Source organism: Ochlerotatus camptorhynchus, unplaced genomic scaffold (assembly GCF_037179485.1).
Source record: "Ochlerotatus camptorhynchus isolate MF236.1 unplaced genomic scaffold, CSIRO-AGI_Acam_v1.1 ptg000493l, whole genome shotgun sequence".
Lineage (NCBI taxonomy): Eukaryota > Metazoa > Arthropoda > Insecta > Diptera > Culicidae > Ochlerotatus > Ochlerotatus camptorhynchus.
The window spans coordinates 543,834-1,120,549 of record NW_027040978.1 but is presented as its reverse complement, the minus strand read 5'-3'; the positions used below and the strand labels follow the sequence as shown (position 1 = coordinate 1,120,549).

Here is a 576,716-nt window from a genome sequence, read left to right as displayed (position 1 = left end):
TTTCCAAAAGGGTTTGGAACTCGGGTCTAATTTAGAAATATTATTTTCAAAAGTTTTGTTCCTCAGGGCAGAGAATCGATTTTTAATTTGTTTTTGCAAATCCCGCCAGATAACCTTCATGGCAGGATCGCGTGTTCTTTGAAATTGTCTCCTACGGACATTTTTAAGACGGATCAAGAGCTGAAGATCATCGTCTATTATAATTGAATCGAATTTAACCTCGCATTTTGGTACTGAGGCAGCTCTTGCTTCAACTATAGAAGTAGTCAGAGATTCAAGAGCATAATTAATTTCATCTTTGGTTTGCAAAGGAATGTTTGGATCGAAGTTATATTCCATAAATGTTCGATATTGCTCCCAATCAGCCCTATGGTAATTGAAAGTAGAGCTGTTGGGATTAGAAATTATTTCTTGGGATATTTCAAAAGTTACTGGAAGGTGATCAGAACCGAAGTTAGCATGGGTAACCAATTGACATGAATCAGTTAAGACCAAATCAATAGTTGAGGGATTTCTTGCAGAAGAAAAGCATGTTGGACTGTTTGGATATTGAATAGTGTAATAACCTGCAGAACAATCATCAAACAGAATATTACCATTGGAATTGCTTTGAGCATTATTCCATGAGCGGTGTTTTGCATTAAAATCACCAATAATGAAGAATTTAGACCTATGACGGGTAAGTTTCTGGAGGTCACCCTTGAGAAAATTCTTTTTCTGGCCTACGCATTGGAATGGCAAATAGGCAGCTATAAACGTAAGTTGTCCAAATTTTGTTTCAACAGAAACTCCCAAAGTTTCAAAAACTTTGGTTTCAAATGAAGAAAGTATTTTGTGTTTGATTCGTCTATGAATAATGATGGCAACGCCACCACAGGGTCCATCAAGACGATCATTTCTATAAATCAAGTAATTTGCGTCCTTCTTAACCTTATGGTCAGGTTTAAGGAACGTTTCAGTTATAACGGCAAAATTAAATAGCTCGTCTTCATTATCTTTAAGAGATCGAGCATTCCAATTTAAAATGTTTAATGCTTTAAAATCCATTACTGAATTTTAAAGTCATGACAATATTATTTGCAAATTTTACTCCAGTTTGAATAGCATCAAACATGGAGTTAGATTTAAGCATATCAGAAATCATGTCAATTAATGAATTCTGTAAAAATTCCATTTTAGGGGCAGTAATGCTTCCTAAGTCAAAATTGTCAAAATTTCCGTTAAAACGTTGGTTAGTATTTTGATTTCTACCCGCTGCAATAGCAGCATAGGTAGCTCCATTAACTCGCTGAACATTGTTAGCAGCGAGGGGAGTAGGTACAGATGAAACATTTGAAGCAGGGGTGATATTTGTACCTACGGGTACGAATGTAGAATTTGTTCCTCGCTGACCGTTGTTAACAGCAGAGGAATTTGTACCTGGTCGGAAACGTGGAGCGTTTCCTACCTGTCGGTTAGAACGAGATTGTAGGATCGCTTTGCGAGTCTTACATTCCCAAAAATTGGATTTGTGGTTTTCACCACAATTTGAACATTTAAATTTCTTAGGATCTTCCTTCACAGGACAGTCGTCCTTTGCGTGAGAGGAATCACCACAATTCATGCATTTAGCTGGCATGTAGCAATTTTTAGTTCCGTGACCCCATCCCTGGCACTTACGGCACTGAGTGAGGTTTTGGAAATTTCCTCCAGTCTTCCTGAAGTGTTCCCACTTCACTCGGACATGGAGCATAAGGCTAGCTTTTTCTAAGGCCTTAAGGTTGTTTAGTTCACTAGACTTGAAGTGAACTAAATAAAAATCATTAGAAATCCCGTTGCGCGAATCGCCAGGACGGGATTTCATTTTCATTTTGACTACTTGGAGTGGCACAACTCCAAGTAATTTTGCCAGTTCATCTTTGATCTGATCCAGGGATTCACCACTGGGCAGTCCTTTCATGACAACCTTGAACACACGTTCAGTTTTGGTGTCGTAAGTAAAAAATTTGTGCTTCTTCTCAGTAAGATACTTGAGAAGACATTTAAATCCGTCCAAGGTTTCAGCCAATACACGGCATTCACCCCGACGTCCAATTTGTAGTGAAAACTTAACTTTCACGAAATTCAAAAGTTCCATGCGAAGAGCATGGAAATCGGTAGTTGTTATCACAATAGGGGGAATCTTTTCCTTCTTGGCATTAAGCCGGGAAAGTTTACTAGAATTTTTCTTGGATGATGGATCATTCTCATCATCCGTGAGCAAATCAAATTGATTACTCAAATTAATTTCTTCAGAAGGGGGTCAAGAGTTTGCCCCTTTCTTTTGCGTTTAGGCGCCATGGCGGCAGTAATTTTTTTATCCAAATCGACTTCCAAGCAGATTACTATAAGAATCTGAAGGATCGAAGAGGAATTTTCCAAATCGATATCCAAGAAGGATTACCTCGGGTAGGGTTCAAACAAGGATCGAAGAGGAATAAGAGGAGTTGAACAAGGTAGAAAATTTTTTTCAGGTTGAGCACTGAAAAGTGCTGTTTAAATTTGTTGTAGCTTTAGGTAGTAGTAACACTTCCTTAAGCAAAAAGCAAATAGATCCGCACGGCAAGAGAGCACGATGCGGACTGATTTGTCGATCTTGTGTTGACTATTGCCTATTGTCTTCCTATGACATTTTTATATTGTTTAGCGAGAGTAGCGATCACATGAACACCCTTTTTACTATTCGACTATTTGGGTTATCGTTGGTTTATGGTATTTTTTTTTACTAGGGATGTTATAACACTTAAGGACATTAAAAATTTCATCAAGATACAGTAAAATATATTTGTAATATCGCTTCGAAATATATTTACTTCACCCATGTATAAAAATTCGTGATGATTCGAAAATCTTGATTCATTACTTGAGCGTTGATGTCTGTGCTAGGGAAGTTTGTATTCACGACCAACATACCCCCTTTTAAATCCAAAGTAACACGCTTGTAACCGTCAATTTAGGTACTTGAAATAAGCGGCTGTGATAGGGAAACTGGTATTCTATACTAATACAATTTGGATAGTCGTGGTGATTTTTTTTTGTTTAAAATCGTACTGCCGATAATCGCAAATCGGTCCCATTTGCATTTTTGTTATAACTGAGTTTTTTTAGCGCAAATGGTAACTAATCACCCACTTTGCACGCAAGGATATCCGAAAGCACACCTGGAGACACCCTAATGGCGAAACTTGCTCCCAGATCGACCACGTGTTGGTGGATGGTCGGCATTTCTCGGATGTCGTAGATGTCAGGACCTTCAGGGGTCCTAATATCGACTCGGATCACTACCTCGTTGTCGCGAAAATTCGAGCGCGTCTATCGACCGTTACGAGTTCGAGAAACCGGAGATCGATGCGTTTCAACATCTAGCGTTTGACAGTAGATGGTATTGCTGCAGAGTACCACCAGAAGCTGAATGAGCGGATAGCGGAAATCAACGTGAACGAGAATCTCAACAATCTGTGGGAAGCTGTCCACGGAGCGGTGAGCACAACAGCACGAGAGGTACAACTCAGAGGCGCCTCCGGAACGGGTGGTATGACGAGGAGTGCCAGCGAGTGACAGAGGAGAAGAACGTCGCCAGAAGCCGGATGTTGGTGTCTACTACCCGTCAGAACAGAGAGCGGTACAGGGTAGCAAGGTCAGCCGAGAAACGACCCATCGCAGGAAAAAAGGCAGTACGGTATTGCTGAGGCGCAAGACAGTATGGAGCAGAATAATATGCGAAGGTTTTACGCAACTGTCAATGGCGTGAGGAGTAAGACAGCGCCGTCTCCCGCCATGTGCTATGACCGTGAAGGTAATCTACTGACAGATAAAACGATGGTGGCTGCCAGGTGGAAGGAGTACTTCGAGACGTTGCTGAACGGAGAGAACGAGAGAGCATCTACAAACAGAACACACACAGAACACACATCGACGACGATGGTCAAGCTGTGGAATCACCAACGTTAGAAGAGGTGAAAAGGCGATACGAGAGCTGACAAACAGTAAGGCTGCGGGGAAGGACGAGCTTCTCAAACACGGAAGTGAGCAGCTGCACCAGGTGATCCACCGTATACTGCTCAAGATATGGGAGGAGGAAGAATTGCCCGCTAGTTGGTTGGATGGTCTCGTTTGTCCCCTCTACAAAAAGGGACACAGACTGGAGTGCGCCAATTACAGAGGAATCACGCTTCTGAATTCGGCGTACAAAATATTATCACGTGATCTGTTCAACAGATTGAGACCGCTTGAGGAATCCTTCGTCGACGAATACCAGGCTGGTTTTCATGAGGGTCGATCAACGACGGATCAAATGTTTACCCTACGTCAAACCCTTGAGAAGTTCCGGGAATACAACTTGCAGACTCATCATCTGTTCATAGATTTCAAGGCATAGCATACGATTCAGTAAAAAGAAACGAGCTATGGCAGATAATGCAAGAAGACGGTTTTCCGACGAATCTAATTAGGCTGATTCGTGCAACGCTGGATGGTTCGAAAACATGTGTACGGGTTGCAGACGAGATTTCGGCCTCGTTCGTGACCTTAGATGGGTTGAAGCAGGGAGATGCTCTTTCAAACTTGCTATTCAACATCGCCCTCGAAGGAGCGATTAGGAGAGCTGGCGGGCAGAGGAACGGTACCATCATCACAAAGTCGCACATGCTCCTTGGTTTTGCGGTCGACATCGACATCATCGGAATCGACCGTAGAGCAGTGGAAGAGGCGTTCGCGCCTTTTAAGAGGGAGACAGCGAGGATTGGTTTCACGATAAATTCTACCAAAACGAAGTACATGGTCGCCGGTAGAAAGTATGGGAGCAATAGTGGTGTTGGTAGTGAAGTGGTGCTAGATGGCGAAAAATTTTAAGTTGTGGACGAATTTGTTTATCTTGGTACTTTAACTTTAGTGACGTGCGATAATGATATTACTCGCGAGGTGAAAAGGCGTATTGCAGCCGCGAACAGGGCTTTCTACGGGTTGCGTAGCCAGCTGAAGTCCCGCAGCTTGCGTACGAAAACGAAATTCGGGCTGTACAAGACGCTGATTCTGCCGGTAGCCCTTTATTGCCACGAATCGTGGGCATTGAAAGAGGCCGATCGGAGAGCTTTCGGTGTCTTCGAGCGTAAAGTGCTGCGAACAATACTCGGCGGTAAACTGGAAAATGGCATCAGGCGGCGTCGCATGAATCACGAGTTGTACCAAGCATATCACGGCATGGATATTGTGAAGCTTATAAAACACGGCAGGCTACAGTGGGCTGGGCATGTGGCACGAATGCCGGAAGAGCGTCAAGCGAAGTCAATATTCAGCAGGGAACCCGGAAGAGGACGTCGGCTTCGGTGTAGCCACGCACGCGTTGGCTTTGTGCAGTTGAGGAGGACATTAGGTCCTTGAACGTCCAAGGCGACTGGAAGCGATTGGCTCAGGACCGAGACCAATGGAGACGGTTACTTCGTTCGGCGCAGATTTGAATTCAACGAGTCGTCGCCCATCAGGTACTCAGGTAGGTAACTAATCACATATATTTTCATAACTCTGGATGAACACAACAACTATGTTCCGAGAATGTTATGAAAAACAGCCAAACTGGTTGTTCCATCACATAAGCAGCAAAGGTACAAATCAAACTTAAAACGCGTTTTCTCGGCTTGCTGATTTGTGCTATGAGACAAACATGTCCTGAGCGGCAGCGTAGCAAACATACTTTTTATGTAACTTGATGCTCCTGTGTTAGGATTTTCTCTTAAAAAAATTAAGTCCACAAATTTATTCTTCGTTAGTTATACTTGAACACTTAAACTACTAGCCACTTGCACTTGTCTCAGTGTGCCGCAGCTGTGCCGAGTAGTCATTGAACTGACTTTAGTATGCTTGTGAATTTTGCCTTATTTGGCAACCCGGTATTTTAATAGCTCTTGTTTTTGTTTTGTTTTTCGAAACCTGAGATGACCCGGGAGTAGGAACAACATTTCCGTTCCGAGATACGGACATTGCGGGTGGTTTTTTTCCATGACGGTCTTGCAGCATTCTATTCATTTGAGCACTATTTTGTACCATATTTGCAACTGCTCGACTATTCTGGATCAACAATAAGCGAACCCCACACGGTAAGAAATATTGTCAATACTTACAAGTATTGATAGTAATATTGATGATGTGAATACAGAAATATTGTCAATACCGATGTATTGACGTCAATACATAATGTATTGACAATACAAAGCAGCATTTGTAAACAAACCGTTCTAAAGCCCTTTCCTCACAAAGCGAAAGCCGCCCACGAAAACCAACATCATCATGGTGTAGAGGAAAATTTTCACTATCCGATGAGGGTATTGGTTTGCGTGGGTGACCTTCATTTTATGAGGAAATTCCAGTTGATCCAGTATTATGATTTATTTCTGAGTGGGGTTGGTACTCTGTTTCAAATTTCTATGGATGTATTTGTGGAGCATCTAATCTGACAGATGGCAGATGGCCAGGGGAGAACGAGGTGGTGAAACGAAATATCATGCTGTTATTGTTTGGAGTCGGCAAATTAATCGAGCAAACAAGTTTGCTTTATATCACTGACATCTCTCAGGAAACCAGATGACTCCTAATTTTTCCAAAGATCTTCAGGTGATCAGAGATCTCTAAAAACTCTGGATATTTTTAAAATATCTTCTAGAGATCTTCTGCTGTCCAATAATTCAAATCACGTCTCTTATATATTCTCTTATGATACCAGGTTGCTCAGAAATTATTCCAAAGACCATTAGGTGATCAGAGATCTTCATTAAATTCTCAGGATAGTTTTTCAGGCCTTCAGGTTAAATATGTACTATTCTGAAGGTGTGTGTGTGTGTGTGTGTGTGTACAATCTAACCCCCACTGTCCGGCAGTGTTATTATGGAAGAAAACTGCTTTTTATTACCCTTAAATTAAAGCAGGTTTAGTCCGGGAGTTAGAAGGTGTTAGCTCTATTGCAGCTCCAGTGACCCATTTCAGAATGCCTGGTAATTCACGACCACTCCGAGGTCACTTTTACTTACAATAAGCCCCGCATGTTCACTCTACCTTTATCAAATGGATAATGGTATCATAAACACACTTCCAGATTCAAAAACTATTATTTCCAAATCTGGCACGTATATAGTTTTGAAATTTGTTCATCTGTATTAAATCGATTTGAATGGACATTTCTTATCAATTTTGTTTCGAATACCTCTTGATTCATCTGCTGGCAGCACTTACTGGCCCTTACCGGCGACCAACTCATCTGCCCGCAAATGCAACAACGCCTAAATCTCAAAGCTCTCCGAACGTCCCCTCGAAAATGCAATCGAGATATGTATAAGAACAATCTTCAACTGGAACGTACTCACCAAATCAATACATCCGGGAGCAAATTCCCGATGCTTATTTTTCTCTCGCATACCCGTCGTCGTCAAACGGCAAAAAAGGAAACTCGGTGAGCAATTTTGTGACACGGAATTTTCACTGAACATAAACCGCGAATTCACGAATTTCACCACACCCAACTGCGAAACACGTTTAGAAGCACTTTTGGTACAATTTCGATCAATTTCTTTCGAAAACACAACAAAAAAAGTTATAAGCGAGCCAACATCAACACTGATTGTGCCGAGCTCTTTCACGCACCTTGCAGCGCGTAAATAATCTGAAATTAAAAATTATCACTCGCGATGCCACTAATTTCTGGTCCGGGAGAAAATCAAACAACGTAGATCACGACATCTTTTCTGATGCTTGCAAACATGTTGAATCACGTTTTCTTTCTCTATTCTAAAACTTCCCGGAAAGCGAGAAAACTACCAATCACACACGTATAAACGTCCGGGAGGCAGAGCGCCAGCGATAATCCGGCAATTGCAGCCGAAAACTATGAGAGCGAACGCACGCACAAAACAGAGAACAAACTTAAAACACAACCGTATCCAAAGGCGTTCGAAACTGCACCCGCACTTTAGGTGAATCATCCTGTCGCAAAAAAGCCATGCAGGAGACGGATTCTTCATCGTCTTTAACTGGTTTAGCGCATTGGTCACAGGCGGAAGTCATGCTGACTCAGTTTCCAAAAGTGATTTAGAAACAGTGGTGGAGATGCTCTAATACGCAAAGAGGAATTGGATTCTCAAGAGCGCCCAATGCTAGACAGTATACACTACAATATGTCTGATTGGATAACTTTTTCACTGTTTTCACAACACAAAATATGCTCTAATTAGACGATTATCGCAACGAACTGCACTTTCCACTAGCAACCAGTACAATATTACAGGTATACCGAACGGAAAAAACGAATAACGATAGCCCGTGTGATAAAAAATCGACAAATTTAGCAGCGCACTATCACGACGATGTGAATAACAACAACTCAGGCAGGCAAATATGTACTATTCTGAAGGTATTCAATAATTCAAATTGCGTCTCTCAGTCACCACCTGACTCAGAAAAAACGATCAGTGTGTGACTAAACTTTGTTATATTATCACTGAGCCTACTTTGATTCAGTCTTTGACAAATGCGCGCTGTCACTGAGCTGCGGAACGACCTTTTTGAAATGCAAAATAATCAACGAGGATACCAAAAGAGACAAATGTTTCAATGGAATTTGAGGTCACTTTTGAACAAGCTTTCTTCCTATTCAAGACTCACCTGCCGGATTTTGCCGGATTTTTGTCGGTGAGGGCACAAAATATGTCAATTCTTTTACTAAATTTGTCAAAAACTCAGCCTGTGTAATCGATACCATTTTGGACGTCTGGAACTAAGTGGGGTATTTTGATATTATACAAATGTTTGTAAAACATTTTAGTCTTCTAAAACCTATAGTTTTTTTTAAATATGTGATAAAAATAAAAACTGAGAAAACTTTGTGGAGCAGTCTATAAAGCGCTACGTTTCTAAAAAAAACAAAGACATATAGAGGATTGGTGTGCTCAGCAAAGATTTTTGTATTAAAGTTATCCACAACTTTGCTCAATACACCTATCTTTTAAATGTAAAAGTTAGATTTTGCAGCGCTGCCTACGGTAGAGTTCCGGACTAAAACTTATCACTAGTCTTTGCACCTTATTTTATACAAAAACTCTTCTGAAGACACCATGGGGGAATAATCGAAATTGAAAGCACAAATAAAAAAATAGTTCGTAATATTGAGCATTCAAACCACTGTGCGTTGTTGTAACACCAAACACGTTTACAAACTGTGCGTTGCGCTGATCGTGTTGCAGTTTCATTTTAGACAGTTTAACATTTTAGAACTGTCGAGTAGTTTGAAACTATTTTGAAACTTAGCATTGCGAAAGGCCTTAGGGTGTTCGTATTTTTTTCTTTGATACCATCTTTCTTGTTTCACATGTTTTAAAAATTAAGTTTTAGTAAGACTTTTAGAGCAAATAAGACCTTACAATTTTTCTAACGACAATATGTTCGAATCTATGACAAAATGTCAAAAGACAAAAGGTCGAAGGATAATAAGTCGAAGGACAAAAGATTGAAATGGACAAATGGTCGTAATGGATAAACTCGAGATCGTCAAGTCGACGATGACAGGAGCACATACAGTGGTAGAGGTAACAATAGCTGCAATTTCCAAACCTACGACTGGATGCCTTCCTTCAGATAAAAACTTTAGTGCGGTAAAATCGATAGAACTGTTTCAAACACATCGTCGTTACATGAGCGAGTCGGCAATCATCTCTTTTTGCCAGTGGTGGAGGGGGGAATACCCCTCACCATCCATCTTCAACGGGGGAGTTTGGTAAAGAGAGATGATCAAATCGATTTGTAAAAAAGTTGTCATTGCTCACTTTCTACTCGCAAGTTTCACACTGCCGTACTCTAACGGAACTTTCAACTCTATACTTTCATCTCCTCATCTATCGTATAAAAAATACCACTTTAGTCGGTTATTTGAAATTAGCATTTTCAACTATATAAATTATTGACTTCACGCAGAAGTAATACAAAATATATAGTTGAAGTGGAAAAACTGATCAAATTGTTGGGGATAAAATGGGTGGCTAGCTCTCAAATATTTTCCCATCTTTAAATCATGAGCAGTTTTTCGGAACATTTAGATTACAAGTAGTTACTGTGCTAGTCACTGCAATTAAAGACTCCAACCTTTCTCTAGAATATACTCCTTCTTTAAATCATGAGCAGTTCTTTGGGAGTCCATTCGACCTTTTGTCTCTCTAAGTTCAGTTCAACGTTTTGATTTTTTTGGGGTGATGCACATATTATGTAACGCTCTAAGGGAGAGGGAGGTTATGATTTTGTGACAAGAAATGCATTAGGGGCTATTCATAAACTACGTAGACCGATTTTTAGAGGTTTTAGACCCCCCCTACCCCGCGTAGACAATCGTTCATACATTTTTTTTTGAAAATTTGTATGGACCTTAGACATGTGTCAAACCCCCCCCCCCAACCCTTAAATAGTCTACGTAGTTTATGAACATCCCCTTACGTACACTGAGGCAAATAAACTTAAGAATTTCATAAGGCTCGACTTATGAACGACACATATGATTTTCATAAGCGTGACTTATGAATGATTTTCGTCTGACAAGCGGTTTTCATAATGAAAAATAGTGAAACTCATACTGATTTCTTGTGACTAAAATTCATAAGTGGATCTTATGGAATTTTTACGTCCATTTGCCTCAGTGTATAAGAAAAACGTCATGAAAGGGGGAGGGAGGGAGGTTAATTTTTCCTCAATTTAGCGTGAAGTAATAAATGGATCGCCTCCTTTGACCTTTTGTCACTTCTACCTTTTGTCCTCTCAACCGTTCGACCTTTTGTCCTTGGACCTTATGTTCTTATGTTTTGGTTTTCATGAGTTACCTGTAGTGCTGTAGTTAGCTTCCAAATATCAGTTTTTGAAAATTTTTGTTCTCCCGATTTTAACCCCAATCGTTGCTTGTTGTGTGAACTTTCAGATGAGCAGTTTCACACCAAATGCCATTGAAAAATGAGGCGTCTGGATGCTTTGTGCACAAAATTGGTTCTGTTACTCTAAAAACTCGTCCTATTTCAGTTACTCTTCAGTGCCCCCCTTAAGTCTGTCGCATGTTTTCTCCGTGAAAATGGAAGGTAGTAAAGGGTACAGGTACGAGATTTTGCATTTCTCTGTCCGATTTAAAAGTCAAATTGCAATTAGTTATCTCCCAGCAGGTTCTTACGGAAAGTCATCGCACTTGCACCACGGCCATAAAGGCAGCCAAAACTGAGGAACAAAAGGATTAACCCCTTTCCCTCCAGCTTATTGGTTTCTTTTTCAATAGGCAAGGGTTAACGCTTCGGCCGAACGGTTCGATCCGATGATGGTCAAATGGGGGAGGATTACCAGAGTTTGATCTGTTTATTGCCCCGCTCCGGGTAGAGTGTGACAACAAAGGTAGCCTGGCTGTTCGGTGTAGGAAACAGTTCTCTAGGTGAGAATGGCCAGTTTGTAAATATTGGACGGTGCTATTTGTTGTTTTAACCCTTGCGTTCCAAGCTGGACACCCCGGAGTAATCTTGTTAGCACGAACAATGGCCGAAAGTTTGGGCTGTGTATCGAATCGGCAGATATGGAGAATTTGTTTTGCCAGAATCTGTCAAGTCAGGCACACCATTTCCCTCCAAACAGTTCCTGAGAAATTACACCGAATAAATTTATGCCAAATTTGTTCATTAATTACGCTTATCTCGTTCTCGTTCCCTTTTCCGCTTTGCCCGATCGCAGCCTTTCTCGTTCCCAGCGACTGGGCTAATTTATTAAATTTACTTTCATGGCATTTTGTTCTGTTTTCGTACCATATTTAATAATTTTATTACCGCTTGGGAATGGTTTCGACCATTATATCAACTATTTTTATTTGCCTGTCCCCGGCACGGCTCTTAATTCCGCACGAGGTTTTCGACCGATTCGAAATGAAAAATCACAGCTCGCCATGGCCCCGAACCAAACGGGCAACCAACGTGCGAGCCAGCAGTATAATGGCCATAATTGCCGGTGTTTTGTAATTATTTATACAGCCCATACACAACAACAACACTGTATGGCCGGGCTGAAGAAGTGGCCATTTTATTCGAAATCGTTCTCCTTTCTTTGCCGAGTGGATAAAGTAAGCCCGGCCGCGGCCAGCCAAGAGAGGCTCATTATTACCGCCCCGCGCGCGCGATGGCTAGTGTGGATAATAAGCGTTAAGGGCAAATTAAATTTATATACGATTTTGATGGGTTTTGCGCTGCTCTTTTTTTCTCGAGTCCACTCACACAAACGCACCTTTGACCATGTGGAAGGCCATTTACGTATTCGATTCGGTTGTACCCATCAAAACACAATTAAAACCATATTAATGACGGTGATTGCAGTTGCGTTCTGTCTCTAGGTCCAAACCGACCGCTGACGGTGTGTTGTGTGTGAAAATTAGGTTTTCAGTAATCGAAAATTAGCTTCTCCTCACAATCAAAGTGGGCTGTGTTTTGCAGCTGCGCAGTGCCTGCCTAGCTGCATCCATCATCACGTCAGCGCTGAAGTCGCAGACTCTGACCGGCCGCCAGTCATCATCTATGATTGAACGAGAACACACCAATGCGAAGTAAGTAACCTTAGTCCACAAGGTAGCCAACCAATCAGGTTAGACGGTCGGGTGTTTCACCTTAAAGGGTAATGAAAGGAGCGTACTTTTACATAAAAGACTAATGATGTCTCGATGTTTGATTGATTGCGTCGATTTGAGTGGATTGAGCATTATTAATTGCTATGCAGAGAAAAGCGTTTCTTTCTCTTCGCTGCTGCTCAAGGGCAGTTACGGATGGAGTCTTACAATTATGTCTACATAGTATGATATATGTAGTATAAGTTTGTGAGTGAGTTGAATAATTATGCATACAAGCTTCCACCTCAAATGAATGCACTTGTAGAGGGAGCCATTTTACACATGTATTTTTTCTAAACTTCTCATTTTCACGACTAATTAGCAACTTTGCCAGACGCCTTTGAGTTCTGTGCAAATGAACTTGAAAATTTTGATTTAATTCAATTAAAACATTGTTTTTTATTTTAATATTACTCTGGTGCAGCGGCTCTCAAGGTTTTGTTGATCGCGACCCACAAGCACGTGACTCATTAATTTTGAAGACAAATATTTCCAACATGACCTTAAAATACACTACACTGTCGGGCAGTGGCACAATGGATAAAATCTCCCAGTAGTAATGTCCTTGAATCCGGAAGTTAGAAGGTGACAGCTCTACCGTGAATCCAATAGCCCATTTCAAGAACGCAAGCATTCCGAAGCCCCACCACAATGTATTATCGATGCTGTGAATCATGTGCACAGACTCATAGGAACAAAAGTCAGGTCACTCAAAATAGGGTGCTGATTCTTGATCCTCCATTCGACACTAGAATCTCAAACCTCCATCTAGACGTAAACATTCCGAAAATAGACTTTAAAATTGCCCACCCAAGTAGTTTTTGGCCTCCGGACAATGCGCGATTTTCCCAGGAGTAACCCAAGGATTATTCTAAAACTATTTATTGGAAAATAAGATGTTAAGGATATTCCTAGGGGCACCTCACTCTAAGCTTTGTATTTACTGCGTTAAGGCCCAAACGCAATGTGGGCGGAAGCGGAACGGAAACGGAAAGTTTGACAGTTGTCACTAATAACATCAAGATGCCTAACCGAAGTCGATTTGGATCTAACTAGTTTTCAATCAGACAAGTAGGCTTACTCAGATCGGGCTTTTCCGCTGCCGTTGCCGTTCCGCTTCCGCCGTCATTGCGCTTGGGCCTTTATACTCAAAACACCAAACTGATATCAAGGATACCTAGAAGTTCTTAAAAATAGTTAAGAAATACTTAGCGTTAGTTCGTTACCATCGTTGCTAGGCAAATTTATTTATTTACCCGATGTTGTCTGGGATTTTGTGTGAATATTTTGAATCTGCCCTTTTCCTGAAATATTTTACAATTCGTTCGTTCGGGAATTCTTCGTCAATTTTGGCTACGATTTTCGAAACGAATTGAGTGATTTGATGATTTTTTTTGTCTTGCTTGCACTTTCGAACATTTCACTAACCGTGATCCGATTGCCATGTTACTGGAAGAAGTCACGGGATCATTACACCTATTGCTTTTTGGTAATTTGAATTCGATTGTTGTCGTTTTCTCAGTCAGATATTGGCCGTGCGTCGATAGCTAAAATTATTTATGCTTATCGAAGGATTTTCGCGCAATCTGCATTTAGACACCATTTCGTAGTGTCATAGCTTCAAGTCGAACGTGCTCTACGTGTTCTACGATTGAATTTGGTGCTTTTAAGTGTTTCCGTATGACGGATTTTACGCCAACTCATCCAGTGGTTGGCAGCACCCTCTCAGAACCTTATGGAACTTTGTGGGTGTGGAGACTTAGCAATTTTAAGCAACTTTGCGTACTTATTTTTTTTCAAAATTTATCTCGCCTAACATTTGATAAGGGTCAAAGTTTTTTGTCGATTTTTTTTTCAAATCGATATAGCTTAAAAATGACAAGCCCTACAAAAAAGTGATGTATGGCGAACTTTTAGCAAATAATCTGAAATTTTATAAAAAAATTTAAATAAAATAAAAAATCGGTTTCTACACTCTAAAAAAATATATTTAAAAATTAAAAGTCATTTTCCCAAAAATGGTACCCCTCAGATTTGCTTGATATTTTTCTCATGAAAGGCAATATAATTACCTAACTTTTCTTCATACATCGCAAAGTGGGCGCTTTTAAGGAAAAAAAGTTGTTCGAACAACAACTTTTTCATGTTAATTTTTTTTTAGCGTGTTTCACTCAAAGTCGAATAGTAATACGCGCACAACCTTATTAAAATTCGATTAAACTTTATGGGTATACTTTTCGATAATCTGGGCGAAATCTAGCCTAACATTTGAAAAGGGTACAGAGAAGTTACCTGCAAATCGTCCAATAAGAGTTCAGAACAAAACGTTCTAATGAGGAACAGCCATCTCAGCATGGTTTGCACTTTCCTGTGATGGATTGTATTATAATATATGCATACACTCTATCCAACTTCTATAAAACCACCCTCAAATTGTTCCAAATCAACAGGTAAACTAAGTAAAAATCACTTAGTATGTTTTATTCATGAAAAGATTTCAATTCATGTATTTGTGATTAATTTAATTAGAAAAATAATCATTCATTTATTTTTATGTATTAGGTGTGTCCATTAGTAAGCAATATGCATATATGTTTATACCTCATCTCTCAAGTGAATACATATAATAGCGCAGGTAACTTAACGATTATTTAAGGCATGCCTAAAATAATCGTTAAGTTACCTGCTATATAGCAGTTATATAACAACGCAGGTAGTCACATGAGAGATATAAGGTATAAACTTAAAGCACCGCAGTCTGTTTCTACCGACATAATCTAATATTTAAGTTTGGTGATATCACAACAATGCTCATAGTTGCTGTAGTGCATAGTTGTTGAAAGTGTAGTGCTGCATAGTTGTTGAAACGAAAAAGTGTTTATATATACAACAATGGAAAAATCTGCTGAATTGATTATTAAAAGGGTGCAATGTAGTGCCAACATAAACAATCCCAATTGCAGCCGCAATAATTTACGTAATTTATCATCAAGTCTCATAGAGAAAATACATTCATGGGGCTTTGATCATCAATTGGATGTAACAATGCGTATTTGTGAATCGTGTCGTGGAATTTTAGTGCACAATAGGACACCTCTCCCGAAAAAAGAGGCGATCGGATGGAAAAGAATCAAGCCATGCTCGGAAGTTTGAAGAGCCGCAACCATCAACAAGTCATCAGCAATCAGAACATCAGGAATTTGATGATACACTAGGTAAATAATAATAACTTTAACTGTTTCAACTGTGTGGTTTAAGGATTGTACATCGAAGATACAACTTCATTTTCAACATTTTTTTAGAGCACGAGCTGGATGAACCGCTTATCGTACAAATTTGATCGATTGGTAGGCCAACCTCGGTGAACAATCTATCAAATTTTCACGACTGTACGATATGCGGTTTATGCAGCTCGTGCTCCACAAACATGGGGAAAATTCAGATGCGGCTTCGATGTACCGTAAACGGGGATGTCTTTGATAATGGAGGTAACTTTGATAATGCAGCTAATCCAAAAAGTTATGACTTAATGCTCTTCGTATTCATTATTTTGGAAGGGAACATCGGTTTCCTATCCAAAATATTGCGTACGATGTGCCTTAAGTCATAAATTTTTGGCTTAGCTGCATTACCAAAGTTACCCCTATTATCAAAATCACCCCCGTTCATGGTACTATCACCTTAACAGCGTTATATATTAATGTGTGGTAATATTTTTTTTTCTTTTCTTTAATTTTACAGATACAGATCCATCGCTAGAATCAATCCCATCAGCGGATCAGATCCAAGGTCCATATAATGTGGAACAATTCAATTGTATAGCTTCAACCTTACAGTTATCACCAATTTCATCGAGAAGTATGAGAAGTATGAATTATCGTGTTCAAAAATCTGCAGAGATCACAAAGGCAGTGCGTAAAAATATATTTGGGATGGATTCAGACGATGTCAACAAATCAAATGATTTTGACGAAATGATCATGCAGTTAAAGGAGAAATTTAATTTGCCTTCTACGAGTACAAATGACAAATTAAAAGTGTTATCAGTGCTCCCTAAATCATGGTCAGTGAATCAAATAGTTAATGAGTTTAATGCACCCCATCATACAGTGAAACAGATGAAAAGGCTAGTCAGAGAACAAGGTATTCTTTGTAGTAAGAAAGCAAGAAGTGGTCATGGATTTAATGATACTGAAAAACAAATTGTTTTAAATTTCTTTGACAGTGATGATATTAGTAGGCCTATGCCAGGAAGTAATGATTATGTTTCTGAATATCGAAATGGATATAAAGAGCATGTTCAGAAACGTTTATTGATGATGTCTCTTAAAGAGGCTTTTATGATTTTTGAAGAGAAATACAAAAGTGTTAAAATCGGATTTACTTCGTTCACTCAGCTCCGACCAAAGCATTACATACTGTTGGATAGTACAGGTACACATAATGTATGTGTCTGTACTATACATGAAAATGTTAAATTGATTATTAATAGTGTAAAATTTGATTCATATAAAGAAATTGCAGACAAAATACTTTGCAGTAGTCCTATTAGAACCATAGATTGTTTTTATCGTACATGTGAAGAATGCATTTCCACAGATAGTATCGTGAGGGAACTTACATCAGTATTAGAAGAAGATGATATGGAAGAAGTTTTATTTCAACAGTGGATGACTACCGACCGTTGTAATTTGGAAACTATTATTAAACCTGCAGATGAGTTTGTTCAATATTTGACGGAAAAAGTTGAAAAGCTCATAACCCATGATTTTATTCATAAAGAGCAATCATATTACCTAAGTAATAAAAAAAATTCTCTTCAAAACGGTGAAATTTTAGTGATTTGCGACTTTTCTGAAAATTATTCATTTATTATTCAAAACTCAGCACAGGGGTATCATTGGAACAATAATCAAGCTACGATACATCCTTTCGAAATTTACTACATAAAAGAAAACAAGTTGGAAAATTTAAGCTTTATTATTATTTCAGAAGTATTGACCCATGATACAATAGCAGTTCAATTATTTATATCAAAATTGTTAGATTTCATTAAAAAATCTATTAGTTTCACAAAAATTACTTTCATGTCAGATGGAGCAGCGGCTCATTACAAAAATAAAAAGAATTTTGCCAGTTTGTGCAACTTCAAGTCCAAGTATGGATTGGAAGCAGAATGGCACTTCTTCGCAACGTCTCATGGGAAAGGCCCATGTGACGCAATTGGAGGAACTCTCAAACGAATGGCAAAGAGAGCAAGTCTTGCTCGAGATTATGGAAACACAATCACAACTCCACAAGAACTGTATGACTGGGCAGTTAAACAAACAGATACAAGCATAACAAAATTGAACTTCTGCTTCATATCAAATGATCAATACACAAAGATGTCCGATGAACTCAAGGAGCTGTTCAGTCATGTAAAAACTATACCTGGTACACAAAAATTTCATTGTTTTGTACCTATTTCTCAAAACATAATTTCTACTAAGCGACTTTCACATTCAAAGGAAACTCCGAAAAATTTCACTCTGTTTCCGATAGACTAATAATCAATGAAAAACTCAAATTATGTACGGAGAATTATAGGAAAATAAATTATGCACTAAACAAAAACACTAGAGTTTTCATTTATTAAAACACCATTCGAAATGCAGGAAAATCCTCTGTATTAGGCCCTTTCAAATGTTAGGCTAGATTTTTGTTTTAAGCACGCCCAGATTATCAAAAGGTCAAAATCTTTATGCTCATTAAGTTTCAACGGATTTTAATAAGGTTGTGCGCGTATTACTATTCGACTTTGAGTGAAACACGCTAAAAAAAATTAACATGAAAAAGTTGTTGTTCGAACAACTTTTTTTCCTTAAAAGCGCCCACTTTGCGATGTATGAAGAAAAGTTAGGTAATTATATTGCCTTTCATGAGAAAAAATATCAAGCAAATCTGAGGGGTACCATTTTTGGGAAAATGACTTTTAATTTTTAAATATATTTTTTTAGAGTGTAGAAACCAATTTTTTAATTTATTTAAATTTTTTCAGATTATTTGCTAAAAGTTCGCCATACATCACTTTTTTGTAGGGCTTGTCATTTTTAAGCTATATCGATTTGAAAAAAAAAATCGACAAAAAACTTTGACCCTTATCAAATGTTAGGCGAGATAAATTTTGAAAAAAATAAGTACTCAAAGTTGCTTAAAATTGCTAAGTCTCCACACCCACAAAGTTTCATAAGGTTCTGAGAGGGTGCTGCCAACTCCGAAGACGAGTTGGCGTGAAATCCGTCGTATATATCTCTTGGATAGAGCCCAAAAAGCTTCGATTGACCGGGCCTCTGGTCCATCACGTAGACGGACCATGGGCCTCAGTCACCGATTTAAACACTCCCGAACGTAAATTTCAGTTTTCATCGTCTCCTTCGCAACGGCGCCGGTGGTGTAGTGGTAAGCGTGATTACCTCTCACCCCAGCAGGCCTGGGTTCAATACCAGTCGGCGCCGCCGGGATGTTCTGAGGCATAACATTTCTGATCACGCCTTCCTTCGGATGGGAAGTAAAGCCGTTGGTCCCCGGTTCATGAGTTTGATGGGTCGATAGGTAGGGTCCAGGTGTTGGAGCTGCCTTCCTGGCACGTCGGTAGCATTGGTGCTCAGCACGGAAAACAAGATCGACGGAAAAAACAAACCAAAGGAAAAAAAAAAAAAAAAATCGTCTCCTTCGTCACAAATGGCTTTGACAACTTGCCACACTCACGTATCGCTTGCCGAACCAAGGCCTTCTTACCGAATTTTTCTGTACAAAATGAATTTCGGCATCGTCAACCTTCTGAACATCACGACCTGTGTAGTATTGGTCACCCGGAAGCGTCCTGTCAAGATTTTGGAGGTTAGATCAAGGGGCAAGTCAGCTCTACTAGCGTTAGCGTTGTTATATACTTCGTAGATTGGATACTAACGACACTCACGTCTCTTCAGAAATTCTCAGTTAGACGACTTTCAGGAATAATGCTGGGGGGTAAGCATTGGTTCCAATCTAAACAAGAGTAACAGAAGCATGACTGTCGCTATTGCCTGGCCACGCCCATCTTTACCATAACTAGGGATAGTGAAGGAAATGTTGATGTAGTACTTACTTAACGAGAGGCCACCGACCGACTTAGCGACACCGTCATAAGTGCTATGGAGTTGGAGGGTTGGGTAGGGTTCGGTTAGGATTCACCTCAAGTTGGCGATTCAACCAAAATTATGTATTGTTTATTTGTTGTTTATTTAATCTCTCGATAGCCGGCTATCGAAAGAACATATTCATTTTGTTTAGTGATCATGAATTTTAAGTGTCATGATGGAGAGCTTGGGATTAAACCCATGATTTTCTGCTCAGTAAGCAGAAACGATCCCTCCAGTGTCATCGAGCATCTTAGAACCATAACGATTCGCGACAATACAACGTTTTCGCTTGATATGCAAATAGTTTCTGAGGTTAATGTTCAATATCAAATATACAAATGATGGTGGCGATTTATTGTGCTGCGGAGGAGCTTGGGGTTAAATCCATGATTTTCCGCTCAGTAAGCAAAATCGATCCCTCCAGGGTCATTGAGCATCTCATAATCCACAGCGCTTCGCGTCAAAGTATTAATATATGGATGAACGATCTACTATTGAATAACTATTATTTACGATGATTACATGAAAGAAATAAAATATAAACTACAAACAAACAACGGCGCTGGTGGTATAGTGGTAAGCGTGATTACCTCTCACCCCAGTAGGCCTGGGTTCAATCCCAGTCGGCGCCGCCGGGATGTTCTGAGGCATAACATCTCTGATCACGCCTTCCTTCGGATGGGAAGTAAAGTCGTTGGTCCCCGGTTCATGAGTTTGATGGGTCGATAGGTAGGGTCCAGGTGTGGGAGCTGCCTTCCTGGCACGTCGGTAGCATTGGTGCTCCAGCACGGAAAACAAGATCGACGGAAAAAGCAAACCAAAGGAAAAAAAAAAAAAAAAACTACAAACAAAACGTGACTACTAAAAAAAAGCTGTCAAAGGTAATTACAAGTAAAATAAATATTAATTATTTTACGCAAAAACGAGCAAGTAATATTAAATCTCTTGTATCGTATGCTAATGCTAATTGACTGTAACAAAAATAACATGCTTAAATAAAATAAAATATTAATAAAATTATATGCAAACTTTACTAGAAGATCTTTACTATATTGGTGAGAAGTTTCTAATAAGCCCTCCCAGTTCTTCTGTATACAGAACAAATCTGATACTACAATCAGAATTGATCAGTCTGCATGAAGCAGCCGATTTCATCAAGGAAGTTCTATTAACAACCAAGAATTAATCGTTTAAGGCACGTCATCTAACTACCCGAGATTTTATTTATTTGTTCCTTTTTTTTTGAATTTAGTAACCGATGAAATTGTATGAGATCACGTGCAGAACGGCTCATATCTGATAACAGATTGATCGGTTCTATGTGACATCAATCCGCATTAGTCGTCAAGATATCGTAAACAGGGATTTGATTCTTATGAAAACACAGGATTTATCATAGCTAAAGCATTTTTTCTAGGCGATGACGGAGTAATCTACCCTCAACTCGTGAACCTCAGCTGGTGTATTTGTTTCTGTCTGGATGCACAGCCAGAGCGTATAAACCATACGAAATCTACTGAAATCTTATATCAAAGCGCTGGTTACCACCATTGATACGACAGGAAGACGTATGCGGCGAGAAAGTTCCTTATATCTAGAAAGTAATAAGTGAGAAGGCATGTTATTTGATCGTAAAAATAATCAGTGGCGTTCCAAACGCCATCAAGAATGGGTTGGCGAGAAGTCGTCGAAAGGAGATTGGAAGGAAGTGTAATCTTGTGCTAGAAGTGGTAGAATACCTACGATATTTAAACCAGAACGGGTTTGTGGCAGGACCAAGGGGTAATTCACTCAGCACATTGTGCCGAAATTAGATTCGGCACAGCTTGGGCACATCCATCGGCACACCTTCGGCAAAATCTCGTAGGCATTGGATTGTTGTAAATAAAATGGGCGCACTGCTGGACAACTATCATTGAAGTTGTTCACAACATTACGTCTTATTGGACAGTATATTCAGGAACATCCTCTAATTGAATATACCAGAGGAACTCAGACCAGCGGTTTACTTATAGATCTAAATACGAAATAAAGGTTCTAAAGTGGACTCAAGAGAAAGAGGCAGTTAATCAGACCCCATTAGTACCGTTAATTCAAATAATGCTGCAACTCATACAAAACAAACTACAGAAGTATATTCATCATCTTCTACAGTCGGTCTCCAACAATGTTCCCCACCGGTTCCAACTCTATCCGGCCGCTGATAGACCGTTGCTTTCATATCACGAAAGGCTAGGTTTCTAGTCTGCCTTTGAGGGCATTATAAAACCCCAAACACACAGGACTTTTATTATCCTATGAACACAAAACACCAAAATTTCGCACACCCGCCACTTCCCGCGTCATCCTCAATCCGATCCTTGCGATTTCAAACCAAAACATGCAAGGTGTCAGTAATACCGGGTTGCCGGGATGGTTATTTTACAAACAATCGTAGCTTGCTCTATGACTGGCACACCAATATACCAGCTAGCTGCTGCGTAGCATAAATTAGTACATAAATGCTTGCTTTTTGACCCTTTGATCGATCATAGTATTACAAAGGCACACACTATTTAATATCATGCTAATTTGGCCCATTGTAAGAATGGAGAATGGCAGCGATTTCACTACGTTGATTACACAAACCGTAAGGCTTCTTTTCATCAGCATTAAAGCAACAGAAATTTGGCCGGTAGTGTACGGTTTAATCAAAGTCACTGAACTGTTGACACAATGTTAAATAGTACGATACAGTAATGTAGCTATTTTTAAAGACATCAAGAGATGTTAACAATAAGTATTTTTTACGTTGCAGATGAGTGGATATTACAACTAATGATTCTTATTAAACTGCAACAACACCACAACGATTTATCAACATATCTCCACCATTACGTATTATCCATGGTATCTATGTTCCAATTATGTTGAAAACAAGTAGCAAACACATAGTCTGAACAATGATAGAATAAGTTGAGTATGTGCGTGCTTTAAACGTCACTTGTCAGTAGTAATGCGGCATCGAGTGGTAGCGACATAGGCGCAGCTCCTCCGTAAGCAGCCATAAGGTTTCGGAATTATGAGCCACTAGTTCTGGAAATCCGCCCGCTATTAGGTGCCGTTCTCAGTTCATCAGCAGTTCTGGCAAATACGCATACCGGTCGGCCACATCCCCGTTCGGCGTTATCAGCTCGGCATTAAAAACGGACATCATATTAGGTGCCCCAGCTCTAGCAACAATGGATCCAACGTCACCTCCAGCTTCTCACCGTTTTCTTCGGAACGTCCGCTCAACTGACTACGGCCACGCCAACCGCTGTTGGCATCGTCGTTAGTCACCATTGTCCTCCGCCGTGGCATATCCTATCGTTCTCATCGTGTTGTTCCTCACCACCGATTTCTCCGCAACATCACAGTGACATGACATATTTGAGCCACGGTAGTTACTAGATGGTTGCAACAAACCTTTACAGTAACAAATTAATCCAGTTGGATGCAAAACGATGTTTGAAAACTTATAGATGCATAACGCTTAGGTGATACAAACCAGAAACCCGGATATTGATGCCACTTTGCATTTTCCAGGGAATCATTAACTGCTACCGGAAAACTGTTATGAAGTTCCACGAAGTGGTTCGAGCAATCAGTCAATACGTCGAACAAGATTCGGGTGCGGGGTGTAAAATATCTTTATTAACTCCCTCCATGACAATTAGGGGCGATCCATTTATTATGTCACACTAAATTGAGGAAAAATTAACCCTCCTCCCCCCTTTCGTAACGTTTTTCCTATACCTAATGCATTGATTGTCACAAAATTATAAACCCCCCCCCCCCTCCCTCTTAGAGCGTGACAAAATATGTGCATCACCCCTTAGGAGAATCCCCAGTAACTCGCTTGTTGTAAACCTGGTGTATAATCATCGTCACGACTAATTTCAGTCATCAACAAGTTGCTGCAACTGTTTTTGAGGGAAGTGAGTTACTCAGGATCATGCATGCGTAATGATAAGCAAATCAAATGGAATTAAATGTAAATTACTAATCCATCGCTCTTTCTTTATAAAGGTATTCCAATAAGACGCCCGCATTCATTAGGATTCCGTAGCATTTTACATCAATTCTAGAATCTTCAGGACTCTTCAGGGAAACTGAGATTTTGCGCACATTGAAGATTCATGCGAACTTCTTGTAGTTCCTTAGGTTGCCATATTTTCTATGAGTGACTAAGAGTAAGTCAGGTAACTTTCAACGAGTGAAATACCGTTCATAAATTCACTTGGAAATAACATTCGTTCGGCCAGAAAAATCTGTACTCTAGAACTTTTCTTCAAAAATGTTATCCAGCGACAAAGTTGGAAAATCGCCTTCAGATAAAACTAGGAAAACAGCAAAAAAAAAATTGATGGGCAATTTGACAGCTGACAGTATATAGCTGTATATACGTCTGTTTATAAGCAGCGAAAACTTCGATCTCTTCATTGAGACTGTAGTACTTAGAGACAGAAACATTTTCAATTAATTATTACGACTAACCTAAGCTGATCTAGTAATAGCGAAGTTGCATCCTCGGGCGATTTAAATTTACTTCTATCGAATTTTCTAGAGTCAAATTAAATAATGGTGTGTCAAAGAAGTCCGATCAAGAAAATAATACTGTAATAATGACACTCAAATAACTGACATTTTCTGCGTTACATTTTCCCACCAACCTCAAACCAGTCAATTTTAGAATTCCCCCCTTCCTGAACTCAATGCATACTCTGTAAAACCATACTACAACTGTTTCATTTTCAATTGAACCCCTACCGGAAGTAACCGAGCCGAAAGTTTGGGAGTGCCCCATGGGAGTGAACGTCCCGGAACAATAACAAAAAAAAAAACTACGGGCCGGAGGGCGAACCAACCGGCCGACCTCTACTGACTGCACTGGTGGCACTGCTGGCTGCTCTACGAAACCAGTGAAGCGCCGCCGTCACCAACCACAGCCAGCGGGTGATGATCAAATTCGTCCTTGTCCCCATCGGGGTGCCGCCCCGGCGCCCGCCGCTACCAGTCAAGAGAGTGACAATTTCCTTTTTGAGTGGTTCCAGAACCAGCTCCCAATTTGTGGTGGGAAATTCAATTCGCTCAAGGGATTTACATTAGATTATTCCCACCATCATCAGCAGCATCATCATCGCCATCGGAGGTGTTTCTTGACGGTAGGTACGCAAGGGAGTCGTTATCTATCATTTAGCAACAACCCATGGGATTCAGGAGCTGCAGGCAATTTCTTATAGGGGGAGAGGGTGAGGAAGTGCGCTCGTGTGCGGTTAGAATTTAAATTAATTGTGACTCTAGAGAGGTGCTCATTTTGTTTCGGGCGTCGGCCCCCTTTTTCCAACGACCACGACGACGACTGAAAGCCCGAGCGAGGTCATGCTGTTTCTTTATGCGAGTTTGTTGTTTTGTTGTTCGGGAAATAAATAATGTTATCTCTGTGGCGTTTACAACAGTATCTACGTGGGAGAAAGCCACCGCCACCGCCGTCGTCGACCGGCGTCGTTATCATTGTTTTTGTTGCTGTATCAATTAGCATTTGGATGGGCGGCATACTAATTGATTCCAATGGGCCGACGCTGGATGCCTCGAAAAGTAGCCCATGATTGATGTGGCACAGGGTTTTGCCTATTTGCAACCACATTCTTCGTAGCATGGCAATGTTGCACACTAGATCAACTTGATTTGTGGTAGGTTTGATGACCTGGGTGAGCTATTATGACATGTAGGTGCTTTTGGGAATGGGAACTAGTTGATCTTTATCGTTTGAAAAGGTAACTTCCTTAACCCATTCGATCCCGATTTTTGTTTTGCATAGTTTGAAGGAGATTACATCACGAAACTCTAATGATGGCTTTGACGAATTTCTCATAAAGAAAAGTAGATTTAACGGTATGAATTTCAATTTTATTCAACTGACGCACAATAGCATTCAATATCAGTATTGAAAGAAACGGTCATAGGGCTTCAATGATTTTTGTCATTTGGTTGAAAGTGTTTTTTTTTTCATTAAACTAAGTCTCAATGAATCTGAATTATTTGATAGATTTCGGTAAAATGTTTTCAATATTGAGAAATCAATGGTTTTCATCTAGGCGTAACCATGCATTTAAGAAATTTCTGCTGAAAATACACTTCGTACAAAGATTTCAGCATCTGATTCGGATTCATCGACCTCCAATGTTACAGTTACTAGAAATTTACTCGTATGTCATTTAAGGGATTGATCAATTTCACCCCATATCGGTATTTTCAAATTTGAGAATATAAATATGTCCTATAAATAAACGAAACACTATCAGTCACGTGTGATTTTAAACCAAGAAAGCCTGAAAGGGCTAATCTTTGCGAATAAATGTTACATGGTTCTTGGCACTGCTTGTATGAAAAAGTCGTTTAAATCGCCTTGGTCAAATTTGTGAGTTGCATCAATCGAAATTTTACATCAAACATTAGTGTTTTCTACGATGTTGATTTTCTGGATTCTCTTAATATGAACCTGCAGATCACAATAATTAATACACAACTAATTAAATATGGTAAATTGGCCTACTATAGACCACTTAGTAGAGCAGTCTAAGGGTTTTTCATAAATCACACTTCCAATCATTCACCCAATAACAACAATGAATAATGAAATTTGTGTATGCCTAAATTACCTTGATAATCCCCTGCCCCCGGGGGGACTCTGTGTTATTCGAGCATCGCTATCAACGTAAGTCAATCCTCACTATCTAATGAATATGGATCCATCTGGGCCACTTTCTCGGATCCAGACTTTGCCTAAGCCAGTTCCGTTCCTCCTCCAATGGAATGTGTACGGCTTTTTCAACAATCTCGGTGACCTGGAAATGCTTACCCATGCTCCTCCATGGATTATTGCTCTCCAGGCAATCAAAAGGGTAACCACTGAACAAATGGATCGAACCCTCCGGGGTAAATACCAGTGGACCATTAAACGGGCCAATAACATTCGGCAATCTACCGCTATCGGCGTTCTAAGAAGCATCCCTTCCCGCTTCATCGACCTGGATACCGACCTACCCGTAGTAGGGGTACAACTGGAAGGAGACTGTAGGATCACGGTAGTTTCGGCATATCTACCGTGCGGCAGAATCGCAAACATCAATGGACAAATCTCGGAAATATGATGTAGCCTACCTGAACCTAGACTCTTAGTAGAGGACCTTAACGCCCACCACCCCAGCTGGGGCGATACACGCACCGATCCAAGAGGCACAGCGCTGGCAGACACCTTTGACCAAAAGGACATGGTCGTTCTTAACGACCGGTAGGCAGTCCTCGGCCATTGACGTGGCTGCTATCAGCCGCTACCTTGCAAACAAGGCTACCTGGACCGTAATCCCGGACCTTCACGGCCGTGACCACCATCCAATACTCATCCAGCTCTGCGCGGGGTCGACACCTGTAACGACGCGGCGTCCAAGATGGCGATACGACCAGGCAGACTGGGTGGCCTATGAGATTTATGTCAATACTCTATTAGAGCAAAAGAATCCTACCGATTTTCCAGAATTCACGAGCATAATCCTAGATGCAGCACGACTAGCCATTCCCCGGACTTGTCCAACTCCCGGGCGAAAAGCTCCTCGCTGGTGGTCTGAAGAGATAAAAGCGGCAGTAAAAGCTAGACGAAAGGCACTTCGGTGTGTCAAGCGCCTCCCAGCCAACCACCCGCAAAAGGAATTATCCCTACAAACATATAAAGAACGGCACAACCAATGCAGGCAGACCATCCGGGATGCCAAACGAAATAGTTGGACCGACTTCCTGGAGAGCATCGACTTCATCCACGGACCTGTGGACCTACTGCCAGCATCAACTCTCCAATTAACCAAGACTTTTCCTTCGAGGAGCTGCAGTTTGCATTGCGATACAGCACCGGCAACTCGGCCGGCCCAGACGAAATAGGTTATTCCCTTTTAAAAAATCTTCCTTTCGTCGGAAAGGACAAATTATTGGACATTTACAACGAGGTGTGGCGTGACTTTCCGGTCGCTTGACGAGAAAGTTTGGTGATCCCGATCCCAAAGGCCAACGCCACCACACGAGGTACCGATAACTTCCGTCCGATCGCGTTAACCAGCTGCGCAAGCAAGGTGCTGGAACGCATGGTCAATCGTCAACTTCGCGCTGCATTGGAGGAAAATGGATACCTTGACCACCGGCAGCACGCCTTCCGGGCTGGAAAGGGAACCGCTGGGAGAACTGCTAAAGGACACGCAGGAAAAGGGCCACCACGTGGAGATCGTCTCCTTGGATATCTCCAAGGCCTTCAACAGAACATGGACGCTGTTAGTACTTCAAGAGCTCATCACCTTGGGATCGTTTAAAGTCGCCGTGGGGAACACCAAGTATTCTTCTTTCCCGGAGGAAACAGGGGTGCCGCATGGCTCGGTTATCGCGGTGACGATTTTCCTAATAGCGATGAACCGGATCTTTACTCGTTTGCCACTCAACATCCACATTCTGGTCTACGCGGATAATGTGCTAATTGTGGCCACCGCCCGCACCATTGGAAGGACCCGCATCCAAGCACAAGCAACTATATCGGCAGTTGCCAAATGGGCGGCCTCAGCCGGGTTCCAACTCTGCGCAGCAAAGAGTATCCGCTGTCATGACTGCGTTTCCGGTAACCGAGTCGGCGGCACTTCTATTAAGATCGGGGATGAATCGATTCCCCTGAAAAAAATAATCTACAAGTGACAGCCCTAAGGGGTTATACGCAATGGTGACGTAGGACTACGTGGTCTTATATAATAAATTTTATTTGTTAACTGCCGCAGGAGCTTGTGTTTTGTGTAGGAATAGGAATTTGAGCGGGGTTCTCTCTGTTTACACTCTTTAGTATGACGCACTTGACATAGATGGCCCACAGCGACTCACGAAGCGCTACTGATTCCGATCAATTACTGTGCGGCTTCTTCCTCCTTCTATGGATGGTCATGTAGGCTGTAGCTCGCAGCTTGCAGGTAGCCTTTCGTTGTGTACTTGTGAACACCACCACTCACCACGCGGTGATTGAATAAACACCGTTTGGTCAGACCAAATGGAATTAAACTTTGAAATCTTTGTTAGGGAAATCGCTTTTCGCAGGCAATCCGTGATAATTTTAATTATCAAAGCAACAGTTGCACAAAAAGATTAAGTCTTAAATTCAACAGATGTGTAGAAATATATCTGATCGATTAGTGATAAAAATTATTTAAATTAGTCCAGGGGCAGCTGAGCTATTATCCTTCAAAATCTTTCATTTTCGTTACATGTTCCATTTTCGGTTTTCACAAAGTGTACCTCCATGTAAAAATCATAGACGTAGTCCTACGTCAAAACGATACGCATCTTGAGCGTTTTAGTTGATCGTTGGCATCACTGGCAACTCCGATGCTGACAAACTGGCCGGGGCGGGACCATGTGGCAAGAAGAATGGTTGGCAAACCAAGGACTGCTTCTAAGGAAAACCAAGGAGAGCACGCGTCCATGGAAGGACCTCGGGAACCTGAAGGAGCAACGATTCATCTCCAGGCTTCGCACAGGTTACACCCGGCTCTCACACGATTTCGGCGAAGGAGCTTTTCGCAAGGCGTGCGTCGTCTGTAATATTCCAGCCACCGTCGAGCACATCCATGCATGCGTCGGGATGAATAAGAACGATCTTCCAAAGATCGATCCAAGATCGCCCAATCCTAACTCAAACTCACCACAGTTTGGTGAGAATCGTAGCTGGTGAGTTTTGTTAGCACCGATATCACAGCTTGTAATATCATTCACAGTTGGTTGCTTGTTGATTTTCGTCTACGTCATTGGTGAGATTTGATTTTTGATATTTTTCCAACACTGGGTAACGTTGTCAGAAAGCGGTATGGAAAGTAGCTGCCACACATCTGAGTAGATGAGTAGAAATTCAATGAACTTCTTTTAAGTTCCCCGGATTTTTTTCGTTAGCAATTTGGAGCTCTTTGGAATTCCTTTGAGACAACCTCAGAATCCCTTTGGAATTTTCCTTAGTATTCCCTTCGATTCATATATGTCTTCATACTCCGATTATCTCTCGTAGGAAGTTTGAGATCTCCTCAGAATTTCTTCAAAATTATCCACAGCATTCTCACTGATTTCTATTTCAAATTCCCTTGGCATGCTTATTTTAAATGGTTTCAGAGAAAATCCCAAAAATGATCATCAGAATTCACATGGAATTCAACTTTGAATTCGATTCCCTTTGAATCATTCTCGGTATCCCCTTGGAACTATCATCACACCCAACCGGTGGATGTAAGATTCGCTTACAATTATGTGGGATTCATCATCAGAGGATGTAAGTGGAGACCGCATGAACCGAGGATGCGATATACCTAGCTGCGGTCCAATGCAAGAAAATTGGAGACCGAAAAATGTAGAGGGTATTAGTGAGGTAAATTAATTATGTCGAAAAAAAAATAGGAAAAACGTTGTCGACTGGACTCGAACAACGAACGTTGCGATTAACAGACCTGCGCTCTCCACTGATCTCTCCATGCTTCTGAATAAGGATAGCCTAAAAGCAATCAAGAAGCGCTCATTTCCTCTCACACTCGACTTCGTATGCTTTTTCTGTTGGAGAGATTCGAGGCAAGTGTGTGCGTCGTTCTACCACGTTATACATAAAAATCAAGGCAAATGCTTGCTTGTGTATGTGAAAGCACAGACAGAACACGAAATAAAAAAAAGGCAAAAAACCATTACATCGCCTGCAAGGTCAACTTCTAACATTCGCTGCGATGTTCATGAACAGAGGATGATAGGAAATGGAACTAACATTCATTGTAATAGATTTTTGGTTTGCGTGCAGAATTTATTTACAATGCTTCTTGAAACTCTTTCAAATTTGCCTCAAAATCCCAATGGGATATTACCCATTTCTGGGAATCTTGGAATCTTAATTCGAGTTCACAATTTATGTTCCATGCATCAGGGATACATTTGGATAGTACGAATGTAAAAATCGTTTAGCTTTCAATTGTTAAAGTGCTTAACTAACATAATGTTTCATTTTTGCTTTGCACATAATAGCTTCATTTAGCATTTCATTATGCAACGTAACATGGGCTCCTTTATTCACTAGAGCAATCACTATGATAAAGTTGCAACCATTGTCATGTACAGTAATTAAAATCGACATACCTCAACATGTAACTTCACTCATGGAACATTCCTTCCAAATAGGTAAATTGTATTACATATCTGTGTACAACCATGATCCAACCACCTACGGGATTGCTCAATTAAAATGCATGTCGAAACTATGAATAGCAAATGAAACAGACTTCCAATGAATTTTAAATTGCATAGTTGCAATATGTTGTTCTGCCTACCCACTGTGGTAGAATCGCATACAAATTCCACACAGGTGTTTATAAATAGAGAAAGTGCATCACTCTCCCTGGATAATGTCTACTTTGATCATTGCCATGGCAGCAGCACCAGCGACAACCGAGAGAATCCATCCTCCGGGCAACGATGCTGACGATCGTTCAAATTTAAAAGCGCACACACTGCTTGCACTCGCGCCCTCGCGCTCGCGTCCTGCCCCCGTGGAGTTCCAAACGGTGTTGACGATGTTGACGAACAACGAGCGAAACCAGCACGCCTAGTGCTTTCCGACAAGACATCCAACTGGTTTTATTTGGCTTCTCTTGCTCTTCGGACTCTTTCACGCCCCCTTTCGGTCTCGCGCGCTGCCTATCTATCTGTCTGGTTGCACTCTCCCAACGCGCATGCTCCCGCACCGCCGCGCTCGTCAGGGCAAATTAATTCATGTTCATATTCCTGGTTCGCCGTTTCTGCTTCACACCCGCTGGAAACTGTCTCGCTCTGGCTACCTACGGATCCGAACCGGGGTCGTTTTTGGCTGGTTGACTCTGGTTGGCAGCACTGCTTATGTTGCTTTCCATGCTTCCGCCACCCACTTCGGTTGTTTGTTCGACACGATCCCATCAGAGTGCACTGACGGAAGAACACACCACATACACACACAAAAAAGAGAGAGAGAGAAACCACAAAGTAGGCAGTCAAGTGAGCACGAACGGAGTGAAAAACACAACAATCAAGTGGGCGCGGTTCTTTCTCACCCACCACCGCGCGCACAGCCGACTACGTCGAGGTTCAACGAGAACTCACGGAGTCGAAATCAGTAGTGGCGGCGACGGCGAATGAGGAACGGAGTTGTTCGTTTGGACTTGAGTTTTCCTAAGGTTTTGTGATGGATGTTAGCAAAAAAAAAAAAACTTTTAAAAACAGCCAATATTTCCTTAAATTATGGCTCTGATTGGCTCAGGTGATGAGCTACATTCATCGATTTGCATAAAAGAGTAGGTTTTCAATTCTTTCGAAGAAATAATTTGATTCTAATTTAGCTCATAGCTTACTGTGGAAAAATTATTGCAATGTAATATCATATAGGTTGGTAATATTATCGCAGTGACCAAAAAATAATAGCAAGTAGCATGCTTTAGAACAGTACTGGCAAGCTACGCCAATGAATTCACAATTTGAGGTACTAGCTTAAAGGAATACAGCGGTAGTACAACCATAGAGGTAACTCTAAGACCAGAAGATCTCGAAGAAACGTGCTCAACTTTTTGGCTCAGCTCTGGTACTCTCTTCGGTCCCAAGCTAATCGATGCACCCCTCGAAACATAGGAAAATCCGCGAACCCCTCACTTTATCTATCAAAAGTTCATAGCGAATCAAAACAAACATAGTTTAGTACTAGAATTTCGACTAGAATGGGGTACGTTAATCGTTTGCTTGGGACCAATAGGCTAGTCAAGTAGTGAGCCAATTTTAAATCGTTAGTTGCCACCGGTTGGTAGTATACTAGGGGCAGAAGAGTTGCTATCGCCGTGGTGTACGGACGTATAATAAAGTGTGTATATATACCGTGTATATAGTTGTGAGTTGTGATTATTTGAGAAAGCCATTCCCTATCTGCCCTTTGGATTTTACAGCTGCAAATCAAGGCAAAGATGCTATTCAGATTTAAAAAGTAAGTGAATTTATTAATTTTGACAAGCCTGGTAAAATTATGCACTCACACTTGTAGGATTCAAAAGATTTTTATTTAAGAACTTCTCAACGAAGAGCTTACATTACAGTCTACCTATATCTAACCTCATTATGTTATACCCCGTTCACATTACAGCCTATATCACGTAATATAGGCTGTCTTGCAATGAGCACTCATACATAGGATTTTCAGTGAAAACTAGATGTATGAGTGCTCATTGAAAGACAGCCTAAATCACGTGATATACGCTGTAATGTGAACGGGGTACAATACAAGGTCTGAATGTTCCGAGTATTCACTGAGCACACTAGATTGCAAAAACTTCTACAGAGATCGAAAGAATTTACGAAGTCATAGGGGAAGTGGCTCTTATGTTGGCCTATGGATCTAATACCCCGGACAGACTATGGCTTATATCATGTAATATAGACTGGCTTGCAATGAGCACTTATATTTACATCTAGTTTTCACTGGAAATCCTATATATTAGTACTCATTACAAGCCAGCCTATATTACATGATATAAGCCATAGTATGTCCGGGGTATGAGATTGGGCTCATCGCTAAAAATCTGCCATTTATCAATTTTATCTAGATTAACGCGTCTTTTGGACGGTAGTAATGAATATTTTTGGTCGCAATTGAAAATTTAGTCAATTGGTGAGTTTATGTATGGGCCCAAATTGGGTTGTTTAACTTCGATAAATTTACCAATTTTTATACATCATCTTATAGAGCTTTGTTTTCTGAGCACAACGATATTTTATCGATCCTGTAGACATTCATCTCGATTTTTAAATCAAGATTAAAAGTTTTGATCGTTTACACTAAATCTATTCGTTCACAGCTCGCTCCCATACAAAGTCCCACCAAGAGGCGCTAAAATGGTGATTTTTTCTAATGTAATCGTACTTATTTAAAATAGTTCCAGTGTACCAAAATTGATGAAATTTTGGATTTCGGTTCCATTTTTAATGCAGATAACGAATATGTATTTACCTCAATACCCCTAAACAACCCAATTAGGGGCATTTAGGCCGACAATACATCCATTTACCTATGTTACATTTTTTCATGATTTCTTCCAAATCCTGAATTATCCATATAATTTATTTGAAATTGTATTATTTTTCAAAATCATAAAATGTTATAAGCTTATCATTTGATGAGCAGAGTGTGTTAGTAATTGAGATGGGCCAGGTATGGCAAGACTAATTCAAGTATTCAAAGATCATGATTTATTCATGCTCTGAAGTATCCAATCTCCAGAAAATCTTATCTCTGGATTGGCAAACAATTGTGAATGCTTCCCGAAATTCCACAACATTATATTTAAAAAATGTATGATGCTCTCAAATACGCTGCTCAACCATTGATTTAGAAGCAAAAATAAAGGCAAAACCTACCTCTAAATGCCATCATCCATTTCCGAAATAACCTTCACAACTCATCGTACGCTAAATATTGGCACATGCCAAAAATGGAACTCTCATTCGACTTTACCGAATCCGGGCTTCATAACTCACCCGAACTGGCAGGCGACACCGATACGACCTGAACCAAAAATAAGAAACCGAAATTCCTTCCGCAATTCCTTCAGACATCACGATCATGATGGGGACGACGACTTGACCCATTCATAATTTAGACCCGCGTCAGGAATGCTTGAATAATTAATTGCTAATTTAGAATTATGCCAAATGATCGAATCCCTCCCTCCCAGCCCCCGTCTGTCCATCGGGAATATCTTTTAAATTACCAAAAATGGCCTCTTCTGATAGCGATCGACTCGACTCGACTCGACTGTGTGGCTGACACAGAGAACAACGAGAAACGCAGCTCGTTTCCAAATTCTGGAAACATGAATCAAAACTTGGCAAACATTTGCCAGAATTTATCGCTCTCATTATGGCTACAAATACGGCGCATCCATAAATAAATAGCAATCATATTTTTCTGACAGTTGCCGGTCGGTCGCAGTGAGCCACGACGGATGTCAGAGGGCGTACTTCAACTGTCACAACCGCTAGCAGTCAGTCAGCTTCTTTGGTTGATGATGGTGGGATGCGCTCTTCAACTGCTGCTCCGGTTGGGACCCCCTGGACCCTATAAATTCCCCCACGGACCTGGCAGGGCAACCGGTGAAAAAATCAGTAAGTGTGTTATGTTTACATAAATTAACATATAATTCAATTTACATATTTTACATTGCTTTCGTTGTTTTCTTCTCGCTGGAGATAAGGCAGCAGGAGGGGAAAGGGGGTCGAGTGAATTTGCGTTGGGTACCTACCTACCTTCGAAAACGCGGGAAGTGGGTGACCGGTAGACGCACCCGGTTGTTAATGCTGCTTGTTAGTTTCCACCCTATAACTCTCGGAGCCGCGTGTTCGAATTTTTCTTCAACCGTTTTTTTTTATCTGGCTTGTTCCTGCAGCGAGTTGGAATTATTCGCCTGCGCTGAATAAATAATTTTAATACATGTTTGCCAAGGAGCTTCTTTTTGGTTTGATTTTTGTTCTGGCTGCCTGCCTCCACGGCGACGACGGCGAGTACGGAAGAATTATTACTCATGTTTATGAAAAAATACTTTTTTCTCCTTTATTTTTTTGGAGCCAGAAAAATCTTCGAAGCCCAGTGCGTCGTAATTATTTTGCCATTTTGGGTTGTTCTTGGGTTTATTGGTTTATTTTCGCTGGAGTGCGCATCCGAAATGTAGCCAATAAAGAGTTTTGAAGCATTGAAACAATTTCCCAAGTGCTTGACTGTTGATTAAAAAGATCAAATTGGGTACATTAATCGTGGAAGATTTGTTTATATGATTTTATTTTCGGGAAAAATGTGTCCTAGCGGGAGGTTGAACCAAGGATTTGAAACAGAAGCTCAAGGATGATTATGGCGCAGCAAGATTGTTGTTTGAAAGTGCATAAAATGGGATGCTTCTGAGTGCTTGCTCTGACTAACAGAATTATACAGCCATTCCATAGCAAAACGATATAGTGGTTCTGAGAATTTCGTAAAAAATGTAGTTTTGTCCCTTATTGCAAAATATTAGATCCAAGGAGAATCTACTCTACTATGACACACTGTTGGCACGTTAAGCACACGCTGATGCGTATGACATGAAAAATATTATATAAAACGGCAACACTGTTGAGCGCTGTAGATTTTCTAATCGATTTACCCGTTGCTAAGGTTTGTTTACTCCAAATGAAAATTTGCGTCAATATTGCTAGACCTGTTTGTAGCAACAGCTTGAACGATGACAGGTATTCTTAACAATTGAATAACGGTAAGCACTTAATATTTGTTCCACAATATTAGGTGTCCGTCAGGAAAGTATTCTGGACAGCATGAGCCATAGTACATACCAAAAGAGATGAAGAAACAGCTGAGTACGCCGAGGACATATTTGACAGTTCTCTTTTCAAGTGACGAACCAGCCACTGTCTGATAGTCACTCTAATAAAGGAAAAAAATTGACAGAGCCGGGGGAGAAATAATTCTACGGGAATGTGGATATGTATGTGGCAACCACGTATTCAACATCGTGGGTGTCAATGGAAGGATCATAAAAATCAGGAAATCACTATGCTCTGGGTACTTTCTTCTGGCCGATTCAAAAGATCGAATGATTGTTTACTTCGCTTTCATCAGATACGAACGACGAAGATTTATTTTTGTCAAGCAACACCATAGTCTACTTGCAAACATTATTCACAGCGTATAATGTAATCACAAATATATTTCAATAGCAATAACATCATCATCATCAATGCTATCAACATGATCGATAATAGCAGAACCATCTTTTGAAATCAGGGAGCAAAATAAGGAAAAAATAACCACTGTCCTCCGCCCGTTGTAACGTTTTACAATATTTTATTCATTGTATGCCATAGAATCTAACACCCCCTTCTCGTCACTTATTATGTAAGATAAAAAAATGTATCACCCCACAGCGAAATAAAATAAGGCTCGTGTTGATTTTTATCTATACTATTTAACACATGAATCTTGTTATATTTTTAACATGTACATTTTTTACCATATTAATAGTAAAATGGGTGTCCTCCATGCCTTGATCACTTGTCTTCCATATCTTGGTTTGGGTTTTCCTTGGCTAGCCTAGTCATAACTGCAGGGATGCCAAACTCATGGTATACTGAGACTGACGAATTGATTGCGGTATTTCGGCACAACACTTGGCACAGCTTGTGGCACATATAAAGTACTCGGCACTGATTGAAACGTGCAGAGTTGAGTACCCCTTGATTAGACCCGTATTTTTTTTTTGTCATAAGGGTGACCATTTCCATTTAAGGGTGGTCCCAAAAATTGATTTTTTTTTAAAATGACATTACACAAAAATTTATAACTTTATGGGCCGATTTCAAAGATCAAAATTTCCAATGATAGGTAATTATAAATACTTCTTAGAAAAAATATAATAATATTAAAAAATTGGGTTTTTGTATTTAAAAAACATTGCTTGTATTTATTTTTTATGGTTTACATGGTATGTAGACAGAGAGCGTAATATGTTTTTATATTTTTCCTTGAAAATTTAGGCTTTAATATAAAAAAAAAATCAGCAATGTTTTTTTTTTCGTTTTTGAGTTACATTTTTTGGAAGTTATCAAGTTTTGGGTTTCAAATAGGTATAGATGTGAGTATGTTAGCTATGTATCAATCGAGACACATAGTAGTCTAGTGCATATAGTGGCGCCAGTCGTGTAATGGTAAGCGTGATTACCTCTCACCCCAGCAATCCTGGGTTTAATCCCAGTCGGCGCCGCCAGGATGTTCTGAGGCATAACATCTCTGATCACGCCTTCTTTCGGAAGGGAAGTAAAGCCATTGGTCCCAGGTTCATGAGTTGATGGGTCGATAGGTAGGGTCCAGGTGTGGGAACTGCCTCCCTGGCGTCGGTAACATTGGTGCTCAGCACGGAAAACAAGATCGACTTAAAACAAATCAAGGAAAAAAATAGACTAGTCGCATAGGAGTATTGAGCGAAAACCCAAAGCTTGTAACTCAAAAACGAAAAAAAACATTCCTGATTTTTTTTTATATAAAAGCCTCTATCTGCAAACAGAGAAAACCATAAATTGTGCCAACAGTATTTTCAGTGATCAGTGAATGTTTTGCTATGTTTGACAACCCGGTATTTTTATATCTCGAATGTTTGGCAAGTGGACGGTGAAACGGATTCGCAGCAGCAGGAGACTGGAATTGATACGAAAATGTTCTTCAACTGCCACTGCTTGCTAGTGTAACTGTTAAGGTGCAGCAGCCGCAGGGGAGGACAATAGTAGGACGAAGAATAACAACGTAAAAAAAAAAACTCGGCAAGGTCTCCCTGCCAGGCTGCCAGGGAACTGAGGAAAGTATGTCACGACTCACGAGATCGTGCAATCATTGGGCACTACGGCAATATTGCATCAGTTGGAGGTAATGCGTAGAGAAAGGTCTCAATCATAAATTCTGTTTTTGATAAAAGCAATAGGTGCCCCCGGGAAAAGTAATCGATTGATCGGATTTTAGCCCACCAAATCAAATGAAACGTTTTCTGCGGAGGTATCTTTGCGAAACACTCTGCTTCAGCATTGTATTCTACGATCATTAACGTGACTATCTCTGTCTCGACAATCATATAAAGCGCTCACCAACACCATTCATACAACCAGAGTAATCACTTTTTATCCTGAACATTATGCTTCACGACTCAGGTTTGGCTAATCCCTCCAATTACCTCCTTCCCCAACCCGACTCGGTTTTTGTTTTCTAATTATAATTTTTTATTTATGGCCTTGATCTTAGCTTTAATGTGAAAATGTTTCTTGAATGAATCTAATTCGGTTGTTTGAAATCGTAAAATTTGGTAAGGTAAGATGGTCACTCTAAGTTTAAAGCACAATTTATCAAAATGTACCCAAAATTGCAGCAATATTTTTTTGAATATTGTTTTTAAATTATTTTCCATAATAACATTGATGTTTAGAAAATTTACTTTTCATTTGGTGATGTTTTAGCTACGATAAACTCATGCGGGGTAAGAATGGTTAATTAATCAACATGTTGGCTTGTTTTGTACTGCGATTTCGAGCGCGATTAGTTCGCACATAATTGATAGGTAAATTATTTGCGATAGAATATAGTAATTTTAAGTTCTGTTCTTACGATATTCGAAATCACTTAACTATGCACGGAAATAGCCTCACGCCTTCCACGCACTATCTACCACGCATTCCATTCCGCTTTGTTCTGCCCTATCTGAGTTTCCAACGCAAGATCTGACGTTCACCCGTCATCACTGTTTAAAGTTAATCCTGCAAAGTTGGTACTACGCTAAGAGGAAGAGGTGACAACTGGCTTCTTCCTCTTTTATTTCTATCTCTATCTCTATCTTTATCTATCTCTATCTATATCTTACGCACATGAAATCGGCCAATCAGGAGCTGGTTCACGTTTGACAGAAAAGTGGTTCATTTTCGCCCCGGTATTGTCACCTCTTCTCTTAGGTACTACGCTGCTAACGATCGTTGCCAGACTGTACAGCAATAATTTTCATGGATCTTTGGATCTTGGACAATATTTGCTATTTCTTAGAAGTTAATAGAATTTATCTGAGCTTTGTGATATTCCCAGATGTTTCTCGGAACTTTTCTATAGTCCTTGAGATTCTGTTGAAGGTTTTGGAACTGTACTTCCTAGGAGTTCTTTGAACTTCTGTTAAATTCCTAAAATATTTCTAAAGTTGCCTAAACTTTACTGCAGCTATGTGGATTTCCGGAAAATCTGGGAGCATCGCAATATTGCTTTCCATTTTCAATTAATTGAACTGCGATTAGCGCATTATTAGCTTTACTAGTTCCTTATTTTGCCGCACAGATTGAGCTGAGGTAGTTACATCCACTAGCAGGGGGCTCACTTGAACTCTTTGGTTTGGGGAATAGCAACGGGTTCTAAAAAAAAACTATCTCACCGAGGTTTTCCTATGGACGATATCGCACGCAGATCTGGTCGTCCAAACAAAGGAATCGCGTCAGTTTAGTTGATTGAGGAGGCCTGTGCAGGGGGTCATCTGCCGACAGCAGTTAGACCCAGAAAACTTTTTTCTTACCGTGTAGGAATTAACCGAAAAGCAGCAACAAGCGGAATGAATAAAGACGAGTCCATCATCACATCTTAACCGCTGGGATTTCCGATTTCACCGTTCACTGTGTACATTTTGATAGGTGCTGCAAGCACACTTCTTGCATAGTACCACCTAACTTTGTCCCATATTCATCCTACCGCTATCCGTTACAATTTTTCCAGTTGATAATGTGTTGTGATTTCAATGAAAAAGAAAACATGCATGCCTACGTTTTTTTTTATATCTTTATTAAGGAGACTTTCAGCCCTAGGCTGGTTCGTCCCGGCGTCTCTCCGGATGCCTACGTTGATTAGATCTGATTTTTCCCTACTTTTACCCACTGCGCATCATCATCCAGTCGCTACTATAGCAAAACCATCGTAACCAAATTTACACATGCCAAGTGCTGTAATACCCCGTTCACATTATAGCCTATATCACGAAATATAGGCTGTCTTGCAATGAGCACTCATACATAGGATTTCCAGTAAAAACTAGATGTATGAGTGCTCATTGAAAGACAGCCTAAATCACGTGATATACGCTGTAATGTGAACGCGGTACAATACAAGGTCTGAATGTTCCGAGTATTCACTAAGCACACTAGATTGCATTGGGTGTGCTTAGTGGGCTACAAAATGGTGAGTTGACAACCTGGAAGGAGCGGAATACCTAGCCCTGGTCCTCACAAGTTCCTACTTCACGCCTCCTCGAGTCATATGATAACAAAAGACTACCAGCTGAAACATGGACACAGCTGGTTGGCGTAGCCTGGGCAATGTTGCCAGTCCGGCAATAGCAAAGTGAAGAGGTGCGACGCGAACACTGGCGCGGTAACCATAGTACGGTGATAGAGGAAATGCTTCACCAAACCTGAGCGTCTGCTCACCATGGAGGTGCGGCTCAAAACGGCGTCTGTTCTCCATGTTAGGAGCGGCTGATCACCGTCCTAGTGCCAGCGTGGGACTCTAAACAGAGCTGTGCACGATGGTCCCCCGGCGAGACAGGGGGTTGGGGCAGGCCCAACAAGCCGCCCTGGAAAAAAACAAAGTTGCAAATACCGAAGAAAGAAATACGGATCGGAACAATCGGCACAGACCTACGCGACGAAATAAGGACTACGATTGGAAACTCGGAACATGGAACTGCAAATCGCTCGGCTTCCCGGGTTGCGATAGGTTAATCTATGACGAACTTCAACCACGCAACTTCGAAGTCGTAGCACTGCAGGAACTTTGCTGGACGGGACAAAAGGTATGGAAAAGCGGGCATCGAGCGGCTACTTTCTACCAGAGCTGTGGCACCACCAACGAGCTGGGAACCGGCTTTGTAGTGCTGGGTAAGATGCGCCAACGCGTGATTGGTTGGCAGCCGATCAACGCGAGGATGTGCAAGTTGAGGATTAAGGGCCGTTTCTTCAACTACAGCATCATCAACGTGCACTGCCCACACGAAGGGAGACCCGACGACGAGAAAGAAGCGTTCTATGCGCAGCTGGAGCAGGTGTACGACGGCTGTTCGCAACGGGACGTCAAAATCGTCATCGGCGACATGAACGCTCAGGTAGGACGGGAGGCAATGTATAGACCGGCAATCGGGCCAAACAGCCTGCATGCCGTATCGAACGACAACGGCCAACGATGCGTGAACTTTGCAGCCTCCCGGGGTATGGTAGTTCGAAGTACCTTTTTCCCCCGCAAGGATATCCACAAAGCCACCTGGAGATCACCTGACCAACACACAGAAAACCAAATCGATCACGTTCTAATCGACGGGAAATTCTTCTCCGACATTATCAACGTCCGCACGTACCGCAGTGCGAACATAGATTCGGACCACTACCTAGTTGCAGTATGCATGCGCTCAAAACTCTCGACGGTGCATAACACACGTCGAAGTCGAACGCCACGACCCAACATTGAGCAACTACGGGACACCGGAGTTGCCCAGGACTACGCGCAGCAGCTGGAAGTTGCACTACCCACGGAAGAGCAGCTTGGCGCAGCTTCTCTTGAAGATGGCTGGAGGGACATCCGTTCAGCCATAGGTAGTACTGCTGTAGCGGCACTAGGTACTGCAATCCCGGACCGAAGAAATGACTGGTTTGACGGCGAATGCAAACTGTTAGTAGAGGAGAAGAATGCAGCACGGGCGAGAATGCTGCAACACCGCACGAGATTGAATGTTGAGCGATACAGACAAGCGCGGAACAGACAAAACTCGGTTTTCCGAAGGAAGAAGCGTCAGCAGGAAGATCGAGATCGCGAGGCGATGGAAAATCTGTACCGCGTAAACGACACACGGAAGTTCTACGAGAAGCTAAATAGTTCGCGCAAAGGCTACGTGCCGCAAGCCGATATGTGCAAGGACTTGGACGGTAACCTTCTCACGAACGAGTGTGAGGTGATTGAGAGGTGGAAGCAGTACTATGACGAGCACCTCAACGGTGAAGCAGCAGAAAACGAAGGTGGCACGGCAACAGACCTTGGAGCACGCGCAGAAGACGACAGGCTACCGGCCCCTGATTTTCAAGAAGTTGAGGAGGAGATCGGTCGGCTGAAGAACAACAAAGCAACTGGTGTAGATCAACTACCAAGTGAGCTATTGAAATACGGTGGTGAAGCACTGGCTAGAGCGCTGCACTGGGTAATTGCCAAGATTTGGGAGGAGGAGATATTACCGGAGGAGTGGATGGAAGGTGTCGTATGCCCAATCTACAAAAAGGGCGACAAGTTGGATTGCTGCAACTACCGCGCGATCACACTGCTGAGCGCCGCCTACAAGGTACTCTCCCAAATTCTATGCCGCCGTCTGTCACCATATGCAAGAGAGTTCGTGGGGCAATACCAGGCGGGATTCATGGGTGCCCGCGCTACCACGGACCAAATTTTCGCGATTCGGCAGGTTCTGCAGAAATGCCGCGAATACAACGTGCCCACACATCATTTGTTCATCGATTTCAAATCCGCATACGACACAATCGATCGAGATCAGCTATGGCAGATTATGCACGAGTACGGATTTCCGGATAAACTGACGCGATTGGTCAAGGCGACGATGGATCGAGTGACGTGCGTTGTTCGAGTATCGGGGACACTCTCGAGTCCCTTTGAATCTCTAAGGGGGTTACGGCAGGGTGATGGACTTTCGTGTCTGCTGTTCAACATCGCGTTAGAAGGTGTGATCAGAAGAGCTGGGATAGACACGAGTGGCACGATATTCAGGAAGTCCATCCAGCTCCTTGGTTTCGCCGATGACATTGACATTATGGCACGGAACTTTGAGATGATGGCGGAAACGTACATCAGACTGAAGGCTGAAGCTAGACGGATTGGACTTGCCATCAACGCATCAAAGACAAAATATATGAAAGCAAGAGGTTCTAGGGAAGACAATGTTAGCCTCCCACCCCGAGTTCAGATTGACGGTGACGAAATCGAGGTGGTCGATGAGTTCGTGTATTTGGGCTCACTGGTGACCGCCGAAAATGATACCAGCAGCGAAATTCAAAGACGCATTATGGCAGGGAATCGTGCCTACTTTGGACTCCGGAGGACGCTCCGGTCGAATAAAATTCGCCGCCGCACGAAGTTGACTGTCTACAAGACGCTGATTAGACCGGTGGTCCTTTACGGCCACGAGACCTGGACTATGCTCGTGGAGGACCAACGCGCCCTTGGTGTTTTCGAACGGAAGGTGTTGCGTACCATCTACGGTGGAGTGCAGATGGATGACGGAACGTGGAGGAGGCGAATGAACCACGAATTGCACCAGCTGCTGGGAGAACCATCCATCGTCCACATTGCAAAAATTGGGCGACTACGGTGGGCTGGGCACGTCGTAAGAATGCCGCACGACGACCCAGTGAAAATGGTTCTAGAAAGCGACCCAACAGGAACAAGAAGAAGAGGCGCGCAGCGGGCAAGGTGGATCGACCAAGTAGAAGGTGACCTGCGGACCCTTCGCAGACTACGAGGCTGGCGAACTGTGGCCATGGATCGAGTAGAGTGGAGACGACTTCTTCGGACAGCAGAGGACAACAAGGCCTTAGCCTGATTGGTAAGGTAAGTAACTAGATTGCAAAAACTTCTACAGAGATCGAAAGAATTTACGAAGTCATAGGGGAAGTGGCTCTTATGTTGGCCTATGGATCTAATACCCCGGACAGACTATGGCTTATATCATGTAATATAGGCTGGCTTGCAATGAGCACTTATACATCTAGTTTTTACTGGAAATCTTATATATTAGTACTCATTACAAGCCAGCCTATATTACATGATATAAGCCATAGTATGTACGGGGTATAATTTGTCCTTGGAATCTGACGATTGGAAAGCGATCGAACATTCAGTTAAAATTTTTAAAGTATTCTACGATGTAACGGTTGAAATATCCGGGGAGAAAATATCTAAAACTGCTGTGCTTTCGCGATTAATGACCCGACATGTTTGACAGTATCTGGATCGGGAAAAATAATTTCGGAGATCATTGAAAAGCTCTGTAATCAACTGACTGCGGGACTGGAGAAGCGTTTTTCCGGTCTAGGTCAAACGAGCTGGTAGCGCAATCGATACCACTAGATCCTCGCTTCTAAAAGCAGGGGTTCGGAGATGACAGCAAATACAACTATGCATACCAGTCGTTGATAGAGAAGTTAAGGATGACAGACGTAAAACCGACGTCTTTGGAACAACCAGATAAAACCAGTAGTGATGAAGCACAGCCATCTGTGTGAGAGGAGTTCGACGAGCTGGTCGGGAAACTACAAGCCGCGCATGATCCATCAGTAGCTGCAATCGTGGAGGTGCATAAGTACCTAGCCGAACCACACTTGGTGAGGATGAGCGACCCATTGTTATGGTGGGAAGAAAGAAAATCTATCTATCCTAGACTCTACCAAATGGTTTTGAAAAGGCTGTGCGTTCCAGCCACTTTGGTTCGTTATGAAAGGATTTTTTTCAAAAGCGGGACAGATCTGCAGTGATAGGCGCAGCAGACTTACATCGGGAAGCATGGAGAAAATTATGTTCATAAATCAAATCTTGCATTGAAATACTATGTAATAAACATGCATTAAAGAAATCACATCAATAAATACACATTTGTGTTATTCTTTTCCTTAAATACTGACTTAAACTTCATCTTAATTGTCTCTTCCGGATTTACCATTTATTTAAAAAGAGCCGGTGAGTCATTCAAATGAGCCGGTTCATTAAATTGAACACATGGTTCTGAGCCGCTCACTGTAATGAACCATTTGGGATACTTCGAATAAAAATCGATACTTGGGATATCTTCTATCTAAATCTTTCCGGCAGCTTTCTGTTACGAATAGGACGTTTCAACTGTTCTGATGTCTTATCTCCACCCACCGACTACTCTGCAACCTGTTCTTCAATCCTCCTTGGCTGTGATGTTTCTCCGGTAGACTTGTTTGAACCTGCCAAAGAGTCTGGAACACTGACGTTCGAAGCAGGCCATTTTTTCAAGTGGGTAATAGATCGGCGATACATAACACCATCTTCATTTCTCGATGAACATTTCAAATGGTCCTATCTGCTTTGAGCGATTCTCTTCATCGACTTTCTCTTTTGATAACCACTGCTATGCAGACAGGTATTGTGCTATTTTTACCACGTAGTTTGTTACAGGAGGTTCTTAACCAGCGTCCAAAACGTACAATACAACAGGGAAAGGTTATGCAGCTGAGTTATTAACGAAAGAGAAAGTCGACAAAGAGAATCCGGTTTTCTTTATGACGGTGAACTTCTCCAGACGAAATTTCGGCTCCAGCTTTTCAGTTTCGTAGTTTCTCAACATCACTACATCACCAATGTTAATTTCAAATGCCCTTGCATGTCTCCTATAATCTGCGTAAAGTTTTCCTTTTAACGTTTTGATTGCATCATTTTCCCGCACACTTTCTTCGCGATTCCAGTTTGCATCCGTTCTGAAACTTGGCAGTAGATCCTTTACCGGCCGTCCCATAAGTAAATCCATGGGAGCTTTATCTGTGATAGAATAAGGACTCGTGTTATACATGTGGACATAATTCTTTACCGCCCTACGCCAATCATTACACTGTGCCATAAGACTTTCTAGGACTGAGAAAATTCACATTATTTGACTTTCTCGTGGACCCCTGAGTAAAAGTCTCGAACAAACTTATACCCTAACACGTCCTAATTTTTTGATACCGCCCTCTTTATGAATTTTGGTAGGTTGTCCTGATGTCGGTTTATAGTGCCTCACTAAAGCATGTTGCGACATTGCCGTCCAAGAGGTTTTTTTTTGTAGGCAATTTTTGGGGAACCTTTAAAACCGATATCTCATTGTCTTACCCCTCGTTTGGGAGATTTTTCAAACTGAGTACCCCCCCTAAAAATCTAGAATTCATGTAAATTCACTTTAAAAAACCATATTAGGTGCTGATATGTTGAGATTTTCATAAATTAATTATTTTAACAACTTATAAGAATGAAAACACTCTACATGCGTTGATTTTAATCATACTTTATTGTTATTTTATTCAATTTAAAAATATTATTTGTCTTCCTTATTATAAGAATAACACAACTTTCTAGGACTGAGAAAATTAATCATATTTGACTTTCCTGTTGTCCCCTCAGTAAAAGTCTAGAACATACTTATATCCTAACACGTCCTAATTTTTTGGTACCGCCATCTTTATGAATTTTTGTATGTTGTCTCGATGATGGTCATATACTTCCTAACTAAAGTTGTTATGACATTGTCGTGACTACAGAAACACTTTCCTAGAACATTTGAAAACGATATCTCGTCATCTTACCCTTCGTTCGGGTGATTTTTCAAGTTCAAATTTTCAAAAATTAAGATTATTCTACCACATAGATATTTACTTGTTACTTTCTTTAAGTTAAGCTGGACTTAGTTTCGGGAACACGTCACGCAAACATAGAAACGCTGGCATTTCCTTGTCCAATGACTTAATAAAGTTTTTAACTATCCCTAGCTTGATATGAAGGGGAGTTGAGGTATTGAGTCTCTGGGAACGAGCGGTGGGTAGATTACATTAGATTTCCTTAGCTGATGTTGTCCCCGCATTTCCCAATCAGTTTTCAAGTACTGGTTCTGCTTATAGCGTGTGTCCTACAAGCACAAGTAACACATGTTTTTCGTATATCCAGTTTGCAGACCGTATAATAACGTGACAACCTAAAGGTCTGCACAAATACGCCACTGATGATCCTTGTACTTAACTGCATCTAAAATCTGTTTAAGACTATCGTAGGTTTCTTTTGTGTTTACGCAGGTTGCAATTGGCACAGGATTTTTCGAGTTATCAACGTATAGTAGAACAGCTTTAAGTGAGGTTTTACAACCATCGATAAAAAAGGCGGTATTCATTTCCCATTTCAGTCATTAATCCATTGATGTCTATACAGTAAGCGAACGTATTTTCTCTGTTGCTCGTAAAAATGGAACAAATGATTTCTGTCGATGTCGGAAGGATGTAGTAGGGTAGAGAGCTACTTCGGCCTAAGCGCCTATTTTCGGCCTATGGAATAGAAAATATCAAATATATCTATATTCACGCTTTCTTAAATCAAACTTTAGTTGCTATAATGTACTGAACTCTATTTGTCGTAGGAAAGCAATGAAAAAAAAAAATCACAAATTGTAAAACACATAGTAAACCGTTTACTTAAAATGTGCGATGCCTCATCATCTGGACTGTTTTGCCAATTCAATAGGCCCAAGTAAATGTTGTGTCGTAAATGTTGTGTCGTCGCACTAGCACCGCAGAAGATTTTTTTGTAACTTTAAATCTGTTATTAAACATGAAAATTTACTCACGTTGACTGAATTTTCCATGCATAAATGTTTTCATATTTATGATTATCAATTTTGTCACTTCACAAACATTCACAACTGTTTAAAAGCTTCAGATTTGTCACTCGAAATTATTTGCTAAAAATCAACGAACAATTCCTTTCGGCCTAATGGTTCCATGATTGTCCTTGTTGCCAAAGTTAATGTTCTTTTAACGTCATTGAAACAAAATATAGTTTAATGTCATCTTTTTATCTCATAACTATTGCGTAACTATTTTATTTGCAAAACACTAACATAATTCACCATTTTACAACCAGTTTTAGTCAATTTTAAATCGATATTTGTGTTTACCCTATCAATTCGTAATTCTTCCAAACTTTGTAATGCAAATGAAGCTGACAACACTGGTGAATGTGAACATAGAGATTGCTGACGTTTATCGTACACACGAGCGACGTTGCGTATACGTATACACACAATGTTTTCATCAGGATTCATCCCATAGCAAAATATTTTCCTGATGAAAATAAATCACAGACACAATCGCACTTGAGCAATCTCTATACTCGTCTGACTCTGTTAGCCGAGTTATCCAAAGGGCGTAACTAGTACATATTTTCTATCAAATCTTATGGAACCAGGTTTGACAAAGTGCATTTGACCTCCTCTTTTCCCATGGTGCCTTATGAAGTGAATTTGTGACGTCACATTCAATGCACAGCATTGGAAAGACTGTGGCGACAATCCACATTGCCCGACCTGTGTTTCTTTTCATAAGATAATATTAGTTGTCAAAGCATCTTCACGCTAAGAACAGATATCCCAAATGTAGGCTTACTTTACTCAAAATTAATTAAACCAAACAAGTTTAGATTATGTGTTGATTTTTAACTCAAAAACGGGTAAATTCAAGTTAAATTTGCATATAAATATCACATATATGGATTATATTTACATTTATTTGCGTTAACGAAATAACCCATATTCTGAGTTCATCCAGTTTTGGGCCAATCTGGGTAATCTTTTTGCATCATCTGGGTAAGATGATCTCTCCGTGTACGGGCTAGTAGCAGTAATCAATGGTGGAAAAAGTGCGAGGAAATATTTAATACACGCAGTCTGAATAACCTACTTGTGATTGAAGGTAAGCAATAACCATTTATAATACAGAAATGTACTTAATGTAGTTTTCCGTTTTCAGCGAATGATAACCAGTCCAATGGAGTGGGTGGAGCATTCTGGCCCGATCGATCTGTCGATCCGTCACACACGTAAGTTCACTGGATTTATATACCGGCATTCTGTATCATGTAATACCGCTAAAATCACAGTTCAGACCAAGCCTTCCCTAATAAAAATATCCATAAAAGGGAGCTTAACGACGTGTTCAGGGTATCATCCAAACCATTTGTTGGATAGTTTACCCATCCGGAATACAGTTCGTTTATGGTATTTGTTTATTAAGGTTTAGTAAGTGCCCATTGGAGAAATTCGGCTATTTTCCAGCTTCCAGTGAAGATATTGAATATTTCTGTTTTGGAACAAAACGTATCGAGCGAATATGTTTGTGTGGAAATTCATTTAATAAAACCGACGACCGCATTTTAAATATTATTTTCGTAAAAAAATACTATCATTACTAATATTATTTTATCTAATTGTGGTGCATTGTAGGAAAAGAACAACATACGGTTAGAGTGCTACAAGAAAGCCAAGCTATCTCCAGACCCAATGCAGAAATATTAGCCATTTCCGGACCTTCCACTAAGCAATGTCAGGCGATATCAGGAAACGATTCTGAGCCAGTGAGTAATCTAAAAAGGCGAAATAAGAAAACGTATACTGAGGAACATTTGAACAAAATGGTCAATCAAATCCGAGAACGGAAACTCACTCTTTATGCTGCTTCGAAGCTGTCTGGAATTCTTCGTACAACGATTCAATTTCGGCTGAGTGATAAATTTAAACAGAAAGGCTCAAGAGGTCCATACGTTTTTTCACTACAAGAAGAGAAAGCGATGGTTTCGTGGCTGAAGGATATGGAACGTAAAGGGTTTCTCATAACCCAAGACAGCTTGAAATACAAAATATCAAAATTCTTAAAGGCAAATCCTAGACCAACTCCATTCACGAACGGCACACCTGGTGAGTTATTATTTTAGCAGTTTAATAAAAAAAATACCAAAACAAGTTTGTTTTCCCGCATTTTCAGGTAAATCATGGTTCAAATTATTCCTGGCACGTCACTCCGAAATCACTATCAGGACTCCTGAAGCCGTAACTAGTGCGAGCTCTAAAGTGTCTCCAAAGGACATAAGAAACTGGTTCCAGACTGTCTACAGCTATTTAGAGGAAAACCACCTTCTGGATGTACTGAATGATCCATCGCGTATTCTGAACGGCGATGAATCTGGATTCTGTTTGAATCCCATCCCCAAGAAAGTTTTCACCGGAAAAGGAAAGAAGGATGTTTCATTTGTTGAAACTACAAGCAGCAAACAAAATGTTACTGTAATGTTTTCATTTGCGGCAAATGGCAGAATAATCCCGCCTGACATTATTCTGGCACGTAAAAGATTAGACCTTGAAACCTTGCGATGCTTTCCCAGTGACTGGGGACTGGGGAAATCGGAGAATGGATGGATGGATACGCATAACTTCGTGCTCTACATCAAAAAAGTAAGAGGTTGTATCCAAGACTCGACCGTAGATTTGACGTAGGATTACGTGCTCGGTATCAATATTTGGCGACTATGTTAGGGAAACCACTTTTTGCAGGCAATCGGTGATAATTTTGATAACCATTTCCACAGTTGGACATTTGTGTAATTTTGGTTGATTTTGGTTTTTTTGAAATTGCACCCCCAATATGTTGCCGAAAGACGTAATCCTACGTCAAAAACGAATCGTGCAAAGCGGAATGAAAGCTGAGGGAAAAACGGATTAATCATTTTGTCAAGCTTCTGATTTCATGTTCCATCAGATGTCACTGCTGTTGTTGGCGGTGGCATCGATCGGAAACTACACATAATTTGTTTTCCAATAACTGTTCACAGAGGACAGTGCAGTGCAAAACATGTCTGGTACCTCTATATATGCATTTAGATTAACAACTGAAGTCCCTCCTTCTTTACACATTCTGCACTCAAAATAACTCACCCCTCTCAGGATTTCCTTCCGAATTGTATGAATGGGGCGGGGCAGAAAGTAGCGTTTGAGCAGAATATGTAAAAAAGGAGGGACTTAGAATGTTAATCTAAATGTGGTACCAGACATGTTTTGTACTGTCATATAGGGTTCACTACCTTATTTCCGGCTTATTAAGCACAACCCGCACTTAGTCTTTCTTAATCTAGCGCAGTTTAGCACCAAACGGAATTTTATTATTACTGATGGCTTCCAAATTTATTTACGTTTATGTAGGAACCGTAAAATTTGATATAGAGAAACAAATTGTTTAGATATTGTTATAAGTCTAACACTGCTTATTGACGCCAAACTCGGCCTACGGATTCTAAACTCGGCCTTACGCATTGAAACGCCAATGAATTCACTTCGGCCTATCTGATAAAGAAAAAAAAATTGATTCGGTCGGAGAACTTCTTTTGTTTGTGGGAATTATGGGTGCAAACCTTCATATCACGCGTTTGCATTGACTTTATTCGGTAGCTTATTAACTAAATTATCGTACAAAACGCCTAATTGACTTGTTAACTCTGAAATCATGGATTTATTTGAAGTTTTCTGCTCGATAGGCCCAAAATCGGCTATTAGACCGAAGTAGTTCTCTACCCTACTCTATTTTGTAATCTATGAAAGGAAATCACAAATTGGGTTTCATAAAAATATGGCAATTGAGAGATTGAGCTCGTGAGAGCTAATTTACTCACAAATTTGATTATTTTTTGGCTTTCTGAGGATTGGTAGTAAAGCAGGTAAAACTGTATGAAGAAAAATCATTTATATTAAACAGTATTTTCCGGGAAAACAAATGATTGTCCCTGACTAATAAATTTAACTTGTCGTTCACTTTTTACCTGAATATGCACCTAAAGCGAATTATTTCCACTTCTTTCAAATTCTATATGTGGATTTTTATAACTTCCTACCAGCGGAACAGCTCCGTCTCTGGAAAATGGCCGGACGATATGATTAATCTCACCAATACAATCAGGCTTACAATTCCACACCTTATATAGACAGGTTGAGCCTTGAAAGCTAGCTGGTTGCGGGAACTGATGACCTCGACAAATGTCCAAATAGTACTCTTTAACAATTTTGTGCTGGTCCTGAAAAGGACCGTTTAGTCGTGATGGTTGAGTAATGCTGAGCTATTAAGGTGTTCAACACGGATGAGGCTGGCGATCTGTTAATTGTTTGGAGCAAGGTTGACGGCGCTAGGCATTGATGACCCACAGCTTCTCACGAGGAAACTGATTTCGATCGCGATGCGGCTTCGTCTTCCTTCTATGGATGCTCGCTGCTTTCAGGATGCCTTTCGTGGTGTACAGGATAACGATGTTCAACGCCACACGCCGAAAGCACTGCTGCTACTGATGGTGCTGCTGCGGACACCGTCGACCGGACACCACCACACACGGTGATTAAATGAGCACCGTTGAGTAATGCTGATCTATTAGGGTGTTCAACACGGATAAGGCTGGCGAACTGTATGTTATATGGAACTCACAAACAGGCTGCTTTTTCATGGTATACACAGTGTGATATTCAATAATCAATTAATTATCTCAACATTTAGTGGCAGACCATTCAAAAATTTTGGTAACATACACAAATTCTATAATTCATATTAATTTCCTATGCCGATCGAAACAAACATTATGACGCCACTACAAGGGTGACTGAGTAAACGAATCGTGCGAATCGAAATGAAAACCTAGTGAAAAACGAATTGCACCAATACATTCAGCCCTACAATTCCACACCTTCTATAGACCAGATTGAGTTTTGATAGTTAGCTGCTTGCGGGAACTGACATCCGATTGATAACCTTTACAATATCCAAAACATACTCTTTAACAAATTTGTGGTGGTCCTGAAAAGGACCGTTTAGTCGTGATGGTTGAGTAATGCTGAGCTATTGGGGTGTGGTTGGCGAGCTGTTAATTGTTTGGAGCAAGGTTGACACGCTTGGCATAAATGACCCACAGCTACTCACGAGGAAACTGATTTCGATCCAGCGGCTTCTTCCTCCTTCTATGGGTGCTCATGTGGGCTCTGCAGCTCACAGCTTGCAGGCTGCCTTTCGTGGGGTACGCCACACGCTAATCACTGCTGCTGCTGCTGACGTTGACGACCGGACACCACCACACACGGTCATTGAATGAGCACCGTTCAGTGAGACAGGATCGAATTCGATTTTTAAATCTGTGTTAGGGAATGCGCTGTTTGCAGGTAATCGGTTATAATTTTGATCACCATTGGAACAGTTGGACATTTGTGTATTTTTCAATAGTGACCTATTGAAAATTAATAAAGTGTTCAATTTAGCAGATTGGTAGATAAATTCCCAATTCTTTGGCTTGTTTAGAATTAAAATTCATCTGCTATTGACAGTGGTATATGTGGTCAAAACCTGACCTATTTTCGTCCCGCGGTTGATTTTGGTTTTTTTTTTAAATTGCACCCCCAATATGTTGCCGAAAGACGTAATCCTACGTCAAAAATATTGCATTCAGCTCTCGTCAAGAGTAATACTACATTTCCCATAATATACTTTGTAGATGGTCATAGTTCCCATGTCGCGTTGGAGGCCGCAGATATGTGCCAGCAATTGGGGATAGTGTTGATCGCCTTATACCCCAATGCGACACGCATTTTACAACCTGCTGATGTGGCTATCTTTGGTCCATTGAAAAGCAGCTGGGGAAAAGTAGTGGATCTATGGCGATCAAACCATCCAACCGAACGGATGTCGCTAGCTACATTTGGACAATTGCTCCAAGAAGCAATGAATAAAGCATTGAAACAATCGACCATCATGAATGGATTTTCGGCGTGTGGATTATATCCCTTTAATCCAGATGCCATTAACTATTCTAAATGCATCGGAAAAAGTTCGGATGCTAATCCATATGATCTTGAAATCACCAACGGAATGGTAGAAAGCGATCAGGTAACAGTTTTTGAGAGCCCGATAAATGTTGCATTTGATGACCCTGTCGACTGTACTGTAGATGAAGACAACGTGGCCGAGAAACACTTACTAGTGCCAGAAAACGTGATGAAAACTGCTATCCGAATGTTAGGACCCTCGAGACTCATTCGCTATCAATCAGGACAAGGAGATCTTTCGGAAGAAGATAGAATATTGTCATATGTCTATAACAACATACTGATCATAAGCGAATATCCTACTGATATTACGTATCCAGAAGGTGACATAAACTACGGTTCTCAGAGTCTGGTTGAAACGGCCTACGATGTGTTGGACATTCAACAAACATTTGCTCAAATGGAGGAAGAGACGGTCGAAGGTATGCTTGATGCACAAAGTAATCAAGTTGATTGCAACATGAGCTACATTGATGAAGCTGGAGAAACAAATTCACATGAAATGGAGTATACTACATGTGCTGAAGATGGAATCCCCCAAGATGGAGGAAGTGGTAACGATAGTAAAGGTATTGATTGATGTAATGTTGTCCTTATACAAATTTATCGGTTCCTTCGCTCAATTTCTATAACAAACATTTTTTCTTATCTTATCTAGATGTTATACCCAAAATTGTGGATGTCACGAATACAAGAAGCCAACAGGATATCAGAGACTTTTTTACAACACCACCCACTCCAAAACGCAACCCGAAACATCGCAACTTTAAAAACCGCACTGATTCGATTCTGACTGCAGCCGAACGCATACAAGCACTGCGTTTGGCTGAGATCAGCAAGGAAGAAGCATTGGCGTTGAGAGTTAAAAAATCTGAACTGAGAGAAGCTCGGAAGAAGGAGAAAGATAAAAAAGCTGAGGAAATTAAATTAAGAAAAATTAATCGAGAGAAAGCGAAAGAAGAGAAGGATAAACAGAAACAAGAAAATGCGGAAAAAAGAAAGATAGGATCAGAAAAGAAAAAAAGCAATAAAATTCCACGATTGATTTGATAAAATGACTCAACTATAGAGGAAAATTTGTACTCCTTGATTTTTTTTATATTTAAAAATAACTGATCTTCAGAAGTGTATTCAACTATCGGAAAATAAATGATAATAACAACAAACCCTATTCGATCCATTGAATTTTATTCGACAAAAAGCTGTGTGTGTGCGTGTGTGAGAGAGTGTGTGATTGCGGGTGTGGGTGTGTATGTGTATTTATGTGTGTCTGCTAGCTTCAACTGGCAACATATGGTGAAAATCAGCGAAAAAATTGATTTTTTTACAGCAACTGCTATAGACAATCTTTATTCATCTAGATGAATAAAATCCATATTTTTCATATCACCTTGAAGACGTTTTGAAATAATGCATGCAGAATCAAAAAAAAATGGGCGTTATAGGGTAAAGAATGGAAAGGACAATGTGGTTATCAACAACCAAGAAATTATTAATGACCTCCTCACCCTCCCGGGCCACACCGGATTTTTTTTGCATAAACTGATTAGCCCATTGTCTGTGTCTCAACAATTAAGCAAAGCTGCTACAGAACTGCTTTTTCGGGTAATCTAGACTAACGGATTTATTATTTATTAATTTTCTCAACCGCCTTTTCAATTATTATTACATCCTTTTTTAGCCGATGGGCCCTTTGTGTTTATCGATATTCCGTTTATTGTTGTCTTCAGATTTGACATTTCTACATCATATGTTTCACACAGCAAGTGAAGTTTTATTGTAAACATTGAACGATTTTTTTGTGTAAGCCGAAGACAATCTAGATAGGCCGAGTTTACAACTCATAGGCCGAATTTAGGCGCTGGAGAGTTATTACGTTTTTCGATTTTTTAAGGTAAGAAAGATTAATTCAAACTGATAGTTACCTATAAAGCAACAGGTTTATCAATTTAGAATAATCCTGTGTATAGATATGTGTGATTTGGTAAATACTAAGCTATCAGATACCGTCATGAAATTTGCTTATGCTTAATAGGCCCAAAATGGGATACTTAACCCTATTAACACCGGTAGCCAGGATATTAACTAATTTCAAATGACCTGCCAATAATTCCACTTTGCGCTGCGACAGATTCAGTCGGGGTGACGTGGAGGGATCGAAAACACATGTCTGACGCCATTTTTAATAACATGTGGCGGCTTCCGGTTGGAGAAAAACTTGAAAATTCCGTCAAATACCCCTCAATATGGGTATTTTTGGAATTGACGTGTAAGGTCCGGAAATAGATATCTGACGCCATTTTAAATTCTTAAAGGCGGCTTCCGGTGGGAGAAAAACTGGGAATGACTGCCAAATTACCCACAATATGAGTATTTTTGGAATCTTGGTCTTTCATTACTCGTATTTATTTGCATCGCGCATCATCTTTTTGCAAGAAATCTTCAGAATCGTTATCAATCTTTTTTCTATCTACTCAGGGTGCGAGCAGCTAACCACAGCAAAATACAATTTTTCCTACATCGTAGATAGATCGCATATTGTGGAGTATTTGACAGAATGTTCAAGTTTTTCTCCAACCGGAAGCCATCATCTTGAATTTCAAAATTGCCGCAGACATCGATTTTCGGCCCTTACACGTCACCCCGACTCCAAAAATACTAATATTGTGCGATATTTGACAAAATTTCCAAGTTTTTCTCCAACCGGAAGCCGCCATATTGAATTTAAAAAAGGATTCAGACATCGATTTCCGGTCCCTACACGTCATCAATACTCCAAAAATACTCATATTGAGAGGTATTTCACAGAATTTCCAAGTTTTCTCGCACCGGAAGCTGCCATATTGAATTTAAAAATGGCCTTAGACATCGATTTAGAGTCCTTAAACTGCACTCCGCCTCCAAAAATACCAATATGGTGAGGTATTTGTCAGAATTTCCAAGTTTTTCTCTAACCGGAAGCCACCATCTTGAATTTCAAAAAGGTGTTAGACATGGTTTTCCGGTCCCTACACGACACCAAGATTCCAAAAATACCCAATTTGGCCGTATTTCCAAGTTTTTCTCTAACCGGAAGCCACCATCTTAAATTTCTAAACGGCCTCAGACATCGATGTCCGGTCCCTCCAAAAATACCAATATTGTGGGGTGTTTGACAGAATTTCCAAGTTTTTTTTTCCCAACCAGAAGCCGCCATCTTGAATGTCAAAATGCCGTCAGACATCGATATCCTGTACAACACGTCACCAAGATTCCAAAAATAACAAAATTGTGGGTAATTTGGCAGTATTTCCCAGTTTTTCACTAACCGGAAGCCGCCATTTTGAGTTTCAGAAAGACGTCAGACATGGTTTTCCAGTCCCTACACGTCACCCGGATTCCAAAAATACCCATATTGCGGGGTACTTGACCGAATTTCCAAGTTTTTCTTTAACCGGAAGCTGCCATCTTGAATTTCAAAAAGGCGTCAGATATGGATTTCCGATCCCTACACGTCACCAAGATTCCAAAAATACCCATGTTGTTGGTAATTTGGCAGTACTTCCCAGCTTTTCTCTAACCGGAAGCCGCCACATTGAAATAAAAATAGCGTCAGGAATTGATTTCCGGTCGCTGCACGTCACCCAGATACCAAAAAATACCCATATTGTGGGGTATTCGACAAAATTTTCAAAAAACTTTTTACAACAACAGCACAATTATAATCTCAACATCCCATCGCATCCCAAAGTAGTTTACTGTAAATTTCGACGGGTTTTAAATTTTTACCCAATTAAAAAAAACGAGGGGTAAGACAACGAGATATCGTTTTCAATTGTTGTAAAAAAATGTTTCTCAAGTCATTTTCTACAAAAAAACTCTTGGGCGGCAATGTCGTAACATGCTTTAGTTAGGCACTATACAACCGACATCGGGACAACATACCAAAATTCATAAAGAGGGCGGTATCAAAAAATTAGGACGTGTTAGGGTATAGGTATGTTCAGGACTTTTACTCAGGGGTCCACGAGAAAGTCAAATAATGTGAATTTTCTCAGTCCTAGAAAAAAAAGTTCAGATTTGTTGCACAGTGTTATTAGTCGCCTTCGCAATCCGTAGAGCTCTGAGAACCCCCTGATTCTGGCTTTCTACTAACCCATTCATCTGAGGCCAATATGGGATTTTACGGACCAATCTGATGTTTTTATTTCGGCAGTACTCTGCAAAATTCCTCACCTAAAAACGATGGTCCGTTGTCGCTTCGGATAGTTTCAGGATACGATTGTTCATTGAAGATTGTTTCAAGAGCATCAATAGTTTTCCTGGCGTTGGTACCCTTCATTTCTACAACTTTAAGATATCTGCTGAAATAATCCACGAGAACAAGACACGTTGTGCAATCCTTGACGGAAAAAAAATCAATGGCAACCTCTTGCCAAGCACGATCTGGCATCTCTTTCCGCAGCATCGGTTCTGGTCGATGTTGTCTACTTACGGCTGCACATCCGACACACTCTTGAATCATAGTGCCGACATCTTTGCATGGCCACCATATTCTCTCTCGTAAGATTCTACGCATTGAAACTACTCCTGGATGACCCCTATGAGCGATTTATAATGCTCTTTTCCTCAACATGGATGGAAGCACTATTCTGTCGTCCCGAACAACAATACCATCTTTCTCACCAAGCTCTTTACCAAAGGCCTGATAACGAAAAGCGCTTTCCCTAACACAGATTTCAAAATAAAAATTCCATCCAGTCTCACACATCATCATCATCAGCAGCAGCAGAAGCAGTGCTTTCGGCGCGTGTCGTTGAACATTGTTCTCCAGTACAAAACGAAAGGCTGCCCGCAAGCAGCGAGTTGCAGCCCACATGAGCGTCCATTCACCGAAGAAGGAGGAAGAAGCCGCACCGCTACTGATCGGATTCAGTAGCTCGTCGTGAGCCGCTGTGGGCCATCTATGCCAAGCACGTCACCCTCGTTCCGAACAACATACAGCTCGCCAGGGACGTTGACATCCGATATCTCAGAAACTACAACTGCTAGAGGCTTGAAGTTTTGAGGTTCTCGTAGTTAAAGTGTTTACTATTGACCACCTGATATCTTAAAGTGTAATAAACATTAAAATGGCGTATTCGAAATTTTTCACCAAATCATAACTCGAAAAGTTGCTTCCACGAGAAATGACGTCTGATACAAATTTGTAGGAAAAAATGATTCATATTCCGGAAAAAAAATATACACGGTAAACATTTCTAGTAATAATGGGTGAAAAATTCCAAAATGTTTTAAAAATTTGATTAACATAAAATGACTCTACGACCCTAATATTTTTAGATTACAAGCTTATGAAAAATGCAATCTTCTGTGGAAATTTCATGTTGAACACTTAAAAAGTATGGACAATGTTTGAAAAATAAAAATAAATTGATAAAATATTAAAGAGGGTTATTTTTAGTAATTTTAGTATTAAACACTTTTTTCGATTCATGAAATCTGATTCTCGAAAAATTTGCGTTTAAAGCTATTGTTTACGTTTAGTTGTTCCGCATATTTCAAATGTTGATATAAAATGAAACATTAAACTACTTAGTAAACGTTTTACACCACTTACTCAACACTCACACATGCTTTGATTGCCCATGCAATGGTTACCAGAATATGGAATACAGTTATTTGATATTACACGAGAAAGGCACTTGACACCGGTTGGCTATTTTTTGCTCAGTTGCTGAGCAGTCGAAGTCAATCGAGTGGAATCTTTCGACGATATGCATATGTATTAAACCGTTGAAACCGTTGTGGCTGTCTAGCCGTCTATAGTTTTAGAAAATACTCAAGAGTACTTATGAAAGATGTTAATTCCATTTTAGTATCAACATTACCTCCAATACCAACACCGGTCAATAATTACGAACGATAACTGTCCCGCTTTCACGCTGGTTTTATAATGCTAATTAGTCCCTATTTACCGGCTCCCATGGTAGTTACGGTTGAACCTAGGACCGACCACCGACACCGACGACAACAGCACAGCTTCCTGCTCTCACCAAAAACGAACCGATCACGACCTGGCCGGGTACGCACCAATTCCATACGTGGACCAACCTCTAATTACCCCTCCGAGAGATGGCAATCTCCGCAAATGGCACACTCGCCGTGAGATTTCTTGCTGAAAACGATCCTAATTAAAACTGTAACATGATCACACCTTTTCCCCATATGCTCACCTGCTGCTGCTGCTGCTGCGCATGTTGACAAACCAAGCAAGCGTGGTGGACACTCGATCGAGGGCGACGCCATTTTTCTTCTCCGCGGTCCTTCTCTGCTTCGCGGGTACAAGCGACTAGATCAACGCACACTGACTGCGCTTCCCCACCGATGTTGTTGTTGTTGTTTTGGGTGTCCCAAAACCTTTCAACGGTCCCCGGAGGGATGTTACCACTCAATTATCAAATTTACGCGAACAAAGGAGGAAAAATGACACCGAACAGGCCGGAATGATCACCAAGCCAGCAGGCAGAAAGCGCGTGGCGGCGCTCAGCAAGCAGATCAGATCGAGCGAGTTGACCGCCGCGCCGCATCACGATGACAACAACGACAACGACACCCATACGACGCGAGTGAGTGAAACGGAAAAGAACGAATCGCGAAGAGGACGACAAAGAATCGAATCCCCGGCTGTGAATATTTGACTAAGGTTGACAAATTTGACAAATATTTTAACAATAACAATTTTTGGTTAAATTAATAACGTTAAATGTTTGCAAGCCACGGCGGGGTGAAAGAGTGAAAGGAACGGGGAGAAAGTTTCCGAAAGCTGTAACGGGAGTGGGGCGAAAGAGATGGTCTCGAATGCGGCTTTGTCAATGGAGTACGAATACGGGGAAGAGTGAAAGGGAAAGAGCAATCGGCTACTTTGTTTCAGTTGGATGTTTGATTTGGAAGGAGTTGAAGTAAGAGAGGAAATGGTTTTGATTCTGGCTGCTGGAGAGAGAATGGCAGAATGAAAGGGACTCGGAGTGAGCAGTGCGAGCGAGACGAGCATATTTACGGTTTTGCAGTTTACGTTGCGATATCCAATCATGCAAGTAAACTGGCAAGGCGGGGCGTGGCCTACCTTTCCATCCATCGGTTTGGCTTGCTGCGATGATGATGTGAGCGCTCGCTCTCCTGCTCTGCCGTACCGTCCAGTCAGTACGCTACCAACGTTCGTTCGCTCAATAGGATACGGGGATTCCTGTAGTGAGGTCAAATCTTGATAGAATTTTAGAGTTTAGTCCCGCTGCGTGTGTCGTATTGTAAACACCATACTGCTGTGGCTCCACACAGCGCACTCCGGAGTGAGTTGTTTCAAGAGTTTTCACGGAAGACTACCGTCGCTACGAGGCCGTGTAGATGTCCTGCAGGATTCTGCAGGAAGCGCGTTAGTGGCGATCACAGCGTGAAGGAGGAGATTTATCGGATTCCGTTTCGTGCAGAATTAGTGTCGCGTGCGGTCGCGCGCCCGGTCGTGATAATGAGATTTGGGTTTTCAAGGTGAAATGTAACAGTGACAGCGTCTCAAGTGATAGAAGAAGACATAAGGGGGTTTTATATGTTAATGAAGAGTATAGTACTTACCAAGTGACGACAAGTGAAAAGATTACGTTGACGTACAACAGTGAAGCAGGATTGACAAGCTAGTGAAGCAGTGTGAAGAAGAAGTGTTTCATTTCCCGGCTACCGAGATGATGATGAATGCATTTATGGACTCCAGTTCGACGGCTCATCACTCTCATTTGGCAACGTTCGGGATTAAAATGTCTCCAGATCATCTGGAGCAGAGTGACGTCGAATCCACCAGCACCGGTAGTATGTTGCCACCTTCCACGGGCAGTTCCAATGCGCAAAGCGACATGTTGTCATCGCAGTCCTTCTATCAATCATCGGCCAACGCCAGCAGTGCGTACAACTCGCATCATTTATCACCGCCTTCGCATATGAGCCACATGGCTCCTTATCACTCGAGGGATTTCCTCGCGTTGAAGCGTGATAATGATTATTTTAGTTCCTCGGCCAGTGCCTCTGGCGATCCGACCTCGTTGTTCCATCATCCTGCCGTTCATGACAACTTGAATCACCATTCGGCCACATCGTTGAGCAATCATCACTTTCATCAGCACCCAATGCGAATGGGCCTGTCGGCGGATTACGCTCATCCGTACCACCAGAGTAACTACCCTTCGGTCCATCATCAGCACTTGGCTAATCTTCCGGTTAATCCGGGAACTTCGGGAGCATTCTTCCGGTACATGCGACATCCGCCTTCGATCAAACAGGAGATGCAATGCCTCTGGGTCGAACCGGAACTTCCTCCCCATCATCTAGGATTAGGCCTGACCGCTCTCAGTGCGGCGGCCGTAGTGGCTGCGTCCGACGGCAGTCGTAAAACGTGCAACAAGGTGTTCCATTCGATGCAGGAGATCGTTACGCATCTGACGGTGGATCACGTTGGTGGACCGGAGTGCACGACCCATGCCTGCTTCTGGCTTGGATGCACCCGCAATGGACGTCCCTTTAAGGCCAAATACAAACTGGTCAATCACATCCGGGTACACACCGGAGAGAAGCCGTTTCCCTGCCCATTTCCTGCCTGCGGCAAAGTATTTGCCCGATCGGAGAATCTCAAGATCCACAAGCGTACTCACACCGGTAAGTGCATCTTTTCTTTCTATTTTTTTTTTCTTTCAATTACCTACTTTCGTCAAGAGCAATGTGCTGCCATAAAGTGCAAAACACTCCTTTATGACACCGAACGACAGAACAATGACTGCCAGGAGGAATCCTTCTGAGAAGGCAGGCAGCAGGCCTTGAACGAACACAATGAGCGACCTTCCCGACGGCAGCAGGCTATGACTTTTCGACGCAGCAACGCCCCGCGAAGTTGTTTTGCCTCTGCATGTTTGCTTGGATTCTTCACAATCACACCACACCTTTCAAGAGGTGCGTGGTAATTATTAAATTATTCATGCCTTGTTGCTATAATTACCCTGCTTGCTCTGCGCTGCCGAGGGCCAATTTCGTGGTGAACGAGAACGAAATTTAATTAACGTGTAAGCATCAATTTTCCTCCAAGCTCGGTTTTCGGTTATCGATCCCCGCCGGAGTGCTGGCGTGGAGATTGATCTTAATTAATTTCTGATTGCCTGGCTCGTTTTTCAAAGGTGATTCTCGCGTCGAAGATTGATTGATAAACAAACCTGGAAAGGTGAACGAAGGGAGAAATCCCGGATTCCGTGAGTCGTTTCGATGCGGATTAATCCGTAGTTGCGTTGGCAGGTCTCGCTTCTGCTCCGCAGAGCGCCAGAAATGAAATGTTTGTTGGACTAATGCACTGTGGAAAAAGTGATTATTCGGTTAATTGAAAACTAGAATGAGGCGTAAAGCACGGCTATGACCTACCGGTGGCGTGTTGAGTAAATATTTACGTTCAGTTTAACCTCACTTGCTCTTGCTCGCTGGTGTTTCCGTGCGATGGTGGCGGAGCAATAACAAAGCACTCACCATTAATCAAAGCAGGCTGCGTATTAAAGCTCAGCGACAGGTTGCTGCGAGCAGTCAGTGAAGAGTTTAAAGCCACAAAGCAGGCATTGTTTTCTGGTAACAACCGGGTAGTATCGATTTTTCCGTTTACGACCCCCTCTTTTCGGACACACGGGACAAAAGGGCCAGGCCGCTCCGGGAGGACACATAAACCAGCCACAATACAACACAAACCTCAATAAAGCAATTGCAACTCCTCCCACAGTTGTATGGCTGTGTGTTTATCCACAGCCAGTAGCAACCCCACGTTTTGTGTCCTCTGTCAATGACACACGCTATCCCTAGACATTACGTACGGTCGGTGGCTGCATAAATACAGGGAACAGATACAGAGCAACTCGACCAAACAATTAAATTGAAATCATATAACACAGTTATTTCACTGCTCTTGGTTTTGCTGGTGTGTCTCTATAGTTCGTTCGTTGAATCCTAACCTGTCGTTCGTTTTGCGAGACTTTGGGTTGAAATTAAAACGTCAGATGTCTGTTAGCAGACCCACATTCCAACCTCGATTGCGCATAGCAACCGTGCGGGGGGTAGTGAGTGGAACGAAACGTCAACCGTCAGTACGCAGCCAGTTGCAGCGGTGAAAGCGGAAAGTAAATCAACGTCGTCCAGATAAACTATGAAACTGCAATAATCTCTCACAAAAAAAAGACTTCAACATGCTTCGCAGACGACGACAACGAGACCAAGCGTTCAAACAAGCGGAACATTTAATGGAAACTTAGCCCCACCGCACTTACAAAAAAAAAAACAAAAATTCAAGCACTCATAGTTTTTCCACTCTCGTCTCGTACCATGGTTGCCCATGTTGTCATCAGCGGTGTAGCCAAGTGTAAACAATGCACTGCAAGAGGGCAAACCAAACGAACGTGCAGCCCTTTTTGTGGTTTCCCGCACCCCAACTACATACATACGGTGCTTTCGAGTTTATGGAAAAATGGGCGAAAACTTTTTCGTACGCCATCAAGGGATCCCAGAGAACAACCTCCACAATGTGGAGTTCGGGGGTTAACACTTTTTATCGAATTAGTTTCAGACGCCGACGACGGGGGGTATCACCTTGCAAAATTGTGACGTTCGATGACAAAGTTGTCAAAAATTTTCCCACGTTCATCAAGAAGCATCAGCAAGCTGCGCGCGAAAAGCACGGGGAGGGCAGTGGATCAAATATCGCCACTTTAAAATGTCTTAATTTAGCCCTCTGCGGATGCTTCGGGGGTTCGACCGAGCTCTCCTCGCCGGAGTAATCTAATTTAGTTGCTAACGTATAATTTGAGAAGTTATTTTCACACAGCAAGATCCGCAACGCGGCCGAACGGACGAGCGACGTTTCGCAACAACTCTTTGCTCTTCTCCTTTGTTTCAACTCGCATGTTTCTTGGGTTGAAAAACTCCCATGCCCTAGGGCTGTTTGCACAGAGCTCCATCGAGCAGTGGCAGCAGCAGCAGCGGCGGTCAGTTTCTTGGACCCCGAACGAGTTTTCTCGCAGAGTAACCTGGGCGAGTTGCTATAACTACATAATAATAACCAACTCTTATGTATAATTTAACCGCCTACTTACCACGCCCCCTTTCGAAATTGATTCCCGGCCCGCGCTGATCGTGTTTAGTGTGAAACATCTTTTGAGGCTCCCCATATTTTGTTGTTGTTTCCAGGCGCATAAACGCGTTCGCATGTGAGTGCTTATGACATACAGGCGGAAAACGAGATTTATCGATCCACCTGTGCAGCAGCAGCAGTCTCGTGAAATCGGGGAAAATTATTCTGCGATAATGTGTGTATTTGACAAGATATTAATTCGCTTTTGACGGGACAGCCGTCGGTTGGTTGGGGTTCGGTTTCGATTTGCCGCCAGGGACGAATTGTTGGCCCAGTTCTGTGGTTTGATGCGTTTTTAACTCTTGGCGAAATGGACCAAGGATGGATCTAATAGTACCAACAATCAATACGAAACTAACGATTTTAAATTGGCTCACTACTTGACTAGCCTATTGGTCCCAAGCAAACGATTAACGTACCCTATTCTAGTTGAAATTCTATTACTACACTATGTTTGTTTTGATTCGCTATGAAAGTTTGACAGATAACATCAGGGGTGTGTGGATTCATGCAGAACATGCAGGGGTGAGTGAAATAGCTTGGGACTGCTTGGGACCGTTGTTCTGGTACTGAGTGAGCCAAAAATAATAATGATTTTCTTCGGGACCCAGTGGTCTTAGAGTTACCTCTATGATAGTACGTTAAGACTATTGCTGATATCACGTGATATAGGCTGTCTTGAAATGAGCAGTTGTACGTCAATTTTTCACCGGAAATCATATCAAGATAGCCTATTGGCAAATCAAATAGGAGTGAGTGGAGAATAGAAGAACTATGAAAGTGATGATGATTTCAAAATTTTCCACGGATTGGCGAATAAATTATTTAATAAAATCTGGTTGCTCGCTGCAATGGACATATTATATTTAAAAACATATATTTTTTTTCAGACTTTTAGTTAGATTACAGCTTTTCTATCAACTTGGCAGCAACCAAATGTAAATAAATGCTTCTTTTCAAAATAACAGCATTTTAAGATTGCACTAATATACAATCATCGTAGTTATGAGTCACCCACAATTATGGATCACTTCAATTTGATTAACACGCAGAATTGACTGACCCATAATAGTGACTAGTAGGCCCATAATACTGGGGTACTTTCATAGCTCTTCTATTCTCCATGGGAGACAGCTTTGATTAATATTATTTGAATCACCCCTCTCTGACATTTGACGGTTACAATTATGGCAAAACCGACGTTGGCCATGGTTGAAAACAATTTTTTGCACTTTGACAGCTCAAGCAAAACAGATCTGATTTCCATTTTGGTTGAGTCGAATTCGCGCATAATTTAATTTTAATTGTTATTCAGAAGTGTTTTAATTTCTCAGCTACAGAAAAAATCCTGTAAAGTGTTGCCCAGCAAAACATGATCATCAAAAAGTGAGCTCTCATCATTTTCCCTGAAGTTCGAACGGCACGTGATAATATTCGAAGGGGACTGTGGATTGAAGCTGTACACACTAATCAAGGTCTCGTACGGTAAATTTTGAACTACAAAGCCGTGGTAAAATTTTAAAAAGCAGTGAAATATCCAATAATTAATCAATTCAATCCGAACTTGTACAAACTTTGTTCAGTTTACTTCATTTATTTATAAAAAAACACAGTGGTGACGCAGGACTACGTGGTCTTATATAATAAATGTTATTTGTTAACTGCAGCAGTAGCTTGATGGCTCACAGCTACTCACGAAGAGCTACTGATTCCGATCAATAGCGGTGCGGCTTCTTCCTCCTTCTATGGATGCTCATGTGGGCTGCAGCTCGCTGCTTGCAGGCAGCCTTTCGGTGTGTACTAGAGAACAATGTTCAACGCCACGCGCGCCGAAAGCACTGCTGCTGCTAATGCCGACGACTGGACACACGGTGATTGGAACTGAATTCGATCAGCGGTTCAGGGCAGCCTTGCTGGCGAACACCACCACTCACCATACGGTGATTGAATAAACACCGATTTGTGGGACCGGATGGAATTCAACTTTGAAATCTGTTTTAGGGAAATCGCTTTTCGCAGACATTCGGGGATAATTTTAATTATCATAGCAACAGTTGCACATTCGTGCAATTTTCAATGGTGACATTTTGAAAAATTATAAATTCTTTAATTTAACAGATGCGTAGAAGTATTTTTGATCGATCGGTGATAAAGTTATTGAAATTGGTCCAGGGGCAGCTGAGTTATTAACGTCCAAAATCTTTCATAATTTTGTTACATGTTCCATTTTCAGTTTTTACAAAGTGTACCCCCATATAGAAATCACAGACGTAGTCTTACGTCAAAAAAATTGCCAATTTTATTGATTTCTCACGTAATTTCAAAATTTTACCGGCGTTCTGCTGTCCAAAACTCTGTTAAATTCTACCAACTTCGGTGATGTGAATTAAGTGTGAAAGCAAGAGACATTTCCAATAGTGTAATATGGACTGGTTGTTCAGAATTGAATCCGCACGGGAATTCACACAGTCTATAATCGAACGGATCTCGGTAACCGTTAGAACCGGCACGTTCTGATTTCGCAGCAACGCATCAACTCCGTGACGCTAAATGATGCTTCCGGAAGCGATCTGGGGTGCTGTGGTGTAACGTGCGGTGGTGGTGCACCTCCTCCACCCTGAACCGAGAGCAGTCCGAGTGTTCGCTTCTGGCGGTCAATCACCTCGACCAGCTTCGTGCTGAGCGTCCGCAGCTGACCATGAATCGCCAGTAGTGCTTCCCAAATCTGTAATTTTCGAATCATTTCTTCAAATCGTCCTTCTGCAACGCGGGATTTTCCTGTTGGTGTTCTTCGTTTTGCAGTTTGAGCTTCTTATGGCAGTTCTGATCCTGATCCTGTTGGACTTCCTCCTCGGTCTGTTCGGGGGCGTGCAGCGACGTGGTAGGAATGTTGATTTTTCACCTGGCACTTTGTCAATACAATTCTCGATGAACATTTCAAATGGTCCTATCTGCTTTGATCGATTCGCTTCATCAACTTTCTCTTATGATAATAACTGCTATGCAAACAGATTTCGCGCTAACTTTACCACATAGTTTGATGAAGGAGGTTCTAATCTAGCGTCCAAAACGTAATCCAAATACAGGGAAAGATTTTGAAACTGAGTGATTAATGAGAGAGAAAGTCATGGCGTTCTACACTCAAATAATTTATCACATATCTAATGGATGAAAACCATGTGAATTTCACATAGCTTTCATGTGATCACATAGCTTTCATGTGATCACATAGCTAAAAATCCCACATGAGGCCGATGAAATTCATATGAAAAATCATATAAAATTAACGTGATCGCATAAATGTTATGTGAAATTCAGATGAATTCCATTAATTTTGTGTGTGGATGAAAATCATTAGCGTTTCCAATGGAAGCTACATGAAAACTATTTTCGGTGTACAACTGTGTCATGAAAATGCACTCGAAAAAATCCACACGTTCCATTCATGTGTTTTCAAATATAAATTTTGCCATTTGCCAGTCACCATGATACCATGTGAATTACATTCGCATTTCATGGCATCAATGTCCAAAAATCACATGTCCTAGCTGTCGGTGAAATTAAAACAAACTACACCATAGTTTCATGTGTTTACTTATTGAAATTTATGGGACCTCTGTATATGATCTGTTCTAATGTTTTCTACGATCGTATTAAAAGTGTATGGCACATGGATCTTGGCATCGAAAGCTCTCAATTAATAACTGTAGAAGTGCATTTAGAACACTAAGTTGAGAGCACGCAAAAAGCTATTATGCACTAAGCAAGAAGCTTGAAATACGAATAAGAAGAAGAAAGAAGAAGGCACATGGATCTCATCAGTAGCAGGAAGAGTGTCAAATGAAGTATTAAACAGAGTAACAATCAATGCCAATGTATGTTGCTGCTACAGTACACTTACGAGAGATTTCAGGTACCCCACAATATTAATTTACGCTTTAATTTACTGACAATAATTACTTTTCCCAGCAGCAAGACAGTGGTAGTTGGTCAGTTCTATCTGACAGAAAAAAATATTTTAGGCTTCATTAGACATCATCTTTTAAACAGAAAACTGATTAGCAAAAACTGAGAAACTGTACATCTCCATAACTGTCTTTTACAGAATTCTAGGGTTCCTGGATCCTGGTGTAGTGACGCAATTGGAGACAGCTGCAGTGTTTTTATATCTATTGTGAATTAATAATGAAAACCATTATCATTAAATGAAATGAAATATTGCTGGGATGAGTTTTGATTCATTATCAAATGTAAGATACACGAACCAGATATGTTCGATAATATACATGTGAATGAGGGAAATTTGATGATTAAGTGTCAAACTTTCGATAACAAAATGTAAGACACATGAAATCCAACTGTATCACAATTGAACTTATAGTGTTCGAGAATAATATCTATTATATGATACATGAAATGCATGTGTTTCACAATTTGCGCAAATTGAAGTGTGGAACACATGAAAGTAACGTGTGGAATTTTTAAAGTGTGGTATGCGTCTAATCAGTGTTGCCAGTGTTTTTTTTTATATATTTTATAATCTGTATCTGGGTGACAAAAATCTGTTCAAAAATCTTTATAATTTCTACAGAGTTTAGAATATTGAACAAAGTCTAAAGATTTTAGAGATTTATATATTTACTACAAACCTGGAAAAAAATATAAGTTCCAATAGTGAGAGGCAAATATGCTTCCGGCTGAAAATGTCCTTAATAAATTTCCCTAGAATTTTGTTTTGTGTGAGGTAATGAAAATCATTATCTGGTCATTATTATTTTTCCACTCCGTAATTCTTCATAAATTTTAACATAGAGCGTTTACTACATTATTCTTTGTTTTCTAATATGAAGCTATTCAAATTTCAAAATATCTAGTGTGACTCGAAGACACAAACTGTAATCAATCAGTTTGGGAGTTTGCTTAAATAGCTTGTTTATCCATTTGAAAAAAAAATATTATCTAACCATCACGTGTCGGTCTCCATTTGACATGGTTAATTAAACAATAAGAATCGGAAGCTAATATTGCTCCCAACGAGAAATATGAACATCTGAACATGAAAAGTCCATTCAAAATAATTGAAGATCATATGTACAATAATGTTTTATTTAGTGAAAAATTCGATTTGGGTTTGATGCTCAAAAAGTGAATTCAATCTGCTCAAAAAGTAGAAATTATTATTTATCGGAATTAATTAAATAATGTAAAATATATTCTACCTATTTGAAAACTCTGAAAAATCTGCGTGTTTTTTAAAAATCTGTAATCTGTTTACACAGATATCTGTATCAAAATATTGAAATCAATCTGCATGATTACAGATAAATCTCTATATGTGGCATCACTGCGTCTAATGTCAAAGATGTGGATAGTCTGAATGTAGGGGTAAGAGGGGCATACCCGAGCAAAGCTGAAGATCAAATTGAAATCAAAATTTGCTGTTATGATGTAACTTATTTTGAATACTCCAGTTGATCTCATTTTGGTTGACTTAACGGTTAACACAGCAAAAATGAGAGCAAAATTTTACACTGTTGAAGCAAACGGAAAACTAATCCTGCTTTCAATGAAATCAATTTGATTACTGATTTTGCATTCATAATGTTTAACTGAATACGGGCCTAGAGTAAATGGTTACCATTCATGTTTCTCAAGCTGAAAGACTTAGGCTCCAATCTCACCGCGGCAAATCACGAATGACCTAAAATGTGTTAAACAAATCAGATAAACGATAATCATTAGTTCAACGACAGACGAATTTCAATTAAATTTTAAACAAGACGTAAACAGCAGAACTTCAAGTTAAGTTGCTTTCATTTAAAACGTCTTGACTGCATAATGAAAGCAGAATATGATATCAGACTTATGTCGCAACATTTGAAATCAAAATGAGTTTTCATTATGATAGGAACTGCACACTTTAATATCGATTTGCTTTCATTTTGTTAACCGACTTTGCTCGGGTAGTGAACAGGTGGGGCATATTGAGCATCCCGCAGTCCAGTCCCAAACCCAAGGGATAAGTCACTCAGCACATTGTTCCGAAATTATATTCGGCACAGCTTGGGCACGTCCATCGGCACACCTTCGGCACAATCTCGTAAAAAATAAAATAAGAACACTGCTGGACAACTGATTGAAGTTGTTCACAACATTACGTGCTGTTTGACTGCATATTCAGGAACATCCTCTCATTGAATATACCAGAGGAACTCATTTTCACTAGTTTTCAATTCTAGATGCTCAAAAAAACTCACACTAGCGAATCAATTATCAAAAAAAATCTTCTTTCATTTCTCGCATCTACTTGCATCGCACATAATCTTTTTGCAGGAAATCTTCAGAATCCTCATCAATCTTCTTTATATCTACTCAGCGTGCGTGCAGCTAGCCACAGCAAAACACAATCTTTTCTGCATCGTAGATAGAGTCGCCCCCCTCGCTCAGACCAGCAGTTCACTTATAGATCTAAATATGAAATTTAGGTTCTAGAGTGGGCAGTTAATCAGTCCTATGTAGTACCCTTAATTCAAATAATGCTGCAAATCACACAAAACAAACTAAAGAAGTCTATTCATCATTCTCTATAGTAGGTCTCCAACAATGCTCCCCACCGGTTCCAACTCTTTCCGGCCGCTGATAGACCAATGCATTTCACATCACGAAAAGCTAGGTCTGCTTAGAGGGCATTATAAAACACTAAAACACAGGACTTTTACTACCCTATGAACACAAAATACCAAAATTTCGCACATTCGCCAATACCCACGTCATCCTCAATGCGATTTATCCTTGCGATTTCAAACCAAAACATTCAAGGTGTCAGAAATACCGGGTTGCCGGGATGGGTATTTTACAAACAATCGCAGCTTGCTCTATGACCATCACAATCGGCACACCTGTGGCACACTGGCGGCACACTGACAAAAAAGATGACCCAAGATTGGTGTGCGGAGTGACCTACCCCTTGCCCAAGCCTCTAATTGTTTGAAACAAATTAATTGGCAGTAGGTTCAATATCACAATTGAAATTATTTATGACCGATTAATTGGTTTCGAACCATAAGAAATCCAAGACCAATGCACAGGAAGCAGGAAGCAGCATCAGCCCAGTGTAGATGAATTGCGTTTGTTTTCAAAATCTTCGCTATCCCGTACGAGCGAAATGAACAAATGAGTTCATTATCAACGGATACGGGCTTGATTATCGAACCCAAAATTTTCAAAATCAGAAGCGACCCTCAAAAGCAAAATCATCAAATTCATTTTGGGCAAAACGATTATTTTGAATATTGTCGACCCCAGAGCTTAAAAACTCATAATATCTAGTTCTAAATTCTGCAAGAGGCAATAATTTTCCATCGATCTGTGTATAGAAACCAATACGATTTGTGTAAAATGAAAATAATCATTTTGCATTTGATCCTCAAAATCATCCCCACCAAGATGAAGACGAATATGAATAATGACAACAGCACAGGCGAAAGTGAACATCCAGCCACGAATGAAGAAAAACAAACGTTGACTTCGATACTCAAAGGTTGCTTTGATCAAAAGAATGTTGTTATGCCAAAATTAAAATTCATGCAGAAATTGGTCTAACTGTTAAGGTTGTCTTCCTTTTCAGCTAAGTTGAGTGTAGAAGAAATGGTTTTTATCAGTTCACTATGCCCCATCTGTTCATTATGCCCCTCCTTTCCCTACTATAAACTAATTCTAGATAGAGCTGGAATTAGGGCGTAACAGCTTTTGTAAACAATGACTTCTCTCGATGATTTCTAGAAAGCCAAGGCTCGCCCACTCAAATCAACTTCACCATCGGGTAGCGGAAGACTTCCCCTTCCCGTTGGTTATGTTGGTTGGCGTGTGCGTGCCTTGAGTTTCGAGAAATCATCGAGAGAAGTCATTGTTTACAAAAGCTGTTACGCCCTAATTCCAGCTCTATCAAGAATTATTGCAAATCCTCCCATAACTTATGCATGATTTAATATCGATTAATACCCGCTTTCGCAGAGGAAAATTGCTACGATTCCATAACTGCAACCCTGACCGCACTTTTCACACCTCAACAGTATCCTTTATTTTTTTTTGTTCCTGACACTCTTCCTCCGTTAGTAAAGCGTTTAATCGCGTTTTCACGCCTATTTGCCACAGCTCAAAACCCACACGCACAGAAAGCACACGCGACTTTGTCACGAGCCTGTTTCAATAAAACACATTTAAATTTACCATCAAAATGCCGAAATGAGAGACAACCAACTTGTATCAAATTTCAACCACGGGTGACGCCACCTTCTCCCTTATCGATCCGGCTGTCATGTCCGAGTGCCACCATCTTTCTTGTTTTCCCCGAAAACCCCTTTTGTTTTATCTTAATCGGGTGTCATGTCAACCAATTAGACTTCTTGTTACCCTCAGCTCGGGTTTTTTTTTGTCGGTGTGTGTTTTTGAGTGACCGGGGCCTCCCGGCTTCCTGCGAGTGTCAAATGATTTTAAAACAACCACTTAAGATAAGGTTTTGACTTTTTCCTCCATTCTCTACACTGCCTCCTCTGTCTGTCCTTCTCCATCGCATCATCCTCTACCGGGTCCGAAGAGGTTCACTTTTTTTTTTTGGTTAGGATCACATGTCAGAGCTCACTTTGATCCGTAATCCGGGTGGAAAAATTCACTGAACTGCAAGTGACGCCTCAATGCGACGGCAAGATGCGTCTCGCCGATAACTTCCACTCGGCTGAATGGGAAAATATTTTCCGTTTTCAGATAAAAACATATAAATTATTTTCTTCATTAAAACTCTATCATCGCCATTATAGCGAGAATAATAGAGACACAAAAAAATCGTTCAACCCCGTGCCTCCCTCGGTTATTTTCCCCCTCATTTCCGTTATCGATTGCCAACGGAGTCGCACAAAGAAAAACATCGGAAAATGGCCACCACCCTTCCCATCGATCCAATCGAAAGAGAGTAAAAAAAAAAGTTTTCTTAGGGACGGAAAAACTTTCCCCGGCAAAAATTGGGGGAATGAGACCCGACAGAAACACTCCGGATTCCGGATGAAAAATGACCGACCACCCATACATACATCCACCCACAAACCGGAATCAGTTGTAGAATGTTCTGCAAACTGCCCAACTCGAAGGCGCTTTTCATTATCGTTTTTTTTTTCTTTCTCGCAAACTCGAGTAGCCATTGTCCTCAATTTGACCGCGTCCCGAATCGAACCGTACCGAACTCGAGGTGATTGCGATTACTCATCATCGTCATCATCATCATAATAGCAAAAGAATGAGGAGCGAATTGTCTTCGAGAATCGATTCAAGGCCTACTGCTGACGACTGTTGTTGCCTTTCTCCGGTGTGCGGCGGTTGCTTGGTGACCTCCTTTTTTTTCCTTTTTCACAAGCATTCTCGCATAGTAGGCTCTGAACTGGCTGACGACAACAATGGGCAGCCAGGGAAGAGAGCACCACATTGTTTGGCGAGGTGCTGCTGCTGCTGCTGCGGGCTCTTGCCTTTGAGTCCTTGTTGTTCGGTAAGGATCTAGATAGAGCAGACCCTTGGCAGACACGGGGCCACAGGATCACAGGATCGGTTTATACAATAAAGTTTTCACGGATCGATGACAGTGGGTTTTTGTGTGCAATTGTTCTCGCAGATTTTTTTTTTATTTTTTTTTTGCTGCTTGTCTCGTTTTGCTGATGATCGGGATATCTCGGTCACGTTACGGGCCTTTTGGTTACGGGGGTTTGTGAAATTTGTGCTTCGTGCAGTGAGCAGGAGACGCGAGCGCAATGGGTATTGTGTTTCGCATGGTTGGGATGAAGTGGCTGCGTGCTGATCAGGCGAGAAGTCCTCTGCGCTTCCACGGGAAATCACTGGGATGTTGGATGTGGGGCAAAGGTTTGCAGCAGGGATCGTTTTGGTGAACTAATGCTGATAATGGCGTACCTTAAACACTAATGGATATGAAGTATAAATAGATAAAGAGAAAAGATCATACCGAAGGAATCAACTGCCTCGTAGTGTTTTCATAAACTGTGCCTAGTACTGTGCCCAGTAGAGTGATGCAAATTTTGAAATTTTCGCTCCACAATACTTAAACGATTCCAAATCGGATCCTGACTAACCTCTCAAAATTTGAACCCATTTGGTGAGAAACTGAGATGGAACAAACCATTTGAAGTTTGTATGGGAATTACTATGGTAAAACCAAGATTTTTGTTCATGTCTATCTAATAATTCACCATATCGGTCAGCTTCAAAAACTTTCAACTTTACTTGTAGGAAATTTTCCCTGCTACAACTTTGCTCAAGACCACTTTTTGATTAAATGCAAGGATCGAAAGTTATTAATGGTTCAATGCACTAATGTCTTATGATCATGCTCAATCAACTGCTCAGCAGGCAACATTGGTGTTTCTGGGGCGTTGAATAGGACACAAAAATTATGGCTACTATGTCACACTGCAAAATACAGTGTTGCCTACAGAGCAGCTGCTTGATCATGTCATAAGTTTACCAATCTCTTAAATAATTAATAACTATTTCCTGTCTCGTTTTACATAGAAACGATCTTCAAAGTTGTAGCTAAGAAAATAATAAATAGGAATAGCTATCGAGCTGTTTTGCAGCTCAATATGGAAAAAGACTAGAAGGCAATGAACAAAAAGTTGAGATTTCCCATAGTAATTTACATGTAAACTTCAAATGGTTTGTGCGAAGTCTGTTTCTAACCAAATGAGTTGTAACTTTTGGAGGCTAATCACGACCCGATTTGAAACCATTTTAGCACTGTGGAGCGAAAAAGTCAAATTTTGCATCAGTCTAGTGCCCAGTGTTACACCGAACGTGCCGCATCAAGCTGTCGGTCTCAGTACCCCATGAGTTTGGCAACCCTGCAGTTATGACTTTTGAGATTGTTTGTTTACAACTTCAAGCTCTCATGGGTGGTTCATTGAAAAACGGAAACGAATGTTATTTTTCCTGAATTTGAACCCTAATTTCAAAAGATGGTTGGGTTATAATCGATCATGTTGATAATGCTGATGATGATGGTGTTGCTGTTATTGAAATATATTTCTGAACAAGAAACCATTAAATTAGAAGCTGTGTTTAAAATTTATCTTCTATAAATAATGTTTGCAAATAGACTAGGGCGTTGCTTGACAAAAGTAAATCTTTTTTCGACGACTCTATAAGCGAAGACATCAAATCAAGAAGACTGGCAACTTTGCCAGAATCCAAGCAACAGATACAGTAGCGCTTCGCTCGAGCGAAGGTCGAAGTAACGCATAGAGAAATGAGTAAACACACACACACCTTTCTTCTGAGGTTGTAATATTTGCCATCAAATTCGTTCGAAGCATTTACTTTTGCACGGTAGATGACGTGACTGTGCCGGCCTTATAGCGGTCGTATGAGAAAATGGAAGAGTTGCCAGTCTTCTTGATATGTAGTCTTCGCTATAAGTGAAATGTAAGCGCAAATGTTTGCTTGTCGATGAATATCTTTCGATAACATTAGTTCTCCAGTTGAAGCAATGGTGTAAAAGTTACCCAAAACTATGATGCCCCTAGGGTTTTTGTCTTCAGGGCATAGTAAAGGAACAGATGTGAGTGGACAAGATTTTTATCGACCTGTAGATTATAATTATTACAGTCTATGATATTAATATATCCTTTAAACTTCATTTGCAACGGGCCGGAGTTGATATCGGTCTTGCCGGAAACATCAAACCAACCAACTGCAGCTTACCGCCGCAATGTTCTGTCTTCTCTGCTGAATCAGCTGCTACAACGCCCTCGGACCGACCGATCCTGGTTCTCACAGATTCACACAGCGTCAAACAAGCCCTGGAATCCAAGGCTTTGACTCATCCCTGGGTACAGGTGACGATGAAGTCCACGTCACCAAATGCCGTATTCTGCTGGGTTCCGGGGCACTGCGGAATACCAGGCAACTCTGAAGCTGACTTTCTGGCTGGGGCAGGACCATCTATCTGCCTCTCGCTATACCAACGAAGTACCGTTACACGATGTCAAGCGCTGGATCATGAGCATAGTATGGGTAACTTGGGACGCGGAGTGGGCCCAAAACCGCTCCTTCTTCATCAGAAGATAGCGTCGCGTTTGAGGACCGGTCACAGCAAGATCTCGCACAATTTCGGTGGAACGCCGTTCCAAAGGACTTGCATCGATTGTAGAACCTCAGCCTCAATCGAGCACATTCTATGCGTATGCCGTCAGTATCAGAACCTGCGGGAACTCCACGGGCTGCCAAATAGCATACGCGACATGCTGGGTGATGATCCCTCCACACTGGCAGCAGTAATGCGCTTTTTAAAGGATGCTGCATTGTATTTTAAAGTTTGGACATCTCTGTCTGATGGGGGCCCTTCCGGTTCCCCCGGTGTAGAGCTCTGTCTTATTCAGACTTTAATGTTTGTGTTCTTAATATGCTTGATGTGGAGATTTATTTGGCCACACTCCAGCTAAAAATGTTTCCAAAAGTACACCTAAAAGTTGAGTTTGTATATTATATTTAATAGTTTTTCTTACCTCATCCTCTTCCATTTTAAGAACAACGACACCAAACTTGGTACATCTCAATTAACTTGTATAATTCAAGGATTAATCACTGTTACACCAGTATTGACGGATATTTTCATTTGAAGTCAACAAACCATAGCAACGGGTAAATCGATTAGAAAAAAAATTCAGCGATCACAGGTGTTGCCGTTTTATATAATATTGTTCGTGTCATACGTATCAGCGTGTGCCGGAGTGTCATACTGTGTTTCGGCCAAAGGGTAGCACACCAATCTTGGGTCATATTTTTTTACAGTGTCCCAGAGGAGTACCGATTGAGCTGGTCATAGAGTAAGCTACGATTGTTTGTAAAATACTCATCCCGGCAACCCGGTATTTCTGACACCTTGAATGTTTTGGTTTGAAATCGCAAGGATAAATCGGATTGAGGATGATGCGGAAAGTGGCGGGTGTGCAAAATTTTGGAGTTTTGTGTTCATAGGATGATAAAAGACCTGTGTATTAGGGTTTTATAATGCCCTCAAGGGCAGACCAGAAACCTAGCTTTTCGTGATGTGAAAAGCAACGGTCTATCAGCGGTCGGAAAGAGTTGGAACCGGTGGGGAACATTGTTGGAGACCGACTATTGAGGATAAATAGACTTCTGCAGTTGGTTTTGTGTGAGTTGCAGCATTATTTGAATTAAGGGTATTAGATCTTTAAGTGAACCGAGAAGTGAACTGCTGGTCTGAGTTCCTCTGGTATATTCAATTAGAGGATGTTCCTGATTATACAGTCAAACTGCACGCAGTGTTGTGAACAACTTCAAAGACAGTTGTCCAGCAGTGCTCCCATTTTATTTACAACAATCCAATGCTTACGAGATTGTGACGAAGGTGTGCCGAAGGTGAACCGATGGATGTGCGGAAGCTGTGCCGATTCTAATTTCGGCACAATGTGCTGAGTGACTTTCCCCTTGGTTTTGGTACCTTGTGCAGAGTTGATTCCCCCTTGACGCTTATGAAGTTTGATGAGAATTTTTAAAGATCTCATTCCAATAGAGTTCTGGGAGGAACTGTGACGTGAAATCTGCTTTTGAGTTAGTTCTGAGGAACTAAAAATTCCATGTGAGTCCTAAGGAGAATTCCAAAGGTAGGTCTGAGTAGAAATCCAGGGCAACTCTGAATAGGATTCAAATGAAATATTAATTAAGATTCTTAACAGTTTTTGAGGTTAATTCTTATGAAATTCCATAGAAAATTTGGAAGAGTAGGAGGATTCCCTAATAAAATTGTTATGGTTATTTTGCTTAACGACGTGTTCCGGGTATCATCCAAACCATTTGTGGAACAGTTCTATTATTTGGGGTATCGTTCGTTTATGGTTATTTTTTATTAGGGTTATACCATGATAATTCTGTGGAGAAATTCAAGTTGACACAAACGATAAATTTGTGGAAATTTGGAGGATAAAGGAGAAAAAGGAATCCATAATTCCACAGAATTATCATCGTGTAATCCTCTTTCTCTTACAAATTTTCTATGGAATTTCTTTGGAATTATCGGAGAATTCCTAGGGTCAATGTTAAAAAAGATTACAATTAAATCGGATAATAATTACGCAAATGAACTCGGTCAAGTATTCCAACAGAGCTCCACCAAATTGCGAGGTGAACGCTGCACGCCTATCAAAAATTTATAACAGCGAATGTTAGTTGTATTTCCTATCATCCTTCGCAGCGAATACCGATTTCTTATCTCTTTTTATTTAGTGTTCTGTCTACACTTTCGACTATACCAGCAAATATTTTATTTATAATATTGTCGACCGACGAACACAAATGCCACGATTCTTTCCAATTCCCGTTCAGCAGAGAAAGCATACGAAATCTAGTATGAGAGGAAATGAGCACTTCTCATTCACTTTTAGCCTATCCATTAGGATGGGTCATTAGACTGATGCAAAATTTGACTTTTTCGCTCCACAGTGCTTAAATAGTTTCAAATCGAGTCCTGATTAGCCTCCCAAAGTTACAACTCATTTGGTTAGAAACAAACTTCGCACAAGCCATTTGAAGTTTACATGTAAATTACTATGGGAAATCTCAACTTTTTGTTCATTGCCTTCTAATCTTTTTCCATAATGAGCTGCGAAACAGTTCGATACTCTTTCTTATAGAAAATTTTCTCAGCTACAACTTTGCTCAAGATCGTTTCTATGTAAAACGAGACAGGAAAAAGTTATTAAATATTTAAGAGATTGGTAAACTAATGACATGATCAAGCAGCTGCTATGTAGGCAACACTGTATTTTGCAGTGTGACATAGTAGCCATGATTTTTGTGTCCTATTCAACGCCCCAGAAACACCAATGTTGCCTGCTGAGCAGTTGGTTTAGCATGATCATAAAACATCAGCGCATTGAACCATTGATAACTTTCGATCCTTGCATTTAATCAAAAAGTGTAGCTGGGAAAATTTCCTACAAGTACAGTTGAAAGTTTTTGAAGCAGACCGATATGGTGAATTATTAGATAGACATGAACAAAAATCTTGGTTTTACCATAGTAATTCCCACACAAACTTCAAATGGTTTGTGCCATCTCAGTTTCTCACCAAATGGGTTCAAATTTTGAGAGTTAATCAGGATCCGATTTGGAATCGTTTAAGTATTGTGGAGCGAAAATTTCAAATTTTGCATCACTATAATGGGTCATCATGATCATTTTTTCAGAACAATGTTTTGACGTAGGATTACATCTTTCGGTAACATATTGGGGTGCAATAAAAAAACAAAAACAAAATTGACCGCGTTACGAAAAGTGGTCAGGCTTTGACGACTTATTACCTCTATGTTATAACTCTGTCAATAGCGAATGGATTTTAAATCTGAGGAATTCGATTGAAAATTTTTCTACGAATCTGCTTAAATGAACACATTATCAATTTTAAATTAAATAGGTTACTATTGAAAATTACACAAATGTCCAACTGTTGCTATGGTGGTCAAAATTATCACCGATTGCCCGCAAGAAGCGCTTTCCCTAACACAGATTTAAAAATCGAATTCCATCCTGTCTCGCCGATCGGTGCTGATTCATTGACCGCGTGTGGTGAATGATGGTGTCCGTTCATCATCAGCAGCAGCAGTGGTATCGGTGCGTGGCGTAGTACATTTTTCTCCAGTACACAACGAAAGGCTCCCCGCAAGTAGCCTTGATAGGCTGCCCTCAAGAGCGCTCGATTCACCGAAGAAGAAAGAAGAAGTCGCACCGCTACTGATCGGATTCAGTTGCTCATCAGGATCCGCTATGGGCCATCTATGCCAAGCGCGTCACCCTCGTTCCAAACAACATACAGCTCGCCAGTCTCATGCGTGTTAAAATTCCTCCATTCAATTTTTGCTTTTTTATTATCTATTGAATAAACCAATGAGTAATTTTTCCTCAGAAAACGAGGCGTTTCCGTGATGGGAAAGAGTGGTTTCCCAAACACCAACACAGCTGGGAAAACCAACTTTTTTGCATTTTCTTCTTCGCATCTCATATTGTAAAAATATAGTACAAGAAGTGCTTAACAACTTTTCCGAAAAAAGTATGGTGCTAGAATGCCTCTAAAAAAATATATAGCTGTTCAAAGATCAATGGTTCGAATTAAATACCAAAAATCACTTGTCCTGCCAACACTGCCGGTGTACCAATGAGAGTCAGATTCCATACTGAAATATTTTCGAAGTTGATTATCTTATCGGTTTGGTATTTTTTATTTATTTTTATAATTTCTTTATTTGTACAGGCTCAATCGAATAAACTTTACAGAGCCGAGTTATCATTTTCGTTATACATTATTACCATAGAGGTAACTCTAAGACCAGAAGGTCCCGAAGAAACGTGCTCAACTTTTTGGCTCAGCTCTGGTACTATCTTCGGTCCCAAGCTAATCGATGCACCCCTTGAAACATAGGAAAATCCACGAACCCCTCATTTTATCTGTCAAACTTTCATGGCAAATCAAAAAAAAGATTGTGTAGTACTAGAATTTCGACTAGAATGGGGTACGTGAATCGATTTGCTTGGGACCAATAGGCTAGTCAAGTAGTGAGCCAATTTAAAATCGATAGTTTCGTATTGATTGTTGTTATTACTGTCTTATATTGAAAGTTAAAGGAACTGGACCGAATACTCGCGGTTGTCTCGAGGTTAGTGGAGATTTACAATATCGGTTTGGTATGTTCAGATGAATTATTCAAAAATAATAGATCTATCTTATATGCGTAGTTGGACAGGGGGTGGTAGTTTACTACACCATTCCTTTCCACCTACGCCCTTCTCACTCATTTCAATAAAAGTAACGTTTCAAACTGAAATAACATCGGAGTTTCTTATCTTATCGATTTGGTATGTTGAGATGAATTATGCAAAAACAATTTATCAATCTCATAGGCATATTTAAAGAGGAGGGGGACCTTACTATAATCCCATCCCCTCCTTCATATAAATGGATGTAAAGCTTCAAACTGAAGTAACTACGGTGTTTCTGATCTTGTCAAGTTGGTATGCTCAGATGTATTCAAAAACATTTGCTCCATTTAATAAGCGTAGTTGGATATGGGGGTGGGCTTACTGCATCCCTCCCGCTCCCTCACTTATATCAATGAAAGTAAAGATAAAGATTGAACTAACTTCGGAGTTTCCCATCTCTCGAGTTGATCGGATGGGTTATTCAAAAACATTTTTGTTCAATCTCATAAGAGCAGTTTGAACGTGAGTACCCCCACCTCCTTCCCTACTCTTTTGGTGTGATATACAATGTCAGACATTTTCACACAAATTTCATTGGATTGTTATGAATATATTTCAGTTTAATATGGGTGGATTTCTTGATACAGTCGTTGACAACCATCAAGGAAGCAACTCGATGCAATCTGTATCATTACTCCACTCGTTTTCCGGTTTTCGCATGAAGTCGGTGGACATTTCGAAAAGGAATCAGCACTGTCAGAAACGACGTTTGACTTAGGAGCCGACCTAAAACGTAGCCCGCTTACAGATAGCCCAACGAGCGAAATCCGACTGTACCTGTGTCTGTGCCGATAGTTTTCACTGTGCCGAAGCGTGTCAATCAAGTATTCCATGAGTTTGGCAACGCTAAAGATTTAATTACTTTTGTGATTGTTTATTTGTGAATGAGGAAGAAAACGAAGCGTGAAATTTCACCAGAATAAGCAAATCAAATCAAATCTGTTCCAAGAAGACAGTAGCCAGTATAGCCAGTTCCATAGCTATACTTCGTCGGATGGATTCCGGAAAGCTGGATGTGGTTCGTCATCCGTGGTGTTGACTATAGAACAGTACAACTACGATAACAACTGCGAGGTGGAGATGGAACTGTTCAATCGATTGCAGGCGGTGAACGGCTACATGAAGATCAGCGTGGATTTTGAAAAAAAAAAGTTTATCGACTTCCTCGAGGTGAACAACTTCGAGCTGTCGAAGTGGTTCCTGTTGTATGCCAAGAGGTTTAGGTTGTTGAAATGTATTCAAGTATACCTTGATGTAACGTAACTGTCACTTTTGACTTCCATCACTGATTTCTAGCAAACAACCATTAAATCATGCAATGTAATAACACCATCGAAGATATGAGACAATCCACCATCTATTGTTCATTCCGATTTGAATTATTGAACTGTTATTTGTGAGATATCGGCGATGGAAGTCAAAAGTAACATTTACTTTATATTGAGGTATATCCAAGGGGTAAGTCACTCAGCACAGTGTTCAGAAAGTAGCTTGGGCACATCCCAAGATGGGATTGTTCATTCAATAAAATGGGAGCACTGTTGGACAGCTGTCATTGAAGTTGTTCACAACATTTCGTGCTGTTTGACTGTGTATTTCCGAAATGTAGGCTTCCGAAGGCTGTCGATTCCTATCGATGCCGGTCACAAGTCTTTCAGCTACTACGCAAATGGAGTGTACTACGAACCGGAATGCGAGAGCAATTTGGATGGATTGGGTCATGCAGTGATGGCGGTTGGATACGGAAAACTCAAAGGAGAAGATTACTGGCTAATCAAGAACTCCTGGTACAACTACTGGGGCAACGATGGATATGCTTTGAGGGCGATGAAGGGTGTGGCCTTGTAAGGACCCTACTTTCCAGCAGCAAATCACCAGAACTACTTTTCACGGCACAATCCCACGGAATTTTTATTGCTTCTACTCAATCTAATTAACTTACAATTTTTAAGCTGAATTTCACTTGTTGAGGTACTACGATCGAATTCTCCCGGATCTCCAACCCGATGGTAAAACCGAACGTCTTAGATTGAGATCCTTCTTCTTGGCATAAACCATTCTTGACCGGAATCATCACCTTCAACAGTTCCTCTTGCAGACGCCATTGGAGAAGTAGGACTTGTAACGCGCACCCAGAGCACAGATAGAACCAAAGTGCAGATAGTTCTTGTCGCTGAATGCACTAAGCTTCAAACTGTAATTGCCACCCGACTGGATAATCTGCGGGTAGCACATGTCCAACTAGTTGGTATCCACACGGGAGACGTACCTTTTGTCCGTCAGTGCCTGCACGACACCCTCCGACAGTTTGGCATGTTTTACTTTCATATCAGCATCCATAATGATCCTTGAGGTACGTGTTGAATACGTCTACCGTCTGATGGTGATAACCTCGGAGTCCTCCTTGGAGGACATGATGTACGTGATTGGGAAGCTGATGTCCACCGTGTCGAAGCTCTTGTCCTTGATGAAAGCTCGCTACGATTCACATAATTCACCCGGGAAGTTGTTCTTGGAGAAGACCCCCAACGTTTTGCCATCCTTGGATCCCTTAATCGCCTCCAGCAGCTTTTCAAAATTGGCCTTGTCTTTGTCGTTTTTTTCAACAGCTTCACCTACAGAATGCCCTCCTTACCGTCCTTCTCGATCTGCTTCAGGAAATCGTCACAGCACCGTAATCGTATCGATCAGCTCGTATCCCAGCAGCCAGGTCTTCTGCGAGGTAGATTTGCTGTAGATGGTTTCCTCGTCTACGCCGACCGCCATCAGAATACAATCCACCTTCTGTAGCGTATCATCATGGGAAAACTCAGGTTCCTTCCAGCTGGCGTAGAGGCGTTTTTTCATCAGTAGAAGAAATCCATATCGAACACGATATTCGACATTTTCGGGGCCGTTGCTATTGCAAAACTAAACATTCAAGCTGTCAGAAATAGTGGGTTGCCAAATATACATACTTTTAATTTTTTTTTGAAAAATCGCAGCTTGCTCTATGCCCGGCACTGCCGGCACACCAGCAGTACACTTGCGGCACACTGAGAAAAATTTTGACCCAAGATTGGTGTGCGAAATGACCTACTCCTTGGGTATACCTGTATTGTTAGGCGAATAAAACATAAAACAATGTTTATAGAAAGCCTATCTAATATGTCGAAGACTATACAATAGACTGATGCAAAATTTGAAATTTTAGCTCCACAGCGCTCAAACGGTTCCAAATTGAGTCTTACTTAGCCTCCAAAATTTGAAATACTTTAGTAAGAAACTGACTTGGCACAAACCATTCAGTCAGTTTCTAACCAAATGAGTTTAAATTTTGGGAGGCTAATAAGGACCTGATTTGAAACCGTTTGAGCACTGTGGAGCGAAAATTTCAAATTTTGCATCAGTCTACTGTACAATAGGGTATCATAAACAGGATGAGCTACCGGTGGCTACGAAGATCGCTCATCCGAGGAGGATGATTTGTATGATGCTATGTATTTGGCCACCGTGCCTGTGGAATGGACCCATGTAAACCGTGATTTCCGATATTGTAGCTACCGGAAACGACAAGGAATTGTTGCAATCACGTTGGTTGCAAAATGGGATGACCCTGAGGGTGATCTAGTTATTGCTGTTGCTGGTTATGATCTTGGCGCTGCTATTTATCACTACTTTAACAACTCTTGCAGGGAATTAGACGAAGTACTGGCTGCAGGAGAGATCCGAGCAAAGTCCTATAGGGTTGGGATTCGATCGTCTAGTCCGATGGATTTATTAAATACATCCTGAAGCGAAGATCAGCGACTGTAAACAAAGTGTGAAACCTTAGCAACTATTGAAAAATCGTCAGCAAATAACAGTGATGCCGTTTTTTAATATATTCTGTGTCATTCTTGTCATTCTTTGTGCGTGCCGAGCAGTGTGCCGTGATGTGTTTCGGTACAGTTCAAACAAAAAATTATTGAAAATAGTGTTCCAAATCAAACCTGCAGCTATAGTAGAAAGTTATTGAAAATAGTCTTTCAATAGTCTTTAACACAATTCAAACTACATGTATTAGAGCTTCAATTGAACACATTCCACATCCGGCTCTACCATCCAGAGCCTCTTAAAATCGACAATGAACTTTTCGCACCGCAAAAAAAATCTCCCGTCGGCAAATGGCAACGGCTCTTTGCTTCCCATCCAACAACCCCGATTACAAACACCTTACATAATGCCTCTATTCCGTCCGTTTTCATCCTTTCAATTCTGTCAACCGTGTATGTGTTAGGGTGTGTGTGTGTGTGTGAACTTGATCTTAATCCCGATTCCTGAAGTAGCTTAACGAAAACATGTCCCTTCGGTTCGGTCCAAACTCCAGCGAAAGTTAGCTCAAAGCAGCTCAGTTCCAGTGTAGAAAGCGATATGTTTATTTATTTTGTTTGATCCTTTTCCTCACACTTTGCTCGCTATAGCACTGCTCCGAAAAACTCTTGCCTTGCCACCGTGTTCGTCCGACAGTAGTGGGAAAGCGGGTGTTTCCTTTGTAATCGATGACGGGCGAGACGGGTGCCCGGAGAGGTGCGCTTCAACTTTTGAAGGATCTCAAAAATCTCGAGTGATTAGCTATATTAAATGGGCTTCTTCTTATCCCTTCTTATCCGGGCTTTTTTGACCGACCGGGGTCCTTGTTACAGTTTCTCGAGAGGACAGAGTGCTAATCCGACTTCTTTCGAACAAAAGCCCTGCCGTCCGAGCGACGGCTGTGTGCAGAGAGAGTGAGTAGTAGTGCGAAAAGTTGAGCCGCAAGCAGCAACCACAGCCGTAAGGGCCAGGCAGCAGATATGGAAGATTATCGATGTAATTTTCTCCTTATACCTGCCGGGACGGATTGGTGCGGGATTCGAAGCGAAGCGAGGGGAAAATTGCATGATCATCGAAAGATCTCTATCGCAGTTGGCGTGGAATATTAGAAAATTAAGATAGCATAGTTGGCTTTGCATTTGCTTATCGGCGAACCACAGTCATCAGAGGCCGGAGGCTTTAAGGAAGTTATTGGCAGAAAAGATTACAATCTGCTTTCGACAGAAGAACACACAATGGTTGTGTTTGTTTGTTTGTGTGTGTGTGTATATTCGTGGGAGTGAAACATCGGTAGACGCTTGTCATGCCGTAGTCATAAAAGGAGGTTCGAAAATTGAAATTACCTAAGAAGTCAATTTTTAGACAGTGTACTGTTTTTGATGTTGTTTGCCATGTCTTTCCACCACCCGACCCGTGAGTAGGTGAATGGAAGGCAAGTCGTGTTCTTTCTCTTACCCCTCCGGTCTTCCGGACGGAGCAGTCTGACGTCAACATCGAAGATGGTTGATTATGTTTATTTGATGTTGAGACATATTAAACATAAATGAACAAGACCAAAATAAATCGCATTTTTCTCTTCGATTCGTTTCTGTCTTCCTCGAAAAAAAAAAAAATGAAAGCAGAAAAGAAAAACCTGATGCTTATGACAGTTGGGCCTCCATCTCGCGTGATACACATCGAAAGCCCTGCTCCATTGTGTAGATCTCAAAAAGTTGTGTTTAGGTTCGAGACAGGGAGAAAGAAAACGACGACGACGACGACGACGGTGAGGGATTTAATCTGATATAAAAACTCCTTTCTAACTTTGGCCACGGTTTGTATTTTTATTTTTTTCGGGCTACACGTTCCACAACTACCACCAAGTTGTTGGCCATGTCAGAAGTCGAGTTTGAAGCTTTTCTGCTGCTCCAGCCGGCTATGTGTGCCGTGTTGTCTAATCAAACAGAAACGAACTCAGCGCTGTTGTTATTTTCAATTTTGCTCTTTTTGACACCCCATCTACACCCGGGCCGGTTCCACCTCAGGAGGCACACAACCATCCCGCACCATCACTGTGCAGAAGAGATTCCCGATAGCGATCGCGCGCCAGCGAGGGAGACGCTCCGCGCACAATACGGCCGGTCAGTCAGTCAGTCAGGCAGTCAGTCAGATAGGCGGTGGCTGGAATCGTGGGAGCAGCAAAGCAGGCCAGGCAGAAATTGAACGTCAAATTTCATATCGGTTGGGCTTAATTTTCTCGAGTCGCTAGTGACGGTAGTCGGCAGTGATTAGCGATTTGAAATTAGTTTTTATTTTTCGCTTGCATTTTGATGTGCTAACTGTAGTAGAAACGGAGCCGCAAAACGGGATTGGTTGTCTATCATAGTTCGGATTTCTGCTGAACTTGAAAGACATGCAATAGTGTTGTGTTTATAATGATTTTGAAGCTTAAAAATATGAGCGAGACTATTAAAAAACTACAAGGGACAGCCCTATGGGGTTGTTCGCAATTGTGACGTAGGACTACATGGTCTTATATAATAAATCTCATTTGTTAACGGCAGCAGCTGTTTATACTCTTTAGTATGACGCGCTTGATATAGATGGCCCACAGCGACTCACGATGAGCTACTGATTCCACGTAAGCGTGGAAACCGTAAGTTGTCTATTTCGTGGTGGAGGACGTTTCCTCTACGAACCAATAAGGAATTTTTGTATCCATGATGAATGGCTGTTCATGGCTATTCAATATGGAAATGTTAACATTCGAATTAATAATCTAATCCAAAGCATTTGCAAGTCATCCTATCCTTAAATTGTTGTCCTCTGAGCCCTGTATGTTTTACAGCCAATTTTCAAATAAATATCATCCTTTATTTGGAGGACAGTCATATGGATGCTCATCAGTTGATGACAATTTCAACCACATGGAAATCATCCGAAAATCGACAGCATATTGTTAAAGGGCTCGAGCAATACAATAATCAGTTGAAGTATTGCGGATGTTTTCGTTCAGTGTAGGTGGGTCAGGAGATTTAGAATGATTGCTTGAAACTGCCAGTTCGGATTTTTTAAATGTTTTGATTGACTCGACGGAAAAGTGACATTTGCCAAAACATAGCGTCAGGCCTAGTTGCCAGTCAGCGCTTTTCAGGATTTTATCAAGTACACAACATGATATGAGCTATATCAAGAACTATTCATGATATGGATTGACAGATCGTTTGTATGGAATATCACGTAATATAGAACATGATATAGTTGCTTTATCACGAATCACTCTATATCACTTGATATAGAGCGTAATGAGAACAGGGTATAATAAAGAAAAATTGATGTAAATTTAGGTGCTCTGAGACTGACATATACGAGCGTCAATTTTGACATAAATTTGAGTCATAATAGACGCAAAATTCAGCTCAATCAAACGCACTATCGAACTTTTCAGTCTCGGAGCACTTAATTTTACATGACATGTTTGTTTACGTCTCATCGTTCATGTCAAAGATGGATTCCGTCACGTGTAAGATTAGGTATTTCTAAGTGTGTATGTTCGTATAAGACCTTCATGAGATGATTTTCTGGTCTCAGTGCCTTTAAAAATAATCATCATATTTGGACTTTGAATCTCGAAGCTATAATCGAAACAGTATAATAAGGGCACCCGTCCAAATCAGCTCCTGGATCACCATTTTTCAATGGATATAAGGGTAGGAATTAAGTGTTTTATCACTAAATAATTAAATAGTCTTTAGTATTACCAACCGGAAACTAACGATTTTAAATTGGCTCACTACTTGACTAGCTTAATGGTCCCAAGCAAATCGATTAACGTACCCCATTCTAGTCGAATTTCTAGTACTATGTTTGTTTTGATTCGCTTTGAAAATTTGTCAGGTAAAATGAGGGGTTCGTGGATTTTCCTATGTTTCGAGGGGTGCATCGATTGGCTTGGGACCGAAGATAGTACCAGATCTGAGCCAAAAAGTTGAGCACGTTTCTTCGGGACCTTCTGGTCTTAGAGTTACCTCTATGGTACTATTGCCCTTCCATTGTCGAAATATCTACCCGGTTAAGCATTTCGAGCCAAGCGCACCGTTTAAAATTTTGTTGAAATACATAAATTTGCTTTACTTGACAATATCGGTTTCAACCACAACAATCAGGTTGCTATGTGTATTTCATGTTGAGCAACGTGAGTTACTCAGAGCTACTCAAAATTTACTCCGATTTTACTCATGATGAAAAGCTGTCTTGCACCAAAGTGGTGACGTAATTTGTGAGCAGCACCGGTCCCTTTTCAAATTGTCTCATTATTTATGATTGCACCCTTATTTGACATTGACTTAGATTGTCAAAATGGCGTTTCACATTCATCTCATGTTTACGTTTCAGACCTTTCAGAACGGTATTTTTTGAAGATCAGTTCTTGAACTCTTGGAACCTGCTTTCTCACTCCAATGGGTCTGGCTTCAATTCCAGCCGAGGTCGGTGGGATTTTTGTGAGACATAAACAACTCTGGTCACGTCTTCCTTCGGAAGGGAAGTAAATCCGTTGGTTCCGGTCCATGTGTGTTGAATGGGTGCGATATCCTACGCAGGTGTGGAAGCTGACTCCCTGCACATTCGATTGCCGTCAATGGATGGCAATCGATGTCCGTCGGTGATTGGCACTAGATTGCGGAACAGAGACCGACGTTAAATAAAGGAATGAAGAGAGAAGAACTCTTGGAATGGATACAGTGACATGGCTGCATCGTAGTTCCAGTCCAGTGGACGGGAAAGACAATCTCATGGAGCGGTGTCAGTGTTCTTTGGCGGATGAGAGTGCGTGAGAAATAATCCTCCCGCTGTCCGCTCAGGGGAAAGTGAATCATATTGCAGTGAAGTTTCGTAAGCCACCTGGTAGACTACGTTGGGTGTAGTACTGCAGCCGGCATGGGTTGGTGGCCAACACGTAGCTTCCAATCTTCGATCAGACATTCCGGAAGTGGTGTACGCCGGAGGATGTTTACTGCCATGGGATCCCCACTCGACGGTACTAACACCGGATGTCACCCAGTGCCGAAAATTGCCTCGTTCTTGACCTCGTCAAAACGTATATATAGGTTATATTGTTGTTAATCTTGGCAAACGGTCTCATGAGCACAATGGCAAGGTTTCGATATTTCTCAGGGTTAACCGTTTAACATCGTGATTGGATGAAATTTTGCCTCTCGTGGCGACAGGTTTGTGCACCAGCATCTGGCACCAGTTGTACTTCAACTTGACAGCCGGGCCTTGACAGTAGGAACTTTTCGTTCACTTTGGTGTACCGGAACCGGAGTACGTCGAAGGCATATACTGAAGATGGTGTTAATGTCATCAAAACCCAAGGGAACACAGCATGGCACACTGTTCGGCACGCTAGGGCACACGTTGACAAGTAGGACATACAAATTATAGTACAAAACGGCATCGCTGTCGAATGTTTACGTTTTGCCAACCGTTGCTAAGGCTGACTACTTTGTTTACTCTATTGGGCTTAACAATGGGTTCGAGGATCGTGCCTTGGCATTTTTCAAACAATTCCAAGGAAAAATCTGTAAATATTTTATTCACCATGATTCTTCTCAAAACCAACAAATCTAATCCTATTCTAAGCTGGTTTCGTGAAAGTACAGCTTCTATTCGGGCCTCATTGGGTCATCGGGTCAAATGACTGGAAGATGTGGTCGTCCAATACGACGGTACGTTATGGAACGCGAATGGGGAGCTGTATGGACGAAAATCCTTTGAACGACGACAAAATTGTAACGGCTGAGGATTTTCCCTGCGTTTTGCCTCAGATATTCATGGCAGTCATTTGTTTGAATTGGTTAACCTCAAATATTCCATCAAATCTGGACCTATGTACAGTTCTCTTAGCGCAATAGAATAGGGCTAATAGCAACAGATCAATGCAATTACATTCCATTACTTGAGTCCAACATCAGACACATTCCCATCATCAACGATCTGGTCATTATGCAGTTTGTCTCAAGAGGTGGCCTACCGATCAGTACTTGTAAGGTCAGTAAGGCCTTGCTCAATCTTAAAATTTGATTCGCGCCAGAAGGGGTTTAGGTGTGGTTAACGGTTTCCGCATGACGACACTAAGTAACATGCTGTTCGGCAAGAGCCCATGCCCATGCAGATGAGCAACAACAACCACAGGGTTGCAGATCCGAAGCTTATCTGGATCACAAACCAACCATTTCCGAAGTATGACTGATCTGGAGTGGAGGGATATTTGATGGTTTTCATCGGTGGTACATTGGCCATTGGTTTTCATTGGTAGTACATTGCGGAAGACAATCAGCGACACGATAGGCTTATCTTCGAGGTAGCGTATTTTTGAGTCGATCAGATTTCCTGGTTCGAGGAAGTTGTTTCTAGAGTGGGATTAAACGTTCGCCCGTTCTGGTTTTGATTTTGTCGGGGAGTATTTAACCGGCAGCTGCAAGACGGGTCGAATTTGCTGGAACACCGTATAGGTTGGATGGCATCGAGTTCCTCTTGCACTGCCCGCTTCGCTCACGTTCAAATGAGAATGCAGCTTAATGTTTGCCAGAAACTATAATTCAGTGCCAACATTTCAAAGGGGCGTAATTGCATTTGTAAACAATGGCTTTAGCCATCGATTTCTCGTGAATAAAAGCTCACTCATGAAAAATAATGACGCCAGCAGGTAGAGAAATGTTTCCTCTACCAGTTAGCATTGTCATTTTGGAGAGGTAAGATTTCATTCGCGAGAAATTGACGGCTAAAGTCATTGTTTACAAAAGCAATTACACCCCTTTGAAATGTTGGCACTGAATTTTTAACACATTCACAAAAGTCATAACTTCAGGGTTGCCAAACTCATGGGATATTGACACCTTGATTGAAACACTTCGGCCTACTTCGGCACGTTCGGTACAGCGCTTTGCACAGCTTTCGGCACAGCTAAAACTTGTACCACAGATTAGAGTGTGCAGAGTTGAATACCCCTTGTCAAAACCGGTGTTGTATGCTAGTGTTCCGCTCGGTAGCTCCAGGTTCTGGCCATGCACACGACTGGCGATGTTGTGGAGCCATCGTTTGCGGTTCTGCTGGGGCTGGGAGAGGTATTCAACCCGAACAGCTCCAAATATCGTGGCTCATTGCTTTGTGTGGATTTGATTTTGCTTTGAAAACAAAAGAAACGTGCAAACGTCAACGACTCTACCGAGGGGGCAGTATAAGCGCAAAAAGCAAATGTACAAGGGGTGGTCCGTGGACCGTGCTTATTTTTTGAAAAGGACACCAAAAAGTAAAAGGGGTTTCTTCTGACAGTTTCATCTCACTATTCTTCTTCGGTAATAGCCCCCCTACTCCATATGATTATCATTGAACTGGTTTTTGAATTCTCATGAAATTTGAGGCATTGCATTATTAATGGACCCCTTTCTTTAGTGGATCGCTTATGGATTAATGCAGTTTTATTTAAAAATTGGAGCGAAACGCCTTTCCGAACAACGAGACGAACTATCTCGCAAATAAAGCTTAAAAATTAACCTTTTCCAACTCGGCCGATGCGGATTCATGGATAATATTGGTCACATACTATTTAAGCCAAGCAGAAAATTGCACTTGCTCTCAAATAAACAAAAAGTTCAAGTTAGTGGCCCAATTTAAATGTGTCTTTTAGTGGACCATTTGTTCTAGATGACATTTAAACCAAATATGAGACATCTTTGTAAAATTTTAGTTTACATTGAAAGTAATTGTGGTCCATAAAAGGTTACTGGTGACCTCAACTTGTAATGCAGATTTTCCTGGGTAAAATAAGGCAATTTTCCAATTTTACCTGTCAGGATAATCAAGTACCTTATTGAAAATCATTGTTGAAACATTGAACATGTCTGGGAGGTCTGGGAGGGTTAGTGTGACCTTGGACTCTAAATAAGACCATTACTGGCCAAGATTTGTCAAATTATGAAGTTTGATATGTCGCACGATGGGTTTTGGTTCTTGTTGAGAATTGGCCACTTCCCCGCGGGCACCGGAACATTCCCGGGAGGGCTAGTGTGACTATGAACTCTCAATAAGGCCATTACTGGACAAGATTTGTCAAACTATGAAGTTTGATATGTCGCACGATGGGTTTTGGTTCTTGTTGAGAATTGGCCACTTCCCCGCGGGCACCGGAACATTCCCGGGAGGGCTAGTGTAACCATGGACTCTCAATAAGGCCATTACCGGCCAAGATTTGTAAAATCATGAAGTTTGATATGTTGCATGATGGGTTTTGGTTCTTGTTTTTGAATTGGCCACTTCTCCGGGGGCACCGGAACATTTTTGGGATGCCCAATGTCATCGTGGACCGTCGGTATAGCTGCCATTGGTCCAATAACATCATTTGAGAGAAAAAACATAATGTTCATCGTGTGTACTATTACAGAACAGTAAAGCCGAATGCCGACCAAAAGTGACCCCAACGGGAACCGGAATAACTCCGGAACCATGTATTGATCCAAATATTTTCAGATGAATTCAAAAACTTCAATTTATTCCCGACAAAATGTAATTTGTTGTGAAGAGAAAGATTGAGAAATCATGTTTTTAGAGCTAATTGAATTTTGAAATCTATGTAAATTTAGACGTTAGGCACGCAAAGGTTAAGCGTGATTAGCTAAAATAGCTACTAGTCCATAATAGGGGCCGATGAACCATCAACCAGAGATATCATGATGCACACGCTGGAAATTTACAACTTCTTGATTTTTTTAGGAGAGCGGCCTCCATTAGCTCAGTCGGTAAAGGCTCAGCTATAAAGCAAGACCATGCGGATGGGTTCGATTCCCGGTCTGGACTTGTTCTTAACTTCCCTGGGCACTGACTATGATTGTACTTGCCACACAATAATACTAATGCTATTAAAAGCTGTGGAAGTGCTCAAAGCACATTAAGTGGAGAGCTGGCGTAAAGTCCCAGTAGGGACGTAATAAATTCGAAAAGAAGAAGAAACTACCGGGGCACATCCTTAGAAAGGTGGTCAGTAGTCTGAACAACGATTTCATTTAATGTTTTTCAAATATCCCAAGTAACAATTTTGATTTTATGAGGGTTCTGTAGATCATGAGTTAGTCTTGTAGAATGCTATAAAACCTCGATAAAACTTGCAATGCTACTTGAGATTTCGTAAACATACATTCATGTAGAACAAAAGCATGAAAATCACAATCCGTGCTCAATTTCACTGCAAGAATAATGAGTCCGTGTGTAATTTAAAATCCAAAAAAACGATAATAGAAACCTATAGGGGAAAAGAAAACGGAACGTTAGATCAAATCAAACGAAGATTAATGTTTTCAATGTTTCTACTTGTGACATTTAAAAGTCTGCACATACCATCTCGAATCGCCTTCCTCGCTGATTCCTCGCTCGGAGGTTCCTCCGTTTTCGCCCTTCACCCCATGGTAAATTCCTTCCGCACTTCCGATGGATGATAAAATATTGAGTAATATATTAGCTATTAGTTTAGCACTTCATAAAATACAAAGGAATTGTTTACATCGGAGCCTTCTGTGACCAAAGCAGAGCGCATCCCTCTCCTATCCCATCCAAATAGGCTGTTTATTAGCCGATTCGGTACGCATACTCTGCTCTTCTTCCTCACACGGCGAGTGTGCGTCGTCACTGCGAACTAGGAGGGTCAGGCGCAAATTTCCAGGGAGGGGATTTCCCAAATACCTACTCATCTTTCTTTCTCTCACATTGGGATCGAAAAAAAAACAACATAATAAAACGTGAAAGATCATCATGATTAGGGCGCTTATGAAGCGTGAAGCACGATGACGACGACGACGGCGACGCACGATGATGAGTATCATCAACGTCGAGTGTGAGGAACGAACGGGTTTTCCACCTCTCCCAGCGCGGAGGATTTGTATATATTTTAATAACAATTTGATCATCTGTTCTCATTTTTTTATTCTTTGAATTACGTTCTTTCAAGTGGAAAGAATTAGAGTTGAAATTCAAAATGACGCGCTACTTGAACGTACGCCGCCATATTGGCTCGCATATGGACGATTGTCGCTGCAGTAAATCATGGCCTGCTTCTATACGCGATGGGGAGTGTTTTGACCTGGGGCAATGGGAGTTTGACAGTTCTAGGATATCTAAAAAAAAAACCAGTGGACTGCGGCCAAAAGCATGGAGCCCATGTTGAACAATGTGTAAAATATTTATTGCACCCATGAATGGAGGAGCAAGAGCAAGTTTAGCGACTCGGCTGTCGCTTGAATTATTGGCGACCATTTGACCATATAAATATATGCTCCCGTGTTTGTTGTTGGCTACCATGCTTCTATTGAATGATGGTGTGTAATCGGCCAGTCATTCACAACAACAACAACAACACGACGACAAAAGTTGTGGTGTGTGGCTTTCGCTCCGGACTCTCTGCCGTGCGGTCATTCTGTGTTGGCTAGTTTGCTTTGTATTCAAACTATTTCAAGAGAATCTGTCTATGAAACGCAGAGGTGCGAGTGTGCGTGTGTGTGTGTGTGTGTGTCGCTCGGGAAATGGCACTAAACGGGGTAGAGCATAAATTTCCCAATAGAAAACAAACATCTGCCAGTACGACTTCCGAGTCGAGTGTGGTTTGGCCGTGTGAATGGGTGGAGGTGTGAGAAATGGGCATAAATCAGACTATTGATTTTACTATACTTTTCACTGCTCAAGAGACTCATCCGAGTGCGAGGCTTTAATTTAATGCAGCAACACTGTTGCTTTGACGCAACAAACGGGACGATCCAAGATGGCGCGGAGAGGTTGCTTCGATCCGGACAATAAGCGCAGGGTAAATTGAAATTTAGTGGTTTCTCCTCGGAAGAATTACAAATAAATTAAACGGAATCGATTCAGCTGGTCCTAGCCCGGGCGGGTTTTTATGGGCCTGGGAAAAAAGAGCAACGGAGAGCTAGAAAATTTAATCCCAAATCGATGATTTTTGGGCGCATTTAATCGGGTTTCAGGGTCGTTAAAAAGTGCTTTGACGCGTGATTTATAGAGCCGTGAGTAGGTTTTTAGGTGGTTCTGGAATCAGTTGGAAGGAAGAGGAAAAATTGAGCGATCAGTTAGCGATCGTTAGTTCGGATAATAGGATTGGAAATTGGATGGCCGAAGAATGGAGCGGTTTTGTCACATAAATCGGGTTCCATTTGAGAGGGGGGAAATTACAGAGTCTGAAAAAATCGATGATTATTGAAGACGTTAAACGTAGAACAATCGATGCCGAATTCGAGCGCATTAAACTGCTCAATCAAAATTTTGATTCACATTTGGAAGTTTCACTTGTGAAAAAGGTACTCAATCAATTGTTTCAATGATAATACAAACCACGCTTAATAGATTAATTCCTGTCGAAAACGCCCAGTAAGTTGCTGAACCTATGTTTGAATATGAGGGTAAGAGAAAAGCGGATTCAAAACAAACTGCATTGGCAACACTGCCTATGCAATCAATAAAGGCGCTGCTCGAATTTTTTTGGCTGGTAAGTGTTCGCTTGGCTCAAAACTAGCCAGTTCTGCTCGAATATGAGTGAGTTTTACTCACTCTCTGAGCAACCGTTGTTTTAGCGAATCTGAGTGAACGGAAATCATTATATCTTATACTACTTCTCAACTCTCACTAGAAGAATCCGCAAAACTAGCTTTATCAAAATATGGTAAACCTAAGAGAAAGCTGATGAAGAGAATCGATCAACGAGGATAGGTCCTTTCAAATGTTACGCGAGTTTTCAATTGCTTTATTTGATCAGGCTCAACCGAATGAACTTATACAGAGCCGAGTTTTCTTATTCCAAACATATTACAATAAATCTTAAAACCACAGACAAACAGCCATAACACATAGGAAATTTCTCACTGTAAAACATCGTCGCTATAACATAACCGCCATCTGTTGAGTACACTGTGGTGGGTAGTACGCTGACCAGATGGCGGTGGTGTGAAAACGTCAAACGCAAGGGAATTGACTATGCGCGCCACAGGTGGCGGTACTACCAACTAAGATACTTTTAAATTGACCGATAAATGCTTGTTCGATGAACAACTTGCTAGTGTTATGTCTGTTCGTCTGTGTTAAAACTATAGTTAAGAAGTTCAACATGGAAAGCAGCTTATTCTTGCTATCCAGCAAATTACTTCTTTCCTAACTAAGAGATGGTCACTCTACACACTCATCGCGTGGCAATTTTTTTCTCAGTGTGCCTCAAGTGTGCATGCCACCAGCTGTGCCGGCAGTGGTCGACCGCTCGGTCAACAGTGCCAGTCATCGAGCTAACTTTGTTTGTTTGTGAATAATTACACGTTTGGCAACCCGGTATTTTGACAACTCGAATGTTTTATTTTGCTCACTGAAACCGAGAATAATACTGGGAGTACGCGAACCGAGACACAGACCTTAAGCAGCGGGATGAATTTTCCTAGATTTGCGAAACGTTGTTGCACCGTTGCAACTTTCTATGCTGTACGATGGAAAGACCGGTGTAGCAGCAGCAGCAACCACCATGGAGGGAAAAAATCAGGTGAAAAATAACAGCACAGAATCATGACGAACAGCTTCAGTTAGCAAATAATTCTGGCTGCTCCAGTGTTTTGGTTTGGCCATTGACCTTCCGGAAATTAGTCCACGACTTTCGGCAACATATTGAGGATGCAATTAAAAAAAAAAAATCGACCGAAAAGTGGTTAGGTTTTGACCACTTATAGCTCTGTCCATACCGGATGGATATTAATTCTAAACGAGCTAAAATGTCATATACGAATCCACTAACATGAACACTTCAGTGATCACTAGGCTGTCGACAAAAGCAGTGTACCACGCAATTGTCTGTTTTCTCGGCAGCAACCATTGTGTGGTCCTCCTCATTGTTCTTCATCAGCAGTTCTTTCGGTCGATTCGTCGGCAACTTTGGAAAGCAACCGTTTAGTGATGAGTGTGTGAGTGCTGACCACGTTTTGCGTCCATTGCTGCAATGGAAGCGCTCTGATACCCGTTGGCGATACTGCCATACAATGAAACCACTCGAAGCGGCTCCAGTTCTGATGGAGGAGGCTTTTTGGATAGCGGAAGATAAAGTGTTTATTGTGTTGTACCTTTTGACTATAGTTTTAAGATGTATTGTATAGTGACCAAGAACCCTCGGCTCTGTAAAGTTAATTCGTTTGAGCCTTATCAAATAAAATAATAAACAACAATAACATGATCACTTTATCAATTTTCAAAAAGTCACTATTGAAAATTGCACGAATGTGCAACTGTTGCTATGATAGTAAAAATTATCACCGATTTGCTGCGAAAATCGCTTTCCCTAACACAGATTTCAAAATCGAATTCACTCCGGTCTAACTGAACGGTGTTTATTCAAGCACCGCGTGTGGTGAGTGGTGGTGTCCAGGAGGTCATCATCATCAGCAGCAGCGGCATGTGGTTGTTGTAGATTGTTCTCCAGTACACGACGAAAGGCTGCCCGCAAGCGCGAGCTGTAGCCCACTAAGTGGTCCATTCGCCGAAGAAGGAGGAATAAGTTGCACCGCTACTGATCGGATTTCAGTTTCCATAAGTTCAAATCTAACATACCATGTATTTTTAAGGCAACATTGGGAGTGCAATTTCAAAAACCAAAGTCAGTCGCGGCATGAAAGTGGTCTGATTTTGATCCAGAGATGATGGGTTTTAATTCTTAATATGACAATCGATGGGAAATTTTTCTACGAATCTGATAAAATTAAGACTTTATCAATTTTCAAAAGATCACCATTGAAAATTGCACGAACTTTCTTAATAAGAGGTGCTTAAAATTTGCATTAAATCCGGTAAGCTCAGATTCTGTTATTGGTGTGCTTTCCCTATCACCGATTTAAATTCCGAATACCACTTTTGGTGTGAATTCCACAGCATTGTTGTAAGTGGATTCTTTCAACCGTTCGGTCCTGACACACTGACTGATAAAAAAGTTAACTAAAGACTTCAAGTAAGAACTTGTATCCAAGACCCATCGTCCAGGATTGGCTACATGGACACCGACAGAACACCTCAAAAACAGTACTCTCAAACTGCTTCCGAATTTCAACCTATCGAACTTTTTCACCGATAACGAGTTAAGAAATCAATTGAATATTTACTATACTTTTGCTGTGACATCAAAACTACCTTTCGTACTCCTACGTCAAATCTACGATCGTGTCTTGGATACAACCTATTACTTTTTTGTGTGTAATCATGGTTTGCTGAGAAGGTGCCATCATGTGCCATAACGGAAAGCTTCTAATGTCAAATGGTGGTGATTCAGTTTTGTTTATAGTAGTCAAGCGTAAAAAGCTGGGCTGGTTTGTAGTGGTAAAGTATATCGACAGTGAGCATGCATAAGGGCGTAAACGCAATGATCGTTTCTCTTCGTCGATTTTCTCTTTTGCTAATAACTCGCTAGAATTAACGTTTCTCAGTGCATTTGCTGTTGCTTTCGATAGCCAATACAACCTGTTACAACTCTGCAGTGAACAAATTCTTGAAAGTTGTTTCGCTTAGCTGTAGAAATGCAAAGAGAAAATCGATAAAGAGAATCGATCATCACGTATACGCCAATATACTCCGGAAATGCTAATTGAATGAGGAACATTAACACACATAACGCACACTACACAGAAGTATGAAGAAAGTAAAAAGGGGTAACAGCATAGAGGTAACTCTAAGACCAGAAGGTCCCGAAGAAACGTGCTCAACTTTTCGGCTCAGCTCTGGTACTATCTTCGGTTCCAAGCTAATCGATACACCTCTCGAAACATAGAAAAAACCATGAACCCCTCATTTTATCTGTCAAACTTTCATAGCGAATCAAAACAAACATAGTGTAGTACTGGAATTTATACTATAATGGGGTACGTTAATCGATTTGCTTGCGACCAATAGGCTAGTCAAGTAGTGTGCCAATTTAAAATCGATATTTTCGTATTGATTGTTGGTTTCACCTCTTGGTGTGGATCACACAATAGCCTTTTAATTGCCGGCAGTTCGGTCGCTTTGCCATTGTGGTTGAAAGTTTAAAAAAAGCTAAAGGTGTCCGTTGAAGTAAAGCATACGATCAAATTAAACTTCTCCAGTGGTAGCGCGAAACCCACCTTGGACAAAATTACAAATTTTGTGAAAGCAGTAAATCAGAATAATCGATGCTAAATGACTTCCATTTTACATTATGCGTATCCCAGCTAACCATTTGATGCTTAACAAGTGTTGTTCAATCGACACAGACCACCTTTGTTCAGCTTTCAAACATCTAAATCTGGTGATTTTAATCAGTCAAAAGCTTAACTGTTATATACATTATAAGCTTTTTAAGGCATTAAATAACAGTCTTTTCCAACCCTTGATCAGCCTTCTAGTTTGAAAAATTTAAGACCGCTTCATATCTTATATATTTGTATGGGACCGCAACAAGGTGCTGACTAACTAATTGGATTTACATATTTATATTGTTATTATGAGTCTAAAAATTACCCTTGAATTTCGGGATTCAAACCGGCAGTCGCTGATTCACAGACATCAATCATACCTACTGGCGACTTAAGCATATGTGTGGCAAAAGGTATGATCATTAACTTGAAACACGTCAAATTTAAGTTGAATAACAGCAACCGGAAGAGTATTATTCAGCAATGCAGAATTGTAAACAACAACTGGTGACAGTAAAACATTCCTCTCATTTTCAAGTGTAGTTAACACAATGTGGACACAAGTGCGCGATTTATTTCGATGGTCATGTGGAAGCCATAATTGAGTTGTATTTTTGGAAAGGGGTAAGTCACTCAGCACATTGTGCCTGAATTATATTCTACACAGCTTGGGAACATCCATCGGCACATTTTCGGTATACCTTGGGCACAATCTCCTAGGCATTAGATTGTTGTAAATAAAATGGGAGTACTGCTGGACAACTGTCATTGAACTTGTTAAGAACATTACGTGCTGTTTGACTGTTATGTTCAGGAACATCTTCTAATTGAATAAACCAGAGGAACTCAGACCAGCAGTTCACTTATTGATCTAATAAGAAATGTAGGTTCTAGAGTGGACTCAAGACAAACAAACTAAAGAAGTCTATTCATCACCCTCTATAGTCGATCCCTAACAATGCTCCCCACCGGTTCCAACACTTTCCGGCCGAAAGGCTAGATTTCTGGTCTGCCTTTGAGGGCATATAAAACACTAAAATACAGAACTTGTATTACCCTATGGATCACAAAACACCGAAAGTTCACTCACCCGCCACTTTCCGCGTCATCCTCAATCCGATTTATCCTTACCTTTTCAAACGAAAACATTCAAGGTGTCAGAAATACCGGGTTTCCGGGATGGGTATTTTACAAACAATCGTAGCTTGCTCTATGACCGGCACAATCGGCATACTTGCGGCACACTGACAAAAAAGATGACCCAAGATTGGTGTGCGGAGTGACCTACCCCTTGGGAATTCTGCTATTCCTAAAAAGCTCATCTACCTGCTGCTCGTCTCTAGAAAGCGTCTCTACTGCTGCCGCTGCTTGGGATTAGAAAGGTAGGCGGTGAATTTAGAAGACCTAAAATGCCGGAAATGCAACGAGTGACACTGATTACATTTAACAAATCAGGCTATCAAAATATTTGTAATGCATTGCTGATTTGTGGAGTAATGTTAAGCTAAAATAAGGCTTGTTCAATCTTTAGATCAGCAAGCTTATTGAGGTTGAATTATGGGGAAACAATTAGCTTCATGCACTACTAATCAACTATATATTCAGCCGGCAGTTAATCAGCTTTGTACACCTTAAATCAACCAATAATCAGCATCTGTTCTTACTGTTCAGCTTGAATTGTTACTTGGGATGGAATGACAGTAGACGGATGCAAGTCCCATGCGGGGAATTGTGTTTAGTATGTGCGAGTGTACGAATTACCACTGGAGGTTGCGGACCGACATTTACTGTCGGTGCTGGGAAAATTCGGTAAACTGAAGTGTGTGCTTGTCAATCGGGAGGGATTCCCTGTGGAGCTTCGCTTCGACATGTACACAGTACGATGTGAAAAAGGAAATAGATTCTGTTACGGGAATAAAAACAGATGCTTCTTATGCAAAATACAGCAAAGTATCGAAGAACAGGTCACAGTACGTATGATGGTCATCGTTGGACAACTATAACAAACTAGAGGAAGCGGCTGAGCTGGTTGTTGAAAATTTACGTAAATTAGCTATTCTCCCATGGTTTAAGAACGAAAGCAATTATGGTTCTAATACCGTTCAAAACAATCTCCAGAATCTTATCTTACAGTAATCCATATAAAAAATCAATTAAATTTGTTTAACCATATTTAACCTTCCAGCTGTCACACTGCTGCACTGAGTACACGTTAAAAAAAACTACAAGGTACAGCCCTATGGGGTTGTATGCAATGGTGACGTAGGACTACCATAGAGGTAACTCTAAGACTAGAAGGTCCCGAAATAACGTGCTCAACTTTTTGGCTCAGCTCTGATACTCTCTTCGGTCGCAAGCTAATCGATTCACCCCTCGAAACATAGGAAAAACCAATAACCCCTCATTTTATCTGTCAAACTTTCATAGCGAATCAAAACAAACATTGTTTAGTACTACAATTTCAACTATAATGGGGTACGTTAATCAGTTGCTTGGGACCAATAGGCTAGTCAAGTAGTGAGCCAATTTAAAATCGTTAGTTTCGTATTGATTGTTGGGACTACGTCGTCTTATATAATAAATCTTATTTGTTAACTACAGTAGGAGCTTGTGTTTTGTGTAGAAATAGGAATTTGAGCGGGGTTCTCTCTGTTTATACTCTTTAGTATGACGCACTTGACAAAGACGGCCCACAGCAACTCATGAAGAGCTACTGATTCCGATCAGTAGCGGTGCGGCCTCTTCCTCCTTCTGTGAATGCTCACGTGGGCTACAGCTTGCTGCTCACAGGCAGCCCTTTGTTGTGTACTGGAAAACACCACACGGTGATTGAATAAACACCGTTTGGTGAGACCGGATGGAATTCACCTTTGAAATCTGTGTTAGGGAAATTGCTTTTCGCAGGCAATGGGTGATAATTTTAATTATCATAGCAACAGTTGCACATTCGTGCAATTTTCAATAGTGACATTTTGAAAAATGGTAAAGTCTTAAATCAAACAGATGTGTAGGAATATTTCTGATCGACTGGTGATAAAATTATTGAAATTGGTCCAGGAGCAGCTGAGTTATATACGTTCAAAATCTTTCATAATTTTGTTACATTTTCTATTTTCAGTATTCACAAAGTGTACCCCCATATAGAAATCACAGACGCAGTCCTACGTCAAAACACACGCATGAAACATGATTTTTTTAAAGAACTTCCTTTGGAATTTTTAAAATGTTTACACTTCACTACAATGAAAATCCAGGTTAATTAGAGTGGAAATTCGTTTTTCTATCGGCATTAATTTTTCAGTGATTTGACGTTACTGCTCCTGGGTTAATGATTACTCAGCCACGACAAGTTTTTTGAGTATTAAAAAAAAATAATAAGTAGAAACAATGACACAATTTCAATTAATTTTTCATACCTCTAAAAATCGACTGAATTGCTAATCCCAACCGGCTTTAACCCACATCGAGAGAAAAGGGTTTAATTATCATAATTTAAGGAAACCGTCATTTGCCCAAAACACCCGAGACCTGACTTGTAAAACGAAAATCCCAGGCTCTCTTCGCAACCTCTTGGTAAAAAGCTGCCTCACGCCAAAGCCAACACCATTTTTCTTCGCAAAATGAAAGAATTATGTTTGTTTTATGTAAATATATACAGCCCGGAGGTGCTCTGTAGTTACTGGGAAAAACGGACAAGAAAATGACATTTCAATACATTTCACACGGCACCCTGTGCCTACGCTCACTGGGCTGAGTGTGTCGCCGTGGCGGCGGAGGGAAAGACAAGAAACGGAGCAGGCGCTGTGTGCGCTGGGGACGCAGCCATATTATTTAAAACGACCCAAAAGTTTTGCGCCGAAAGGTGCATGTGCCGCGATGATGATTGGGGCATAATGGAATAAGGATAGGCTTAAGAAAGAGTAATACAGAAACGACAACTCAATAAAGATGGTGAAGTGTGCAGTTGGTCCGGTCGTCGCCGGTCGTCGGTGTGACGCTTAATCACCACCCTATGGCGATTTATGCATCTTGCACCAATGTTTAATGTTTACTTTTAGTGCCATTCTTTCTGCACCATAATGCACCAAAGCACCTTCGCTTGCAAACAATAAAATTGAACCTGACCGAATGATTGCTATTTGCCAACGAGCGGGAGAACTTGTCGTCGTCGTCGATCGAACACGCGGGTTATTTATGCTGCGTACGTTTTGTATTTTCAATGATGGCTGGTTGGGCTCTTTCTTCCGATGAGTGCCGATAATAAAGTAAATGATTTACTTTTACGAGGTAATTTGATACGTGGGGACGTGACTCACACCACGGGGACGCCTCTCAGCTGTCTGCGAAATCGAATTGGTTGGGGCCAATTAAGTGCGCGATCGCTTTTATGCGATTGGTCAGTCGGCGGGCAAATGGACGCAGCCAGATGGACATTTGACACCTGGCTTGCAATTACATAACCTCGGCCATTTTTGCTTTTCAAACGAATTAATTCACTCTCTCACGAACTGATTAGCAGAGGGAGCATATATCACAATTTATGGAGCCGGGCCGAGTGATCGTGATTAATCCCCCTTGCCTCGGGTGCGTGCGTACGCGAATGACCCCGAGGCCGTGGCTGACTTTGATCGATGTCGGGCTACCAACAACTCACAAGCAGCCAGAGCGAAACTCAATTTCACTCGTTTCTAATAAAACGTCCTAAATCCGTTCCCTTTTTTTCCCTGTCAGGTCAGCGGAGTTGAGGAACAAAGGAGAGACCTGGGAGAAATCACAAGAATTTTTGACAACGCGTGTTATAACCAAACATCACGCTTGAATGATAATTTTGACAGTTTTTTGATATTCCTTAATACTCCCAGATGTGGTTCGCAGCCAGCGTCGTGGTTTTCGTGGTTCGCATACATACGGCCCTGTCTGGGACGGTGGCCAGGATTTGGTATAAACTAATTTTTACACTTTTATTTTGTTTCTACGTCTGAGGTGGCGATGGTGGTGGTTGGCAGTTTAACTTCTTCTTTTTCTGGCCGTTGCGTTCAGGAGAGTTTAAATCTATAACATTCCATCGTGGGATGGTATTCGCATTTCAAGCAATTTGCTCCACCTTGTTTCGTGCGCCCTTCTATTTTCCCACGAAAACTAAAAATAATTCATTGTATTTATCAACTACAAAGTCATATTAATTCAAATTTACTTTTGGTGCACTGTTACCTTGTCTTATTTGGTTCCGTAAAGTTTACAATCCAGATGCAATTTCGGTATCAACTTACCTAGGAAACCCAGTAGGCTGATTCTTCCTCCTCTGTGGTACGTTTTTTTTTCTTCAAATCAACACAGCAGTACGCAGCCATCGTTTTGAAACTCAAAACCATGGGAACCGCATTTCGCTGGGTAAAGTGTGCCAAAGAAATCGATTCTGACAGTCTTGAAGATTTGACAAGTTACCTCAGACAGAGACTCCGGGTTCTCTTCGTCCTTTTATTGCCTACTGCCTATATAGCCATTATTCACGATACTTAATATCTTCTGAACCTTCGCCGAGCCGAGAACAACAATCGGCTAATAACCACTATATGTTAAATACCGTCTTTTCTATTTCTGCCACCGATCCCGGTCCCCGGCGTATGACCCTTGCGTTTTGGCAGTCAGTCGTCATTGTTTGCAGCTCCGTACTCGGAAGGGAAGGATCGCACCTCGGAGGAAATGAGGGGATTATTGACAAATATAAATGTATAAAAATATGAGTCCCTATGTGTTTCTGTTTTCACTTCATTCATCATTTTCCCCTGTTTGCCGGTGCGTTGTCACCGTAGAGCAGTAACTTTGCGTGATCGCCTATTTTTTTTTCCTATTCTAGCGTCAAAACAAACAGATGGTTTCTGGGTACTTGTCATAGAGCTGCAGTTCTTATCTTTTTTATATGGCATTTTTTAATCCACTGCCGAGCGGCCATCTTGCTTCCAATTCGATCCTGATCCTTGTTATTGTTGACATAGTAATGAATAACAGAAAGGGACAGAGACACAACAAACAGATTTTTTAAAAATTATGAGGAAAAGGGGTGCAACGGGTGGTGGCGAAAAGGCGATTATAAACAGACAACTTTGTCGTGCTCTATTTTGCCATTCACTGTCACCCGAGCCTCTGACTGATGGTAGTAATAAGCACCTATGCCAGCGCGCTGTCATCGTGAAGGACTAAGCTTCGAAACAGTTTCGCACGTTCATATTAGTTAGAGTTAGCTCGGTGGCAATAAACCGCAGTTGGCTAATGGCTTAATTCCAAACGAACGAGCGATCAAGTAGGCGACGCGCAATGGTTTTTCGCCCATTCGGCGATAGCTCGTAGCCATATTTGTGTTTGTGATGGTCACTGGGCTCAATCGGTCAATCGGACGACGCACCAAAGTTGGTGCATTTTGACGCGCTTGCAGCTGCGCTCTCGAAAGGCTGCTTTTCGCACTTATGGTGATTACCTTCACACTTGACGTATGGGTTGATACGGAATATATGGAGATTGGAATTTTAGAATGGTGGAGGAAAACAAGTTCTCTACTTTAGATAATAGATTGGTTCATCTAACTGTGTAGTGAACATAGCACGAAGTGTCTTTGCAAGGCCGAGATTATCCAAAGAAATGTTTGATGAAGAGATTCAATCAATGTAATCAAATACACTGAAAAAAGTTTTCACATAGTTTCTATCAGGAACGCACATAATACTTTTTACAATAACAAATTTAGTTGTTTTTATGAGAACAACTCATAACATAATAAATTATATTTGAGTAATCATGCCTTGATTACTTATTCAAAGGGACGTATCTGCTTCTGAGTTTCGACAAATTGACGTTTAAATCTTTGTTGACAAAAACAGATGCGTCCCTTTGATAAAGTAATCGAAATATTTATTTCAATGGAAACATAAGGTTCATGGCATTTTGTGGTGCAATTTCCAATTATGAAATCACATGAAAGTTATATGAATTTCGCATGGGTATTTGTGTCATCGGCCACTCAAAGTTCAATGCTGCGAACGAATTTGATAGCAAACGATCCTCAAAAGAAAGATTTGTGCATTTACTCATTTGTCTATGCATTGCTTCCACTTTCGCTCAAGCGCAGCGCTACAGTTTCTTGGCAATGTTTTGGGCTTTGGGAAAGTTGATGGTCTTCTTGATATGATGCCTTCGGTTGAGCGTTACCAAATACAGTCGGGAATCCTTATTTCCGCTTAATAGGAACACAACTAATGGGACTTTCACTAATTGGAGCCATGGTGGATTATCTCATCTATTTCAATACATAAAGCGATACTGTTTTTGACTCACTAGTTTAGACCAACAAATCGGTGTCATTGGAATTGGGTTTACTTGATAACATCGTCGCTAGAGGCACTTTCCATTTAGATCGCTTATGACGTACGGGTTAATCGGTTCCGGTTCTTGAGCATGGTCATACAGAAAGTAGCTGTCTTCGGCAAAGTTGTCTCAGACCAAGCCCTTCCGAATAGCGGTTTGATAAGTTCCAAATTCTCTCACTACGTGGCATTAGTATGCATGTGAACTTCCTGTAAGGGAGCATCCATTTCGAACGTCACGTGAAATTCTCGAAAAATCAACCACCCCACCCCTCCCTCTTTCGTCACGTTTTTAGACCTGAAAAGGAAGAATTCCAAGTCTGAAATAAATTGGTGAATCTTCAGGTAATTCTGAGCCCGTAAGGAAGCTACGGGTAGAATTAATTGGCGATTATCAAGAGAAGCAGATATTCATCATTGGTTGTCATAGAAAGCTCTCAATAATTAACTGTTAATAAGTTAATAAATTCCAAGACAATTGTGATAAACACTCCACGGAAGCCTGTGATTAATAGAGAGTACTTATGAAATGCTGAGAAGTATATCTTGGAAGTAGTAGCAGTAGTTATCATCAGAGACTGCTGAACCTGGGATGTTCAATTTAAGCCACAAAATCATGAATTTGCATTTGGTAATTTTGCCTGAATTAGCTTTATAATTTAGTTGGATCTCTTCACATGATTCCTTTGAGAGTTTTATTTTCAAGAATTCCTTTTGAATCTTCCCTTAAATTTCTCAGAATTCCTGCCATGATTTTACAAGAATAATCTTCCCAAACTTTTAAAAGGATCCTTACTGCATGAAAATTTTCCAAATTTCTACATAATCTCTACAAAATCCTCCATCAGAAATTTCCTGAAATTCGAAGATATCCTCTGAACATCTCTAAATAGATTGAAGAAAAATATGCCATAATTGTCAGTCACTAACTTTCTTTGAAGTTCGCCAATTTTTCACAACATTTGATGAAGTTCTGCAAATTTGTCTGAACTTCGACAAAACTTGCTAAGCTCTACAAAATTATCTGAATTTTCATATTCAACAAAATTTCACTGAAGTTCTATGAAGTTTGATGATTTTCTACAAAGTTTTCTAGGCTTTTATAAACTAACCCGACGAACGCTGTTCAGTGAATGTCTACGAAGTTTTCATAAGATCTACGATGATTTTTGAAGGTCTATGAAGTCTACACACTTAGATTATTTCACCGAAATCTGTGAAATTTTACCAAAATATCAACAGCTGAACGTTCTGTAAACAGTCCGGTGATTTTTCACAGATTTCCTGTAATTTTTCACCGAATATCTGTGAAAAATTACAGGAAATCTGTGAAAAATCGCCGAACTGTTTACCGAACGTTCAGCTGTTGAGATGTCGGTAAATTTTAACAGATTTCGGTAAAATAATCTAAGTGTGTAGGAATTGGGATCCTGATTAAAATTTGGGAAACCTCGTTGTAGCTAAGGGATGTTTTCTTAATTTGCAAAACTTCATTAATTGTTCAGTTAATTATGTAGGTTAACATCAGAATACGTTAAAAGTAAAACACTCATTATTGGGTTGCTGTTTTCTCAGTTTTACTGTCCTGCCCTGGCTACTTTTGCTATACAATAGAAAACGGTTTTGCTCTTTTTCAGTTGATGCCCGCCAAAAGCTCGAGCCCACATGATTCAATCAAAGTATGTTTTACTGCAATGGAAACACTCAACTGAGCCATACAAACTATGCTTGTTTTATAACTTTCATCACTGAGTTTGTTGGTCTTTGCCTTTGAGCTTAAAATTAAGAATGTGCTATGAAAAAGAATGGATCTTTTCTATAAGATTACAATGCCAGACGATGCCAGTAACTGTACTTGTTGCTTCTGAATGTTTGGCTCCCGTTTGACAGTTCACACTGGCTGCCAAGTGACAAGCCGTGCCCGTGTTTTTTAATTAGAGGAGCGAAGCGACGGGCAAGTGCACTCTAGAAGCTGCAAAAGGAAGCTTATAAAAGAAGCATCTAAAGGAAGCTTCTAAAGTAAGGTTCTAAAGGAAGCTTCTAAAATAATCTCCTAAGATAAGGTTTTGCAGGAAGCTTCTAAAAGAAGCTTATAAAGGAAGCTTCTAAAGAAGCTTCTAAAGGAAGCTTCTGAAAGAAACTTCAAAAGGAACCTTCTAAAAGAAACTTCTAAATGAAGCTTCTAAAGGAAGCTTTTAAAGGAAGCTTCTAAAATAATCTCCTAAAACTTAAACTTCAAAAAGCCTGAAAAGAAATCTTCAAAAGGAAACTTCTAAAATAAGCTTCTAAAACTAAAACTTCTAAAGGAAGCTTCTGTAAGAAGCTTTAAAAAGAAGCTTCTAAAATAAACTTTTAAAGAAAGCTTCTAAAGGAAGTTTCTTAAATAAGCTTCTGAAGGAAGTTTCTAAATGAAGCTTTTAAAACTAAAGCTTCTTAAAAAAGCTTCTAAAGGTAACTTTTAAATGCAGCTTCTAAAGGAAGCTTCTTAATTAAGCTTCTAACGTAAGGTTCTCAAGGATACTTCTAAAGGAAGCTTCTAAAAGAATATTCTAAAGGAACCTTCTAAAACAAACTTCTAAATGAAGCTTCTAAAGGAAGCTTTAAAAGGAAGCTTCTAATATAAGCTTCTAGAACTAAAACTTCTAAAGGAATATTCTAAAGGAAACTGCTAAAGTAAGCTTCTAATCTAAATGAAGCTTGTACAATAAGCTTCTAAAATAAGCTTCTAAAAGAAGCTTCTAAAACTAAAACTTCTAAAGGAAGCTTCTAAAGGAGACTTCTAAAATAAGCTTCTAAGATAAAGTTCTGCAGGAAGCTTCTAAAATAAGCTTATTTAGGAAGCTTCTAAAAAATTCTTCTAAAGAAACCTTCTAAAAGAAACTTCTAAATGAAGCTTCTAAAGGAACCTTTTAAAGGAAGCTTCTAAAATAAGCTTCTAAAACTAAAACTTCTAAAGGCTTCTAAAGGAATCTCCTAAAGTACCCAACAAAAAATTTGAGTTGATTGACAGCTGAATAAGCTATTTTTTAGCTGAAGAAGCTTATCTTTGCCTGAATAAGCTCTTATTCAACATTCAATGTTTATTGGGTAAGCTTCTAAAGTAAAGTTCTAAAGGAACAGTCTAAAAGAGGCTTCAAAAAGAAACTTCTAAGGAAAGTTTAAAAAAGAAACTTCTAAAAGAAACTTCTAAAGGAAGTTTCTTAAATAAGCTTCTAAAGGAAATTTCTATAAGAAGCTTCTTAAACTAAAGCTTCTAAAGGAAACTTCTAAATGCAGCTTCTAAAGGACCTAAGGTTCTAAAGGAACCTTCTGAAGGAAGCTTCTAAAAGAAACTTTTAAAGGAACCTTATAAAAGAAACGTCTAAATGAAGCTTCTAAAGGAAGCTTTTAAATAAAGCTTCTAATATAAGCTTCTAAAACTAAAACTTCTTAAGGCTTTTGAAGGAATCTTCTAAATAAAACTCCTAAAATAAGCTTCTAATCTAAATGAAGCTTCTAAAAGAAACTTCTAAAAGAAGCCTTTAAAAGAAACTTCTAAAAGAAGCTTCTTAAACTAAAACTTCTAAAGGAAACTTCTAAAATAAGCTTCTACGATAAGGTTCTACAGGAAGCTTTTAAAAGAAGCTTATAAAGGAAGCTTCTAAAAGAATTTTCTAAAGGAACCTTTTAAAGAAACTTCTAAATAAAGCTTTTAAAGGAAGCTTCTAAAACTAAAACTTCTAAAGGAACCTTCTAAAGTAAACTTCCAAAAGAAGCTCCTAAAGCTAAAGCTTCTAAAGGAAGCTTCTAAAGGAAACTTCTAAATGCAGCTTCTAAAGAACGTAAGGTTCTAAAGAAACCTTCTGAAGGAAGTTTCTAATAGAAGCTTCAAAAAGAAGCTTCTAAAAGAAACTTCTTAAAGAAACTTCCAAAGAAGCTTCTTCAATAAGCTTCTAAAACTAAAACTTCTAAAGGAAACTTCTAAATTCAGCTTCTTAAGTAAGGTTCTAAAATAAGCTTCTAAAACTAAAACTTGTAAGTGTAAAATAAGCTTCTAAAGTAAGGTTCAAAAAGGAATTTTCTAAAAGATGCTTCTAAAATAAGCTCCTGAAGAAAGCTTCTAAAGGAAGTTTCTAAAAGAAAATTAGAAAAGAAGTTGCAAGAAACGCTTTCACGCATTAGCTCGACGTGCTCCCATTTGTTTTCTACCGACCGGATTTGATACAATCTGCTATTTTGTGGGCATTCTCACAACAAGTCCCACCCACTAAGCTCTTGTAGCCTTGATGACTTTCTGAATACAAAGGAATTTGAACGGAATACTGCGAGCATTCACAAGGAATTTTGAGAAGAAATTCAACGAATGTTTGAAGCATAGTTCCATGGCAATTTAAGAAGACTACTTAGGAAAAAGGAATAGTGAGAAGCAGGCCAGGTAAGTTTTAAGGAGAAGTAGTGAAGAGAATTTCCATTAACAAAAGGTTATTCGGACTGGAATTCCAAACTTATTATGGGATTTATAATTCTAAAGAAATTAAAGGAAGAACATCAGCGAAGTCTAATGTGAACTTCAAAATAGTTCTGAGTAAAATTCCAGTGCAATTCTAAGGATTATTCGATGATAGTAATTTGGAGGAGAGTCCGTGTAAGAGTTAAGAAGTAAATTTAATTGAGTATTCCTATGAATTTCCTTAAAGAATTTCAAAGCAACTCATACGCGAATTCTATGAGAATGCAGTGGAGAATTTCGCTGATAATTCTGGTGTTAATTACAAATTTGAAAAGCATTTTAGAGCTAATTTCAAAAGTTACTTATAGAGAATTCTTACAATATTGTGAATAAAATGAAGGGAATACCAGAGCGAAAGACAGTCTCCAGATAGGCTTCAGAGAGGAAATTCAAAGATGGCTGTAAGGAATTCATGAAAAAAAAATCAAAAGAAATTCTGTGAAGTGTTCCAAAGTAATCCTACTGAATCAGAATGAAACTACCCAAGTAACCATAGGCATTTTTTTTTCCTTTGGTTTGTTTTTTCCGTCGATCTTGTTTTCCGTGCTGAGCACCAATGCTACCGACGTGCCAGGAAGGCAGCACCCACACCTGGACCCTACCTATCGACCCATCAACTCATGAACCGGGGACCAACAGCTTACTTCCCATCCGAAGGAAGGCGTGATCAGAGATGTTATGCCTCAGAACATCCCGGCGGCGCCGACTGGGATTGAACCCAGGTCTGCTGGGGTGAGAGGTAATCACGCTTACCACTACACCACCGGCGTCGTTAACCATAGGCATGTTATTTCACCTTTTTGGCTATATGAGGGGCGTCATCAATTACAAACACTGGTATAGCCGTTGTTTAGCTGTATATAGCCAAAAAGGCGAAATAACGTGCATACGGTTCCTTGGGTAACTCACTAAAGGTGCTTTCTTTTAGAGCTCTTATCACACTTCGCAATTTGAAGAGCACAGATTTAATGATTTACAAGGTTTGCCCTTCCGTAGCAAACAACAAGTACAGTAACGACTCGATTTTGTAAGCCTCTCCACGCGTCAAACTTTTATCTTTCCAAAATTTCACATAACCGTAAATCCAAATCTTTTTTTCAATCATCTTCAAGATGACCGTTTAAGGTGTACTTAGGTGCAATAAGGCCTCAGAAAAAGCGCATGGATTTCGTAGAACATCAGAAGAGATTCGGGTCATTACTGTAGTAGTTTCAGTTATGTGCATTAAAAAGACCTATTTTGACTCATGATATTGCAAACAGTAATGCGATAAAGAACGCTAAAAGTAAGAACCTCCTCACACTCAATCAGATGATTGCTGAACATTTTTCCTGCAAGTACAGCTGTTAAGTTTTACCTCTAAGTCTGAGAAATGTGATGAGAGGTTACAAAGCCTAACTTCCATATAAACGTAATTTGGTTTGTGCAAACTTAGTTTTCAACCAAATGAGATCACATTCTGGAAGGATGTTAAAAACTCGATTAAGAAGCGTGTAAACACAGTAGTTTATTTCATAAGCACACAAACGGACTCATCAACTCGCTAACTACTCCGATTACCCTCCGAAACCTTTCTCCGGGGGTCACCGTTGCACTTTTTTTTCCCTGCCCATCGATGTTATCACCAACCGAAAGAACGTGACTTGCTCGCGCCGGTTCACGATCCTAGCGACATCTTTTCGGATGGGAATTCAATTACTCGTCTCCGCCGCTGCTGCTGCATCGGCCGAGCCGGATCGTCTACCTGTATACGTCAACATAATTTATATCGCATAGTGTTTAAAATGCTTATTGCTTTGTAATGGAAATAATCGTATATGCAAATGCTGCGAGAGAAGCATTCCCAACAATAAAAACAGAAATATATTGCAGATAAATAAAACAAAAAAAAAAAAATCTTGAGAAAACGAATGCATCGCGGTGCCAGGTGAGGCGAAGGGAGGGAGTTCGAGACAGGCTTCGCGCGCAATATGATAAAATGCCGGAGCAGCGCGACGAGCTGAGAAAACGAGGCGCAATGGCTTGCTGTGGTTTTCTCGCCGCTCGCTCGTTGGCTCGCTCGGCTTCTCACAGCAGCTCGGCGGCGCAGCGCAGCGCAGGAATTATGATTATCATCGCCATCATCTTCGCGTCATAGCGTGCTTTGGGTGTAGAAAAATTGCTTCACTTCTCCGTGGCATGCGAAAGGCATGCCACGATCAAGCCCGAAAAGTACGCAGCCAACAGCGACAGAGTTTGGCAAATGACACCAGAAACTGTGCAACCAGTGCAGAAGGAATGATATCAATGCACGATTTTCCAATGAATATGCACACTCTCGTTTGAATGGCTAGAGGGAGACCCCGGCTACAAGGGGGGGGGGGGGCATAAGTAAGTGAATAACCCAGAAGACAATAGATCGAGATTGTTAATTTTTTTACACACATTCATTCTCTTCGTTCGACTCGTGTGCCGTATGGAAAGTGCTGCAGCGAGTGGAAGACAAACAGGCAGAAATATGACTTTTGCGGTATTTCCCCGTTGACTTCTCCGCTGCTGGCTCGGGAAAAAAAAACAAGATATTCTTGCCCGATTTCAGAGGACAGAGGTCGTGAGTAGAGTCGTGCAATTTGATTTAAGGGAGTGTTATATATTTTTATTGATTTCAGTCGATTTCTCGGTTCAGTTTCCACGAACCGCGCAGAAATGCTCTCCGAACAAGCGGAGAGTGAGCAGCTCTCGACTCGGGACTCGTCCGCAATCGCTCTCACGTGCATATGGACATAAATTTTATCTCTTATGAAAATAAATTATTTATTTTACAATTCCATTTTTTTTCCACATGAGCCTTGGCACGCAAATTGTTCACTTCTATAAAAAGGAAGATACGAATTGACTGTCGGCCGAAGTGCAACTTTTGCAGAACAAATGTGAGTGTGTTGTGTGTGTGTGTGCACAGCATAGGCAGAGCGAGACACAAAACCACTTCCAACTATATTAAGATACATCTCGTTTAATGCAATATTCATAGCGCTGTGACTCTTGCCAACTCTGGTAACTTTCCAGATAAATGGCCATTTTATTGCACTTTTATTTCTACATTTGTTTCAATCTGTTACCGTTGGCACGTTGACGGGTTCCCGTCTGCTCCGTGCAGAGTAATTAATGGCCCCGTTGGCTGCGTACTGTCACGAGTTTTTTTTTACCGTTGCACGAATCCAGAGCAATTATGTACACGAACGCACCTACATTCAATGGAAGATTTATGTGCCTACCTCCACCACCAGCGCCGCCGGATTGGATCGATATAGCAGTACCATATATCTCGCTGATGATCGTTTACGATCTACAGACGATTATCTTGTAAAACATCCCCGGGATCTTCTCTCTAACAACAAAAGCACTAATAGCATGAAATATGATACTTTTCCTCCACTCTGCACAGACTCCCAGGCTGGTTCCATTCAACGGACCTGTCTCGGAGCGGGTGCGCATACACACGCACTATCACCGGGCCACGATCTAAATGAGCGGAGCAAAATAATTTAAATCCATTAAAAGATACGTTTCCTTGCGCGCGTATGCAACGGCTCCATCGCAGTACGTAGTAGGCCATGGCAAGACGAGAGTACGCCGGTTTTTGTTATTCGGCAGTGTCAACTGCGATGTACTCACCGCCATCTTCGCTCAATTGACAAGGTGCATACACCCGGCGAAAGGTGATCCACTCTTCTGCCTACATAGGCAGTCTGGTTCAGGTAGCGCGCTCTCGACAAGCGACTCCGTCCGAACCAGAGAACCGTCGAAATTTCGTAAAAGCATTCACGCTCCAGTAAAAACAAATAAACAACCGCTCGCCGGGCAGCGCACGTACATCAAGAAACAATTTGAGCCGAAGTGATTAATTTACACGCTATTTGTTTGTTGAAAATTGTTCCTGTGCCAGCGCCGTTCGCGTGAGGTGTGTGGTGCCTGCAGTGATGCCAAACTGCCAGTTTAAACTTGATGGGTTCCGATATTTTTGGGCGCTGAAGTTTGAAACCTTACAGTTTTTTTGAGCCCAGTTTTTTTATGATTAATAGCAAAATATTTTGAAGTATGACTTCCAGTACATAATGAATTAAGGTGCTAACATATACAGATAATTTTATATCCAAGTTAACATTATCTGATGTTGTTCAGTGTTCACTCGGCTGTCGACAAAAGCAGGCCACTCTCGATGTGTGCTACGCGATCGTCTGTTTACTCGGCAGCAACCATTGTGTGGTCCTCCTCATTGTTCTTCATCAGCAGTTCTTTCGGTCGATGCGTCGTCGACTTTGGAAAGCAACCGTTTCGTGATGAGTGTGTGAGTGCTGACCACGTTTTGCGTCCATTGCTGCAATGGACGCGCTCTGACCCTCGTTGGCGTACAACAATTTGCCATACAATGAAACGACTTGAAGCGACTCCAGTTCTGATGGAGGAGGCTTTTTGGATAGCGGAAGATAAAGTATTTATTGTGTTGTACCTTTTAACTATAGCTTTAAGATGTATTGTATAGTGACCATGAATCCTCGGCTCTGTTAAGTTAATTCGGTTGAGCCTTATCAAATAAATAAATATACAAAAAAAAAAATTATCTGATGTTGAGTACTTGTAACAACACAGTCCGTTTCAGAATAATGGAACCATCTCATATTTTGCCGTTTCTACCATTCTATGTTCTACCAATATTATTTGAAATTATGGAGACTTATTATGCCTTCGTCATCTTCTCTTGTGAATTTATTTAATGAATTTGAAGTAAGGTTTCAGTTGGTTTTATGTAAGGTGTCTACTCATTTAGCTAAATAAATTTTTCTCAGTTTTCCAGGATTTTCTAGAACTTTTACGAAAAGTTTTTGAGAAATCTCTTCTTTAATTGCGTTAGAACATATGTTATTGTTTGGTAAAAAAACAACTTTATTCCCCCAATCGATTTTAAGACATGACAATTAGTCTTAAGAAAATAGCTCAAAACCATTTCAAGCTGGTTTACGTTTACTAAGTCTTCGATGGAATAATAATATCGAGTTTCGAACCCCAAGTCCAAGATCTTGAAAGTTTTCAAAGCGCCAGAATCCCAGAATTAGTTTCAAGCCCGCAAACTTAGAGCCATTTCAGAGTTCTTCGTCTTCTTTTCTGCATTTCAAGCACTCCTACAGTTATTAATTGACAGCTTTCGATACCTGTACCATTTTTGCATTAGTACCGTAATGCACCAAAATCCAGACGGTTAGGCTAATATGGTATTAATGTCCTTCCATAAAAAATAAGGTCGTGGCTTGTCACAAGACTGGAATATTTCTGTTTCTCGTTTTCTTCTGCTACATATATTCTCATCCAAGTATTGGAGGATTTGCTGCGCTACTCGATTTGCAGTAGAATCGATTTGATCGTGTTTATTGGAAGCGTCAGTACTATTTTGCACTAAATCGAATCGGATTGTACGAAACGGTGACGTAGGACTACGTGGTCTTACATAATAAATGTTATTTGTTAACTGCAGCAGGTGCTTGTGTTTTGTAGAGGAATAGGATTTTGAGCGGGGTTCTTTCTGCTTATACTCTTTAGTATGACTATGATTGCCCTGAAAAGAACCTTTTGACATGCATTTTAGTTGGGACATGTTCAGAAATTTAACTCTTTTGTGAAATCTTGGTGGCCCTGAAAAGGGCCGATGGTAGTATAGGCTTAAAGCCTTTGGAAGATGATGATGACATGTTCGGTTCAATAATTGGGCACTCGCAAGAGTCTCGGCCCGTCTGCTGCTGGACAGGGGTTGAACTGGTGTCTGCGGCAGGCTGGAAGGCCGCAGAATATCAGTGTCCACCCAGCTAAAGCTCCTCCCCTTTTTAATTTTTCTCGTTGAACAACTTCCCTCAACAAGTTGGTAAATCTTAGCCTTTAGCAGCAAGACGCATCCTCCCTATTAGCACACGCCCGAAGATCGGAGGTGAATGCCACTTCGACTTGTATCATCTACTAACGACTCTCTGATGAGTGTTGGTGAAGCAGCATATGTATGTATGTAACGGTTGGATTTGTTAGCTATTTCGACGCATTGGGACAATGCTTTACATTTACCACTTTTTCAATAGTTTCTTGTTGAAAATCAACAGTCAAAACATTGTTATCGATGCGTGGAAATATTTCTGATCGATTGGTGATAAAATTATTGAAATTTGTCAAGGGGCAGGTGAGTTATTACGTTTAAAATCTTTCATAATTTCGTTACATGTTCCATTTTAGGCCAAACAGAAATCACAGACGTAGTCCTACGTAAAAAAAAAAGCTTCAATTATGCGAGTATACGTTGGTATTTGTTGATTATACAAACGGTTCAACGTAATTGATTTGGGTTCAAGGCTCTTTGACAAGAGAGGCGCCTGAGGCATAACATCTCTGATCACGCCTTTCTTCGATTCATGAGTTGATGGGTCGATAGGTAGGGTTCAAGTGTCTGAGCTGCCTTCTAGATCCAATGCTTTATTTTCAATCGACATGTCATGGTTGACGTTCAACCTAATTTATTCAGCGGGATCCCGAAAATCGAAAGTTGGACTTTATAGTGTGACTGTTGAAAAACCATTGAAGCCTGTTGGAGTACCATTGGTATCTGAAACTAAATTGATACTATTTTCGATCAACTTTATGGTTTACCCGAATTACCTTCATCATACTCTTCAGTGATGTTCTCACTAGTTGTTGCAATAGTATCATAAGGTATTCTGGTGGGCCTTCGACATCGTCAACGAGATTCCTCCAAATACCGAATAGAGAAGCATCTTCCACGTTGCCTGTCCAAACAAATTTGTTACGGCGGTTTCTAAATGATTCCAACTGGAATGGTTGAAGCTTGCTATTTAAAAACTGAAGGAATGTGGACTCTGTAGTAGTATTTTCATGCATTTCTTCGGATTCGACACAGTTTTCAGTTGATGCTTCTCCAAAATTAACATTCAATGGACCAGGGGCTATCGTTGGATCTGCTAGGCATTCATAATCAATCGCATTCTCATCAAATGTAACAATCCCATACTTTCGAATCCCATTTACGAGCGGTTCCTTTGTACTAGACATGCTGTCTAACGCCTTCTAAAGAAGAGGAGCAAAATCGGATTGTGATATCATCAAATGTCTACATTTTAAGATTATCCTGCCACGCGGCTTTCAGGGGAGCAAAAAATTGCCACATCCAACGGTTGCAGAAAGTGTGTTGAATTAGGATGAATCATTTTCTTCCGGCAGAAATAAACGGTGTTGAAAGAGGCATGGGACGAATGTCCATCCACGAAAAGATTGGGAACTGTAGTTTCTCAAACACTGCCCAGGTGTAAAATACGTTTACAATGAACGTAATTAAATGCAACTGAGTTCATCCATCCTGAATCCGATCGGCAAACTTCCCAACCTCTTGGGATACTCCTGACAACACTGGTTGGAATCCTTGATTTGTGCGGAAACAATTTGAGAGGAGGTATCACAGAAAATGAGCTTTCGTCCATATTGTATACCCTAGTAGGATCATCTATCCTTGAGGTACGCACCTACTGTTTGAAACCATTGACGAATGTCTACTTCACGCACGAACCGCCGCTTAGTCAAATTATTGACAACTCTCATGGACAGTTCTGGCACAAATAGTTTTCGTGTGTTGCAGAAAGAGTGGCTTTGGACTCCAAATCAAGCTAACGGAGTCTAACTTTATCGGACTCATTTTTTTATATGGAAAAACCCATTGCGCAGCTACGTAGATTGTTACAAAGTGTACGTAACTCTGCAGTCCACCACGGTTTCTTGAAAGCAGAACTCGGTGCTTATCTTTTTCGAAGTACATGGTGATTTAAAACTTCAGAAAGAGATTCGTAGAAAGCTGATAACATCTGATCTACTGAAGCATAACTTGAAAATCGTGCCCACTCAATATTCATAAAAATAGAATTCAACAAGTCAAAGTCGCATGCCAACTAGTTAAATTTGAAACACTTGTCCTGATCGTCAAGTACAAATGGTACAACACTTATATCAACACAAATATCATCAAGTAGTATGATGACTGGTGTGTGAGGGTTATCAACAAGTAACAGCGATCCAGGTGCGGCACCAGGTCAAGATATTCCAGCTCAAGGAGTCTTTCGTTCGTGTTGACAATGTTATTAATCTGCCTTAAACCATTGGCAAACATAGCTTCTGTAAAGTTTCTCTTAGTATCAGTCAAACCATTAATGTCCTCGTCATGATGCCATCGCAGATTAGGAAGATTAAAGTCACCGATCGATAGGATTATGTCAGTGTCCGATAAACGATCTGCCACTTGTTGAACGGCCCTTGCATGAGCAGTATATAACTCGGCACTCGAGTTAGATGGAAGCTAGATACCCACTACATAAAGCGAATGAGACTTTATGCAAACTGCAATTTGCTCAAAATTGTCACAGTTAACTATCGAAATTGATTCACACTCCAGGTAGTTTTTGGTCGCAATCAGTACTGCTCCGCCCTCAAATGAAGACTGATTAACTAATTGCGATCACAGCGGAAGAAAACGTAATCCGACGAAATTTCAATGCTGTCAATATCAGCACGGAGCCATGCTTCCGTAAAGACAAGTACATTATAGTCACAGCGATAGCGCCAATATCCGAGTGAACCCGTTTGAAAAGTGGTGACTAGAAGCGATGGGCATTACTGGAGAAGTAGTATTCCAAACATGTGTGTACTTGCCTGCGATGGCGGTTTTGAAGACCCCTTATCCATTCTCACCCACAGATCCGGGATGGCTGCTGAGCGCTGACGGGACGGACCTGACTGTGCTGAGAGGATTAGGGGCTTCCATGAGGCTAGCAGGCGATTGCTCCATATGGAGAGAGACGAACATGAAGTGGCAGGTCACAGTGCTGTTACAGAGAGCGTACTTGCCTGAAGTAGCCTGATTGGAAGACCCCTTCACCAGACCCAAACACAGGAGAGGCACGACTGTGATGAGGTGAGGGGACTAATACGGCGAGAACTAACGGCAATCCCGACTGAGTCTGAAAGAATATTGCTTCCAAATGTTCCAGATGAAGCGTACCGAAGTTTGATTCGGAACCAAGAAACTCATTTTCGGTAGTGTTTGAGCGAGGTGGGACCATCATTTTCATCATCATCATCATCAATTGTAGCATCCTAGAAGCCAAAGAACGATCAACCTACGAAGTGCTGTTACAAGCGAGATACTTGCCTGTGAGAGGATTTTGGATCATTGGAAATTCTCCATGTCCGCAATATTTAATTTTGAATAAAACTGTCTAAATCTTGAAGATTTTTCTAAGCCCAAAATCATACAATTTTCTTAGCAGAGCCAGGTTGCTATCTTTTTTTATTTGAAAGGTGATTTATTTTCAGGGGCCTTCCTTAGCTCAGTCGGTAAAGGCACAGCTACAAAGCAAGACCATGTCTAGGAATTTTTCGGGTTGGAAAATTTCTCGACTTCCCTGGGCATAGAAGTATGATTGGACTTGCCATACAATTATACCAATGCAAAAATGGTACAGGCATCGAAAGCTCTCAACTAATAACTGTGGAAGTGCATCTAGAACACTAAGTTGAGAGCACGCAATAAGCTAATATGCGATATACAATAAGCTTGAAATGCGAAGAAGAAGAAGAAGAAGAAGAAGAAGAAGGTGATTTTATTTGAAAAAAAAATCGGCTTTTTCAATTGTCAATATCTCTAAATGTAACAAATCGATTTTCGATCACAGCGGAAGAAACGATCTTTCAAATGGAATCACAAGTTTGATAATCAGTTTGCTTCATTTAGAGATATTGACATTAGAAAAGAGCAAGTTTTTCGAAGAAAATCTCCTTTAACTTTTTAATCCAAAAATATTGGTTGAGCAAAAATATGCGTCATCTAATGTTCAAAAAGTGTCGAGAATAACGTTTTTAAGGGAAATGAACGTATGAAAAGATATTCAAAGAAAACCGTTTTTAATAGGGGCCACCCTAACCTGCTTGATTAGAACAATCCTAACTCATGAACCATAAGAGATATAAATTTGGTGTGTTGAGCAAAGTTGCTTTGAATTGATTGTTCTACAGGTTTATAGAACATTACATCTATCTCAAAAAAAAAAAAAAAAACTTTGTATTTTAAATTCACCAATTTTATGGACCACTTTTTTTAATTTCACTAACATAAAAAGATCGGCCTAAAAAAATGCAGAAACTTTCCTCAAGACAGCATATACCTAAAAGTGATGGTTCGGTCGCAAATATATTTGTCTTCCTAAATACGGCTTTGGAACCATTGTACACTGTTGGCAACCTTGGGTGCATGCGTTGCATCCGGTTTTCCAAAATTACAGATTTACCTGCGTTTCTACAGATTTTTCAGAGCCTTTAGAACCAAGAATCTGTATTCGCAGATCACACATTTTTAGGATTTCATCAGATCAGTGTTGGCAAAATCAGAAATCAATCCGCTCTCAAGCGCTCGCAATATCACGCGTGATATTGGAACAAAATATCATGCTTCATATTGATTTTACAAGTTCCTTTGATATTGCGAGACTATTCACAACGTGCAAAAATCAAGCTGAGAGTTGGCTCGACACAAAAATGATTCCATTGCACATCGTTTTCTTAGAAAGAGAAAGCATAGTTTGCTATCTCTTTTTAATCTTCACCGATGGCAGACGAGAAGGGACTGCTGCAAGCTATTATGGAAGTTTCGGTTGCATTCGGGTGTAAAGCAAAAATCATTAAACTCAATCTCACCACAGTTTGGTGAGATTTGCAGTTGGTGAGTTTTGTTAGCTTGATAGTCCGAGCTGCGATATCACAGCTTGCAAAATCAACCGCAGTTGTTTACTTGTTGATTTTTGTCTTCGAAAATCAAGCGTGATCTTGGGTGTTGGTGAGATTTGATTTTTTGATATTTTCCCAACACTGAATCAGATTATACAGATCTTTAAATAAAAATCAAACATTCTAAAAAGAAAATTTAAGTTGTTTAAAAATGCAACTTTCATGTATAACTAGCTGAGTGTGCCTGGCCTTGCTGGGGATTCAAAATTAGCTTGAGTTTATGCGCCGATTAAAAAAACATGATATATTGTACATAGCCCCCTCCCTTTTATCTAAGGGAATACCCCCTATGACCATCTCCTTATACCTCCACAGGCCAAATTTGGTTCCATTTGCTTGATTAGTTCTCGAGTTATTCAGAAATTTCAGTTTCATTTGTATGGGAGCCCCCCCTTACAGAGGAGGGAGAGGTCTCGAACCATCATAAGAACCTTTCCCGGCCCCAAAAACCCCTGCATACTAATTTCCACGCCGATCGGTTCAGTAGTTTCCGATTCTATAATAAGCAGACCGACAGAAATTCATTTTTATATATATATAGATTCAGTGCAATTTTCTCATCGCCTACTCTATATATTTTTTGTGGAATAAGAAACTGTAATGTCCCCAACGACAAAAAAAAATCGCCTAATCACTTTGCTAAACACATTGTTAAAGGATTTAATTCATAAATTATTAACACATCATCACACCAAAAAATAGGATTCCCACGTTTTGGCAACCCTGCATTGCATACGTACCCTACACCTAACGATCCGCGTGCGAAGCGAAGAAGAGCGACTCTTGAAAAATGTAAAATTTTACGTTCGATTTGTTTCCGAGCACGGCGCTAATTGATCGCGCCCGAAGAATACACGACGCGTGTGACAAATGGTTTACATAAATCCCGCGACCGACTCCTCCACGTAAGGTGCACGCGCCCTCACTTGACTTGGGCGTATTAATTTAAGTCAATTATCCCGCACCACCAGCCACCCGCCCCCCACCCGAGCCGATTGACAGCTCCCAGTGGCTGCGTACCTGTCTTTTGTTGTTGCCTGATGGGAACGCGGGAGCAAGCGAGCGCCCGCTCGTGTGGTGACTCACTTGGAGACTTTGACGGGCTCGTGAGCCGCACCGCTGACACCTGGACAAACAGCGATTAGGGAAATGTGTTGCAGGCGTGTGAGCAAGTAAACACAAACATGTCTCAAGACCCGGGTCCGGACTAATCGATAATCGGACGGGCATGATTAATTGAGTCGAGTACGCAGCCGGACACCGACCCAAGGCCTCCCATCTCACCCTCCCTTTTTTTGCCGAGGGGGGCAATCAATTAGTGTCGCGTACGGTTTCCCGAAGGCCCGCGAACCACCAGTACGAGATGTAGATCATAAATTTAGATAATTTCTTAATTAGTTCTATACTCACTTTAAATCTTTTGGCATTGGAGGATTTGCTGTAGGTGCCTCTTGGTGACCCTGGCAATAATATTCAAATTCCCGAACCCGCAATCATAACACGCGGACAGGCGTGTAGAAATCGAAAAATCCGCCTCCACCTCGTGTGCTCCCCCATTTCCGCGCCCCGCATTTTTCGGACATGACGCTCGCGCGCGTTCAACAGAATTCCAGAGGGTTCAACACAACAAAACACCAATATCTCGTTTCAAGATACATGTGCTTCGTTTTGTTCTGTTTTTGTTTACGTTTTTTTTTTCTCTCTGCCGTAAAGTTCTTCCTTCTGTTGTTCTGGCTGTTCGTGTCTCTTTGTCCGGGCTGTGTGTGATACACGAGAGGATCTTGTTCCATCTGCCCCATTGTTTAAAGGTATTTGAAAAATCTTCATCAATACATACGTTCCCCGTAGTGGTCCCTGTTGCCCTAGCACTCCTTTCCATGCCCCTGCCCTGGCCCCTTTCTGGCCAACTTGGTGCTGGAGTTCGTTGGAATTGAGAAATCATTAATCATACACACGTATAGGTACGGCATTGCTGCGACGTGCCTTGCGAGATCCCGAAGGGGCCTGAAGCCAGAAAAATAGCTTTAATTTGGTAATTAATATTTGACCCGTGTGAGCCTCTGGCTGGCTGGCTGCCACCCACCCATCGGCATCGTTTTCCAGCGCAGTTTGACAGGCGTAAAATTCGTGGAACAAAAACCTCCTCCCGGTGGAATGAGTTGATCTAGATCAGATTGGGCTCCGGCTCCAAATGTTTCACCTATTTTGTTTCACCGAAATGTGTGGAATGTTAAGCGCGTAGGAATTGTTTTGACTGCTGGTTCGGTTGAACGTTTGGCGTGAACTTGGGACGGTTGGTAAACATATTTCTAATGCCGTTTGGTCGAATTTTTATTAGAATCGCTTTAAGCGATGGATGCAGCCTGGTGCCATTGATTAAATCCCCACTATTGGCTGTCAGGACTTTTTCGCTTTCTTCACAAGAAATCATTGCACGGTATGATTCAACGTCAATTGTCATGATGCAATCTTCAATTGAAAAAATCAATTCCCTTTATACTTAGTTAAGATGTAGTTTAAGTTTTTAGGTTTAAGATAAAAAGTGTCATACAGTAATGAAGCGATTTTGTCAGCCCTTCGCGCATCAGACTTTTATCTTTCAATAGTTTCATATAACCATAATTCTAAATCATTCTCATTCATCTTCAAGATGGATGTTAAAAGGTCTGGTTTCTGGGTCTAATATTTTTGCGAAAAGAAACAAACTTAAAAATTTTTACGAAATTCTGAGAACCACTATATCGTTTTTACTATGGAATGGCTGATAACAACTTTTGATAAATTTTTAAGTTTTCAAGATTTTAAACATTCCAAAAGTTTGCATTTTTCATAAGCTTAGGAATTGAACGTCAAGGAGCTTGGGATTCAACCCACGGTCTTTTGCTCATTAAGCAAAAACGTTTGCCACTAGGCAAATGAGCTCCGCGAAATCTGTTTGTATAACCGTGGTTTAGGATAATCGATCAAAGCAGATAGGGCAGCTTTCATGTGTAATTGTGGCAGCCAAGATATCGCAAATCTTCCTAAGTTAGCAAACTGTACAACTTTTAAAAGCATGGAATTTCGGAAAACCTAATTCGGTTTACATTCCCTTCATAGTCCAGAATGTTGAAAACATTGCATTAATACCTACCAAGCACTCATTCGCTTTAAGTGAAATTTTCCCGAAACGAAAGAAGGTGCCTAAATTGCAAATTCAGTTCGCACTGGTTTCAATTTCCCCACAGCAAGTTCAACACATTCTAATACACTCTTCCGTTCCTAAAGCATAACCATCTAAGCAACAACGCACACCTGCATACAAAGCAGTACAAACTTGGCAAAGCTCCCTCCGTGACAGCTAAATCCTCCCCGGGCCCGTTCGCGTCGACGGGGGGAGAGATTGGGAGTTTCTCTAAATGTACAATTTATATACACCAAACGTACCGTCGTCGTCGTTGTCGTCACCGTCCTCTGCTCTATGGGTTCCTTTCTCAATCTAATGGCGCCCCCATCACACAAACGACGCACACATACACGTGTACACATTTTGCGCGAATCTAAACGCACCGCTACTGACTGCAGGGCTGTGGAGTATCGCACAAGGAGCATAATCACCACACCTCGCATGTCTCTCTTTCTCCCTCATCAGAGAAGGCCGTGCGACCACGGCCAGGGGGTGAGCAGCAATAATAATAACATCATCATCATCACCATCATCACCATCATCATCGCTTGCCGGCGTGCGTATGGATGTCCTTGTGATGACGACGACAGCAACCAACGACCGACGACGAGGCGATGATGATTATGTTGTTGTGTTGTCACGAGGACTCGGTGTGGTGAAGGGCGCAAAAACCACCCCGAAAAGTGAACGTTATCTGCTGGTGACGTGCGCTCGGAACTTCCCCTTGCAACACGCACCAACTCATCATACACACTCACACTTACACAAACAAGCAGTGCTTAGACGCGAGGACTACTGCGTTTGATATAACATTATTGCCTTTTATAAATATTTTCCTCCCCTTCCTTTCCTTAATGCGAGCACCGCATCCAAGTCGGCCATGTGACTGCTGCTGCTGCTGCTGCGGTGAGCCGGAAAAGGAAAAGTTGTGGCTGCGTACTTGAACGACGGTAAATGGTTCTTGCTCTGCTTTTACGGGTCTCCCATTAAAGTTGATAGCCTAATTCATTATCAAGATCAAGTGAAATTCGGTGTCTTGAAGTTTGAAGTGAATAGAGAGCGGGACCGGCATCATAATTCATTTGCATGAAATTAATATGCTGTTTTTGAAGTCATCGTGACAAAGCGTCTATTAAAACGAATCCTCTCAGTCGGAAAGGTGGCTCACTGTCGAGGAAAGTTTTCCAACCCCCAGAACGTCGGAACGAGGTGAGTGTCAAGCTGTCTTGTGAAAAGTACCACATGGCAAACCTGTCAAAAGTGGCGCTTTTCTTCTCACGGGCGTCGGAGCTTTCCCACCACCCGCCCGTGGTTTGGAAATTGAACCCGAAACCCCGAAGCCCGGGCCTATAATGAGCCGGGTGATTTAAATCATGTTTTATGGCCCCAACCATAAGAAATCGAGCGTTCTCGGAGAACGGAATCGGTTGCACACCCGCCGCCGGGGAGATTGGTGCCTCCCGAAAAATTTATAGCACCTTTATGACTCGTGTGCGTCGTTATAATAATAACATTTTAGGAGGCTTTTGGTTGCTGCTGATTTATGGGTTTCCTCCCCCGACCCGACTCCGGATCCCACTGGTCTGCTCTCCCTTCAGCGCACCGGAACGACAGAAATTAAAAAATCTACAAGCTCGTAAATCATCTCCACCGATGTATAAACATAAACAGTGTAAGAAATCCGGAGAGTCCACGACAACAGCGGGAAGAAATTATTATCACCTCAAGATTTGCACGGAGCTTAACGACAAAAAAAAACTCGCAGTAGGCCGCGAGCTGGTCTCACCTTGTCGCCTGTCACCCTGCGCCCGGGGCCGGGTGACTAGATGCAAAACCGGACAATCGCGATCCATCGTCGACAGGAAGTGAGCATGCAGAAGAAGGTCGTTGGTTCGGATTCGGTTTGATCGTAAAAAATGTATATTTATTGACATTATGCACTAATTCAGTTAAATACATTCGGTGAATATAGGGCACATTTGGGTCCGGTTTGGTAAGATTCAAGCGTGAGGATAACAGATAACTCTCATTTGAGAACTGTGGAAACCTTCAAAGAGTACAATCAGTCGAAAGGTCCATTTTTAAGAATGAGGGTGAATTCTCGCGTCGATTTTCAATAGGGCCTTTGATCTGCTATGTTTGTCCTGTAAGGTGCTCACCGTTTGAAAAATTTATGTAAATTTCTGAGACTTATAGCGCACGCTAGATTTGGTGAAAATTTACACGATACCGTGCGGGACCGAAATCCGTACAGCACCGAAATCCGTACACCCTGTTGAATTTGTTTATTTATATGCATCATAACAATGTAAATATTATATATGAATACATATTCATGTTCATTCATGCATTAGCTTAATGTTTACGTCAACAATTAAGCAGAATGTCATGCAATTAAAATAAGAAAAATAAAAACCTTAACACGTGTCGGGCATTTCTGTCAATCGGTTGCGTTCTTAACGATTTTCTAAGAAAATCTCTCGGATTTACTTCAGTTTGTTAAGCGTATTTCAGTGATGTTTGCAAGTAGTTTCCTGAAGGTCGATCGAAAAGGTTAGTGTTTATCGTTTTATATCTCAATTCTAAGCAATGGATCGTTCATATGGTATTTATTTATCAAAATTAGTACTGTACGGATTTCGATCCATATATAACAGCTGATTCTAAATCCGTACACTTGTGCATCACTAATGACGATTCTACTTTATCCAATGTTTTTCAGCAGATCATGGAAACTAAATACACGCCGGAGGATTTGGAGAAGACTATGGCAATGATGCGTGCGGAGAAATCTTACCAAGAAGCATCCAGGGATTTTGCCGTTCAATTCACCACCATAAGAGATGCCGTATTGAATCGCTACTCTCTTATTTTATTCGTATTGTAAACGTTATATTATTAATATCTTTTAATGAAGAGCGTCAAGAACCAGCCAAAAAGTAAAACAACGCAGCTCCCCTACAGGATATCACCAACACGCATATACAAATTAGGGACCATGCATAAATGACGTAGCATTTGAGGGGGGAGGTGAGGGTTTCAGAATTTGTGACCGGCCATGTATTGGATATAGCCAAATACGCTACGAGGGGGGGGGGGAGGAGTATAAAATTGATCAAAAATATGATACGTCATTTTTGGATGCTCCATTACAGAGAGCAGACAGAAATGGGACAGAGAGCATTCCCAGCAGTAGCTACCAGCGAGGAATGACCGGAAATAAACATGAAAGTAGTGCGGGCGAAAATTGATAAAGAGAACGCAAAGAAACAAAGGTTTGAGGAACGACAAAAGAAAAACGTTGAGCGAGAGAGGAAGAGGAGGAAGAAAAGGAAGAAGAGCAAAGAAAGTTCCCTAATAAACAAATACCATGAACGAACTTTATCCCGGATGGGTAAACTTTCCCACAAATGGTTTTGATGATACCCCGAATCAGGCATGGAAAATCATTTGCATTCATTTCGTGCATTCATTTACATTCATTTGCCTCTAACTTTTGCTATCAACAGCAATCCGCAAAATGACGTATAGAGCTTTAGTAGATTTTGTTATTAGCTACAACTTTTGCCCATAACTCAAATCTGTATCTCTTATGCATCACGAATTAGAGCGAGCAGAACTTGTTACTGTTTTTCAGTGAATGTAAAATACATTCACTGAAAAACAGTAGTGGCTTCTGTTCGCTCTGGTTCGTCATACATAAGAGATACGGATTTAAGTTGTTAGAAAAAGTTGTAGCTAATAAAAAAACCTACAAAAGTTTCATGCACCATTTTGCGGAATTCTGTTTATGAAAAAAGTTAGAGGCAAATGAATGTAAATGAATGTACGAAATGAATGCAAATGATTTTCCATGCCTGCCCCGAATACGTCGTTAAGCTCTCTATTATGGTTATTTTTATTAGGGTTGGAAGCAAGAAAGCATTATAACTTGAAAAGGCAATGGTAACAATGGAGAAGAAGCAGAAGAAAGCTGTGGAAAAGAAGCAATGAAAGATCTGTATTTTTATGATTATTACTCTTTTGACGTATTAAATTAAATTAAGTTAAAGTCGTTATTTTACCAATTTTAATTTTCATGCACAAAACGAAAAACTAATCCTTGATGTCAGTTTATAGTCTTTTTTTTGTTGGTTTTTAAGATGGTTGTATTTTTCTTTTACTTATCCGCCATTATAGGGCTACCATCTTAGGAACCGGTTAATTTATCGCTTGATGCCAGTGGGTTGGTGGAGTTTCAAAGTATGGCGCATCTTGCACGTTATCACATGTAAATTTCAAAAACCTCGAAGTTGTGATCGGAGGAAAACTTAACCCAAAGCACTGGTATAGAATAAAATTTGGAAGAAATTAATCCTTAAACATGATATTAGTTAGCATAAAAATCCAGAACAGTTACCTTCCTAAATAAAAAGAATTCAGTTACCTCTCCTTTGAATCGATTGGAGCATCAATTAATCTAACGCTGATATCATTAGTTAAAAAAGTATAAGTAAAATAAATGAACTTGAACCTTTGACGAATGATTCTTATGTAAAATCGTGCACTGAATTCAACAATGTAGTCGAAAAAAATGTCAGTAGGATAGTTTTTGAGATACAGCTAAAAATGAAAATTCACTTTAAACAAGTTTGATTACTATTATACAAATATCTCCGGTTATAATGAGATGATATCAATTATTTTAACGCTAAATTAGAGGTAAGACATTTTTTCGTTCGATCAATTGAACATCAATTGTCAGTGAGATTGATGGTATTGTTGTTAGTTAATAGTTTGTTTTTTAAGTTTTCCTAAGAAAAATTTAATTTCTGCTAAGTTTTTAAGCAATTTAAATTAAAATGTTTATGGTGGTTCTACCATTACTCTCACGGAAAAATAGTGTTATAACGATCGAAATAAAATTTTATCACGTTTAATTTGGCGTTAAAATAATTAATATCACTTCATTGCAGCCAGAGATATTTGTGTTTTAGTTTTATTTAACGTGAGATTTCATTTTTTAGCTAGGGGAAGGAGGGGCATGGTGAACAGGTGGGGCATAGTGAGCATCCCGTACTTTGGCTCTGGATCTCCAACTGCATGAAACAAATCAACTGGTAGTAGGATCAATATCATTAAGATATTGATCCTACAGCCAACAAATTTGTTCTGAACGGCCGGAAGTCCAAGCTGGAGCACGCGATGCTCACTATGCCCCACCTGTTCACTATGCCTCTCTTACCCCTATATCTCCAAAACTATCCTACTGAGATTTTTTTGGACTACATTTTTGGATTCAGCGCACGATTTTACATGGGAAATGGCCATCAGCGTACAAAGTTCAAATATGCTGTAAACTAGTGTATTTAAACGAATATAGCTGTTTTGGACTCTTAGCCAAGCAACTACAAAAAATACTTTATTCAAGATAGCAACACGTTTTTTTTTTCATTGATTTGGATCGATTTACATTCATGTACGGATTTTGATTCATGACTGTACGGATTTTGATTCATCCTCAACACAGTGTACGGATTTCGATTCAAAACTGTACGGATTTTGATTCAATCGTAAAACGCTGTACGGATTTTGATTCAAGATATGTGCAATTTAAATCCTTTTTTCTAATAATTAAAGGTAATTTTAAGACCTGGTGTTTGCAAATATTGGAAAAATAAAGATAAATGTAAAGGAAAAAGATGTGATACAGAGCATAATGTGATAGCATTATTTAGTATTGACCGTTAATGATTCTCTCGTGCTTAGGTGTACGGATTTCGGTCCCGCACGGTATATCATGTAAATTTAAGCGCAATTTTGCATAAATCAGCAATCTGTTAGATAAGCTTGTAAACAATTTCGTTGTTTATGCCAAGGGGCAAGACAGCTCCTAATCATGAGCAATTTCTGACTTGCTTTTGAGGCACCTCGAGTAACTCACATTGCTCAGTGAGCTAGATCACTGTCATTTGCTTTCTCACCTTTCGCATCACAGCAACATTGCGGGGTTCATGCGAAATCGAAAAGCTACTGCCAAACAAAACAACAATAAAAGAAAACATGTCTACAGAACTCAATAACTCAGCGAAACTCGGAGACACTTAAATTGATTGATTTGATTATCCTGCATCATCTCAGCTTAATAACCTTAGTTCAACCCTTACCAACTGTGAACGTGAACGGAACCTATTGCTGTCTAGCTGCCTTACACTTACCAAGGGCGAATGCTTGTCCAGCTTGATATGGTTGGAAAACTCGATCTGCCTGACCAAATATTTACTCAAAAGCCACCAAACTACGTACCCCGCACGTCCTACAATACTCTTCAAAGCAAACCCGTTCCCATGGCATGACAAACTCTCGCTGGATGAAACTGCTAACCAAGCTCTGAATTACCACTGTGCCGTTCTACTGACGGTGGACATCCATCCCTCCTCTTTTGGTGCTTCTGCTGTGCCTTCCGGATGATCGCGGTACGGTCCCGTTTCTGCGATACACCACCGTGATTTTGCTGTGGCCGTCGACGGCAGTCTCCTTTAAAGTAGAACATCACTACATTCGTGTGTTCTTCGGTTTCTCGTTGGCGAAGTCCATAGCGGCGCAGGTGTAGAATTTGACGATATCGAGTGATTGGTAGCGATCTTGTGAACTTGATCACGTCTCATGACGATCCTGTACTTGGTCTTAACATGGCCGTGGGAATGCAAAGAGAAAGTCGACGAAGATAATCGGTTAGCTTGATTTGTGCTTCGTCTTCCTGACCGGTTTTCAGTTCGATTTCGTCCGGTTGATCGTTGATCGGTTTGAAGTCCGGACGAGGATCGCACTCACCGGAAACAATGGTAGCGGTTACTTCAACGTCCTCCTCCTCTTCGGATTCGGAAATGACGGTGGCTGCTCTGGCTGAACATTCCGCGGGGGTAATGGTTGGTAGCGTTGCCATCGGAGCTGGAATTGGGCGTTAATCGGGGAGATGTTTTCTATATCGGAAACTGTAGAGGCGGATTTTATTGGAGGGGGCACGGTTGGAATATTCCCCACCACGCTATGTTTGATGTGCTGTGTTGGAATCTTTACGCTGTAGCTAACTTGCATGGTGCTAACGGGGATCGGAGTTAGTTATTACTTCAATGGGACTGCTGTTACGACTACTGGATCAATCGATGCTGATGGGATCGCTGCACTATAGGTGAAATTCCAGATGTTTACAAGAATCGCTGTTTGGAGAGCTTGTTTGATCAGCGGTGATCCTTTTGAAGTGACAACTGGGACTGGCTGCTGAGGAGGAAGAACAACTGCTGAAAGCTGGCTGGAACTGTAAGGGCTTGCTGGTAGTAAGCAGGCACCGGTACAGGTTCTTCCTGTACCGGGTTAATGTCCCTAATGTAGGCCTAAATGTCCCTTATATTGGGCCCATACATAAATTTCTAAGTAAAGCTTTTTTTGTCAAGCAACCGAACATATCCGTTTGTATGTATCCAGCTTTTTACGCTCGCCATAATTTCAATCAATCTTCCCTTGGTTTGACATTAGACTCGTACTTGTTTTCAGAGCGGAACTCAGTAAGTGGTGAAGGATTTGCCACCAAAACATTTCTAAGGTGCGGAAAAATTGGCCCAATGCTTCTTGGACATCTACAAAATTATCTTCGAAGAAGAAGGCCCAGCAGGCCTGGCTTCAATCTTAGTCGGCGCCACCGGGATGTTCTGAGGCATAACATCTCTGAAAACGCCTTCCTTCGGAAGGAAAGTAACGCCGTTGGTCCCCGGTTCATGAGTTGAAGGGTCGATAGGTAGGGTCCAGGTATGGGAACTGCCTCCCTAGCGTCGTTAGCATTGGTGCTCAGCACGAAAAACAAGATCGACGGAAAACAAATCAAGGAAAAAAAACGAAATTTTCTGAACTTCCATGAAGTTCACTGAGCTACTACAGTTGGATGAACTTTTACAAAGTGCCTTGTACTTTTAAAAACAATCCCAGTACTTCTATGAAGTTTTTCGATATTCTCGAATTGCAATTATGAATTTATATTATGACCCCTGAACATTCATAGCCCCTAAAGTTTTAAAAAGTCTAATGAAGTTTACAAAAATCTCTGAACTTCAACGAAGTTCCTTGAATTTCTTCAAAATTCGCTAAATTTATCTTATGTTCGCAAAATTTAAACAATGCATGATGAAGTGGAACAAAGTTCTCCAAACTTCTACAAAATTTGCTAGAAATTTACAAAATTCTTGAAAGTTCAATGAAGTTCATTGTGCTTCTATAAAGTTTGCTGAGCTTTTATAAAATTAGCAGAACTTCTATAAAATTTGAACCTAGAGTGTTTCCAAAACTTCTACTCAGTTCAATAAATGTGATCGTATGTAAACGAGCGAAATGTTTCTTGACGATCTATGAAGTTCCATGAAATTTTTCAACGTCTCATTTACTTTTACGAAGTTCTCAGAGCTTGTACGATGTTCCCTGATGACCACACACTTAGGAATACCTAATTTTACGCGTGACGGAATCCATCTTTGACGTACAGGATGAGACGTAAACAAACATGTCATGTAAAATTAAGTGCTCCGAGACTGAAAAGTTCGTTACTCGACGAAAAATACGTTTGATTGAGCTGAATTTTGCGTCTATTATGACTCATGTCAATTATGTCAAAATTGACGTATATGTCTCAGAGCACCTAAATTTATATGAATTTTTCTAAGTGTGCAGTTCCCGAGGGGGGCGACACATCTAAATCTCAAGTTTAGATGCTCAACAAATCTCACACTAGCGAATCAATCTTCGAAAAATCTTCTTTCATTTGTCGCATCTACTTGCATCGCTCATCATCTTTTTGCAGGAAATCTTCAGAATCGTCATCAATCTTCTTTCTATCTACTCAGTGTGCGCGCAGCTAGCCACAGCAAAACACAATCTTTTTTGCATCGTAGATAGAGTCGTCCCCCTCGGCAGTTCCAGGCTAAATGGAATAAGAATAAAAAATTTTTGACTTGAACTTCCCCGATTTGCATGAAACTTTGCACAATTGTATGTCATGGGCAATCATTCACATTTTTGCAAAAGTTCGGTCATTTTAGATCTTGCATTTTTTTTTAAGTGACGTATTTGACATTTCAGTAAATTGTAGCACGAAAACGTAATTACTGATCTAAATGACGCCTGAGGCAAAGTTGTATAGAAAAGATAAGTCTTTTTGGGGAAAATATTCACGCTAATCAAGAGGTAGGTCACTCCGCACACCAATATTGGGTCATCTTTTTTGTCAGTGTGCCGCAAGTTTACCGCAGGTGTGCCGATTGCGTTTCGGGAAACATTGTCGATGATGATATATAGAGGATGATGAATAAACATCTGTCGTTTATTGTGTGTGAGTTGCAGCATTATTTGAATTAAGGGTACTAATGGGGTCTGATTATTTGCTTCTTCCTCTTGAGCGCACTCTAGAACCTACATTTTATATTTAGATCTTTAAGTGAACTGTGGGTCTGAGTTCCTCTGGTATATTCAATTAGAAGATGTTCCCGAATATACAGTCAAACAGCACGTAATGTTGTGAATAACTTCAATGACAGTTGTCCAGCAGTGTTGCCATTTTATTTACAACAATCCAATGCCTACGTGATTGTGCCGATGGATGTGCCCAAGCTGTTCCGAATTTAATTTCGGCACAATGTTCTGAGTAACTTACCCCTTGACGCTAATAGTTATTTGCAGTAAAAATTCCAACAAAGTGTAAGAAACTGAAATATCTCAATAAGTAGGGGAAATGGCTCTAATGTTGGCCTATGGATCTAAGATTGGGCCCATCGCTAAAAATCTGCTCTATATAAATTTTATCTAGATGAACGCGTCATTGGGACGGTACTAATGGATATTTTTGGTCGCTATTGAAAATTTAGTCGATTGAAATTGGAGGCGAACCAGCCCAAGGCTGAAAGCTTCCCTAATAAAGTTAAATAATAATAATTAGTCGATTGCTGAATTTATGTATGGACCCAAAATAGGGAATAACGATCACAAAAAAATGCATACTTTTAGAGGTTACCTTACAAAAATGCTCCATTTTCCATTTTTCATTTGACCGTTTAAAAAACCATATTGTTATTTTTGAATTCTAATGTTGGAGAAAACGGATCAGTTAGATGTATTCTCGGAGCACTTCATTTTCATATTCTAGAACACTGATAATCCAACCATTTTATATATAATTTCGTAGGCAAATTTGAAATACGTACCCCTTGCAACGAATCCAATCCAATATTTTATAAATGTTCAATCTAAAGTTTAGAGTGGGATGCCCCTAGTTGGCAAATCATTGTTTAAAAGATGAGTATGAGAACTAATAAGAAATAAGCGTTTATTTAAAAAGAAATCATTGCTTTCAGTTGTTTAGTTACTAAAAATATATTCAGCTTTTTCCTCCAAATAGCATATTTACAGTCATTCGGGATATATTTGCTAGAGTTCGTTGATGCTAGGAGTGCTGCACAGAATACATGAAAAATTAAAAGTTTAAACGATGTATTTAGTCGTAAAATAAACAATACACTTAAGGCCCAAGTGCAATTTGGGCGGAAGCGGAACGGAAACGGAAAGTTTGACAGTTGTCACAAACGACATCAAGATCCCTAACCGAAATCTATTTGGTTCTAACTCGTTTTCAATCCGACAAGTAGGCTTACTAAGATCGGGCTTTTCTGCTGCCGCTGCCGTTCCGCTTCCGCTGTCATTGCGCTTGGGCCTTTACCAATTATCTGCTGATAGTTTTCGCCACTCCATTTTTGACAGTTCTGGAGTGATTTGAGATTTGGGTGTAATTGCTTTTGTAAACAAACGTTTCAATTGGTGATTTCTCGCGAAAAGCCTAGCCTAGAAAATTAGCAACACAAACAGGTAGAATAATAATTCATCTAGCATGTGGTATAGTTTGATCCCGAAATTGAGCTTTTATTCACGAGAAATCGACGATTCACGTGTTTGTTTACAAAAGCAATTACGCCCAAATCTCGAAATTCTCCGGAGTTAATACTTTGAATCTTCACCGTTCGTCATATTGAGCTTTGGAATAATTTCCATAACAATTGTTTACTCAAGGCCCAAACGCAATGTGGACGGAAGCGGAACGGGAACGGAAAGTTTGACAGTTGTCTCGGTAGATTTTACTCATCACAACAAATATAGTTTACTTATTTTTTGACAACTCCATACTGCACACAAGAATGAGTGCGATCTATGCAGTCGCTGGGTGAACTCAGAATAGTGTGCATGGCAACATTCTCTTGATCAAGGCAACCGCTGAGTATCAAAGTCAACATTCATTTGTATTCATTATCGCATGTGTTGTTGTCAATATCAATATTCATCTTCATCTTGGTGGGGTTGATTTTGAGTATTAAATCTCGCGTAACATTTGAAAAGGGTCTATCCTCGTTGATCGATTATCTTTGGTTTACAACTGCAACATAAACGAATTTCTCGCTAAGCTCGCAGCACATTTCGACAGAAAATGATGTTAGCTTGCGCCTCAAAAAACACACTGAATAAGCAATTCATTTGCAGTCGGGTTATTCGTGAAAGAGAAAATCGATTAACAATTATAGGCCCTTCTATTGTCGTCTTGCAGTGAAACTTTTCCAAGCTTTCGCCACCTACATTTCGAAGTGAGAACTACTAGAAGGAGGATAGTTTCCAAATTTTCCAAGCAAAACAGATGCTTTTTGGGGCAAATCGGTCCATAAAGAAAAACTAATAATTTCCCGTGGAAACTTTTGCTTGAATCGTGTAAGAAAACGTGTTTGAAAACTATTTGTTATTATTTCGGTATGGATCAGAGATGTTTTCATGGCAAATTATGCATAACAAGTTTGCACCCACAGGGAGAGGTTACCTCCTGCGCAGCTGCATTTTTCAGAAAATGGTTAATATGTGCGATTTTCACTAAGATGAAAGTGGAAATTAAGTGAATTTACTTAAGAAAGGCTGTATCATGCTGGTGGTAATAGAGAATTGGTTGTATGGGACGCCAAAATTCAATAAATGCTCATTTTGGCCTTTTTTAAACAAACCTATTGATACTCACAATTTTTGACGAAAAACGCACCGGAGCTTGATTTACTGAACACGCACCATACTATAAAATGGTGCTAGATGGTCTTCAAAGTGATAACAAGATGACAAATCATCTTTATTTTGAGTAATTGAGCAATTTACTTTTGTTTACCATCATATTTACGATGCAGCATTGATGGAGCCGTGAAATGAAATGAATATATCTTATGAAAGTTCACCTGGAAAAGTCAAAGCTGCACATCAGTCTGATCGTAAAAACGTTTTCTTATTCAATTCGAATCTTATATTAGAAGGATTTCACGCAGGCTTGATGAAAATTATGATTTAATGCTAATTTTCACGAATTTTATATGCAGTCTGTCAACATTATTATCATCATGCAGTGGCGACATCTACGTCGAGCTTTTGCGGCAATCTTCCAATCGTTATCATCATTTCACACTAATAAAGCGCTATAGAACGTGTTGTGTTGTTTTTCCCACTCAGATCGAAGGAAAATTATTACTTCATGCTGAATTAATGATAATATCGAGGTTTTTGGCTTTGAGTTCAATAATATTCAAAATAGTAATTTCAACAGAAAAAAAAATGATTTTTTACTAAGGTCGGATCACTTTCGATTTTGACAATGTTGGGTTGGATACTCAAGCGTTGATCAATGTCAACAAACGTACATTTGTCGATGTATAATGAACTCATTTGTTCATTTCACTCGTACGTGTCAGCGAAGATTTTCAAAACAAACACAATTCATCTAGATTCGGTTGAAGCGCTAGTCATTGCTATTGACCAATGCACGGAATGAACTGCATGAACAAATTTGACGTTTGAGCGGTGCCGTGTTTACTAAAAATGAACACATGAATAATACTCGCGTAACATTTAAAAATGGCCTATCAACTTATGTACACAAAACTTGTTAGAAATTTTACGCGCGAACCGAAGTACGCTCATGCAAACCAACAACACTATCGGGTAGGGTGAATTCTCCCCTTTCCTAAAGTGGTTTGGTTTGCGTGGGTGTTCTTGGGCTCGTGAGAAAAGGGCAAGTTGTTTATAAAAGTTGATAGGACCTTTTCTAAAGTTACGCGAGCATTACATCATGTGTTCAATTTTAGTAAACACGGCACCGCTCAAAGGTAAAATTTTTGGTCAATAGTCGCTATATTTATATTCTGGCGGATAGAATGTCGATCTATCAAAAAGCGGAACCAATTCAATATATTGTAGACCAACAATTGAAAAGGTCTTAACTTATATAAACACAACGTTCATTATTCTTTCCTCGACAATCGAACGCAAATTACTGGCATCATAGGACAGGGGAAACTTTCCCTATCCCAAAGATAGTGTTACTTTGCGTAGGCGAGCCTTGAATCACGAGAAAACGGTTTCCGAAGTTTTGTTCGCAATAGCTGATGTGCTCTTTTCTGTTGTTGGTCATGATTTGCTCGAATGGTTCCGCTATTTGACAGCTCAATTGCTTCCCGAGGCTCTATCCGCCAGACTATGAATATAGCGGCTATAGTTATTGCTTGTGATGGTAATTCAAGCTGAATAATGCATTAGGTCGTAAGTAACATTGATCAATTCTCTTCATCGACTTACTCTTTCGTTAATAACTTGGGACCATTTCTTGTCGTTAGAAGCTGTGTGCAGAAAATAGCTGGGAATAATATCTTAACAAGGCCCTGAGGATGCAACAAGAAAGTCGCCGAAGAGAATCTGTCAATATTACTTAGGACCTAATGTACTGTTCAACTTAAATTGATGAAAACAGAAACTGATTCAAACATGCAATGTCTTATTAAATATGACGTCTACTTTCCATCCTAATAAATATGTGTGATGATTCTGAATGCTTCTGCTGATCGAGTGTCATCAATGCGCATTCCATTTGTTGAGTTGCCCCAGATAGTGCTACATATGTTGTCACGCTGTTTTGTTGCGGCTTGTTCAGCTGATTGTGGCTCCTCTTGGGCAGAACAGATAATCGCTCCAAGACTTGTGGTCGTTGGTAGCACCGGTCACAGAAGGCCTCCAAATCCAGCTCCTCGTCACTAGTTCTTCCACCAAGCTTCAGTCCAGTCAACCTCCGTGGAATAGTTAAGAATTCCAACATTAACCATAATATCTGGACGGGTTTTCGTTTCTAATTAGAGAAGCGAACTATTCAGTTTATGGTATTCACAGTGTTTCTTAAGGTTTCGGCTCTCGTTAATCAACTTATTTTTCTTTTCTTCGCATTTAAAGCTTATTGCTTATCGCAGCTCATTGCGTGCTCTCAACTTTGTATTCTAGATGCACTTCCACAGTTATTAATTGAGAGCTTTAAATGCCTGTGGAATTCGAAAAATTTTCCAACCCTCAAGATCACCGGGAATCAAACCCAGCCACCTCCAGCATGGTCTTGCTTTGTAGCTGCGCCTTTACCGACTTAGAGAGGCCCCGTTCATCAACTTAAAGTACCAGTTGGATTGTTAGAACATTTAGCACACCTTCCATTCCGAATTGTTATACCAATGTTTATATCAACATACTTTGAGTAGGATACCATCAGCATTTCGTGTGACGCGGATTACCAGAAAACAAGTAACCAGTCCAAAGGCTGAAGGCTTCTCTAATAAAGAAAACTGAAACTAACCATTACAGCTAAAAATACGACCAAAGTCCCATACTATAATTCAGCGGACGTTTTGTAGGCGTTGAATCTACGCCCTCATGAGAAAGGATTCTAATCCCGTCCTCCCTCAAGCGTAAAGGGTATAAAATATCGTAATAACAAACCAGCCGTAGGAAAAAAAAAGAAACCGTCGTTACCTTCTATTTTCAAAAAGCAATGAAACACCTTCAGTATCCATTTTTTTTTCGGAAATTGTCCCATGGGAAGGGACTTCATCCGAGGGAATAAAATTCCTTCAAGGGCTGATCGTAGCCGTAACAAAAGGCAAAATCAAAATAAAAATCAACCTTTTCTTTGGCCATGGTTTTCTTGAATTTTCTCCACACAGAAAAGCCAAAACCGACCAGGAACCGAAAAAAAAGAATAAGCATCGACCGATATAATAAATGATCAATTTAATATGTTTGCCCAATTTGGTTTTCTCCGGTTCGACTTGGCGCGGTTCGGCCGAAGATGATTTCTCCTGGGTCCACTTGCGAGCGCGACCAAGCTTTTTCCCAAAATAAATTATGCTCCGGCTCGTAAAAGTGCGATGAGGTCCTTTCGATCGAGTTCGATCGTAAATTTCTCGGTTTCTTCTTTCCGCTTCCTCCCGTCCACCACACGTATGCGCAAGGGACGACGATTAAGGTAATAAATAATTTTCAAATGACTTGACAAGTCCGTTCCGTCAAATCGTCTTCATCGTCGTGGTCGCCGTCGTGGATTTACGGTTTAATAAAAAGAAAAATCGTCTTCACATTTGATCCTTACGCACGCAATTCAATTGATCCTTTTCATTGGCCTCCCCTCTCCCCCTGGGAAGACCCAGAAGCGCGCAAGGATGGCATTATCCTCCTTTTACGTTGGACTTTCTGTTTGTGCGTCGTCGAAGGCCCCCTTCTCTGTTTACACATGCTTCTGCTTCTTCTTATATGCTAAAAGCGGATTTTACACTCAATAAACCGCTCTCAAATGATCACTTTATTTTCTTCGGGGGCCTTTCGGCGACAACGACATCGGTGGCGGTGGCGGTGGTTGTCGTCCCCTGAATTGAAATCTAAACATTATGATTATATATCATCCGCAAAACGTTTTATTAAAGCCTTCGCACACTGCCGCCGCCGCCGCCGCCGCACACCATCAGCAGAGGGGACACACAAATGCCAACGACGCGTCAACGGCAGCCCGGCAGTGTGGCAGAGTAGCTTTTCTCTTTTCTGGTGCTGGTGTCCCCCCGGTGGAAATTTGATGTTGAGGTGAATGGCAACAGTGACTCATTTGAAGCTGGGAGTCTGAGATTTTATTAAATTTTAATGCACGTCACAAGATTGAACCATGATGGTGGGTTCAAATGGTTGCTCGATTTAAGATGAGGGCTCTCTTCACAACAAAGGAAAATCAGATGTTTGCTGTTAAAATGCCATATACAGTTGCACAGTGATCATTCTCTCGTAGGGAAGTAACCAGGCCAATGAACACGTAGGTTTTTGTAGTTTGCGTAAGATTAACCTTCATGAAATCAAACCATTCCATGAAGCAACAGTGTACAAGAACGTAATTGTGCTCGAGAACGGGTGATATAATTATTATAGTTTTATGATGTAACTCCCTATGTACACTGTATTAGAGCATAAACGGCTGAAATTATCTACAAAATCCTCAGGTAAACTTGCACTAATATCAACTAGTTGGTAATGGTTTTCAGTTTGAGTCAAGGGGTAATCAACTCTGCACACTGTGCCGAAACACAGCACGGCACACTTTTCGGTACGTTAGGGCATACGTTGACAAGTAGCACACACAAAATATAATATAAAATGGCATCACTGTCAAGCGTTGACATTTTGTTCATCGCTGCTAAGAATGAATCCTTTGTTTACTCCAATGTAAAACCCAATAAGTTCGTAGAAAATCTGTGAGTATTTTCTTCATCGTGAATCCAATCAAACTAACAATACTCAGTCCATATAATTTGATTCGCAGAGAAAACCCCTACGGCTTGTGGTTTTGTCAAGACGGCCGTAACGGGTTACCTCCAACAAGGGTTGGTCAATATGCCTAGAAGATCTGGAGTTCAAAAACAAACCGTCAGTTTATTATTACCGTATCTCTGTAGGGAAGAATCTCCTCTGAACGGTGACTGAATTGTGCCGGCTAGCCGCGGCTGTAGGAGAAATGTTGAAGAAGTCTGTGTTCAACGGCAGTTAAGCAGACTTCCGGAAAGAGTGACTGTACGTAGATTCGATTCTTTCTTCCCTTGAAAGTAATGCTGTTCACTGCAGTTAATTTCTTACAACTGGAAATGTTCCTGACATAGGTGCGCAAAACGTACAACAAAGCCATAACCGAAATGGGAATGGCCGGTAAAATATCCAGCATCATGCGATGATCAAATTAACATTTATAACGAAGGATAGGGCAGGATATTCTATGAGAATTGAACTACTTTTACAAGTTTATTATGTATGCAGTACAGACGGTCAAGTTTGCTTGAACACCGTATGGGTTTGATAACTTCCGGTTTCTTTTTCACCTCCCGCTCCGAAAATGAAAAGTTCAACACAATCACAAATGTCATTATAGCTTCAGGGTTGCCATACTCGTGGGATATTAACAACTTGATTGGCAAACTTCGGCCTACTTCGGCACGTTCGGCATAGCGCATGGGACAGCTAAAACTCTCGGCACAGATTAAGGTGTGCAGAGTTGAATACCCCTTGGTTTGAGTCCAGTCTTATGCTTAACAGTTTCAAGTGGAACATATTCCGTACCAGAACTTCCGTTAAGTACGATAGGTCGAAGATTGGCAAAAGTTGAAAACCCAATTTTTGAACTAGGGACCAAATCTTCGAAGTTTGCGAACAATTAGTTTAGCGTTTCAAGAAGCAAACGTTTTTGTTTAGTTTCTCGTCACGTCTGACACCGATTTTGTCCTGAATACCGGGCACCGTTGTGCTGGAATCAAAGTAATATTCGCTTCAGCTTCCTTTTCTGATTCTAATAGCGAATTACTAGCATCGGGTAGTTTCAGAATTCCCTTGATATCACGAACCTTCATAGATTTTTCAGCGAACCGCTTACCTGCAGATTTATGTAAAGCTAGTACCGTAATAAAGACAAACAGTGACATACTTACTATATCCGGTTTCATTGATCATTTTCTGCCTGATCCAAGAGGGTGTAACCAATGTTAAAATTTGGAATTGTACCGCTTTTGGTGATGTTTTATAGTTATCAATTATATCTTTGTGAACCGGTGTCTTGAAAATACACAGGACAATCAACCTTCAACATTTGCTCAAGCGCTTCAACAGATAGCTTAAATAATCGACAGCGGGAACCATCCTGTCGAAGCTCCCTGACACCGAGGTTCTACATTCCAAGTCGCAATATAATGTCTGCCATGCTATGGTAGTCTCTATGACCAACCAAACATCGGTACCTTCCTCCACGTTAATCTCATCTTCCTCGTCTGAAACCTCCATAGGCTGACAAGGACGATTCTGCTGCAGGCGAGTCACTGCCAAACGGCAGGTTTTACATATATTGTATCTGAGATTGGGATTTCCAGATCCGACGATTCAAAATAAGCTTTTCTCCATTTTGGGTGATTAGTTTTTCCAAAATGGTTAGAACAGAAGCGGTTTTCTTCTTACTTAACTCCGAGCGTTTGATACGGTATACCCACGCATCCTTCCACCCCTGTAGGCTCACGAAATCCATCGCTGTTCAAATAGATTTATTTATCAATCATCAATGCAACGCAGTAGGCCTGGCCGTTTTAATCTTCTTCTTTTTTCCTTTATTAATGTGATTTTTAGCCGTAGGCAAGTCCATCACGTTATATAGCAGATGGTCAGGCTGGATGCTGCCTCAAAAAATAGGTTTCAATTTGACATTAACGTGACGTATAACTGGCTCTGATTACCCAACGAATGAGGCTGACAACATTTTAAAAACTTGATGTAAAGTGGGCTGTGATGAAGACTGGGTCCGCGAATAAGGTAGAGCTCCACCGTAGGAGACAGTGCCCCGTCCGGCGGAGAAACCCCGACGGCAGGAAAACACGATCAATGCAGCCACCGAACGGGTGGCTACACACTTAGAAAAATTCATGTAAATTTAGGTGCTCTGAGAGTGACATATACGAGCGTCAATTTTGACATAAATTTAAGTCATAACAGACGCGAAATTCAGCTCAATCAAACGTACTTTCCAACATTTCAGTCTCGGCGCACTTAATTTTACATGACATGTTTGTTTACGTCTCATCCTTTATGTCAAAGATGGATTCCGTCACGTGTAAAATTAAGTATTTCTAAGTGTGTAGATTTGATTATACAAGTGGGCGTCCTTTAGAAAGGCGATCAGCGCAGCCAACGTCGAGGGGTCGTAACCAAGCAGATTCCTGACGTTCTCCGGGAGTCCACCGAGACGGGGATGCTGCAAATTGAACAAACCTTGCGGAAAGGTGTCCCACCGAAATTACAGGAAATCCTCGCATGGCCGGTCCGGAGTCTTGAGATGATCCGCTGGTCCTTGTACTTTTGGCTGTCCAGCCAGCGGTGTACGGTTTCCTTGATCTTCCTCAGGAAAGTGGTACGCGACTGGAACCATTCCTGCTGCCAGGCTTCCATAATAGTATTCGCAATCCAACGCCTGACGTCTAGGAGAGGTACGTTCCTGGTGTAGCGGGGACGGGATGCACCAGATCCCGCCAGTATGTCCGCAGCCTCTTTTCCGGGAACACCGCAGTGTCCGGGAATCCACGTAAAGACGGTTGAAGGTGGGGCGTACCGTGTAATGGCTTGTTTCCAGGGGTGGCTCGGGGCACGCTGTGTGGATCAGTTAACACGAGGATCGATTGATCTGCCGTAGTGATGGCTGCGTCTACAATAGCTGCGGCTTCAGTGGCCGCGATCCGTCCGTAAAGCGATGAACGTGCCCTGGATAAACCGACCCGAGAAGCTCTGCAACAGAACGTCTCAAAGCTACACAGAGTTATCTCCGGCTTGGAATCCACTCTTAATCCGCTTATCTATTTTGACGACGTTTGATCGCCAACTCTTCTCTCCATCCAGTGGACCCTGGTCAGCGGGAGGAGGTCACGGTTGGCTGCAGTGCGGAGGGCTCTGTTCCCCTTGTTGAGGAGAAAACCTTTTCGTTCCCGGATGTCTTAGCAGCGAGGGCAGCGGCTTTCGTAGATTGATAGTGGGGTCTGCAGGCGTGCAAGGGAGAAGACCGGATACGATGCGTACGTAGGTATTGTATACCGGAGAGAGGATGTGGGATTGTGTCATATCAAAGATAGGCTGCAAACATCAATGTTGACAAAAAAAAATATTCGGTGTTATCTAACCTAATAATTTTCCAGGATGCTTTCTCGTACTGGCTGCGTTTGTATTAGATTAGATTAGATTAGATTAGGGTTAGTACAGAAGCGGTATTCAGCACGGACTGCCTTTATGGGTGCCTGAATTGCACAATATCCTTAGTGAACTGGAACACCGAACAAACTTCCGTCGAGAAACGAAATCGGTGGATGCGAATATAGTGAAAAACATGTTTTTCTGATAAAATCCAATATGGCCGCCAAAAAAATTTACATTCCGAATGAAAACCCTATCCTACCTCTTCATAAAGGGTGATACGGTCAAAATTTGGTCAAGGGAAAACGCGTGTAAATCGGTGAAATCGTTTATTTAAAAAATCAAATTAAATTTCTTTTTCAAGTTCAATTATTATAAAATTCAGGAAAAATATTCAGTTAGGCTTCCGCTTTTCCAAATCCGAATTGCCGGGCCTTACGCTTGACCCCTGCCATCAGATTTTGTACAGCCACCTTGTCCACCTTCTTCGCCGCAGAAAGCCAGTTTGCCTTGAACTGCTGCTCGCCCTTAGCAGTTTTTTTGGTCTTCTTTAGGTTCCGCTTGACAATAGCCCAGTATTTCTCAATTGGGCGGAGCTCTGACGTGTTGGGAGGGTTCTTGTCCTTGGGAACCACCTGCACGTTGTTGGCGGCGTACCACTCCATGGCCTTTTTACCGTAATGGCAAGATGCCAAATCCGGCCAAAACAGTGCGGAACAACCGCGTTTCTTCAGGAAAGGCAGCAGACGTTTATTCAAACACTCTTTCACGTAAATTTCTTGGTTGACAGTCCCGGAAGCTATGAAAATGCTGCTTTTAAAGCCACAGGTACAGATGGCTTGCCAAACCAGATATTTCTTTGCGAACTTTGACAGTTTCATGTGCTTGGAAACATCTGCTACCTTTCCCCTTCCTTTTGCCGTATAAAACTCCTGTCCCGGAAGCTGCTTGTAGTCGGCTTTGACGTAGGTTTCGTCGTCCATTACCACGCAGTCAAACTTCGTCAGCATCGTCGTGTACAGCCTCCGGGATCGCGCTTTGGCCGTCGTATTTTGTTTATCATCGCGATTTGGAGTCACTACCTTCTTGTAAGTCGATAGTCCGGCTCGTTTTTTGGCTCGATGCACGGTTGTAGACGATACACCCAGCTTATTTGCGGCATCTCGGAGAGAGAGGTTAGGGTTTCGCTTGAAACTACCGGCAACTCTCTTTATCGTCTCAGCGGCTTCCGGTTTTCGATTTCCCCCCGATCCAGACTTCCTGGCTGTCGACAAACGTTCCCCAAACACTTTAATTACATTTGTAACGGTTGATTTGGCAACTTTTAGCGATTTTGCCAACTTTGCGTGCGAGTAGCTCGGATTTTCGCGATGCGCGAGCAAAATTTTGATACGCTGCTCTTCTTGCTTGGACGGCATTTTGACAACTGAAGAGTGAATTCCAAAATCAAAATAGGAGCAACATTCTACACACACACACCTTCAAAATGAGGGGTGTTCAGGTTTTTTAAATGCAAAATTGAAAGAAATACGTCAAGTTGATATTGACCAAATTTTGACCGTATCACCCTTTATTGTTGTTTGCAGGAGGCTTCCATATGAAATTTCAAAGATTTAACATGATAAATATGGCAAGAATAGCTAGAAATTCAACTTTTTTGAAAACTGTAAGGCCCCTTGGTGAGCGAGAGGTCGATTAATTTGAACTAAGAAAAGTGGTAATCTAATTTTTTCAACAGTTTCGACCAATCAAGCGGATATATTTAAATATTTAAAGACCATGTGTCAATGGCGGCCTGGTTTCAACGAGAATAATTGAGGGTGCTTTAAAGGTGGGAGTTCTCTAATAGGATGACGTTTCAACTAAAAAGCAGTGGTCGGTCAGAAAATTATGTCAAAATAGCTTTGAAAATGAATTTTAACGGAATTCCTGAATCCCGCGAACAAAATTTTTGTTTATATATTCATGGATTGTTATCGAATCAGTTGAACTTCATTCTCACCGCTGAAATTCATCATTAGTGGGAGGTGTTGCTTGTGGCTGATGTTGACGATGACGGAGGAAATATGTTCGTCAAAATAACAATTAATTGGCCTTTAAGAAGGTTGATCGACATCCTACTTTTTGGTATTTGCTTTCAAGTCACTTAGACGTCGACTACCGTATCGAAGGCATACTGAATTCAACTTGCTTGAACGTATTGTAGTGGTATGCTTACAGACGTATTAAAATGTACTGACCAGCCCTGTATAGAGGGTTTGTATGTCCAATCGGACCAATTTAATATGATGTCAGCTGAACATTTGCAAGATCTTCTATACAGTGATGGTCAAAAAAGTTAACCCATCTTGATGTATACCACCAAAACACAAAAGTTCATGACATCATAGACTCATTAGCTGTTCGTTCAATACCAAATGTCTCTGGGAAATTTTGACAACAGTTTTAAATAACCGGGAATTTGGCTACAATTTCATAATATGTTTGTATATATTTTGATCGAATTCTGTTAACTTGTTCGCAATTTGTTCTGGCTATTTGATTAGTATAGGAATGATATTAAACCTTCTACTTAAATATGCAGGATCTAACACTTCTGCGATATAAGAAATGTAATACAGAAGGAGCATACGCTTTTTGACAAAAAATCTTTCACAATTACTTTATGATCTCAAGGGAATTCAGCTGACTTCAACTGAAAATGAACGTGTGTTCTCCCTAACGCAGCGTTTCTCAATCTGTGGATCGCGACCCACGAGTGGGTCGCAAGCTGTCTTTAGGTGGGTCGCGGAAATTCAAACAACTTGGCCAGAGGCAATTGGAATTTTCGTATATTATTTTGATTCTATTAACGGAATCCTAGTCATTTAAATATTTTGGCGTCTTAAAATCAGTCACGGATTTTTATGCCATTCAAGCGATTAATGGGTTAATTGTTTTTGGCGTTTTCAGGGCAGTTCTATCATTTAATTTAAGGACCCTTATGGTGTTTTCAGGCTAATTGGGAGATTTCGAGACCATTTTGTCATATAAAGCCAGTTTGTAAAGTTTGATTCTGATTTCATTACTGCAGCCATCGTCGATGAAAAGATGAATGTCGGCATGTTCTTCAGCTCTTTCGTGGCCTTGGCAAAAAGCAGCTCCTCCGTTTTGGCCACGACATTATTGTAACAGATCCTCCGTTTGAGGCTCGCCCAAAAATTTTCTATCGGGAGGGTTGATGGTCTTGCACGACCACGACGTCGCACTTGGCCGTAAAGATGTTTTTCACCAGCACCTTCAGCCGTTCCTTCTGGGTGATTGCCTGCTGCCCAGACACGGCCGGCCTCAACTGATGCTTCCGCATAACAATGTCCATCTTGTCCAAGTACTTCTTCACCGTTTGGCCTCGGACTTCCTCTTGGGCTTCTGCTGCACTTTACGATCGCGCAGCACCGTCGGGCGGCTGGAACCAAGTTTCAGTTCGACGCTCTTGCCTTTCTCAAGAAGGGAAAGGATGTTGTAAATTCCGGATCGACTATAACCAGCAGACACGAAGTGCCTCACGATGTCCACATTCTTCGCTCTGAGGTAGAGCTGGCAGTACGAACAAACCATCGAGCGTAGTTGCTTGACTGTTTTCGCCATGGCGGTTGAAAATCAACTAATAACGCTGTCATTTTTTTCTGTACACAACAAGGTTGCTATGATTGGCGATGTGGATTGGATTCTCCACCAAGTGACAGGATAATTGCATGAAAAATCGCTAAAATCAGTTTATTTTTTAATGCATACGTTATCTGCAACAAAACTGAACGCGCATTTCCGCCCAAAACCACAATGTTATCTGTTTTGTTGAATGATATTTCTAACGGATAAACGACGAAATGTGAACACAGAAATTTTTAAATACTATTAATTTTTTGATTTGTTAAAAAATACTTCCTTTTCCACTCTTATGTTTAAAGCTCGATTCAAAGTAAATCTGGACGCACGGTTTAATACACCACCGCGCCCCTGGTGGTTGGAACAAAACAATGTTAATTTCATCACCAAAGAGATTAGTCATCCGGATTGCCCAGTGTTCAGACCGATCGAAAAATATTGTGCAATTGTCAAGCGAAAACTTCGAGGATTCGGTAAAGAAGTATCAATTGCACAACAAATGCGTTTAAAGTGGAATAAGTTCGCCGGTACAGTGTCACCAGCGACTGTGCAGATCATGATGGCATCGATCACAAGTAAAGTGCGGCAGTTCGTTCGAAACTGTGAAATGTAATAACTTGTTATATATCGATTAAAAGCTGAATAAATACCCTTTTGTTTGACGTTTTGATCAACCGTGTATGTTGATTAATTCTTGAGTTATGATCACTTGAATGCGTCCAAATTTACTTTGAATCGGGCTTTATTTTAAGCGTTTCCATGCATTCAAGGGATCCCGGGGGTTTTCTATTTCCCGGGAAATTTAGAAAACCCTAGTTATCAACTTTTTCAAGCATCACAGATAAAAATCAGAATATTTCTATTGATTTAACCCTATCGGGACAGATGGGTCATTTATGACCATTAGAGTGGTCCAACAAATCGATCTTGCTCCATCAAGTTCAATCGAAGATTGGCAGTATCAATACATACTTTCTTCAGCAAAGTTTTTTTGTGATGTGAATTATAGACGAAAAAATGTGAAAGGACTGTTTTATAGTCCGATTTGATGGTCAAGATCCCCAAAACCTAATGAAGATTTTATGTTTGAGAATAGGGTCCCTATGTTCATTGAACCCAAATCCATAGTAAGTTTCCTTGATCACAAAATATCCTAGGTTCTCCAAATTGGCTTGGAGTTGACTTGATCACCCCTTGAATGATAGACTGGTCTATTAAAAACAATAGCTCAACAATACATGAAAACTATTTAAAAAAATGTTTAGAGCTTTGCACGAACAACCCAATTTCATTACTTCATAGAGTCAACTCTCAAATGAACAGATTGACCACTTTGTCAAGCAGTTTTGGCGTGACTTTCTACCAGCGATTTCACAAAACTGGACCAACTAATTTCTATTTATTTATGAAACGCACAAATGTTGGCTACTTTTCTCCAAGGTGGCAAAGAGTCATTTCAGCTAAAATAATGTTTTTCGAAATAATAAAACCAAAAGATGGTATGATGGCATGTTTTACTTGTAACTTACAAGAAGAGGTTACAAAGTATGCGTTGGAAACATAAAACCTGTAAATTTTGCTTTCTATGAGTCACAATCACTGATCGCTGAGTGAGTGAGTGAGTTTGTGAAAAATCGCTGATTGTGACTCTCATGAAGTGAAATAAACAGGTTTAATATGTCAAACACATTCTTTGCAACCTCTTCTTGTATACTACCAATTCAAAATTTGATCATGGCATCTAATTATTTCATAATTTAGAAAAACATTGTTTAAGCTGACATGAGTCTTTGCAACCTTGCTTTTCTCGTGGTTCTAGGAGAAAAAATCTCAAAATAATATTTTATTTCAAAGTTCGAGTGGTAGTAAACGTCATTTAAACTGCTCGAATGAAGTGGTTAATAGATTGACGGTGACACTTTAAGAGATCTTTGCCTACCCTGCTGCGTACGCTACTGGTTCGCATGCTACGTTATCCAGTATTTTACGATCGCTTATGGCCGCCACAATCTGTCTGAGTTTCTGGTAGGGAACATAAGATTTGAAGTTTGGCTTGTGTTGTTTGACGTGTATACGTTCAAATTTGAACGTTTACACGTCAAACGACACAACCCAAACATCAAATCATATGTTTCCTACCAAAAACTCAGTAAGATTGTGGCGGCCATAAGCGCTCGTAAAATGCTGGATATGAAGTGATACAACATCAAATTCACATAGGACATTTCTGTTGGCAACGCTCCTCTCCGCCCATCATCCGACCAGGCTGTGTGAAACCGTTTATTATGTATTCAAAACCAGATTTTCCTTCACCCACAAACAACAATTTATTCGAGTGAGGAGGGAAAATAAATGATCCCCACTTTTTGTAAATATTCGCCCGCTTTTTCCCATCTTCGCCCTGGTCGTCGTCGTCGTCGTCAGGATCGTTGGATGTTGTTGTTATTATTATCGTCATCCCTTCGTATCATCCTTTAGGACACATTCCTGGCAGTGCCTGGCATCGTCAGTCGGCGTGAATCACTTTTTTATGCACGCGTTCCGGAGCATATTGGAAGCGATTTTTCTTTCACCCTTGCCAACAGAAAAATTCGGGTCGTTCACGCGGGGAAATCCTTGTGACCGACGGAGGACAAAGCTGCCAGCCCGACGAAGGTCGTCCCCAGACGAGGGTTTGCGCGGTCGGAACGAAAAAAGGATTACCCGGATGACATATTGATCTTTCTTATTGAAATAAATAGCCGTCGCCGACGACGCCGGCTCCGTCAGACGTATGTACGCACCCCGACGCACCGCATAAGCACTAGCACAAGCAATGATCGATAAATTTGAATAATTTTAATTAAATCATTCCCTCTTCCAACCCGGTTCCTTGTTCCTGGAGCAAACGGCATAAAGTCAAATTATTTATGTCAATTGATTCTGGGTGGAGCGCCGGGTCAAGTTACCCTTGAGTCCCTGTTTAGGTTCGACTACTAGGATGAGACGAGTTCGTCGCTGAAAAACGATACTTCTCCTTCCTCTTCGAGCGAGCGCGTATAAAGATGAAATAATTAATCGCTTTTTCATCGTCGTCTTTTGTCTCTGTCTGATTCCGGGACCTGTGCTTCTTTGCTCATTTGAATATTAGACGCCACATCGATTGGGAACGCGGAGACGCGGGATCGTCTGCGTCTCGCTGATGTTTCTCGGTGGAATTAAACATTTTCGGAATTATTGTCTCTTAATATCGGTTGTTCGGTTTGGGCTCGAGCGCGCGCACACGTAATCTTGATCTTAATTTGATGAGATTCATCTTCTTTTAATCGGGCATTTTGTTCCCTCTCTGTGACTCGAGCTTGCGCTTCGTCGTTTCCATTTTTCGTCGTCGTCGTCGTCGTCGTGACGATGAGAAGTGTGGCGTCAACAGGCATTTTATCGCGCTTTCACTCGCGGCGACGACGACGACGTGCCATGAACCAGGGGCCAATCATTGGTAGCGAGAGAGATAGAGAGAAGATCGGGAAGAAATATGGATCCTCTTTTTCCCGGCAGTAGAGTTTAGCTAGATGGGTATCGATAGATAAGAGTCTAATTAATGAGTGTGGTTTAATTATTACAAATGACCGACGGGCTCCAGGAGTGAAACCGGATCGATGCTATCGCGGTTTTGATGGCACTCATTGGATGAATGGCTAGAAACGATGAGGAGTAGATTTCCGTCACGTGAGTCTTTGATTGAATTTTATAAAATCAATGAACGCTAACTGGAAGGGACACTCTGCACTCAGCCAGTTGATGAAAGATTCTATTACAGTTTCGCATGAAAGGTATACAGAATTTGTAATTGATCACCGCATATACATATTCGATAATATAGTCAACCGGTGGAAACTAATGATTTTAAATTGGCTCACTACTTCACAAGCCTATTGGTCCCATGCAAATTGGTTAACGTACCCCATTTTAGTCAAAATTCTAGTACTACACTATGTTTGTTTTGATTTGCTATGAAAATTTGACAGATAAAATGAGGGGTTCGTGGATTTTCCTATGTTTCGAGGGGTGCATCGATTAGCTTGGGACCGAAGAGAGTAGCAGAGCTGAGCCAAAAAGTTGAGCACTTTTCTTCGGGACCTTCTGGTCTTAGAGTTACCTCTATGATATAGTGGTCGGAAGACTTTTCAATGAATTATATAAAATAAATATCTAGGAGAAAATAGTAGGCCGCGCTGAAAAACTGACGTTTTGGTTTTGCTCCAGTTTTGCCTTTGTGATTTTAATAAATTTTTATTATTTTCTTAATTCTAAACTTTTCATTAAATCGAATTTGACAAAGGCTGACACCGTAAGATAAGAAGAAAATATAAAAGAAAGGATATCCGTGCACTGCGTTTGTCGTGAATCGGTTTTTTTTTTTCGACGAGACGATGCTGAATATTGACAAAAAGTCGTTAATTCCAAGCGCCGGGAGGAAGCCATTCGAACAAGCTCTATCACAGGCCGGACCATTTCATATTGATCACCGTCAAGCAATTGGGATCACACGTCACCATGGCTATATGGTGGTGCATTTTTGGAGCATTTGGGTTGGCACAGTGTGCCAAAAATACAGATGGACACACCTGGGCACTTTAATTGGCACCCATGGCTATAAATTTTCATGATATTTAAAGTTACTGGCAACACTGTACTATATCTGCGCTTGCTCCTATGCATGTGTCAAAAAGTGAATAATTGTTGTTTACACAATCCAATTTTTGATTTCATAACTTCAACTGTGAATTTCCGGCGGCCGGCGCCGGTGGTGTAGTGGTAAGCGTGACTGCTTTCTAACACCCCAATGGGTCTGGGTTCAATCCCAGCCGAGGTCGGTGGGATTTTTCTGAGGCATAAAAATCTCTGGTCACGTCTTCCTTCGGAAGGGAAGTAAAGCCGTTGGTCCCGGCCCATGTGTGTTTGAATGGGTGCGATATCCTACGCAGGTGTGGAAGCTGCCTTCCTGCACATTCGGTTGCCGTCAATGGATGGCAATCGATGTCCGTCGGTGATTGGCACTAGATTGCGGAACAGAGACCGACGTTAAATAAAGGAAAAAAAGAAGAAGAAGAAGAAGAATTTCCGGCGAAGTTCTGCCATGGATTCCTCACAGCGTACATATTTTCAAAACACTAGCATGAGCGAGGTCATCAAGGCGATGACCGTTTCCTAGTACATCTGTAATCTGGGGGTCATACTAGAATTCTTCCGGATGGTGCTGGAGTCGCTACCGGAATACTTCGAGATCGGAGAACCTCCACTCAAGACGATCGAACTGTTCAAGGATCTGGTTTGGTGTTTCAGAACAGTTTGATCGGGGAAGGCGGTGGCATCGTTCGGGAAGCTGATTGAAAAGATGACTATGAAGGGACTGCTACTGGTCATAATGCCGATTCGGAATGTGATTAGTGAGTTGGCTAGTGGGGGAGAGCGAGACCTTGAAGGAGGAAGTGAAGCGAACGTTGAAGACGTTGGTAGATCGATTTGGGGCGGGGAGATTCGACCGACAACCGACATTCACTTCCTTGATTCGTTTCTCATCGTAACTGACATCGATGAATTTGCCTTCGATGATCGCTCGGACCATGTTCGGAGGTAGAATCTTCACCGGTGTTTGCTTGTCTACCATCGACGAAGCGTTCGCTGGCCGGCACTGCTTTTCGTCAGAGACATCATACTTCTCTCCATTTTGCCGATCGTTGGACTATCTTACCGTGTGGACATATCAAACAACACCCAAGTCTGATTCCGGTTGAAACTCCCACTAGAACGCTGGCGACGCATCTTTGACTGAGTCGATGGCTTTCGGGAGGGACTCCTCCCGGAAGCGTTCATCAGAATCTGAAGAGCATCTGGACCAGTTTCGTCTGATGATGCACGTTCGCTTCGTCTACTTACCACCGTCACCTGTGGTTCATCAGAGTCCTCATTATACTCCAATCTAATAGAAGTTATTGTCCTGTCGGAAATTGGAAGTGCCTTCCCGAACGTTCTAGCTCGAAGCTTCGATTTGGTGGTGGAGGCCGTTGCTTATTGTAGTCCTTTTTCGATAGAATTTGGGAGCAACGAACCGAGAGTCATGAAAGTTAGGATTTGGGATAGGATTTCACTGCTTGTTGTTTTGTTTCGTCAAAACAAGGCTTGTGAACTGTCAAATTAACCGGGTTGCCAAACATACCATTATACAAAAAAATATTCATTTTGATGACACTCTCGGCACTCCCAGCACAGCTGCGGCACACGTGAGGCACACTGAGAAAAAAGTTGACGCAAAATACTCCCTTAGCTCAGTCGTTTAAGGCGAAGCTACAAAGTAATACCATAGAGGTAACTCTAAGACTAGTAGGTCCCAAAGAAACGTGCTCAACTTTTTGGCTCAGCTCTGGTACTTTCTTCGGTCCCAAGCTAATCGATGCAACCCTCGAAACATAGAAAAATCCACGAACCTCTCATTTTATCTGTCAAATTTTCAAAGCGAATCAAAACAAACATAGTGTAGTTTCGGAGACGAGCCAGCCAATGGCTGAAAGTCTCCTTAATAAAGGTATAAAAAAAAAAAAAAACATAGTGTAGTACTACACTCAAAATAATCAACACGTTGTTGTTACGTGAAAAATCACGTAGGGTATCTCTTTCCTTTGCTGTCGAATTTTATTTCATTATGTGTTTAATGCCAATGTGTTTTTTTGTATATTTATGTCTATTAAAAAATAAAGAAAACATTTTATTTAAATCGAATCGGAATTGAATAATCAATTGGATTCACCATGCATTTTATCGGAAAAATCACGTAACTTCTACGTGATAAACCAGTTACGTTGAAGCTCACTGAATTGAGTGCCTACATATGAGCACTAAGTAAGTCTTACGTGAAAAATGCGATGGAAAAAATGTATGTGTGTTTTCACGTAGCATTGATGTGAGGATTATTTTGAGTGTAGAATTATGACTAGAATGGGTTGTGCTTATATATGTATTTGGGACCAATGGGCTAGTCAAGTAGCGAGCCAATTTTAAATTAATTTTCACCGGTTGGTAATACCATGCTGGTGGTGGCTGGGTTCGATTTCCGGTCCGGTCTAGGAATTGTTCAGGTTGGAGAATTTCTCGATAACAGACTTCTTCAAAATTTCATCCGCAGCCGGCTTAATTTTAAGTTGCGTCCCGACAAGGATACGTACTGTGAACCTGAGTACTGCGAACTAACTCAAAATGCTTGTCATATGGGAGCCGAGTCAAACTGTCAAACGGGAGCCAAACATTCGAAAGAGCTCAGATGTCACATAGGTAGTTATTGTTTGAACCACATGTAAAGGTGTTGCCACCTACTGAAAACAAATTAAGAATTATAATTATGAAACTGTCGAAACATCGCGGATAATGTAAATCATCGAGCGTTATGCTCGAAAAAGTGTTTTTATTTGATATTAATAATGCCAAAACTGGGTTGCTGAAACAAGAATGTAATCAAACTTTATAAGAGTCATGTGAGCTTTGTGGGTAGGTGCACTCCCATCACCATGTATACGTTATTTCTGGAGCAGAGGAGGAGCCAAGGGTTCATTTGACAGTATGTATATACAATTTCGTGAGTTGTTTCAGCAAAACAATTTGAAACTTCGGAAGATTTTCAAGATGTTTTCTAGCTCTCCTGAAAAATAAAATCGGCTGAGTTCGCAGTACTCAGCTGTGAACGTGCGTAAACTGGCGTTCAATATCTCCAGGTTTGTTTATGACTTCCATGATCACGGGATCCAATCAGTCTGCACCATAGATAGACTCAAACATTCGCCGATCGCATTCCGAACCGTTCCGTCATATTGTACCAAATCTTCCCGGCTTTTGACCAACCGTCACTGGAAGCAATCCGTTTCATTGATGTGAAACCCGAATAGAAGCCGTTCTGTATGAAACGGATGGAAAGACGGACTGAGTTTAGCTAGATTTGAAGAGATTCACGGTTCAGAGAATCTTTGTTTTACCAGTTTTATGTGTCATTGTAACAAATTCACTCACTAGCTTCACTTTTGAGCAAGCAAAATATTCAACCGAGTAGTTAACTTTGTCAAGTAGCCAGCGATTGGAAAAAATGTCAACACTCGACAGTGATGCCGTTTTATATTATACTGTTTGTGTCCTACTTGTTAAAGTGTGCTCAATCGAGCTGATTGGGTGTACTCTACTGTATATTAATTTTGTGTGTACAATTGATGCTCCGATCAGCTCCGGATTCTTCAAAACAATCAGCTCCGAGAAAAACTACTCACCAAACTGATAACCTCCTGCCAGGACAGATGACCTTCACCTTCTCACGTGGGATGCAAAACTAAACCTCTAAAAAGCACAGAGAAAAAAGACCCAAAAAAAGAGAAACTTTACAGTTAAACCATAATTCAAATATTTGCAATTTGGAAACTTTCGAGTGCCTGGGCAAGGCCATCAGTGCTAACCCAGCACAGTAAATATCAAGCCAAAAGCAAAAAGTCAAAAAAAGGATACCTCTGCACCTCCGGAGCGACAAGGTGCCATAAATTCTAGTATACCTCCTGCCTTCGACCGTCGCTGCCGCTTCTGCTGGGCAGAGGAGAAAAGGAAGGCCGGAACGAGCCTCTTCTCCATTGCATATATCCATCCATCCGTCCATATAACATACATATTCGCCAACATTCTCCGGAAAGAATCTGAAAAATGTTGCAGGGGTTTCCTTGCCGTTGCCTTTTGCGTTGGACCTTCTCAAGAGAAATGATTTATGACGCACTTCGCAGAAAAATTTGAATGAATAACAAAACACTGCTCACTGCTCTCTGATGGTGTAGATTTTGAAACTGACCAAGACGAAGACGAACGAACGAGGGAAGGAAGAAAAGCGACGCGACGATGACGAAGGATAAACAAAAGAATTTGACAGCTGCGATTGGCTGCGTGCTTGATGAAGGCGTGCGAGTTGCATCATCATCATCATCATCATCACAGATCAAGGATGTGCAATTTCTAACTTTTTTTTTTATTCGTTTCTCTATTTTTTTGCAGGTGAAAAACCGTTCAAGTGCGAGCATGAGGGATGCGATAGACGATTTGCTAATTCATCAGATAGAAAGAAACATTCACACGTCCATACATCTGATAAGCCGTATAACTGTCGTGTTAATGGTTGTGATAAATCTTACACTCATCCATCATCGCTGAGGAAACACATGAAGGTAAGTTTTTTTTTATCATCCACGATTCGTTCTCGTCCATCCATCCGTGTAGATAAATTGTTTGTCGAGATTTTCAAGAGGCGATACGGCGCTCTCCAACACGACGACTTTATGGAAAGAGAGTTGATTTTCAACTCTTCCCCATATTGCAGCTCGAACGAGTGCTTTCGTTGAAAGTCCCATCGCTCAATAGAGAAAGAAAAAAAAAAAGCTGAAGATCGGTTGTAATCGTTATTCATCTTGTTTCGCTCTGACAGGTCCACGGAAGTTTAGGAGAGAAGTCTCCATCGCACAACTACGACAGTGAAGGTGAAGAATCGAGCTCGGATAGTGTCATAACCGGAGGAACTCAGACCCCGCCGTCGATCAGCCGGTTGCATGACAGTCACAATCCAAGCAAGCTGGGCAGTGAATCGATCAATAACAATAACAATAATAGCAACAATAACAACAACACGAAATCACCGTCGACCAATCACCTGCTGTCACCGGTCGGAGGCGCCTCGACGACGTCCTCATCGACGAACAGTGCCCTCTCACATCTAAGCCAAAACCAACACCACAACCTGCATCATCATTCGCATCACCAGCACCCTCACCACCATCACCTCCAGAACCATCCTAGTAGTCTGGGACATCCGCAGCTCCAGCTGACACCAGCGTCGTCCGTTTCTCCTCAGGCCACGGCCACTGCCTCGTCGATGCTGGTTGGACACCACAACCATCCCCTACTGTATCATCATCCGCAGCACCATCCCAACGACTGGTACTCGGCCACTCCACCCTCCGGACCCGACACGATGAACCCGTTGAACCACTTCAGCCACCATCACCACCACCTGGTGCACCACGGGCCTACTACGGCCTATTGAGAGCAACTGTTGTTCGATGAGCTCTGTTTCAACTACTGAAACAATCAGTGGCAGTGCCACTGAGCTCCACACCCCCTGCACCTCTCCCCCATTTACTTCAATCATGACATCTTTCAAACACACAAAACTCCACCCGCAGAAGCTCATCTATCGAATAAAGTAAAAATCATTAAACAAGGATACGTAACTTTAAAGCAAAACCAAAAACCAAATCTAGCCGTTAGAGAACAAACTAACTCACTACATAGAAGCCGACCGTGACACAGAGAGAAAGAGTTGTTGAAAATAGACGAAAGATCGAAATATCTACCATTTTGTGCCTGCTTTGAGCTCTCTCTCTCACACACACACACAAACAAACAAACACACTAAAATAGACAACCACAGTCGTGCGTGAAGCAGAGAATCATCCTGGACGAACACTTCTAGGCAAATGTAATTGTGTAAATAGATTCCCGGAATTATAAGAAATATTTCAAGCTAAGTGAATGATAAGAAAAAATTCTGTGTGATATGGACTTTCCAACTTCTTGGGTAAGATTTTAGCAGGTAGCAGTAACCGCCGCGTCTCTTTGTCCTCCTTTTGTAAATAGACTAGCAAAATTACAGAGTTTTTCCTTTCCAAACGAAACAAAAAATCATCGACCTACGATGTAATTTTGCCGGCACAAGTTGACAGGTTTCCTTCGGATGCGAGTTTGAAAGAGAAGAGAAGAAAAAAATGTAAACCAAGCAGCATTAATGTTTTTTTTTACAGTGTAGATAGTTGTAGAATTTCCGAGAGACGCTTGGTCGCAGAAACGCAAGAAAATCGTATATTTATTTAACTGTTTGGTTGATACTTAAAATTAGACAATGGAAGGTAATCGAAAATCGATGTAGGGCTGTAATACAAGTGACTATTAAGGCAGCTTTAGTTTTCTGCTTTGGTTTCGGTAAAAGAAGGACGGGAACAGTTCGTGGTTTGCGTGGGGGGGGGGGGGGTAAACAAAATGCGGGAGTTTTTGATGATTTGTTGAAGTTTGCAGTCGTTAGAAAATCATTTATGAATTAGGCCGGAAATATAAGGGCCGTTCTATGATACAATTTGAAAGGACCGGGGCTAATCACAAATGAAGTCTTCATGGTAACTGAAAAAAGTACGAGTGCTGACCGGTTGGTTCTTATCTACACACTACGAAAAAGTTGTGTAAATTTCGGTTCCCTGAGACCGACACATGTAAGCGGCCCTTTTGACATAAGAATCAGTTGAAATTAACGAGAAAATCAATTCAATCAAATGTTGTGTTCGTCGATTTGCTTATGTTTCGGTTTGAGAACACTTAATTTTACATTAAATTCGTCTCGTTTAAAAGTAGTCAAATACAGCAGGTAATGTTTTGCAGCTGAGTTATCAACGAAAGAGAAAGTCAATGAAGAGAATCGATCAATGTAGATAACCCCGTTTGAAATGTTTATCTAGGATTCAATTCGGCGAAATCATTGTACCTTAAGCCGGTGGTGTAGGGGTAAGCGTGACTGCTTTCTAACACCCCGATGGGTCTGGGTTCAATCCCAGCCGAGGTCGGTGGGATTTTTCTGAGGCATAAAAATCTCTGGTCACGTCTTCCTTCGGAAGGGAAGTAAAGCCGTTGGTCCCGGCCCATGTGTGTTGAATGGGTGCGATATCCTACGCAGGTGTGGAAGCTGCCTTCCTGCACATTCGATTGCCGTCACTGGATGGCAATCGATGTCCGTCGGTGATTAGCACTAGATTGCGGAACAGAGACCGACATTAAATAAAGGAAAGAAGATTGTACCTTAAGGTATTCGAGAGTACATTGTTAAATATTTTAATCGACACTATTTGGAATCAGCGATGCTTGATCAAATAAATATACTGTATCGTAATTCCGCATCAAACTGAGATCCAAGTTTCCAAATCTGAACTAAAAATGGCGGCTTTCTAACTAAATGAATGATGGATGCCAACATTGTAAAATTGGAGAGGATCTTGAAAATGTGTTGTGACCTATATTTTTCAAAACTAACGACCGCTCCTAATGCAAGGCCGTAATGTTATTTCCCATAAGGATCGAATAAACTGAAAATGGAAAGCGCGGTGTCATTTGGCTAGAGCAAAGCCCGCGTGAAATTTTAAGGAAATACCCCAACATCATAAATTATAATCTAACACCAATGTAGCATCCAAATGGCGGAAATCATTTTGAAATACAAGATGGTATTCTGAACGACGCTCTTAGTTATATGTGTCATTGCCGTATTAAAACAAATTGAATGTTCCAGACAAAACAGAAAATTTTATATAGAATTCAATTTGTTTGAAAACTGGAATAAGTGCAAATACAATACAAAAATGGCCACTCGATGACTTCTGCCTGCAATCATTTCTTATGAATGCAAGAAGCTTGAACCCAGGAGATAGAAGGTGAAAGCTCAAACGTAGTTCCAATAACCGAAGGTATTTTCACACACGATAAGCCCCACTCGATGCTCATATGGTGCATTGCTAATGTACTGAAACTTTCAATCAAGCAGTAGAGCAATACTTGATTGACGCGTATTTAGTCACTTTAAAAATCATTGTCTCAATTTTAGATGGATAAAGAGGAACGAAAAGGCAAATGAACTTAGCTGAGCGTTGCAACGACCCCAATGCAACGGAAAGGGAGGGATTTGATAATTGTCACTTGATGCACTTTTCAACACCACTCTAGGACTTTCAATTAAAGCTTTATAAATCAAAAATTGTAATTTTTCAACATCAACATCACAAGAACGAAAACAACACAGCAAAACAAAAACACTTCATTTTTACAGTGCGGCCTACTTCGATCTCAATTTTATTTTAATGCGATTAAGGCTATGTTCGCACTGAAGAGTTATTGCCAATTCATAGAAAAAATTCGCATTTGGCGTCAGATTATCACTTGGGGCAAGACAGCTTTCGATCATGAGTATAATCGGAGTTAATTTTGAGTAACTCTGAGTAACTCGCATTGCTCAACAACATTTACACATAGCAACCTGGTTGTTGTGTTGAAACCGATGCTGTCAAGCAAAGATAATTCAGTGGTAACATTTCAAAGGGGCGCAATTGCATTTGTAAATTTGTAATACGTATTTCAACATTTTAAGCGGCGCCCATTCAAACTAAAGCTTAACCTACAAGATATTTCGGCAATGGAAAGGCAATTGCACTTTCGTATAGCACATAATACGGATTCTGATGGACAATCACAAGAAGGATTCAGAACAGTCCCAGAGGGATTCTGGACAATCCCTAGAAGACTTCGAACAATCCCTCAAGGATTCCAGTCAATAGAAAAGGGGATTTCTGGCGGAGGGACTCTGAACTAGCCTAGGGGTGACTCCAGACAATTATCAGAAAAGATTTCATACACTCTCAGTACGGCTGCCGGACAATATCAGAGGGGACTTCGGGAAAACCCAACAGAGATTCTGCACAGTCAAACGAACGATTTCAGTAAAAATTGAGGGGTATTTCTGATAGTCCAGAGAGTCTTTTTCTAAGAGTATTAGGGGAAACAACGGTTTCTAGTGACAGTTGACAATTACTCTGACTTTACACCTCAATTAAAAATATTTAGTAATATTGAGTTTCCGTATGCCAGAAACTAATTCCACAGAACAAGAAACCTCTTAGATCGATTTTGAGAGGTTGAGTATTAATTTTCATGAGCTAAAATAATCTTCTCATAATATTAGGTCTTGAAATCACACCACCACATCACAAAAAACTTCGGACATCATCAATCCCTAGAAAGCAAAAGAAGCCCCTGGCCTGGGCAAAATCAATGCAACTTGGATCTTTTAATAATGAAAACTAATATTGCCGTTTCATGGACATCATGCTATATTAAAGTTGATAATCTGACGCCAAATGCTAAATTTCCTCTTAATTGAAAATATTTAAGGAAAACATTCTGTCAGACGGTGGTTGTTCCCAGAACTTCTTATGATGAAAAATACGAGACTACTTTGTTCATTTTTGAGTTAATATGAGCAACTCAAATTTACTCGCAGCAAATATATTTATTCTAAGTACAGCTGTCTTGCCCCTGGCACGGTGTACACTATAGGAGGTGAGATATTCCGGAAAATGACATTTGCGCGATGACGTCATTGCTATCCATCTCGTAAACAAGCGCGAGAGAAAGCAGTCTATGAGCGAAGTTAGTGTTTTCAATGCAATTTGCTTTATTTTATTGCTTTTATTGTGGATAATATAGTGGCTTGTGTTTTCTTCATTTAGTTAAAATACTGTACGGCTGGTGTTTATGATGCGTGATGTTAGAAATTAAAACGAGAAGCATTCTGAGCTAACGATTTTCTTTCTAGAGAGCAACACGAGGATGCCTTCTCTGGCTTTAATATTTGATTTGATCTGATGAAAGTCATTCAAATTCATTGGCCAAACCCAGACATACCCCGGATTCCACCAGGGAAGTGGCTATACCCGGAGATAATCCGAGATCCACCGGGGAAGTGCCCAGAATATGACTCGAATTAAAACCTATCATGTGACACATCATATCACATGAGAATTCAAAAACAAAGTCATTGGCAGCGTCATTTAGTTTCCAGGACCACATTGGCCACACCTGGTCATGTTTCGGGTACCTTCGGGGAAGTGGCCAGAATATGACTTGATTTAACACTCATCGTGCAACACCTCAAATCACATCAGAACTCACAGGTAAGGTCATTGGTGACCTTATTGAGTGTCCAGGACCACACCGGCCACATTCGGACACATCCCACTCGGGGGGGTGAACGTAATCTGACTTTAACTGAAACCCATCATGCGGCACATCAAATCACATCAGAATTTGAAAATAAGATCATAAGACAAGCGGATGAGTGAACGCATTAGAAATTGTCCTAAGGACAGAAATCCCGCAGTGATATAAAGTGAAATTCAATGTAAGATCACATTAAAGCTCTTTTAAAAATAAACGAATAAAGTACAAACAGAAGGTATATTTCAGAAAAAAAAACAGTGGAAAAAAGAGTAGTCTACGCAACGATCTTCTTCATTTTCCTTTTCTTTGCTTTCGAAGCGTTTGCAATGTTACGGTTTAGATATCTGATACGGTGTACAAGCGTGTTCGGAAAAACAGTCTTTTAGCATTTTCTGCTAAATCTACATCCTTAGATGTGTTCATACACGTTTCAATGGTTTTTTTCTCTTCATCAAATGTTTCGCCATGAACTCGTTTAAATACGTTATTCAATGCCATTATCTTGATAGCAAAAGCACGATCCGGTTTTGTCAAGCCACCTTCGGAAACTTGATCCACCCAAGTAAAAACGGATTCGTCCGGTGGGGAAATCTTAAGTTTAAGCTTTTTGATGATATATCCCGCAATATATTCAAGCGCGTCCTCTTCAAACTCTGAGTAGTTTAATGCATCTTCCTGTTCCAAGTCAGCATTGAGTTGGTCGTCGCAGTCCAACGATCCTTCGCCTCCAGTCTCATTTACTTCATCACGAGCAATGTTTCGCAGCATGCAACCAGTAAACTGCTGTTCATCGTACTCTTCATTAGATTCCTCTACGTTACTGCTGTTGACTTGTTGAGTCGCATCGGATCGACCTAATGAAAATTAAGATTTGTTAGATTTTTTAACAGTTAATTGTGTACACCTATCTTAACAGTCTTACTAAGGACTTACTAAGAGTGATATTTTATGTGAGATAATGTATCACTACGAAAACTATAAAGGAATTTTACCTAGAATGCTGTTTCTCAACCTGTAAGTGAATTCCAAGGCAGTTGGGTGGTCATGTAATCCTCCTTTGGAGCGTATGGTTCCAAAGAAACGCTCGAGGTCATCTTGTTGCAGTCGTCTTGTTAAGATGTACGGATTACCGTAAGTGTTTCGGAGCCATTCTGACAAACCGACCAGCGCTGCGTTATTCACGAGAATACCTTTCTGGCATGGTAGGAGAGCACGCTTATTTGGTACTCGTAGATTCGAAATCAGTTCATTGGAATCGCTTATGATTGTTTGATGAACATGGTTTGTGTGGTCGAATGCTTTAAGCCTTTCTCTCAAACCCCTCGTTGCCGATGATGCATTGAACAAATCAAACCAATCATTCATTATTTTTATGAAATCGCTGGTAATCAAAGCATCTTGAGATGTTATCATGCCTAAACTCACAGCTCTCCTGATTCCCTGTGAGACGGAGTGTGATAGTAGCTGTACCGCGTATTTTACTTTTTGACGGGCAGCATCTTTGACATCCAGATGGGTTAACGTGATTTTATGACATATCTTCAGTTCATTTGGCTGAATGTTCAACAAATCCACAACTGGCTTGGAGGTGATCCAGTGTTTCTTTTCTCCTTTGTCCAACACGTAACCAGTATCGAGAAAATGATTACGAATGAGTTTCATGAGATGTGGAGGGTCTGCAAAAGTGAAAACCTTCAGGTCGTCTACGGTAAAAAAGGGCTTGTCGCAACTGATGCCAAGCTCTCGCCAAAGACCCATGTTGGTCGGTCCCATGTCACAAACAACAGCAACAACATGAAATTTAATGTTTTTGAGCGTTTTGATTATATCCGTTATTATAGTTGCATTCATTGCAGTATCAAAATTGTAGTAGATGACTTGCTTCCAATTTTTGTACACTCCCCGGATCATTCCCACTTGGACGTACTTCGATGGCTTCAAAACTTTATCGCAACTCCGGTGGTACTCATAAACTGATTTGACTTTCATTTCGTCGAAAGACAAAACGCAAACACGTTCTTTTTCGCAATATTCGCTGTTTTCCAAAAGGTTCAGTACTGGTTTCAAAACACCTGGCGTAAGCTTTAACTTCCCTGCCCATTTCTTGAGAGTCGAAACTGCAGGTAGAGGATAACCTCGCGACAAAAGCAATCGGTATGCTTTTGCACCAGCAGCATGTAATGATATCGCACGAGAAATATCATCAGGTGTCCACTGAATTCTTCGCTGATTAGGATCCCGCAATTTTCGCAGCTGTCCCTTTGAAAATATCTTCGAAACATTGCAATTCAATGCTTTCGACTTCTGCAGCAGGGAGGCGTATGTTTTATTCTTTCGCTTCTCTCCATTGAGCTTCTTCTTCAATTCCAAATTCTCTCTGCGCAATGAACTTTCCAGTTTTTTCCTAAATGTAATGTATCATATTACATTCCCTTTTTTTTTTTTGAACTTTCGATTAACTGCTTACCCCGTTTGAACAGCCGTATTTCTGGTACAGTTAACATATTGAACGCCAACGTCATGAGAAAAAACCGGGCACGATGATTGAACACCAACATCTTTCCGAATCAACGCCGTGGTACTATGAGAAGAATACTCTCCTGCCGTACTCGTGTATTCCTCTGAAGTTTCTTGGCTCAAAGTGGATCTGCTATGAAGATATTATTGAAGTAAATATATTTTTGAAAACAGTTGAATTTAACCTTCTTCCGGAATTCTCTGGCAATGTTGAAGAAGCAACACCTTCATCCTGCGCTGGCAATTTCAGGCTAGGAACCGCTCCTGGTTTCAGCCTTCGTTTCGACCACTCCGTATTCAACAAAATATCTTTCAGCCTGTAATCTTGCTCGGAGAAATGTTCCGAGCAGATTTTCAAATGTTGTTGCGTATTTAAATTTCTACCGCAGGCTTCCAACCACAAAACTTTCAAACTTTCCTCACGCGGAAACCAAAAATACTTTAATTGTATCGAACACAGTTTATTCCCTTCGTAATTACTGCAGTTAATTACAGCACACTTCACCATTTTCAACAAATTAAACTCGCACTGCACGGCATAAAATCTATAGTGTACACCGTGTCGCACTACACAATTCGCGTTGCTACGGTTCGCGCTGTTGAAAGATAGCAATGACGTCATTTGTTTACATCCGAACCAGATGTTTACTGTCGGTAGTAGCCTGCCTTGTTATGTATGCCGTGGCCCCTGGATTATCAGCTTTAATAGCAAGCTGCGGCTGTCAGTTGCGTCGAGCTTTTTTTCCCTGAAATGGCAATATAACATGTTAGAAGGTTATCTTGTAACATGTTAAAACTCTGTAGTCTGAACAAGGCATAAATTAAATGACACTATCTTTAAACTGGTGTAACGTCACTTTACATGAAGTCTGGCAGCACTGCTTCCTATCAGAGCAGATTGTTGCTCATTTGTATATTTCAGTTGCAATATGGCATTGTGGTTAAATTGATCTAAAAATACGCAGTGTTTGAGATTATTCGTACTCAGTTTCAGTAACACAAATTTAGCCCCAGATAAAATTTTCTAGAAGAACCTTTCGATACATGAAAACGTCAATGGACAAGCCATCTGGCAGGTGAAATGGAGTTTGCATTGATTACTTCCAACGGAAAATTGATGGATCCCGTTTTATTTAATCTGTAAAGCAACATGTTTTGATTTGAGTAACTTTCAACTATTTAGATGAAATACAATTCGTGTAGTACCAGGGAGGTGCAAAAACTTTTCAAAACTTTGGTCCATGAAAACATTGCCTCTAGCTTCCCATACTTTAACCCACTTGATTTCAGTATTTGAGCCCAGGGGTGGTCACTTTACACACTCATTTTGCGCCATCTTTTTTCTCAGTGTGCCTCAATTGTGCCGGAAGCGTCGACAGTCCCAGTCATCGAGCTACCTTTTTTTGTTTGTGAATAATTACACGTTTGCAATCCGGTATTTTGACAGCTCGAATGTTTTGTTTTGCTCGCTGAAACCTAGAATAATACTAGGAGTACGCGAACCGAGACACGGACCTTAAGCAGCGGGATGAATTTTCCGAAACATTGTTGCACCATAGAGGTAACTCTAAGACCAGAAGGTCCCGGAGAAACGTGCCCAACTTTTTGGCTCAGCTCTGATACTCTCTTCGGTTCCAAGCTAATCGATGCACCCCTCGAAACATAGGAAAATCCACGAACCCCTCAATTTATCTGTCAAAGTTTCATAGCGAATCAAAACAAACATAGTTTAGTACTAGAATTTCGACTGGATTGGGGCAACAATCAATACGAAACTAACGATTTTAAATTGGCTCACCACTTTAGTAGCCTATTGGTCCCAAGCAAACGATTAACGTACCCTATTCTAGTTGAAATTCTATTACTACACTATGTTTGTTTTGATTCGCTATGACAGTTTGACAGATAACATCAGGGGTGTGTGGATTCATGCAGAACATGCAGGGGTGAGTGAAATAGCTTGGGACTGCTTGGGACCGTTGTTCTGGTACTGAGTGAGCCAAAAATAATAATGATTTTCTTCGGGACCCAGTGGTCTTAGAGTTACCTCTATGATTGGGGTACGTTAATCGTGTTTCTTGGGACCAATAGACTAGTCAAGTAGTGAGCCTATTTAAAATTGTTAGTTTCGTATTGATTGTTGATGGAATGGCCGGTGTATAAACAGCAACCAACGTGGAGGAAAGCAATCAGGCGAACAATAACAGCTCAGAATCGCGACGAGCAGCTTCAGTTGGAAGGTAATTCTGGCTACTCCAATGTTTTGGTTTGCCCATTGAACTTCCAGAAATTAGTCCACAATCCTTACCACAATCAGTTGTTCATAATGTACGGAACAGGTAGAGCTCAAATGAGGAAATGTGAGCAAGTTTGAAGCTCTGTATAACAATTTTGATTAAGGAGCTGGAGGGTATCATGCATCCGGGAGGAATAAAATATTTTCCGAAGATTAGGCCGATTAGATTTCTTAGAGGATCTTTTTTTTTTAACACAACCGGTGCTGCCTGCGGTGCTGTTTAGAATGTGGGATTGATTGAGTGGGGCGAAGAGTGGAGTGTTGTTAATATTCAGCGCAGTAGCGATTATCCTGGTTTTGGTTTGCGCGGTGAATTTCTGAACGCAGAGTCAGTGTTGGCAAAATCGTCAATCAAATGATATTTTTCCGCTCTCATACGCTCTCAATATCACGCGTGATATTGGAACAAAATATCATGCTTGATATTGATTTTACAAGCTCCTTTGATATTACGAGACTATTCACAACGTGCAAAATTCACGCTGAGAGTTTACTCGACACAAAATGATTCCGTTGCACATCGTCTTCTTAGAAAGAGAAAGCATAGTTTGCTATCTCTTTTTACTCTTCACCGATGGCAGGCACGAAGTGACTGCTGCCAGCCGTTATGGAAGTTTCGGTTGCGTCCGGGTGTAAAGCAAAAATCATAAAACTCAATCTCACCACAGTTTGTTGAGATTTGCAGCTGGTGAATTTTGATAGCTTGATATTCCGAGCTGCGATATCGCAGTTGTTTGCTTGTTGATTTTTGTCTTAGAAAATCAAGCGTGATCTTGGGCATTGTTGAGATTTGATGTTTTGATATTTTCCCAACACTGCGCAGAGTCTTGCGCGGAATGATGTACGACTTCGGAAAGGTATTAGGATGTGCGCTGACTATGTGTTTAAAGGAATCCATGGCGGGACTTGTATGGAATTCACGGTTGCGGTTTCAATAAATTGGATTGTGTCAACAACTATGATTACCAAATGTTTGACACATGCGCACTGTGCAAACGCACAGATAGTGCAGTGCTGCCAGAAACTTTAAACATCATAAAGATTTCTAACCATGGGTGCCAAACAGTGCCACTGAGTTTGCCAAGGTGTGCTCATATCCTGTTGTTGGCACACTGTGCGGAGTGACCACCCACTGGATTTGATCATATATATTTCCTTACTCCAGCGACGCCCACAATATTGCTGATATGTCAGCACCTTTTGAAGCTGCCGAAAACATCAGCTGCGCTACTGTTCCAAAGTACGTTAATGGCTGCGTTCATGTGAGCGGAAACGGTACGGAAACGGCAAGTTTGACAGTTATCTCAAATGACATCAAGATGCCCCACCAAAAGCTATTTTGGTTCTAACCAGGCTTGCTGAAACTCCTCAAACTCACTGGAGGTTTTAAAACACTCTTGTCCTGCGAGTTTAGCCAGCCCTCACCTCGAGTGAGTGGCAGGAGGAATATGGAAGAAGAAAACAAAAACTCCTCGAGAGATAGAGGGAGGGAGAGTGAACTTCAGCGAGAGGATGATTTGACGTGAGGTGCGCTTTTTGAGACTCCGGATGACTTTTTTGTTCGACGCAAGAAGCTCAGAGTTCACCCAGAGTGTGAGTAAGAGCGTGTGATAGAAAACATGAACATGAATGGCAGCAAACCTCATTTTCATTTTATCCCCCTTCGCTCACAAGCTCTGAAGCTCAGTGGAATGATTTGGCAGTAGGCAATCTACTCCTCAGAAAATGCTACGCTCGGCTCATTTAAAACTCGCGAGCGAGGCTTCATCAAGCCTGGTTCTAACAAATTTTCTATCTGACAAGCAGGGTTATTCACACCAGGATTTTCCACTGCCGCAGCCGTTCCGGTTCCGCTGTCATTGCATTCGATTTTTTAGGCTCCAACAGTGTTCCATTAAAGGGCTACCCAGTGACAGCTAAATCTATTGTCTAACTGTCAAATTTTCGTCAACGCAACGCAAACGGATCTAATGTGGGTGGCCCTTAAATACGGCAAGATGGCAACTAATTTAATGCCCTGCAAACTATTATTGTAATGGACACTAGGCGAATCCAATAGAAACTAAGCGATCGTATCAGCCTCTGACGGTGAATGGGGGAACCCTTAAAATAGTGATGAGGGCGGAAATTTTCACCGTGAAGCATAGGAAGAGGAAGCTATTTTCACATTTCCCGAATAATTTATCTACCGCAGCATATTTTTGATGAGAATAATTGAGATTTATAAAATTGTCCCAGCGGTTATGATCTTTCGGATTTTTAATGTGCTGTTATTTGAGCTGTAAATCAGTTCAGATCTGTAGATAATCGAAAAATAAGATCACTCCCGATGGAAATTTGCAAGATGTGCAATCAAATTTCAAGTTTCAAAAACGTTATTATAATGTTAACAAACGGATTGGATGACATTTTCTCTCAAAATCGCCTAGCGCACTCTTCATTGATGGTGCATCAAAGGAACCTATGAAAAAAAAAATGATTTAGTTATTTTCGAATTGACGAGCACAATTTACGTGACTCATGCTTTACTATAAACGTCATCTAGAAATCTTTCTTTAGTTAACGCAACGCGGTCCAGCATGTTTTCCGTCATCATCATGCCAGATCATGGGTTTGCGAGTAAATTTATCAGCGAAAACGAACTTTATTAAATTTATCAAAATGTTATCGAATAGAACACATTTCACAATTTCTGGATAATAAGATATCCTTTTTCATCATCAAATCAAACAGATCCCATTGCTGGTTTTATGAAGATTTTAAAGCATTCTTCTTCTACGCACATTAGCTTATTGCGTGCTCTCAACTTAGTGTTCTATCTAGATGCACTTCCACAGTTATTAATTGAGAGCTTTCGATGCCTGTACCATTTTTGCATTTGTATAATTGTGTGGCAAGTTCAATCATACTTCTATGCCCAGGAAGTTGAGAAATTTTCCAACCCGAAAAATTCCTAGACCGGACCGGGAATCGAACCCAGTCACCTCCAGCATGGTCTTGCTTTGTAGCTGCGCCTTTACCGACTGAGCTAAGGGAGGCCCCACTACAAGTCTACAAGTCTTTATAATGTTCTACAAAACCCTAATAAAACAAAAATTTATACTTGGGATGTCACCACGCCAGTTTCGGAGGTATGGATCTCCAGTTCGTCCAGTATGTTCGAAGGCGATGCTAACTACCCAATTATCGATTAATGTGTGAATAGGTGTTGCAAATCTCCTTTCGTCGAATAAAACATCGACTTCCGCTTACCTGACCTGACCATAATTGATATTGGATATCGATAAAATACCGCTATTTTCGTTTTGTTTGACGTTTCGGCTCCTTTGAAACCATCATCAGGGTCTCAATGGTTACAGTATTGACATCCTGTGTTGCTCTATAAAACGAGTAACTGTCATGAGCGCAGAGTTGCGCTATGCCAACGTAAATGGTTCAAAGTAGGTTAACCGTGCAAAACTGTTTCCAAGATTCAGTCATAAGCTATTATAGAATGCTCTGCATTGTATGCTTCAATATTGCTTTGGTCCGGATAAAGAGCGATACAAGTTATTCGATTTGTTTGACCGAGGAAGGTGAGATTTGTGATTTAAAATTCTGAAACCGACTCGTCAAATGCCATAAAATGAAACCAGAATATCCCATCGAAACAGTGCTCCCAGCAGTTCAAATTGATTGCATAGGATTTCAACCTAAATTGAGACCAAATGTGACGAATCGATATGATGCGACCTTCTTCGATTTGCATCAAACTATGCATATCTGTTTGTTATGGTCAAATATTCACATTCGAGCTTAAATTTAGCCAGTTTTAATGGCGCATTCGATATCTTTTAAGCTCAAATGTGATTGAAGAACTATAACAAACAATTATGAAAAGTTGCATGCAAATCAGAAAAGTTCGAGTCGAGGTGCAACCGTAGATTTTAACTCTAGACAATCGCGCTTATTCATAAAAAAAAAATGCAATTTGTTTCAATTAAATTTCTTTATAAGCGATCCGGATGTCAATTGTTTTCCAATTTGCTTTTATTTTATAAAGCACTCAGTGCACTGCTGGAAGTTAATGTTTGAACTTATGAACAAATAGTATAGTATGTTGGGCTGAACTGTCAAAGCTTAACATTGCTTGGGAATACACCGATTATTTATTATCATCGAAATCGTTTACCAACTATCAAAAATTTTCATTCATGTGCGCCTCGAAAAGGAATCACCACTGACAGCAATGAGGTTTGACTTCGATTTAGCACCAGCCCAACTAATCGGAGCCCCACAAAAGCGTAGCCTACTTAAAGATAGCCCAACGAGCAAAATTCGACTGAATTGACTAAAACATAAACCCTGCGCCACAGAGCTGTTCCCTCAATCGTTTACCTACCTTGAAAAACGTTTAAATTTCATAATTTTCCGTTCATCCAGGCAAAAATTTCACGTATTTTCTGTAGAGAAAAGAAAAACAATGTACACTTAAGGGTTAAAAAAAAGTTTAATATATTGCAAAGCGTTTTTAGCGAATAAACCTAGCCTAAGAAAGCAAAAACTTTCTCTATTTCTCAGAAAAAACGAAAAAAAAAAGTAAATTATATACTTAAAAATTCAAAACAAAGGTAGCTATTATATATATTTAAAAGTATATTCGATATTACTGCAAGGAAGCAAGAAAATCTAAAACCGAACATCCCCCAAACGGGTCCCCCCTACTCCTCCTCCTCCTGCTCGGTCCTACATCTGCCGAGAGTTGTTTAGAGCCTAATAAACAAGTAAAAATAAAAACTGTGTAAATGAAATTAAAAGAAAAAAAAAACTCTCCCCGTTTTTCGTTTCATTCAATAATTTGACAGATGACAAACGTCCCACCATTCCGCCGCACGTTCTCCAATTAGTGAATCATCATCTCCCGGATCGATCGCACCGATCCCGTATCCCATTTCACAGCGCAACGACTTGCGGAGCATCGTTTTCGTTTTTGATTGATCGTAAACTATCGCCGAATGGCGAAAACAGCAATAACAACTACAACAACAACAACAACAACCACAAATGATATGCCACAGATGACAGAAATTAAATCAAATCGCAAAACGAGACGACAACGATGTGCCTTCTTTTTCTCAATGAAAGCTCGTTTTCCTCGCCCCGATGATGATGGTTCGTTCGCGGTGTTTGTCGTCGTCGTCGTCGTCGTCCAAGGAATCAAACTCAGGGAAAGAGGAAAACAGAAACTGGTTATGACAAGTATAATTTTCATAAATAATATTTTACTATTCGCGTTTATGCTAATGCTGGTCGTGGAATCGCGCTCGTTTCGTTCTGGGTCAGGTTGTGCTGCCTGCAGCAACGCTGAATCCGCGAGCGTTGGATCCGAATAATGAGGAGATTGGAGTGAGAGAGGAAGTCGAGGAGACCTTCTCCCAGAGTTATGAATGATGGCAGAAATTATAGAAAATCATTTGTGGCGGACAAATTGAATGGTGATTGGAAAAGGGAGTGCGCTATATAAGGAATATGACACGACGATTGGCACTTGGATTGAGAGGTTTTAGCTCACGTTGAATGTCATACTGCGTCACTGCAAGTGGATAATCTATGGGGTTTCCTTGCTCTCAGGATTTCATCGTACCGTATGGCTTTTTCAGTGGTGATATATATTTCCAATTTGTATTTCAATCGATCAGTGATGTTTAATCTTCACAAAGAACGAAATTCATACACGCAAAAAAAAAATTAATGCATGTTTCTACACGGCTCATCCCCCTAAAATGCAACGTCATTTATGCATCGTCCGTTAGTGCTTGTACTCTGTGTACTCGGCTTGTACTCGAAAAAAATGCACCATTTATATACGTGTGTATCTTTTTTATCCGTGGGTAAAAATTGATGAAAATCTGACTATAACTAGTTTGGAGTGAATTGTTTACATGTGCAAAATTTCATAACAATCGGTTCAGTGGTTATTGAGATGTCATCGAAACAAGAAGAAATTCGCCGGAAATTTGAGCGCCTTCATGGAAAAACCGACTGTGACCATGAGATGGATCGGAAGACAACTGGGAATCACCCATACAACTGTGTCTCGGGTGGTAAAATCGTAAGGAGTCTCAGACGACCGAGCGGCGGGCTGGAAGTGGAAGAAAATCGAAGACAGCTGAACCTGTGAAGGCCCGGAAGGTGTTGGATTATTTCAAGCGTAATCCGAACCTTTCGATTCGCGACGCGGTTCTGAAGCAGCGTTGCCAGATATACCGATTTATCGGTATTTATACCGATTTTTAAACTTGATACCGATGCACAGATAAAGTTTCTCAGAATACCGATTTTTGAGTTTCAGTACCGATTTATACCGTTTTTTTTTAATATTCAAAATGATCACTGCTCGCCCACGCTGAAACTGTTATGAGAGGTTTTATCTTTTGAAACATTCAAATTTTTGAGCCAGCACTAAAAAATTTTTATTTTAAAAATGTCTTATGCTTGATACTCTTTTGACTAATGCTTACATTTCGTCGCCTTTTTTGGCTACCAACGGGTCAAGAAACAGCTGATTGCGCATCCCGGTAATTCCTGGAAATTGGGAAATACTTTTATTCACTGAATAAATAAATCAATCAAAATGTTAATTTTTCAACTTTCTGGAATTTCTCTAATCTTCCCTTCGAAGATTCTTCCAACATTCCCTAGGAAGTTTCATCCACCTTACGCTGTAAGTTATTTTACAATTACTTCCGGAAATCTATTTCGACTTCCCTTGGAAGCTTCTTCTGGCTTCCCTTGAAAGGTTCTTTCGTCTTCTCCCTTACCTTACCAATCGGGCTAAGGCCTTGTTGTCCTCTGCTGTCCGAAGAAGTCGTCTCCGCTCTACTCGACCCATAGCCACACGTCGTCAGCCTCGTAGTCTACGAAGGGTCTTCGTCTTCTCGCGTCAGTTTTTTCAACTTTCCGGAACTTCTGGAATGCGTCCAGAGATTTATTGCGGTTCCATTGGCTTCAGGAAAACTGCAGGAACTCTCCAGAAGTTCTGAAACTTCAGAATAGTTCGCACTTTGGGGTAAGTTTAAAGATATGTAAGGGTAAGTTCATGTCCGGACACTTGCAGGAACCCGATGAGCTGTTGGAATATTCTCTCGACAACGCGTTGCAAAGGCCAACTCCTTCACCTGAAGGAGTGCCTGGAATAAGCCTCGGTTGTCTCAGCAGGAACTGGTGCAGGAATTCCTCGGAAACGTAGCGTAATAAATAGCTCGACTTTGATTAACTAGATATAGCTTTGAGACTAATTTGTTTTGGCTTTGGAAAGCTCTGAGAACATCAGGACACATTAATTCATGAAAATGTCTGAACCTTTAAAGGAGCTCCGAGAAACTCGGGGAATTTCCAAAAACTTCAGCAAAGTTCCGAGCTGTTTATGAAAACTTTTTTAACTTCAAAACAGCCCCATTAACTTCAGGAAAATTGCAAAAACCAAAGAGTTCCAAGGAATTAAGGGATTCAAGAATGTTCTGAAAATTTCTGACAAATTGTGGGGTTTCAGGAATGATTTATTAATATCAGGAATATTGCTGGATCATTTGAGCATGTAAGGAACTTCGGGAATGTTGCTAACATCGCCCAGAAATCTATTTCTTCCAGATTTTCCCCCCAACATCTCCTTGAAGTATCTTGCGACTGTTCCGTAAGCACTCTGACTTCCGGCTTTTTCCAGAAGTTTCTTCTAATCTACCTTAGGAAGTTTCTCTCAACGCCTCTAAAAAGTTTCTTCCATCTTCTACAGGAAGTTCTCCCAGAAGTTTATTTCGTCCTCTGGAAGTTTCTCCAAAAGTCATTCTCCGTAGGTTTTTTCGACTTCTATTAGAAGTTTTTTCCGAGCTTCTTATGAATTGCCTTCCAATTTTCAAAACTTTTTTGGTTTCCTTTGGGTATGTTATCTGAATTTTTCCAAAATGTTCTAAAGTTTTCGCCAGAAGTTTCTCAATATTTGTCTTGAAAGATCCTCATCGGATGTTTTTCCGACGTTTTTTTAGAATGTCCTGCAAACTTCCTCAACAAGATCTTCTTTATTATTTCGCTGGAAGTTTTTTCGGTATCATTGAGAGACTAATTCAAATATTCCCGGAAATTTCTTCCGACTTTACTACTTCGTTCTTAATCCAAAAGTTTGAATTTTCGCCTACAAATAGGCAAACATATAAAATTAATTAGAATAGTGAATACCGATAAATACCGATTTTTTAATCATTTGATACCGATAAGCTTGAAAACAATCTGGCAACGCTGCTCTGAAGGCAAAGTGTTCCGCCTGGTTCGTTCAGCAAACCATGAAACGAGCTGGGCTTCGTGTATTCAAGGTCCGGAAGGCACCGAACCGGCGTGATCAACAAAACACGGCGGCCAAATCCCGCGCAAAGAAGCTGTATCGAGAGTGGTTAACGAAACCGATGTGTGTGGTTATGGATGACGAAACCTACATCAAGGCAGACGCAAAGCAGTTACCGGGGCTGGAGTTCTACGTTGCCAAATCACGGTTTGATGTTCTGGAAGACATAAGGAAGAAGAAAGTGTACAAATTCGTCAAAAAATACTTGCTCTGGCAGGTCATATGCCAATGCGGTAAACTGAGTAAACCGTACATTACAATGGGTACCATCAACAGCGAAATTTACCGTACCGAGTGCCTCCAGAAGAGTCTGTTGCCCTTCCTGCGGTCCCACGGAGGCGAGACATTATTTTGGCTGGACCTCGCATCATGCCATTACGCGCGATCGACGTTGGATTGGTACAAAGACAATAACGTTGTTTTTGTACCAAAAACCGCCAACCCCCCCAATTCACCAGAGATTCGTCCGGTGGAAAGATTTTGGGCCATAATGAAGGCCAAAGTTCGAAAATCGTCCAAGGTGTTTAAGATCGAGCTGGAGTTGAAGAAAGAATGGATGAAAGTGATCAAAAAGGTCGGCTCCACCATTGCACAAAATGTAATGAGGGCTTTCAGCGATGGAAAGGAAATTGAATAAAGTAATCATGCCGAAACATACTCCATATGTATTTGTTCATTCCCTAAAAGTTTCAAGAAAATCCGACTGGTGCATTTTTTTTTCTAGTACAGGCCTTATTAAACATAACCAAATTATCAATAAACGAACATCACAAGATGAATGTGAAACGCCATTTTGACACGCAACGTCAATTTCAAATGCAAAGGCTCTCAGTCAGTCAATTTGAAAGGGGCCAGTTCTGGTCGCAGATTACGAAACCTCGGTAACTGAAAAAATACCTGACGGGTTGTAAACAGCCCTACTTCCACGTGCCCTCGTGTCTACACATTTCGTGTTGATGATCCTTCTGCTAAAAATAGGCAATCTCCTTCGAACCAGGGTTCTGCATTTTCGAAACAAAGAAAAGAAAATGAGCTCTTCGCAAAATCGCTTCATTTCGAGCAATGTCATTTCCTTGTAAGTCATTGTGTTTCTTGTTATCGAGTCGCGATGAACATTCCTCCTGTCAAACATGATTTGAATATTGCTTGTTTCGTTGGTTAAGCTCATCAGTTCATTTCATTTAAAGCAGAGCCTTTTATCAATTGACATAATTAAAGACTCGAAAATTGCTTTCTTCGTTTTTTTCCACTTTCACTTTGACACGCGTCACGTCGTCAGGCATTAAAATTATCTCTATCCTTTATCCAATATCCGATATATCATTGGATGTTATCTCTATCCCCATCCAGACACTTTTAAATTAGATAATACCCGAGTTAGATTTACCCGGATAGAATCCGTTTTAAAATTATCCGTTAAGAAAATCAATTGGATAGAGATAGTATCCAGTATTTTTGTTTCTATCTGGACAACGCGAAGATGCTGAAATTCGATATTCAACGCCATTTTGGAATCCAAGATGGTGCCATCGGGTATCAGAAAAAGTGTCAAATACCCTACAATATGTGTATTTTCGGTACGGGGACGAATTGCAGGTGCCAAAAATCGATGTTCGATGCCATTTTGGAATCCAAGATGGCTACCTTGAGCTCATAAGAGTGTCATATATCCTAAGATAAAGATATTTTCAGAACGGGGACGGCGCGTAAATACCGAAAATCGATATTGGACACTATTTTGGAATCCAAGATGGCAGTCATCAGGTTTCTTAAAAATGTCGAACACCCTACAATATGGGTATTTTTGGAACCGGGACGATGCATAGATGCCGCAATCGATTTTTTTTTCCTTTGGTTTGTTTTTTCCGTCGATCTTGTTTTCCGTGCTGAGCACCAATGCTATCGACGTGCCAGGAAGGCAGCTCCTACACCTGGACCCTACCTATCGACCCATCAACTCATGAATCGGGGACCAACGGCTTTACTTCCCATCCGAAGGAAGGCGTGATCAGAGATGTTATGCCTCAGAACATCCCGGCGGCGCCGACTGGGATTGAAACCAGGCCTGCTGGGGTGAGAGGTAATCACGCTTACCACTACACCACCGGCGCCGTTGCCGCAATCGATATTCGAAGTCATTTTGAAATGCAAGATGGTGGCCATTATAGATAGTACAGATTTCATAGATAAGAGGACGCACTAAAAAATTTTTTGTCAACCATGAAAAATAAATGATCTTACTGGCTTCCGCGAAAATTTTCTTGCCATCAAAGAGCTCTTCGTTATGCAGTTTTGTTTTGTTTTGTTTCGTGTGCAAAAGTTCAAAATGAAGTTGCAAATCTTTGCAACAATGTATCGAAGAGTGGTTTTCGTTCTATTTCCATCTTCCTTTTTCCGCGAAATAAATAGCAATGTGGAGTGTGGAAAGCGTTTAGTGCTTTTAGTTTAGGGGAATTTACGTATTCTCGGCAACTTAAGCAGTGGCCATCTTTCTATAGCCTTTTTCTCTAAGGAACACACACATATCTAGATAGAGCTGGAATTAGGGCGTAACAGCTTTTGTAAACAATGACTTCTATCGATGATTTCTAGGTATTCAAGGCACGCCCACGCAGACCAACATAACCATCGGATAGGGAAAGTCTTTCGCTACCCGATGAGGATGTTGGTTTGCGTAGGCGAGCCTTGAATATCAAGAAATCATCAAGAGAAGTCATTGTTTACAAAAGCTGTTAGGCCCTTATTCCAGCTCTATCTAGATATGCAGTATTGGTTTGCTTACAATCTTTTGCTGCCAGCTGCTCTAACAATTTCAGTCGAAGGAATTGTCAAAAACTGTTTTAAAACGCTTTTGCAAAGCTCCAAACTTCTCTAGTGAGAGCGACTATTGTAGGCAACATCTTTTTATTCGGCAACCTCTCCATTTGAGCTGCGTGTTAAACAGCTGTGCTTTCATCGGCTGCTCGAAATCGGCAGCATTTTGTAGTGCGTGTGTTTAATTTCAAGAAAACCCTGCTACGTTGCTTTTTCTCAGTGGTAAAAGTATAATCAATTTGAAGCTGAAAGCCTAAAGAATCGTATGAATGCATTCAGCGAAGTGTTTTCATAAGAAAATCCAGTGTAATTAGCGTTTCAATTTGGGTTGCCGAAAATAGTCTGTCATGCCGAAGCCGTCATTTTCCCTACAACACTTCTCTCGCAAAAAAACATCATGATGACGTCATGCTCGTTTGGCTACACGGCGAATGAGAACGACTCAAATTTGAGTTTAGTCAACTCATAAATCACATAAAGTGCAGGAACTCAGCGATGAGTAAATTTGCCTCATGTTTGCCTTCTTTTTTTTCCAGGATTTTCCAGGGAAAAATTCCCGAATTTGAGAAAAGTAAAGATTGTATTCACTCAGTCTATACGCCTTTTTAATAGAAACTAAACGATCGATTCAACCTCTGGTGATGAAAAAGAAAACGTCCAAAAGAGTGTTGTGAGCAGAAATTTCTACCGTGAGACAGGAAACGGAACACTTTTTTACTTTTCCTGATAAATTGATTAATTAGAGATGCTCCAAAACTTGATTTACAGTTGAAAAATTTAATTCTGTAACGTTTTAGCAAAGATCCTGCTGGTGTCCAAGAATATTTTTGTTGAGAAAAATGGAAAATTAGAAAAGTGCCTTAGTGGTTATGATCTTCCGGATTTCTTGTGTGTGAATAGTTTAGGTACAAATCAGTTCAGATCTGTGAAAAATCGTACAATAAGACAATTACCGATGGAAATTGGCAACATATTGAATTAAAAATGCTTTAATTTGCGTTGTGAAAAATAGTTCTTCTGATGTAAACAAACGGTTCGAACTCGTGTGGCGCACTCTACGTTGGTGCTGCATTAAAAAGGCCTATTGATACTAAACCGAGATTGAATAAAATTTTCGTCCATTTCCTCATTTTCCGGCAGATTTTTTAGGTTTTCTACAGGAAACCATGGGACATATTTACTCATCGCTGAGTTCCGGCACTTTTGGCGATTATGAGTGAACTAAACTCAAATTTGGGTCGTTCTCATTCGCCGTGTACACTTACTAACAGTTCGTTTGGCTCTGCTTATCTATGGAATCTATAGTATCTATTGATTAATCTACGTTACGGTCGGTCAGCAGATGGAAATGATGTGAAAATGATAATGACGTTTTGCTAGCTGTCAAATCGTATGGAATATTTTTTAGTACATCATCACTTTTGTGGTTTTGGATTTCAAACCTAGGTGTCGCATGCACTGGTGCAGTTTTGCGTAGATTCATCAATAGTGGCCATCGGTTTCCGAAACGAGGATGACGTTTAGATGCTGAAAATCGAAATTCAAAGCCATTTTTGAATCCAATATGGTGGCCATCGGGTTTCAGAAAAAGTGTCAAATAAATGCCAGATTGTGGAATCCAATATGGTGACCATAAGGATGCAAAAAAGTGTCGATTACCGTAAGATCTGAGTATTTTCGGAACGGGATGACGCGTAGATGCTGAAAATCGATATTCTTCTGGCCTCGTCGGAACCAAAGTAAGGGCGATGTTCTGATTGTCGAAGCAAAGGACAAAACGACGTACGCAGCACTCCTCCGGAAGGTTCGAAAGGATTCGGAGTTGAATGAACTACACACTTAGATTTTTTTGCCGAGATGGGCACCACCGAGCAGCTCGGCATTTTATTTTACTGGATCTCAGTGAAAAACTTGCCGAGATTCAGCTAACAAACGAGAAATTTGCCGAGATCTCAGCTAACAAACATATTTTTTGCTGAATTTCCAGCAAAATAAAATGCCGAGCTGCTCGGTGGTGCCCATCTCGGCAAAAAAATCTAAGTGTGTAGGAGAGAAGGTAGTCAAAACCAGGCGCACCCAGAAAGGCGAGATGCTCTTTGAGCTGAAGAAGGATCCTTTGAACAGGAGCTCGGCCTTCAAGGAGCTCGTTGAAAAGCCTCTTGACGAAAAAGCGAGCGTAAGAGCTCTATTCCAGGAGACAGTGGTTGAGTGCAGAGCGTAAAAATATTGTCTGCTTAGGCTGAGTGTGAAAGCACTGCACTATTCAATTCATTGCTCTGTCTAGACAGCAAAAACAATCAGTAACTCACGAACAGGCGACTCGCACCACTTGCCTTCACTCACACAGCATGTAATTGAGGCATTTTTCAAAACAAGGATGGGGTACCATCACCGAAGAATAAACGTGCTGACTGAGCTACTGACTGAGTGCTCGGCTGTCAGTGACTCGTTTACCTCTCAATGATTCAGACTTTCGCGAGGCAGTGAATGATGAGGCAGATGGCAGTTCATATTCATATGAAAATGACTCATTGAATCTAACTGTTTTGCGCACTGGTTGAGTGCAAGGATCTGAACGAGATCACTACAGCAGAGTAGCTGAGAAGTGCATTGAAGGTGCACTGTTATCTGAGAGAAGTTCGGATTGACATCGGGGATGAAGAACCCAAGTAACCAAAAGTTCTGATAAAAGGCTATTTATGGCTTGAGCACCTTGGTTAAAGGTGGTATATAGAATTCTAAGCAGCCTCATTTTTAAGTCGTTATAAGAACTTGAAAGTTCCGGTGCCATAATTGAAGAACATTCTAAGCAGCCTCTGGCGGAACTTGAACGGAACTTTTAGAAAATAAATTTAAAAAGGTTTTTGTCCTCTACACCAATTCTATATTTAGTTCGCACTTTTATGAAAGTTATTTCTAAAGGCAGGTATTAATGTGTATTGATTTATCAGCATTAGTAGTAGTAATGGAGCTGTTGGAAGAATTAAACCCAGTCGTTTTGCGTGAGAGTCTCAGCACGAACCACTACGTCATCTGAAATATATTAAAGTGAGCTGTTGTCCCGCCTATTGTTGGAGTTTTCTGAGTCAGTTGACTGACTTGAATACGAAACACAACACCTTGATGAATTTAAATTGGTGTTTGCCCGCATGGTATTCCATCATACTTGTGGCGCAGTGGTTAGCAATCGTAGATCACATGCCGAGTACACGGGTTCGAATACAGGTAATTACTTTTTAATTTTTTTTTTTTTTATTTTTGAATAGAATGTTGCATAAATATAAGAATTATGTTTTATTCGGGCCACTGATTATTTCATATTTACGTACATTAAATTTTGTTACAAAACAAGATTTGTGCGGATTGCTTCATGTGGCTTGAAAGTTCTGTCGGAACTTTATTTGAACTTTATGGAACTTAAAAGTTCTGTCGGAACTTCATTTAAACTTCATGGAACTTGAAAGTTCTGTCGGAACTTTATTTGAACTTCATGGAACTTGAAAGTTCTGTCGGAACTTTATTTGAACTTTATGGAACATGAAAGTTCTGTCGGAACTTTATTTGAACTTTATGAAACTTGAAAGTTCTGTTGGTTACTTGGGAAGGTGTATGACGTCATGCAAACGACGGTGATAAGGCTACCGACAGTTGAAGCGAACAAGCTGTTGGAGACGGGCAAGGTTAAGGTTGGGTGGCCAGTGTGCTCGCTGAAAGCCACTCCTTGGGTTACCAAGCAACTGGAGCGATGCTTCAAGTGCATGGGTTTCATTGCAAGAGGCTGTACCAATAATCAATACGAAACTAACGATTTTAAATTGGTTCACTACTTGACTAGCCTATTAGTCCCAAGCAAATCGATTAACGTACCCCATTCTAGTCGAAATTCCAGTAATACACTATGTTTGTTTTGATTCGCTATGAAAGTTTTACAGATAAAATGAGGGGTTCGTGGATTTTCCTATGTTTCAAGGGGTGCATCGATTAGCTTGGGACCGAAGATAGTACCAGAGTTGAGCCAAAAAGATGAGCTCGTTTCTTCGGAACCTTCTAGTGCAACCGAGGTGCATGCCCTGCCAAAAAGAGGACGGAATCGATCATACGACGGGAAACTTCTATTACACAAAAAGGCGATGTCAGAGCGACAGTAATGGAGGTAACCCAAATAAACCTCAATCATTGCGACACTGCACAGCAACTGTTGAGTCAGTCAACAACAGAAACAATGTGCGACGTTGCAATCATTGTGGAGCCGTATCGAGTATCTCCCGATAACGGTAACCTGATAGGTGTCGGATAGACCCGGGATGGCTACAATACAAGTTATGGGCAAATACTACATTCAAGAAGTGATTGCAAGCTCATACGAAGGTTTCGTGATTGTCAAAAATAACGGAATCTTTGTATGCAGTTGCTACGCATCTCCCAGATGGACGGTGGAGCAGTTCCACGGGATACTGAATGGACCTACTGAAGAGTTAATTGGACGAAGACCGGTAGTCATCAGTGGAGAATGCAAGAAAGCACAGTCTGCTAGAAGCTCTGGAAATACTGTTATGCTGTCCAACGAAGGCACTTTCTGCAGTCCCTCACTGGTGGCAAACATGAATTAGAGAGTGTGTGAAGGATATACCCATAGCGACCATCAGGCGATCCGATATGGCATCGATCAACGGAATACTGTGTCAGTACGGAGGACGAGAACTTGCAACCGCAAGTGGAAGACGAAGGATCTTTTCGTCGAAGCACTCCTTGTGGACAGGGGCCCCGCGGATCAGAACGCGGACGAGCTGACAGAATCGTTAGTGAGAGCATGTGACACGACCATGCCGAGGAAACAGGAGCCAAATAAAATACGGTGTCCAGCTTACTGGTGGAACAAGGCACTTAGCACCCTCCCCACTAGTTGTCGCAGAGCCAGTAAAAGAGTTCAGGGAGCAAGAACAGAAGCAGACCGAAAGGAACGAAGAGGAATGTTTCGAGCAGCCAGTGCCACACTTAAACGAGAGATAAAGCAATGCAAGTCAAACTGTTTAAAGGAGCTGTTTCGAGATGCTGATGGCTTTGCATACCGAGTCGTGATGGTTAAGATCAGAGGTCCAACGATGCCTACTGAAATGTACCCAGAGAAGCTGAAAGTCATCGTGGAAGGCCTTTTCCCGAAGCATGACCCAACGACCTGGCCACCTACACCGTACGGAGAGGGAGATAACGTCACCAACGAGGAACTCGTAGCAGTGGCGGAAGGATTGAAGGAAGGAACTGTTCCTACTTCACGGTACTAACTTGCAAAGGTAGTTTCTTCCAGACAGTAATAACCAGGTGTCGGCTTAGTCGATCACAAAGTACTTCTGGTTTATTTCATTGCTTGTGTATACAATTTATACCCCACAGCATGATAGCTCAATTCTCTCAAGAGATGAATTCTCATTTTACCGAATGCAAGTAGGCAACCCTACAACTTCTTCATCCTTTTTTAAAAAAAACTTAAAACTATACATTCAATTCAAGCTTTCAAGAATATATAGAAATATAGCAAATTTAGATCTTAATAGTCTGCTTAAATTTACAATCCAAAAGTACACAAGGTAAAAACTCTTAGCAAAAGACTAATAAAACAAATAATCAACTTTTCTTCGTTTCTTCCGAATTCGTTTTGTTCGCCTGATTGGTTCTTCTGCGCATGAGGATCCATAGCGAAAGGCTTCTTCGAAAGCAGGAATCTGGTCGAAAATTTGAGAATCTGCTACGAAACCGTAAAAATCGGAGTCAGAATCCAAATCTTCGGTCTCGTCTTCTATTCGTCTTTTGCAGTAAGGTTTACCAATTCGAACATCCTCTTGTGGAACCAAATCCTCGCCAAACAGAAACGAGTCGGCTGCGTAGCCGAAATAATCAAAATCTGCTGTCTCCTCACCTTCATTCCGACAGACTGGACTGTCATGATTGCTGCTGTTGTTGTTGCTGTTGTTGGAAAACTGTGCTGAGGTACCTTGCTCGGTCTCGTGGAAAACTAAACGACTACGGGACTTCCCACGAAAAACCGGAGGGACTTTGACTTGACGCTTATGCGCCAAAAGGACTCGTCCGCCAAACGATATGCTTAATCTCCTCCACCGTTGCTTCCTCCGTCCGTTGACCCGTTGTTTGGGTTCCGGTGTACTAGAGAACATTCCTGTCCAGCCGCAATAAAAGAGATTCCATCCTCGTCGCCACTGAACTGTTCCTACTTCACGGTAAGCTCCCGGATCGTTTCCCGGAACGTGGTCGTAGGCACTACCGCCGCGCACTGGGTTTCACTTCGTCAGACATTAGCTTTCTTTCGTTTCAGGCACTTGCTCACCGTGGAATGGAATTTATCGACGAAAGGTTCTACAGCCAAATTCAGGCTTCCCCCAACGGCTTTTACCTTACGTAGGGCGCCTATGACGGGTGCTACTGAGCCGAACGGCCGATCCTCCTGGGGTTGATTTTTTTTGACGTTGGATAACGTCTTTCGGCAACATACGGGGGTACAAAATTGAAAACAGTCATTTTGGATGCGTTACGAAAAATTAAAAGATTTTGAACGATAATAACTCAACCGTCTCTCGATAGATTTACGAGATAATGGCATCAATCGATTGGAAATATTTCTAGCAATTTGCTGAATGTTTCAAAACTATTGATTTCATTCTGTAAACTATTGAAAAATGGTTAATAGTAAACCATTGTCTAAAGATGGTGAAACTCGATTGATTTTTTTATATTCTTATACTTTCTCCAACCGAGACATCAGATGGGAGTATCTGACACCTCTGATATTTTCTGTTCTACTATATAAGCGTCCAACAAGGTCGCCTGTTCCATCATTGTCTATCCGATCGTCGACCCAGCAGCAGAGCAGCAGAGCAGCAGTACCAGAGCAGCGGAAGCAGAGCAGCGGCAGCAGAGCCTGGGGGCGAAAGGGCAACTACGCCGGGTGCGTTGGTGCCAGTGCTCCGGTATACTGGGCCGCCGTCATGGAATGCCCAGCTGCTGCAGTTCTCAGTTGGTCGTATTCACCGTCTGCTCCGCAAGGGCAACTACGCCGAGCGCGTTGGAAAAATGGCCCTTTTCAGGGCCACAACATTATCAAGAAAGAGTTTAACGTACGTATGTGAGTATCTGACACCTCTGATATTTTCTGTTCTACTATATAAGCGTCCAACAAGGTCGCCCGTTCCATCCTTGTCAACAACATCAGCCCAACAAAACGGCCCTTTTCAGGGCCACCAAACTTTCGCAAAAGAGTTATTAAGGAATATTCCTAAAATATAATATACACAATTAAGTACAACACATAACAGACGTTATCCAACGCCAACCCTGCGGTCGTATCTAGTATACAACCCTTCCAACTTTTTTGTTTTTGATGTTCGAGGCCGCGGTAGGTGCTGCTGTGGCTGCTTACCGTACTGGCTGCTATTGGTTTGTTATGGCTGGTACACCACTAAGCCGCTATATTTTCACTACCGAAACTGCACGCGAAAAAGAAGTTCTCCGATCGTCACCAATTTTATGTCCGTGCTTCACCGGACGGCAATCACTGGGCTGACCGAGAGTATACCCATAGAGGTAACTCTAAGACTAGTAGGTCGTCCCGAAGAAACGTGCTCAACTTTGTGGCTCAGCTCTGGTACAATCTTCGGTCCCAAGCTAATCAATGCACCCCTCGAAACATAACTGTCAAATTTTCATAGCGAATCAAAACAAACATTGTGTAGTAGTAGAATTTTGACTAGAATGTGTAGTAGTGAGCCAATTTAAAATTGATAGTTTCGTATTGATTGTTGGTAGACCGATTTCACTGGAAGGATCGAGGACAGTTTCCACTAGGAGGACTGACTTCACTAAGCGTACTTTTACGGATGCTAACGGAGTTTAAAATAGCCTTGTTATTCGTTTAGACTTTCAGAGTCAACTGAACTGGTTCTGTATATTTCTGACATATTTATCCTGGCATCAGTGTTGCCAGATTAGCACAGGCATTTAACATCGCACCGTCATTTGACGTATCGATGAAATGCGCACGTATGCCTAATACACCACTACAGCATCAACGATAATCATTTTACTTACACAAAAAATGAGGGGAAGAATAGCAAAATAAAACGGCTAACTTCTTGAATTTGGATGAAATTGGAGATCATGCGATTAAAAATAATTCTCAATATTGAGAGTATCCTTAACGTAGTAAAAGCAGCCCTAAGGGCTCGGGGTGGCAAAGCATTCCAAAGGAAAGCCAAGTAGCTCCAGGATGAAAGTCTGTCCCTTTGGCCCTTGGCATCACTTAAGGAGCTTAGTATATTGCCAATTCAGAGAAAATTTAGCATTTCACGTCAGATTACCAGCTTTAATAGCAAGCTCCGGTTGTCATTTTTGATTTTTCCCCTAAAATGGCTATATTTAAGAACAAAGAATCTTGCTATTCTTGGAATGCTTGACAGAAATTGAAAATCTAGCTGACGAAATCAAATGTATCGTAACTTTTTGAAACATAATTCTTCCTCACCCGTTTACTTCACTAACGAGTCAAATTGACAAATCGTTACAAGTGGCCCGTTTTGCAAATGATACGCTCTCAACCTCAATTATACTGCAGCGCTCAAATTGAGGGGTTCTACCGCTCAACCTCTGCTCTATCTACTGACATTTATGTATGAATTACATACAACAGAGATTGCAAAGCCAACTCGGCAACCAAAGCACTCCGTGCTTGGGCCACATAAAGAGCGCTATAAAGAAACAGAAACCAAAACAAGACACAGTGGAACAACATGCCCAAACCGACAAGCACACGGGCAATAAAATCGTAAATGCACACTTAATTTAATCAATTATTATCATAATCGTAACATACATACATGAAACAAGGCGAACTGTTACCATACAAATTGCCGTTTGTGGTGCAATATGCGCAAATGCAGACCGGGCATATATGTTGATTGCGCTGCTATGCTGGCTGGGTGGGTGTACACAGCTCGAATGGTTCAATGCAAAAAATGCGATAAAACAATTAGCATACAAAAACAGTACAATTTGTATGAATGTAATGGGAGTTCTTCGTTCTCTTCTTTTAATCGAAGAAACGTGCCTAGAATTTGAGCAATGTTCGATAACGCAAGCAAGCGTGGGTCCGTGCCACATGGTCTACTGTGGTGGAATAAAATTAATGATTAAATAACATTTACCCGATGCTTTTTTCTTTCTTTATCAAGCAAAAGTGTAAAAAAATGGTTATCCTTGCTACGGGACAAAGGGCTGATGCAGAGGTGGACCACCAGGCGGCCACTTTTCATCTATTGTCGGTCGTCCTCCAGCGAAGAATCGGGGAATTTTTCGAGAGTTTAATCCTTATTAGTTGTGGCCATCACATCGGGACAAAGGAAGACTAATGATCTGTTTTGCGCTTCGATTTCATTTGACCATGGCGCAAAGACCAGAAGAAGAGCACAACGCTTAGGAGAGGAACTTTAGGAACCAGTCGCTATCAGCAACTGGATCACTTGGATCTACTTGGTGATGGGAAAGTAGCTCTTGCCTGGGGTTGGATACCCAATTTTGAGCCTAGTTGGCATAAGCAGTTTTGGAACAGAACTAACAAACCACCAAACAACAATCCCGAAATGACTAGCCCTCGATAATAAATACAAAGCCATTGGCTCCTTATTGTGTAAGGCAAACATTGGCACCGCACCCTATGTGGTACCAAAACGACAAACAAAACAAACACACGGAGGAAAAATGTTAAATATCAATCCATTCAACTCAAATAAAATTAATAACTCCTTCGGTCGTAAATCAATCAGCAGCGAACCGAGAGCCGTGAGTGGAAAAATCTGATCACTGATCTTTTATCAGGTTGGAAAAATCTGATTCCGAGCTATCCCACATCCCGAGGAGGAAGCGTGAGTGAGCCAGTGCGTGAGCAATCAACTAGGATCGTAAATCTTTCGTTTCGATTTCCTCGATATTACCCTAACAAATCTTTCTCACACGATCGTTGGGCATTTCTTCGTATCTTCTCTCCCGGGTCGAGCACTTTCAGAGACGCATCAACAAATCAAGGCTTCTTTGGGGGTTTCCTAGGAGATTGAAAGTCGTTTGTTTCAGTCTAATTAAGTGGTTGCTAAGATCGCTCGAAGAGTTATGGCCTACTGATGCTTGGTCGAGGAAATAGGAAGATAATTTGTAAAGTTGATTGTTTACTAGATCAATTTAGATACCGTACGGAGAGGGAATTCTGATAGGCAATGAAAGATGCATGTGCTTATTTATATCCGAACTTAGTAAGCATTCCGCAACTGCTACTTGTACGTTTGTGGCAACGTTCATACTGACTGTCCGAAAGAGCCGGAGATAATTCATCTATTTGTGTTTATTTACATCTGTTTGATACTGATGTTGCTTGACTTTTCCCTCCGCAAGAGCACTACTTGATCGGTTGGTAAAGGAGCGGACGAAAACGCAACATAAATATGCTCCGGTCCGTAGAGCATAACACCCACAGCAGATTTCGAATTTCGAGCTGGCAGACTGCATGTCTGCTTTATGTTTACAGTAAACATTGGTGCTACACACACAAAGAGTACCCCAAACAGCCGGACGAGCCTTTCCCCTATCAGCGCGGTATTGGCAGCGAGCATGAAGAGTACATGACGGTCCAAGCAATCTGTGGTTTATTTTTTAATTTTCACCTCACTCAACACTCGCCACTTCGAAGGTGGGAAAAAGGGGAGGACAGGCTCCTGCTGTTGTTGTATGGCTAACCTTCCGGTTACCATTAGCAACTCATGCCATGGGAGCATTCCACTACGGAGTGGCGCAGTGGCAGACTCAGGGGCATTTTCCTTGCCAGACTGCACGTCTTTTGCGGTTTTCTCTTCACTTCACATCTCGAGCCATGTGTTTGGATTTACGAAAATGGTAAAAAAGCGAACAGCATCCATGAAATTAATAACAGAGAGAAGCACGCAATTCGTTCTGTTCCAACGCCCACTAATGGATCAATAATTGAACAATGGGAGTGATGATGGCGGCTTCGATGCAAAGTCCATGGATAGCAGCTTGCAAAAAAATATCAATCAGTTTTGTTTTGATCTTTTGATCTGAGCTCGCCATTGGCCAATTGCCACCTGTTTTATAAATCCGTCACAATTGAGTTGAAACCTTTCAGGCAAGATACCTCTGTCCCTTCTCTGATTCCTTCATCGCTCATAAATCATTGTCAAATCCATTCGGGAGTTTATTAAATAAATTGTAAACACAAACCGCAGCTCGTATGAGAAAAAAAAAACAACGCGTAATCAATTTAATTAAAAAATTGAACCGACGCACTGACGGATGCCTGGTAGCGAGAAGAGCAATAAAAAACAATCACAAAAGCAAGCGTTGCACTGGTTGCCAAAGTTTGGCCTGCCTATTTAGGAAGAGCGCACGTGTTGCTTTGCTGCGTGGATTACTGTGCGTGTGCACCAGGACACACGTGAGAAGAGGGTGTCTGCTCCTTTGGTTCTGTCAAATGAATAGCAATAACCACTGCTGTAGCTATATGAATGGGATGAGATAGTGAGGCTAAGAGGAGCTGCGTGTGCCGCGAACATGGCTTTGTGGCTGACACTTATGCCGCGGATTTACGGAATGCGTCGTAAGCAAAGAATAGAACGGAATTATCTCAATTGAAACATTATCTAATGAGAGGCTGGCAGAAGATATTGAGTGCGATGTTATATCATAGAGGTAACTCTAAGACTAGTAGGCCCCGAAGAAACCTGCTCAAATTTTTGGCTCAGCTCTGTTACTCTCTTCGGTCCCAAGCTAAATCGATGCACCCCTCGAAACATAGGAAAATCCACGAACCCCTCATTTTATCTCTCAAACTTTCATAGAGAATCAAAACAAACATAGTGTAGTACTAGAATTTCGACTAGAATGGGGTACGTTAATCGATTTGCTTGGGACCAATAGGCTAGTCAAGTAGTCAGCCATTTTTAAATCGTTAGTTTCCACCGGTTGTATTGTTTAGAATAGAAAGTTAGTGATCCTAGGATAGCTTGTGTCTAGTCATTAGGCCGAATGGTTTCCAGCTTACCTAGACTTAAATAAAGGTTGACGAGCTTCCAGACATAGAGTTATGTTTTTTAAGATTTTCAACACTTAGGAGCATTTCCAGCTCAATACGGAAAAAAAATAATTCTACTTTTGTTCCGACTCTTTCAGATTTGAATAAAACTTTGCACATTTGCATATGTTGATGCTACCAAAGATGACATTTTCTATTAAAAAAATGTATATTTATCTGGATTAATTTTTTATAAGGGCTTATAGAAAGTGTGTTTTATTTAAAAAAATACTTGAAAACTAAAAATTTGTTCAACATGCCGTGTAAGAATACGTTGTAGGTACATTGAAGTCTTTTTTACACGGTTTCTACGCGGTTTTTAACACGGTTTTTTTACACGGTTTGTCGCGATTTACACGGTGCGTTTTTTAACGATTTCTCAACAACGATACAACCTATCGACTTGATTCCAATCACATTATCCGTTTCAAGCTATAGGTAATCGAATGGCTTATTTTGAAAAAAAATCACAATTTTTGGTGTAAATACACACATTTTTAAAATATGTCTATATGGACCATAGCATGCTATAATTACAAATGGCATTAAAATCCGATTTTTTTAAAACATTTAAGCATGTGAAAAATCAAAATCTCGGTAGGTTTTTTTACACGTTTTTTTTTTTTACAAGGTACATATCCTCCGTGTAAAAAAAGACCTGAGTGCATTAGTATATAGAGAGAAAATTCGCTGTAAAATCGTGTCTATAAAATAAACTGAAAATTTTATCAAAAGAACGTTCCCAACGATTTTTAATCTGTTTTGTGAGGAAAGCTGATGTTGTAGCATTGTCACTTTTAGGTAAAAATAATTTAAGAATGGCCAAGTATTTTTTGAATTTATAATTTGTTTTGCCATATTAATTATCATTCACGTTATTTATTTACTATTTACATTTATTCATTTTGTGGAATAATTACATGCTCACTTAAGTTAAATTGAAATCACTATTACAAATCTTCTTTTCCTTTATTTAACGTCGGTCTCTGTTCCGCAATCTAGGGCCAATCACCGACAGACATCGATTGCCATCCATTGACGGCAATCGAATGTGCAGGAAGGCAGCTTCCACACCTGCGTAGGATATTACACCCATTCATCAACATACATGTGCCGACGTTCACTGGTTTGTGAGACTCGTTTTAAAGTTCATGGTTCGAATCCGAACCAATCTCTATAGTAAAAAGAAATAGATTGAAGCGAGACAGTTTAATCAAACGGTATGAGCGATTGAAATATAGAGTTTCAATCGGCTCAAGATCGTAGTTGATGATATTTGTCGTTTGAAAAGGTCGTTAATTACTTCGGTAATTGACGTACTTCCGGCCGCAAAGACTATGATCCCGATTTGATCTGAGGATTTTTGGAACGTCCACTCGTCCATTTTGACCTGGACCGTGAAAGAGGCGAGAGTGCGTGAAATAGTTCTTGTGTCGCGATGTATTTAAATTGGTAGTTATTAAAATGTGAGAAGTCTTGTAATTGCATTTAATCAAATGTATCATATTAACAATATGATCCATTCATGCCTTTTCCAAATGTTGCAATGGCAACCCGCAAAATATTACTTCACGCACCATCTAGCGTTGAAAAAGGTCAGCAACAATCATTCAATTATAATCGAGGGGTGCGAATATAGCACTTATTACAAAAGTAAGAGTCAAATTATTTTCATTAACTACATTGTGTATATTATTTTAAAATGTGTCTGACATGTCACTGTTGTCATCAAATAAAATAAAATGCTGAAATACATTCATTTGAAATATTAAACAAATTTTCATTTGGTTTACCCCTCGTGACGATAAACAAATACATTGGTAGCCTTTTTGGCCACAGAGGTGCTTTCATCGCTAAAAATTCGGTTCGCCAGCATATTGTGTGGCTGTGGCATGACCAGACACTCCCGAGTAACTAGCTCAGTAGCATGAGACCCCTGAACTGTGTCGCAGGGCCGGCATGTTACTGGGTATTCGGAGGGGCTCCGCGGACAAAGTATGAAACACAGGAATATTCACATTTTAAAACACATTTATTTGCCCTATTCTGTGGCGTGTGGGTGTGGGTTTTCACATATATGTGGCGAGTATGCGAGAGTTTATGAACGGTACGGTACTCACTGTTGCAGCAGATTCTCCTTCGGCGTCGCGACGCTGGCGTTGGCCCACACGGCTGCTGCTGCACTACCGTGTGGCCGGAAACTTGCGGCGCGGGCTGCAGACAGTGTAGTTGCCGCTTTGGGAGAATGGCGGATCTGGTGGCGTTCATCAGCCACATATGGCTCAGCAGGCGTTGCTGGCTCGTTTGGCTGGCAGGCGTCTTCCGTCGTTGACAAAATCGGCTGACCGTGGCATGGCCACCTTGGTCGAGCCGAGACGGGACCCTCCTTGATAATAAAGGCCACCGGCCTGAGGGAATCGTCCCTGACGGACGATCGAGGATCATTTACTATTAGGCTCGGAAGCCATCTTGACTTCCGAGCCGAGCCGTGTAAGACCGTTTTATTTACGGTACGAGGTGTACAAAATGTACAAAAGCACAAGAAGTCCTGAACGGAGGTAGGCTTTCCAGTCCAAACCCCACAAGGGGGGGGGGGGGGGTCTAAAAGTCTAAAAGTCCAGCAGTTAGGTCAAAGTTGACGTGCGGTCAAATTTGTGTGTGTACGTTCGTATATATAAAAGGTAATTCGTGGATAATTGTTTTGAGTGGAGATTTTTTTTTAACGCGTTGAACAGCCGTTCAACGGCTTTTTATTTAGGATTCGCTTCTAGCGATATACGGCCGAAGCTCGGCACACCGCATCTTTATTAGTTAGACGCTACTCTCGACCCCACGCTTCTGCGTCAAGAGTCCCGGAATCCCGGAAAGCTGGAAGGGAACAAACCGTTCTGACAGAGCGGCCATTTCGCCATTCCCGCCACACGCGGTAAACACGTGTAAAACCACTGTCGTTCCCCAACGTCGCCTGCAGCGCCGATCCATTTCGACGCGGGTTCAGTACCAGTTTCGAGAACAAACCATCGACTAGAAATCTCCGCAGCATCATCGTCAATCGCCGCATTTCGGGCGATAGCCACAATACCGCCGCAAACCAGCCGGTATCTGCTTTGCCGACCAATTCATCGGGCGGTTTACGTACCGTGAGTAAGCCAAACAATTAATCAAACCATGCGCATGCGTTAACTACACCACACACACCACGAAAGAACAGCTCGATGAGCGAAAATAGTTAGCGATCACTACACACTACGAAAAAGGCATGTAAGTTTCAGTGTCCTGAGACCGACACATGCAAGCGGACTTTATATTTCAAATACACTCTCGTGTCTCGATCGGCGGGGATTTTTGGATACGTGAGTTCCTCCGGTGATGATACTGGTGAGTGGCCTTTTTTGTGAGTAGGTAGAACGACCGGTAGCATCAACCATTCTCTTGTCGCGATTGCGGCGACCTCTACTTGTGGAGAGTCTCGATCCATCATACCACTTGAGTCTTCTGTTTCGTTCTCAATTTAAATTTTTGGTTCTGATTGAAACAAATCCGCCCTGACGTCGAGTTTCTAGCCGGGCAAACAATACTCGACGGACGGTCCTCCCCGGAGGTGGCGCTTAAGCTGTCCGTTTATCGAGCCAGGGAACGTTACAGGAGACTGAATACCGTTAGGCGCATTTTGCGCGCTGCAATGTTATGCCTTCAAATCTGGTGCAGGAAGTTAGATAGTAAAATTCCTTACATTATTTTAATAATTTTTTTTTGATTTTATCAAATTTTAAAACAGTTCAAATTTCTAATTTTTAGGTTAATTTACTTAAAAAATGATTTTGCACATCGTTTCTAATGGAATAGTTCATGTAAACATTTTTCCTAAGTTCATCTGTTGTTAAGTTTTTGTGCATTTTAAAAATAGAGAATTATGTATTACCATCATTTTACATTATGGGGTTGACCTATTTTCAGGTCGATTCTAGTCTGGACACCCGTAACCATTGGGATGTGTTCCAGCCATATCTCTGGGATCAGTTAGACAGATTCCTAAAATATTCAATAGCGTTCTATGGGACCACAATACCTTTTGTTTTACGCTTGTTGCGTCTGTTTCGGTACAGTGAGTGTCGAGCAACCGATCTTAAGGACTGTTCATTAAAGAAAGTGTACACCTGTTTATCAATGGTTAAGGGTTAAAACGTAACGAAAAATTGTGAATTATCGGCCAGTGAGTAAAAACATTGTTTACTTTGGCAACACACCTGAAAAAATATAAATGAGAAATTTCAAGTGATGGGTCGGATCAGCTTATCAACTCGCAGATTAATTCTGCACAAATGGCAAAAAGCGTGAAGTGCAGTGAATCTACAGTGTTCAAGATTGTTAAGAAGTTTAGAGAAACGTGTTCTCTTGAAGATTTACCGAAATCTGGGCGCAAAAAGGGGGCATCGGACCAGAAAAAGGAGCTGGCAGCAGGACAAAAAAACATTGGACTTTAGCGTCGGAACTGTGCAGCATATCAAAAAACGTAACAATATCAGAACCTACAAGAAGCAAATAGCACCCAAATAGCAGAAAGCTTCTTCTAAAATACGGTCACGGAACTTGTATGACGTTCATCTTCAAAAGCCGAACCGGTGCATTTTGATGGACGACGAGACGTACGTCAAATTGGATACCAGTACACTTCCCGGGCCACAATTTTTCAACGCTGAGCAGAGGACAGATGTGCCTGATGATGTGCGATACATCCGAACCGAAAAATTTGGGAAAAAGGTTTTGGTGTGGCAAGCCATTTGCTCATGTGGCTTGAAGAGTTCTTCGTAATTCACAACGGACACAATCAATGGTGAAAATTACAGACGAAAATGCATCAAAAAACAGCTTCTACCCATCTACCGAAAGCATACGGATTCTCCATTGTTTTGGCCGGATCTGGCATCTGCTCACTATGCTTCTGCTACGTTGGAGATGCTCAAGAAGGAAAAAGTCGATTTTGACGAAAAATCCAAAATCCCCCAAACTGCCATGAACTGCGTCCTATCGAAAGATACTGGGCAATAATTAAACGGCATCTTAAGAAAGATGGAAGAGAAGCAAGCTCTGTTGACTGCTTCACGAAAATTTGGTCTGCAGCAAAAAGAAAAGTCAAGAAGAAAGTTGTGTAGAATCTAATGGGCGGTATCAAGATAAAAGTCCGAGCGTTCTCCAGAAATGAGAAGTAAGTAAGTATGTATGTTGATTTTCATTTATATAAAGTAAACTTATGAATTTGTTCGAAAATAAATATTTTCCTTTGAGAAACAGGTGTCTACTTTCATTGATGAACAGTCCTCATTGGAAAAAGTAAAGGGTAGTGTTCGAAGCATGACGGCATTGACGTAGAACTACAAGATTATTTTTGCTGCTCCATTCAATAATATAAATGTATTATTAATTAATAACAAAATAATTGGTTCAGAATTCAGAGGATCTAGTATGAGAGAGGAGAGAATTCAAATCAAAATATTCTGGCAACCTATGCCTGGATGATTTCTAGAAACACTGCAAATGCAATCAAGATAGGCGCTGCACGATTGGCTCTGGCTTTGACAGTTTATTTGGCTCAAAACCAGCTAGTCTGCTCCTTTCTTATACTAGACCCTCTCTAGTTAAGAAATTAAACTCCAAAATGAACAATTCATTAATATTTATTTTTTGAAACTAGGCGGTTGTTGAATAAATCCTAAATTTAAGATTCAACTTTTTAAATTGGAAAATTATTTCCTTTGTCATTCGTAGTTAGTGTTAGTCATGGCAACACAATTTTATAAATCAAAGTGCACCTGACATCACAAATCTTTATGTTGCAGAACTATGACAGACAAGTGGCGTTCAACTTAAACTTATTTGAGGTAACTTAAATCCAGTTTATCTTTACCTGTGCTCAATTGAATAATTGGAACGAAAATGTTTCATTGAAGCATATTGAGCACCCTATAGAATGGAATATACCCCATAAATACAACATAGAGTTCAAGTTCATAACTTTCATTAGTTTTCGTTCTCGCTTCGTTTCGACTTCCCCAATGAGGTCTCTGTTTTGTTTTGGCTATTAAAAACCAGTACTTATGCGATTTGATGAAACTGGTTGACAATTAAAGCTATATTTATCTACTTTCATTTATTCTTGAGTGAACCGGATTGGATCTGAGTCACCTTGAGTCAGTTCCTAACAAAGACCTGAACGTATCTCACCTATGGTGAGATCGAACCTTCCTTACACTCAATATGACCACCAATGATCTAATTGTTCATTCTCATTTGATTTGAGGTGTCACATGAGAGGTTTTAGTTCAAGTCAGATTCTGATCACTTCCCCAAGGGAAACAAGAATATGTCCGAGTGTAGCTCAAGTCAGATTCCAGCCGCTTCCACAGGGGTACCTGGAACATGTCTGGGTGGCTAGTTCATCGCCAGGAACGGGGTAGTTGGTATTCAATATGTTCACCGCAGATCTTGAATTCTGAAGGGTTTCTTAGTGAGAAGAATTTCAGTGGTGGTGGGGGGAATACCCCTCACCATCCCTCTCCAGGTTTGGTAAAGAGAGATGATCAAACCGATTTGTACCTTTATTCATAACAGTTGTTCTTGCTCGCTTTCTACTCTATATATACACTGCTAAAAAAAGTAGTGTAAATTTCCGTTACTATGATGCACATAAATGGAGCGTCATATATCATGCAAGTTTATATTATAAATCGTGTAAATTTATGAAACATGTCATGCAATATACCATATATTGTATGCAACTGTCCACCATTGTTTGCCATATTTCTTGCAAGCTGCTAGTTTACGTGAAAAGGAAGTTTACATGCATGAATGTTTGCATGCATGGATGTTTACATCACCAGTAATATTCTGATTTTTTTGCTGTGTATATATACAATTTCACACTGCCGTACTCTAACGAAACTATCAACTCTATACTTTCATCTCCACATCTATCGTATAAAAACTACCACTCTAGCCTGTTATTTGAAAAATAAGCATCTTCAACTAAGAATTTCAATGTCATTCGGAGGATAGTTCAAGTTTTATGGCATATTTCATAGAGAATACGGAGAAATACTCCAAATATATTCCGTTGATATTTTTAGGAATTCAAAGAAAAATTCAAATTCTAAAAATAATTTCTGAAAATTTATGGAATTTCTAGAGTAATTCCATGGAAACGTCGGGAGAATACAAAGTGAAAGCTGAGGAAAACTCCAAGTGAATTTTCAGGAAGAAACTCGACTATTCTGAAGCCTTCAGAACGACTTGAAAGTTCCTAATTTTTTCCTAAATTTATTTAAACTGCCTAGGAGTTCTTTTTTAGTTTGAGAAACCAGCTTGATCCTTACAATACCTCTTCATTTTTTTTTAATTTCTCTGAACATTTTTGGAATTCCCTAAAGTTTCTCAAATTTCCTAACGGTAGTGAATCTTCTCTAACTGCCGTGAGATGACAATGTGACGAAAATACATTTAGTGAATTGTTCAGACAGCAGATATTTACTTTTGTTTATCTTCGAAATGATTTCAAAAATTATCAAAATTATTACTGGACCTGTTATATGATCTGACCAAAGCTAAAATTATGAACGTTGGTGTTAACCTCACCCAGTGCCGTAAGTGCCAGGGTCATGATATAAAAAATTGCTACATGCCAGCATGAATTGTGGTGATTCCTCTCACGCAAAGGACGACTGTCCTGTGAAGGAAGATCTTAATAAATTTAAATGTTCAAATTGTGGTGAAAACCACAAACTTAATTTTTGGGAATGTAAGACTCGCAAAGCGATCCTACAATCTCGTTCTAAGCCTCAGGTACAATCTCGTTCTAAGCGTCACGTTCCCGACCAGGTACAAATTCCTCTGCGAGGAACAAATTCTACATTCGTACGCGTAGATACAAACATCACCCATGCTTCAAATTCTTCATCTATATCTACTCCCCTCGCTTCTAACAATGTTCAGCGAGTAAATGGAGCTACCTATCCTGCTATTGCAGCGTGTAGAAATCAAAATACTAGCCAACGCAATTCTAACGGAAATTTTGAAAATTTTGACTTAGGAAGCATTACTGCTCCTAAAATGGAATTTTTAAAGAAATCATTAATTGAAATGATTACTGATATGCTTAAAACTAGCTCCATGTGTGATGCGGGCTCTAGAGATAATGTCGTTGTAATGTAATCTAAAGATGAGCGGTGAGTCAACGACAACGCCCAAATCCCGTACTTGATGAACATACTCAAGAGGCTGGTCGGCGATGTTATAGTCATGTATAGCCGGCTTCAGCGTCCTGTGAAACGATATGACGTTGCTCTTATGAATGCTCAATGTAAGCATGTTTGAAATACACCAATCAGCGAAACGATCGATTAACTGTTGTAATGCGAGGCAGTCCTGCAGACCACCACCATGTAAATTTTGACATCATCAGCATAGAACAATCGACAACCTGTGGGCAGTGTCTTAGATAGTTCATTCTAGTGAATATAGTAAACAACAGAGGACCCAAGTTCCCGCCCTGAGGTACGCCTGATAAGTTGGTGAACGGCTCAGATGATTCATTTCCAATCTTCACAATTAGCTTCCGATCCGTTAGATAAGATTTGAACCAGCAGTTCAATGATGATGAAACACCGAGTCTTTTAAGACGTTCAATCAAAGGCAGATTTAATGTCGGTATACACAGCGTCAACTTGTGTGCCATTGTCCAACGAGCGCAAGCAGAAAGAAGTAAACTAAATGAGGCTAGTAGACGCAGATCTCTTGGGATAGAAACCGTGTTGATCGGAAGAAATGTAATTCTCACAGGAACCAAACAGGATATCATTGATGATGAACCCAAAAATCTTTGAGCTAGCGCACAATGATGTGATCCCACGATAATTCTCGATATTGCGTTTATCTCCTTTTTTGTTGACTGGGAAAATAACGGTATTGTTAAAGGATGAATCAGAGCGTCGCAGCATCTTTTCAAAATGCATGAAGGGATACCATCATGGTTAGGTGATGTGGAGTATGTAATCCGGAAATTTACCAGTGAGCGAACATCGCGAGGTGTGTCTCTGCATGCATTTTCGACATGAGCTGTAGACGATGTTGAACATGTAGCATTGTACAAGAAGCAATTCTATGTTTGATATGTATTACTTACTCGATTGAGTAGTTGCTTAGCCAATGGATAACGAGAACTACATATCAAGTGCTTTGAATGTCGCAGGTGTGCATTTCCCCAAGCTGGCTTAGGGCGAAGTCTACAGTATACGCAGTCAACAGCGGAATCAATATCTCCAGTGGAATCCAAGTACGACCAGTCCATGCAGTAAAGTGCTTCTAGCATTCGTTCAATATCTACAGAAGTCATAGCTAGGATCCTCTGGAAAATCGTCATAAGCTAAGCTGCTCGCGAATTGATAAAGGTTTCGCAGCCGCAAATAACGTACAGCTTTCCAGTGTCGTGTCATTCACTAGTGCTAGATCCAAAAAGCGAGAATTTGTATTAGGTTATGTAGACTGAAGCCGTCAAGTAATGTAGCACACACGAGTGACATGTGGGATTGCAAAACATCTACTGTTGGATGACCGTTTCTTGAAGCGTCCCGAACTAGGCCTGACTGGTTATAATCACCAAAATCGTGATCGTTTGCTCCACCGCACGAAAAAATAGCTTCAATCGATTCGATATGTTTTGTAATGCAGCTCAGATCAGTCTTGCGATGAAGCGGAAGGAAGATAACTCCAATGCTAATGGAACAGTTAGGTAATTTCAGCTGCACCCAAAGCGGTTCAAGCGAAGCATCAACAGGAGTAGAATCAAGGCAACATTGGCTGAAACATGAAGAAAGAGAGAATTAGTAATAGTGATTTTCAATTAAATTCACTACATTAATGGCTTATCCTTGACAGATACGCGTATATTGTCTACAATGTACATACTTCTTTAGTGTCTTCTACTAATACTCGACTGAAGAAACCATCGCAGCTTGCCGAATATATATTAACCTAGGTACTTTTTCACTTAGGAGCTAAGTAAACTTAAGTTTAATTTGAACGGGATCCAAGAGTGAAATAATGTTGAAAATTGGTCAATACCGCCGATTTATCCCAAGAATATAACTCTTTCTGTAAAAATTGGTGGTACTGTGAAGGACCGATTGTTTGATCTCATCTACGTTGCCCAATGCAAAAAATAAGCTTCGATACAACATCCTTCTTAACTTGAAGGTCATCCCAAACGTGCCCGATATCATCCGGTCGAAAATCCACCTTTAACCGCTGACTTTCCCCTGCTTGCTGCTTACTACACCATCCGAAGCGGAAAAGAGCAGAGACACGACAGCAGCGTTGTTTCATAACTTTTCAGGTTCAAGCAGAACGATGTGCAACTAAGTGGTACTGGATTATAATGACTGGGTTTGGGGAAAACGTTTATTTCATGAAAACAGTGAAAAAATTTACAAAGCTACAAGCGTTCAAAACCTAACACTATTTCGTCACACATTTTTTTTTTTTTGTATTTGCACCCCAGTATAGTTCACAAAGACAAAGTTCTAAATTTGCACAGTAGACGCATTTAATGTCTGTCTTTGATAAAGTTGTACCTTATGCTAAATTATCCTCAAATATGGACATTATAGAGCAATGTGCGAGATTTTGGCAAACCATTATTCTTTCGATTTCCAATTCAATTTCTTTACATTTTCACAATCAGCATATCGGAGGAAGAGTAGAAAACTATTGAAAATTAATCATATTATATGGATTGGGCAGCACTTCAGTTCTTCTTTCAAATGGAATAAGTTTGGTTTGCCCAAGTTTGCCCAATTTTGAAAAGTTGGTCTTAGAAAAAGTTCTTTTATTGGGTCACCTCCAAAGACAAAATGGTGTATCTTTATGATACAAAACAGTTTGTCAAATATGTAGATTTTTAGAAGAATCCATTAGAGTGTTCACTCGGCTGTCGACAGAAGCAGGCCACTCTTTATGTGTGTCACGCGTTCGCTTGTTTACTCGGCAGCATGTATTCAATTTCAACTGCTTATACTTCAACCATCTACTTAGAGAACACAAATCTTCATTCAAGTGTAAACGGATTTAGGCGATAATCTTTAGCTGCAATGAATAACACAGTATCATCTGCAAAAATATTAATGTCGCAGAATCGTAAAACACGTCGCAAGTAATTAATATACATAATAAATAAAAGGGGCCCTAATACACTTCCCTAGAGCACTCCAAGGCTAATCCCTACGGAACTGGAAACGAGATCATTAAAAAAAAGTCCGTTGAGTCCTGTCCCACAAATAGCTTTCAAACCATTTATATGCAGTACTCGTAATTCCAAAGCGCTTGATTGTACTTAACAATAAGGGCCTAAAAATTGTTTCAAAAACGCGTTTCAGATAAAAAAAAAAAAACAGCAACAGCGAAGTGACAAGGCAAATAAAATTGCGGTCATTTGTGATTATATCGAGCTTGTCCTTACGCCTATCTATAAATAAAAAAGCAAAGCATTCCAGGATTTCAAAATGTTACGATATCACATAATAAGATTTTTTTTTCGAGATACTGGAGTTGAGAAATATTGCATATACCGAGTCTCTGCGACTTGAAAATCATGGTTTATAGCGGAGTTCTTATCCTCGATAACATAGCCAGTTGTGCACCATAACGTTTTGTGTTCTCCAATTAGTGCATGCTCTTTTTTTTTATTCGGATAATGCGTAACACTAACTTTATGGTGTGTTAGATCTCAGAAAGCCTAGATTCCCAATCCAATCCAGAACTACTTTCGTGCTGGTCATTTTATCGAATTCCCTGGGCATATCATCATTGTGCTTGCTCTCTCGAGTAAGGCTGCCAAAGCCAGACAGATGAAGAGGATTAAATTTCTGAATTGATTTCTAAGTTAAATTTTTCACTTTCCCTCATTCAACTTAATGACCCATTACCCATTTAACCTAATCTATCGTCCTCCGTTCGTAAAAAGGTTTGAAAACTCTGCTCTAGGGAACTAAAATACCCTGCGCAGTGATATGATGCCAGTTCCGATTCGACTAACAAAGAGCCCATTTGAGCATGAGTAATGCACCATCCATTCTTAACTTCAATAGAAAACTGTTCGATCGATGAAAAATGAGATAAACATTACTGGCGGTTGATTAATTACTGCCCATCCGTAAACTCAAACAACAATTACCAACTACCAACCGGTGTCGATGGGTCCGAGGTGCTGGATTAATTAATTCCGGCCCTGTTCTGCCGAAGCTAGTAAATCACCACACGCTCGCTCTCCACCTTGAAGCTGTCGTCGTCGGTGGAGCATTCCGTGATCTGGTCCGGTCGGTTACTAATTACCCATACTTGCGGCAGCAAGTGAATCAAACCGCGATCAATCATCATCGACATCGATTTGTCGGTATTTCGAAACGGAAATTCTCCTTTTTCCCAAACGATTCGACACCGGTCACTCGAATTAATTTCCAGCGAGGAGAAAAAGTCGAATTATGGTCTTGTTTTATGAATATTTAATTAATTATATGTCCATATTCATAAATATTAATTTTTCCAGACCATTTTTTTTTCTGGCCCCTTGCCTCTCGCTCTGTCGCTGTTCACAATCCCAAATCCACCCTCAAATTGATGAAGAGAACCGCAGTCCCCTGAGACGGTTTGCGGTGGAGAAGGAGACGAAAAAATGATTTTATATATTTTTAAATCATAAATTAACGAAATTTTTCGAACAAGAGCACCGTTCTAAGGCTGTGAACCATTTGCCGAGTTAAATTTAACTCGTGGTTAAAAGTGACATTTCGAAAGTTATTTTCTATGTTCGAAAATCCCCGTGCTGTCGATCGGCCGGTTTTCGAGCCACGGTTGTCAAAATTTAACTTCTTGTCTGTCAGAAATAACCATGCTCGGATAGCAGGGTTAATCGATAACTTTTCATCTGTCAAATTTTAACCAAAAGTTAAAATAATCCACCAAATGGTTCACAGCCTAAATCCGTGCGATGCGACGCGTCCTCCACGTAGCCGTCGTCGCCGGTCGTCGCCGGTGATGATCGCAGATTCCGGAGAGGGATTTGGTGGAAACAAACACGACACAGATCCACAAATCCAAATGGGATACCTTCGAGAGATGTGAAATGAAGGGAGTGGTGGGGAAGACGATGAGGATGCTCGTGACGACGGCGATGGTCAGGGGGGGACTGTGTCGTCTCAAAGAAGGAGAGACAAAAAATTATATATGTGTATACTAAATCGGTAATGCCATTAAGAACAAGCAAAGTCACAAAGAGCAGCACGGATACAAAACGAATTATGACAGATAAAATATTTATAATTATGGAGTGTTCGTTTTATGATGTTTGTTTGTGATCTTAAGGAAATTTTCGCTTTCGAATGCTGTTAGTATAAAAAGCAGGATAACCATCAAACTTTGCAACGATGAAGCTCGATTGGTAATTGGTTTCCACGCTAAATGAACATACTGTATAACGTTTTAGTGATTCTAATTCCGATTATACCAATGCTGATTGAATTTGAAAAAAAAAACTAATAAAAAAATTCTTGAATAATATTAAATAGTACTGATGTTTGCTTTTTCGCTTTCGGAATAATGGATATCAGTAAAAACTCTTTATATTAAAAAAAAAATTATTAAATTAAATGGAAGATAAACCCTTTTGCTGTTTTATTTAGCATTCCGCTAACAACCCAATTTCATTACTTCATCTTTATATTAGTTACACAAAAAAAAATTCATAGCTGTTGTAAAAACTTAAATCTTCAAAAAAAAATTACCGATTTTTAGGTCTTACTAACTGAGGAAAAATGTCCAAGACTTACCCTAACAGCATATAACATATGTGGAACTTCGAACTAGATGCTTGCTAAAAAGTGAAGCCATTTTACTCTCTTTCCTCTACTATAGCTGAAATGACTGCACATTGAAATGTCAAAACAATAATAAACAACTGAACTAAAATTTTAGTCTTTAAACTGAAATTTTAATGCAGTTGTAGGAATGCACGAAAGAGAACGATTTCGAGATACTGTTAACTAGAGAGGGTCTAGTATAAGAGAGGATCAGATTCAAAACAAACTGCCTTGGCAACCTATGGCTAGGTGATTTCTAGCAACACTGCCAATGCAATCAAGATAGGCACTGCTCGATTGGCTCTGGCTTTGACAGTTCTTTTGGCTCAAAACCAGCCAGTTCACTCCTTTCTTATATTAGACCCTCTCTACTAATAACGTTAATATTGCTTTACTATAAATTGAAAACATGAATCGTCGATCATTAGTGCTAGGGAAGTAGAAATGCACCAAATCAGCTAATTATGAACACCACAATCACTCATTACCTCACTCAAAGACATGCAAGAGGTTTTGCAATATCGCTGAATTCATGTTACTGTAGCTCTTCATCTATCTCGGGCAGTACCTTCATGAATCATGAATATGTATTAAATTTTAGAGAGCTCTGCCTAAATGCAATAAAATATTCTTGTTTGCTAACAAATTATCAGTAAATTATCAAAATGGCAGAGAAAAATCATGGCATGCTGAAATCAAAATTTTATCGTAGGGGAAATGGCTCTAATGTTGGCCTATGGATCTAAGATTGGGCCCATCGTTCAAAATCTGTTATTTATCCATTTTATCTAGATGAACGCGTCTTTAAGGCGGTACTAATGGATATTTTTGGTCGCTATTGAAAATTTAGTCGATTACTGAATTTATGTATGGGCCCAAATTACGGACATTTAGGCCGACATTACATCCATTTCCAATATATAGTAAAATATAACACTTGGGCTTGATACAAGAGGTGCTGCAATAGTATAAATGAGAAAGTTTGAACATACTGAGAGGTAAGCACATATCATCGGAAAGAGACGTGTGTGTGTAAGAGAACATTTGCGAAAAAATCTAAGGGCACCGGTGGGATTTGAACCCACAATTCCCATTCAGTCGCGGGTGCATTGCCAACTATACAACGGTGAACCTATATGGTCTAGGTATATTTTATCTTGATAAAATAAACAACTTCTCTGAAGCAGTCATAACTCCACAACCTACTGTTATATATATATATGTTCGAGTTATATGCATTTAAACAATAAATAAACAATAAATAAATTAATACTAATTAATACAATTTTTTCTGTAATTCCATATAACTCGAAAACTACAGACTGTGGAGTTTTGACTTCTTTAGAGGAGTTTTATTTTATCAAGATAAACAACTTTGCTGAAAAAGTCAAGTCTTGAAATCGCCATTTCAATGCATTAAAAAAGTTAAAGAAATAATACATGCTCCACTAAAATGATGAAATCTCAAAAACACCCGAATATACCTCTCTCAAATTTTGATATTTTGTTTATCGAGTATTGCTAATTTTTTGCTGAAAATGTCAGGTTGCGATTTTTTTGCGCTTTGAGAGATATTTAAGTTCAAAAATTGTTGTTTTTTCTCGGTTTTTCAACAATATCTTTAAAATTTGAAGCTTGAACCAGTATGTTTCTTCACAAAAGTTATTTATTTAATGCATTTGATTAAGATAAAAATTCAACATTATATGGTTGTAAGCAAAAAAAAAACCGAAACAGAAAGAAAAAACCATATTTTCGACATTTTTTTATTTAACTTTATATAACTCGGAACCAGTAGGCTGTGGAAATTTTACGTCTTCAAAAGAGTATTTTGTCAAGGCAAACAACTTTGCCCAATATATCATTTCTCCAAAACGTCAGCGAAAGAAGTTAGATTGTGGCGCCATCTTTGCGGAAGAGTTTTGAACTATTTGTTTATGTCAATAGATGGTCCTTATTATGATGAGAAACTTTACCGAAGACACCAAGTCGCGGAAATGCTGCGTTTCAGAGATATTAATTTTGCTCCGCTAGATTGTATTTCTGGCCCAGTGTGCACTGATACCACTGTCCGTAGCAACCGTGCCATTCATCGCACTCATAGCCGCCCCGTCCGATTTCCCGCAGCAGAGATCTCCGTGCAGGCCGACCCTTACACATATACTAACTTAACTAGCGAAAGAGTAGGTGACCGAGTTTGAACTTGCTGATCAGTGTCCCATATTTGTCCGGAGCCGACCTTGAGAGCTCGAGCTAGTCGCCGCAAAAGAGGCTGGTGGATAGCCCACCCCGTCTGGTCCCCGTGGCTTTAGACCAGGGACCTGGGGCATTGTAGTAATAGAGTGAGAGAGAGCACTCAGAGAATAACAGATGCTTCCAGATTTTTTATTGTGGATCCACACTAGCTGCAGGAACTTTTAAGAAGTTCTGAATCTTCAGAAAAGTCCAGATTTTTGAGTAAGTTCCGATATATTAAAGATAGTTTCATTAACTTCTGTTCAAATTCCAGAACCCGAAAATTTCAGGAAAGTCCAGCAAACTCCAGTAAACTTACGGAAACTTCAGAAATATTTTAGAAACTTCACAACTTCAAAGAACTTCAGGGATATTTAATGGTTTTCAGGAAAGTTCCATTTCTTTCAGAGAATTGAGAGAACTTTAGGAAAGCTCCGTGAACATCAGGACAGATCAATTAATTTCAAGGAATTGTTGATATTTTGAAGGAGTTCCGAGAAACTCAGGCAATGTTCCACTAATTTAGGAAACGTAAGGGAAGTTATTTGAACATTAGAACATTGTGAGAACATTTGATGGGAAATACCGTGCTTTTTAATGACAGTGCCGAGAATTAAAATTTAAAAAATCGGGAAGATCAGAGATCTTCAATGCTAATGTTACAATAAATTCAAGAAAATTGTGAGAGTGCTTAAGAAATTTTGGGCCCTCCCTTAGCTCAGTCGATAAAGGCGCAGCTACAAAGCAAGACCATGCTGGAGGTGGCTGGGTTCAATTCCCGGTCCGGTCTAGGAATTTTTCGGGTTGGAAAATTTCTCGACTTCCCTGGGCATAGAAGTATGATTGGACTTGCCACACAATTATACCAATGCAAAAATGGTACAGGCATCGAAAGCTCTCAATTAATAACTGTGGAAGTGCATCTAGAACATCAAGTTGAGAGCACGCAATAAGCTAATATGCGATATGCAATAACCTTGAAATGCGAAGAAGTAGAAGAAGAAGAAGAAGAAGAAGAAGCTTAAGAAATTTCGTAATCTTCAAGAAAGTCCAGATACCTTCGAGGATGATTAGAGATATTCCGGTAGCCTCATTATAATCAGGGAAGTTCCGAGTACTTGGAGGATGATCAGAGAACTCCAAAACAGCCCCAATAACTTCAAAAAAAATTAAAAACTTCAAAACTTTTAAGGAATTCCGTGGAATTATGGAATATTCCTAAGGGACGTTTTATGAATATCAGGAAATTTTCTGGATCATTAGAACATCCCCCAGAAATCTCTTTCTTCCGGAATAATGTCCTTGTTTCTTTCGACTGTTCCGTAAGCGCTCTGGCTTCCGAATTTCTTCAGAAGTTTCTTGCCATCTACATTAGAAAGTGTCTGCCAGCGTCTCCAGGAAGTTTCTTCCGTCTTCTTCTAGAAGTGTGTCCATAAGCCATAGGTTTTCCACTTCTATTGGAAGGTTTTTTTGCTAGCTTCTTCTGGCTTCCCCTGGAAATGGCTACTTCTGAAATTAACTTCCATTTTCCGAAACTTTTCTGGCTTACTTTGGATGTAACATCCGATTTTATTGTTCTAATAGTTTCTTTGAATTTTCACCAGAAGCTTCTCAATTCTTGTCTTGGTAGTTCCCGAATGTTTCTCCGACTTTTCTTAGAACTTTCCTCTCTGGATGTTTTTTCAGCTTTCTTCAGAAGTTAATTCAAACATTCCCGGAGTATTCTTTCGAAATTTTTCGATTATAGTCCAAAAGTTAAAATTTTTGCTTTCAAAAGCGACTAAAATATAAAATAAATTAATATACAGAGTACATAGGGGAAATGGCTCTAATGCTGGCCTATGGATCTAATTCTGGGCTCATAACTAAAAATCTGATATTTATCAATTTTATCTAGATGAACCGTCCCAATGACGCGTACTTATGGATATTTTTAATCGCTATTGAAGTTTTAGTCGATTGCTGAATTTATGTATGGGCCCAAATTAGGGGCATTTAGGCCGACATTACATCCATTTCCCCTACCTATAAATACCGATTTTTTTTTTTTTAATTTTGATACCTATAAACTTTAAAACAATCTGGCCACGCTGAGGATAACATCGGTCCAGCGACAACAAAGGAGGAATGCTGGCGAGATGGACCGTGAGCAGTTTCTGCCGTACAATAGGACACAACAAAGAAACAAAAGCCGGAGAGCAACCAGAAGAGTCCTTACTTACTTACTTAAGGGTCCTGTGCACCACCAGCGGTGCAAAGGGCCAACGTGAAAGACTTCCATCCTGGGCGGCTGCTCGCTTTTGCCTTGACCTGGGCCCAGGTCAGATTTCTATCGACTTGCTTAATTTCCTTATTGAGGCTCCGCCGCCATGAGCCCCTGGGTCTGCCTCTGCTGCAATGTCCTGCCGGATTCCAATCCAGCGGTTGCTTGCAGATTTCGTTTCCGCCCCGTCGAAGTGTGTGGCCGACCCACCTCCACTTTCACTCTCGAATTTCTGTTGCTATCGGCTTCTGATGACATCGACGATGGAGCTCGGCATTCGAGATCCAGTTGTGAGGCCACCAGGCACGAATTATATACCACAGGCATCGGTTGATGAAGACCTGCAGCTTTTGAGTGTTCTCCGCTTATACACACCACGTCTCGCTAGCGTATAACATTACAGATTTCACGTTCGAGTTGAAAATTCGGATTTTGGTGCGTTGACTTATCTGGTTGGATCTCCATACGTTTCGTAAACTCGCAAAGGCAGCCCTAGCCTTCTTGATTCGTGCACCTATGTCGCTCTTGGTCCCGCCGTCCGACGCTATTTGGCTGCCAAGATATTGGAAACTTTCGACCTTCTCCACTGCTTGCCCCGCTACCGCTACCGCTGCCAAAGCAGCCCACGGTTCGGTACACGGTCAATTGCACCTACCATGATCTCGTCGATTACGATAAGAAACAGTAGCGGTGATAGTATACATCCTTGTCTCACACCAGCGACTACCCGGATAGGGTCGGACAAGACTCCGTTATGCAGAACTCTGCACGTGAAAGCCTCATACTGCGCTTCGATGAGGTTGACGATTTTATCCGGGACTCCCTTGCGTCTCAGGGCGCCCCACAGATTCTCGTGATTGAGACGGTCGAAAGCTTTTTCGTAGTCAATGAATACCAAATAAAGGGACTCTTGGAATTCATTGACCTGCTCCAGGATGATGCGGAGCGTGACAATATGGTCCACACAAGATCTTCCGGCACGGAATCCTGCCTGCTGCCGTCGGAGAGTCACGTCGATCTTCTCCTGTATCCGATTCAGGATAACTTTGCACAGAACTTTGAGAACAATACACAGTAACGTGATGCCTCGCCAATTGTCGCACACAGTCAGATCCCGCTTCTTTGGGACCTTCACTAAGATGCCCTGCATCCAGTCGGCCGGAAAAGTCGCGGTGTCCCAGATATTACAGAATAGTTGATGCAACATTTGTGCGGATAACTCAAATCTCTGCTGATATGCGATCGACCCCTGGAGCCTTGTTGGATTTCATGCTTCGGATAGCTGCTTCAATCTCCTGCAGTGATGGGGCCTCGGAATTGACGCGTGTGATGCGCCGCACCCTAGGCGGATCATGCCGAGATGTTGATGGCTGGTTGGCCGTCGAAACTTGAACAAGTTATTCGAAGTGCTCAAACCAGCGTTTCAGCTGGTCAGTGGGGTCGGTAAGCAATTGTCCAGTCGTGTCCTTCACTGGCATCCTCGGGTTCATCCTTGCTCCACTCAGGCGTCGTGAGATATCGTAGAGGAGGCGTATATCGCCAGTGTTTGCGGCTTTCTCCCCTTCGTCGGCCAGGGAGTTCACCCACGCTCGCTTGTCCCGTCTGTAAGAGCGCTTGACTTCCTTCTCTAGAGCCGAGTACCGTTGACGGGCTTCGTTCTTGGCTCCTCTGGTTCTCGCCCGCGCTATCGCGGCTTTTGCTTCTCTACGGTCCTCAATCTTCCGCCAGGTTTCATCTGTGATCCACTCTTTCCTCTGGGTGCGCAGCTCACCCAAGTTGTTCTCGCTTGTTTCTATAAAGGCATTCTTGATGGCCGTCCATTGTTCTTCTACGCTGCCACCTTCTGAAACGTCCGCAGCTCGAGTCTCAAGTTTACCGCTGGATCTTCAAGTCGGCGTGTGTTGAACCGCCGCCCGAGTCTCTCCTCCCGTCGCTGGATCCGCGCCATGCGTAGGCGGATTTCACCGATTAGAAGGTGATGGTCAGACGCGATGAAACCATCTACAGCAAATCCACCTCGCTGAAGACCTGACTGCTGGGATAAAGGGTGATACGGTCAAAATTTGGTCAATATCAACTTGACGTATTTCTTTCAATTTTGCATTTAAAAAACCTGAACACCCCTCATTTTGAAGGTGTGTGTGTGTAGAATGTTGCTCCTATTTTGATTTTAGAATTCACTCTTCAGTTGTCAAAATGCCGTCCAAGCAAGAAGAGCAGCGTATCAAAATTTTGCTCGCGCATCGTGAAAATCCGAGCTACTCGCACGCAAAGTTGGCAAAATCGCTAAAAGTTGCCAAATCAACCGTTACAAATGTAATTAAAGTGTTTGGGGAACGTTTGTCGACAGCCTGGAAGTCTGGATCGGGGGGAAATCGAAAACCGGAAGCCACTGAGACGACAAAGAGAGTTGCCGGTAGTTTCAAGCGAAACCCTAACCTCTCTCTCCGAGATGCCGCAAATAAGCTGGGTGTATCGTCTACAACCGTGCATCGAGCCAAAAAACGAGCCGGACTATCGACTTACAAGAAGGTAGTGACTCCAAATCGCGATGATAAACAAAATACGACGGCCAAAGCGCGATCTCGGAGGCTGTACACGACGATGCTGACGAAGTTTGACTGCGTGGTAATGGACGACGAAACCTACGTCAAAGCCGACTACAAGCAGCTTCCGGGACAGGAGTTTTATACGGCAAAAGGAAGGAAAAAGGTAGCAGATGTTTTCAAGCACATGAAACTGTCAAAGTTCGCAAAGAAATATCTGGTTTGGCAAGCCATCTGTACCTGTGGCTTGAAAAGCAGCATTTTCATAGCTTTCGGGACTGTCAACCAAGAAATTTACGTGAAAGAGTGTTTGAATAAACGTCTGCTGCCTTTCCTGAAGAAACACGGTTGTTCCGTACTGTTTTGGCCGGATTTGGCATCATGCCATTACGGTAAAAAGGCCATGGAGTGGTACGCCGCCAACAACGTGCAGGCGGTTCCCAAGGACAAGAACCCTCCCAACACGCCAGAGCTCCGCCCGATTGAGACATACTGGGCTATTGTCAAGCGGAACCTAAAGAAGACCAAAAAAACTGCTAAGGGCGAGCAGCAGTTCAAGGCAAACTGGCTTTCTGCGGCGAAGAAGGTGGACAAGGTGGCTGTACAAAATCTGATGGCAGGGGTCAAGCGTAAGGCCCGCCAATTCGGATTTGGAAAAGCGGACGCCTAACTGAATATTTTTCCTGAATTTTATACTAATTGAACTTGAAAAAGAAATTTAATTTGATTTTTTAAATAAACGATTTCACCGATTTACACGCGTTTTCCCTTGACCAAATTTTGACCGTATCACCCTTTACGAGCTAACCGATACGCTTAAGCTGGGTTTAGAGCAAGTCAATTGATCAAGTCAGTTGAATTCAACTGACTTGAACGTGAATTGAACGTGTAAACCATGCCATTCAACTGACTTGATCAACTCACTTGAATTGAAAAAAGTTGAACCAGGCTCAACTTTTCAAGCCAATTGAATTCAACTGATTTGATCATTTGACTTGCCTGGTCTAAGCCCAGCTTTACGGGGCTGAGCGAAAAGTCCATCTTTTTCTTGACCAGCAAGAAGAAGATCCATTTCTTGAAGTAGATCAAGAAGGACGGTGAAGAGGGCATTTTGTCGGGGAAGCTGTTGGTCCGGGATAAGAATAATAAGGCCAATTTTGAAAAGCTGCTGGAGGCGATCAAGGGATCCAAGGATGACAAAACGTTGGGCGTCCTCAAGGAAAAGAGCTTCGACACGGTGGTCATCAGCGTCCAAATCGGGTACATCATGTGCTCCAAGAGGGACTCCGAGGTTATTACCATCAAGAAGGTCTGCCTGCACCTGGTGACGGTAGATGTATTCAACAAGTACCTCAAGGATCACATCCTGGAGGTTATCGATACTGATAGGAAAGTAAAACATGCCAAACTGCAGGCTCTGGCGGACAACAGGTACGTTTCCGATGTGGATACCAACTAGTCACCCGGCGATTACCCAATCGGGCGGTAATTACAGATTGAAGTTCAGTGCATTCAGCGACAAGAACTATCTGCACTTCGGATCGATAATCTGTGCTCTGGGTGCGCGTTACAAGCCCTACTGCTCCAATGTCGTCCGAACGTTGCTGGTCAATCCTACGGAAACGATTCAGAAGCACTACACCTTTCTTCTCAATCTGCAAGAGGAACTGCTGAAGGTGATGATTCCGTGCAAGAAGCTCTCGGAGGTTTTCGACGTCGGAATGGATTATGCCAAGAAGGAGGATTCCATGCTAATACGTTCGATTTTACCATCGGGTTGGAGTTCCAGGAGAATTCGATCGTAGTACCTCAATCAGTGAATTTTGGTTTAAAATTGTAAGTTAATTAGTTAAATCAAATTTTATGTTGGACCCTTCTTTTCAGCAGCAAATCACCAGCAATCGGTCTGGTCATCTACCAAACCAAACTCACTTGAACAATACCGAACTACTAGTGGAAACTAACGATTTTAAATTGGCTCACTAATTGACAAGCCTATTGGTTCCAAGTAAATCGATTAACATACCCCATTCTAGTCAAAATTCTAGCACTACACTTATGTTATTGAGAGTACCAGAGCTGAGCCAAAAAGTTGAGCACGTTTCTCCGGGACCTTCTGGTCTTAGAGCTACCTCCCGATGTCACAAGAATATGAAGCTACAGTTCAGCAGGAGAACAGCAGTTCTCCCAGTCGGCGGCGAGAAGTACCATTGGATGGCGTTGTTGATTTCGGCGAAGGGTACTACGGATGCGAGGAAGCAGAAGCGTCAGCTGAGGAAGCGGATCAAGGCAGTTCACGTGAGCAAAGGAGTAGATAGATAGAGGTATCCTACCTCCAAGATTGGGAGATTACGTTTTGAACCTTGCGACGGTGATCGAACAGGAGCTAGTTAGCTTCGAGGAAGCCGTTCATGGACAAGAGCAAGATTTGTTGAAAGCGGCTATGAGAGAAGAATATGATTCGCTTATGGACAATAGAACCTGGAGTCTCATGTAGTTACCAAGCCCATTGGCTGTAAATGATAATATAACCGGAAGGAAGACGTTTCAGGAAATGTTTCGAAGCGCTGCTAGACGTTAAGAGTGCCTACCTGCACGGTCAACTACGAGAGGAGCTATACATGCAGCAGCCGAAGAGGTTTACAGTTCGTGGAAAGGAGCATCTCGTCTGTATGCTTCAACGTAGAAGCAGGGAGCAAAAGTATGGAACGACACTATTTGTGCAATATTCGGAGAAAAGGATTTCAAGCAAGTCAGAGCAGATGCGTGTTTGTTTTGCAAGTTGTTGGAGAATGGTGACCTGCTTTATATCTTGATCTATGTCGACGATATGATCGTCGCGAGTGTCAGTTGACAATGTTGACGAGCTGTTGAAGAACAGTATGAGCTTATCGTCTCTCGGGGAAGTTTCTCATTTCCTTGGAATTCGCGTTACGAAAGACAAAGATGGTTTCTACATTTTAGATCAGCACACTTATATTGCAAAGGTGGCAAGCCGATGCAAGCTAGATAAGGCGAAGAGATCTAAAGTGCCGTTATACGTAGGATGCTATCGAAGTCATGAAGGTCATTGCAGCGTACGTATCGATCTTAAGCAGAAAGATAAGTCAGCTAACGGAAACTGAGTCGTCCGTTACCTACTGTGGACCAGTGATTACAAGTTGAAACTTTGAGCGAATAGACAACAACGGATGGAGCTAATTGCCCTAATAAAAATAACCATAAAAGAGAGCTTAACGACGTATTCGGGGTATCATCCAAACCATTTGTGGGATAGTTTACCCATCCGGGATACAGTTCGTTTATGGTATTTGTTTATTAGGGTGGTTATAGCGACGTGGATTGGAGCGGTGATCCAACTGATCGAAAGTCAAACACCGGGTACGTATTTCAGGTGAACAGTGCAACAATCTGTTGGGCAAGTCGTAAGCAGACTGGAGTGTCCCTGCTATTATGCATGGAAGCCGAATATGTAGCCATATCCGAGGTATGTAAGGAACTTGTCTGGTTACGGAGCTTGTTGAAAGAAATGGGCATTAGACTGATGCAAAATTTGAAATTTTTGCTCCACAGTGTTCAATCGGTTTCAAATCGGGTCCTGATTAGCCTCTGTAAGTTTAAACTCATTTGATATGAAACAGACTTGGCACAAACCATTTGAAGTTAATATGGAAATTACTATGAGAAAACAAAACTTTTTGTTCATTGTCTTCTAGCCTTTTTACATATTGTACTGTTAACAAATTCTCTATTCTATTACTATTATTATGGTAATTTTTATCAGCTACAACTTTGCAGAAAACCGTTTTCCAGCCAAACGTCAAATTAAATAGTTATTAATTGTTTAAGAGATTGATAATCTTATGGCAAGATTAAGCAACTGTATTGTGGGCAACACTGTATTCTGCAGTGTGACATAGTACCCATGATTTTTGTCCTCTATTCTACGCGCCATAAATACCAATGTTGCCTGCTGAACAGTTGATTGAGCATAATCATAAGACACCAGTGACTTGAATCATAATTAATTTTTGTTCCTTACATTTGATCGAAAAGTGGTATTGAACAAAGTTGTAGCTGAGAAAATTTTCAACAAGCTCAGCTATTATTTTCTATCGTAGGGTGAACTAGTTGTATCGATATTGTTGGAGTAGTCTAGTGAGTCTAGGCGATCCAAACACATAGACACACCGATGTTCTATGCCAGGGACCTATGCGAGAAAGGTGTTGTATCGGCGCAGTATTGTTCTTCGGAGTCCATGACTAAGCCACTCCGTGCAGTGAAGCAAAGACGATTCGCGGAGATGCTGGGCTTGGTCAACAGAAGCAGATCAACATTGAAAATTTCGAGGAGGAATGTTGACTGTCATGTACCATGGCGATATTTGACCGTTGGTACCCTGCCCTCCGTAAGATATGTGATAGCGACGGTGACAAAGAGAGCAGAAAAAGAGAGGAGAAGAAATATTTTTTATTCCGCATGTAACCTTACTGAAATATAGACGCTATTAGTAAGCCGTGTTTGTTCACATTCAATCCGTACGCGTGTTCCGAAATGTTCTTAGCCGGTCGCTTATTCCCTGCATAACCTGTCCGCTCGAAACGGGTTATGTCCCACATTTGAACGCATTTGAAGAGAATTGCAGGTTGAGTTCTGAATGCTTATGAAGAGAATTTCGAAAGTGTTACGTTATGGAAAAACAACATAAGATAATTCTAAACAGATTCCCAAGATGAACTTTGAAGGAAAAATTTCAAATTTGTATGTTTTGTGGAAGCTGACATTTCTGCTTTTAAAGTTTCACACTAAGGCTTCCTTAAAGTATCACCTTAATTGACGAAAACATATCAAATAGATTTAAATTTCATGTGAATGTTTAAAGTTGGGTTATTTATTTTGTTGATATAACTCTTATAAGTGTAAAGTCATTCATTTCAATATCAGTATTAGAACCGTTTCTTATTTTTCAGCTTCAAAGTATAATTGAACAGCGTTTGCCAAACAACGGAGTCCTCTCTCAATTACCATTGCTTATCTAATATCCTATCGGAAAATGTATCGCCCATAATCGTTATTCCCTTTTAATGAAATGCTAGTTTATCAAATCACTCCAACTTCATTACAGCGTATCCTGTTTACAGCCGCCGCCGCCGCCGCCGTCAGCACCCCTGCCACAAGTTGTAACATCATCAATTTCATCACTTGTGAACCCACCCACAGCCCATTTCCTCTGGCATCCGTCCACGTCGAGGAAACTCCTATTTCCAGTCGAAAAGGGGAAACATGCCACCGTAGCAATAAAAATCACTGTTTTGACACCCGAAAAGTCTTTGCTCCGTGAAATGCGAGGGGTTGGTGTGCCTTTCAACGTCAAGCAGGGGGTGATTCAACAGATAAAATCAATGCAAAGTAGCATACGCTTTCTTGGTTTTCCGCAACAATGATTGCTTGCTTTGTTTTTCCCTTGGAACCCTCCCTCGCTTGTACTATCCTTGTGAGATTTTACAACTCATCATAGAAGGGTGAGTCTTCCCCGATCTGCTGATTGTGAGATTGCGCTTCGAAACACGATTAACAAAGTATTGTAAATAGAATTATCTACACGTAGACCGATTATTGCACAGCTGCCGGGCTGGCAGTGTACCAAATTTAACTTATTACGCTCATTAACAAAAGCAACGAACATAAATCTCTTCCGATCGATATGGTTTGACATCTGTGGGCAAGTGGACCTTTCCTCCACAGCTATATGAGTCGGCTAATTACCGACAGTCAATATCGTCATCATCGTGTGGTCTTGCTTCGCGATTGAGAACCGTGGAAAAGCGACGACATCGTCCAGATCGGTTGACATATTGATGAAGGAGAGCGAAGGCATCGTCGACGTTCGTTGAGAGCAAAAAATTAGACCAAACCTACCGCATTGATCGGAGTGGAGTAGGCCCTTTTTGTTTCGTGTGACGATCCGCTTCGCTAATGACATCCCGGCCCGGCTCTTTGTCGGAGTGCAGCTCGTGGTTCGCATCGTAAACCTGGCGGGGCGTGATGATGAGGACCAGGGAATGTGAGAAATAATTTATTGTGTAAAATAAAAATTCCATAGGTTCCGTGATTTGAAAATATGCTAGCGAAGGAGGAAGGAAAAAGTATTCAATTGATGATCTTAGGTCGACGGCTGCTGGTGGAAAACTCGACGATCTGCCGGCGATCGGACGTGTTGTTCTTGGAAGTATGGGTAAAGCAGGTGAGTACCGCAGACTGTATCACAGATAAGCAGAGGTTTCTGAAATATTCCTTTTTATTAATTTTGATTTGATTTGATTGGGATTTTGATAGTTCTGCCTAGTACCAATGTTTGAGCCCCCATACCTCTTTAACTTTCATGGAAAAGAAAGCATGATAGTAAAGGAAAAACACAGACGGGCTTAACGTGGATTAACTTTATGTAATTTCCATTGATCCGGGTCTGGTTATCTGTGGTGCTCGCTGGTTCAAAGCGTAGGGTCCCATCAATTTCGTTAGGATTTGCCACACAAGTGCACAACCTCGATAACTCATCATTGTCATCTCTCCAACCAACCACCAACCAGGCTGGCTTGCTATTCGCGATCAAGTCCAATGATCACCAGCAATAATTATTACTGCACAGATCCGTAATGAATTATTAATTCCACGTAGTGCATTTCGGACGCAGACTCTGTCCTCTTGGCAAAATCGACTCTCAGCTGTAATTAACCGAAAAACCAGTTTGGTTAGTGCACTGCTGTCACGCGGTACATTAGAACCAGTGCACTGTCGAAGGTTTGTACATTTTGACATTTCGTGTGACTGTCACGAGGTTCGCCACATTTGGTACCTCCCTCTCCATCTCTCTGTCTGAACCACAGTTGGTTGGTCGGTACCATAATAATAATTCGCACACTCCTTCAGCCATCTGTCGTTTGGTGGTCGTCACCGGAATCCATATCGATCATAGTAGCCGGCGATGGCCTTGGTCGTCGTAGAAGCAGCAGTCAGTGTGCGGCGATTGATGGTTGCTTCGATTCCCGCCGCGAAAGCGATAATTAATTATACCTCACGTTCAGCATCATCAGAGAAAGGGTGCGAGCAGCGGCAAAAAATCAACACCCCACTTCAAAGTAACATTCGTGATGACCGCTAGAGAATCCGCTAGACTCAGCGACGACGACGACGACGACGACGACGACGACGACGACGACGACGACGACGACGACGACGACGACGACGACAAGGAGGATGACGGCACAGTAGTGAGCGACAGGTGAGTCTCTTTTAGAAATGACGAAGCGTGGAGCAAGTCTCGATTCCCGGTTGGATGGATTTCCACCGTCGTGGTTCAATTCACGTGGCGAGTGAATGCTCTTTTTTCAATCACACTGGAGGATTTCAAGGTAGGAGGGTTTTTCTTCTCAATTCTGTAAGGAGTAATTAGCACCCATAAATGTCTTAATTGGATTCATATTCGAGCTCGGCGGTGGAAAATCGAGATAGCTCATCACGATGTTGCCACTGCCGGAAATGGAGACGTGATGTACACTCAAAAAGTGAATGCGAGTTGATTTTTTTTTTCAGCCATGGGTAATTTGTTGGGTTGTTTTTTTTTTTTAATCTAGTAGGCTCAATCGTCAACTGTGATCTTTAAAAGGTTAGTGTTTCTAGAAAATTGCATAAGCTCTCTATTCATAGTGTCAGCCAAGTAAACTCGGGAGAAAGCAATGTCAGTTTAATTTAATTAAAAGTCCTTCGAAACATAAAAAGCGATACTTACCGGCTGCATGACGATACTCCCGCAGAGAGGAGGGAAAATGAGTCCCGATTCTGGTGCAGTTAAAAGCCACGAGCAGTCCCGTAAAGTTGGATGGAAGGAAAAATCGATCGTTATTGATACGCGATGGAAATAATAATGAGTCCGGGAGTCTGCTGTCTCAAAATGGCGCTGCCGGACGACAGGACACGGAAGGCGGGTGCGTGCAGTCAGAAGACGAACAGCGTGGGAAATGTTTTATTCAACACGCGTATCTCTGCGTTGCCCTTTGGGATATGCGCGATCTTGACGCATTCTTGGTGGCACTTGGTTCGGTCTTGGTGGCAAACTAAAGCGAGGCGGTAGAGACGGCTGTTGGTGCAAATTTACAACTTGTTTTCCGGATGAAGCACTAATTTAATGGAAAATCTTCGCTGAATTTTTAATTACCCGCGAGCGTGCTTTTATGGAATGTGTACAAAGTAATGGCTGAACAGGAGCGGCACGTGGTTTTTAACACCATAAAGGTAATGGTCAGCAATGCTTCCGTCTTTAGTTTCTTTCGAATGGAACAATGAATTCACAAGTTAAACTTGTTTCGGTGTCTTCTTGTCGGTAGCTATTAGAGTGAATAATGCACAAAGTGATGTGATGGAGTTTGCCTCTTCAACTAAAATCATATTTTTGGAAATCTATCCTCATGCATTTTCCACTATCGTAAGAAACTGCAGTGCAATTATCCAACACACTTAGAAATAACTAATTTTACACATGACGGAATCAATCATTGACATAAAGGAATAACGGCGCCGGTGGTGTAGTGGTAAGCGTGATAACCTCTCACCCCAGCAGGCCTGGGTTCAATCCCAGTCGGCGCCGCAGGGATGTTCTGAGGCATAACATCTCTGATCACGCCTTCCTTCGGAAGGGAAGTAAAGCCGTTGGTCCCCGGTTCATGAGTTGATGGGTCGATAGGTAGGGTCCAGGTGTGTTACCGTTTGGGTAGTTTACCCTATATCACCAGCACTGAGCGATGAGAATGAGTGTAGGTATCGGCGATGAGAGTGAGTGTAGGCATCGTGAGTGTAGGTATCGATGAGAGTGAGGGCAGGTATACTATATCATCTGCGAAGCCAATAATCTCGAAGCCCTGTGCTTCTAAGTTTTAAGTTTTTGAGAAGGTCATCAACTATTAAAGACCACAGTAGAGGTGAAAGAACACTTCTTCGAGGACACCCTTTTACAGCGCTTACTGTTATGGATGAGCTTCCAAGGTTTGCTGAGATTTCTCTTTTGCTAAGCATTTCGTTAATCCAATTAAGTATGCTTTTATCAAACTCATGTTTTATCATAGCGTTTTTCATTGAGTGATAAGATGCATTATAAAATGCTCCTTCAATATCAATGAACGGTGCTAGGGAAATTTCTTTTGATTCAAAAGATTTTTCTAGTTTTGTAACCAGCGTATGAAGCGCTGTTACGGTTGATTTACCATTTTGATATGCAAACTGATATTTATTAAAAGGAATTGTAACCAAGTGAACCTCATTTATGTCCTGCCCCTTTGTGAAGAGCGGCGAGCCGAGCAGGTAGCGAAATACATCGAATTCGAGACGATGTACAACGACTTGTCGATCCGGTTGAGTATGCTGACAGAGGAGGCTACAAAGGAAGCTGACACGAAGAAAGAAATTGTGGCTATGACACCCGCTTCGATGACATTTGGATCAACTTTGCCATTCCTCTCTCCACTTCAAGCACCGTTACCGACCTTTGATGTGTCGTACGAACGATGGTTTTCGTTTAAATCCATGTTCGATACCATCATGGATCGATACACACATGAGGAACCGGCCATAAAGCTTTACCATCTCCGTAATTCACTCGTTGGTCCGGTTGCAGGAATCATAGACCAGGACATCGTTAACAATAACGACTACGATGCTACCTGGCGATTCCTCACGGAGAGATTCGAAGACAAGAGACTTCCCAACAAACATTGAATGTTGAATATGAGCTTATTCAGGCAAAAACAAGCTTCTTCAACTAAAAAAATGCTTATTCAGCTGTTGATCAACTCAAATTGTTTGTTGGGTTATCATAGACAAGCACATCGAGTGTTTGTTCAATTTTCCGAATATCGTAAAGGACAACTCGGACAACGCCACCATACGTCACTCCATACTAGTGAAGGTTCCAGCTCCAAGTCAGCAGATTCGATCGCCGCCACACAGTGCACTGCCAGCAAGGAATCCAATTCGTGTAATCTTGTTGAAGCATCTCGATCCGGCACCGCTACAACACTGTGTGCTAGTGTGGGAAGTCCTGTGAAGCAAACTTTGCTGTCTACCGGATCAAACTCCGCTGTGTATCCCTGTAGAATTCTACTAGACTCCGCTTCCCAAGTCCATTTTGTTATGGAGCGTTTTGTCAATTTGGTTGCCCCGAAGAAGGAACCTGTCGACTACACAGTCAGCGGTCTCAACGAGACTAACACCAGACTTCGTCATAGGGTGCACATAACAATCGAATCTTGTATCGGAGATTTTTCTGTTGATTTAGAATTGCTCGTCGCTCCGCGGATTACGGGTGACATCCCTCAACGGTAATTCAGTGCATCGGAGTGGTCCATCCCTACCGATATCAAATTAGCTGATCCAGAGTTTCATACTAGAGGACGCATCGATATGCTTGTTGGTGCAGAAATTTTCTGGGATGTAGTGAAGGGAGACCAGATCAAGCTAGGATCGAACCTACCAGTGCTCACTAACACGGAATTCGGTTGGGTGGCTGGATGATGTACCAGTGATCGCCAAACCTTTCTGCCAAATTTCCGACGAAGATTTGAGTGAACTTCTACGAAGCATCTATAAACTAGAAGCTTACGATGAGATCAAGTACTCGAACAGCAGCTGATGATCGCTGCTTGGAACATTTCCGTGACACCCACCAACGAGATCAGGAAGGAAGGTATTACGTACGGCACCCGTTCAACGACATGATAAACGAACTCGGTGAATCCCGAACAATGGCAACGAGAAGGTTTCTTTCTTTGGAGCGACGGCTGGACAGGGAACCAGAAATCAAGCAGCAGTATGCCTGTTTTATGCATGAGTACGAAGACCTCGGTCACATGAGAGCCATCACAGTCGACGATAGCGAAGCGTCGAATACCGTTTACTACATACCTCACCACTGTGTAGTAAAACCCACAAGTACGTCTACAAAATTGAGGGTCGTGTTTGACGGGTCTGCACCGTCATCATCAGGAGCGGCCATCAACGATGCTCTACTGACCGGGGCCAAACGTTCAAAATGATTTGTTTTGCATTCTATTGAACTATCGCAGCTACAGGTATGTGTCCACGGTAGACGCTGTCAAAATGTTTCGTCAGGTCGGAGTCCTCCCTCCGGATACAGCATACCAACGAATAGTATACCACTATGATCGGAACGAGCCACTAACGGTGTATTAGCTTTCGACAGTAACATATGGCTTGGCATCATCTCCTTTTCAAGCCACTATGGCACTTTGACAGACTTCGAAAGATCACCAGCACGAATTTCCTCAAGCATCGAAAATAATCAAGAAGAGTGCCTACATGGACGACGTGATTGCAGGTGCGCACAGTATCCAGGATGCATGCGCACTTCAGCAGGAAGTTAGCGGATTATTGGCGAAAGGTTGTTTCGAGACTCATAAGTGGTGTGCGAACCACTCGGAAATATTGCAGCATGTTGACAAGGAATCATGTGGTACGAATTTCAATGTGGGTGACATCAACTCGAACACCATAAAGACCTTAGGCGTTGTCTGGAATCCGCATGACGATTGGTTTTCGTTCTCTGTCGAACCTGGTAATCCTGAAGCTACAACGAAAAGAAAAATTCTCAGTGAAGTTGCCAAGATATATGATTTGCTTGGAATAGTTGGCCCGATTGTTACTGCAGCGAAATTGATTCTTCGGGAGGTCAGTGTACTTGCGGTGGATTGGGATGACCCTGTCCCACATAATATTGTGCTTAAGTGGCAGTATTTTCTTGACGAGTTGATTTTCCTGAACGAATTGCGTGTACCAAGGTGGATCTCAACAGCTGATGCGATGCACGGTTTCTCCGACGCCTCCGACGTGGCTTACGGGGCGTGTCTCTATTCACGAGTTATCCATCACGATGCATCTAATCTGCAGCAAATCACGAATTCTTCCAAAAAAAAAGTCTGTCAAGTGCAAGCCAATCACTACTCCTCGAGCCGAGCTGCTTGGTGCGGTGTTGCTGTCAAAATTAGTTGAAAAAGCGATTGCTGCGATTGATATTGATTTCGAGTCCGTAAATCTGTGGACCGATTCCCAGATTGTTTATTGTTGGATACGGAAACCACCGGATTTACTACAGCTGTATGTTTCGAACAGAGTGACCGAAATTCAACGAATTACAGGTGCATATAAGTGGCGATACGTTCCGAGTCAATAAAACCCAGCGGATATTATTTCACGTGGAGAATTTCCCCGTAAATTGCTAGCTAAAGGCCTGTATAGAAATCGAAGCGAAGCAAAAATCTCATACAAAATACTACATTTTTCACCTGCGTGGAAAACGCAATTGGCAAAATGTTCACTTCGCTTTGAACTGTAAACAGATATGATCCAGCGAAATCTAATTTTGTGGATCGTATCTTTTTCGCTTACGTTTTTTTTTTTCGCGCATGCAGCGCTAGCGAAAAGAGCAGCAGCTAAGCGAAAAGTTGACGTTTCAAGAAAGAGCGTATCTGTCAGATTTTCACTTCACCGGAGGTGTAAACTGATCGATTTCGTTTCACATGAACTGTAAACTGCGAAAAAAGGAAACTGGAAAATGTTTCACAAACATTTTTTCACAACCTTTTTCGCTAGCAAAATTTCATGATTTTTCGCGTGCTTCAAATTTCGTTTCGCCTCGACTAGGCTTAACACGATGTGGTGGGACGGTCCGCCCATGCTGAAGGTGACAACGATTGAAGAAGTGCACCCAGCGCCGTTGGCGGATGAAAATTTACCCGAAATGAAAGCTGGTGTCTCGTTGGCTGTTACTTCTCCTGTGAAACGATTGTTGATTTTCGACAGAGCAAATGATTATGACAGGATTCTACGAGCTATGGCCTACTTGATTCGATTCGCGAAATAATTTACCAGCAGAAAGAAGATGATCGTCAGAGGACCGCTAACCGTTCCAGAACTACAGGCTGCGCTGGCGGTAACAGTGAGGTGTGTTCAGATGGAAATGTTCCATCACGAGTTACGAGTGATTACTGAAGGAAGGCAAACTAAACACCGTCTGTGTGGCTTGAAACCGTTCATCGATTCGCAAGATGGGATTTTTATAGAATCAAAAATGCTTTCATACCATATGACAGTCGACACCAAATGTTATTACCTGCCAGACATCCGTTTTCGGTAGCAGTTGTGAAGAATTTGCACCGGTCAAACTTGCATACTGGACAAAAGGGTCTACTTGCAATGGTTCGTCAGCGATTTTGGCCACTGAGAGTCAAATCAACGATCCGGAAAATCATCGGTAGCTGCATCACTTGCTTCAGAGCGACTCCACTGAAAACGTCCCAGCTGATGGGTGATCTATCTGCCTTCATACCGAGTCCAACCAGCGCCAGCCTTTGTTTATACTGGTGTGGACTACGCTGGCCCTTTTTTGATAAAGTCGTTCACTGCTGTTCGCAGGCCGTTAGTAACCAAAGCTTATGTTTAACGATGGTGACGCGAGCAATACATGTGGAGCTTGTGTCCGACTTGACCACTGATGCATTTTTAGCTGCCTTGCGGCTATTCACTAGCCGGCGAGGGCTGCCATGTAAGATGTATTCCAACAATGCAACGAATTTTGTCGGAGCTCAAAATGAACTTGAGGAGCTAGCGCGGCTTTTTAACGATCAACAGCAGACCAAGAAGATAACGGATTATTGCACCAATCAAGGAATTGAATGGACTTTCATACCACCACGAAGCCCTCACTTCGGTGGTATCTGGGAGGCTGGAGTGAAGCAGGTGAAGCACCATCTGACGCGGATTGTCGGCGGTTGTAAGCTGTCGTACGAAGAGTTATACACCACATTGACCCAAATTGAAGCTCGCGGCCATTGGCGCCGTGTTCTGACGATCCGTGTGATCTATCTGCGATTACCCCTGCACATTTTCTAATTGGTCGAGAGATGCAGACAGTTCCTGAACCATCTTATCTGGATCTAAAACAGTCAACGCTTCACGATGGCAACTTGTCCAGACAATATTTCAACATTTCTGGAGAAGATGGACGGCTGAATATCTACCCGAGCTGCAAAACCGATCGAAGTGGACAAAGACGATCAACATTACCAAAGGATCCCTGGTGTTGGTAATCGATCAAAATGTGCCACCCTTCCAGTGGCCGCTTAGGCGAGTGAAGGAGTTACACCCTGGTAAGGATGGCGTGACCCGGGTTGTTACTGTCAAGACTTCAAAGGGAGAATATAAGCGTGCTATAGCGGAGATATGTCTACTGCCTCTAGATGGCCAAATGGATTGAAATTACCCATTTCAACGCCGGGAGGATGTTAAGAGAGAAAATCTACATTACAGAATCCTACTTTTGCTGCCAACACTGTACCGTAAAAGTTGGAACCTCACAAATTCCAATGTATCTTTTGGAGAATAAAAAATCATATCTTTTGTTGAACTCGCTAGTATCGGACGCGTTTTATTTTCGTTCTCGAGTATCCGTGAAAAATACAGTCCGCTCGGTTTATTGAAGGAACACCTTTCTTTTTGATCTTCTAATTTCCCTATTATAAGCTGTTAGGGCTTCAACGGCGCCGGAGGTGTAATGGTAAGCGTGATTACCTCTCACCCCAGTTCTGAGGCATAACATCTCTGATCACGCTTTCCTTCGGATGGGAAGTAAAGCCGTTGGTCCCCGGTTCATGAGTTGATGGGTCGATAGGTAGGGTCCAGGTGTGGGAGCTGCCTTCCTGGCACGTCGGTAGCATTGGTGCTCAGCACGGAAAACAAGATCAACGGAAAAAACAAACCAAAGGAAAAAAAAAAAAAAAAGCTGTTAGGGCTTCTCTATATTGATCCCATTGCTTTGTTATTTTTGCCCGGTTAAATAGTTTCCGGGCTTTCTTTCGAAGTTTCTGTAAGGTTTTATTCCACCACGGTACATCTCTATTGGTAGAACGTTCCTTTGCAGGACAGCTATCGTAATAAACCTGTTGTATTAAGCCAAAGAGCTGTTGAGAATTGTTCTCAAGTTCAATGTATGTTTTTGAACATCCTCTCAAGCTGTTCACTCCAACTATAAGTTTTGATTTATACTGCTCCCAGTTAGTTTTCCTGGGATCTCTTATTTTTTCAATGAGCTGTTGATTTACTTCATAATCAAATACGATTTGCTTGTGATTGGACAAAGATTCTTCGCCCGATGCATGCCAATTCTTGATTTTATCAGAAATAGAAAGGCTGCACAATGTTATGTCAAGAACTTCTTGCCTAATTGCATTTATAAAAGTTGGATCCACCCCCTTATTACATATATCTATTTCATGCTTTGAGATAAAGTATAAAAGGTACTCACCTCTGTTGTTGATGTCTGTACTGGCCCACAACGTATGGTGGGCATTCACGTCGCATCCAATTATGAATGGTTTGTTATGTTTCTTACAGTACGAAACAAGCCTTGCAACCTCTGGTGGAGGTACATCTTCCACGTCGCTAGGGAAGTACGCTGAGGCAACGTAGACTTCTGTTTTTCCGTGGGTCGTTGGAACCTCTAACATGATAGCTGCAATGTCTCTTTTGATAAATTCTGTAATCGGAAAATTTTTAGCTTTTTCGTTTACCAGAATGGCAGCTCTAGGAGATAGCTGCCCTTCATCATAAATTAACTTACATGATTTTGTAGGAATTCCTAGTATCCTACTTTTATTAACCCATGGCTCCTGGATCAGAGCTATATCCAGTATGCTTTCTGTGAATCGTTTGCAAAGTATAGCAGTTGCTCCCTTTGCGTGTTGCAGATTCACTTGGATGAATTTGATTTTTGTGTGTTTAATATTGATTTGATTTGCCGCGCTTGCTGAGTTTTGTTTTATACCCTACATCGGTTTTGCGGTTACCAGTAGATGGATGTTTATTAGCCTGGGGATTTATGTCTCTATATCCCGGAGCTGATCCTTTAGTTGTCGTTTGATCATCATTTTTTTCTTCACTAACTACATTTGTAGTATGACCAGAATTTAGTTCCTGTTCCATGTTCCCGGCACCACTTGATCCTGAGATTTGGGAATCTGAATGATCTACGATCATTCTATTATCTCCAGTTTCCGAAATTCCAATTGAATTGAATTCTGAGGATGACACAAATGGATTTTAAGGATACTTGTAACGATATTATACGATACTTTTGTAACGTATTATTCGGTAAAGCATGAACTCGTCTAATTTTTCGTTAAACAAAACGAGGTATGCATTCCATCGGATAGAATTTATATTCGTTATGAGTCTGGTAACACAGTCGGAGAGTTCTTAGATGAATTCCAAACGAATCTAATTCTAAGACTTTCAGAGCAATTCTAGATAAATCTTAGGTGAACATTTCCGTACCACTTCATTATACTAATATGACATCTGCGCTATTTAATATTAATTGTTCCATTTGCTCTGGTCTGGTGGAAGATGATTAATCTATGAACGTATCAAAACTGTACCGTGGACATTTTTTTCTTGGTTGGCAAGCATTCCATTTAACGCTCCCACCAACCCCCTTCTCACCTCACACCATCAAGAAAGGGCGATTTACTTTATCGAATATGAAAATAAAAAGCTCATCCGCGTCAAATTCTGAAAACTGAAACCGTGTTCAGCGTTTATGGAAAACTGCGTTTGATCTCAATGGATTATTTTTATAACCCCTTGATGGAACATAAAAGAAGCCGTTTGATAATCCAATTTGCTGTTTGTTGTTTTACGATTCTATTTTTTTTGTTGCTGTCATTACCGACTTGTACGTTTTATCTCTCATTTCAGTGGATCACTGCTTACAAGCTGGCATTTTTTTTTCTGAGTCCCCCCGTGTTGCTGTCATTGACTGTTTTCGTAATTAAATATTTTAAACGCATTATCAATTGATATATATTTTTTTTGTAACGTATGTTTGTCGATTTTTTCTCTTACACCCATTTCGGGCAGAATACAAAAATGTATAAATGAATGCACTGGAGTGCTGTTTTTATTGTCACTCCACGGTGATTGGTGTGACTCGTTCTTTCGATATATTTTTTTTTCGTTGTTCTGCCGTCCACCTCCAACCGACAATAGTATTTTTATCATCATTGCGCATAGCTTTACATAAATTAAATGCATGTGTGAAATTTTTCAATTAAAATGTTGTCAACGGTTTACAAGCCCGAAATGACAAAAAAGAATGCAAAACGTCAAACAGCGAAACAAAGATAAATGCATTAAACTGCTGAATTCCGATGAAATTTCATGTTTCTGATGTTTGCAATCAGTCGAGTACAAACGCAAATGGGCATTTTTATCTTCTGTTTATGCAAACGAAAAAAAAAAACATAAAAGCTGATAATTTTCTGAAAAACAAATCAAATGAACAACAGTACATTTCGTTCGCACCTCCGTGCATGCCATGTTTGGCAACAGAATAACTCCAATCGTGCCAGTAATCTAGTAAACAGTGAACCAATTTTACATCAATCAAGATGCCTGGTGGTCAGTGAAATTAGTTTCATGAAACAAATTGTGCACGCAGCTGTGAGCCAACCAATCGCAGAAAGCCATGCGCCTCCATCCAAAGTGAACATCCATAACCGTCTCTCAGCAGTGCAACAACTTCACTTCACCCAGCCAACTTGATTGATTTCGCTCCGTGTTGCGCACACTTTCAGCGTTCAGCGAGCGATAAATTAGCACGCTCGAAGCAATATATTTCCCGTGCGTCCGTTTGCCAAAAATCACGCGATTGATAGATTCGCATCAAACGGTCTAATAATGAAGGGGAGCGAGATGAGCTCCCACTTTTACGACCTTGCAAAATCGTAATAAATTTCCCTCCAAATCTCATCAACATAAATTAGTTGTTTGCTTTTTTTCCTCCCGATCTCACTGGCTCCAGCGTGCTGCAGCTGAGTGATGTTTTTTTTTAACAAATTTCAACCTGATTGGATTGGAGCCACGAACGAGCGATGGTAATCAGATGGACATCGCCTCTTGGCCTGTGCCCATCCTGGTTATGGGACATGGATCGGATTTGAGGGGGATGACACCGATCAAATTGGGAGAATTGGACGAACAAAGAGCGTGAGGAAAGAGGGAATAAAAAAACGTGCGACTATATTTTGAAGTGGCTTGGTGAAATACGACATCCGGAAATAGTTCTCGCATCTGATTGTTTCTATTATAATGCTGCTTTTTTTTTTCTTGTTTGGGATGGTGCAGAACAGTGAACCTTGTGCGAGTGAGCAGAATTGAAGCCGTATAAAATAATTTTCATATAACTAATCAAACAGTAGAAGGGTCTGTGCCTAGGGGCCCTAACGGAAGATTGACGTAGGACCGCTAGTGGATGGAACAAATGTTAAGAGCATCGAGGGGAACGACTCTATCTACGATGCAGAAAGGATTGTGTTTCGCTGTGGCTAGCTGCGCGCACGCTGAGTAGATAGAAAGAGGATTGATGACGATTCTGAAGATTTCCTGCAAAAAGATGCAAGTAGATGCGACAAATGAAAGAAGATTTTTCGAAGATTGATTCGCTAGTGTGAGATTTGTTGATCTTCTTAACTTGAGATGTAGATGTGTCGCCCCCCTCGAAGAGCATTTAGTTTTTTAATTGATCGATCAACTATTATATCCAGAACAACATGTGAAAAGGGCATACAAGCTTTTTGTAAACAAACCTTTGTAGGCCCTTTTCTCACCAACCGAGGGTCGCTCACGCAAACCAGCAATATCATCGGGAAGGGGAAAGTTTCCTCTACCCGGTGATGTTAAAGGTTTGCGTTGGTGTCATATAGGTGGCGAGAAAAGGGCATAAGAAAGTTTGTTTACAAAAAGCTTGTATGCCCTTTTCACATGTTGTTCTGGATATTAACTCTTTCCGATTTTGAATTGTAGGCGTACCAAATTTGTAGTAATTTTTTTTTTCAAAGAGAAAGTTGATGAAGAGAATCGATCAAAACTACTTGCACCCCTGCTTCCAAGTTTGGTTACAAGATTACAACTCTGGAGAGCATTTTGTGTGGTCGTTGGGGGCGTGTGGTTCTGAATATGGAACAACAGGCACAGATAAATTCTATTCCAACTCTTTACTGTAATAAGCTTGTTGGCCCTGAAAATGGCCGTTTTGTTGCCAAAGTTGGTGATGATTTTAGTGCCAACATTTCAAATGGGCGTAATTGCATTTCTAAACAATGTCTTTAGCCGTCGATTTCTCGCAAATAAAAACTCACTTATGAAACTTGTGCCATCCATGATTACACAGTACAAGAGGGAGCCGGTTTTAGTTTGGGTGATTGCCGATGCATGAACATGATTGTTTGTGTTTTGGAGGCATTGATTTTGATTTTGCACGTGGTGGCATAATCAGCAAAGGCGTTAAGGCATCGTTGGAGCTTGTTTGTTATTTCGTGAGGCATCCTACCTTTGACGGTTATTGCGGTATCATCTGCGAACAGGAAGAACAGGCAACCGTTTCCTATGGGGAGGAATGTCAGAAGTGTAGATGCTGTAAAGCAAAGGGCCCAACAGACTTCCTTGCGGAACTCCTGCTGGGATGGAGAACGTATTTGAAAGGCAGCCATTCAACGATACCCTGAACGTCCGTTGCTGAAGGTAGTTACGGGTGATCTTAACAAGATGCAAAGGAAAGTTTAAGCCCATTGTGTCAGACATTGTCAAACGCTTTCTCAACGTCTAACAGTGCCATGGCTGTGGACTTGGATACAGCCTTGTTACTTCGAATGTTATTCATCACCCGTACGAGCTGATGATTTGTAGAGTGCCCTTTCCTGAACCCGAACTGTTCCGGTAGGAGAATGTTGTGCTACTCGACAAACTTGAGCAAACGATTGAGAATAAATTTCTCGAACAATTTGCTCAGCGCTGAAAGGAGACTGATTGGTCTGTAGCTTGAAGCTAGCGTTGGGTCCTTCCGGGTTTGCGGATAGGTATGATTTTCGCTGTCTTCCAGATACTTGGAACGTAGTGCAGTTCCAAACATCTGTTGAAGACAGCAGCCAGCAGAGAGTGAACCTTCATGCTGAGACTGTTCAACACTAAGTTGAATATTCCGTCGAACCCTTCATGCACAAGGGGAGGAATCAAGGTTGAGTACGCATTGCTCAACCTGAACTTCGAGCGAACTTTGGATGTTGGAGCCAAGCAAGTGCGTTTAGGCTATATGCTCACCAATCGCATTTGCTTTCTCCTGAGGGGTGATTATGAGCCGATCGTCATAATATTCATCTTTGAGTGGTGGAATGGGTTTGAGGTGCATCTTTAGGACCTTGGCAATTTTCCAGAATGGTCTGGAGCGGTCGTCCAGATTCTGGACAAGCCACCCGAAACTTTCGTTCCGGAGTGAGACCATTCCATTTCGTCGCTAGATCTCAGGTTCTATGGATCTGACGTCTACGAACATTTCTTAGGCGAATCAAGAGTTGGGTGTGGGAATCAATGGCAATAAACTTACCCCTCACAGGAACTCGTCGGACGCACGCCTCGTCAGCCACGGTTATGGCTTGGTGGAGTCCCTCCAACGCTCGGTCGATGTCCTCCACGGTGCCAAGCGGCAGGTTGTCGATGATGTGCCTGTCTACCACACGTCCCTGTGCAGACTGTCTGTCGGAACCTTGATGAGCACCACCACAGTTGGCGCATTTTGACGCCACGGCTCCATCCGCAGGGCAGTTGGAAGTGGCATGTTCTTGAGCGCAGTTGCTACAGCGTGGTTTAATGTTGCAGTTGCGAGTGCCGTGTCCAAAGTTCAGACATCGTTGGCACTGGGTCACATCGCGATGGCCTCCACGGTATGGCTCCCATCGTACGATGATGGAGTAGATTGAGCGGATAGCCTGCAGCGCATTTAGCGTCACCGTTCCCTTCTGGAAGTGCACCAGGAAAAGACAATCCGGTTACGTCTTCACGTCTTCGTCTCTCCTCGTCATCCAAAAGATAGCGATTGGAGCCAGCTTGTACCGGTCCTTGAGCTCTTCTTAGTTGAAGGGCTTCTCACCGGGGATGTCGTGCGTGAAGTATTCCGCATTGGAATCCTTCAGGAATTTGACGGCGATTTCGTATTCCGCTTTCGTCCGGAGCATCACCTCAGTGCCGATGCTGCTGATCTTGTAGTCAGCTGCGATGCCCAGCGATGCGAAATCACCAATGAGCGTCTTGAGTGGCACTACCTTCACCACCAGTAGAGGAAGGTTGACTTTCACCGCACTCGGGCCGGCAGATTTCTCGGTTTCGCCGGCGTCGCCGGAATCACCCATGTCGCTGGCGTTCGTCGCGGTAACATCGTCGCGTCCGTTCGTACCATCGGACTGTCCTTGATTCTTCTTCCTCTTTTTCGTCCGCTTCACCAGGACTGGGTTGGTATTCCCAACATGGGTACGGGAAGAGTAGCGTACCTATTCGAGGTAGGTACCGAGCTACCCTCACCACTGTTCTTCTTCTCCGCTTGATCACGAAGTCTGCTCCGGGAGCGCTGTCTTCGCATCACGTGATGCGACCGACACTACTGACGACGCGACGTGCAGTATATCTGCGAACGTTTGTAAACAAAACTATAGGTTTATCGAACAGCTCAACAGAACGAGCCAAAACCGAACTTTACTGCTTGACGGTCAAGCAGAAAACAAAAATTTATGTAAATTTAGGTGCTCTGAAGGGCCACCCACATTAGATCCGTTTGCGTTGCGTTGATGTAAATTTGACAGTTAGACAATAGATTTAGCTGTCACTTTGCCGCAACGCGTCCGATCCGGATCTAATGTGCGTGGGCCTTGAGACTGACATATACGAGTGTCAATTTCGGCATAAAATTGAGTCGCGAAATTCAGCTCCCTGCGCTTTGGTCAGAGAGCGTATAGGGCATCGTTGTGCCAGATTGGTCGAGGCACATTTCGAGTATGAGAAGGTGGTTACAGTTTGCTCAAAAGTGCCTGAGCAAAATGCAAGTACTTTCAATGATTACCCGTAGTTGCAATACCCAAGCAGCAACTTTGACTTTGTAAGAGTTGTTTACACCAGTATTTAAACTTAAAGAAGGTTTTGAAACTTTCATAAGGTGTACAATGCTGTTTGGGTAGTGAAGGTATAATTTTGAACTAAAATAGGATACAGTCAAAACATTGAGAAACATAACGCATAATTTTTAAAAAAAAATGCCTGAATTTGCAACCGATGAACCATTCTGATGGCCTATGGGTACCCAAGTAACCATATAGTCGCAATAAAGCTTTGTATATACTCACTTTGCGATAATATGGTTAGTTGGGGAATCCGATGAAAATAATCACTTCTGGAAACTAATCCAGGTTGTATGTATTTCTTTCTTTCTTTCTTTTGCAATTTGCATATAACACCGACGGAGTGCACATTCCAAGTGCTGGGTGACCTAAAGATGACCAGTGACATGGGACGCGAATGTCCTCCCAGAAAAGCAAGGGAATACAATAAAATTTGTTTTCGTTGAAGGATGTATCACAACAAAGGTAATTTAGATGCATAAAACAAATTTACATTTATAGCACAAGAAACAAGGAAACGGGAAAGGAGACGTGAACATCAAGGTACGATGGAGACTCACTCATCACATTGGAACAACCAGATAAGTACACTTGCTTTTTATTTTATTCTACACATATATCCCAATCATTTTATAACTAAATACGTGCCAGAATAAAAAGTTTTTTTCTGGAAGTGAGAATACACTTGTGTATTTTTGCGGGGCTTATTGTATCAGAAAATGACCTCAGAATGTACGTGCAGAAACAGGCATTCTTGAAATGGGTCGTTTGATGTACGATAGAGCTGTCACCTTCCATCTCCAGGGCTAAAAATATTTGCACATTCGACATACAGAAAATGCAGATAAGTTTCTTCCATAAAAACTCTGCCGTGAGGGCGATGGATTGTACTCTCACACACACACACACACACACACAAAATTGAGTCGCGAAATTCAGCTCAATAAAACGTAATTTTCGTCGAGTAATGAACTTTTCAGTCTCGGAGCACTTAATTTAACATGACATATTTGTTTACGTTTTATCCTTTATGTCAAAGATGGTTTCCGTCACATGTAAAATCAGGTATTTCTAAGTGTGAATGTTTATGATGAGTTGAGGCTAGACAGCAGCGCTCTTTTATATCTTTTCAGGTTAAAGCAGAATGATGAGCAACCAAGTGGTACTTGATTATGACGACTGGGTTTGGGAAGAACGTTTATTTCATGACAACAGTCATAAAATTATCACTTTTTATTTGTACATTAGACAATGCTTGACATTACCACTTTTTCAATAGTTTATTGTTGAAAATCATCAGTTGTTAGCATTGTTATTGATGCGTCAAAATATTTCTGATCGATTGGTGATAAAATTATTGAAATTGGCCCAGGGGCAGCTGAGTTATTAATGTTCAAAATCTTTCATAATTTTGTTACATGTTCCATTTTCGGTTTTCATAAAGTGTACCCCATATATAAATCACAGACGTAGTCCTACGGCAAAAACATTGTGAATGTATTCCGTTATGGTGAGCTCTGACCCTTCTTAATAATTTAAATTCCAGTAAGTTTGCTAAAGTTTACGTTCAGGGAAGAGAAGTCAGATAATTTGTTTGCATGATATGTGGGTCTTTGTATTGAATAATATGCGGAAATTAAAATTAGGGGTTATGGCAAGGGGTGGTCACTCTATACATTTATTTGTGCCTTTTCTCAGTGTGCCGGCAGTGCCGAGAGTGCCAGTCATTATACTGACTTTGTTTGCTTGTGAATAATGGCATTCTCGGAAATCTGACAGTTCAAATGTTTTGTTTTTAAGGAGAAAGAGCAATACAACAGGAGGATCTTTTCTAGAAGGCGATCAATTTATTCCGACCGCTGCAGATGTTTGGCAAACATTCCGGCGAAATCAATACCGCAACGCATCTTATTGCATTTTAAACCAAAGCCGCTGGGGCAAATTGCTGCTATTGAAATCGCTGGAACTCTTCCAGGGATCGAAATTGGCTGCGGAGATCAACAATGGATACCTGGCAGCGAAGGCCAAGGTCACTTTCGAACTAGACAAGAAGAAACGGGATGAAGTGGTTAAGTTACCTACATCGGTGGATATGAAACTGGAAACACTGAATAATTCTATTCTCCAGCGCTAGCTATGTGAAAAGCTATTCCCGCTGAGAAAAGCTATTCACTTTCAACAAATTATAGAGATGGTCCAGAGTTCACTGTAACAGGCATAGAGTAGTTAAATTTCAACATTTGAATTCATCCCAATGATTTGTTTCATTGAAAGTTCGAGCAAATTTTCGCCTAAACGCAAATCTACCGTGTTTTATGAACATTAAACTTTTTTATCGGTTGCTTTAAGAATAACCATGTTTCGTCAAGTGAGTGCAAAGTTATTAACAAATTAGTAATTGTGAGAATAAATTGCGAAATTTTTCCTCCGACAAAATATCCTCTGCGGCGAAATGACTTACTTCGATTGTGTTTTTTCGTCTCTTCTGGCCACGCTATTCACCGTATCACTGTAAATCAATACTTCCCCCTTATTGGAGGAAAAAGACCTGACACATCAGATTAGCCATTATTGATAGAGGCTAAGCGCTGCGCCCGCTCTGCTGGACCCGGGGCCGGGTGGCGATGCCTGTGGAAAAATCAACAGACTTTTATGGTGGACATAATATCCGAACAAGCATAAAATCTCCAGCCCAACGAACGTACGTACGGAACGGAACCTCTTCAAAAAACGATTAGCTGAGCTGGATTTGTTATGTTATGCAGTGAAAATTTTTACACACTCATCCCGCTCTCTCTGGTCAGTGTTGCGGCGACCAATCCCAGCCAACTTGGATCTACATCGTGACGCGGGAAGAATTTACGGTCCACTTTTTATGGCGGAAAAGCCATGGAACATCACTACAACCCAATACCCCAAGTGCGATAGGATCCATCGTCGTCGTCGTCGTCGTCGTCTGAGTGTATGAGTTAAGTGTAAATGAAGATGGGCTGTACCTTCGTAGCTTCGGGGACGACGGAACGACTGTCTGAGCTGCCAAGATGACAGTAATAAGAAAGGGAGAAACAATTGACAGCAAATATGGAGACAAAGCACCCAGATCAGCACCAGCTCCAGTGTGGAAAAGAAGCATTGGGGGAAAAGCAGGACGCGAGAATGCGGCGCGAGCAGCCATCAAATAGTCGTAAATTTTTGTGTTTTATTGGTTGTTTGGTTGGGTTAACCATGGTTCTGTTTTCAACTTAACCTCGCGCAGATGTCTTGGGGGTTTGGTTTTTTTTTCTGGAGGTGGGAAATTTCTTGAAGGTGGGGAGGGGGCAGCTGTTCAACGGTTATTATGTGATCGATAATTAACTTGTAAGGATGTTGAGAACGTAGTAAAACTTTTGTTTTTATAGCGATCCAGGTGATCATCAGTCACGACTGCTGGTATGACTTGTTTGGAAATATATGGAGGATTCTGTGGTTGGAAATGTTGCAAAATTAATGGAAAAAACCCGGATTAATCCTCCTCCAGTGTCATTAAACTTTCATTAAATTTCTCCAAGTTCGTTACAAATCTGCTTTACCAATCACATCATTTACCACAGTGAATCCAGATCAAAAATAACCTGACCTACACTAACACAACTTTCCTTCCAATGTCAATGGTACACTGAGGTAAAAGAAAGTAAGAATTCCATAAAATCGGTATAAATTGCCTTATGAAAAATAATGTTGACAAAAAATAATAAAACGGAGCAGACTGGAACCGAACCATGAACGTTCAGGAAAATTAAATGGTTAAAGGCGTATAAAAGAGCTGCCTCATGTTACCCGAAAATCATTCATAAGTCACGCTTAGAAATTCATATGTGTTGTTCATAAGTAGAGCTTTATAAAATTCTTAAGTTTATTTGCCTCAGTGTAGAAACGCAGAGGTAAACACGGTCTCTGTAACAACGGTTGTCATATATTCTTCGCTGAACACAACTCATGGAATACTGAGACTGACACCTTGATTGCCACATTTCGGCAGGTTCGGCACAACGCTTGACACAGCTTTTGGCACCGATAAAGTATTTGGCACATATTGAGAAGGCAAACGTGCATAAACGGAATAAACAGACGTTCAATGTCTACCTTTTTTTTATTCCATGATCCAGCCTGTTTGTACCAAAGGCAATCTCAACTATTTCGCCGATCGCATTCCAAAACGTTTGTATTGGAAAACCAAGATATTCTAGGTATTTGACTAACCCTCGTTGACTGCCATATTAACAACTCCATCGACCATGGGGTACCCCATTGTCTACACACACAAAACAAAAATTGTATCTATAAAAATTTTAACATTTTAAATTAAAAGTATCTCGAATTTAGTAGTTTCAACTGCGAACATTTTCAAAATATTCCTTGGTTTCCTTGGTTTGAAAGTTTTTCTTTATACTTTTCATACTTTTAAAACCAAAATTGTACAAATGTCAAAATTACTTCTTGAAAAGCTCATCGCCATGGTCCAAAAATCCAATATGGCATATAGAGTAAGACACTAGAATCATACCGCAGAAAATCAATCGTGCATCGTACAGTTCCGAAATACAACGACCGGGGGAAACCAATCCCGGTAACGGAAAGGATAAAGTTTTCGCAGAAGGTAAGATTGCAACTGCTGTCTAGATATTTCAAGGATCATTTTCCAGATCGCCAGCATCTTGTGACGTTAGAGTACACAACAGAGACGTTTTCGGTGGCTATCAATAGCGATTTCAGTCCCTACAATGTATCATTGTAGTTCGATATGTTCCTATAGGTATCAGACTTGCCAACCAAGACCTCGAACACAACATCCCTGAAATTAACATCCTGATGTGAATGAAAAACAAAAATATGAATATTAACAAAATACTTAAATAAATATAAAAATGTGATGCTACCGTGTAGCAAATCCATCAGTTATGCGCTTTCGATTCAAAATAAGTTGTTTTGTCCGACGCACAGGAACAGACTTATATTTATGTCTAAGTATAAGTTTAGATTTTTAGGCTTGCACGCATACAAATGGACGAAACTACACAATTTAAAGAAATTAAAAAAAAACAAAACAAGTAGTAAGTTGTGTTTGTGCTCAGAAGACGAAATTCGCCTGGCACATAAGAAGAGGTGTATTTTCAACGTTGGAAGCACTGCAAAAATTGTTTCATCTCAGTTCCCCAGTAACATTTTCAATTTTATGAAATACTACAAAGCAACGATAAAACAACATTCATAAAACCCTGGCCAAGGCTATTTTGTCATTAATGCATCCACCAAAACCTCATTAAGACTAGAATATGTCTAGTTGGCCCACGCTGGAGAAGGTTCTGAAGGGTGTATTCTCGAAGCTCTTCAAGATTGATTTACTGCAAAAGGTTATACGACGAACGCATTGAGAACCATTTGAAAGCTACAACAAAAACTATTTAGCGACAATAAAAACCCTTTCCGAGCCATTTCCCCTAGCCGCTTGCTAAATCCACTACGAAAGCATCAATCAAGATAGAAAAGGATTGATGAATCCGATCTTATCAAAATAAATGAAATAGAAACTGATGGTATAAAAATCTTGTTGAACATCCAAATTTATTACAATAGTTCTCCTGGCTGTTAAGTGCCTTATTAAATGTTATGTGAAATTTACGTGGAAACATCGAAAAAAATAAGTCCGCCCTCGTAAAACGTCGATTTGTCTAGTTATTTCACATTGAAAAAAATTCTTTGGATCGAGCTTGGCCGAGATTTTTTTAATGATTTTCGCATTTAAAAGTTTGCTCATTGCTAAATTTACTAAAATATAGTTATATCCATGGAGCTATAGATTGAAAATAGAAGATTGTAAAAAAATAGGTAAACTAATTGTAAAATGGCGGTGGCATAAAAGTTGATTTTCATGGGTCGTTTGTGAAAAAGTTGTTTTGCTTTCAAGAAATCCTTAACAAATTCATAAGGTTTTAAAATGGCTTTTATGAAGACAACTTGTAGACTGAATCGTATTTATCTAAAGCCATTTTGCTTGATCCTAATCCGTTCATATTTATGACAGCATTAATTGAGGTAAAGTTGCCTGCAAAAAGTTAAACGTCAAAGTTTGTTTATCTTTCGATGCGCTGTGGGATCCAGGGTTCTTCAAGACGGTTTTCTCCCGATGGATTGGGAGCAGTTACTCAGATAGTTTACGATACTATTTTACAACATTTCGTATTTCGAACAGATGGAAGCGCAATTGTTCCCGAAAAAGATCCCCTTGTTCCGGATGGTTACAGAAGTGCACCACCCAACGATGCAGCGATGTACACTTGAATGAATTTTCGAAGAGTTGATTCTTTCGCCGAATAAAATCGATGCTATGGATCGGAAACCAGCTAATCTCGGCTAACTAACAGTTTCAGTGGTTTACTGTCGGTTGTTATTTCGATTGTCATCTATTCGCAAGATCTGGAGAAGGCTGGTATGTTTTTAAACTTTCGACAATGTTTTATGAATTCGATGGCCACGCTCGTTTTACTCTTCTTCGCCAGATGGTCAGTCGTTAATGGTGATCTTCTAAGGAAGTAATTTTGCTGAAATCGACTTGAATTTTTCATCCTACTTCGTGTATCCATTGAGATTTCCTTGTTAAAAATTTGGCTCTTATTAACTATGAAGAACCATCTTTTAAGCTCAATTTGTAAACAGAGTTTATGCTGCACTTTAAAAAACCTAAAAAACAACAGTAAATGCTTTTTGCTCTAACGAAAAACTTAATGGTTTTATGGTTGCTTTTATAATGATAGAGCACGTTTATAAAGTATTTTATCAAGACAATAATGAACAATAATTATTATTGCTAATGACGTTTATGCTTGAATTACATAACAGTTTTAAGGAGGGATTGAAAACTGCTTTAAATTTATTTCAAAAACAAGATAGTTTTTGACTTTCTTGCCAGACTATAAAAGGTTTTTAATACAGCAAAAAGCTGAATTACTAAGCAGGAATGTTTTACACATTGAAATGTTGTATTTAAACTAAAGGGGGAGGTAGCTCATCGATTCTTCCGGTTCGCCTCCTAGCATCGTGCTATAAGGTACCAGGCGATAACCAGGGTAGTTGATCGATAGCTCGATGACGTCATTTCGTTGGCGTCTGCAATGGAAAATTCTCATAGCAGGCGTTGACGATGAGACGTTGTCGAGTTGTTGAATAGCAACTATCGTGGTAACTCACCGATTACCTGTCGATCTGCCAAATTTGGAAAGACCTCTGCATTGAATTGTCTCATATAATAATATTCCGCCCACTATATCACAAGAAATTGCGAGTAGCTGAGTGGAATGGAGATAAGTTAAGCATTGGGTACAGGACCAAGTCTCCCCTGGGTGGTGCCAAAAGATGAGCGCAATAGAATCATCAAGTTGCCATAAGGCACGGAATGAGACTATTGCATGGCTGGGTAGTCAAAGTATTCCATTCGTTAGTTATTTCAGGTGGATTAAAACTGGTTTAGGTTTAGGGTGGGCGTTGGCCAGATTTGGATTTTTCAGATGTAATCCTGGATAGTACCCTGTCATTGAACGTCGCGTGAAAGTGGAACTTAATGAAGGCCTAAGTACTTTTTCGTAGTTTTTAGTTTTCGGATTTGAAAGATCGTCGGTTACAGTGGCCTGCTTACTGCTTAGCTTAGCTTAGCTTAGCTTAGTCTGACTGCACGTATCGATAGTTGCACTCCGTGATTGATCTGAACCAGTGAAATTGTACAAAGAATCAACTGAATGGGGCTTGAGAGTAACCTGCCATTCTCAGTGTACATGTTCCAGTGACTCCTACCTTTAAAGATCAATAACGTCACCGGCCACGTCCTTGCAATCAGGTGGGAGAGGGAAGGAATGTTAGTGTGTGACTTTTGTTGTTTTGGGACCGTGTTTACCTCTGCATCCCACAAAAGTCACAGGAAGGAGGTTTTGTTAGTGGGTTAGGTTCGTTGGATCAGGATTCACCTTGATAAGTGATGCGATCTTTTGTTTTGTGTAGTTATTTATAAGTGTTTTCGATTTATGCTCTAAACAGCCGGCTGTCTAGAGATGTAGATCATTATTAGATGTGTGTATACCGATTTAAACCAACAATAAGGATACTGTTGGGGCCACTCACAAAGTGTGATGATGGTTTATTTTATTTTATCAATGACCAAAATAATTAATTATAAGCGGTTTGAACCGATTTAAACCAACAGCAAGGATGCTGTTGGGGCCACTCACAAAGTGTGATGGTGGTTTACTTGATTGAATATAAAATAATTATTAGAACCGATTTGACCCGATTTAGACCAACAGCAAGGATACTGTTGGGGCCACTCACAAAGTGTGATGTTGGTTTATTTAGTTCGGAAGAAAATGAATATGTATACTTCTTTTTTTTTTTATATAATAGAACGAATTTGTACTGATTCAAACCAAAAGCAAGGGTTCTATTGGGGCAACTCACGAAGTGCGATGGTGGTTTATACTATAAGGGCATAAAACAAAATCAAGAGCCATTTCGGTTTCCATAGCTTCCTAGACACTCGGCCGCAAAATAATCTTATCCGACGGAAACGTCTCGATCATCGCGCGATTTACCGTATTGATTCAAATTCCGAACAGTGCGTTAAAATCATCCTTTGAAAACACCTTTTTTACCTAAAATATTGCTGATCCGCTCAGAATGTATTTAAACTCACGACTTATCGTAATATGGACATCCTAAAAGAAAAATTTTCAAAATCCGTCCCATACAAAAACACAAGTGCTCAGAATTTGAGCGTGTTCGTAATATGAATCAGAACAAGTTAAATCACGTTCCCGAAAGCAAACTGGATCAAGCGTGCGCCCTCCCTTCTAAACATTCCGACGCGTTCCGCCCAACATCTATCAATTACGATTTTCTGCAATAGTAGCCTGGGATAAATCCTAACGTCTTCCCTCCCACAAGACTCAACTATGTTCTTGCACTCGCAAAATAGATTACGCGCGATTAAGGTTATCCCGGCAGGAAACAAACGGGTTGTTTTTAACTGGAACAAGCTCACCAAATACAATCATCATGGTAGCACCAACAACTACATACTCGAGTCTTGTCACTATTAGCAAGACATTAAACATAACAAGGTCCAAAGTGTGTTCGAGCAGGGGAACACACTTTGGACCTTGTTATGTTTAATGTCTTGCTAATAGTGAAAACTCGGGGCTTATTACGGATGTCACTTCACGGTGAAAACTTGACACTGGTAGTCACGGAGAAGTGATTCCCATTTCATTCACGGCTCTTATTCTGAGTATTACTTCCTTATCACCGTGTTGTGACACCCGTAATAAGGCCCCTCCTGTTCAGGACTAGAGTTCGGTGAAAATCTTGTTCCAGTAACACAACACGAAAAGGTGATCTACCAGCGTTACTGGATTGAAAAGATAAAATGAACAAAAAGGAACGAACTCACCAAGTTTAGCCAATTGAACCTAAAGGCAGTTTGAGATGTGTTGATGGTGTTCACATTGCACACAGATACATCAACACACTATTGGCCGTGGGTAAAAGACTTCTCTTCTCCCTGCTTGATCCAGGGAGCTCCACTGCGCCGACGGGAAGCTGGAAATATCCTCGTGCTCCTCCAGCGTTAGTCCTCTGATTCCGGTTGCAGTTTTTCACCCGGTGGTGCTACTGCTGCGAGTGCTTCTTTCTTGCTGCCGGCTGACCAGCGGAACGCGTTTTGCACCCTTCGCTCGCGTTCGGCCCAAATTCGGAATTTCATTATTTCAACACTTGATAAACCGCGCATCCGACCCGCGCATCCGCCACTGCAAGTTCGTAGTTGAAAATCACTCGAGTCAAAATGTAGAATCATTTCACATTGAACAAAATTGAAAAAAATGACGGGAGGAACTCAAAAATCGCGTCCGTTCACGAGCACAGCACACTTCGATCTCCCGGTTACAGTGGCCTGCTTACTGGGCAGAAAAACGCGGTCCCAGGTCCTTACATATCAAAGAGATTTATGGTAAAATCGCTTGTGCATCGTGTATTTTGCGAAACTCGTTGTTGTCGTTGGTTCCGGGTTTGAATTGATACACAAATTTGAGCAACGGTATTATGTGATATGAGGGGCTCGGTGGCCTTAGAGCAACCGTTTTTGCTTACTGAGCAGAACATCATGAGTCTAATCTCAGGCCCATCCACATTCAAGATTCGTAAATCGTTTTATTTGTTAATATGACTACATGGTAATAACAGCAACTCGTTGATTAAAAAGGTGCTCGTCTGCCTAGTGACAAACGTTTTTGCTTACTGAGCAGAAGACCGTGGGTTTAGTCCCAAGCTCCTTCGCGTTATATGATCGTTAGGACATCAATTCAGCTTATCGTTTACCAAAACGAACTCTGCTGCAAACCCAACCCTCTTATCCAACATCCCAGTGATTCCTCGTGGAAGTGCAGAGGTGTTCTCGGCTTCCATCAAAGCGAGTGTCATGTCAACACAATCCTTCCCATTCCTTTCTTGACCTGTGTTCGGGCGCGGCCAGCGCTGGTATTGCCTAATTTAAGATCACCAGTTTTTACACATTGAGGATGATTGCTAGTCCCAAGCATCGTCTATTGGTTCTCTGTGTAATTACAGCTGATCTGGCAGTAACAGAGTAGCAACCGTGGGCGGCCAATCAAGCTCAAACTCAAGCTGAAATGTTGTATTTAAACTAAATGGATTATTCATTGCCGTCATAAAACCATCATAAATCAGAGTGGATGCCAAATGGTTACTGAATTGTTACTTGGGTTGGCTGGTAGCAAACAGATATTTATGTAAAATCGAATCGCTAGTATGTAAAATGAGTACCATCCTCCGAATAGCGCGGGTAGTGGTACCATTTTACCATCGCTATTTCTCGGTTGTCCTCTAACCAATCGAACCGATTAATTGTAGATGACTAATTTAGAGCACTATACTGCCCATAATCGCATATCAGTCCCATATGGATAGGAAATCAAGCAAAGATGTGACTGATATGCGATTAAGGATAGTATAGCACTAGTAAATAAAATAGTAAGACTTGCCAAAAGGCAGAACTATCGGTTGGTGGATAAAGATGGCTGTAAAAACATGGTACATAATGGTTGACAAACTGATTTTGAACTCTGGGTTTGCTGACGATACATGACAGTTACGTTAACAGTTAACTCATGCATTGATGTTGGTATCGAAAGCTCTCAATTAATAGCTGTGGAAGTGCATCTAGAACACTAAGTTGAGAGCACGCAATAAGCTAATATGCGATAAGCAATAAGCTTCAAATGCGTAGAAGAAGAACATGACAGTTACGTTACATGAATGGAAAGTGTGATTTCAAAAAATGAAACATAAAGGTCCAAGGATTATTTTTCTTTGTGACTAAAATATAAAAAAAGCATTCTTGCTCGTGAGATTATATCTTTTAAAAAAAATTAATTACTCAAATAAGGGTATTATTCAAGTAGCAGCTACCATCCATAACTGAAATTGTATATAGCTGCTAATCTACACACTTAGAAAAATTCATGTAAATTTAGGTGCTCTGAGAGTGTCATATACGAGCGTCAATTTTGACATAAATTTGAGTCATAACAGACGTGAAATATAGCTCAATCAAACGTACTTTTCGTCGAGCAACGAACTTTTCAGTCTCGGAGCTCTCCTTTATGTCAAAGATAGATTCCGTCACGTGCAAAATTAGTTATTTCGAAGTGTGTCTCTGATTTCTTCGTACTTCAAAAGCACAACGTTTTGGCAGTATCCCATAAGGAACTTATTTATAACTTTTAGAACCACAAATAAATTATGGACAAAAGTAAATAAATGAGCTAGTTATGATTACATATAATGAGAATCCTGCTCGGAACATGTGAAAAATAACATAACAATATTATTGTGCCATCGGCGTGAAGGAAATCAAGTGAAAATAAAAATATTAAATAACATTGATTTTTCACTAGAAAAGCTCAAAACCACCTCTCACTCATCTGGTCATATCTCAAAAACTATATGTCCAAATCAGTTACCCTTGGAAAAACATCAAGTAGAAGAGTTTTCCAAAGTGTGGTGAAAATTTGAGCCTAAAATATTAGGAATAACAAAATCCCGCCTATGTTAAAATATACCATTTTTTGACAATTTGGATACCTGCCGGTAATCAGGCCGTTTACTGTAGTTACTATTACAAAAACAAAATTTGGGTACACCTATAAGAATATACCTTTAAAAAAACCATTAAATTAACGTTCTAAGATCACGAATAGCTTATTTGGTTGTAGAGTAATCTCTTCTGAAAGTTGAAATTTTTAAACATTTCGAAAATCCAGGGTTGTAGCCCAGAAGGATCTAGGCACTTTAGAGCAAAATCAAAAAAGGCGGGTCAACCGCGATGACTGTTCGTCATGTTAATTTGAACTTCTGTGCAAATTTTCAGCAATATCGGTGATGATTTAGAGATGCTTCAAGTTAATTTTATGTTTTTTAGGTAATTTACGACTTATAATATTTGTATCTTGAGATTGAAACAACGAAAACTGCAGTAACAACTTTCATAGCGAAGCTTAATGTGCTATCTACAAACTATGGAGAAGCTGATTCATGCTCGAAGATATCTTAAAAAGTGAAGAATTTTAAAGTATTTGTTCTACGAACTTTCCACCCATATGATACACAGCAAAAAATTAATTTTAATATCACATCAAAGTGGATGCACTTCAATCGTGTCGAAAATATGGTGTAATATTACTTGCCAAAAAGGGCAAAATTATCATTAATACAGTGCATGAGCTGACATTACGCTGCTTTTACTGCATTTGTTTATTTGTGTGGCCATAAAAATTACATGAGATTTTCGACATGATTGAAGTGCATCCTCTTGGATGTAATATTAAAATTTATTTTTTGCTGTGTATAAAAATGTGTAGTCTACGGCATAATGTTCTTTATACTGTTCTAGAAATTTCGTTCAAACATTCCATAGATTGAGTGATAAAAATCAGAAAAGAGGCCGTTATAGCTAAAATTTACAAGACAACAGAGCCAATAAAAGTTTCAATTAGATTGTTTGTGTTCTACTTGTCAACGTGTGCCCTAAAGTGCCGAGAAGTGTTTCATGCTGTGTTTCGGTATAGTGTGCAGAGTTGAATACCCCTTGACGTTCACAGTACGTATCTCTGTAGGGACGGAACTCCACTGAACGGTTTTCAACGGTTGTCGAGACTTCCGGAAAGAGTGTCTATAAGTAGATTTGTCTTGCTTCCAAACAGTCCTTGAAAATAAGACTTTTCATTGCAGTGAATTTCTAACGAAATTCGATCAATAGTTGACACACATCCGAATACGGACCAGATACAGCCACTGTTCTACTTCGTGTAGTCTACTGGCTGCTCAGAAGGGAAAATGGTTTTAAGGTTATGCAGAGCACGGGTCGCTTATTTAATAGCACTGTTACGCAACTTTCAACACTGATCACTTACCTTGGTAGGAACCAATCTATTTCAATCAACAGTTACGAAGGAAAGAAGGACTACCAACCTATTCTATAAACAAGTTGAAGATGATTCTTTAAAACGGATAATCAAGAGCGAGGCCTGGGCACGAAATCCGAAATTGAAGAAAGGAAACTTTCGGGGAATGTGTCTTGAAGTAACATCAACAAAATCTTCTTACATGCTTGACAATTTATTCGGCCTAGTTGATAGCGATAGAGAGAGACTTTTTATTGGTGTACTTGCGCTTTTTCTGCTGGTGGTTGCGGTGAACGGCGGCTACGGTTGCTAGCTTTTGATGGTGGTGGTTTAACGATGGGAGGGCCCTCCGACGACGATCCTTTGAACTTTCACCGGATCTCGACCGGTCGAAGAAGGTATGCTTTGGCGGTATGGTTTGGCGGTACGGTTTGGCGGTATGGTTTGGCGGTATGCTCGACAAACGAGTGGGCAACAGTGGCACACCGGCCTCCGGTTACGACACTTTTCTTGCCAACTCCGAAGTCGGCTCATGGATCGATTGTCTGGTACAGGTGTCCTGTACTTGAAGTGGAACGTCTGCCACGGTTCCGAAGCAGCTGCTTGCCAAGTTCCCAATTGTTTGTGTCACTTTTCTGCCCTGCTCGGTACCCACCGAACGAGGTTCTGGTTCTCAAAAGGTCGAAGAAGTGCTGCTCGATACACACCGAACGAGGTTCCAAGATGGCGTAGGTGTGCTGATCGGTACACACCGACCGAGGTTCCCAAGATAGCGTAGGAGTGATATTCAATCCAGTACCCACCAACCGGGGTTTTGGGGTGACTCCGAAACACTGCAGCGTTTACCATAATCGGTCGTAGAGTTCGCTGGGGATGAAATAAAAATCCTCTGGGATTGGACCCCGAGGCCGGAAAAAGAAAAGGCCCGGGTGCGGACCTGATCCGGAATATTAGCGCACTAGTTCTCTCACTCTCTCTCTCCTTCCGGTAAATTACATAATCGTCTTTTAACACAAACGATAATTTAAATACAATAGGGTTACCTTTTCTTATTGGTTCTTTGCTATTGTTTCCTTTTTGATGTACGGCTTTTGTTCAGCGTTCTGAATAGGCTATTCAATAAACTTACAATGAGCTTTAACATCATTTCACCGTACTATATTAAACTAACCGTACAAAATTCTTCGCCTACACTAGAGATTTAGACTTTTTATTCACTCCCTATTATGTTAATTTTTAGAGAAACACTCCACAAAAATCACTTAATGCATGCACTTTTTCATGCAACTCTTTAAACTTTACTCCTACGCGCACTTCTATTCTCGTTGATGGTCACGGACAGAAAAGAATCACTTCTATATTCCAAACTCCTTTTTACAGTTGTGTGAAAACCCCAACTTTGACAGTGTCACTTCGTGACGGTTGGCAACCATTCCGCCCCAGTAACTGTTTGTAGGTTAATGAGAGACAGGTTAGTGTCTCGGCTCAAACCGCCGTCAATAAACGATCCGTGTGCGTTACTTTACCAGTGCTCTGTAAATAATTCGACCACCCTGCACATTTAAAACGACAGCTAAGGATTCAACGGCCAGTAAGGCTGTCCGGTATTTGTACATGGTTGGGAAAAGGCGTTAGGTTCTCACTGGCTGGCGGGCTAATAGACATTGGGATGTTTGTGGAGGAGCCAACAAACTACAATTCTGGGACCAACGGTTACAGTCGAACCAACCACCCACGGACAGGTAGATATGATCCTGACAAAGGTGCGTAACACGTGCAACAGAATATTCTGCATCATGCGAAGATCAAATTTACATTTGGAACGAATTACAGGGCAGGAAACTACGAGAGTTGAGCTACATTTACAAGTTTGATCTTCAGAATAACTGATAAATGTTAATCGGCCTAATCTACTTCGTCCTAGTGACTAGCACCGAATAAACAATGAAGACAAAAAGCTTATCATTCACAGTTAAAAATAATAGTGTAAATTTACATAACTATGATGTAAATATTGCATGCAAATATCCATCTTTGTAAGCAACATTTCTTGCAAGTTGCTGATTTACGTGAAAAGGAAGTTTACATCGCCAGTAAAATTCAGAATTTTGCTTGTCATTCAGGCCTATTATGCGAATGGTGTGACTCTCTGTCACTAGTGAGTTGACAATAGTCACCCCGCGCGAGGTTACTGTCCATTTCAATTGCGCGGAGAGGAGTCACGTCACACGACGTGAATTTGGTCACTTCACTAGTTCAACTTGTTCATTGCATGAGGCTCCGGTGCGATGGGTGGCCTACCGATCGGTCAACTGTAAGGCCTTGCTGAAATGTTCTTAATCCGATAAAGTATAGTTTTTTTTTAAATGGTGTATCAGATTTAATCTGGCCAACTCCAACTCCTTGTAATAAATGTTCTACCCATCATGTAATTGTAAAATCTCAATTCGTTACAACGTCCTGCCGACAAAGCGTAACATTAGAAACCAAATTTGCTACAATTCCAATAACAGCCATGTTCACCTCCCAGGCTATGTAAGGTAAGGCAGTGTCATTTTTCATGCCGCCAATTTCCGACCGTATCCAGAATAAATTAAATATTCATTCATCTTTTTCCGCAACAGGCTCCAGTCCCCTCGCAGTGGCCAAGCATTGAGGAAACACCTGTGCAGGGAGATTGAAATTAACTTGTTCCTCGCACTGCTGCCTTGTGTTATAGTACCTATATTCTTTCTTTTTCACCCGAGACCCAAGCAGAATTGCGATGCAAAACATTCATTTATATTTATTCGACATCCGACACTCGACACGGATATTTAGATATACACTCGAGAAATGATCATAACTTTCATTCTCGCCCGCGTCGCGGTCCTCTTGGATGCTGTTCCGCAGCATAATTGGCATTTTTATTGAACCTTCGGCTAATCGATGTGTCCGTTGGTCGTATATCTGTCGCGGAGGGCTCCTTTTACCGTGGGTCATTCCTGGAGGATATTTGCTTGCGAAGACCATTGCGGGCTCACGCAAGATCCGCGGGTATCGATTAGCGTCGCCGCGTGGTGATGGGTCATTTCGTCGCATCGCAGTCGTGATCCTTCTGGTGGTTGGTGGTAACCTAATCCGAACGGAAACACGTGTTACTGATGCGAGTTTAATCAAGCCATTTGCATGGACTTGGATTGTCACGGATGTGGTGATGATTCCCGGTGATGGTGATCTGTGATCTGCTTCGTAGTCGAAGTGAGATTTGGGCTTTGTTTTAGCTCCTTACGAATCTACTTCTCAAATACTTCCAATTGTGGCATATCTTGTAATTTCCTATGCAACTACTAGCAACAGCACAACTCAGAGGGCAACCAGAGAGGCTCTGGCCCCCAAAACTCAGCTACAATTTGTGTTTTGTATGTTCGAGATTATATAAATTTATAATTCGAGAAATAAATAAATACATAAATTAATAAATAAATAAATAAAATTCCAAGACTTGGATGTTATAAAAAGCTAGAGAAATTTTCGCGTCAATGGGACTTACTGAAACATTCAAGGTTCGGACTTTTAAAAAAATCCATAAAACTGCATTTTAAAACATAGGGTTAATGTTCCTAATGTCAGACTGACCAATGAACCGAGAAATTGGCAAAACCGAGATAAAGCGCCAGGAATCTGAGATAACCGGGAAAAACACATGAATTTTGATGACACATTGGAAAAAAATAAACTTCATCCACCCTCAATGAAAAAAATATTTTCTGGACTTTGAAAATACTTGATAGTCCTCTTGACTAGGTTTTCAGGATACAGCCACCTGATGAAGAATTGATAATCCAAAGGAATTCAGGTTAATTTTATGATAAATTCTAAGGATAACACCAACTTAATTCATAGAAGAATGTCAAAGTAGTTTTGGAAAGAACTTTGAGAGGTGTGTTAAGAATCGAAATTCTTCGTCAGTGATTTGTTTACACTTCTATAGATAACAACTGGTGCAAGTTTGATCAAAGTAGTCGATCGCGTTCAGAAATAACGTCAAATGGAACTCGAAAGAAGAAAAAATATTGCGCACAAACACCTAGAAAATCCTGGTCTGGTTCCAAGCTGGCTAAAGTGCTGAAAATGCCGAAAACAACAATTTGTTGGGTGCTCACAACCTACAAAGAAACCCTGAGTGTGTAAAAGGATCAGCGGATCTACGAAAAAACTGGAACCAAGGATCGTCAGCTGCGCAGCAAGGTGTTGAAGTGCGTTGAAGCCAACCCCGGTCTTTCGATCCGAGATGTGACCAGAAGGTACAACGGCAACTTTCAAACGGTGTGGAACATCCTTGCCAGGGAAGGATACAAGTCGTACAAAGCCAGTAAACATTCGAACCGGCCCATGGAGCAGAATTTCGTGGCCAAAAAGCGTGCAAGGCTCTTCTACGACCATGTTTTGACGAAATACAAGGGCTGCACTTTGATCGATGACGAAACATACGTCAAACTCGATTTTAAGCAGCTTCCCGGTCAAAAGTTTTACATCGCGACTGGACGTGGGGATGAGCCGGGAAGATTCAAGTTCGTGTTTGCCGACAATTTCACGAAGAAGGCCATGATTTGGCAAGCGATTTGCGGGCGCTGATGCATCAAGAGGAAGGTTCGAGATTTCGTTCGAACTGGAGAAATGTGACCAACTTTGAAGTTGAAGTTTGAAGTTTTAATAACAGTACTGTAAAGCAACCATTGAAACTTATTGAATCACGAATTACAGGTCTTTATGTGCGTACTAATTTAATTTTAGTCAGCCTTTACAACGGCTTTCGTAGCTAGGCAGATTTGTAGGGCTATTCCAGCGAAAATGCTTTAAGGCATATCGAAAGAACTTCGTTGAATAGATTCAATGGTTGCTGGTTTCATTTTTGGTAGTATGAAGACCACACGACCATCAAATACTCCAGAATGGGTCGCACCAACGAACAGTATAATGATTTTAGGCAGAATACATATTTGATTTTTTTTATTGAAGCCGAACATGAACCTGAGTTGTGAGGAAGCTTTGGATACTACGTATGCAACATGATCCTTAAAGCTGAACTACTGAATCAGTATTCCCAGATCCTTGATAGTAGATTCACGTTTAATAAACGTAGTCTCCAATCTTGGCAGACATGTTTCGACCAGTCAGGTAGGAGTAGAGGGCCATCGTGAACACCTATCCTGTTGTTTTTAGCCAACGCAATGGCTTGATGGCCACTTTCTACTTCACGAATGATGAACGTATTGGACGTAACTAAATTGGTCGTCATGGAACGCTGATCCGTCGAGATACAGTGTGCAAAACTTTGAACCAAATTTTCGAGTATAATCACCTCAAAAAGTTTAGAGGTAGCACTTAACGAAGCTATTCCACGGTAGTTTGAAACAGTTCTTTTGCAACCTTTCTTGTGGATGGGAAACACGGAAAGATTGAAAACGTTGGCTAGAGGTGTCGAGAGAGTAGACAGGCAGCGTTTGAGGACTTACGACGGTACGCCATCTGGACTGAAGTTTTTAGCTGCCTCTCGGCTGAAATAACCATTTCGCTGGTGATAGAAAATGGATGGCTGGAGAAGGTTGAGGAAGAGACGTTACTAGACGCAGCAATTACATCGTGAGTGCTGAGTTGTTCGTTGTTGAAAACACTGCTGAATTGTGTGTGAAACAAATCGACAATACCCACGACAGAGTCCACTTCCGTCGTTCGTCATATTTAAGGGTAGTCCGCTTTCCTTTCTGTGGGTATTCACATGGTGACAAAAGCTCTTAGGATTTGATTTCAGATGACGCTGAAGCTGGTCTTGGTGTGCATGGTACAGTTAGTTGTTGAGTCGCTTGGAATCCGTGTTCGCTTTAGAATAACATGCTTTCGTGGAATCGGTTCTATCGCTTAAGCTCTGAATTCGACCAGGCAGGCTTAACAGGTTTTTGATCGAATGTGTACAAAAGATTGTTGGATGTCGGCGATGCGGCGAGGTTAGAATCACAGTCACGCATTGCCTCTTCCCAGTCGACATTTGAGAGAAAATCGTTCATTTAGCTGAAGTTGGCTTCGCCAAAACCATAGAACGTTGAGCTTTATCGAAGACAACATATCAAGAAGACTGGCAACTCTTCCATACTCTCATACGAACGCTATGAGACAGGTACAATCGCGTCATCTGCCGCTCAAAGGTAAATGCTTCGAACGAATTTGATAGCAAAGATTACATCCTCAGAAGAAAGGTTTGTGTATTTGCTCATTTTTCTATACGTTGCTTCCACCTTCGCTCAACCGCAGCGCTACTGTATCTGTCGCTTGTATTCTGGCAAAGTTGCCAGTCTTCTTGATATGATGTCTTTGGCTTTATGCTCACCAGCAGAGGAGGATGTTGCCTACAGTTTTTAACAAGCGGGGAGAGGGCTGATATGATGGAACAATCCGTGCACATCTCCTCACTTACGAAAGAGAGATCGAGCATGCGGTTGTTATGGTTTGGAATTCCATTAATCTGTCCGAGTCTTGCAGTGCAATGCATCCAGCAAATTACATGATGTCTGACTAATCGACGAATGACATGCACAAGGAAAGTGAAATCCACGAGAATTGCGCTTCCAGTAGACGTCGCCTAGGTTGAAGTCTCCCAGGATGATTAAGTTGTCATTGGCGCCCATTTGCGACACAATCCAATCGAGTGACAGCAGGTGCTTTTCGATTTAGGGTATCATCGTTTACACGATCCGGAGGAATGTACACCACGCAAATGTACATAGAGGGTAGAGTTACGAGAAGTAATTGATAACCACAATTGCTCAACGGACGAATTTTCAAGAGGTGATAGTAACCGTGAGTTGTAGCAGGAACGAACGGCTAAAGGAACACCACTGACAGTGCTTTTACTGCTGTTGGATGGCGACCGGTCTTGATGGAAAACGGTGTATGTACGGTTGAACAACTGACATGATAATGTATTGCCATTGAGCCAAGTTTCGGTAAAAGCGTAGATACCCAAGTAACAATTTGGGCTTTATAAAGGTTCTGTAAACCATTATTTAGACTTGTAGAATGCTATAAAGCCTTAATAAAACTTGGAATGTTACTTGGGTATCGTAGCAGGCGTCACTGCATGCAAGCTGGTACTCTGCCAGGGAGCTGTTTATTCAACCCAGGTTTTGATAATACAGCAAGACATCCGATGACACTTGCGTAGCGTTTCTACGGACTGCCGCTGTCTCATTATCCGGTGCGTGACGCGTAGCGATAGGAGATATAAACAACTGGCCATGCAGCGATGATCGATTATGAAATGACGATGGATCAACGGATGAATTGTCAATAGCGGGATCATACTTGCCATAAACGACGGGTTGGAAGACTCCGTCACCAGGACCGAGACAGGTGCTTCCGCAATGCCAGCGACGGTGCGTCCCAGTGGGCAATCAGAAGTTGATAATGGAAGCGTTGAAAAAGACGGAATGCTGGAAGTGATTGACGCATCAAGAATCGAAGTACCGTAAAACGGGGTATCTTTGATAATGCGGGTAACTTTGATAGTATAATATAAAGAATAAATTTACTCGCTGTGATTTTTCCAAATAAGAAACATTGGTTCCATATTGTAGCTTAGGGTATTTCCGTTGATATCGTATATAGTTTTTATGTAGTATGTGTTACATATTTTACAAAAATATAAAAAAACCATTTTTGTGTTTTTCGTTTTTTTTTTTTGAAAAAGCACTCAAACCATCGCTTATGAAATGTATTTCCGATCAGAGTTGAAAAAATCATGGAAAAATCACCAGCATTCACTATGAAATGAATTTTTCATCCATAGTGAACTTTGATGAATTTCAGTGATTTTTTCAGCCCTGTTTCCGATACAGCCATCACAAATTCAATGTTGTATTCTTATTGCTTATGAAGTTTTCTGATTATATACTCATTCAAAGTTTCATATTTAAAGAACTAAATTGTATGAGTTTCACTCATTTTTTTTTTTCTACACTGAGATAATTATTCCTACAAATTTCATAAACTACATCGTGCGAGCGGATGACAGGCCAGCGGGCGTTGCTGGACGGTGGGATGGCAGGCGTCGTCCTTCGTTGGCACGATCGGCCGACCGTGGCAAGGCCACTTTGGTCAAGCCGAGAAGGGAAAACTCCTTTACGATTATGGCCTACGTTTGGCCAGATAATATTGTTTGGTCCTTGACAATTAGGCTCGGAAACTGTTTCCATTTTAACGAGCCGACCGTGTGCTGACGGATGACCTTTTTAAGGTCCAATATAAAAAAGAGGTCCTGAACGTTAGCTTGTCCTAGCGCACCTAGCTGCTGCTAGGGGGGGGTCCTGGTTCACGTTCTAAAACACCAACCACTGCACTTAGCTAATTAAATTGCGTCTTAGCACACGGACGTCTGATATTAAAAGAGGCCGATTTTGGGCAATGGCCGTTCTTCTCCCCAATTTTCTTTCATCCCGTAATCTTAATGTTCTATGGTTGTTTGTAGTTCTATTGTGGACATAACGTAACGGCACAACATTTTCACAGCGGTACAGAACCCTATCACTTCTGTGGTATACTGCTGTTCTTGCACAAGAAACGTGAAGGTTCTGAATATATAACATAAATGACAAAAACCTATGAATTTGTGACCAAACGGTTACACAATCTAGAACCCACAGTGATTGCATCAGAATAAATATGATAAATATGAAAAGGATATGCATGAAAAATATAGATTGAGTTGATTAATTACTATATTAGTGATGGTGACGACTAGTACTTGAGTGATTTGCTTAGTTTAACGGCTTTCTAAGTCTTAATCTCACTCTAAAGACTATGATTTAATCTGGCCGACGCTTCGGTCATAGGTTTTAGTTTATTGTCCATGGCCGAATCGTCGGGCAGATTAAATCGTTGTCTTTAGAGTGAGATTAAGACTTAGAAAGCCGTTAAACTAAGCAAATCACTCAAGTACTAGTCGTCACCATCACTAATATAGTAATTAATCAACTCAAACTATATTTTTCATGCATATGCTTCATGAGATTCATACGAAATGACAAATGAAAGTGATCGTAATATCCAATGATAGCTGTCGTTCGTTTACATTGAGATTCATAGTTATATGCAAGAAAAATCATACGATGGCTGATTGACAAAAAACTGACAGTTCTTCATAGTTCGGTCGTATGAAATTCAACATAAAATCTTGTCGCAAAAAATCATACGATATTTTTATGAAATTCGTTTGATTAATAATCTCAGTGTACATTCATCGAACATTATCAAAGTTAGAGTCGGTGTATAATGAGTCACGCCAAGAGTGAAGCCAAGTCTACCTATTGAACTGTCAAACCGGCTACCTATCGTGCAAAGTAAATAAGCATTGCGATGCTATGAAAGTTCCACGAAAGGTATTGCAATTAAATATAAAATATAATCGAAGAAATGATCATATACACGCAGTGAGCATTACATTTGTCATGCGATACGTTTTGAAATGATCAGTAATGACAATTTCTACTATTTTTATTTAAGATAATTCGACAAAATTACTGATATAATGATTTACTACAGCCGTTAATTTTTTTCCTCGCTAGAAGTCATTTGAAGTTGATGCAGAAGTCCTCTGTTGCCAAGTTAAAAGAAAGGGAATCTTTCAAAAACCGTGATGCGAGTTCAACTGTTTTTCTCTTGGCGTGACTCATTATAGACCGACTCTAATCAAAGTAACCCCAAATCAAAATACTAAAGTTCGGTCACAAAACTAAAAAAAAATAGTGCAAATGGTTTAATTTTCGTTCAACATATTACTAACGAATTAACTCTTGGATCCTCAGTACTTGTTTTAAAAATATAAAATTTGAAAAATATTCATTGCTGTGAAAAATATTTACCATATACTTTAAAAAAACTATCAATATTACCCCGTTTTACGGAACTTAAATGAAAATTGTACTTGCCTGGAAGGACCCTTCACCAGTCCCAGACACAGGACCGGGACGGCTTTTGGTCGCTGACTGGAATCAGGGCCTTCTGTGATACCAGAAGTGTTGCGTCCCAGGGTTGAAGAGTAGGTGTAGTTACCCGAGCAAAAAAATAACTTATTAATACCAAATTCAGGTATGAAAATAGCATAAATGGCACCCTATATATGGTTTTAGTGAGGCTGACATTAAAGGTAAAATACCAAAAATAATACCTCAAAAATATTCGACCCATAACAAACTAATAAAAAAATTTAATTATTACAATAACAAACGGATAACAGACACTTTTTTAGATGCCAGGATACCATAGTTTGTTATTTTGAAGGTCTTCTAATACCAATTAAATAACTCTTTTAGGTGTTATTGTCTGAAAACTGAACGATCACATTTTGTTATTTTGGTATTCATTTGATATTTTACAAAATATTTCGATAACTGAATAATATCAAAACAAGGTTTTATACCACAAGCATACCAAAATATGGTATCATACCACATTAAGATATTCATTTGTTATCGATTAGCTATCCGTTCCTGCTCGGGTATTGCTTCGTCGTAGTGTACCAGAATTTACTCATCATGTCGGTTTCCTCCGGATTTGGGCCACTGGGAAAATCGACTTCTGATGAAGTAGTGACTTTTGGCGTACTTTGAGGCTTCCAAAAATTTCCTTTAGTATTGTCCTTAAATTTGCGGAATAAGCCACCTTTGAGCCAGGTTGACGTTGAGAAGGCTCTTGACTTGAGGTCCGGGTAAAGTCCGATTTTAAAGGAAATGAACGTCATAGTATTTACATCCTTTTCTTTTGCCACCAGACCGACAACCTTGACATCTTCGTTTCATTGCTAGATCTCGTACTTGACGAGTGGTGACATCGCGAGAAATTCGTGACAAGTACAACCAGAACTTTGGTTCCGGTAGTGGCGCGGTGAATTGACCAAGCGATGGCGACAAAGATCCACCTGTCCTACACATTAGATCCTTTTGGTTCTTCACCTTAGGGTTGCTCGGTTCATGCTTACCAAATCATCCTGAATTTCACGATTTTGGGTAGAAGTTTTTTGCATAGAATTTCTGAACTGTTATATTGGAAATTATGAGGCAATCCCAGAGAGATCAAAACGTTATTTTAAAGGACTTCTGAAAAGAACTCTGAAAAGGGAAATTATTTTAAAGAAAATTCATTAGAACATTCCTGTGAAGAGTTCTATGTGATTTTTAAAGGTATTTAAATAATTGACAGATTTTTCAGTCTTTGTAATGACTCATTTAACCTACTGATATTTACGGCACAATCGCATTCGGTTTTATGCTTAATGCACCACCGGAGATATGTTCATTAACGAATGATGGATAATGGTCAATAGTGCTTGCAACCACAAGTTCAATTCCGACAACATTTGGACCAGTTTGGTATAAAATTGCTTTTGTAAGTCAACCGAATCAACGCTACCATCGGTAGCAAGCCCTGCGCCCATACTTTTCACCCAAAAAGTAATGATATACACACCCTCGATACTCACCGATTGAAAGCAGGAAAATGGACACACTGTTGTATTGCGTAACATGCCAGAAAGAGGAAAAGCGACTTTGTTTGCAATATTCTTCCACTGACTGACTGTCGTCGTCCTCGTCGTTGTCGTTTGTTGTGAACAGACTGGCAGTTAACCTGTCATGTGCAGGGATCAAGAGGAAAATCCATTAGCATTACACCGAACAAACCCCACTCTACTTTTCTCGTGGATTCGTGTGTACGGTTTAGCTTGAAGAAAATCAATAGAATAACTTCAGCATCAACAGAAGAAAAAATCCAGATGTTTGACGTGGACCTATATCTTTTCCGAATCCGAGCAAGATGGGCCTTGGCATTATTTTTGTCATCCTGCTTCGAGGAATAGACTAGAATAAGAGATGATATATTTCCCTCACTAAGCGCGTATTTCCTATCAAATTCTTCCACCGCGGTGAAACAATCTAGTGGACTTGACGCAATATGACGGCCTGTTGGAGGGGGTGTTCGCTGATAGAGAGATGCGATTAGAGAGAAATGTTTGGTTTTGATAAGCGACGGAACGCCCCGCTCAATAACAGAGTAGGCTAGTGCAACGCACACACAAATTACAGGGATCCGTGACGCACGTGAGCCTACTTCGTTGGCATGCAGGTCCTCCCTGACGTCAGTATGATCGTCTTTCAACTGCTGCGTGCGGTTGACAGTTGGAACATTTTTGACGTTACTGTGATATGGGCGAAATGAAACCACCCTGAAACAAGCTGTTTTCCTCTCAGACGCCATCTTCAGGTGGCGTTCCCGAGTCGTCGTCGTCGTCGTCGTCGTCCGTCGCTAAGAGTGGAGCTGGAGACTCGTTGGAGAGGTGGAGAAAGACTCGCTTAATAATCGCTTTTTTGTATCCACCCGTTTGAAACATATCATAACAATAACAATAATAATAACGACGACGATTATTGTGAAGAAGGTAGTAAATTAAAAATAAATTCGAACTGTCTGATTTGTCATTCCGCTTCGCTTGCCTTTTGGGTGCTCTTTACTGTCGCTCTTCTCCAGCTCGTCTTCTTTTTCTCTGATGTCCACCTTTTTAATCATTTCACTTCTTATTTTTATAGGTTATTGCTGCTGGCTGATGCCTCTTCTTGCTACACACTTCCCATTTTCAATCCCAATCACTGAGGTGCACTGGGAAAGACGAATGAAGGCTATTCAATTTCTGTAAAACTCTTTTCAGGAATTAATAATGTTGCTTTTGTTGACTTTTCCAATCAATTCTGATTCTGTTTTTACGCGTGACTTTCGGTTAAAAAGTCACCGAATGGCTCCAAATCAAGGAACTGACAAAATCTCATTAGACTTTTTATGGGACCGATTTAATCAATCCAATTATAAGTTTTCCAATAAAGTTACTGAGTGCGAGTTTGAAGATCGGCAGAACTGCATCTCGTCGATCGCTGTCAGTGCCTCAGTAGACAAATAGACCGTCAAAATCGAACTGCAATTAGACACTGCGTATTCTCGTGCACGTGCTAGACCTCGGTGTTTGAATTTCAAAATAAATAAATCACACTTCCATCAGGCGTAAAATTCGGCCGTTGTTTATTTTCGTACATCGCATTTCTGACAATGTAGGCATACCTACCTTTGGAACAAATCACACACTTTGGAAAGTGACGAAATGACACACACCCGCAAACCACCAAGGGAGAACGAAATCCTACACGCTGCCAACTTCGATCCTGAAGAGTAGAAGAATGCGCCCCCACCCGCTGGGGGGAGAAGCAAATAATCACCGTTCACCGATCGTAGTGAACTGTGAAATGCCGTCTGGTTAGCGTAATTTCGATGTCGGCCTACTCTGATCTAATTTTGAATAGTAAGTAGAGTGAGACGCAACAATGTTTGAAATTGATCGAATGAACGATGACATCCGAAATATGACACATTCAAATCGAAGACTGTGTGATCTCTATCAGAAGCTAATAAATTATGAAAACAGCTATTATTGCGCGCGGGTGAGTGAGTGTTTGTGGCGGAACGAACGGGTGATGAATAAATTTCCATTTTCAAACGTCGCAGCGCAGCAGCTTTGGCAGGAGATTGATCACTACAAAGTGTCATGTTGCTGCTGTTTGAGTCACTGTTGATTGAATAAGAATGGATATACAATGACTAACTGAATGCACCTGTATGATCGTTTTTTTTTTAAAGGATGCAAAGTTACACATTTTAGCTTACTCATCGGTTATCCGGGATAGGGTTTGGACTTGAACGTGAAAGGATGGATTCGTAATAAACTACTTTAAGAGGATAAGTCTATGCTACGATTTGTTTTATATAGTAATTCCGACATTCTAAGAAAGCAATTCTAGAGAGATTGCATTAATTGAGTGGTTAGTATGTGCCTGTCATTACAACAGAAGGAGTCTTGTTGACTATTGTCCTAGCAACCACTATAATAATAATAATTGGTGGAGTACCGGTAGTAATTTCAGCGACTGGAACTGATTTCCTTTACCCATATTCTTTTGAAGGGTTGGAGTATTTAGAAAGCAGTGATTCTATATATATTAGGATAGGTTTTTGGTTCCATTTGGGGTCCCAAACAACTGTGCAAAATTTGGGGACGATTGGTTGTGGCCCGGCTTTCCGCATTGCGTTTGAAATTTGTATGGAAATTAGTATGGGAAAACCTACTTTTTTGCATCTTTATTACTAGGGACCACAATTACCACACAAACTACGCATCTAAATTCGTGAAAGTATAGCCCAGGAAGTGTCTAACAACGTTGCTCAAAAATGTATGTGTGCTAGAATGCCCCTAAAAAAAGTTATAGCTGTTCAAAGATCAATGTTTCGAATTAAATGCCAAAAATCCCTCTTTCTGCCAACACTGCCGGTGTACCAATGAAAGTCAGACTTCAAACTGAAATAATTGCGAAGCTAATTATCTTATCAGTTTGGTATGTTCAGATGGAATATTCAAAAACAATAGATCTGTCTCATATGCGTAGTCGGAGGGGGGGGGGGGTCACTCATATCAATAGAAGTAAACTTTCAAACTGGAATAACTTCGGAGTTTCTTATCTTATCGATTTGGTATGTTCAGATGAATTATTCAAAAACAATTTTTCAATCTCATTGGCATATTAAGAGATGAGAGGGGGGGGGGCTAACTATACCCCCACCCCCTGACTTATATAAATGGAAGTAAAGCTTCAAACTGCAATAACTTCGGTGTTTCTGATCATGTCAAGTTGGTATGTTCAGATGTATTCAAAAACATGTTCTCCATTTAATAGGCGTAGTTAGATATGGGGGGGGGGGGGCTTACTGCATACTTTCCGGCCCTCAATTATATCAATGAAAGTAAAGATAAAGACTGAAATAACTTCGGAGGTTCCCACCTCTTGAGTTGTTCGGATGGGTTATTCAAAAACATTTGCTCAATCTCATAAGAGCAGTTGCAAAGCGGTTACTCCCATTCTCTTCCCAACGTCAGATATATTCACACAAATGTCATTGTATTGGAGTGGTTATATTTCATTTTAATATATTCTACGATATCTCAGGGTACTCTTTTCGATGCTGTTCTATCCCTTGAAGCAAATATTGCTGTTGAACTAGGTCTCGGGTGGATTTCTTGATAAGTCAGAAATTAGCTTCACCCCTCATTCAGCCATATCGTTGACAACCATCAAGGAAGCAACTCGTTGTATCGCATTGAAATAATCTGTATCATTACTCCACTCGTTTGCCGGTTTTTGCATCAAGCCGGTCGAAATTTCGAAAAGGAATCAGCACTGTTAGAAGTGACGTTTGGCTTGGGAGCCCAACTGAAACTTAGTCCACTTAAAGTTAGCCCAACAAGCGAAATCCGACTGTACCTGTGTCTGAGACAAAACTGGTGAATACAGTTCTCGCGTCACTTTTCTAATAGACCAATGTAACATACCCAACATTTTGAGAAAATCGAAGTTGAAGTTCGATAGATTATTATTTTAACTGTTTAGAAACAAAACATTTTGCAATACTATTTTTAGTGTAGTCAGTGAATAATAACGTTGAAAATTCAGTAGAAACGATAAAATCACAATTTTGATTTAAATTTCATGCTACAATATACCAAAAATCACATAGGACGTTTTGACTAGTGAAGTTGTACATCGGGCATGTTACATTGGACGATTTTTCTCAGTGACATAATCAATTAGTGTTACATTGGACGATTTGTTCTACATGATACTACATTCCCTTTCACAAATGTCATAGTAGAGTACCTTACTTTAGATTGGCCCAACCTTTAGAAAATGAGCACCAATCATGTTAGGCAGTCCGAATGACCGAAGTAACAAACATGTACCCATCATTTCAAACTGTACATTGGACAATTTTTGGCCTATGATTATCTTAAATAAATGAAAGTAAATTTGGATGGATGTTTTTGTATCACATACAATGATAGAAGAGCAATATATATGCATAGCTTAACTCGATTTCTTTACATTTTTTACATTGGTCTATTTGAAAAGTGACGCAAGAGTTTTCGTTTTCTCTTGTTTTTGACTTCTGTGTTGTCTATATGCGGGTGGCCCGAATGGCAGTTTAATATTTCAAATAAAAGCTTTGTTTAGAAATTTAAAATTTTCCAGCTGCTAATAATTCAAACAATATCTCCTCACTAACAAATGAACGGGCAAGTGGATATTAAATATTTTCACTACAACAATTTTCGTTTTAAAAAGTGCATATAGGAATCCCCAACCCCGCTCTCTAACAACAGTTACAGAAAAAAGATTGAGCAAATGTTTTTCAATAATTCATCCTGAACATACCAAATCGATAAGATAAGAAACTCCGAAGTTATTTCAGTTTGAAACTATTGATAAGAGTGAGGGGGCGGGGTATCCACCCCCTCCAACTACGCATATGAGATAGAGCAATTGTTTTTGAATAATTCATCTGAACATACCAAATCGGTAAGATAAGAAACTCCGATATTATTTCAGTTTGGAATCTGACTCCCATTGGTACACCGGCAGTGTTGGCAGAAAAAGTGATTTTTGTGATGAAGTGTTAAATATTTGAATAGTTATAACTTTTTTTTAGATACATTCTAGCACCGTACTTTCTTTGGCAAAGTTGTTGAGCATTTCCTGGACTATATTTGTTATACTTAACGTTATACGTCTCTAGGGATAAAAATGCAAAAAAGTTGGTTTTCCCATACTAATTTCCATACAAATTTCAAACGCAATGCGGAAAGCCGAGTTACAAGTCCCCAAATTTTGCACAGTTGTTTGGGACTCCAAATGGAACCAAAAAAGGGTTGTTCTCGATTGGTAAGGTAAAATTTACGTTTTTCCATACAACGATGACCCACTCTAATATATATACTAGGGTGGGACAAAATTCAAATTCCAGTTCCAGTATGATTTCCGGGGGTCTTATGGGTCCTAGAATAACAGTGTAAAATTTCAGGTCGGTCGGTGGAACTATATTTTAGCGCCAGCGGTTTTAATTTTACATAGAATTTTCTATGGGAAAACTTACTTTTTCAAATAAAAATCTGGTGAGGTCACCCATTGACCTCTAAAAATAAATCAACCCAACTATTCCCTACGAAATTTTACAAGGAAACTTTTCTTCGAAGACCGCAACACAATCCGACGCTTGTGAAAAAGTTATTTAGCTATTACTGATTGCTAACCAAACGAACTGCTCATTATTCTTTTTTTCTAGCAGCACTGCCAGCTGCCGCATGCTGCTGTCTGCGCGAGGCAGTCACGTTGTGTGGGGGTTCACTTTGCATGGAGGAAAGCCGACATCATGCGCAAAGAATCTTCGATTTTGATGAAACTTTACAATTATGTTTCACGGGGGTCATTTGGAAACAAGCGTGATTTTTCACAAGGGTGTATTTGTTTTGGCACACAATTTATTCAAACAATCCTACTTGGAAAAACTTCGAGTGTAGAGCAAAACCGTCTAGGAAAAACAATGATGAAAGATTCTGCCTGACATCAACGGAAAGCGCGTTGATCGGCTTCCCATTCTTGTTACTGGAGCTAAACTTCTTTCGGTACCTTCCCTATCAAGTGGAACGGCGGATGCTGAATCAGCTGCGGGGTCTGCAGGAAAGAATACTTGGAATGGTTTCCTTGTAAAATTTCCTAGGGAAAAGTTGGGTTGATTTATTTTTATTTTAGATTTTTTAGATTTTTTGACCTCACCAGATTTTTATTTGAAAAAGTAAGTTTTCCCATAGAAAATCCTATGTAAAATTAAAACCACTGGCGCTAAAATATACTTCCACCGACCGACCTGAAATTTTACACTGTAATTCTAGAACCCATAAGGCGCCCGGAAATCATACTGGAACGAGAATATTTTTTTCATATATCCGTGTCCCAGCCTAATATATACACAGCAAAAAAAAAATGTAATATCGATCAACGTAATTCAAGCTGATGTATGAAATAATGATGTAATAGCAAAAAGCAGATACAATATTACATCAATGGATGTAATTTTGTTCGCAAAATCGATGTACATCGTACAATGTGATATTACGCAACCGATGGATTGACCTGGTTGCAGCAGTTTCGATGTAATATTCAACAACATTTTTTTGCTGTGCAGCTATTAGAACTCCATTCAGATGCATGAAATGAGGAAGACCCAAGGGTAGGTCACTCCGCACACCAATTTTGGGTCAACATTTTTCTCAGTGTGCCGGAAGTGTGCCGATTGTGCTGGTCATAGAACCAGCACGGTAACCAGCTTACAAACATTAATGAGTCAAATTTTACACATTTCGTGAAAAAAATGTACGCTACTTACTTAAAATTACCCATTTTTTATTATTGTTATTTATTTATCATTGCATGAGTTGTATATATATTAATTTATTTTATTCGTCCCTTTTCACTTATTTCCCCTCAACCTCTTAACCTATTTGAATGGTACCGGACATAAACTGAAAACATTATTTGCATCAGCCTAAAAAAAAAATAAATGAAATTTCAAGATCATCCTCGGTGGACAAAGCTGAGTATTATCACTCTCAACTAGGCATAACAAGCAACAAGGACTAAGATGTGTTCCTTTAATTACTGAAAAATCATGTTCCCCTAGTTTGAAGTAGTCAGGACTAGGAATCGGTGGTAGATCTTACACCACGAAAACGTGATCTACGCACGTTACGGGGCTGGGACCAACGATAGTACCAGAGCTGAGTCAAACAGTTTAGCACGTTTCTTCGGAACCTTCTGGTCTTAGAGTTACCTCTATGATTCTACTTTGCCTCCGCTTATCTATGAAATCTATAATATCTATAGTAAATACCAACAAACGCGTATGGACGAGTGAATGATATGAAATTTGAATGAATTTGAGTTCATGCACTGACGAAAACTTGACAGGAGATCGGGGCAATGTTTTCTAAAAATGAACACTAAATGTTCATTATTAACGAACATTGCCCCACTCTCCTGTCTAATTTCCATCAGTGCATTAACTCAAATCCATCGGTGCACTCGTCCGGTTGTATTGGTGCGATATGTGAGAGCGTGTTAGTGAATATCCGAGGAAAATACATAACAAATCGATGTCAAACTCATTTTGCCAGATCTACTTTAATACATTTTTAGGTTAGCCAGAGGAAAATAATAAACAACTTTACACAGCGTTGCTCCCGCTATTGTTCGTGCGTTAAACGTCACTAATCTCTATTGACTTCTTGCCGCAAGATTTCACCAATACAACGCTGGTAGTGTAGCCGTGTAAAATCGATTTTTTTTATTATTTTCAATCACGAAATCAGCTGTCAAAGTGTTCGACTTAACAACGGTTTGTTTTCTATTTTCAACCAGTAAAACGCTTGTATCAGTGAAACTGCTCGCTAATCTAACGGTGGTAGAGAACTCTATTCGTTGATGTATAATGAACACATTTCTAGATAGAGCTGGAATTAGGGCGTAACAGCTTTTGTAAACAATGACTTGTCTTGATGATTTCTCGGAAGCCATGGCTCTCCCTGGCAAATCGACATCACCATCGAGTAGAGGAAGACTTCTCCTACCCGATGGATATGAAGGTTTGTGTAGGCGTGCCTTGAATTCCGAGAAATCAACGAGAGAAGTCATTGTTTACAAAGGCTGTTACGCCCTAATTCCAGCTCTATCTAGATTTGTTCATTTCGCTCGTACACTGTACCAAACCACCGTCCTCTGTTCGAATGAAACCTCAGACCATTCAAATCTAAACATCGAAATCGCCTTTTCGAATGATAGCTGCAACCGGAACACGGTTGTTTTGAAATCAGATGATTTTCCTCTCGAATACAGGATGAACATTGTTATGAAAAGGGATATGGCCTTCAGTTGGAATGCGTAATGCTCTCTGCTCTCTGCATACATTGAAACATGGTCTTTTGAACAATTTCCTTGGATATTTAAAAAAATTCAACGCTAGACAAAGGAAGAGTTGACCTAGAAAACCAATTAAAACCAGAATCAATTTAAGATTTAGTCATTTTATTGACGCAGGACTACGTCTGTGATTTCTATATGGAGGTACCAGTGCTGATAAAAATCCTTTCTTCTACACTCAATTTAGCTGAAAATGAAGAAAACCGTAACAGATAGACCAACTACCTGCATGAATTTGAATTTTGATATAAACAAATTCCCTTGATCTAGGCAACCTCTGACTATCAAAAATAACATTTGTTTTTCTTCATTCGTGGCTGGATTCTCATTATCGCCTCTGTTGTTGTAAATATTGATATTCGTCTTCATCTTGGTCGGGATGATATTGAGGATCAAATGCAAAATGATTATTTTCATTTTAAACAAATATAGCGCTGAAGAACGTGGTTTTTAGATATAAGTCGACGGCAAATTATTGCCTCAAGCTGAACTGATGATAATATCGATGATTTAGGCAGTGTGGTCGACAATATTCAAAATAATCATTTTGCCCAAAATGTCGTTGATTATTTTGCTTTTGAGGATCACTTCTGATTTTGACAATTTTGGGTTTGATAATCGAGCACTGGTGAATATCAACAAACGCGTATTCGTTGATGTATAATAAACTCATTTGTTCATTTCGCTCGTTTCGTAACTACGAAGATGTTCAAAACAAATGCAATTCATCGACACTGGGTTGAAGCGATACTCCTTGCATGTGATGGTAAATGATAAAAACAGACACTGGGAGGTACACTAGACTGATGCAAATTTTGACATTTTCGCTCCACAATGCTCAAACGGTTCCAAATCGGGTCCTGATTAGTCTCCCAAAATTTGAACTCATTCGATAAGAAACTGACTTGGCACAAACCATTTGAAGTTTATATGGAAATTACTATAGGAAAACCAAATGTTTCGTTCATATCCATCTAACAATTTACCATATCGTTCTACTTTAAAAAATGATAACTGAGCTCGTAGCAAATTTTCTCAGCTACACCACTTTTCAATATAATGTAAGCATCAAAAGTTATCAATAATTTAAGCCACTAATGTCTTATGATTATGCTCAATCAACCGTTCAGCAGGCAACATTGGTGTTTCTGGCGCTTGGAATAGAGCACAAAAATCATGGCTACTATGTCACACTGCAAGATACAGTGTTGCTCACAAAACAGCTGCTTGATCATGCCATAAGATTATCAATCTCTTAAACAATTAATAACTATTTTATTTGACGTTTGGCTCAACAACTATATTCTGCTAAATTGAAGCTGAGAAAATTTTCCATAATTATAGTTTTTGAATTTTTGAACAGTGCAATATAGAAAAAGGTAAGAAGACAATGAACAAAAAGTTTGGATTTCCTGTAGTAATTTCCATATAAACTTCAAAAGGTTTGTGCCAAGTCAGTTTCTTATCAAATTAGTTCAAATTTTGGAAGACTAATCAGGACCCGATTTGGAACCGTTTGAGCACTGTGGAGCGAAAATGTCAAAATTTGCATCAGTCTAGGGTACACTTTGTGAAAACCGAAAGTGGAACTTGTAACAAAATTACGAAAGATTTTGAACGTTAATAACTCAGCTGCCCCTGTACCAATTTCAATAATTTTATCACCAACGGTTCAGAAATATACGCATCTATTGAAATAAAGACTTTCTCGTTTTTTTTCAAAAATTTACTATTTAAAATTGCACGTTGTGTGCAATTGTTGCTATGATAATTAAAATTATCTCTGATTGCCTTGCAAAAAACGATTTCCCTAACACAGATTTCAAAGTTGTATTCCATCCGGCGCAAGCAGCTAGCTAGCAAAGCTGCCTTCAACCGCTGATCGGATTCAGTCCACTCACCGTGTGTGGTGGTGTCCAGTCGTCGGCATCAGCAGCGGCAGTGCTTTCGGTGCGTGGCGTTGAACATTGTTCTCCAGTGTAACAGTGCTAATGGAACCACACCTGGCTTGCTCAAGAAGTACGATCCAAGTGGAAGATTTATTGTCGGATGTCTACTTAGTTTTTAAAATCATCTTTGCCTACTGCATCCCTCCCTTGTTTTAATTTTAAAATTTATTAAGTTTTTAACGGCGCCGGTGGTGTAGTGGTAAGCGTGATTACCTCTCACCCCAGCAGGCCTGGGTTCAATTCCAGTCGGCGTCGCCGGGATGTTCTGAGGCATAACATCTCTGATCACGCCTTCCTTCGGATGGGAAGTAAAGCCGTTGGTCCCCGGTTCATGAGTTGATGGGTCGATAGGTAGGGTCCAGGTGTGGGAGCTGCCTTCCTGGCACGTCGGTAGCATTGGTGCTCAGCACGGAAAACAATATCGACGGAAAAAAACAAACCAAAGGAAAAAAAAAATTAAGTTTTAGTGTAATTTTCAAACAAACTAAGGAATAGTTCTTATTCATCAATTTAATCTAAACGAGAACACTTATAAAGAAAGAAATCATTGAAATATCCAGGCTTCCGTTTTTCACGGCAACTACGTTTCTCCTGTGGGATGGCTGGAAGACCCTCAGTATCGTCTTGTACGGCACTTGATGATTGAACTTCGCTTCGCGTATTTTCAATGATGGATTCTTTGATGTGAGGCAACTCCTCAGTAGACAACGCATGCAGAAACTTTACCATTCCAAGTTTTTCTGCAGAATTTCCATACAGCAATGAAAATTTTCCATCTTGAATCACGAAGAAGGTTGTATGGCAGTTGGCATCGCCGATTTTGATTTCTGCGTCCACTTCACCGAATACCGTCAGAGGCTTTTTCGATCCATAAGCTTGAAACACCTTGTCACTGCCCTTACGCACATCATACGCGGTGAAACCAACCCGTTTCAGCATTTTCCAATCGTCTTAACTAAGCACGTCCTCGTCAGCTCCGGTATTCACAACAAACTTGATGTTTACTCCGCCTACAGCACCTACCACGCTTCGCTTTCCAATAAGATGAAACAATTCACGGACCTCAACGTTGTTGGCTACGTCATCCACCTCACGTACGAATTTCAGCTTTCGGTTGAATTTCTTCCAACCATCTCGGGAATTGAATGCAGTCTTGTCTCTTCGTTCAAATTGGCTATGTTCTCTCCTGGATCCATGGCAGCACCCCACATAATGCCCCACTCAAGTAACATTGCAAGTTTTATTGAGGTTTTAAAGCACTCTACAGGTCTAAATCATGGTCTACAGAACCCTATTAAAACCCAAATTGATACTTGGGCACCTTCCTGCATAGTTTGCAACGCGAGTTTCGGGCAGGACATTGCCAATCATTTTGCAAATGGTCTCCGGAACACCTCTTGCATAACCAAGTAACAATTCAAGCTGAACAGCAAGAACAGAAGCTTATTATTGGCTGATTTAAGGTGTACAAAACTGATTAACATTAGGCGGAATATATAGTTGATTAGTAGTACATTAAGCGAATTGTATCCCCATAGTCCAACCTCAATAAGTTAGCTGATCTAAAGATTGAACAAGCCTTCTTTATGCTTAACACAACTCCACAAATCAGCAATCCGTCACACATATTTTGATAGCTTGATTTGTTACATGTCGTCAATATCTGTGTCACTTGTTGCATTTCCGGCCTTTTAGTTCTTCTAAATTAACTACCTACATTTCTAATTACAAGCAGTCGCAGCAGTAGAGACTAGGAAGAGGAGATTTTTGCGACGACGTCGGAAGTATTAACATTTGTATTCCTGTGTTTTGGCTGTTATATTGCACTGAAGTTTCAGGCCGCTTTCCAAAATTATTACTCGATTGTGGCACTAAAATAGCATCCAAATGACCATCGAAATAAATCACGCACTTGTGTCCACATTGTATTAACTGCACTTGAAAATGAGAGGAATGTTTTACTGTCACCAGTTGTTGTTTACAATTCTGCATTGCTGTAAAACACTCTTCCGGTTGCTGTTATTCAACTTAAATTTGACGTGCTTCAAGTCAATGATCATACCTTTTGGCACACATTTGCTTAAGTGGTCCAGGAGGTATGGTTGACGCCTGTGAATCAACGACTGCCGGTTCGAATCCCCAAATGCAAAGGTAATTTTTAGACTTATATTAACAATATAAATATGTAAATCCAATTAATCAGCAACAAGATAAAAGCAGTTCACATAAATGCATAAGATATGAAGCAGTCTTCCATTATTATTTTTTTTTAAATAGAACTGGAAGGCTGAAACGGGTTGGAAAATACTGTTATTTAACGCCTTAAAAAGCTTCTAGTGAATTAATAATCTAATCTAAAGCATTTGCAAGTCATCATATCCTTAAATTGTTGTCCTCTGAGCCCTGTATGTTTTAAAGCCAATTTTCAAATAAATATCATCCTAAGGGATGTAAATACATTTAAGAAAAACTTTAAAAGCTTTAGAAAAACTTTAAAAGCTTAATTTTCAGAAAAGCTTTGAGAACTTGATAAAAGTCCATGAAACTTTAGGAAAGATCCGAGAACTCCACGAATGTTTCATGAACCAGCCCAGGGCTGAAAGTCTCCTTAATAAAGATATATAAAAAAACTGTGAGAACATTTCAAAAACAGTTTCGAGGGCTCCAACCTCGGTTCCAACAATTCTGGAGCTCCAGGAAAGTTCCATGAGTTTCAGAAAATAAGCGGAAAATTTTGATATGTTCCCAAATTTTCAGGGAAATTCCCTGTTTTTCATAGAACTTCAGAGATTGTTGGATCAGTTCACTTAACTCTTCCAATGTTACCGCGTGCGAATGAGTGAAGTTCGCATTCACCACTCTACCGCACACACCTCCAACAACCCAACCAAGTTGAGTTTCACGTAATGCCGGTAGGTCATCAGCATCTGAATACTCTCCCGGTAGGAGCAATCTCAAAAACCACTGGTTACCCAACAGAATGTCAATCCTCCCAGGCTCATAAAACTTAGGATCAGCGAGCTGCACTCCTACAGGCAACTCCCAATTCTTAACATCTACCATGGACGTAGGAAGGTCTGACGTAACTCTGTCCGCAATCAAACACTGGACGTTTGCTCTAAATTTGGAGTACTTGGATCGGATTTGGACGACGGTACTGTTGGAAACTTTGCTGCTGGTGCTATTTACTCCAGCCACGATAACCGACGTCGGACTTTGCGTCAATCCAAGCATTTCGGCCGTGGATCGTGCTACCAAATTCGCTTGGGACCCGGAATCCAATAAAAAACGGCATGAGTGGGACTTGTTGTTTTGATCCATAACGTTTACAACTGCTGTGAGTAGTAGAACTTGCTGCATTGAAACTCCTTCACTGGAATAGGTGGCACTCGTCAGCTGAGCTTGATCAGTTGCTTGCTCTTCTGGCTTCTGTTCTTCCGGTCTGCTGGTAGTGTTCTTGCTATCCGTATTTGCCTTCACTCCATCCTCGGCATGGAGAAGACTATGGTGACGCCTTTTGCATTTGTTGCACGTTTTTTCGGATGTACAATCCTTTCCACGATGCCCTCGCCGAAGGCAGTTGAAGCACACATTGCGCTCTCGAACCTTGGCCAGTCTTTCTTGAACGGTGATTGCTTTGAGATCTGGGCAAGCAAAATTTGGATGACCCTTGCCACAGAAATCACACTTAGTTTCATTCCCAGAGGTAACGGCCGCATTAACCTTCTGGGTAAACGACTTGGGTGATGGTGCTGGTTTGGCCTGAGTTTGCTTGTGGCTCGTAGACTCGCACCGTTCCATGACGAAGCACTCCTCCTTGAGGTACTTCACCATTCCTTCGTAAGTGGGCAGTTCACCATGCTTTATGGTTGACTCCCAGCGTCTACGCGTATCCTTGTCCAATGCTGCAGTTAGCAGATGTACCAGGAACAGATCCGATACACCCAGGAATTCCTGCTCGAGGAATTTCAAGCTTTCGACGTGCCTTGTGCACTCGTCCACCAAATTACGCAACTCGGTATGGCTCTCTTTAGTCATCTTTTTCAAGGATAAAAGGCCATCAATGTGCTTGCCGATCGTGTGTCGCTTGTTTTCGTACCTTTCCTCTAGTATCACCCAAGCGTGGGCGTAATTACCTTCATTAATGGTTTTGACGTCTATCAATCCAGCTGCTGATCCCACCAGCGCTTTGTCCAGGTGATAGAGCTTCACTGCTGGGGGATCCGGTGCATTGTCAACCAAGTCTTTAAACATGGCCTTGAACTTGGGCCATGTTTCGTATCGTCCGTCGAACGGAGGTATGGGCATTCTAAGAGGTTGTTGCACAATCATTGGAGCTTGGGGATGTGCTCCAACATTCGGTACTCTAGCGTTTCTGTGAAGGTCATTTTGTCGCTCTTCAAGGATCAACGACACTTGATCGTACAGCTCTTCGAATGCAGCATAGTGCTCATCCTGAGCGAGCCGTCCATCTTCGTTAAGCAGTGCAAGGACTTTGTCATGGAGATCGTTATACTCCTGGTACGCAGATTCCACCTTGCGCTGATGGACTTTAACTTGGGCCTCTGACAGTGCAGGAGGCTCATCATTTGGTGGATTAATGGCATTCAAAACTTTGGTTACCTTACCTTTTGCAAGGCCTCGACGGTGGACGAGTAGATTGACCTGCTCCATGTTCTTCAATTTTTCTTGCAGATTCTGCTTCTTCTTTTTGCTTTTGCTCTTCGGGGTTGTGGTATCCAGATTCACCTGCCCAAGTGCAGTGATTCCAGACGTACTTGAAAGATCTTTTGGATCAACCTTAACTTCCGACATGTCACTGGGGACACATGATCACTTCAAGCCTTCAGTTTAGAATGAAAGCAACCAAGTTTGCTATCATCTAAGCACTTAACACTTATTTTCATCAGCACGCTGGTTTACTTGTGCGCACTATTCTTCACCTTGACCACTCTTCTTATTCATCTTCCACTAATGGCCACGGCATAATAGTCTTGCTTGCCAACTATTACAAGATGGCGAATTCACTACGTCCTTGTGCCTAGTCTTCAAGATGGCGGCTCAGCACAAGTATTTTGTTTAACGAGTATGGCGACCGCTGATCATCTTGCACTTCTTTTTTTTCACAACGTCTTTATATCCGATCCAGCAGAATTCGCACTTCTCTTAATCCACTTAATTGTCCGGTTCGATGGACCAAATTTATGTTGGATCAGTGGACTGTAACACAACGGAATCTTTCGGATCGAATCTGACAACACACTCAAGTTTCTATTTACTACATATATTGATTAATTTAATTAGCTGTGCCTTAATGCACCTTTCACGTCGGCGTTTGAAACTCGAATGGCGGGCGTTCGAATTCCGGCTGGCTGCTGCTGCTCTTCACTCGTCGTCCTCCTTCCCTTTCTTCCACTCTCCACACATTCGATTGGTACGAAAAGGTTGGTAGTACCGCTGTTATTGCGTGTGGAGACAAATCGCAGTAGTCGGGGGTTCGGTCGCTTTCACTTCCCATAAAACATTCGAGCTGTCACATTGTAGCTCGAACAGAGATGCTAAGCAAATTTTTGAGTTCTTCACATAAGTTTAGTGAGCTTCACGGAAGCTTATTTAGTATGTACTTGAGTGAAAACCGTTTTCAAATTAGTTTATTCTAATCCGAAATAGACCCAAATGATGTAGTTGCATTACTAAGTTGACCATGCTTTAAAAAAAATTTAGGACAGTTTAATTAAATTCATGGTAGTACAACAAATTTCATGAGAACTACCAAAAACTTTTTTTTTTCTCCTTGATTTGTTTTCCGTCGATCTTGTTTTTCGTACTGAGTAACAATACTACCGACGCCAGGGACGCAATTTTCACACGTGGACCCTATTTATCGACCCATCAACTCATGGAACGGGTACCAACAGATTTTATGCCTCAGAAAATCCTGGCGGCGCCGACTAGGATTGAACCCAAGCCCTTTGAGGTGAAAGGCAGTCACGCTTACCACTACACCACCAGCGCCGCTATAACTGCAAAAACGTTAAAGAGGTTTCGAAAATTTCAGAAAAGAACAGAGAAACTGGGCAGTTCCATAAACTTTGGAGAAATAACATAAATTTAAAAAAAAAACATTTTTCAGCGCCACCGCGTCAAATTTTCACTTTTCACCATATCTAAGCTCTGCAACCTTAACGACACCCAAAAACACTATGTTATGGATTTTCAAACAAAGTGGCAATGCGACGTTAGCCATATATTTTCAGAGAATCAGTGAAAATGTTTCACAGTTTCTACACACAAGTGACGTCCGCCATACATAAGTGCTGAGTTATTAAAAGCTTTGTTAAACATCAACGTTCATATTGTTAACTTCGTTTGGATCATATACAACAGGTTCAGTACATTCCTAGTTGAGCATTCAGTCGGTTAACAACGTCCCGGTTTCAGTTGCGCGGCATCTAGTTTTTTTCGGTGTTTTTTCCGCCCGAGCGGTTTTTTTCACCCCCCATTGGGTGCCCCAAGTGACCAGTGTCCAAGAGAGGAAGTGGAATTCCATCGGCCGAGCCCCTTGGAGTTACCATCCAGCTTTAATTCATCCCGGTAATCCATCACCGGAGTTAACGGCGTCGTCAAGTCCATCATTTTTTCACGCCGTCGCGAGGGTGTGCAAGTGATAGTGAAGCGTGTCGTATCACCAGCTTGCTGACCCACCAACACCAACCATCACCACCGGATAACAGCGTGGACCAACACCAACGCACCACGTGATAACAGCGTTTCCACACACACGCTTTGTGCCGGTGTAGTTAAGTAGCGAATAAGTTTTATTTATTGCCCCTTTGTTTTAGTTTCCCCTTTCTCCCATCCCACGCAAATATTTTCTTCTTCTTCTTCTTTTTTCTCTTGTCCCTGTGTGTTCCCTGTGTGTAGTTGTTTTGTATCTATTGCGGTGGCAGTTGCCCCGCAATGGATGGTAATAGTGATGGCGGGGGGAATACCCTTCCTGCCCTTCCCACTGAAGACGAACTGTCCGACGTGGAAACGTCAGCCACGGTGAAGAAGTACACCGGAACCATCCCGAAGCGGCCCAGGCGAAAACGAGCACCGGAGCCCGTACCGCCTACCGCATCTCCTCCTACCCCGCCTAATCCATCGCCACCAACACCACCAGCACCGTCACCCCCCGCACCACCAAACCCGTTTCCCCCTACCCCACCTAATCCCTCTCCCCCCACACCGCCAAAACCGTCTCCCCCTACTCCGCCTAACCCCGCCAAGAAAACAAAAACTGCCCCCCGCCATAAGTCATACCCAGACGCCTCGACAGGCCCATGGGTTGTTTTTTTCCGACCCAAACAAAAACCGCTTAACGTTAACCAGATCGAAAAAGATCTATTCAAACGTTTCTCGTCAGTGACCGACATTTTGAAGGTGAGGCCAGACAAACTGCGCGTCACTGTTGGTAACCGCAAGCAGGCGAATGAGATTGTTGCCTGCGAGCTTTTTACGTTAGAGTACCGCGTTTACATTCCCAGTCGTGACGTGGAAATCGAAGGAGTGGTCACCGAAGCGAGTTTGACCTGCGATGACTTCTTGAAGAGGGGGGTTGGTGTCTTCAAGAACCCCGTTCTTCCAGAAGTCAAGATTCTTGACTGCACCCAAATGCAGTCAGCATCCCTCGACGGGACAAAAAAAATCTATTCGCTGACTGACTCGTTTCGAGTGACTTTCTCCGGATCGACTCTGCCAGATTACGTCCGAATTGGGAGGGTTCGACTTCCTGTGCGGTTGTTTATACCAAGGGTGATGAACTGCACCAAGTGCAAACAATTAGGCCACACCGCCGCCTTCTGCGGCAACAAGCCACGATGCGATCAGTGCGGCGAGAAGCATGCGGAGGGTGCTTGTGGTGCTCCTCCTAAATGTGTTTATTGTTTGGCACCTCCGCATCCTCTCGCAGATTGCCCGAAGTATAAACAGCAAGGAAAAAAACTTGAACGGTCTCTGAAGGCGCGCTCTCAGCGTTCCTTTGCGGAGATCTTGAAGACTTTCAATCCTCCTCCCAAAATCACTCCGGAAAAAGAAAACAATAATCCGTTTAATCTTCTCCCAGTTGACGAGGACGACACTGACTCAGAGGGCAATGACGGAAGTCCTTTTGTTTTCAAAGGTCCTTCAAGGAAGCGATCCAAGAATGACTCGCAGAAAACTAAAAAAACTGACTCCCAAGCTCACTTGGATAAATCAAGAGGTCTCGGAAATAAACCGAAACCCAATCCACCGGGTTTTAAGCCTGTCGATTATGACAAAGAATTTCCGGGGCTTCCGGGAACATCTAAAACCCCAGATGTCCCAGTTTTGCAACCAGAACAGCAGAACGCCATGTTCACGCTTTCTGGAATTGTGGACAGCATTCTCGATCTGTTCAACATCACTGACCCTCTTCGGAGCATCATTAACATGATGCTTCCAATCGTGAAACCTTTTCTGAAGCAATTTGCTTCCAAGTGGCCCCTCCTTGCTTCATTCGTATCCTTCGATGGATAATTTTCCAAAAAATGATACGGTATCTCTCCTTCAATGGAATTGTAGAAGCATTTTACCAAAACTAGACATATTCAAATTTTTACTGCATAACATACACTGTGATGCGTTTGCTCTCTGCGAAACATGGCTCTCTCCAGATGTTAACCTTTCTCTTCACGACTACAACATTATCCGTCTCGATCGTGCAGATTCGTACGGTGGGGTGCTCCTAGGGGTCAACAAACAACACTCATTCTACAGAATCGACCTTCCTCCAGTGTCAGGTATTGAAATTGTCGCATGTCAGGTGAATATCAGAGGTAAAACCTTCAGTATTACCTCGTTATACATCCCTCCGAGAACGGCTGTTTCTCGGCGAGCGCTATCTGACATCTGCTCAGTGCTACCTGAGCCGCGGTTGATCTTAGGGGATTTTAATTCCCACGGTACAGGCTGGGGAGAGCTGTACGATGACAACCGCTCAACCATCATCTATGACCTATGCGACGATTTCAATATGACCATTCTAAACACCGGTGAAGTAACTCGAATAGCCAAACCTCCAGCAAGAGAGAGCAGACTAGACTTGTCACTCTGTTCGAACTCACTATCATTGGATTGCATGTGGGAGGTAATCCAAGACCCCTATGGTAGTGATCATTTGCCCATCAAAATTTCGATTTCCAACGGTTCATCTTCACAGTGTCCAATCAACATCGCGTACGATCTCACGAGAAACATCAATTGGGAAGAATACGCGAACGCGGTCCGTGACGGTTCAGAATCGGTCGACGTTCTCTCTCCGTTGGATGAGTACTCCTTCCTATCGCGGCTCATAGTGGATTGCGCGCTTCAAGCACAAACGAAGCCTGTTCCTGGCACTACCATTCGCAAACGTCCTCCCACTGTGTGGTGGGACCAGGAATGCACTGACGTGAATAAAGAGAAGTCTACCGCGTTTAAACAGTTTCGTAAATACGGTTCCCGCGAATACTTTGAGCGGTATACGGAGCTAGAGGAAAAGTTTAAGAGCTTGGTCAGGGCCAAAAAACGCGGTTACTGGCGTCGGTTCGTCGAAGGGCTATCGCGAGAGACTTCCATGCAAACGCTCTGGAATGTCGGCAGGAGAATGCGTAACGCGGCATCGTCGGTCAACGAGGGCAAGGAGTACTCTAACAAGTGGATTTTCGACTTCGCGCGCAAGGTTTGTCCCGATTCGGTTCCGGTCCGATGCAACACTCGCGATCCGCCGCTGGAAAACGATGACATGGACTCCCCGTTTTCGATGGTAGAATTCTCAATTGCTCTTCTTTCATGCAATAACTCAGCTCCGGGAATTGATCGAATCAAGTTCAACCTGCTCAAGAACCTCCCAGAAGTCACAAAGAGGCGATTGTTGAACTTGTTCAATCGATTCCTTGAGCTCAACGTTGTTCCGGATGATTGGAGACAAGTGAGAGTTATCGCGATCCAGAAGCCCGGTAAACCCGCTTCGGATCATAATTCGTACCGTCCCATCGCGATGCTGTCGTGTATTCGGAAGCTGTTAGAAAAAATGATTCTTCTTCGTCTGGACAAGTGGGTCGAGGCGAATGGCTTACTCTCAGATACGCAATTTGGATTCCGTAGGGGCAAAGGGACGAACGACTGCATTGCGTTGCTTTCAACTGAAATCCAATTAGCCTATGCTGAAAAACAGCAGATGGGTTCAGTTTTCTTGGACATTAAAGGGGCGTTTGATTCTGTTTGCATCGACATCCTTTCGGACAAACTCCATGCGAGTGGGCTTTCTCCGATTATCAACAATTTCCTGTTTAATTTGTTGTCCGAGAAACGAATGAGCTTCTCTCATGGCAACACGGAAATTGCACGAATCAGCTACATGGGTCTTCCACAAGGCTCATGTTTAAGTCCCCTCCTGTACAACTTCTATGTCAAAGACATTGATGAATGTCTGGCCGAAAATTGCACGCTAAGGCAGCTTGCAGATGACGGCGTGGTTTCCATGGTTGGACCAACAGCACCGGACCTGCAAGGACCATTGCAAGATACCTTGGATAATTTGTCTACTTGGGCAATGAATCTGGGTATCGAATTCTCTCCGGAGAAAACAGAGATGGTTGTTTTTTCTAGGAAGCTTTATCCAGCACAGTTTCAGCTTCAACTTATGGGTAGAACAATCACTCACAGCATGTCGTTTAAGTATTTAGGTGTCTGGTTCGATTCCAAGTGCACTTGGGGAAAACACATAGCGTATCTGAGGCAGAGATGCCAACAGCGAATCAATTTCCTCCGTTCCATTACCGGCACTTCATGGGGAGCCCATCCGGAAGATCTGATAAGACTCTACAAGACCACCATTCTCTCGATTTTGGAGTACGGTAGCTTTTGCTTTCAATCGGCGGCGGGGACGCACATATTGAAGCTCCAAAGGATTCAATATCGTTGCATTCGAATCGCGCTAGGTTGTATGCAATCGACGCATACCATGAGTCTTGAAGTTCTTGCGGGCGTCCTCCCCTTAACAAATCGTTTTGCGGATTTATCGTTCCGGTTCCTCATCCGCTGTGAAGTCATGAACCCGCTGGTGATCGAAAACTTTGAGAAGCTGCTAGAGCGGAATCCTCAAACACGATTCATGAGCTTGTACTACGAGTACATGACTCTGGACATCGGCCCCTCCTCGTTCAACCCCAATCGCGCTGTCTCCCATCATTTCAGTGGTTCTTCCGTGAGATTCGATCTCACAATGAGGCAGGAGATTCAAGGAATTCCAGAGCCTCACCGTGCCCTGATTGTCCCAACTATTTTTGCGAACAAATACCGCCACGTCCCCTCCGAGAAGAGATTTTTCACAGATGGGTCGGTGATAAATGCGTCCACTGGTTTTGGAGTATTCCACGATCTTCATAGCGCCTCATACAAGCTTCAAAAGCCGTGTTCGGTATACGTTGCTGAACTAGCAGCTATATCGTACACGTTAGAGCGTATTGCCTCACTTCCACCTGACCATTATTTCATTTTTACGGATAGCCTAAGCTCCCTGGAGGCTATGCGTTCAATGAGGCTGATGAAGCACTCGGCGTATTTCCTCCAGGAAATACGATCGTCATTGAGTGCTTTATCAAACAGCTCACATGTCATCACCTTGGTATGGGTCCCTTCTCATTGCTCTATCCCGGGCAATGAGAAAGCGGACTCGCTGGCCAAGGTGGGCGCTATGGAAGGCGATATTTACGAGCGACAAATCGCCTACCACGAATTTTTCACGATTTCTCGTCAGCAAGTCCTCACCAACTGGCAACAAAAGTGGAATGATGGTAATCTGGGAAGATGGCTACATTCTATTGTCCCACAGGTGTCGATCAAACCCTGGTTCAAAGGGTTGGATATGAGTCGTGATTTTATTCGTGTAATGTCCAGGCTCATGTCCAATCACTGTTCGTTAAACGCCCACCTCTTCCGTATTACGCTTGCCGACAGCAACTTGTGCACCTGTAGAAACGGTTATCACGACATCGAGCATGTTGTTTGGTCCTGCTCCTTGCATCATGAGGCGAGATCCGTTCTGTGTGATTCCCTTAGGGTCCGAGGAAAACAACCCTTTAAGCCAATTAGAGACGTCTTGGCTTGCCGTGATATCGACTTTATGAAGCTTATTTACTACTTTCTTAAAGCTGTTGATTTATGTGTTTAGTGTTTTGTGTTTTAGTCATCCTTTACGTTTAAGTTTTAAATTAGTTCAAAATGCTTTCCCTTGTCCTCCCTCCAAATGATAAATAAATATAATCCCTAATCTCGAGTAAACCGCGAGTAATCGGCCCCCGTTCTACTAACATTAGTTGTAAGAAAATGATATTCACACACAATTATGTAAAAATATTCGGCTCCGCAAAGCTAACGCATTTGAGCCTTGACAAATAAATGGATTATAAAAAAAAAAAAACAGGTTCAGTAATAAGTTTGATGCTTTCCACACAATCATTGCGAAGCTACTCAAAAGTGTCTGTTTCCTGAACAATTCACCAAATGGATTTAGGTCACATTGTCATATCACGGCAGTTCAGTGAAGATCCATGACCGTTTGGACAATAGAGGAACTAAGGCGAAGTTCAAAAATGTTCAGAGAAATTTAAAATTTTGAAGAGAAGTTTTGTGAGCATCAGGCTAAATCTCTAGGGGTTAAAATTTTAAAGGTTTGAAATTTTAAATCGCGAATAGTTAATATTATATAATATAAGCCTTATATCGGAATTATAGGTGTGTTGGGGTGTTTTAAATTGTTAAATGCATTTAACTCCGGAAAAAGCCCTTAATCAAGATCTGAAGAGTGTTAGGGTGATCTGCGAGAAAACACCCTTAATAGAAATTTTAGGGGTGTTTTGAAGTAAAAAGTCTTAAATCACGAATACCTCCGTATAAACTCATATTTATCCACCAATCTCGTTTTTGATATTATCTAAAAACAAAAAACAATTAGGTCTTAATGTTTGTTTTTTCAGTTCAATCTCAACTCAACTGATCACGAATTGCTAGTTACATTCGGTGACAAGTTAATAAATTAGAATTGCCAGAGTGAATGCATATGAACAGTTCCATGTTCCAATGACGAGTTGGAAAAACTCGACCTTCTCCGATTTGCATAAAAATATGCATAATTGTGTCACAGACAAGCAGACATAACACTCGCAAGTTGTTCATCGAACAAGCATTTAACGGTCAATTTGAAAATATCTGAGTTGGTAGTAACGCCACCTACGGCGCGCATAGTCAATTCCTTTGCGTTTGACGTTTACACACTACCGCCATCTAATTAGCGTACTACCCACCACAGTGTATTCAAAATATGGCGGTAATGTTTTAGCGACGATGTTTTACAGTGAGAAATATTCAATGTGTTATGTCTGTTTGTCTGTGATTGTGTGTTATAGGCAATAATTCACATTTTTACAAAAATGCGGCTATTTTGGATGTTGTAATCAAAATGACGAGCTAGAACGAATCAAGACCTATCGATTGGGTTGGGAATGTTTAATACAGGTGAAATAGTTTGTGTGGGTTACTATTTCCGCTGCCGAAAAGTGATGATGAAACCGATTTTAAAATCTTAATTGTACGGTAGTGTAACAAACGTAATAAGCCTACATTGAGATTTGAGTCTTAAGGTTTGAAATCTTAATAAATGGAATAGCCTCAACTTGAGATTCTAGCTGTGTTTTAAGGTTTGAAATGGCAACATGAAGTTCTTAAATATCTACTAATTATTGGAATATGGCAAGTTAGAGCTTTTGCTTCTTCTATAAAGTAAAACGTACATCAACTGTCATCCAATGATAATATTTTTTGTAATTTGATGGGCCCTTGCCATTATGGAATGGTTTACTCAAAGGTGGATTTCCGTTTATGAAATGCTTATATAAGGATACTCGATGCAAAAAATGCCAAAATTCTATGGCACTGATTTCGAGTACTACATGGTGGATCTGAATTTCAGATCGCAGAAATTATAGCCGGTGGTTCCGACTTCATGACGGTGAGTTCGGTGGTGTGGCCAAAAAAGAACCAGCTGGAAGTAGATAGATCCTTAGATAGCCTATTCGATAAAGGCACGGTGTCACCAAGCCAGAGGCAGCGATTTTGATTCCTGGTCCAATCGAGGGAATATTTCGGGTTGGAAATTTGCTTACCACACAATTAATGAAATTTTTTGTACAGAGGATATGAATTAAACTGGAGGGTGGCCTATAAGATACTTTTCTTCAAAATGAAGCACCCTCATGTACACAGACTCAAACACAGGCTGTACTTCCAAAATCGTCTGTAGGTTTCTAACATTGTCTTGATCAAGACACATCTTTCTCATATGAAACCACGAAAACAAGCTCCAGCAAGTCGCCCTGCTGTCTGAGATCCCGAAATCATTGGTTGGAGGTTAGAACGAGGAAATCTCCGTGCCAAGACCAAGACGAATCAAAATGCCTTCGTAACCTTCAAGAAAACAGCAGAAGTAGCAACATCACCCGAAACCCATACCGCCCCGTTTAGAACACAAGACAGGCTATAAACATAGCCTTTCAGCGATTACTCACGTCACTTTTCGAGAAAGATTGCCCAAATCGAAATCTCAGGTAGTCCCTGTCTTGATTCCTCCGTACAAAAATGAATATCGAATAAAGCAACGCCAGCGGTGACCTTTCCTGTGGGACGGCCTTCTTCAACATAATCCTCCGTTCTTCGATAATCCAAACAACGCAGAAAAGAAGAAGATGCCCGGGCAAGACGTTTAAAAACTCATATATTACAATTTAGAAAATTAGTTATGCATTTGCGATTGAGGGTTTTGGGATGCATTTTTTTTTTGTTTCCTTCGAATCCTTCCTTACCTTTATGCTTTTGGGTTTCTTGTTTAGAACGGGTTCGATTAGAAGCAGAGACAAATGGAGATATTTTTCCGAATTCGGTGCACCCACAGCCCCTTCGAATTCCGTCAGACTGCGTCCTTTTATCTGTGTCATATCACCCGCACAAAAAGGAATCTTCAGGAAAAAGAAAAACAAAAAATGATAAACATGTTTCGGACTTCATGGCCAAACGCGGGCATTAGGGCAACGATTTTCGAAAGTGTTACCAAAATCGTCTCGATCCACAACGGCCGATGATCATTAATAATAAAATAAACATTGAAATATGGGTGCATCTGGATTAGGGAATCGTAGCAAGCCGAGCAAGCTCACGGGTGCGCTTTAATTTTATCATATTTTGGTTTTGAAGCCTGCCAACTGTGGCTTCTCATCTTTTTTTCTTCTTTGAGATTTATTAATCCTTCCAGGAAAAAACAAGCGAATCATCCGATTTGGATGCAGATATGTGTCACCATTAAACTAAAAGGTCCGAAAATGGTTAGATCTGTCAGTAATAGCGAACTGCAATCTTCTCTTACGAACGAATTGAACTGTTTGAAACTCAATTTACACCGAAAACAAACAAACCACGTTCCCCTTCGATGGAGGGAACGGCAATGAGTATTTTCTCAAATAATCAGATTACGCGCGGCAAAAACAAATTAATTAGGATTACGCATCCCTTTATGATTCCCCTTTGTTATTGTGACTAGCACAAAGATTGTGCAATTGACTTTGGTGCTCCGTTTATGCTGAAAATAAATTACCATTGTTTGTTTATGAAATTCCATTTGCAACGTAATCCTCACAAATGAAATTTTCTTCATCAAAGTAGGTTGATAATTTCCTTGTGCTTTTTGTTGCTGGTGATCAATCTTTAATGCTTCGAATAAACGACAGACGCCAGCCCTTTTACCGCTGATGACACTGCTATCTAACGGAGAAAGGGTAAAGTTTGGCGATGCCTTGAACCTTAGAGTAAAAATATATAGAGTCGCCACGGTGATGCGGGGACTAGCCCTAAAATCGAAACACTTTTATATTCTCCCGCTATAAACAATTGATTAGAATTAGTGCAGTCAATCAATATAAACATTATTCAAGTTCTCTTCGAATTATTCTATTTATTAAGAGATGTTGTGTTAATGTAAGCCACATTCCTCTATTAATGCTGCTATGTATGTATGTACAGGGATACTCAAAATATTCGATGATGATCCGATTTTTATTAAAAGCATTGAACTGGAGAACTAATCAAGTTTCATGGTGTGGTAATGATAGTGACCATGGTTACCGGATACCGGAGATATTCCGGGTTTCCGGAGGGCATGTCTAAATTGCTAAATTTGTGATGAGTTTCTCTCAGGGTGTCCGTTTCAAATCGGTGTTTTTTTATACGCCAAAACTAGAACTATTTCCAAAGCGATTGACGCACCACGAGCCCAAAATGAACCGTGATATGGCCATTTTCCTGGAATCGGTCATGACGGAGGCACAGAGAACAGACATCCAAGTCAAATTCCTAAAGTGTGTAAGAAATTCAACTGCTATTTTGAATAGACATTTGAAACTATTAATATTGTGGTGGCGCCAGTGCTGCTGTCCATCGACATCGATGACCGGCAGACATCATCTTAACATAAATGTCAACATTGTTGTGAGCAAAACATTGTTTGAATAAAACCAATCGAAACATGGGCCGCAAGTGCGAGTTCATTTCTAGAAGAGCGGATGCAGAGTTCAAATCTTAGCACATTTTTTCAGAATTTAAGAGGCAACTAACAGTCAGCCTCAGAAGGTGTCATCAATGATGATCATCAAAAAGTAGGAATGAGTCAATGAACTTCACCCACAACTTCTGAAGCTTTTTCCAGCATAAACACATGAAAAACATCAACAACAAGTATTTCGAAGTTTGCTCCGATTCATTATCTTAATGCACTCACCTTTTATTCAAGCAACATCTCATTTTGTTGGGTAGATATCTGCTTTTCAATAACATCGAATTTATTTTTGGCTTAGCACTACGACACACAAAAAATCATCACAATAAAAAAAAAATCCCAGCCCCAAATTGAACACCGCTTATTTTACTTACTTCCAGAAGGGATACAGTATTTGAATTTTCTTCACTACATCTGCACATATATTTACTTTCACAATCTAATAAGTTAAACCCGATTTATGATGAAAATTAGCTGAAAAACTGTATTTTTAATCACGATTTGCCGGTAAACAACGAAAGATCACAACAAGACTAACATATGCGCACAGTATGAATGTATTCGTTAAGCTACGCATCCCATGTTTTATCCTAGCAGCAATCATTGGCCAATGTTGCCAAAACAGTTTCATGAAACTATTACATAAGATTCAGTAAAATAAATTCTATTATTGATAGGAGCATCTTTGTGCGTAGCAACTCAATTATTTTCTATTCAGGAATATTTTATTTATTGAAAAGATAAAATCATCGCCCTAGACGACACTTTTCTGTCGAAATTTTGTTTTAATAAAATAACATATTTTCTCTTTTGGGTAAACCGGCAACACGACTAACCAAAATATCATATGTTCGACCATATGATTATGCTGATGTTTACAAACAAACAACACAGTGTAGCTGTGCGTGACTTCCGTATAATATACTTAGTCAATATTCGAACGATGCCGCGGAAAACGAAAGCACAAATAGCTGCACATAAACGAGAAGCAATTAAGAAAATCATAAGAGCTGGTGATACAGTGAAAAGTGATTGTGAAGACAAGGAGTTACCCGTGCGTGTCTTACCCGAAGACAGAGAAAATGAATACCAGTTTTTGGACTTCTGCTCAGTTTGCTCGTCCGAGACAGATTCCGGATCGGAAATCGGTGAAGTTTTCTTGGAACCCAGTGAAGTGCTAAGCCGTGAAGATGTGTGGCTGTCGTTTAGTGAAAGTAGTACATCTGCGCTCAGAAATATCTCCCTATCACTGGGAGATGTTGAAAGAATCGACAACCTAGATGAAACGACCACGTTTGAAGAAGAAATTTCAAATTTTCAGGGTTTCACTCCACCAACAACGATACAACATGTAGTGTCCAGAGGTAATTCTAAAATAGTTACGGATTTACTTAATAAAAAAAACAAAACAATTGTTGTTTGACAATGCATTCAGAACCAGTACAAGATTCGCCACTAGTTTTTGATGATGATTCCTTTGCGCAAGTACATAAAACAAGCCTTCCACATGTGTCACCAAACCTAGCATTTTCCACAGGTAATACTATATTCATTTTTTTTATGAAGATTGAAATCATTAGATCATACAGCGATTCTTACAGCGCCAGTCGATATTCTTGAACCCGTTTTTTTAAGCGATTCTTTTGGTCACGAAACACTCACTATTTCGCTTCCACATGTTGAAACTCCTTCACCAATGTCACCAGTTCTAGCGTTTGCAACAGGTAACACAAAAATATGTGGATATATAAAAAAAATTAACCATATACGTTGCTTAAGATCACAATATGATTCTTCCAGAGATAGCCAAAGCTCCTTCTAATGATTTTCAATACGCTTCCATCGCCGATAGCCGTATACAGTTTTCTGCTAAGGTATGGATATATTTTACTGTTATTATAATTATTTCATGGTATTTATATTATGGTGTTTTGTCACTTCTGAGTCAACGTTATTACATTTATTGTTACTATAATCATTAATTAAAAGCATCATTATATACACAGTGAATCTTAAAATTGTCCGTACAGCAATATGCGAAATTTTTTTAAACACTCACTTGAAAAATATAGATTTCTGAAGTAAGACTAATTATTTATTACTTTCTCAAAGAGACATATCATCTGTATCATTTTAAAAAGTAAAGGCTTACTTGTAGCTCGTAAGAACTAAACAATTTTTATGAATCGATCTCAAACGTAACAAAAATCGACTGGATCCCTGAATTGGACTGGTTGATTCAGTAAGATTCATTCTATCCGCAAACTTTTTAAATACTAGCTTGATAGGCAGAGTTTATATGTAGTTTGAGCAATTTTAATAAAACGCACATATTGCCATTTTTTTCATAGTAAACGTATTTTAACCAGTTTGTGGCATGTACACACTTAGTTTTTTCTACCGAGCTCGGCTGTTCAAATCTCGGTAAAAATAAGTTTCACTGATATCTCAGAAAAAGTGACATTTGATTGCTGAGTCTAGGATAATGCTTAGCTGAATCTCAGCAAACAAATTAAATGTTAGCTGAAACTAAAACTTTTTTGCCGAGATTTGCACAGCCGAGCTCGGTAGAAAAAACTAAGTGTGTACATAACATTTTCATGTTGTAAATCAATCAGTAAAACGTTTGAGCATTTTTTGTAAAACGCTTCTTTTTGGAGTATCATATTTGAGGGGGTTAGAAGGAAAGGGGTGCAAGTGACTTTGATCGATTCTCTTCATCTTCATCTTTCGTTAATAATTCAGCTGCAAACACATTCCTTGATTCGTGTGCCATTCTGGATGCTAGATGAGAACGTCCTTTATCAAACTATGTGGCAGAAATAGCGCAAAATCAGTTTATAATGCTGTGGATATAAAAAGAGAATGTCGATGAAGAGAATCGATTAAAGTCACTTACACCCCTTTCCATCCATCCCATCCTATTTAAAAATTGAATTTCCTCAAATACTCCAAATATGCTGAAATTTTGCTCATTGACATTCCTGACACAGTTCTTTTCTATGCTTCAAGTTTTACTAAAACCCGTACCCGTTTAGTAAAACAAAAGTTTAAACACTAATAAGCACGTTTTCACTTTTTAAAAAGTGTGATAAAACTGCAAGTTTACGTCTAATAGTCTTGGTGTCTTCGGTTCACTTATTCCTTATGATGCAAGCAATAAGTGCTCCCAAGACATCAAAACGATTTGACGGAAACGTGCACTTTTATCACACTTTTTGCATTTTTGGGACAGTCCAGTTTCAGATGCAATCAGCAATATATGCTTTTGTCCGATCTGGGTTTTCACTCTGTGAGCAAAAGAATAGAACCTCTTTTCACACATTAGTTTTGGATTGTGAACAGAACTTAACCCGCTTATACCGGCATCGTAGAAGGTTGCTGTATTGAGAAAAATTGTTTGGGTGACTGATCAAACTTCATACAGATTCTGTATATCAAGCTCAAAATTATATCAATGTTTTGGATACTTGGCCAACCAGCAGCCAAGCTTTAATACATTTTAATCAACATCTGGAACAGTCAAAGCTCTTTGAATAGATTGAAAAAAAAATACATGGTGATTTATTATGACATACATAACGTTTATATTTGTTTTGAAAAAAGGAAGGTTTGTTGATTTTTGTTTAGACAGTTGCTTAACCATTGCAAAATATGATTATGGGTTTGGCTTAGCAATCTTTAGAAGAAAAAACAGCAGTATGCATTTCGGTCCTTATGTGACGATTTTAAAAGATTTAAAATTCAAATTCTTTGATATGGTCCATTGATTCTCTTCAAAAGACAGCAGAGTCAAACCTGAAAACATGTAGACAGAATACAATTTTACTTGGCTCTGTACAGTTTATTCGATTAAGCCTGTACAAACTGTACAAATAAATCAATTCATAAAATTAAAGAATACAATTTCGACATAAAAATTTAGGGAGATGCCGCATGTGATACTACACACTTTACTCCGATTATAAAGAAAAGAAAGTTTGATACTACCAGAGACACCAACACATCAGTACCAAACCATCCGGAAATAGTTGCTATCGACACTCATCAATACTCCTTAGATTCCAACAATAATTGGAAAAATATAGAAGGTCGTAGAATCATCGAATGGAACTATGTAACGAAATGTGACCATTCAAAAATGTGTCGTGGAGTATTATGCATGCATCAAGAATATTATAAGTCCATGATTTCGACGATGTGGTTCAAATGTGATGAATGTGGAACATTGTTCAAATTGAGAACTGAAGAACCATCAGAGCGACCAAAATTGAGAAAATGTATTGTTTGGGCTACTTTGTGTTCCGGTGGCACTTATACACATACGAAGCAGTTATGCAGTTTTTGTGATTTGCCATTCATGCCCCTCAAAACATTTGCCCTCGACGAAATAAATGGATACTACTCTTGAAAAATCATGTGATGATTCGGTCAACAAAGCCATCAAAGAGGAGAAAGCTGCATATTTTGCAGATTTGAAATCTGATGAAATGATCGTTCAAACTGATCAACCAGCAAAAATCAAGGCTTCATTAGATGGCAGTTGGGCTACTCGAAGTTACGGGACAAGGTATAGTTCAGCCTCAGGTTGTGGCGTCATTGTGGGAGAAAAAACAGGAAAAATCATCCATGTGGGTTGTCGCAACAAAAGATGTTCTATATGCACCAGAAACTCACGGATCAATCAACAAAATACCCACAAATGTTATCGAAACTATACTGGGTCATCCGGAGGGATGGAACCTGATATTATGATCAAGGGATTCCAAGAGTTGGATCAAAAAGGCTTGTGGGTGACCACATTAGTAACCGATGGCGATTCTACAACCGTTGCACGAATTAAAAATTCAGTCAGATATGGACCATCGATTGAGCATCAATTATGCTGCAATCATACATGCAAAAATATGGGAAAAAAGCTTCGTGACGTGAGTTTTATTATAGAATCGATATCAGACGATAACAATATATCACTGTTATTTTTAATAAATAGATAAAATGTCCCAAGGATGTAGCAGATGTGGTAGCTGCAAACAGTGCTCGTATCGCACGTGGAGTTAGAGCTGCAATTACACATTGCGCAAACGTTACGAATGGTTCCGATGTTGAAGGGCTTCGTCATGACATAAGGAATGTGACTGCGCATGTGTTCGGCGATCATCAAAAATACAGGGATTATTTTTGTTCAAAAATCACCAATCCCGATGACTGTCATGTGGAATTGTTGCAGAAGTATGGAGTACTCTCTAAAATACAAGGTGTGGTAGATATGGTTGCCGCCAAAGCCGAGTTTTTGAATCACAACAAAACCAGCAATATGTAAGTATAAATTCTTCAAAGTAAAAAAAAACGCTATTGATCTTTTCTCTATACATAAACAACAAAGATAAGGCCATTGTGTATCAAATGAAAATCGCATGAAAATTGTATGTAGATCGTATATTTTTTGTTTAATAAATTGCCTTATTTCCTCCATTACTGGCTCACCCACCCTATATAAAGAAGTCATGCATGCAGAACAGTTACAAAAAAAAATCATTTTGAAGAATCATCTAGCTCAAAATCAAAATAGCTTGTATAAATACAAATAATCAAACACACACACATTTTCTTGCAGCGCTGAAAACGTCTTCAGTCGTTTATGCAAGTATAATGCTGGCAAGCGGCTGAACTTCACCAGTAGAGGTTCGTATCAACGAAGAGTGTTGATTACCGCTCTTCAACACAATGAAGGGTATTCATGGCATGATGTATATATGCGTGAATTTACCGGATGTAACCCATCTAAATTCATTAAAGAATTAGCAGCAGAACAAGAACGCTTAAAAATAGCTACGATCAGGTCAAAAAGTCGCCCAGAATTCAACAGGAAACGTGTACAAGTTTATCCTATGGAACTTGACTACGGGGAAAATGCCGTAACGATTGCTACACGAGTTATCGATTTGGAGCATGAAAAGCCTAAAGTAATGCAGAAGTACATTGTAGGTTATAAATTCATAATCATAAATAACTTCAAGTAAAGTTTTTTTTTTCTACAGCTAACTGAAGAATCATCTCAAAAACTTATGAGGAATCTAAGTGTCCCAGAAATGGAGGAATATGCGAAGGGACGAATTTTGACCAAATACGTTGCAGATGTTGTGGGATCTACTAAGAAAACACTGCCACAGAAGTGTGACAGTATTCTTTTAACAACCAATACATGGAATTTTATAAAACAAAACAGGTCCATAATCGCTCCAATCAGTCAGTTGATGATGATGATGATGATGATGATGGTCCCACCTCTTACCCCTACAAAGGTTTGAGCTGGACGAGTTATCTTTAAGATAATTAAATATAAACATTTTAACCAGGTTTGCAAACAAAATCGAGCTGGTTACAATTACAGATATAAATGTCCTGTTAAATATGCTATAGGCATCAACCAAAAACATTCAAAGGTGTAACTAGTTATCAAAAGTCCAAGTATAGTCCTCGACAATACTTCCATTTACACGTGACCTGGGATTTACACGTTTAAGCTTCCGCAGTGCCAGGACTATATCCAAGGAAACGACTTCCAGCCAACCCTTTACTAATTCAAGGCTTTTGCCACAATTTCCACGTATTAGTCATTTATACCTGTATTCCGCGCGCGAGGCTCAAACCATCGTAGACTACTCAAAGCTATTTTTACTATTACTACTACAAAATCAAAAAACTAAAAATCCATCATCACCATCGAGGCAAACAATGTAGTTTTTTGTATATGCTACACCAATTACTAAAATGTCTATATGACAGTCTCCATACAAAATAATCCGTTAGAGATAACTTTGTCAAGATACATGATTTATCCATTCATAAAAATTTAACTGCTCAATAAACAGCTTTTACATGTGAAATGCAGCGTCTCTTGAATTCTGTAAGTGTAGTTGCACGCTTGATGTGTCTAGGCATCGAATTGAAAACATTTATACCTTTGAAAAATAATGAATTTTGTGAAGCATTATTCAAAAGATGTGGTGTTCTTACTTCATCCGCGTTTCTAGTGTTATATCTATGAAAATCACTTCCTCTTTCAATCCGATCACACAAATATCGAGGCAGCAAACCATTAACTACTTTAAAAATGAACACCATAGTCAAAAACACAATTCTTTGCTTCACTGACAGCCATTGCAAAGCGTCCAGCATAAAAGTTGAGGAAGTGAACCTATTACATCTTAAAATCAAACGCATTACTTTATTCTGCAAACGCTGTAGTCTCGATATTTGTGTTTCATTGGCCAAAAATAAAATGGAAGGGCAAAAGTCTAGATGAGGGGAGATGATTGATTTGTATAACTGTATTTTACTACCAATAGTTAAATCGTTTTGCAAGCGACATAGGATTCCATACTTCTTGGCAATTTTCTTGATGACATTGTCAATATGAGAATTGAACTTGAGTTTGTCATCAATAATCACGCCAAGATATTTAATTTCCTGAACGCGATCAAGTGTCTCATCATCAATAACAACAGAGACATCATCATCTACACGATTCCGCGAAATTACCATGAATTTAGTTTTACTTATATTCAATTTCAATTGTTTATACTTCAACCATCTACTTAGAGAACGCAAATCTTCATTCAAGCGTGAAACGACTTCTTCTAAATCTTTAGCTGCAATGAATAACACAGTATCGTCAGCAAAAAGATTAATATCACAAAACCGTAAAACTCGTCGCATGTCATTAATATACATAATAAATAAAAGGGGCCCTAATACACTTCCCTGAGGCACTCCAAGGTCATTGTCAACGGGACAAGATACAAAATCATTAAAAACAGTCCTTTGTGTTCTGTCAGATAAATAGCTTTCAAACCATTTGTATGCAGAACCCGAAATTCCAAAGCGCTTGATTGATCTCAACAATAAGGGCCTAGAAATTGTCTCAAAAGCGCGTTTTAGATCCAAAAACACAGCAACAATCGTATCTTTATGCTCCAAATTTTCTTTCCATTTAGCTAACACTAAGTTTAACGCGGTTTCACAAGAATGGCCTTCCCGGTATCCCGATTGTTCCGGTATCAACAAACAGTTACTATTTAAATATTCTAACAGCTGGCCTTCTACAACAAGTTCCAAAATTTTCTCTAATGTGTGCAACATGTTGATGGGACGAAACTCTTCGGCTTTAATCGTCCCAGCAATAAATGACAAATTTCAGTACGGCCTCAGTGGCCGCAAAATGTTTATTGACAAATGTCATAATTTTATTTGTTGTATTCCTGATGGTAATTTATCAACATAAAATACACTTGAGTCCTTACTTTCACTGATATCAACATTTAACAAAATATATTTTCAGGCGTTTCCGCAGACGGGAAAACTATTTTAATAATAAAAAAAAGGCGATAAAGGGCTCTGTTCGTGACAGTTCGGTTAAGATGGGATGTAAGATTTCTGGCGAAAGTGTCACATTGGATAAAAAACTCATTGTGAAGTACAGATATCGCTACATGCATCTGCCGCAACGAATGCTGTAGTATGCTTCGTCAACAGTAACAATATTAATTACCACGTTGTTAAGGAGGTATCGTTTGAGGCAGCCTACTTCCAGGAGAGAGTTGAAGATAAATTAATGGATTTCTTCGAAAATATGTTCCTTAAAAAAATAATAGAAAATGAGGTTGTAATTAAAAGCTAGTGCATTGGCAAACAGAACATTAAAAAATAAAAATGTACGCAAACCATAAAGATTGAATATCCAGATTCAGTGCCATTTTTTGTTTCATTGGGGTCGTTTCACCATTTGATCGTCAGATCACAAGTCGTTTTTCGTACTTGGGTATTTTATTGTATTCTTACTATTACCATAAATAAATTGGAATAATGGATTGCATCATTCGAGTACTTTTGGGACGACCTCCTACCTGAGATTTTAAGAAAATATACTAAATATACTAAGCAGCATGATTTCAATACTACCCATCTATCAAATCTCATAAAATACGTAAGATGTAGCTGTATTAGTTTTTCATGATTTGTGATATTCTCGATAACACCAATACCACCAAAATGGAAAACAAATACAAGCAAGTGATTGATTGATTGACATTTGAGCCTTAAATGAAGGCTTCACACCCTTACTGAATCATTTGAAGATACGCCGCCAGTGAATCAAGGAAACCAATTATGTTCCAGACTGCTATCATAGAGGTAAGACTAGAAGGTCCCGAAGAAACGTGCTCAACTTTTTGGCTCAGCTCTGATACTCTCTTCTGTCCCAAGCTAATCGATTCACCCCTCGAAACATAGGAAAATTCACTAACCCCTCATTTTATCTGTCAAACTTTCATAGTGAATCAAAACAAAGATTGTGTAGTGCTGGAATTTATACTAGAATGGGTTACGTTAATCGATTTGCTTGGGACCAATAGCATAGAGGTAACTCTAAGACAAGAAGGTCCCAAAATAACGTACTCAACTTTTTGGCTCAGCTCTGGTACTCTCTTCGGTCCCAAGCTAATCGATTCACCCCTCGAAACATAGGGAAAACCAATAACCCCTCATTTTATCTGTCAATCTTTCATAGCGAATCAAAACAAACATTGCGTAGAACTAGAATTTCAACTAGAATAGGGTACGATAATCGTTTGCTTGGGACCAATAGGCTAGTCAAGAGGTGAGCCAATTTAAAATCGTTAGTTTCGTATTGATTGTTGCCAATAGGCTAGTCAAGTAGTGAGCCAATTTAAAATCGTTAGTTTCGTATTGATTGTTGCTACTATGCCCAGTTAAAATTGAAACGAAAAACGGTTGAAGATAATAAGATTCAGGTAGGTAGTGATATCGGAATAAACGCGAAACACGTGAAATGATTATAGTAGAAAGGAAATAACTCAGTGTTTATTTAAAAAGAACTTTACTCTACGACGTGTGAAATGAAACTATGACTTTTCTGGAAAGATGAAAAAGGGCGCGCTCTCCGCACGCGCTCGCATCTCGATGACAGATCGACGGCAGGGGGTTCGGCCACTTGAACCGAAACAATAGGGTTCGGATATTGCCAATCCTAACACCCCCGCTCAATGTCCGGAACATGCCAACCCCAAGTTGGCTCTATGCTTCTGGAACGAACTTACCGGCAAACCCTTGGTCATGATGTCCGCTACCTGTTCACCAGTCGGGATGTAACGGACGGCCACACGCTCCCGCTGAATCTCTTCACGGACGAATCGGTGCTTGACGTCGACGTGCTTCAAGCGACCGGTATCACGCTCCTCTTGGACTACTCGAATCGTCAACTGGTTATCTTCGTGGTACACAACCGGACCTTCCGGTTTAATCGCCAAATCCTTCAGCAGTCGCACAATCCAAATACCGTGGCATACAGCGGTACTCAGCGCCACCAGCTCCGCTTCCGTTGAGGAGAGTGAGATGGTTGATTGCTTCCTGGTCAGCCAGCTAACAATCGAACCACATACCCGGAAGAGGTATCCTGTGAGCGAACGCCTTTCGACAGGGCAGGGCAAACGCTTCGATTACCGGTGCCGAATCCTTCGCCAAAAACACTAGTCCCAAGTCCAGCGTTCCTTGAATGTACCGCAGTACTCTCTTCGTGTGCACCCAGTGAAGTTCCGTAGGGCAACTTTGGAACTGGCTTAGGAAGCTGACTGCCGCACACAAGTCCGGTCTGGACGTCAATGTCACGTACGTGAGACAACCGATCAATTCTCGGTACGGTTTCTCGGTACGTTCGGCTTCCTCTCCCTTCTTCAGGCGCAGACGGCACTCGAGCGGTGTTGAAACAGGCTTGCACTCATGCATGTTGAAACGACGAAGCAAATTCTCCAGAAATCCTCTCTGGCTAATCCGAAGAACTCTTCCCTCCACGTCCCGGTCAATCCTCATGCCGAGAAATGTTCGCACTTCGCCTATGTCCATCATTTCGAACTCGCTTGCTAGGGACCGCTTCACCACTTCCACAGCCTTCAGTTGACGACCAACCACGAGCAAATCATCTACGTACAACACCAGGATGACTTGATTGCACCCGGATCCCTTGACGTAGAGGCACGGGTCGCCCAGGCTTCGCTTGAATCCCAATCCTTCGACGAACTTGTGGAATCTTGAATTCCAGGCTCGGGAAGCCTGCTTCAGCCCATACAACGATCGGTTGAGTCGGCACACCAGGTTCTTGTCTCGCACGAATCCTTCCGGCTGGGACATGTAGATCTCTTCCTCCAAATGCCCGTTCAGGAAGGCAGTCTTCACATCCATTTGGTGGACTGCCATCATCTGTTCGTTTGCAACCGCCAACACAACGCGCACGGTGTCAAACCGTGCGACCGGAGAATAGGTCTCTGCGTAATCAAACCCAGCCTTCTGGCTGAATCCACGGGCCACGACTCTGGCTTTGCAGCGATCTTCCCCGTCCCCTTCGTTGTGTTTTACCTTCAACAGCCACTTGCACGTGATAGGTATTCTTCCTTCGGGTAGCTTGACTAGCGTCCACGTTTGGTTCCGCTCAAGGGAGTCCATTTCCTCGCGGACGGCTGCTTCCCACTTGTCCCAATCCGGCCTTTTCTTCATCTCCGCCAGCGAAGTTGGCGAGTTGTCCACGAAGCTCGTAGCATTCAACGCAAATCCCGTGTAGTTCATTTCGTATTCCTGATGCCATCCCGGCGGCTTCCGCGTCCTTCCGGATTGGCGCCCCGGCAATTCCGCTTCCTCTTGCTGTTGTTCTTCGGTAGGTTCTTCCTGGATCGTTCTGTCGACACAGCTATCAAACTCGTCTTCCTCAGCGCTTCTTCCTACGTTCCTTGGGAATGTGGACGTGAACGTCAGAACCGAATGCACGCAGACCACGAACGTTGGGTCGGCGACCCTCCCAAACTTCGTACGGTGTCTTACCTTGACCTATCGCACTAGCAGGGCTGCGATTCACCAGGAACGCCGCTGTCTGGATCGCAGGACCCCAGAATTGCTTCCCGATACCGCAGTCTTCGAGCATGGAACGAACCTTCTCCACGAGCGTACGGTTCATTCGCTCGCTCACGCCATTCTGCTCGGGGCTGTAGGGGACTGCTTGCAGAACTGCCGGAACTCGCGACCGATATACTCACCGCTATTATCGCAGCGCAACCGAGATATACGCGTTTCGAACTTCGCATTCACTAGTGCTACGTATTCGCGGAAGCTGTCCATCACTTCGTCCTTGGAGTTTATTAGCGAAACGACCGAGGTGCGCACTGTTTTCCTTCGGTTGCTTCTTCTTTTCATAGCTCTTATCCGGGCAGTCGGCGATTTTGTGCCCTTCGCGATTGCAACCAAAGCACTTCCATTTTCCAGGCGGTTTCTTCTTATTCTTTTTCGCCTTCACGCCGCCAGCACCGCTGAAAGCAGTCACGGGATCTGCCATCTTCGCCGCTGCGCTTGATCTCCTCATCAAGCAATCTGCACTTGACGAATTCCAATGACAGCTTCTCCTCCGACATTGTCTCCAGGGCGGTGATGACGGTCGCAAAACCTGGCCCTAACGTCAGCAGGAGGTAGCACACCACATCGATGTCCTCCAACTTCGCGCCGGTCGACTTGTAGTCCCAGACAATCCGCTCGAACGTCAGGAAATGGTCCTGCAGACAGTTACCGGTGTGGCGAAGCAGCAGCAGCTTCTTTTGCAAGTGGCCTCCACTTGCAACGCTCTTTCGTTGAAAAATTCCTTGCAACACCAACCACACGGCCCTCGGAGACTCCTTTTCCTGAACATGCTCCAACATGTTGTCGTTTATCCGCGAAATCAGTAGCGACTTGCAACGGCGGTCCTTTTTCGTCCGTTTTTCGGCTACTTTGGCTTTTGCTTCCCGGACGGCAGCAGAAACCTCTTCCTTCACCTTCAGCTCCTCGACCTCATCCGCTTCCTGTTCGATGCACTCCTGGAGCTCATGCTCCTGCAGGAGAACCTGCATCCTAAACTTCCACTGCGGATAATTCGACCCGTCGAACTGAGGGACTCGAGCGTTTTCTGCCTCACGGTCCATTTTTCGCACCTATTTTCTTTTTCCGACACTTGCGATCACTGGACCCATAACCTAATAAGATTCAGGTAGGCAGTGATATCGGAATAAACGCGAAACACGTGAAATGATTATAGTAGAAAGGAAATAACTCAGTGTTTATTTAAAACGAACTTTATTCTACGACGTGTGAAATCAAACTATGACTTTTCTGGAAAGATGAAAAAGGGCGCGCTCTCCGCACGCGCTCGCATCTCGATGACAGATCGATGGCAGGGGGTTCGGCCACTTGAACCGAAACAAGAGGGTTCGGATATTGCCAATCCTAACAGAAGATCCACAGGAAACTGTAAAAAAGCTTAGTTTTTTATTCTTAAATAATCAAGGGGCAAGACAGCTGTACCATAGAGGTAACTCTAAGACCAGAAGGTCCAGAAGAAACGTGCTCAACTTTTTGGCTCAGCTCTGGTACTCTCTTCGGTCCCAAGCACCCCTCGAAAATCCAAGAATACCTAATTTTACCTGTCAATCATTCATAGCGAATCAAAAAAACATAGTGTAGTACTAGAATTTCGACTGGTATGGGGTACGTTAAACGATTTGCTAGTCAAGTAGTGAGCCAATTGATAATCGATAGTTTAGTTTTGATTGTTGGCTGTGCTCACAGTAAATATATTTGCTGCGCAAGGGGTAATCAACTCTGCACGCTGTGCCGAAACACATCACGGCACATGGTTAGAGCACACTTTGACTGGTATGACACAACATATAATATGCAACGGCATCACTGTTGTTTGCTATCGTTGTTCCAATAGTTGCTAAGGTTTCGCACTTTGCTGACAGTCGTCGATCTTCGCTTCAGGATGAAATTGACACATCCATTGGACTAGACGATCGGATTCCGGATTAGAAGACAAACATATACGTTGCTCGGATCTCTCCTGCAGCCAATACTTTGTCCAATTCCCTGCAAGAGTTATCAAAGTTTGAGTGATAAATACATACCAGCGCCAAGATCATCACCAGCAAGAGCAATAACTAGGTCACTCTCAGGGTCATCCACTTTAGCAACGAACACTTGCTTGGCGTTTCCGGTATAATTTCCAATATCGGTAATCACGGTTCACGTGGGTCAATTCCACAGGGTGGCCAGATACGTAGCGTCATACAAATCAGGCACCTTCCTTCCGAATGAGCGATCTACGGCACCACTAGTATCTCATCTTGTTTAAATAATCAAGATTATTTCAATAAATATTATGATACCCAATTGATTCTTAGACAATTTATTAGATAGGCTATCTGTAAAACAAATTAAGTACATTTTGACAACCTGAACCCGATCCTTGCCCTTCAAACTTTTCCCTTGGCATACAACAGAACCACATTCGGCACCTCAAAGTTGTTCACCTGAAGTAAATCGAACATTTTTATTTTTTCGGCAAAATCCCCACTAATCTTCACATAGCCGCCCTCCGCTTGCAGCTGATTTAAGAGTTCCACCGACGCCTCGCAGTTGCTTTCGTTGTCATCAGTGTTGGCAAAATCAGAAATCAATTGATATTTATCTGCTCTCATGCGATCGCAATATCACGCAGAACAAAATATCATGCTTGATATTGATTTTACAAACTCCTTTGATATTGCGAGACTATTCCCAACGTGCAAAAATCAAGCTGAGAGTTGACTCGACACAAAAATGTTTCCGTTGCACATCGTTTTCTTAGAAAGAGAAAGTTACGTTTGCTATCTCTTTTTACTCTTCACCAATGGCAGACACGAAGTGACTGCTGCCAGCCGTTATGGAAGTTTCGGTTGCATTCGTGTGTAAAGCAAAAATCATGAAACTCAATCTCACCACAGTTTGTTGATATTTGTAGCTGGTGAGTTTTGTTAGCTTGATATTCCGAGCTGCGATATCACAGCTTGCAAAATCAACCGCAGTTGTTTGCTTGTTGATTTTTGTAATACTGCTTCATAATCAACTCCACGGACGAAGAACTACGTCCAGCTTGCCGCAATCCACCAGAATCTCGAACTATGTCATGATGTACTCGTGGTTGATGAGCGTTTCCGGATTTATGAGGATCCGCCGGAGTTGGGCTTCGGAACCGGCTTCCGCTAAAAGTAGTGTTTTGTTGGTGACGAACGGTCCGAATCTTGAAACAGATTTGGTTTACTTTGCCCAGTTTTCTTATTCGGATAGAATTTCCATACTGCAGCAGTGATTGTTGAATACATCAATTCATCACGCTTCTTTTTCTCGCACAATCACAAACAAACAATCAAAAAAGTCATTAAATCTTCAGTGTTGCTTAACTCTTGGGATACTTGATTGGCAGACTTCGGCACCGAAAACATTCGGCACATATTGAGGTGTGCAGAGTTGATTACCCCTTGTTGCTGCGAGTAAATTTGAGTTGCTCATATTTACTCAAAAATGAACAAAGTAGTCTCGTATTTTTCACTATAAGAAGTTCTGGAAACAACCACCGTCTGACAGAATGTTTTGTTTAAATATTTTAAATTCAGAGAAAATTTTGCATTTGGCGCTAGAACGCGACTAATAACAAATTACGTCCCCACGGTAACTGAAATAGATACCCTGAATATTTTTTATTTAAAATTAACTTCACTAAGTCGATCAGACGCTGTCGGAGGTGATTTTGAAATATATTTTTCACCACCAACGAAACAAAACCAACCACTTATAGAAATGAGATTGATGATTGTTTATGAACTATAAGGTAACCACCATTATTCGATCGACTCGGTTCCATAACTCATCTCCAAGTTGATTAACTATACCCTAAGGTTCGTCCTTTGTCATCTTACAGTGGAAAAAGGACACAACAGAAAATAAAACGACAAGTAAAGATGAATCCGATGAAAACCTCCGGTTAGATCGACCTTCATCGAATGGCAACATTGTCGTGGCTCCGTCCTCCGTTTTGTATATGCTTATCAAACGTCAAACCGTTTTCTTGTCTGTCTGTATCTGTGATACAAGAGGTTCAATAGAAACCGCGCTTCACAACGAGAAAGGTGCACGGGGGTAATTAATCACATTTTCAGGGTCTCGATGCTGATGCTTTTTCCCTTGCCTCCGATGGTCGATCTATTCAAACTCCCGACTAACTGAGACCGAAAGAAAGACACTATCCCCATTCAATATCACTTGACTTGATGAACTTTTGCTGTCACTTTAATAGATCTTTATGATGATTTTTTTTTTTCCACCGAACTGAAAATGGCGCGCACTACAGCTTGGTCGATATGGCACAATAAATCACGCGTCATTAAATTCCAATTCAAACATTCCACTCGCGGCGGAACCCATGCCGAAAAAGAAGTCTCATTGCGAAGCGGAAGATGTGTTTCTGCTCTCCGTAATCGCCGGGATCGAAGGAAGCCGGAAGCGATTCATAATCGCTTGCTTCGTTGTCACCCAACCAGCCAACAACGCTTAACAGAGGCGGCTGTGCGTACGAGCTCTTAATTCATGGATGGGTTTGCAGCTTTCGTACCAGGAAGCAACAAAAACGACACCCTCTTCTGATGGGATTTTTTGTTTGTTTCCTTGACGGCATCCTCGGCAAGAGGAGCGATCGAAAAGGATTCACTTTTGCGGTTTCGCTACTTGGGCGAAATGACAATTTATGAGGCACACTCCAAAAGTCAATTGCGTTTCGACATAAGGACAGACGCTCTCTCTCGGCCATAAATCGGTCGCTACAACATGGGTATGAATAAGGAAAGTGTGACAGCAGTGTGACACGTGTCCGTGTGAGGATTTGCGCGCTCTATGTCCCAGAGGAGTGCTTGGTGAGATAGTTAATGTAATTCTGCGGATAACAGGTCATTAGATTTGGCCGTGTAGAATGGTTTTGATTTGAATATGGTATGGAATGTTGGCGGCTCAAATTAATGGGGAATATTGGTTTAATATAGAGGTTAGAAAATCGTCTGGCTGACTACTGCTATGCCGATTGATTACTTAGGCTCTGAACCATTTGGCGAGTTAAATTTAATTCGTGGTTAAAAGCGAAGACAACAAATCAATATATGATGTCTTTGTTAAAAGTGACATTTCGAAAGTTATTTCTTATGTTCGAAAATCCCTGTGTTACCGATCAATCGGTTTTCGATCAGAACTCAGCCACGATTGTCAAAATTTAGCTTCTTGTCTATCAGAAATAACCACGCTCGGATAGCAGGGTTAATCGATAACTTTCCATCTGTAAAATTTTAACCAAATGGTTCAGAGCCTTAGGGGTTATTTAGGTCGAACGAGATTGCTTGCGAGATCGTAACTCAATTCGAAATTTTTGGACGTTTTTCTATGTATTAGAAATCACTACTTGTAACATGAAATACACCTCGTTACTCGCCATGCATGAGGTTTAGGAAAAAATACGCGATATTTTTTGCTTTTTACATAATTAAAAACAAAACTACAAAGCAAAAGCCCCGAAAAACTGAAATCAAGAAAAGCTCTCGTCCCCATCGCGACGGCGGTCTTATAAATAAATCATAATCGATCAGTTAGGGTCAAGCGACCAAATAATCAATTACACTATCACTCAATCCTTTCCCTCTCGCCTGCTGATCAAATGCCCCATCAGCCTACTGGAGTCAACCGGGCAATATTTTCCCCCCTGCTCCTATCCGAAAGCTTCGAAAGTCGTCGTCGTCTTCGATCTGACCTACCTATAAATGTGTGTGTTCCGCCGAAAAACCGAACGACATAATTTATGAACTGTCTTCTTGGGATCGATTATCTGGCGAAGATATCTCCGACTGCCCATGGCGAGCGGAGATATCACCGCCCGTTCTAGCCATTGCAGTTGTTATTATGTCTGGCCTCTGTGGACCAGCTGCTCGACGACGGTCCAAAGATTGCGAAATCGTTCTAATTTTAAATAATTCATAACTCTTTGCCCGGGCAAAATTTGAACTAATTTCATTGAATTTGTTGCAATCAAAGCGCAATCCGGGCAAGGTGACACAAAAAATGCAAACTGTTCCATAATTTATCAGTGCATCAAAGAAGGGAGAGCAAGATTGCGAGCGGTCTTCATGAGAGTGGTCAATCAGTCAGCGATGCAGTTTTGCCACAGCATTAGGTTTTGCGGGTAGGAGTAAAAACTCAAACCGAGATGAATTATTACTCTGCTTTATTATTTTCGATTTCTACTATGGGTTTATTCGAGGCTGGCGCCAAGAAATCTTTGACCTTTTCGCATGCATTTTTCGAGCTTTTTTTCATGATCCTGACACACTGTTTTGAACATATTTAGTTAGTAAGTCTATAAGGTGATCCAAGAGACGTTTCTCAGTGGAATTGACAGCTAGAAATCTAGAGTGTGTGAGTGATCTGGTGCTGAATGTTAACGTAAATAAAATAGAAATTCATATGGGCATAAACTGCCAGTTCTACTGTGATTTGTCAAAAGTTCTTGGTAAACAAACAAGTCAGTTGATCGCAACTGTCTCTTGGACAGCCTTATTACAACCATAGAGGCAACTCTAAGACTAGAAGGTCCCGAAGAAACGTGCTCAACTTTTTGGCTCAGTTCTGGTACTCTCTTCGGTCCCAAGCTAATCGATTCACCCCTCGAAACATAGGAAAATCCACTAACCCCTCATTTTATCTGTCAAACTTTCATAGCGAATCAAATCAAACATTTTGTAGTACTAGAATTTCGACTAGAATGGGTTACGTTAATCGTTTGCTTGGGACCAATAGGCTAGTCAAGTAGTGAGCCAATTTAAAATCGTTAGTTTCGTATTGATTGTTGGTTTACTTACCTTACCAATCAGGCTAAGGCCTTCCCAACAAACAATTTGAGTTGATCAACAGCTGTATAAGCATTTTTTTAGCTGAAGAAGCTTATTTTTGCCTGAATAAGCTCTTATTCAACATTCAATGTTTGTTGTGTTGTTGTCCTCTGCTGTCCGAAGAAGTCGTCTCCACTCTACTCGATCCATAGCCACACTTCGCCAGCGTCGTAGTCTGCGAAGGGTCCGCAGGTCGCCTTCTACTTGGTCGATCCACCTTGCCCGCTGCGCGCCTCTTCTTCTTGTTCCTGTTGGGTCGCTTTCTAGAACCATTTTCATTGGGTCGTCGTGCAGCATTCTTACGACGTGCCCAGCCCACCGTAGTCGCCCAATTTTTGCAATGTGGACGACGGATAGTTCTCCCAGCAGCTGGCGCAATTCGTGGTTCATTCGCTTCCTCCACGTTCCGTCATCCATCTGCACTCCACCGTAGATGGTACGCAACACCTTTCGTTCGAAAACACCAAGGGCGTTGGTCCTCCACGAGCATAGTCCAGGTCTCTTGGCCGTAGAGGACCTGTAAGTAACGGTTAGCTCAGGGTTACTCTTAATCCTGGGTCGGCTTCCCACGTACTTCAGGCAGACTGCTGGGGAACAAAGTGGACAACCAACCAAACCAATCACGACTAGAAGAGGACTCGCATGCAAACCTAAGGTTCTAGTATTAAAGAATAAACGTCACAAATTTACTTTAACATTTTATTTAAGACATATGAGAGGCGAGGGAAGGAGGGAATTTTAGGGAGAGGGTATCGGTGCGGCCGTTCAGCTGCTGGTGGGGCCCTTCACATGCTTGAAGTGCGAGAGAGAGAGTGTTTCTGCTGACATACCTGATCCGGCTTGCTTGTTGGAGGGGTGCTCACGGAAGAGGGGGAACACATCGGTTCCAAGCACTGGCAAGCGGGGGCGGAGCCGCCAGTCCGTACCAGGCTGGTAACCTCCTTGGCGTCCGTTCCTCCGCTCCACGACCGTTTGTAGTCACCGAAATGGCGAAGGGGACTCGACTGACTACCTGCACATGGGGTTGAATCCGAACTGATGACCACAGGGGTGTCTCTTCCAGGAAAAGGAGGCTTGCTTGATCTTAACCAAGGTCCTGTAGCCCGTCCGTCGATGGTGAGACTCTTCAAGGTTGGAGTTCCCATGTGGTACACTCAAAGGAACGTCAACGGTCCCGAAGAAACGTGCTCAACTTTTTGGCTCAGTTCTGGTACTCTCTTTGGTCCCAAGCTAATCGATTCGCCCCTCGAAACATAGGAAAATCCACTAACCCCTAATTTTATCTGCAAACTTTCATAGCAAATCAAAACAAACATTGTGTAGTACTAGAATTTTGACTAGAATGGGGTACGTTAATTGTTTGCTTGGGACCAATAGGCTAGTCAAATAGTGAGCCAATTTAAAATCGTTAGTTTCGTATTGATTGTTGGTAATACGACATGCACTAAACCACAAACGAAGTGACAGACGGAGCGGCTCGAAAACTTTGGTGACGCACCTGCTATTGCAATTTTTCAGTGTACCACATGGCAACACCACTACTACTGGATTGTACCACATGGCAACACTACTTATGGATTGTACCACATGGCAACACTAAATGTACTAGAATGTTTTGGTTCTATCTCTTTCACTCTACTCTAAACCGAAATGCATAAAAAAATGACAAAATGATACACTCTTTGCACACTGTCAAAGATCATATTGCACACAAAATCAACTATGTTCAAATCAAAACAAAAAAACTAACCCATCTGGTGGCTGATGGCACAAGCTTCTAAGAAAATTCTATTACAGCGAAACACATTATTTTAATTGATTTCTTCGCCAGTTAGTCGTCTGTCACTTCGTTTGTGGTTAAAGTATGGACGACTGTCACCACAAAACTGAAAAAAGCGGTTCCAATCGAGCAAAGCGGTGCATTTTGACGGTTTGTTTATTAAAAATAAACACATGAATAATACTCACGTAACATTTGAAACGGGTCTATCAACTTATGTACACAAAACTTGTTAAGCCTTTTTCGCGCGAACCGAATACGCTCACGCAAACTAATAACACCATCGGGCTGAGGAAATTCTCCCCTTCCCACTAGTGCCCTTGGTTTGCGTGGGCGTACTTCGGTTCTTGCAAATTAGCAAATTATTTACAAAAGTTGATAGGCCCTTTTCAAATGTTACGCGAGCATTATTCATGTGTGCATTTTTAGTAAACAGGGCCCCGCTGTTGTTTAAAAAAAAAATCAGTAGATGAAATAAAGTTCACCCGTGCACAGGTCTATACGAACCGAGGTGTATCGTTAGTAGTGATTAAAATTGAACCATTTTCGGAAAATGAACACTTACTCATTACTGAATGTAAATTTAAATATCTTTTCCATGGCTTTTGAATCGTTCCATGATTATAATTTATTTTTGATTTAAAGCTTGGTACACACAAAGAACAAAAATTGTTGCTTTAAAAATAATGCATGATCAAATTAAAAGTTTCCCAAATTTCATAGTTTTAACTATGAAAATTTTCAAAATAAAATTATTTTTTTGGGTTAAAAGTGTTTCTTTCACTTTCGGCTTGTAATTTTAAAAGTGTATGTTTCAGAATAAAAGTCGAAAAACTGTCAAAAACGCAGCTGAAAAGAAAACGGAAAAGTATTTTTGGGGAATGTTCCCAAAAGTAAATTTGGTAGCTATAGGGAGGTGTCTTTTGCTAAATTTTGAGATCATAGGTGGATGTCGTCTAATTTTAAAATCAACAATTATCAGTTTTTATGTTGTTAAAATGCATCCATGAATTCACGCAAAGGTAAAACCACAGACAAACAGACATAACACATTGAATATTTCTCACTGTAAAACATCGTCGCTTAAACATTACCGCCATCTGTTGAGTACACTGTAGTGGGCACTACGCTGAACAGATGGCGGTAGTGTGTAAACGTCAAACTCAAGTGAAATGACTATGCGCGCCACAGGTGGTGGTACTACCAACTACGATACTTTTAAATTGACCGTTAAATCAAATATATTATATTAACAATATGATCCACTCTTTCGCTTAGCTGGCGAACCGAATTTTTAGCGATGAAAGCACCTCTGTGGCCAAAAAGGCTGCCAATGTATTTGTTTATCGTCACGAGGGGTAAACCAAATGAAAATTTGTTTAATATTTCAAATGAATGTATTTCAGCATTTTATTTTTTTGATGACAACAGTGACATGTCAGATAAATTTTAAAGCAATATACACAATGTAATTAATGAAAATAGTTTGACTCTTACTTTTGTAATTAGTGCTATATTCGCACCCCTCGATTGTAATTGAATGATTGTTGCTGACCTTTTTCAACGCTAGATGGTGCGTGAAGCAATATTTTGCGGGTCGCCATTGCAACATTTGGAAAAGGCATGAATGGATCATATTGTTAATATGATATATTTGGTTAAATGCTTGTTCGATGAGCAACTTGCGAGTGTTATGTCTGTTTGTCTGTGGTAAAACTGGCCATGCGACACCTAGTTTTCAGATTTGCAATTACAAAACTGATGATGTACTAAAAAATATTCCATACGATTTAATTGATGAATTTACGCGAAACTGCACCAGTGCATGTGACACCTAGGTTTGATATCCAAACCCTGGGGGCAAGACAGCTCTTGATTAAAGAGCCTAAATTTATAAAGAGGCGACATGTTAAAATTGGAACAATCGATTGTCTGTCAAAGTCATAGGAAAAGTCATTCCAATCGAGCAGAAGACCTGTCAAATTGATAAGATGTCGTCTCTTTATAAATTCAGGCTCTTTACTCTTGATCATGAGTAATACCCCGTTCACATTACAGCCTATATCACGTAATATAGGCTGTCTTGCAATGAGCATTCATACAAAGGATTTCCAGTGAAAACTAGATGTATGAGTGCTCATTGCAAGACAGCGTATATCACGTGATATACACTGTAATGTGAACGGGGTATAAAATTTGAGTTAATTTTGAGTAACTCTGAGTAACTCGAGTTGCTCAACATGCGATGCACGGCAACACAGCAACCTTGTTGTGTTCATTCCCCAACTGTCAAAGAAAGACGTTCAACGCAAGGGAGGAGGTGGCTGTCAAATATGAACAATCGTCGCCTACCTCGCATAACTGGTTCCAAACGTAACAAGCCATAAGAAACCTACAGCGTTTGTTTACGTTTAGAACCAGTTTCATACAAGAATGCTCAGTAGGCTGATTTGACAGCACGTCCCCCCTAGGTTCAACGGTGATAAATATTTCTAAATTCTGCAGCTTCCCATTGTCGAAAGGTGAATCCTGATGAATGTGGGCGTCGTAGTGAAATAGCTGTATAAATAAAGAGATAAAATGATGGTTTACATTGGATAACCATCCATAGATAGATCCAATGACCTTCCTACTGGTTCGTGTCAATCCTTTGTTAGCCGTTTTCATCCGAGTCTAATGCAGGCTGTTATCGGTCGACGTTGACCATAGCATTTGCAGATTCAAAATATGATACATTTTCCAAAGTACATTTGGTAAAATCTGTGGTTAGATTGAATCTTCTAAAGACATCAAAGTTACAACTTCTGACTTTTGTCTGAATGCCCAAGAATGAATGCAGAACTTTGAGGCAGTAACCTCATAGTTCTACAATAATACTTGGGCATTCAGAGAAGTCTAGAAAAATAATGCTGGTTGTCATGATTTTCAGAAAAAAAAAATAACTATAGGCATTTCTATTTGCCACTAAGTTCAATCCGAGATTAATAGAAAAAGCAATACATTGTCGTCGTATAGCCATATTTAAAATTTTATGTTTCCATAAAACCAAATCAAGCTCCCATCCATCTTGAATTCTCAACTTTTTCATTCTTATTTAAAATGATGCAATTTGTTATATGCAGAACCTCTGATTTTCCAAGCACATGAAGGCCTCATAAAGCACGTCTTGCCGGGTGATGCGGATAAATTTTTCATGTTAGACCATCTTCGGATATGGCATTTTTACTTTATTTCCATTCAAAGCAAAGTTATTAGATTTCGCTTAGATTTCATTCTGCGAATGAATTCAATTGATTAAATAACGATTTGTATCAAGAAATAAATAAAATTATTCAGATTCTTATTTTCCTCTGACACATAATGTTTATTCACACCTAGGGGAAGGACAGCTCCAAGTATCAGTATCAATACCGATGGTGGAAATATTAAATATTTTAATATGTGTGATATTTGCGAATCTTATACCATAGAGGTAACTCTAAGACCACTGGGTCCCGAAGAAAATCATTATTATTTTTGGCTCACTCAGTACCAGAACAACGGTCCCAAGCAGTCCCAAGCTATTTCACTCACCCCTGCATGTTCTGCATGGATCCACACACCCCTGATGTTATCTGTCAAACTTTCATAGCGAATCAAAACAAACATAGTGTAGTAATAGAATTTCAACTAGAATAGGGTACGTTAATCGTTTGCTTGGGACCAATAGGATACTAAAGTGGTGAGCCAATTTAAAATCGTTAGTTTCGTATTGATTGTTGCTTATACTTAGTCTGCCAGTTGTTTTTTGTTTGTTTTTGATTATTTTTGTTTTAAGTGTACATTTGACATTCGTTTAATCAAAAATGTATTTCACACAAGAGGCAAGTCATTCCTTTGTGATCTTGCTGGCCACCGCCACCAAAATCCGCTCCTTTTTCTCATAAATTCGGCATTTTTTGGTAGCTGTTCTCAGTGCACATAATCGGCCGCACTTCCATTCCCAGGAATTAATTTCCACGAATTCTTCATCGTCTGTGAACCAATGTGCTGTTCTCCTATGGAACGGGAATCGATTGAAAACGTCGCCCCTGTTAACGAAAGCCCAGAGTGATGGTCCCGTGGTCGTATTACGCTCGATTCGCCATGAGAATACAACTTGGAGAGATTTGTATTTGTTGATGTATATAAGGCCAGACTACTTTGATCATTGTTGAGTAATTATAAGTTACTCAAATTTACTCAGAGCAAAAATATTATCTTTGAGTACAGCTGGCTTGCCCCGAGGCTTGCCCCTAGTCCAAAACCTTAAAAGTGATGATTTACTAAAAAATATTCCATGCGATTTGGCAGGTAGCAAAACGTCATTATCATTTTCACATCATTTCCATCTACCGGTCGACCGTAACGTAAATTCATCAATAAATTGATCAGACTAGAGTCGGTGTCACGCCAAGAGAAAAACAATGGAACTCACATCACGGTTTTTCGAAAAATTCCCTTCCCTTTCACTTGGCAACAGAGGACTTCTGTATCAACTTCAAAGGACTTCTAGCGAGAAATTAAATTACCGGCTGCAGTAAATTAAATCAGCAACATATATTACAAATACTCATTACTGATAATTACCAAATGAATCTAATCAGGGTTGCTTCCACTCACTTGCTATAAAAAAATATTATTCAGAATTATGCAATCATTAGATGCAATAATGCTATGTTGTACTTGTAAGTAACAAGAAGAGATAGTAAAGTATGTGTTTGACTCATAAAACCTGTCAATTTTGCTTTGAGAGCGTCATAATTAGCGATCTTATGATTCGTGAGCGTTCACTCAGAGTGAGCGCTCACGAGTCGTAAAACCGCTGATTGTGACGCACTGAAAGCAATTTTAACAGATTTTATGTGTCAAAAATTTACTTCATGACCTTTTCTTGTAACTTACAAGTACTACCCGCATAAACGCGAACCATAAATTGACCTTACCTAAAATGGTTAAAAATTGTTTATAATCCCTGCTGAACTTTAACTGAAATGGTTATGGAACTTTACATGAACGTTTAATGATAAAGTTTCAACCTTATGTATTATCGTTTTTTGGAACTGGACCTTACAAATAATGGGTTGTTAAGAACCATTACCATTCCAAATTCTTGTTTTCTCCATACATTTTCAGAAAGAGAACTATATAAGAACGTTTTTACTTATGATTTGAGAACATTAATGGTAATGGTTATGGTAGTCAGTAAGGTCCATTAATGGTTTTGTATTATCGCTCAACTTTACGTGGAATATATCGTGAATTGGTAATCAGTAAATTACAGGCAACCAATTCGCGATATATTCCACATAAAGTTGATCGATGTTACAAAACCATTCGTGGACCTTACTGACTACCATAACCATTACCATTAAAGTTCCCAAACCATAAGTTAAAAGGTTCTAATATAGTTCTCTTTCCGAAAATGTATGGAGTAACAAGAATTTGGAACGGTAATGGTTCTTAACAACCCATTATTTGTAAGGTCCAGTTCCAAAAAACCATAATACATAAGGTTGAAACTTTATCATTAAACGTTCATGTAAAGTTCCATAACCATTTCAGTTAAAGTTCAGCAGGGATTATAAACAATTTTTAACTATTTTAGGTAAGGTCAATTTATGGTTCGCGTTTATGCGGGTAATTAGCACTATACTGTATCATGATTTCATAATTCCGGATAACATTTTTTTATAGCAAGTGAGTGGAAGTAACCCTGAATCTAATTACAATTTAAATGCTCACTGCGTGTTTATGATCATTACTTCGATTAAATTTTATACTTTATTGCAATACCTTTCGTGTACCTTTCATAGCATCGTAATGTTTATTTATTTTGCATGATAGGTAGCCAGTTTGACAGTTCAATATGTAGACTTGGCTTCACTCTTGGCGTGACTCATTATACACCGACTCTAGATCAGACCATTATTCCGCAAGGAAAGTTAAATTGATCATTTTGTCAAGCTTCTGCAATCATGTTCCATCAGATGTCACAGCTGTTGTTTGCGGTGACATCTATCGGAAACTAGACACAATCTGTTTTCCTATAATTGTTCACAGAGGACACTGCAGTGCAAAACTTGGCTGGTACCTCTTCTTCTTCTTCAACGCATTTCAAGCTTATTGCATATCGCATATTAGCTTATTGCGTGCTCTCAACTTAGTGTTCTAGATGCACTTCCACAGTTATTAATTGAGAGCTTTCGATGCCTGTACCATTTTTGCATTGGTATAATTGTGTGGCAAGTCCATTCATACTTCTATGCCCAGGGAAGTCGAGAAATTTTCCAACCCGAAAAATTCCTAGACCGGACCGGGAATTGAACCCAGCCACCTCCAGCATGGTCTTGCTTTATAGCTGCGCCTTTACCGACTGAGCTAAGGGGCTGGTACCTCTATATATGCATTTAGATTATTATTCGAAGTCCCTCCTTTTTTACACATTCTGCACACAAATTAGCTCACCCCTCACAGAATTTCCCGCCGAATTTTATGTATGGGGCGGGGCATAAAGTATCTTTTGCGCAGAATATGTAAAAAAGGAGGGACTTCAAATGTTAAAGCAAATGCATATATAGAGGTACCAGACATGTTTTGTAGTGTCAGGTACTCTATTTTGTAATCTGTGAAAGGGAAACCACAAATCGAGTGTCAACAAAATACATGGCATGTTGAGAGATTGAGCTCGTGAGAGAGAATTTCTCTCTCAAATTTGAATTTTGTTTTTGCTCTCTGGGGCTGGTAGTAAAGCAGGTAAAATTGTATGGGGAAAAATCATTTTTATTTAATTGTAGCTTGTTTAGCATTAGTTTCCGGGAAAAAAAATGAACGACAAAGCCCCTTATCCATAGAGGTAACTCTAAGACTAGTAGGTCCAGAAGAAACGTGCTCAACTTTTTGGCTCAGCTCTGGTACTATCTTCGGTCCCAAGCTAATCGATTCACCCCTCGAAAAATAGGAAAATCAAATCACCCCTCATTTTATCTGTCAAACTTTCATAGCGAATCAAAACAAACATAGTGTAGTACTGGAATTTATAGTAGAATGGGATACGTTAATCGATTTGCTTGGGACCAATAGGCTAGTCAAGTAGTGAGCCAATTTAAAATCGTTAGTTTCGTATTGATTGTTGCCTTATCTCTTCCTACCAGCGGAACAGCGCCATCTCTGTGGAAAATGGTCGAAAAAAATGATTAATTGCATCCAGAATGTGGCACCTTCATGTCAATCACGATACTAATGTCACAGACAAACAGACATAACACTGGCAATTTGTTCATCGAACACGCATTTAACGGTCAATTTAAATGTTTTTAGTTGGTAGTACCGCTACTCGTGGCGCGCATAGTCAATAACCCTTGCGTTTGACGTTTACACACTAACGCCATCTGTTCAGCGTACTACCCATCACAGTATTCTCAACAGATGGCGGTAGTGTTTTAGTGACGATGTTTTATATTGAAAAATATTCAATGTGTTATGTCTGTTTGTCTGTGCTAATGTAATCGATCTTTCCTTTACCGATTTCTTCTGAACTGCGTACTGGGTCAAGAAATGCTAAGGAAATTTCTTTAGCATTCCGTGTCCTATCCCGTAGCACGTAAAAACGTCATTACTTTTCAGCTGCCTACCGGGCTTAAACTGATATAGATTGAAAATGAACAACATTATATCCGAAAATGATACAAATTTATCATTTTTGAGTTGATTTGAACGATCGTGCACTAACCATTCAACATTGCATGGTTGGCATCCTCACTAAACACCCGCATACTGCCGATAATGCAGTTTGTGTCAACCATGGGCGGCGTTCCCCGCATTATGTTGTTGTTGTTGTTGTTGTTGTTGTTGTTGTTTATTTATAGGAAGCTGTCAAACGCCGGCAAACAAAAATTCCGCCAAACTTTTGCTTCATTTTCCAGACTGAAGTTCCATCCTGTGTACGCTGTGGAATCCTTTAATTTTACCACTCCTAAATTGTTGATAACAGTTCATTAAGTTTGTTCATTTATACAAATAATTCGTGTACAATATTGCGCAGTAAGTTGTTAGTGCGCTATTGTATGTGAGTAGCGATTTTTTCATGTTTGATCAAAAATAGAAGCAGACAAAACTACGCCTCAGAAAAACGAGTAGCACCATGTCCAAGGTAAACATTGTTGATTTTTATTTCATTGGAAAAAATAAACAAACCGCAAACATTTAAACAGGACATCCGATCATTTTTCTCGGTGGGATCGAAAGCGAAAAAACCGAACCCACCGAAGGAACCGTCTTCCGCCTCGAGCAAGCGGAAGGTCATCATCGACAGCGACGACGAGCCGGATGATCGCAGGAAAGCCGTTTCCACGCCGGAAAAACCCAGTTCCATCGCTTCGCAACACAAGAAACGTCGCGTAATCGATTCCGACGATGAAGACGAAAAGAGTCCGATCAAGGAGAAGACCAGCAGTTCCAAGTCTTCGTCGTCGTCTTCTGTGAAACCGAATTTGTCGAAACTGAAAGCGGTGAGTGCGGCGGACGTTTTCAGCTCGGCACCGATTAAGAGGAAGGAGGTCCCAAAGCCTAGCAAGAAGGCGATTAAGGAAGAGATTGAAATCCACTCGGACGAGGAGTTTGAAAAGACTTTGCTGGGGTTGGATGAGGTTATTCCTGACACATCTCCTCCAGCGAAGAAGAAGGAGAAGGTGAAAGATAGTCCGATGAAGAAGGAGAAGGATAGTCCCGCTAAAAAGAAGGAAGTCAACGGACACGGACATGGGGAAGACAAAAAGAAAGAGCTCGAGAAGAAGAAAACCCCAACACCGGAGAAACCGGCTATCGTGAAGAAGGAAATTACCAGCGATGGAGGAACACCGAAGAGCTCCAAGAAGAATCCGAATGAATCGATTCCAAAGGAGAAGAGCAAGGAGAAACCGGCTATCGTGAAGAAGGAAAGTACCAGCGACGGAGGGACACCGAAGAGCTCCAAGAAGGATCCTAATGAATCGATCCTAACGGATGAGGAGCGTCACGAACGCAAACGGATGTCCGCTATGCTGTATCAGAAGTTCAAGAATCGCCAGGGTCCGACAAATCCGGGCAGTAAAGAGATTCCCAAGGGGAAACCGAATTGTTTGGCAGGGCTGCAGTTCGTGGTGACCGGAGTGCTGGAATCGATGGAAAGAGACGAATGTGCCCAGATTATTAAGGATTTCGGTGGAAAGGTGGTTGCTTCGGTTTCGAAAAAGCTCACGCATATGGTTGTCGGCGATGACGCTGGACCTTCAAAGTTGGCAAAGGCTGATGAGCTTGGAATTCCACAGATCTCCGAAGACGTTCTGCTAGATTTGATCCGCGAACGGTCGGGGTTGCCGAAGAAGGGCAGCACTTCAGTTGGTTCGAGTTCTGCTTCATCGGAAAAGAGCAAACCGAAAGAGGACAAATCACCTTCCAACGAATCCAAAGAGAAAAAGCGCAAGAAGGTGGACGAACCGGAGCCCAAGAAGAAGAAGACTCCCGAGAAGAAGCATTCAGAATTTAGCGCTCCAATAGCGAAGCTTCCGAAAATTCCAAAGATCGAGAAGGTTTCCTCGGAAAAGAAGTCCCCAAAGAAGTCACTCACTTGGGAACCAATGGCTCCGATCGTACGGGAAGTAACCAGTTACCAAAACGACATCAACAGCACTGAAAACATGGCCTGGGTCGACAAGTATAAGCCTACCTCGGTCAAGCAGATCATCGGCCAAACTGGTCCAGCCAGCAACGTTCAAAAATTGCTCAACTGGCTGTCCAAATGGCACTCGAACCGCGGAAAAAACATCCCTCGACCAAATCCCTGGGCCAAGAACGATGAAGGCGCGTACTACAAGGCGGTTCTGCTTTCCGGATCTCCTGGAGTGGGCAAAACCACCACCGCCACGCTGGTGTGCAAGGAGCTAGGATTCGATGCGGTCGAGTTCAATGCTTCCGACACCAGAAGCAAGAGGCTTCTCAAGGAGGAAGTGGCCGAGCTGCTGAACAATAAGTCCCTGTTTGGGTACTTTACCGAGGGCGGAAAGGGCGACAAGGTTACCAAGAAACACGTCCTGGTGATGGACGAGGTCGACGGCATGGCCGGCAATGAGGACCGCGGCGGAATCCAGGAGCTGATCGCCCTCATCAAGGACAGTCACGTGCCGATCATTTGCATGTGCAACGATCGGAACCACCAGAAGATGCGATCGCTGGTGAACTACTGCTACGATCTGAGATTCAATAAGCCCAGGGTGGAGCAGATTAAGGTAAGGGAAGGGTAACGACTGGATTGAACAATCTCACAAAATTCAACCTTTTGCAGGGCGCCATGATGTCCGTGTGCTTCAAGGAGGGTCTCAAGCTCGCGCCGGGGGCCCTGGAGGAGATAATTTCCGGCACCGGAGGCGACGTTCGTCAAACGTTGAACCACCTGGCTTTGTACAGTGCTGGCAAGGCTGCCGGTAGCCTTAGTGTGGAAAAAGCCAAAAAAGAAGCGGAAACTGCTCACAAGGACGTCAAGATGGGCCCGTGGGACGTCGTCCGGAAGGTGTTCTCCGCCGAGGAACACAAGAACATGTCCATTCACGACAAATCGGATCTGTTCTTCCACGATTACAGCTTAGCTCCGTTGTTCGTTCAGGAGAACTATCTAAAAGTATCACCTCGGGTTCCGAAGCCCAAACTGATGGACCAGGTAGCCCTTGCGGCGGATAGCTTAAGTCGAGGCGACATGGTCGATCGGAGAATTCGGTCCAATATGGCATGGACCCTGCTCCCGCTGCAGGCCATGTACAGTTCGGTTATGCCTGGTGAGTACATGGAAGGTTCCTTTACCGGACAGATCAACTTCCCCGGATGGCTGGGCAAGAACTCAAAAGCTTCCAAGCGAAAACGCCTTGCCCAAGAAATACACGATCACACTCGGATCAGCACCTCCGGATCGAGACTCTCGGTTCGATTGGACTATGCACCGTTCCTCGTCAATGCGATTGTACGTCCCCTGAAGGAAAGAGGATCCGAAGGTGTCCAGGAAGCCCTGAACGTCATAAAGGAGTATCGTCTGCTCAGGGAGGATCTGGAATCGCTAATCGAACTTACAACTTGGCCCAAGAAGAAGAGTCCGATGGACGAGGTCGACGGGAAGGTGAAGGCTGCTCTCACCCGGGCCTACAACAAGGAAATTGCACCGTATTCGTACTCGACGGTCAATGCTGTCAAGAAGAAGCGCGCGGAAGCTGCAGAAGACGAAGCGGCCGGCGAATTGTACGGGGAAGGCGAAGAAGGTCAAGCTGCGGCTGTCGATTCCGAGGAAGAGAAGGAAGACGATAATCTGGAGAATAATGCTTTCATCAAGATCAAGAAGAAGCCCGCGGCGAAGGGAGCCGGTCAGGGTTCTTCTGCCAGTGGTAGCAAAGCCGGTGGATCGAAGGCGAAAGCAGCCACGTCCGGTAAGGGCAAGAAGAAGTAGGTGTTTTGTTTCGAGTTTTCGAGGTATTCTACACGTTAACTATGTTGCAGTCGGAATAAATTAGACTTAACATGGCACTTTAGATTGATATTACGATTCCGAAAGCTCATGAAGATATCATATAAGACTTAAGGAATCTTGTCGAACATGCATCAATTTTCTATTTAGTTCGAGTGTTTGATTCATTGGTTTTAGTGCAAGTACTAGTAGACTTAATTGTCAGTACCACGAAAGATCTTCGGTGGATGAAAGATGGCGAGCAGATACAATAGAATTGCGTAACATCTAATAATAATAATAATCCGTATGTAACATACGTAACATTGATACGCACCTGTGTCTCATGCAGTGGCATCTTGTGGGCTTGAAAGCGACTGCACTGTCTAATTTGTTTTATTAATAGAAAAACGCAAGGCCGCGGAGTTTGGCCGAATTTAGAGACCTTTTTGCTAACATCCGGGCTTGGCGCCAAATTAATGGTGCTTTAATTGGTGGAATAGTAAAAACACCAGTGATTTCGACGCTAGATGCTTAAACGAAATTTCAACTCTAACGCATCTCTGCTACACACGAAGCAAAATAATATTTACTGAAATATCAGCAAACATATTTTAACATTCGGTTTATCAGAAGCAGTGTTGGAAAAGTTCGCGATATTTCACGAAGTTCACCAAGGGAAAAGTTCGCGAGTCATAGGGAACTTTGATGAACTTTTCCATCACTGATCAGAAGGATTGCTGGAAACCAGCAAAAATCAACTGTCAAAAGGACAGTAATTTTTCGTATTAGCTGCATGGTCTATTGATAAACAAGGTGGACAAAGTCCTGGGCGGCTGCTCGCTTTTGCTTTCACCTGGGCCTAGGTCAGATTCCTATCGACTTGCTTTATTTCCTAATTGAGGCTCCGCCGCCATGAGCCCCTGGGTCTGCCACTGCTGCGATGTCCTTCCGATTTCGTTTCCGCCCCGTCGAAGCGTGTGGCCGACCTCGCATTATTGCGACAGTGCAAGTCAAACGCATTGATTAAACAATATTTTTTTTCCGGAAATTTCATTGTATTTGGATAGTCAAATCATTTAAAAAAAAAATTAGGAAAACTTATATATCTTTCACTTTTTAATGTTAAACTAATCCACAAGATATAAAAACATGTAGCCATCTCCATAAGCCTTGTCTTGTTTACAAATCTTCCAAGAACATATTGCCCAAGATTTTAAACAACCTGTGAATAAAGGCGGTATCATTAATGATAATATGTCTTCACCTAAAAATAATCTTTCGTTGAAGAACTTGAGACTCGAGCTGCGGACATTCCAGAAGGTGGCAGCGTAGAAGAACAATAAACGGCCATCAAGCATGCCTTTATAGAAACAAGCGAGAACAACCTCGATTCTAGAAAAGGAAGTCAAGCGCTCTTGCAGACGGGACAAGCGAGCGTATGTGAACTCCCTGGCCGACAAAGAGAAGAAAGCAGCAAACATTGGCGATATACGACCCCACTGAACAGCTGAAACTTCATCAAGTTTCGACGGCCAACCAGCCATCACAACATCTCGGCATGATCCGCCTAGGGTGCGGCGCATCACTCGCGTCAATTCCGAGGCCCCATCACTGCAGGAGATTGAAGCAGCTTTCCGAAGCATGAAATCCAACAAGGCTCCAGGGGACGATCGCATATCAGCAGAGATGCTCAAAGCTGACCCCATGCTATCCGTTCAAATGTTGCATCAACTATTCTCTAATATCTGGGACACCGCCACTTTTCCGGCCGACTGGATGCAGGGCGTCTTAGTGAAGGTCCCCTGAGTTATCCTGAATCGGATACAGGAGAAGATCGACGCGACTCTCCGGCGGCAGCATATTGTTGGACCATATTGTCACAGTCCGCATCATCCTGGAGCAAGACAATAAATTCCAAGAGTCCCTTTATTTGGTATTCATTGACTACGAAAAAGCTTTCGGCCGACTAAATCACGAGAATCTGTGGGGCGCCCTGAGACGCAGAGTTCTGCATAACGAAGCCTTGTCTGACCATATCCGGGTAGTCGCTGGTGTGAGACAAGGATGTATATTATCACCGCTACTGTTCCTCATCGTAATCGACGAAATCTTGGTGGGTGCAATTGACCGTGTACCGAACCGTGGGCTGATTTGGCAGCCTATCACCATGGAGCATCTCAACGACTTTGATTTGGCTGATGATGTTGCTCTACTAGCACAACGGCGCTCTGATATGCAGAGTAAGCTCAATGACCTAGCCGAACGCTCCTCGATGTCTCACCATCAACGTTTTCAAGACCAAATCGTTGGATGTCAACACGGGCAACTCTTCCAACTTTACGGTAGCGAGGCAAGCAGTGGAGAAGGTCGAACATAGGTGCACGAATCAAGAAGGCTAGGGCTGCCTTTGCGGGTTTACGAAACGTATGGAGATCCAACCAGATAAGTCAACGCACCAAAATCGGAGTTTTCAACAGAAACGTGAAATCTGTGTTGTTATAAGCCAGCGAGACGCGGTGTGTTTCAGCTAAGAACACTCAGAAGCTGTTCTAGGTCTTCATCAACCGATGCCTGTGATATATAATTCGTGCCTGGTGGCCTCACAACTGGATCTCGAATGCCGAGCTCCATCGTCGATGTCATCAGAAGTCGGTAGTAACAGAAATTCGAGAGCGAAAGTGGAGTTGGGTCGGCCACGAGCGGGCGACACATCCAGATTATCTCATTTCCAGCGTGAATCTTTACTATTTTTGCATATGTGCGTGGCATCTACTACCATCTACTTGTGCATGCTCGAATCATCTCGTGATCGAGCTATCACCGAACAAACAACCGTAGCAGACGAAGCAGCAAGCCGGAGGTGTTTATGTACATTTCGGTGAGACTGTGGTCAAGTGACAATTGTTCAACGTCGTAACACCAGAATTATAGATATGTGAGTTTTAAGTGGTCCGTTCGGAGATAGAGATGGTGCCGCCAAATGATGGTCATTTAGGAAGCGCTACGAAATTGCTTTGTGGAAGCTAGTGCCCACTGCGAAACAAAACGTGAATCCTTACCGTACCGACCAATGAAAACCACTGCCAGTTTAGGGTTCTACAATGAGAAACGCTATGGTCGTAAATCTCCAGCATCTTTCTAGTCAAAGTCAGTCAGCGGGGGTACAAGAGTCCAAGCGAGGGGGGCGACTCTATCTACGATGCAGGAAAACTTGTATTTTGCTGTGGTTAGCTGCATGCACACTGAGTAGATAGAATGAAGATTGATGACGATTTTGATGATTTCCTGCAAAAAGATGATGTGCGATGCAAGTAGATTGGAGAAATGATTGAAGATTTTTCGAAGATTGATTCGCTAGTGTGAGATTTGTTGAGCATCTAGAATTGAGATTTAGATGTGTCGCCCCCCTCGAGTCCAAGTGACTATTGTCACTAATGAAGTTAGAAAAGTCACCCCGCGGTGACGTGACTCTATATTTGATTTGCACAGAGAGTCACGTCACCACGACGTGATTTTTCTCACTTCACTAGTGACAAAAGTCACTTCGACTCTCGGAAAATCCCCCAGCAACTGGTAGGTTGCGATATTATGAAAACTACCTCGTTCACGGTTTGCCGGGCTTGTTTACTGTAACATGAATTTCTTCAGTTATTCCTGTAGCGGCACGTACTCTCGGTCGGCAGGTTTACTTCAAATATTTACAAGAGTAGCATTAGAATTAGCGTGAGTACATTTTTGACTACTAACTATCTACATGAATGTGCGAAGTATTAATTATTCTGTTTCCAAATCCCACAATTAGATTAAAATCATCATCATTAAAACCCCATGGACGATGTAAATTTAAACATTTTTGGAACGCTGTTTTTGCACATGCGGCTATTATGCGTTCATTCATAAATTAAACCAGAAATGTCTCGTAAAATGCTCTATTCATGGAAAAGCGCAAGTTTTAATCCACGATTCTTCCCATCCACTTAGGTCTATTACTGTACTGGATCACCAGCCCGCTAATTTTTGAAGGTTTCCTATCGATAACATGTGTGTTATATAAACCAACCAGAAGATAATGCCTGATTGACAACACCTGTATCTCAATATGGTACATCCCGCCCCGCAAAGCCATTCTGCAAAACAAGTTATCAAAACTACAATAAAATACTAAAATTAGATACAAAAAACTGTTTCAGGGTTTTAATACGAGTAATTCTGAATATTATGATAATTCCGGGGAGTATAATTATTTAACTTCTAGTTAACTTCTAAGGTGATAGGTATAATTGTGGAATTTTATGGAGTTACGAGCCTACAAACTCTTCAAATAATTTGGCTTATGGTTAAATAATTAATTCAATATGACAATTCAAAGAATGCTCCAGACTTGTATTGATTCTTTAACGTTTTTTTTTTATTCTCGTTAATCACACCTTTATTGATTTAATATCCATCAAATTTATGATAATTTGATTAAGTCAACTGTATACTAAAAAATTATGGAATCATTTATCCGCTTGCTATGTAAAGTATTAAAACGTTTAGTCTATTAGATACATATTACAATAAAAAATATCCTTAGTATCTGAATGATTGGAAACTTTAATTTTAGTGATGAGAAATATAAAGTATGCTGTCTTTTTAAACATTTTCCAGTTTCCTTTTTTCGCAGTTTACAGTTCAAGTGAAACGAAATCGATCAGTTTACTTTACACCTCCGGTGAAGTGAAAATCTGACAGATCCGCTCTTTCTCGAAACGTCAACTTTTCGCTTAGCTGCTGCTCTTTTCGCTAGCGCGAAAAAAAAAATAAACGTAAGCGAAAAAGATACGATCCACAAAATTAGATTTCGCTGGATCGTATCTGTTTAAGGCCTGTATAGAGATTGAAGCGAAGCGAAAATCTCATACAAAATACTACATTTTTCACCTGCGTGAAAAACGCATTTGGCAAATATTTCGCTTCGCTTTGAACTGTAAACAGATACGATCCAGCGAAATCTTATTTTGTGGATCGTATCTTTTTCGCTTACGTTATTTTTTTTCGCGCATGCAGCGCTAGCGAAAAGAGCAGCAGGTAAGCGAAAAGTTGACGTTTCGAGAAAGAGCGGATCTGTCAGATTTTCACTTCACCGGAGGTGTAAACTGATCGATTTCGTTTCACTTGAACTTGACGTTTCGAGAAAGAGCGTATCTATCAGATTTTCACTTCACCGGAGGTGTAAACTGACCGATTTCGTTTCACACTGCGAAAAAAGGAAACTGGAAAATGTTCCACAAACATTTTTTCACAACCTTTTTCGCTAGCAAAATTTCATGATTTTTCGCGTGCTCCAATTTTCGTTTCGCTTCGATCTGTATACTAAGCTTTACTGTTCAAAGCGAAGCGAAATATTTGCCAATTCAGTGCCAACATTTCAAAGGGGCGTAATTGCATTTGTAAACAATGGCTTTAGCCGTCGATTTCTCGCGAATAAAAGCTCACTCATGAAAAATAATGACACTAGAAGGTAGAGGAATGTTTCCTCTACCAGCTAGAATTGTAATTTTGGAGAGGTAAGATTTCATTCGCGAGAAATTGAGGGCTAAAGTCATTGTTTACAAAAGCAATTACGCCCCTTTGAAATTTTTTTTTTTCATTTCGTTTATTTGGCAGGCTCAAATGTTATAAAAATAACTTAGCGGAGCCGAGTAACATAGAATAACAATTATGGTAGTCAAAATACAAAAAAAAAAAAATATGTACAAATATATTTTATCATATGATTTTTCTGGGTGGCGATCGAAGCGGCGACAAAGCGATCTTCTCCCGTGCACGCAACTTCTTTCTTTCCCGAATTTGTTCCTCATTTTCATTGAACCCGAATCGTGATCGCTGCTGCTGTTTCTGGACATCGTTTCCCGTTGCAGCCTCTGCGCTACTCTCGTCAGTCGTCGGGGTAGTCACGTCCATTTCGTTATCTGCATTCAACATCTCCAACCCCGTATCCGTTTCCTGATCGCTAATGACAAACGACGCACCTTCCACCACTACACCAGCATACGTACTGCTGCTGTTTTGTTTTCTTTCACTTTGCTTTCCTTTTTCCTTCAGTTGCTTCTCCGGTTCCTTCCGAGCCTTCCGCTTGGGACAGGAAAGCTTCCGGTGTCCGTCCGCCTTGCACAGAAAACATTTATCTTTGTTGCCATCATAAAAAATATTTCCTTTGCGATTGAAGAAATGTAATGACGTGGGGATTTCCTTCTTCACATCCATATATACACCGCGTATCCCTGTATATACCTCAAAACACAGATCGGTTGGAAATTTCTCCCGGATGATGCGTTTAATTTTCCCATATTTCCCCAGCACTTTATCCAGCTCGTTGTCGGGTACCTCTGGTGGCAAGTCATACACACGCACATATTGAATGAATTCACCAGCATGCGACATGCGTACCTTTGCCGTCGTTCCATTCGCATAATGGAAGATTAAATCCTCCGAATTGAATGTCAGAGCATGGAGCATCGCTTCCTCTGATTTGAACTTCATGAAGACTCCCCTTTCCTCACCAATGCGATAAACAGCTTCCATTTCAGCCGGATCCGCGTCGAGTGCTTTGGCGAAATTTACTATCTCTCCGATGTTTGGTTTGGCATCACAATGGCTGAAGCTAAACTTGATGGTGTTTTTTACTTCACACATCTTGCACCGTAGCAACAAAAGGCACCGAACTGCTAGCAGCGAACAAAGAGCAACTATATAATAGCGAGTCTCGAAAACAGGCTATCGTGTGGTTCACAACGAAATAAAAAATCGACTGCTGCTGTAGACAGCTGTGGGACAACTGCCGCTTTGAAATGTTGGCACTGAATTGCGTTTTTCACGCAGGTGAAAAATGTAGTATTTTGTATGAGATTTTCGCTTCGCTTCGATCTCTATACAGGCCTTTAGCAGCAAATGAATTGACACACACACACACCTACTTTTCATGAAAAATCCTTCAGTACCTATCGCCATCGACTTCTATCTACTGCAGCATCGAAAAAGTAGATGCCAGCAAATAGTAGGAAACGGTAGGAAACGGAATCCTGAAAATCTACACTCACCAAGAAAATCATGTGTAAATAGAGTTGAAGCTAAACGACATTTTGGATGTGTCGCCCCCCTCGCCTTTTACCGCCTGCGTACTCTTGCCCCATCTTGCACTATAGACTTATTTGACGTTTGTGAAATGCACAAGTATTAGTCGAGGTATTAGCATAGAGGTAACTCTAAGACCAGAATGTCCCGAAGAAACGAGCTCAACTTTTTGGCTCAGCTCTGGTACTATCTTCGGTCCCAAGCTAATCGATGCACCCCTCGAAACATAGGAAAATCCACGATCCCCTCATTTTATCTGTCAAACTTTCATAGCAAATCAAAACAAACATTGTGTAGTACTAGAATTTCGACTAGAATGGGGACGTTAATCGATTTGCTTGGGACCAATAGGCTACTAAGGCCGTTCGCAATGCTGTTGTATTTTATAAGGACTGTTTCAATGGACCACTTTGTCAAGCAGTTTTGGCGTAACTTTCTACCAGCGATTTCTCCAAACTGGACCAACAAATTACTATTTTTTAATGAAACGCACAAATGTTGGCTACTTTTCTCGTGGTTCTAGAAGAAAAAATCTCAAAATAATGTTTTATTTCAAAGTTCGAGTGGTAGTAAATGTCATTTTAACTGCTCGAATGAAGTGGTTAATTTGAAACTAGAACAGAAACGCACCTCTTGCAATGCTGAGTTGCAGTTTCATTATTCGAGCACTATTTTGCACCAGATTTGCAACTGCTCGACTATTCTGTTTTATTTCTGAGCGAGTTTGAAACACGAATGTTTCAAATTTCTTTGGATGTGTTGAAGATGTTTCGAAGAGCTCCACAAAAAAAACGGAGAACTTCATACAGAACAGTAAAGTTTATGGAACTTGATGATTACAAACATGTTTAAGAACTGTGCGTTGCGCTGATCGTGTTGCAGTTTTATTTTTGACAGTTTCAAATTATAGAATTGACGAGTAGTTTGAAACAATTTTGAAACTCAGCATTGCGAACGGCCAATTAACCACTTTATTCGAGCAGTCAAAATGACGAACTTTGAAATAAAACATTATTTTGAGATTTTTTCTTCTTGAACCACGAGAAAAGTAGCCAACATTTGTGCGTTTCATGAAAAAAAAAATCAAATTAGCTGGTCCAGATTTGTGAAATCGCTGGTAGAAAGTCACGCCAAAACTGCTTGACAAAGTGGTCAATTTAAAATCGTTAGTTTCGTATTGATTGTTGATTACACGGCGTTGCTCCTGCTAGTGTGCGTGCGTTAAACGTCACTAAATAATCTCTATGCGCACGAGTACGAGCACGCCCGCATAAACGCGAACCATAAATTGACCTTACCTAAAATGGTTAAAAATTGTTTATAATCCCTGCTGAACTTTAACTGAAATGGTTATGGAACTTTACATGAACGTTTAATGATAAAGTTTCAACCTTATGTATTATGGTTTTTTGGAACTGGACCTTACAAATAATGGGTTGTTAAGAACCATTACCATTCCAAATTCTTGTTTTCTCCATACATTTTCAGAAAGAGAACTATATAAGAACGTTTTTACTTATGATTTGAGAACATTAATGGTAATGGTTATGGTAGTCAGTAAGGTCCATTAATGGTTTTGTATTATCGCTCAACTTTACGTGGAATATATCGTGAATTGGTAATCAGTAAATTACAGGCAACCAATTCGCGATATATTCCACATAAAGTTGATCGATGTTACAAAACCATTCGTGGACCTTACTGACTACCATAACCATTACCATTAAAGTTCCCAAACCATAAGTTTAAAGGTTCTAATATAGTTCTCTTTCCGAAAATGTATGGAGTAACAAGAATTTGGAACGGTAATGGTTCTTAACAACCCATTATTTGTAAGGTCCAGTTCCAAAAAACCATAATACATAAGGTTGAAACTTTATCATTAAACGTTCATGTAAAGTTCCATAACCATTTCAGTTAAAGTTCAGCAGGGATTATAAACAATTTTTAACCATTTTAGGTAAGGTCAATTTATGGTTCGCGTTTATGCGGGCGAATATTGATGGCCCGAAAGTGCACAAAAAAACAAAACTACCCACCGCTTGGGTTTTTTAAACTCAAATTTGAGTTATTTGACCTCTGCCCGTTTCATTTCCTCTCGATATTGTTGTCAAAAATAGAACGAAAGATTCGACTCAACCGTCTAGTTCCGTACGAGAAGCTAAAATTGAGTAATATGCGATATACCCAAATTTGAGTTAATTGAACTTAATTTTGGGTAGAAAAAATTGAAAATAACTTAGCGATGGGTAATTTTTTTTGCCGTGCTTAAATGCAAACTACTTTGAGCCGGTTTACTCAAATTTGGCTTATCGTACGGAACATGGGAGATCAGTGAAAAGAACTTAATTTTGGGTTGTTTTGAATTTCTGTGTGACCAAACCAAATGCTTCGACTGAAGCGAAAGTGAGGATAACAAACTTCACACTTGAATGGGGCATTACGCAAGTGTGCGTGTTATAAACATTAGAAAGGTCCAATACAGTTTTGGTTTCCAGTGCCGGGGAACTGCTCGAATTATTTGTCAAAATAAGTCTGTGTGGGTGAGGTCGTGAGATGTTCGCACATTCGAAAAACTGCTCGACCTACCTTTGCGTGTGTCCGTGATATTATCATCATTCTGTGTTGTTCTGTTCTCTCCGGTTGTTGATGATGATTCTCACACGCAACAAAACACACAACATGACTGTCATTAGCTAGCGAATGTTTGTGGATGTGTGCGAGAAACCGAGAGAATTCGTTCGTCATCATCAAGTCCAGTTCAGTCAGTCAATCAAGTCCACAGAAAAGTCGAAATGGCCAAAGTGAATGGGTGTGTTTTTTGCTCTCCTCGGTCGTCGCCGTTAGCCTGCTGAAAAACTGTAATGTAAAGTGATTTCGTTGGATTCTTCCCCATTACACGAAAGGAAACCTATCGTTGTAATTAGTGTCGTGTTTTGGTGCGTGTCCGACGTGGAACAAAGTGCAAAAAGTTTACCTGTTTGTGAGTGAAAACTTGCGTTGGAAGAAACAGTTCCCGACAGCCATTCGTGTAAGATCGATTTTGGGCGTGTAAGATTGTGCAAAAGTGATCGAAAGATAGCGAAAATCCAAGTGAAAAGTGCGAAGCAGCTGATGAAGTGAAAATTTGTGTGAGTGGTGCACTTTTAGGTAGGTAAAGTTTGGAAAACATGAGTTTTTTTCGCAGCTCGATTTTTTTTCTTTCTTGAGCCATCATTTTGCTGTGGAAGGAAAGGCGCATCCCGTGCTTTTGATGTTGGGAACAAGAAAGAGGGAGAGCGAGAGCGTGAGTGGGAGCTCCGGGAAAGAAGAGCGACAACAGCAAGAAGAAGACCATTGACATTCCGACACAGCCACACAACAGCGACGGCACTGCTGATGGTCTGGCTTTGGCATCAATGAGCACAGTGGGTTCAAAGATGGGTTGAAATATCAATGTTTGTACTAATTTGTAAGATGTGAAAAATTCGATCGGTATTTTTTACTGAAATCATTCTGCAAAATATAATTTACCGAAAGTTTTGTAAAATGTATTGTTATAACAATTTTACCCAATTAATCTAAAATAACCGAAAACTGTAAATAAGGTCGAGGTTCGGTAACTTAGTGGTTACCACCAGGCTTGCAATTGCTCATTACAGCTAAAATGCTGAAACAATGGGATACTGTAATAATAATTTTTATTTGCAAGATGCAAGAAGAGGTGGTAAAGATTGTATATGACATATAAAATTAGTCAATTTTGCTTTCAAAAGGTCACAATTAGCGATTTTATGATCACTAATTACTCGCTCATCGCGTTGCTCATCGTTACAGCTTTGCGATTAGCGATCTTAGACAAAGTTGTTGTGCTTAGTATTACATATATAAGTTCAAAGTTTGGTCAAGGTTTTGTTCTGTTTCCCGCACAATTTTCCATCATAAAAAAATAAAAATTCTCACGCAAATCCAGATCATATCCAAATTTGTCAGTTGTTGGGTACCTCGATACACATCTAAAGAGCAGCGGGAAGCAGCGATTGTGATCCGCTGTACAAACTTGACCTACCCTAGGGTTCATGGATCCACTAAAAACTGGGTGTCTTCAAATCAGATGAGCGCAGAGTCTTCATGGATCCACTCAAAATTGTGGGAGGTATTTATAAGTGTGTGCAGACCTCTTCATGAGGGAGGGAGGGCAAGCCAACCAATATGAGGAGTGTCTCATATTCTAGGCAGTATCGGTTAGTGCAATTATGGGCGTCGTAAATTTTGGTTGATATCAAGGAGAAAATACCTGCACCTTGGAACTGCTAGCCGTTAGCACTCGAACGATACTGAAGGGAGGAAAATCTTAGCTTTAAGTGAAAAATTGCTGCGCATGCAGGTATACTGAAAAGAGCACTGGCAAAATTGATTGATGATAGCTATCTTAGATTTGCGGAGATTGGGCAGAAGTAATAAGGCGTCCGTGTGACGACGACCTGAACATAATTGTGGAGTGCAGTGCAATTGTTTAATATTTATTTAACAATTTTGAAACTCACCATAGCAAACGGCCTAAGAGATCACCTTTAAAACCTTAGGATGTTTTTTTCAAGATTTCAGATTCAGGCCTATTCTGCGCGGCGTGTGAGGTGAGGTGACACGCTCTCACTTGTGAAGTGACAATTGTCACCTCGGGTGAGGTGACTCTTCGTGCAAATCAAATGGAGAGTCACCTCACCCGAGGTGGCAATTGTCACTTCACCATCACTTCACCTCATACGCCGCGCAGAATAGCCCTAATTGATCAGGTTTGTTCATAGTCTGTTATTTAAAATTAGCATCTTCAACTATGTAAATCGTAGACTTCACGCAGAAGTAATACAAAAAACAAATAGTTAAAACGTACATAACTCTGGATGGGAGCTTACCATCGATTACTGTAGCAGCACCTACCCTACCCGTGTCCCCTCGAGATCGTCCTGTCGACGATGACTGAAGCACATACCGTGGTAGAGGTAACAATAGCTGCAATTTCCAAACCACCTTCGACTGGATGCCTTCCTTCAGATAACAACTTGAGTGCTTACAATCGATAGAACTGTTTCAAACAGTGGTGGCGGGGGACGCATCCCTCCAACGGGAGAGTTTGGTAAAGAGAGATGATTAAACCGATTTGTACCTTCCTAAACAGTTGTCCTTGCTCGCTTTCTACTCTCTATATACAATTTTCACACTGCCTTATTCTAATGGAACTATCAACTCTATACTATACACCTTAGTCTGCTTTTCGAAATTAGCATCTTCAACTATCATTCTAAAGATATCCAAGTATTCCATAATCCATATCGCATCTCTCTGATTTGCTCTCATAGCTTAGAAATTATTCCAAAGTCCTTCATATGTTTTAAGATCTCCAAAAAGTCGACTGGATATTTTTTCAAGACTTCAGGTTGATCAGGTACTATAGTACTGAACGTCTCAAACTATTCATCTATTCAAATCACCACCCCTATTCTGTATTTCGTTTCGAACGAAACTCTCAAACAAAAATTTATTTTTTTGTATGAGAATTTCGTTCGAAACGAAATACAGAATAGGGGTGCACATCTCTCGGATATTCTCTCATGATGGAAGGTGGCAAATCATCCTACTCTATGCCTAGGAAAGACGGGGAATTTCCTAACCCGAAAAATGCCTAGGCCGGACCAGAAATCGAATCCGTCCCCAGTATGGTTTTGCTTTATACAGGGTGACCAGTGAACCAGGCAACCGGGAAAATGCCGAAAATTCAGAATTACTAGAATGAGCCTATGGATTTCGATGACAAATCTGGAAAAATATATACACTCAATTCTGTTTTCAGGGTGGCCACCCATTCGGTACAGTGTCTACTACCTGTAAAACTTTTGAAAATCCTGTAAAATCCGGAATCTTCAGGAAATTTTATTTTAGTTCCTTAATCAAGCAAATTTAAAAAAATAATATATTAAAGCACGTCAGAGGACCTTCGCATGAATTTTAAAATATTTCATAATACAGCGAACTGTCACCTCTATTCCCGTTTTCGTACGAACCGGATTCGTTCGAAACGAAAGCAATTTCCCATTCCCGTTTTCGTTCGAAGCAATTCTAACTTTCGAACATCGTTCGTTCGAACGATGTTGCTATTCCCATTTTCGTACGAATGCGTTTTTTTGTCCGCTTTCCAAACGTCACTCCAAACTCGCGAATCGCGAGACAGCCAAGGGATAAAAACTTTGAAATTTTTTGTAATCCCTAATAAAAATGTTAATTTGCTTAACGACGTGTTCGGGGTTGATTGATTGATTTATCTTTAATAAGGAGGCTTTCAGCCTGAGGCTGGTTCGCCTCCAACGTGTTCGGGGTATCATCCAAACTATTTTTGGAATAGTTCAATCATTTGGGTTATCGTTCGTGTATGGTATTTTTTTTATAAGGGATGGCCTGAGTGTACAAAAAAATCTACAACCAAATTTTTGGTGTTTGATTGTAATAATTTTACTTAAACTTACGTGAAGTTAAAGATCTCATATGGAAATTGATTGAAAAATCATGCAATAAAAATATAATTTAGATTAAAAAAGGATCGAAATAACTAAAAAATTTTGGACAAAAGCATTTATGTAACAGCTTACATAACAAATATTTATGCATTTAATTATGACTCAAAAACATTGCCATAGCCATATACAGTCAAGATTCCTATAGTGTGGATTCGTTCTTGCCGGATTCCTATAGTACGGTCGATCTGGCATTAACGAATACACGTAGCATATGGGATTAGAGCTAATTGGGACCAAACACTGATTGTACGGCAATTTGAAGAGATAACTTTCTGATGTCTTTTGAGAAGTTGTTAAGCAGAATGTTGGCTACCTTTTGGGACGATTCAGTTTCCGGTAGGACACAAGTCTGATCCTGTGGAAGATCCGGAATATCCGTAAAAGTGGCCGATTCATGAAACTGATCATAGAGCTCCGCGGATTTTTCGAAACCACTCATAAACGTCTTATCAGAATGAATTTGGAGTTGTGACCAGAATATTGGTCCTGGTGACCACGGGATAGTTCACCGGAAGATCCGGAACATCCGTAAATGTGGTCAATTCACGAAACTGATCCTAGAGCTCCGCGGATTTTTCGAAACCACTCATACACGTCTTATCAGAATGAGTTCGGAGTTATGACCGAAAAATTGACCCTGGGGACTACGGATCCATTATGATATCCGGAACATCCGTAAAAGTGGTCAATTCATGAAACTGATCCTAGAGCTCCACGGATTTTTTGAAACCACTCATAGACGTCTTATCACAATAAATTCGGAGTTGTGTTTGGAAAATGTACTCTGGGGACCATGGAATGGTTCACCGGTAGATCCGGAACATCCTGAAAAGTGGTTAATTCATAAAACTGATCTTAGAGTTCCGTGTTTTTTTTCGAAACCGCTCATAGACGTCTTATCACAATTAATTCGGAGTTTTGACTGGAATATGGACTCTGGGGACTACAAGATGGTCCACGGGAAGATCTGGAACATCCGTAAAAGTTGTAAAGTTATTAAACTGATCCTAGAACTCCGTGAACTTTCCAAAAATACTCATACACGTCTTATCAGAATGAATTCAGAGTTGTGACCTAAATATTGATTGTTCCATGTTTTTGTTAAACCTTTCATAAACGTCTTACTACAATTAATTCGGAGTTTTGACTAGAATTTGGACTCTGGGGACTACAGGATGGTCCACCGAAAGATCCGGAACATCCGCAAAAGTTTTCAATTCATGAGACTGATTCTAGAGCTCCATGAGTTTGCGAAACTACTCATAAAAATTTTATCAGAATGAATTTGGAGTTGTGACCGGAATATGAACGCTTAGACGGAAAATGGACCTTTGGGACCACGAGATGGTTCACCAGGAAGATCCTGAACATCCATAAAAGCCGTATTTATGAAGACAAAAATATTAGCACCAAAACCATCACTTTTGGGTATATGGTGTCTGGGGAAAGCTTATTCGTATTTTTAGCCGAATTGAAATTAGGGTGGTGCTTAAAATTGGTGAATTAAAAATTCAACCTTTTTTATTACTTGAGATAGACTAATGCAGTTTTTTTAAAGTTGTAGAACAATCAATTTGAACCAACTTTGCTCATGGCATCAAATTTTTATCTCTTATGGTTCATGACTTATGGTTATTTTAAACAAGTAGGTTGGAGTGGCCCCTAGAAAATCTTTCTTTAAATATTTTTATTGGTGATCAACGTATAAACAATATTTAAAGAAAGCCGATTTTCTAGGGGCCACCCTAACCTCTCGTAAAAACATTATTCTAAATACTTTTAGAACTTTTTATGACGCATATTTTTGCAGAAGTCACTAATTTGAATCTCCCTATTTAAAAGTTATGGCTAGTTTTTGATAAAAAAAAAGATTTTTTTTTTAAATTAAATTAAATACTTTAAACAAAAAACGCCCTCACAGTTTTTCCACAAATACTGAAAAAAAAACACGATCTTTTAAATGAAATCGAAAGTTTGAAAATCGGTTTGCTCCATTTAGAGACATTTTCATTTTAATAGAACCATTTTTTTCGAAGAAAATCTCCATTAATTTTCTAATAATAAAAAAGATGGCAGCCTGGTTGCTTCAGCAAAAATATGCGTCATCATAAGTTCTAAATGTAACCAAAACAAGGTTTTTACGAGAAATGAACTTATGAAAAGATATTCGAAGAAATCTGTTTTTATGGGCCATTGTAACCTGCTTGTTTAAAAAATCTTAACTCATGAACCTTAAGAGACAAAAATTTGGTGTCTTGAGCAAAATTTCTTCGAATTGATTGTTCTACAACTTTTAGAAAATTGCATTAGTCTATCTCAAATAATTTTGTTTTTTCAAATCTCCAATTTTGTGGACCACCCTAATTTCACTAACATAAAAAGATCGGCCAAACAATATGAAGAAACTTTCCCGAAGACACTATATACCTAAAACGTTTGGGCGCAAGCATTTTTGTCTTCCTAAATACGGCTTTGAGACCATTGTGCAGTGGATGGTCTTCCGAAAGATCCGAAACATCCGTAAAAAGGCTCAATCCATGGAACTGATCCAAGAACTCCGTTTTTTTCGTAAGCTCTCATAGACGTCTTATAATTATGAACTCGGAGTTATGATCGGAAAACAGACCCTGGAGACCATGAACGCTCCTCTGGAAAATAATAGACAACTCATCAGAATGAACTCGGAGTTGTGACTGGAAAATGGACCCCAGGGTCCATTGGATGGTCCTTCGGAATATCCGGAACATCCATTAAAGTGGATAGGTCAAGAAAACTGATCTAAGCACTCTATGGTTTTTTAGAACTGCTCATAGACACATTTTTTATTTATTATCATGGATGATTTCTAGGTGGTATTTAAGTATTTAATAACTTCTAGACACTTTTAACGGAATTTTTGATGATCTTCCGGATCTTTTAATGGACCATCCCGTGGTCCCCAGTATAAACTATCTGGTCAAAACTCCGATTTTATTGTGATAAGATGTCTATGAGTGCTTTCTAAAAATCGTGGAGCTCAAGGATCAATTTCATGAATTGAGCACTTTTAGGGATATTCCGGATCTTCCGGTGGACCAACCTGTAGTCTTCATATACTTATTTCTGAACACAACTCCGAATACATTCCGACAAGACGTTTATGAGTGGTTCCGAAAAATCCGTAGAGCTCTAGGATCAGTTTAATGAATTGACCACTTTTACGGATGTTCCGGATCTTCCGGTGGACCATCATGTAGTCCCTCCAAATACATTCTGATAAGACGTCTATAAGTGGTTTGAAAAATCCACGGAGCTCTAGCATCAGTTTCATGAATTGACCACTTTTTTGATGTTCCGGATCTTCCGGTGAACCATCTCGTGGTCCGCAGGGTCCATATTCCAGTCACAACTCCGAATTCATTCTGATAAGACGTTTATGAGTGGTTTTGAAAAAACCGCGGAGCTCTAGGATCAGTTTCATGAATTGACCACTTTTACGGATGTTCCGGTTCTTTTAGTGGACCATCCTGTAGTCTCCAGTGTCCATATTTCGGTCACAACTCCGAATTCATTCTGATAAGACGTTTATGAGTGGTTTCTAAAAAACGCGGATTTCTAGGATCAGTTTCATGAATTGACCACTTTTACGGATATTCCGGATCATCCACAGGATCAGACTTGTATCCTACCGGAAACTGAATCGTCCCAAAAGGTGGCCAACTTTCTGCTTAACAACTTCTCAGAAGACATCAGGAAGTTATCTTTTCAAATCAGTGAGATTTTCAAATTTTCAACCAAAAAATTTCAACAATATTATTGTTTTGTTGACATCGTTTGACAGTCCACTTGACCGAATAATGTCAATTTCGTGCGCGGTCTATGCTTCGAATTGTTAAGAAATGTCAAAGTGCATCTGGTACCACTAACACTGTTTATTTTCGAAAAAGCTTTCGTTCGAACGGGTTCGTACGAAAACCAGAATGCCGTTTTCGAACTCGTTCGAATCGAGTCGTTCGTACGAACGAACGATTCGAACGAAAACGGGAATAGAGGTGTGTATCTTCCTCGTTAGCTACTCTTGCTCTTTGAACGTAATAATTCTGGAGTGGATTTATCTTCAGTAACGTCATAAAATCTTAGGCATGAATTGTGTTTTTAAATGTTCTGGAACATGGATAATTTCTACAGATTTTAAACTGTTTTTGTAATCTTGGACCTACTGACTTAAAAAATGGATGAATTTTTAAGATTCTGAGTCGAAAATAAACATTCAGCACATAGAATAAATTTTAAGAACCCAGATTTCAAATAAATTAAGGGCCTTGGAAAAGTTTCAATGCTTATGAACTTTAATGAACGAATTTTATGAGAATTTCCAAGCATCTCTAGGAATAATTTCAAGGGAAATTTCAGAGGATGATTTTTTAGAAAAGTGAAATCTGAGGATTCCTTTCAAATTAGTTCTGATGAACTCCAGAGTCCAGGTGAAACGTGATGAGAATTCCAAGGTAGTTCTTAATAGAATTAACCACTTCATTCGAGCAGTTAAAATGACGTTTACTACCACTCGAACTTTGAAATAAAACATTATTTTGAGATTTTTTTCTTCTAGAACCACGAGAAAAGTAGTCAACATTTGTGCATTTCATAAAAAAAATATAAATTAGTTGGTCCAGTTTTGTGAAATCGCTGGTAGAAAGTCACACCAAAACTGCTTGACAAAGTGGTCAATTCCAAGCGAATCCTGATCCTGAGTAGGATTCAAAGTAAATTTCATGATACAAGGTGGCTCCGAAAATATTCCAAACACCATCAGGTAATCAGAGATCTTTATTTTCTAGGCTTCTGGTTGATCAAGTTTTGTTCTGAAAATCTTCAACTGTGCAACAATTCAAACCAAATTTTCAATTAGGCAACGGTATGATATGGTTCCTCACAGCTCGGGATGGTATGGTATGGTCACCTCAGGATGCCTCCACCATCTTACCTTTTTTATATCACTTTGTTTATCTCCACCAAGCACAAATTTACTCAAAATGGCAATGCAGCAATGTTTTCACTACAGAAAAAATATGACTCCGGATAATCGATAAAGGAACACAGATCGAACTCGATAAATCCGAATCGAGTCCGACCTGTATGCCTTTTGACGTAGGATTACGTCTTTCGGCAACAAATTGAGGGTGCAATTTCAAAAAAATCAAAATCAACCGCGTTACGAAAAGTGGTCAGGTTTTGACCACTTATAACTCTGTCAATTGCGGATGGATTTTAATTCTAAACAAGCCAAACCATCGGAAAGGTTTCTACAAATCTGCTAAAATTAACACTTTATCAATTTTCAAAAGGTTACTATTGAAAATTTCACAAATGTCCAACTGTTGCAATGGCGATCAAAATTATCACCGATTGCGAAAGCGTTCTCCCTAACACAGATTTCAAAATCGAATTCTATGCGGTCTCGCTGAACGCTGCTTATTGCATCATCGTGTGTGGTGGTGTCTGGTCGGTCCTCATGAGTAGCAGCAAGAGCAGTGCTTTCGGCGGGTGGCGTTGAACATTGTTCTCCAGAACACAACGATAGGCTGCCCGCAAGCAGCGAGCTGCAGCCCACATTCGGATTCAGTAGCTCTTCGTGCGTCGCTGTGGACCATCTATGCCATCAAGCGCTTCACCCTCGTTCCAAACAACATACAGCTCGCCAATACCAAACACCCTAATAGCTCAGCATTACTGAACCATCACGACAAAACGGTTATTTTCAGGACCTCCATAAATTATTGTTGTTTAAGAGTTAATTTTCATTGGATTTTCACTCGCCTTGCTGCCAGTCACATCACCCCCAAAGCTCTTTGATAATGTATCCAGCAACCAAACGTTTGTGGTCATATGCGTAACAGTCTAGAAGTGGTTCTTACAAATTCTCGCAATGACCGAATACCATATGACCAACAATCAATACGAAACTAACGATTTTAAATTGGCTCACCACTTTAGTAGCCTATTGGTCCCAAGCAAACGATTAACGTACCCTATTGTAGTTGAAATTCTATTACTACACTATGTTTGTTTTGATTCGCTATGAAAGTTTGACAGATAACATCAGGGGTGTGTGGATTCATGCAGAACATGCAGGGGTGAGTGAAATAGCTTGGGACTGCTTGGGACCGTTGTTCTGGTACTGAGTGAGCCAAAAATAATAATGATTTTCTTCGGGACCCAGTGGTCTTAGAGTTACCTCTATGATATGACCTTGTCAGTTAACCAGAAACACTTCGAATTAAGGTAAGATTTTCTCCAGAAAAAAGTGAAAAAATCTCGTTTTTATATGATTGATCCCGAATATCTCGCGAATGGAAAATTTCAGCAAGAAATTTCTCCAATCAATGTTTGATTTTTTTATTATCTATTGAATAACCCCAAAGTTCCGTGCGTTTTGTGCACGAAAATGCACAATTTTATCATCAGAAAACGAGGCGTTTCTGTGATGGGAAAAAGTGGTTTCCCTAACACAGTCGCCGAATATTGAGACCGAGCACGTAATCCTACGTCCAATCTACGGTGGTGTCTTGGATACAACCTCTTTTTTTTCTCCTCTGTTCGGGACATAAAACTACTGCGATCTATTGTAGTATATCCCGTGTCCTTAGTTCAGTGCATGTCGTATTACTTCATCACTATTGAGAAATGATGAAGTATTCGGTTTTGATACAGTTGTCATTCTTGCCTTCATCGCAAGGAATCGATTCTAATTGAAAGGTTCCGCTATTTATATCCTTCGGAGTGTTGGAACACTCTCCAAAGGCGCGCCCCTTTGTCAGTCAAAATTGGATTCCTTAGCAACAAAATTAAAGAATGACACCGATAGTGACCATGCATCAAAACCCTAGTATTTACCACTTCAAACTAGGGAACAACGAATAGAAGATTAGGAATCATATAGATGAAGACTAACTAACTCATTTTTTCCTTGTTTCAAGATCATCCTCGGTCCAGGCAACCCGAGGACTTATCACTATCAACAAGGCATAAAAAGGAACAAGGACTAAGATGTGTTCCTTTGATTACTGAAAAATCCTGTTCCCCTAGTTTGAAGTAGTCAAGACTAGGAATCGGTGGTAGATCTTACAGCCCGTAACGTACCACGAAAAGGTGATCTACCCACGTTACGGGGCACCTCTTACTTTTTCATATCATATTTATTCATTTATATGAAACCGGGAAAACATATTTTACACCCGAGAAAAATCAGGAATATCCGGGAATTTATTGTCTTAATTTCACCAGCCACCCTGATTTGATATGGCATTCACATCTGAAATTTGTTCAATGGTTACATTTATATAAGTGTTCGTGGTTTGGTATCTGGAATTGACGTCCTTGTTAGAGATTCGCTATCGGCTCGTTTGTCTACACATTGACTGATTTTGGTCAAATCTCACATCAAATCTGACTCAAATGGTACATTATCAATACAAATCCATCCATAAATGGCCAAGTAATAAGCGGTTAAAACCTAACCCTATTTCGTTGCACAATTTTTCGAGTTGCATCCCAGTCGTTTCTTTTTAAACCTTGCTCTTGAATTTAACATTTTCCGCATACAATCGCCCAATGTGATGTCACCGTGCAGTTTACGTTTTCCGCCTGATAAATACCAACACGGACTGAGCGATACACCGTCATCATCAACACAGGGAAAGAGAGAATCCTCCATTATTTGTCAATGATTCCAACGATGAGCAAACGAGAGCGAGAGAGAAGTGAACCGAAGACGATGACTTTTCATTCTCATCCGCACGGGCCGTAGTGTGAGTTGCCCAAATACGTTCGATGCTGGCAGAAAAGCGCTGGAGACATCCGAATCAACATATCCAGTCAGGTCCCGTCGTGCGTCGTGTCCCCGTGTGAAAGTTGGTGTAAATATATGATGACCCCGTGCTGGGGCTCTGCTGCCAACCATACGGATAGTCACTAATTTAGTGATAGGTACTTGTGCATCGACGTGGTGTGATTCGAAAATTAGAAAGTGATAAATGAACGTCAACCGAACGGCACCGCCAAGTGATAAGGCTTAGACTGAGGTTAGTATCACTAACCTTAGAGTACGTCCGTGTGTATTGACTGGTCCCTTTCCAAAGAAGGAAAACTAGGTCGCGCCTGTAACTGGATTCTGCTCTCTGCTGCTGCTTTCGGGAGGGCTGGTTCCGCCTTCTCCCATTTGCTGCGATGGTGGTGCGTGCGACTGGTTGCCTGCCTGTTCCTGGTATCCATCTACACATTCTATGTGTGTTTATTTTTTTGCAATCAGATGACGGAGAGATGTACTTGGAGGTGTGTTAACAGTACGCTTGATAATCATGACCTGGAAAAATTACGTGGAATGCGGTGCATTGTGATGAGCGTTTGAATGTGCTAAAAAAGGACGTGCATCCATGATATTCGATTTGAGCAACAATAGCTACTTGGATTGTGAAAAGTTGGGGTGACCTTTGTTGACATGTATCCCAGCCCAAAATTGTGAAAAGTTCGGTTGTGAGGCAGCCCTATTCCTATCCCAGTTTGGAGTGCGATGCAGTGTTGCTGAATTATAAGCTATTATTTGCCTTTAATATTTGCCGAACTGTCTGTTCTGAATTCGGGAATTAAAATGCCAAAACGAAAAGTATTGCTACCTGATGCACCGCAAATCGGGTGTGGTTAGGTCATCGGAACCTAGCAACATCTTGGATCACTAACTCAATTGTGATGGCTGTGTTAAAGAAACACGCAATTTGAAATAAAATTAAACTAACTTTCGGTATACCTCCCATAAATCACTCTTTACAGACAGAATATTTTCCGTATTCAGTCTGCCAACCCTGCCGTATCCTTGTTTTTCAGGACTTCGTTTCTTCCTTCCCCAATGCCTTCTGATGGGATGCTGTTTTCATCGCACACTATAGGGCGAATGAGGCATTCAGTTGATTCAGCTGAATCCTCTCCTCTCGCTCCTCTCTTTTCTGCTCCTTTGCCACACTTGTTTCCCAGGATCTCCGCTATACAAGCTCATCGAACCCGACCTAGTGTACGACGGTGACAACGAGTGAACTCGATTATTTTCGTTGGAACACTCGAAGCTGCCAGAACTGTGCTCGTACACACATCCTATTTCTTTCTCATTGAACAGAGTGTAAAAACGATTCCCATGTTTGCCTAACCACCAGAGCAGCCCAGAATGGGAAAATCTGTGTCACACGATGGTGGCGGCTTCGGCGGCAGCAATGTGGTTTAGTAGTTGAACGTTCCAATTGGTGGCGACATTACTGGTCAATGCCGGTCGTACGTACATGGCACTAGAAAAAATGGTATCCAATGAAACCGCAATTTAGCATTCCCAAACAAAGCACCAATGCACATCACTTTCTTACTCTCACAATCGCAAATTGACTGAATCGGGATGCTGACCTAGATCCATAAATTTATCGCAACAACCGACGACGACGACGACGATGTGAGAGCAGGAGAGAATGGCTGTTTCTTCGTTCGCATTTTTAGTACCTTTCTCGGTGGTCAGGCGAGACCGGAGTAGGTCTAATCAAACCTCCTAGCTGCAGGGGCTATCCTGGGTGTGGAGGTGGCTAAGTAAGTGGAAGGCATTTATCAAATTACCGAGACTTTGGAAGTTCGATGGATGGATGGCTAGTGATTCTTTTCTGCGAAGATCTTGGCTCGATGCTGACGTGATGGATCCATGAAGCCATCGTAGATTAGATATAGCAGATGCGAAGAGGTGGCGAAGTGATACACAATACACTAGGGGAAGTATCGGATTTTTGTTTTCTGTGGAAGAAATATCGTTTATTCCACCTGGTAGTAAAGATGTAGGTTGGTGATTTTTTTGCGTGTGCCGGTCGTGCGTGGATTTCTGTAATTCATTACGGTTGGTTGTTAAATGGAGGGTGATTTTTCTTTTCTCTCCTTTAACGAGACGTAGGTGATAGGGGCGTTTTATATTGGAAACGATATCGTTAACGAATTACATTTTACATCCCGCAGATAACACCAACTTCTCGTTCATTGGAAGAGTAAAATATCATTGTGCATCAACTAGAACTTTACGCCTGCCATCAACTTAAAGAAAAAGCCGAGAATTCGGAATCACCGGGGAAAACCCGTGAATTTCGATGACAAATTATACTTCGTCCTCTCTCCAGAAGACACATAATTTCATGGAGCTTGGAATATTTTTAAGATCCCTTGAACTGAACTGCATTTTTAGGACTAAGTGTAGTTTGAAGAAATTTTCCAATGACTTTAAAGGTGTTTTGAGAGGATCAGAGGGGACATCCTTGGAACAACACCATAGTATTTCAGAAACAAATTCTAAGGGGATACTGAGAGAGCTCCAGGGCAATTGTGTAAATAAGTTCTTTGGAGGTTGTCAAGGAAGTATTGAATTCTGAGGATAGTTCCAAAATAATTCTGGTGCAAATTCCATGGAAATTCTGAGGATAATTTAAAGTGAATTCAAAAAAGAATTCCGGGAAGAGTGAATGGAATGTTAAACGAATTCTGAGCTGAGTTTCAAAGGAATACCTGGGATGATTCCGGGTAATTTCTAGGAAGTATTGTTTGATGAATTTTCAAAAGATTTCAGCGGAGAACTCCAAGATAATTCTGAAAAGAGTTGCAGGACAGATGAGGTAAATTTTTTTTATCTAGTTCGTTTATTTGGAAGGCTCAATCGCATTAGCTTTACGGAGCCGATAATTCATTATTCTTTGTTTGTAACAAAATTCACTTAATTCTATGTCTAGTAGGAATTCGTCCGAATACTCGCGTTTTACCCGAGGAGGTTAGAGGGGTACATAGTCCAATGATAGGATCAGGGGAGGAATTTTGGGGGAGGGGTTTTGTTGTCTCATCAGAGACTTGTCGCCAATATCAACGGCAGTGCGGTTCTAGATTCTTCTGGAGTTCACCCGGCTTTGGTGACCAGTGGGCAACGATGAGACTCTGTCCCCCTGAGACAACCAAAAATTAAAAAAGAGAGACAAAAGGCAAAGGAATTAAATTCTTATACTAGACATTTGAAGAAACACATAAATCGACTGCATATAGCAGAGATCGCGGGTTGCCAACATGTCTCTGATAGGGATATAGGGTTGTCTTCCTTGGGCCTAGAAGGTATTCAAAAGTCGCTCTCTGGCGGCGTCAAACGTCACCGACAGATGTTGCTGTCCACGAGGTTTATTCTATGGAGATATCTGAGGTAAATTCTATGAATATTTCTAGTGAATTTTGAATAGAATTGATAGGAAACTCCAGCGAATTCATAGAAGAATAATTAATAGTGCTAAGCAAATCTGAAAATGAATTCCATGAATTTAAGAGAATATCCCAACTAACAATTTTAGCTGCAGACTAGCTTATACAGCCGAAAATTGCCTTATGCCTGTATAAAAAGCTAAAATTGCTTTTTTGGGATCTGCACTGATATATGAAGAAAATGTCATGGGAATAACAGATAGAGCCACAAGTTTATTTAAGGGGATTCTGAAAAGAACTTGGTGAAAAACCATTATTTTCATGACATTCTTTAGTGACATTCAAAATAAATCCTGTAAAGAGTTCTGAGTGAATTATCAAGATAAATAAATCATAGATATTTTTCGAAAATTTGCCGTAAATGATTCCAAATTCTACCGGCAGATGGTAACACTGCTCGAGTAGACTCAAATAAAGCTCAATATCTCAGTTTCATTTCAAAATAACGAATTCGTTTGTTCAACGGGGCCTCATTTAGCTCAGTTGGTAAAGGCGCAGCTACAAAGCAAGACTATGCTGGAGGTGGCTGGGTTCGATTCCCGGTCAGGTCTGGGAATATATCGGGTTGGAAAATTTCCCGACTTCCCCGGGCATAGGGTATAATTGTACTTGCCACACAATTATACCAACAATCAATACGAAGCTATCGATTTGAAATTGGCTCACTACTTGACTAGCCTATTGGTCCCAAGCAAACGATTAACGTATCCCATCTAGTATAAATTCCAGTACTACACTATGTTTGTTTTGATTCGCTATGAAAGTTTTACAGATAAAATGAAGGGTTCGTGGATTTTCCTAGGTTTCGAGGGGTGCATCGATTAGCTTGGGACCGAAGATAGTACCAGAGCTGAGCCAAAAAGTTGAGCTCGTTTGTTCGGGACATTCTGGTCTTAGAGTTACCTCTATGATTATACTAATGCAAATATGGTATGGTACAGGCATCGAAAGCTCTCAATTAATAACTGTGGAAAGGCATCTAGAACACTAAGCTAATATGCGATATGCAATAAGCTTGAAATGCGAAGAAGAAGTTCAGAAAAATTGAAAAATGAGTCATGAGCCAACCATGGGTTGCCATAAATGACTCTAAATTCTACCAGAAGATGGCAACACTGTTGGAGTAGAATCAAATAGAGCTCGATATCCTCTGTTTCGTTTCAAGATAGCGACATCGAATGCTCATAAAAGTCGAAGTGGGCGTCGAGAGCCATCGGTGAGCATAAATTACTCATATTTCAGGGCTGGTAGCGAGTTACTTTTTTCAAGTCAGTCACTAATAAGTCTCTTTTTTTCAGGCCAAGTAACTAAAGTCACTTTTTCTTGTAATAAGTCACTATTTTCAACTTTTTAGCGTGAATTTATTTCAAGATTGATTATTCTTTGCGTTGTGACGTTTAATCGTCTTTCTCTATATACAGGATGTCTACTAGTTTTTCTGGATAAAATTACCTGAGTTTTCCAAGTAAGTAAGTCCAAGATCTAAAAATTTTCAATGTCTTGAAGTTTCGTATTCCATGTACAAGTTCAAGATAATGAAAATATTCAAAGTGCCAGAATTAAGTAAACAAATAAATGATTTATTTCAAGTTCGTAATTAACTTTATGAAAGATTAGAGATCTTCAATGCAGTCCCATTAACTTTACAACAATTGTAGGAACTTTGGAGAAGTTCTGAGAAATGAAAGGAAATGCTGAGAATTTTAGTGAAGCTCTATAAACAAACTGCAGGAACATAAGGGAAGTTAACACGCTGAAAATATGGGAAACTTACTGGAAGCTGTCAGAACCTCAAAGCGGTTTTTTTAGCATCCGAGACTTTTCATGTATTTTTATTAAGTTCCTCAGAGAACTTCATAGGTGTCAAGCAAACAAGAGAAATTTTGAAAACTTGAGGGGTATTTTAATTTTTTTTTAAGAAGTTCTAAGCATTTCAGAAAAGCTAGATAGATTAAAAATCTATAATCGTAAATTTAGATAAATTCAAGATAATTCCATGATGTACTGAAAAACAAATCGTGGAGCCTTAAGATGTTCCGCGAATTTCAGAGAAGTAAGAGACCTTCAGAGAATTTATGAAAACTTCAGAAATATTTCAGAAACTTCACAGAAGTCCAAAGAATTTCAGGGAAACTTAAAGGTGTTTACGAGAATTCTATTTATTTCCCAGCAGAAGCGAGGTCTTCAATAGAACTAAGAGCTTTATGGAAACTTCGAGAACATCAAGCCAGGTCAGAGAATCAAAGGGCAGTTCAAATAACTTCAAGGAAATATTAGAAACCTTAAAGAAGTTTCGAGAAACTCAGTGATTTTCCAAAAACTTCAGCAAAGCTCCGAGAGAATTCCTGGAAATTTTATGAACATCCGGAAAACATGAGAGTATTTTAAGGGTGTTATATCATGGAGATTTCAAGAACTTAAAAAAAATGCGAAAATTTAGCTTCAAGAAATTCCAGAGAACTAAATATAGATAATTCTTGATAGTTAAGTTCCGAGTACTTAGAGGACGATCAGATAGCTTCAGAATAATCCTATTAACATAAGCAAATTTGCAGCGACTAACAAGGAGTTCCGTGGAATTATAGGCTATTCCAAGAATTCTATGATTGATCCTAAAATGTCAGAAGCGTCAGGGAATTATGAATATATATCAAAAAATTTGCTGCATTATTAAACAAATGTAGAGAACTTCAGGTAAGCATAGATAAGTTCAGGGAAAAGTGAGTGTTAATAATGGTTATAAAACTTAAGGAACATTTTCGAAACTTCAAGGCAAATTAATTGATTTCAGTAAAGTTGCGGGTTCTTAAAATATACTGATAAATTCAGGGCAGTCTAGAGAACTTTAATGAAATTCAGTAATCGTTTAGGCACCAGGAAGTCTAGACTATTGAAGAAGTTTTAAATTAGTGTCGATAATTTAAGGGAAGTTTTATGAACTTCAGAAAAATCTTGGCAACTTTAGTGAAAATAATAGAACTATATTAATTATTTCGTTCTAATTTCATGAAGCGGGAGCACAAAAGTTCCATAAATTTAGAAAAACACCGGAAACTTCACAGAAGAACAGTGGTCTTCTGAAACCAAAAAAAAATTATTTGTTTAAATTTATTTCTTACTGAAGATTAATTTATTTTTTTATTTCAAATATCCTTAGTAAGAATTTTTTTAAATTCTTGAGACTTCCAGGTAGTTTAAGGAAACAAATAATTTCCTGAGAATTCTCGGTTTTCCAGATTTTTGAAGGTAGTATACACCGTGACTAATACCGTAGGTTTGGTTATAAACTTTCTATTGAATCTTTCGCTTTAAAGGTTCATATTGTACATAAGTGTTTATGAAATAATAATTGAATATGTCTAAAACATCAAACATTTATTTGATGCGCCTTCTCTTAGGTCACTTTTTAGTCACTATTTTTACAACTATAAGTCACTATTTGGTCACTTATTTATACAACATGGTCACATGATTTTACTATTTCTGACAGCAGTGGTCGCTGCCAGCCCTGATATTTCAGCCGTTAGATTGCAACACTGCTCAGGTAGAATCAAATTAAACTCAATTCATAGGTATTGTTCCAAGGTAATGCATTCAAGTACTAGGCAAAGGCTGAAAGCCTCCCTAATAAAGATAAATAATAATAATAATAGTACTAGGCAAAATAGGAGTTCAAGCCAACAGCCAGCCAGAGTTGCCGTGAATGACAAGCAATTCTGCAGGTAGATGGCAACACTGCTTAAGTATAATCAAGAAAAGCTCTATATTTCGGTATCGTTTCATGCATCATATCAGTATGGGCAGCAAACTTTCGTCTCTTTTGGCAAACGTCTTCATGAGTGACTTTGAAGTCGATGCCGAAAAATATAAGTTTTTCCCACGTGTGTAGACGATGTTTTTCAAATTTTACCAGACGACACTGAAATTCGGTATTTATCGCAAACCTACGTCTACCAATCGCTACATTACTTCCTATTCCAACCACTTTGGCGCTCAAAAGCAAGTCGCACCCGTCTTTATAACGTACCCATGGAGGATGACGAGTTTGCAGACGAAAGAAACCGTATCTACAAAGCGGCTGAAGTGAATGGGTACGAAAAGGAGTTCGTGAACCAAATTCTCCGAAAACACAAACGAAAGAAGCACCGACAAAATATAACCACACTAGAAGCCTTGGGATAGAATGGGAATCACAAACCCAATCGAATCCACACTCAAGCGACATGGACTTTAGGTAGTACACAAGAGCGGCAGTACTTTGCGTGACCTGTTGTGTAACCTGAAGGATAAGGTTCCGTCGGATGAACAATTATCACCATTACTGTTGAACCATTGATGAATAAAGGGTTAACATTCTGCCTTTTCAACCTGACAAATCTGAGAATCCAGTAGCTTCTCTTATCATCTTTTTGGACGTGTTCGGAACAACGTATGAACATCCTGAGTAATCAGTCGGACATTGTAACGTAGATGGGCTGCATCACGCCCGAAACCGGTCGACAGAAAGGTAAATTTTAATTTATTTTAACATCTTAAGACCGATAAGTGTCGCGTAGTTCTTGCGTTACCACAAAACATAAAAAAAAATGATTGTCATTACTGATTCTAAATCCTACCGTGAGATGGCAACACTACTCGAGTTTACTCAAATAAAGCGGAATCACAGGGCTGGTAGCGAGTCACTTTTTAGTGACTTGGTCACTTTTTTCAAGTCAGTCACTAAAAAGTGTCTTTTGTTTTAAGGCCAAGTTAGTTTCTTGTAATAAGTTACTATTTTCAACTTTTTTAGAGTGAATTTATTTCAAGATTGATTATTCTTTTCGTTGTGACGTTTAATCGTCTCTCTCTACATACAGGATGTCTACTCATTTTTCTGGATAAAATTACCTGAGTTTTTCAAGATCTAAAAATATTCAATGTCTTGAAGTTTCTTATTCCATGTACAAGATATTGAAAATATTCAAAGTGGCAGAATTAGGTAAAAAATGATTTATTTCAAGTTCGTTATTAACTTTATGAAAGAATAGAGATCATCGTTGTAGGCCCATTAATTTTACAACAATAGTAGGAACTTTGGAGAACGAAATGCTGAGAATTTCAGTGAAGCCCTTTAAACAAACTGCAGGAACGTAAGGGAAGTTACCACGCTAAAAATATGGGAAACTTACTGGAAGCTGTAAGAACCTCAAAGCGGTTCTTTTAGCATCCGAGACTTTTCAGGAACTTTTATGAAGTTCCTAGAATTTCAGAGGACTTCACAGGTATCAAACGAACTTGAGAAATTTAAGAAAACTTGAGGGGTATTGTGCAAATGTCTAAGAAGTTCTAAGCACCTCAGAAAAACTGGATCTAGAAATCTTTTCCGGAATTTCAGAGCTTAAGAGCAGTTCCCGTAACTATAGTCTAGACTTTTGGAGCAGTTTGAAATCTATAATCGTAAATAGCTTGAGAGCTTTGGGGGAGCTTCGAAAACATCTAGACAGATCAGATAATCAAAGGGCAGTTCAAATAATTTCAAGGAAATTGTAGAAACCTTAAAGAAGTTTCGAGAAATTCAGAGAATTTTCGGAAACTTCTGCAAAGCTCCGAGAGAATATCTGGAACGTGATCAAAATTATATGGACATCCGGAAAACGTGAAAATTTAGGTAAATTGATTAAAGAACATCAACCAGAGAACTAAATTTAGATATTTTTAGACAGTTTAATGATATTCAGCGAAGTTCTGAGTACTCAGATAGCTTTAGAATAATCCCATTAAATTCCAGAAATTTAGAAGAAACTTCACAGAAGGACAGTGGTCTTCAGAAACATTACTTCATAGAAATCTCATAGGGGCTTGATGAGATGAGATCCTCAAACATGAAAATTAAAGCAATTCCCAGATTTTCAGATAACTTCAGAGACGTTAAATTTTTTTTTTAGGTTTTTGCATAAGTTCATAAGTTTACTGAAGCATTTTTAGGACGATTTAATTAAATTCAGCGCAGTACAACAAGCTTCATGAGAACTGCAACAACTTTAGGGAAGTTTTGGGAATTTCAGAAAAGAAGAGAGAACCTCAGAGCAGTTCCGTCATCATTAGAGAAGTCACATAAATTTTAAAGAAGTTTAGAGAACTTCAGTGAATTGTTAAACCTTTAAAGAAGATCCATGATCGTTAGAAAAAATGAGGAAACTTTAGAAAGTCCTATAAAGTTCAGAATTTGAGGAGAAGTATTGTGAGCATCAGGCTAGTTTATCAAACTACAAAAGAATTTCAAGGCAGTTTCATTAACTTCAGGAAAAATTTGAGAATTTTCAAGTGATTCTGAAGACCTCAAAATAGTTCATTCCATATTTAACGGAGATTTCCTCAAAATCTCGATGAAGCCATCTTCAGAATTAAATTTTCTTTTAGTTTTCTTCGGAATTACTTTGAAATTCTCCACAATTAGAAATTCTTTGGAAAGATTCTCCGAGTATTCATTGAATTCATTCCAGATTTCTTTTTGAATCTCACTCACTTCCCTTAGAATTCTACTTACATTGAAAGTCTCCTAACAATTCATTGGCATTTCTCATCAGAAATTCCTTAGATTTCTTCTCATAATTTGTTTGGCAAACTGCTCTGAATTTATTTTCTGAATTCCTTTAAACATGTTCTGGAGTTATTCTCAGAGTAAATTGTAATGCTCCTTTTAGTATTTTCATAAAGATTCCAAGGACTTCTGCTCCGGATTCGTTTTCTCCCACAAACTTTATGAAATTATCCTCAGAATGCCCTTGGAATTCTCCGGTGAAGTTCACAAGAGTTGTGCTCCTCAGAAATTCCTAAGATTTCTTGTAATTCTACTCAAAACTAAGGCTTCATAAGAAATCTAAAATTCCTCAGAACTACCTCGATTGCATTTGATGTTTTTCTGAATGATTTTTTTTTTCCAGAGCTCCCTTGGAATGAGGTCCTTAGAAATTATAATAAAATTCCTCGGGTCTTTAAAACTGTTCATGGAATTTGAATGCAGATTCTTGGAAATTTCTTGGTCTTAGGTCACTTTTTAGTCACTATTTTTACAACTATAAGTCACTATTTGGTCACTTATTTCTTCAACATGGTCACTAAAATCACTATTTCTGACAGCAGTGGTCGCTACCAGCCCTGGAATTACTTCATTTTGGAAACTTATAAATTCGCTTCGGAATTCGCTTCAGAAGTACTAAATCACCTCTAGAAAAGTTCGCAATCATTTCGAACAGTACTGAATCTCTTTAGAAAAAAATCGGAATAAATCACTAAATCACAAGTCAACCAGGAAATCTTAGAAAATCGTGAAAAGTTTGGATTTTATGTTTACCATGAAAATATTCTTGTTTCAATGATTTCAACAGTTTCTGAATTTTACATAAGGAGTTTTTTTTTTAAATTATCGTACAAAATGGGCTGAAGGGTCTCAACATTTTGTAAACTGTTGCCCACAGGTAAAACTTATGATTATATGAACGAAAAAATAAATCAGAACATTCGGGGTTCGGAAAATTTTATTTGAAGTTTTCGATTATTTCCGGACACCACGTACTTTGAAAATTTATAACTCATAAACCATAGCAAGAACGTTGGGTAGTGAAATGACTAGAAAAATTACAAAGAAAATCAGGATACACCATTGTCAGGGTAATGACATTTTTTTTCAAGCTTGAAAACTTATCATCTTTCACTGGTGAACATTTAAAGGTGGGTTCTCTTTCCGTTTTTGTGATATGACCGAAAAACTAACTAATTTTACCGACTTCGTCGGTGAGAACGTTTTTCATATTCTTTCAGTTTCTCGCCTGTTTCGTTGTACTGCTGTTGTCAGTTCCGAGTCTATTAGCAGTTATCTACTTGGTTGCAACATTTGTTCAGTTATAGTTTAAAGTCAGGGTTGCTTCCACTCACATGCTATAAAAAATTATTTTCTGAATTTTGAAATCATTCGACGTTATAATGACATTTTGTACTTGTTAGATACAAGAAGCGGATGAAATGTAAGTGTTTGACTCATAAAACCTGTCAATTTCGCTACCAGAGTGTTACAATAAGCGATTTTATGATTCATGAGTGTTTACTCAGAGTGAGCGCTCGCGAGTCGTAAAATCGCTGATTGTGACTATCTGAAAGCGAATTTGACAGGTTTCATGTGTCAAACACTTGCCTTTCAACCTCTTCTTGTATCTAACAAGTACAAAATATGATTATAACATCTAGTGATTTCCAAATTCAGAAAATCATGTTTTTATAGCAAGTGAGTGGAAGCAAGCCTGTTTAAAGTAAGTTGTAACCAGTGGTTCCAAATAGTTACTTGTAGGCTCCTCCACAAGTTTGCTCATCCCAATTGGCCTTCCTGCCAGTGAGCACCTAAGCCTTACTGGTGGCCAAAATTCCCAGCTGTCATTGTGATGCGCAGAGCCAAACTGTCAAAAAGCACCCGTTACGCATTTCACCTTTGTCGTTTATTGACAGCGGTTTAGCTCGGACTTAGATGATCCTTAGTAACCGTTGCTTTTTCTTGCGGTGACCACTGAAGAGAGCGTTGCAAGCCCTACGATAGTGAAGTGCTTGTGAGTGTGTAGTAAGCCTCGAACATGTTAAATGTAGGCTGTGTTTGGTGAACAGTGTTAAAGACGGATTATCGTCCGAACGTTTAAGCCGTCCATACACGGTACGAAAAGTGCGAACTTGAGCTTGCTTGAGCTTGAGCTTGATTGACCGCCCACGGTTGCTACTCTGTTATTGCCAGATAAGCTGTAATTACACAGAGAACCAATAGACGATGCTTGGGACTAGCAATCATCCTCAATGTGTAAAAACTGGTGATCTTAAATTAGGCAATACCAGCGCCGGCCGCGCCCGAACACAGGTCAAGAAAGGAATGGGAAGGATTGTGTTGACATGACACTCGCTTTGATGGAAGCCGAGAACACCTCTGCACTTCCACGAGGAATCACTGGGATGTTGGATAAGAGGGTTGGGTTTGCAGCAGGGTTCGTTTTGGTAAAAGATAAGCTGAATTGATGTCCTAACGATCATGTAACGCGAAGGAGCTTGGGACTAAACCCACGGTCTTAAGCTCAGTAAGCAAAAACGTTTGCCACTAGGCAGACGAGCACCTTTTTAATCACCGAGTTGCTGTTATTACCATATGGTCATATTAACAAATAAAACGATTGACGAATCTTGAATGTGGATGGGCCTGAGATTAGACTCATGATGTTCTGCTCAGTAAGCAAAAACGGTTGCTCTAAGGCCACCGAGCCCCTCATATCACATAATACCGTTGCTCAAATTTGTGTATCCATTCAAACCCGGAACCAACGACAACAACGAGTTCCGCAAAATACACGATACACAAGCTATTTTACCATAAATCTCCTTGATATGTAAGGACCTGGGACCGCGTTTTTCTGCTCAGTAAGCAGGCCACTGTAACCGACTATCTTTCAAATCCGAAAACTAAAAACTACGAAAAAGTACTTAGGCCTTCATTAAGTTCCACTTTCACGCGACGTTCAATGTTTCAATTAGCTCTTTACGTATTGTTCAGGCTAGGCCCTTTTCAAAAGTTACGCGGGAAATACGCACAATCGTCGCCTACCTCGCAAACCTGGCCGTAGGCCTATGCATAACGACCTTCTTCCACTAGCAGGCCACTAGCAGACAGTCCCACTAGTTTCCGATACATTTATAGGGGATAGTAGTAGATTAAAAGAATGGAGAAGAGTTATAGAGGTTTTTTTGTTGTTGTTTTGCTGAAAAGAGAGAAACAGAACTAAACGAAATTACACCTGCTGAAAAAAGATAAGTCTATTATTTTGGTTAGTGATCGTTTGGATTTGGGCCACCCCACGTTGTGTTTAGGTTAGTATAAATAAATAATACTATATAGTCATATAAACCACCACAACTCATTATATTCAGCGTTATCGGTTTTTGTTTCTGGATCTTTAGTTGCCTCTGTGATATACTTACTTGCGGCATACTATTTTGGGAGTGTATATGAGCGTGTACCATGTACGGTAGCTCATCTCTCATCGTGATGGTGGGACATAGTAGACAAATTAGAGAGAAAACAAGGAGGTATTAGTATTAGTTATATGTAAACAAACAAAACAAAAGAAGAGAAGAGGAAAGAAGAGCAGAAAAATAAAAAGCGGATAAAGTAGATAACAAAGAAAAGAAACGTAGGCAGATTATTAGAAAAGGCATTATCCGAGACCTCAATCAAATGTCACTCCCGAAACCCTTCCCGCCGAGACCCGCACAGCCGAGCTCGGTAGAAAAAACTAAGTGCGTAGATAGATTAGTAGGAAAATAAATAAAACTACTTTATGACTCAAAGTGCAATGAATGAGCGTTAGTTTCGGGATCATTTCAGTGTTAGAGTTATGTTAGTTTTGATCCGTAATCAGCCCTGCCGGCCCCTCCAACATTAGTTGCAGGCAGTGGTTGTTAGATAATGCGGCACTGTAACTACTACTAGTTTAGAGGTATGATTCGTCAAGTTTATACAACTCAATGTTTCAATTGAGGCAAACTATCTATCTTACAATTACAAAAGCAAACCTAAACTTACAATTATATGCAAATGCAAAATGAAACTTGACAAAACATCGTCAATCCCCTTACTCCAGGGCAGGGCCTGACGATTTGAATCTAATTTTAATCAGTGAACGGGCACCATATGGTACATTTTCTCACCATGAACCTATCGTTTCCAGCCTATCTGAACTATTTAATAAATGGAAGCCATAACATGGGTTACGCTCCCCCTAAGCGGGCCCTCCGCATCCTGTCTCTGTCGTATCTCAAATACAAAATGCCAATGGTATGAATGTATCTATGTATAACTTGGAAATGACGTACAATCAAATAAACCCGTAACCCACTCACTTGGTCAGGCTTCAGAATCGTCCAGTGGGCAAGTTCCCTTTTTTCAAATTTACCGCAAATTTGATATTGTTGTTTGAGTGTTGATTAGTCACAATGAAACATTGTGACAGAAGTTGAGGTTACTAGTGTATTAAATAATCTAGGTCCTATTTAGGATTATATCTGAAAAATCCAAATCTGGCCAACGCCCACCCTAAACCTAAACCTGTTCTAATCCACCTGAAATGACTAACGAATGGAAGACTTTGACTACCCAGCCATGCAATAGTCTCATTCCGTGCCTTATGGCAACTTGATGATTCTATTGCGCTCATCTTCTGGCACCACCCAGGGGAGACTTGGTCCTGTACCCAATGCTTAACTTATCTCCATTCCACTCAGCTACTCGCAATTTCTTGTGATATAGTGGGCGGAATATTATTATATGAGACAATTCAATGCAGACGTCTTTCCAAATTTGGCAGATCGACAGGTAATCGGTGAGTTACCACGATAGTTGCTTTTCAACAACTCGACAACGTCCCATCGTCAACGCCTGCTATGAGAATTTCTCATTGCAGACGCCAACGAAATTACGTCATCGAGCTATCGATCAACTACCCTGGTTATCGCCTGGTACCTTATAGCACGATGCTAGGAGGCGAACCGGAAGAATCGATGAGCTACCTCCCCCTACACGGTACGAAAAGTGCGAACTTGTAGAAAAAGGCCCGTAGGCGGGCCTTTTCTCCCCCCCCCCCCTCTCTTTGAGATCGAATCCTGGAGGATATTTCTCCACAGAAAGGCCAGAATTGTGGAAGTTCCATCCGTCGATCAAGGGATTGACGCCCGAAGCACGTTGGTGTTCAGACGAAGCTTGCGGCCATCCCGGACGCCATCTTGAAGTGGATCTCCACAAAGGGTCGATTGTCGAGCAACCAGTGGTAGCAACAAAGACGGTGTTGTGGAACCAGGCTGCTCCCCGGCGGTCAGATGAGACGCCCCCTGCCACCTGGTTTCAAACTGTTGCCGCGAGTCCCGCGGTATGCATCCCCGTTCACCACCACTGATTGAACAGACCCTGGATCAGCCCGCCCATCGTTTCGTTCGCCATTATCTATGGCTACCAACGTAGTTCATCGTCATCAAAAACAAGCGCAAGTACACCCGAATGTTGTAACCGTCCGTCGAATTCGCTTGAAGAGAAGGTTTTTTAAAATGCAGTAGCTTATGCGCCACTCTCGAGATCGAGAGACTACTGGTCGTGTTGAAGTGCCCGACTATGCTCTAAAGAGCCATTATTGAGTCCTCAGGGGAGTCTTCGAACGGTTGATTCTTACGCCGACAGAGCTTTCTAAAATTTAACAAAAAAAGTCACGTTTCCAGTCGGTCATACGCCGCTAAAGGTGTGAACGTACTAGGAGAACGAAAAGCGAGGTGAACGTAAACGAAAGTGAATCGAAGTGAACGGAAAGCTTCGTAGCATAAATCAGAACAAAAGGTAATTTCATTTGAATGAACTTTAATTCATTTTAATTCATCTTTTCTAATTCGGGTTGAACTTTGTGTGTGTGGCGTGTAAATGTTTTAGTGTAATGGCCATATTGATGACGTACCTATGCAGGGTTTATGCTGGCGTTGACTTCTCGGCAGGTACGGGAACGGTCGAGGGGTCCATCGAACCGCGGCGATGTTTTGCTGACAAGGTGGTGTAGGGTGGGTATTCACCAACCTCGGAGGGCTCGTATGCATTCAAAGAGGGCCGAACTAAAGGTGCGGAGGTGGCGCGGCTGGACGAAAGCTTTCGATTTCGAGGTTAGCAGGCCATCCAGAGCAACCCAGAAATCCCGCAAGAAGGCCAACGTGCCCTGCCGAGTGACCCTCGCGAACTACCACTACTCGATCACTACGGGACGAAATGAAACCTTCGCACAAGACCCCCAAGCACTCGGACGTTACCTTAAGATGATGAGAAACCAGCACTCCGTTTAACTACCGATCACGGCGGGCCGAAACGAGCATACGAGCGATGGCGGTCAACACGTGAGAGTGTGGTGTCGTGACAGGAATCAAGCCTGTATATAAAGCGCTCGTTGGACGAACGCTGCTTGTCCAACGCGAATCACTAATTTTAGTACCAATAATTTAAAAGAATTCAATGTCTAAAATTACCTTTGTTATTTTCAATAAACTGCACACAGAGCAGGAAAATTGAGCCTTCTTGGCTTTGTTTCTACGAAACTTTAACTAAATAAAGTTACAAAAGAAACATAAAAGATTAACCTTCACTTCACCACTTTACTAAATTTTTAAGTCACACCTTAATTGAAACTAAAACGGAGATCACTGAGAAGAATTTTTCAATTAGACAGCTGCTCACCAGCCGCTATGAACTTTAAGTGAACGAGGAGAATCCTAAATGCTACTGAAGACCTCGTTTTTTAGAGGAAATGGCCAATGTCGACTGCTAATGACATTTGACATTTCTATCACATTCTAGAATGTTCGTTTTTGCACTAACGCTATCTTACATTTCGTTCGAAAAACAAAATTATTCTATAACTTGTTAACCTAGTGTTGATATACATTTGAAGTTGCATTGGAAAAGAGGCATTGAAATTTAAATATTATACCATTTTATAGCAATTTATTAAATAAACGAACCAATAAATTCAATATATTGCATTGGAGATGGATATACCTTTAATTGGAAACCTATCCTAAACAAATAAACCGCATTCATATGGAAATCTAATCGAAATAGATGAACAACGTTACAATGTCTCTCTAAAAACTCTCTCTAGAGCCCATTGTGGCCCTAAGTTCCTTCTTTCTTTGTTCTCGATTCTCGTGTCCAAAAAGGGGTGTACAAGCCTCGCTCTTTTTGGTCCGCATTTAGAACCGCTACTTTGGATCATCTCCACCTAGTTTCTAAAAATTGATGGGTTGCTATTCGTTCAGGAACTGTCCCCCGACAATTGTGTGGCTTCTGCCAAGGTAGGTGACTTGGGTTGAAGTTGCGTAACAGTGTTCAAGAATAAGCGACCTCGTGCTCTGCGAATATGCTTCCTAAGAGAATTCCCTTCGGAGCAGCCTGGGAGGTATCAAAGTGAAAGTCGCAATACTTTCTGATCCTTGAGTAGACCAATCTACTCAATATACTGCAGTAGTTTGAAAAGGGGTTGATTTTAGTCTTATGAACAATTTATCTGATTTTAAATTTCTGTTGGGATTGAAATTATGCCGAATCTTTTTTGTTTTAATAGTTTTTTAGGTTAACTAAATTGACTTTCTTAACATGAAAAATTAGCAATTTCTAATCAAATAAATTTCCAATAAAATTAATAGAAGAATTTAAATATTTTTATAGTAAATGTTCAATTGGGTTCTTTAAGGGTATTGAGGTAAATGCATATTCATAATCTGCATTAAAAATGGAACCCAAACCCAAAATTTTATCAATTTTGGTACACTGGAACTATTTTAAATAAGTACGATTACATTTGCAAAAATCACCTTATTAGCGCCCCTCGGTGTCACTTTGTATGGGAGTGAGCTGTCAGTTTGTCAGTTTAGTGTCAAACAGTGAAGTTATTATTTTACTTTAAATCTTGATTTAAAAATCAAGATGAAAGTGTGTGTTCGAAAAAAATATCGCTGTGCTCCGAAAACGAAGCTCTTTCAGATGATATATATAAAAACAAATATATTTTTCATAATTCAAGAACTCAATTGTTGGCTACAAACATGATTTATAAAACCAGACAATTTTTGGAACCGGGAAAACCGGAAATTTTAAAATGCATATTCAGTTGCCACCCTGATAAAAGTTCGGAAAGTACTGGTTCACTTCAGAAAATTCAGAAATCACCTCAGAAAAATAGCAATTTCTTCGGAAAGTTCTGAATCAGTACAGAAAAATTCGAAATTACTTCGGAAAATACAGAATCAATTAAACGTAGTTTGGAATTACCTAAAATTAAATAATGCGTTGAAATATATACAATTTTCTTTTGGTTTACCCCTTGTGAAGATAAACACATACATTGATAGCTCTTTTGGTTGGTTGGTTTTCTTTACTCAAGAGACTTGAATATATTCTGTGCGTCAGCTAAGCAAAAGAGTGGATCATACTGTTAATAGGATATATTTGAGTAATGCTGAGGCGAGCTGTATGTTGTTTGGAACGAGGATACCGCGCTTGGCATAGACGGCCCACAGCGACACACGACGAGCTACTGAATCCGATCAGTAGCGGTGCGGTTTCTTCCTCCTTCTTCGGTGAATGGACGCTCATGTGGGCTGTAGCTTGCTGCTTGCGGGCAGCCTTTCGTTGTGTACTGGAGAACAATGTTCAACGCCACGCGCCGAACGCACTGCTGCTGATGACGACCGACCGGACACGACCACACACTCACACAATGGAACTCGATTTTGAAATCTGCTGGGGTGATAATTTTGATCACCATTGCAACAGTTGGAAATTTGTGTAATGTTCAAAAGTAGCCTATTGAATATTTATAAAGTGTTCATTTTAGAAGATACGTAGCAAAATTTCCAATCGATTGGTTGTTTAGAATTAAAATCCATCCGCTATTGACAGAGTTATAAATGGTCAAAACCTGACCACTTTTCGTGACGCGGCCGATTTTGGTTTTTTGGAAGTGCACCCCAAAAACATGTTTTAACATAGGTGTGGAAAACAAAAGTTTCTTTAAAATCCTGTAAACTTTCCGTTGGAAGTCCTGGATAAACCTTGAAAACTCAGGGAATTTTATTTAGCCACACCCTGACAGAATAGAACCAACGTTCTCAAACTGCTAGTCAAGGCTTCATGTGTCTTCAACCTTCTGTTGAAAGCAAATCGTAGATTGGCAGAGTATAATTTTGCGCGAGAAAGAATTATTAAGAACGGTATCAAATGATTCAATGGAGTTCAAGTGGCTAAGCTAATGACTATATGTTAGCACATATCATTCCTACGCACGCTGTTGTATCTATCGTCTCTGCCGGTGAAGTTCAAGTGCCTATGGCCTTGCCTACCCAACCGCACTGGCTGGGTAGGTGCGATTTCCTCTGTGTGTAGAAATCTTCTGGGACCTTGTGTGCTATTAGGAAAGCATCTGTGTTCTACGCCAAACCCCTTGTCTGAATTATTTCCATATGCCTCACCGCACGCGAATATACATCTATATACATATAGAGGGAAACACAGAGGGCGCTGATGAGTGCTGTTTGTGCATACCGAAGTGGGAAAGGTAGAAATGGATTTCTTTGCATAATTAATTTTCCCCCTTGTGCGTTGGCTGCACGTTGTTTCGTAGTTGGAGCATTCTTTTTAGAGCGCGAACATAATTCTGTACGTAACATCAAGTTCGAAACACTGAATCCAAAAGGCATCCGTTCTGTGTGTAGATGGTAATTGATCTATTGAGACACCGCATTGCAGCGTTGTTACCATCAATCAGCTCAATTGCTGCGAAGTAGTTGGATGAGATGCTGATGCAGTAGCAAATATAGAAAGCGTGTAGCGTTTGTCCTAGTTTGATCATCTAAGGACGGACGACGTATCAGAATTATAACAGAGTCTTGTCAGAGAAGGTAATCCGGCCAACGGAAAATCAGAACAGTGATGACATCTTGCAGAGATATCTAATCACATTTACATGGAAAACCGCTCAGCTTGCTTTTTGATAGTGAGCTGCATTACCAAGACCTCTTATCGCATCCAGTTTCTCTGATTAATTGCCCCCTTCGATTTCGGTTCGGTGCAGTAAGTTCTGATAGACTGCTCATCCCCAGCAATTACCAAAGTTTATCACCTATCAAAAGGTTATTGATTGCCATGTGTGTTCTGAGACCGCCATATGTCAACAGAGTCAGCTCAACGTGCCAACGGCTATATTGCCGACTAAGCGTCTGGAAAGATGGAACTCTAGGTCAACAACTCACATCCTCCTCCATCCTCCCCAAACTGTCAATTTAATGATCGGTGTATTACATTGGTCTTATCGCAATCGCTGTTCCCCAACTGTGTGTGACTTCTTTTTCTCGCTCCTTCGCTCGAAATGAATGGAACGTGCTCCTTAACTACCGGCAGCTGCTGGCTGGACTTGTACGCTTCACGTTGTTTACACTAACTTATATATTTCATGTGCAATCCCCTGACTGCAATGAGGTAGTGCTCTTGAAGCGATCTTCGTTAGTCTGGGTGCTGTGCAGCAGTGAACTTTTTCTTTTCTTTTTTTTTCGTACTTACACAATGCATGTGCACTTTGGACGGCGGCAGCCGAAAGCCATAAATCCATAATGCGAACTATTTAAATCGTATATGCATATGTGCACTCCTGGAAAATCGTTTTTGGTGCGGTAGCAACCTCGTCTGTTTTGGATTTATTTATTTGGACCTGAAGGCATGTATGTAGATGAAATCTTGTAAAGGCAAGTTTAATAACTTGTTTGAATTTTAAGTTAACATTTTTGGTGTGAAGAGTTTGATAGCAACTCTGAGATGTTTCATTATTGGCATACAGAGATTATGGCCTTGATGCAGCAGACGGCTATCACCCCATTTTCCAACATTTGATAGCGCTTTTTTATGAAATTCCAGATACACCAATCAAAGATACACGCTTCGAAAATAAATATAGAGTAAGTTGTGGCAAAAGTTCGATCATAGTTGAAAAAAGTAACATATCTCAAAACTCCAACCATTAGTTGACTACTGCCGTACACGGGATCCTTAATCCAAGCTATACAACTTTCTCTCACATGAATTTGCAGTTCATTCGTTGCTAGAACGAGTTTTTCGGTGGAGTGTTGAAAACGAACTTTTGTCCTACCGCACTATTGGTAGGGTCCGACACAAACAGGTGAGCATGAGCAAGAGCATGATTGACCACCCGAGGATGCAACTCCGTTATTGCCAGATCAGCTGTAATTGCACAGAGAGCCAATAGACGTTGCTTGGGACTAGCAATCATCCTCAATGTGTAAATGCTGGTGATCTAAAACTAGTTACTATAATGAAAGCCGAGAACACCTCTGCACTTGCACTAGAAATCACTGGGATATTGGAAAAAAAAGGGTTGCGATTACAGCAGGATTCGTTTTGGTAAACGATATGTTGAACTGATGCCCTAAATATTCAATAGCGTGAAGGAGCTTGGGTTCAAACCTACGGTCTTCTGCTCAGTAAGGAAAATCGGTCGCCACTAGGCCACCGAGCTCCTTATATCACAAAACAATTACGATCAACTTGTTGTTACTAGATTTCGGTCGCGGCGGTAATCTCACTGACGACGATAACAACTACTCATGACAAGGATTTGTTATAGATTTCCGATGAACACGTCTTTCTTAAAACTCGATTATTATTTCTTTTACGTACTCGTTTCTCCAACCGAATTTCAATACGCTTTATCTTATATTAAGGAAAAAAACCGGTTTACACTATAACTCAAAAATGTGAAGGAGCTTGAGATTAAACCCATCGTTTCTGCTCAGTAAGCAAAATCGGTCGTCACTAGGCCACCCGTTCAATTTGCTGTTTAGATTTCTTTCCTGCTTAACTCGGCCTATCGGATGAAGATGAAAATTTATTCGGTCGGAGTGCTTCTTTCCTTTTTGAGAATAATGGGTTGAAACATTTATATCACGCGTTCTTATTGACTTCGTTCGGCAGCTAGAGTATCGTACCCAACGCATAATTGAGTTGTTAACGCCGAAATCATGGATTTATTTGATGTTTTATGCTCGATTGGCCCGAAACAAAGGATTAAGCCAAAGTAGTTTTTTGTCCTAACTACCTTCTTGGATTATTGCAAATTTGGTCAGCATATTTTAATCAATTTCTTATTGATAAAAATATGCCGACCGAAAAAAAAATCCTCTCTTTGTTATGAGAATTTGCAATAATCAATAAAGCTTTTTATATTTCGGTTGTTACAACTTTCAATTCATGTTTCAAACTGCTGCTGCTATTTCTGCTATTGGTGTACGTCTACCGCAGCAAGGGGTGCTTTTCTTGCCCCGGGCACAGGAGTGGAATTTTTTTATCAGAAAGTGGCTCCGCTTGTCATTTGCGAACACTAGCGCACCTAGCGGTAGAAGGCATCTTCTGCCTGCAGTTAAGATAGTCAGCATGCTATGATAGTGTGAGTGCACATAGAAAGCCCGTGTGGAACGCGACCACAGCACATCGCTTGTTGAGCAGAAAAGCTAACCACTTTTGTATTCACCAATTTGTTTGCACTTCCCCTTCTGTTCTGTGCCCGGGGTGTCTGAGAACGGTGCAAACATATTAGTTTTTTAATTTATTTTTTAAAAATCCAAAATTTAATACATTAAGTTGTAGGAATGCACATAATGCAGAACTGAGAGGAAATAACTAGGGTAGACAATGTTTGAATGTATTAATTGCAATTATTACATATACCAATTATGTCAACCTAGGCTTGAAAATCTAGCATCGAAAGGTTTAAGTAGGGGTTCCAAAATTTGTTAGCTGCTTTATTTCGGTGTCTGTGAAAGGGCATCTAGTATTATGTGCAACAAAACGTCCAATGTAACACTGTCGTTGAAACAATGAACCGCGGATTTTGCAGTAAGCTTATCACAGAAAATAAAACCATTGTTATGATTCTATTTTTCAACTATCAATTCACTTTTTACTGAAGTGTTCATACCAACCAATAAAAAATTGTTTTTTTTTTCTTGATTTTTTTTCCGTCGGTCTTGTTTTCCGTACTGGGTACCAATGCTACCGACACCAGGGAGGCAACTCCCACACCTGGATTCTACCTATCGACCAATCAACTCGTGGACCGGGGACCAAAGGTTTTATTTTCCTTCCAAAGGAAGGCGTGATCAGAGAATGCCGGCGGCGCCGACTGGGATTGAACCCAGGCCCTTCGCCGCTAAAAAAAAATGTTATTCAACAGATTTAAAATATTGTTTGAGATTCTGCAGCTTGTCAAACTGTGATTTATATATATATTTATATCTCAAGCTCATAACAAATTTAAAAAAATTATGACCAACTTTCCCAAATGTTGTCCCGTTCTCATGGTGACCAGTGAACCAGAAAATCAGGAAAACCTAGATTTTGAATCTTCAAGCTCCTTTATACTGGACTAGATTTTCAGGATAAAGTCACTTTGAAAATTAGGAGAATTTTGTTTTCCAATTCCATACGTAGTACTTCATCTAAAATTTCCAAGAGAGATTTGACTAGAACTCCAAGTCAATTCTGTGAGTTCAGAGTAATTTTTTTTAAGTTCTTCTGGGAAAATTTCATGGCGATTGTGAAGAGGATTCCAGGATCCGTTAAAAATATCAAGGGAATAGAATAAACGATTTACGAACCCGCCTCTATTTGCAAACGTATAAACCTAAATTTAATTTAAAATTTCAACAAACAATCGAGAAGCCACCCAAGAACAGAATAGTAAACAATGTTGCAGACATTTTACTGTGTTAGATATTAAGTACCAAATTTTACATCAATCACCCGTAGAGGATTTATTTTTTGTATAATTCAATAGCTAAACCATCAAACAAACAACTGTCCGTCTTACCCCGAATATCCCTAGAAGGAGTGACAAAGAACTCCCAAACTGACACCGTCGCCAGTCAATTCGTTCTGTTCGTATACTGTTTTTGGGCCTTCGGGATACCTTAAATAGATAGAAGTGACTTTTATTATTCAAAAAGTAATCGTCAGCGAGTTTGAGTCCCTCAACTGCGCATGCCTTGAATGAGATGGCCAAGAACCAACATCAATCTATAACGGACGAGTGTAATGCAAATCAATGTCTACTAAACATACTGGCACTAGTAGAATGTTAACAATGAAAAAACCAGATCGAGAATATATTAAAAAAAAATATTTCTTTGACTGTAAAACTGACGCTTGGTTTTATAATGGTGTTAACTGTACTTATATCTATCACAGGGCAGATAGCGGGTCACTTTTTAGTGACTTTGTCACTGTTTTGAAGGTGGTCACTAAAAAGTCCCTATTTTCGACAAAAAGTTACTAAAGCCACTTTTTTCGCCATTCCCGCTTAAAATGCAATGTAAAATTCGTTAACAAAATAAATAAAAATTGCGACAGTGCTACAGTATGCTTAGTTCTTAGTTGGAAGTTCATTAAACTAACGAACGAAAAAATACGCAGAAGAAACCAAGACGATACATCATCAAAGCACACGTTTATTTGCGATTTCGCTCCTTTGAGGAGTCCAGATTCAACTGCAAAATTAAATAATCAAGGTAACCGGAAAATATCGGAAATTCGATGTCACCACCATAAACTCGTGAACTTCGATGCCAAATTGAAAAAAAAATGTACTTCTTCCTCTCTTTGAAAAATCTCAAAACTAGATTTTCTGGATACAGTTACTTTGAAGAACTATTAAAAGAGCTTTTGTCCAAAGCAGTTTTGAACAGATTTTAGAATAGATTCTAGAGATATGTAATACCAAGGTACTTCGAACAAAAAGTTCTAGGGAGTTTTGGGATGAACTATTCCAGGGTTATGACTAGAGCTCCAAGTCAATTGTGTGAGATCAGTATGTTTTTTAAGTAGCCCTGTGAACAATTTCCTGGTTACAACTTGGAAAGCATTTCCAGATAAAATTAAGGAAAACTCCATGTGAATTTTCAGTAGAACTTAGAGGAGAACTCCAAGACAATTCAGATAAAAAAATATGAAAACTCAGAGGTGAGCAGCATGGGAATTTCTAAGGAGGTGAATTCTTTACAAAAGTTTATCTAAGGACGAATTTCATGATTTTTTTTAGTGTTCTGCACTATTATAAAGGAAATTGAAGGCACTCCCAGAGATAAACTCGAATTTATTTAAAGAACTCTATATGGGGAAATTCTTTTGAAAGAAATACTTGAACTTAAATATAATCCTGTTAAGCTCTGTAAAGCTTCTCTTAAAGTCTCATCCATACGGCAAGTTGGAATTTATATTGTTCCCCATAACTGAACAGTCTCAAATTATCATGCCAAATATTTATTTCGTTACAATAAATGTAAGAACCTTATTAAAACTAAAATCAAACATTTCATCAATAAGAAGCTTTTGGTTTTATATATAGTTAATCTACTGATTGGTTTAAGTTAAATTTGAATCCATATCTCTAAAATTTCACCAAGTTCATGTACCTGTTGAGTTTAAATTTTTATTCTTGTCAATGTCCACAATATTTAACCCTTGGATCATTTTCGTCAATGTCCTAGAACTCTAGTTTTGTAGGTAATTCTGAGTAGAATTCCAAGGCAACCTTAAATAGGAGTCAATACAAATTTTAATGAAAATTCATAATAGTTTTTGACGTTAATTCTTAAGGAATTATGGGAAAATTTGAACGAGAAGGAAGATTACACCATGATTATTCTGAGGAGAATTCCAAGATAATACAAAAGAGAAATCTAATGACATTCTGAGGATAATTTAAAGAAGATTCTGGGACAAAAGGAATCCGGAGCATATTTCCATGTGAGTTTTCGGAGAATTCATTGAGGGTATATGATGGAGGATTTAAATATGAGTATAACTCCTATCGAGCCTCAAATGAATTCGGTTAAAAATTCCAAAATGTTTTGACAAATTTTGTTATTTTTATGTGAGAATTTCATAGTTGTGAGTGTCGTAGATTGTTCATTTTTTGCAAAACGATGCTCTGGAACATGATGTAACTTCATGCAAGAATCTGCGCTCAAAGAGTTCATCTGTTACAACAGGCGCGGATTTCGCGATTTTCGCGAATAAGTCGCGGATTTGAACTTTCAGTTGTGAAATTCTCGGAAACATTGAATCAGTGTTGGCAAAATCAGAAATCAATTGATATTTTCCGCTCTCATGCGCTCGCAATATCACGCGTGATATTGGAACAAAATATCATGCTTGATATTGATTTTACAAGCTCCTTTGATTCACAATGTGCAAAAATCAAGCTGAGAGTTGACTCGACACAAAAATGATTCCATTGCACATCGTTTTTTAGAAAGAGAAAGCATAGTTTGCTATCTCTTTTTAATCTTCACCAATGGCAGACGCGAAGGGACTGCTGCAAGCCGTTATGGAAGTTTCGGTTGCATTCGGGTGTAAAAATCATTAAACTTAATCTCACCACAGCTTGGTGAGATTTGCAGTTGGTGAGTTTTGTTAGCTTGATATTCCGAGCTGCGATATCACAGCTTGCAAAATCAACCGCAGTAGTTTGCTTGTTGGTTTTTGGCTACGAAAATCAAACGTGATCTTGGGCGTTGGTGAGATTTGATTTTTTGATATTTTCACAACAGTGCATTGAATTACGTCGCAAAAATTGCTGTGCTATCACAAGAATTGCGGAATCAATTTTAATGGCGTGAATTGTTTATGGTATTTTAAGGGAAATTTTTCACAATTTTCTTTTTATCGTGCATTATGATGTACTGAGTAGTGATCCCAACATTCCAGTTTAAACTGGATTCTTCCAGTTTTTTAAAGAATTCATCCAGTTTGATCTAGTTTTCCATTATTAATAGCAACATATTTTGAAGCATGATTACCAGTACAGAATGATTAAGATGCTTACACTTCAAATCGAAATCTGGAAATGCAGGATTGAAATGCAATATTGCAATTGAAGTCTGCAAAATGCGTGCGTTAGCCTTCATCATCTTCTCTTGTTATGTTATTTCATGAAATTAAAGTAACATTTTAGCTGATTCCTATGCTGTCTATTTACTCATTTTGTTAAATAAAATTTCCCGGATTTTCCAGGGGTTTCCGGATAATTTCCAGTTATAAGAAAACTGTATTATAATTGCGTTGAAATATATATTATTTTTGGAAAAACAACAACAAACATGACAATCAGTTTTATAATCAAAACCATTAAAAGTTGAAGTTTAATATTTACTTTAGTCTAAGATCGCATAAAATTAGACAGGTTTAAAGTTTCTAACTCCAAATACAAGATCTAGAAACTTTTCAAAGTGCCTAAATCCCAGAATTAGAACAATAAAGTCCATTTGATTAACATTCCGAACACGATGCCTCTGGTAAAACGGCAAACTTGCAATGTTTGAAAGATGAAATAATATCTGTAAGAAAGTTTGAACATACTGAGAGCTTAGCACATATCATCGGTAAGAGACGTCAGTCCGCATCGTGCTCTCTTGCCGTGCGGATCTATTTGCTTTTTGCTGAAGGAAGTGTTACTACTACCTAAAGCTACAACAAATTTAAACAGCACTTTTCAGTGCTCAACCTGTAAACATTTTCTACCTTGTTCAACTCTTATTCCTCTTCGATCCTTGTTTGGACCCTACCCGAGGTAATCCTTCTTGGATATCGATTTGGAAAATTCCTCTTCGATCCTTCAGATTCTTATAGTAATCTGCTTGGAAGTCGATTTGGATAAAAATTTACTGCCGCCATGGCGCCTAAACGCAAAAGAAAGGGGCAAACTCTTGACCCCCCTTCTGATGAAATTAATTTGAGTAATCAATTTGATTTGCTCACGGATGATGAGAATGATCCATCATCCAAGAAAAATTCTAGTAAACTTTCCCGGCTTAATGCCAAGAAGGAAAAGATTCCCCCTATTGTGATAACCACTACCGATTTCCATGCTCTTCGCATGGAACTTTTGAATTTCGTGAAAGTTAAGTTTTCACTACAAATTGGACGTCGGGGTGAATGCCGTGTATTGGCTGAAACCTTGGACGGATTTAAATGTCTTCTCAAGTATCTTACTGAGAAGAAGCACAAATTTTTTACTTACGACACCAAAACTGAACGTGTGTTCAAGGTTGTCATGAAAGGACTGCCCAGTGGTGAATCCCTGGATCAGATCAAAGATGAACTGGCAAAATTACTTGGAGTTGTGCCACTCCAAGTAATCAAAATGAAAATGAAATCCCGTCCTGGCGATTCGCGCAACGGGATTTCTAATGATTTTTATTTAGTTCACTTCAAGTCTAGTGAACTAAACAACCTTAAGGCCTTAGAAAAAGCTAGCCTTATGCTCCATGTCCGAGTGAAGTGGGAACACTTCAGGAAGACTGGAGGAAATTTCCAAAACCTCACCCAGTGCCGTAAGTGCCAGGGATGGGGTCACGGAACTAAAAATTGCTACATGCCAGCTAAATGCATGAATTGTGGTGATTCCTCTCACGCAAAGGACGACTGTCCTGTGAAGGAAGATCCTAAGAAATTTAAATGTTCAAATTGTGGTGAAAACCACAAATCCAATTTTTGGGAATGTAAGACTCGCAAAGCGATCCTACAATCGCGTTCTAACCGTCAGGTAGGAAACGCTCCACGTTTCCGACCAGGTACAAATTCCTCTGCAGTTAACAACGGTCAGCGAGGAACAAATTCTACATTCGTACCCGTAGGTACAAATATCTCCCCTGCTTCAAATGTTTCATCTGTACCTACTCCCCTCGCTGCTAACAATGTTCAGCGAGTTAATGGAGCTACCTATGCTGCTATTGCAGCGGGTAGAAATCAAAATACTAACCAACGTTCTAACGGAAATTTTGACAATTTTGACTTAGGAAGCATTACTGCCCACAAAATGGAATTTTTACAGAATTCATTAATTGACATGATTTCTGATATGCTTAAATCTAACTCCATGTTTGATGCTATTCAAACTGGAGTAAAATTTGCAAATAATATTGTCATGACTTTAAAATTCAGTAATGGATTTTAAAGCATTAAATATTGTAAATTGGAATGCTCGATCTCTTAAAGATAATGAAGACGAGCTATTTAACTTTTTAAGAGTTCATAACGTGCATATTGCCGTTATAACTGAAACGTTCCTTAAACCTGCCCATAAGGTTAAGAAGGACGCAAATTACTTGATTTATAGAAATGATCGTCTTGATGGACCCTGTGGTGGCGTTGCCATCATTATTCATAGACGAATCAAACATAAAATTCTTTCTTCATTTGAAACCAAAGTTTTTGAAACTTTGGGGGTTTCTGTTGAAACAAAATTTGGACAACTTACGTTTATAGCTGCCTATTTGCCATTCCAATGCGTAGGCCAGCAAAAGAATTTTCTCAAGGGTGACCTCCAGAAACTTACCCGTCATAGGTCTAAATTCTTCATTATTGGTGATTTTAATGCAAAACACCGCTCATGGAATAATGCTCAAAGCAATTCCAATGGTAATATTCTGTTTGATGATTGTTCTGCAGGTTATTACACTATTCAATATCCAAACAGCCCAACATGCTTTTCTTCTGCAAGAAATCCCTCCACTATTGATTTGGTCTTAACTGATTCATGTCAACTTTGTAGCCAATTGATTACCCATGCTGACTTCGGTTCTGATCACCTTCCAGTAACTTTTGAAATATCCCAAGAAATAATTTGTAATCCCAACAGCTCTACTTTCAATTACCATAGAGCTGATTGGGAGCAGTATCGAACATTTATGGAATATAACTTCGATCCAAACATTCCTTTGCAAACCAAAGATGAAATTAATTATGCTCTTGAATCTCTGACTACTTCTATAGTTGAAGCAAGAGCTGCCTCAGTACCAAAATGCGAGGTTAAATTCGATTCAATTATAATAGACGATGATCTTCAGCTCTTGATCCGTCTTAAAAATGTCCGTAGGAGACAATATCAAAGAACACGCGATCCTGCCATGAAAGTTATCTGGCGGGATTTGCAAAAACAAATTAAAAAGCGATTCTCTGCCCTGAGGAACAAAACTTTTGAAAATAATATTTCTAAATTAGACCCGAGTTCCAAACCCTTTTGGAAACTCACAAAAATTTTGAAAAAACCTCAAAAGCCTATTCCAGCGCTTAAAGAAGGTGGTAAAATTTTGATCACAAATTTGGAAAAAGCTCAGAAACTTGCTAAGCAATTCGAGAGTTCCCATAATTTCAGTTTGGGTCTTACTAGTCCTATTGAGAATCAGGTTGCTCGGGATTTTCTGAATATTTTCTCTCGGGAAAATATTTTTGATGATTCCTGGGGGACTGATTTGGACGAAGTAAGGTCTATAACTAAAAATTTTCAAAATATGAAAGCTCCAGGTGATGATGGAATTTTCTATATCCTCATCAAAAAACTCCCAGAGAGTACCTTGTCTTTCTTGGTAAAATTATTTAACAGATGTTTCCATTTGGCATACTTTCCTGATAAATGGAAAAATGCAAAAGTTGTTCCAATTTTGAAGCCGGATAAAAATCCAGCTGAAGCTTCTAGCTACCGTCCAATAAGTTTGCTTTCTTCAATAAGTAAACTTTTTGAAAAGATAATTTTGAATAGAATGATGCTTCACATCAATACGAACTCAATTTTTGCAGATGAGCAGTTTGGATTTCGCCATGGGCATTCAACTACTCATCAACTCTTGAGAGTTACCAATTTAATTCGTTCAAACAAATCTGAAGGCCACTCAACTGGAGTTGCTCTTCTAGACATAGAAAAAGCATTCGACAGTGTTTGGCATGAAGGTTTGATTGCTAAATTGAAAAAGTTTAATTTTCCACTTTATATTATGAAATTAGTTCAAAATTATTTAACTGACAGAACTCTGCAGGTAAATTATCAAAATTCCAAATCTAATCGACTACCTGTTAGAGCAGGAGTTCCTCAGGGTAGCATTCTTGGGCCTATATTGTATAACATTTTCACTTCGGACCTCCCTGATTTGCCTCAGGGTTGCCACAAATCTTTGTTCGCTGATGACACAGGCATTTCCGCTAAAGGAAGAAGTCTTCGTGTTATTTGCAGCAGACTGCAGAAAAGTTTAGATATTTTCTCTTCTTATTTACAAAAATGGAAGATTTCTCCCAACGCTTCCAAAACTCAACTTATAATATTTCCACATAAGCCTAGAGCTTCGTTTTTGAAACCTAGTAGTAGTCACATAGTCACTATGAACGGAGTTCCAATTTCCTGGTCAAACCAAGTGAAATATCTTGGATTAATACTTGACCAAAAATTAACTTTTAAAGATCACATTGAGGGCATTCAAGCCAAATGTAACAAATATATTAAATGTTTGTATCCTCTTATAAACAGGAAATCCAAACTTTGCCTGACGAATAAACTTCTAATATTTAAACAAGTTTTTAGACCGGCCATGCTTTACGCTGTGCCAATATGGTCTAGTTGCTGCACTACCAGGAAAAAAGCACTTCAAAGGATTCAGAACAAAATTCTGAAAATGATTTTGAAGTTGCCTCCCTGGTACAGTACAACCGAAGTACATAGAATTTCGAATGTTGAGACTTTAGCACAAATGTCCAACAAAATAATTAATAATTTCAGGCAAAAATCGTTGCAATCCTCAATTGCAACGATTAATTCCCTTTATACTTAGATAAGATTTAGTTTTAGTTTTTAGTTTTAAGATATCAATTGTTATACTGACATGCAGGTTAAAAAACCTGTTTAAAATACTGAATTGCCAAGACATGAACAATGTAAAAACACTTAGATATATATCATAACAATTAAGGCTGGTACGTTACTGCAGTAACTGGAGCACCTAGGTTAAAATGAAATGTAATTTATTTTGAATTTGGAACAAATAAAGAGTTAAAAAAAAAATAAAAAAAAAAAAAAATCGGTAAGAGACGTGTGTGTGAGAAAATATGCGAAAAAAATCTAAGGGCACCGGTGGGATTCGAACCCACAATTCCCATTCAGTACACGGGTGCATTGCCAATTATACAACGGTACAAGCACATATAGTCGATAATAGACGATTGTTGTGTATTAGAGAACGCTTGCGCAAAAAGACTAGGGTGGGAAATGGATTCGAAACTCAAATGTCATTAGCCAAATACATCCATAGACCATATAGGTCCACCGTTGTATAATTGGCAATGCACCCGTGTACTGAATGGGAATTGTGGGTTCGAATCCCACCGGTGCCCTTAGATTTTTTCGCAAATTTTCTCACACACACGTCTCTTACCGATGATATGTGCTAAGCTCTCAGTATGTTCAAACTTTCTTACAAACAATTAAATTGACTGCAAGTTGCTAAACCTGTAGATGAAATATGAATCAGAACGGTGTACGCTCTATTATTGGTAAATTTCGTTATTTTAAGCGTTTAAAAAAAATCGCAGGATCCCATTTTTTTTCCGGGATTCCAAAAAAGACAATCCAGAATTCCGGGATTTTTTTAAACCCTCTACGATTTTCACATAACAAGTTTGAGGTTACCCGTTTTATGGGTGTTTGTTTAATGCAGCTCTTCCTGTTACTTCTCATACGCACAACCCGTCACGTGAGATGATCTCAAGCGAGAGGCTTGTTTGTATATCGTTTGTTTTTCCTATACTTACAGAGGTACCAAAGACGTGTTTTTCGAGTAAGATGGCACGAACAAGTTGATTTGTTTGAACTTGTGTCTCCAAAGTAGCGTGACGTTTTGTCTGGTAGTCAGTACACGTTTTAGGCCTTCATCGTCTTCCTCCAAAAGAGGTTCGCGCTTTCTGGTTAGTCAGGAGCGGGTAACGGAAATGATTGACACTCGCATAAATACACGATTGTGAGTTAACACCTTACGGTGCCAGTAGCACTATGTATTATTTTTATATTCTTATCTGTTGTATTTATTTTTCATTGCCGAAGGGAAGAGCAAACACGAGCCCCGAGTTGTGTGTGTGTTTGTACATAGAGAAAAACGTGATTGATGAGCTCGCGGATACATGGTTACCCGCCGCAGCTCGACCTTGTTCGCGATAAGACATCACGTAGGTCTAGGAAGAAAAAGAAAACAAACAAAAAATCCCCGTCGATATGGTTTCTGTTTCCTATATATTGCAATTTCGATGTGTTCTCATGTTCTGCCGAGGCTGCTGCGACTTGGCATCTGTCTTCGAGAAACAACATGCCAGAAAACCCATTAAATCGGTCGGCATCTCTGATATTCATACCCATGCGTCAGAATGGTTCGAATACATTTTTAGTTAGCTCAACTTTCTTCAGAAATTAAAAATGCCAATCTAATGATATGAACGTTTATTTTGATAGCAAACCATATCAAAATAAACGTTCATATCATTAGATTGGCACAGTTGATGTTTGTTAGGGCTTAATCAGCATCGATCAGAGCTAAAAAGCGTACTTCTTTACAGGATTTCAACGCTCATAGGTATACGACTTTTTTTTTAAACCTAACTAAACCAGTCTAACTGTAAGCGTTCAAACGTAACGGGTCGCTATCACAGTCGGTTCAGCGGAGAGTCACCAAAACGGGTTCGTGTATTTTAGTCGGTTCCTTTCTTTTTACGCATGTTCTTCATCGGCCTTATCGAGTTCAGATTTCTCGATAAATTTTTGTATAGGTCCTATGTCCGTTTGTCGATCAAAAATCGTTTAACTTGATTCGCATTTATAATGATAAATGTAATCTTTGAACCTTTGGTTGTATGTATCAATATTGCAAATCCACCACTCAGTTCGCGGTAGAAAGTGAATCAAGTTAATCGATTTGTTGATTGACAAATGGATATAGGTCCTATTCAAAAAAAGACTCCGGATGTGTGTGTATACATGTAAATGATTGTTTGTTTTTTATTCCTCCATTGGAGTAGGCGTTCGTACATATATCACTTTATCAGCAGTTTGTCTGTACATCTATTTCGGCCGACATCTGCGTTGCTTAGACGACGAGCATAAAAATAGCGTTGACCATTGTGAAAGTTGATTCGCGATATTCCATTGCACTACTAATAGGTATGGCACCAAAAGGGGGCTGTTGTAGTAGGAAAGATAATTCCAAAGACACAGAGACCTGAACTGAACAACAACCGATATGACAAAAACCGGTTCGGTAGAGTCAACGCCACATCACTTAGTGGTGGTGCCAATTAACACGAACAACATTATCGATTGGGTTCTGCCACCGACAGTGACTCGGTGTCTCTGTGATTGTCTGTTCCTGTGCGCGGAGCGGTACGTGATTTTATGTAAGACATATTACGATCAATGTAGGACAAGTGTACTGTAGTACGGGTAGTTGACCCAGTTTGTGATTTGGAATTTTAACTAGAAAGTGGTTCGTGTGAAGTTGTATGTTAAAAACCCTTAGAACACATGATCACACTGCCTTAGTGTATCCTCAATTTAAACATTATAAATTTGGATAAGGACCAACGGTTAAAAGGCATACTATAACCCCGTGACATTTCAGGAGATGTTCAACACTGAGACAAATAAACTTAAGAATTTCATAAGGTTCGACTTATGAATGACACATATGAATTTCATAAGCGTGCCTTCTGAATGATTTTCGTCTAACATGAGGTAGCTCTTATATGCCATTTCATTTTTCCAAGCGTTGAAAGACAACGTCCTTGGTTCGGTTCCAGTCTGCTCCGTTTTATTATTTTGTTGCCAGCATTATTTTTCATAAGGCAAATCAATGATATTCATACCGATTTCTTGTGGCTAAAATTCATTCTTATGAAATGAAATTCTTACGTTCTTTTGCCACAGTGAATCAATAATAATCAATTCAAAACGCCCTTTACTCTTCGTAAAATACTAAAGTTCGCTAAGAAGAGTACATATCTAGATAGAGCTAGAATAAGGGCAAAACAGCTTTAGTAAACAATGACTTCTCTCGATGATTTCTAGAAAGCCAAGACTCGCTAACTCAAATCATCGTCGCCATCGGGTAGGGGAAGACTTCCCCTTCCCGTTGGCTATGTTGGTTTGCGTGGGCGTGCGAGAAATCGAGAAATCATCTAGAGAAGTCATTGTTTACAAAAGCTGTTTTGCCCTAATTCCAGCTCTATCTAGATATGTTTATAGGATGTTAGCTATTTCAATTCATTTTAATAATTGCAATGCGTCAGGTCAGGATCTGAAATCATCCAGCAACTGAATATGATTCTCAAAACTCAGGCAATAATTTACGTTTCCCTATTGCCCAGTGTGATCAAGATCTCACTTGATGTAGTGGATAAGAGTTGTCATTTGAATTCGAAGGTCATCAGTTCAGACCGGTTAGGGAGATATTTCTCTCTACACATAGTTTGATGGTTGTGAAATACGGATCAGACATATTTCAGAGCGAACTTGCGGAAGACCCTTTGTTTCAGTCCAAGTTACGATCCTTAGTAAAAGCAGTAAAATGAAATGTATGAAATCTTGCGTGAATGCTAAATTAATGGTGGTATAATTATTTTGAGTGTAGAGACTGTTCACTTACGTTTCTTTTCAGTAAAATTAGATTTCTTGAAAAAGTGATACGTTAGTCATAAGAACTTTTGGTGGTAGTACATAAGGTTCAACTTTTGGAGGTAAAGGGTGTCCCACATCAAATTGCTTCACGGAAAAGACGCTGTAGAAAATTACCTAGTTGACCGATTCTTTTCAAACTTTCAGATAATGATTTTTCATTCAATTTCAATACCATAACCGTAAGCTCGCACCTGACGCTTAACTCCACTCATTAGGTTCTGTACAACATCTGGCTGCAGCTTCTTCTATACGGAAACCCACTTTTTCTTCATGTCTTCCTCAGATTTGACCTCCTTGGAATGCTTCCGTAATGCCTAGCCCAGTATTTTTCGATGGGCCTTAGTTCCGATGCGTTGGGAGGGGGTTCATGTCCTTGGGTACGAAAGTGACCCCGTTGGCTTCGTACCACTCCAGGACAGCATTTGAATAGTGGCACGAAGCTAGATCCGGCTAGAAGATCGTAGGGCCCTCGTGTTGCTTCAACAGAGGAAGCAGACGCTTCTGTAAACACTCCTTGAGGTAGATCTACCCGTTTACAGTACCAGTAGTAACGAACGGCGCATTCCGTTTGCCACATGAGCAGATCGCTTGCCAAATTATGTATTTCTTGGCAAACTTTGAAAGTTTCTGCTTCCTTACTTCCTCCGAAACATCAAACTTGTGCTGGGCGGTGAAGAACAGTAGCCCCGGAAGCTGCCGGAAGTCCGTCTTGACGTAAGTCTCATCATCCATGATGACACAATGAGGCTTCGTCAGCATCTGGGTGTACAGTACGTGACTTTCCCACCGTATTTTGCCGTTCGTCACGGTTTGGAGCTTTCTACACTTTGTACGTATGCAGTCCCTCCCGGATCTTGGACAGATTCAACTTTTTGACCACATCCCTGACCGGAGCATTGAGATTCCGCTTAAACGCTTTCACGACACGCTTGTGATCCTGATCACTAATAGAACATCCATTCTGACCGCATTTCTCCTTCCGTTCAATGCTCAGAGTTTCGTAGTAACGTTTAATCACACGACTGCACGATTCCGAGTTGTTTTCCGATGTCCCGATGAGAGAGTCTAGGATTTTCCGCGTGCTTGCACAAAATCAATTCGCGACGCTGCTTTTCGAATGACGCCATTTTTTCAAACTTTCGAAAAACTGACTGCGATAAAAATACAGTGTAAAAATTACACTCTGAACTACTTCTACCCAAATTTTCAAGAGAAAATACCTAATGGGTAATTTTCTACAGATTTTTTTCCGTGATGCAATTTGATGTGGAACATCCTTTAGTAAATGACAAGTACAAACTATCAGTATTTAGCGACGCCGGTGGTGTAGTGGTAAGCGTGATTACCTCTCACCCCAGCAGGCCTGGGTTCAATCCCAGTCGGCGCCGCCGTTTTGTTCTGAGGCATAACATCTCTGATCCCGGCTTCCTTCGGAAGGGAAGTAAAGCCGTTGGTCCCCGGTTCATAAGTTGATGGGTCGATAGGTAGGGTCCAGGTGTGGGAGCTGCCTTCCTGGCACGTCGGTAGCATTGGTGCTCAGTACGGAAAACAAGATCGACGGAAAACAAATCAAGGAAAAAAAAACTATCTGTATTTGAAGAACAGATACAATACACAGGGTGACCAGTGAACCAGTGAAAAAAGAGAATTCGAAATCACCGGGAAAGCCCGTGAATTTGAATGTCAAATCGGGAAAACTATATGTAACATCCTCTGTCCGGAAAATAAATAAGATTCTGGTCCTTGGCATGTTTTCAAGGTTTTTGTTAGAAAGACTGATTTTTTAGGATATTGTCACGTTGAAGAATTAAGAGTATTTAGATGTAATTTAAAGGATAACACAAAGATGTTTCAAGATTAGTGACAAGGGAGATATGCAAGGTGCCCAGTGAACCCGAAATTAGGGAAAACCGGGAAACAACGGGGAATGCAAAGTCACCGGGAAAATTCAGTGAATTTCATTTAAAAATCAAAAAAAAAAATATGATTCGGTCTCCTCCGCAAGACAAAATAATAAGGAATGAACTAGATTTTCAAGATACAATCACTTTGAGGAACTATTATTAGAATTTTAGAAACAAATTCCAAAGCAATGTTAAGCCGATTCAGAATGAATTCTAGCGATAAGACCAAAGTATTTCAGAGAATATGACCAGAACTCAAGTCAATTGTATGTGTTCAGAGTATTTTGTTTTGTAGTAGCTCTGTATAAAACTCCATGGCGATTGTGAAGAGGATTCTAATATCCATGAAAAATATCAAGGAAACCGAACTTTGGAGGTACAATTCCCAACGATTTGTTAGAAGAGTTTTAAGTCTATTTCGAGGATAATTTCTAGGGCATCTCGAAGGATTTTTTGGCACTTCAACACATTCCTATCCATTCCTTTCTTGACCTGCGTTTGGGCGCGGCCGACGCTAGATCATCAGTTTTTACACATTGAGGATGAATGCTAGTCCCAAGCATCGTCTATTGGTTCTCTGTGTAATTACAGCTGATCTGGCAATAACAGAGTAGCATCCGCGGGCGGTCAATCATGCTTGGGGGCATCTTGGAAATAAGTTCTAGATAATGTAGAATTCCATGTGAATTTTCAGAAGAATTTAAAGGAGAACTTCACGATAATTCTGTGCAAACATTTAAGACAATTCTGAAAAAAAAAATACAAAGCGAATTGCATTGTAGCGGCCCCCTGGAAGCTACGGTTCTGTTCCTTGTTCCCGGTTGGTTTCATTAAACGGGTAGCTTATGCACCACCTGCGAAGAAGATCACCCGTCGTGCTTCACGATGCCCGACTAGATACTGGCCAAATGAGCCAGCTCTGAAATTAGTTACCAGCGTCGGGAACAAAACTAACAGACTTGAGCGCCTCATAAAGGAAGCGAACATACCCACTGAAACCCCAAAATCTAACTACCGAGCCCATAGAACTTCTAATCCACAAACAATCCAAACAGGGGTATCATCACTGGCAGCAATTCCTCTGACTCATTAATCCTTTCCTGATCTAAAAGACGAACGCACAACCAATCTAATGAATTGACGAATAGAAATGCAAAACGATTAACTTTTGGGACGGGAAAGTTCAGTAACTACATTTATTCAGTAAATTTGATAACCTGGGTTTTATTATACGCATACATGATTTTGAGCTTGGCCGGCCTAAATCTGTTCCTCTCTAACTTCCTATCTAGTGCCGTCGATACTAGTATTCGCCTATTGCGCCTGTCCGAACTGTGTCCGTGCTAACGGTCTTGCATGCAAGTGGTGTTCGCTACTTACGGTTTTCTTCGAAGCTTACGTTGTGCCGTGGATAATTGTCAACCCCCCCTAAACTGTCGACGTAGTTTATGAACAGCCCCTAACTACTTTCCTAGAGCCTACACGGGGAACATAGAATTGATTAATTTAACCTTAAGGACACTTCTTAAAGACCTTCTTCTACCGCAGTCAGGATCAAAGTGAAAAGACTCAAGGCATGATTCAAGGCAGTGATGGAAAAGTTCGCGAAAACTCACTATGACTCGCGAACTTTTCCCTTGGTGAACTTCGTGAAATATCGCGAACTTTTCCAACACTGATTCAAGGAAATGGAAATCCAATGGAATTCGTTAGTCACGGTCGTGAGATATCAAATGAAAGTATCTCCTTCCCTCTTCAGTCGATCGTAGTCTGTCCATTTTGTTCTTTCTACTGTTAACTAAATGCTCATTCGATTTTCTCTATCCGAGAAACGGAAAACGCGAATAGTGAAACCCTTCCGAGATAGCTACGTAAGTAAGCAATACGTTTTGGCTAGCCTCACCTCACATAAGCTACATAAGGTTTTGGAAATAACCTTTCTGGAGCACTGTCGGAACCGGATTCGGATATCCAGAAGAGGCCATATCCTCCTGTTAGTCCATGGCATGATGTTTATTTACTTCTGGATGAAAAATCTTAAATTTTGAGTCGTCGGACGGCACTAGTACATAAGGTTTTGGAAGTGTCCTTTTTGGGACCCTGCCAGAATCGGTTCTGGGCACCCGGATGTGGCCAAATCCACCTGTTTGTTTGTGACATGATGTCTATTTACTTCTGGATGAAAAATCGTAAATGTTGAGCCATCGGACGCTTCCACTGCATGAGCTTTTGAAACTTCTCCGAAGACACCTAAACGCTAAAGCACCTGGAAATGTCTTTTTTTTTCTGATGGTTCAGATTTTTTTGATGCTGGAAACTGTTACTAAATTCCTTGTCGACTTAAGCTATTTCATAAAAATCTTGCCAAGATCTGACAAAATGGGAGCAATATATTTTGACGTAGACTACTTCTTACAGGAAGGTACTCGGGGTAAATCGAAAATCTAAAATTGCGACCGTAACGAAAAGGTGTAAGGCTTTGAACGCTTATAACTCTGTCATTTATAGATGAAATTAAAATCCAAATACACCAATCGATAGAAAATAACTCTCACAATCTACTACGATGAATGCTTTTCCAATTTTCTCGAAAAAAAAATCGCTGAAAAGTGTTCAAATAAAAAGTGATAGTTTTATCACTGTTTCAATGAAATAAACGTTCTCCCCAAACCAAGTCGTCATAATCGAGTTCCATTTGATAGCGCATCGTTTTGCTTGAATCTGTAAAACTATATAAGAGCTCTGTTGTCGTTCCTCCGCACATTAATACTTCGGACGGCGTGGCAAGCAGAAGCAGGAGCAAATCAGGAAAAGGTGGAATTTTTCCCTCTGCCTCTGCTGAACAATACCGCAGTCAGGCTAGAGTGCCTGATGTTGTGAATCCGCTCATTTTCGCATCGGACGGACGGTGTGGTAAAATAGCAGCAGTCAGCGTGATCACCTTGATGACAACCAACGATGGGGTGGAGAGGATGTGGAATTTGTGGAGATCGAACAATTGGTCCTTTCCAGGAGAACACATATTTTATAGAAACAGTTATTGAAACTGTTTTCGGTCCCGTTCAAATCATATGAAACGTGACAAATGTTGCTTTTTTATATACCTAACTAAAGTCACTTTTTCACTACTAAAATAGAGTTAAATTTAAAAATATTAACAAAATGTTTAAATTGATTACCTAAGAAGTCTACAGTAGTTTTAACAAAATATACATGCCTGTTAAAAAATTGAAAATTTTAACCAGGGCTACTAGTGATCCGCTAAACTTTAGAAGCTCAGGAAAACTATATGGGAATGACTTCAATTTCGATTAAAAATCGGGGAAAATATTCTTCCTTTCATAGAAAATAAATTGTAAATCTTGTATACTTTCCAAAGGTATTTGTCTATGATAGATTTTCAAAAGTCTTTCAAGGATGATTACAAACTATAAAAAATCCAAAGTAAATTTTAAGAGAAAGGATTCTAGGGGTGACACTAAGATATATCAGAGAAGAATACCAACAGACTACAAAAGTCTCATGTAAAATTAAGTGCTCTGAGGACCGATTTCTTCATCTCCGCTTAAATCTTAAGCCAGGTTTATCTATATAGTTAAACTTGGCTTAACACATACCAGCGTCGCTTTTGATTATTGTTTAAATTATTAGAGCTGAATTCTAATAAGAATTCAAAATTAGTTCTGAAATTTTGGTTGAGGAAGCTCTGATGAAAATTCCATGAAAATCCCGTGAACTCCAAAGATGATCTCTGCGGATAGTTCCAAAAGAATACTCGGGTGGTTTCTGAAGATACTTCCAAGAGAATTCTAAAGAGTTCGAAATAAATTCCGAGAAAAATTCCAATAGAATTGAATTTTTTAGGGTTCGATCTCAAAGCAATTCTGAGAAGAGTTTCAAAGTTATTCTGTGATGGATTTTTGTTTTTGAGAAATCTGAGGAAATACTATGGGGATTCCAAGGAGAATACGAATTGAATTTTCTATTGAATGAAGGGGAGAAGTCCAAGATTATTCCAAGCAGAAATTTATGAAATAACGATTTAAATAGTCGGAGATGCTTAACGTCAAATATCAGACTTAAAGTGAAGATTTAAGATAGATGAGGAGATTAAATTAAAGAGTTGATAGTTTCGTTATAGTACGGCAGTGTGAAAATTGTATATACAAAGTAGAAAGCGAGCAAAGGACAATTTTGAGGAAGGTACGAATCGAGTAGTTGTCAGATGACAAATTGAGTGTGAAACAATCGATAGAACTGTTTCCGCACATCGGAGGTACATTTTGCCAGTGGTGGCAGGGGGAAACACCCTTCACCATCCCTCATTAACGGATGAGTTTGGTAAAGGAGATGCTCTACCCAATTCGTACCATCCTCAAAATTGGCCTTTGTTCGCTTTCTACTTTCTATATACAAATTTCACACTATAACGGAACTATCAACCCTCTACTTTCATCTCCTCATCTATCGTATAAAATGTCCACTTTAATCCTGATATTTGATGTTAAGCATTTCCAACTACGAAAATAATCTATTTCCAAGAATTTTGTTGATTGTTCTGCAAAGAATTTCAAGAATGCGATATTATATTTGTAAAAGCTTATTTACCTCAAAGTTTAAGAGAAGAGGAATTATTCTAAAAAAGTTATTGAGATAATCCTGTAGAATTTCTGGAAAATTTCTTAGCGAATTATCAAAGTTATCTGCCTAGATTTTAAACGCAGAATAAAATCAAAATCATAAAAAAAAATGGGAATTACTATTTGCTAGTCATCATGTACAACGTAAGCAAAGGTAAATTATTCAAATAACTTAAAATGCTCTTTACAGGAGATTCCGTTGTGAGATTCGATTAAATTAGAGGAATTTATGAAATTTGATTTTTAATTTCCAAAAGTTTATTTCAATATCAAACCGTATTTCAATTTCTAAGTTACCATATAAATGGTTGCTTATGTAGTAATTACAAGTCACTATTTGGTCACTACTTCCGTAATTTGAGTCACTAAAGTCACTACTGTTATATCGCATCAGCACCACCAGTCCTGAGCATGGACAAAACTTTCTAATTTTGTGAAAGCACAATTCTGAATATCAAATTTTCGATTATGCTGATGGAAAGAAAGCGAGGGGGGCAATCCCAAGTAACCAACAAGCCTGCTTAGTAATAATCCGACTAATAATACGCCAAAGTCCTGTATTAGTCGTATGTTAGCTTTATATAACAAAATCAATCAAAATTAGCGGGCTTATTGGTTACCTCCCAAGTAACAATTTGGGTTTGTTTTATTAGGGTACTGTAGACTATGATTTAGACTTGTAGAGTGCTTTAAAACCTCAATAAAACTTACAATGCTACTTGGGCTGGGATGTGCAATACGTGCTTGTGAACGATTTCCCACCGGAGATATCCCACTGCGATCAAGCGTTTGGTTAAACGTGTTATCCATAGCAAAGGTTCAACGGAGATGGGATGGACATTGAAGTGTGCACGGGGAATATATTTTATAACGGAGGATTAAAGACAAGTGTTTCATATGCGGAAATATCCCTAAGAGAAAGTCCAGAAACAGTCAGAAAAATAACTAATAAGGGTGAGGAAATTGACATGTCAAGGAAAGGAAATGGAGTAAATTGAGGAAATAAGTTACTTCTACTGTATCCCTAGTAACATTGCAAGCTTTATAGAGGTTTTATAGCATTCTATAAGGCCAAATCATGATCTACAGAACCCTCATAAAACATAAATTGTTACTTGGGATGTTAAATCAATATCAAGACAACATTTAATGTACGAGAAGTTCACTAAATATCTCATGGGTTAAAATTCAACTTTTTGTGCGAAAATTGAAAAATTGATTTTTACCAAAAGCTGCTCTAGATTAGCGAAATTGGCTAAAGGCCCTCCTAAGTCGGCACCACTGCCTCCAGCAGCTGGTATGTACAATTGAAGAGTTTGTCTGATGATGCAATTGATATCAATTAAAGTCAATCATCATCCAGTAGGCATTTACCAGTTTCTCGCCTCTTCTTTGAACACACCCTTCTTCTTAGCTGAGGATAAAATGGAAAATTTTCCCTGGCCATCTTGCTGATAATTGCGACTATGCATTAATTAGATCGAACACGATAAAAGCACAAATTACCACCAGCGATTGAGCAAACATTCCTTCCGAAGCGAATGTCTGGATCATGGATGTTGCCAGCTTTTCTAGCAGGTAGGTAAGTTTCCTACTTCAACTGAATCGTTCTCTATTGTTATACACTCGGAAAACTGATCGCATGATATTCATGCGATTAGTGTTATGTAGTTTGAAGAAAACGTGGTTTCATTGCATTGGAATTAATGCGAATCCATCATTGTTCGGTTACAGACAAACAGACGTAACTCTTCATTGTGTATCTTCGTTCACGCATTTAACGATTGATTTGAATATTATCAGTTTCGTGAACTACTCGCCGCAGCGCTAGCATCGGATCACTTTGACGTTTCTATACATTCTATAGAACTTTCATGCAATATTGTTTGCGAGTTAGGGAGCAAGCTTATTTTCCGCGAGAAGCCTGAGAGATGTCGTTACTGAGGTCCTATGTTTTGAGATACTATGTTTTCAAGATAAACTTTTTCAAAGAGTTACGTCTGTTTGTCTGTGGTTCGGTCGCAGTTCATTCAATTCATTAACCTGATGAATATTTATTGGCGAAAGGTTCACTACCAATTGAGATCGGTGGACTTAGTTGTTAAAAACATGGATTCTTGTGTGCGAAAATTTTGCTTTTATTGCATTCATCGCCGGAATATTTCTTGTGGAAAAGTTCCATAACACAATCGTATCCTACTTATTTCTTCAGTGCATGTACGCCGATTCCAAATCCTCCAATAGGTGTGAACGAAGAACGAAGAAATGTCAAACGATCGGAGAATTGAATTAACTTTTCTCATTTTCCGCCTGAATTACGAACATTATATTGTGATAACGTGTTGAGAGAGAGAGAGGGCGTTCTGCCCTGGAGGGTTCAACAGCCTGCTGATTCTGTTGTAATTACGTCGTAGTTTTTCGAACGAGATATCGTGACGTCAGTCATCCAAGATTCATTTCCCAACGGCGACGGCAGTGGCTACTACGACAAATGGTAATGGATGGGAAAACATTTTCCGCCCTCGAGTTTCGCTACTGAGAGGAATACCGATGGTCTATCTATTTTCATCAATTATTGACGTTTCAATTTAATCCAGAGCATTAATGTTACATGGTGCTATGGACGGAGCAAGTGCTTCACTCATAGGTTGTTGCACGATAGCATGCATCGCATGTAGAGAATGGTAGGCAAACGAGCGAAAGAAACGAATCTCCCTCCATGCATAGATGATGACGGTGATGGATGGATGCCGGCGTGGATGCTCCGGAGCGGTGGTAGATGAGGTGTGTGAAAGGAGCATATTCTGATTAAAATTATCACCACCAGAGTACACGTGGTTGAGCACGCGATCCGATGGATGCTGCAAGCGAACGAACTATGCGTTGTTGTAGCAGCACAAATCCCCTACTGACTATGTGTAATCGCGTTAATCAATTTCGCCATTCTGTGTGCTTGCTTACGTACGCGCAATCACGCTTATCTAATTATCGTAACGGTACCGGGACATATATGAGAATGAATTAAAATTATCACGATAAATATTTTTGTTTATCGCCAACAACGGTGGTGAGTCAAAGGCGTATCGTTATGTATTAGCCCACGGTTAGCAAAAATATCCGAAATGGTTCCATTACTGACTAGTCTCTTGATTTGGAGAGTATTTCCGACATTAGAATGCCGGAGCTAGTGCTGTAGTTTGTCAATGCCCGATTTACTTTCTCTTCAGGAACAGACAATGACAAAACACAGGATGTCGACTACCTGAAAAAACCTGGACAATCAGGGAAACTCAGGGAATTTCATTTGTGACCTGGAAGCTCAGTGAATCTCAAGGAATTTTCTTTAAATTCATTGAAATATTTCTCAATCTTTCTTCACAAGTGCATTACAAACTATAATGATGCTACGAATTATGTAGGAAAGAGAAACAATATTTTTTTACAAGGCTTGGACCTGAAAAATTTTAATCCAGGGATTAAAGTTCCAAGACATCGGTCATTTCTTCAGGGTCATGAAGCGTATTTCAGTTTAAAAGTTTCGTGCTTTGCGAAGTTTGCGGACATTTTAGCATTTTATTATCAAGATTCTGGAAACGGGGTCAACCCCGGCGTAGAGGTTTGCATCCATATTTCTCACGCCAAAGTTCAAATCTCACCCCGGACAAGTCACGAATGACCGTTAAAGCGTTAAAGTGACTATAATAATTGTAATAATAAAGAAAAAGATGCTGGATGTAGGGGTAAGTCACTCAGCACATTGTGCTGAAATTAGATTCGGCACAGCTTGGGCACATCTATCGGAACAATCTCGTAGGCATTGGATTGTTGTAAATGAAATGGGAGCACTGTTGGACAACTTTTATTGAAATTGTTCACAACATAACGTGCTGTTTGACTGACTGAAGAACGATTTCAAATCAAAACATTCAAGGTGTCAAAAATACCGGGTTGCCGGGATGTATATTTTACAAAAAATCACAGCTTGCTCTATGACCGGCACAATCGACACATTCTGCGGCACACTGACAAAAAAGATGACCCAAGACTGCTGTGCGGAGTGACCTAACCCTTGTGCTGAATTATTTGAGTTTCGACGAATTCCAGACTCACACTTTTTTGTATTCTAATCCAGAAAGATTTGCAAGATTTCGCAATCATTTTTTTTTTAATTTTAAATTTAGATTTGTTTAAGACTCCAGTTGCAGTTCATTTGAAATTTATCGACTTCACACTAAAATGAAATTGATAGTTCAAGTATGCTAGCGGGTGGTCCCATTAGCGAAATTGCCCCACATTCCCCTACCAGAAATAAACTTCAAATTGAACTCATGTTGTTAGATAGCTAAGCAACGTCAATTCCATCCCTCATTCTCTCGTGAAGTAATTTCGCTGAATTAATTTAATTTTGTCCCCTCATTCAGACGGGGAACGGGCTTGACGGTGATAGATTAGATTGCAATTTCCTCGATTCCGCTCTCTGCCCCCCCCAATTGCCTCGTCATGTTGTGCGGTGACATACTGATTCATTTCATTGATGGACCTGGGCGGACAGGGTACAATAATACAAATTTGGCTTCGTCGGCAAAGTTTGGATCGTAGATTTTATTATGATTGATATGGGTTGCGTTCCCTCTTCCACGAGCCGCATTTTCTACGGATTCAGCAGCAAATTGCTGCCGAGAAAACCGAGCAACGAGTTAAATTGATCGAGGAATCCCGGCGGTTCCGAATCGCCCGGATCGGTGCTCTGAACGCAACGACTCTGGTACATCTGATCCAGCTTGGTTATGTCCTTATCGCTGAGCCCCTTCCGCTGTCCAAGCGTTACGTTCGGTTGCAGAGCCTCAATGGTTGGTTCTTTGTTCTTGGAAAAAGCCTTGCCGCTGTAGTGCATCACGCTTCCGTAGTCATACTCCACCCCGTAGCTGGTCACCACAGTATCGTTGTACTTGTCGAAGTTATGTTCGTGACCGGATTCGATGTTTTCCCAGAGGATTCTAACGAAGTCGTCCCTGTTGGAGGCACTCTGCTGGTGGAAGAATCCCAAAGCGTGCAGCAATTCGTGGACTACCACTCCGTGCTTAACGCAACCCGGTGATTGGAGGTTCACGGTCTGTCCTTCGGATTGCATTCCAACGCTGGACCAACAACCGCTGCTATTCGAACGGAAGACCACCCAGTTCAAATCACTCTTGTGGTACGGCCGGAACTTGATACAGGTTTTCTTGTGGTACTCCTTGATGGCCTTCAGAATTACCAGTTCCTGTTCATCAGCTGAAATAATATAGAGTTTATCTACGTCTCAAGATCTACGACAGATACTTACTGAAGTCATCATCCTCAATATAGTACGGCACGGTTCCGTTAGGCCATCGCATGGTTTCGTTCAGTATCCCGTTCCTAGCCTGGTGCGAATCCAGCAGCATATCTCCTTCGTACAGTCCACTGAGTTCCCAGGGATTCACCTCGCCATCATCCGCTAGTTCTTCGATTTGGGTAGCTATTCGGGATCGATCGTTTTCGCTGTGTGGTTGACCGTTGCCATGCTTGGGATTTGGTGGTCGATCCGTCTGAAGATAGCAACTGCCGAGACCGATAATCGAGACTACCCCAATCAACCGCCAAAGTGTGGCAGTCATTCTGAACTGCTGGCTGAAGGTGGAAGTATACTATATTGCGGTAACTCGTTACGGAACATGCTTATAAAGCAGCAGCTCATCGATGCAGTTTTCGCCAAGGTAGACTAACGCTGCAGGGTGCATTACCGCCTACCAGTTGAAGGAAGCTTTGCTGTGTTATCAATAACAAGCGCTCAAGAATGCGAGCGATGCCCCGCTGTTGTCTCCCGTAGTAAAGTGAATGGAATGGTAACACACTTTTTAACGTTTGCTGATTTCCGATTGCGAGAAAAAAAAGTGTAATTAACCGCGCATGGCATTGCATATCAATGAGCAAGGTGGGGCTCGCTGACCGTTGCGAGGGGTGAAGTTGTGACTTTCTAGGAATTCACATAAGATTCTCTTGGAATTCTTAATGATTCGTCAAATTCATATTTTTGATTAAAATTGGCTTTGGAATTTTGTTGCAATTCACCTCAGACGTGGCTCTAAATTCTGCGCAGAACTATTTTGGAGCTTTCCTGTAAATTCTTATGAAAATTTTTGAAGTCGCCTCAGGATTCTTACGGAAATTTATCGGAATTAGCGTCAGATTTCCTTTGGAACCCTTTACACACAGAAAAAATTCTGAATTTCAACTATCGCGTAAAATCCTCCTTCGTTTAATGTTGAGCTATACTTGGCATAATCAGCGAAATCATTTACAAGGTTGCATACAATATTGCTAATTTATGTGGCATTGCGCTTAAATTTACACGAAATATCGCGTAAATTTATGCCAAATCTATCGTTAATTTTATGTGCGCTATATCTCGCAGAAATTTACATGAATTTTTCGAACGGTGCAGAAGTCACTTCAAATTCTCTCGGAAATTTGTTCAGAACGATCCTCATTATTCGATTATCTTTGCATTATTTTCAAAATTTACTTGAAACTCTCCTCCGAATTTGCTCCGATTAGTTTAAATACTTCTCAAATTTCCCCTTTGAGTCCATCTCGGATTTCCTTTTGAACAACAGCTGCATACCCCTCAATTGGTATTCATTTAAATTAGCTTATTGCTTAACGGGGATTAAGAGAGACCATCAGGGCACCCGATTGAAGCGATTTGGACAGGGAGAGTGGGACTGCCAACTTACTATCGTTAACATTTCGTGGATTGAGGGCGAGCTCTTCGTTACCACTCATTAGGACATCCTCTCGCACGATAGCTCGTTTTACCGCTTCTAGAAAAATAGGTCTTTGTTCAAAACGGAAACCTTCTATCTTTCTAGTCCATCTGAGAGCAAACAATTATAAATGGATGTCACACTAGCGCTGGTTGGTGAGTGAATTTTGCGCTGAATTCTTTAACATAAAATAGATCTTGTTCATCTGAACAACTTTGCCCAGGAAAATAACTTTCTATCAAGTCAAGATGTTGCCCCGTAACGTGGGTAGATCACCTTTTTGTGGTACGTTACGGGATGTAAGATCTATCACCGATTCCAAGTCTTGACTACTTCAAACTAGGGGAACAGGATTTTTCAGTAATCAAAGGAACACATGAATGTCACACTAGCGCTTCCTGATGAGTGAATTATGAGCTGAACTCTTCACCATAATCTAGGTCTTGTTCTTCTGAACAACTTTGTCGAAGACGCGAGTCTTCTATCTAGTCACACTAGCGCCACCTGGTGAGTGAATTCTGAACTAAACTCTTTACCATAAAATAGGTCTTATCCATCTGAACAATTTTGCCGAAGACGGAATCCTTCTATCTAGTCAAAATGTTAACTTAGGGCAAACAATTCATAATGAATGTCACACTAGCGCCACCTGGTGAGTGAATTCTGAGCTAAACTCTTTACCTTTATGATAGGTTTTGTCCATCTGAAACACTTTTCTCAAAAAGGGAACCATCCATATGAGCATGATCTTTAAATAGCGTTATATAATATGTATTGAAGATGGCGCAACTTCATCATTTTATCTTTTTAGTGCCATCTAGTGAGTAAATTCTGTATTGAAGACCTTGTATTCTTGAATATCTTTGCAAAAGGAAGCAGCATCCTATATGGTTGGGATCAGTCTTGTAAGCGGTCACGGTAGTCGACACATTTTCTGTGATAATTGACTGCCTTTGCCTCCGACACTTGCAAAACAAGCTATCATAGTACAGTACCAAACTAAAATGTCGTATGACAGGCTCTGTCATACGACACCCTCGCCGAAGACCGTCACGAATGTAAGTATTTTAGTTTTTCTCATAATAAGAGCTGCTGATGGTGTGCTTGTGTGAATTCTGAAAATAGCAAGCAATGATGTCCTAGTAATAATATTTCTGATCAGAAATGGTTTGATTTACACCAAATTGAGGAATTACAACGATACCACACATGTCATATGATAGCTATTTTGATCATTTTCTTTTAGCTCGAATGTTATTCTACCGCTCGTGTTGTGTGAGAGAGACGACGGTAGAGCATGAGTATTCGAATACAAACAGACTGTCGTGCACGACAACGGAGCGAGTGTAGTAAAAAACGTCAACTGTTTCAACCCCTGGTTGGGATCACGTGATTTAAACATCTCTAACATCAAAATATGTCACAATGACCCCTCCCCCCGAGAGATCCGCCCCTCCAAAGAAAAGTCTGTTAATGTGAACTGAAATTTCACTAAATTTATTCTGCAAATCATTTGTAATTTCAGATATCCATTGAAATTTCGTTAAGATACGGCAATTTCCATTTGGGGTCAAATTTACCCCAGGGAACAGACAACGTAAGCATTTCAATACAATTTTTCCAATCAATATGTTGTTAAGTTTTTTGGAGCAGTTTTCATCTAACACTACAGTACTCTGGTGGACGCACCTAGTCACGAAAGAATTAAAAAAATCCATCGACAAATCAAAAAGCTACAGCCTTTCAAAATGGCCTGGGGTTAAATTGACCAAAGGCAAAGGGTTAAATTTGTACCAAATTCTTTAAATTAAAATAAATGTCTTAAGCTAATAAATAAGGGTGTCGATTGCCCGAAAAAAACCTGGAAAATCAGGTTATTATTATTTATGTCCTAGAAACTCGGGAAATTTTCTTTAAATTCATTGAAATATTTCTCAATGCTTATTCCTAACCGCATTACAAACTATAATTATATCACCGATAATGTAGTTTTATCCACCGCGCGTCACTGTAAAATGACTGATTTTTCTCCACTTCCCTCTATTTTATTGCATTTTTCATAGATATCTTAGTTCGGAGTATGGATGAATCCTGAATAGAATTCTGAATGAAACCTGAATAGGATTCTGGATGAATTCTGAATAGGCTTCTAAGGCTTGTACTCGAAAAATAATGAATCATTTTTATCCGTGGGTATACACTGATGAAAATCTGAGTATAACTAGTTTGGAGTGAATTGTTTACATGTAAATTTCATAACAATCGGTTCAGTGGTTATTGAGATGTCATCGAAACAAGAAGAAAATCGCCGGAGAATTTTGCGCGCCGTCATGGAAAATCCGACTGCGACCAAGAGATGGATCGGAAGACAACTGGGAATTACCCATCGCACTGTGTCTCGGGTGGTCAAATCGTTTAAGGAGTCCCAGACGACCGAGCGGCGGGCTGGAAGTGGAAGAAAATCGAAGACAGCTGACCCTGTGAAGGCCCGGAAGGTGTTGGATTATTTCAAGCGTAGTCCGAAGCTTTCGATTCGCGACGCGGCTCTGAAGGCAAAGTGTTCCGCCTGGTTCGTTCAGCAAACCATGAAACGAGCTGGGCTTCGTGTATTCAAGGTCCGGAAGGCACCGAACCGGCGTGATCAACAAAACACGGCGGCCAAATCCCGCGCAAGGAAGCTGTATCGAGAGTGGTTAACGAGACCGATGTGTGTGGTTATGGATGACGAAACCTACATCAAGGCAGACGCAAAGCAGATACCGGGGATGGAGTTCTACGTTGCCAAATCACGGTTTTATGTTCCGGAAGACATAAGGAAGAAGAAAGTGGACAAATTCGCCAAAAAATACTTGCTCTGGTGGCCTGCCTATATGCCAATGCGGTAAACTGAATGAACCGTACATCACAATGGGTACCATCAACAGCGAAATTTACCGCACCGAGTGCCTCAAGAAGCGTCTGTTACCCTTCCTGCGGTCCCACGGAGGCGAGACATTATTTTGGCCGGACCTGGCATCATGCCATTACGCGCGATCGACGTTGGATTGGTACAGAGACAATAACGTTGTTTTTGTACCCCCCAAATTCACCAGAGATTCGTCTGGTGGAAAGATTTTGGGCCATAATGAAGGCCAAAGTTCGTCCAAGGTGCTTAAGAACGAGCTGGAGTTGAAGAAAGAATGGATGAAAGTGACCAAAAAGGTCGGCTCCACCATTGCACAAAATGTAATTAGGGGTCTTAAGGGAAAGGTGCGGGCTTTCAGCGATGGAAAGGAAATTGAATAAAGCAATTATGCCGAAACATAATCCATATGTATTAGTTCATTCCCTGAAAGTTTCAAGAAAATCCGACTTAAAATAATTTTTTGGCGATCACTTTTGTCTGGTGCATTTTTTTTCGAGTACAGGCCTTAGATGAATCCTGGATAGGATTTTGGATGAATCCTGAATAGGATTCTGGATGAATCCTGAATAGGATTCTGGATGAATCCTGAATAGGATTCTGGAAGAAACCCTGTATAGAATTCTAGATGAACCCTGCATAGGATTCTGAAGCACCCTGAATAGGGTAAATCGGTGTTAAAATAAGAACTGGTAAGAGTTAAATCAGATGCTTCTTGCATTTTAGAACTGAGGCCTCAGTCTAGTCTCGGGATTTTCCAGGTTAAACATTTCTAGACTTCCCTGGACGTAGAAGTATTATTGCACTTGCCACACAATTATACTACTGCAACAATCGAAAGCTCTCAATTAATAATCGATCTTGTTTTCCGTGCTGAGCACCAATGCTACCAACGCCAGGGAGGCAGTACCCACACCTGGACACTACATATCGACCCATCAATTCATGAGCCGGGGACCAACGGCTTTCCTTCCCATCCGAAGGAAAGCGTGATCAGAGATGTTATGCCTCAGAACATCCCAGTGGCGCCGACTGGGATTGAACCCAGGCCTGCTGGGGTGAGAGGTAATCACGCTTACCACTACACCACCGGCGTCGCTACAATTAATGATTGTGGAAGTGCATTTGGAGCACTAAGTTGAAAGCACGCAATAAGCTAATATGCGATAAGCAATAATCTTGAAATGAGAAAAAGAAGAAGAATCCTGAATTAGAAATTGGGAGTTCTGGAAGAATCCTGAATAGGGTTTTAAAAAATCGGTGTTAAAATAAAAACTGAAAAGGGTTAAATAAGATACTTCTTACATTTTAGAATTGTACTTGTTCTCCAATGCAGTTCAATTTTCACCAAACCAATATCGCACCACCGAACGGCTCATATTTTACCAGTATCAGGCCCACGTGAGGCGTTCTTTACATATTCCTCATACCAACCGAGCACTCGAACGCAGTGAGTTAATTTATTCAATTCTCCAAAAAGAACAAGGTCGTAGCAAGTTGACACCGAAGGAACATACGACCACCCATTGTTTTGTGGCTATGTGCTACTACAATCTAGTCTAGAATATGTTACCCTATCAGTCGAGGTCGCGAGTTCTACCGAACTTACGTAAATTAATCGTTTCGAAATTAATAACTCCCTACCAGTCACCATTTCCACCAACTGCTCGCCGGGTACAAAGATAGTTAAGTACAATTTTATTAACTACGCGGAGGCTAACTGCACTCTCTGTGCCGGATAGCACAAAAGGAACAAGATTAATGGCCTCCAATTAAGCTCAAATTAGGGCTACAAATCCATTCCGGGAGCTTATAGATCTCAATAAATTTCGGTTCACCGGTCCGCGATAGGAATGTCAGCGATTTCGCCCGGCTCAATCCCCATCATCATCATCAACTTAATCTAGGAATGAAAAAAAAACCCTCAAATTGATCTATCGCCCCACAATTTTCTGTTTATCTCACAGCCTAATTAATTCACTTCCATCCATGCTGCTATTTATCACATGATCTAATGCTGTTCCCCCTTCTGGTTATTTCTTTTTCTAGATTCGAACCGATTGATGAGCCACACCCTAGTTGAACTCGAAAACACGAACTGAAACGGACGGACGGTCGATCGAACGAAACGAAACTCGAAGATTTCGCGCGCGCGGGTCCGCTGGATTGGTGATCCGTTGGGTCGATTCCTGCAAAGCAGCAGAAGAGCTGACGCAGCTGCCAGGAGGAAAATTGTTGATTTGTTGAAATAATTGTTTAGATTTAAGGAAGCCAACCGTAGAATGTGCGGGGAAATATTGTGTGAAATTAGTCAATGAGTATAGTAGGGTACTCTGTGATCGTGTGTTGTATGTTTTAACCAGGCTTCACACCAGATGAAGATCGATTTACGAGTTTGCGAGAGTTAGGTTTTTTTTCTTGCGTTCTGTTATTGCGCGAGTGAATCGACGAGAGTGGGTGGCGTGTGGTGCAATCGAAAGGAAGGCAATGAAGGGCATCAGTGGAATAGAAAAAGCAGAAGCAGCAGCAGTGGCAGTCGGCAGAGTGTAATGCAAAGAAGCCCCGAAGCTCATCGAGAGTAAGAAGTCGAGTGAAAAGCATGTAGGCCAGATGTGATTAGCCGGTCGGTCGCGAGTTAATATAACCATAGTGGCGTTGTCGATGTCCGTTTGTTGATTTACTTTGGGTTTCTGTTATCTGTTTTAGTCATTTTCTTCAGTGAATGTTCGTATGTGTGTAAGCGTGCGTTTTAAAAGAGTCTCTTTGTTGTGAAAACGCGGGAGGAAAAACAACCCAAAGAAAAAAAGCAACCACTCACAACAGAACAGTGCATCGGGTTGTGTGTCAGTGCCAAAATTGTGAACGTAACAGAAAATAGCATCACATTCGCATAACGAGAAAATATTTACGCATCGATAATCATGTCGCTCGATTCGATGGGACCGTCGTCGGCCGTTGGCGGTGGCAGTTCCGGCGCCGTGGGAACACTGTCCGGCACCAGGATGATCCACTCACTTAGCACACCGTCCGGGGTGGACGGTAGCATTTCGGCGTCGCACACGCGCGGCGGTAAGAAGCTGGCCGTTCGGATCCAGATGCTCGACGACACGGTCACCATGTTTCAAGTTCAGGTGAGTGTTTTGCGCCTTGTTGGAAGTTGGCATAGAGTTTTCTAATTTGCCACAGAAATGTCAGTGGCTATTGGTGCTCGAAAGCAAGAATTTGCGTAGCTTGACAGTTTGAAGCTTTCACAATTATTTATGCGAAAATCGAATGTCCCAAATTTACAATTAGGGAAACAGGAATAAAATACCATTATTTTGCCCAGAAAATAATTCTGTCTAGGGTGGAGCGCTTCTTCTTCGTAATCGCCTATTTTCGTTCTATGGATCAGAAAAGATCAATAATATCAATGAATTCACCGTGCACAAATCAATAATAGGGTTGTTCCGATGCGTTAGTTCATTAGCTACAACATAAATTTTGCTAGAGCGCATTGTATGAATATTTACGCTCATTGTTCTCAAAACAAAAGAAGCGCTCCTAGTGAATTCCCTTTTTCTATGTTTATCCGTAGGACGAAGAAAATCTAATGGCGTTTCAATGCGTTAGGACGGAATTGAAACTCGTAGAACGAATTTAGAATCAAGAAGCAGTATTAGATTTCAAACAATATCTCAACAATTTGTGACTCTTTATCAAGTATGGACGTGCGTATGGAAAGGTGAATAAATTTAGAAGTCATCTTTGACGGAAATATTCAATTTTTGGTTTAAACTGGTTCAGAAAAGAGAGGTAAAGCGCGGGTTGTGCTTAGTAGGACGGAAATCAGATCAAAAACCCTATAAGCTTGCAGAAGCATCAATGTAATCCTATGCTTGGAGAACAATTATACAATATTGTACAATAAGCTACGATGAAAACTTTGAATTTTCTGGCAATTATTTCTACCCAAGGGGCAAGATGGACAGTCCTATAAGGTAACAACAATTGTAGCCATACGTAGTATTTCTATAGAAATTTAGGTAAGCCTTGTTTAATCCAGATTGGTAGAGTTAATATTGCTCATGAAGTTTATATAAAGATTGTCTAATTTTTATGTATTTTGAAAAAAACTAACTGTACCAATTTGGATTGTACAATAGTTCCGGAGCAAATTGTGATTAGGGCGAAACTAGCAACATGTAAACAAACGGAGATTTTACTGCAATCAGACGGAGCAGGCAAAGATCTACTATTCTGATGAATGTGGGCGTCTTAGTGGAATACCTGTATAAAGAGAGAGAGAGATAGAAGGATTAGTAATTTCCATTTAATTCCACTACCTTATTTGCTTAACCTTGACAGATACGCGTATTTCGTCTAAAATGTGCAGACATCTTCAGTGTCTTGTACTAAGTATTAGTACAAGACACTGAAGAAGTCTGCACATTGTAGACGAAATACGCGTATCTGTCAAGGATAAGCAAATAAGGTAGTGGAATTAAATGGAAATTACTAATCCTTCTCTCTCTCTCTCTCTCTTAAAGATCTACTAACAAATCCCCACAAACATTTTTTTTTTAAATGTTCCACTATCGAAAAATCCGTGCAAAGCCAAAGGCGAAACAAAATTTATTTCTAAACAAGCTTAAAAATGGATTACGCTCTTTCCTTTGTTAACGATAGTACATTTGAAACATTTCAATGAACGGGCCAAATCAATGTTGTTTATTATCAACAAAAGCGAAAATAGTAACAAGTTCATCTTTCGCTGAAACGTAAACACGGCGAAAAGTGAAGGGTGATACTTTTAAGGAAATCAAAACAAGGCGCATAGTATTGGGCGAATTGTTGTTGTCATACATGTTCGGGGCGATTTAATGAGGGCGTATTCTTATCATTCCGCATTTACGGGCGAAATTATAAAAATGTCGAGTTTCATGAGAAAATTAATAAAAAAAGGGGATTTTACACTCAACACAAATAAAAATTGATCAATTTCACGATCATAAATTTAATTCCTTTGGAAAAAATATTGCTTGACCTTCAATTAAAAATTAAATTAATATGTCCAAACTTGCTCTGTTTTTCGCCAGTTTCGCCCTGATTTGTTCCGGAGTTATCTTATTTATGACAGAAAGACTATTTATGGCTAAAATTATTATTGCCACATAAGACTAATCAGCTTGCCCCTTGAGTAGAAATAATCGCCCAAACTGCAAATACGCCATTTTGGAGATTCAAAATGGCTAAATTTGAACTGAAATGCGAATGACTAACCATGAGTAACCACCATGACAGTCCTGATTTAAATTCAATCAAATTGATCATGAGCCAAAAAAAGGTGCTCATGGACAGTGTCTGATTTATGTTATGTGGATGTTATCTCCATATTCTCTATATTATCATGCTTTCGAATTTTGAATTTCAGGTGCGCGATCGTATTTTCCTCCACAATATTTTGAAATGATTAATTTAAATTTAACTGATAAAATTAAATCTGTTTTAAAAAAATCTGTGATTTCTATACGGGGGTACACTTTGTTAAAACCGCAAATGGAACATGTAACAAAAATATGAAAGATTTTGAACGTTAATAACTCAGCTGTCCCTAGACCAATTTCAATAATTTTATCACCAATCGATCAGATATATTTCTATGCATCTGTTAAATTGGAGACTTTTTATCATTTTTTTTTCAAAATTTTACTATTGAAAATTGCACGAATATGAAACTGTTGCTATGATAATTAAAATTTTCACCGATTGCCTTCGAAAAGCGATTTCCCAAACACAGATTTCCAGTGGCGTCGCCTTAACCTCAATCTACCTGTGCACCAACTCTCAAAACATACACAATTATCAAAATATTGCTTCCAATGGATAGATTTCGAGTAAACTAGAAGATTAAGAGTATTTTTCAACCGAATATGGCAATAAATCTGGTTTTGAAAGTTGGTGCACAGGTAAAAAGTGAGGTTACGCGACGCCACTGCAGATTTCAAAGTTGAATTTCATCCGGTCTCACCAAACTATGTATTCAATCACCGCGAAGTGAGTGGTGGTGTTCTCCAATACACAACGAAAGGCTCCCCGCAAGCAGCGAGCTGCAGCCGACATGAGCATCCATAGAAGGAGGAAGAAACCGCACCGCTATTGATCGGAATCAGTAGTTCTTTGTGAGTTGCTGTGGGCCATCTATGTCAAGTGCGTCATACTAAAGAGTATAAACAGAGAGAACCCCGCTCAACTCCGATCTAGTTTAAAATAATTTTTCATTAAAGTCACGATTTAGAATCCACGACTACAACTCCACGACTCCGACTCCGAATCTAACTTTGCATCAACATAAATTTAGTGAAGAATAAAAAAAAATGCGATATTGAAGGCAGGGCCAGTTGGCCACTAGGACCAAAAACTGGCACACTTACCCAAAAAGCAAAAACAGTCACCGTAAGGCCACCGAGCCCCTCATATCACAATAAATCAAGCTGAACATTGCATTAGGTCCTAGGTAACATGGATCGATTCTCTTCGTCGACTTTCTCTTTCGTTAAAATCTTGAGCACATAACTGTTTCTTTTGTCGTATTAGATGCTAGATAAAAACTTCTTCTATCGATCTGTGCGGAGAAAAAACCTGGGAATGTCTTTAAGTGGCCGTGGGGATACAAAGAGAAAGTCCACGAATAGAATGTTTCAATGTTATTTAGGACCTAATGCAATGTTCAGCTTGAATTAACTACGACCGCTACAAACACCTTGATTGTGTGTTGTGTCACGCTAAATGAAACAGAAGCAGAGATGCCAGATTTGAAGACATGTCTTCATTTTGAAGCCATCCCGTAGATACTTTGAAGACATTTCCCTTTTTGAGAAGATGTTTGAAGATATGTTGAAATTTATGATGACTATATTCTACAGAAATGAAGATTTTTGGTTTAAAGCTCTTTCTTTAAATGTTGAGTAATACTTGAATCTACAGGACCAGTGTTTTCTACCCGGACATCCCGGGAAATTTACCAAAAATCACGTTTCCCGATTCTCGATTCCCGAGAATCTGTTCCAATATCCCGGGAAACAATCTTTAAGGATTTTGGGATGAAAGTTACAAGAAATTTGATGATGATGGTCCCACCTTTTACCCCTACAAAGGTTTGAGCTGGACGATTTATCTTTATGATAATTAAATATGTCAATTTAACCAGGTTTGCAAACAAAATTGAACTGGTTACAGTTACAGCTTTAAATTCCCTCTAGACTTTACAATTGCTTCACAGCGATATAAATGTGAAAAAACTCAGGCCTCCACCTCTTAGTTCGCCTTTTTGTCCACCTAAAATATTCATAAGTATTACAAGCAATCAAGAGTTAATGAACATTCAGCAAAGCATCCTATTACACTAGCAACCCCGCAATCTGATGCTATCATAATTTTCAGCAATGTCAGGAATGCTCACGAGCCCCCGACATTTGCCAGAAAACTTACTACTAACTCAAGGTATCTTCCAAATAAGCTTCAAAATTGATTTTTTTTATCAAATGTTAAATTCAGTCCTCCCCTGTCCAAGGATGAGGGGCTTGATAATGATTTGTCAAGTGTCGCTATGATTTTTTTTTTGCAATTTGATAAAATTGAAGTTTTTCTCCAGTTCATTGATTTGAAAGGTTCATGCGAGTTAATTTCACGGAGCCGTAAATTGTAGTTTTATCATAATTTTAATATTAGCATAAAATAAAATAGTAATTTTAATTTCGCTTTTGTAATGATAAGGTAAATAGTTTGCTTTGAGTGTAAAGTTAATTTATAAGAAAGTTCTAACAGTTTTTTTTTTTGCACTTCGAAACTTGACGGGTCATACCTCTAACATAGTAGCAGTGACAGTGTCGCATGTCCTAACAACAACTGCCTGCGACTAGTGTTCGAGGGGCCGACAGGGCTGAATACGGGTCAATACTAACAAAACTCTAACACTAACATGACCCCGAAACTAACGTTCATCCATTGCACTAATAGTTATAATGTATTTGTACTTTCCTAATACCCCATCTATCACAGACAAACAGACATAACACTCGGTTGGACAGGTTGTTCATCGAATACGCATTTGACGGTCAATTCGGGTGTTTTTGGTTGGTGGTGCCGCCATCTGTGGCGCGCACGGTCGGTTCCCTTGCGTTTGACGTCTGCACACTAGCGCCATCTTTTCAGCGTACTATCCATCACATGATACTCAACAGATGGCGGTAGTGTTTGTCTGTGCATCTATGTTTCTTTTTCGTTGTGTGTGTGTGTGTGTGTGTGTGTGTGTGTGTGTGTGTGTGTGTGTGTGTGTGTGTGTGTGTGTGTGTGTGTGTGTGTGTGTGTGTGTGTGTGTGTGTGTGTGTGTGTGGGGGGGGGGAGGGGTGGTAATGTAACCAATACTAATACCTTTCTTTCTGTTCTTTTATTCGTTTTCTATATCCCTTCATCATCACCCCATATCCCATCATTTTGACGAGAGATGACTTACTTGCATGGTGCATGCCCAAGTCGTACTACAGGATAATATGCTGAGCGTGGTTCTATCACAGATCGATAGAACTGAGGAATAATGAGGTAAATTCTACACAGTATTTTAAAGGAACCAACTCTAAGCAGGTAATAATAGCAATTAATAATCAAACAAGCATAAAAAGGTAAGAATGAATTTATTTATTTTAAATACAGTAATGACCCGATTTTGTCAGCCCCTCCGCGCTTCAGATTTTTTTTTTCATTAATTTCACATAATCATAAATCTAAATTTTTCTCATTCGTCATTCGTTAAGAGGTATATTTAAAGTATACTTTGGTGCAATAGGTTCAAGAAGATTACTGAAAAAGGGCATGGGTTTTGTAGAACATTGAAAAAAAAACATTTTCATAAAAGAGGGTTGACAAAATCGGGACATTTTTGTATTCCATTTACATTTACATGATTTATCACATATTTCCGGAGAGCTTCAAGGTTGGAGCGTAGTTGCTTTTGTAGATGGGCACGTCATTTGTCGGTTTCTCGCGTATTGGGGCTCAGTCTGGAAAAACTAATAACACAAACAGGGAGAAGAATAGTTCCTCTATGATTTGTTATAGTTTGTTTGCAGGATTGTTCTTTTGTTCGCGGGAGGCCGACGATTGGCGTGTTTGTTTGCAGGGGCGATTGCGCCCAGATCTCGGGGTTCTCCGGATTTATGGTCGTAATCTAAGACACACAGTTGATCACAATACGAGCCTAAAAGCTGCAGTGACCTAGTGAGCACCATAGCTCGAGTCGTCTGAAAGTATTGTGTATCGCATGGAGAGCCCAACCGAGATTCTAGCCTATTAAGACTGCAGTTGGTCAACCCTCAAAAAAAAAAAAAAAAATGTTAAATTCAGTCCTCTATATCCGTAATACGCGTGCGAAGCTCAAACCTTTGTAGACTACTATTTTTTAATAAATATACAACTATTAAATCAAATATAAAAAATCCATCATAGAATTCCATACTTCTTGGCAATTTTCTTGATGACATTGTCAATGTGAGAGTTGAACTTAAGTCATCAATAATCACGCCAAGATATTTAATCTCCCGAACGCGATCAATAGTCTCATGATCAATCGTTCTCCTTTAATCGATTATGCGAAATAACCATAAATTTAATTTGACTTGTATTCAATTTCAACTGCTTATGCTTCAACCATCTACTAAGAGAACGCAAATCTTCATTCAAGTGTAAAACGGCATCATCTAAATCCTTAGCTGCAATTAATAACACAGTATCATCTGCAAAAAGAAAATGTCGCAAAATCGTAAAACACGTCGCAAGTCATTAATATACATAATAAATAACAGGGGCCCTAATACACTTCCCTGGGGCACTCCAAGGTTATTCCCCACGGGACTGGAAACAAAATCATTGAAAAGTTCTGACAGACAAATAGCTTTCAAACCATTTATATGCAGTACTCGTAATTCCAAAGCGCTTGATTGATCTTAACAATAAGGGCCTAGAAATTGTTTCAAAAGCGCGTTTAAGATCCAATAAAACAGCAACAATCGTATCTTTACACTCCAAGTTATTTTTCCACTTCGCTAATACCAAATTCAAGGCGGTTTCACAAGAATGACCTTCCCGATATCCCGATTGTTCTGGTATCAACAAACTATTACTATTTAACAATTTCCCAAAGAAGTCAAAAGAAATGTTTAAAGAGATTGTGTAGAAATTTTCAATGGAATCTGAAAATCTTCTGAAGAAATCGGAGCATGTTCAAAGACAAGTCGGGAAATTTTCCGAGGAAGAACGTAATTTCTGGGGAAGGCCAGAAAATACTACGGGGAAATCAGAAGACATTTCCATGCGAAACCATAATATTTAAGTATTTAAGTAAAAGAAGTCTGAAGAATCTGCGATTGAACAGAAACTTCCAACGATAGTTTTTTGAAACTTGCGTAAGAAGTTGAATGAATCTTCCAGCGGAAGTCAAAAGAAGCTATCGTTATTTTTTTCCTCTGTTCTAATTGAAAGGTCCCGCTATTTATGCCCTTCGGAGTGCTGGAACGCCCTCCAAAGGCGCCCCCCTTGTCAGTCAAAATTGGATTCCTTAGCAACAAAAATAAGCAATGACACCGATAATGACCATGCATCAGAACCTTAGTCTTAACCACTTTAAACTAGGGAACAACGAATAGAATATTAGGAATCACATAGGTGAAGACTAACTTTTTTCCTTGTTTCAAGATCATCCTCGGTCCAGGCAACCCGAGGACTTATCACTATCAACAAGGCATAAAAAGTAACAAGGGCTAAGAGGTGTTCCTTTGATTACATGAAAAACCTGTTCCCCTAGTTTGAAGTAGTCAAGACTAGGAATCGGTGGTAGATCTTACATCCCGTAACGTACCACGAAAAGGTGATCTACCCACGTTATAGGGCAAGCTATCGTGATAGCTAGACATACTTTTGGAAGTCGCTTCCTATGAAAACAGATACAAAACTGCGAGGCAAGTTGGAAGAGACTTCTGAGAGAATTCTAAAATATCTTCTGGTTCAAAAGAAACTCCCGAGCAGGGTTGCGACCTATCACAATCACGATCGTCAAACAGTTGATGGTAGTAACGCTTTGCTATCCTGAAAGTTGACCCAAGAAGTAAAAAGCAACTGGTGAATGTCGTTTTCGGTTGTGAATGTGATGCATCCCCGATCTGGTCATTCCGACAATCACGACAGTCATCTGTGCTCGTTTTGAAGCAGTTGTTGCTTTGCTTGCTTATGTGAGTGTGTTAGTGAGTGAGCCCAACAGCTTCCGTTTGATGGTGCCTGCTTTGATTGTAACTCACACAGTCGCGCCTGTCGAGACGGTCGAGACGAACTTGGAATGCGTAGGCATTGTTTTCCTTTTCTTATGTCGTTTCGCTTCTTCTCATGATCGTACTGCAAAAGTCAGTACCGTTTTCGTTGTGCTTTTCATCATCAGCTTGCTTTTGCTTGTGAGCAGCGACCATTACTGGTGATTGTTTTTTTTTTTTTTTTTAGCTCTTTATTTGTTCCAAATTCAAAATAAATTACATTTCATTTTTAACCTAGGTGCTCCAGTTACTACAGTAACTTACCAGCCTTAATTGTTATGATATATATCTAAGTGTTTTTACATTGTTCCTGTAGTGCAACAACTAGACCATATTGGCACAGCGTAAAGCATGGCCGGTCTAAAAACTTGTTTAAATATTAGAAGTTTATTCGTCAGGCAAAGTTTGGATTTTCTGTTTATAAGAGGATACAAACATAACTTTCATATTTTGAAAGTTTTTAGTTATAGACCTTACTTCGTCCAAATCAGTCCCCCACGAATCATCAAAAATATTTTCCCGAGAGAAAATATTCAGAAAATCCCGAGCAACCTGATTCTCAATAGGACTAGTAAGACCCAAACTGAAATTATGGGAACTCTCGAATTGCTTAGCAAGTTTCTGAGCTTTTTCCAAATTTGTGATCAAAATTTTACCACCTTCTTTAAGCGCTGGAATTGGCTTTTGAGGTTTTTCAAAAATTTCGTGAGTTTCCAAAAGGGTTTGGAACTCGGGTCTAATTTAGAAACATTATTTTCAAAAGTTTTGTTCCTCAGGACAGAGAATCGCTTTTTAATTTGTTCCCGCCAGATAACTTTGATGGCAGGATCGCGTGTTCTTTGATATTGTCTCCTACGGACATTTTTAAGACGGATCAAGAGCTGAAGATCGTCGTCTATTATAATTGAATCGAATTTAACCTCGCATTTTGGTACTGAGGCAGCTCTTGCTTCAACTATAGAAGTAGTCAGAGATTCAAGAGCATAATTAATTTCATCTTTGGTTTGCAAAGGAATGTTTGGATCGAAGTTATATTCCATAAATGTTCGATATTGCTCCCAATCAGCCCTATGGTAATTGAAAGTAGAGCTGTTGGGATTAGAAATTATTTCTTGAGATCTTTCAAAAGTTACTGGAAGGTGATCAGAACCGAAGTCAGCATGGGTAACCAATTGGCTACAAAGTTGACATGAATCAGTTAAGACCAAATCAATAGTTGAGGGATTTCTTGCAGAAGAAAAGCATGTTGGACTGTTTGGATATTGAATAGTGTAATAACCTGCAGAACAATCATCAAACAGAATATTACCATTGGAATTGCTTTGAGCATTATTCCATGAGCGGTGTTTTGCATTAAAATCACCAATAATGAAGAATTTAGACCTATGACGGGTAAGTTTCTGGAGGTCACCCTTGAGAAAATTCTTTTGCTGGTCTACGCATTGGAATGGCAAATAGGCAGCTATAAACGTAAGTTGTCCACATTTTGTTTCAACAGAAACTCCCAAAGTTTCAAAAACTTTGATTTCAAATGAAGAAAGAATTTTATGTTTGATTCGTCTATGAATAATGATGGCAACGCCACCACAGGGTCCAACAAGACGATCATTTCTATAAATCAAGTAATTTGCGTCCTTCTTAACCTTATGGTCAGGTTTAAGGAACGTTTCAGTTATAACGGCAATATGCACGTTATGAACTCTCAAAAAGTTAAATAGCTCATCTTCATTATCTTTAAGAGATCGAGCATTCCAATTTAAAATGTTTAAAGCTTTAAAATCCATTACTGAATTTTAAAGTCATGACAATATTATTAGCAAATTTTACTAAAGTTTGAATAGCATCAAACATGGAGTTAGATTTAAGCATATGAGAAATCATGTCAATTAATGAATTCTGTAAAAATTCCATTTTAGGAGCAGTAATGCTTCCTAAGTCAAAATTGTCTAAATTTCCGTTAGAACGTTGGTTAGTATTTTGATTTCTACCCGCTGCAATAGCAGCATAGGTAGCTCCATTAACTCGTTGAACATTGTTAGCAGCGAGGGGAGTAGGTACAGATGAAACATTTGAAGCAGGGGTGATATTTGTACCTACGGGTACGAATGTAGAATTTGTTCCTCGCTGACCGTTGTTAACAGCAGATGAATTTGTACCTGTTCGGAAACGTGGAGCGTTTCCTACCTAACGGTTAGAACGAGATTGTAGGATCGCTTTGCGAGTCTTACATTCCCAAAAATTGGATTTGTGGTTTTCACTACAATTTGAACATTTAAATTTCTTAGGATCTTCCTTCACAGGACAGTCGTCCTTTGCGTGAGAGGAATCACCACAATTCATGCATTTAGCTGGCATGTAGCAATTTTTAGTTCCGTGACCCCATCCCTGGCACTTACGGCACTGAGTGAGGTTTTGGAAATTTCCTCCAGTCTTCCTGAAGTGTTCCCACTTCACTCGGACATGGAGCATAAGGCTAGCTTTTTCTAAGGCCTTAAGGTTGTTTAGTTCACTAGACTTAAAGTGAACTAAATAAAAATCATTAGAAATCCCGTTGCGCGAATCGCCAGGACGGGATTTCATTTTCATTTTGATTACTTGGAGTGGCACAACTCCAAGTAATTTTGCCAGTTCATCTTTGATCTGATCCAGGGATTCACCACTGGGCAGTCCTTTCATGACAACCTTGAACACACGTTCAGTTTTGGTGTCGTAAGTAAAAAAGTTGTGCTTCTTCTCAGTAAGATACTTGAGAAGACATTTAAATCCGTCCAAGGTTTCAGCCAATACACGGCATTCACCCCGACGTCCATTTGTAGTGAAAACTTAACTTTCACGAAATTCAAAAGTTCCATGCGAAGAGCATGGAAATCGGAAGTGGTTATCACAATAGGGGGAATCTTTTCCTTCTTGGCATTAAGCCGGGAAAGTTTACTAGAATTTTTCTTGGATGATGGATCATTCTCATCATCCGTGAGCAAATCAAATTGATTACTCAAATTAATTTCATCAGAAGGGGGGTCAAGTGTTTGCCCCTTTCTTTTGCGTTTAGGCGCCATGGCGGCAGTAAATTTTTATCCAAATCGACTTCCAAGCAGATTACTTTAAGAATCTGAAGGATCGAAGAGGAATTTTCCAAATCGATATCCAAGAAGGATTACCTCGGGTAGGGTCCAAACAAGGATCGAAGAGGAATAAGAGTTGAACGAGGTAGAAATTTTTTTTACAGGTTGAGCACTGAAAAGTGCTGTTTAAATTTGTTGTAGCTTTAGGTAGTAGTAACACTTCCTTAAGCAAAAAGCAAATAGATCCGCACGGCAAGAGAGCACGATGCGGACTGACTGGTGATTGTTGTTTGCCATGGCTCTACCTGTCACTGCGTGAAAAAAAACGTTCTGTCAGCGATAGTCGGTTGATGCGTAGACGAGTGTCACGTGAGAGTCATGCTATTTTGCATCACTGATCCCAAGAATGAAAAATCTGAGGCAGCTCGGATTTTTTTTCATGATGAAATATTTCCTGATTCCCGGAAATTCCATCAGCTAGTTCTCGTTTTCCAGGATGACAAAAATAGTCGGGAAATGGAAACACTAAACAGGACTTTAATTAACTTTTCAATTAGCTTGATATCTAATGAATACTTCCTGATCAAAGTGCAGTCGTGGAAGCATTTCTGAGATACAAAATTTAAAATTTTAAATAGTTACAGATCTTCAGAATAGTACTTGATCAACATAAACTCGTGGAAATATACAGACAAATTTATTGATATCTTATCGAAAATCCGTGAAGTTCTCTAAAATTATACGTAGCTTTCTGAACTGCTATGATCGTCCTCGTACTTTCACAAAGTTTCTAGAACATAAACTCAATTCGCTGAGCTCAACATGATTTCTTGATGAACTCTGCAACACATTTATGCATCCCAATCTGTTTGCTAACTCTAAAGGATTCTATGACGCTCTAATTGGTCAAATTCGTTGTTTGAAATTTGCCTGTCTGTGCAATGCGATGTCTGGTTGCAAGCAGTTCGAATTGTTTGCCCCAGAAGGACATAGTAAACCCATTTCGATATGGTCGAGTACATATACACCGATAAGAAGAAATCGAACACAAAACCAAAAAAAAAGCGTATGTTTACATTGCATAGCATACATTCCAGTCTACATCGAAGAGGATATTCCGAACTTGGTAGGTACTTGGCATGTTTGCCATCAGTAAATTTGAACAGTGATAGTTTTTCGGTTTTTATCGCTCTTATGGAAAAAGGAACGCGCTGGAATCATGTGTATCCCGGGCTAATCCTGTGAAAAGCAAACATGGAAGAATGCTTGGTAAGATTGAGTTTGAGCTGCAAAACAAGATCAGTAACCAATATCTGGATGAATCAATTACCAGCAGTTCGTTTATGGATCTTTCGCTTCGTGCACACCCACTATCCCACTATTTTACCCTTATGCAAACACGTATGTAGGCTATTGAATTGATGTAATGACTGGGAGAAAGAGAGGGAACATATCTAGGGCAACTCGGTGCTGTATAGCTCTCATCAATTGCAGGCGGAATTCAGGTTCTTCCTACTGCTTTTGGGACCGGAATCAATCCTAACGCAAGAGGGCAACTCCCACGTGGCGTGGGCCACGTATCTTGCTGTGCTCCCTTCTCTTTGAAACAGTTTCAGCGCCAGGCAGCTTCCGACAATTTGGCCGGCCTATCCCACACTCATCCGTGCAAACCACAATTGCCTACGCCGCCGTGTAGTCTGTAGTCAGTTTCGTAAAATCAATGCTGTGCTGGATGTTGGACGGGGTAGGCTTTATTGTTAGACTTTGTTCCCCAGTGCAAATCCAATTACATGCTAGTGGGTGATGTATTATTACATGCACGAGACAGGTCGCACCCGTCATCACTAGACTGCACTCACAAGGGTGATGGTGGTGGTGACTAACTGCTGTGCGAACACCGCAATCTTGCCGCTGTGATCGAATTAGCTGTGTGTGCGGTTAACAGTTTCAAATTACAAGTTGTATAGTAGTGACTACTAATGATGATGTTCGATAGTCGCATCAACACCGTGTTGTGAAGACTTTCTCACTGCATTTGTGTTCAAAACTAAACGCAATATCACTAAAAACCGCTGTTCATCAATAGCAAACGACGCATGCCTCCGCCGAGTAGGCGCCAAATTTACGTCGAAAGTCTCTTACGATAAGCTTTTGCTTGCCTTCTTCGAAAGCCTGAGTGTCCACCATACAACCAAATGTAAAATATAAACACAAACGATGGTCATGGGCAGGCAGACAGGCAGAGTACGATGACTGCGAAAACAGTCGAAATCGGAAACCCGCAATGAAGACCGAGTTGCGACCGTGTTGTGCTTCTCCGGATTGACGGTAGTGGTGACCCAATTTCGTTTTATTCTTTTTTAATATCTTAGAACAGGATGCCCGTTGGTGATTGCCACGGAAATGGGCGTAAAAGCAAAAACCGGTTCGTTAGTTGGCGTTTCCTTCGTTAAAGCTCGCCTAATCGGTCCGTAATGGAAAAGATGCGGTGATGTAACCCACCGGAATTCTACCGTGCATCAGGATCATCTCGTATCTTGGGAAACTTAAGCCATGATGATTTATATGCTAGCTACGAGAAGAACCATCCCGTCGTCTATCAAAAACACCGTGAGTGCAGTTTAAACTACACAAAAGAGAGTCATTTACTTCTTTTGTCTCCACTGCAGTTCACATATGCAAGTGCAGGTATTATGCATGTCTGTAGAGGTATAGGTCCTCTCGGTTGAGGAGGCAGACTGAAAAGGCTCAAACTTCTTTTCATATGATTTATGGCAAATAATGGCAAGTTTGTCCCTCTTTCTGTTGACTTAACCTCGCCCTATTCATTTGGGCCGGAGAAATATGCATGCACAGCCAGGGATGTGCTGGTCGTTCGAAAACTTATATTTTTTTTACACAGGGCTGGATTCAGTTTCCACTTTCTGGTAAACACACATCAATTTCGAGCCAACACTGTATAAAACTTTAGAGGGAACTGGAACTGTGTCTCATTATAACAAATGCAGAGCGCAGCAGCCAACAGTAAATCCCTGCAGCAGCGGCTGAACCCGTCCCAAAAGCCCTGGGCACTTTGTGACCTACATAGATGGAATGCACACCAGAACTTTCCATCCATATCGTTGCTGAAAGTGTAAACCACACATTCTGAGCAAAAGTTGTAATTTGTTCCATAGTTTTGAATTTTGAAGTGGTGAAATTTTGTGAAGTCTCCTATGAATTGTTTACCGGATATCGTTATATACCACAGCAGTTCCACGCCAAATGACGAATCGGAAAAACTCGACCTTCTCCGATTTGCATAAAAGTTTGCGTAATTTGGTGTTATTTATGGGCAATAATATTTTTTTTTTTGCAAAAATGTGGCATGTGGATGTGGCAATATTTTTCAAAATAGCGTCTATGCCATTTTTCAATAAATAGTAACACGAAAACGTCACTTCTGATCGAAATGACATATCCGGAATGATTTGAGATTTGGGCGTAATTGCTTTTGTAAACAAACACGTCAATTACTGATTTCTCTTGAATAAAAGCTCAATCTCACAAACAAACTATACCAAATGATAGAGGAATCATTCCTCTACCTCATAGTGTTATTACTTTTCGAGATTGAGCTTTTATTCGCGAGAAATCAGTGATTGACGTGTTTGTTTACAAATGCAATTACGCCCAAATCTCAAATCACTCCGGATATGAGAAAAAGTTGTAGCGAAAATTAAAGCTTTTCTGGGAAAAATATACATGGTAGGGTAGAGCGCTACTTCGTCGTAATCGCTCATTTCCGTTCTACCGATCAGAAAAGATCAATAATATCAATGATTTCACCGTGCACAAATCAATGACAGGTTTGTTCCGATACGTTAGTGCATTAGCTACAACATAAATCCTGTTAGAGCGCATTGTCTAAATATTTACGCTCATTGTTCTCAAAACAAAAGAATCCCATATTTTCTACGATTATCCGTAGATGGCGTTTCAATGCGTTAGGACGGAATTGAAACTCGTAGAACGAATTTAGAATCAAGAAGCAGTATTAGATTTTAAACAATATCTCAACAATTTGTACCTGTTTATCAAATCTAACGGTACGTTTAGAAAGGTGTTCATTATAAATATTGAAGATATACTTTTAGACATACAGTCAACTCTCCATAACTCAATATTTTAGGGACCATCGAGCTATAGAATTATCGACTTATAGAATAAAAAAAACAATTAAAATGTAATTTGTCAAGACATCAAGGATTCTGGTCATTTCTGGATGTGTCCGGCCATAAGGCCGAATGATCATTAACCTAGACTCAGGGCTGGTAGCAGGTCACTTTTTAGTGACTTGGTCACTATTTTGAAGCCAGTCACTAAAAAGTCACTTTTTACACCTAAAAGTCACTAAAGTCACTATTTCCCTAAAAATAGTCACTAAAGTCACTTTTTCACAAAATGTTTAAATTGAGTACTTGGCTCTAAGAAAGTCTACAGTAATTTTAACAAAATATACATATCTGTTTAAAAATTGAAAATTTCAACCATGGTGACCAGTGAACCGCAAAACGTTAGAACACCAGGAAAACTATTGGGAAATGCCTTCAATTTCGATTTAAAAGAGAATTTTAAAGGATTCCAGGGCATACACCAAGATATATCAGAGAAGAATACCAAAGTACAGACTACGAAAGTCTCATGTAAAATTAACTGTTCTGAGGACCGATTTCTTCATATCCGCTTAAATATTAAGCCAGGTTTACCTATATAGTAAAACTTGGCTTAACACATACGGTCGTCGCTTTTGATTACTGTTTAAAGTAATAGAGACTCAAAATTCAGCTCCGAAACAATTTTGGAAATAATTCTAATGTAATTGAGAGTGCATTTTTACGAGAGTTCTTAGAAGAATTCTATGATGATTGGATGAGGATGCTAGGTCTAATTATAATAAGAATTCAAAATTAGTTCTGAAATGGCTCTGATGAAAATTCCATGAAAATCCCGTGAACTCCAAAGATGGTCTCTGCGGATAGTTCTAAAAGAATTTTGGGGTGATTTCTGACGATACTGTCAAGAGAATTCTAAAGAGTTCGAAATAAATTCCGAGAAGAATTCAAACGGCATCGAATTTTGAGGAAGGAATTCTGAGAAGAGTTTCAAAGTTTGTTTTGTTTGATGGATTTTTGTTTTGAGAATTCTGAGGAAATACTATGGGGATTCTAAGGAAAATACGAATTGAATGCAAGGGAGAAGCCCAAGATTATTCTAAGCAGAAATTTATGAAACTTCTGAGGTTAATTGCATGGAAATTCTAAGGATGGATTTATGGAAGAAGCCTTCAGGGAGTTTCTAAAAAAATCAATAAAAAATAGAAAATAATCTACTTTAACTAATCATGTGTTATTACTTCATGCGTAAATTTAACGATTTACATAGTCGGAGATGCTTAACTTCAAATGGAAATTTTATACGACCAAGGAGGAGATTCAATTATAGAGTTGATAGTTCCGTTATAGTACGGCAGTGTGAAAATTGTTTATCATAGTAGAAAGCGAGCAAAGGACAATTTTGAGGAAGGTACGATTAGGTAGTTGTATACGTCAGATGGCGACTTGAGTGTGAAACAATCAATTGAACTGTTTCCGCACATCAGAGGTACATGAGCAAATCGGTGGTGGCAGGGGGAAACACCACTCACCATCCCTCATTAACGGATAGCTTGGTAAAGGAGATGCTCTACCCTATTCGTACCTGCCTCAAAATTATCCTTTGTTCGCTTTCTAATTTCTATATACAAATTTTACACTGCCACACTCTAACGGAACTATCAACGTTCTACTTTCATCTCCTAATCTATCGTATAAAATGTCCACTTTAGTTCTGATATTTGATGTTAAGCGTTTCCAACTACGAAAATGATCTATTTCCAAGAATTTTGTTGATTGTTCTGCAAAGAATTTCAAGAATGCAATATTATGTTTGTAAAAGCCTATTTGCTTCTAAGTTTAAGAGAAGGGGAATAATTCTAAAAAAGTTGTTGAGATTATTCTGAAGAAATTCTGTGAAAATTTCATAGCAAACTATCAAAGTTATCTACCTAGATATATCAAATATTTAGAGATTTCGAACGCAGAATCAAATTCAAGATCATAAAAATGGGAATTACTATTTACTTGACATCATGTATAACGTAAGCAAAAGTAAATTATTCAAATCACTTCAAATGCTCTTCACAGGAGTTTCCGTTGTGAGATTCGATTAAATTAGAGGAATTTGAGAAATTTGATATTGAGTTCCATGACATAAAAAGTTTATTTCAATATCAAACCGTATTTGAATTTCTATGTTACCATATAAATGGTTACTTATTTAGTACACTAGAGTCGCTTTTTACACGGTTTTTTTTCACGCGGTTTTTTTTTACGCGGATTTTGGTTTTTTTTTTACGCGGATATCAAAATTTACGCGGTTTATCATTATACACTAGAGTTGCTTTTTACGTGGTTTTTTTTACACGGTCTTTTTTTACGCGGTTTTTTTTACGCGGATTTCGGAATTTACGCGGATTCCGGATTTTACGCGGTTTTTTCTACGGGTTTTTTTTTACGCGGGACCTATCACCCGCGTAAAAAGCGACTCCAGTGTATTTACAAGTCACTATTTGGTCACTATTTCCGTAATTTTAGCCACTAAAGTAACTACTGTTATACCGCATCAGCGCTATCAGCCCTGTAGATTTAAATAAATTTTGACGAGCTTGCTGTAGTTGTGTTTTTAATTTTTTAATTTGTATTGTGGGCCCACTATTATTTGATATTAATTTTCAAATTCAAGCACACATGAAATAACAATAGGAACTAGTAACAATCCGAATTGCACAGTGGTATAGAAACCGTATTTAGGTGGAATTAATCGTTTGAGCCTAAATATTTGGTGTCTTGCGGAAAGTTTTTCATTTATTTTGTTTAAAAATTATAAGTTCCGTTTAAATTTATTTTTAACCCTGCTTTTATTTTAATACACTGAACAAACTAAATATCTTTCCGACTCGTCATACTTGCGAATTTGTTAATAAAAGTGTCGATATCAATTTTCATCAATATTTCGTGCTCAATATTCATGATCAGTTATGTCTGGTTTATAGCATTGCTCAATTTATTTTTCACACAGTGGTCATCATTGAAATAAATGAAATAAATATCCGGAGGATTATTTCGACTTTTGGGAAAACCAATTCCCTAATTATTATTTTTTTTTTTGGTTAACCACAGCCTTGTTTCCCATGGTTTTGAATTTTTTTTATATAGGCGAAATGACTCTAATGTTGGCCTTTGGATCTAAGATTGGGCCCATCGCTAAAAATCTGCTATTTATCAATTTTATCTAGATGAATGCGTCATTGCAATACCGCGTAATAAATTCGTTTCCATAGTAACCGACTCAATAAACAAATTTCCTACTTCTTAGAGCTTATCAAATTCAAGAACGGCACATTTTCTTTCCAAAAATTGCCCAGAAGGCAAAACTGAAGCATCAAGAATGAAAAAAAAAAAACAGTCAAATTCAGTGAGTCGATAAGTGTTTTTCCATTGTGCTCATCACTGTTTTTCATCAAGCGTGAAGCAATTCTAGATGAACATTTCAAAAGCTCTTATCAGCATTGATCGATTATCTTCATCGACTTTCTCTTCCGTTATTAACTCAGCTTCAAAACCTTTCGCTATTGTATTTCACGTTTTGGATGCTAGATAAGAATCTCCTTTATTAAACTATGTTGAATAATTAGTGCGAAATCTGTTTGCAAAGCAGTGGTTATCAAAAGAGAAAGTCGATGAAGAGAATCGATCAAAGCAGATGGGACCATTTGAAATGTTTATCGAGAATTGTGAAAGTATATGAAAGCATGTAAGATAGAAGAACTGCGGAAGCCAAGTGAAGGAGAGAGAGACTAATTCTGTCAAAGAAACCGGACAGCAGAGGAAGCTACGAGATCAGGGCTTTGAAGTAAAATGACATTATCTGGAAGGGCTTAATTTCTTTTAAATTTTTCAATTCATCGTTAGATCACAACAAGTGCCAATGATCTTTTTTTTTCTTGATTCAATTTAAGTTGAAATTGATAAGCGTGATCTCTTATCACTCTGGTCAAAAACGAGTGGAGGCCGATCATCAAAATTCAACTGCGTTTATAAGAAGGTACTCCAGTGTTATGCCATAAATGTGAATATTATGCCGGATGTGGCTGCACATGTCGGAAAACCCGTGAAAACGATGTGCGACTTTTTTTGAAAAGCTCTGGACCAAACATGCTCTTGCATGGTTGTCAAGTGTCACGCCGAGTATTTCAGTAAGCCGTTTACGCTTCCTGAAAACGTTTTAAACTTGCTTCCGTCTACTTCTGAAAATGCAAAAAGTGTGGCAGGACGGAAGGTTGTTCCTTTCGAAGAATGTTGTGAAACAACGTAGAGGAAGAAAACTGCAGAGGATCGGAATAGCTACCATCTTAATGAGCTAGCATTTGCGACACAAATGAAGATGAGAGAATCAGGTGAGAAAGAGGTGACGGATATCCTGAAAACCGTTTCTCACGCAAGTCCTGTAGATGAAAATAAGTTGGTTCATTCTTTGAAGAAGTCCTTGAGCAACCCTTTACCCGAATACACAGATCTACAAGCTTTGGCTTTGTTAACACCAACCTATCGAACCTGGTATTACTTGTCAGCTAGTATTCATAAAATATTGATACATGGATCAGCCGTGATTGAACATTTCCTTGTTCTAATCGGTCAGCTTTCTGAGGAAGCACAGGAGGAAAGGAACAAGGATTGGAAGAGGTAAATGTATTTAACCAAAATAACAACGAATAAATTAATAAAACTTTTATTTAACAGATACCAAGAGTTCAATACCCGCAAGCAATCAAGATTGCTTACAAATCGTGATCTATTGAACTGGCTCCTAGTATTATCAGATCCATTGGTTACTAGCATTCGTGGATGGCCTAAAAAGTACGAGAAGCCATTGTCGAGCGATGCTAAACAGCTGCTAGCAGAAGAAGCTGAAGGAAACGATAATGATTATATTAATGGTTATGATTATGATAATAATGATGATAATTGAATACAATACAAAATATTGACAACAAAAATGCAAAACCAATCGAACAAAAAGAATTTGATCAAGAAAAATATGTGGATATATTGAAGTTGATTATCTTTTTTATACTGGTTATACCACAAAACAGAGTAAAGATATAGATACTTGTTTTGATCACAACTCCCCAGCAGACGGTCGTGGACGGACAAATTAACCACCATTTGAAAGCTCTTTTAATGTAGTTTTAGATGCATTTGATTTCATCTGCACCTTTTTGCACCTAAGAAAGATACGCAAGTCCAAAATATGAGGAAAATAGAAGAAAATTTATCAATAACTCATCCTATTAAAATGATGCAGGTATAGTATGTTCTAGAACGATGTGTATTTTAGTATACCAATCAACTTTGTTGAACATAATGAGGACCTAAAATTAAAGAAAATATGTGTTTTGATGAAAAACGTGTTTTTGGGGGTCCGTCCTCAAACAACGCTCTCTATCTCGATTTGAGTGAAATTTAGGACTTTTATGTCTTCAGCAAAGTTGTTTGTAATCATTTTTCTACAACTTTGCTAAAGACGTCAACCATTTATCTCGACATTGTGAAAAAATAAATTTTTCATTTCACTTTTAGGGGGATTAATCACAAAACCCATGCCTTCAAAATATGAAGCATGTCATACTCATCAACTTTGTTGAAGGCGTCATTACTCTAAATCCGCTCTCCATGGTGCTATTAATTAAGAGCGTCAAAATGGACTTTTCAACCACTGTGCATCTGGGCGGTACTAATGGATATTTTGGATCGCTATTGAAAATTTAGTCGATTGCTGAATTTATGTATGGGCCCTAATAAGGGGACATTTAGGTCGACATTACATCCATTTCCCCTACTTCATAGTGATTGAAAATAAATAATATGGAAGAAAAGTTAATCATTGTGCGACAGGAATAGAATGGGCAAAAACGTGCGCGGAATGATTAATATTCAAGTCGGTTTGATGTAAAATTTCGTGGAGGATGATTGGAGGCCCGTTTGCCTTCAGAGTTGTGGAGACCGGGTCCGGCGGTGTGGGTTGTCGTCTCTTACGTTACCCCGCTGTTCTTGTGACGATAAACTCGTCGTTGCATGGGAGCAGTGAAAGAGTCAGGGAGGTGACGGGCTTGCATTGCCGATCTGTTCTCCATGGCATATATGTTGGACATGTTATGGGTCGTTTACTGCCATTTCTGAATTATGTGAGTGTGGTGGTGCACAACATTCTTGTAAAATTTTCATCATTGTTCTTGGTTTCCATTTGTTCCCGACGAGATGGCCTCGATCGCGAGTGATTTATTGTTCGGTGAGTTTAGCTTTTGCTCATTTTGAAACAACATTCGGAATTCCGGAAAGCATGTCCCGTAAAGTTCATTTCTTGATTTTGAAAATCTCCATTTTGATTCGTTGTGTTTAAGTCATGGGACTGACACTTATAAGACGTGATTGAAAAACATTCAAATTAATTATTAAACATCATCGAAAAATATGAAGGCTTCAAAAATTACGTTTCCACCTTACCTTACCTTACCTTACCTATCAAATAAATCCATGATTTCAGACTTAACAAGTCAATTATGCGTTTGTTACGATACCTTAGTTAATAAGCTACCAATCGAAGTCAATGAGAACGCGTGGTATAAAGGTTTGCACCCATTATTCCCAAAAACAAAAGAAGCGCTTCGACCGAATCAATTTTCATCTTTATCCGATAGGCCGAAGTGAATTCAATGGCGTTTCAATGAGTTAGGCCGAGTTTAGAATCCGTAGGCCGAGTTTGGCGTCAAGAAGCAGTGTTAGACTTTTGTCAATATCTCAGCGATTGGTTTCTCTTTATCAAATCTTACGTTACGTACGAAAAGGTAAATGAATTTAGAAGCCATCAGTAATAATAACATTTCGTTTGGTGCTAAACTGCGCTAGATTGAGAAAGACTAAATGCGGGTTGTGCTTAATAGGCCGGAAATAGTTCGGTAGTTAACCCTATTCAATTTAGAGTTGCGTTTCAATACTACATAATATTCTTATATTAATATTCATAATATTTGAAATCAGTAAAAATAATTGAAAACATCCACGAAGCATTGAAGCGTACATTTAGCTTCAATGTAGACATCAATGTTAAAAAAATCAAGCCTCGTGGCCCAGAGCAGTTGCCCTCTTTCCTAAAATGGAGTTTCAATGTTTTACGCGATAAATCAACGGAATCACGAAAATATTGTGCTTAAAGCCCCCTCAAATCCGGCCCTGGAAATTCCGTGTTCTAAAGAACTGATGATTTCAACATAAGATGAACATGAATACTACAGAAGGAATGTACACACACACACACACACACACACACACTCTTTCTCGCAAACACATTCATCCTGACAAACATACCAAATTAATTAAGAAAACAAACTATCTACAACCTAAGGTTAGCGTTAGCGTTAGCGTTGTTATGATATACTTCGTAGATTGGATACTAGCGACACTCACGTCTCTTCTGAAATTCTCAGTTAGACTCGTCGTTCCTTTGATTCTTCGGATGAAGAGGGATTGGGATTGGCACCACTCTGCTTCCCAGGCTTCCCACATTTTGCTGACTATCCATCGCTTTATGTCCTGTAGTGGCACTTCGTCGGTGTAACGGGGGCCAGCTGGTCCAGACCCTGCCAGGCTGTCGGCTTCGCTGTTGCCTGGGATACCGCAGTGCCCAGGGATCCAGGAAAACACCGTGTTGGGAGGTGTGGCCTCCACAATACCCTGTATCCAGGGGTGAGTCATGGTCTCCGATGTAAGGGCTTGTATCACGCTGTACGAATCGGATAGCACCAGTATGGGCCGGTCCGAGGGTGTTGTAACGGCAACAAAGATGGCCGCAGCTTCGGTGGAGAAAACCGAGCATTGTGGTGGTAGGCTGCTACTCATCAGTGCTGAAATTCCGGCTACTCCAATTCCGACCCCGGCTCAGGAAAGCGATCCGTCTGTGTATATATGGGCATGGGTTGGATAGTCCGAGCCTAGCAGTTCGGCTATTGTTCTCTTCAGCGCTGCAGAGTTATCTCCAGCCTTGAACCTGCTTTTTATCCGTATTTTGGTGGAGGTATGCGCCAACTTTTGTCTCCGTACCAGTGGACCTTGGCCACTGGGGGGAGCTCCGAATTGGCAGTCATGTGGAGGAGTCTGTTCCCCTCATCGAGGAGAAAGATCCTGTCATTTCCGGAGGTCATTGCGGTAAAGGCAGCGGCTTTCGTTGCAATTGCTGTGGTTAAAGGGTGATACGGTCAAAATTTGGTCAATATCAACTTGACGTATTTCTTTCAATTTTGCATTTAAAAAACCTGAACACCCCTCATTTTGAAGGTGTGTGTGTGTAGAATGTTGCTCCTATTTTGATTTTGGAATTCACTCTTCAGTTGTCAAAATGCCGTCCAAGCAAGAAGAGCAGCGTATCAAAATTTTGCTCGCGCATCGCGAAAATCCGAGCTACTACGCTAAAAGTTGCCAAATCAACCGTTACAAATGTAATTAAAGTGTTTGGGGAACGTTTGTCGACAGCCAGGAAGTCTGGATCGGGGGGAAATCGAAAACCGGAAGCCGCTGAGACGACAAAGAGAGTTGCCGGTAGTTTCAAGCGAAACCCTAACCTCTCTCTCCGAGATGCCGCAAATAAGCTGGGTGTATCGTCTACAACCGTGCATCGAGCCAAAAAACGAGCCGGACTATCGACTTACAAGAAGGTAGTGACTCCAAATCGCGATGATAAACAAAATACGACGGCCAAAGCGCGATCCCGGAGGCTGTACACGACGATGCTGACGAAGTTTGACTGCGTGGTAATGGACGACGAAACCTACGTCAAAGCCGACTACAAGCAGCTTCCGGGACAGGAGTTTTATACGGCAAAAGGAAGGGGAAAGGTAGCAGATGTTTTCAAGCACATAAAACTGTCATAGTTCGCAAAGAAATACCTGTGGCTTGAAAAGCAGCATTTTCATAGCTTCCGGGACTGTCAACCAAGAAATTTACGTGAAAGAGTGTTTGAATAAACGTCTGCTGCCTTTCCTGAAGAAACACGGTTGTTCCGTACTGTTTTGGCCGGATTTGGCATCTTGCCATTACGGTAAAAAGGCCATGGAGTGGTACGCCGCCAACAACGTGCAGGTGGTTCCCAAGGACAAGAACCCTCCCAACACGCCAGAGCTCCGCCCAATTGAGAAATACTGGGCTATTGTCAAGCGGAACCTAAAGAAGACCAAAAAAACTGCTAAGGGCGAGCAGCAGTTCAAGGCAAACTGGCTTTCTGCGGCGAAGAAGGTGGACAAGGTGGCTGTACAAAATCTGATGGCAGGGGTCAAGCGTAAGGCCCGGCAATTCGGATTTGGAAAAGTGGAAGCCTAACTGAATATTTTTCCTGAATTTTATACTAATTGAACTTGAAAAAGAAATTTAATTTGATTTTTTAAATAAACGATTTCACCGATTTACACGCGTTTTCCCTTGACCAAATTTTGACCGTATCACCCTTTATACGATGGTGGAAGGGCAGAATACCCGCTTCGATGCATGCGGCATCGGCGGGCGTTGACGGAAGAAGACCGGAGACAATCCGAACGTAGATGTTAAAAGTTGGTGCTAGTATCTGCACGAGCTTTTCGGTGGCGATGCACGTCATCTCAAGACCGTACAGTAGGCGACTATCGATGACGGCTCTTGCAACCCGGAAGCGAGTGTCACGATTGTTAGACCGGTGGGGGCGAGCGATAGTGCGGATCAAGTTGATCCTACTGCGGCAGTTGTTCTTGATCGCCTTAAACTGCTGCTCGAAGTTGAGGGACCGGTCAACAAGTACCCCCAGAATACGGACCGTCTTCTTCAGTGGTATGGGCTGGCTTTGAACTTTAATAGGTGGCCCGCTCACACGGTGCCGGGATGGACACACGTGGCACCTGACGCTTTTCGTGGCCGAAAGCTGGAAACCTACCGCGCTGGCCCACCTGGCTACAGCGGAGACTGCTTCCTGGGCCTTGATCCTGTTGCGTGCTGCTGTTGGGCCGGTAGTTACGATAAGTACATCGTCTGCATACACGAAAATGTAAACATTTTTCGGCAGTCCTCCGAAAACTCCGTTCATGGCCACAAGGAAGAGGGTAACGGCGATAACTGAACCTTGAGGGACGCCCGTCTCTTCTTTGAAAAGCTGGGACCTCGTGTTGCCAACTGCGACTATGAAAGAGCGATCGGTCAGGAAATTTTTGATGAAGTGGACCATGGGTCCACACAGCCCCCAGTTGACAAGCTGCTCTAAGACGAGGGGCGTACACGTCCTGTTGAATGCATTCGATATATCCAGCGAGACGATCTCGGTGTGGAGACCGCTATCGTTGGCACTCTTGAGGACCTTCCCTAATGTTCCAAAATAAGTTGACGTTCCGTACCCTTGACGGAAGGCGTGCTGTCGATGGTCTAGAAGGTTTTCGGCTTCAAGGAAATGCTTTAGCCTCCTGTTGACCATTCGCTCCAGGACCTTGGCCATACAGCATGTAAAGGCTATTGGTCGGAACTTGCTAGCTTCACGGGTTGTTTCATTGGCTTTTGGGATGGGGATGACTAAGCTCTCTTTCCACAACGCTGGATACGAGTTGGTGAGCCAGAGCTAGTTGAAAAGCTCCAGCATCAGTAGCTGGCCTGGCGTTGGTAACCTCTTGAGTAGAGGGTACCCGATTTCGTCGGGACCCGCCGACTTTCCGTTGCTGCAGCGGAGGGCATGCTGCAATTCCTGCCAGGAGAATGCCTGGTTAATGTCCGAGTTACCAGCGTCAGAAGAAACAGAAAAACTTGCAATGGATGACGTCGAAGGCTTAGCTTTCCGCTTGAATTCGTCTTCGTATTTCTCGATGGCTGCGAGAACGGCAAAGTACGAGCCGAGTTCGTCCGCTACAATTGCAGGGTCAGAAACAGCTTCACCATTAATCTGTACGTGGAGCGGTGTCATGCGCCGTTTCCCACTGAGGGCGTTGACTTTCCTCCATAAGTCGGCCGAAGACTGTGACGAATTCATTCCTTCCAGAAAGTCCATCCAGCTGGTTCGTTTGGCGACACGGATTTCTTGCCGGCATTGATTGTGCGACTCATGGTAGTGACGGAGAGCGTCCTCGCGATCGGGATGTCCGATAGGAAGGCGCTTTACACGGCGAAGTGCTTTACGCCGGGCTTTAACGGCTTTCCTCGTATCTTCATTCCACCAGCGTAGCGCTTTTCGCCCCGGAACGCTGCTGGTCTTTGGGATGGTTGCTGTTGCTGCTTCGTATACCACTTCTGAAAAGTCTTCAATGCTGTTCGGATTACGCTGTAGTAACAAGGACTGAAAGGCTTCACCATAGCTATCCCAGTCCGCTTGTTCATAGCGCCATCGGGGCCTCCGTGTTGTCATCGGGAAGATGGCGGTCGAAATTTGAACTTTGATGGGGTAGTGGTCACTACCATAGAGATCAGTGTTCGCGCTCCACTGAGTTTTTTCCGGCAAAGCAGCGGCTGACAGCAGAGACGTCGATGGCAGAAGTATGGCGATTTGAGTGTGAATCAATTGATAGAACTGTTTCCGCACATCGGATGTACATGTGAAAATCGGCGATCGTCCCTTTTGCCAGTGTGGTGGGGTGAAACACCCCTCGCTATCCCTTATCAACGGTTGAGTTTGGTAAAAGGGATGCTCTACCCGATTCGCACCCAGGCATACCAAAAGTACCGCCTCATGACAGTATTCCAACGGCTGTCGCTTTCTTTTTCCTATGACAGCCTTGAGATTGAGCTATAAGCGACAGCCCACAGTGAGACTGTTATACGACATGCAACGTTGCCGTCTTGTGCAGTACACGACAGCTCGTTCTTAGTCATGTATTTTGTTCGTTCGGCTATGACAGCCTCGGATGGTCATTCGTAACGTTCCTCGTACACACAACAAGCAGTCCGTCAAACTGCCGATTCGTTGCTGCTGGCTTTGAAATTTTGTTTGTAGGTATGTCGTAAGACTGCTACTACACTACCAGTGTGGCGCCGGAGCTCGTTCGGTTGATATCACGTTCGTGCTGCCCATTGCAAAATTTTCATCCGATATTTTTTTAAAAACGCATGGTCTCCGGCGAAAAATATAAGCCTACCCGACACCAACCTGACTTCTACCAAACCCCAACCCGATGTTGGCCCGACATTGACCCGACATAAACACATAATTGACCCGACATCGACCCGACATTTGGCCGACGTCGACCGTAAATTGACCTTACATTGATCCGACATCGGGCCGACATATCTGTTCGGGATCATTCTTCTGGGTTTCTTCCATACTCTACTGCCGTATATTAATTGTATAGAATGTCTCGTGACAGCCTTTTCGTGACAGCCACTTGGGTAAGCTGAGGGATGTCGTCGGTTTGTGAAGGCTGTTATGACGACAGAAACATTGAGAACCTGGTCATAAAGAAATGTATAAATACAGCCCATTCGGTTAACTACGTTCCAAGCACGATGATTTTAGCAAAGCTGGTATAGATGCGACTGTTCTAATACAGCTTTCATTCGTTGGTGCGTGCGCTGTTGCCAATACACTTCGAATTCAGATCTGAACGTACGGTAGCAAGCGGTAGTAAAGCACACAAAGCAACAGTCAATTCAGGTATAAACCAACTGTCGCGAGAAGGCTGTACTTTTTGGAAGGCTGTTCGCACCTTCCTCAAAATTGTTTTAAGCTCGCTTTTTACTTTCTATATAGGTCATTCCAGCTCAAGTGGGTACACCACCTGTGGTCGATGTCACCGATTTGAGCCAAACTTGGACAAAGCGCTTATTTTGGTATTCTAAACAAGCGCCTTTTTTGATTTTGCTCTGAAGTGCCTAGATCCCTCTCGGCTACAACCCTGGATTTTCGAGATTTTTAAAAATTTCAACTTTCAGAAGAGATTACTCCACAACCAAATAAGCTATTCGTGATCTTAGAACGTCAATTTGAAGGTTTCTTTTAATGTAGTTTCTTATAGGTGTACCCAGATTAAGAGTAAAATCAAAAAAGGCGTTTGTTTAAAATGGCAAAATAAGCGTTTTGGCCAAGTTTGGCTCAAGTCGGTAACATCCACCACAACTTTTTAAAATTCTGTACCCACTTGAGCTGGAATGACCCATACACAATTTTCACACTGCCGTAGTACAACGGAACTTTCGACTTTATACTTTATCAAAATGTCCACTTAAGTCTGATATTTGACGTTAAGCATCTCCAACTACGAAAATAATCTATTTCCAACAATGTTGTCCATTGTTATGCAAAGAATTTCAAGAATGCAATATTATTTTGGTTAAGCTTGTTTTAGAAAGAGCTTTGAGTGTGTTGGTTTATTTCCTTTAAATTCCGTTATAGTTGCTTATCTTTTGACAGATACGCATATTTCGTCTACTACTTGCAGACTTTATCAGTGCCAAGTACTCAACACCACTTTGCACTGATGAAGTCTGCAAGTAGTAGACGAAATATGCGTATCTGTCAAAAGATAAGCAATTATAACGGAATTTAAAGGAAATAAACCAACACACTCAAAGCTCTTCATAAAGGGATTCCGTTAAGAGGTTTGACAAATTTTAAAGATTGTTTTAGAAGCAAGTTTAAGAGAAGTGGGATATTTCTAAAAAAGTACTTGAGATCATTCTGAAAAAAAAAATATATGAAATGTCCTTAGCGAATTTTCAAAGTTATATCAAAATTTTAAAGATTTTGAAGACTGAATCAAATTCAAGATCTTCGAAAAAATTTAATGATCTATTTAACCCTATTTAAGCTGGTTTATGTAGTTTATTGGTTTATACATTAATGTTAACGTGTATCGCTCAACCAGTAACATAAAAAAAAACTTTGGGAAAATCCGGAAATTGCAATTTGCTGGCCATCATGCATAACGTAATCAAAAGAAAATTATTCAAATCACTTCAAATGCTCTTTATACGAGAGTCCGTTGAGAGTTTCGATTTAATTAGAGGAATTCATGAAATGTTATCTTAAGTTCCATGGCAAAAACAGTTTATTTCAATATTAAACCTTATTTGAGTTTCTGAGTCATCATACAATTGTCACTATTGCAGGGTGTCTACTACCTGGAAAAACCTGGAAAACCGGGAATTTACAGGGAATTTTATTTTTTTCTGGAAAAACCTGGAATATTCAGGGAATTTTGGTTCCGCTCAGGGAATTTTCCAATTATCAATTCATTCGTAATTCAAAAGAAGTTTGTCGTTCAGTTTCTCAAAACGTTTCATAAGGTTCAATTTGCTTTGATACATTTTCAAAAAAATCAATAGCAGTTTTTCTTTCGAAGCATTATCTGAGATTTGTTACCACTTTCTCTAAATTGATCGGATCAATAACAATAAAAACACATGTAGGGGTAAGAGGGGCATAGTGAGCATCCCGTGCACCAGCTTGGACTTCCGGCCGTTCGGAACAAATTGGATAGTGGTAGGATCAATATTATAATGATATTGAACCTACTGCCAGTTGATTTGTTTCATGCAGCTAGAGATCCAGGGCCAAATAACGGGATGCTCACTATGCCCCACCTGTTCACTATGCCCCTCCTCCCCCTATATCAGAGAAAATTTTGTTGATTGGGTAACTAATAAGAAATTTTAGACATGTGAAACCATGATTTATTCTGTCTTGATCTTCTGAACAGAGTTGGACTCAAATATATTATCAAAGATATTTTGTTTTTGAAAGCATATTGTTATCAAATTTTGATACATTGTTTTATCGAAATAGTATAGATGGGGTTTCCAAAACACAGATTTCTTACTTATATTTATATTCTTGAATTAAAAAAATACTACACAAATACCAAAAAAGAATGTAATATTGATTGACGTAATGCATGCTACTGTATGAATAACTAATGTGATTGCAAAAACCAAATACAATATTACAAAAAATGGATATAATTTCTTTTCGCAAATGATGTGTAGGATAAATGCACCAATAGTGGAGGTCAGGGCTGTCATCTGATCACTCAATGTGCGCAATGTACTGGTTTTCTGAAATAAACAAAGTGAGAATCAAGCAAACACAAAGTAGATCTAATTTCCGTCCTACTAAGCACATCTCGCACTTTAACTCTCTTTTTTGAAAGGGTTTGAACAAAACATGGAATGTTTTCATCAAAGATAACTTCTAAATTTATTCACCTTTCCATACGTACCGTTGGATTTGATAAAGAGTCAAACAATGTTGAGATATTATTAAAAATCTAACACTGCTTCTTGATTCTAAATTCGTCCTACGAGAATCAAATCCGTCTTAACGCATTGAAACGCCATTAGATTTTCTTCGTCGTACGGATGATGGTAGAAAAAGTGAATTCGCTAGGAGCGCTTCTTTTGTTTTGAGAACAATGAGTGTAAATATTCATACAATGCGCTGTAATAGGCGTCATGTTGTGGCTTATGAACTAACGGATCGGAACAAACGTATTATTTATTTGTGCACGGTGAAATCATCGATATTATTGATGATTCTGCTCGATAGAACGGAAATGGGCGATTACGACGAAGTAGCACTCTTCCCTATGCTTGTCTTTCACCTTGCGCAAGTGTCGGCAAGTGTAAAGCAGCGGAGAAGAGAAGACAGACACACACCCAGAAATAACGAAAGCTCAATGTGTAGCCATCGCTCCGACGGCTCCCTCGCAAAGAGCGCCACTCAGTGTAGGGTTGCAAATATATAAACCCAACAAAAAAACAAAATTCTTCTTCGTTATGCTCTTCTTCATCTCCTATGCATGCAGTCGTGGTTAGCAAAGTCTGTACAGAGTTCAAAGAAGACATTATCGCTTGTTGTATTATATTCGCTCCCTGCGCCGCACGGAGTGTACCGCTCATTGTGTGGATCGCTTTCTCATAGATTAGTTGGAAAAGAGTGTGCGAAGTAAATGGGAGAACCACACACTCTTTATCGAGTGTTGTGAGTTGCATGCACAAAGTTGCTTAGCTAACGCTCTGAAGTGTTTTCCAGCTCTGGTGGAGGTACTTTAGTGCAATGTGTTCCTATGGTGGCTTATAGAGTCTTCCTAAGCCGCTATAGAAGTACATTGCACTAAAGTACCTCCACTATTGGTGCATTTACTAAACATAAATTGTACAAATTAATATTAAACAACCTATGTGCATCTGTTCTGCTCTAATATTCAATAACTTTTTTGCTGTGCCGACTTATAAGTACCAACGCCCAAGTTTGAACAATCGAAAATAACATAAATCAATAAGTACATAAAAGGGATTCCAGATGGATAAATAGAAAAAAATAATAATGTGTATAATTTGTATGCACCTGGAATTTTTTTCATCTGACCTGGAAAATCCTGGGAAACTCAGGGAAATTGATTTCTTGGATTGAGTAGACACCCTGTATTGGTTACTAATTTATTATTTAAAAGTCACTATTTGGTCACTAGTTTCGTAATTTTAGTCACTAAAGTCACTACTATTATACTGTGATTTGTATGAAACTTTACGCAATTGTTTGTTATGGGCAATAATTAACATGTTTGCTATAATTCGACCATTTTGTAGCTTGTAAAGTTTTCAAAATGGCGTCACATACCTGAAAACGGCATTTTTATCAAAATGACGCATAAGACATAGTTGTAGAGAAAAATAATGTCTTTCAGAGGAAAAACATGTTAAAATCTCCAATATCTTAAAATGCTCTTGTCCGTTGACGAGCAGTGTTTGAATTGTCTCTCCTTTATGAAAATTTCGATTTAATTGTGTTAACAAGTCGAGCTTCCTGCTGCCATAAACACAGCTGTTCATCAGATTCAGTCCGTAAAGCACGCATGCAGAATCATTCCATACCGATTCCCTTATTGGTAGCGTTGTTTACACATGGCTGCGGATCGATTATTACGATATCGAAGGCACGTTTTTTTTTACATCGCGCTTCTTTCTATATTCCTGTCGCGCACAGCCATGCGTACTCAAGCCCACGATGACTATATCATCATCTCTAACTTGGCACACTCACTTCCCACCCGTGCTAAGTGCATTGAATATTAATATTTTTGTGCATAATTTCAACGTGTGTGTGTGTGTGTGTGTGTGTGTGTGTGTGTGTGTGTGTGTGTGTGTGTGTGTGTGTGGTGTGGTTCCCAGTTGTACCTTCTCGGAAGTAGACAACTGCACAATTGCTTATCGAACCGTAACTTGATCGGATGGATGGTCTCTGCTTGATAGAAATTCGATATGAAAATGATGTTTTGCAGGTAATAAAGTTCGAATGGAATATATATATACCTAGCCGGTATAAAATTGTTTCCAAAGCTCATAGTTCGCAGCACGGAAATAAATCACCAAACTGCAATCCGAAATTGGCCCCCGTTCAACTAGGTCAAACATAACTTTATTAGTGCAAAATCCCATTGAAGGATTTCTAAAAAGCAAAAAAAAAAAATCACTGGGATTGTTGGGAATTAGTTTGTCTACCCTATTGCTCTGGCACTGAACCGAGAAGTTCAGCACAAAAGCACAGACAAATATTCAAATTTATTGACGTGGTCGTCGCCGTTTTCCAGGCCTTGCCAGTGTGGCCTAGTTTGCCGAATAGTAGTGCACAATCAAGGCTCAAAGCACGGCTAACACTTGTCCCACGACGATGCTTCTTCCGATTCGCCGACGTCGGCTGATTTTCGGTGGATACCTTCAAGGAAGAATCCACTTCATAGACAAGGATAATTCCGGGTAGAGACTAAAAATAGCATAAGGAAAAATCTTCCCATTCATCCGATCCTATGAAAAATGTTTTTCGCTTTGTCGCATTATCGTACGTGGCTGGAAGGAAAGTGCAGCGCAAAGCAGTGTGCGCTCCTCCGTTCACTAGCAACTGTCAAACAACCCTTCTTTTTTTTTGTTATTCTATGCTCACTCAAAACCGCTTTTCGTGATCTGGATTTCGTCGACGACGACATTGATGACGACCGGTGAAAAAAAGAGTCTCTTTTTTTTTGGGTTCTCGCCTTGACGAAATGGGTTTTGGGACATGGGACGTGATTGCAACTCCAGTGTGAAAAGGGTAACATTTTCGGAGAACGGGTCTCTTCACTTGAATGTGACACATTGGTTTACCGTCGAACGATAGACAGACGTAGCAATTGGTTTAGGGAAATTTGTTTTAATTAAAACCATCGGAGGGGACGACCGTTGTTAGGATTGTTGAAGATAATTGTTCGTGGTAAACGATTATGTGTTATTGTGTAATGTTATAACCGTATGTATAAATCCCCTGACCTTTGGTTCAGTGAGGGTTAGGGCGTGTTCTGCAAGGTTGGTCGAGGCAGATTTCATGTGTGAGTAAGTAATGAACTAGATTGATCATTCTTTGCTTTGTGACATTTAATCGTCTTTCTCTATCTACTCATTTTTCTAAATAAAATTTCCTGAGTTTTCCAGGTTTTTCCAGAACTTTAACTTAATAAGCTTACGATAAGAAATCTATTTTTAAAATGCTTAATATGCTTTTTCTGAAAGATCAAAAACAACAGTAACTAACCCAAAAGTTTTTAAGACATAGAAATCAGTTTTCAAGCAACAACTTTATAATAAAATCCATTGAATGTTGAAGTTTAAAGTTAAAAAAAAAACGTGCTTAATTTGAGTAAGTCCAAGATCTAAAAATATTCAATGTCTTGTAGTTTCGTATTCCATGTACATACAAGTTCAAGATATGGACATTTTTTAAAGTGCCTGAATTAAGGAAAAACATTGAATGATTTATTTCAAGTTCGTAATTAACTTTATGGAAGATAAGAGATTTTCATTCCCAACAATAGTAGGAACTTTGAAGAAGTTCTGATGAATGAAAGTAAATGCTGATAATTTCAGTGAAGCTCCATAAACAAACTGCGGGAACGTAACCCAGGGTGATGATGTAAAGTACATGGTCCTTAAAAGAAAATATTGAAGATGCTGGACTTTAGAAACAAATATTTGTTAACATCCGAAACTGAATTATTCTTTTCAAAATTATCATGATATGAATTCCAGAAAAAAAACTTGGAATTCTGCTTTGAATTATCATGAAATTCTTCTGAAATTAACCAGAAAACACTCCGCGTAATAATTACCGTTGAATTATTTCTGGAATTTACTTGGAACCCCTTCTAAGAATTTAATTGGAATCCTTCCTTGAACCTATTCGGAGACTTTGATTCCTTTAAAAATCTTTTCAATTTTTTTTTAACTCTATTCAAAACAGCAGAAATCTCTCGTAATTTTATTTAGAAATGCTTTGGAGTATTTTAAAGAATTTCTTTCTAATTATCAGCAAATGTTTTGCAATCAATTTTGTTGGAGTTCTGTGATGAATCTTTCGACCTAGGGTTGAAATTATTGCCAGAACACTCTTAGAACTCAGTTTCTTGTTGAATTCTGATCATAATTTTCTTAGAATTCTTCTTTAACTTTATGTGTAATTTTCCTCATGATCCCCATACAAATCTCCTCAGAATCACGTAAGAAGTTTCTTTAAAGTTTTGTTTTTCACAATTCCTTGTGAAATCTTCTAAATTTACCTAAAAATTTAATTTATATAGAACTTGCATTCTTCTCCACAGAAATCCCTCCAAATTCATCTAACAATTTATAAGGACTCTAATGCTGGACTTCTGCTCAGAACTTCTCCTTCGAAAACTGTGTGAGAATCCTTCTCAATATAAGTTCGAAATCAACGCTTTGAATTCTTTTAAATTTTACTAAAAATTCTAAGCTTTGTCCGCAAGATTCTGTAGATTGTTCTGTAATTTGTTATAACCCTTAAAATACTTCCAAGTCTCAGAGCGTGACAATTATGACTCCACGACTCATAAGTATAATTTTTTTTCAAATCTGAAATCTTGAAATTGTTTCGAAATCTCACATTTTAATTATTTTTTCTCCAAATCTTGTATCACGAAGATTGTTATTAATCACAAATTTTTAAGAAAAGTTCTAGTTTTAAACTCTACACAAATTTCAAAGCCCCAGAATCTTGGGAATCTCCATAAATCACATTTTTTATCCTTTCAGTAAATTCCTTCCAGCTTTTTGTTGAATATTAACAACCGGGAATTTTTTAAGATTTAGACCGGGAAAACCGGGAAAACCGAAGTTAACCCACTGAAATTATGGGGAACTTATTGGAAGCTTTAAGATCCTTAAATTGTTTCTTTTAACATCCGTAAATTTTCAGGAACTTTTAAGAAGTTCCTAGAATTTCAGAGCGAACTTGAGAAATATAGAAACCTTGAGGGGTATTGTGCAAATTTTTAAGAAGTTCTAAGCACCTCAGAAAAAACTAGATCTAGGGATCTTTGGGTAATTGCAGATCTTAAGAGCAGTTCCCATGACTTAAGTTCAGACTTTTCGAAACAGTATATAATCGTAAATCTAGAAAAAATTAGAACCCTTAAGATTTTCTGAGATTTTTAGGAAAGTACAGAGACCATCAAAGAATTCATGAAAACATAAGAAATATTTCAGGAACTTCACAGAAGTCCAAATAATTTCAGGGAAATTTATCTTCAATATAATTTAGAGCTTTAGGGCAGCTTCGAGAACAGATCAGAGAATCAAAGGGCAGTTCAAATAATTTCAAGAAAATTGTAGAAACCCTAAAGAAGTTCCGGAAATTTCAAGAACTTTAAAAAATGCGAAAATTTAGCGAAGGTAATTCGAGAATATGAACGAAGTTCGATTAATTTTACAAAAAAATTCGAGAACTTTTAGCAATAAGCGAATTTAGATAGTTTCATGATATTCAGTGAAGTTCAGAGTACTTCGAGGTCGATCAGATAGCTTCAGAATAATCCCATTAGCTGAAGCAAAATTTGCAGTGACTTACAAGGAATTCCGTGGAATTATGGGGTATTCTAAGAATTCTATGATTGATCCAAAAACGTCAGGGAATTTTGAATATATGTATCAGAAAATTTGCCGAATTATTAAACAAATTTAGAGAACTTCAGGTAAGCATAGATAAGTACAGGGAAAATAAGTGTGTATTTTTAACCCTCCGTTACTCGCGCTGTTGTACTTTGTACAACACACATGAGTTTTCCATTGCCATTTTGTTGCTGAGTTACCAATCGATCTGAAACCAACGAGTATTCCTCAAAAAACTTGTTTTGGTCTAAACAAGCTAAACTTTGATTACAGTAAACGCCTAAAAAATGCGAATTATAGGGAAAATGTAAATGGAAACCGCGTATAATACGTGACAATACTACGTGGGATTTTACTTCATTGATTACAACATGGAATATATCGAGATCCTGACCAGATAGAAAGTTACTGTATCCGACAAAGTTGTTCAGGAGCTCAAAGCCTTGTCGCTGGCGGACAGTAGTTCAGAATTTTCTCACTACGTAGCGCTAGTATACATGTGAAATTCTTGTATGTGATATATCTCGAGATCCTGACCAGATAGAAAGTTACTGTCTTTCACAAAGTTTTTCAGGAGATCAAAGCCTATTGCTTGGTGCTCAATAGTTCAGAATTTGCTCACTACGTGACGATACTATACACGTGAAATTCTCATATAAAATATCTCGAGTTCCCAACCAGATAGAAAGGTACTGTCTTGAGCATAGTTGTTCAGAAGGTCAAGGTCTTTTGGCTGGTGGACAGCAGTTCAGAATTTTCTCACTTCATGGTGCTAGTATACATGTGAAATTCTCGCATACAAAATATCTCATGTTCTTAACCAGATAGAAAATAACTGTCGTGGGCAAAGTTGTTCAGGAGATCACAAAATTTTTGCACGTGGACAGTTCAAAATTTTCTCACTACGTAGCGCTAGTGAAATGTGAAATTCTCGCCTGTGATATATCTCGAGATCCTGACCAGGTAGAAATATATTGTCTTGAGCAAAGTTGTTCAGGAGGTTAAAGCCTATTTTTTGGTGCACAATGTTTCAGAATTTTCTCATTACGCGGCGCTAGTGTACACGTAAAATTTCCACGTATAAAATATCTCGAGATCCTGACCAAATAGAAAGTTACTGTCTTCGGCAAAGTTGTTCAGGAGGTCAAGGTCTTTTGGCTGGTGAACAGTAGTTCAGAATTTTCACACTGCGCTGCGCTAGTATACACGTGCAATCCTCATATACGCTACAGCTCGAGATCCCGAACAAATTCTGAAAAAATCAATCATGATTCTTCAGAGTAACTTTTGAAAAATATTGTAACTTTGGGTGAACTTTTGGTATACAAAATTTGAAAATGATATTGAGCAATTTGCCTCTTCGTATTTCCATTCAAAATCTTTCAAATGTTCTAAAAAGAACGAAAATTTGACGTTTTTAGGGGGTGTCCTTAAACTTATGATCGGGAGTGTACGGTTTTATAAATTTATCCATTCAACTGAGCAAAAGTGCCTCACTCTCTGAGTTAGTCTCGTTGTCCATGCACACTAGAGTGATGCAAAATGTTAAATTTTCGCTCCACAATACTTAAACGATTCCAAATCGGATCCTGACTAACCTCTCAAAATTTGAACCCATTTGGTGAGAAACTGAGATGGCACAAACCATTTGAAGTTTGTATCTAAAAAACCAAGATTTTTGTCCATGTCTATCTAATAATTCACCATATCGGTCTGCTTCAAAAGCTTTCAACTATACTTGTAGGAAATTTTTCCAGCTACAACTTTGCTTGATTAAATGCAAGGATCGAAAGTTATCAATGGTTCAATGCGCTGATGTCTTATGATCATGCTCAATCAACTGCTCAGCAGGCAACATTGGTGTTTTTGGGGCGTTGAATAGGACACAAAAATCATGGCAACTATGTCACACTGCAAAATACAGTGTTGCCTACAGAGCAGCTGCTTGATCATGTCATAAGTTAACCAATCTCTTAAATAATTAATAACTTTTTCCTGTCTCGTTTTACATAGAAACGATCTTGAGCAAAGTTGTAGCTGAGAAAATTTTCTATAAGAATGGTTATTGAACTGTTTCGCAGCTCAATATGCAAAAAGAATAGAAGGCAATGAACAAAAAGTTGAGACTTCCCATAGTAATTTACATGTAAACTTCAAATGGCTTGTGCGAAGTCTGCTTCTACCCAAATGAGTTGTAACTTTGGGAGGCTAATCAGGACCCGATTTGAAACCATTTAAGCACTGTGGAGCGAAAAAGTCAAATTTTGCATCAGTCTAGTGCACACGTAAATACAGGCATTTTTTTTTATTCTAGACCCTTCGATAAATCATTTTGAAATTAGTCTAAAATGAAAGGGAGACTCTAATTAATTTGGTGGAAGTTTCAGCGATATTGATCTTTTAAGATAATGTTTTCCATCTGAGATACGTGTTACCACTAATTTATCAGAGGTATACAAGTGAAACGACTCACCCCAATTTATGTATCCACAAATCTGCATGAACATCTTCACCAGGAAAAGAAATCCAGAATATATTTGTCTTATCCCACTAAGGCTGATGTAAATTGCGATTTTTATTTTATGATATTAGATATGCGAGAATTGCCCGCCAAGTTTTGAGAAATTTATGAACTACTGTTCATCAGCCAAAATATCTTTATGTCCTTAACAGCTTTTCCAAATACAGTAAATTTCTAGCTGTTCAGGATCTCGAGATATTATGTATGCGAAGATTTCACGTATATTCTAGCGCCGCGTAGTGAGAAAATTATGTACTGTCGACCAACGAAAAAGTTTTGATCTCTTGGACAACTTTGCCGATGACAGTTTAGCAGGTCTCGAAATTTATCTAATGCGAGAATTGCACGTGTATGCAAGCGCAATGATGTGAAAAAAAAAATTTCTGTCCACCAGCCAAAAGGCCTTGGCCTCCTGAACAACTGTGCTGAAAATAGTAACTTTCAATCTGCTCAGGATCTCGAGCTGTTGTATATGCGAGAATTGCATGTGTATACTAGCACCGAGTAGTGAGAAAATTCTGAACAACTGTCCACCAACGAAAAGATCTTGACTTCCTGAACAACTTTGCCAAAGACATTTACTCTCTATCTTGTCAGGATCTAGTGATGTATCACATGCGAGAACTTAACATGTATACGAGCACTACCTAGTGAGAAGATTCTGAACTATTGTTAACCAGTAAAACGGCTATGATCTCCTGAACAGCTTTGCCTAAGACAGTAACATTCTATCTGGTCAGAATCTCGAGATATTTTATATGAGAATTTCACGTGTGTACTAGCGCCTCGTAGTGAAAAAAATCTAAACTACTGTCCACCAGCCAAACATAATTGACCCCCTGAACAAGTTTGCCGAAGACAGTAACTTTCTATCTGCTCAGGATCTCGAGCTAAATTGCACGTATAAACTAGCGCCACGTTGTGAGAATTTTCTTAACTACTCCACCAACAAAAAGTTCTTGACTTCCTGAAAAACTTTGCGAAGACAGTAACTTTTTATCTGGTAAGGATCTAGAGATATTTCATATATGCGATAAATTTACATGTATACTAGCGCCGCGAAGTGCGAAAACTCTGAACTACTGTCCATCAACGAAAAGGCCTTGACCTTCTGAACAACTTTGCCCAAGACAGTAACTTTCTATCTGGTCAGATTCTCGAGATATTTTATATGAGAATTTCACGTGTATACTAGCGCCGCGTATTGAGAAAATTTTGAACTATTGTGCACCAAGAAATAGGCTTTGATCTCATCAACAACTTTTTCGACGACAGTAACTTTCTATCTGGTCAGGATCTCAAGATATATCACATGCGATAATTTCACATGTATTCTAGCGCTATGTAGTGAGAAAATTCCGAACTACTCTCCACCAGCGAAAAGGTTATTTTATTTTTATTTTATTTTATTTTTATTTAATACATCCATCTGACAATAAGTCTTAATGAACCAGAAGCCATAACAAATACTAAATGTATCTGGAGTTAATAATACGTCTCTGGAATTGAGCAGCAGGTTCCCCAAACTCGAATTATGATCTCTAAAACAACTTTGCCGAAAACAGTAACTTTCTATCTGGTCAGGATCTCCAGATTTTCTATGTTGTAACCAATTAAGTTAAATCTCACGCAGTACGGACACCGTTGACGCAGTTTGCATTCAAATTTTTTTCTATTATCCGCTTTTTTTTGGAGGTTAACTGTGATCAAAGTTTAGCTTGTTTAGTTAAAAACAAGTTTTTTAAGGAATACCCGTTGGTTTCATATCGATTGGTAGCTCGGCTGCAAAATGGCAATGGAAAACTCACACTGTTGTACAAAGTACAACGCGCGAGTACTCGTGTTACAAAAGTTGGCGCGAGTAACGGAGGGTTAATGGTTAGAATACTTAAGGAAAATTGTCGAAACTTCAAGGCAAATCATTTAATTTCAGGAAAGTTGCGGGTTCCTAAAATATGCTGATCAATTCAGGGATGTCTAAAGAACTTTAAAGAAATTCAATATTCGTTTAGGTAGTTTTAATAACACCAGGAAAGTCTTAGACTATTGAAGAAGTTTTAAATTAATGTCGATAATTTAAATGAAGTTACAAATCATGAGAACTTCAGAGAAAATCATAAAACTATATTAATTATTTCGTGAAAATTGCGGGAGCACAAAAGTTCCAGAAATTTAGAAAAACTTCGAAAACTTCACAGAAGGACAGGGGTCTTCAGAAACATTTCGAGAACTTTATAGAAATCTATGAAGCTTAAGGGGGGATCCGCGAACTTCAGGAATTTTTAGGAACATTAGCAAAATGCGCGATCATTTGAAAGAAGTTTAGTAAGCTCCGAAAATTTGAGGAATTTCAGGGAGAGGTCAGTTCGATTAGTTTCAGAAAATTAGTGGGAAATTTGAAGCAGTTGCCAGATTTTCAAATAACTTCGGAGACGTTAAAAATTTAATCTTCGTATGAGTTCAGAAGTTCACTAAAGCTTAAACATTTTAAGGACGGTTCAATTAAATTCAGTGCAGTACAACAAGCTTCATGAGAACTGCAAAAAAGCTTTAGGAAGTCCTATAAAGTTCAGGGAAGTTTAAGAATTTGATGAGTAGTATTGTGAGCATCAGGCTAGTTTCTCAAACTACAAAAGAACTTCAAGGCAGATTCATTAACTTCAGGAAAAATGTTGAGAAGTTCTCAGAATAGTCCATACCATACTCAATGGAAATTTCGATGGAGCTATCCTCCGAATTCAATTTTCTTTTAGATTTCCTCGGAATACCTTGAAATTCTCCACAATAAAACGCCCTTTGGAAAGATTATCAGAATATTCATTGAATTCATTTCAAAGTTCCTTTCGAATCTCACTCATTCCCTTGGAACTCTACTCACATTGAAAGTGTCCTAAGAATTCATTGGCATGTCTCCTCACAAATTCCTTTGTTTTCTTCTCATAATTTGTTTGGCAAACACTACTGAATTTGTTTTCCGAATTCCTTTGAAGATGTCCTGGAGTTATTCTCAGATTTAATTGTAATCCTCCTTTCAAAAAAAAAAAAAAAAAATTCCAGAGCTTATGCTCTGAATTTATTTTCTCCCATAAACTTTATGAAATTATCCTCAGAAAGCCCTTGGAATTTTCCTTTGAAGTTCACAGGAGTTGAGCTCCTCAGAAATTCCTAAGAGTTTTCAATAAAATTTACTTTTAGTTCAATTCAGGGTCACATAAGTCACTATTTAGTCACTTATTTCTTCAACAAAAATCACTATTTTTGACTGCAATGATGGCTACACGCAAACCAAAAATCTATTACAATGAATGTTAGTTCCGTTTCCTATCATCCTCTGTTCATGAACATCGCAACGAATGTTAGAAATTGACCGTGCAGGCGATGTAATGGTTTTTTGTCTTTTTTATTTCGTGTTCTATCTACGCTTTCGACTATATCAGTAAGCACATTGAAGCAGAAAAAGCATACGAAGTCGAGTATGCGAGAAAATGAGCGCTTCATGTTTGCTTTTAGGCTATCCATATTCAGAAGTTTGGAGAGAGCAGTGGAGAAAGCACAGGTCTGATAATCGCAACGTTCGTGGTTCGAGTCCAGTCGGCGATCTGTTTCCTATTTTTTCCGACATAACTAATTTACCTCACTAATACACTCTACATTTTTCGGTCTCCAATTTTCTTGCATTGGACCGCAGCTAGGTACATCGCGTCCTCGGTTCATGCGGTCTCCACTAACATCCTCTGATGATGAATCCCACATAATTGTAAGCGAATCTTACATCCCCCCGGTTGAGTGTACCAGCCCTGCGATGATCATTTGAAGATGCGACATGACGGAACATTTATACTAATTGTATAAAACACAATTAAATTCTACCAGAAATTAGTTACGATAACATATCGAAAAATGTGTCAATTTTTAATAAAAACAAAATTGAATGTTGCATTGAAGTACTTTAAATCTCGCGTCACTTTTCAAATAGACCAATGTAACAAATGTAAACAAATCGAGTTAAGCGATACAAACTATTGCTCTTCTATCATTGTATGTGATACAAAAACATCCATCCAAATTTACTTTCATTTATTTAAAATAATCATTGATCAAAACTTGTCCAATGTACAGTTTGAAATGATGGGTATATGATTGTTACTTCGGTCATTCGGACTGCCTAACATGATTGGTGCTCATTTTCCAAAGGCGGGGCCAATCTAAAGTTAGGTACTATACTCTGAAATCTGTGAAAGGGAATCTAGTACCATGTAGACAAAACGTCCAATGTAACACTCATTGGTTATGTCATTGAGAAAAATCGTCCAATGTAACATGTCCGATGTACAACTCGACTTGTCAAAACGTCCTATGTGGTTTTTTCTATGTTGTAGCATGAAATTCAAAGTAAAATTGTGATTTTACCGTTTCCTCTGAATTTTCAACGTTATTATACACTGACTACATTAAAAATAGTATTGCAAAATGTATTGTTTTTAAACAGTTAAAATAATAATCAGTCGAACTTCAACTTCGATTTTCTCAAAATGGTGGATATGTTACATTGGTCTATTTGAAAAGTGACGCGAGAAATGTTCCCTCATTTCATATCCGTTGAACCATTCTAAACGGCCATAATGTACCACGGAGCCAACAAAGTAAAAGTGAAATAAGGGCTGCAATATGGAGCACATGCGATAGGAAAATGGAGTGATGCTCGTTAAGAAAATACCCGGAGACACTGTATATTTACAGTGTATATTGGTGTTGCGGTTTTATAAGACGCAACTAGGAACTCAAGATCATCATACAAAGATAATGGACATCGAAATATCGTAGAACACGAAAATTGGACAGAAGGGTGAAGAAACAGCGAAAGTTGGTGAGATCGTTTTAAGTTTTTATTATTGCTCATATATACAAAACAATGTTGGGATTGGGAGGGACCATCAGGGCACCCGATTGAAGCGATTTGGATGGGGAGAGTGAAATTGTCAACTCCATGTTGTTAACATCTCGTGGAAAAAAGCGGGCTCTTCTCCACACTCATTGGGGTATCCGTCTGTCGGACGACTCGTTTTTTAACCAATTGTATGATCATATGGCTGGAAGGAGATTCGCTACCATCCCGTGGAAGCTATAGGTGAATTTACCTATCGATCCACCAAACCCGTTTTTGGCCCTTCATACAGTAACATGTTGAGGACTATCAGAGGCTATTAAGCTTGATCAAATCAAACAGTGAGGAGCGCCCACTGCTATCGGACTCAATTTCCGTGCTACAATGAGTGGTAGCCAATTATCATACATCATCATACAATGTTATGTATAACTTCATTCTATTACTTGACCACAAAATGCCTAGATAAACTAATTATGAGTATGCTTATCAAATGATAAGTTTTTCCCTGCTTCGACAGCCCCAAAACATTCATTTTTTTTGCTCATCCGAATGACGCTGAAACAAAGAATGTCTGCCAGACTAATTAGCGCTAATGGACAGAATAATCAACAGCTTCATGATACCTCTCCGTAGCATAACTGACTAGGAAGAACCCAAAGCTATTCAAAGCGAAGGAGGAAAAGGAAAAGCACAAGCTGGAAGTGCTGCTCACAAAAGGCAGTTATTTGGTATTTAGATAAGTGAAAGATAGTTTTGAAACTGCCAAAAAAGAACTGGTGTCCAAATGTCCGAAGGAAACACGATACCCACATGTCACATATTTATCATTAGGCACCGTTTGACATTCAATATGTAAAACAAAAAACGGTTGTCTTCAACCAAAAACTGCAATATAACCATTTATTATTCGCTCATTTCCCGGCCGGCGTCACACCCTCGATTATCATTGGTGCGGAAAAATGTATTCGCTCTGACGACATACGGCCGGCCGGCCGCTTCATCGACACACCCTCTGAGGCCGCGAGCGCTTTAATGACGCTTCTTTTCTGTCACGATGTAATAGATGAATTTGGGAAATTAGCCGGAAGGCAAATAAACATGCCACGGTGAAGTGATATTTTACATATTATAAAAACCGGCCCAACTCGATTCCGGTGATGATGCCTAGGCCTAGGCCTAGCCCTCCTCCTGGCAAGCATTAATCAGTCGAGACGGTGGACGTAGCGACGCAGTGACGGACGTGATGTGACCTGATGGAAACTACGGTTCAAACTCAATGGGAACAATTGATGTGTTCAATGTTTGGTTCACTCACACTTGGGTTGACATTTATTGCTCAATTTGTTTTGTGTGGTTTAATGGAATATATGTTTGATGGTTGTTAGAAAGAATTTATAACTCAATTAGTATCTCATTGGTAAATTATTAGTTTAATGAGCATTATGTAATAAGAATTTATAAAATTGTAGACTATCAAATAAATCTTAAATTGGTTCCGTTAGTCATTTTGGTCATTTGAGAACTGTTTAAGGTCTTTGGGACACCTTTTTGACACGACTTTCATTAAACTAAGAAATTGCCACCTCTTTGCCCTCTCGCTGCGTACGTTAGAGTTTTCCAGTGAGAAACATCGTCCTTACCTTAGTGCCGATTTCTCTCCATGTCAACGAGAGAAGGTCCGGCATTGTCCTCTCTTTCATTCTCGTGATGTTCTTGTAGAAGAAAGTGTGAAAATGAATTAGTAGACTAGTTTCCTTCTGCCACAACTTTTAATACGTCACATCGATTTTCTCCACCTGCGCTTGAACCTAATAACGGGTTTAAAATCTATGGTAGCCAAGGAATCAAAATATCTCCAAATGACAAAATGATAAGCGATCAACGAACCGAATGATAACGCTCTGTCAGAAGTGGAAAGCAATAATGATATAATCTTCTTCATTTTTTTTTCATGACAAGCAGCCGGTGCGACACAGCTTACTCGGGGCGGTAGAAGGAAACGAGCAAATTGTTGGTAAGCTGCTTCTCGAAGTAAAGCCGAAGATGATACACGTGTGTTAGTGGGAATTGTGTTATGTCTTTTCTCGAGGCAAGCAATATATCATTATCCTTCTACTACTCCGATCGAGCTATGTTACAGAGTGAATTTGTCATGGTAGTCGTAGCAACCGTTTTATCTGTATCGTTGGTTGCTTTATGTGTGTTACATTTTGAATTTCACTACTTATATTATATAAATTATACATTGCATGATATACTATTACCTTTAGCTTAATATTTCAGTTTACCCAAGCAAGTAATCGAAATTAATATGAAACAGAAGCATTAAATAATATTATATGTTATAATTATTAAGCAGGTTATTTCTCGTCACGTTAGTTATTCATCACAATTTTTAGCATTATTGTTAGTATCATTCGAGCAAAATATATATAATTGCTTAATATATATCCTATACATTTCAGTGTTGCATCCACCTGTTGTGAGCTGAGGAGGTGTAGAGCTGCATCTTATTATATGTAAAATACTTCTTCATTGCAGTAGCAACTATATTATCCATATAAATGTATTTCATTATGTCATATTTTAATGTTCTGATATATTTCATTTCTCCATTGCATATATTTTTATTATATAAATAAATACTGGGTTGGGAGGGAGCATCAGGGTATCATTCAAACTGAAACTGGACGATGGTATGATTGACAGCCGGAGTCTAGGAGGGAATAAACACTATCATTTTCTTTATCCTACCGATTCGATTGTGGTGGTGTGAATTCTACTCCAACAATTTCAGGGCGATTGACGCGCCCTTCTTAACAAACCATCCAGTAGGAAGCTTAATAAGTATTGCGAATTGTGTTATTCGATTTGTTGGAGCGTACCGTTGGAAGGAGATTCTTAAATTCCCGTGGATTTCGCGTAAGTGTCTCTGCTTACGGGTCCACCCCTCCGTTTTTGGCCCTTCATACAGCGATATAGTGAATTCAGATCGGTAGCTCAAATTGATCTTGCTATTAAGTGGAGCTGCATACAAGACAAGTCTTGAAAGGATGGTGGCTACCTTACATACATACATACATACATCGTTGGTTGCTTTATGTGTGTTGGATTCGCTGATGGTAGCATTTCTAAATTTATGGAAGGCGAACCACCATCTGTCCTAAGATGATTCATAGGAAGTTAGATACCTTGGTCATGAACAACTGTCTACGTAAATAATATAAAAAGAGTTCCAATTCTAATTAACAAAAAATCATTTAAATTTTCTTATAATAAATCAAGTACCAGAACCAGAATCAACGGCTTTACTTCCCTTCCGAAAGAAGACGAGATCAGAGATTGTTTCGCCTTAGAAAAATCCCAGTGAACTCGGCTGGAATCGAACCTAGACACACCGGGGTGAGAAAGTACTCACACTTACCACTCAACCATTGCACCGGTGCCGTCAATCGTCAAGATTTGTCATTACAGGTTCGTAGAAAAAATATTATTCGTGGTACAATGAGGAAGTGTGCTAGTTGAAAATCATGATTGAACCCTTCCAGGAAAGTCATTCATCCACTATGGCTTCGTTACTGTCGCTTTCTGGTTGATGAATGATTCGACATGGCATACATTGTCGACGTCTTTTTTTTTTTTTCATTATAGTCACTTTAACACACTTGGGTCATTCGTGACTTGTCCGGGGGTGAGATTTGAACTCGTGACTTTGGCGTGAGAGGTATGGATGTTAACCACTACGCCGGGGTCGCCCCCTATTGTCGACGTCGTTGAGGCTACCGCCTAGATTGAACGATAATAACAACATCTCAATCAAATACTCAACTATAATTGATTTAAATGTATTCATAATAAGAAGCTCGGTGGCCTAGTGCCAACCGTTTTTGCTTACTGAGTATAAGATCCCAGCTTCTTCATTCTATACAAGTTGACCTGTTAGTCCTTAAATCATCAAAATTGCCTTTCAAATGGAATGTCTTTAAGGTGAAAGGGGACGTCATTAATTTTCAGAAATTCAAAAGCAAAATTACGCTCATGAAAATGTGTTCATTGCATTTTACTTACCTTCCGGAACACAGTTAACAAATTTTCATTGAAAGAATTTCGGTTTTAAACGAAAAAAAAAACACTGCTTGTGAATTTCCAAAAATTAATGGCTTCCTTTTTCCTCTTGAAACCAATGGCAATAATGGCTTGAACACTGAAATGGCTTTTAACACTTAAAAAATTGCTTAAACTAGACGATAAAGCAGCCCTTAAACCTCCAAAAGTAACCTAACTACGTAAAAAATGGCTGTAAACACAGGGTGGACACTGAATCGGGAAAACCGGAAAATAACTAGGAATTCGATTGGAACCTCAAATATTTGTTTTTACATCTATATTTATGGAATTCTGTTACTTAAAATTCCATGCCCGATTCCCCCAATATTTATCATAAAATCGGGAACATTTCTTCTGGATTAGAATTCTTATCTTTTTCTTAGCACAATATTCCAAAAAAATAAGTCAGAGATCTAAAAAATATAACAATTTCCTAAAATATCGAAAATTTGTCAAGTCCAACATTCTTATAATTTTCCTAAATTAATCATAAACAATTTCTAATACTTGGATACTTAATTTGTGACTAACATTACAATCTCAAAAGTTTTTCGATGTCCGATTTACGGCATTTTGAATATTTTAGATGATTTAAGAATTTTATAAAATATGTTATGTCACAGAATCTAGAAAACTCCTCCATTTCTGGGATATTTTATTTACTTTCGGCGTTCAGAGGTTGTTTTCCAGGTTTGAAATACTTTTCAAACTAACGCGTTGTCTCACTGTTACAGTTTTCACATAAGTGTGTCTAGCCTCATAAACTTTATTAGTATTCTTAGATCAGGATCATGACATTTGTTCTCAATCTCAATCGATGTGTCAGAATGTTGAAACTATTTCTAAATTCTGGATGTTCAATTTCTGTGTATGGGATTGAAATGTTAGCAAATTAGCAATTCAACTAAAAACTAAATTAATTCTTTGGAACTTAATTTCAAGATATCTTTGGAACAGGATTTCATCAGAATCTTTCCAAACTGTCTTCAGAACTACTGTCCAGTGGCGTCACGTGAGAAAATTCACTAGTTGTGCACCTATTTTATTTCTGTAACAGCAGAAGCCAATTTTGATGCATAATAAAAAATGGGATACAAATCTTTCGACTGAGGTACCTGCATAAAAAATAAACGAAATGATGATGGGAAACAGTTCTGCTACCAGTTTTGCTTACTATTGCATAGAAACTGATTTTCTTTTTAAGTCTCATGTTTATGATATTTGTCATCGTTACTCACCGTTTCCTAAGCAGTAGCGTAGAGTTGACGCCAATTGCGATTTCCTCGAAATGCTCCACTTGCCGCGAAATTTCCTCGAGCGTGACAACAATTTCCACTTGTCTATTTTCGGCAAATTTCCGCGTTATGATTTTACTATTTCTTTTAAGTTGTCCAACTTTGGTCGAGGGACGTCCATTCTCGCAATAAGCAATTTTTCCTCCATGGATCTTCTGGCAAACGGTCTTTTCAAAAGGTCATGAACAATATCCTGTTCCATGATTCCTATTTAATTTTGCACTATGCTATGAACAATATTCCATCAATGCGCTGAGGCTACTGAATGAAATGCAGACATGGTAGTGAGAACATTTAAAAATTTAAAAAATCGATGTGTGCGTGTTGCTAGGTATACAAAGAATGACGGCTCTCCAAGATTTAATCAATTCAGAGAGAAACTCAAATGCGACGTTGCCTATACGTGCCAATTTATTCTCTTCTCTTTAAACTGTGCAAAGATAGAAGTGCACAAAATGAACACTAACACAGCGGCAATTATGCTTACGGTACTTCAATACATATACAACTGATTTGGTCGTAAATACGAGCGTTTCTGGTGCACAAGCAAAAGTGCTCAGACTGGGAGAAATAAACATGCGGTGGCTTTGGTAGAACGAAGGCATATTTTCCTTGTTTGTTTTGTGTCGCTCATTCACCATAGAAGCCCAAAAAGAGTGTTGTCTCGTTGTCTGCACGTGGTAAAATCCCAGCGTGCCCGTACGTGAAAACAAGATCGCTATGCCTCGCTTCTGTAAAAACGGAGGTTGAGCAGCGATGTGGTAAACAATTCAGCTACTATCCAGTGATGTGGTGGATAATTCAGTTACTATCCATATGGAACCAATAAATAGGGCGGACAAAAATGGTTTTAATTGAGTATTTAATTTTTGCCTCTTAACTTTTATGAAATATAAATTTTACTTTTTGAAAATTCGAGGCTGTGCAGTGCACGAGGTGCACATATGGACGAGACGCCACTGCTACTGTCAGTATTTCCTTTAATAATCGTATAATTCTCTCTGCTATTCTTCATTGGAAATTCTGTGCTGAATACTTTAGAAATTCCCTGTAGAATTCGTGAAATTCACTCTACATTTATCTTCGTATTCGTAATCATTCTCGTCAAATGAATCTAAATTTCCCTCCATATTTTTTTTTAATTCCAATAAAATATTCATCAGAAATCTTCGAAAGAAGTCTCCCAAATTTTCTTTTGATTTTTTCTCGGAATTCCATAAGAATTAGAATTTCGTTGAGAGAATTTCTTTGAGTTTTTTTTTAATCCTCTTTGGAAAACTCTTGAAACTATTCTAATAATTCGCTTGTAAATTTCTTGGGGATCTCCTTGAACCCTCAATTGTTTTGAAAAAATGCTCAAAATTCCCTGTGGATTCTTCACTTTGAAATCCTCCCGCGAAATCATTAAAGTTACCTCTAAATTCTTATGAATTCTCTTACGCATGATGCATGATACATGATAGTGGTTTACCACCCATTGTACCACGGAAACTAAGTCCGACAGCAGTGGGCTCTCTTCTCTGTTTGTCTTGATCAAGCTTAATAACCTCTGATTGTCCTCAACATGTCGCTGTATGAAGGGCCAAAAACGGATTGGGTAGATAGATAGGCAAAGTCGCCTATACGCATCTACGGAACAAGAGAATCTCCTTCCAGCAACTTGATCAGCCAATTGGTCAAAAAGACAAGCCCCCAAACAGGAAGATGCCCCAATGAGTGGGGAGAAGAGCCCGCCCTTTATCCACGAAATGTTATCAACAGGGAGTTGGCATTAACACTCTCCCCGTCCAAATCGCTTCAATCGGGTGCCCTGTTGGACCGTCCCTTCCCTGCATACTACTACAACCCTTACCAACATATTGGTCTTGGTATTCCCGTTCAACCCGACAACTGTCGCAGAAAATGAAATACAGTGGCTTTCCGTTTTTAACAAAATGTGTTTTTTTTTTCTTCTTGAAATTCGTCAACACTAAATTCAATGTATGGCATTACTAGAACGTTCTTTAGGGATCAGAGAAGGTTGTAATGTCGTTAAAATGTTCCTGGAAGCTAACGTACAAGCCAGGGAAACACAATAACTGATACGGGACTGTTTGACATTAAAAAAAATGAAAACCACAACCAGACATGGAAAATCATTTGCATTCATTTCGTGCATTCATTTACATTAATTTGCCTCTAACTGTTTTTCTTCAACAGCATTCCGCAAAATGTTGTATAGAGCTTTTTAGGTTTTTTTTATTAGCTACAACTTTTGTTAAAAAGTCAAATCCGTATCTCTTATACATGACGAAGCAGAGCGAACAGAAGCCACTACTGTTTTTCAGTTAATGTATTTTTACATTCACTGAAAAACAGTAACAAGTTCTGCCCGCTATAGTTCGTTATCCATAAGAGATACAGATTTAAGTTATGACCAAAAGAGCTGGTAGTTAATAACAAAACCTACAAAAGCTCTATACATCATTTTGCGGAATGCTGCTGATGAAAAAAGTTAGAGGCAAATGAATGTAAATGAATGTATGAAATGAATGCAAATGATTTTCCATGCCTGACTACAACTACAAAAGGCATTCAAATTCCTTTAACTCCTCCTTTTGTTTCTATTTGATCAGTATTAATTTTCTGATTTCTGTTCTGTCCTGACCGCAGGCTTGATGGAGCCTCGCTCGCGAGTTTGAAATGAGCCGAGCGTAGCATTTTTCTGAGGAGTAAAATGCCTACTGCCAAATCATTCCGATGAGCTTCAGAGCTTGTGAGCGAAGGGAGATACAATGAGAGTGAGATTTGCTGCCATTCATGTTCATGTTTTCCATCACACGCTCTTACTCTCACTCTGGCTGAACTCTGAGCTTCTTGCGTCGAACAAAAAAGTCATCCGGAGTCTCGAAAAGCGCACCTCACGTCAAATCATCCTCTCGCTTAAATTCATTCTCCCTCTCTCTCGAGGAGTTTTTGTTTATTTCTTACATATTCCTGCCGCCACTCACTCGAGGTTAGGGCTGGCTAAACTCGCAAGACAAGAGTATTTTAAAACCTCCAGTGAGTTTGAGGAGTTTCAGCAAGCCTTGGCGCAGGAATTCATCCGAGTTCCCTCCATCTTGCATTAGAAACACATGTTTTTATCCCGTTGTTGAACATGTTCTCTTTGCGATTGAGGAAATGAAGAATAGGTGAAATTTCCGTCTGCACGTTCATATCCTGTGTACATATCGAGATCCAACTACGCAGGAAATTTCTCCCGGATGACACGCTTCAATCTACCGTATTAACCCAAGGGAGCTATGGTGCAAGATAGTACCTAATGAACGTTGTCCGTCGAGTGCGTACTTCGACTGCCTTTCTATCAGGTCGGATAAAGTTAGGAACTTAGGTATTATCTTAGTACTGCAATATTGCAGCATAGTTTGATCTCCCTTTTTCAATCATGAAGAAAGAATAGAGTCAGTACAAATGCAATTTTTATTACATGCAGTGGCGTTTCCCTAACCTCAATCTGCCTGTGCACCAACTCTCAAAATATAAACAGTAAACTAGAAGACTAGGTGTATTCTTCAACCGATTCGAGTATGAATATGGTATTAAATCTGCTTTTGAAAGTTGGTTCACTGGTAAAAAGTGAGGTTACGGGACGCCACTGATTATATGCGATCCGTAAGTTAGGTTGGACTGTACTTCCTTTATCATCTTATCAAGCTCGATGTATGCTCGTCAACTTCCAAACAATACAAGAGCGTCGTGAATGTGCAATGTGATTCAATCGAACTCTTATCAAAATTAAGCTTTTACATACCATCACGGCATTTGCAACATAGACATTTATTTTCTTCAAATTATCATCGTACGAACTATGCCAAATTTGAGCCTATTAATCAAATGATGACTATTTACAATAGACATTGCGATACTAAAGGGTGATACGGTCAAAACTTGGTCAATATCAACTTGACGTATTTCTTTCAATTTTGCATTTAAAAAACCTGAACACCCCTCATTTTGAAGGTGTGTGTGTAGAATGTTGCTCCTATTTTGATTTTGGAATTCACTCTTCAGTTGTCAAAATGCCGTCCAAGCAAGAAGAGCAGCGTATCAAAATTTTGCTCGCGCATCGCGAAAATCCGAGGTACTCGCACGCAAAGTTGGCAAAATCGCTAAAAGTTGCCAAATCAACCGTTACAAATGTAATTAAAGTGTTTGGGGAACGTTTGTCGACAGCCAGGAAGTCTGGATCGGGGGGAAATCGAAAACCGGAAGCCGCTGAGACGACAAAGAGAGTTGCCGGTAGTTTCAAGCGAAACCCTAACCTCTCTCTCCGAGATGCCGCAAATAAGCTGGGTGTATCGTCTACAACCGTGCATCGAGCCAAAAAACGAGCCGCACTATCGACTTACAAGAAGGTAGTGACTCCAAATCGCGATGATAAACAAAATACGACGGCCAAAGCGCGATCCCAGAGGCTGTACACGACGATGCTGACGAAGTTTGACTGCGTGGTAATGGACGACGAAACCTACGTCAAAGCCGACTACAAGCAGCTTCCGGGACAGGAGTTTTATACGGCAAAAGGAAGGGGAAAGGTAGCAGATGTTTTCAAGCACATGAAACTGTCAAAGTTCGCAAAGAAATATCTGGTTTGGCAAGCCATCTGTACATGTGGCTTGAAAAGCAGCATTTTCATAGCTTCCGGGACTGTCAACCAAGAAATTCACGTGAAAGAGTGTTTGAATAAACGTCTGCTGCCTTTCCTGAAGAAACACGGTTGTTCCGTACTGTTTTGGCCGGATTTGGCATCTTGCCATTACGGTAAAAAGGCCATGGAGTGGTACGCCGCCAACAACGTGCAGGTGGTTCCCAAGGACAAGAACCCTCCCAACACGCCAGAGCTCCGCCCAATTGAGAAATACTGGGCTATTGTCAAGCGGAACCTAAAGAAGACCAAAAAAACTGCTAAGGGCGAGCAGCAGTTCAAGGCAAACTGGCTTTCTGCGGCGAAGAAGGTGGACAAGGTGGCTGTACAAAATCTGATGGCAGGGGTCAAGCGTAAGGCCCGGCAATTCGGATTTGGAAAAGCGGAAGCCTAACTGAATATTTTTCCTGAATTTTATACTAATTGAACTTGAAAAAGAAATTTAATTTGATTTTTTAAATAAACGATTTCACCGATTTACACGCGTTTTCCCTTGACCAAATTTTGACCGTATCACCCTTTAGATGCACTTCCACAGTTATTAATTGAGAGCTTTCGATTCCTATACCATTTTTGGGTTAATATAATTGTGTGGCAAGTATAATCATGCTCTATGCCCAGGAAAGTCGAGAAATTTTCAAACCCAAAAAAATCCTAGATGGGACCGGGAATCGAACCCAGCCACCTCAAGAATGGTCTTGCCTTGTAGCTGCGCCTTTACTGTCTGAGCTAAGGCAGACCCCTTAGTGTGCATTGGCATTGAAATATTAAAACTAACTGCAGGATCGGGACGCAACTTTGGCTTCCTCTCAACTTAGTGTTCCTTGAGCACTTCCACATTTGGAAATTGAGAGTTCTCTAGGCCTGTGCCATTTTTTTTGCATTGACAACTCTTTGCCCAGGGATGTCGAAAAATTTTCCAACCCGGAAAAAATCTTTGACCGGACCAAGAATCGAACCTCCGGTCAACAGCATTTTTCGACTAGCTAAGGGAAGACCCTTAGCTGTCAATTTCTACCCAAGTTACTAACGATAAAATGTCCCAATTCTCAAAATTGATTCATCCACTTCTAAATCAATCTTCCCAAGCCCGTTCCAAACCAACGAGATGCGAAAAAATGGAAGACGCTTTCCACCAAACTGCTGCAAAATCATCGCCATCGTTCAACATATGTTAGCTACCAGCTACTTACCGTATTGCCACCCAGCTGGTTCGGGTTTAACACTCTTATTTCAAATTCTGAAAGATGCAACCTCATCACCATCATTTTGAGAGTGGTGGCAGCAGTAGCAGTAGTGGTGACGACACACAAATACAATAACGAACAAGAACAAGAAGCAATTTTTAGCCAATTTGGGGGCACTGGGATTCGTTGACCGAGAACCGAAACTGTGCTGCCTCGCTTCTGACTGACACATAGATATAGCTTCCAAAGAGTGAAAAGGATCAAGAAAGTGGAAACTTTCTTCGTGCTTATCCATAATCTGATTACATAAGAAGGAGTGACTGACATTCCGTTTTGCAAGCGGGAGCTCTGATTCGTAGAAAGTTTCAAATTTTCTTCCAAATTGAGAAATGGCGATAATGTTTCCGTTTTCCTGTGTAGCTAAAAAGTTCTACCAAATTGCTTCACATGGGATGTTTGTTTCCGTTTTATGTTTGTTTTCTATTCGTATCTTAAACGGGTTCAACATTGTACGGGTAGAATTGCGTTCAACTTTTTGAATTGTTGCTGGTTTACTTGTTTACATTTGTCACTAACGATCTGTTTTTTCTCTTCTTTATTTCAGGTAAACAAGACGGCTCTCGGTAAATCCCTTAAAATGCGCTTGGATTTGGATTTGTTTGCTTGAATTGAAACCATAATCTTTTCCAGAGACATTGAATCTACATTAAGCTTTGTCCATTTGCATCGTTGAGATCTGAGTCAAGCAACGACAACCACCACCTACCTACAAGGAGAGTCTTTCAGATGGACGGGACGGACTTCACACCTCCTCCCTTGTCTGATGCTTTTCAAAAGAAATTGCGCCACGCGCCATCATCGCCTACACGTGCGCCTCTTCCCCTTCAGACACCGGCCGAGTAGTTAAGCCGTAAGCTTTAATATGCTGACTAAGTCGACTCCGTTCAACATGTTGGCGTTCCGGTTTTTCGTTCGGTCAGTTGGATGAACGAGCCGTCGCACGATGGATGGCGCCCTCGGTTGAGTTGTTAAAAACCGGTAATCTGCGAAGTGGGTTCAAAGGAAAGTTAAACTTGAAGCTGTGGCAGCAGTTGTTTGGGTGATCCGATGACATCGCCGTTGATGATGGGATTTGCTGGTGTGGTTTGATTGTTTTAAGAAGGGAATTTCCTTTTCGTAAGATGAATTAATTCATTATTGCTGAACAGTGCGAAACGATCGTGGTGTTGGTACTGGGATGGCTAATTAGTGTTGAACTTCTTAAAATTAAATATATGTAATCTCATCAAAATACGCCATAGAAGAATAATTACACGCAAACATCTTCTCCAATACCGTGTAAAGACTGTACTCGGAAAAAAAAATGCAACAGACCAAAAATTCATTTTAAGTCGGATAGTTTTGAAACTCTTAGGGAATAAACACATATTAGCTATGTTTTTGCAAAGTTGGTTTATTCAACCTCCTCTCCTAGGCTAAATGCCTGCACCTTGGACTTAACGCTACCTATCATCCTGCCAAACAGAGTGTCACCTTCGTAGGACCGGAGGAAGGACAGCAGGCGCTTCTGGAGGCATTCTTCTTTATATATTTGGCCGTTGATGGTGTTTCTCGTTATGTACGGCTTGCTGAATTTGCCACACTAAGTACTTCTTGGCAAATTTGTCGACCTTCTTCTTCCGGAACATCCAGGTGGGACTTGTCGACGAAAAACTCCAGGCCGGGGATCTGCTTGGTGTCCACTTTAATGTACGTCTCGTCGTCCTTTACGATGCATTTCGGCTGCACCAACCACTCGCGGTACAGCTTCCTGGCGTGAGATTTGGCCACCGTATGCTGTTTATCGGTTCGGTTAGGCGCCTTCCTTACCTTGAAGACATGAAGTTCGGCCCGCTTCATTGTCTGCTGGACGCAGGGCTGGTAGCAGGTCACTTTTTAGTGACTTGGTCACTATTTTGAAGCCTGTCACTTTTTACTCCAAAAGTCACTAAAGTAACTATTTCCTTAAAAATCGTCACTAAAGTCACTTTTTCACTACTAAAATAGAGTGAAATGCAAAAATATCAACAAAATGTTTAAATTTGGTACTTGGCACTAAGAAAGTCTACAGTAGTTTTAACAAAGTATACATAGGGGAAATGGATGTAATATCGGCCCCTAATTTGGGCCCATACTTAAATTCAGCATTCCTATACGACATTGAAGCAAGCCATGCTATTATTAATTTGTATTCTTCCAGAAAATAAATGTTAGTTTTTGTTAGACCACCCACCAAGCAGGTTGTACTTCTCTTTAACCTCCAAGAGGTTATGGGCCCAGCGCTTGGGTTGCCAAGAAACGGATCAACAACGGAAGAAAATTTTCATTGAAGCCAGGTAAAATGGAGAAAATTCAAGTCCCGAAGTTGAACGGAACGAATTACTGCAGCTGGAAGTTCAGCACCGAACTGCTGCTGATTCGTGAAGATCTATGGAAATACGTCACCGGGGCAAGACCAGAAGCACGAGCTGTGACGGAACGTGACCCGGGAAATGCGGCCGCTATCGAAGCCTGGAACTCTGTCGACCAGCGTGTACGAGCGACAATCGGTCTTTTGATGGAGACAAACCAGCATGGTCTCATCAAGCAGACGAAAACGGCTCGTAAAGCGTGGGACAAGCTGAAGGACCATTTCGAGAAGCCGACGTTGACATCGAAGGTATCGTATCTGCGGAATTTGATTTCCAAACGGTACTGTGAAGGCGAGGACATGGAGAAGCACGTGAGCGAAATGGAGGAAGTTTTCGAACGTCTTTCCGTGTCAGCTGCGTTGGTGCTCAGTAGTCTACCAAAATCGTTCAACACGCTGACGACCACGTTGGAGAGTCGGGCGGACGATGAATTGACGCTGGAGCTCGTGAAAACCAAGCTGGTCGACGAGGTGACAAAAACATGGTAGCTGCAACGCGGAGACCATTCTGAAGGCTGGATCTGATAAGAAGGTAATCGTCTGTCATTATTGCCAGAAGCCGAGTCATAAGCAGCGGGACTGTCGGAAGCTAGCAAGCGATCAAGAAGGAGAAAGCAGAAGCACCGGAAGAATCCATCCAAAGCGAAGGCGGCTCGAGGAGCGAAAAATGACAACCGTGCTTTCACGGCGAAAGGGACTGGTGAAACCGGAAACTGGATCGTTGACTCTGGGGCGACATCGCACATGTGCGCCGACGAAGCAGTAAAGGAAAACGTCACGTTAGCCGACGGGACGATGACAGCTGCGAAGGGCAAAGGAACGTGCGAAGTGGACTGCTGCGATCTGGAAGGTAACAAACGAACAATTACGCTTTCAGATACCCTGTTTGTACCGAATCTAGAGACGAATCTGATCTCGGTGCGCAAGCTGGTAGCGAAAGGCGGAAAGGTGATTTTCGACACCGAAAACTGCAGAATCATGAAAGGAGCGCAAGTTGCAGCAGTGGCAACTGTGTCCAGTGGTTTGTACGTCATAAAAAACGCCCATAACGCTTTGAAGGCCAGGGTGAAATCGCACACGCAAAACTGCCAACACGTGTGGCACAGGAAGATGGGTCACCGAGATAACGATGCTGTCCAGGAGCTGGTGAAAAAGGAGCTAGTAACCGGAATGAAAATCGAAGACTGTGGTATACGGTCTGTTTGCGAGTGCTGCCAAAAAGGAAAATTGGCGAGACTTCCGTTTCCGAAGAAGTCTAAAAAACGATCGAAAGAGCCTTTGGACCTCATCCACGTGGACGTGTGTGGTTCGATGAAGAATGTCACACCAGGAGGATGTCGGTACTATCTAACCGTCACCGACGATTATTCTCGCTATGCAAATGTGTTTTTTCTGCGGGAGACATCGGAAGCTGAGGAGAAGCTGAGAGATTTTGTGATGGAAGTGAAGACGACGTTTGGCCAACCGCCGAAGATTGTGCGTTCCGACAATGGTGGTGAGTTCAAGAACAGGTCACTGGAGAGTTTTTTCAAGAAAGAAGGAATCAGGCAGCAGTTCACTACTCCACACACCCCGCAACAGAACGGGACAGCAGAACGCAAGAACCGTTCTTTGAACGAAATGGCGTGGTGTATACTGCTGGATGCAAGCCTTCCGACGAGGTACTGGACGGAGGCTATGAACACATCGAACTATCTTCAAAATCGACTTCCGACCAGGTCATTGAAGACCACACCTTACGAAGCATGGTGGGGAGAAAGACCGGACCTGGGTCACAGTCAAGTTTTTGGTGCAGACGCTTATGTGTGGATCCCGAAGCAAAACCGGACGAAGTTGGATGCAGCAGCGCAGAAGATGATTTTCGTTGGTTATTCGGTGCAACAAAAAGCGTACCGATTCCTGGACAGAAGCACTGGACACATTATCAATAGCAGAGATGCTCGATTTACAGCTTCCAGGACGAAGAAGATGACAATGGAAGTAACATTGACTTCCCGTTGACCGACAATTCAAAAACTAATAATTTTCCTTTCGTTGCAAGGGACGTTCGCGGTGAGCCAACTGACGATGAGGAAGAACTTGTGTCGGAATCCGAAGCGGAAGAGGATCAATACGATACATCCAACGAATCATACGAGGACGCTACGCTCACCGATCAGCACAATGCCAATGAACGTCCCCTCAACGCACCGAGAGATCCATTGTCCACGTGTATCCCGATACGTGCCTCAAGTCGGTCAACCAAAGGGGTACCGCCGAACCGATTCACTGAAACCAGCAAGCTGATGAGTCAGCAATCGTTCGAGCCGACGACGCTAGCAGAAGCACTGTCGGGTGCAGAGCGTGAACACTGGAAGAAAGCGATGGACGAGGAGTATACGTCGCTGCAGGAAAACTCCACATGGGATATCGTCAGCCGTCCCACCAATCAGAAACCAGTAGGCTGCCGGTGGATTTTCAAGAAGAAGCTGGATAAGGACGGGAATGTAGCAAGATACAAGGCCCGACTTGTCGCTCAAGGGTACAGCCAAACATTTGGTACTGACTACGACGAGGTCTACGCACCGGTTGCAAAACACGCCACGTTCCGGGCGCTCCTGACGGTAGCAGCACGCCGAAAGATGCAGGTGAAGCATGTCGACATAAAGACGGCGTATCTGTATGGAGAAATTTCGGAGACAACTTACATGCGTCAGCCACCAGGGTACGACACCGGAAGTCCAACGGATGTATGCCATTTGAGGAGGAGCTTGTACGGCCTAAAGCAAGCAGGAAGGGTTTGGAACAAGACCATTACCGACGTTCTGAAGAAGCTGGGGTACGAAGCAACGGAAGCCGATAGCTGTCTATTCGTAAAGACCGGTCGTGAGTTGTCCTTCATCCTACTGTATGTGGATGATATGTTGATCGTCACCGACGGCGTCAAAGAGTACGAACGAGTACGGAAGCACCTGGAGCAGAAATTCAAGATTTCGTGTCTGGGTGATGTAAGCAACTACCTTGGGATTCGTGTTGAACGTGATGCTGATGGAAGTTTCCTATTGTGTCAAGACACGTACATTTCGAAGATGCTGACCACGTTTGGGATGGAACAAGCAAAATCATCACCGATTCCGATGGACCCCTGGTTCATCACCATAGAGCAAAAGGAGGAGGCAATGTTGACCATCGACAAATACCAGAGTCTTGTGGGAGCTTTGCTCTACGTTGCTGTTTGCACACGACCCGATTTAGCGATCACGGCGTCCATCCTTGGGCGCAAAGTCAGCAAACCAACGGAACGTGACTGGACGGAAGCGAAACGAGCCCTGCTTTATTTGAAGGGTACTGCTGGATTAAAGCTGCGACTGGGAGGAAGAGGCAATCTTGAAGGATACGCTGACGCTGACTGGGCGGGCGACCGTACGGATAGAAAGTCCACGGAGGAGTAACTAGCTGGACAGCTCGCAAGAAGGAGTGCGTGACCTTGTTTTCAACCGAAGCTAAATATGTCGCACTTGTGGAGGCCACCAAAGAGCTTCTCTGGCTGCTCAAGTTAATGCGAGGACTAGGCGAGGATATTCAGCAACCCGTGACCGTCTACGAAGACAACCAAAGCTGTATCAGCATGCTGAGTGCCGAAGGAGTGACGAGACAAACAAAGCACATCGATACCAGGTATAACTTTGCCCGGGATTTGTACGGATCAGGAGTCCTAAACATCGTGATTTGTCCATCAGAGGAGATGTAAGCGGATGCGCTGACAAAACCACTAGGCCGAATTAGGCTGCAGAAGATACGGGAGGAGATTGGCTTGCAGAACATCGTCCTTGAGAAGGAGTGTTGAAGTAGAAACAAGAACGACATTGAAGCAAGCCATGCTATTATTAATTTGTATTCTCTCAGAAAATAAATGTTAGTTTCTGTTAGACCACCAACCAAGCAGGTTGTACTTCTCTTTAACATCCAAGAGGTTTCTTATGGGTTCCACTATTATAGGAACACTATCGCAACTATAGGTGCAAAAGAGTGAAAATCTTAAGGAAAATTAATTATTTTTCGTCACTTTTAGGCATATTTTAAGTTTGAAATATCAGGGCTGGTAGCGAGTTACTTTTTAGAGACTTGGTCACTTTTTTCAAGTCAGTCACTAAAAAGTCTCTTTTTTTAAAGCCAAGTCACTATTTTCAACTTTTTAAGGGTGTTATATCATGAAGATTTCAAGAACTTAAACAAGGTGTTGACTACCTGGAAAACCTGGAAAGTCAGGGAATATCAGGGAATTCATTTTTGGACTTGGAAAATCGGGGAATCTCAGGGAATTTAATTGAAATGCAGGCAAATATTTATTAACCACAGAAGAATGACAAACTTTGCTAGTTTTCAACAACTTAATTACTCGGTGTAGTTTGAGGATGGTTTAAAATGTTAAATAAAGTTGCGAATTTGTGGTTGCTCAATGCTTGATGTGGCTTTTTTGCAAGTTGAGCAAGAATTACTAAAATAAAAGGGTATTTTAATGATTTTGCACCTACTATAAATTCAGCTCCTACTGGGTGTTGAACACAATCCTGGGTTAAACTGAGATCCTGAGGTTTGATAAAAAAAATCTATTTCGGTAGACACTAGACGTTGTTATTTGTTGCAAAATATAACCTCCAAATTGTTATGTGCGTCTCTTTACAGATGTTACGCCCAATTGCCTCTGACGTAGATCCTTTGGGCGCATCGGAGCGCTTTTTAACCAATTCAAGACTGGTAAAGAGTTAAAAGAAGAAGATGATTTTTTTCTGATCACTTCTTGTTCTTGTTCCTTATTGTGTTCTGAACAGCCTGGCTAGCTCAGAGAATAAACTAAATGAGCATTTTCGATAATGGCCTTGGAATAGCACTTTAATGATTGAATAATGATTCAAGAAACGTAGACTAACATTGCCTCGATAGCATTGAGTGGCGTTTTTCAGTATTCTAGGTCTTATTGTAAATCAGATTACCTTAGAAAATTATCTTCTCAGTGAAGTTTTAGTATTGCAATTGCGATGAAGTTAAGCTACTGAATTTTGGAGGTGAAAGCATTGTTTTTACGATTTCCCACCCTAGGAATCTGGCCGTGAATTAGCGTTTTGTTAAGCGTATTATCCGGAATAATTTCCTTATAGAGCTGGGTTTCAAATAATTGTGCTCAAGGGAAAAAATATAAAGGGATTAAAGACAAGTGTTTCATATGCAAGATGTAGGAGAACTGTGTAAATTCTTGCCCCTAGCGTTGATTGATCCTAAAACGTCAGAAGCGTCAGGGAATAATGAATATATATCAGAAAATTTTCGCTGGATTTTTAAACAAATTTAGAGAACTACAGGTAAGCATAGATAAGTTCAGGGAAAAGCGAGTGTTAATAAGCACAGCAACATTTTTTTTTATTATCACATCAAAGTGGCTACACTTCAATCGTGTCGAAAATATGGTGTAATATTACTTGCCATAAAGGACAAAATTATCATTAATACAGTGCATGAACTGACATTACGCTGCTTTTACTGAATTTGTTTATTGTTGTGGCCATAAAAAATACATGAGATTTTTGACATGATTGGAGTGCATCCTCTTGGATTTAATATTAAAATTTATTTTTTGCTGTGTGGTTATATTACTTAAGGAACATTTTCTAAACTTCACGGAAAATTTATTAATTTCAGTAAAGTTGCGGGCTCTTAAAAAATACTGATAAATTCAGGGCAGTCTATAGAATTTCGAAATTCAGTAATCGTTTAGGCATCAGGAAAGTCTAGACTATTGAATAAGTTTTAAATTAGTGTCGATAATTTAAGGGAAGTTTTATGAACTACAGAAAAATCTCGAGAACTCCAGAGAAAATCACAGACCTATATTAATTGTTTCGTTCTAGATCCATCAAAATTGCGGGAGCACAAAAGTTCCATAAATTTAGAAAAACTTCGGACACTTCACAGATTTACAGTAGTTTTCAGAAATCAAAAAAAAATATTTATTTTTTTTAAATTTATTTCTTACTGAAGATTAATCCACTGTGAATCTTTAAAGTTCAAAATGTGAATGAAAATAACGAGTAAAATTAAATGGTTGTTTTTTAAAATTCATTATTTTCTTTAAAATATTCTTAGTAAGATAATTTTTAAATTCTTTGAGACTTCCAGGTATTTTAAGGAAACAAAAAAAAAAATCCTGAGGATTCCCGGTTTTCCAAATTTTTGAAGTTAGTAGACACCGTGACTAATACCGTGGGTTTCGTTATAAACTTTCTATTGAATCTTTCGCTTTAAAGGTTCATATCGTACGCGCCTCTAGCGGCATAGTTCTCAATTAAACCTATATCCAATGGCATAAGCTTGTTAGTCTAACCCAGTTAAACAACTTTGTCGTAGAAATTAATGAGATAATCCACCACAGCCCCTATTAGTGAAAATCCCATAAGCTGTGGTTTGGGTATCCTTATTCGTGGTTCCTTATTCACGCTCCCTAGTAACCGGGAATAAGGATTCTAGACTGTAATTTCCACATCCTTTTAATGAAAACAGTATACTTGGAGTGATGCAATACTTTCCAGCAAATTAAAAACCAGCATAGAGTTTAAATTTCAGTTGAATAAAAATGCGCGGAATTAGGTGCACTGATGAGCGGAATTACAAACATCGCTCGAATCAATGCGTGGAATTATATGCACCATCACATAATTTTGCGAGGAAAATTTTGAAATTGTGGTACTGGTTTTTACAAATCTTATATTTTTTAATGAAAATACGATAAAAAATCTATCAAATGATACATTTGGCGCAGTGGCGTCCCATAACCTCACTTTTTACCTATGAACCAACTTTCGAACCCAGATTTAATGCCATATTCATAATTGAATCGGTTGAAAAATACACTTAATCTTCTAGTTTGCTCGATATCTATCCTTTGCTAAATGTTGATGTTTTGAGAGTTGGTGTACAGGATTGAGGTTAAGGAAACGCCTCTGATTTGACTTATAATTGTTCTCTTCTTCCTAATTTTCTGTAGATAGAAAGATCCACCTTCACGGTACCTTGATGCCGGAGCTTCAACGATTAGAACTCATCGCATATGCCTTCCTCATTACTAGAGCCATGGCATCAAGGTATCAGGATATAGGAATACCGACAAAACCCCATGCGTGAATAAGGACAACTCTGCCAGGCACTTATCACAAATGGTACATACGTTTGACTTTAGGATATTTTGATTCGCCTTCCGTCTGTGCATATAAAAGTTCACTCGCATTGATTAAAGGTTATTAGTGCTTGCTTGCGTCAGGTCGGATGCCAAACCCAAACCATTAGCATCAAAGCCCGTTCCGGAGCAAAGGAGGTGTGACCGAAAAAGTTGACACCGTACAATAACTTTTTCGCACCACCTCCCCTGGGTGCCTGCCACCCATTCAAGGCTCTCGTACACCGAAGTGCTAATCAAGTGTCTCGTGAAAAACCGACATTCATCAGGGAAAATGTGCCGCCTCCAGCTCCCTCACTGATGTACCTTCAAACGGCTTGATTGGAGTATGCATGCAAACTAAACGTTGGTCCGTAATTTTGCCATCAGGCCTCCCCAACCGGAAAGATTATACAATCCCCTTTTTTCAGCTTCATTTAATAGTTTGAAAGTAGCTCCATCAAGTGCCATCCTGCCAACTTCAACCGGTAATAAGAGGGATGGGGCGGAAATAACAAAAACACCAACCATCACCATAACTGCCATCTTTGGCGCAATGTGGTAGATATGCAAGGCGAGGAAACGTATTTGCTTCGGGAAAAATTAAGAGAATAATTTTATTTATGATCTTGTGTCACGATCCGCTCGCTCAGCTTCTGGCTGCTAAATACTTCCACCGACGACGAAGACGAAGAGGCGAGGAGTGTCTGTGAAACGTGACTTATGCGAGGGCGGGCTGAGATGCTCTGTTGTCATTGACGAAAGTACTTTTTAATGACGAGATAAATTTCAAGGCGTCTCGATGTGAAAAGCTGGCTTCTCTCTGCTATGCCAGAAGACTATTGGTATCAATTATTGGCGGCTGTGAGTTGGGGCTGCCGACAGTGTCGAACTTGTCTAATCAGATTAATGCTGTTGAATGTACCTTCGTCGTAATATTAGGACACCATCGTTTCGAGAGACTTGGATGATGCATGAATCCTCGTTTTTAATTTTCCACTGCAAAGGCAGATAATTAAATTTTCACTGCAATGCCAGGTCAATGACCAGCGAAACTTTTTTTTTCAGTAATCTACCTCACCACTACTGACTGCACAAGCAAGTATCCGCATCGTCTTGGACGGGTGCCATCGAGATTAACCCCAAAAAAGGCACGCCCTGGGATCACCGCAGTTGCTGCTCTCGTTTCTCATCTCTACTATTTTCGCTACTGCGGAAAATTACGTTCTGCTTCGTCGAGGAAAAAACGAGACATTTATCAAAATCATCATAATTGATGAGAATCCTTTTTTAGCTAAATATAGGAACAGACTCACCATGGTCTTCGTGTAACCTCGTACCGTGTTCCTACGTTGATCAAAATGGAGATATTTGAATAAATTCAGTAGCAACCTTATGAAGCGCAGCTCTCATTTCAACTTGATTATATTTTGGATTCGTCATAATCTCGTACACATCAGCTGTGTATGCACGTTCTTTGGGGTATTTTCTCTTGAGATGAAATGATCCCTAGGCAAGGTTGACATTCATACGCTTCGGGATGTGTAACGAGATCCCATGGAGTGGGTAAACTCCTCATTGCTATTAGGGATGCTCATTCTGCAAAATTTGTAAGAACGAATCCCAGATTATCACTCTGGTTCGTTAAAACCAAACGTTGGGCAAATTGTCTTTCAGCTGCAAGATTTCAATGATTTAGAACATCTCCACATCTTGCACATTACAGCTTGGTGAGCACTCGACACCGAGTTTTCCCGGGCAGGTTTCCTCTTTTATTGCCATTTTTGTGTTTTTCATTGCTTTTTATTGCGGAAATGTGCGTCCCCCTCACCCCGCTCGATTCCAGTCTTCATTCGTTCCAGTAAGCCTTCGCGACTAGTATGAAGCCGAAAACGACGAGTGGCACCCAAGAATAGATTTCTTTCGCCGTATAAACCAACAAACCAAGAGATCCATAATGCACGTATTGTCAGTGCCGAGGAATGAGAAAAGCTTATCAAAATTTGAAACTTTGTTACCTTATTACATTTTGTAGCATTCGGTTAGTGTAAGGCAAAAATACATACTTATTAAAAATACATGCTCTGGACCATATATCCTGCCAAGAGCGAGAAGTTCAATGGAACGTAGCGGGAAACGGGAGCGGAAATAGACGTCTAACAAACAGGCGGCTGCCTGGCATTTGTTATTTGTTGGCGAGCATTGTATGTTTGCAGTGTTTCCACTTTTACGGTCGAGCTCTCCTGGTCCGGCGTCTAAGGCAGACCACGGCCGACCATTACTCAGATATAGTGAAATATCATTGTAGTACGTGCACGTAGCCAGAGGCGACTTGAGGTGCATTGAAATGCCTCTCGGAAATGTTGGATGATTAGTAGTTCTTCATTTTATGAAGCAGGTCCCCTTTTTCGTAAATTGGTCTTTGCTTTTCAAACCTTGAATGTACCAAGGGGCTGTTCATAAACTACGTAGACACTTTTAAGGAGGGAGGGGGTGGTTGGCGAGTGTATACGGTCCATACATTTTTTAAAAACTGTATGGACGATTGTCTACGCAGGGAGGGGAGTCCCCCTTCTAAAACTTATCAAAATTGGTCTACGTAGTTTATGAAGAGTCCCTCAGTTCTAAAAGTTCTGAGGACTTAAATGTGAAATGCAATCATCTTATTTCTTTACTGCTAAAGTTTTTGACATAGAACTACGTCTTTGTCGACTATAGTGGGGTGCAAATCAAAAAATATGTGTGGTGAAATAGTGTTAGGTTTTGAACGCTTGTAACTTTGTCATTAATAGATGAAATTAAAATCCAAATACGCCAATCGATAGGATATTACATTACAAATCTGCTAAAATAATTTTTTTTTCGATTTCTTATAAAAAAAAGTTTTCAAAAATGTACGAATGATAATTTTATCGCTGTTTTCATGAAATAAACGTTTTTCCCAAACCCAGTCGTCATAATCGAGTAGTACTTGGTTGCACATCGTTCTGCTTCAACCTGAAAAGATATAAAACAGCGCTCCTATCGTGCCTCTGCTTATTACCGCTTCGGACGGCGTGGCACTTGGTCCCGCAGCAAGCATGAGCAAGTCAGCGGGTAAAGGTGGATCATGGCGTGATCACCTTCTCACTCACAATGGACTGAAATGAGACATGGTTCCCATTTAACTAAAATGATGCGTAGAAAAGTTATATTTGCAATTTTTCTGCATACTTTATTTCGAAAGGCAATACCAAGGTGGCCAGCGAACCGGGAAATCTGGGAAATAACCGTGAATTTGAGTGCCGAGAAAAATCATTAAACCAGTGCACAGTGGTTGAAAAGCCCATTTTGACGCTCTTAATTAATAGCACCAGGGAGAGTGGGTTTAGAGTAATTATGTCTTAAGCAAAGTTGATGAGTATGACATGCTACATCTTTTGAAGGCATGGGTTTTGTGATTAATCCCCCTAGAAGTGAAATGAAAAATTTATTTTTTCACAATATCGAGATAAATGGTTGATGTCTTCAGCAAAGTTGTAGAAAAAATAGTTACAAACAACTTTGCTGAAGACTTAAATGTCGTAAATTCCACTAAAATCGAGATAGAGAGCGTTGTTTGAGGACAGACCCCCAAAAACACGTTTTTCATTAAAACATATATTTTCTTTAATTTTAGGTCTTCACTATGTTCAACAAAGTTGATTGATATACTAAAATACACATCTTTCTAGAACATACTATACCTGCATCATTTTAATAGGATGAGTTATTGATAAATTTTCTTCTATTTTTCACATATTTTGGACATGCGTATCTTTCTTAGGTGCAAGAAGGTGCAGATGAAATTAAATGCATCTAAAACAACATTAAAAGAGCTTTCAAATGATGGTAAGCTTGTCCGTCCACGACCGTCTGCTGAAGAGTTGTGATCAAAACAAGTAGCCATATCTTTAATCTGTTTTATGATATAAACCAGTATAAAAAAGATAATCAACCCCAATATATCCACATATTTTTTCCAATTAAAAACTTTTTGTTTAATTGGATTTGCATTTTTGTTTTAAACCACTTAAATTAAAAGTTGTATTTTTATTTTTTTTTATGAATGTACAAATCTACAATACCTGATCATGTCTTTTTTTGCATTACCTTATTATAAAGTTTGTAAAAATATAAAATTAAATATAATGAGAGAGAAAGAGAGATTAGTAGTTTCCATTTAATTCCACTACCTTATTTGCTTATCCTTGACCGATACGCGTATTTCGTCTACAAGTGGAATTGAATGGAAATTACTAATCCTTCTCTCTCTCATTATACAGGTATTCCACTAAGACGCCCAATGTGTCATCAGAATAAAATTAAACTTTCGCTATGTATGCGCTATGATCTCGGAGTCATAAAGATTTCAACTTTATCAACTTAAGTGTTACTTTTTCAAATGTTTTAATTATAGTCTATTTAAAATCAAAGACAACTTTTTCCATCATTGTCCAATGCAAATATTATTTTTATTTTTTGTCTGGCATCACTCATATTCGTCGAGAAGAGGTGGAGGGAGGAATAAAAATTAATGTCTGTACAGCTTGATAATTTAATAATATTCATTTAAAAAAACCTAAACATTTGTGTAGTTTTAGGAAAAACCACAGAGCGAATGACGATTTTGAACAGGGCTGCATTTAGTTTTGCTACTTCAATATTTTGTTATTGAAAGGGGGCACTTAGCATTCAGACCAGATTTATGTTGGGATTCTTCTTAAACTCACAAGAAACTACCCGTAGAACTTCATTCGTACCCTGGAATCCTCTCCGAAATTCCCTCGAAACTCCGCTAAGAATTTTCATGGAAACCTCCGTAGAATATTATTCTGAAAACTAAATTCCTTGGAAAATTTTCTCAAAGTTTTAATCAAAACTCTTCTCAGGGATCCCCTTGAGTATATTTCTTTTGAATTCTGTTTATAATTTTCTTTGAATTATCGTCAACATTATCCTGAAATTAACCTTAAAATTCACTTGCTATCCTCTGCACAATCCCCATAAAAGTTTCCTCCGAATCACCTAAGAGTTCTGATTGATGTTATTGTCACAACTCAAGCACACTCGCCTAAGCTTTTTCACATATATATCACTGTGAAGCAACGGTAGACTTTAGAGGGCATTTATATATGCAACTGTAACCAGCAGTGTTGGCCAAATCATCAATCAAATCATATTATTGGAACAAAATATCAAAGGATATTGCGAGCCTATCATGCTGAGAGTTGCTCGACACAAAAATGATTCCGTTGCACATCGTTTTCTTAGAACAAGAAATTATAGTTTGCTATCTCTTTTTACTCTTCATCGATGGCAGACCGAAGTCACTGCTGCCAGCCGTTATGGAAGTTTCGGTTACGTTCGGGTGTAAAGCAAACATCATGAAACTCAATCTCACCACAGTTTGTTGAGATTTGCAGCTGGTGAGTTTTGTTAGCTTGATATTCCGTGCTGCGATATCACAGCTTGCAGGGTGGAATGGCCAAAATATAATCGAGCCATTTTTTTCGTTGGCACTTATTGAGGACAGTTTAACACTATGAATCAGGCCTCAACATACTCATTATAGCTAAAATATTATTTTTCGAAAATATGAAACTATGGGATATTATAATAATAATTGTTATATGTAAGATGCAAGAAGAGCAGGTAAAGTTTGTGTATGACACATAGAACCAGTAAATTTGCTTTTAGATGGTCACAATTAGCTATTTTACCTGTAATGAGTGAGTACTATTCGTTATAGCTAATCGCTAATTGTGACACTCTGAAAGCGAAATTCACAGATTTTATGTGTCATACACAAACTTTACCTCTTCTACTTGCATCTTACATATACAAATTAGTATTATTATATCTCATAGTTTCATAATTTCGAAAAGTAGTATTTTTGCTGTAATGCTGCTCCGAATACACGGTGGGTGAAAAACTTTACGCCGACTAAGAACCCTCCGAAAAACGTGTGACGGCAAGTTTGCAATGACATAACTTAGCCATTTCTTGATGAATTTAAAAAAAAAATGTGGTACCTTTAGAATTCCTATGGTCTGTAGATTATTTTAATTTAAAAAAAATTGGAAATATGGCCGCCTACTTTTTTAAAAGCGGAAACAGTCGTTACATGTGTATTTATAGGTTTTGCAAGTGTCTTAAAATCTATAGTTTAGATTATTAGACACTTATGTTCATAATTAGCAAGAATACAGTCATGGTTTCTATATATGGATCCTGAGACAACGGAACAGTCCTCGAAGATCCGAAACATTCGTAAAAGTGGTCCATCCATGAACCTGATCCTAGAGCTCCGCGGTTTTTTCGAATTCATTAGGAACTGTGATATAAGAAATAATTTGGGGTTGTGACATAAACATAGACCCTGATGACCATGGGACCGTCTTCTGGAAGATCTGGAACATCCTTAAAAATGGTCGATCCACGATCCTAGAGTTCCATGTTTTTTTCGAAAGCATTTGGAATTGCGATATAAGAAAGAATTTGGGGTCATGACATAATCATGGACCCGGATGGCCATATGGCCGTCCTATGGTAGGTCCAGGACATCCGTAAAAGAGGTCAATCAATTAATCTGATCCAACACAGCAAAAAATTCTGAATTTTAATTGTGATGTAAAGATACATTCACGTAAACTTGTATTTCATTTCACGCAAACGAGCAACTTGTAAGCAATGCTGTTTACAAAGATGGGCTTTTGCATACAATATTTGCTACATTGAATGAAATGTCTCAGAACTTTACATGATTTATAGTGTAGTGTGACGCTCCATTTATGTGCATCATATTGAACAGAAATTTACACTTCTTTTTCGAACTGTGTAGAGCTCGGCAGTAAATAAACATGTACCTGGATGGAACATCCCTAAAAGTGGTTAATCCATAAAGCTGTTCTGAAAGCTCTGCGTTTTTTTTTAATACGTGGAACTGTGATATAAGATAGAATTTGGAGTCGCAACATAAACATGGACCCGAAAGGTTCTCTGAAGAGTTTCAAAGTTTGTGATGGATTTTTGTTTTGAGAATTCTGAGGAAATACTATGGGGATTCTAAGGAGAATACAAATTGAAGTTCCAATTGAATGCAAGTGAGAAGTCCAAGATTATTTTAAGCAGAAATTTATTAAATTTCTGGCGTTAATTGCATGGAAATGGATTTGTGGAAGGAGCCTTCAGGGAGTTCCTAGAAGAATCAATAAAAAATCGAAAATAATCTGCTTTAACTAATCATGTGTTATTACTTTATGCGTGAATTTAACGATTTACATAGTTAACGTCAAATATCAGACTTAAAGTGGAGATTTTATACGATAGATAAAGAGGTTCAATTATAGAGTTGATAGTTCCATTATAGTACGGCAGTGTAAAAATTGTATATACACACTTAATCTAGCTCGGTAAAATCTCCAACAGCTGATTACTTCGGCATTTACTTTTGCTGATATATCTGTAAAATATCTATATGTTAGCTGATATCTCAGCAGAATCTTATTTGTTAGCTGAGTCTCGGCAATTGTTTTACTGAATCTCAGCAAAATAAATTGCAGAACTACTCGGCTGTTGGAATCTCGGTGAAAAAATTTAAGTGTGTACAAAATAAAAAGCGAGCTAAGGACAATTTTGAGGAAGATACGAATCGGGTAGTTGTTTACGTCAGATGGTGACTTGAGTGTGAAACAATTGATAGAACTGTTTCCGCACGTCGGAGGTACATGAGCAAATTTGCGATCATCCCTTTTGCCAGTGGTGGCAGGGGAAATACCCCTCATCATCCCTCACTAACGGATGAGCTTGGTAAAGGAGATGCTCTACCCTATTCGTATCTTCCTCAAAATTGTCCTTTGTTCGCTTTCTACTTTCTATGTACAAATTTCACACTGCCGGAACTAACGGAACTCTTTACTTTCATCTCCTCATATACCGTATAAAATGTCCACTTTAATTCTGATATTTAATGTTCCAAGAATTTTGTTGATTATTTTTTCAAAGAATTTCAAGAATGCAATATTATTTTTGTAAAATCTTATTTGCCTCTAAGTTTAAGAGCAGGTCACTACCTCAAATTCATTCTTATATCACAGTACCAAGTGTTTCGAAAAAACTGCGGAGCAGTGTCATGGATTAAGCATTGCATTTCTCCGGAAAGGCGCAAACAGATCGTGCACATATGGTGTACTTTCCCCAACATTTCTCCGAGTCAATTAGCAAAATTGGAAGGTAAGCATCGGAGCCGTTCGAAATGCGATTCGGAAATATGGTGATGAAGCAACTTTCAAGGACAAGCAAAAATCTGGACGTAAACCGAACCCTGTTGACCGAAATATGGACTGGAAAATCGTGCAAGCTTTTTTTTTGTTTTTCGTGATTATGGTCACATATACTGCCCATAATCGCAAGTCAGTCCCATCTGTAAAAAAAACTGGAAATGAACACACGGCGTTCAAGATTTTACAAGTTTTCTGATTTGACACTTATTTTGGAGGGATAAATTTAAAACTCCATTGTACGTTTAATGTAATAGAATGCATCTATGTTTACCCAACAATATTGGAAAATATCGTGTAATTTCTATTTTATGGCCAAAATCTGAGTGGGATTGACTTGCGATTACATTTAACGTCAATGAGAAAAATAACCGCAAGTCAGTCACAATTCCATGGCGATGCTGCATTAGTATTGAACAGTAGAAAGATACCATGGTCCCTAAGAACGTTATTGAATATTTCTGGATTTGTTCCGCTGGTTCCAGAGCAATGGCCGGAACATATTCCGGTAAGTATGGGTATTCATCAGACCAGAGCTTTTCATTAACGTCCCAAACCCACCATGCGATAAATCAATTTACATGATAATTCAAAAATAAGATCAATAACAGCCATGATGAGTGACCAACACCACACCCGGACATGTTCCGGGTATCCCCGGGGAAGTGGTAAATCCCTTTTAAATCAAAATCCATCAAGCGATACATCAAATCACATGTGAATTTGAAGCCATATCCATTGGCGGTCATATTTTTTTTTCTAATGAGACTGACTTGCGGTTACTTTTCGCTGTGGAACAGTTTGACTTGGTATTGTTTTTCATTTTTCTTGAACAAACCACCTTTTTTCAATAACACATCTCAAAAAACATAGAAAGATAACCTAAATAATTATGTTAACTTAAAATTGATAAAAATGCAGATGGGACTGACTTGCGATTACCGGCAGTATAGCAATAACTGGAAAACATCGATCTGATTTTTGGCGACTAATTTCCATCTCACTTTCTTCAACAATGGCTGAAGCCACCCACAATTTCGAGTGGATCCATGAACAGGGAGAGTGTTTCAAGTAGCCTGGATTTCCATCGAGTTAGGGAGAAATCGAGTAAAGAAGAGTTCACCGTATATCCAGAGGAGTTTATGGAGATGTTTAATTACTTTTTGACTTGTTGGACAATTTAGGATCTTCAGAATAAGACCTGATGAACCAGGAATCTTAAATATACAAAAAATAAGATCCAGAGGGCATTATAAAGATCATTGATTCCTGGAAAAGTTTATGAGAAGCATTTTAATAATTAATATGTCCTCCTTTGCCCTTTCTCCACCAGGATCTAGCTCTTCTCAGGCGCGCTCCAGGGCTTCAAAATAGTTATTTTTATTGGTAACATCAGTTTTGTCAACCCTGGCATCGAGAATCGCCTACAAATTCTCGATGGGGTTGATGTCCGGTTGTGGAGGCCATTCCAACAGTTTTATCCGACTAAACCGGAAGAAAGACTTGGTCTTCTTGGCAGTATGCTTCGAGTCGTTGTCCTGCTGAAATACGAACTTCTCTTCAACGCCCGTTGTTTGGAACAGCGAAACCTCCAGATTTTCCCACAGGATGTTGATGTAGGAATCTGCCGTCATTATCCCGTCGATTTTCACGAGGCTTCTCACTCCACTTCACGAAAAACACCCCCAGACCATCAAATTTACTCCTCCATGCTTCACCGTGCCTTAGATGTGGCGCTCCTGACGCTCCTCACCTGATTTGCGCTAAACACGAATCCGCCGCTTTCGGTTAAACAGCTCAAATTTTGATTCGTCCGTCCAGAGAACCGTTTTTCAGAAATCTAGGGGCGTATCAGCATGCTCCTTAGTAAACTTAAGCCGTTTGGCTTTGTTTGCCATGCTGATGAATCGGAGCAACTTTGCCTTTCAACCCCTGTGCTACGAAACGGCGACGCACAGTTCGATCGGAAACTGATAGCTGAAGGGTTTCCTGGATCTCGCGGACAGTTACCTTCCGGTTCTTCTTGACTTCGCGCATGATCTTGGTGTCCGTTTCGATGGATAGTTATCGAAAACATATCGATTTTTGAAGTGGGCCCTTTTTTGTCACTACAGTGTGGCTTTAATTTGAATCAAAAAAAAAAAAAAATGAGAGAAACACTTTATTTTGCCTATCAGTGTATGTTAGTGTAGTTTTTGAAAATGTATTGTGTCTAGATAGAAAATCATCTCACGAAGGTTTTATACGAAAATATGCATTCGATACAGAAGCGTGAAAAGCCTAGAAATAAAAGAAGAAGCTATGATAGATACAAGCGACAAAGTTTTACCCGTTTCATAGAAAAGTGTATGAGACAAGGATTCCTTTCCTAGTATCTGAAAGTCTACAATCGATTAAGTTTTATTTTTTCAGTTCAACAAAACCGATTTCATGATGATCGAGAATATTTAGCACCCAATTTACATTAAATCCGACAATGGCACCTCCCCTCTGTCCCAATGCTAAAATTAGATTGGTTCAAGTTATGTCCTTTCTTGATTTTCGATTATGCCTTTATACTGCCATCGAAGCGAACACCTTTCACCATTCTGCCAGGAGCTATTTGTGGCTACCATTGTTCTCGGAAAATTCAATTGAGAATTTACCCCTCAATCCAGTCAGTACCGGTTGCGTGGGCACTATCAATGCTAAACGTAATTGAATTGTTTCTCCACACGGCCGCTGAGACTATCCCGACATAGAGACATATCGTTTCACTTAGTTTGGTAAAAACCGGGGTTACTCATGCCACTTATAGTTGAGTGTACGTTCCTCAGTGCCATATTTCTTTATTTCTTGGGTAACGTTTACTCACATGAGTGAAACCCTACTCAATTTTGAGTTAGTCTTAGCGGCAGTGCAGTAGTTGTCTATTACTTTTCAAGTTTCCGGTTTGTTTGTTTGTTTTTATTCTATTGATAAATTACATCGTATGTTACATCGGATGTGGGTATCCATCAATAACAACGGAAGACAAATTGCTCTACTTGCATCGCCATCGCGTGCTCAGGATTGGTTGGAATGCAGTGTCTTCATGTCGGTTTTCATCGCGTGACGAGTGCTTTCCATCAACTGGTTGTGATTATGATTGCAATCCACACGTTAAGTTAATGATCTAATACATTTTCAAGCAAACTTTTGTTTTGCGGATTTCTCCTTTCTTAGCTAATCTAGCGGCTTTATTTTAACGTGATGTTTCGGCCTTATTTAGGACTGAGATAGCCGCAAAATAAACATTACTGCATTCCTAGTCTTTACCATTATCAATTGAAGATAACTTATTTAAATAAGGGCTTCTGCAGAAAATCTCTATAGATGACGATGAAGATAAACGAAATGAAACTTATTTAATCTTATTTGACTAGGTAGTAAGGCGACATCCAATAATTACGTAAGCATTTAGAGGGGGAAGGTAGTGTTCGAGAAATTTGCTTACGTTTTATTACTTGGGAGATCCCCTGTCTTGGAACGTAAACATGAACAGAACGAATACGGAACATATGAATATTTTACTAAGAAGGGAGAGGGGTATTTCCTTTCAGTCATATGAAAGTCTTACAATGGGGAGAGAAGGGTTTAGAAAAATGCTTACATGATTTGTGAACTTTCGTAATCTCTACGGATTTTGCAGAGTTCACTATTAATTTTCAGCTAATTATTTGACATACTATCTTATAATTGACATACTATCTGATAACTGATCGATAACATATGAGTATCTTAATGTGGTTTGATATCTTATTTTGGTATGCTTGTGGTATAAAACCATGTTTTGATATTATTCAGCTATCGAAATATTTTGTAAAACATCAAATAAATACCAAAATATCAAAAAGGGATCTTTCAGTTTTTAGTCAATAACACCTAAAAGAGAACACTTGACGTAATGATCTATTTTACTGCTTGAGAATGGTTAAGCCACGCTTCCTGCTGGATGCAGGATGCCCCAGGATCCATCTATAATTCGCAGTACTCATCATTTAGCAATCCAAGCCTAACCTCCTGTAGAGCTGCAACAACGTCTCACTGGACCAGCAATGCAGCGTCAATAGTTTCACGCTTACTAACTTTTCGACAACCGTTAACGTTCCATGATGCGAAGCGACCATGCTTTGCGTCAATCAGGACCGGAAGATTTTGAGTCAGCTGTGAATCGGAAATCTCTTTACGCGACACTGATTGTGCCACTATCAGTGGTTCAGGAAGACGCCGACAGCGTGTACCAAAGGTTTCAGAGCATTGATGTAAGGCCAAGATGCTGCCGTAAGCACCAGTAATACTGTCCAAATCTTCAAGTACATTTATAGTAAGAACTAGGTCACGGGCTGATGGATTGTAACGGAAAGTATCCCGTGAAGGACTATGGACATATATCAATCTTCCCCTTCCCAAAAGACCGTGTCGACTGAAATAGCTTGAATTAGTGAACTTGCACATTGAAAATGGAAAAGTTAAGTTAAAGTGCCATTTATGTGGTTCTCTGTGCAAATCCACTTGTTCTGATCAGAAACGGAGCAGCAACGAAAAAAATCTACAAATCCGTTCTACAAAAAAAAAGCGCCTAAAATAGTTATTGGATTGGTATTAGAAGACCTTTTAAATAAATTATGGTATTTTGGCATCAAAAACATCGTTGATTATCCATCAGTTCTACATAGAGCTGGAATTAGGGCGTAACAGCTTTTGTAAACAATGACTTCTCTCGATGATTTCTCGAAAGACATGACTCTCCCTGGCAAATCAATATTACCATCGAATAGGGGAAGGCTTCCCCTACCCGATGAATATGTTGGTTTATGTAGGCGTGCCTTGAGTTGCTAGAAATCAACGAGAGAAGTCATTGTTTACAAAAGCTGTTACCCCGTAATTCCAGCTCTATCTAGAGTTATTATAATAACTAATCTATTTATTAGTTCGTTATTCGTACTTCGTAGAACATTTTTAATATTGAGTTCTCAAAGACGTTGTATACCCCCCTGACGATAATAGGATAAGGTATTGCCGAAGCTAACTTTTCCCCAATATATATATCAGAAAATTTGCTGGATTATTAAACAAATTTAAAGAACTTCAGGGGAAAAAAAAAGTTCTTGGTAAATTAGGGAGCGTTATTTCGTTCTAATTCCATGAAATCTGCGTGAGCACAAAAGTTCCATAAATAAAGAAAAACTTCGAAAACTTCACAGAAGGACAGTGATCTTCATTAACATTTCGAGAACTCCATAGAAATCTATGGAGCTTAAGAGGAGATCCGCGAACTTCAGGATTTTGTATGTACCTTAGCAAAATGTGGCAGCATTTGAATGAAGCTTCGTAAGCTCCGAAAATTGGAGGAATTTCAGGGGGCGGTCAATTCCATTAGTTTCAGAAAATTAGTGGGAAATTTAAAGCAGTGCTCAGATTTTCAGATAACTTCAGAGACGTTAAAAAGTAAATTGAGGTCATCGAATTAGTTCAGAAGTTCACTGAAGCTTACACATTTTTAGGACGGTTCAATTAATTAAGTCCTATGAAGTTTAGGGAAGTTTAGGAATTTGATGAGAAGTATTGTGAGCATCAGGCTAGTTTCTCAAACTACAAAAAAAAAACTTCAAGGCGGTTTCACTAGCTTCAGGAATCATTTGGGAACTTTCAACTAGTTCTTAAGACCTCAGAATAGTCCATTCCATATTCAACGGAGACTTCCATTGAAATATTCCTCAAAATTTCGATGAAGCTATCCACAGAATGCAATGTTGCTTTTAGTTTTCCTTTGAATTACCTTGCATTCTCCAGTTTATCCGAATATTCATTGAATTTATCTTACTCCTTCCCTTGGTATTCTACTCACATTAAAAGTCTCCTAAGAATTCATTTGGATGTCTCCTCATCAGTTCCTAAGATTTCTTCTCATTATTTGTTTAGCAAATTCTCCCCTTCCCTTGGCTAGTTTTTTTTAACCTGGACGTTGGTGGGTGGGCCTAATCTTATGCTTCATAGTGGAGCGCTGGAGACGGTTGGTTTAGGACCGGCACCGTTGGCTCATGCCGTGACAGAATAGCGTCATGAGCATGCGATGAGGATTACTGAGCTTCCCCTCTCCGATGAACCATTGCATAAGAGAACCAAAGTTCTAGCCTGAAGTGATAGTATCACACTTGTTACTCCTTTATTTGAAAGCCGCGTTGTAGTACACTTACGTATAGGCACTGACGTTGGGTGCGATACTGGCGGGTTTTGTCGCAAATCACTCTTATTGAAATATTTCAGAAAGTGCCCAACAGTGCTCCTTCTACTTGCGTGACGAGCTTTCGTTGTTGTTTTCATTGAGGTATTACTCAGGGAACAATGTTAAACACCATTTTTGTACATGGTATTGCAACTAATCTTATATGTGCTTCATTTTGATTTGGGATAAGTGTTTGGACTATGGCTCGGGATTTCGACTGTGGCGTGCTTCTATTGTGACATAACCATTTGTGGTGTGACAGAGTGGAAACGTGTGAGCGTTGTTGAAGCATATACCCTATGTAATTTAAAAATCAGCTAGGAAACTAACTTCAAATTGAAGCATTTTAGTCACTTGAAGGTGTCACCTGGGACGAACTAATATTTATTAAATATAGGTCAAAGTCAAAAACAACTTGAAACACGTTAAATTTTAGATTACATTCACAAGTGCAGGTACTTAATAAAGCATGGTAGGTAGATTAGAGATTTCAATTATTTATTAAATTAGACTAGAGATATCATAATCATCAAACGAACTTAAATAAGAAAATTTAGATAGCCTAGTAGCATTAAGTGGATTAACAGAAGAGTTAGGATGCGGAGGGTCCGCTTAGGGAGGCAACTAGCCTTTAAAGCAATTGGCAACTAGTCTTTTCATATATTGTCTGTTTATTTTGATGGTTGCTTTAAAATATCAATTTGGTATATATGTGAAAGGATGAATCAGTGGGAGATGGATTTTCGGTTTCTTTACATTTAGCATCACTATGTGTCATTTCCTCAAAACCCCCCAATAACCGGCCTCTTCAATCCCTTCCTTTTCCCATGGCGTTCAAGTGGTCCGCATGGACTATTCAACCATTACTCGTCCTTTATCCTCGGCTTTGGATTGACTTGCGCTCCCATTGCTGCAAAATGAAAATGAAAATGAAAATTATTTGTTTAGCAAATTCTCCTGATTTTTTTTTTCGAATTCCTTTGAAGATTTCCTGGAGTTATTCTCAGATATAATTGTAATTCTCTTTTCAGTATGTTCATAAAAAATTCCATTTATTTTTGCTCCGGATTAGTTTTCTACCACAAACTTTAATAAATTATCGTCAGAATGCCCTTGGAATTTTCCTCTGAAGTTCACAGGAGTTGTGCTCCTCACAAATTCCTAAGAGTTTAAATTAAAATTTACTTTTAATTCAATTCAGAGTTTCTTGAAATTCTACTCAAAACCATCATGCTTCACATGAAATCTAAAATTCCTCAGAACTACAGCTGAAAGCAGATTGCATTCGATGTTTTTCTGAAAGATTTTTTTCCTCAGAACTCCCTTGGAACTGTGCATGGAATTTGACTCCAGATTTTTGAAATCTTCTTGAAGTATTATAGCTTTTAAGCCCAGAACTAGATCAAATTTATCATTTCTAAGAAATATGCATGTTCCAAAACCAAAAAAAAAAACAAAAAATCATTTCAAGCCTCCATTTTTTTTTTTATTATTATTTATTTGATACTGTAGATTAATCCACTTTGGATCTATAAGGGCATCTTTAGCGGTGGTCTGATCTAGATCCAAATTTATGTCACATTTGAACCAGCTAAAATTAAAAGGATCAAGCCAAAATAGATCAAACTGTGTGCATACGCACCGGTTGGTCTATTTTTGGTCGCTCTATTTCAAACGTCACAACCCGAGTCAAAACCAACTCACACCCTGATTTCGTGGTCAGCCATTTTTTAATCTCGTACTCATTCGTACACGGGTTTTATCCGGCAATTACCGTGAAATTGACCTCCGATGGCTGTCTCCGGGATCGATGTGCGGCTTTAACAAAAAGCCTTGAACTGCTCATCCTCCTGCTCCTCGTGCTTCCCAGTGAAATAATAATAAAAACCTGTATTTATTGAAATTTGTCTGGTATGTTGTTGCGTGTTGGGTTTTGGCCCAAGTTAGAAACTGGACAACTCCCTGGGGGGTACCCGGAACATACTAGAATGTGGCCAATGTTGATTTGGACACTATATTTGACTTAAACTGATCTTGTTGTTTTTTTTTTAATTTCTGTGAGATTTGACACATCACAGGGTTTGGACCATATCAGACACTAGTCACTTCCCTAGGGTAGAGTCGGTGTATAATGAGTCACGCCAAGAGAAAAACAGTTGAACTCGCATCACGGTTTTGAAAGATTCCCTTTTTTTTTCACTTGGCAACAGAGGACTTCTGCGTCAACTTCAAATGACTTCTAGCGAGAAAAAATAATAGCGGATGTAGTAAATCATTATATCAGTGACTTTGTCAAAATATCTTAACGAAAAATAGTAGAAATTCTCATTACTGACAATTACAAAACGTATCGCATGACAAATGTAATGCTCCCTGCGATCATTTATGATCATTTCTTCGATTATATTTTATATTTAATTGCAATACCTTTCGTGGACCTTTCATAGCACGGTAATGCTTGTTTACTTTGCACGATAGGTAGCCGGTTTGACAGTTCAATAGGTAGACTTGGCTTCACTCTTGGCGTGACTCATTATACACCGACTCTACCCTAGGGGTTCCTGAAAGATGCTTGGAAGTAAGAAAGGTGCTCCTGGGCACATTATTTGACTTCCATTGATCTTGGTTTTGAAATCTAATGTGATTTGCTATGTGGCGTATGATGGGTTTTGGATTAAATCAGAAACTGGCCATTTCCTTGGAGATGCCCGGAACATATCCGATAGGGGTCAACATGATTCTGTGCACTATATTTGACTACCATTGATATTGCTTTTGAAATCTAATGTGATTTTATGTGTCACATGATGAGTTTTGGACAAAGTCAGAAACTGGCCACTTCCCTGGGAGTTTCCAGAACATGCCCGGAAAATCCTGCAGAACAGAAACGTCCGGATGTCTCCCTTGTGATCCTTTCGCAGCTGCGACGACAGAGCCGGCAGCAACAGCAGCTCCGATAGCGCGATAAAGCTGGAACTACACCAATGTCAACAGCAGTCGATTGTTCCGCCCACGTTTCTTAGAAAATCGAGGAACTTAATCGGTTTGTTTTGCTGAAAAAACCCCAACAACGAAACAAAACAAAACAAAATCTCGAGTGCGACAGCTGTCAAACTAGTTTGAAACAGTGCTTGCCTTGATCCAAATTCAGTTCAAAATAGATCGAGAATTATACGGGTTTGAAAAAATAGGTCGAAGTGAATTCAATGGCGTTTCAATGCGTTAGGCCGAATAAAGAATACGAGTTTGGGGTCAAAAAGCAGTGTTAGATTTTTAACTCTAAAAAATTTGTTTCTCTTTATCAAATTTTACGATACGTACGGAAAGGTTAATAAATTTAGAAGTCATCTGCAGTAAAAACAGTCCATTTTGTGAAAAAAATCAAATGGCAAATGGCGGTTTGTGCTTAGTAGGCCCAAAATTAGATCTAAGCCCCATTAGGGAATTAATTTTTAATCATTGAGTCGACACCCTGACACGTCAATGACCACTGGGATAAATTTTTATCAGAGGTAAATCTTTGCTGATGACACTTTCTCCGTGAACCGTTGAAGGACATTCAATTATTATTTCACGTCCTCGAAACCCTCTGAATATTCAAGTCTCAAATCGGAATACTTTTTTACGCCGTCGATGGACGAAACCTGTGAATATGAAAGCAGCATAATATTTATTTTTACGACCACATCCCCATCCATGGAACTTATTCACAAAGTGCTGCAATATATACTATGCAATAAGTTCTTTCTTGGTGAAGCTTTCCAATCTGTCGAACGAACACGAGAACGACTAGAAAGGGTAGTCGAGACTAAACATCGATGATACAATTCCACCCCCACAAAGGCAATCAAATTATCCCAGTTGAGCAGAGGAAAACTTTTCTGTATATCTAAAGGTGCAAAAGTTCTATTCCCGATTTGTCAAAATTTGCTTCTGGTCCATAGTTAAGGGTTTATGCTAACCCTCACAGGCCAGTATGCAGTAGGTGATGGAATAATAATCGTTTTCACAAATCGGGGCAACCGTTTTACGGAGAAGATGCGGCTTTGTGGATGCTAATGGTCTTTTCGCTAGCATCAACCTACGTCTACACATTCACGTTCGAATGTTAACGAATACGTCCAAATGCGAGAAAACTTTAAGGCTCTTTTAGGGCTATTTATAGAATGAATACAATTTTGTGGCGAGCACTTTCCTTTGCTTTTCTGCATTCAACTCTGCTGTTTTCCATTCAAATGGGTACCAGAGAATCGTGCTTTGAATTGGGATGGGGATAGTTCCACCTATTAATATGCACGGCCAATGAGATCAACCCAAATTTGGGTTCAGTTTACTCATAATCGTCAAAAGTGCAGGATCTCAGCGATGACTAAATTTGCCATTTTTTTCCTGTGTAAAAACCACGAAAATCTGCCGGAAAATTGACGAAAATTTTACTGAGTGAATCCAATCTATTATTTTCTAAATATTCTGGAATTTATTCCTGCACAAATTTACTCATCCCTGAGTTCCTGCACTTTTTGTGATTTATGAGTAAACTAAACTCAAATTTGGGTTGTTCTCATTGGCAGTGTGAGTGCATGTATAATTCGAATTTGATTATTGGCACACTTAAACCATTTTATCGTTAAACTCTCATGCTCATTTCGTAAAAATGGGTTTCGTACATACAACATTATTTTCGTTAATTGTACGAAGCATTCGTAATGCATGTCTTCTGTAAAAAAATTGCTGTTATGTAGGTATTTCCGTAATATAATACGATACATCTTAACAATCAAATATGTTTGGGTTGCTATCGCGTAAAACAATCAAATTGCTTTCCAAAAAACCCATGCAAATAATGCTCTTAGAATCAGATTCACACGTTTCGGTCCATGAATTCTTTAAAACCCCTCGATCGATTCTAGGGCACAAGAGATAGGATTACAGGACACCGGTTTCAGCAAACGCAACTTGAAAAGCACGCCTCCTCCTAATTTTTCCAATGTCGCTCGGAACGTGATTGGCTTGCGAAATACCGATCCATTTCCTTTTCGCTCTAATTCCACTTTCACTTCAACATCAACAAAAACAACAACGACTCGGAAAATCGCCAAGGGCCCGACTCCATCGAAAGAAGATATTTTGTTTATGCAAAAATTATAAGCTTCTTCAATGTGTACACACGGGCAAAATATGGCTTCCGATGGAATTGATTGGTGAAGAACCAATCTATAGCCATTGCCGTTCGTTCAAAATACCTTCAGGACAGAAGTGAAGATGACGCGCAGTTTTTCACGATGACTCGATGATTAGGAAAATTCCTCCCATCCAAACAAGACGCAGCTTAATGGACTCATTCAGTGAGATCTCCGAATCGAATCATGCGGTACCATCCATAATTGATGCCGATCGGTTCGGTGGTGGTGCGTAGTATTTAATGGCCCCTCACTCTCCTCGGGGAGGAATAATTTGCGGCTGATTTAGCCGTTTTAGCCGTCGTGATTGGCAGATGGGAATGGGTTTTCGATGCGATAATATTTAATTCAATCAAGTGTTTCGATTTTCGGTTGACTTTAGGTGACAGCAGTTGGAAAGTTTCAGTTGGGGCGTAATAGCCAAAGAAGGAGAAGTGAATTTGTAGAATTGTACGTGTCACAGGGTGGCCACTGAACAAGGAATTCAATTGGAGCCTTAAAATATATTTTCAATTTCTATTTTAATTAATTTCTGTTGCATTATAAATGCAATGTCCGATGTCTCGAATATTTCGCTTAGAATATTTTTTTTAACCTTTATAAGTGAGCCTCAGCCTTGGGCTGATTCGTCTCTTTAAAGATTATTGATTATTTCTTTAAGCTTGGAATTCTGAACTCTTTTTGGTGTGGGATACAAAAAATTGAATCTGTGATCTAAAATAGACGGAAATTTGTCACATCCAAGAATGTCTTAAATGGTTCCAGTGAAAATCCTTATAATATATTATACTAATTATTGACAAGAAAAATGTCATCAATACAGGCTTATAATATGTTATAACTGCTCAGTCAGGCCAGCGTTTCAGACAGGTGATTTTATTTTTATTTTTTGCAATCTTTAAAAGTTTTTCGATGTGTGATGTCCGATATTTTGAATATTTTTGTTAATTTTATAACCTTGTAAATTTTGTGTGTCATATAATCTAGAAGAAGTTTGTCATCAATAATCACGCCAAGATATTTAATCTCGCGAACACGATCAATAGTCTCATCATCAATTACAACGTTCTCATTTACTCGATTCCGCGATTTTACCTTAAATTTAGTTTTACTTGTATTCAATTTCAACATACCCACTAAGTTTACACACTAAGATTATTTTACCGAAATCTATGAAATTTTACCGAAATCTATGAAATTTTACCGAAATCTATGAAATTTTACCGAAATCTCAACAGCTGAACGTTCGGTAAACAGTTCGGTGATTTTTCACAGATTTTCTGTGATTTTTCACAGATATTCGTTGAAAAATTACAGGAAAACTGTGGAAAATCACCAACTGTTAACCAAACGTTCAGCTGTTGAGATTTCGGTAAAACTTCACAGATTTCGGTAAAATAATCTTTGTGTGTATACTTCAACCATTCATTCAAGTGTAATTTAAATCCTTAGCTGCAACGAATAACACAGTATCATCTGCAAAAAGATAAATGTCGCAAAATCTTAAAACACGTCGCAAGTCATTAATATACATAATAAATAACAGGGGCCCTAATACACTTCCCTGGGGTACTCCAAGGTTATTGCTACCCATTGTACTGGAAACAGTATCATTAAAAACAGTCCGTTAAGTTCTGTCAGACAAATAGATTTTTAAACTCTCTTTAGAATTTCCTTGGAAGTTTCCTCAAAATTCCCAGGAGCACTACTCAAAATTTCTTCGGCAATATGCTCAACGTCTTCCCCTGAATTATCCTCGTAGGAACCCTTCCGGATATTTCTTGGAATTCTCTCTAAAGTTCTATTACTTCTCTTAGATTTTATTAAGTATATTTAGGACTAGACTCCAATGGAACTATTACCGATTTTCCCTTGGCGCTCTCCTTGGTTGGTTGATTGATTACGCTTAATAGATTTTCGGACAAAAGATTCACTTAGGATGCTGCCTGGAACTTCTTCAAATTTACTTTAGAATTCCAGGAAATTCTATTGATAGTCCCGATAATAGTCGCCTCAGAACAACCTTTCCTTTATCCACATTAATCCGGACACCTTCAAATCACTGTAACTTTTGAAATATTGCACGTAGGAGTGAAAAATTTCGCTGTGGTATAGCTGGGAGTCATTGATGAAAAAGACTATGATTGGTGTTTACATTCCCTGTTTTTAGTGTTCAAGATGGTGACGAATGAAAAACACATGCGGATTTTGTACGGACGAAATGCAAATCCTGACTTGTCGATACGGAATCTTGCAAAAAAAATTGATTTACCTAAATCCACTGTTCACGGTGTGCTCAAATCATTTTCGGAACGTTTGACGGTCAGGAGGAAACCGCGAAGTGATAAAAACATTGGACGTGCTGACCCTGTCATGGACCGAAAGGTGAAGAGGATATTGAAGGAAAACCCGAATCTCTCTGTTCGAACGGTGGTTCGTAAATTAGAAATGTTTCCTGGTTTAGTCCAAAAATCAAAACAGCGTTTGGGCTGAAGTCGTATAAAGTAAAAACAGTTCCATATCGCAACGGCAAACAGAATTTGACAGTAAAAGCACGGGCTCGACGTTTGTACTGCGAATATTTGACGAAATGTTGTTGTTATGGACGATGACCCTTATGTCCTGGAGGATTTCAAGTAGCTTCCAGGGCTGGCTTTCTATTCTGCTATGACCCAAAATGCTACAACTGAGTATTTCAGGACGAACAAGGCATCGAAATTTCCCAAAAAATACCTTATTTGGCTATCAATTTGCACGTGTGGCCGAAAGAGTAAATCTTTCGTCACTACACAATCAACAAGGAGATTTACCAGAAAGATTACCTGCAGAAGCGATTGCTACCCTTCATCAAAAGCCACAAAGAAAACCCCTTGTTCTGGCCCTATTTGGCATCATGCCATTATGCTAAAACTGTGATGGAGTGGTACGAAGCAAATCAAGTGAATATTGTACCACAAACTGCAAATCCGCCAAATTGTCCAGAGTTACGTCCAATCGAGAGATATTGGGCTCTGATGAAGCAGAAGCTTTCTGGAAAGAAACAAGGAATACAAGATATCAAACACTTCCAACAAATTTGGACAAAGACGGCCACCACCGGTATCTGAGGAGTCTGTACAAACCCTAATGGGATGTAGTTAAGCGTAAAGTTCGAAAATTTATGATTGCAAAATTTCCTTGGATTTCACATCAGAATTGCATGGGAATTTTCTTCAGAATTCCCTTGGAATTCTTCTCAAAATGGCGTTTAGAGAATCTCGTATGGAAAACTCCAATGTGAGATCCAGAGTAGGATTAAAAGTAAATTTCCAAGAGAATTCTTTAAAGCATTCCAATGCAATTCCAAAGAGAGCTCTGACTAAAACTGCCGAAGAGTTTTGAGGAGTCTTTTCTACGGGATTTTTTTAAGAAACCTGTAAGTGAATTCTAATGAGAACTTCAAGGTACTCGGTAGTAGAATTTCAAGAGAAGAAGAAGAATCCAAAGGGAATTCTGAAAATAATTCCAAAAGTACTATTAGGAGTATTGCAAAGAAGTTTTAAGGAAAGTTTCAAGGACATATCCAACGAAGTTTTGGGGAAATTTTGAAAAGAATACTTTACTATAATTTCAAGATTGTACCTGTAGGGGTCTGCCTTAGCTCAGTCGGTAAAGACACAGCTACAAAGCAAAACCATGGTGGAGGGGGCTGGGTTCGATTCCCGGTCCGATCTAGCAATTTTTCGGGTTGGAAAATTTCTCAACTTTCCTGGGCATAGAATATGATTGAACTTGCCACACAATTATATCAATGCAAAAATGGTACAGGCATCGAAATCTCTCAACTAATAACTGTGTAAGTGCATCTAGAACACTAAGTTGAGAGTACGCAATAAGCTTATATTCGATTAGCAATAATTTTGAAATGCGAAGAAGAAGAACCTGTAATCAACTTTCGAGAACCCAAAGAACTGTTTCTAAGGAATTCTAGAGGACCTCTTCAAGAAATTCATGGATCCACTCCAAGAGAACGCAATATAAAGGGAGTTCCGAAGATTGTTCCATGGGAATTTTAGAAAAAAAAACACTTAGCGAATACTGAGGAGAGAAATTTTCAGGAGAATTCTTTGGATATTTGCTAGGTAAAACAGCGAGAATCGTCAGTCATTTTATGAGAATTGCAGGGTGAATCAAAGAGTGTTCTATAGAGAATTTTTAAAGTATTATCGAGCAAATTGTAAGGGAATACCTAAGATGAACTTTGAGGAAATTTTTAGTTGATTCTAAGGAAATGCTTGATTCAAACACAGAAATTTTATCGAGATCGCAGAAAAAAAAACGAAATTGATTTCTGAGCTGAACGCATTACCTTAGAATAGGTCTTGGCTATCTGAACAACGTTGTCCAAGACAGAAACCTTTTTTCTAGTCCATATGTTAAGTTCGGGCAAATAATGACAATTAATGTTACACTAATGCCGCATGGTGAGTGAATTCTGAACTAAACTCTTTTCCTTAAGATAGGTCTTTTGAACAACTTTGTTGAAGACGGGAACCATCCATATGAACAGGATCTGTAGATAGCGTTATGTAAGGCTTAATTTAGATAACGCAACTTGATTATATTCGTTTTAGCGCAAATTAGTAAGTAAATTCTGTGATATACTCTCCATAGTTTTGAAGACCTTGTACTCCTAAACATCTTTGCAGAAGGAAGCAACATCCTATATGGTTGAGATCTCGTGATATGAACATTATATTTTAAAATAAAAGTCTGATATTTTAAACTGGAAGTCCACTAAAATTAATTTGCAAAAAAATAAGAAATCCGTTGAAATTCCGTTAAGATACGGCAATTTTAATTTGAGGTCAAATTGACACCAGGGTACAGACAACGAAGTATTTCAATAAAAAATATTGTTTCAAGTTTTTTGGAGCAGATTTCATTTAGTACTACAAAGCTTCGGTCGACGCACCTAGTCCCGAGAGAATTAGTAAAATCCAGTGATGGCATAATCATGAGCAAATTGATATTCGTCCGCTCTCATACGCTCTCAATCTCATGCGTGATATTGGAGCAAAATATCATGCTTGATATCTATTTTCCAAGCTCCTTTGATATATAGTTGAATCGACACAAAAATGATTCCGTTGCACCTCGTTCTCTCAGAAAGAGAAGGTATTGATATTGCGATATCGACCGCTGCTATTTGTATGTTGATTTTTGTCTACGAAAATCAAGCGTGATAATGTTCTTTGGTGAGATTATATTTTTTTTATATATTCCCAACACTGGTAAAATCCATCGACAAATAAAAAAAAGTTACAGCCATTCAACGTGGCCTGGGGTCCAATTTATCCCAAGATACAGATAAAGATTAAGTTTGTCGAAATTGCTTAAGAGTTGTTTTAGAATTCTCTGGCATTCTACTCATAATCCCGGTAGTAGTATCTTCGAAACAACTCTGAAATTCGCCTTTAGTTCTAATGACAATTATCTAGAAATGCTTATCAAAATTACCTGGAACTTCTAGTCAAATTCCTTTACAATTGTCCTCAGAATTCCTAAAGAATCTGCATTGTAGAGCACTACAATGCTCATCAAAACTGATTCGGGATTCTTATCCAAATTTACCATTTTGTTTAACCAGTGATCTTGAAAATAACGGCATATTTTAAATTTAGTTTTTTTATTCAGACTGAAAAGTGCACAAGAGATTGGAAAACTGGCCTAGCCTCAAATGTTATCATTAAAAACATCCTTCTATGAATCTATCACGTACGGTCAAATGACCTGGCATAGTATAGCTACATAATTCCGTTTTCTTAATCCCTTTTTGTAAGTAAATACTTTAAATTTAAAAATGCGATTCCTCCTGTAAGCATTGCTCTAAGTTGTAATATTTGATAGAATCCATAAAACCATTGTCTGTGATCAGTTCCAAATTACTTTCAAATCGAATTCTGAAAATTTATCTTTCGACATGTGATACCTCCTCCTCCGAGTCAATTCAAACCCTGCTCAGAATAATGGTCCAAATCGATTCCATTGTGTGCTGCATAAATGTGAGCTCCCAGAAAAAAAATTAATCGAATTCGACTAGCTGCATTATTGATTCCCCTTCGATTCCATTGGAGAGCGAGCCTCTAATACATTTCTCAAAACTCAATTATACCCAATCAATTACATCGACCCCGGACGTACGAACCCTGGGGAATACTTGGTAGGATGTTCCATTAAATCAAACCAATTAGCGATGTCCTTTTGTCTGGTACCTACTAGATATAGGCCCGCGTACCTCAGCGCGGCAGCCAGCGGATCGAATCAATCCGTGTGAAAATTCAATCCATTCGTGTTGCTCCCCCCTCGCTGGCTCCATCCCAAAGTAGTAGTGATTGTCTTTCCCGTACATCACAATAATGATGATGGCTTTCAGTCTAATTGAATAGATATTGGTTATCGTTGCTTCCCTTATTTATTGCACTCCTAGGATTTTATTGCACACCAAATCGGCACACAATTAGTCCCCAGCATTAATTGGTTCTAATTTTTCGTTCTTTTCCATCTCTCTTTTTTTAGGCCAAAGCCCTCGGAAAGGTCCTCTTCGAGCAGGTCTGCCGTCAGTTGAATCTACTGGAGGCGGACTACTTCGGGTTGGAGTACCAGGAGGCTCCGTCCGGCACCAAGTATTGGCTGGATTTGGAGAAACCGCTAAACCGACAGGTTGGCCTATCACTCATAGAACCCATGTTGCGGTTTTGCGTAAAATTCTACACACCGGATCCACTGCAGCTAGAGGAGGAGTACACCCGGTACCTGTTCTGTTTGCAAGTCAAGCGGGATTTGGCTACCGGGAGTTTACAGTGCAATGACAACACCGCCGCCCTGATGGCTAGCTACATTGTGCAAGGTGAGTTTGGTTGACGTTCCTAATTATGCAATACTGTTCTGATCAAAATTACCTCAAAAATGGCAGCCTCTTGCGGAGATTATGCCCCGGAAGACTATCCGGACCACACGTATCTATCGTCATACCGATTTGTGCCACAACAGGATCACACCATGCAGCGGAGGATCATGGAGAATCACAAAAAACACATGTGAGTACCGCTATAAATCCACTTCTGCGTTGTTTGCCAATGTCATAATTTGAACCTTTCCCCACGCAGAGGACAATCACCGGCGGAAGCGGATCTCAACCTGCTGGAAACGGCCCGGCGGTGTGAGCTGTACGGGATGAAGATGCACCCGGCCAAGGACCACGAAGGCGTCCCGTTGAATCTGGCCGTCGCACACATGGGCATCGCCGTCTTCCAGGGAATCACTCGAATAAACACCTTCTCCTGGGCCAAAATCCGCAAAATCTCTTTCAAGCGGAAAAAGTTTCTCATCAAGTTGCATCCGGAGAACTATGTGAGTGGTGGTGCTTTGATTGACGCATTTGAGATGGTTTACTGAAGTCAGTTTGTTTTGCCCTTTGTAGATGTACCACAAGGACACGGTGGAGTTCTTCTTCGAGGGTCGGAACGAGTGCAAAAACTTCTGGAAAAAGTGCGTCGAGAACCATGGCTTCTTCCGTTGCTCTGCGGTTCAGAATGTTCAGAGGCGGAAGGCGCGGGTCCTGTCCCGGGGTAGCTCGTTCAGGTACGTAGGAATTCTTATGTACATGATATACATTGTTCACTCAGGGACTTACATATTTGTTCGAGTCGTCGGATAACGCGCACAGAAAGCACTTAACATGGGAGTACAGTACTTGTTCGCTAACTGGGCTAAAAGCGCAGTCCAGTTTGCGAATTCCACTCGCTAACTGGGCTGACTTGTCAAACGTCAAAAAACACTGATTTATATTAACACTTAATATTCCATTCGAATGCTCCTCACCAATTTTGACAACGAAATGTCAACCTAAGTGTGACGTCTATTTTTGACGTATGACTGCTTTTTAACAGTTAAAAAGCAGCCCAGTTAAAGAACGCACAGTTACTGTACTCATTCGGGAGGTACTTATTATGAGGACTGTATTTTACTTTTCACAAGGTACAAGATAATCACACGCGACGACGTGCACTTCAAACAAAAACTTCTGTTCCTGCGAAAAGTTTATTGCGGATTAAATTATGTAAAGTTCTAGGGATCTATCTAAGGACATGCGATGTTTTTCTCATCGGTTTCATACTTACACTCGGCCCTACCGTTGATCGTGAAGCGATCGATATGGGACGGGATAGATTGATAAGGAACATTGGGCAGAATAGGTCAACTATATCTCCTACTGTTCACCTACTCGGGTCCCTCATGATCGAGTGAGTGATCTTCAGGGCTGTTACAGCAGGCGCGGATTTCGCGATTTTCGCGGACTATTTTACTGTCATCAATTTTGTTGTTCATTTGGCTCTCAATTGTTTACCGGTTCAAACCAAACACCCTACAAATAATCGGGAAATGATCTCAATTCTATTAGTCACACCGGATTTTCACGGAAATTCCTTAAGGTCTGTCCAATGTGAGACATTTTCCTTTTTTCCAATGTGTACATAGCATTTTTCGTTGTCAAATCATAAACGAATCGTATATATGCGAGTAATTGCCATGTAGGGGAATTTACGTATTCTCGTCAATCTAAGCAGCGTCTGCACTTCTACTAGCATTTTCTCAGCGTCACGCACATATATGATGTGTCTGTTTGTTTACATTCATCTGCTGCTTGCTTCTCTATCCATTCCAATCGACAGAATTTTTCAAAACGTTTTGAAAGCGTTTTTACAACGCTCCAAACTTCTCAGGTGAGTGTGACTATTGTCGGCAGCCTCTTTTTCTTCGGCAACCTTCCCATTAGAACTGCGTGTTAACCAGCTGTTCTATTATCGGCAACTCGAAATCAACCCCATTTTGTAGTGCGTATGCTTTATTTGAAGAAAAATGTAGCATTACTGGATTGCTCGATCGTTCAAATATAATCAGATTGAAGCTGAAAGGCTAAACAATCGTTTGGACACTTTCAGGGAAGTGCGTTGATGGGAAAACATAGTGAAATTAACGTTTAAATTTTGGTTGCCGAAAACAGTCAATGGGTGCCGAAGCCAACATTTACCCTATATCAGATATTCTAGGTTCTCCAAATCGTCCTGGAGTTCACTTGATTTGTTCTATTATATCAATCAAGACTCCAATAATGTCTGTAGTATCGAAATATGTCCAAACAGATTCGAAGTGTCTATATGGATCGTGCCCGACCTATTGCTACGTATACAAGATGTTATAGGTTCTGAAATCATTCTGCAGATTAGATTATGTTTCTACTGCATCTCCCAAGACTAATTCAAAATCTGTAGTATCGAAATATGCCTAAACAAATTTGCAGTGTCTATGTGGATCATGCCAACCTATTTCCGTGTATGCCAAATGTTCTAGGATTTCCAAAATAATATTTCGATACTACAGATATTATCCTAATCTTTGTTGATCTAGTAAAACAAATCATCTGAACTGCAGGACGATTTGGAGAACCTAGATCATCTGGTATACGTGGAAATAATCAAACATTATCCATATAGACAATATGAATCTGTTTGGACATATTTCGATACTAAAGACATTGTCTCAATCTCGGTTGATGTAGTAGATCAAATTATCTGAACTCCAGGACGATTTGAAGAACCTTTAACATCTGGATTACTCGGAAATAGATTGAATCTGATTGGACATTTTTCGATACTACAGACATTATTGCAGTCTTGGTTGATCTAGTAGAACAAATCAACTGATGCCCTGGACGATTTGGAAAACCTATAATTTTCGGTATACATAGTAATAAGTCGTGCATGATCCACTAAGTCACATACATACGATTCTGTTATGATTTGACAACGAAAAGTGCTAGGTTCATATTAGAAAAAAAAAATAACGAAAATGTTTCACTATTGGACAGACCCCAAGGAATATCAGTGTAAATACAAAACCGCGACGTGACCAACAAGTATGACTTATGAAACTCTGGTAATTTCTCGATTATTTGCAAGGTGTTTGGTTCGAATTGGTATAAAATTGAGAAAACTAGAGCCAAATTAACTAGAACATTTAGGACAGCAAAACACGTCAGAGACGCAAAAAAGGTTAATTTTCAAGAAAATTTGCATTTCAAATGAAAATGCATTATTTATTTTTTAAATAATGATTCATCAAATCTAGGCCGGTATTACTCAATAGAATCTCATAATGTAAGGGTGTTTTATTATGTTCACTAATTACTCAGAATTTCTACTATACAATGTTATTTAAAAAACATATTTTCAAAGGTTACAAACGATACTGCTTTACTTACTTACTTAAGGGTCCTGTGCACCACCAGCGGTGCAAAGGGCCAACGTGAAAGACTTCCATCCTGGGCGGCTGCTCGCTTTTGCCTTGACCTAGGCCCAGGTCAGATTTCTATCGACTTGCTTAATTTCCTTATTGAGGCTCCGCCGCCATGAGCCCCTGGGTCTGCCTCTGCTGCGATGTCCTGCTGGATTCCAATCCAGCGCTTGCTTGCAGATTTCGTTTCCGCCCCGTCTAAGTGTGTGGCCGACCCACCTCCACTTTCGCTCTCGAATTTCTGTTGCTATCGGCTTCTGATGACATCGACGATGGAGCTCGGCATTCGAGATCCAGTTGTGAGGCCACCAGGCACAAATTATATACCGCAGGCATCGGTTGATGAAGACCTGCAGCTTTTGAGTGTTCTCCGCTGATACACACCACGTCTCGCTGGCTATAACAACACAGATTTCACGTTCGAGTTGAAAATTCGGATTTTGGTGCGTTGACTTATCTGGTTGGATCTCCATACGTTTCGTAAACTCGCAAAGGCAGCCCTAGCTTTCTTGATTCGTGCACCTATGTCGCTCTTGGTCCCGCCGTCCGACGCTATTTGGCTGCCAAGATATTGGAAACTTTCGACCTTCTCCACTGCTTGCCCCGCTACCGTAAAGTTGGAAGGGTTGCCCGTGTTGATATCCAACGATTTGGTCTTGTTGACGTTGATGGTGAGACCCGCCGCAGAGGAGCGTTTGGCTAGGTCATTGAGCTTACTCTGCATATCAGAGCGCCGTTGTGCTAGTAGAGCAACATCATCAGCCAAATCGAAGTCGTTGAGATGCTCCATGGTCATAGGCTGCCAAAGCAGCCCACGGTTCGGTACACGGTCAATTGCACCTACCATGATCTCGTCGATTACGATGAGAAACAGTAGCGGTGATAGTATACATCCTTGTCACACACCAGCGACTACCCGGATAGGGTCGGACAAGGCTCCGTTATGCAAAACTCTGCACGTGAAAGCCTCATACTGCGCTTCGATGAGGTTGACGATTTTATCCGGGACTCCCTTGCGTCTCAGGGCGCCCCACAGATTCTCGTGATTGAGACGGTCGAAAGCTTTTTCGTAGTCAATGAATACCAAATAAAGGGACTCTTGGAATTCATTGACCTGCTCCAGGATGATGCGGAGCGTGACAATATGGTCCACACAAGATCTTCCGGCACGGAATCCTGCCTGCTGCCGTCAGAGAGTCGCGTCGATCTTCTCCTGTATCCGATTCAGGATAACTTTGCACAGAACTTTGAGAACAATACACAGTAACATGATGCCTCGCCAATTGTCGCACACAGTCAGATCCCCCTTCTTTGGGATCTTCACTAAGATGCCCTGCATCCAGTCGGCCGGAAAAGTCCCAGATATTACAGAATAGTTGATAGCATGGGGTCAGCTTTGAGCATCTCTGCTGATATGCGATCGACCCCTAGAGCCTTGTTGGATTTCATGCTTCGGATAGCTGCTTCAATCTCCTGCAGTGATGGGGCCTCGGAATTGACGCGAGTGATGCGCCGCACCCTAGGCGGATCATGCCGAGATGTTGATGGCTGGTTGGCCGTCGAAACTTGAAGAAGTTGTTCGAAGTGCTCAAACCAGCGTTTCAGCTGGTCAGTGGGGTCGGTAAGCAATTGTCCAGTCGTGTCCTTCACTGGCATGCTCGGGTTCATCCTTGCTCCACTCAGGCGTCGTGAGATATCGTAGAGGAGGCGTATATCGCCAGTGTTTGTGGCTGTCTCCCCTTCGTCGGCCAGGGAGTTCACCCACGCTCGCTTGTCCCGTCTGCAAGAGCGCTTGACTTCCTTCTCTAGAGCCGAGTACCGTTGACGGGCTTCGTTCTTGGCTCCTCTGGTTCTCGCCCGCTCTATCGCGGCTTTTTGCTTCTCTACGCTCCTCAATCTTCCGCCAGGTTTCATCTGTGATCCACTCTTTCCTCTGGGTGCGCAGCTCACCCAAGTTGTTCTCGCTTGTTTCTATAAAGGCATTCTTGATGGCCGTCCATTGTTCTTCTACGCTGCCACCTTCTGAAACGTCCGCAGCTCGAGTCTCAAGTTCATGAACAAAAGACCTTTTTACCGCTGGATCTTCAAGTCGGCGTGTGTTGAACCGCCGCCCGAGTCTCTCCTCCCGTCGCTGAATCCGCGCCATGCGTAGGCGGATTTCACCGATTAGAAGGTGATGGTCAGACGCGATGTCGGCGCTGCGTTTATTCCGGACATCAAGAAGGCTCCGTCTCCATTTTCGGCTGATGCAGATGTGGTCGATCTGATTCTCGGTATGTCCATCACGGGAAACCCACGTGACTTTGTGCACTGGCCGATGGGCGAGCGAGCCCCCCGATCACCATGTCGTTATTGCCACAAAATTCTGCAAACAGCTCACCGTTCTCGCTCATTTCGCCGAGACCATGGCGTCCCATGACACGCTCATAGTCCGTGTTGTCGGGGCCGATCTTCGCATTGAAGTCGCCAGTGTAGATCTTGATGTCACCCTTTGGAACCTTATCCACGACGGCATTCAGTTGACTGTAAAAATTCTCCTTGTCCTGTAGCTCGGCAGCATCGGTTGGCGCATAACATTGGATTATGGTAAGGTTACGAACCCGTGTTCTAAATCTGGCAACGATTATCCTCTCATTAACAGGCTCCCACTTGATGAGCGCAGCACTTGCCTGGACGCTAAGTAGGAGACCAACTCCACGATGGCGGGGAGCGTTTTCACCTCGAATACCAGAGTATAGTAGTACCTGTCCCGACGGCAGTTTGTGTTCTCCAAAGTTTGGCCAACGAACTTCACTCAGTCCCAGGATTTCTAGCTTCATGCGTCGCGCCTCGTTGGCGAGTTGTACCAGTTTACCCTGCTGGGCTAACGTCAATACATTCCATGATCCAATTCGTGTCCGTTGTTTTGCGCTAAAAGTCGTTGCCGTTATATCAGTTCGATGTCTTTCTCTGTTCGTTTCTGTAACAATTGTAAAGGTTTCAGAGACAGTAGGTGGTTGGCCTAAGGTCTCCTATCCGCCGTGATGGGGCTGCCATCTTAGGTGTAGCTTCCGGGGAAAAGCATTTCTTATTCAGCCGCTGGATGCCAGTCAGACGCTGTTTGAGCCGCACCTCCATGGTGAACAGACGCTCGGGTTGGCGAAGCATTTACTCTATCACCGTGCTATGGTTACCGCGCCAGTGTTCGCGTCGCACCTCCTCACTCTGCTATTGTCGGATTGACAACATTGCCCAGGCTACGCCAACCAGCTGTGTCCATGTTTCAGCTGGCAGTCTTTTGTGATCATATGACTCGTGGAGGCGTGAGGTAGGAACTTGTGAGGACCGGAGCTAGGTATATCGCTCCTTCCAGATTGTCACTCACCATTTTGTAGCCCCTGTACTGCTTTAGCTCAGTCGGTAAAGGCGCAGCTACAATGCAAGTCCATGCTGGAGACGACTGAGTTCGATTCCCGTCTGGTCTATTAATTTTTCGGGTTGGAAAATTTCTCTATTTTCTTGGGCATAGGATGATACAGGCATAGAAAGCTCTCAATTAAAATGTGAAAGTACTTCAAAGAACACTAAGTTGAGAGCAGGCTAAAATCTAATATGCATGCTATAAGCAATTAGTTTGAAATGCCATGTAGTAGTAAACAAATGCTATTTTTAGGCAATGAAAACAGTTTTTTTTTGTCGCGGATTTCTTTTGACAAATCGCGGATTTCGTGGATCTTATTTAGACAATCTTGTGACAGCCCTGGATCTTGCAGTGGTGTGGTTTTTGTTAGGTACAAACCCGTGAAAGTGGTGACCGGTGCGAACATACATCATCTACCATTAACTTCTCAATGATGCTTAAGGTGATTCCTTGTAGAGTCCACAAATGGCCACCACGTAGACTATACCTGCATTTCCACTTAAAAAATTCAATTACAAAAATCGCGGAAATCAGCGCTGCATTTCACCAGAAATTGCTGCTTCATGTATGCTGCAGTACAGCAAGCGTGGAGAAACAGTTTTAATGGTGTACGTGTCGTAGGAGCTGATATTTGTGTACTTAAAGCTTTGAAGTGGTTACGAGAATAAGGATCTCACATCGAAACACCTTAAATGACTCAAAACCTTTTGAAAGGTCCAACATTTCAAAAGCACCATTTGTTTTTGGCTGTGTTACGTTCCCTCTGTGACTTTACGCCAGTTCTCAACTTAGTGTTCTTTGAGCACTTTTACAATTTTTCCAACCCGAAAAATTAATAAACAAGGCTGGAAATCGAACCCAGTCAGCATGGTCTTGCTTTATAGCTGTGGCTTAACCGACGTAGCACAACCGACATTCAACTAAAAAAAAACATTAAACAAAATGGACACCGTGAGGACGGCTTTAGATGTTTCAAAAAACGTCTATTATGTTTTGGTTATAAGATTCCAAATATTTGGTATCAGTTGTCAGTATTCAGGGGTTGGCAAGCATTTCAAATATGTATGAATGGATGTCTTCACGGAGGAAGGTGGTTCTAAATACTATGTAAAACTATCTGTGTAGTTTATGGACAGACCCAGAGCAACTGTAAGTCTATCAGCCAGTTTGATGTACGCAATTAGATGAAACATTCATCTAGGGGAATTTACGTATTCTCGGCAACCTAAGCAGCGATCATTTTTCTATAGCCTTTTTCTCTAAGGAACACACATATCCCAAGTAACAATTTGGGTTTTATGAAGGTTCTATAGACCATGATTTAGACTAGCTTGGGATATGCAGTATTGGTTTGTTTACAATCTTTTGCTGCTAGCTGCTCTAACAATTTCAGTCGAATTGTCAAAAACTGTTTTGAAACGCTTCTACAAAGCTCCAATATTCTCTAGTGAGAGCGACTATTGTGGGCAACATTTTTTATTCGGCAACCTTTCTATTTGAGCTGCGTGTTAAACAACTGTGCTTTCATCGGCAACTCGTAATCAGCATCATCTTGTAGTGCGTGTGTTTCATTTCCAGAAACCCCTGCTAGATTGCTTTTTCTCGGTGGTAAAAATGTAATCAAATTGAAGCTGAAAGCCTAAAGAATCGTTAGAATGCATTCAGCGAAGTGTTTTCGTAAGAAAATAAAGTGAAATTAGCGTTTCAATTTGGGTTGCCGAAAATAGTCTATCATGCCGTCGTTTCCCCTACCTGATGCAGAGATGCCAGATTTTTTTCAGAAGTCTGCGAAAAACGTCGGTGAATTTCAAAAATGTCTGTAATTGGGCTGCATAAAATTGCGTGTAGCGTGTGACGGGGAGGTTGTGAAATAGATGCGAAATTTGAAATGTCAGTAAAAGTCATGTTCTTCGAGCAAAAAATACCTGCTTGGGAATCGTTAACAGGAATTAATAAAAACAACAATTACGACTACACGACAAATGAGGTGGACTCTAAGTTGAGATTAGTTCACTCATATTCTTGAAAACGTAGTTAACTTATAGACTGAGTAAAACTTTTCGAGCTTTTACAGGAATTTGTTTTCTAATATGAGAAACATCTCGATGTACATATGAAATGATTTCTATATGTTAAATCACTTAAATTTCATTTGACACATAAGGTTCATGTGATTTTGTGGTACATTTCCAATTATGATATCACATGAAAGTTATGTGGAATTCTAATAAATATATTCCATTGGATATGTGATTTATTCTTTGAATGTTTACTTCTAGAATGAGTAAATTTTTCGGCGATTTTTCTCATATTTGAAAAGACTCGAAAAATTTATTCAGTCTACAAGTAAACTACGTTTTCTGGATTTGAGTTATTCAAACTTAAATTTGAGTCGATTTTATATGCCATGTAGTGTGGCCATTTCCCCTATTTATATTGATTTTCCATATCCATCATTAAAATCAATTTATGGAAGAGAAAAAGTGAAATTTTGAAATTTAAACAAAATTTCTAACTCGCTTTACTCGACGATAGCTGAACCGATTTGAGTGAAACCATTTTTATTTTGTTTGTTTGGTTCTCCCATAGGACGCTAATGAATTTAATCTCGATCGCACATTGGGTTGCAGAGATATGGCAACATAATGAAATTTTGAAATAATTCAGCAAAACTCACTCACTTTTCTCGACGTTGGCTGAACCGATTTGAGTGTAACTACTTCCACTTTGTTTAAACTGTTCTTCCATATGACGCTATTGAATTTTATTCTGATCGCACATTTGGGTTTTTCAGTGACAGTGACTATAAACAGTCATGTTATAGAATGGCCAACGGGAGTTTTGGTTACAACATGGCAGCACACTGACAGGTCTACAACTAAGAGAAAGAGGAGACAACTGGTTTTTTACTCTTTTATCTCTATCTATATCTATCTCTATCTTACGCATTTCAAATCGGCCAATCACGAGCTGGTTCGCGTTTGACAGAAAAGAGTTGTTCGTTTTCGCCCCCGTATTGTCTCCTCTTCCTCTTAGGTCTACAACTATGACCGTCTATAACAGTGACAGCTCGTTCGTGTGGTGGATTTGAAAACGCGCGAATTTCTAATGCGTGTTGCAAAATGCATCGCACGTGTCATTTGATTAAAGATGTTGTTTGTACAACGTCAAATATATGTATATTTACCTTACCCACTGTAGCGATACTACAGTCTACAAAAACTCATACAAAACATCAAATAGTATCTCGCATGTATCCGCCATGGCAGGAAGGCCGAACAATCGGTGTGCTTTTATTTCTATTTTTTCGTATCAACACAACGTAGGGATCCCACCCGTGCGCGATCAGATGTAAAACTAGTGTTCCGAAATAAATTTTAAAATTTTCCCTTGATTACAAAAGTCTGAAAAAATCTGTGAAAAAACTAAAAAGTCTGTAAATGTATGTAACGAAAAAAATGTCTGTGTAAAAAATAAAAGTCTGTAAATTCACAGACATGTCTGTAAATAGGGCATCTCTGGTCTGATGTGATGTTAGGTACTATCTTCATTCCACAAGACCAGTTTTTGAGAGATTTTAAGCCTTACCTCCCACTGCATAAACATTCATCCATACAAATATATTACATTTTGTATGGAATGTAGATATTCGTCAACCTCGCTTCCCCCTCAATCTGGTAACTTCTCTTCCTTGTTGATTCACGAACCTCTCTTCCCCCTAAAAACATGAAAGATTTGCTTGTTTTTACTTTGACCTGGACCTTGAACCAATTCGTATCGACTAGCTTGATGATCTTGATAAGGCTCTTCTCCCAACTCCACTGCCATGACTGCTGCCTCCCCTGCAATATCGTGCCTGATTCTAATCCAGTATTTGCCTTCTTTGCTTGTCTTATTCTATATCGCCAATTCACCTTCACTTATGTTTCTGAAATTCTGTTGATATCGGCTTCGGATCTTTCGAATCCAGTTTAGCTATATTATGCCATATATATTCGGAACATCTTGAATCGGCTTTTAGGGCGCCATATTGTTGTTTTGAGTGCCATTGACCACCTTTAGTTGAGTAGATGTGCATACGGAACCATAATCCGGAATATCCAGAACCGGTTCTAAGGTGACCATATAGCGGTGCCGGTGGTGTAGTGGTAAGCGTGATTACCTCTCACCCCAACAGGCCTGGGTTCAATCCCAGTCGGTGCCGCCGGGATGTTCTGAGGCATAACATCTCTGATCACGTCTTCCTTCGGAATGGAAGTGAAGCCGTTGGTCCCCGGCTCATTAGTTTATGGGTCGATAGGTAGGGTCCAGGTGTGGGAGCCTGGGACCAAATATGCTGTATTTTCAAAGATTCCGTGAGGTTTGGTGAACGCACATCAACCATTTTACATAAAAACGGTGTGTTTCTTTGGTGGAAAAAAGTGATTTCCCTATCACAGATTACAGACGTCAGCTTAGCACTGAAAAAACCGAACGGTACATATGCTTATGCTATGTTAGATCAGCATTGTAAGTCCCACCTAAATGGAAGAACTATGCTATGGAACGACTTGCTATACCCCGCCTCCATCAGCCAAACATACGGGAAATCATAATTAAGGCGGAGCATAGCAAGCCGTTCTATAGCATAATTCTCGAAGTAGGAGGGACTTACAATGCTAATCTCAAAGCATAATTATGAGATTTTGATAGCAAATGACGGCAAATAGGAGGGAGTATCATTCCGCAAAAAAGCCATCTTGAAATTCGTGAAAAAATAAAACTTATAGGTAGATATGGCTTTGCTACTTTTTCAAAAAAAGCCAAAAATTAAGCAGCATCTAAGGCACATATTGAGTTGTGCTTATGTTGCCGATTCAAATACGCAATTTAGTTATCCTTTAGCATGTTGTTTATTCATGCAATATGGCCACAACTCAAAAAAGTAAACCCATTTTTTCGGGACCTTCTAGTCCTAAAGTAACTGCTATGGCCTTACCTTAACAAATCTTGAAATTAGAGGTCGAAAAAAAAGGTGGCCATATGGATCTATGCTCGTTTTGAGTGTCATTGTACATTGTACATTGTACATTGGGTGTGGTGATATGTGTGTGTGTATTCCCTTTAACCCCCACTGGCCGGCAGTGTTATTATGGAAGAACTCTCTCTACAATGTCGCATTTATGGTCATTGTAGACAGCTTTAGTCCGGGAGTTAGAAAGTGATAGCTCTATTGCAGATCCAGCAACCCATTTCAGAATGTCTGGAGAGTCACGCCCATTCCGAGGTTACTTTCACTTACAATAAGCCCCGCATGTATGCATCACCGTTATCAAATGGATATTGGTATTACATACACGCTAACAGGTTCGAAAATATATTTTTTCAAACCTGGCATGTATTTAGTTTAATTTTGAAATATATTTTTTTAATTATTGGAAAGCTCTCACCATATTCTGCTTTTCCGCCGTCGGTGATTAGTTCTTTTGGAATCCCTTGGACTTTTTCTCTAACGCTTCGTATTTCATTCCGTGCTTCACCGGCAATTTCCTTCCGTCGGTTTCATTGAATTGAAATGATTTGCCATGGTGATCTGGGACGAGGCTCACGTCCAAAGTCGCTGTTCCACCGAGCGCTCCGTGTGCGAAAAGAGAATGAAAGAAATACGAAAGGGATCAGCTTCAAGAAGTGACAGTTTCATTAGATTCCCCAACTAACCATAGTCAAGCAAAGTAAGAATATACAAGCTATATTGCGACTATATGGTTACTTGAGTACTCATATGGCCGTCAGAATGGTTCATCGGTTGCGAAGTGAAATATTTCTGAAAGTGATACGTTATATTTTTCAGTGTTTTGATTTTCTCCTAACGTTACCTCCATGTTATTTCACAGACAAGCAGACACAACACATTGAAAATTTATCATTGTAAACCCTACCGCCATCTGTCGTATATACATTGATGGGCAATACACTCAACAGATGGTTGTAGTGTGTAAACGTCAAACGTTAGGGAATTGATTATGTGCACCACAAGTGGCGGTACTACCAACTAAGAAACATTTAAATTGACCGTTAAAAACGATTTTGATGAACGTTTTAAGAGTGTTATGTCTGCTTGTCTGTGATCTTACCTTCACTATCGCAACTTCGGGTAATTTGCGAAGTACTTGCATTTTTCTCAGGCACTTTTGATCTAACTGCAATTACTCTCTCATACTCGAAATGTGCCACGACCAAATTGGCACAACGACGCCCTATACGCTCTCTGACCGACGTGCAGGGTATTCGTTGAGTTGATGGAATATGTGATTTAAATGTCGCTTGAAACGGTTATGAAAGATATCAAATTTTACCATACGGAATCATAATCCGAAATATCCTGACCCGGTTCTTCAGTGGCTATATGGCTATATGGCTGTCGTTATGAGTGACGTTAGTCATATTTCGTCGAATAAATGTGATTTGATATGTCGCTTGATATGGTTATGAAAAATGTCAAATTTGACTATGTGGAACCATAATCTGAAACATCCGGAACCGGCTCTACAATAGACTGGCCCACAAAAATAAAAGTTCTAATTTTCCACGGGCCAACCCGAAGATTTGTGCCATTAGGTGAGAAAAGCACATTCTGAAAATTTCAGCTCATTCGGATGAAACACGAGCTGGCGCTTTTAGTTTGAATTTTGTATGGAGAATTTTTATAAAATACATGAAAAAATGACACTCCTACACTCTATCGATCATAAAAAAGTTTCCTTATTATCGATTTGATTCAGATTTTCAAAACTTGTAGTTCAATCGATGAGTAACAACTTTGCTGAAGATTGCATCATGAATCTAGTTAGTTTTATCGAGATATTCGCTTTGGAATGTATATGAGCATTTTGTATATGAAAAATTTAAACCAAATCTCCTATATGGACATTAAACCAAAAGTGCCAGCCCGTGTAACGTCAAAAAGAGCTGAATCATTCAGAGAGTGGTTATCGCACCAAAAGACACGAGCCTGGATGTTGGTTTGTGTAAAATATGAAATTTTATTTTTGGTGGTAATCTACACAGCAAAAAAAAATGTACTATCGATCAACGTAATTCAAGCTGATGTATGAAATAATGATGTAATAGCAAAAAGCAGATACAATATTACATCAATTTGTTGTTCGCAAAATCGATGTACATCGTACAACGTAATATAACACAACCGGTGGAATGACCTCTGTGAAGCTGTTTGGATGTAATATTCAACAACTTTTTTTTTCTGTGTAGTTGATTCGTTGCATAAGCTGCCTGTATTTTGTTGCCGAGAAGAATGCAAATAATTAATTAATATCTCCATAATACTAACTTGAATCGTGATGCTGTCTTGAGCAAAGTTGTTCCTGATAGTTTAAACTACGTGTGCTAAAATTCTGAGCTTAATCGAGTTTGCTGAATCAGTTCTATGCACGAAAAAGTGAAGTAATGTTATTTCTCCATACATTTCAACCAATATCCTCATGCAAAAGCGCCAGCTCGTGTTACATCCGAATGAGCTGAAATTTTCAGAGAGTGGTTTTCTCACCTAATGGCACAAATCTAGGGGTTGGCCCGTTGAAAAAATGATAAAAAAATTCCCCCATATAAATGTGGGCCAGTCTACTCTATAATAGGCATAGGCTCTATGGATGCCGTTGTGTATGCCATCTATAAAATTTCGTCTAGTAGATGTGAGAGATATCAAATTTGACCATGTGGAACCATGACCCGTTATTTCCGGAACTGTTCTACGGTGACCATGGTTGTTATTTTGAGTGTCCTTGGTCATATTTCGTCGAATAGATGTGATTTGATATGTCGCTTGATATGGTTATGTTAGATAATAAATTTTACCTTTTGGAACCATAATCCGGAACATCTGGAACCGATTCCAAGGTAGGCATATGGTCTTATGATTATCTATCATTTGCGGCAGTTCTAAGAAAAAAATCATTATGTTGTTGCAATGATAGGTATAATGTAAGGGGCTGTTCATAAACTACGTAGATTTTTTTTTGGGATTATTGACCCCCCCCCTGCTGTCCATACAACATTTTTAAAATTTGTATGGGTCGTGCATAATTGTCACCCCCCCCCCCTTCCCCTAAACTGTCTACGTAGTTTATGAACAGCCCTAAGATACAGATTGAAGAAACACCCCGTGCCAACACATTCTTGGAGTGATGTTTAAAAAAAAAACATTTAATCGGCAATTGCATCTCTGGAATATATTTTTTTGAAAATAAAAAGTTTGTCCCGGGCTTTTACGGTTTAAAAAATAGTCAAGTAAATACTACTGATATGCCTTTATAAGAGTGTGTTACAATTTAAGAAGAAACATGATGAACTCTGATTTCGAAAATCTCTAAAAATGCTTCTAATAAACTGTCTTAATGTAAAAATCAGCTAATTTAAATTTAAGTTTTACTGATGCACATGGCATACGAGAAATAGTATCGGTTGATCTGAAAACATCTCAACCGAAATTATCCATCAACTTGATAATTTTCTTAGTCTGTCTGAGCCAGTCTCAAGTCTCAAATGCAATAAGTTATAATAATTATGTTTTCCCCAACAGGTACAGCGGCAAAACGCAGAAACAAATCATCGAATTCGTCCGCGGCAATTACGTAAAGCGGCAAACGTTCCAAAGGTAAATATTGATTTTCTTCACATCTTACTCTAACTGATAACAACGCTGCATTGATGATGATAATGATGACGATGAGCGTACAATTCTTTTGGCTTTTTTCCCTTAGACATATTCTTGTGCCTTCACTCTTCTACTTTCCTAATACAACTCAAACAAAAACTCCGTCCCTGCAGTCACACTGTATGCATTCCTATCCGGACGCTTTTGTTTGCGCATATCCATTGTCATATGTTTACTTATGCCTTTTACCCACCACCACAATGTCCATCACCCTAATTTTCCAACACCCTCATCCTAGTAGGCTTTTTCGCTTTCAACTTACCTATTTTCTTCAGTTCTGATTTTTCACTTGTGTTAAACCGGTTCCGTCCGCTTCGGTTTTCTTCTGTTCGACCTGTAAACCACCGAACATTTGCCTCATTAAATTATTCACGTTCTTTCTCTGTCTCTCTGGCTCGCGTATCCCTTTTCGGTACACCACTTTTGGTTTCTGTCCGCCGCCAACAAACACAAGGACCTTGGCATTACACCGAACCCATCAATCACCGCACGACCATCATCGAGTCCTCTCCCCATCCACTTCTCCGCCGCTGACCGCAATCAATTGACCGGAATGTAAATATGTGGCTTCAAAGTTGGAAACCCTCTAATTTCGTTCCGCGTAGGGAGTTTATTGTAGAGCTTTTACCTTTTTTCGATTGATTTTGGTTGGATTTTTGTTTTGTTCTTCGTTTCGATGGGACAGTAAAATTCGGCAGAAAACGATTTAGATTGCTCAAAGGAAAGCAAAACAGAAACCTTGTCGTACTACCATGTCTGGTGAAGGACACGTTTTTTCATGCTACCGTCCTTGTTTCAAAGTTTTTGTTCCGGAAAGTATCCAATAACAGGCTTTTCTCCGCGAGCAATATTTTTAATTAAACATAAAGCCGTTTTCGGGGGGAGGAGGGGGAGTTTGGACGATGGCATGGGTCGATCGATACTTGCGAATTTTGCTGTTTTCGTCTTGTTTTTTTCGTTGGAGGAAATTTTAGTTTGTAGAAGAATTAGCCATCAAATTTCGTTTTAAACTAAATGCGTAAATGCGTTACTTTTATTAATATTTTATTTCGTTAGTACATTGATTTCGTATATCTATTCTGTTGAAGATGAAGCTGGTGAACAATGAGAAGTAATGGAGCTTAATTTAGAATAGAGTTGATTTTATACTGTACATATTTTTGAACTCAACTTAATATGCATAACACACTGCAATCTGGTTGTACAATCGCAATGGTTTTACCATATACCGTACGGAATAACTATGCGTGTATTGTGTATATTGGTCCCATAAGAAACTATGATCTGAATACCAAAAAAAAAAAAACTTGATATATGCTCGTAGCAAATGTTAGGATTTCACAAGATTTCATGCAATTTAATTATTCCTTATCCACCGAAGTCGCTTTCTACGCAGTTTTTTTCTCAACGCATTTTTTCAGAATTTACGCAGATGCCTTTGTTCACTTTGATTTCGTAGGCAACGTGTTTTAAACACATTTTGTTTGTTTTAAAAGTGACTTCAGTGTATAAGAATTTAACAATGGCACTATGGGGTATGATACCTCAAATCAGTGCTGCAAACTCGTGAATTCAATTGAAAATATTGCATGAAACTTAGAAAATCAACTAGGGTAAATGCTGATTTTCAACATAAATGGAGTAACATGCATTTTTGATCGATTACTTATACTCTTATAACACTCACAATAATACAAAGATTTTCATCAAATTCTGTAGACGTTGCACCTATAGTTGCCGGTTAAATAAAAATTGTGCCAATGATCAAAATCTAGAGTGCGTTTGACTCAGTTATCATTTGTGATACCATGTTTTAAGTGTAATGTTCATTATTGCTCATTGCCTATACTGCCCTTTTCAGCATAGTTGTCCCATTCGTTAAAACAGCAAGCTGAGAAAAACGCTGTTGAAGATTTTTTTTTTCCATGGGCTCTTATGGATGGGACAACATAGTTTTGTTATTTTTCGCGACATTTTCTGAACAAAGTAGGATTTTTTTCGTGTACATTGTAAAGTGATGGTACTTGACAATCAATTCCAATGTATAACTCATAATCGCCAAAAATGCTAATGGGACTGTTATGCCGCACAGGGCAGTATAGGTGACAGCACCTGTTTTGTTTGCCTGTCAAAAATTAAAAACCAAATTTGGAGAAACTGGTTGCAAATGAATATTCTGAAGCGGTCCAGATTGAACCCAAGTGACCATCGGGAATCGGTTCCAAGCAAAAACTTGAATTGATCCACTTATGGTGAGATCTGACCCTTCTTACGTATTGATTTCAAGTATCATATGATGGGTTTTGACTCTCGAATGAATCTGTAAACTACCCAACTTATTAAGATGCGTCTAATGTGATCCTAAGCTCTTAATATAACCACCAATGCACATGTTTTTCAATTCTCATGTGATTTGAGGTGTCGCATTATGGGTTTTAGTTCAAGTCAGAAACTGGTCACTTCCTCTGGGGTTCGCGGAATATGTCCGAATGCATCCAATATGGTCCTGGGCACTTAATATATCCACAATTGAACTTGTTTTCGAATTCTCATATGCAGGGTTGTTATAGATGGCGCGGGTTGTGCGTTTCGCGTGGATATTTCGCGTTTTTATAGTTCTGTGCTATAAAACATATACATTTTAGAGCTGGAACTAGGGCGTAACAGCTTTTTTAAACCATGACTTCTTTCGATGATTTTTAGGAATTCAAGGCACGACCACGTAAACCAATATATCCATTGGACAGGGAAAGTCTTCCCCTACCCGATGGGGATGTTGAAATCATCGAGAGAAGTCATTGTTTAAAAAGCTGTTACGCCCTAATTCCAGCTCTATCTCAGGGCTGGTACCGAGTCACTTTTTAGTGACTTGGTCACTTTTTTCAAGCCAGTCACTAAAAAGTCTCATTTTTAAGGCCAAGTCGATTTTTCTTGTAATCAGTCACTATTTTAAACTTTTTTTTTTTAACGTGAATTTATTTCAAGAGTGATCATTATTCATGCAGTGTGTAGGATAGGCCTACATTTTGTTCTAATTTTTGAACAATTTGAAGTTGACGACCTTGTATAGAGTATTTTTTTAAACTTCAATCGTCTTTCTCTATCTACAAGGTGTCCACTCATTTGGCTAAATAAAGTTTCTTGATTTTTCCAGGTTTTTGCTTAACTTTGGCGGATAATTTCTAGGATTATAAAGGGTGATACGGTCAAAATTTGGTCAAGGGAAAACGCGTGTAAATCGGTGAAATCGTTTATTTAAAAAATCAAATTAAATTTCTTTTTCAAGTTCAATTAGTATAAAATTCAGGAAAAATATTCAATTAGGCTTCCGCTTTTCCAAGTCCGAATTGCAGGGCCTTACGCTTGACCCCTGCCATCATATTTTGTACAGCCACCTTGTCCACCTTCTTCGCCGCAGAAAGCCAGTTTGCCTTGAACTGCTGCTCGCCCTTAGCAGTTTTTTTGGTCTTCTTTAGGTTCCGCTTGACAATAGCCCAGTATTTCTCGATTGGGCGGAGCTCTGGCGTGTTGGGAGGGTTCTTGTCCTTGGGAACCACCTGCACGTTGTTGGCGGCGTACCACTCCATGGCCTTTTAACCGTAATGGCAAGATGCCAAATCCGGCCAAAACAGTACGGAACAACCATGTTTCTTCAGGAAAGGCAGCAGACGTTTATTCAAACACTCTTTCACGTAAATTTCTTGGTTGACAGTCCCGGAAGCTATGAAAATGCTGCTTTTCAAGCCACAGGTACAGATGGCTTGCCAAACCAGATATTTCTTTGCGAACTTTGACAGTTTCATGTGCTTGAAAACATCTGCTACCTTTCCCCTTCCTTTTGCCGTATAAAACTCCTGTCCCGGAAGCTGCTTGTAGTCGGCTTTGACGTAGGTTTCGTCGTCCATTACCACGCAGTCAAACTTCGTCAGCATCGTCGTGTACAGCCTCCGGGATCGCGCTTTGGCCGTCGTATTTTGTTTATCATCGCGATTTGGAGTCACTACCTTCTTGTAAGTCGATAGTCCGGCTCGTTTTTTGGCTCGATGCACGGTTGTAGACGATACACCCAGCTTATTTGCGGCATCTCGGAGAGAGAGGTTAGGGTTTCGCTTGAAACTACCGGCAACTCTCTTTGTCGTCTCAGCGGCTTCCGGTTTTCGATTTCCCCCCGATCCAGACTTCCTGGCTGTCGACAAACGTTCCCCAAACACTTTAATTACATTTGTAACGGTTGATTTGGCAACTTTTAGCGATTTTGCCAACTTTGCGTGCGAGTAGCTCGGATTTTCGCGATGCGCGAGCAAAATTTTGATACGCTGCTCTTCTTGCTTGGACGGCATTTTGACAACTGAAGAGTGAATTCCAAAATCAAAATAGGAGCAACATTCTACACACACACACCTTCAAAATGAGGGGTGTTCAGGTTTTTTAAATGCAAAATTGAAAGAAATACGTCAAGTTGATATTGACCAAATTTTGACCGTATCACCCTTTAATAAAAAGGTTGAAATGCGTAAAAAAAACAACAACAACAATTAACTCATTCGTTTTTAGGACATGAAAATCAGCTTTAAAGAAACAGCTTTACTTCATTTTAGTAAGTCTAAGATCAAAACATTTTTTGGGTTTATACTAGCAAAATTGTGGAAACTTTTAATAAGTTCTATTTATATCAGAAAAGTTAGATCTAGAAATCTTTCAGGCTGTTTCAGCCAACCAATAGTCATTCAACCTGAAACGAATTGAAATGATTAATTAATTAATGCTAAGAAATCAATAGTTAATTAGTCTTACTACCAAGCGACTGCAGCAGCAGAAAATTAGGATTATTTTGATTCTGCTGAGTTGCCAGCAACAATATATGCTCCACAAAAGTAGTAGTTGTAAATTAAGATGAATATCGACTAAGTTACATGAGTTAACAATGAGTTCACACTTGGTCAAACTCTCAAAACATGCATGCAAGTTAGTAGAAAAGAAAAGAAGACAAGTTTAGATGTGTGCATTAAATTGGCAGTTGAAAAAGAGCACATGTAAATGGATTATAACTTTGCCTAAATTAGGGGGCAAATAAAGGTTGAAAAACAACTTAATTTGTACAATAGCTTAAAAAGCCACAAAGGCTTCCATATGAACCCATGAGGAGGGAAATGATATCAAAACGGACCAGTTTACAAACTATCTCGCAACGTGAAATGTATCGTCAAGCAACGCGTTATTTCTTAACATCGAACCAAAATCCAGTGCCAGTGAACCGTTGCCGTAGCCTAGTGCGTTGTATTCAAGTCAGTGTACCGACGTTGCAAGGTGAACATAAAAAGTTAACCTTTACCGCCCAGGCACCTAAAATTATACGTTGGCAAATTAGATCATTGCGTTAACACGGGCATTCCACAGATCTTAATGGGAAGTCCCCGAACCTTTAGCTCAGACTGTTGGATTGGTTTTAAAATCATTGGGCGTTAGTTTAGACAAATTCAGCATAGTTCCATGATGTGCTGAAATGAAATCGAGAACCCTTAAGATGTTCCGAGAGATTCAGTACATTCAGAAAATTTATGAAAACTTCAGAAATATTTCAGTAACTTCACAGAAATCCAGAAAATTCCAGGGAAAATTAAAGATGTTCACGAGAATTCCATTTATTTTAAAGCAGAACCGAGATCTTCATTCGAATTGAGAGCTCTAGGGGAGTTCCAAGAACATCCAGACAGATCATAGTATTAAAGGGCAGTTAAAAAGATTTCAAGGAAATTGCAGAAACCTTAAAGAAGTTTTAAGAAAATTTCCGTGAATTTCCGAAATGTGAAAGTATTTCAAGGGTGTTATATCATGGCAATGTCAAAATCTAAAAAATTCAAAAATTGAGCATAGTTGACTAGAGAACGTCAACGAAGTTCCGTTAGTTTAAAAAAATTATAACTTTTAGCAAGCACGGATATTTTCAAGAAATTCCAGACAACATCCAATAAATTTAGATATTTTTAGATTGTTTCATTATATTCAGTGAAGTTCCGAATATTTCAAGGACGTTGAGATAACATCAGAAGAAAAAAACCCATTAACTAAGGAAATTTGCAGTGACTTACAAGGAGTTCCTTGAAATAATGGGATGCTCCGAGAATTCTATAATTGCTCTGAAAACTTTAGAATTAAAAATGTATATCAGAAAATTTACCGGAACATTTGATCAATTTATAGAAGTTAAGGTAAGCATAGAAAACTTCAGGGCTGGAGTTTCCAGGGAAAATAAGTGATTTAAGGCAAAGTTCCGTGAGCGTTTATAAACTTTATAAAATTTAAGGAAAATTGTAGAACTTAAAGGCAATTCAATCAATTCCAGTAAAATTGTGGGTTCTTTAAAAAAATCCCGAATTTATCCACCTATGGTGTGATCAGACCCTTCTTACTTATTCAAGTTTATTTATTTTATTGTCATTATCAGTGACCAAGCCCCCCACCCCCGTGTCATCCAGTGACGCTACGCCACTGCCTGGGGGTACCCGGAATATATCCGGGTGTAGTCTATTTGGTGAGGCTACCAATCACCTTATCATCGTATTTTAATGTGATTTAATGGGTTTTAATTCAATTCATATTCAAGCAACTTCCCCGGGGTACCCGGAACATGTCCAAGTGTGTCCAATGTGGTCTGGAACACTTAACACGACTTGCATTGATCTTATTTTTGAATTCTGTAGTAATTTGATGTGTCGCATGATGGTTTTAATACGTTTTCCGTTAAATCCAGCGTGAAGGCCCATATTCACCGGATCTTATTCCGGCCATATCTCCGGAACCGGTTCACCGATTCCAAAACCGTTCAATAGCGTTCAATAAGACCCCAAGATCTATCATTTGGCGCCAAGTTTGTCCAAATCGGTTGAGCGGTTGCTGAGAAACGTGAGCGCATTCATTTCGTTACATACACACACCACATACACACATACACACATACACACGTACACACACACACACACAGACATGTTCCGATCTCGTCGAGCTGAGTCGAATGGTATATGACACTCAGCCCTCCGGGCCTCGGATCGATAGTCGGTTTTTCAAGTGATATCTATACCCTTCTTTGTAAGAAGGGTAAAAATACTAAGATATTCAGGGCAGTCTAGAAAATTTTAAGTAAATTTAGAAATATTTTGGGCAGTTTTTGAAACGACGGAACTTCAGTGAAAATCATAGAACTACATTAATTATTTCGTTGCGGGAGCTTAAAAAAGTTCCTGAAGTTTCAGAATAAGTTCGAAATCTTCAAAAAAGTACAGAGATCTTCAGAAACATTTCGAAAATGTCATAAAAATCTATGGAACTTAAGGGAAGATCCGAGAACTTCAGAAACTTATATGATCATTTCGGGAGCATTTCAAATAAGTTTAGTACAAGGGTAATTCCAGGGGAGTTCAGTACCATTAGTTTCACTAAATTAGCGGAAAATTTCCAGAAGTTCCCAAATTTTCAGGGAACTTTAGAGATGTTAAGAAATTTATTAAGGTTTTCACACACGTCCAGAAGTTCACGGAAGCTTTAACATTTTTAGAATTAAGTTAAATTAAATTCAGGGTTGGACAACAAGCTTCATGAGAACTGCAAACACTTTAGAGAAGTTTCGAGAACTTCAAGAAAGATATTGATCTCGCTTCTGAACTTCAAGAAAGAACAGATATTCCAGAGCAGCAAAATTACAAAAATTTTAAAAAAGTTTAGAGAAATTCAGTGAAAGTTCATGGTTTTTTTTAAAGTAAAGGTACTGATGGTCGCGTAACTGCCATGAACTTCTCAGAAATGCCTGAAGGTCCCGTTACTTTCCTTAAGGTATCTAAACTTCTTTGAAGTTTTCTTATTTTCTTTTTCTTTTTTGTTCTTAGAACATCTGTAAAGTTCCCACAATGTGTCTGATGTTTGTGGAGTTGCAGACGTGTTCCAAAATGTTTTGGTCAAAACTTACGATTTTTAAATATACCTGAAGCTATCTTAACTTCCCTTAAGTTCTTGAAACTTCTGTTGAGTTCCTGAAATTTTCTTAAATGTTAATGTTAACTCCTAAAGATCCTTGATGTTCATCGAGATTTTTCTGAAGTTTATCCAACTGTTCTGAAGTTCTCGGAACTTACCGTTAAAGCTTTCGAAATTTCTCTGAAGGCTGTTTGGATTATATTTTACAGGTGATTTTAGCAGGCTAGAGTCAATATAGTTTTTTTTTGCTCTTTAAATTTGGCGAATTATTTTCAAAAAATTGTTTTTATCACGTTGATGAGTGGAAATAAATTCCTTCACTTAGAAGAGCGCTTATTGAAAATTGGAATGTAGGTACTCGTCTATATATGAGCGCATGAGCAATCACGAGGAGGCCAAAATTCAAAATAAATTTTAACTTTTTGCATCTCCTAGGTTCGAAAATTTTATATCTTATATGAACAATACATTTTCCATTTCTTCTTTGTTGGCGAATATTTTTCAAGAGTTTGTTTTCTCCAGAAATTCCCTTATGAATTTCAGTTTTCGGAGTTGGTTACTCATGGAGTAACCGCGAGTAACCACTATAACAGGTCTGCAAGGCTCTTGAATGATTTAACGGGAAGAACTTTGCATGGAATTTTGATGAAAATTGGTATAATTCCAAGGGAATTTTGTAAAGTACCCCAAGGGAATTCTAGAATGTATTCTTTAGAAATGCAGTGGAGAATTCCAAGATAATTCTGAAAAGAATACCATGAAGTTAACTTCAGATGAATCAAATGGAGAGTTCCAAGGGAGCTATGAGTAGAATTACATAGCAATTCTGAAGAGAAATCCATTGGGATTTTAAAGAGAAGTTCAACGATAATTCGTTGGAGGAGTTTAAAGGAACTCTAAACAGATTTTAAAGTAAATTCTGAGGATGATTCCTTATAAATAGTACTGAAAATTCTGCACAATTTCCAAGAAAACTCTGACAGAAACCCTCAAAGGAATTCTGACATGAAACCTGAAGATAAATCCATAGAGATTAGTTTTAGAATATCAACTTTACAGTAGAGTACACACTTAGAAATGATTACCGACATCGGTATTTTTTACCGAACTTTCAACAGCTGAAAACAGTAAACCTCTATCTTGAAGTAAAACAGTTTGTATCGCTGCGCCATCATTATGGTCAAACTTAAACTATTTTTATCCACCAAATTATAGTCCTAATTAATCCAAGCAACTTCACTGAAGACGTCAACTCAATTGGATGCAACCCCTCCTCGATTTAATTCCTGGCTCATTGTGCTCTCATCAGATTAGATCTAGAAAGTTTCTCGAGCACTCCCATCATATTCGCCTTTAAAAACTACCGTTGCATGTCCATGTTTCAGGATGGCAAGTGAACCAGGAAAACCGGAAAAATTTTGGATTTTATTTTCACTAGAAAAAACCGAGAAACAGACGGGGATTTGAGAAATCAACCAGGAAAGTTATCTTGTTTATATGATTTAAATAACTTCTGAATTTCACATCGGTGATGATGGCAAAAGTTTTAACGAAACGGATGTCATCGTTTATTTTTTTAGTCAGGTATAAACTAATAATTTCGTTCAAGCTAAAACTTCCACACAACTAAAAATTTGCTGCAAGATGAACGAAATTTACTTTAAGTGCTTAGTAGACATGTTGCTTATTTATCTCTATTTTCTTTTTTTTTTTGAATTCATTGGATTCGGTGAAGATAGCTTCGTTGATTACATAATTGATCGAAAATCGACAGATGAAGATACCGTGGCTATTTGCTGAGTCGTTTGCAAGTACACTTATTTGGAACAGTTAGGCATTCGTTTAGTAGAGCGAATCTTTTTCCTCCTAGCTTCAAACTATTTTAGCTATGTTTTCGAAGATAAAATTAATTCAAATGGGGGAAGTCAAATACAAAAACAATTTGTAGCTGATTTTTTATCGATATCGTCGAGTAATCTAGAACTTTCGAGTGTGTACATCGTGGGACCGTTTTTCATATTCTTTTAGTTTCTCACTTGATTCGCTCTACTGCTGTCAATTCTGAGTATATGTGCAGTCATCTTCTTGGTTGAATCAACACTTGTTAAACTGTCTTTTAGCATCCAACCATGGCTATTTTTCTGCTCACATGAGTGAATGAATTTACCACTAATTGATTCATTTAAAATCGGTCAAAATGCTCTTTCATCCAAAACACACTCGGTTGTCGACAGAAGCCACTCTCGATGTGCGTCACGCGATCGTCTGTTTACTCGTCAGCAACCATTGTGTGGTTCACAAATAATATTGTATTTATCATTTGCACACCTTTGTTTTTGATAGATCATTGTGACCCACTACCTAACGGAAAAATATACCCCATTTAAATCTGGAATAACGCCGGAACAAGGTAGCCAATTCCAGTTTTCCTAGAACATAATGTAAAAACTGGAAAATTGTCCAATTCTTGTGAGACCTCAAGCTCCAAAATCGGTTCAGAATTGACGAAGTTGTTTTTTTTTCTAAATGAGAAATCAGTAGTTGGGGGTTTGAAAGCTTATAAGCTACATGAAACCAAGCATATATAATGCCATTTACCGATTCATAATCAAATTGATAAAGCAAACCGGTACACAAAACGCGGTTTATATGTGTCCAACCGTATTTTTTGGAATATTACATAAATAACATATATAATGATCTTTACCGATTCAGACACGAACCGGTAAAATTAACCGGTACAAAAAAATTGTTGTCTAGTGTCCACTCATATTTTGTTGAGAAATTTCATGAAGTTTATTAAGCATATTGAATACATTACATATAGAATTTCCTTTACCGGTTCATACTTGAATCGGTAAAATGAACCGATACATAGAAACTAATTTTTTTAATACCATGAAGTTAAATAAGCATAATGAATACATAATTGAGCGTACAGGTGTCCTTAAATTTGAGCAAAAACAGCTTTAAAAGCGCAATCTAAAGAGATACGTTTCTGAATTTCTGACTGCTGAATCATCATAAATGTATCAATTATTGGAACAATGTTGGGCTTATTTGGTTTGGTGTCAATGTGAGAGTTGAACTTAAGTTTGTCATCAATAATCACGCCAAGATATTGTATCTCCCGAACGCGATCAATAGTCTCATCATCAATTACAACAGAGACGTTCTCATTTACTCGATTCCGCGAAACTACCATAAATTTAGTTTTACTTGTATTCAATTTCAACTGCTTATACTCCAACCATCTACTTAGAGAACGCAAATCTTCATTCAAGTGTTAAACGGCATCATCTAAATCCTTATCTGCAATGAATAACATAATATCATCTGCAAAAAGGTTAATGTCGCAAAATCGTAAAACAAGTCTTAAGTTATTAATATACATAATAAATAACAGGGGCCCTAATACACTTCCTCACGGGACTGGAAACAGAATAAATAAAAAACAGTCCGTTGAGTTCTGACAGACAAATAGCTATCAAACCATTTATATGCAGTACTCGTAATACCAAAGCGCTTGATTGATCTTAACAATAAGGGTCTTAATTGTTTCAAAAGCGCGTTTAAGATCCAAAAAAATCAGCAACAATCGTATCTTTACACTCCACGTTATTTTTCCACTTCGCTAATACCAAATTCAACGCGGTTTCACAAGAATGACCTTCCCGATATCCCGATTGTTCTGGTATCAACAAACTGTAACTATTTAAATGCTCCAACAGCTGGCCTTTAACAACAAGTTCTAAAATTTTCTCTAATGTGTGCAACATGTTGATGGGACGAAACTCTTCGGCTTTAATCGTTCCAACAACTTTTTGAATAGGGACCACTAAGGATTCCTTCCAAATTTGTGGCACATGTCCAGTTTGTAATGATTCATTAATAAGGTCCAGCAAGATGTGGCCAATGACATGAAAGCAATCTTGAATAACTCTAGCATTAACATTATCTACTCCAGCCGATTTTCCTAATGAAAAACAAATAACTCTAAGTTCATCTAATGTAATTGTAAGAGGTATTTGAGAAAAACGCCTTTTCCTTGAAAAACTTTAATATCTTGAAACATAATGAACTAAACTTTTTGAAATTTTGCTCATTTTTAGTCATAATAAAGATCATTCATATTATACTAATTTTACTAAAACTCGTCCACTAGGTATAAAGTTGAAAATCGTGCGTTTTACTAAAATAAATCTAACTTCAGTTCAAAAATAAAACGATCAATTAATAATCATCTGTTTAACTTCCAACCAAGAAATTAAAAAAATATATCTATTCAGAATGTTTAAAAAAAAGTTCCACTAGGGTGTTCGCTCAATTTTGCGATACATTGTATATAATAGGATGGTTCAGAATATCAATTTTGCTCCATCAAGGTTCAATCGATGCTCCCAAAATTTGAGCTCATTTGGATGTGAACTCATACTGCACTGGCCCTTTGAAGTTTATATGGGAATTACTATTAGGAAAGTGAACTTTTTGTTCTGAACGTCGTAGCACTTCGCCATAAAGATTTACGGAAATGCTTGCTTTCTGCTCTTATGCGAAATTTTATTAGCAACAACTTTGCAGAATACCACTTTTTGATTAGACTTCAAGGTAATTAGTTACTGATTGATTTCGAATGCGATAACTTTCCGATATGATTAATCGACTGCTTTCAGGGCAACACTGCATCTTGCACTTTTGACATAGTAGCTTATTATATTATATAATGGCATTTATCGGTTCAAAATCGAATCGGTAAAATGAACCACAAAACACATTTTTAGTGGTACCAACAACCTCCCATATATAGGAAGTAGTTTACTTTAACGGTTCCGTAATGGGTGGGCCAGATGCCAGATCAACGGATTTTTGTTCACGAATAATGTGGAAACCCTCTTTTTTGAACCCTTGTAACTTTAATAATAATGATTTTTTTAAACTGTTAGTTCGTAAAATACTTCCAACAATTAACTTTTTGTTGCATCATGAAATATCTAATTTGATATTGTATGGATTAAACTAAAAGACGGTGTCCACTTTTTTCGTGAACGAAAATTTGCAAATGTGGCATCGTTGTTAAGAGGATCCGTCACTTATTGAAACCTGTCTATATTTTCAAAGAAGGCTTGCAATCCCGGTTTATCGGTTAGCATAACATCAAAAGCCGTATCCTTAACAGAATAGGCCCATCAGTTTAATTCGTATGTTTCCAAGTAAGTTTCCGAACTTTTCGAATTGCCATTTTTAAGTTTTTGCCGAATCGTAACCGATTTATTTTGAATAAACACACTTCATTGTACAATACACCCTTCATTCATTTGATGTTCACCTTCCATCAATTTCTGCGAAAATCCTTCATATAATTCTAATCACATTCCATCCAGCAACCCTGGATCCCTGAGCAGCGGTTCACATTTTCCGCTCTTCACAATCCCCGATCTACATTCACACCTTCAAGTTTGCAAAATGTGTGCTTTTCACGCTCTGTTCTTTCTCTAACTCCCATAAAAATGGTCATAATATTACATTATAAGAAATTATGTGTGTGCGTGATCTCATTTCTTTCCGAACCTGTCATTCCCATTTAATCGCACACCACCCATAACCCACTTTCAATTCACTTGCTCTTTCTTCAATCCTCCTTCGAATCAATACCGAAATAATCCCACCCCTTCAGCTCGGGTGCTGCCGCGTCTACGCTATTCCTTTAGAACTACCACTATTTATTAAGATTGAACCAAAAAAAAAAAAAAAAAAGACAACCAAATTGTTGCTCTATTACTCTACTGTTGTTTATCTCTTTCTTCTTTTGTTCTTTTCTTCTCTTTTTTATATCCAATTACAAACAGGTCTCAGTCTTTCCGTCAGGGTCCTCTACATTCAAGTAACCGAAGTCAATCACGCACTTCATGTAATGTGAATCAAAGCATCTCGGCTCATCCTTTACTTCCAATCGAAACCGGTTTGTATTGTTTTGTTTTGTTTGATTTGTTTAAAATTTTTTCTGATATTTGTTGTTTACTATTTCGTTTTTGTTCTTCTGTTGTGTCAATTTTGATTTGGTTTGGTTTGCTTTGTGTTGATTTTGTTCTTTGATTAATCCACCTTGTAGTTGTCTTTGCACTTTGTACAAGAATGTCAAACGATAGCTTGAAACTCTTAGTCTGAGTAACAGTTGAACATTTTAAGCAAATCAAAAATAAAATGTAGATTTCAAAAAACTAAAAAAAAACGAAATAGAGTTGTTTTCATCTTACACAGTATTTTACTTTAAGCATTTTTGGATGTGATTCTGTTCGATGCCTTGTTGCGTGTGCGAAGGTTGATCGGATCGGGCTAATGTTTGGCGTGGTTGTTTTCTATTTTGTAGCGGAATGGGAACGTCGCAGTCAGAGCAACGCCTTGAGGACGCCTTCTCAGATGAGGAAACCAGTGGATATGGGGGAGGATCACCGACCCGCCAGTCCTACCGGACAGGGCAATCGTTCTCAGCTCACGGAAGCCCAGGTGGAGACCTATCCGACGAGGAGCTATGCCCAAATGGGGGGCCTGGGAACATCGGGGCCAATGGACTCATCCACGGCGGTGGACCATCATCAGGTGGGCCACCTCCAGCAGGACTCGAGTCGCTCTGTGTCTCCGGGGGGCACCTGGAGTTCTCCGTACCACCTCAACAACAACAACAACAACAACAACAGCAGCAGCAGCCATGCGCGAGAAGCCGATCGGGCTCGTGCACGTCAAGACGGTCACAGTTCCGGTGAGTGGATGAATCTCTTTTACCTTTGAAGGTTTCTATCGCTATTTTGATTATGATGGGAATGCGGGATTTTAGTCAAATTTTGGTTAATTCATTTTGATTTAACATCTGGACATGGTTTGGTTTATAAATTTCTGTCAACAACACTATGCATAATCAAGTAGACTGATTATATGATCCTACGAGCTCCTTAGAACGTTAGTGGCCTCATGGTTGGATTCGCTTCTGCACAAGTGCCTTACATTACAATAAGTTTTCTACGTAGTAGCAAATCTGAAATTTTGGCTGGGAAAGTTCTAAGAAACTAAGAGACAAATCCGTACAAGAAGCTTGCTAACAGGGCTATGCATTTTCGAAACAGAGAAAAGAAAATGAACTCTCCGCAGAATCGCTTCATTTCGTGCAATATCATTTTCGTGTAAGTCATTGTGTTTCTTGTTATCGAGTCACGATGAACATTTCTCCTCAAACATGACTTGACTATCGCTTGTTTCGTTCGTCAAGTGCTTCAGTTCATTTCATTTGAAGCAAATACTTGTTTCAATTGACGCAATGAATGACTTGAAAACTGCTTCCTTCGTTTTTTTTCACTTTCAGGTTCATTCGACTTGTCACGCATCGCGTCGTCAAGCATAAAAATATAGTATCCGCATCCGGATTATGTGTAGTAATAATATATTATTTCATGTTAAACGAAAATTAAATTAATGAGGCCATTCTGGAGTCCAAGATGGCGGCCATCGGGGTCAGGAAAAGTCTCAAATATGCGACAATATTTGGTAGGGTAAATTCGGAACGGGGACGACGCGAAGATGCCAAAAATCGATATCCGACGCCATTTTGAAATCCAAAATGGCGGCCATCGGGTTTCAGAAAAAGTGTCAAATACCCTACAACAGGATGTTTTCCTCGATATTTTCGGAACGGAGATGGCACGTAGATGCTGAAAATCGATACCCGACGCCATTTTGGAATTCAAAATAGTGACAATTGGTTTTCGGAAGTGTCAAATACCCCAAGATATTGGTATTTTAGAAACGGGAACAACGCGTAGATGCAAAAAATCGATATCCGACGCTATGTTGGACTCCAATATGACGGCCATCTGGTTTCGGAAAAAAAGTGTCAAATACCCTACAATATGGTTATTCTCGGAACGAGGACAACGTGTAGATGCCAAAAATCGGTATCAGATACCATTTTGGAATCCAATATGGCGGCCATCAGGGTTCAGAAAGCGTCAAATACCCTACTATATGGGTATTTTCGGAACGGGAACAACGTGTAGATGCCGAAAATCGATATCCGATGCCATTTTGGAATCCAATATGGCGGCCATCAGGTTTCATAAAAAGTGTCAAATACCCTAATATCAGGGTATTTTTCGGAACAGGGACCTTTCCGATTCCCACGACGCGTAGATGCTGAAAATCGATATTTGTCGCCATTTGCAGGCCGTTTGGCACATCATCTGGAATCGGAAGGCACCATCTTGAATTTCAAGATGGCGTCGGACATCGATTTCTGGCTTCTAGATGTCACCCCGATTCCGAAAAACTCACATTGATCGGTATTTGACAGTATTTCACAGTTTCTCTGAACCAAAGCTGCCATCTTGGATTTAAAGATGCTGTGACATCGATTTTTGGCATCTACGTCTCATCCCCATTTTGCAAATAATCATATTTTAGGGTATTTGACTCTTTTCCGCAAATCGGAAGTCCCCGTCTTGGATTTAAAAATGACGTCGGATATTGATTTCCGGACTCTAGACCATCCCGATTCCAAAAATACATTATTGATGGGTAGTTGACAATATTTCCCATTTGTTCTGAAATAGGAAGCCGCCATCTTGGATTTATAAATGGCGTCGCATACCAATTTTCGATCTGTAGACTTTATACTGATTACAGAAATGTCAATATTGATGTGTATGTGTCTGTATTTCCACTTTTTCTTAAGTCGGAAGCCGTCATCTTCGATTTTATAATGGCGTCGGATATCGATTTTCATCCTCTAGGCATCATCCCGATTCCAAAAATACCTTTATTGATAGGTATTTGACAGTATTTCTCACTTTTTATTAAACTGGAAGCCGCCATCTTGGATTTAAAAAGGGCGTCGCAAATCAATTTTCGATCTCTAGACGTCAGCCCGATTAAAAAAACACCCATATATGATGGGTAAACAAACCACCCGACAATGATATATTTGACATCCACGTGCACAGATCTATGCGCATACGCATACGAGTGAACAATCAATAAAAGTCATAAAAACTGCGCGAATTTGGAACGAACAGCTTCGCTTCAATACAAAAGTAAGTTCATTTGACAATGAAAGAAGAAATGAACACGAGTCAAGCCAAAACAAACAGCATGGAAACTGATCGAAAGTGGTTCTGTTGATGTTGACAGGGATCTGCTCGAAGAGAAGACATAATGACTTTTAATTGAAAGTGATGGTTTACAGCTTCATCGTCAGTTGATGATTTTCGATTGAAAGTGACTTTGAGGGGCCCTGCTTGCTAGTAGAGCAGTTCCACGCCAAATTTCGAATCGGAAAAACTCGACCTTATCCGATTTGCATGAATCTTTGCATAATTGTCTGTTAAGGGCAATTATTCACATTTCCTCTAAAATTCGACAATTTTTACTTAAAATAAATATCGCAACAATTTTTTTTAAAACAATCAAGATCGCCATTTTGTAAATTTTACAAAATCCAAAATGGCAAAATTTTAGCAAAACTGTTAATCATTGGCCATAACAAACAATTATGCAAAGTTTCATACAAATCGGAGAAGGTCGATTCAAAAATTATTTCTTATTTTGGATGAGCCGTTTTCGTGCTATAATTTATACAAACATATCTAATACACCCTTTTGAAAAATTAGGCGTGTATCAAATGGCCGGCACAAGCTTGGTTCATTGCCCCTAGTGAACAATTGGACGAAGTTTCATTAACTTCAGAGAGGGAAAAATAAAATCGATTCGTCAGTTGGCGTGGAACTGCTCTACACTGAAAACGAAACTTACTCAGAGAGTGAGTCACTTCTACTCAGTTTGGTAGTCACTTTTACTCATTCGTATGAAGAAATTTCATAAACCGTAGGCTACTCAGCGCATGAGTAACCAACGCTTTCTGAGAATTCTCCATTATAATGAGTAAACGTGATCTGAGTAAGATTCGTTGTCAGTGTACTTTGAACGTCTCTCTAAAGCGATCCTTCTATTAAAAAAAATGCTTACAAAGACTTATCTTCCTCACTTATTCCTCTTCCAAACATCCACTGGAATCTTTCGGAGCTAGAAAGTATGTACGTCTACTGCGAACAATTCACGAGAGAATCATTAAAAATTTTCAAGAGGGGTAAAGATTCCCACCTACAGTCACATCCCAAGTAACATTGCAGGTTTTATCGCGGTTTTATAGCATTCTACAAGTCTAAATCATGGTCTACAGAACACAAAAGTAGAGAATCTCCTACTTTATGCTTTCTCAGAGGTTCAAATTGCAAGGTGTATCGAAATTCTCCCCTGTAAAGAAGGCTTACGAAAATCTTGTTTCCATGTTCAAACATCATGAAGATATAATCAGTCTACTGAGTCATCATCAGTCACACACACACACACACACACCTACACATTTATGAGTTGGATCGCAGTGTAAGTTATGGTTTTTAAGTTTCAAAGCTAAGTGCCACCCGATAGTGATCGTACCCGTATCCTGTATTGTTGTATATTCTCCCCTTCTTCGCGTGTACCGTATTTCTCGGACGGGTCGATGGGACTGCCCGGTAGGTCTGAGCCACCACAGCTATGCCACTATGTCCCCCAGTTACATTCATCGCAGCCACAAATATACCACGCAGCCGCAGCAGCGTCGGGCCTCAGTAGGGCCACTGGGCCAACCGGGGGATCGCAGCAGTTCTATGGGGGAGACAACGGTCTCCTCCACCAGCCGGGAGAGTGTTTTGTCGCCGGCGGACATTCGCACGCGACGCTCTTCGGCAATCCAGCCTCAGCCGGGAGCCAGCAGCTCTCAATCCCGCAATGCCACACTAGTCCATTATAACAATACGAGTACCTATTCGATGTCTAAGTCGATCAGTACCGGAACCGACCTGTCGGACGATATTGCCGATAACATTATCTATTCGGACATTAACGATCTCTACCAGCGCAAGCAACGGTCTGCGCAGATTACTATCAGTAGCTGTGCTATCGTGAACGGCGGGAACGTTAGTGCTCCAGAAGACGAAGACGAAATCATGGATGAGGTCATCGATGAGAATGCCATCCGTCAATCGTACGCAGATGACGATGAAGACGAAGACGAAATCGACATCCGCTACGCTACGGCAACCCAAATCAAAGCCATGACGGGTGGAGGCAGCATTCCGGCCCCATCCAACGTTTCGATCAGCAATGTTAAAAGCAATACCGTCGTCAGTGACGATCTCTATGCCACGGTTAACCGAAAGAGCAAAACCAATAAACAACAGCAACAACTTCAGCAGCAGCAGCAGCAACAATCACAACCAATGCAAACTACCACTACGCATCTAACCGGTAAACACTTCAGCGACGAGTTTATAGACGATAGCATTAGAAACTACAATAGCCATACCAATATAAGCACCAATGTAAACGCCTCTAGCTCCGGCCATCTGAACATGGCCAACGGCGAACTGTATCCCAGATCTTCAACCCATTTTGACGACTATTATGGCGGTAACCGATACTCCGACACATCGGACTACTTCAGTCACAGCCAACCGCACTACTCCCACTCGCCGAATTCGCACTCGCTAGCCACGACTATAACGCACAAGAACGGACTTACCGACGACGACGAACGCTACTCCTCATCCCATCCACCCCCGATTCACCCACGAACCTCCCAATCACTACCCCGAAGCTCCGAACTCGCCAAAATCGATTCCCTGGATTCGTCCTACAGCGGTGGCGGAACCGATCATAACTTCATCGGTCACCACTCGCTCAGCAACCTTCCCAGTTCCGCCAAAGTCACCAGTGACTATCTCCATTACTCCTCTCTCCTGCAAAAGGCCGACGACGGAATGAATAGTAAGAAGACTTCCTCCGAACGGCTAGAGTACGAGCTATCAAACGCCAACATCTACTCTACCGTTCAGTACAAAGTCGGTTACGACGACCAAGACGAATACGACGACGACTACATTGGCGGTGGCTATCCGAACGGTGTCGTTGGGAAGGACGTCTGGCGGCGAAGTACCTCGTGCAAGGAGCTGTACGATTACAACTACGACGGCGCCGAGCCAGACTTTACGCTACTGGAGCGAGAGTTCCTCACGTCCGAACGGATCGACAGTCCCGTAACGCGGTACGACGACTCGCGACACTCGATGTACGTTCAGAAAAATCACTCCACGGATGTCAGCCAGGAGTTCCTGGCCAACGAAGGGAAGGTTTACTCCTCCAGTTACCCCGGAACGACCTACAATACGATCGATCACAACAGCTACAAACGTCTTCTAGGGCAGTACTATTCGAACTTTGAGTACGGCTCCCAGGATGACATCTCGCACGATAGCTACGAACTGTTGGAGAAATCTGAAGACGATATCTACAGCAAGGTGAAAGCTCAATCAGAGGCCCATACGCGATCATGCTCGCTGGACTCCGGAAACTACATTCCAACGGATGACGAGAGCTACTCAGAGCACCATTCTCATCATGTCTCTCGGTACGCCAAGTATCGCACCAGCTTGGAGAGCAAATCCAAGAGCACTGCAGATATTGACGACTTGGACGACATCTTTCTGATGGAAGATCCGAGGGACCTTCCGAGAGAAAAGTTAAGCGTCAAATCGGATGGAAACTTCTACAAGCAAATCAAGAAAACAATGGGATCCAGGACTTCCAGTCCGGAATCGCGCAGCGATTGCTACGAATCCAAACTATCCAAAAGTAGTGATTCCAGCAAGAAATCCAAAGACAGCGTCTACCATACCGATAGCAATAAAAAGTCCCGAGAAACTCTGAAGAGTAAATCCGGATCCGGGTTCAACTCTCGTACATCCAGTCAAGATTCTCGTGACTCCTTCGGAATGGATATATTGCTGACTAAAAACTACGAAATGCCTACAACGACCAGCAAAAAAGCTAAATACCTAAGTAAGCGCTTCGACAGCAGCTCGCGGAACTCCAGCCAAGATTCCAAGAGTGACTACTACGATGCCAATGAGCAACCGATCGAACTGGAAGATCTGGAGTCGGACGAAATCTACTCGCGACCCAAGATCCATTCCCACGAACACATTCCCGGCGAAATTGGAATTCCCGTCAAGGACGTCCCTGCCGGTTTCTACGATAATCAAATCTACTCGTCGACGTTCCCCAGTGCTCAGACGAAGCCTCCGACCAAGGCAACCTCGCACGTGACCTCCATCTCGCTGCAGAACGTCGAGCTGGATCGTAACGCGCGCAGCTACTCCGCCTACAAATCGCCCGACCCGGTACTGCTTCAAGCGATACCAAAACCAATTGAGAAGCAACCTCCGAAGGCGACACACATCTGGCCGGAAGAGATCGAAGGAATACCGACCACCATCAGCAATAGCAGCAGTGATACCCAGCGGGTCGACCGTACGCGAGCCTTCCGCAAAAAGTCCGACAGTGAGAACATTTTCAGTTTCGACAAGGAGAAAATCGAATCCTTGACCAGCAGCATGAACGACGAAACACCGACTACGGCAATCTTGGTGGAAGCCAAGGCGAAAACCAGTCCCGACTACCCATTAACTCCGGAACTGTTGTCGGAGTTTGATAAACAAAAGATCGAATCACCGCATGCCCTTCCGAAGCAGACTCGCAAGGAAGAACTGATGGCGAAGACCCATTTCGAAGAATACAACCCCAAACTGATCCTAGATGCTCCTATTCCGGGAGTCCTCACCTATACCCACGCCACGGTCGAGAGGACTAAATCTGACCCCAACTCGTTGGCAAATCGCCCTCGGCTCGGACCAAATTCGCGTCGCCACACTCTGATGCATCAAAAGTCGATTGACCTAACTCCGGCTGACTCCAGCGAGGAAGAGTACCTCTACAAACAAATTCCCAGCGCTCCTCCCCTTTGCAAGACCCACGGTAGTCACTTTGAAATTCCTCAAACCTACGATATAAACATTCCGACCGTCGAGCTACCTCTGAACGGGTTCGAAGTTCCCAAGAGCTTTTTCAAAGAGTACGATCGACGAGTTCACAAGGTGCTCAAAGATGACATTCCTTACGTGCTTCACAAACGTCACATTATGAACGGAACTGCTCCCTCTCCGTCGCAAGAGAAGCAGCATCGATATCCGAAACCGAAGAGTCCCAAGTCTCCCAAGAGTCCTAAATCTCCCAAGTCTCCCAAATCCCCAAAGATCGAAGTTCGAGATGTTTCTACACAGAAAGAAAACACTTTACGGGTCCAGGATGACTACGAAATTGAGCCCGGCGAAAGTGGGCAAGGCTTCTTGTTCACACAGAACATCGACCTCTCAAAGGTAGACCCCGTCACGCTCGAGGTAGACAAGTCCGCGCAGACCATTCAACTGACCAGCCCGAAGCGCGATATTACCAAGAAGATGGATCCCCTCTTGCTGGAGCAACTCAGCAACAAACTCAGTCAAATTGAGAGTGACTCGGCCACGAGCTCCCGAACGGACAGCAATCAACATAAGAAACTTGAACCCAAACCTGTTGAGCTGCCCTATCTGATCGAGAAGAAGCATATCGAGTTGACGGTACCGAAACGCGTTGCAAAACCTCGAATGGCTCCGGTGAAGAATAAACCAGGTAAGGGTAAGAAGAACGCCAAAACTCGAATTACATCATTCTCGTCAGACGATGAAAGTCTGGATTCGGACGACGTTTTTGGATCGGCGGAAGCCATGCCAACCCGACTGGAATTTTCACCACCACAATCGAGGAAAGAGATCGAACCGATCCTGAAGCACGAATCCAGTAAAATGGCTTCTAATGCCTGGGCTCGTGGACAAACGATGAGCTCCACGGAGATCGAAGGATCGCCACCACAGTGCCGGAAATTGGCAGAGCTCGAAAGTCGCTACAATACGGGAACGAATCTGAACACTCACCATATGACCAGTTCGGAACTTAGGAGAATCTCCGAGCGATCGTTCTCGATTCCCAGCTCCGAAGATGAAGCTAAAAAGGAAGAGACAACGACCAAAGCGTACCACATGACGGAGAAGATCCCATCACCTATAATCGAAACCAACGAAGTCCACCGCACTGACGATGATATGTACGAAACGGCCCGTGAAGACAACTTGGGGTTCATGAAAACCTTGAAGAAAGACTTGGGTAGAAAGTTTAAAGAAGATTTGCAAGCATTGGCACCGAAAACTGAGTCCAAGCTGTCCCCTTCCCGTACAAAACTGATCGAAGAGATGATCGATTCATCGATTATTATGCGATCTAAAGGCCACGCACCGATCTTGTTTGCCCATGCTCGCTTGAATCTTAGTGAGGGATCAGCCTTTGCATCGCTTCAACGACAGAAAGCTACTCAAGATTCACCGACCTCGGGTCGTCGTGCCAAGAGTTTGGACACTCCAGTAATCTCGCTACATAAACTTCCACCGATGAATGCATTCTCATCGAAAGACGATACCGTGGGTTACGAAGAGGAAGCGGAAATCCTGGAGGTGAAACCCCTGCAGAAGAAGGAGCAAACCATTGAGGAAGAACTAGATGAATCTGTGCACTCGTGTGCCGACGCAATCGTAGTTACCGATAATAAAGCGTCTCGGCAGACATCCACCGTCGACGAAGAGGTTAAGATGGTCCAGATCGATGCCGACGAGTTGGAGCTGTTGGATAGATTAAAGTACATCGAAAAGATCGAACTTCAAGGAGTGAAGATCAAGGAGAAACGTAAAACGAAAACCAAACTCAAGAGTGGAGATCAACTGATCCTGGAGATCCCCAGGTACAAGTTCGAACCATTTAGTTCGGGAAACAGTTCGCTAAAGACGTCACCAGCGATCAGTCGTGCAAGTAGTGTCGAAAGTACAGGTAAAGGTCGCCAGAAAACCGATAGTGGCACGCAGACTCCTACCGGAGGGCAATCGGCAGTCAAGCAGAAGTGCAAATCAACCAGTCCCAAAGGATCGGAGAAGATTCCACAGCCGAAGCGGCGCGCTTCGGATGAAATCAAAAATATTTCCTCGAACGATATTTTACGAACCAAAAGCCAAGAGACATTAGGTAAGAGATCAAGCAGTAAGGAGAAATCAAAGTCGCTGGAGAAGATGGAGTTGAAGCGACTGGGAAGCAAAGAGAAGAAGTCAGTCGTGGAAAGTGAGTTGGAACGAGCTAGGCGCAAGGAACGACAGCAGAAGTTGTATGAGTCGGCAATGAAACAGACGATCAATCTGTTGAGTCCGGTAAAGGATCAGTTGCCTCAATTCCCAGCACCGGAGGACAAAATATCGGTCAAAACCGAAGGCGATAAAATCATCATCGATGCGGAAGTGAAATCGAAACCGGAGGACCTGGTGTTCATTGCCAAGGCTCCTCGGAAGCTGGATTGTTCTCTGGCGAAAATAAGTCGCAGCTTTGAGGATCAAAAAAGCGTAGAAAAACTGGATAAGGCCAGTCGTAGTTTTGATGACCGTGGCAAATCGTTCGATGACCATTCGGATCGTTCGGCTGCTGATGACAGCAGCAGCATCGTATTGAAATCACCGGCAAAGTTGTCCAAGAGTCAAGAGCTGAAGCAGATAATCGAAGGCTCGGTGGTTCACAAGAAGATTGAAGGTAAGTCCAAGAGCTTGGAGAAGAAATCGGAATCGCAGTATTTGGATATTGAGTACAAAACGCGGAGTCTCGATCAGAACTATATCGACAACTATGCGGAAACTACTTCACCCGATTCGGAAGGTCAACCCCATTCGAGGAATCAAGAAGTGGTTAAGGTGGATGTGCATCGTTCGAAGATTGAATCTGACTCGGAATATACGCGGGGAAGGAAATCTACGGATAGCGATAGCAAATCCGCGGACGATCGTTCACGATTCGATAAAGGAAAGAGCCTGGATAACAACTTGAGCAATGGAAAGGATAAGGCTCCAGCAATAGAACGTCGTTCTCAATCACAGCCAGATGAATTTACCGGAGAAATCGACATGCAAGACATCATTACCGAACGAAGAACGCTAGACCTCATGAAAAGACGGTCGGAGGAAAGGACATTCGACTCGACTAGCACTCTGACGGATAACGAAGATCAGAAACCGTCCAAGGCGGGAAGTGAAGAGTCATTGACTGAGGTAAGTGAAATGAAAGGAGATCTGAAGGATTCCTATTTGCCTTGTCGTGTACCAACGATTGAGTATGAAGAACCATCGATCGAGGAAGAACTAGAAGTCGAACAAGAGCAGAAACAGGAACAGCGCCCAAATAAGAAGGAGATCATGGGAAAACTCAACCTGGAGAGAAGCCGAAGTGATGAAACAACTTCTTGGGTCACCATCGGTAGCGAAGAATACACGGGAACTGATGGAATTAGCCAACCGGAAATGGAAGAAACAGAAGGAGGACGAAAAATGGAGAGTCAGGCGACGTTTGACGATATCAAGGATATCACCATGCCGGAATCGGAAGTATCTACATCAGATGTTACCATCATACAGACGAAGAAGAGTACTTCTGATAAACCATTCGACCGACCATTGCCTCAAATTCCCGAAAAGAAAAAGAAGAAGGATAAATCCCCGACTCGCGAAGAACCGAAGGTCATTCAAGATGAAACGGAAGGCAAACAGGCATCTGAGCGTAGAGGAGATTTCCTGCGACTTTCCATAGAGCGGTCTCGTAGTTCAGATACGGGATCAAGCCGTGAGAATGAAAACAGTCCCGTCCGACAGGATTCTAGTACTCCCCGTGGAAAAGGATCTCTAGATGAGGAATCCAGCTTGAGTTGTTCGATTGCAAGACCTTTGGGAATATCGCAGGATATGGATTCGATGGACCACATTAAATGTCACGAATTGAGGGAAGCCATGCTGAAGATGGAAGAGACAGAGGACGTTAAGACTCCTACGAAGAAGTTCTCGCCAACGCTGGAAAAGCAATGCCCCGTAGATCTCGGGTCCGGATCGGAATTGGACGTCGATACCGTAGAAGATCGCATTGCAAGAATTCTTCAAAGAGAAGAAAGCGAGTCCAGCTCCGATAACGGTGCTACCCAAAAGCCGAAGGTTGTCAAACCGGTTCGATCGACTCTGATCCATAAAAAGGTCTGCCGAACGGCTCAACCGAACGAAAAACAACAACAGCAGACGACGGCTGAGCTGAAAACTGGTACGCTGAAGCTTCTTAGCGCCAACGGAGACAGAAGTTCGCTGGAGTCCAAATCTAGTCTGGAGTCGAAAGGGTCATTGGGATCATTTGAAACCGAGAGTAGTTCAGGTTCGCTGGGAGCAGCTCAACGGAAAGGTGATCTAGGGCAAAAGGAAGCCATGTCAACGTGGAAACCGTTCCCCATTGAGAGTTCCGGAAGTTCCAGCGTCGAAGAGAATTGGCTTCCACCGGATCAGGAAAGCTACGAGAGCTACGAAATCGCCACGGAAACCATCGAAATACAGCGAGTTGCACCTCCCGACGAGAAAGAATCCTCACCTGATGAGCAGAAGGAAAGTGATTCGGACTTTCAAGACGAACTAAATGACTTTCCTGCCACTTTCGGTTACCCGGAGATGACTTCCACGCTGGGTATCACAATGAACCCGGTGGATATTCTGGGTTATGGAACTGGATTCACTATTGGTCGAACTTTGTCAAGAATCTCCGAAAGAAGTACAAATTCGGAAAAATCTAGCGCAGAAGACAACGAAGCGGAGAAATCCAGCCTTGAGGACTTGAGCGTCCATGACGAATCGGCTATTTCCAGCGAACATCAGGCGAGTCTTAGCTCGGATTTGCATTCCAACTCCAACCCTGCGTACATTTCGGATGCCGATCGTCGAACATCTGCTGAAATGCCGGACATACCATGCGATTCTGCTGCAGCGGAACGTCTGTCAGAGATTTACCAGAATAACGTTGTAAAAAGTGGTCGCTTCACGGTATCGAATGTGTCGGATAGTACTACTAAGGAGGAAGAGAAGCCCAACTTGCAGTTGTTGTCTATCGGTGGAAGTCAGGATTCGGAAGATTGGCCTTTGCCGGAGATACCTTACGACAATACTCCGATCGAGAAATATGATACCTGCTTTATTCCACCTTATCCGGATAAACCGTACCCGAGACACCAATGGGCAGGTTCAGCTGCGACTGGTCAATCTCAGGAATCGGAGAACTGGCCTACTCCACCGTCGAGTATGCTAGATACTCCAATTGTTGAGAATGTCCAAACGTTCCGTGTTTGTGAAGCACAGCACCCTACCCAAGTGATGGTCGAATCGTATACCGAACCAACCGGAGACGATGACTCTGACCCGGACTATGCAGAAGTTCCTGACGAGGCTCCTGAACCTCCTAAGCGGGACTACAGCCTCGCAAATATGTCAAAAGCCAAAAACAGTGTAACGGGATCTCCTTCGCTATCGATGGTGGTTCCGTCCGAAAATACGGCCTACCTGATGTCTGCAACGAGCGAACCTTCGCCATACGAAGGTTACGAAACCAACACTTGCCTGAGTAGCGCCCTAGGGCCGGCCAGTTGTCTACGCACAACGTTCGATGCCTGTTCGAGTCAGAAATCTTTCTCGAATCAAGGGATGGCCAAGGAGACCAGTCCTGACAAAGTCATTATATCGCAACCAACGAAATCACCACAAAACCTAAGTCCAATCACCGACGATGATTTCTTCTTCAACGATGAAGTCTTCGGTCCGGGAACAGTCAAGATCGAAATATCTCCCGATGACAGTAAGCCTTCATCGGACTTCACGGTTCAGCAGAAGTTCTCGCGAAGTTCCAACAACTCGGACACTTCGATCGACGATCTACTGTCGACTTCATGCGGAACTTACATGGAGGAAACGGTCCGTCGGAACCTGGAACCACGACGACTAAGCAACGAATCCTGCAAGAAGTGTAGCCATAGCAGTCATTCCGAAGAGGAAACCAGTTCCTTCGGAACCGATCTCGACGGAACGGTCAAGATGGGCTTGCAGCAAAAACGCTGCACCCACAGTTCTCACTCGGAGGATACTTCAATTGGTCTTAGCATCTCTGAGTGGTCAACTGGTACCAACACGGTAAGGCAGTACGCGAATCTATCCGGATCGGACAGTCTGTCGGCGGTGTCAAACCATTCCGGGAATGCCAAAAGCGAAAAATCCAATCACACCAAGAGTAGCGTAAGTTCGATTCACAAGTCTACGGAGAGCTTGGATGAGAAGAGTGCCAGTCTGTCGAGTAGCAACAATAAGCGGTTCTCGTTGGAGAATATCTCCGACGGGCCAAAGTACGAACCGTTCAGTAATTCTACGGATACGGACAAGTTTTCGTCGGGAACGAAGAGCGATGACACTACGCTTACGTTAACCGAGATGGCACAGACCATTACGGAATGGTCGACTAGTAGCAGCAATACGTTGATTGCCCAGGCAGACGCCTTGAAGCATTTGGAATCTAGAGGTGATAGACCGATGACCAGGACTACGTTTGAGTATGTTCCACTGAAGCCACCGAAAATAGTGAAAAAGCCCGGTTTGGAGGATAACAAGAACTTGCCGGCAGTTCATGCTAAGCCGAAACCGAAACCGATACCTCATGTAGAGGTGACCGTTACACGTTTTGATCCAAAACCGCCTCCACCGGATTTAATTCCGAAAACGATCGAACGGCCTTTGAAAATCCCACCCAAGATAGTAGATATGATTGAAAAGTCTCCCAAACGAGCAACTCCTCAACCGGTACCAATTCAGCAACAACCGCTGCCCCAATCGATGAGACCTGGCGAGGGTGCACCAGCTACCGATCCCGCACCTGAACCATCCATAGCTAATAGTAAACGAAGAACCTTGGAAATGATGTCTCAGCGCTACGTTAGCCAAGATTTCTCCGAATCCGAACCCTTCAGCGAAAAGCTCTACAGTCAACAAGAGAAGCATACCGAACGATACCAGAGCCAAGAATTTGTCACTCCTCCACAGAAACCACCCCGTGGAGATTCCCTACCCACTGGGACTTCGGTCCCGATGGTCGAAAAGCCACTTGCCAAGCATCACAGCTACGATGACAAGACCCTGTCGAAGTCTCAAATCCGCGAATACAAATCCTCAAAAATGCGTCACAGTCAATCGTTCCACGAACATTTGGTCTCATCCGACCTGAACAAGATTGTCGAAGAAAACATGGGCAGTTCGTCGACTACGACAACACACAGCAGTGAAGCTACAGATAACTCTTCGCCCATGTTCCCTCGACCAGAGAAGTTAATTCGCTGTTCACCGTACTATTCTAGCAGCTTAAGCTCGGAATCACCACCGATACAGCCAATGACACAACCGCCGGTACAGAAGCCTCCTCGTAGGACTTCGCTTCCCCGTAATATGGCTCCTAAGAGCCCTCCCAGCGGTAACGATACGGATAGTTCGCTGGATTTGCGACAACAGGATCCCAAGCTCCGATCCCGGGGATATCGGAAGAAACGAACGGTTCCGTTGAAGAAAAGCCGGTTAGATAATCGACCCTTAGAGCACCAGGAGAGTTCCGAGTGTTCCGAGGGGTACTTCCCTGAAATGGAATCGGGCAGTTCCGATGTTATCGAACAGCAGTATCATCGTTACCCAGACTTAGAGGAGGCGCTCGAGCAGTTACCCGAAGATTACGAGGACGAGACTTACCGAGTGGAGAGCGAGCGAGATTTCAAGAACGGAGCTGGAGTCTATCCGAGTGCGTCGTACTCGAATAAGTTCGAGGGTTTGGATATGACCGAGAATGTCGACGAGATGGGTTTTCCACGGTACGATCGGTTGGGTCATATTACAAATCCACATCTGTACAAATCGGACACTCCTTCGCCGCCGGTGAAACCTCTGAGGCAACGAAAGCGACAGGTCAAGCGAGATGAAGCGGACACGGAGTACACCGGAGTCCAGTATACACCGGAAAGCGGTAGCTGTTCGGAAACCAAGGCCGGTCTGTCCGACGATGTGTGCTACTCGAGTGAAGACAGCTTCGCGGCGGGATATCAGCATATCCTGATTGGAGGTTCCCGCTATCACAAGAACGTCGAGATACCGTATCCGGACTTTTTGTCCGACTATGAAAACGAATCGTCGTCGGCAGGTTCGTACGCTCGACGTATGGAACACGACCGGCGACGGTACGTTGAAATGGAACATGGTGGCGTCGTTCCAAGCAGCTTTCAGGACTCGGAGAAGGGTGCCGAAGGGCTAGGGTTCGATCTGAAGGCACTTCCACCTCCGATGTTTGCCGAAGAGCTCGACGACGAAGACGAAGAGAACGAGGTGGAAGATAATGCCATCTAAAACGGGTGCAAGCGAAGACTGAGTGATGCCAAATATGAACGATACGAGGAAAACGCTGAAACGAACGAATCAGACGTCGCTCCGGGGGTCAACAATATGAGGGAATGGGAAGGAAGAGCCTAATGGGGGGGAACGGAGCGACATCTATTAGTGAGATTTTATACTAACTGTCATCGAGTGTCGTCATCTCGTAGAGAGGGTCGTTTGAAATGTGACAATTTTAAACAGTAAACATTAAAAGCTATATGTCGTTAGATAATGGGTTGAAGATTTTAAATATATGCGGTTGGATGAAGGCAGTTATCGATGGATGATATGAAAAAAATATATACTCTAGCTGTTATTTCAGTCTAATCAAAGTTTAACAAATATACATAAAAAATAAATAGTCTCAAGTAAGATGCATTTATAATAACGAATAAATCATTAAAATACAAGTAGGATTAGTGATCTAAATGAAGTACCACGTATCTCATTTTCGCGCCTTTTTTGGGTTGTTTATGACTTTTGTACGGAAAATTGGTGCCAAATTGATCCATGAATCGTTTGTTTTTTTATTCCTTTGACGGATCAAATTCCAATAAATCCCAAATGGCAATTGGCAATTTGAGCTTCTACGGTATCAAACAAAGAGCTCACAAATACCACCGCCTAGAGTAAGTTTAGTATGTTATTAGCTATTGAGTTTTACTCAAAGTCAGTTGAATGTGATTGGAGTTGTTTTCAAATAAGTCGTTCGTTTGAATCGCTCTCGAGCGATCGTAGTAGCCCGGTGAACTGTTGATTTTGACACTTGCGTAGCAAGTTTATTACGTTATCTTTTTTTTTTTTTTTGCTATCCAAGTAAGCTGTGCATTATCTACATCTCTACACCTTCCGCGAGAGCGCGGGTATTCTAGGAAATAGTCGTAGGTAAAGTATTCCGACAAAGCATGCTAAACAATTGTTATACTCTCACTCAAACCATATTTAAAAGAAAATCTAAGAAATGCATTTAGGATCAGAATTTTAGATATCATACATAGGAAGGACTCACACATTAAAACAAAATGGGAACGATCGAGAAGGGTATCGAAATGAGTATTTAACAAAAAAAAAATGGGAAGCAGGCAAACGATGAAGGCCGACAAAGCAGAGAAAACGAAAGCGTCCCAAAATGTCTATTGTTGTGGTGGTTGTTAAGTGAAACAAAAGTACTCATTCGTAAAAGGTTTAAATGACTAAATCGTTTGAATAAGGAACAGCTTGTGTGTAACGAAAAGAGTTAAAACTTACCGAAAATGTTTGTTAAATGATTGTTCCAAGAAGGTTATATCTAGTAAAATGATAAGTGAAAAAAAGGAAATAATTTGCTGCTTCAAAAATACAACAACACAAGTGATAACCGTGTGTCAAAATATCTCGAGCCAAACAAAAACGAAGCTAACCTAACCGTTATGAATAATTCTGTTTGCATGGAAATTGTGTGGTGGTCTAACTACTTCTTCCAGTGTGTACCTTTTACCTGACGCAACCTGTTTTGGTCAACCCAGAATGTTTTCCTACAATTTAATAAGTTCGAATTTATTGACAGCAATTCTATCTAAAACAAAATAATAATAGAGCACTATATTATCTATTCTCGAATTAAGAAAGTTTATATTAATGATAAAGCAAGCAAATACAAGAACGATATAAAATGTTTTATAACGAATTTTTGTCTTTTGAGATGATTTAATCGAGTGATATCGATAAGTAATAACAATTAAAATTATCCATTTGAAAAAAGCAAGATACTTAACGATATAGTTTATTATAGTAATGTTGTTTACTGAAATCAAAAGATTCAAATATATTGACAGAGGAAAAGAGAACTATTACAGCCAATAAGTTTTTATTGCATAGCTCAAAGTAACCAGAGTACCGATTAGTAAGCGCAGAATAGAACAATCGATTAGAGTGGTGGTACAGTGCTGCAGAAAAAGGCTAAAGAAAGAGCGTATAAATGAAAAAAAAAAAAAACAAACAGAAATAACATTAACGAACAATTATATCATCAATCATCAATCAATCTCTTTCTATTCCCTTTTAAACCCGAGTCAAAGCCAAACAAACAAACAAACAAAAACAATTACTATTAAGTAGCAGTAGGTCTAATGGAGAGCTAAACAGTCACACAACCAAAAATCCAAAACCAAATCAGCTTTTGAAGCGATTCTATCCCGGTCAAGAATCAAACGATACTGTTGGAAAAAGAAAAAGAGAAAAAAGCAGCTGAAAAGCTAATCCAATTAGCGGCCAAAACAACAGTAACAGCAACAACCACATTCATGAGCGATTTACCTACGTGACACGAACATAACAAAATAACAATATATTGGTAATAAATAGCAAGTTTGGAAACTTTAAAGTATTTCGGAAAAATTTAAACACTTGGGTTTTCATTGGCTCCGCTTCGGTTGATGACCGGTTTTGTTTGTTCATTTTAGTGTGTGATATTTGATTCTAGATTTATTGTAGGTAGTAAGCCGCACAAACATTGGATCAGTTACTACGAGCGATAAGGTTGTTCATTTGGTCAAATCAGCTTAAAAAAAGGGCTAATTAGCTAGGAAAGAATTGCTCGAAGAAATTGATCCATTGGTTGTCAAAAAAAAAACTTCAATTGGAAAATTTGTTTGTTAATTTTAAAGCATGCTGTTGTCGTTACTTTTCTGTACAGTTTTATTTTATTCTTAGATACATTAGTTGTTGATGAAGTTGTCGGTGGAAAAATGTATTGTAGGGTTGCTTCCACTCGCTTGCTTTAAAAAAATGTTTTTTTCGAAATTGAGAAATCATTAGAATCGAAAATGGTATTTAGTACTAGTAAGTTAAAACAGCAAAAAAGGTTATCTTCCATTTAATTCCACTTAATGGAAGATAACCTTTTTTGCTGTTTTATTTAGCATTCCGCTAACAACCCAATTTCATTACTTCACTAGTAAGTTACAAGAAAAGTTTGTAAACAAGGTGTTTGACACATAAAACCTGTCATTATTTCTTTTAGTGTTTCACAATCAGCGATTTTACGATTCGCGAGCGCTCACTCTGAGTGAACGTTTACGAGTCATAAATTCGCTGATTGTGACACACTGAAGGCGAAATTGACAGGTTTTATGTGTCGAATACATACTTTCCAACCTCGTCTTGTATCTGACAAGTACAACATACCATTATAGTATCCAATGATTCCATAAATTTCGAAAAACATTTTTTATAGCGAAGAAAGTGGAAGTAACCCTGACAAATATGTACCTTTCGTTGATACAAATGCACATTCATTGGCGAATATCCATGTGTAATTCAACGTAATAATTTTGTGCTCACACGTAAACAGAATCCACTCATAAATACACATGAAAGTTATGTATTAAATGAATATTACGTGTGGTCACTAGGGTGTCTTGGAAGGATAAATAAAGACAACCGTAGTGACTAATGTAAACTGGATTTATTAATATACATTTATTATCTAGACTACTGTGATTGGACTATTCAGTCGAGTTGCCTCAGCTTTCTCCTTCACTCCTCCTCAAGTTCGCACTGAAGGTCAATCTTCTTCCGCAACTGCCCTTTTTTAACTCTTTATTTGTTCCAAATTCAAAATAAATAACATTTAATTTTAACCAAGGTGCTCCAGTTACTACAGTAACTTACCAGCCTTAATTGTTATGATATATATCTAAGTGTTTTAACATTGTTTCTGCCTTGGCAATTCAGTATTTCAAACAATTTTTTTTTTACCTGCAGGTCAGTATAACAATTTACATCTTAAAACTAAAAACTAAAACTTAATCTTATCTAAGTATAAAGGGAATTAATCGTTGCAATTGAGGCCAATTTTGCCTGAAATTATCAATTATTTTGTTGAACATTAGTTCTAAAGTCTCAACATCCGAAATTCTTTTTTTTTTCCTGGTAGTGCAACAACTAGACCATATTGGCACAGCGTAAAGCATGGCCGGTCTAAAAGTTGTCTGTCCCATATGAATTTTAATCATTTTTTAGTTAACCTTGAGAATGGTGTTTATTTTCATTGAACTTTAAGAAATCACATTGAAAATTACATCTTTATATGGGCAAAACATAAAAAAAATACCAAACTAGGTCAGTCCTATATTGAAAGTACCCGCATCCCGCATAACAGTCCCATTTGTCACATAAAAATAGATTGAAGTAAAATTTCATTTGCAAAGGATTGCACAGTCTCTTATCGTGATTTTAATATTTTTTTTTATTGTTAATGAACTACAAAAAAAATATTCCGAGTTAGTATAATGTGCATGTATTTGATCAAATTTCACTTAACGATGCTTAATTTGCCTTAACGGGTAAACGTTCCCTGAACAACTTCTGGTCAGGGCTGGCAAATGTAATTTTCAATGAAAGCTCTCACGCGATATTTACAGAGATACTTCTGTCACTATCATTGGATGAGAAAACGATGATAGAGATTTTCATCAAAATCTCATCGAATTTTTTCGAAATTATTAATTATTTTGTTGGACATTTGTTCTAAAGTCTCAACATTCGAAATTCTATGTACTTCGGTAGTACTGTACCAGGGAGGCAACTTCAAAATCATCTTCAGAACTTTTTTCTGAATCCTTTGAAGTGCTTTTTTCCTGGTAGTGCAACAACTAGACCATATTGGCACAGCGTAAAGCATGGCCGGTCTAAAAACTTGTTTAAATATTAGAAGTTTATTCGTCAGGCAAAGTTTGGATTTCCTGTTTATAAGAGGATACAAACATTTTATATATTTGTTACATTTGGCTTGAATGCCCTCAATGTGATCTTTAAAAGTTAATTTTTGGTCAAGTATTAATCCAAGATATTTCACTTGGTTTGACCAGGAAATTGGAACTCCGTTCATAGTGACTATGTGACTACTACTAGGTTTCAAAAACGAAGCGCTAGGCTTATGGGGAAATATTATAAGTTGAGTTTTGGAAGCGTTGGGAGAAATCTTCCAATATCTAAACTTTTCTGCAGTCTGCTGCAAATAACACGAAGACTTCTTCCTTTAGCGGAAATGCCTGTGTCATCAGCGAACAAAGATTTGTGGCAACCCTGAGGCAAATCAGGGACACTGTCGAATGCTTTTTCTATGTCAAGAAGAGCAACTCCAGTTGAGTGGCCTTCAGATTTGTTTGAACGGATTAAATTGGTAACTCTTAAGAGTTGATGAGTAGTTGAATGCCCATGGCGAAATCCAAACTGCTCATCTGCAAAAATTGAGTTCGTATTGATGTGAAGCATCATTTAAAATTATCTTTTCAAAAAGTTTACTTATTGAAGAAAGCAAACTTATTGGACAGTAGCTATAAGCTTCAGCTGGATTTTTATCCGGCTTCAAAATTGGAACAACAATGGAAACATCGGTTAAATAATTTTACCAAGAGAAAGACAAGGTACTTTCTGGGAGTTTTTTGATGAGGATATAGAAAACTTCATCATCACCTGGAGCTTTCATATTTTGAAACTTTTTAGTTATAGACCTTACTTCGTCCAAATCAGTCCCCCAGGAATCATCAAAAATATTTTCCCGGGAGAAAATATTCAGAAAATCCCCCCCTGATTCTCAATAGGACTAGTAAGACCCAAACTGAAATTATGGGAACTCTCAAATTGCTTAGCAAGTTTCTGAGCTTTTTCCAAATTTGTGATCAAAATTTTACCACCTTCTTTAACCGCTGGAATTGGCTATTGAGGTTTTTTCAAAATTTTTGTGAGTTTCCAAAAGGGTTTGGAACTCGGGTCTAATTTAGAAATATTATTTTCAAAAGTTTTGTTCCTCAGGGCAGAGAATCGCTTTTTAATTTGTTTTTGCAAATCCCGCCAGATAACTTTCGTGGCAGGATCGCGTGTTCTTTGATTTTGTCTCCTACGGACATTTTTAAGACGGATCAAGAGCTGATGATCATCGTCTATTATAATTGAATCGAATTTAATCTCGCATTTTGGTACTGAGGCAGTTCTTGCTTCAACTATAGAAGTAGTCAGAGATTCAAGAGCATAATTAATTTCATCTTTTGTTTGCAAAGGAATGTTTGGATCGAAGTTATATTCCATAAATGTTCGATATTTTTTCCAATCAGCTCTATGGTAATTGAAAGTAGAGCTGTTGGGATTACAAATTATTTCTTGGGATATTTCAAAAGTTACTGGAAGGTGATCAGAAACGAAGTCAGCATGGGTAACCGATTGGCTACAAAGTTGACATGAATCAGTTAAGACCAAATCAATAGTGGAGGGATTTCTTGCAGAAGAAAAGCATGTTGGGCTGTTTGAATATTGAATAGTGTAATAACCTGCAGAACAATCATCAAACAGAATATTATTATTGGAATTGCTTTGAGCATTATTCCATGAGCGGTGTTTTGCATTAAAATCACCAATAATAAAGAATTTAGACCTATGACGGGTATGTTTCTGAAGGTCAACCGTGAGAAAATTCTTTTGCTGGCCTACGCATTGGAATGGCAAATAGGCAGCTATAAACGTAAGTTGTCCAAATTTTGTTTTAACAGAAACACCCAAACTTTCAAAAACTTTGGTTTCAAATGAAGAAAGAATTTTATGTTTGATTCGTTTATAAACAATGATGGCAACGCCACCACAGGGTCCATAAAGACGACCATTTCTATAAATCAAATAATTAGCGTCCTTCTTAACCTTATGGTCAGGTTTAAGGAACGTTTCAGTTAAAACGGCAATATGCACGTTATGAACTCTCAAAAAGTTAAATAGCTCGTCTTCATTATCTTTAAGAGATCGAGCATTCCAATTTAAAATGTTTAATGCTTTAAAATCCATTACTGAATTTTAAAGTCATGACAATATTATTTGCAAATTTTACCCCAGTTTGAATAGCATCAAACATTGAGTTAAATTTAAGCATATCAGAAATCATGTCTATTAATGATTTCTGTAAAAATTCCATTTTAGGGGCAGTAATGCTTCCTAAGTCAAAATTGTCAAAATTTCCGTTAGTATTACGTTGGTTAGTTTTTTGATTTCTACCCGGTGCAATAGCAGCATAGGTAGCTCCATTAACTCGCTGAACATTGTTAGCAGCGAGGGGATTAGGTACAGATGAACAATTTGAAGCAGGGGTGATATTTGTATCTACAGGTACGAATGTAGAATTTGTTCGTCGCTGACCGTTGTTAACAGCAGAGGAATTTGTACCTGGTCGGAAACGTGGAGCGTTTCCTACCTGTCGCTTAGAACGAGATTTTTTTTCCTTTGGTTTATTTTTTTCCGTCGATCTTGTTTTCCGTGCTGAACACCAATGCTACCGACGTGCCAGGAAGGCAGCTCCGACACCTGGACCCTACCTATCGACCCATCAACTCATGAACCGGGGACCAACGGCTTTACTTCCCATCCGAAGGAAGGCGTGATCAGAGATGTTATGCCTCAGAACATCCCGGCGGCGCCGAGTGGTATTGAACCCAGGCCTGCTGGGGTGAGAGGTAATCACGCTTACCACTACACCACCGGCGCCGTTCGAGAACGAGATTGTAGGATCGCTTTGCGAGTCTTACATTCCCAAAAATTGGATTTGTGGTTTTCACCACAATTTGAACATTTAAATTTCTTAGGATCTTCCTTCACAGGACAGTCGTCCTTTGCGTGAGAGGAATCACCACAAATTATGCATTTAGTTGGCATGTAGCAATTTTTAGTTCCGTGACCCCATCCCTGGCACTTACGGCACTGGGTGAGGTTTTGGAAATTTCCTCCAGTCTTCTTGAAGTATTCCCACTTCACTCGGACATGGAGCATAAGGCTAGCTTTTTCTAAGGCCTTAAGGTTGTTTAGTTCACTAGACTTGAAGTGAACTAAATAAAAATCATTAGAAATCCCGTTGCGCGAATCTCCACGACGGGATTTCATTTTCATTTTGATTACTTGGAGTGGCACAACTCCAAGTAATTTTGCCAGTTCATCTTCGATCTGTCTTGAAACCTTCAAGTTGGGGTCTGTTATTGGAAAATGTTACCTTCTGAAGGTCCACAGCTAGCACTAATTCGTCTGGTTCAACTTCGTCGCCATCTGCGCGATACTGATCACGCGATTCTTCATGCTTCGCACAATCAGAGCAGCCATGTCTTCCATCTTCAGTTTTGTGTCCCAACAAATTCTAATGTTGCCTAGCATGCTTCACATTCCTCGTGCCCGAGTTTAACAATAGAAATGTTAAGCTCTTTCACGACTCTGCAAAAGAATGTGTAGCTCACTTCCATTTCAGGGTGCGCTTCTTGGTACCCTTGGTACATTTGTTTCTCCGTTATATCCGTTGGTAGATGAAGCCTGTTTGGTGCATGTTTACGACGATAGTGTGAAATTGTCAGATTGTACAATAATATATGAGCTTTTACAGCATTCTTGCGATCAGCTTTACGTTGTTCTTTTTTCGTTCGTTTACAATTTTTTCTGCGCTGTTCGACAAAATATTTTCCTTCCGAATCGATGCTTTCAATGGTCACAGAATCCTTTGTAGAGTTGTTGTTATCATCGATAGCTTTATCGTCATCAATCTGACCAACAGCTTGCCCATCTTCAATATTTGGATGAGTTAAAAACAAAGTAGCTGTGCGGGAAACTTGCGGGTACTGCTCCGATTTGTTGTTCGAGTCAAATCCGTAGAATTCGTCTTCTGAACTCTCACCACAGTATATTTTAACTGCTTCAAGAGCTGACATTTTTATCAAAGTTAAGTTACATGCAACGCGAAAAATACTAATCCAATGTTAATTTCGAAATGCACTTCTTACGTCCAAGGTAAACAACTCAAGCGATAGTGCGCAATGGGACTGGTATGCGAGTACCTTTGCGCTCGTCATATGGGACTGGTCCCATATGATTTCGGCTCATTTTTTTCGTGATAAACAAAAGTTTTATTTATATTTTAGTTACACAAGATATTGTTATGTTGTAATGCAACTAATTTCAGCAGTGGTGCTGTAATCTTGTTCTCAACATGGCGATTTTTCAAATGGGACTGACATGCGGGTATGGGCAACATTTGGCTTGAATGCCCTCAATGTGATCTTTAAAAGTTAATTTTTGGTCAAGTACTAATCCAAGATATTTCACTTAGTTTGACCAGGAAATTGGAACGCCTTTCATAGTGAATAAGTGACTACTACTAGGTTTCAAAAAGGAAGCTCTAGGCTTATGTGGAAATATTAAAAGTTGAGTTTTGGAAGCGTTGGGAGAAATCTTCCATTTTTACTCTGCTGCAAATAACACGAAAACTTCTTCCTTTAGCAGAAATGCTTGTGTCATCGCGAATCAAGATTTCTGACAACCCTGAGGCAAATCAGGGAGGTCCGAATTGAAAATGTCATACAATATAGGCCCAAGAATGCTACCCTGAGGAACTTCTGATCTAACAAGTAGTCGTTCAGATTTGGAATTTTCGATAATTTCATAAAATTAAACTTTTTTTCAATTTAGCAATCAAACCTTCAGCCAAACACTGTCAAAAGCTTTTTCTATGTCTGAAAGAGCAACTCCAGTTGAACAGCCTTCAGATTTGTTTGAACGAATTAAATTGGTAACTCTTAAGAGTTGCTGAGTAGTTGAATGGCGAAATCCAAACTGTTCATCCAGTGGCATGTGCACGACACAGGTGCAAATAATATAAAATTATGCGTTTAGATATTTATAGATTTTCTGGTCACATTATAGCTGTACTTCTATACTCCAGACCACAAGTGACTTGATTTCCTTCAAGAAGAATTAAATTCAGTTCTGATGGTCTGCCTAATCCCTCTAAACATGTCGATATCACTACCATGAGAAAACTCGTTAAATAGTGCTCCCAAAAGCGGTGGCAGGTGGAAAATTTGTGAAAATTTGTAAGTGGTTGCCACACCTTCTATCGCCAGGAAATAAAATTAAATCATGCTTGAAACATGCCACAAATTCGAGGGGGGCGACACATCTAAATCTCAATGCTACATGCTCGAAAAATCTGACACTAGCGAATCAATCTTCTAAAAAGCTTCTTTCATTTCTCGCATCGACTTACATCGCGCATCATCTTTTTGCAGGAAAGCTTCAGAATCGTCATCAGGCCTCTTTCTATCTACTCAGCGTACGCGCAGCTAGCCACAGCAAACCACAATCTTTCCTGCATCGTAGATAGAGTCGTCCCCCCCGCACAAATTGTCCACAATACATGGCGATTTGCACCACTAGTCTTAATTGAAACTTTCAAGAAAATAAGCGCTAAACGGAAGCAACACTAGGCTTGGGAATTGTCAACCTCATGACGATAAACTATGTAACAAAGACGACAAAAAAAGTCAACGTTCATCTGACAAGCTCGATGCAACAAACGTATGCTTGAAAGACTGATCTACTGGGCTGTCTCTCGATTAATTTTTTTTTAATTCTTGTCTTTCTCTCATTTGGTCTCGAAAAATCTGTTGCGTGACGTTTTCCAGAACGACTTAGTTGTTTCACGTATACGTCGGACGACAAGATTGACGGAAACTGCTGACATGGTTATTGACGAAAAAAGTCTGTCCATTCTGCCGCTGGTCGTTTTCTAGTAGGGTAAAAGCTCCTATAGTAGCGGTACGTTAGAAGCGTTAGATTCCTATAGTTGTGTATGGAGACTCAATACACAACTATAGGAACCTAACGCTTCTAACGTACCGCTACTATAGGAGCGTTTACCCTAAATGCATGTCGCTTTGTATACGAGACATAACGAAATTGAAATAACTGGAATTGTGTTGTTTTGATGGGATTTCACTGTTAACTCGATTTAGAGATGAACTACACTCCAAAAAATATGCACGTCCGATCTACGTGAAAACATAGGTAACTTTCGTCCATACTACTTTTCACGTAACATTTACGTTAATGTCATGTAGCCAAAAATATTCCCATTTAGTGGTCAACGTGAACAGTAAGGTAAATTTTACGTGATTTCCATTTAACTTGGAATAGATTTTCACGCAATATTTACGTGGTTTTTAAATGATATTTACTGACATTTATTGTTTATATTACGTTTACGTTCCGTGATTTTTACTAATATTGAAATTGATTTTCACGGAATGTTTACGTGATCTTGAAGCAACGTTTACAGGATCTAAAAATACCAAGAAAATAATATTTAAACATTTTTAGATTTTTTAAATTAAACGTCGAGCATTTCTCTATTGCTATTCAAAAATTAACAATGAACATTTCGTTGCCTCAAATTTTTGATCAGGACCATTCTGATGCAATATCTGTTTGCGCTGTCTTATTCAGAGTTATGATATTGATTCCAGCCTCTGAAATCTAAATAAATGCAATTATTTGCGCGGTCTTCGTATGATGTAAAATAGTATAAAAACACCTTCTAGTTTATGCAGTGTTAGTGTTAGGAAATCCAAAACTGAGAGCAACTCTTCCTCTAATGAAGTCGACGCCATATTGAATAACTTTTTCATACATGTAAATCACGTAAACCCATTTCACGTAAGCACTTTCATCATCAGCTCCAGTGAACATTACATGGTATGTTTGTCAATTTCACTACCATCATGTAAAAATGGAAGTTGAAGTAATCGAAATGGCTACTTGATTTATCACGTTCACGAACTAGGACAACTTTTAAGGAAGGTACAAATCGGTTTTTTCATCTCTCTTTACCAAACACCCCCTTTGGAGAGGGATGGTGAGTTGATTTGTACCTTGGTGAGGTGATTTGTACCTTCCTTAAAAGTTGTCCTAGCTCGCTTGTCTAATATCTATATACAATCTTCACACTGCCGTACTCTAACGGAACTATCAACTCTATGCTTTCATCTACTCCATCTATCGTATAAAAATTACCACTACAGTCTGTTATTTGAAATTAGCATCTTCAACTATATCAAATATGGGTATTTTCGGAACAAGTACGACGCGTACATCCCGAAAATCGAGGTCTGACGCCATTTTTGAATCCAAGATGGCGGTCATTGACTTCAGAAAACTGTAAAATACCCTATAATATGGATTTTTTTCCGGAGAAGACATGTAGATGCCGAATATCAATGTCCGATGCCATTTTATTATACAATATAGCGGCTCTCAAATTCTGAAAACTGTAAAATACCCTACAATATGAGTATTTTTGGAACGGGGTAGACGTGTAGATGCTGAAAATCAATATCTGATGCCATTTTTTATATCCCGATGCCTGCCATTGAATTTAGAAAAACTGTCATCTACCCTAGAATATGGATATTTCCATACCGAAAATCGAATCCAACTTGGTGGCTCTCGGTTTCAAAAAAAAAATATCATGTACTCTACAATATGGGTATAATCAGAACCGGGATGATTTCGATATCCGGTCTCTAGACGACATTCCATTTCCAAAAATACTCACATTGAAGGGTATTTGACAGTATTTCTCCCTTTTTCTGGAACTGAAAACCATCATCTTGGATTTCACGATGGCGTTGGACATCGATTTACGGTTTCAAGACGTCACCTCGACTTCGAAAATATCTATATTGAAGGGTATTTGACAGTGTTTCCTATTTTTTTTTTCTGAAATTGGAAGCCACCATCTTGGATTTCAAAATGACGTCGGACATTGATATCCAGTCTGTCACCTGTCACGTCACCCTGTTTCTGAAAATACCTATATTTAAGATTATTTGACAGTAATTTGCAATTTTTCTAAAATCGGAAGCCGCCATTTTGTATATCAAGATGGCGCTGGACATCGATTTTTGGTATCTAGACGACATCCCGATTTCAAAAATATCCCTTTTGAAAGGTATTTGACAGTATTTCCCACTTTTTCTGAAACCAGGAATCGCCATCTTTGCTTCATCCTATTCTTAAAATATACATATTGAAGGGTATTTGACAGTTTTCCCCACTTTTTCTGAAATCGTAAGTCGCCATTTTTGATTTCGGCCTCTCGACGTCACCTTGATTTCAAAAAATACCCATATTGAAGGGTATTTAACAGTATTTTCCGCTGTTTCTGTAACCGGATGCCGCCATCTTGGATTTCACATCGATTTGCGGTCTTTAGACGTCATCCCGGATCCGAAAAAAAATGAAGGGTATTTTAAAATATTTCCGGTTTTTTTCTGAATCTGGCAGCCGACATCTTTGATATCAAGATGGCGCTGAACATCAATTTACGGTCTGTAGACGTCATCCCGATTCCGAAAATATCCATATTGAAGGGTATTTGGCAGTATTTCCCACTTTTTCTGAAATCGCAAGCCGCCATCTTGAAATACCGATTCCGGAAATACTAATATTGAAGAAAATGAACATTATTTCCGGCCTTTTTTTTTAATCTGACTTCCGTATTAGAAGATGATGCTCCTTTTTAAATGACATTTTAAATTTGGTTGGTTGACGAATGAAGAGACAGAACCCATACATTCGGACATGAATGAAGAAGTTTGCTGTGGGGTATAAAGTTGTGTTGAGCTCAGAGCCGAGAGTGTGACCTATAGTACTTTGGCACAGGGAGCAGTATGAGTGACATACGACTAGAATAGATAGTCGCGACTGGATGGATTCTTGATTTTGTCGTGGTGGTCTTGTCGTGCGATAAGAAATTGTTTTTTGACGAATATTTTCCAGGATGACAATTTTGTAATGCATCTTGTTGTGCGTCAATGACAAACCCGACAATTCCCGAGGGGGGCGACTCTATCTACGATGAAGGTAAAATTGTTTTTTGCTGTGGTTAGCTGCGTGTACGCTGAGTAGATAGAAAGAAGATATATGACGATTCTGAAGATTCCTTGCAAAAAGATGATGCACGATGCAAGTAGATACGAGAAATTAAAGAAGATTTTTCGAAGATTGATTAGCTAGTGTGAGATTTGTTGAGCACCTAGAATTGAGATTTAGATGTGTCGTCCCCCTCGACAATTCCCATGTCTGCCTAAGGCTAGCTTTTTCCAAGGCCTTAAGGTTGTTTAGTGACTCCCCAGAACGGGATTTCATTTTTATTTTGATTACTTGGAGTAGCACAACTCCAAGTAGTTTTTCCAATTCATCTTTGATCTGATCCATGAATTCACCACTGGGCAGTCCTTTCATAACAACCTTGAACACACGTTCAGTTTTGATGTTGTAAGTAAAAAAATGTATGCTGCTTGTCAGTAAGATACTTGAGAACATATTTTCAGCCAATACACGACATTCACCCTGACGGCCAATTTGCAGTGAAAACTTAAATTTCACGAAGTTCAAAAGTTCCGTGCGAAGAGCGTGGAAATCGGAAGTGGTTATCATAATAGGGGGAATCTTTTCCTTCTTGGCATTAAGCCGGGAAAGTTTACTAGAATTTTTCCTGGATGATGGATCATTCTCATCATCCGTGAACAAATCAAATTGATTGCTCAAACTAATTTCATCAGAATAGGGATCCAGAGATTGCCCCTTTCTTTTGCGCTTAGGCGCCATGGCGGCAGTAAAACTTTTATCCAAAACGACTTCCAAGCTGATTACTATAAGAATCTGAAGGATCGAAGAGGAATTTTCCAAATCGATATCCAAGAAGGATTACCTTGGGTAGGGTCCAAACAACAATCGAAGAGGAATGAGTCAAACAAGGTAGAACATTTACAGGTGTATTGAGCACTGAAAAGTGCTGTTTAAATTTGTTGTAGCTTTAGGTAGTAGTAAAACTTCCTTCAGAAAAAAGCAAATAGATCCGCGCGGACTGATTTTCACTAATCATAATATTTCATGGCATACTACAGCTATCGCGGATGACACAGACAACCAGTGTGGATTACTTCGATCCTAACCAAATATAGTAAATCCTACCTAAAGCGATAGGATGGATAAATTAGAGTTATCACAACTGTGATTTTTTTATATAAATATTTACATCAACAGTTATTTTAAAATGTTAGCGCCACAAAGGATTTTTTTTAATCCCCAACCCTTTTATGCTTACGAATAATTTGAATTATCTCTCAACCATTTTTATTTGAAAATGCATTCCGATCAATTCAGTAGCAGTTTCTATAATTTCCCTTTATTTTTCTTTCCGTTTCATTTTCCGGTTCTGTTAATTTGGTTTCACCATCATCACTTCCACTCCACGTGCATGTTACCTACCCATCGAAACACAAAAACACATTCACACACGCGTTTCCAGCAGAAGACTACCACGGTATCAATGGGAACGTATCGCTGGACCGTCGCAGCGAGGTTGTCCAATCGCCGAACCGGTACGATTTGATCCCCGGCGGCGGGGGTAGCGCTTCGGATCGTTCCAACAACAATTCCCTCTCGCGAACAAGCGAAGCCGGAACGTACGATCTGGGCAGTGCCGAAACGAGGGCACGGAATATCTTCAACAATAACAACAACAACAACGGAAACGGCAATGGCAATGGGCTGCACACGGTGGACGAGAATGTGATCAACAATAACAACAACAATGTGCATCACTATCAGAATCAACCGACGGTACCGACGCATGCGGCGATGATCGGTAGCGGAAACAACGGGGTCAACGGGGGATCCGGTACGCTGAGGTCCATCGATGAGGAAATCAAGAAAAAGAAATGGCCTACGGATAGGGCGTACTTCCTGGCGAAGGAACTGCTGATGACCGAGAGGACCTACAAGAAGGACTTGGATGTGCTCAATACGGTGAGAATTTTTAGTTTTCGTATGGAGAAATGGTGTGCAAATAAGGTGGGTTTCTGTTTCAGTGGTTCCGCGAGGAACTGACACCGGAGGACGTGGAGAATCTACAGCCACTGTTTCAGTACTTTGATTCAATGCTCGAACACCACAGCGTTTTCCTGAGGGACCTTGAACACCGGATATTGCTATGGGAAGGTCGTGGTGGACACGATACGCACCGGATCGGAGATGTTATGCTAAAGAGTATGGTCGTACTTCCGGTTAGTAACTGAAGGCGGTTAGATCTGCTGTTGAAATTTATTTAAATTTTCTCTTCAAATTCTTCCAGATCTACGACGAGTACGTTGAAAGCCATCGGGAGATCCTGCAGCGATTAAACGATCTCTACGAGAACGACGAACGCTTCCAGCAAACGTACCGGGACTTTGAGCTGCAGAAAGTGTGCTACCTCCCAATATGCTACTTCGTGTTGAAGCCCTTGCACCGGCTTCTGCACTATCAGCTGCTGTTGGAACTGCTCCTGGAGCACTACGGCAGCGATCACTTCGACTACACCGATTGTCACGGGACACTGATGATGCTAACCCGCACCACTGAGGTGGTCCGCCACGAGCTGGCCTCGTCCGAGAACTATACTCTTCTGTGCGAAGTCCAACGTGATTTGATCGGGTTCGATACACTGGTGCAAACTGACCGAAAACTCGTTCGCCAGGGCTGTTTGCTGAAACATTCCAAACGTGGCCTGCAGCAGCGGATGTTCTTCCTCTTTTCCGATATTCTACTGTACGCATTCAAATCACCCGTCACGCAAACGTTCAAGGTGCTAGGACACGTCCCGGTGAGGGCATTGCTCACCGAGAATGCCGAACACAATGCGTTTGTGGTATTCGGGGGACAGCGGGCCATTACGGTCTCGGCCGGGACGACGGCCGAGAAGACGCTGTGGTTGCAGGAACTAACCAAAGCCGCGGCCGCCGTCAGACAAAAACCGAACACACAGCTACCGATGGTTTCGGTCAAGTATTGCAGTAAGTGATCATGTTTTAGACTAGCAGGGGGTGTCCCATTTTAAAACAATTTTCCACTCCAACAGCATCGTCCGAGGAGAATCTGGAAACGTGCGGATTGAATAATTCCCTTATTAATCCTCCGGCGAAACCGCCGTCCTCTAGAAACAACACGGCGCTACACGTGTGCTGGCATCGAGGCGTCACGATTTGCCTAGAGGACCATCTGCGAGCGGGACAGGTAAATCTATAGATCCTTTGTTCATTAGAACGGACGGTTGTGATGATGTCATTCTATCCTCTCCCCTCACAGAATCAAATCTCCGGTTATCTGCTACGCAAGTTCAAAAACAGCTCCGGTTGGCAGAAGCTGTGGGTAGTCCTGACATCGTTCTGTCTGTACTTCTACAAAAGCTACTCGGACGATGCAGCTCTGGCCAGTTTACCTCTGCTAGGATATACCGTTGGTCCACCGGGCATCCAGGATGCCGTACAGAAGGAGTACGTCTTCAAGCTGTCCTTCAAGAACCATACGTACTTCTTCCGGGCGGAAAGCGAACACACCTATCAGCGGTAAGTTGTTCAAATTTCCGAAGGATCCCTTGCCTCATTTCGCGTTTGCTCTTCGTCCTCAGGTGGTTGGAAGTGCTCCAGAGTGCAACCCAGATGCAAGACCTCAAATTGTCCGCTGGAACAGGCAATAGTAGCAATCATCACACTAGCAATAATAATAATAATGGCAACGGTAGTGCATCAACTTCCGCTGGGCAATAAGCAGCCAACCCCACGTTGAAACACCTCATCACATTTATAGATGTACAGCAACTACAACACCAGTAGCAGCAGTGAAGCAAGCAGCTATAGTCGAACAATTAGGGATACGAAAAGCCAATCAGTAGCAATCGAGTCAATCAGTTTATTCATATTTTTTAAATTACTATTACAAATGAGAGTAACACGTGCGCGTGAGTATTGAATGCGAGCAGCTGATGGTAACGCTAGGAGATAGGAGATAGTCTAGCGAAAATATCGTTTTTAATGATACATTGAGGATAACGGAAGATGGAAAGTGGCTTCCTGAAAGGTTGAACCACAGAACGCGTTCCAGCTGATGTAATCAGCGCAGCGATAACGATATCAAGGTAAGTGAGCCACTTCACTACAATCATCATGGGAAAGAGATTTCTAACCGACCGGAAGCAGTGGCGGTGTGGACGAATAATGCAATCGTTAAAGGAGAAGGTAGCTAGTAGCTTGTTGAAATGTGTAATACGTTAACAACAAATGCCAATCGAATGAAACAAGTTTTTTTTTTTTTCTCTAGGAAGATTATTTATATACGTATAACTAAATATGAAATTCTAAAGCGGTTTTTTCGCGTCTCTCCATTTTGTTCGAAAATTTAAGCAGTCTAAAGAATATTGTGGCAGGAAAAAAATTAAATTTTTTTATGAATAAAACAAATCTTATATAAACCTAATTTGTAATGTACAGAGATGTTAGCTTGGCATGATGAATGATAGAACATTTGAGAAAGCCTTGTGTGTGCGTGGTCGGTTATTTATTTATTTATTATTCTCTTCATCGGACTTTTGTTGTCTAAATGAAGATTGATGGGGAAAAGCCAGCAGCTTTTTCACCAACATCCTTCATTAGCTTCTACAACCAGAGCAACTCCCGGCAGGCCTCGGCTAGGGCAATGTATTCCGCCTCGGAAGACGAAAGGGTTACACACTGTTGCTTCCGAGCAGCCCAGGAAATCGGTACGCCCAGATGGAAAACAAAGCCCGAGTTTGATTTGCGGTCTTGATGATCTCCGGCCCAGTCAGCATCCACGTATGCTTGCAGTTGGCCAGGTCCACCGAGCTCCAGCTTCAAATCCGCATACGACATCAGGTAGCGCAGAGTCCGCTTGGCTTCGGTCCAGTCAGCCTGGCTAGGGTTGCTTACCTTGTGCCCCAAAATGGACGCACTGATGGCAATATCGGGCGCGTGTTTACCGCAACATACAGCAAAGCACCCACTAAGCACTGGAAATCGTCCTTCCGTGGCATTGGTTTCTCCTCCTTTTGCTGTTGCTTCGGGTAACCTCCCAAGCAACAATTTTGGTTATATGAGGGTTCTGGAGACCATGATTTAGACTTGTAGCATGCTTTAAAAACACGATAAAACTTGCAATGTTACTTGGGCTGGGTCCATTGGTATACGGGATGGTTTGGCGTCTGCTTGTCCAAATCTTGTGGTTCGGTGTCAATGCGGAAGACGATTCATCGTCGACAGGAACATGAGTCAATGGTCTGCTGTTTACAACGTTTTCTATTTCAGCCATCAGGTTCTTTAGGACTTCGTCGGTTAGTAAACGTTTCGGTTTGATTGCGGCTAGAACCTTTTTGACCGTCTGTATCATCCTCTCCCATATGCCACCCATATGTGGCGACGCAGGTGGGTTGAAGCTCCACGAAGAAGACGCCGTAGTGAACTCAGCCATAATTTTGTTGTTGTCGACGTTCCCTAACGCCTCCATGAGTTCCTTTGATGCGCCCACGAAGTTGGTCCCTCGGTCGCTTATTATTTGCAGTGGAGTTGATCGTCTGGAGAAGCAATTCCGTAGGGCCATTATGCATGAGTCCATTGAGAGAGAGTGGGCTATCTCGATATCGATCGCCCGTGTAGTCAAGCAAGTAACTAACACTCCATACCGTTTCTCGGACCGCCGCCCAACGGTGACCTGGTACGGGCCGAAATAGTCAACCCCTACGTAAGAAAAGGGTCGAACAAAGGCTGCTAGTCGCTCTTTTGGGAGGTTCGCCATCATAGGAGGATCAGGCTCAGCCCGTCGGATTTTACAACGGGAACACTCTCTACGGACTCTGTCACACTCCACACGTACTCTTGGAATGTTGAACTTCTTCCGAGCTTCGTTGCACTGGTGATGGTACTTTTCGTAGACGTTCTGAAGCACTAAATTTGTGAGCGGGTTGCGACGTGGTAGTACAATCGGGAACTGCGTCTTTTCGTCAGCAAAATCGCAAACGTCGATACGACTACGTATGCGCATCACGCCCGCACCATCAATGAACGGGCTGACCTTGAACAAAGAACTAGTTTTGGGTAAATTTTGCTTACCGGCGGACAATGTCGCCATCTCATCCTGGTAACATTCCCATTGAGCGCGCTTATACAGATAATTGTCCGCCGCTAGCAGTTCTTCGCTGATCAGTGGTCCTCGAAGAAGTTTCTCACCCTTCAGTTTCCGCTGAAGATTTACCGGAAATCGCTGCACTAGAACGGTAAGTCGCTGTAGGTGGCTAAAATTTCCGGACGCAGAAAATCTCCGGCTATCTGGGTGTGGTGATGTAGCAATCGCGGCCGGAGTTCTTCTGCAGTTTCTTCGTTGATTGATGCTTCCGGCCATTCCGATCTCGGTTTCGACAAGAATGGTGGACCTGCAAACCAGCGGCAGCTGATGTCGAAACTCGGTAAACGATCCCATTTCGTACCTTCATCGGCAACATTGATTTTTCCTCGTATCCACCTCCACTCTCCGATATCTGTAGCTTCTAAGATTTCCCCGACACGAAAGGCGACGAACTGGGAGTATTTCCGGTGATCCGACTTGAGCCATCACGGGCGTCCGGGCGTTATCTTGATCGAATGATTAACGAACAAGAGATTTTATCTCCTTCAATGAACCGAAAATAGCAAATCGCAGCGTATCCAAGTTCACTGGCATCCACAAACGTATGCAGTTCTACTGTACGTTCCCTGCCACGCGAATAAGATAGATGGTAAGTTCCACCGCACCGATTCCGCCTCCGGAAGAAGTTGCAGCCAGTTCTTCCACTTCATCAACTGCCTCACGCCGATTTCGTCATCCCATGAAGATCCCTCCCTCCAAATCTCTTGGAACAGCAATTTAAAGTATACCATGTAGTGGGATATCAAGCCGAGAGGGTCGTACACCGACATCATTACGCGTAGTACGTCTCGTTTCGTGGGATGTTTGAGGCCAGAAATAAGCTCTTGGTTGCGTTCAGTGGAAAGTTTGTACCGAAAGGTATCCGTCTTGGCGTCCCACCACATTCCGAGGACCTTCTCCAGTACTGCTTCGTTGTTCAAGTCCAAACTTTTCTCAGCTGTTCCAGTTTCACCTAGCGCTTGCACAACTGATGGAGAATTTGAAATCCAGTTCCTCATGGTTAACCCGCCCTGTAGATGGATGTAATGGATATCCTTCGCTAGCTTTATTGCTTCTTCTTCGGTGTCGACGCTAACCAACATGTCGTCGACGTAGTGGACTTTCTTGATGATTTCAACAGCCTCTAGAAACTGTACTGCGAATCGTGCTGCGTTTTCGTTGATAATAAACTGGGCGCAGCTCGGTGAGCACTTAGTGCCAAACGTCATCACCGTCACGACGTATTCGCCAGTCGTACCATCGCGGTCGCACCAGAAAATCCGTTGACAGTGTTGGTCAAGCGGGTTCATCAGCATACGGAGGAACATCTCAGCGATGTCCCCAGAAACTGCAATCGGCCGCTCCCGGAATCTGTACAGCACAAACGGCAACGCTGTCAGAAGATCTCCACCCACAGTCGCTGCCGCATCCCAAACGACCCGAACATTGTTTGGCTTGTTCGGGTTAAATACAGGGAATATTGGCAAGTACCATAAGCGATCCCTGGGTTCTCGTAATTCCTCTGGAGTCAATTTGCGAACGTAACCCTTCTGCATGTAATCATCCATCTTGGCTCTCAGTGTTTCAGCCAAGCTCGAATCACGTTCCATTATTTTCATCACGTCTCAATGCCATCGGCCTGCTGTCAAGTAGCCGAATGTCGTCGAATTTCTCAATGCCCAGGTTTTCGAGTGCAAAATGATCCTTGACCGCTGAATTCAGTTCGATGTCTGCTTCTGAAGAGTGATGACACATATGGAAACTATGCGGTGCGGTATTCGAGCACGCTCTGCCTCCAGTTCCGTACACCATCCATCCCAATCTGGTCTTTTCTGCTATGGGTTCGTGTTCTGCACCCTCACGGCTTTCCAACGGATGAACTACTCGTATGTTGTTCATACCAATTAGCATACGAGGCTGCATGTTTGTGTACGATTCCACGGGTATCCCTTGCAAGTACGCTTGCTTCGTTGAAAGCTCCTCAAATGGTGGGAACTGAGAAGGTAGCTTCGATTCCTTCACGGTGTAAACGTCAGCGAGTCGATGTTTGACCTTTTCATTACGTGTCCCAGAAATTTCGAGTGATACCCTCATGGCCGCGTCCTCGTATCGGCATGTATCAGTGGTCCAACGGAGATATAGCGGATGCTTCTCACCTTGCAGCTGTAACTCCGACGCTAGCCCCTCTTCTAGCAACGTTAACGAAGACCCACAATCGAGGAAGGCAAACGTGTTGATTCGTGCTCCTTTATTGTGAAGCGTGACGGGAATGTACTGAAAAAGTACGGAATTGCTGTTTCCTCGATGAGGCAGCGTTTTAATGGCTTGGACCACTTTTCAACTCTGCAGTAGAAGTAGGGGAATAGTGCTTATTATTGGCATCATTATGCAGCAACCGGTGGTGGGGGAGGTAGCTCATCGATTCCTCCGGTTCGCCCCCTAGCATCGTGCTATAAGGTACCAGGCGATAACCAGGGTAGTTGATCGATAGCTCGATGACGTCATTTCGTTGGCGTCTGCAATGGGAAATTCTCATAGCAGGCGTTGACGATGGGACGTTGTCGAGTTGTTGAATAGCAACTATCGTGGTAACTCACCGATTACCTGTCGATCTGACAAATTTGGAAAGACGTCTGCATTGAATTGTCTCATATAATAATATTCCGCCCACTACCTATATCACAAGAAATTGCGAGTAGCTGAGTGGAATGGAGATAAGTTAAGCATTGGGTACAGGACCAAGTCTACCCTGGGTGGTGCCAGAAGATGAGCGCAATAGAATCATCAAGTTGCCATAAGGCACGGAATGCGACTATTGCATGGTTGGGTAGTCAAAGTCTTCCATTCGTTAGTCATTTCAGGTGGATTAGAACAGGTTTAGGTTTAGGGTAGGTGTTGTCCAGATTTGGATTTTTCAGATATAATCCTAAATAGGACCTAGATTTAAGACAGAGATAGGATGCGGAGGGCCCGCTTAGGGGAGCGTAACCCATGTTATGGCTTCCATTTATTCAATAGTTCAGATAGGCTGGAAATGATAGGTTCATGGTGAGAAAATGTACCATATGGTGCCCGTTCACTGATCAAAATTAGATTCAAATCGTCAGGCCCTGACCTGGAGTAAGGGGATTGACGATGTTTTGTCAAGTTTCATTTTGCATTTGCATATAATTGTAAGTTTAGGTTTGCTTTTGTAATTGTAAGATAGATAGTTTGCCTCAATTGAAACGTTGAGTTGTATAAACTTGACGAATCATACCTCTAAAATAGTAGTAGTTACAGTGCAGCATGATCTAACAACCACTGTCTGCAACTAATGTTGGAGGGGCCGGCAGGGCTGATTACGGATCAAAACTAACATAACTCTAACACTGAAATGATCCCGAAACTAACGCTCATTCATTGCACTTTGAGTCATAAAGTATATTTATTTTCCTACTAATCTATCTACACACTTAGTTTTTTTCTACCGAGCTCGGCGGGGAGGGTTTCGCTGAGATCTCGGCGGGGAGGGTTTCGCTGAGATCTCGGCGGGAGTGACATTTGATTGCTGAGTCTCGGATAATGCCTTTTCTAATAATCTGCCTACGTTTCTTTTCTTTGTTATCTACTTTATCCCCTTTTTATTTTCTGCTCTTCTTTCCTCTTCTCTTCTTTTGTTTGTTTACATATAACTAATACTCATACCTCCTTGTTTTCTCTCTAATTTGTCTACTATGTCCCACCATCACGATGAGAGATGAGCTACCGTACATGGTACACGCTCATATACACTCCCAAAATAGTATGCCGCAAGTAAGCATATCACAGAGGCAACTAAAGATCCAGAAACAAAAAATGATGGCGCTGAAGATAATGAGGTAACTACTACACTGTATTGTAAATTGTACAATAATACTCACATTACTTATTATTAATTATATACTTTATTATATATTTATATTTAGCTGTGGTGATTTATATGACTATATACATAGTATTATTTATTTATACTAACCTAAACACAATGTGGGGTGACCCAAATCCAAACGATCACTAACCAAAATAATAGACTTATCTTTTTTAGCAGGTGTAATTTCGTTTAGTTCTGTTTATCTCTTTTCAGCAAAACAACAACAAAAAAACCTCTATAACTCATCTCCATTCTTTTAATCTCCTACTATCCCCTATAAATGTATCGGAAACTAGTGGGACTGTCAGTACAAACAGAAACAGGCCTGCTAGTGGAAGAAGGTCGTTATGCTATACGGTCTAGCATAGGCCTACGGCCAGGTTTCAGTAGGTACACACTCGCTTAACGGCAGATTGGTTTACAGTGGTCGACCAGGGTGTGTGCTGATAAATTACAAATTACAAATTACAATTATGCAGCAACCGGTGGTGTTTGAACGTGCATCCGTTTTTTCCACACATTTTAGTGAACTTACACGGACCGTGGTGCTTTCCTAAACAACACCGGCATAGCTTATACTCATGTATCATATTCCACCGCGAAGGATGGTCGAGAATCAAAAACTGTTTGCAGTATTCTACCGCTTCACACTTTCCTTGACAAACGGCACAAGTGCTTGAATTGATTAAAACATTTGAATCCACCTCAGGTTTCGGAGTAGTTTCAGTGTGAGCATTCAAAAAACCGTCATCCTTTCGTGCATGCCGGAGCTTTTCAGGAACACTCTGAATTTGTGGGATCGTTACACTACTAGCCGCCTCAGCGAGATTATACAGCCAGTCGCTGAACTGTGAGAGTGTAACTCGGTACAGATTCTGGCGGTGAGTTGCCCAGTTGAGGCGGATCATTGGTGGTAGCCGATCCATAAGACTTTGTAGAAGAGAGATGTTACACAGATACTCTTCCAAATCACAGTTTTGCACTGTCGCTACCATGTTCCTCACGGCGATAGCCAAGTTAACCAGTGTGCCAAGTTTCTCAGCTTTCGGTGCTGGCAGGAGCTGAATCTTCTGTATGAGGGAATGAACTATAATCTCGGGACGGCCAAACAACATTTTGAGGGTTGCCAAAACGTTTTCTAGGTTCCTCGGGTGTAACAGCTGACACCTCACTGCTTCGAGTGCCTTGCCCTTGAGACATTTCTGTAACCGTATCATATTTTCTTCCGGGGTGTAGCCACAAATACGTGTTGTACTGTCAAATGTAGCAATAAATAACGGCCACTGTTCCGGATCACCGTTGTACTCCGGGAGGTCCTTATGGTACGGCTTGGCACGCAGCAATTTGACTTCTGTTGAGTAAAGACGATTCGTTCCCGAATCCAGTTGCTTGCGATGATCTTCATTACGGAATCCTGGAATGCTCGGACGAGTTTGTTGTACTGGTGAAGGTTGGAACTGCGAACTGATACCAGTTTGAAGCGGCCTGCTAGACCTTCGTGGGTTTTGAACCGGGGAAAAATGGTACTGTGGGTTTGGAAAAACTGGACAATATGCACTCGTGGGAAATCCGGGAATGACTGATGCTGACTGGTTGGGTGTGCTGAATCACTGCTGTGTAATCCAACCAGTGGAATTGTTGTAATCGGCGGCTCAACTTGTAACCCGCCAGACTGTCGAGCTTTCCGTTCACAACATGGGTGGTTTAAGCGCCACTCCCAACGGGAGACCACCCAGCAGATTGCAGGTTTGCCCGGCCTGAGACCTTCCTGAGGATTGGGTCGATGTTTCCCGAATACGGGGAGAATGCTGACTGGCTGCGGGAAAGATTCGCCCGAGAAGATTTCCCGCGAAGTCCCTAAAAATTACAGGTGCACAAGAACAACAATTTGTCCAGAACAGAAGTCACTTGAGCGGGATTTTCATCACGGGCCTAACCAGAACGATCTATCGTACCAACTGTTAAGATTCGAGAGACGCCAGAGATCAGAATCGGGCTGATCATCCCAGTAACGACATGGAAACCCCCGAAAACGTTAAAACCTGAGAGCTTTTCTTAGTACGCTATCATAAGAAAACCATGTAATTGGGTGTTCAACGGTATTTATTTAGGGGAACATCACAAATGTTGCCCTTTACCTAAGCTCATCTCGACACCAAAGTTCCACTCGAATAAAACAAGCTTTTCCGATCGGTACATTCGTTTGTGTATTGTTTGCTCTCTACATGTCTGCTTGCCTAGGCCTTTATCTTCCCTTCCCTTTCCTCTCGTGTGCACTACGAATGCTATTTCCCAGACGTGTGTTCAGCGTGTGTCCTCTTAACCATTCATGTTCTTCGGGTGCTTCGGGTTTTCACTGGTTAACCCATTCAGTGAGACTCTCACGGACTTTCGTGCGGTCTCATGCGCATGGACGATACAACGAAAAATGGGTTACATGCATGTACTCACGATTGACTACCTAGGGTTTATGTCGCTACAGCTTGATGAGGAGACGGCGGCGCACGGTACCGAAGCTGCGTACGCACTACTTCGGCCCAGAAACTATCGCGGATGCGATCATACGATGCTGATTGGTCTCACTCACCGGAAGCGCGGGCTTACGCGGGAACGCGGCACGTGCGTTCGTTCGTCCGTACCCACGACCACGTGTTGCGTTGGTTGTAGGGTGTTCCGACAGATACCGATGACGGTTTCGTTTGGCCTGCCTGTCCAGGTCACGTAGATTAACGGACGCGACCTCTTCCGACCACGTGTGCCTCGGGGATACTCCGAAGTCGACAGGTGGGGTCAAAAGCGGTTTCTCACGAAAGGTGGTGTGTCGGCAAATGGCTTTCGCTGCCACGAACCTATGGGGATAACACACGCGCACGCTAGTAAGTCGACCTATTTTGTAGTCTAGGAATTCCTACCTTTACCTCATGAACTTCTTAATCCACACACTTTGCCGCCCACTGCACTGCACTAGCTAGAGTTTGCCTAACTTGTCTCTAAAGGAAAGGGAAATGTTTTAGCAATCCTACTAGGGATTCTCATGTCGTTAACTACCTGATTAAACACACCACGACACGATAAGAAAACTGACCACTCTTGCCTCTTCCACAAGTCGATTCGAATTGAACGATTCCAGCAAGGACATTCCTCAGTTAGCCGCTAAGTACATAACTTTGCCCCGGAATCGTGGAATTGAACGAAGTCCAATTTAACGAACGCCAAAATTCTCGCAATTGTGCACCTGATTGTTAGGGCTTCGCAGTATATCTTTCCAACGAGCTGGTCAAGCATCCAGACAATTTCTCTCCGAAATTCAGGGGGAGGGCGCAAAGCCGAACGGAAAAAAAGGTCGACGCATTTTAAATGGAAATTTGGCGGGTCGATGTCCGCTTCTCGACGTGGTCGGGTCGGTACGCTCAACAGGCAGTTACATTTTATGTTGCGCTTGCATCTGAACGCAGGGAACTCATTTTGTATGACAAGTGGGTATTCTTTGGCGGTGAACACATTTATGAATTTAATTGAAAAAACGAAACTTCATGCAATTTGATTAAATGAGTATATTGTATAAATATGAATTCTGAACTAACTAAATAAATAACCAAATAAATAACTATCTATATGGAAAGCACAGACAAACAGACATAACACATTGAATATTTCTCACTGTAAAACATCGTCGCTAAAACATTACCGCCATCTGTTGAGTACACTGTGGTGGGTAGTACGATGAACAGATGGCGGTAGTGTGCAAACGTCAAACGCAAGGGAATTGACTATGCGCGCCACAGGTGGCGGTACTACCAACTATGCTACTTTTAAATTGACCGTTAAAGGCTTGTTCGATGAACAACTTGCGAGTGTTATGTCTGTTTGTCTGTGTGGAAAGCGTAGTTGTTACAAACTTGTGGTGCGTCCATCAATGAACGGTACCGTTGTAGCAGATGTCTCCTTTCGAGAGCCTGTTCTTCTTCCAGATAACGGAGCCTCAAATCCATAGGCATCTGAGAAACAGGATTCGGTTGTAATGTTGGTACGGACGGATCAGTTGTCATGATTTGTTCAATCTGCGGAAAGTATACGTGACTACCACAGGCATACCTAGGATCGTACGCCCTATTATAGGTCGATGTCGTCTGGCTGACTGGGGGAACGTATGCTTGACTTGTTGGGCATTCACAAACGGGAGTTTCATAGGACGTACTTGGTCCTCCTGGTGGAAGCGAGACTAGAGGTGGTACTAATGGCTGCGTTTCGGATTCAACGGCTGGTATATGTACTGGCGGCATCAAGAATGACGCAGTTGGTACTGGAGCAGGGAATCTGGCGCTACGGCATCTCTGACAGCTCCAATCGTAATCAGCAAGGGCGTCACTCACATCAGTGCAGACAAAGTGAAACCACCGTTGGCACTCTTCGCAGCTGACCATCTGGCTAGAATCAGGCAACCCACAGAGAGGACAATTCTGTTCCAGGCTGGCTTTTTCCAGTGGTTGCGGCCGACGTGGCATTGTTATAGATACTTGATCCGGGAACAAACGAAACTTTAAGATGTTGCTTATGCAACTAATAGAGAAGTCAGCTCCGAAATTTTAAACGTATTTATTATGTGTTGCGTTAAAGTTTCCCAAAAAAAAAATATGTGTTTTAGAATACAATGTATACTATGATCTTAAAACTTACGTTTTGTAATCTTCTTTCATTTTTTAACCCGGAATAGAATCTATTTTACGCTAGGCTTAGGGAATCCCGAATACAATTAATCAAATTTAGGAAATATTCAAATTAAACTTTAAGTTATCAAATTTACCGGTTTGTGCAGAATATGTATGTATGTATGTATTTACAATCCAACTTCCACTGTCCGGCAGTGTTTTTATGGAAGAAAAATGTTTGCAACCTAATCTATTATTATCTTATACTGATCCCATTGCAAACAATTTTAGCCCGGAAGTTGAAAGGTGATAGCTCTGTTGAGATTCAGAAACCCATTGTAGAATGCCTGGTTACTCACGTCCATTCCGAGGTTACTTTCACTTACAACAAGCCCCGCATACACGTAGTACCGATATAAAATGTATATAGGTACTGCGTGTACACTTCCATCCTCAAAGCAATTCCTGCTTTGTAGATGGCACGTATTTTGTAGCATGCATTTCATATTTTTATATTAAGTTGTAATCAGTTAGATCTCACCGCTTATGTATTGTGTCCTTGCTGCTGAATCTTTGTCATCTCGATTCTCGTTGAGTCCTGTTGATAATCGGCATCTGTAGTGGAATACTCTTCTCTCTCTTTCTCTATCACTTTTCGATGTTTTTCGTACCTCTTCTTGAATATTGTAACCTGTAATAAACATATTTGTAGTCAAACTGAATATGTTTTTAATTTATGGTACTCTATTTGTTCAATGTTTTTCTTTGTTGAATAAATATGTTTTATTCTGGTGTTACTTGCTGTTATGTCACTTCTTATTTGTTTATTCAATTTAATCTTCTCCAAACAATTATCGATAAATAATAAACCTGTTTTCTCCTCCTTTATTAACATCTTTTGTCTTTCTTTTAATCCTTCTCTTATTTTATTTTAGTACTTGAGATTCTCTAGTCTTCTACCTCTGATTCAGACTCTTCTTCGCTTCCTATAGTTTTATAAATTTCCTCTGCCTGTTTTTTTTTAATTTCTCTTTGTCCTTAACCAACTCTAACCATTGTTCTTCTGTTATCTCCGGTAATTTCTCCTTATCTTCTCTTAAACTGTCATTCCATGTTTTTGCCGGCCTACCTCTTTTTTTCCAAGAAAATTTTAGTTTTTTTGCTATTTTTAGTGGATGTCCTTCTGGTCTTCTCTCTATATGTCCCCAATAGCTTATGCGCATTACCCTAACTTTTTTAACTGCTGATTTTCCATCTAATAAGCTTGAAACTGTTATTCTTCCCTTTGGCCTATTCCTAGAATATCTTAACATCTCTTTTAATATTTGTAATTCATACCTACTGATTGACTTTCTATTTCTTTTTATCAGAGCTGCTGCTTTCAATCCATATGTAATAGCTGGTGAGACTACTGTTTTATAAATAAGTTTGGAAAGTGCCCACGGGGGCTTATATCGTCTTATGAATTCTATAATTATTTTACTACTATTAATCGCTTGCATGCACCTTTTTCTTGTTGTTTGTGGCCTATCCAAAGTTTCTGTTAAAAATGTTCCTAGATATCTCATATTTTTAACTACCACGTACTTTTCTCCATCTATTTTAATTGTTTCTGGTATGTTCCTGTCTGACAATGGCTCTCTTATCATTATTGGGCTTTTCTCTACATTGATTTCTAATCCTATTTTCCTTAATTCTTGTTTTAACTGTTTGATTATAGATTCTATTTGATCTACTGATACCTCTATAAATAACAAATCATCAGCAAATGCTAAAACTACCGGTAATTTACCATTATTTAATTCTAACAAGTTTAAATTGGGACATTTCTTTTTGACTTCCTTCAAAACTTTTTGGATAATTAATGTGAAGATGTAGGGTGATAGTGGGCATCCTTGCTTAATTCCCTTTTCCTTCAATCCTTTCCTCTGAGTATACTCCTTCCCAGCGCACACACGTACGTTCTGCATTCAGCGCCTGTATTACTCTGTTGATTAAATGACTAGGTACATTCAATTCTTCCAGAATTTGCTGCACCTAATTGAGTTTTTAGAATTTCGTTATTAAATTTTTAATTTAATCAATCTACTTTTAATGTTTGAACACTAGACGTTTGCCAACTGAAGCATGTTTACGATTCACCTAGCTACGGCATTCACTAACTGAATGCATTTTGAGTCAAAACATCTGTCAACTGCAATTAAAATGTATCAATGTTCAGCCATGTTTACATTGGTCATTTCAAATTTCACCAATTTAACAGATTAGTGACCGGTAAGTAAATATTGTTGCAATTACCGGATTTTTAGTTAAAACGAAATTCCAGTTGAAAGTATTGCAGTTAGCGAACGTTTAGCATACTACTACAAACTGTTCAATTCTTCAGTAAAAGTACTACTCACCGAAGCTATTTCAACAAAATCGAACGCTTTCTTAATATCTACCGATGCTACTATAATTGTGTTCCCGCAGTTCCAATTTTCCTCCAAATATCTCCTCGCAAAATACATTTGGTCATCCGTTGATCTGTTCTGTGTGAAAGCTGCCTGGTGATATCCTGGATTTCCTGCGTACTTACGTAATCTGTTTACCAGCCATCTTGTATAAATTTTATATCCTATATTACAAAGCGTTATTCTCCTATAATCTCCTGTTTCTTTTGCTGATTTTTTCTTCGGTATTGGTACTTGATATGTTTGTTTCCACTGTTCTGGCATTTCGTTGGTTGTCCATACCCGCTTTATGATGCTGTATATCTCATCTATGCTGTCCTCATCGCTGTATTTTAAAAATTCATTCTTGATTCCATCTAGACCCGCTGCTTTTCCATTTGCTAACCCTTTTATGATCTCCTCTATTTCTACTTTCGTTGGCGCTTCTGTTAGTTCTTCTTTATCTTCTCCTACTTCCAATTGCTGTCCTTCCGTTAGCTCTAGTTCATCGATCCATTTTTTCATTGGAATTAGTGGTTTTTTTGATATTTTTTTCCTAACAAATTGTTGTAAGAACCTATACGATCTCTTTTTTTTTTTTTTTTTTTTTTTTTTTTTTAACTCTTTATTTGTTCCAAATTCAAAATAAATTACATTTCATTTTTAACCTAGGTGCTCCAGTTACTACATTAACTTACCAGCCTTAATTGTTATGATATATATCTAAGTGTTTTTACATTGTTCCTGTCTTGGCAATTCAGTATTTTAAACAGGTTTTTTAAACCTGCATGTCAGTATAACAATTGATAGCTTAAAACTAAATAGCTAAAACTAAATCTTATCTAAGTATAAAGGGAATTAATCGTTGCAATTGAGGATTGTAACGATTTTTGCCGGAAATTATTAATTATTTTGTTGGACATTTGTGCTAAAGTCTCAACATTCGAAATTCTATGTACTTCGGTAGTACTGTACCAGGGAGGCAACTTCAAAATCATCTTCAGAATTTTGTTCTGAATCCTTTGAAGTGCTTTTTTCCTGGTAGTGCAACAACTAGACCATATTGGCACAGCGTAAAGCATGGCCGGTCTAAAAACTTGTTTAAATATTAGAAGTTTATTCGTCAGGCAAAGTTTGGATTTCCTGTTAATAAGAGGATACAAACATTTTATATATTTGTTACATTTGGCTTGAATGCCCTCAATGTGATCTTTAAAAGTTAATTTTTGGTCAAGTATTAATCCAAGATATTTCACTTGGTTTGACCAGGAAATTGGAACTCCGTTCATAGTGACTATGTGACTACTACTAGGTTTCAAAAAGGAAGCCCTGGGCTTATGTGGAAATATTATAAGTTGAGTTTTGGAAGCGTTGGGAGAAATCTTCCATTTTTGTAAATAAGAAGAGAAAATATCTAAACTTTTCTGAAGTCTGCTGCAAATAACACGAAGACTTCTTCCTTTAGCGGAAATGCCTGTGTCATCAGCGAACAAAGATTTGTGGCAACCCTGAGGCAAATCAGGGACACTGTCGAATGCTTTTTCTATGTCTAGAAGAGCAACTCCAGTTGAGTGGCCTTCAGATTTGTTTGAACGAATTAAATTGGTAACTCTCAAGAGTTGATGAGTAGTTGAATGCCCATGGCGAAATCCAAACTGCTCATCTGCAAAAATTGAGTTCGTATTGATGTGAAGCATCATTCTATTCAAAATTATTTTTTTCAAAAAGTTTACTTATTGAAGAAAGCAAACTTATTGGACGGTAGCTAGAAGCTTCAGCTGGATTTTTATCCGGCTTCAAAATTGGAACAACTTTTGCATTTTTCCATTTATCAGGAAAGTATGCCAAATGGAAACATCTGTTAAATAATTTTACCAGGAAAGACAAGGTACTCTCTGGGAGTTTTTTGATGAGGATATAGAAAATTCCATCATCACCTGGAGCTTTCATATTTTGAAATTTTTTAGTTATAGACCTTACTTCGTCCAAATCAGTCCCCCATGAATCATCAAAAATATTTTCCCGAGAGAAAATATTCCGAAAATCCCGAGCAACCTGATTCTCAATAGGACTAGTAAGACCCAAACTGAAATTATGGGAACTCTCGAATTGCTTAGCAAGTTTCTGAGCTTTTTCCAAATTTGTGATCAAAATTTTACCACCTTCTTTAAGCGCTGGAATTGGCTTTTGAGGTTTTTTCAAAATTTTTGTGAGTTTCCAAAAGGGTTTGGAACTCGGGTCTAATTTAGAAACATTATTTTCAAAAGTTTTGTTCCTCAGGGCAGAGAATCGCTTTTTAATTTGTTTTTGCAAATCCCGCCAGATAACTTTCATGGCAGGATCGCGTGTTCTTTGAAATTGTCTCCTACGGACATTTTTAAGACGGATCAAGAGCTGAAGATCATCGTCTATTATAATTGAATCGAATTTAACCTCGCATTTTGGTACTGAGGCAGCTCTTGCTTCAACTATAGAAGTAGTCAGAGATTCAAGAGCATAATTAATTTCATCTTTGGTTTGCAAAGGAATGTTTGGATCGAAGTTATATTCCATAAATGTTCGATATTGCTCCCAATCAGCCCTATGGTAATTGAAAGTAAAGCTGTTGGGATTAGAAATTATTTCTTGGGATATTTCAAAAGTTACTGGAAGGTGATCAGAACCGAAGTCAGCATGGGTAACCAATTGGCTACAAAAATGACATGAATCAGTTAAGACCAAATCAATAGTTGAGGGATTTCTTGCAGAAGAAAAGCATGTTGGGCTGTTTGGATATTGAATAGTGTAATAACCTGCAGAACAATCATCAAACAGAATATTACCATTGGAATTGCTTTGAGCATTATTCCATGAGCGGTGTTTTGCATTAAAATCACCAATAATGGAGAATTTAGACCTATGACGGGTAAGTTTCTGGAGGTCACCCTTGAGAAATTTTTTTGCTGGCCTACGCATTGGAATGGCAAATAGGCAGCTATAAACGTAAGTTGTCCAAATTTTGTTTCAACAGAAACTCCCAAAGTTTCAAAAACTTTGGTTTCAAATGAAGAAAGAATTTTATGCTTGATTCGTCTATGAATAATGATGGCAACGCCACCACAGGGTCCATCAAGACGATCATTTCTATAAATCAAGTAATTTGCGTCCTTCTTAACCTTATGGTCAGGTTTAAGGAACGTTTCAGTTATAACGGCAATATGCACGTTATGAACTCTCAAAAAATTAAATAGCTCGTCTTCATTATCTTTAAGAGATCGAGCATTCCAATTTAAAATGTTTAATGCTTTAAAATCCATTACTGAATTTTAAAGTCATGACAATATTATTAGCAAATTTTACTCCAGTTTGAATAGCATCAAACATGGAGTTAGATTTAAGCATATCAGAAATCATGTCAATTAATGAATTCTGTAAAAATTCCATTTTAGGGGCAGTAATGCTTCCTAAGTCAAAATTGTCAAAATTTCCGTTAGAACGTTGGTTAGTATTTTGATTTCTACCCGCTGCAATAGCAGCATAGGTAGCTCCATTAACTCGCTGAACATTGTTAGCAGCAAGGGGAGTAGGTACAGATGAAACATTTGAAGCAGGGGAGATATTTGTACCTACGGGTACGGATGTAGAATTTGTTCCTCGCTGACCGTTGTTAACAGCAGAGGAATTTGTACCTGGTCGGAAACGTGGAGCGTTTCCTACCTGTCGGTTAGAACGAGATTGTAGGATCGCTTTGCGAGTCTTACATTCCCAAAAATTGGATTTGTGGTTTTCACCACAATTTGAACATTTAAATTTCTTAGGATCTTCCTTCACAGGACAGTTGTCCTTTGCGTGAGAGGAATCACCACAATTCATGCATTTAGCTGGCATGTAGCAATTTTTAGTTCCGTGACCCCATCCCTGGCACTTACGGCACTGAGTGAGGTTTTGGAAATTTCCTCCAGTCTTCCTGAAGTGTTCCCACTTCACTCGGACATGGAGCATAAGGCTAGCTTTTTCTAAGGCCTTAAGGTTGTTTAGTTCACTAGACTTGAAGTGAACTAAATAAAAATCATTAGAAATCCCGTTGCGCGAATCGCCAGGACGGGATTTCATTTTCATTTTGATTACTTGGAGTGGCACAACTCCAAGTAATTTTGCCAGTTCATCTTTGATCTGATCCAGGGATTCACCACTGGGCAGACCTTTCATGACAACCTTGAACACACGTTCAGTTTTGGTGTCGTAAGTAAAAAAAATTGTGCTTCTTCTCAGTAAGATACTTGAGAAGGCATTTAAATCCGTCCAAGGTTTCAGCCAATACACGGCATTCACCCCGACGTCCAATTTGTAGTGAAAACTTAACTTTCACGAAATTCAAAAGTTCCATGCGAAGAGCATGGAAATCGGTAGTGGTTATTACAATAGGGGGAATCTTTTCCTTCTTGGCATTAAGCCGGGAAAGTTTACTAGATTTTTTCTTGGATGATGGATCATTCTCATCATCCGTGAGCAAATCAAATTGATTACTCAAATTAATTTCATCAGAAGGGGGGTCAAGAGTTTGCCCCTTTCTTTTGCGTTTAGGCGCCATGGCGGCAGTAAATTTTTATCCAAATCGACTTCCAAGCAGATTATTATAAGAATCTGAAGGATCGAAGAGGAATTTTCCAAATCGATATCCAAGAAGGATTACCACGGGTAGGGTCCAAACAAGGATCGAAGAGGAATAAGAGGAGTTGAACAAGGTAGAAAATTTTTACAGGTTGAGCACTGAAAAGTGCTGTTTAAATTTGTTGTAGCTTTAGGTATTAGTAACACTTCCTTAAGCAAAAAGCAAATAGATCCGCACGGCAAGAGAGCACGATGCGGACTGATATATACGATCTCTTGATTCTCTCTCCTACCTCGTAGTGTTGTAATTCATTGTAAAATTTGAAAACTTTTTTCTCATTGTGTTCTTTCACTTTAAATATATACTCCTGTCTTCTACAATTTACGTTTTGCCTATGCCATTCTGTAGCTATTCCTTTTTCTTTTGCAAACCTCATTCTTTTTCGTGCTTTATTTAGTGATTCTATAGCTTTCCTTCTTCCAGGTGTTAACGGGATCTTTGCACTACGTAGCACCTGTTTTGCACAATTGTTTACTTTTTCTGCTATTTTACTGTATGCTTCTGTTACTGTGCATTTTTCTGTATCTAACGATCCATACTTTTTTAGTTCCCCGTGAAAAGCTTCCTTAGTTTCTTTTTGTTGTAGATTACTTGCCATAATTGTTTGTGTAGGTTTACTCTTCCTATTTTCCTGTTCCCATTGTTTCGACATTATCCCTACCCTTAACATTTTGTGATCTGTCTGAATTATGGTCCAATTCGCTCTCACGTATTTGATTTTGACAATTGTATCCTGTGCAGTTACTACATGATCTATTTGTGAGCTATACCTTCTATTTGTCCAAGTTATTAATACGGACCTATCAAACCTCATAGAAACCACATTCATTTTATGTATTTTTGGGAATATTTTCATGAATTCTCCGTTTTCATTCGTTTTTTCGTGTCCAACAAATTTTCCTAACCTGTCCCTTTCTTCTTCCTCTGTATTCTGTTTCCCTATTTGTGAGTTAAAATCCCCTAAAATAATAATTCGGTTTTTCTTTGGGTTTCCATTCACATATACTCCTAAATTTGCATAAAATGAGTTTGCATTTGAATTCGGAGCGTGTACATTCACTACCAGCCAATCTTCATTTTCTCCTTCATATTCAATTACTGCTGACATGATATTTCTATTTACATTCTTTATATTCCTAACTCTAACCTTTCCGTGTTTTCGTTTTAGTATGGCTAATCCCCTCATATTGTTGCTATCTTTTCTGTCTGATAGCCACCATTCATAATTGAAAGTATCTATTTTTCTACCTAATATGTTGACTTCTTGCAGTACTGCAATATCAATTCCAGCTCTTTGTAATTCGTCGTCGATTTCGATCCTTTTCGTTGATTGGCAGCATCCTCTTACGTTTATTGAAGCCATTTTGATAATGTTATTTGCCTTTTTATTTGTTGTGTTGTTCTTATGGCTTCTAGTTGAGTCTCCTTTTGCTCCTTCATTATTTTCTTTTGGTTGTGTCTGTTTTGTTACTTTTTGTTGTTTTCCTGTCACTCTTTCAACACTGTCTACTTGGACCACTCCATTGAGATCTGTTTGTAGTAGTTTGATTTCTACGTTTGACGCTTGAATGTTCTCTGGTTCAAAGTATCTTTCCATTCCGTTTACTTTGAATATCCTTATTGTCCTTTGCCAAGCATTCGCCACCATTCTCCATATCTCATCCGTTGTTTGTAATTTTTCTTCATCTTCCAGATTGTTTTCTTTAAGCTTCAACATATCTATTTTCAATGCTTCCGGGAGCTCCGCAAATTCTTTCGCTCCTGGATCAATTCCGCTTAGTTGGTGGCTCATTGCCCAAAGATAACTGTCCTTTCCTTCTATAATCCTTCTTGCTTTCAATCGTTTTCCGTTAACTGATATCCAATAGCACTTATTCAAAATATCTACTTTCTCATTTTTTTCATCTCCTGCCGTTTTTCCATTCACATCTGTTGTTAGATCCTCTTCGCAAGCATTTTCCTTTACCTCTTTTTCCGGTTCTGTAGTTCCTCTCCACACACTGTCGTAATGGTTGATTCCGTTGTAGTACAGCATTATTGTTCTTCCTGATCCATTTCCGTATTTGAACTCCAGAGGCGCATAATGAGGGTTAAACACTATTATGTTGAGCTCCAAGATTTCCTTGACTGCCAATATCGATTCTGCTCCTGCCCATGTGCCTTCTTTCGCCAACTCCTGTATATATTGTACCATTTTTGATTCCATCTGCTCATCATTCCGGTACTCATTTGGTGTCACGATTTCGGCCATCAGAATGTCTCTCATCTCTTCCTTGTGGCTCCACAGATAGTTTACCACTTCTTTCCTTAAATCTGTGCAGAATAACTATAGTTTTCTATTCTCGTGCACAGAGTGACTTAAAGAAGAAAAGTGATATTTAGTTATTGTGTGGTTGGATTCGCTGGAGGAGGAATTGTTTACTGTTGACTAGAGAAAATTAAGCATCGGGAATGCGCTCCCGGATATATTGGTTTGGTGAGTACGTTCCAGTTGAAGATTGTTCTCTCTAAATAACCCTTTTTTGAATACATTTCATTAATCAAACATTATTATATGCTGGGTTTGGGGGGCCTAAGGGTTTCAAAGGATTTGTAGACTGGACAAGGGTTCGTGGATTCGCCAGTCCCTTGTCACGTGTTGATAGATTTACATCTTGTCGTTTGTCTTCCAAAGGTGAAGTTGATTCACCCTGCTGCAACAAACCATCAGGCAGAACTTTACAACCAGTGAAGTATCTGCAGTCATAGGTAATCCTTGCACTGATGGTGGGTTCTATTCACATCACATCACATCAATAACTATAGTTTTCTTTTCTGTCTAGAGGCGGCTCAAGGCAGAGTGCAAATCAACTTAACCTATAACAATTTTTAGGATAATAAATTTCATTGTAATTAGCACTTCAATAAACAAAACTGTTATTTGTTCAACTCACTGCATGTGTAGAATAACAAATTTAGGTTTAAATCAAAGACTTCATATCAAGAAGACTGGCAACTCTTCCAATTTGTCATACGAACGCTATGAGACAGGTACAATCGCGTCATCTGCCGCTCGAAGGTAAATGCTTCGAACGAACTTGAGAGCAAAGATTAAATCCTCAGAAGAAAGGTTTGTGTATTTGCTCATTTTTCTATGCGTTGCTTTCACCTTCACTCAAGCGCAGCGCTACTGTATCTGTTGCTTGGATTCTGGCAAAGTTGCCAGTCTTCTTGATTTGTTGTCTTCGTTTAAATGTAAATATAGACGCAAAAATTAGGCACATAAATTTAGATAATCTTTTTCGACATCGTGTCATATCAATTCAGCTTTGTTATAAGCACTCTTTGTTCTTCTCCATGATCTCGTTTTTTCAGCTTTCGCCTGTTCAGTTGGTACCGAAGTGTTGATTTGGAGGTAGGCTCACAGACGAGGGTCGTTCGCAACACATTCCGTCAAATGAACTTCTGCGAAATAGGTTTCCGTGAAATGGACCTTCGTTTCTGCGAATTTATGTAAACGGAACTGAAAAAATGAGTCAAATTCAGCAGCCGTGTACATGGAGATACGACTGCACAAAACACCGGATAGTTTTCAGGATGTGATATACACTTTTGGAAGTGAAATATGGCGAAATATCCACTACCTATTGAATTATAATATATTTGTGTACGACTTACCTAAGCACTCTGTCCCTTAAATACCCCTCTTGACCGGTTTCGGAGCGAAGTGCACCTTAACCGGCTTGCACAGTTCCAACTCACTACCGGGCCGTACCGACAGGCAAATGCTAATGTCCACCGGCGATGCCTCGGTCCATACGCCATGCGACAGCAGCACCGTTGTCCGCAGGCGCCAATGCGACTGGCTTTCACCCTGTTCGGTCATAATCTTCTTGAGGTCCTTCTTCCTCGGAACGATCACGTGAACATTCTGGTCGGGATACTTGATCTTGAGTCGGAGATCTTGTCGTTGGCTTTCCTGTAGGTTTTCCAACTCGGCCACCAGCGGCACGGCAGCAATCAGCCCGGCCGTCACTTTGATGACGTTGTCCGAGTTGAAAGATGATTCCGACGGTTCCAGGATGCGGGCTTTGCACATTTTGATCTGTGGAAAATTTCAACATTAGGCGAATTTCACATTTGAAAACCTAACAACGAACTTACATTAGTGTTGATTCTTGGAATAACAACGGGAGCGGCAGCTTGTACTACGGGTAAAATTTCACGAAACACCCGTCCCGGTCGGGGATCACCAATCGAAGCCAGTTTCGTCAGAATGGCGCTGGTGAAGGAATCTGCCGACAGGGAACTGTTCTCTTGCAGAAAGTTGCTGGCATCGGCTGCAATGTGGAGAAGAAGCTGACACGGTGCGAGAGCACTCTGGGAGCGATCTTTTACCACCAGGACCAAATTGAGGGCGCTGGCTCGGAGACACATCTGCTTCACCAGGAGTTCATCTTCCAGGGTTAGACTGGAGAAGAGGTTTTGCAGTTTGAGACATTTGCGAATCAATTGACCGAGACAGTCTTTGAGGGGAGCCTTCGTGGGTTGACCGGTGGTAGCGACCTGGAGCTGTTCCATCATAAGCTGCGTGCCGAGGAACACTGCCGTGAAGTTAGCTGTTCCGGAAAAGGATGGATCGATTTCTGCCAGCCGGTCAAGATTTTCTTGGGCTGTCTTGAGCAAGGCTTGGCGAGCTTGTGGAGCGGAATAGGCCAGTTGAATGTTGTTGAGGAGCGTTTCCAAAAACTGCCTGGATCCAGTGGATCCGGTTAAGGCGAGTTCAGTCGATTGGCCTCCGACATTGAGGTGGGGAACGAAATTCGGCATCGTGTCTCGAAGGTAGGCATAGTGCTTGACTATCGTTTCGGGGAAAAGACTAAGCATCGGAGGGAGATGTTGAGCTGCATTGAAAAGCATTATCAGGATGCAGATGTACGAAGGATCTTCGACATCACGCTCGGCACTGTCGAAGAAGGGATGATCCTGCAGTAGCTGGGGGGTGAGTGACATACAGATTTCCGGATGTTTTTGACCAACGCGTTGCATACATCCAAAGGTGGACAGTCGATCTTCAGGATATTTAAGAAGCACATCCAGTACTTTTTGAACCACCAAAGACATACACGCCTTGGTGGACACCTTGCAAGCTCCCAACATCAGGTGAAGTCCTTCACGAACTTCCACCGAATAATCCTCCAAGGAACTCAGCATTGTCTCCAGTTGATCCTCTCGCAGAATGATATGCTTTGAAATGGCTGTCAAACTGTAGATTGCCCTCAGTCGAACCTCTTCGATTTCGTCATTGAACATGTCCACCAGGAAATCCAGCGAGGTCACCGCAAACGGAGGATTCTTCAAAGCTAACTTGCACATTGAGTTCACCGAAGCCGTCCGTACTTCCAAGAACTCGTCCTCCAATCCCTGCACCAACGCCCCACAAGCTCCAGACGCCATCAGCGATACCGAATCTGCATTAACCAGCTCTTTAGGAGCGTCATCTGCCCACTTCTTGCCGCTGGACCACTCCCCACTGGTGAAGTTATCCGCATTCCTCTCGTGTAAGCTCTTCTTCCTTCGCATATTGCTCATCAACTTTTTGTCCAACGTCTGATGTAGGAACTCATCGTTAACCATCGTCATCCCTCCCAGCAGATCAGCCGCCTGTGTCCGTATATTCATCGATAAATCACAAATCGCACTGCAAACCTTCCCAAAAGCATCATCAATCAATCGAATCTCCTGGTCCGACTCCGGAATATTTATACCCTGCTCCGGATGCCTCACCCCCAGCTGATACACCATTTGCAGCGCTTCCCGTCGAACGCATTCGTAATCATCCGTCAAAGCACTGCAAACTCTCGCATAAAGCGATGGCGGCAGAACAACTCCTCTCTCTCCCAGCGTCAACATCGACCGGAAAGCCTGCGCCCTTACCCTCGCATCTGGTGAATCTGTATACTTCCCAATCAACTCCAAGCTTTCCTTCTCGGCATCGGAAACCAGCACGAATTCTCCCAGCAGCAGAATCGCATGTCTCTGAACGTTATGGCTCGGCGAGAAAAGCTTACTCTTCGCAAAGAACACCATCTTGTTCACGTTCGCCACCGTCGGGGTGCAAGCTTTCCCGATCCTCTCCAAAGCCTGTAATCCCTGTGAAAACACTTTCGCCGAGGTTTCTCCCTTCAGCAGTCCAATCACCTCATCCACCAACTGCGGACAATCGATTCCGGTTTCGGTCGCCAAATCTCCAAACAGCGATAGAATCTTCACTCTCACTGCCGATTCCGGCTCCCTCCGGAAATGCTCCACCAGATTGCGAACTGCCTCCGGGAATTCGCTCTCCTCGAACTGCATCGCTTCGGAAATCTTGATCAGCACTTGCAGGGCATCGTTGCTGTTGGTCGTATCTTCCAGCAGGTTCACGTACGCGAGAATCGAAGTGGTCGTCCCGCTGATCTTTCGGGCCGTTAGGCGGATACGTTTGTAGATACGAGCGGAAGCGGTGCTGCCGCTCGATGAACCGAGCAACTGCGGAACGATCGGAGACGGTTCCTGAGGGAGAAAAGAAGCGGTGTAAACAAGTCGAGGGGAAAAACCTATTCGAACCGTACTTGGATTGTTTGCGTCGGTTCCGGAAGTGGTCTCTTCATAGCGAGAGACATTTTGGGATATTTATGATTAATTCCCGGATATTCACGTAAATACTGCACAACAAACTGAACTAGAAATGCGAATGCGAAAACGATGTGAAGAAATGTCAAAATGTCTGGCACGGGGGAACACACACTGGAATGTAAACAAATCGCGGTGGTTGAGAACTGGAAAATGGGAAAGTGCAAAGTAGGAAGCGCCTCTTGTGGTGAGTTTCAAAAGGTGATGGACGACACTGATGGAAAAAAGTAGCAGAAAAAGTTGCTGCACCGTTTGGGGTTAACCGGGTTATTTCTAGACTAACATTTGAAAGGGGCGGAAGAGCCAAAATGTAAACAAACCATATTTTGGCACATATAGAGAGAAC

General features: G+C 40.4%; 5 protein-coding genes across 7 annotated transcripts; 3 read left to right on the top strand and 2 right to left on the bottom strand.

Moving 5' to 3' along the window:
* The first annotated feature begins 61,152 nt into the window (after positions 1-61,152).
* On the top strand, positions 61,153-161,361 carry opa (odd paired). The gene is made up of 3 exons (XM_065235522.1): positions 61,153-62,630; positions 159,643-159,812; positions 160,070-161,361. Exons 1-3 carry the CDS (start codon positions 61,667-61,669, stop codon positions 160,682-160,684), a joined length of 1,749 nt encoding a protein of 582 aa, XP_065091594.1. The 5' UTR covers positions 61,153-61,666; the 3' UTR covers positions 160,685-161,361.
* A 155,812-nt stretch (positions 161,362-317,173) lies between these two features.
* Positions 317,174-320,771, top strand: Gnf1 (germ line transcription factor 1). The gene is made up of 3 exons (XM_065235534.1): positions 317,174-317,410; positions 317,472-319,523; positions 319,580-320,771. Exons 1-3 carry the CDS (start codon positions 317,402-317,404, stop codon positions 320,723-320,725), a joined length of 3,207 nt encoding a protein of 1,068 aa, XP_065091606.1. The 5' UTR covers positions 317,174-317,401; the 3' UTR covers positions 320,726-320,771.
* A 9,830-nt stretch (positions 320,772-330,601) lies between these two features.
* On the top strand, positions 330,602-551,704 carry Cdep (Chondrocyte-derived ezrin-like domain containing protein). 3 transcript variants are annotated; one of them, XM_065235512.1, is made up of 15 exons: positions 330,620-330,991; positions 396,100-397,181; positions 488,112-488,442; positions 488,509-488,632; positions 488,702-488,945; positions 489,016-489,176; positions 503,867-503,941; positions 517,816-517,928; positions 518,337-518,726; positions 549,414-549,910; positions 549,973-550,167; positions 550,236-550,935; positions 551,001-551,155; positions 551,228-551,487; positions 551,550-551,704. In XM_065235512.1, exons 2-15 carry the CDS (start codon positions 396,972-396,974, stop codon positions 551,686-551,688), a joined length of 3,594 nt encoding a protein of 1,197 aa, XP_065091584.1. In that variant the 5' UTR covers positions 330,620-330,991; positions 396,100-396,971; the 3' UTR covers positions 551,689-551,704. The 3 variants fall into 3 exon arrangements, with proteins under 3 accessions (XP_065091582.1, XP_065091584.1, XP_065091583.1); XM_065235511.1 differs by having other exon boundaries at positions 549,411-549,910; XM_065235510.1 differs by lacking the exons at positions 549,414-549,910; positions 549,973-550,167; positions 550,236-550,935; ... (1 more) ...; positions 551,228-551,487; positions 551,550-551,704 and adding an exon at positions 522,531-536,262 and having other exon boundaries at positions 330,602-330,991.
* On the bottom strand, positions 388,989-390,034 carry LOC135712594 (low choriolytic enzyme-like). Its single transcript, XM_065235548.1, has 2 exons — positions 389,687-390,034; positions 388,989-389,634 (listed from the first exon to the last, which is right to left on the bottom strand). The coding sequence occupies exons 1-2, from the start codon at positions 389,997-389,999 to the stop codon at positions 389,012-389,014; spliced, it is 936 nt and encodes a 311-aa protein (XP_065091620.1). The 5' UTR covers positions 390,000-390,034; the 3' UTR covers positions 388,989-389,011.
* A 21,636-nt stretch (positions 551,705-573,340) lies between the features above and the next one.
* On the bottom strand, positions 573,341-576,426 carry IntS4 (integrator complex subunit 4). Its single transcript, XM_065235526.1, has 3 exons — positions 576,310-576,426; positions 573,860-576,250; positions 573,341-573,800 (listed from the first exon to the last, which is right to left on the bottom strand). The coding sequence occupies exons 1-3, from the start codon at positions 576,358-576,360 to the stop codon at positions 573,390-573,392; spliced, it is 2,853 nt and encodes a 950-aa protein (XP_065091598.1). The 5' UTR covers positions 576,361-576,426; the 3' UTR covers positions 573,341-573,389.
* Positions 576,427-576,716: the final 290 nt, after the last annotated feature.

Bases quoted from the DNA above. Each gene is read 5' to 3' on its own strand.
- opa (XM_065235522.1), top strand. From the start codon at position 61,667: ATGATGATGAATGCATTTATGGACTCCAGTTCGACGGCTCATCACTCT. The intron at 62,631-159,642 runs GTAAGTGCATCT...ATTTTTTTGCAG, and splicing joins CCACAAGCGTACTCACACCG to GTGAAAAACCGTTCAAGTGC. The intron at 159,813-160,069 runs GTAAGTTTTTTT...TCGCTCTGACAG, and splicing joins CGCTGAGGAAACACATGAAG to GTCCACGGAAGTTTAGGAGA.
- Gnf1 (XM_065235534.1), top strand. The intron at 319,524-319,579 runs GTAAGGGAAGGG...AACCTTTTGCAG, and splicing joins CCAGGGTGGAGCAGATTAAG to GGCGCCATGATGTCCGTGTG.
- LOC135712594 (XM_065235548.1), bottom strand. From the start codon at position 389,999: ATGACTGCCACACTTTGGCGGTTGATTGGGGTAGTCTCGATTATCGGT. The intron at 389,635-389,686 runs GTAAGTATCTGT...ATATTATTTCAG, and splicing joins TATTGAGGATGATGACTTCA to CTGATGAACAGGAACTGGTA.
- Cdep (XM_065235510.1), top strand. From the start codon at position 396,972: ATGTCGCTCGATTCGATGGGACCGTCGTCGGCCGTTGGCGGTGGCAGT. The intron at 489,177-503,866 runs GTACGTAGGAAT...TTTCCCCAACAG, and splicing joins TCCCGGGGTAGCTCGTTCAG to GTACAGCGGCAAAACGCAGA. The intron at 518,727-522,530 runs GTGAGTGGATGA...ACTGCCCGGTAG, and splicing joins TCAAGACGGTCACAGTTCCG to GTCTGAGCCACCACAGCTAT.
- IntS4 (XM_065235526.1), bottom strand. From the start codon at position 576,360: ATGTCTCTCGCTATGAAGAGACCACTTCCGGAACCGACGCAAACAATC. The intron at 576,251-576,309 runs GTACGGTTCGAA...TTTCTCCCTCAG, and splicing joins AACCGACGCAAACAATCCAA to GAACCGTCTCCGATCGTTCC. The intron at 573,801-573,859 runs GTAAGTTCGTTG...AATTTTCCACAG, and splicing joins TTCCAAGAATCAACACTAAT to ATCAAAATGTGCAAAGCCCG.